The 444,943-nt window shown below is 42.4% G+C and overlaps 26 protein-coding genes and 2 long non-coding RNA genes across 61 annotated transcripts in view; 10 read left to right on the top strand and 18 right to left on the bottom strand.

Moving 5' to 3' along the window:
- Positions 1-2,421: 2,421 nt before the first annotated feature.
- Positions 2,422-64,089, bottom strand: LOC110987251 (poly [ADP-ribose] polymerase tankyrase-like). 2 transcript variants are annotated; one of them, XM_022249827.2, is made up of 49 exons: positions 63,785-64,089; positions 55,930-55,995; positions 55,116-55,302; positions 53,482-53,748; positions 52,733-53,038; positions 51,688-51,955; positions 50,998-51,279; positions 50,145-50,229; positions 49,106-49,213; positions 48,192-48,311; positions 47,399-47,479; positions 46,227-46,390; positions 45,821-45,930; positions 45,301-45,386; positions 44,636-44,792; positions 43,885-44,093; positions 43,345-43,566; positions 42,508-42,549; positions 41,082-41,207; positions 40,292-40,447; positions 39,370-39,522; positions 38,719-38,757; positions 38,070-38,145; positions 37,077-37,318; positions 36,435-36,514; positions 33,358-33,467; positions 32,671-32,902; positions 31,326-31,485; positions 30,493-30,569; positions 29,446-29,701; positions 28,665-28,823; positions 27,970-28,087; positions 27,322-27,439; positions 26,706-26,970; positions 24,530-24,656; positions 22,695-22,871; positions 21,638-21,912; positions 20,570-20,760; positions 19,592-19,697; positions 18,789-18,958; positions 18,324-18,474; positions 17,291-17,415; positions 16,246-16,333; positions 15,104-15,281; positions 14,251-14,358; positions 12,783-12,979; positions 12,298-12,390; positions 10,392-10,518; positions 2,422-9,047 (listed from the first exon to the last, which is right to left on the bottom strand). In XM_022249827.2, the coding sequence occupies exons 1-49, from the start codon at positions 63,875-63,877 to the stop codon at positions 8,737-8,739; spliced, it is 7,644 nt and encodes a 2,547-aa protein (XP_022105519.2). In that variant the 5' UTR covers positions 63,878-64,089; the 3' UTR covers positions 2,422-8,736. The 2 variants fall into 2 exon arrangements, with proteins under 2 accessions (XP_022105519.2, XP_086997257.1); XM_087141131.1 differs by lacking the exon at positions 63,785-64,089 and adding an exon at positions 58,267-58,323.
- LOC110982360 (HHIP-like protein 2) lies at positions 46,940-351,718 on the top strand. 6 transcript variants are annotated; one of them, XM_087141186.1, is made up of 14 exons: positions 326,640-327,937; positions 329,447-329,775; positions 330,641-330,770; positions 332,573-332,715; positions 333,882-333,963; positions 334,245-334,312; positions 338,164-340,359; positions 343,343-343,467; positions 343,783-344,005; positions 344,298-344,388; positions 344,996-345,036; positions 347,740-347,945; positions 349,141-349,206; positions 350,647-351,718. In XM_087141186.1, the coding sequence occupies exons 1-14, from the start codon at positions 326,820-326,822 to the stop codon at positions 350,683-350,685; spliced, it is 4,857 nt and encodes a 1,618-aa protein (XP_086997312.1). In that variant the 5' UTR covers positions 326,640-326,819; the 3' UTR covers positions 350,686-351,718. The 6 variants fall into 6 exon arrangements, with proteins under 6 accessions (XP_086997414.1, XP_086997312.1, XP_086997494.1 ...); XM_087141368.1 differs by lacking the exon at positions 338,164-340,359 and having other exon boundaries at positions 326,649-327,937; XM_087141288.1 differs by lacking the exons at positions 326,640-327,937; positions 329,447-329,775; positions 330,641-330,770 and adding an exon at positions 46,940-47,003.
- On the bottom strand, positions 65,009-72,297 carry LOC110988124 (uncharacterized). Its single transcript, XM_087146119.1, has 3 exons — positions 72,155-72,297; positions 68,733-68,973; positions 65,009-67,675 (listed from the first exon to the last, which is right to left on the bottom strand). Exons 2-3 carry the CDS (start codon positions 68,933-68,935, stop codon positions 66,994-66,996), a joined length of 885 nt encoding a protein of 294 aa, XP_087002245.1. The 5' UTR covers positions 68,936-68,973; positions 72,155-72,297; the 3' UTR covers positions 65,009-66,993.
- On the bottom strand, positions 73,441-76,413 carry LOC147800723 (uncharacterized). Its single transcript, XM_087146868.1, has 2 exons — positions 76,137-76,413; positions 73,441-75,945 (listed from the first exon to the last, which is right to left on the bottom strand). Exons 1-2 carry the CDS (start codon positions 76,313-76,315, stop codon positions 75,255-75,257), a joined length of 870 nt encoding a protein of 289 aa, XP_087002994.1. The 5' UTR covers positions 76,316-76,413; the 3' UTR covers positions 73,441-75,254.
- Positions 90,632-93,758, bottom strand: LOC110981784 (uncharacterized). Its single transcript, XM_022239677.2, has 2 exons — positions 93,424-93,758; positions 90,632-91,742 (listed from the first exon to the last, which is right to left on the bottom strand). Exons 1-2 carry the CDS (start codon positions 93,600-93,602, stop codon positions 91,052-91,054), a joined length of 870 nt encoding a protein of 289 aa, XP_022095369.1. The 5' UTR covers positions 93,603-93,758; the 3' UTR covers positions 90,632-91,051.
- On the top strand, positions 96,296-102,620 carry LOC110982659 (uncharacterized). The gene is made up of 3 exons (XM_022241248.2): positions 96,296-96,523; positions 98,607-98,945; positions 101,365-102,620. Exons 2-3 carry the CDS (start codon positions 98,734-98,736, stop codon positions 102,053-102,055), a joined length of 903 nt encoding a protein of 300 aa, XP_022096940.2. The 5' UTR covers positions 96,296-96,523; positions 98,607-98,733; the 3' UTR covers positions 102,056-102,620.
- On the bottom strand, positions 108,920-116,045 carry LOC110981746 (uncharacterized). Of its 4 annotated transcripts, none has more exons than XM_022239587.2 (4): positions 115,794-116,044; positions 112,257-112,408; positions 111,133-111,330; positions 108,920-110,375 (listed from the first exon to the last, which is right to left on the bottom strand). In XM_022239587.2, the coding sequence occupies exons 3-4, from the start codon at positions 111,318-111,320 to the stop codon at positions 109,676-109,678; spliced, it is 888 nt and encodes a 295-aa protein (XP_022095279.2). In that variant the 5' UTR covers positions 111,321-111,330; positions 112,257-112,408; positions 115,794-116,044; the 3' UTR covers positions 108,920-109,675. The 4 variants fall into 4 exon arrangements, with proteins under 4 accessions (XP_022095279.2, XP_022095291.2, XP_022095301.2 ...); XM_022239599.2 differs by having other exon boundaries at positions 115,809-116,044; XM_022239609.2 differs by lacking the exon at positions 112,257-112,408 and having other exon boundaries at positions 115,809-116,045.
- LOC110981758 (uncharacterized) lies at positions 121,989-136,178 on the bottom strand. 5 transcript variants are annotated; one of them, XM_087142869.1, is made up of 4 exons: positions 132,383-132,703; positions 128,058-128,106; positions 124,534-124,747; positions 121,989-124,232 (listed from the first exon to the last, which is right to left on the bottom strand). In XM_087142869.1, exons 3-4 carry the CDS (start codon positions 124,719-124,721, stop codon positions 123,530-123,532), a joined length of 891 nt encoding a protein of 296 aa, XP_086998995.1. In that variant the 5' UTR covers positions 124,722-124,747; positions 128,058-128,106; positions 132,383-132,703; the 3' UTR covers positions 121,989-123,529. The 5 variants fall into 5 exon arrangements, with proteins under 5 accessions (XP_086998995.1, XP_022095332.2, XP_022095347.2 ...); XM_022239640.2 differs by lacking the exon at positions 132,383-132,703 and adding an exon at positions 131,343-132,327; XM_022239655.2 differs by lacking the exons at positions 128,058-128,106; positions 132,383-132,703 and adding an exon at positions 136,042-136,178.
- trmt61b (tRNA methyltransferase 61B) lies at positions 139,253-147,780 on the top strand. Of its 3 annotated transcripts, XM_087141841.1 has the most exons (9): positions 139,253-139,486; positions 141,070-141,857; positions 142,902-143,091; positions 143,449-143,551; positions 144,309-144,452; positions 144,621-144,775; positions 145,194-145,365; positions 145,878-146,046; positions 146,591-147,780. In XM_087141841.1, exons 2-8 carry the CDS (start codon positions 141,079-141,081, stop codon positions 146,027-146,029), a joined length of 1,695 nt encoding a protein of 564 aa, XP_086997967.1. In that variant the 5' UTR covers positions 139,253-139,486; positions 141,070-141,078; the 3' UTR covers positions 146,030-146,046; positions 146,591-147,780. The 3 variants fall into 3 exon arrangements, with proteins under 3 accessions (XP_086997967.1, XP_022095761.2, XP_086997974.1); XM_022240069.2 differs by having other exon boundaries at positions 139,254-139,486; positions 145,878-147,780; XM_087141848.1 differs by lacking the exon at positions 139,253-139,486 and having other exon boundaries at positions 141,800-141,913; positions 145,878-147,780.
- On the bottom strand, positions 147,120-160,402 carry LOC110981991 (4-aminobutyrate aminotransferase, mitochondrial-like). 4 transcript variants are annotated; one of them, XM_022240110.2, is made up of 16 exons: positions 160,030-160,402; positions 158,568-158,711; positions 157,518-157,618; positions 157,109-157,141; positions 156,355-156,472; positions 155,654-155,703; positions 154,853-154,933; positions 154,175-154,267; positions 153,268-153,327; positions 152,547-152,610; positions 151,294-151,442; positions 150,615-150,752; positions 149,943-150,110; positions 148,890-149,036; positions 148,245-148,356; positions 147,120-148,099 (listed from the first exon to the last, which is right to left on the bottom strand). In XM_022240110.2, exons 2-16 carry the CDS (start codon positions 158,668-158,670, stop codon positions 147,981-147,983), a joined length of 1,536 nt encoding a protein of 511 aa, XP_022095802.2. In that variant the 5' UTR covers positions 158,671-158,711; positions 160,030-160,402; the 3' UTR covers positions 147,120-147,980. The 4 variants fall into 4 exon arrangements, with proteins under 4 accessions (XP_022095802.2, XP_022095786.2, XP_022095810.2 ...); XM_022240094.2 differs by having other exon boundaries at positions 160,011-160,401; XM_022240118.2 differs by lacking the exon at positions 160,030-160,402 and adding an exon at positions 159,800-159,987.
- spdya (speedy/RINGO cell cycle regulator family member A) lies at positions 163,290-169,017 on the bottom strand. 3 transcript variants are annotated; one of them, XM_022238178.2, is made up of 7 exons: positions 168,864-169,017; positions 167,451-167,813; positions 166,710-166,768; positions 166,335-166,420; positions 165,846-166,017; positions 164,624-164,942; positions 163,290-164,124 (listed from the first exon to the last, which is right to left on the bottom strand). In XM_022238178.2, exons 1-7 carry the CDS (start codon positions 168,937-168,939, stop codon positions 164,054-164,056), a joined length of 1,146 nt encoding a protein of 381 aa, XP_022093870.2. In that variant the 5' UTR covers positions 168,940-169,017; the 3' UTR covers positions 163,290-164,053. The 3 variants fall into 3 exon arrangements, with proteins under 3 accessions (XP_022093870.2, XP_022093879.2, XP_022093888.2); XM_022238187.2 differs by having other exon boundaries at positions 168,672-168,960; XM_022238196.2 differs by having other exon boundaries at positions 168,699-168,960.
- syvn1 (synoviolin 1) lies at positions 170,993-185,791 on the top strand. Its single transcript, XM_022241261.2, has 14 exons — positions 170,993-171,208; positions 171,819-171,911; positions 172,887-173,039; positions 173,408-173,456; positions 174,018-174,121; positions 174,833-174,959; positions 176,303-176,402; positions 177,016-177,081; positions 177,739-177,983; positions 178,620-178,847; positions 179,515-179,631; positions 180,617-180,800; positions 181,154-181,344; positions 181,750-185,791. Exons 1-14 carry the CDS (start codon positions 171,080-171,082, stop codon positions 181,902-181,904), a joined length of 1,941 nt encoding a protein of 646 aa, XP_022096953.2. The 5' UTR covers positions 170,993-171,079; the 3' UTR covers positions 181,905-185,791.
- LOC110982454 (poly [ADP-ribose] polymerase tankyrase-like) lies at positions 186,079-243,501 on the bottom strand. Of its 6 annotated transcripts, none has more exons than XM_087135707.1 (47): positions 243,285-243,501; positions 242,048-242,129; positions 241,052-241,243; positions 240,242-240,686; positions 238,801-239,082; positions 238,562-238,646; positions 237,240-237,347; positions 235,861-235,980; positions 235,313-235,396; positions 234,665-234,828; positions 232,924-233,036; positions 232,091-232,176; positions 231,343-231,499; positions 228,969-229,177; positions 227,426-227,647; positions 226,341-226,382; positions 225,945-226,070; positions 224,774-224,935; positions 222,598-222,735; positions 221,518-221,562; positions 219,892-219,961; positions 218,875-219,029; positions 217,098-217,177; positions 216,318-216,430; positions 215,891-216,122; positions 214,964-215,123; positions 214,488-214,564; positions 212,547-212,805; positions 211,623-211,781; positions 209,669-209,786; positions 209,365-209,482; positions 208,531-208,789; positions 207,138-207,264; positions 205,779-205,997; positions 202,969-203,273; positions 202,099-202,295; positions 201,042-201,147; positions 199,860-200,029; positions 198,881-199,031; positions 197,771-197,895; positions 197,279-197,357; positions 196,908-197,085; positions 192,457-192,564; positions 191,596-191,795; positions 190,763-190,855; positions 190,222-190,348; positions 186,079-188,458 (listed from the first exon to the last, which is right to left on the bottom strand). In XM_087135707.1, exons 1-47 carry the CDS (start codon positions 243,327-243,329, stop codon positions 188,259-188,261), a joined length of 7,092 nt encoding a protein of 2,363 aa, XP_086991833.1. In that variant the 5' UTR covers positions 243,330-243,501; the 3' UTR covers positions 186,079-188,258. The 6 variants fall into 6 exon arrangements, with proteins under 6 accessions (XP_086991833.1, XP_086991835.1, XP_086991837.1 ...); XM_087135709.1 differs by lacking the exon at positions 243,285-243,501 and adding an exon at positions 242,813-243,120; XM_087135711.1 differs by lacking the exon at positions 237,240-237,347.
- Positions 243,754-259,433, top strand: LOC110981016 (cornifelin homolog B-like). 2 transcript variants are annotated; one of them, XM_022238156.2, is made up of 6 exons: positions 243,754-243,931; positions 245,624-246,240; positions 248,703-248,785; positions 255,687-255,741; positions 256,137-256,276; positions 257,203-259,433. In XM_022238156.2, the coding sequence occupies exons 2-6, from the start codon at positions 245,934-245,936 to the stop codon at positions 257,305-257,307; spliced, it is 690 nt and encodes a 229-aa protein (XP_022093848.2). In that variant the 5' UTR covers positions 243,754-243,931; positions 245,624-245,933; the 3' UTR covers positions 257,308-259,433. The 2 variants fall into 2 exon arrangements, with proteins under 2 accessions (XP_022093848.2, XP_022093858.1); XM_022238166.2 differs by lacking the exons at positions 243,754-243,931; positions 245,624-246,240 and adding an exon at positions 247,226-247,932.
- ubac2 (UBA domain containing 2) lies at positions 259,699-273,647 on the bottom strand. Of its 3 annotated transcripts, none has more exons than XR_015426405.1 (10): positions 273,470-273,647; positions 272,069-272,196; positions 271,531-271,650; positions 270,859-270,968; positions 270,195-270,315; positions 268,295-268,618; positions 267,158-267,236; positions 264,534-264,622; positions 263,617-264,073; positions 259,699-263,514 (listed from the first exon to the last, which is right to left on the bottom strand). XR_015426405.1 is itself a non-coding variant. In XM_022240950.2 (9 exons), exons 1-9 carry the CDS (start codon positions 273,498-273,500, stop codon positions 263,963-263,965), a joined length of 1,113 nt encoding a protein of 370 aa, XP_022096642.2. In that variant the 5' UTR covers positions 273,501-273,647; the 3' UTR covers positions 259,699-263,962. The 3 variants fall into 3 exon arrangements, 1 of the variants encoding a protein (XP_022096642.2); XR_015426404.1 differs by having other exon boundaries at positions 263,910-264,073; XM_022240950.2 differs by having other exon boundaries at positions 259,699-264,073.
- Positions 275,063-287,200, bottom strand: LOC110981962 (synaptojanin-2-binding protein-like). Its single transcript, XM_022240032.2, has 4 exons — positions 286,987-287,200; positions 282,995-283,131; positions 278,990-279,103; positions 275,063-278,261 (listed from the first exon to the last, which is right to left on the bottom strand). The coding sequence occupies exons 1-4, from the start codon at positions 287,039-287,041 to the stop codon at positions 278,124-278,126; spliced, it is 444 nt and encodes a 147-aa protein (XP_022095724.1). The 5' UTR covers positions 287,042-287,200; the 3' UTR covers positions 275,063-278,123.
- LOC110981414 (palmitoyltransferase ZDHHC22-like) lies at positions 289,717-295,298 on the top strand. Its single transcript, XM_022238978.2, has 2 exons — positions 289,717-289,821; positions 291,755-295,298. Exon 2 carries the CDS (start codon positions 291,766-291,768, stop codon positions 292,654-292,656), a length of 891 nt encoding a protein of 296 aa, XP_022094670.1. The 5' UTR covers positions 289,717-289,821; positions 291,755-291,765; the 3' UTR covers positions 292,657-295,298.
- LOC110981427 (palmitoyltransferase ZDHHC22-like) lies at positions 295,444-299,409 on the top strand. Its single transcript, XM_022239000.2, has one exon. The coding sequence runs from the start codon at positions 296,474-296,476 to the stop codon at positions 297,338-297,340; it is 867 nt and encodes a 288-aa protein (XP_022094692.2). The 5' UTR covers positions 295,444-296,473; the 3' UTR covers positions 297,341-299,409.
- LOC110981406 (uncharacterized) lies at positions 298,663-312,526 on the bottom strand. Of its 3 annotated transcripts, XM_087139503.1 has the most exons (10): positions 312,367-312,526; positions 310,444-310,578; positions 309,220-309,269; positions 308,235-308,322; positions 307,007-307,195; positions 304,632-304,798; positions 304,038-304,136; positions 303,143-303,250; positions 301,931-302,024; positions 298,663-300,739 (listed from the first exon to the last, which is right to left on the bottom strand). In XM_087139503.1, the coding sequence occupies exons 2-10, from the start codon at positions 310,567-310,569 to the stop codon at positions 300,710-300,712; spliced, it is 951 nt and encodes a 316-aa protein (XP_086995629.1). In that variant the 5' UTR covers positions 310,570-310,578; positions 312,367-312,526; the 3' UTR covers positions 298,663-300,709. The 3 variants fall into 3 exon arrangements, with proteins under 3 accessions (XP_086995629.1, XP_086995634.1, XP_086995632.1); XM_087139508.1 differs by lacking the exon at positions 307,007-307,195; XM_087139506.1 differs by lacking the exons at positions 310,444-310,578; positions 312,367-312,526 and adding an exon at positions 309,421-309,632.
- Positions 317,230-319,850, bottom strand: LOC147800722 (uncharacterized). Its single transcript, XR_015427785.1, has 3 exons — positions 319,669-319,850; positions 318,437-318,720; positions 317,230-317,390 (listed from the first exon to the last, which is right to left on the bottom strand). It is a non-coding gene; the product is annotated as an uncharacterized LOC147800722 (long non-coding RNA).
- Positions 351,719-352,052: 334 nt separating the features above from the next.
- On the bottom strand, positions 352,053-354,934 carry LOC110982056 (snaclec coagulation factor IX/factor X-binding protein subunit B-like). The gene has a single exon (XM_087141459.1). It carries the CDS (start codon positions 354,390-354,392, stop codon positions 353,874-353,876), a length of 519 nt encoding a protein of 172 aa, XP_086997585.1. The 5' UTR covers positions 354,393-354,934; the 3' UTR covers positions 352,053-353,873.
- A 3,680-nt stretch (positions 354,935-358,614) lies between these two features.
- Positions 358,615-371,577, top strand: LOC110982172 (sphingosine-1-phosphate phosphatase 2-like). Its single transcript, XM_022240423.2, has 3 exons — positions 358,615-359,465; positions 362,699-362,788; positions 368,000-371,577. The coding sequence occupies exons 1-3, from the start codon at positions 358,782-358,784 to the stop codon at positions 368,546-368,548; spliced, it is 1,323 nt and encodes a 440-aa protein (XP_022096115.2). The 5' UTR covers positions 358,615-358,781; the 3' UTR covers positions 368,549-371,577.
- Positions 371,578-375,247: 3,670 nt separating this feature from the next.
- Positions 375,248-383,252, top strand: LOC110982288 (sphingosine-1-phosphate phosphatase 2-like). The gene is made up of 3 exons (XM_022240606.2): positions 375,248-375,968; positions 377,261-377,350; positions 378,922-383,252. The coding sequence occupies exons 1-3, from the start codon at positions 375,252-375,254 to the stop codon at positions 379,459-379,461; spliced, it is 1,347 nt and encodes a 448-aa protein (XP_022096298.2). The 5' UTR covers positions 375,248-375,251; the 3' UTR covers positions 379,462-383,252.
- Positions 383,253-387,898: 4,646 nt separating this feature from the next.
- On the bottom strand, positions 387,899-393,929 carry LOC110981790 (glycine N-methyltransferase-like). Its single transcript, XM_022239692.2, has 6 exons — positions 393,772-393,929; positions 391,854-392,095; positions 391,556-391,683; positions 390,159-390,412; positions 389,714-389,859; positions 387,899-389,085 (listed from the first exon to the last, which is right to left on the bottom strand). The coding sequence occupies exons 2-6, from the start codon at positions 392,057-392,059 to the stop codon at positions 388,920-388,922; spliced, it is 900 nt and encodes a 299-aa protein (XP_022095384.1). The 5' UTR covers positions 392,060-392,095; positions 393,772-393,929; the 3' UTR covers positions 387,899-388,919.
- Positions 393,930-397,920: 3,991 nt separating this feature from the next.
- mrpl49 (mitochondrial ribosomal protein L49) lies at positions 397,921-405,299 on the bottom strand. Of its 2 annotated transcripts, none has more exons than XM_022239215.2 (4): positions 405,190-405,299; positions 401,787-402,036; positions 400,041-400,168; positions 397,921-399,017 (listed from the first exon to the last, which is right to left on the bottom strand). In XM_022239215.2, exons 1-4 carry the CDS (start codon positions 405,265-405,267, stop codon positions 398,871-398,873), a joined length of 603 nt encoding a protein of 200 aa, XP_022094907.2. In that variant the 5' UTR covers positions 405,268-405,299; the 3' UTR covers positions 397,921-398,870. The 2 variants fall into 2 exon arrangements, with proteins under 2 accessions (XP_022094907.2, XP_086991052.1); XM_087134926.1 differs by having other exon boundaries at positions 401,787-402,031; positions 405,191-405,290.
- Positions 405,300-405,340: 41 nt separating this feature from the next.
- LOC110981542 (uncharacterized) lies at positions 405,341-418,826 on the top strand. Of its 3 annotated transcripts, XM_087134921.1 has the most exons (8): positions 408,026-408,048; positions 409,059-409,320; positions 409,815-409,915; positions 410,648-410,885; positions 411,533-411,697; positions 412,536-412,695; positions 413,148-413,314; positions 417,455-418,826. In XM_087134921.1, the coding sequence occupies exons 2-8, from the start codon at positions 409,176-409,178 to the stop codon at positions 417,604-417,606; spliced, it is 1,128 nt and encodes a 375-aa protein (XP_086991047.1). In that variant the 5' UTR covers positions 408,026-408,048; positions 409,059-409,175; the 3' UTR covers positions 417,607-418,826. The 3 variants fall into 3 exon arrangements, with proteins under 3 accessions (XP_086991034.1, XP_086991038.1, XP_086991047.1); XM_087134908.1 differs by lacking the exons at positions 408,026-408,048; positions 417,455-418,826 and adding an exon at positions 405,341-405,445 and having other exon boundaries at positions 413,148-413,716; XM_087134912.1 differs by lacking the exons at positions 408,026-408,048; positions 417,455-418,826 and adding an exon at positions 405,523-405,662 and having other exon boundaries at positions 413,148-413,716.
- On the bottom strand, positions 415,727-416,263 carry LOC147800721 (uncharacterized). Its single transcript, XR_015424863.1, has 3 exons — positions 416,156-416,263; positions 415,930-416,098; positions 415,727-415,859 (listed from the first exon to the last, which is right to left on the bottom strand). It is a non-coding gene; the product is annotated as an uncharacterized LOC147800721 (long non-coding RNA).
- Positions 418,767-444,943, bottom strand: part of lrpprc (leucine rich pentatricopeptide repeat containing) — a 34,551-nt gene continuing 8,374 nt past the window's right edge. The window contains exons 9-37 of the mRNA XM_087134898.1: positions 444,574-444,613; positions 444,134-444,294; positions 442,834-442,951; positions 442,071-442,108; positions 441,530-441,599; positions 441,001-441,122; positions 440,295-440,385; positions 439,831-439,897; positions 439,035-439,123; positions 438,795-438,901; positions 438,442-438,594; positions 437,438-437,545; positions 436,547-436,686; positions 435,497-435,582; positions 434,254-434,458; positions 433,355-433,479; positions 431,307-431,413; positions 430,577-430,736; positions 429,857-430,014; positions 429,489-429,566; positions 428,044-428,180; positions 427,502-427,587; positions 426,242-426,434; positions 425,147-425,274; positions 424,201-424,313; positions 422,638-422,715; positions 421,816-421,906; positions 420,942-421,084; positions 418,767-420,560 (exon numbers count right to left, since the gene is read on the bottom strand). Coding sequence (XP_086991024.1) covers positions 420,441-420,560; positions 420,942-421,084; positions 421,816-421,906; positions 422,638-422,715; positions 424,201-424,313; positions 425,147-425,274; positions 426,242-426,434; positions 427,502-427,587; positions 428,044-428,180; positions 429,489-429,566; positions 429,857-430,014; positions 430,577-430,736; positions 431,307-431,413; positions 433,355-433,479; positions 434,254-434,458; positions 435,497-435,582; positions 436,547-436,686; positions 437,438-437,545; positions 438,442-438,594; positions 438,795-438,901; positions 439,035-439,123; positions 439,831-439,897; positions 440,295-440,385; positions 441,001-441,122; positions 441,530-441,599; positions 442,071-442,108; positions 442,834-442,951; positions 444,134-444,294; positions 444,574-444,613 — 3,312 coding nt within the window. The 3' untranslated portion in view covers positions 418,767-420,440. The remainder of the gene's footprint in view (positions 420,561-420,941; positions 421,085-421,815; positions 421,907-422,637; positions 422,716-424,200; positions 424,314-425,146; positions 425,275-426,241; positions 426,435-427,501; positions 427,588-428,043; positions 428,181-429,488; positions 429,567-429,856; positions 430,015-430,576; positions 430,737-431,306; positions 431,414-433,354; positions 433,480-434,253; positions 434,459-435,496; positions 435,583-436,546; positions 436,687-437,437; positions 437,546-438,441; positions 438,595-438,794; positions 438,902-439,034; positions 439,124-439,830; positions 439,898-440,294; positions 440,386-441,000; positions 441,123-441,529; positions 441,600-442,070; positions 442,109-442,833; positions 442,952-444,133; positions 444,295-444,573; positions 444,614-444,943) is intronic.

The following is a 444,943-nucleotide window of genomic DNA, read 5'->3' as shown; positions in this document are numbered from 1 at the left end:
GTGGCTACCGGCAACAATCTTTACTTTGCCTTCCACAATTTGTGGGTATTAAAGTAAATTTTAAATGACAAGTTTTGCCCTTACATCATCGACCCAATAACTTCTAATTCGGGCTTTCGACTAAGTCTTACACTACACGCGGAAGCCGAAAGTCCTTGTCTTAATTTGTCCTAAGTGGGCAGAGGACTGAGAGACAACCTTTCATCGGGTTGTAAACACCTTGACAACAGTTGAGGTGGTCCTCTATTCTTACATTCGATTGGCACGTTTTTAGGCTAGGAAACAAGCCTGCCAATTACTGTAATTACATTCTATTTTCCTGTTTGTGGAATGAAACGTAACATTATAGCGTAATTCGACGACCAGTGCTCCTGGACAGGTGAAAAGCGCGCGTTACATACCTCTTCGACCAATAGGGTGTCGTGATTCGCCACATGTACGCACGAGTCTGCTTTATTCGTTGGCCCTGTTGCTCTGCGGTGACATCCACCCGTGCCCTGGCCTCGTCAAGAGATCATCCAAACATCCATGTACTGTTTGTGAAAACGGTGGGAATAGCAAAGCCATTGACTGCGACTGGTGTAATCAATGGACTCATTTTGATTGTGCAGGCTTCTCAGTGGAGAATTGTAATGATTTTCAACAAACGTTTTCGTTTCGTTTTCCCTCCGTGCTCACTTGCACCTCTACCACAAGTGAGCATCAACAGACAGTCTGATGATGGTGACGATGGAGTTTTCGCTTCAACCACTGGTGTTGGTGTGGGTGGTGATGCAGCGGATCCTGTCACAACTACAACTAATGGGAAAGTAAACGGTCTAAATTTCCTTTACCTGAATGTGCGTAGTATCAAAGCAGCAAGAAAGAAGAGAAACAACAAACTTCGGGACTATGAAGCAATTTTATCCAACAACAGTCACGACTGTGTTTGCGTAACCGAAACATGGTTAAAAAACTCCATTGGAGATGCTGAATTCGCAGTTCCTGGCTACATTCAATATCGCAAGGACAGAAGCAACGGTAGTAAGTCTAGAGGTGGGGGTCTACTTTGTGCAGTTAAAGATTCTATTCTTTCCTTGCGCCGTGCTGACTTGGAACCAGATGATGAGATTTTGATAACAGAATTGAGGTCCAACAAGAACCACAAGATGGCGGCACTTTTGTGTTACAGAGCACCTGATGGAAACATTAGAATTTTTATTGATAGTATAAGATCTTATATAAACAAAAGCCAAATTTTCAGCACAAAGAAAATTTGAACATAATAACTGAATGTTTTGCTCGGAAATGGTGGGTGCTGTCATGTTACGGCTAGACACGTGTATACTATAAACCACTCTCAGTTTGCCTACGACTTGTACGTTCGGCCACACTTCGCAGAAATATCACCTCTTGGCTAGTTTTCGAATTTACCTCAAATTCGTTCGAAATGGACATTTGTCCCATTAAGTTTAAACAGGGTTGTAGTTTCATTTTAATAGTAAGCCCTGCGAGTGCTATTTATCCGCTGTTTGGATGGCTAGGTGGAATTTTTCACACTTTGTGAAGTATTTTTTTTTACTTTTGTACTGACGTCCAACTACAGTTTTGGCAGCCACTTCTAGGAAAAACACGACCACGACAGCGCATACACACACATTGCATTGAAGCCGTATCCGAGTAATACTGTACTTGGCTGCGGCTTGTAATTACACTTGAGTCTTGAGGATGCCACCACTTCCAATATTATTACATGTACAGAGTCGAGTCGAATTTCCGGCCGAGGCCCAACGGTCTACCGTAAAAGCAGCATTGAAATTTTTTTCGAGGTCTTGAGATCGAGATCTATCTCGAAAAAAAAAATCCGAAAAATCCGCAAATCTTGAAAAATTTCAACAATTAAACGAAAATATGAATTTCATGTAGAATAACTTCTGTCCAATACGTATGCGGTGACTTTTTTTTTTTAATTTCTTAAGCTTAAATATGACTGGATGCCATACTTTAGTCACACTCCCTGTGTAAGCAAAGGCTTGGCACTTGCCAGTCAGTGCAAATCATGCTAAATTTTGTTACACTTTTCCACCAGCGAACAGATTTTTTGTTTAAGTTTAATTTAAAAAAATATATATATAAACAAACAAACCTGCATAACAATAAATGAACAATGACGTTTAGAGACGATTGTCAGTAGGTGGAATGCACGTATTCGAAAAAAAAACAATTACAAAGGGTTGTGTAATGATTTACACAGGCTTAAAAAATCTTCAAAAAAAATCGCACGGTGATCTCGAAAAAACCGAGTGGTCACACTGAACATATAAAGTCAATCTCATAGCGCCAACCTAAAGTCGTAATCGTACGTACAAGTGAAGAGCAAGCGCAGTAAGAAATACTATAATTCTCGAGAAACCATATGGCCCCAAAAGAAATTGGTAAATATTCGGTTATTTCTCGTGGATTTCTTTATTTCAATCAACGTTACGCCCCAAAATAGGGGGAAAATACAGCCCAAAGCACTGTAGGTACTTTACAGACACGTGTCCAATTCCGACGTGCTACGGTTGCATGATCAAACCAAGAACGGATACACCAAACCATACAGGAAAGGAGTACAAAATTGGGCATTTAATTAAACAAGTGAACGGCAGTTCACGGTCTGTGTACCGTGATGTATCACTGAGTCGATTCCTAAACAGCAATACAGACTAAACTCAGTTAGGCCTACCTGTGACAAAAATCAGAGATGAAAATGAAATTCTAAGCTTGCCATTAACAGCACAGTCTGAGTACGAAACAAAATTTATTTAAACCGCATCAAATTGAGCCTAACATAAATTAATATTTACATTTTAAAGTTGACCATATAATCCCAAATTTCAATGTAAACTGGGCAGCAACATAACATTGAGATGTACAGAATGCTCGAAGTTACACCAAGTTTCTGATGAGATCTTCCTTCGTAGCTCAAAAACCAAATGAACGCTGGCGGCAATCTTGCCATTAATCTAGACTTACTACTGCTGAAGCTGCATAATGCTAGAACTAAATGTAACTGACTAGAAATCAACGAGACACAAGATTTCAAAAGATTGCATGACCCAAACACAGGCTTTACGTACACACGCTAAAACTCTGATGCCAAAATATGCTAAAATGACGACATCACCGATCGACAACTGAGAACGATCGTAGGTATCCTTGATTGAGCATGGCTGTCGCTGGCTCCCGCAGCTCAATTTCGTATGACCTAACGCTACCCCTCAAAAGTTCGAACAGTGGGGCCCGTCGCACGCCCATACCGTTCACGATAAAAATGGGGGCTTCGAATAACAAAGAAAGCCAAATAATCAATCGACAGATGGAACGACCTCTCGACTTTAAAAGCAAAGAAAATACTAAACAGTACAGACAAAGCAATGAAATCCAAGCAACCCATTATTTCATACAAATTTTAGACACACTACTAACATTTCCTTTAAAAAAGAGGCCGTGCAAACGCTAAAACAAACATACAAACAAACAAACTGACTTGTTTCCGATTATCTGACCCAACCTAAAAAAAAAAATAAAATCACGCAGAACCTGTAGCTTTCTACAAAAAAAAAAAATTCACAAAAACTTCTGAGATGCAACCCCCGAGTAAGCTCGGGGGTTGCATTTGTGTACACCGTCCAGCGTTTTCATTTTTTTAAGATCGTAGACTCAGATAAAGTGGTTTGCTGTCAAGTTTATGTCCCTACATTCCCATAACCATTTGCGTTCTATATCCTGACACTATGTGACTACTTAAAGCGCTACAAGTTCAATCAACAGTATCGTGCAGTCTAAACCCTTACCACATTAATCGATCACCTTCCCGACCTAATCATGATTTTGTAGTTTTAGTCTGGCCGAACTCCAATTGTTGAGTTGTTTTAAGAATACATCGGCTCAAAGCAGACAAGATGTACCGCCCACGGCATCCATATAAAGTCAAGTCAGACAAACCCTGGGGACACGCCAATTCCTACTCCGTAAAGCCCACAGCGTCCACCCAACTCGTCCATCAGCATGCCGTGGTAAAATGAGTTACTGCAAAGTCCATTAAAACACAAAACCATTCAGAAAACATAGGAGGTATAGGTGGTCACATCAACAGACAAAGATAAAAACTACTGTCATTTGTTATGGCACTTGGAGTAAAAGCATCTTACAATGACATGACCCAATTAATTAACTACAAATTAAGAATGTGAAATATTTCGTTAAATCTCAACACATTCAATCACAAAAACTGAATTTATATTCCTATATCAAACTACCAAGAAAATGCTGTAAACACATTCAGAAGTGAATTTTCCCATAGTCCCCAAATAAAAACTTTACGTAGCAATGCAAAATTAACATTTTGCTGCATTTCCACTCGGGTCAGATGTGGTCTGACTTTGCATACCCCATACCAGTCATTTCAGGCAAAGATTTGGGTCAAAACCAAGAGTTGTTCTTCCAAGAATACGTCTGAAATTTCCCAAACCTTTCTCGGTATTGCTAACATTTTCCCAAATACACGTACCCTCTTTTCCTAGAATGACCCCAAGGCCTCATTGTTGGTTAGAAAATCAAGGGCTGACAAATAAGTTTAAACCACTGCCCCCGAAAACAACTGTTCAGAACATCACCTACAAATATACAGCAGACAAATACAAAATTGAAGCCAATCCCCAGACGGCAATTTTCCTGTTTCAAACAAAAATGCTAACCGTGTAATGAAGCATAAACACTCTCAAATACACGTCAGGTATTTCCCCAATAATCAGACATTTTGCAGTTTAGCACACTGCTTCTACAATTTCCACTTTCCTAGATGATTAATATAAGTGACTGTGAGTGATTACTAACACATGATAGCTAATTCATTATTACATTAAGACTGGAAACACGCTATCAAAAATACTTCTGATTGCTTCAATCAAATCATTCTGTTTCCCACAAGAAGATATTAAAATATAATTACCCTCGCATCTTTACGTTTCATCAATTCTGTTCACGGGAGATAACAGACCTTGCTATAATGTGTATACGTGTACTACATTAGTTCGGACAAAGAGACAGACAGATGTTGAAAGCATACAAAATATTTCACTCATAGGGGGATAGTACAAAAGGTCTACTCACGTCTATCCCTGTAGAACAAATTTCTCACCGAAAAAAACGGCTACTATGAACAACTTCGATAGTGACACTAAACAAATTCAGACTAGATAGAAATACTCCCACGCTCTTTGACAACTATTAATTTGAGACTGTGTGTGCAAGCGGGCGATTAACCAGCGGTTGAAATTATATCAAAGAAATGGGAAACCGGTTGCACAAACTTTGAGTCTCAGACACACCGGCTCAAGAATTGTCCACTGCAAGAGACACAAGTGAAGCGTAACATAAGGTAGAAATGAAGTGAATAATGATTAGTGTCGTTGGTACATCTACAGTCTAAAACATTTTCCAGCACAGATTTTATTTACATAAATTATGTAGTTGGAAACTCATCTTAAAAGAAGATAAACGAATGTATGCATGTGGAGGTACGCAGAACACTGTGGGGGGGGGGGGGTTGGCACTCCCGTTTCAAGCTTAGGACTACTCTGTACATGTGAACTACACTGTATTTGGCGTCCTTCATTTTACCACGGGGTGGCCACACAGTAATGCTAATAGGATCTTGTTTACTTTCGGAGACTAAAGTCGTATCGGCCAAAACAAGTCCCATGACAGGCATTTTGTGTGATCACTGGAGCTTAAGCCCTAAACCCTAACCCCCCCCCCCGCCAAGAGCTGGCTTCCTTCACCTATGACGTGTGCTCGTGTACGAGGTATTTTGCTCGAACATAAAAATCTCCCTGCACGCACTTCTTCCTTTTGAAACATGCTAATGTAAAATGTTGGTAATGAGTGACTCCGGTTGATTTTTCTGGGTAACCACAAATACACGTATAATTACAAAAGAGACATCTGGTACTGTACAGAGGAAAATTAGCACAAAATTAATGCACATCGAGCTTTTGAACTGAAAGAAAAACTACAAAACAACTGTTTTTAAAATCGTACTAAATGATACTACAAATGTGCGAGCATTATTTTTTAAACATTCAATTTAAAAAATTTGAATGTTGATACAATCGCAGAAACCCACCTTCAACTAATGGTACACCAATGAATCAACCCACACAAATATACAGGATTATGTAAAAACCTATTAAATGTTAAAATGGTATGTACATTTTGAGTTCGTCGGCCATTTTTTCTACACTCGTCCCAAACACACAGATCCAATCTGGATTGCTGGACAGTCAACTACATGGCAAGATTTAGTTTTGGAGTTAAAAATGACAAGAGTTGAATAAAAAAGAAACTGTTAAGCTCCGATAAATTTTGCAAATACTACTCTTCAGGCAAAAAGCTCAACCTTTCAACCACGCCGAGTGCCATCTTACTTTCAAACATGGGCCGTTCTCCAATACTCAACTTCCGCTCCATCTCAGGCTACAACTTTTTTTCACTAGCTGACTTTGAAGCTGTAAAGCACAGTAATCAGTCTAATAGTGCCACAGAACATCAAATAAGATGCAAGAAGGCCAAAAATTACAGTGATCTTATGTAATTTAAACACTTCAGGCCCACAACCGGGGAGTGGTTTTCGGAACGAAGCCCGAGACAGAGACGAAGTTGAGTACTGGAAAATGGCCATGGCAATGGCCAAGCTGTTAAAAACCTTTGTTTTTGTGTACACAGACACACATTGACCAAGTATACCTTCTCCAACGATGCGATTCAGAACTATTTGTGAGTGAAGCCATCTGCGTGACAGTTACTGGCAGAACACCATCCTCGGTGAAGTCTAGTTTCCCTATCAACGTAAAGAGATGCAGACAGACATGGAACAGTCTGCGATGGTACACAGTCATATGGAAATGTTTTATCGCGACCGATGCAACACAGACACAGAGATTCCGCAGGGTTGCATCACCTTCAACTTTGCTGACGGCCTGCTTGGAGTTATCAAAGCAGGCCTATACAAACACAGACGCTGGCATGACAAACCTCCGACAACAGTCTTCCTGGCGTATCGAGTATTAACTAAGAAATGAAACCCCCAATGTCAACAAAATAGCCGACCAGAAATGAAAAACATCAAAGTACCACTTTAGTTTCGTGAAATGGTATAACCCTAACAACATTTTTCAGATGAAAATGTTTGGAACTTTGAATACCATTTTGTACTGATTTTCTGTCATATGTCACACACAGTCTCTTCCACTACGTTCTGCGTCTTGACTTCATGTAAGCTGCCAGTGATCCTTAAGACTACACAGAAACTAGGCTTGATAGGAAATCTAGTCTGCCTGATGCTTAAGGGTGCTTCGGAGGTGATGGCAGATCATCCAAAGCACTCCTGACAGTGTGTGGGTGGGATGGTGGTTGCCTGCACTGCGCTTCAATGTGTTGCTTATATTACCAAACAGCAGCTTTCTACATTGGGCAAATCAAGGGGAGATATCGCAGACAAATCCCGGCACACGACAGCTTTACTCCGCGGAAGGCCTCCAGCGAGTGTCTGAGGCACTCCGCTTGCTGATGTTTGCCAAGGGCCAGTTGGTTTGTCCCACCGGGGCAGCAAAGTGGTGCGGCCATCACAGGGGTCACCTTCCTGGCGTACAGCAGCAATGAGCTTGGATTTGCTCCCAGTTATCAGCTCTACAAGGCAGAATGCAACCAACAGACCAACGTCCGTAGAAAATCAGACGCTGGGGAAAAGACAGGTCCCTTCCCCTGCCGATGTAGATACATCAGCCCCTGGCTGCTTTAAATACAAGAAAAACCTACGCTTTCACTAAAATAGTTTGCTGAAAAAAAAAAAGAAATGCTTGAACATGCTACCAATTTATTCACTTTGACTGGGGAAGGTTTTTAGCTGACAAGTACACGATGCCATTAATTGCATGTTCCCACTGACCTTATCGGAGGGCGCTACTAGGCTGGAGTAAAATCTTGTTAACTCCAAACTTACCCCCTTCAAACAGTGCCCTCCTATAGTGTCCGCCATGCTTTAAAAAGGCTAACGCCACAACCTCCGGTCCACACTGCATTGTTTCTTCAATATGAACACCTGTGTCAGTCAGTGGAATCTAGTTGATTTGATGCCAACAATAATATGTGGGCACAGACCAACCGACAGACCACTATTAGGGAGTGCTTTGGAAGTTGGAATGCTACAATAATATGTCCCAATGAGAACACCTGCTGTCTGTTTTTGCAACAATGCATGTTCCCAAATGGGAACATGTTTCCAATTGGGAATAAAGGTCTGTAAGTGTGTACACTTCTACTCTTCAAGAGCACGTTGTAATGGGGCATAGTATTCCCTATTTAAAGGAGTGTTTCCTTGGAAACAGGAACCTTCCATCTTTGGAGACGTTCCCTGAGGAATCGCATTCATGCGTATGTTGCATGCATTCTGATTTTCAATGACAGCGCCCTCACGCAATGACACCATGTATTGGTTGAAGGCACTCTGAATGTACACGGACAACCTGACCTTGCCTGTCTAATAACTGGTGATGTGGTGGAGGCTTTTATGTTCAAAATAGTAAAAAAAAAACAAGGCCACGCAAGCCATTAGTCGAAAAAGATTTTTGTCGACAGGCTCCTCGAGTGAGAAAATAACGGCCGTGGGGAGGTGCATTGTGGGACAATCTGCTTGGATCGCAGTTGCTCTGCTTATTCATCCCCATCATCGTCATCGTCATCATATTCGTCATTGTCACTGCCATCGTAACTGCCACCATCATCATCGTCTGGCATGTCCGTGTCCCCAGTCTCGGCTCCTTGCCCCTCTTTGAACTCCTGCATCGAGTAGTCGTCCAGGTCCTCTGTTGCCGCCTTCTGCTCTTGCTTGCGGTCTCCTCTGCACTGGACCAGATAGCGCAGGGCCAACTGCTCGGTCTTGAACACCACGTACTCGTTGTAATCAAAGTAGGTGTAGGGGGACCAGGTGTTGTACACAAACCTGCCAAATGGCATCATGGCCCCTAATGGACAAGTACACAAGGCAGATTAAGTTGGGATGGTCATTTCCAAGACCACTTGGACGGGGAGCTAAATGCTTACCCACTGATTGCATGTTCCCCTGTGGCCGGTACACAAAATATATCCTGGGTACCTGGCCAATTGACCAGTGGATGACAAACAGTCTCCGGTCTCACCCAGCTGTAATTGCCCGAGGAGATAGTTAAGGTTGGCCAATTCCGATAGAAGCCATATTGTGTATCTAAACATCAAGCTGGGTTGAACACATTTTGTTCTGTTATCGGAACTCAAACAACATAAAGTTATGATTGACTCAGATCAGATAAACCAGAGCCCTGCACAGAGCGAGAGGGTTGTGACATACATGTAAATGTCCCCACTGTTAAAACAAACTGGCAGGTACAATGTATTTGTACCAGAGCACACCGACAGTTGGCATTCAACTGCACGCTCGACTCTACATGTAACAAACAGCCATTTTGTTTTTAAAATATGAAGCTAGCGCTACTCTCTCAATGTAAAGGCTCTGAGATAAATCCAGGTGGATGGGAGGAGGGCAGGGGGCAAGGGGAGGGGGTCACAGTGAAGGTAGAATGCCAGAAACAGCCACACGTGTATTGGCCATCTTTTCAGATGAATGATGCTTCTTAAAATCAAAGCATGATTGTCGCATTTCTGCTGATTATGCTGCTTACAAGAAATGTTGGGACTGGAGTGCAATTTTGTGATTGGGATCAGAAACATGTTTCTGCTTTGGTCATTGGTTGGGGCATTTTTCATGACTTTGGTTATGCCCGTGCGATATCACAGTCCCAACTAAGAATCAAAGATCGGAGTTTGTTCAGCAAGAGTTCCAAATGGCCGAAGATAAGCAGACGTATTTTGGTGTCATCTTCAGAGTATGTGAATTACGTTTCCCTCAATTTACTTCAATACATGCAGTGATTGAAAATGGGTAATTTCCTCTTGGATGCGGAAAGGGACAGCAGGAGTTGTAGTAAGCTTGCAAAAAAACAACCAAATATGATGTTTATCAGCAATGTCATCTGCTGGCTTGTACGTGGTCTCTCGTGGATGACACAATCATTTCTGGTTCTGTATCCTGGCAGGCCATCTTAAACAAGTTCAGACTAATTGCTTGTGACTTAATCAACAAGCAACTGTAAAAGACATCACGAGACACACCCCTGATATTACAAAATAATTAAACTTCACCCAATGTGAGTTCTCCAACTGGCAAACTGCCAGAACATTTTTGAATGACTGTCCTTAGAAGAGACCATGGACTCGATGGCAATCCTGTGCAACTCGGAAGTTGCACCGGCAGTCTTTGGTCTGACTCTCACCTGAAGGCATGAGAAGGTCTCTGTTGGTCTTGTACTTGTGGTAGCCCCGTCCCATGCAACTATCAAAGCCCTGCTTAACTAACTTCTCTGGCTCCTCCGGGTTGGTGGCCATCTTGCCAAGGGCAACCTTGTTGAATCAAGGAGAAATTGAAAACAAAAAAGAAAAAAAAAACGGCAGTCATCCTTAGTGAGACATGCTGCCAAGATGGGGTACCGGGACAGCGTGGTTTGACACAGACGAGACAGCTAGCTCATTATGTATTCATTCAAACAGGCTTGAGATTGGGAAGCAACATCTTGGTTAGGCTCAGGTTCCTGACCAGTGACCAGGGGGACCAGTAGGTTTTATTAACAACTGGCCACGTGTCACAACCCTTGGGTGAGTCACTTACGCTTCAACGGCTCACAGTGGTGGTTGCGGGGATAGGAGTGTGAGCGGATGGGTGGGGGGAGGTAGGGGAAGGGTTTGGTGGGAGTGTGAGCGGATGGGTAGGGGGAGGTAGGGGAAGGGTTTGGTGGGAGTGTGAGCGGATGGGTAGGGGGAGGTAGGGGAAGGGTTTGGTGGGAGTGTGAGCGGATGGGTGGGGGGAGGTAGGGGAAGGGTTTGGTGGGAGTGTGAGCGGATGGGTAGGGGGAGGTAGGGGAAGGGTTTGGTGGGAGTGTGAGCGGATGGGTAGGGGGAGGTAGGGGAAGGGTTTGGTGGGAGTGTGAGCGGATGGGTGGGGGGAGGTAGGGGAAGGGTTTGGTGGGAGTGTGAGCGGATGGGTGGGGGGAGGTAGGGGAAGGGTTTGGTGGGAGTGTGAGCGGATGGGTAGGGGGAGGTAGGGGAAGGGTTTGGTGGGAGTGTGAGCGGATGGGTGGGGGGAGGTAGGGGAAGGGTTTGGTAGGAGTGTGAGCGGATGGGTAGGGGGAGGTAGGGGAAGGGTTTGGTGGGAGTGTGAGCGGATGGGTGGGGGAGGTAGGGGAAGGGTTTGGTGGGAGTGTGAGCGGATGGGTGGGGGGAGGTAGGGGAAGGGTTTGGTGGGAGTGTGAGCGGATGGGTGGGGGGAGGTAGGGGAAGGGTTTGGTTGGAGTGTGAGCGGATGGGTGGGGGGAGGTAGGGGAAGGGTTTGGTGGGAGTGTGAGCGGATGGGTAGGGGGAGGTAGGGGAAGGGTTTGGTGGGAGTGTGAGCGGATGGGTGGGGGGAGGTAGGGGAAGGGTTTGGTGGGAGTGTGAGCGGATGGGTGGGGGGAGGTAGGGGAAGGGTTTGGTGGGAGTGTGAGCGGATGGGTGGGGGGAGGTAGGGGAAGGGTTTGGTGGGAGTGTGAGCGGATGGGTAGGGGGAGGTAGGGGAAGGGTTTGGTGGGAGTGTGAGCGGATGGGTGGGGGGAGGTAGGGGAAGGGTTTGGTGGGAGTGTGAGCGGATGGGTGGGCGGAGGTAGGGGAAGGGTTTGGTAGGAGTGTGAGCGGATGGGTAGGGGGAGGTAGGGGAAGGGTTTGGTGGGAGTGTGAGCGGATGGGTAGGGGGAGGTAGGGGAAGGGTTTGGTGGGAGTGTGAGCGGATGGGTAGGGGGAGGTAGGGGAAGGGTTTGGTGGGAGTGTGAGCGGATGGGTAGGGGGAGGTAGGGGAAGGGTTTGGTGGGAGTGTGAGTGGATGGGTGGGGGGAGGTAGGGGAAGGGTTTGGTGGGAGTGTGAGCGGATGGGTGGGGGGAGGTAGGGGAAGGGTTTGGTGGGAGTGTGAGCGGATGGGTGGGGGGAGGTAGGGGAAGGGTTTGGTGGGAGTGTGAGCGGATGGGTGGGGGGAGGTAGGGGAAGGGTTTGGTGGGAGTGTGAGCGGATGGGTGGGCGGAGGTAGGGAAAGGGTTTGGTGGGACCAAATCTCCCGTGATGGAAGAGCTAGCATCTTCTCTAAAGCTCAAACTCACCTCACATAAGAACAAGAACTTCGTATCCGACTTCTCAAAATACTCCTCGCAGTACAGGAGGCTCTTGGCAAAAGCGTCGGATGAGTAGATGCCCTGCAGCAGGGAAACATACATCTCATCAGTTTTCAACATCATTACAATTTCTGCGCTTAACTTCCGTCTTCTACGGATGCCATGCCGGAGGACGTGTGGACATGCAATGATATTCTGTTGTACAGCACACGGAAGACTTGTGAACAAGCCAAGGAGGTTTTTGTATCCATTACTGGTTGATGCATACTCTCATCAAGTCCAACTTAGTGGCGGACTCAGGCTTTGGTATCTCGTCATTACAAAACCTCAGAATTTTGGGCCGAGAATAATTCAGCACCTGGAACAAGTCCGCCTTGAAATAAAACGGGGCGTCAACTGGCGTAAGACTTTCCAGTTTGAAATGGAATAGCCTTTTCGTCTTTGGCCCGAGTAACTCTCTGGGTTAGACCTACCCTGCCGTACGTGCTGCCGCGGAAATTTGCCTCCGGTGGGCTAATGAGCAGACCCTTCTTCAGGATGCTGATCACGTTGGAGCGGGTGCTGCCGTGCCACAGCATCTTGCGATTGCCCACGCCGCAGGTGTTGAGCCGCTCATCTTCCCCCTCTCGGGCCAGACGGAAGATGGCCTCCACATTCGCCGCAGAGTTACCTGGTGGCCGGGTGTCAGATAAAACTTGTCAAGTCTGTGGAGATTTTCAGACTAATTGCGAGGGTCTAGAAATAGAGAATTTAAGAATCTTCTGCAGTGTCTCAGACTAAATGCAGGAAATGGACCCGTTTACCATTCTAGATAGTCTGTGATGTCATTCCTACCACGACTGAGACGTGCTGTCTTAGTGCAATAAATCGGAAACAATCTGTTTCAAAACGTAGTGATTTATCTCACTGTTATATGCTGTGTGTGTTAACAGTCTCATAGGAAACCATTGTGGAAGACTTTTTTTTACAGCTAGGACTTCTGCTAACGCTCACCTGTATAAATTGACCGCAACATAACATGACAATTAAATTCACAGTAAGATAAAGTATTTATCAAGTCCACCCATACACCGACGTTGGTGTTACAGATTCCTTAGCACTGTCATTCCAGCTCATTCGGACCGTAGCACTTCCTGAAGACCATCTATTTTAAGCTGCCTGGGGATTTTATTGTTCCCTACGGCCATCTGGGAAACAACTGGTTGATTCAAGCAGTTTGTGAAACCGGCAGAGCCCTTGAACAGGCTCTAAGCCCGGCCAGTTTACAATCCACCCTGTGGCACTACCACAAAGCATCATGAATGAGCCGAGTTTGCAATTTTTGGGGGGGATAATTTGCTATGGCCTGATGTCACAGCACTGCTCACTTGTGCAGTGGACAACCAACTTAGCAAACCTTAGCAGAAAATTCTGCTGTTATGGTCGGCATGTTTCACAGATAAGCGGGGGGGAATTTGGGTTGCACGTAGGCGTATATCCGGTAACTAAGGCTTCTGCTCACTCACTTGGCACAGAATTTGCTTCAATTATGAGAAGAGAATATTTGTCTTAAGAGCAGAATTCTATAGCAATAAAAGCCATGATACTGGGCCTTCGTTTCCCACTAGCCACAAGATATTGCCAACTGATGTGTCACCAGTGCAGTCATTACATTAAGGGCCAGAAAACTGACCGAATGCCGTCTTCGTCCACAGTGTCCAAGGCTGAAGACAGGCCCCATTCGTTTTACACAGATCCAAATCACAATCAGTGTTCCGAGACTGGTTCTCTGACACCAGAACCCGCCTAATGGATAATGTGAACCACCTTTGGGATCAACGATCGCGATCCGGGTCAGTGTGAAACAAACCGGCCGATGTTGTGCTTTCGGTACTGAGGGCTTCTGATGATCCCGACGCTCAGAGACAGGGAAGCCAAAGTTTCGTGACCAGTCCCACTTACTCGTGTTGTGGATGTACTGGAGAATAAGCTGGGTTTCAAGATCGTCTTCCTTCATGAGACGAAACTGGCAGCCAAGAGACTGGTAGATGTAGTCCAGGGGGTTGATTTCTACTCCAAAAAGAATCAAGAAACAGAAATTTATTACAGGAACCCTGCTGATCACGGTGATGTAACTTGTAAATGAACAAAGGTTGAAATGTTACCAAAGGATTAACTTTTTGAACCTTTAACCTCTTAACACCGGGACTCTTTTGACCGTGACTGCTGGGTGGTGGTATGCCCAGTATGCAAAGCTCTGTCCAGGAGCCGGCCTACATTGAAACCGCAGGTGCATGATGAATAGAATGTATGTATGGTATGCACTAATCCTCACACAGATCCGTGGCTGTCGCCATCTACCGGCGTTACAGGGTTACAACAAAAATCCATCTTTTGGGGGGGAAAAAGTCATCTTTCTTGAGCCTTTAGCCTGTCCTTGAACAGTCAACATGGATGGCTACAGTCTGTGCACCAACGTTAGCACACGTACTTGGGTCATAGTTGTAAAAGGGACACGGATAATGCATAATAAATTCGTGAGAAAAAAATGTGAGAGCATGCAAAACTCCCCACATCTCGCTTGAAATGTTTCCCAACATGAGAAATCTTCCCACAAAATGGAGTTTGAGCCTAGGCACAACCAGGGCAAATCTATGTATTTTCCTGTAAAATGTCATTTCCAACAATATCATGTTTAAATTGCTTCCTCTGTAGTTGAGGCGTCCTGTGATGAATGGGTTCACTTACAGATTGGGCAGGATTTTTCTTTTATTTTCAGACTGTTCCATGAGACTGTTTGTACACTCAAACTGACCTTTGGCCCTATACTGTGCCCCCAGCAGGATCATGTTGGTGGTGGACAGATCCAGGAGAATGTCCAGACGTTTCATGTGAGTGTTCAGCTCATGTAGGTACGTCAGGGGAGAGATCTTGTCGTAGGCAAAGTCCTGACTGGGGATCAGCTCAAAAAAGCTGTTGCTCAAGTCGGCAGCCTAGATTCAGTGAGAGGATCAGACAGAAGAGTACAACGGCCATTCTTGACAACTGATCAAGGCATATTTGAACTCTTGGAGTTAAAAAAAGTCGTGTCTAACCAGTTTGCGCGGGAGGGTTTAAACACGATAGTAGCAGTCCACATTCAAGATGGCCGGCGAGTTAAACTACCACACATGCCCTGAGTCATGACCAGCGGATGTATATACTCACTGCTCCCCTAACCCCCCACATTTGGCTTGCACACACACAATAACTGAGAAGTCCTAGGAGGTAGACCGTCGGTTGATCTTGAATTCGGCCTCTACCCACAGCCTGCTGTGTCAGCAAATACTGCTCTACAGCAGCACCCTGGAATGTTGTAAAGGTCGGGCTAGGAACGCTTGTCCAGATGTGGTTCAAATATGTCTAACGAGTCAGTCATTGTTGCATTTAGCCGTGTATTTCTTTTATATAAATCATTTTTTATATACATTTATTTCAATGCTGCCATAGGTCATCAAGATTGATACATCATAACATAATCACATTGACATTACATGTATATAGCGATATTAACATCTACTATAAAATTGAACATTAAAGTAATGGCAACATCTAGGCCCATGGTGAGGCAACAGCTTTTGTTCCCTAGTATCAAAATTTACATCTGGCTTTCGAAAGTTTCAAAATAACACTGTCCACGACTGGTTGAACACTATTCAGAATCTGCTTCCGTCCTGAAAGATCACTACAGATGAAGAGTGGGACCCAAACCTTGAAGAACTTATCACAGCCCCAGGGATCTGCACGCAGTAGCCAAGCAGAAAATGAAGGGAAAGTCTCCAAGAATGTCCAGGGGCAAAACATCTCAGGGATGGCATCCAAGGAATAATTTCCCGATCCGTTTTAAAGTCCTCCAGGATTACTTACGGCCCTGATAAGCTTGTTACTGGTTCAAAAATGCCTGGAAAAAAGAATTACCTTTTCCATGGCAGCCTGGTACTTCTCCATGTCACCGGTTGGTGGAGCTCGATAGCCTCCACACTGTTCATATTCCTCTAACAAATCACTGTAAATGGGGGAAAATAAATTCAGATCGTTTGGGATTGGACCAAACGCTGTTCCAGACCACAACATCAGCATGCCTGAAAACTCATTCGCGCGTTGCCATAGACTTAAGCCTACTGCCTGGACTGTGCTTGTGTTGCCTTCCCAGCATGCACGCATGTCCACAGACAGAGGACTTTTACACACACAGAATTCCGGTCCCAAACCCAATCCAGTCTATGAGCTTGACTTCCCCTGACGCGTAGTGCGGTGTACGTATCACATGCACACTTACAAAAGCACTCCTGAGCATCGTTACGTAGGCCTTTACATGACATGCTACACACAGTGGAATGCTTATCCATGTTCAACATTAATCCTCGGTAGTCATTGTTCTGAATATTATTTTTTTCACTGCCTTGAGTTAGGCTGCACGTATTACGCATATACACGAACAAATAAATAACGGCCAGAATCTAGATTACAACACCTCATGAATATTCGTCAGCAAATTGTAGCGTGTCATTGGCTGATTTTTCTGGGAAGTAGCACCGAGTATTGCCGAGTGTATAGCTCACTGCCGTGTGGTAGTTTTTTTCTGGTAGCACTAAAACTTCCCTCTGGCACCTGCCTCATAGGCATGTAATCTGTGACATGTAATCCTAACGGAACCAGTCTGCTATAGTCCTTGCCAGATAGGCAGGACTCTGCAGCTCAGGAACATATTGTATGTTGACCTTGAATTTGTTATGTTATGAATGATTTTATGAGTGAAACAAATACAGCATGGCAGGTCCTCCCTGCACTTCGCATCTGGAGGTAGTTAAACTGACTTCCACCTCAGGACCAGTAATTCCCACCGCTTCCTCTCAAGCCATGCAGCATTTTCCAAAGGAACATACAAGCAGCCACAAGCAGACGCAGGGTGGGATGATGGGCATTAAAACATGCCCTGGGCTGAGTGGGGGGGGACACTTACTTGATTTCATTTAAGATATCTTTTGCTTTGAGAAGGGTATCCCTGGAGATGAAGTTACCAAGGGAGATCAGATCTGTGTCCACTCCGGACTCGGACAAGGCTTTGGTTAACAACTCAGGCTTGACCTGTCATCAAAGACAAGATTATCACCCACATGAAAACAGATTGCAGGAATACTTATGACAGAAGGCTGTTTATTGACCAACCAAGTGCACGAGGTATGACTGGACATCATCTGGCTACAGCAATAAGACCTTGCCCCAAATTACCAATCACACAGGGTTCTAGAACATTGTATCCTCAGCAGGCCTGTGAGTAAGCAAAGCCGAGATCACATATATTGATTGTACTCACTGCACTTTATGGCTCTCTTGCAAGCAGAGGCACTGGCCAAACAAAGTACTGCTCTTTCTCTTAAGCCCACGGTGACAACACGTATCATGTTCTACCTTAGGTCTGTCAGTGTGGATTGGAAATGTTACTTTTAACACTTAGTACCCTTTGATAAGGTTCAACAAGTTTGGGACAGAATGCAGCCTACGAACAAAAAGTACATTATTTTTGTTTATTCAGCCAAACAGAACGTGTAACTCTCTAACCTCAGTCCAAGAAGAAAAACTCTTAAAAAAAAGAAACCTAGTGTGGAGGGCTATTAAACATTGTGACATCTTGCCTTGTTCCATGAAGTGCTACCCAAATCAAATAATTCTATGCCCCCAAAATTTGGCAAAAGTAAATACTGCACTACCACAACTCACTTTACCTTTTACTTCTCACACTCTTTGTCAATAAGCAAGTTTGGAATTTTGAAAAAGTTGGAAAATCGCGTTGTAGGTCAATTCAGGAGTATCAAACCACACATATGTGCATGGTCAGCTATATCAGAGCGGCCGATATACAGCAATCAACATGCACTGAACATGTTCGAACTGGTGTTACGTTCTCAGATGTCTTTGCCTCTTTGAAATACCAAAATAGCTCATTCTGATCAGAAACACTTTCTGCAGGGGTTATCTTCCCCGGAGTTCTTTACCAGTTCTTTGATGGCTGCCTGCACTGCTGATGGCAGCTTGGAAGGCACCGAGGACTCAAGGTTGAACGTGAACGCCTTGATGGCCTTCCTCCGTTTGGCTCTCCAGTGGTCTTCTCTCACCAGTTGGTATTTCTTGGGCTCCTTGTGGAAACTGGTCATAGACACAGGGAGTAATGTTCAAGTTAAGATCATTAAAAGACAACTCCCAGACCAGACACAAGACCAGTCACAAGACTAGTCATAAGGCCAGTCACAAGACCAGACACAAGATCAGACAAAAGACACGCTACAAGACCAGACACAAGACCAAACACTAGGCCCATCACAAAATTATTCTCAAGACCAAACACAAGACCAGTCACTAGACTGGTCCAGAAGAAATGCTAAAAGGTAAGAAACAAAATAATTTTCAGAGGAAACTTCAGGTACATCCATGAAGCCGAACACTTCCACGTAACATCTTACTCTTTGACGCTGGACCAGTCATTGCCAGTCTTGGCCTTGAAGATCTTCTGGAATTCCTTGATCACCTCCTCCTTGGAGTTGAAAGGGGTCTTCTGGAATTGTCCCTCGTCGCCGATGCGACCCCATCGTGTGAACAGCAGCATCATATCCTTGCCCGTCTGGTGAATGATCTGGGGGGGGGGTGACGGGATGGGGAAGAGAGCGTGACGCATTCTCAATTCTCAAAATCACAACGGATGAAACAAAATGGACACACTTGGTACTACTTCTTCGTAACGGTTTCAGTAAAATCCACAGCCGTGGGCGTCACCAGGATTTGGGCCAGGGAGCAGGGGAGGGGTGCTAAGCACTCCTCAGCAGCAAAGTGAAAAACCTTTAATGGTAGAAAGGGGCCTATTACGATTTCTTCCATGCAAATAGGCTACTTTGTACCCCTTGTCTCCTCCTCATTGGCGTCCTTCACTTTTACTTTTCTTTTTCCCCTTTTTATTTCTCCTTTTGTTCCCCCCCGGGGATGGGCAAGCGCTTCCCCCTCCCAGTGATGCCCATGCCCACCACTCATGACAGGAATCACCCCCCCCCGGAGTGGTAACCTAAATATTTCAGCAACTCAGATGCCCGGTGTTTCAGTTTAAGACAAATGTGGGCATCTATGCTAGAAAAGAAAACGTGACAGGTGCAACAACCGTTAACTCCATTAACTTCAGTTGCCAAAGGGAAAAACCAAACATTCTGCTAACACTTGTGTTTGGCAATTTTACGGCAGAGAGGCCAGTCAAGTAAAACAGTCTGGTAAACGTTACCTGCATCACGTAGAAGTTGTTCATGCCATAAACACCGTACTTGACATCCACTTTAGTCAGTGTCACGCTGTACGGAATGTCCTGGTTTTCATCAGTTAGAACAACCCTGTGTCACAGGAAACCAATAAGATACATGCAGTGCCAACTAACTTAATGAGACAAGATGGCTCTCTACTGAATGGAATCTCAGGCATGTACCAAAACTTACTAAGTAGCCACCAACCTTCATTCTTGATTTCCCTAGGGTTTCTTCAAGGATTTCATTGGAGTATTTGATAAGGGCATGTTAAAGGGAAATCTTTCCTCTGCTCTGCTTACAGTGACTTTACTGCCTGAGCTCTAACACAACAATTAACAGCACAGCGTTGGCTTTTGTAGGTTTTAGGAAGCTTTCAGATGACAAAAGTTAAAGCAAGAGGCAAATGACATTTATTTTACATGCAAGCTATTTAAAACTCTTTCAACACTTTGTGCTTGTAGACATGTAATTGTGGAACATTTTCCTGTGACGGTTCCGTAGATAGTTGCAAACTTTCAAATGATTTCTATTTGCCCTTTGGATTTGAGGGTTTACTATGGCTTTGTCGGCATAGAGAGAATCTGACTAGTCCGTGGGGGCTGACTGTGCATGGTTCCCTGACCAAAGCTTCTTTTTCGCAGCAAACACTACTTTGCGGCATTGCCTCAGAGTGTATAGCAATACAGGCAAAAACATACGAAAACTCGAGTAGAAATGTCCTCTGGGGTTAACTGTTTTGTGGTGTACCATTTACTTTACAGAAAAGTGGTCACGTCATTTCGTAATTTCAAACTTTCTGATTTTTCACTTAAAATAATACTTGATGGTTCCAGGTTGTTGTGAAATGATATCCTTCGCAAGTGGTTGAATAACAAAGCAATTCAAATCTTTAGAGCTTCACTTTGTCGGATGCAACAAAAGTAAAGAAAAATTCTGATCAGCTGAGAAATCCAACCTACCCTCCTTCTGTCATGCCTGACGCCTCGTCGACCGGCGTCGGGACCTTCTCCTCCGTTTCTTCAGCTGTGTCTGTTTCCCACTCGGCCTCCAGCTGCTTCAGCATGGCCTGGGCATCAGCTTTGAAGTTGGGCTTGGGTGACGGGAAGGTGATGCCGTCCGTCCAGGAACGCTGCACGGGCTTGGGCTTGACCTGGGAGGGACAGAAGGATCTTTGTTTGGGCACAGGTTGAAAAAAAGGATTCCAGCAGCAAATTTGTGGTGCATTTGCACGTACTGGACTCAACAAAAGATTTTACCATACAGAATGCATATATCTAATAAGCCTTTTGCGAGTTAAATTTGAAAAAAATCTGATACACTGTGTTCTCTGATTGCACATCAACATAAAATGTTGTATTCCCCAGACTATACACATTGTTGCTATACCTCGTGATTCGGGGCAAGCTTTCGCACAGTGACCACCTTCTCTGGAATAGACAGGTTCCTTTGTATCCTTCTTATCCATTGGATACTGTGTGGTGGTGCAAGGCGTCTTTTATGAAACTAAGCAAAACCTTGCCATGAATCACAAGGTATAGCAACAGTGTCTTTAGTACAGAGAATTCAGTGTACCACATTCTTTTCAAATTTAAGTTGCAAAAGGCTTACTGTGCACGTCCATTACAAAAACAACTCTCCTTGGAATTGCCTCCTTGACCGATTTCAAGGTGCATCTCCAAAAATCGATAGACTGGTGTCCATCAGTTTTGGCACCCCTGGTCAGTTGATTTGTAGTTACCAATTGGGGGTAGATTTTGGGACCAACCATAAGGTGCTTACATATCAAACACTGAGTCGTTTGACCCCCCCACCACTTGTAACCTTATGCAGCAATTCTGACCTGCCCCCTCCTCTAACATACACTTACAATTCAATGCAAGATGCCAATCTCCCCATCCTTTATGGACGGCCCCCCTTTGAAATTTTGGGTGATCTTGATCAGGAGAATAGGGGAATTTTTTGGGGTGGGGATGTGGGCATGGGGGGGCTAACATCTTCCGCTGGCGGTGAAGGCGGGGTATACTTACCCATTTGGCTTCTTCCACTCCCTGTAATCGCTGCAAGACATCAGCCACCCTTCCTGACCGCGTCTCCAGGGCGTAGTCCAGGGGCGTCTTGCCCTGCTTGTCCTGGCCCGTGGTCCGGGCGCCCTGCTGGGCCAGGAGCTCCAGCAGCTTGACGTTCTCCCAGGTGCCGTAGGTGCAGGCCTTCGCCACGTAGTGGACGGCAGTGCGGCCCAACAGGTCTGCTGCATTCACGTCCAGGTCACTGGTCTTGACGAATTTCGGCTTGGCCTCCTGGGCTGAACGGCAAGCAGCACAGTGAAAAGTTTATGGAAGCAGCATGCTATCATTGCAAATGAACACCACCCAAACACTCTGAACCCCGAAGACGACGTGTCCCATATTTACCTTTTGAAATTTTATTATAGTCTTACTAGTGTCTCAGTAAAAGCCGAAATAAAAACAGATCAAAATATCTCAAACCCTTTTTCATTTATAAGGTGATAAAGTTAAAGCAATAATCTACCTTTACAAAAGATTCTCATATTCCATTTAACCTTTACTGAACGTGGAACCCATCGACTACGGGGAGGTAAATCTTTGCAATGTTTTACAATCGCGTTTTCACGTAAGTAAGCACAGGGAGTGAAAACAAATGTGCATGAACAGGGAGACATTCAATAGATGGACTTTTCCACCCAAGCACTAAACAAAGCTTTTCTTCATAACTGCCCTGCCTTGTAGTTGAGTCCATCATGCGTCCAATCACACGTCCACAACAAATTTTCCAGTCTCAAGCCAGGTCACAAGGCCACTCAAAAGATTCTCGCGTTTCTTCGTCTTTGTTCCCCTTGCTACCTACGAGTGGTCTTGTGACAGAACTTGTGAATGGATCCATGCCCAGACTTGGGCGTAGACTCTGCTACAAAACTGCCAACAAAAATGCTTCACAAGTTGACAGCAACTCAGGATTACGTCCACCAGCCTCTGGGGGGTTAACAGCAGATACTTAAGAGCTACGGCTATGTCTAATGTCAGTGCATCTCCGCACATTTCTAATGGCACAAGGACCTAGACCTACCTCTCGACAACGAATTCGGCTTCTTGACTTTCCCCGGGAAAAGACTGACTTTGACTTCCTCAGGGTCTTCGTCTTCATCTTCGGGATTTTCTTCATCTTCCTCGTCCTCATCTTGGACAGGATCATAATCTTCGGTCTCGATGCCTCCTGTCTCTTCTTTCTGGGTGAGACTCGACTCTGTGAGGAGATATGGCAGAACAAGGCAAGGCTGAAACCATTCCTCAGGATCTGATTGCACTGATGAGCGATGACAGAAAGTGATGACGGAATATCATACACCTCACAGTATTTCACATTTTTAAGCTCAGGATGAAAAACCGCTTGGGGAGCGTGATGATATAACCACTATGGCCAGGCCATGGAAAGATATAGGCCTCTGAGGTTTCTGTAACCCATAAATTGTAACACAGGGCTAAATCCTAAGCTCCTCCCATGTTCTAAATCCTAAGCTCCTCCAATGTTCTAAATCCTAAGCTCCTCCCATGTTCTAAATCCTAAGCTCCTCCCATGTTCTAAATCCTAAGCTCCTCCCATGTTCTAAATCCTAAGCTCCTCCCATGTTCTAAATCCTAAGCTCCTCCCATGTTCTAAATCCTAAGCTCCTCCCATGTTCTAAATCCTCAGCTCCTCCCATGTTCTAAATCCTCAGCTCCTCCCATGTTCTGGCCCGAGCATGACTGAGATTTTTCCCTGGTAAGCTCCCCAAGCGAGGGCATTCCGGCCACAACAAAAGATGATCAAACTGCTTGCTGGCTGTCTTGACACTGCCGGTGGATGAAGGACAAGATTCCTCCTACTTGGCAACTGTTAACCACTGCCCCACAGGAATTGAGGGCAAGACTAGGAAGCACTCTACCATCTAGTCAGTTGATTATGTCATGTGTAATGAAAGCACTCATTGGCCAGCATGGCCTTCTCAGTCCAACGCCTACATGTACCTCCCTTGTTGACTCTCAGAATAAAACAGTCCTATATGAAACCACTGCGTGCAATTTTTTAACTCTGGAGAATAGTCTTTACGACTCGCTGTGTAAATGGGTCCTTACCAACGATCAATTCAATATGTATTTCAGGTTCTACGATTAAATACAACCCTCTGTTGCAGATGTTAGAGCTAGCATGTATGCTGGTTGTGAAGTTTCTGCCTGATACTCCACGGGCACTAGAAAAGGTTGTAATACACGTCATTAGTGCCAATGTGCTGTGTACAAATTGACACGGCCAGCAATTGGGACAGCCACGCTATTTGGGAAAAGTCCTGAATTCAGGCAATACCACCAAAAACAAAAAAAACCAAAAAACTCAAAAAACACGGTACAAACTAAGCTGGCATTTTGGTTTGTTGGGTTTGATCTTTGGAGAAGTGGAGTATCTTTCCTTTCCAAACCAAGACGCTCAGTTTAATGGACCAGAGTGCACTCCTTCAGTAAGTGTGCGCGCAAAGCAACACTCGGCTGAGAAACAGTCAGAGACCATACTCATGGCATTTTGGCTGATGGCTTGTTTATGCCTGAGTATAGTCTGGTCTCCAGACCAGACTATAAAATGGGAGGAATTCCTCCCGTTTTCATAATCAGTCAAAATTCTCTGAACCTATTTTGCTGATTTTCTAATTTTCCAGTAGTTAATATCAATATTCATGAAAAATTTGACCCGAAGACACAGCTCTTCTTTGTAGATTGCAAACCACACGATTCAATTTGAAATTTCTGATTGAAAGTGGATGCGTGCATCATACTCTATTTTTGCATAGTCACCTGCCCTCAATGAAATGGCAGGGCACCAGCCTATGCCCAGGAATGATTTTTCTATGCTTAGCTGCTCGGCTAAATTACTTTTCTGCTCCCAGATGTTGGTGGCCCACGCTGAGAGAGTTTCCGGCCCCTTGGGTTTGGCTCTCTTGCTTGCTTCATCGGGGTCAAAGTCATGGTCCAGAAGGAGCTTCACCAAATCTATTTCATTCTGAAACAGCGAGAAGAGTAAAGACAACATTGCTTTTACAAACCGATAAACTAAAAATTTATGACCTCAAAGGGTAAGTTCTGAGGGCTGTGAAGCAGAAAATTATGCTCAGCAAATTCCCCTGCTAGGCAAGCATCAGTGGAGCATCTGTCCTGAGAATCACAGACTGCCTGAGCCTTCAGCTGTTAACCCACTGTTGCTTCACAAGCATATGGGCAGCATAGTCGGTTTCAGATTTTACTTGAAGATGAACAGTTGCCCCATTACTTTTGAAACGGGTTGTACTTTCTAGTATTGAGTGAAAATGTTTCATGTTTTGATGGCTGTTTGAGATTTCTCAAGTGGATTCTGTCACTTCTTGTACTGATGGCTGGCCATAGTTATATCTGCCATTTGCAGACAAACATGCAGCTGTCACATGGAAAAAGACAGACCCTATTGCTGGGATACGACAGTCACGGCAGCCTTGCAGACAAATTTAACCACTTGTTGCCGGGGAGCCCGGTTTCGGACACATAATCTTCTGGGGTCTTCGAAATAGGACAAAGAAAACTGGGCTCTGTAACAAAAGCCCCTACTCGTAGCAAAAGACCAGGCTGCTGAGAATTACCAAACATTTTTTCACTCTCAATAATGGAGATAATCCAGCCTTGTTTTGAAACAGTATACCACCGCTTTTGGCATTCAGCGCGAGGGGATTACTACGGGGACAAAAGCACTCCACCACTGCAGCGATGAGCCACACAGTACCGCTGCACGCTAATCTGGCCCCTATAGAGCCGGAGAGTAAAAGGTCACGCAGGGAGCTTCCGGAACCCTCGCGCGGTCCTCCTATGGGAATTTTACATTGAGCCGTCCCATCACGTTCGATAATTTTTGGACGAATAATTCCTAACTGAAACCAGGCCATGCAACACTCATGTTGGAATTTTACCTTTGTCTTCCTCAAGCAATATTTAGGAAAATTACATCGAGATAAGTAAAACACAAATTTTCTAAATGACCTTTCACTTCCGGCGATATCGTACCTACCGGTAGGTCTCCATGTTCATACACGTTTGTTTTCGCTGCTCGTGCTTACGTGAAAACGAGATTGTACAATGTTGCAAAGATTTACCTCCTTGCAGTCAATAGGTTCCAGATTCCGTTTAGTTGACATCACACACTTGGTGTCAGCAAAGGTTAGATAAAAGATTAGAATCTTTTGTAATTGAAGTAGAATATTGCTTTAAGTTTACTACTTATTATAAGACTGTGTGAAATATTTTGTTCTTTTTTTTCTGTTTTTACCGACGGACAACCATAAAATTTCAAACTGTGAATATTCATCTGTATATGAGACTGTCGCATTGCACTGTTCTGCATGTATTTTAAATTTTCGGAAGTGACAGGTCAATTTTTGGCAGGATATTTCTCTTTTAGGTCAGGTGATTTTTCAGTTTCTATAAATCGATATACTAGCAAATATTTCCAAAGCCCCTTTTCCGGGTTGCATTTTTTAAGAAGTAACTGAACGAAAAAATATTACAAATTCTAAAATCTTTGCATGTTATTCTTCCTATCCAAGGGTCCCGGAAGCACGCCATCAGGGGTCAACTATCATGCTCTACTGAAAAGATGTCAGTCGCGCACTGTGGCAGGTTCGGGGACAAAAGAAAATTACGTAACATCGCACAATCTGGGCTCTTTTTACAAGGCTCCAGGCCTGACTGAAATACTCCGGTGTCAATAGATATTTTCATTCAGATTAGAGTAGCCACCAGACAATCCTTCGTATGGATGTAAGCGTCTTGTAAATGAAGATATGAATTTTTAATTAAGGAATTTTGAAAACTGAAAAAAATGAAAAATATCCCGACCCAGCAGAATCAACATTTATAAATGCCCCCGGTGCGAAGTGGTTAATGGATCTCTCAAAACTTACAGTACCTCTTAACAGCGACAAGGACAGAGCACTGGCTATCCTGGCAATAATGACACGGAGCGAAGTAATAAAAAAAACACAGGTTAAGGTTTGGTGATAATACGAGGTGGACCAGCCCTGCTTACCAGTTTGACAGCATGCATGAGCGGCGTCAGGCGGTTCTCGTCGGCATAGTTGCAGCTGGCTCCGTTCTTCAGCAAGAACTTGCAAGCCTCAAAGTTGTCCACATGCATGTGAATGAGAAGCGGGCTACGGGGTACCGACCGGTCCGAGTGGCCATGGTACCAGGCCTCAAGACTCTCGGCCGGCTTCTTATGCTTCAGCCAGCCTGACTCCACGTTGGGCAGCGCAGCGCAGAAGTTGAGGCTGGCTCCTGATTTGGTGAAAAGTCTGGAAAAAAACATCGTATTCAAGAAAGAAAAAACATGATTTAGTTAAACACAGAAACTAACCGCCACCATTTTTGTCTGATGTTGGGGTTGGGAACAGTGAAAAGCAATCATCAGTCATTCTTTCCTTGCCTTTGGAAATTGAAGTATCCAGAAATAAACCAAACGTTTGTGCAGATTTACAATTATCATTGTTGGTGTACTTTATCTGCCATTTTGTCACCCCCAGGGTAACTTGTACAATGGACAAAAATACATTAAAAATACCAAGAATCACTCATGAGTTATTCATTATCCTTAGGTCAGATGGCGAGTTTAAGTGAACAAACATTCTGTGCCAAACCAGACGAACCTGATAACTTCCTTGGTGGACGCATCAAAATTCAGATTCCAGAAGACGGCTGCTAGAGGAGTGCGCCCTCTATGGTCGGAACAGGTGAGGCAATTCTTGAACCCGTTGGGGTCTTTCTCTGAACACAAACAAGAAAACACTTCTTTTGAATACAAAGCAAAACATAACACAGATTTCCCTTCAACACCTGCATATCAAACTAGTCACTATTTACTCACTGGAATCTACTCAAATCTATCACCTCATTGGATCCTTTTCAGATTTCTTTTGTGAAGGAAATGCAAAAACTGCAAAGCACTATGGGTGGCTTCCTGCTAAGACCCATTGTGGAACTAATGACCCTCAGGGCATGTGGCAAAAACAATCCACCCTGAGTTAAGCTTAAGGAAATGGGATCACCGGTGTCCAGGGGTACCAGTGAATCACTCGGATGCTAACTGTTCCACGAATTGTTCACCGAAGCATCAAATGCTGTGAAGATGGCACTTCAGTGACAAATGCACCAGCCCAACTATCTGTATTCACGCACGGATGGATACCAGGGAAGAACCAACCGTGAAAGAGGGGAACGCTCAGCTTTAAGAGTTCATTTCAAACGGCAAGGCCAAAGATTACAAGGATAAATGAAACTATGTATGGAGCGTGTACCAGCAAAGAGCTTGCAGAGAGCAGCATTCTGGTTGGCGGCCACATAGTGGAGTGGGGTGCAGCCCTTGTCGTCCCTGGCAAACAGCTTCCCTCCTCGGTTAAACAGAGAAGTGGCAATCTGGTGGAAAACACGAGGTATCAGTGCTGAATTGTTATGAAACTGCTACATGGTTGCAAACCTCATAAAAGCAAAAGAAAAACGGATGACTCTTAAAGGATGGATGGTAACAAAGCACAAACAGTATTTTTGGAAAGTTCACTTCCTGAAACTTCACGGCACGTTGACAAGGTATTCAAAGATATACACAAGTTCAGCTGGGATCACCACAATAAACCACCTGGTCAGATCAGGCAGGGCACAGGTGGTGTACAATGTATGCATGCATACAGCATATGCCCTCACAGGTGTGCCTCGCATGAGCACGCTTCCCTCTCCGAAGCCTATTAAGATAGTGTCATCTCGCAACAATTCCACTGTCAGACATCTTCAATGGTACAGAGCTGAGGTGTGGACACCAAAAATACCTCAGGATGAAGCCCAAGACAGGTTATATTTTTGTTCATTAGATTCAAATTACAGCAAATAAACACCTAAAGAGGAATAAAAAAGCAACTCATTCTAAAAATCACAAAATGTCAAATAGGAACTTAGAATATAAAGAGGTGAACACATGAAAGGGCCATGGGCCGTGTACCTGTTCATAGAGGTTTGCCCAATTAGGCGACACGGCATGCATTGACAGCAGGTGGAGTAAGCTACGGGCCCTACGATTGGTCTGTTGGAGTTTCTGAGCGTCTCGCTGCTTACGGACCATCGTGCTGGCTAGCTGGAATTTCTGCGCCTCCAGGATAGCCTGCCGTAAGAAAATTGTGAGCACGAAAATGTTTGAAGCTTATATTGTTTTTACTTCAGACCAGACCCATCTGATTTCAACTTATCGTGTAAATTCCACAGTTTTAGAAATTTCCGAGGAAAACAGGATGAAAACACTGATCGGGCATATGAAATCATTTAGAAGTCCTACTGACTCGTCACAAATTGATAAAATGTAAATTGAAGTAAGATTTGAAGCTCTGCAAGCTAGATGGAAAGTCTGCAGTTACATCATGAGAGAACATCACTTATGAGTGAGGACTTAATAGTTCTGTGAAACGTCTGTGGGCTAATGTTTCAGTCAATGCAAATTGGTCATTTTCAGCAGTGCGGCCAGTTCCGGGGGGCCACTGCCCCTTCCCTCCACGAAAAAGGGGAAGAGTGAGAGAAAGAGAGGGAGAAAAAGGATTTCCAGTAATTTTACCTTCCTTTCATCGAGAAACTTCTAAAAAAGCTCCAAATTTTGACTTACTAAAATTGAACAGAAGAAACCGACCCCCTAAAAAAATTAATTTCTGCCCTCCCCCCCCAAAAAGTTTGAATACTAGATCTGCTGTAAATTAGCAGAGGTGCTTTCTCTCGGCGAGCCTCGGCAAACACACCTGGATGACGTTGATGTAGGACAGGCCAAACTTCTGGAGTCGGTCCATCATGAGGTAGACCACCCCTTGCCAGCCCTCGCTCACCACCGCCTGGAAGAAGGAGGCCTTGACGGGGGCCAGCGGGGGCTTGACCAGGGGCTTCCACTGCCAGGTGTAGGGCTGGGGCTCCCCGCTCTTCTTCTCCTCCAGCTCCTTGGGCACGTAGGTGACCATGGTGTTGGTGTTGGCCCCCTTCTGGATCAGCATGATGGCCACGCTGAGGAAGCGAGCAAATTTTAATGAGTCTGTCGGTCAAGCATGACTGATGGACCCAGAGGGCCCATTGCCGCAGTAAGAAATGGAGGAGTTCCACATGATCCAGTAATCAAACGGTTGTTTTCAATGGGGCCGTATATGAGATTGGACACAGTGCATGTTTAGGGCAATGAAACATCGTGATTAGAAACCTGAGCAATTTTCTCCAGATACTGTTCACAGAGGACGTTCTGATCAGAGGGCTTGCTAGGCATGACATCACAGATGGACGGGCACGGTTGATGCTGCACTTCCTTGTCACGTCATCAATTCTTTGGTGAGTACTTTTGCTATGGTGGATATTCATTGACAGACGCGCCTATGTGTCGTGTGCTAATGTAAAACATTGCACTTTATACCATTTTCCATCACCGCATGAGGTCGTCACTCGTCTTAAAAAGTTATTTTTTTGGGGGGGGGTTTGAGGTGGCATCTTCCATCTGAACTTTCAGTCAGCCTGTTGCATTCTCTGATGTTTAATGCAATCAACAATGCACATTTGCAAGATCACTTCATATATTTTTCTTGCTGCCATTTTTGCAATTTTGCAAGATATGCCAAATAACATATACCATTTAAATGAAAAAAAAAAGCCCCCCCCCAAAAGGGGAATCTGCCAAATAGGTGTGTTTTGAGGACTCGCTTCAATGGCTTGAAGGTAGGCTTGGAGCACTCCAAAGTAATGTAATATCAAGAATAAAGGAACTTCTAATCAGAGACCATTTCCGAAGTTGGTTTGGAGGCTGAACTCACCTGTCATTGCCGCCTAGGGCAGCCATAGCCAGAGGCGTGTTGCCGTTGTTGTCTTTGACGTTGAAGTCCTTGATTCTCTGTACCAAACAGCACAAAGGGAGGATTTCACTTTGTTTCGCTGCTCCAATTTATTTCATAAAGGGTCACAGATGAAATGCTGTTTGAAATCGGAGGCCATCCTTGTACTTGCGCTCAGATATACCAGCGGAGACCAACACTCCTCATCCTTACTACACACTAGAGGACACGTGGGAAGTAAGGGCATGGTGGGGGGGGGCCTAGCGATGTAATACTACCCAGCAGACTGGACCTACAATTGGCTCGTACCTGGATGGTATCAGTTGGTGGGTTTTGAGTCTCACTCGTTGCTGAAGGAGCTGGGAGAGGGGGGAATCGTCCCACATTTTCTACATCTTACCAATGCATTTCTTATCTTGCCAAGCCTCAAGGAACTTTTCAACCGATGTCTTTAAGTCATACAAACACTAATGTTATGAAACTTAAGCATTAAGTTCGACAGAATGCCTTTTAGAAACAAAGGGACCAATAACCTTTCCTACTGGAAAAATGTGACAAAATGTCTAGGCTGAAAAGCATAAGAAAGTTTACTAAACATGCTAGAAATGACAAAAACGACACTTGTGAATTTTCATTCATAAAAATCCTCCAAAACAGCACTGAGTGCAAGATGCCTGTTAAATCATATCATGAACTCATGGGCAAAACTTCAACAGTGACCCTGATCAAAAACAGTAAAACATATTAAAGTATTCAATCGTGGAGACTGTCCTCGACACGAGAGGGATATTTCAGGGGATGCAATCTTGAAATACCTCAGCGATGTTCATGGCCGAGATGGTGGCCCCCCTGTAGGCGGCCCAGTGCAGGGGAGTCTGCCCAAACTTGTCCTGGGTGTCCACCTGCTGTCCCTTCATGGCTTCCAGGAGCACCATCACAATCTCGATGGGGTCTGTCTGAGTACTATCCCTGTGCCTACACCAGCACGAATCAAAACAACATAGTTTATACAAGGTCAAAGAATACACATTTAAAGAATCAAAAGAAAGGTTGGTTGAATTTTCTTTTAATACCTTAACCTAACAATGCGCATAGAGACTGTTCCTTGTCTTGTGTCAAACTTTGATTCAGGTTCCAAATTTTCTGCTGAAGTTTTGGCTCTGCATTTAAACGGACAATTTTAGCTAAAAGTGTTGGGGTTTTCAAGATGTATTTTTTTTTTGCGTTGGGAGATGTTAATTTTATATAACAGGTCTTGCCCTTACCCAACGTATATTAACAAGCACTGTATGCTCAGTGCTTGTCCGAGAGCTTGCGAAAAAAACCTCACAAGCTTACTCGGGTGGGACTCGAACCCACGACCTCCTGCTTACTAGTGCAGATGTCTTAACCACTCGACCACCGAGCTTGCTGGGGTCGGCTGGCCGGTCCGAGTCAAATGAAGCAGCGGGTACCGCGAACTATTTTCAAGATGTATTTTTTTTTTCGGTGGTCGAGTGGTTAAGACATCTGCACTAGTAAGCAGGAGGTCGTGGGTTCGAGTCCCACCCGAGTAAGCTTGTGAGGTTTTTTTTTCGCAAGCTCTCGGACAAGCACTGAGCATACAGTGCTTGTTAATATACGTTGGGTAAGGGCAAGACCTGTTATATAAAATTAACATCTCCCAACGCAAAAAAATACATCTTGAAAATAGTTCGCGGTACCCGCTGCTTCATTTGACTCGGACCGGCCAGCCGACCCCAGCAAGCTCGGTGGTCGAGTGGTTAAGACATCTGCACTAGTAAGCAGGAGGTCATGGGTTCGAGTCCCACCCGAGTAAGCTTGTGAGGTTTTTTTCGCAAGCTCTCGGACAAGCACTGAGCATACAGTGCTTGTTAATATACGTTGGGTAAGGGCAAGACCTGTTATATAAAAAGTGTTGGGGTTGGTTCAAAATTTGGAGTGAAATATGGCTTCCAAATTTAGGTGAGAAATTTGAATTCTTTGAATTCTGAATTCTGGGAAAATGTTTGGCTATCTATGCCATACTTTCAACTAGAATTGAAATTTCAAATGTTAATACGCTGCTGTGAAAGTACTGGTAAAAAAAAACCTGCTGAAGTTAGGACAGAGACAAGTACCAACACTCCTTAGGATATTGATCCATGTGATTGATCTTACTTTTTCATTTTAACGAATGCATAGTGGAGAGGCAGTCTTCCGCGAATGTCCTTGACAAAGACGTTGGCTTTCTTCTCGATCAGGAACTCAGTCACATCAGTGGTGGTATCGGCGCTGCCCGTGTCTGCGTTGACTGAGTAGTGGAGGGGTGTGCGGTGCTTGGCGTCAGGGGTGTTGACACTGGCCCCCGCCAGGAGGAGGACGCTGGCAGTATGCATGGCCTTGTTGGAATCTGCCCCGACAAAATGAATCCAGTTGGCTTTCATTTATGAGTGACACTATTGTGACCACTGCCAAAGTGACCAATATTGAAAAGACCAAAGTGGCTGCAGATAGCCGGCATCTTCAACCTGGATTTAATTTCACACTGCTGCTCAAAACTGAGATTTGCTATGTGCGGAATGCAAACTTGCTTAATAACAAAACTGGTTTACTGACTAAATGCATGCAATGCAATCTATGTCACTTGTGAGTGATTCCCAGCTGACTTTTGCAGAACCCGTAATTAAAACTTGGCGAGCAAACTTGCTTAATAACATTTCTCTGCCTTGTGGTGGCTCAAAGAAATCAGACCTTGGGTGTATGTGCATGTTTTTTCAACAAAGTAGAAAAGATTAAAGTCTTTTAAGTTTGACTACGCAGTGTAGGACTGGAACTTTCAATATTAAAAGTAACGTATATTTGTACCATCTCCTGCCATAGTAATGTAGTGCAGAGCTGTCATCATTTTGCTGTCTTTGGCCGAGACGTCTGCTCCCTTGGCCACCAAGATGGGAATAATGTCATGCAAGCGGGCCCTGTGAAGCAAAAAACAACAATACAAATATTGTAACCTACTCTGCCCTCATGAGGAATATCGGGCTACATTGTAAATTAAAAATGGTGTTATCTGGACCACTTAAGGAGCTCGGAGCAGTAACAAGAGAGGGCATGTTTTTACATGGAAATAACAGTCCCTTGGAGGCATGCACGTTTATATGTGCTCGGTGCAGGGTGTGCTGAGTGCGCATAACAGATTTATGTAGAAACGTATGGTCTTCGAGTGTGCACCAGGCTTGTGCAAGAACCCAGTTGGAAAACTTCCCACTAATAATAATAAGGCGGCATTGCAAAATTGACAAACCGTTCCGCACCGCAGACATCCCGCGGGATCACGGAGAGCACGCTAGTGCCCGCCAAACAAAAGACCCCATGACAACCGGGCACGCCCGTGGACCGACGCAATGTGCAAGGCTTATGTAAATTACCAGTCTCATGAATATGCCCGATATTCCGTGGATTCCCGGCTCGGGAAAAAAATCACTACCAGGCCACTTTTGGCCTGCAATTGACCATGAAAGGAATGGTTTTAGTTAGTACCAAAGATAGATATTATAGCAGTAATATATTTCTCATTGCTGCGAGGAAACAAAATTCATTGATCCTTGATCGTCACCAAAGTCACATGTTTGTACGAGCTAGCAAAATTTCTTGTACACGCTGCCACTAGACTGCCTTAGATAAGTCGTCCGGAAACAGTCAGCGAGCATATCCCACCAACAACGAGACCACCGGTTTTCCTGAACAGCAGGCACGATGCGGTCGCAGAATGCAATCCCTGTTTTGTCAAGTTTGTTTTACAATTGTTACTGACGTTTCAAAATATGATTTATTGTGTCAACATGGGGATTAGTACGTTTATGGTTCAAGTTTTCGTTCGGATTCAAACACGCTCGTAGTTTCATCACACATTACACAGCCATTAAGTTGGGATTTTCCCGTGAGCATGCAATCTCTGCTTTTTCAGATAGTCTGTTCCCTGTCCCAAAAACTGCACTGACTTACATATAAGACCCCAAGGAACATGGTAACCATGCTTGCAAGTATGTTTGACCACATTGACACACCAGCCAGCTTGGAGACTTTTTCGGCGGATTAATATTATGTGAGAAGATTATATTCAGATACATGTACTTAATTTTAGATTTGATTGATTGGGCTCTGGACGGTGTAGACTTGTCTTCTGTTTGTCTCTTCTCCACTCACGCCAACGATGTACAGACATGCAGTACGTTAGGCCAACGTAAAAGAACTTTGACAGATTGGTAGCATGATTGTACTGGCCTACGTTTTTCCCTATGACAATCAGGCTTATTTGCCTGATCAGTACGCCATTGTCCACAAGAAAAAAACGCTTTATGTTTGGCTTCTGTCGCTTTATTTGTTTTAATAGCTTTGTGCGTTGTGGCAGTCATCGCCCTCGTGGGCCATGCCGAAAACTGAAAACTACCTGTAAATATGTCATAAATGCCAAGATTCCATTTAATATACTATTGCAGGTTTTGAGGAGAGCCCCATGAGATTTCCTTTTCAGTAGGATGAGGGTAAAGATACTAACATTGGGTTACACCATTGTTTAATGTTATAGATTACCGTAAATCCATAACCTTCTACACTTATTCAGCATTAAACCATAATTTTCAAAGAAAGTGTTTGGATATGATTCAAGTATGGACATTACACACCAGTAGTTCGTAACAATTATGATCAGCAAATCATGCAGTCATGACGCAACTCCTTTTTACAAAATCCTCTTTAGAACTTGGGAATTCCAACATGGGAAGGAGATTGTGGGGTAAGTGTTCAGAATTCATCATCGATATCTCATTAAGTCATACTGTCATTCAGACAACATCATTTGAAGTTGACAGGAAATTTTATGATTTAAAATAAAACAGACACAATGATTCTGCCTCTCAACAAAGAAGAGGTGGAAATTTACCAGTGCTTCATGTGCCAAGGTTTGGTTCGGTTCGGTGTCAGACATGTACACCCAGGTACGCACACACATATGCATGTACATGCACATGGCCAAAGGGCCGATTTTCCGTCAGCATTTGTTTTTTAACGGATTCCGACATTTTGTTATTTGAGATTTTGGAACAACTACTCAGAATCTTGAAAATTCTGTCACAATGTAAACATACACCAACTTAACCAAACGAAAGACAAGTTTATTGGCCACCTCGCTCATCAAGTCGGGTTGTGCGCTTAAGTGCTGGTCTGCCTGGCGAAATCAGCTTTTCTCCTTGGTTGCCTTAAGATCGAGCACAAGTCCGACTACAATCAACATGCAACTAATCAAACATTGTCTTATACGGCTATTTATGACATCATTGGCCTAATATGGAACGTCAAGGCGCAGCGTTTGGAGATTGACATATATGATGTTGCAGAAATGCCGTATGTTACATTTTTTCTGTTGTTAGTGAATTCTAACCACGTGCGTTTTACAACCATTGTGTGATGCAGGGCCATCGTATGTCTGAACACGCACGTGTGCCAAGGTTTGTGGTGTCAAACTTGTATCTATTTTTCATGGTGTGTTGGCTTTTAATCAAGTTTAGTTTGGTTTGAAATTGCTGTGTTCAATGATTTTTGGTTCGGCTCGATGGTTTGTCTGCAGCATGAAATTTCCTGAAGAGCACAACAAGACTGCATAACCAAGCCCCTTTAAAATCAGTTTTCGGGTTCCATTTTGCCTTTTACACAGTGGTTAATAGCAGATTTGGGTCATTGCCAAGGAAAAACTTGTGGAAACTTCATGCCGTCGTGTGTCTGTGAGGATGTCAGTCTCAGTTCCAGGCGTCAGTGATTATTTCTGTAGCGCACCCTTCCACGGTTTTGGACTAGCTAAACAGCACACAAGAGGGCCCATTCTGCATGACCTGCCATCTAGCACTAAGGTCTCGGGGAAAGACTAAACGATGATCGAGGAAACTTACCTAGCGGCAAGTATGAGGGGTGTTGCCTTATCTCCACGCTGATCTGCTGTGAACAGGTTCACGTTGGCTCCAGCTTCAATCTGTGAACGTGGAGAAACAGACTTGGCTCAAAATGCGCAGTTTCAGTCACCATGGAGGGCGTCACAAGAAATTTTTTCCAGGGAGGGAGTGGAAACGTACTCTTTAGCAGTAAACGGACAAATCATTAAATGTGGAAGGAAGGTAATACTAAAGTATTTTCAAGCAAAATTTTCATTCTCATCCCTTTTTCCTTTTTGTTTCTGTTTCTTCTTCTTTTCATGTTTACCCTTTTTTATTTAGCAATTTTTTTCCCAGAGGAGCACGTTCCCACTTGCTCCCCATGACACGCCCGTGAGCACCGGGTGGCTTTAGAGTCCAGGACAAACCATGAGAGTCTTTCTGTGTGACAAGAAAGCACCTGGGTTTGGGATTACTAAAATGGGGCCACAATGTCTGTTCGTACCTGCAGCCATACATCTTAGTATGGAGCATGTGCAAGATGTTGAACGGTAGGTAAAGGATGCTTTCTGGATGAGTGCTTGCTTGTTAACATTGTGAAATGCTCTCAATCTGGCTGGTTCTCGGCAGGCAAGGAGTGCCTTACACTGAGTTTTTACCTACCAGCAGCTTGGAGCTGTCTTGCCTCTTGTGGAGTATGGCCCGCTGCAGGGGTGTGAAACCGCCTTTGTCCAGTAGGTCCAGCTGAGGTTTGGCCTTCAGGAGGATGGTCAGGCCTGGCACGTTGTTGGCAACGGACAACAGGTGAAGTGAACTGGCGCCCTCTGCAGTAGTGGTGGGGACGGAGTGTGGTTTGGCCCACTTCTTCTTGGCAACGGAAAACTGGTGAAGTGAACTGGTGCCCTCTGTAGTGGTGGGGGGAGGCCACAAGCCCCAAAATGAAATGTACTGGTTAGGAGGCAGAGTTGCTATCATGTCGCAAAAACTAACAAAAAATGAATCGAAAGTCATGCGGTCTTAAGTCAAGCCCTGAGCTTTTTCATTAGCTGCGAACAGTTGTTTGTGTTACTTCCTTACAAACACGAGGATTTCCTGTATTCAGTGAATATTTCAACACAGATTTTGTAAACACTACCAGGAGATGTTTATAACTGTCTCCACTCGAGTGAATCCCAGTGAGTTCGTACACAGGCACAGAATTGCCCCTCAAGCAGCCCTGAGCCATGGTTGGGTGTTGCAATAAATATCTTTCCGCAACGCTGTCTCGGAGTTTCAAAAAAGCCACAGAGAAAATGTCTCAAATGACCAGCAAGGGTTACCATATGGAAAGTGGGATATTTATTAAAGATTGTGGGTGTGGTATTTTGTCATTTTAAAGTCGGCGGTTTGGCCAAAAATAATACCATACCTGGGACACTTCCTTGTGAAATAATACCTTTGGCTCATGGTTAAAATCCACCTACACACAGGTGCCACTTGGTTGCCAATAATCCATGTAACGTTAACAACTTTACTTAACGCTTCAGTAGTAACTTGACTTGTGATCGATTTGTAACTGACTAGATAATGACTCGGCACAGATATCTTGCAAAGATCTTGCAAAGGCCCAGTTCCTAGACGATCTATCAGGTCCGACTAGCTGCAAAAGGATCTTACCATACTGCCTGCTGCCAGACTTGTCCTTACTGTCCACAACAGCGTTGACGTCGGACTTGGCAACCTCAATAAGAGCCTTAAATTATAGGCAAAATGCACAACAAAAGATTGTAAAAAAACAGTCAGAGAATTCAAACGGTTCAAATGAACCACATCTCTACGGTAATCAACAAAAGACGGAATAAAACCCTGAATTTTGAGAGTCAAGGGAACATAAACAATGTGTCTTAAACTAGGTATTGCACTTTTAAGGTATATGTGCGCTCAAAACTATTTACATTTCTCCACCATGTAAAAAACTCTTACATCGTGAAGGATCTCACCATCAATAATTAAGATATTTCATTTCATAAAACCCTTACAGAATTGAAACCACACATGTACCTGAACTTGTGTCCACATAATTAAATGGTAATTTCCATCTTTGCTTTTAAATGAACCAAGTCAAGACTTTCAACATCAAAGAGTAAGTATTGTGTGTGGGTTTAAATAACTTTTGTCACTGCGTCTCATCTAGTGCTCAAATGATACAAGTACCAATGTCAGTTTGGAACCATGAATTCATTCAAAATAATACACACATCTATTTTTGTTAAAGTAAAAAACTCAAAGATATTCGGTGATATTTGTTTTGGAAGCATTTTCTTACTTTCATCATGCTGAACACATTCTGGAAGTTCTTTCTACCCTGCAATGCACAAGGGACAATGAAAGAAACACATGGAAAAAAGAAATCAATTATTGGATGACTCTCAACTTTTCAACTCTGGCAGATTATTCAAAGCGGTCCCCACTGACAACCTCAAGACTTGAACACCTGTTATGATTTTTCTGTGTCAGCAACACAGTGAGCCTGTTTATCCATCCTGCTGGTGCAATATTCACAGTGGCGGGTGACAGATTATATTTAAATAAACACTTGAATAAATCCCTGGCATCTGATTGGTGGACAGCCAATGATGAGTTTTTATTATTATCATGCGCTTCATTGCTGATCATCTGGAGCCCTCACAATGAAGACCATTTAATGTTGGTGTTGCAGTTCAGCCCCAAGGTAACACCTTACTCTATGGACTAAAATGGCTATTTCACAAAAAAACACATTCCCAAAATTTGCTTTCCACAGGACAATCAACGGACCACAAGGAAAAAAAAGGCACAGTATTGCATGCAGGCTTCACCAATGATAGGCAAGTACAGATTTGGATCAGCCTTTTTTGATACCTTTTGAAAGAGCCTGCATAATCCATCAACCTAGCAAATCTGTTCATAAAACAGGCCAACGCGAAAAATCCCCTACTTTTGAATTGGCGATGATGCATCTGAGAAGGGGTGTACGACCCTCCTTGTCCACCATTTTGGCTGCCTCCTGCAAGGTTGTCACCTTCTTCTTACTGGCTTCCCCGGCCGAGTCATCGTCCACATCCATTGCTTCTTCAGACTGCTCTTTAAACTGTCAAGACGTGAATGGAAAAAAAAAAAAAAAAATTGACGGTAACCCCCTGGCACAAAATGAGTCCTTGTGTCACCATTCAGATGGGTACAGCTTTGCTCCCTTGATCCCAGCTCTGACTGAGAAGCTACCTCATGCAGAGTCTCCTCTCCGTGAAAATGCCGACGGGAAAAAGGTGAGCATGTCATCTAAGGTGTCAAAATATCACAAGGAATGTCTCTTGAGGTCAAAGTGACCTGATACAGAACTTCTTAAGAAAATGAACTAAGATGTAAGCAGTAAAATGAATATTCAATCAATTTTTTGACTTATCTGTATTATAGGTCCCATCAACCCAATAAATGAAAATACAAAATTTAACAAACTATGGGGCACGCAAGTTACAAAATTTCAAGAAAGTTGTAGGACTACTGTTTTGTCAACCTCGGTATAAACAGTTAGCAGGGCCCAAGAAAAGCCTCACTTTAGCCGAAATAGCTTCTGCAAGCTTCCACACATCAGTCTTAGAAATTTATAAAAGCCAAAACACTCCAGACCTTTTTCCAAATCTGGGTTTTGTTTCCAACTCGACTTCCCCTCGAGCACGACAATTAGTTTTGAAACATGGGATATTTCTGTTGCAGAAAAACAGGTCTCCCTCTGAGCTTCATACTCTCACCACTGGGACTTAGTGCATTAGGAAAAAATGGAAATCTGAAGCCAAAGCCAAAATCATGCCATGATTTGGCAAAATCTCTGAATGGTATTAAAGCAGTTGAGTTGAGATTACAGTTTTGGCAATGGTCGGCAGCAGAACTCCCAGGTCATTGTGGGTGCAATGCTCTGCCATTATGTGCAGGGCGTTGTCTCCGTCCTGGCCCACATCCAGGGACAAACTGCAGCCCTTGTCCAAGAACAACTGTACCAGTTCCATACAGAAATTGGTCTGCCAAAACAAAATAAACGCAAAACTAATCACAAATGAACGACTGTTAACCTTTCCTTTATCATCCAGTGCAATAAACAACACAGACGATAAATGACAACAAACTGAAATAATCATAAAATTTGATTACTGTGCATATACAAGCTGACGTCACTTTGTAAGTAAAACTTGAGCGTCCATGCTACGTACATACCAACTTTCACCACACATCGACACTGATTTGACAATTGGACAGGTGATATTCTGGTGAGATCCACTCACAAATTAAGGTAGTATGCTTAGGGAACGTTTCGTAATTACAGAAGGCGGCATTTACTGCGGTACTGCTGTATTTTTGCGGTACCAGCATTAAGCCCTTTCGGGTAACTAGTGCGGTGCCGCTAAAAAAAACAGCGGTACCGCAGTAAATACTGCCTTCAACAATTATGAAACGCTCCCTTATCTTTTCACACTGACAAAACGTTGCCTCAAATGGCACTCTATAATTCTCTGTGCAATAAAACGGAGAATGTGAAACAAAGCTGTAAAAACAGGTGGCCTGTATTTATCTCGTGTTACATCAAACAATGCAGGATGCAGCAGGGGCAGCTACACGTGACACAGAGTTGCCCTGCAGACCTGTGCAAGGCCTCACCTGCTGTAGAGCCAGGTTGATAGGGGTCTTGCCGGCCTTGTCCTTGACTGTGGCATCGCAGCCTTTCTCCATGAGAACCCTGGCCACGTCCAGAATGGCGTTCTTCTGGGCTTCCTTCTCAGCGGCCTGCAAGGAATCAAATGACCAACACCAGGCGTTTGGGTGACTGCCTTCTTAGATCTCTAGAGAGTGCCCATTCAGAAGCATCTGCGAACTCCTCGGAGATCGTGAGGACACGTTTAATGCACGGAGAGTCAGTGAGAATGTGGCCTGAACAATGTTGGAATGCAGTGAAATAAAGGCCGACGGATGACCCCTGTTGGCACACTTCCGGAACATGTGGCAAAAAAGAACTTCAACTAGCAATCATTATACACAGATGAAAATTGATGAATTTATTCTGTGGCAGTCATTCAGTTAAAAGTTGGAAAGGAAGCAACTTAATTGAAGAAAAATAAAATAAAATTCCGACATGAGTGTCTCTTTAAATGGGCAAGTTTCAGTAAAAATAAAAATTATTCTGATGAAAATTACAGAACAAGCCAAACAACCAAATGTAACAACCAACAGGCAAAGGTTCTGGATGCTTATCATATGACCTTTTACTTTCAGGCTATCCCACAAAGTGAAAAAACTATTCCTTGTGTCTATTTATCCTCCCTCAAAACACTAAGGAAAAAAGGGAGAGTTGAATTGTTTTAATTTCAGAATACTTCGCTGACAAGACAGCAACGGGAAATACTTGGCACCAACTAAATATACTTCTAACATCTCTAAAAAAAAATAATAAAGGCATGGTCAGGAAGATCTAACCACTGTCTATGGCTATGCCAAAGTTACATGATAACACACTTATTACGTTGTTACCAGAAAATTTAGCAACTAGTTATGCTGACAAAAAAAAGGAGAAAGTTGGTCGGCTAGTGCCCATCAGCGTATCAAGTAGCCACCTATCAACCTGTTCAGAGAAAAGGCAACAACAACTTTATTGGGCCGTTTTGCTCATTCACAACCCCCGTTGTTTACGCAAATCTTTAACCCCTTCACAGCGGGATTCTTTTGACCGCGACTGCTGGGCTGTGGTATGCCCCGAATGGAGGGCTTTGTCCATCAGCAGGCCCCATTGAACCAGCAGCTGCATGGTGAATAGACTGTATGTGTGGTATGCACTAATCCTCACACAACGGTGCTGTAGTAGCAGTCATCCGTATCGAAGGGATTAACACTGGTGAATAAATCTTTGTGTTTCCTGTCAAAACGATGGGGATAATTGAAATATGGGCTCGGACTGCATCACGGGGTATGGATTTCAACCTTTTTTTGTTTAGGAATGCATTGGCAGCGTTTGACTTTGATGGGTAAAGGGACGGGCAGATAATGCAATCCAAGATGAAACCCTGACACCAATTTTCTTCTCCTGACTTACATTCCCTTGATCAGGCATCCCTCCGGCGGCCAAGTAGTGAAGCTGTAGTAGGAAAGAAGGAAAAAACCCTTCATCTAATCACTCTTAAAAATGTAACAATTTAAAATGACATCACCTACTCTGTGCCTAATGATGTCTTTTTTTTCATTAACAATGGGCTAAAGTGAACAACATGCCTTTCTAAATTCATATAATGCACTATAGTAGAAAATATACATGGGTTGATCAATGGTTCACAGCAGCTTAGAACAGAGTGCGGGCTAGAGTAAAGGAATTACGTATGTAAGATAAGATACGTATGCACTCTGGTCTTAACCCTAACCATGCTGAACCCAACAAGGTTATGCAGGATTTCAATGGTGCCTAGGGTTAAAGGACTGTACCCCATTGTCAAGAATGTCTCCGACTGAACTTTCTACTAAGCTGTTCTAAACGTAATGCACTGTTGATGAAGGTTAGTGGAAAGTGTTCTGGAAACAGAACAGTGGGAAGGCGTGTCTTAGAGGTGACAATTATGCAAAATTTGTTAATCACCATGTTGTGAACGTAGGATAAGACAAATAATACCGTTGCTGTGTTTAATAAATAGAAAGCCAAAGTATGTATTAGATCTTGTCTTGTTTCTGTTGTTCACATCCATTCAAAAAACACAACATTTGCTGACACATTTTCCTGGCTAACTGCCGATTGTGACTAAAAGCTTTCTATTTCCAATGTCCAGTTTTTGACAAACAGGTGCAACGCTTTAATCACGAATTTCTTTTCTGTTGTCAGTCAACCAAGATTTTTTGTCTAGGAGATTGCTATTGCATGAAACTGCATTTCAAACGGACTCACGGCATTTCTGTTGTCAATGTCCACCAGCGACAGGTTGGCTTTCTTGTCAATCAGGTATTTCATCTGCTCCACCATGTACTTGGTCATGGGGCTGGCGGCGGTCAGCATGACCAAGGTGGCCCCACTGTCATTGCGGAAGTCAAGACTGACGCCTGGCTGCTCCAGGAGGAGGTCGGCACAGCCTGTGTGGCCTTTCATCAGGGCCACGCCCAGCGGCGGGGTCTGAGGGGAACGATGAAGTCATCTCAGAAAGGATAGACACTTGACTTTTATGGAATGTTTGTGTAGGAATGATGTTAACGTCTTATTTGTCTTACTGAATTCCATACTGCCCGTAAGTTGCTGATGAAAAACCAGTTGAAAATTTGACCATCATTTTAGTGAGGGTTATATTTGAAATTAAAAGCTGCATGTAATATTTGTTGAGGAAAAAAGTAATCAAAAGCTGAAGCAAGTTCTCTTATCAAACCGAACTAAAAACTAGCGACCAAAATTTGCTCCGGGCATCAAACTTCAGATCGCATCACGACCCCAACTAACCTTCCAGTCGTTGAGGGTGTTTGGATCCCCACCGGCTTGGAGCAGTAGTTTGAGGCAGTGCCACCAGCCATAAGCAGACGCATAGTGGACTGGAGTGTTTCCTGAGGAGTCCTTGGCGTTAGGATTAGCTCCTTTCCTCAGGAGTAGAGTAGCCACTGGGTAGTGACCGTTCATGCAGGCCAGCATCAGAGAGGTGCGCTTGATCTTGTCTAGAAGGAAAATTCAAATTGTCCCCAAATTAATACATGATGTATATCACTTTTCCTTTGGAAACCTTGAAAATGGAAGGATTTTTGGTATTTTATTCCCAACAGGTGACAGTTAGTTCGTATTATAATTATTATATTCATGTTTAAATGCTTGCTGTTTTAAAATAGTACACCGAAGAAATGAAATACAACGTACATGAATGGAAATGTCACTGCCAACAGTATACTGTTTACGACTTGCGGGAATAACTCTAACCCGATTTAGTTTTCTATGTGCTGTCTGACTAAATGTCACAAAATCAAACACAGTTGAAATGAGACTTCATGAAACTACATCAACTAATGGCTTCTGAACTGTTGAATTTCACTGCAAATGGCAAGGTAAAGGGTTGAGATGGTTTGCAGGAAAAGTTTCCTTCCAGTAAACTTGAGATTTGAAATTTTGAGCTTGGGCATTTTGGAATGCAGACCCTCACTGATTTGGATGTACTTTTCCTTGCATGGGTCAGTCTCAGTACAAAGAGGGTGCAACCTTCCTTTACCTTTTTTAGCGATGATCGCTTTGGCTTCAATCAATGTCTTGACCACCTGGAAGTGGCCGCACTGGGCAGCCAGCATGAGTGGGGTCAGCTTGTTGGTGGACGCCGATGTCATGGCCTCAGTGTCTGCTCCGTGCTTGATTAGGCTCTTGACACAATCCTACAACGAGGTCAAAACGTCAATACTCCTGACTCTCCAGGCATGCTTGCTCAAAAACCTTGTTCTGTTGCATCTTTTTAGAATTGCTTCAATGTTCGAGTTTTGAGAGGCAGCTGGGGCGGGGCACTTGAACAGCAACAATATTCACCTTTGAATATGACTGGATCAAAGGGGGCTTACTGAATCAAGTGTCCCTCAAAAGGGCAATAAGATCACAGCAACACTCCACAGAATGTTGTTGGCTGTAGTACAAGCTTTGAGCTTATCAAGAGTGGTCGCAAATTTCCGAGCAATGGAGGCTCCTTTAGCGGCAAGTGTACTTCGCTGGTTCCCAAACGACTGTGAAATGCGCTTGTAAGGGCTGCATCGCAACATCGCTAACTTCATGTTCCTCCACAAGTTTATGATTTTAGGGGTTTTTTACCCAGGACAGACTTGATCCTAATTTTTTTCAATAACCAGTGTGCTGTTTGCTTCCCAAACATTTTAGAAGGACAGCTGTACGTACCACGTGTCCAGCTTTGCTGGCATAATGGATGGCGTACTCTGCCGTGGCTGACTTCCTCTTAACACCACAAAGTTCGTCAGTCTTTCCTGCAAAAGAATCAGATATTTCATAGTATCTCAGAAGTCAGAGCGCCAAACAATATACCAACAAGAACAATGCTTGTTACAACTCAGAAGACACTCTGTTCCTACTGAAAACAATGCTTGTCTGAGCTGGGAACAATCGTCGAGAAATGCACACCAACTTAAAGTGTCTGCAACCTGAAAGGAATGCACTTGATCAGGGTCACTTCTACAATGTCACCACATTTTTGTTTTAAGTCATACTTTTGAGTTTTATGCTTCAATATTCACAGATCTTGTATGCCATCTTATCTGCGATGATACATCATCTGAAACGCCATCAGAGAGCTGACTGCAGTAACAAATGAAGGATTTCATAAATTCATTTTTGAGTAGGTGCGCCACCTGTGCTTAAAGTTCTCCAGAGAAGGACTTGTTTCCATTCCTCAGGCACTCACCGGACTCAATCTTCTTGACCAGCACTTCGATGTTTTGCTGTCGTCCATACAGAGATGCCACCATGAGTGGGGTCATGGCCTTATTGTCCGTCTCGTCAGGGTTCATTCCCCTACAACACAAAACCACACAGCACAGATCAGCAAACGCTGAGAGGACTTTGCTCTCTACAAATTCCCAAAAGCGGTGACGTTGAGGGCTCCTGAAAAGTGCAGGGGCATCATAAAATGCCTCGATGTGAAGGAACTAGGATGTGAAGAAAACCTTGTCAGAAGGATGGAGGATTCCTTATAAATGCTTCTGGGGGAAAAAGGGGCCGAATTGGGCGACCTGTTTGCCGCAGGAGATTCGCGCCTGTGTCACCGAAGTAGAAAGCAGTCTGAAGAGTGCACCTTTGAATTCTCTCACCTGCTGAGGAGAAGTTCGAGGGGCCCGCTTCCCTCACAGGCAGCCGCATAGTGGATGGGCTTACGGCCTCTGCTGTCGGCGATGGCGTACTCCGGGCAGAGAGAGAGCAGCTTGGCCAAGATCTTGGGGTTGGGATTGATGGCCGCGCAGTGTATCGGCGTGACCTGAGCACAGTTGAAGAAGTTCATTTGTGATGTGAAGCATTTGTTTCATCACAGAGACAGATTTTAAAATCAAGCATCTCCTAAATATACCTTGACAAGGAGCCTTTTGAAAAAAACAAAAAGTGTAACATCAGTGTAGACACAAGGGAATGGGCTGGCTACACCTATGACCATTGAACAGAGAGACATTTAAGGCGTCAAAGACGTAGCAAGAGCTACATTCGACTGAATAGGAATTGGACCCCGTTGAGGTTAAACTTCCAAGAGTCAATGAAGACACTAGAATAGGGAAGCGACTTAATACTAGCCCGTGAAACCTGGTGCGCTACTTTTTTTCAGTAGCTGGGGTGACAAATGATTCATGAAGAGGGGACAATGCAATACACCATTTAAGACATTTCAAAAACGCAAACCATTACGTCGCTTCGATAGCTTAGTTGGTAGTGATTTGAACTACAGATCTATAGACCCTGGTTCGAATCCGACCCATTTATGCTATTCATTTTCCAATTTTATCATTGTGTTTCCTTTCCTTTTTCAATTGATGCAGAAACAGAGTCCAAGCATGAACCCTCTAAGAGTCTTGAGAAAAATAGCAGACCAGGTTTCACGGGTTAATATCTAGTCATTTCCCTAGAATAGCCCATTCACGAAGGTTTCTTAACATTCTGGACACAATGTTTTGTGCTTTTATCAACTGTTTTAACAATTCCAATTTTGGAATTCTGATCTAATTTCAAAGACCTGATTTTGCAGTTTGGACCCATTTCCTAGCTTCGGTCAACAACTGAAATTTGCTCTCCAATTCTCCAACACGTTGCCTTCTGTCACTTTGTACCCTTCTTGGCTACGCTACTGGGAAGGGGTGATGGGAAGGGGTGATGGGAAGGGGTGATGGGAAGGGGTGATGGGAAGGGGTCATGGAAGAGTTCAGGAATAGAAAGTATTGCACACCCAAAACAACCACAAAATGTATTCTCCTTTGTATATGCTAACTACTGTAATTACTCTGTCATTGTCGTATGGCTTCTTCTTGACCGACACTCGTTTGAAAGGCGACAAGTCTTCTGGTTTATCCACGAGAAGCACCTGTTGGAGGAAGAGTAACCAATCAATCCCAAGTCAACTAGCGCATCGAGCAGCAGTCGAATATCACAGGAAATCAGACATTAATCTCAACCCTTTCCTGGTCTTTGGCTCACATCTGTTGCTCAATCAGGAGCCTTAAATAAGCGCTTTCTGTGGAAGGAATTATTTTGGCCCCAAATTCTGTTTGAAACGTTTGCTGAAGCAACCAACTTTTGGCATATAGCTAAATGTCACAAATGCTGACCCAAGAAAGTCATTTCAAAAATATTTACACCTACCCTCAACCTCATATTTTTCAATACTCCGAGGTGTACCCATTGAATAATAATTTGCTACCACAACAGCCTCAACACATGGTCGAACTCGGCGGACTTCTCAGAACTTGTGCGTGCACAAAAATAAAGGTTCAGAGGCCTTTTGGGGTCAAGGTTATTTGCCATTACTTGACGAGGAAGAGGTATAAAGGGAATCCCCATCAAAAATCTAGCTTGGAGGAGAGTTCACGGAGGCAGTAAAATGAACATTTTCTCTGAGTTTTCAACAGGGAAAGAAAGATTTGTGAACATAACATATACATATGTGCGAGTGTGTGTGGTGTTTTCAGGTTGAGATCAGCCTTCGTACTTTGCCTATTTTCTTTTGACCCAAAGTACCAGACCAGAAATAAAAGTTCTCGCATCACGGTGCAAATGCGGGAACTCAGGGCACTGACCTCCTCGTGGAGTTTATTGAAGTTGAGCCCACCGGACTGGTTGAACTTCTTGACCAGGCTGCCGGCTAACTTCCGGTGGCCTGCGTTGATTGCTTTGACGATGTGCATTTGTATGTGTTGCTAGGGGGTTTCGAATAACAAAAGGGCACAAAAGTATCAACAAAGACATGAATCCAGAATGTTCTAGACATTTAACTGGGATAAAGTAATACTTTTCAGTTTGAGTTGGGGAAAGAATATATCAGTTTTCTCTCTCTTTAGTTTCCAAAGGTCAGACTCAAGACTGTTCTCAAGACTATTTCTCAAACACACATGGATGGTCACGGAGGGTAACAAGATGACGAACATCGATTGGATTAGTTTCATTACTAAGCTAGAAATGGATTCATATAGTATTGAGAGAATGTACAACGAAACAGGTGGTAAGTTGAGGTTTACCTTGAGGCTTTAGGAGATTTACGAGGGTTTGGTGGAGTGCCTCTGCCCCGGGGCAAAACCTAGTTACCCCTTTTTTTTAGTTTACTTTTGCATTATTTTCTAACTCTCCTCTTGAAAGGAAATCCATTGCAAGCACGTACCGTTTTCCAGGTCAAGCCTTGACAAATGTTCAGAGTGGAAGTTTATGCACATTTTGCCATCCAACCTACTTTAAAAAAATGTGGCGTACATGCCTTGTAAAATGCCAAACATTTGCAGCCCTCCCCTTGAAAAAAAGCAGGGCTTAATTCTTTATGTTCTGATATAAAATGTGAAAAGGACAATTTTGGGCTTACTTAATTTCCTTTCTGAAGCATGTAAGAAACTCCAAATTAAACGGCTCCTTCAGAAGGCCATAAACGCCTACATAAAGAAATCACCCAATGTTTGGCCCCCGCTGGATTCCCCTAGATACCCAAGTCTCAATCAATACTAACCGTTGCTGATGAGTCAGCGACCATGATCATATTGATGGTTTTTTCCGAGATGCCAGATGACAGAGCTTCTTGCAAGTACTCCCTGTTATGTACATTCATGTCTAAATCCTACACCAACAAGAACAAAAATAACACCATTCATTTCTTGAAGGTGTGCACTGCAACATGCAGTGAAAGAATTCAGGGTACTGCATGTTGCTTGCTGAGTAACACAGTGACAAAGTCATTCCTTGTGAGGGAGCCAAATTAGGAATATGTATTAATGACATCATGCTTCATGGTGCATGTAATCAAGGGTTGAGGTCAGAGGTTGAGGTCTGTTTTACAACCAAGCTCTGGGCATTTTTGCTAAATACTCTTCCCAATCCCTTCAAAATCTTTCATATCATTCTGCGGGAGAGTAACAGCACAATCTTTGCACCTCGTCTTTCATCGAGTGCCAAAGCTCCACGGAAAGTAACAGTGCCAACACTTTTCTTCTCCAATCCTGCAAAATACCCTTAAAACCTCCATGAGGATGTTGAAGGACCGAGGAGGATTAGTGCTAACAAAACACAATTCATAACTGGCTGAAGAGCTTTGTTTCAAAGAGTAGAGTTCTGCAACGAGACACCATATTGACGGACAACTGCTATTCAACAATACTCACTGACTTCTTTACTGTTTTCATTCAACATCACCTCTTACGTCAGAGCTGACAATGAGGCAAGTCATGCAAAGATTGCATGACATCAAGTATTCTATAACTAGATTGAAGTAGGTAATTATGATGTTCAATTTTCATGATGACATTATTTTTCAGGTACTTCAAAATGATCCAAAGTAAACAATCGTGTTTGAAGAAAGCTTTGGAAGTACAGGCAATGAAAGGTGTGGAATTCGCATTGCTCAAATGTGTCTTTGTAGAGTGGTTGTTATTTGCCAGATGATTAACATTCAGCATGGTACTGGAACAGTAGGTCACCGATGAGCACGAAAGTTAAATACGCAGTAACACTGGAGTCATGTCACGCCTATCAACCGGCTGAGTGAGGCTTACCTTGGTGAATGCGTTGTTGCCTTCTCGGCTCCCTCGGGCAATGTTGATTTCCCTCACAGCATGCCCAAGACTCTTGAAGTTATACCTGGGGAAACACACAGACAGTCACGTAAAGTAATGACATTGAGTGATCTGGCCATCGACGGGTGGATTTTTACGATTGATGGAACTACTGATTTTGGACAAACTGCAATGAAGTATTGAGCTGAAACATTCCAAAAGTCCTTCTACCCCAATCCTGCTCAAAGTCACATCCCCCAACAAGTTTATGCATCTGTGAGACCTTGTTTAATGAGTAGGTAGTCAACCACAGCATCCTAAACTGCCAAAGCTGAGATCATGGGAGCCGATCTCATTCAAAGTCAAGTTGAATTGGGTCCTTGGATTGGCAGCTAGCCAACCTGTTGGACTGTAATACACTGAGCAAGGGTTTGAATTCAACAACTGTAGTGTTTCATTGCAACGAGCTAGGCTAGATGCCAAATGCTGCCACGGACAGTATACATGTTTAAAGACTTATTTGGCAAGCACGCTCACGGGCAGGTGGTATGCAGGTGTTCAATGCCTCTTTAACAAATAGGGCCTTGCGGCTTGGTGTTGAACGCTTGCGTGAGTATGGTGTAACTACGGTAACTGGCATCCCATCAAATTGGTCTGTATCTTAAAAATTTTAACACTTCTCTCGAGGACAACAGAGCTTTTCCTCCAGGCTTATATATGACAGCTTCAAACTATAAACATGCAGCACCAGATTTTTTTTCTTATTAAATTTTCACTCCCTTTGCGGCGCCACAAACATTTAAATGTTGAAATGGAAATGCAACGGGTATATTTGTCCCTGCAGGGCACCAACCTGCCGGCCACTTCATGCTGCATGATGACCTCGGGCAGCTTGGCCCTCTGCTGGGTGCTGTTGATCTCAGGGATCAGCAGCTTCAGGGCAGCCTGGTTGTCCATCCTGGCAGCGTAGTCCAGCGCCGTCAGCTGGATGCTGGCGCTCCGCGGCCCCAAGACGGAAGGCACATCCTTGTCCTCGATCAGCTTCTTGAGGAGGCTCATGTCATTGGTCAGCACGGCCCGGATGCTGCGCTTGCACTGGACAAACTTGGACACCTCAGGGATCTCGTTCTCATTTCTGAGGGATGGTGTGCACAAGCATGGGGAAAAAAGAACAACGATCAAATCACCGAGTGCCATCAATCCAGAAAGCTACTTAACGCAGAAAATACTAGCTGAGCAAAATGTGTTACTGACCATGCCACTGAACACACAATGCGATTAACATAACCTGAACACAGCAATGCTGTGCAAACATGACCCAAAACCCAAACCGACCAGACCTGAAACTAATTTGGGGAGTTTTCACCATTTAAGTTGAGCCGGGCAGGTTTCGATTTATATTTGCCATTCTCATTGCAGTGTGGAGTTTCCACCAAAGGACTTTCGCTGATTTGTCGAAGCACACTAAGAACAGATCCCTCGGTTCCGGATCTGCCCTTGAGGCATGCCATGTCTTGTACCTGCAGGGAGTGGATTGACTCACTTGACTTCAAACATAGGGTCCTTAGGCACCACCTCGATGTCATTGTTGGGTGTGAGCTGGTCGTTGGGATGAAGCTTCTCCTTTGGCTTCTTCTCCTTCTTGGCTTTCTCCTCCTTGGCTTTCTTCATCTTCTTGGCCTTGTCCTTGGCCTTGGCCTTGGCTGCAGCCTTCTTGTCCTTGCTGGCGGGCTTCTTGCGTCCTAGCTTGGCAGGTTTGGCGGCAGCTTTGCCTTTGGTGCTCTTTGCCTTGGCAGTGATTTTCTTGGCCACTGAAAGGGAGCGACATGAAAATTCAACCACAAAAACTGACTTGACCATCTCCACACAAGAATCAAAATGCCTTGACCCCTGCCCTGAACTACCCTGAATGTCTGGCCGGACTTTAGCAGGAGGGAGGCACAAAGGGCCCAGGTACTGTTACTTTTCAAGGGAGACTCACTGGCCCATGATCATTTCACTACCAAGAATGTACCTACAGTCTCCAGCACCGCAGAAAATTTTTTTTTGAGGAATCAGGCAGGTTCCATGCAAGAATGCCATTGGAGCAGGGCTCTGTAAGCACTACCTACAGATTTACCCATTGGCATCTTGGGTCCCATGGCATGGCCAACAAAACAAGTCATATTGTTGCCACATGGCCTTTGACGTTGCCCCCTCCATTTCTGACAAGCATAGCCAGAATTGGCCAGGCAAAAAATAATTGGGCCTGCCAGGCAGGCAGTAAATAACAACACCATTGGTAGATGGACTGTATGGACAAAAAAATGGGTTGTAATCATGACAAGGGAGGCGCCACTACCTCAAGTAAGAAACATTATGTTGGCAACTTTCAAAATATGTTAGCTACTTGAAAGAAAAAAAAGCATTTCATGGCATTTCTGAACAGTAACTGGCACAGTGCTCGGATGGGGCAGGTCTTCATGACTTCACAGTGATGACGTATCTGAATGTCCAAAGAGCTTGGGAAAGCAGAAATGGGACTTCAAATCAGACTGAAAGAAGATGCTTAGCAACATCACCTCTGACCAATCACACTTCCAACTGACCTTTCTTCGTTGCTGTTTTGGTCGTGATGGTGGCCTTGGGCCTGCCTCGTCCCTTCTGCTTGCTGGGTGGACTGGGGCTGTCCGCTTTGCTCTGCACCTTCTTCGGCTTTGGTTTGGGCTTCTTGGGGGCTCGCTTCTTGGCTTTGGGGTTGGTCTTGGTCCGGGTCGAGGTGGATGGCTTGTCTGCATCCTCATTGTCATCGTCATCGTCATCGTCATCATCCTCGTCCTCATCTTCCTCTTCTTCATCTCCTTTGTCCTCATCTTGATCTGTCTTCACTTCCTTCATTTCACGGAATCTAGGACCTGTGAAAGAAAACGACAATAAGGGGAAAGTATCCTAACAGAACCATGAAGACATAATTGGCATAATGTGCTGAAAAGAACAGCATCATGAAATCAGTTCATCAAAATGTCTCTGGCAAAGTAGGGGCAGATGGAAAATGCAAATGTTAAAAGTGGCATACATATACATGTTTCTTTTGCAATGCTTCAAGAATGTCAAAACAAACCGAGTTTAATGAAAATTTAATGAAGTACAAGCAAAGTCTACTAATAAGCAAATGAACACCTTCCAAATCACTCCCTTCCAAGATCACGCTGAAGAACGATTGCATCCTCCAATGTACTCCTGTAAGCTTGAGGGTTTGGGCATATTCAGCCCCAAAAAGCAGGACCAAATTCAAATTCAACCAAAAGAGAATGTTTAAGACGTGTGCAATCCCCTTGATCTTGGTGAAACCACTCACCTACGTCGTTATCCAGCATTCCGTTCTCTTTCTTGATGGCTAACCCAAGGATCTGCTCCACGCGGTTAATCTCATTGCGTGGCAGTGTCAGCAGCCCGCCGGCCTGCCTGTTCATGACTACGTCGGTCAAGACGCTGTCGATGTCGATGGTGTCGCGATATGACATCTCGTAGGTACCCGGCATCGTGCGCAGCTCCAGCCAGAGGATCTTGAACATCTTGGTGGTGTGGTAGACGTTCTGGGCAGTCTTGCAGATGAAATATTTCCCTGGAAAGACATGCAAAAACAGACATAGTTTTTTTGTTTGACTTTTGCTTTGAGTGCCATCAACTTGTCGTCTGTGAGGGAAACTGCCTCTTGATGATAAGGCACATGTGAAACGTTAAATCTTGTATTTTTGCTGTGATGTTTACACATCTTCAGTCAGAAAACTTTTGTAACCTTTGAACATAAAAAACCCAAATAAACAAACTTATCCTGCATTCAACCCTACCAGTACCCTGAAAATAAAACAGGGCCACTAAACGTCTATTTTCAAATATCAATTTTAGTTTTTGACAGGCCAACTTCGTTTTCATTTATAGAATTAAGCTGTGGTAATGCCACGCATCGATTCAAAGACAAACATCACAATCGTTATTTCTGTTACGTTCCAAGTGAAGTGGGCAGTCCGTGTTGCACATTTTGTTCTGATAAAAAAAACAAACCTTGGGGCTATTTGATCAACCATACTGACGTTCAGATTGGTAAATGGGATCATATTATTTAGTTCCTCTACAGACTTTTATCAAGGTACTCCTCTTAACCCTAACAGTCCCAAATCCTCCAATTTCAATATACTTTTACATACCCCCCAGGGGGTTAGGCTTAATGTAAGAAAACCCAAAATTCACGTAGCTGTGATTTGTGCTGCAGTCGAGTCCTTTCCCTGAGTCCAACAAGTAAGCCAAAATATGGGGCTTTTGAGAGGAATCAAGCTCAGATAATTACACAGTAGGTAATGACGCTTATGAGATTGAATCTGGGTGTTTCTACAGAAAGATATGTTGTGTATATATTTCAAAAGGACTTAGACTTTGCAAATATCTGAATATTTCTTTTATGTTTCATGCTATCTGTGCGCCCTCAACACTTACATTCCTTCTTTAAGGCATTTCAGCCACCGCTGCCTTGGTACTTTGGTTTGATTCTAACAATGTAATAATAGAATGCAGTTTACTCGGGGTCTTGGAAAGAAAGCTCAAGTACAACACTGGCTATAATGGTTACCATGGTCAAAACACCAAAATGCAACAAAGTAGAAGCGAGCTACACTGAGCAGTGCAAATGGCAAGTACCAATCTTGGGACCAGTCGGTTACACGGGTTGCCTTGTCATTTGTGTGAGCAAGTTCTGTATTCCACAGCACGTGATCAAAATGATGCAAGTATGAGGTCATGCCGTCCGCCTTATTGGCACGGCCCTACATGTATGCCGACTTGGGTTTGTGCTTTGCTCCCGAATGGCACTGTTCTTTTGGAATACTGAACCCGCCAACTGATTACCCAAATCCAAAAGTATACAACACTTTGACCAATGTTGTACTCTGTTGCATTTTACACAGGCTGTCGTCAAGACTGCCGACAGGTGCTCACCATTGTCTGTCCTCACGGCCAAGTACGTGTTCTTGTTGAAGAACACCTCCTTGTCTGAGGTGGGCGTCCTTGTGGACTGCTTGCTGATGGCATCTACCACATCCGACTGGTAGTACTCAGCCGGCATACGCTTGCGCTTGATCTGTGGACTGCGAGGGCTCGGGGCGCTTGCCGCTCGCCTCTTACCCTGCAATGAAACATCGGAGGAATGGAATGGGTTAGTTCTCACTGGAATGCTGGAAGAATTTGCATTGTACAGAGCACAGGCTGCAGGAAGCATCGGTAGGCGTGCGATGGGACAACAAAGGAAATCTTGACAAGCACAGACTTTGTAAAGTGTTTTCCACTTCTAATGACACACGTGATAAATCAACACAAGAAAATCAGCTGAACTTTGCAGTCTCACGACTGAGTTAGATATCTCTTCATTCTGGGCCAGGCTCATTTACAATTTGAACGGCGTTCCGATCACAGAGTGAAATATTCATATACTCTGACAATACTCTGCAAAGGAGTTTGATTTCCACGACATTCGGGCATCTTACTTCATTTACTACTGCTTAACCCTCCTCTTGTCTGAACCGTCACAGACGGGTCAAAAATTTAATCCTCTTTCTCTTCTACAGTGCACACCGATAGACACATCATGTCACTCTACTGAGGAGACAGCTTTGTGCACAACATGTGGCTTCATTCTAAAATGAAATAGGATGGCGCGTTTTGGCAGCCGCAGTGATCTAACGTTTACTAAGCTGCAGTCAAATGTACCCACAAAAGTACAGGAAGCGAAAAAAAACCTGAACTGTGAACCCACCTTTGATGTTGATGGCCCATTGGCCAAGTCCGTACCCTCATCAGCCATTCTTGCCCTCCTGGGTGGCTGCATAAGATTTAAAAGAAAAAAAAGACATTAAAGAAATTGTGGGCCACTTTTACGTTACCAACCATAATCCAGTGAGCATTGGTTTTACCATAGTTTTCCACTTGGGCAAATACATAATGGTAACAAAGTCCCGTTGGACAGGCAAAGCAGATAATATTTGTGCTTCTCCCCTTCCAGCGACACTTTTGGTCATTACGTAAAACTTCACAAGCAGGGCAAGCAGAAAGCTTTCAGGAAGAACGCTGAATATGGCTGGAAGGGCTAAAAAACTTCTGCTCCCCATTCTGTGACAAACCTCGTTTCATGGTATGACCCTAAAATTTTAATTGGCAATGTTGAAGAAAAAAATAGAAAACTGTAAGAAATATTTGTCTCTCTTGCCTTTCAACAATTTTTTTAGGTCAAACACATTTGTATTTATTTGTATGCCTACTTACATTAGCCATTTTTCAAAGTAACTTCCGTTCTTTTCACAACTTCCCTGTTTATAGTTTCACGTTGAAGAAAAGGGGTGTGTAATGATGCTCAGTGAAGCAATGCTATGCTGGTTCCTGCCACGCCACACACTACAATTGCCAAACATGACATGAGGCGAATGTGGCAACGAGTCTCTGTATCCTAGCCAAATAGCATTAACACACTACACAAATGCTACACTGCAGTTGGAGGTCGAGAAACAATGACGGAGAAAACAATTTCTGCAAGTTAGTTCACAGAACTTGATCTGTCTATGTATATATCTTCTATGTTTATGAATTTCTCTAAAGGTTGTACCGTTCATACTTAAAACAAACGTGTCTCTTCAAAACTTCCTGCTGCAACATAATAATGTTCATCACCTGCCCCTTTTTACAATCCAAGGGTTACCGTAAGCACGGTAGAAAGAACATTCTTATTGATAATCACACAAAAGTTCTTAACTCATAAATGATGTAATGTCTTGTGATGATGCATCATTTGTTAATCAGGTGAGGATCTGTTCAGCATTCAGTCAACTGTAGAATACTGGCCATACATGCGTATATATCTCTTCAGGCTAGAATCCAAACATTTTCCTAAGTATTGAGGTATTGCCATGAATAATACAATTTTAGTTACTTCACAGTCAATCGTGGTTCTATCTCCTCCCTTGTTTTCCCTTTACATGTATTTACACACTTGTTTATCTCATGTCGTTTATCTCATGTGTTAATGCATAATTTGTTAATTTTAAACTGGGAAGTATCATCTATTTGTTATAGTCAGTTACTGTTTTGTTACTTGTATGTCCTTTGTCTTAGATACTGGGTGTCCTTTTTAATGATTAATTATTGCCTTTTTTAAAAATAATTATTGTTGTTGTTAACAATTCTTAAATGTCAGGGTCTTTTTTACCCATGTACGTACATACAATGTATTTGCATTTACACATGTAAGCCTATATATTTATATATATATTTTTAAATATTTTTTTTTCTCATAACTGGATCTGGGGAGACAGGTCTTTTGACTCCAGTGATTTTATTACTTTTATCTTTCCTATGCCCATCCCTTTGTGATGTGCACTGTTGGCATGAATGAAATAATAATAATTGTAGGAAAGAAAAGATGTTCTCATTCGTGCATTTGGAAGACTTATTTCATTTGGAGACTAGACAGAAAGGTGAAACAATCCATTCTACTTGTCACCTCAGGCTCACAAAAGCATTCCAGAACAGTACCACAAACCAGTCATTTATGCCTATGAGGCTACGTATGGTGAGTTACATAATATCATAACAAACAATACTGGAGCCTAACAATAACAATTTAACATGACTAACGTTACTGCCTTGGGGTAGGTATTTTAGGGGATTTTCCAGACTTTAGAGGCGAACACAAACACCGAGGTTGTGTCAGGCGACAAACCAAGCCAGACTACACGCTTAGGCTTTACATGATAAATTTGTGCATCGATGATTTTGGGAAAACGGGTGAAATACGATTCTATCTCGATCTCTCAGGCCTTGTAAACCTCTGGTGTTTTTGCGTGAAGACCGCAGGTGTCGGAAATAGACGGCGAATACACGACCGAATTTTTAATCACGGCCTACAAAACATGCACTACGTCTATCTACGACTAAGTACGAACGTTGTGAGTAGATCGAACCATTTTGCATTTGCTGCACGTCATTCAATTGTATTTTTCAACACAATCTTTGGATTTTCTGCTGCCTCATAAAAATGCCTCATCCAAATCTAGGCCTATTTGGAAAATAATTTGATCGTGTGTAAATAATAATGACCTACCTCTACTCGTGCAGCACAAGCATCCACATTGAGCAAATTCGGATACGTTTGAATGATACACAATTTACTATTGAAGCATTAAACTTTCAATTAGACGCTGGGAGGGGCGTAAAAATGATGTGTGTGGCATTTCTGTAAAGGCGTTTATTTGCCAATATTTATTTCAAAACAATGTTAAGAATTCGATATTCTTTGTTCTCATTATTTCGTATAGTTCAAACATTCAGTTTGTTTACACTTTGTCAGCCAAATCAAAGCATAGATTGATTAAAGTATTAATACCCGTATGTAAATGGATTGGCCCTTTGTATTACCATTAAAATTATATGCTTGTCATTCTGTGCTGGATGGGGGATTTTTTTGGGGGGGGTGGAGGTTAGTTTCTTTACAGTGAGGAGTATTCTACGAGTTCATAAATAGGCAACAAAAATAAGTTTTACCAAACATACCCCAAGGAGTTTTGCAATCTTGACATCTATTTACACAGAGCAAATAAAATTTACTCATAAGATCAAAATCAATCAAGCAATATTGGCTTCGGTTAGACATTTCTTAAGGTGGACGTAACAAACAAACAAAAATAAGTAACAGAGAAAGAAAAGAACATTGACATCAATATTTAGGTCTGCGATAACAACATGAACATTGTGTTTGCTTAGAACATAAATTTCAATAAATAGAAATAACAACCAGAATGCATCTATGAAGTCTATTGTAAGTGTCATTGTTTTCTTTCTTTACAAAATACAGTCATATGGAACTGACGAAAAAATTGATATTTACATATTTCCGCATGACCACTAAACTTTTGGCACGTCCGTTTTGCGATTAGGCGTGGGCCGTGAAATTTTAAATGCTTCAAGCGTCACCCATCGTGTCCGTCTATGAAAACCGATCCGAAGAATACCTTGACCCCGATTCCAGGTCAGTCTGCCGACGCGACGCGCGACGCTCGTTTGTGCACTAAATTATGCTGATCCACCCTCTCGGCATGTCTCCCGCGGCCGTATGTTTTGTTCCCCTATTGTACATGTACATGTACATGTATGTCATGCATAACATGTACATTTTTTATGTGTGTGTATCATATATCATGTCTTTTTACGTGTCTGCACAAGTGCACACATATGGAACGGTACACCCATGCAGTCCCTGTGTGGATTGATTAAAATTTTCCTGCTGTTGATCGAATGATGGGGATAAAAGGACAACCTTGGTGATGATGATAAATTTTTTAAAACGATATTACTAATATAGTGGTCAGAAGGGCACTGACATGACGCGTCCAAAATTTAAACAGGCGGTTTAACGTTCTGATGCTGTGGGGGAATTTAGCGACTCGGTAAAGCGACTAACTTGAACTGGAAGCGCATGAAACAGCGGGTCCAGGACCCAAGTTTTGGGGGAGCGAAACTTTGTGGGGTTTGGGGCCGGGGAGAAGGGCATAAAGGCAGGTAAGTTTTCGTGTAATGTCATGTAATATCCTGTCTGAGGGGTGAGGCTACATATGTCAGGCCTTATGATACCGAAGAAATGTAAACGAAACACACCCCTATTCGCCTTTCTTTCATTAGTTTAAAAAATAACAAGCGTCTTTTTATGGATGGGGGGATACTCCGGTTCCCCCCCCCCGATCCATCCTGAAGCATATGAGACTTATTGAGGAAAGCTATCTACTAAATCTCCCCCATGACACTGAATTTCGAAGGATTGGTGCATTTCACCAATGCTATTAGAAATTTCTTGGTATTGTGTCAATGTATCATATTAAATCAAACCAAAAATGTATGCTTAAATAATGTTATTTTTTTCCCATTTTTCCCATTTCTCCCTTTTATAATCCGGTCCGCAAGTGTGACGTCACTTCAGTTTAAACCACGCCAACTACACTTACTCTGCATGCACCTAGAGTTACTGATCGCCGTTTTAATTAATACATGGAACTGGAAGTTAACGCGTATCTTTAGTGATCGTCCAATGGGAGCCTGCAAATCGTTTTGCGTTCGTGTGTATGACAAAGTCAAGAACCGGATAGGCTACTAGTTCAGTTTACGACGTGTAACATGAATGTGTGGTTAGCTCCTCAAATCGATACTAACTGAAATGGCTGAAAGTTGGATTGAAAGTCATCTTAATGATAACACTGAAATCTTATCGTGTAATCCGTCCATTTTCACTGAAACGAAAACCAGATTTTCTGCTGAAAGTACTAGTGAGTTGTCTTTTTATTACTTTTGTCTCTTAACTGATTTCACGAGGGTGATAATAAGCACTGCTATTTCTGCTTGCACAAAAACTGAGGGGGGTCCCAAAACTGGGGGATATTATCCCCTGTCCCCACCCAGGGATTTACGCCCATGGCTGAATGTATTAATAATAATCAGAACCGTTCGGCAACTTGAATGTATGCAGTTACCACTCGGGTATCAGCATCATGCCAACGGCTGGGATATTCGGTAGAGGTGTTCTGCACTACACAAATCTGAAACTTTGGAAATGAAGCTCTCTTGTAACATTGAGCGGCCAAGTGTGGTGCCACGCAGCGACTACTTACCCTGGGGTTTGGTGAAGCGGGTTTAGCTGTCATAGGGAGGGAAAACAACCATTTTTAATGATCAACCTTTTACTGGTCTTCCTTCTTATGTTCCCACTTTGGGCACCATGCAGAGGAATCATGGTGCCGCCAGTGTAACCAAAAAGTAACAATGAAACGGCAATCCGCAAGGTAATTTACATTTTTGCAGTAGTTCTATATGTGATAGTGTGATGTGAGAGCTGAAGAAGTGAACACCTTCGTCGATCGGATTTTTCTCACAGACAATTTGACCTACAGAACTTGCCCCATTTTGTTTGCGTTTTATTCGTTTATTTTTTTTTACGGAGGAGACTGCCTAGAGTCTAATCGGTGATTTGACACAGTGAGCAGGGACTATTCGTGGAGTGATCAGTTTTGTGTTAACCTCTGAAATTTTTACATAGTCATTGGAAGGAAACTGAACTATGACAGATACCCTAAAATGTTCAATGGCGCAGCCGGGGGTGTGGTGGTTGGGGGCAGTGGTGAATAGGCCTTATGCATGTCGACAACTGGACAATGCCAGGTGACAAATCCTCAAGATGAACACAGCCGTAAATTTTGAAAAGTAGGGGGCGAGGTGGTACTGCAGTGTGTCTATCATATAAAGAGTTTAAAGATGAAAAAAAGCAGCAACTGTAAAACTGTGTGTCCTGTTTGCCGGCTTCTCATTTCATTGATATTTAAATTGGCCAATGACCTAGGCTACGTACTTTCTGTTACGCACCAGATTGCCAAATCCCAACTTCCTCAAAAGTGCGAAGGGGTATGGTGTCATACCCTTCCCTCGATTCGTGCCAATGGTTGAGGGGTGCTTCCGGCCTCGGGGGAAAGAGAAACAATTTCCAAATGAAGAAAAACGGAAAGAAAGAAAGAAGGGAAAGAACATCGCTAGCCTCCACAGACCATTAATTTCTCGTCACACTGTCGAGAGCTGACCCACTTTGGGAGTACCCAACGGGAAAGGGGATGGGGAGTTGAACTTGTCCCCAGGGGCATGTTACCTTTTGAAAGCGCTAACACTTGATATTGGTGCCAGTACCTTCCTTTGGGGATGAAAAAAAGGATTAGAAACCCTCATTCCCGAAGAAATAAAACAGTCGTTTTAGAAAAATAAATCCCCACACGCGATATCAGTACAAAATTCGATACTGCTCTTCCCTTCAGCAGCCCCCTCCTAGCGAGGCTTATATATTCCGACTTTTTGGAATAAAAAATAGAGTGAAGTAAAATCTACCGCTGGTGTCAATGTGAAATTTCAGGTTGCAACTGCAACTCCTTGCAGGTATAGAGCCCGAAAGTAAAAGGTCACGCAGCGAGCTTCCGGAACCCTTGCCAAGCGGAGTCCGCCTGTGGGGATTTTACATTGGGCCGCCCTATCACGCTCGATAATTTTTGGAAGAATAATTCCTCACTGAAACCACCCCATGAAACACTCATGTTGGAATTTTACCTTTGTCTTCCTCAAGTAATGTTTAGGAAAATCACATGGAGATGGGTAAGAAACGAATTCTATTTACGACCTTTCACGTCCGGCGATATCGTAGGCATACCTAGGCCTCCTTGTTCATGCATTGTTCTTCTTGTTCATTGTTTCCACTGCCCGTACTAACGGGAAAACGAGACTGTAAACGTTACCAAAGATTTACCCACCTGTAGTCGGTGGGTTCCAGATTTCGTTGAGTTGGCATTACGCAGTTGTTGTCAGCAAAGGTTAGATAAAATATTTGAATCTTTGTAAAAGTAGAATATTGCTTTAAATTTATGACCTTATCAATTATAATTTTAACTGTGTGAAACATTTTGATCTGTTTTTCTTTCGGCTTTTACCGACAGACCGTAAATGTTCATCTGCGTACGAAACTGCCTCATTGCACTGTTCTTAAGCTTCGTGTATTTTAAATTTTCGGAAGTGATGGGTCAATTTGTGGCAGGATATTTCTCTTTTAGGTCAGGTGATTTTTCAGTTTCTATAAATTGATATACTAGCAAATATTTTCCAAAGCCCCTTTTCCCAGTTGGATTTTTAAAGAAATAACTGAACGGAAAAATATGATTCTAAAATCTTTGCACTTTTTTCTATCCAAGGGTTCCGGAAGCGCGATATCAGGGGTCAACTTTCAGGCTCTATACTGTACGTACAACAGGAGCGCATGCGTATTACAAACCGAAGCACGCGCACAGCATGTGTGCCAAATTAATTATGCATCTTAAGGGGTGGGGTTTAAGCCGCCTGTTACATGTATATGCTGCTTAGGTCTAACCGGACCAAGTCTATTTAAATAATCGATTCACAAGCAAGAGGGTTAAGACAATATGCCTTTGCTAGTGCAACTTCGTATGAAAATTCCCAATGCAGTGCAGGTAAGTGACACAATACACACTGCTAATGGGACAGTCATGGTACATTGGAACTGTGAAGATGCACGCGACGTGCGTCACTGCAAAAATAAGCAGACGTCGCGCGCTGGGCCAGTGAGTCTGTGACAAGTACAAGCATGTCGTAGGGACATGCATCAAGTCGGGTGCGATAGAAGCACAATGAATAGCCAAGCAATGGATGTCTGCATCGTGGCTCTTGAGAAATAAATATGTCATGAGAATTGTGAGGGAAACCATGATTTCCTGCCATGTTTTTCTTTCCAACAGTCACATTCACAAGACCTAACGTTAAACAACCTAAAATAAATTTAACATAATGTGTTAATAGGGCACTTGGAACGTTACACTAACGGTGCACAAAAAGAACAGATTGCATGGACATCCATTAAGGCGAAATAGTTGGCCAACGATGTTTGGAAAAAACATGAAATTGCATTGCTGAATTTTGAGAGGCTTAAAAGATTAATACAAATGAAGGGCAAGGCAAGATTCGACCACGTTCGAGGTTGGAAATAGTCCACCCATGTACATGTACATTAAATAATGAATACGCCCACTTACCTGTGAACGAGGTGGCGAAGCAGAATCATGTTTGCCGCACGAGCCAGCAGTCGAACCAGCAGACTGAGTGGACGATCGCAGACGGCCGGACATAGCTGGTGGAAGCACCAAGTGTTGACCGACACCTGACTGATAACCTCACTAAAATGTAGGATTGCCGAAATAACGTTTTGGGTGCTGGGAAAAGGCTATCTTTGGTCGGCACAAAATGATGAAAACATAATCCACGTACCAACATGTACGTACATGTACAGCGCTAGCGGAAGAGATTGATTGCATTGCATGCACCGACGCGCTGCGCGCTGTAAATATGTAGGCGGCGGCAACATAACACATAAACCTGCACACGCTACGTCATCGTGACCTTCAGTCGAGAGCACATGATCAAGTGCACTCTGTAATCGCTGGGCTGAAAAGCGTTTCTGTTGTGGACGGATATATTCCCCCCCCCCCTTTTTACATCAAATCACAATTGTAGTGGGCATAGGTAGTGCCAAGTAGCTTTAAAACTTAAAAGACTTGCTTCAGAAATTGAAAAATTAAAGAAATATTGCACTTAGCCCTTTTGCCTCCAAATATGCCGTAAATTCAACTTAGAAACATGTTCTGTGCGACCTTATTAAAATGTAAGACTGTCCGACGTTACCGGTACTTATTTTATTCTGACTGAAAAAAAAATAGCATTTTGAAACATTCGCATTTTTTTCTGACAAAAATGTAATTTTAGTTGGACACTACTCATGGGGGAAGGGGGTTGAAACCAAAGTCCAATTGTCAATATCTTTGTTCGGGGGCGCTAGCCACCAACACAGGGCTGGATTGCTCAGTTGGTAGAGCATCGGTACTGTATTCTGGAGGCCGTAGGTTCAAAACCGCTCCAGCCAATTTTTTGTTCATCTTTATAATCATTTATAAGCACCTCGTCAGTTTCCCTAATTTGTTTTACAAAGGATAACAGGCAATGTTGAATGGCGCCCTCAGTCATCCTTGAAACCAATTCCTCAAAAACGGGAACAGAGGATTCTCCTTTTTTGAATATCATTTAATGACAATAAACAGCCAGGATCATTTTAGTTTTGGTTAATTTTTGGCCACTTCAGATTTGTTCAGAGTTATTGTGTGATTAATTTGAAGGTCTTTCTGGGCATTGATTGTTGGCGATCCACTCTTTCTGGGCAATCGAATGTTGGCGATCCACACAAGACAAAGAGACTTACACAATGATAAAATTGACCTCAGCAGCAAAGATGGGCGATTTTATTAAAGCATTCTTGTGGAGGCCCTTTTCCTTCAAACTAAAGTTCAGTTTAAAATTCACTTTTATGTAATTTGACCACAGGTTTACGGTCTACAATTGAAAAAACACTGCAAAATATAAGTGCTGAACTATGGCTTCATTCAAAGCTCTTGGGATGACAAATTGAAAATGCAAAGAACCAAATATTTGTTGTTTGGACCTTTTTCACGCCAGGATAATATATACGATATCGAAACTGACTTTACGAGTATTTTTCTTCCTTTTCGAAATTCTATTGTATGATAAAACCAACTCATGAGCAAAATATGGATTCGTTACTAGGCTTCTGACGAAAAAGTTGCATTTGTGGATGAAACTTGTGGCTGTTATTTCAAAAGGGGGGACGGCCACACTCGTTCACCGTAATTCAAGTGTGTCTAAGAACTACTAACTTGTAGACGTGTCCAACTACTTGCACTACCATAATAACACGCACAGTGAAAGCTGTTATTGACTTTGCTGGTTGCATTTTTTTCTTATCAGGGGCATGCAGATTTGTCAGGAAATGCAAATGTAAAAAGCCAAACGTCCACACCATCATGCAGAAGAATTCCCGACTCAGAATAACTAATGGATCGTGTGAGGTGGGCGCGGGCAACAGGGGATACCCCACCCCAAAGAGGCATTTCTTTTTCGTTTGAAATATGAAGTATAGACTGGTTATTATATCATCTTCACCCCAAAGGTATGTAAAAGCCCTCACATTGAACCCTATACCCACCACAAAGGCCTTACAACGTTAATGAAGAACTCGCCAAGTTGTTTGGTGCCCTTAAAACAAAATTTGCCTCCCCGGAAAAATGTGGTTCTTGAAACGCCCTCGCAGATAACAAGACGGCTCTTTGACATGCATATTCCGCAAAAAATGCAAACTGCAAGCAGAAAACCACACAAAATAAAATTTCGAGCAGTATTTTCGAGCTTTCTGAGCCTCTTCGGACGTTGCCTTTGTTGGTCTATTGCATGCAGCGAGGGAGCCGACAATTGTGACAAGTTTCACGGTAAATACAAAAAGAGCCATGAGAGATTTGGTTCGCGAAAGCGAACATCAGATCAGTTTTTGACATCAGATCAAAATATCCGCGCTGCAAATTGAAAAATAAAACCCTGCAGTTATTTCACCTCAAACGTGCAAACCTTTTCGTAATACCAAATTCGCTTGGCGTTAGTCATTGCCCGTAAGCCAGTCTCATCGCAAAGAAGAGCATAAAAAGCATGGAAGTGCACTAAAACCTACAGCAACTGCGAAACAGAATGCAGACATTGATCATTAGTAAACTTCTTCATCATTTTGGAACCTCTCGTCCCTAAGTGAACTATCTCTCCCCAGACATGCCACAGTTGGGGAAGAAGGAAGAATCCGCCCACTTAAGGTTTCCACTGTGCTACGCCTGATCTATTTGGAACTTGGTTTGCATTTTATGAGTGCATCCGGAAAGTTTTAGCATAATCCAACGATCGAGGGGTTTTGTGGTTACGGTCGTTTTTATAGTTCACGCCCGCACTCGCATGTTGGCCGGCAAGCGTAGAGCACGTGTCAACCAGGATAGTTCGTGAGAAAAAAAAAAACCACACTCGGCACTGAGAGGATATTGGAGAAAATGTGGAGCACGCTGATTCGGCCCGGAGCATGGAGGAACAAATTAAGCGATTTCTTTGCCTCGTCTACTTCTAAGGAATATCAGAGTCTCCTATTTTTTAGCTCATCTTTGATCAAAATAATTCAGCAACACCGACTGGCAATCAATGTGAAAGTGTTTATGCTATTATATAATGTGAAGTATTCTAGTAGATACATAATAGTCCTGCGAAAAATTAATAAAAAGAAGATCACACCTTACATGCCGTCAGTGTGCAGGTGATATTCGAAATTTTTGAATGAAGTTTGAATTTTGCCGTCCTCAATAACGGTCTAAATAACTGTCTTCAAGAGCATAGAAATTCCAATCAGTAAGAGGGCGGCAAAGTCGACCTGCAACAGACTAGATCCGCCAGTGGCAATAATACGCACAGGACCACCGCTCCCGTCCCAGATTTTCATGGGCAGTGCGTACACCGTGGCGCCCTTGGTCGGCAGCTGATCCAAGTTGGCCACGTTCTCTAAGCCGAAGATGTTCTTCGTGAGTAGAACCTGGTGAGCTTCGAAGGCCAAGCTCTGTCCGAAATCTAGGGATGCTGTGTCGATACCCACGCCAGTGACTTTGGTGTTCTCCACCAGCCAAGTCGCAGCCTCCACGGAGATGCCCGGAAAATGTAGCAGAGACTTACCGTCTGCGTCTATGTAATCATCGGTGCCGGCGTAGCCGAAATACTGCAGCCGATCCGACCAATAGTCTCCGAAGCCGGTATAGACAAAGAGCAGAGCACCGGCGGGGATTGGTCCGTTGGCAGACACCCACTCGGTCAGATCGGCCTGTGTCAGCCGGTAGTCAACATCTGCTTTCGCTTTGCTAGACACGTCTACTCGAACAGCGGGACCAATGAGGTTCTCGACGGGGATTTCGTCGGTGCGCCATTTACCCTTAGCCGTGTGAGCCGGGGCATCCAGATGTGTGCCAAAATGCTCTGCAGTGCTGATTTTGTTCATTTCTAACCTGTTGATTATTTTACAAAACTGAAACATAACGATTGGGTTTTTGTCTTGATAGGACAAGACACACAGGAGGTGGGGCTCTCTTGGCCAAATATTGTCCAAATAACAGAATATTTTGAACGCTCGTTCTTATAGAATCAACATGCATACACACAGTAACGAATGTACATGTACTGATGAAACTCAAGAGCTTCAAATTAACTAACCTTCATAAACATCTCAGACAGTTTCCCTATTCAACAACGTGCAACATGAGCTAAAGTTTAAGACTGGCTCACGGGAATAGACGCTGATAATGCCCTCTTCTGCGGCTCAGGCAGTAGTCTTGGTTTCAAGACATTAGTGCTTGATAGCGGACACCGTGCATAGTGCGCCCCCAACGACTCATAATTAGACTGTGCGCCAGCTCGCACTGTTAATGAGAGTAAGTAAAAACTAGTTGTCCGAGGGCGCTCTTCAACAGAAATAAAACAACTATCAATCATTTTTTGGGCCAAGACTACTCAGGCATTGGTCGCATCCATTCTCCTGAACCGCTCTTAAAACACATTTTTTCAGGCTAACTCAATCTTTGAAATGGGCCACATTTCAAAAAATCACCGTGATTTATTCGTCACCGACACCACGTTGACACCCAGTACAGTGCAGCACAGGTTTTCACGATCTTAATTTCACCACTAAAAACGACTTTTTATTGAATTTTTATGCAATGCTACAAATCTACGGATGGATTAAATTCATGTCAAAGTTTTCGGAGCATTTTTGTCAGCGTTGCATTATTTATACGAGAGTGGGTAAAATCAGTCTGTTTCGCATCAGCGTCCAATGTGCGTGCGCACCACCTGATGTCAGTTCGTGAAACCGAAATTGTTGATAACGTGGTTTTCTCGAACTGATACCCACTTGCAGGTGAGTGTCAGTTTGTGGTGTCTGTGACGTATTAACACGAATCGATATTAATTAACCGCATCAGTCGGACGGTTCAACGTGGAAGCCTACTATGAAGTTTATCGATAAAACATACGCAGCAGGTGTTAACGATGTACAAGTTATCTTACCAGGGCATCGAGGGCGTCGGACCTCGCGAAAGAATCGTCTGCTCGAAGGGTGGAGCCCCTGGCCAGCGAAGGGTGGTTTCGTTGTCATAGACATACGTCATGTCTAGAAGCTCGCCTGGCTTAAGTGCCCCGACAAGGGCAGCTGAGAGCACCAGCCCCAGTAGGGTCAGATAGGTAATGTGCACAGGGAGACGAGCAGCCATATTGTTTGATCCCTGGTTCTGTACACGAGTGAGTTAATCTGTTTACAAATTTTGGGGGAAAATCAAAAGTCAAATTTGTATGAAGCAATCGTTTTATATCGGGGGAAACATTGAAGTGGAGTGGAACAGACCACAAGCAGTACTGATTTCGGATTTTCTTCGTACAAGTTTAGGAACCCCTTTTCCTGAGTCTTTTTCTCTTCCTCTTTCTAATGTTGAATTATTTACCACGAAGTATATGTCCCCTCAGGGCCACTGTACTCAATTCGGCTGCTGGTAGACACATTCCTTTCCCTTTTATTTCGCTTTGTTTTTAATGCATTTCCAATCAGTGAAAGGTTACTTTCGTCGTGCTGTGCTACCCCTATGGAAAATGAGAGTGAATAGTACAGACAATATATCTTTACTGAATATCAACCTTGATTTATCAATGTAATCTCAAGCTCGTCAGTCTCGTAAGATGTTATCCCGTTAAAGTCTCGTCAATTTATCACCTCACCGCACTATTGCCATGAAAAAAAAAACAGTGTTGAGACTCGTTAGAACGCACAGTCAAGCGATCAATTTATTCGGAACAGTTCGGGGATAATTAGATGTAAATAAACTGAGGAACTTTAAAAAAAAACAACGAATATCAGGTTTTGAGTGCTCAAACTAATGCTAACGTAACGTGCTCCTTAAAAAAACTGTGTCTCGCTGCGAGTGATTTGTGAACACTGGTGTAAGTTTATTGTCGTGGAAGCCAAAGGCCATGAATGTGACGGTGTAGGTCTAGATGATTAAACTCGGGTCACCCCAAGGATAACGCTCTATAAGCTCAGGCCCATGTTTCTTCTTTTCTTTTCTCCTTCTAAAACTCTGCAGTTGCCTGTTCGCCTCCAGATTTCAATTTCAAAGATTTGGTGCCCCAAAGACGAGACCGTCAGTCTCAGTGCAAATCCATTTTTGGCCACAATACCAGCGAACGGTCTAGCGTACGGGGCCACAGTTTTGGGAATTTGTGTTTTATCAGTGCATAGGCCTAACTTGTTTAAAAAATGACTCGGCCTGTTTAGCCCAAAATGAAGCCCAATGAGACGCAGCCGAGGTTTGGGAATTGGGCTTGGTAACCTTCCTTCAGCGATGGATTAGATTACATCTTCGAACGGTTGATGTTCGACAAAGTCGTAGCACTGATTTCTATGGTCTGTTTATAGCGGATTTCTATGGTGTTCTGTGGCGGACAACCTTGCGCCGCGTCGTGCCATCGTATCGTGCCGTCATGACGTCGCGTCGTGCCATCGTATTGTGCCGTCATGACGTCGCGTCGTGCCATCGCCCCTTGGCGTTGTGCCGTCGCATTATGCTCTCGCCGTCGCCTTATTACTGGTGGAAATAGGGGCGCCCATGGAGACGGAGTTAAGTTCAATACCTATAGATACCATTTTTCATGATCAAATTTTGTAGGCCCTAAGGGTGCATTTCACTAAATGGTTGGATTTCTGCGCGCGAGCTCATTACTTTGTAATCCCATGGGGCTTTTACATTAAGACATGCCATAATCAGGAGGAATCATATAAATATTTCTATAAATCCTGAATTTGTGGCTGATAGTTTCCAGTTCGGGATATTTCTTTTACAAAAAGCCCCAAATTGTGGGCCTGTTTTGAATAGAGGCGGGCGGCTACATTCAGAGCTGAGCACATAGTTTTACTACTATTTTGGGGGGTATTTTCGGGGAAAGGCGAACAAAAAGTTTCACGTAGCTAACCCCCATAAAAATGAAATGAAAAGTGATCTTCTGGCCATAATTTTGAATTTCCAGTAAAAAAAACGGAGGCCAACGTCTTTCCGAGAGTCAACAGACGGCGGTCATTCGGTCTGCTTTTGCACTGTTTTCTATGGGCGCGTATTTGGTGTAGTGCAACCCTATGCATGCACATTATTTTTCCAGGACTTGTGACATATATACTCTCTCTGTTGGCCTTAGTAATCACCAGCCATTTTTAGAGATAGTAAGGCACGACCGCACAATAGGACGAACGACGACATGACACGACAGCACCACAAGACGGTGCAACAACACGATGCGACGGCATCAGGACGCGACAGCTCGACGTGAGGACATGACGGCCTAACCCACACTGTATAGGGCCTAAAATGAAAGGCGACGCGACGGCACGACGCAACGCTACGACGGTAAGACAGGACGGTACGACGCGACGATACGACGCGACAGCAAGACAGCAGGAAACGACGCAACGACGCGACGGCACGACGCGACAGGGCTGTCATAGTGTCGCGTCGTGGCGAAGGGAAGACGCATCGCAAGTTTGGCGGCTATAGAACACCATAGATTTCGGTCCCATACGCAGGGCTAATGTAACGGTTATGAATGTGGTCGGGTTGAAAAGGCCAAAACGGATCCGAAACCGATCCGGCTGGGCTCCCCGAATCAGACCAGAGTCGGCAAACATACTAAGGTAAAACCGATCCGATAAAGAGTACCGAAGTGAACTCGTCTCGTGTACAATTTGGCTCAGACAAATAGTCCCATAGTATTCGACTTTCTTAGCCTAAACATGTTCCCGTTTAGGTGCATTTTTTGGAGGGGGGATCATTGCAGCAACTCAAAATTTTTGAGATATATCTCTTTTACAGTCCCTGTTGGAGATTACAAATTAATCATGCATCTCACACACAGTGACTCTACAGTAATAATGCAGCATGTGAATGTCCGAACTATTTCATAATTTGTTTGGTTCATTTAGGTTAATTTCTGGTTTTGACAAGGATAAATTAACCCAACCGACCCGACCCGAAAATCACAAACACAGAACCGAAACGACCTGACCCAACTCAGATGGTGGAAACACCTATCCCTGTCCCACCTGATCCAACCCAAAGTCGGTTTCACAAAAATAGGCCAGATCGTACGGTGATTTGAGAGGTCCAGTGTTTCATGATAAAGCTGTATTCGCTGCTTTTAGCAGTGTAATCTAAACAAATTCAAATTAAATTGCTTCTTTTCTATAAACTGAATTATGATCATCAGACAAAATGACCAACGAGAAGATGAAATCTTTTTTTCTTGGAAAAAATAGTTCAGTTTTGTGTGTGGTCAATATCTAAAACCAGTTTTGGATAGCTAAGCAGAGTTCAGAATTTAGTACTCTTTTTAAGCAGGGAGATATCCATTAATGAATTATTTAGCAGAACACATTATGTGATAGCGCTTACCAGCTGTCTGGTGCTGTACCGCTAAAGAAATCTAGACGTGTGCCTGATACGTAGCAAAGATACGATGTGACTGACAGTGGTGTTACATTTTCCCTTTATGTCCTGTATCGACTTGTTTTTGTTGTCGACCCCGTTTGACAGATGGAAGGCGGAATGCCCTTTGTACCATTCATTCTCATCGCACAATAGTTGCTCACAATTGATTTCTGATGACTTCAGAATTTCGAAATGGATACCAGCCGGGGATGGCATTGAATCGCTCTATCGACCCTGAGGTCGTAGGCCGTCTTAAACTGGACTGAACCGCCCAGAACTAGCTTTAGGATTTACCTTTGGAGCTGAAGTTTCGTATTTTAGAATTGATGACTCACATAATTTATGCTGATCTAAAAAATGACAGGATTCAGTAACATTCATTGGGTTATCAGACCAATCATTACAAAACAAGGTGAACAAAGGGTTGTAACTTGTTAATTTTTCCGAACGACCATCAGCAAATCAACTGCCTTTAGCTGTATTTATTTGTGGGAGAAAGGAAAAAAGAAGGACGGACTCCAATCTAAAATTCGTTCAGCCCAGATTAAATAACACAAACTTCGTGCAGTACTTCAAACAGTTTTTAATTCAGTCTCAAAAGTACTGAGATAAATTTGTGCTGGAATTTGGGGAGATAGGGGACAGGAGATGTGGGGGGAAGACTTGCCCGATCTTGAAAAGCAGGATGGAGGATGACACCATATGACTCTATGTAGAAGTCGATGTTCATGATATTGATGTACATTTGCCATATGTATTACATAAATGCAGAATCGTACATCAGAATGGCTTTTGAAAAATTATTTCCCCTTTTTTGTGTGATAGTGAATGCACTTTAGCCGTTTGGAAGTCCAAAAAGTCTTTAGATATCCACTTTAATTTTTGCTCATCACAAAATAATGTGTGTGTTTTTTTGGGGGGGAGGGGCCTGTGATGCAATATTCCACCCCCCTCCCCCCAAAACGTGTGGGGGCATATACTCCTATACCCCCAGGATTTATGTCCATGTTTAGATACTGTCGAAAAATTCGAGGGATTGGAAATATAAAAAAACGGCATGCCAAATAATATGCACGCACACAGCGTAGGGCAAATCTGGCATCAAAGTGCTCGACTCATGATCAAGCTACACTTGCTTTAAAATGGGAAAAGGCACTTAACTTTACAGACGATGTTTGCAGTAATAAGTACTTCTATGAAGGCACTTCAAATCTCAGAACACAATATAACGGAAAATCGGAATTAAGGAGTTTTAGTAGAAAGAAATTTGATTTATTTTAATAAACAACACCAACAGAGCACTAACGCGCATCAAACTAAATGAACCATATAGAAGGAAAAAATTTTTATACTTTTTAAATTATGTAGGCTAAATCATGTAAGTTGGCCATTGTGAAAGGGAAGGTACCTCCGTGGGTGGAATCTACGAGAGTTTGAATGATTTTGAGTGGCGACCTCCGATCTCCGACACTTGGGAATGGCTGGATGACACGTGGACAAACAGACGGGAACAGGCTAGCGAACCAGTCGACAAGGTGCGGCCAAAGGGAGTGGCGCTGGTGGAGTCGGCGCTATATGTAGCTCCTTTGGAGTCCCAGCAGACAGCGAGTCAACGACGCTTAAAACCAGGCATAGCAAGACAGCACCAGGTACAGCATGGCTCAGCTAGAACGGGACGAGACACCCAGTCAGCAGGCACTCATGAAGCCTGACAGTCGGAAGGCTCAGTACCGCCAGTGATCAGTGTGCCTTGTCCACGCCCCAGGAGTCTAAAGGTCAGAACCCGATGAAGGATGAAATTTCCCTACTTTTATCTCACAGAAAATTCCAATGACCATTCCACTGGTCGAGAATGCGACAACAGCTAGAAACAACTGTTTTCTCCAGGAATGCACACTTTGTCAGTCGATAAGGGTATGCCGGTATCAATTCCGATAATTTTATTCTCTCGGAGGAACTGACCACTCAAGGTTGGTCTAATTTCAGACTAAGCTCTACTGTCGACGTTTAATTTTGAACAAATAGTTGCCCTGCCCCGACAAAACTCCACTAACTCATACCCCGAGAACCTATTCTTAGTCCAATGATGGTGTGGTCTTTTGACAGTTTATGGTATTTAAGTTAAAGGTTAAATACATTAACAATATGGCTCTCTTGCATTAAATCTGAAAGATTTGTCAGTGAACGTCTTATTCCATTAATGACCCCTTTTTCAAGCCACGCCTCTAATATAGTTCGGTCTTTGAGAAGTCAATAACGTAACTGCATATTATTTTGCGTTATAGCGTTGGTGTTTCGAGACCGTATCATAGTGTTATAAACATTCTACTGTCATTGTTAATTTCAAAATTCGTTTCTGTGTGAAATTCACGCACGCGTTCAGTGTGTCGACTGAACAAATGTCAATATATAATACATGTATGTTTATGCCTATGTATGAAATGTATGAAAGTCAAGTGCATGCATGAGAGAAAAACATAAAACTGACGCATTAGAGGTTAATATCATTTTTAACAAACTAACTACAGAAGAACAATGTTTGTCCTCATTAAACATCAAAAGGCGTTAATATTCCAAACTTGAAACGCTCAACAGTCCATTCCTCGAAGCCAGTGTTCCACAAACTAATAACAAAAACTTAAGACGAAATTTCCAGTCTTTGCATAAAAAAAGAGTGCACCAGGCGCATATGACCAACGGGTTTTTCAATCAAAAACAAGTTGTTTATGATTTACAGTATCAACTAATGCTCACATTTTAACAGAGCTGTCGTGATGAGTGTACTGGGTAAGGCATGACCACTCAGTGGTAAGTTACATATTACATCGTGTGTAACTGCGAATGAGTCAGTAAAACTCAAGAATATGATTTTGAAATGTGCAAGGGTGTTTTTCGATTTCCAAGCTTTATCGACAATTTCATAATTGCCATTGTTTGAAATACATTTCCAGGATAAGGCGTGAGTAATGACTTCGATTAAAGGATCATTGGCTGAATAAATCTTATAACACTATCACAAAACTGTAATCGAAGGCAGAAGTTAAAGAAATCAGTGAGTAGTTATTTACACAAGAAGATTAATAGTAAGCAGAGAGACACAGGTGACAAATGCAGTGGAGAGCGTCGCTGCCCCAGAGGTACTATCCTCGTTCAACATGGCCACGATACGTGCTGGTGCACCACTCCCATCTACAATTTTCATCGGGAGTACGAACACCTTAGCTCCCGTGTCTGGAAGTTGATCCAAGTTAGCCACGTTCTCGATGCCGTAGATGTTGGCTTCCATTAAGATGCGATGGGTAGGGAAACTGACGTTTAGCCCACGGTCGATATTTGCTGAATCAATTCCCAGACCCACAATCTTCCGATTAGCTACCAACCATTCGGCGGCTTCGGGTCCAACACCTGGACAATGGACCAGTGACATGCCTTGGTCGTCCAGATGGGTGTCGTTGCGCTTCGTACCCAAGTAGGCCAGCCGATCAGGGTAGAAAGCTCCCCAACCGGTGTAGACGAAGAGAAGAGAGCCGTCCGGAATCTTGCCGTGGATGACTTCCCAGTCTTGTAGATCCTTAACCGTCATTCCATAATCTCTGTCAGCTTTCGCTTTTTCGGAGATGTCGACTCGGACGGCCGAGCATATCAACCGACTGAGTGGTATGTCGTCGATCCGCATCTTGCCTTGACCAAAGTGAGACGGGGCGTCGACGTGGGTGCCGATGTGTTCTGGTAAACACATCGAGTTATACTCCAACCTAAGACATTGCAAAAGAACAAGATGAAACCATTTCAAGGGTGTGAATTTGCAAAATGTAAAACACCTTCAAATTGGCGACAATCCACTCATAGCCGCCTCTTCCAGTCTCAGACAAAACTACACATATATACGAGTTCCCCCATCCACTCTCTGTCTCACAACATTCTCATTAGCACTGTAAACCCTCACCACGGTAAACCCAAGGCAGGCCCGCGCTCTTCAATGGTTAGCTGGAAGAATCCAGCCCCAGGATAGGCGAGAGAGTTTTCATCGTAGCCGTAGGACATGTCAAGGTACTCTCCCCGCTCTAGAGCAACAACGAAATCCAGCACAGACAACAGGACGAGGCCGATGAATCGAACAGCCATTTTTGATAGGTTTCCTGGTTTTCATTAGCTGAAGGGAGGGAGGGTTGAAGCAGCCTACAGTGTGATAACGACTTTCTCAAAGGTTAACCAATGACTTGAAACGACGCGTGGGGCTGAATCCCCGACATGTTAAAGGAAGCACCAACAGGCATGGAATTCGAAAATTTAAATAAACTGTGGGATTTTATTCAAAACGCATTAATTTGGCCTAACGAAAATGTTAATAAGTAATGATTTGTAAACGGGTGGCCTTTAATAAAACGTGAGCATTTTATTTTCTGTTTTTGTGATATGTTTTGGACGGCCCACAGCATACTCAAATACAAAATGAAAAGAGAATAGGCCAATCGTAAGTATGTTGCGAATGAATGGCCTTATCAAAGGAACTACATTGACGTCTGATATCGAACTTAATTTCCTGAAGCCATATCTCTGTGTTGACTTCGCCTGGCATGAAAGTAGCTTGCATTCACATAACTCAGTACGCAGACTTTCAATACACAAATTTGTGTCCAAAAATTGAGAAACTAAATTGAACAACACTGTAAAAACCAACGCCCATTATAAACGTGCCCTTGCGTTGATTGTAAGCACGTAACCGTTTAAAATGAAACACCTTTTAGGAAATAAACGTGTTTTGGTGTTACCACCTGATAAATGTGTTTTTGTGTCTTGTTATTAACTTCCATGTGTCATTGTGTCTAAACTTACTCACATATCACCGCGTATCTGCTTAAAAAAGAAACACCACAAATTGTTTAGCGTTGGATTATTAACACCATTACATGTTCATGAAGTGGAAGGCGTGTAAAACATTAATTTAACACTTGTTTTCCCAGTGAAGGCTTCATAGACACCCCATGTCGTCTCTATTATATGGCGTTCCAAGGATCAGACGTTTTTGTCGTCCAATGTGTTGATATTACTGACTGGAGGGCCCTTGAATTTACTGTTGTTTGTGCCTTGTGGCTGACCTCGTGGTAAACCCAGCTTGGGTGAACGTTTCTCAGGGTCGCCTCATTCAACTTAATATACGATTTGATGTTTATTTTAAGATTTGACATGTATTTCTTCTCTATTAAAGCGGAACCCTTCAATGGTGCCCCAAAACGTGGCCAATTTTTGTCGTTCCATAAAGGGGGGACGGAAAGGAAAGAAAACTGTATAGAGGCGCCCTCTATAAACACCATGAAGCAAAGGGCGACAGCACACGACGCGTCGCGTCTTGCGTCGTGTCGCGCGTTGCGTCGTGCGTCAGGAGCCGTAATCCGGTTAGTAAGTGTGACGTCACCTCAGTTTAAACCACGCCCACTGCACATGCACTGCACAGAGAGTTACATGTACTGATCGTTGTTTACTGGAACCACGGAACCGGAAGTTAACGTGCAACTTCAGTGATTGTCCAATGAAAGCCTGCAAATCGTGGCGCGTCCGCCTTTGTGACGAAGTCACTTACGGACTAGATACGCGACGCATGATACGACGCAACACACGACGATGAGACACGACGGGTGATGGAATGAGCGACGCTTAGGCAGAAAAAATGCATTAAGGAAATAGGACGTAATACAGCACGACACGACGGCAAGATGCGACGCACAACGTTGCGTCGCCTTCGAAGTGGCTGGAGAGAGGCAGAAATGTGTGTCGTATAGTAGAAGATTATGGTGTACTATTTACGACAAACATTTCTCTCTCTCTTTAGCCTCCCTCCAGGCGACGCGACCAGACGACGCGACGGCACGACGGCTCCCTTGCGTCGTGCCGTCAGGTCGTTGCGTCGCCTTCTTGCCATTACTTTTGTACACACACGACGCGCGTCGTGTCGTGCTGTAGCCCGTCGCGTCGTACTGCCTTAGGTCCTTTCCATGTTGCATTTTTTGCCGCCTAAACGTCGCCCCTTCCGTCGCCCGTCGCGTCGAGCTGTCGTGCGTCGCATCGTGCATCGTGTCGTGTATTGCGTCGCCTGAAGCACGACACGACGCACGACACGACGCACGACACGACGCACGACGCGGCGCCTCGTGTGCTGTCGAGCTTTGCTTCATGGAGTTTATAGGCGCCGTTACTGTTTTCTTTCATTTCCTTCCCCCGACCCTTGCTTGCACAGTACATGCCATAGGTACCAGGCCATGATTCTGTTGTTCTTTTTCGTGGATTCTTTCTAACTTTGTGTTTTCATTAAGAGTGATTTGTTGAAGAAAACTCTTTTCCTTTTTCTTTTTTAAATCAAATGTAATCAGAAAGAGTTTCGCGACTAATCGGCATTGTCTCCAGGAAATATATAACATTAACGTCAGCCACCACAATGTTTTAGCTTTTCCTAATCTAATTGTGATTTTTCTAATAAATATTGTAAATCCAAATGTAACATGCGGATCTGATGAGAAATTAAGCGCGAGGCCAAAAAGAGGGGAAGAAAAGACACCGTCACAACGGTAGCAGGATCTACAGTGTTTTATTAAGAAACACGCCGGCGGACTAATATCATTGAAAGTGTGGTGCTGATGAAGTTAACGAGGCAGACTAAATTGGAGGAAGACTGAAGACTGAATATTCTGAGGGTAATAATATAGTGCAGGCTGGATGGTAATTACCTAAACCCGTGGTCAAACTTGCGGTCGTACAATTGTAGACAAGTTGTCTGGAGGAGTAAGAGAACTACTTGGAAACTGCTGGCACGGATCACAGAGAAATATTTATAAGGTTACAAATTTACCACAAATGGGAACTTCATCAACGGTCTTAAAAAGAAATTGGACAGACATTCGAACAAGGATCTGCCGGGTAAAAAAGTGACGAATTCTTGGCTCACCCTTATTATGTGAGAGCACCTACATACCCAGATTTTCTTTTTGCTCGTTTTCATTTTTTTGTTTGGATAAAATATGACACAACTAATTCAATTTGATGAACGGATGAAAAAGCCCCACCCCCCCTATATATCCTATTTATTCGGATTTTCTTGTGCACTTTTATCATTTCTTTCAATAAAATATGACTGAAATTAATCCCAATTAATGAATCGATGAGATGAAAACAATGAAAAATCAACACCAAAGAGCGAATAGCTTGTACTTTGCAAGAAAGGTGAAAGAAAACAGAAAAGGCGCCCTCTATAAACACCATGAAGTAAAGGGCAACAGCACACGACGCGTCGCGTCGTGCGTCGTGTCGTGCGTCGCGTCGTGCTCAGGCGACGCGATGCACGACACAATGCACGACGCAACGCACGACAGCACAACGCAACGGGAGACGGAAGGGGCGACGTTTAGGCGGCAAAAATGCAACATGGAAAATACCTACAGTAGCACAACGCGACGGACGACGGCACGACGCGACGCGTCATGTGTGTACAAACGTAATGGCAAGAAGGCGACGGTGCAACCCGACGGCACGACGCAAGGGGGCCTTCGTGCCGTCGCGTCGTCTGGTCGCGTCGCCTGGAGGGAGGCTAAAGAGAGAGAGAAATGTTTGTCGTAAATAGTACACCATAGGGGCGACGTTTAGGCAGAAAAAATGCAACAAGGAAAGGACCTAAGACAGCACGACGCGACGGGCGACGGCACGACGAGTCGTGTGTGTACAAAAGTAATGGCAAGAAGGGAGCGTCGTGCTGTCGCGTCGTGTAGTTGCGTCGCCTTAAGGGAGGCTAGCGAGAGAGAAATGTGTGTCGTAAATAGTACACCATACCAAGTTGTATAGTAGTTGATGTGGTTTATTCAGCTGGCTCGAGGTGCGGCTTTCTGCCTGATTGTCAGATCTCATATGGATTTTGTACATTTACTGGACATTCCATTTTTCATCCATCATACAATTTTCCTTGCCTTATTAGGTATTGGCTACTAGTCCTTTGAATATTAATACAGCGTGAATGAATGTGTTTGGGGGCCACTCAAAATTTTCATTGTTTTTTAATTTCAAGAAAATTTGGAAAAAAAGTCGAAATTTAAAAGCATTGAAAATTTTGAGTGGCCCCTTGGTTCATTTGGATTTGAAGGTAGGGCTAGTCAAATTAATGAATACCGACTTTTCCTTATCCTTTTCTTTATCAGACCGGTGGACTGCCTCAATGGCCCTTCTGGTCCAGCCCTGCTTTCCATTCCTTAAATGAGTCTCATTACTTGGAAAGCGGTTCTACTCTTGAAGGTCCGATTAATCCGTGCAACTTAAGTAGCAATACAACATGTGCTATTGTAACATGGTGATATGTACCCTCCCCTCGAAGCTTAAGTCTCCCGACTTAAAAATGAACAGTAAGAAAATAGGGAATATAATAATAGTACATTAACAAAAAGTCGAGGAATAACTTCATGAAACCACAGAGATACATGAGAATGAGTGTACGGGTACTACAATCATGTCCATGGCCAGCATATGGTACGAAGCAAAGAAGGTAACAAACTGACAAATACCTTAAGAAAAATGAGCAAATAGCGATTAAAGATTAGAAGGTACATTACATAACTACGGTGAAAGTTCATATTACGTCATCGACAAGCTACGAAGTGTGCAGGCCCGAATACAATTATGTTCATCTTCTGCGATTATATGCCTTAGACCGCTTGGTTTTTCGTATGTGGAACTCTCGGATCAATTCATCAGGAATATTTTCTTCGGGTTCCCGAGTTGTTTTGTTGAACCCTTTCCACTTCACTTGATAATGACGCTTTGCCATCGATAATGCAGATCGTCGGAGACTATGAACGATAAACCAATCACTACGACCTTGGTCATTAGCGTCAGGTGGTTTATTGCCAGAGGGTTGTGTGGGACTGCCCAAGACAACAGGTGGGAGTTGTGGCAAGTGTGCGTTGTCAGACAGAGTGGGTTTAGAATTAGGTGGGTCCTGAGCAGGTCACTTACAATGTCATTGCCCTCAAATTGGTCAGCACCGAGCTCAGTGTGGCTGTCTAAACTATCAGGAATGTGAACCGGTCTGTCCTGAGGATCATTGCTTCAGCCGATTCGCGTGGACTGGGGATAAACATAAGCTTGTTATCACTACACATGCGAAGTTTGTAGATGAAGTTGTCACGAGCCTCGCAGATAAAAGGCCCTAGCCATGGCAAATTTTGGGTGGCCAACTTGACGTTTTGAACAGTACAACAATACTTTTTGTCCTTCTTGATAAGCTGGGGTTTTAGATTTCTTGTCAAACCGGGCTTTGTATTTTGCTTGTGACGTTTTCGTGTTTTCTGCTGCAATTTTGCGCGCGGTGTCAAGGTTTGGCATGATACGCTCAAGTGTACGATTTGACTGGGCACCTGCTTGCACTCGGGGTAGCAACGCGGTATCAATCGGCAGATGATATTCACGACCAAATAGAATCGTGAACGGGCTAAGTTGCGCGGATTCAGTGGCTGGTGTGCTTCGATACGCGAACATGACACTGGCAAGTAACTCCACCCAGTTTGGTCTGGCTTGCAATAAGCGCGAAGGGACTGCCACTGAAACTGTTCATGCGCTCACAAGTTGCATTTGTTTGTGGGTGGTAGCTGCTGGTCTGAACTTTGGTGATCTGAAAGATGCTGCACAACTGCTCGATAAGTTTAGACATGAACTGCGTTCCTCTGTCAGAGAGGAGGGAGGAAGGAGCACCGTATTGGCATATTATTTCATCATAGAGTATTTTGGATACTTTCTCGGCATCCTACGTCTTGGGGGGAAGCTTCACACCATTTTGAGAACGAGTCGACAATCAAATGAATGTACTCGTCCCCATCAGGAGATGGCTTCAAAGGGCCAAGTATGTCAATACGTAACCTGGAGAATACCTCCCCTACAGGCAGTGGTCGGAGGGGCGCGCGCTGAGCATGATGGTTAACCTTTATGCGTTGACAGGTTGTACATGACTTAAAATAGGCTTCAATCTAAGAAAACATTTGGGGCCAAAAATATTTCTGGCTAATACTGTTGAATGTGCGATCAATTCCCTGGTGTCCTCCCAGGACTAAGTCGTAATATGCAAGGAGTACGTCATGGTGTAAGCACTGAGAAATGACTGTTTGATTTGTCTGTCAACTCGGTGGCCTTTAATTGCCTCTTGGATAATAATAATGAAACAACATACCGTCCTGTACGACATAATCCTGAACTTCAGCGACTATTCGTCAAGCAACATGAGCATCGGGCGGCAAACTACCATCCTCTAAATACTCAATGTAGTGACGTAGGGAAATATCACGTCGCTGGCGAGCTTTGATATCTATGGATGGGTCCATCAAACTGTCTGGGTTATCGATAGAACATACGGTTTCCTTCTCTGACATAGCGTACGTCATGTTGTTTTCTCCTTCCGTGATTGACTGAGCGTGTGAATCTGATGCACAGTGTCTACCAGGAGTGAATCTGTATTAGGGGATTGAACTTGAGAGGCGCTGATGGAATATTGTCGACGGGAAAGGGCATCAGCATTACCATGGGATGTGCCAGACTTCTAGACAATTTCAAAATCATACCCCTGCAGCAAGATAGACCAGCGGCCTAATCGACCCACTGCATTGTGTATAGATCTGAGCCACTGTAGAGAAACGTGATCAGTATGGACACGGAAACGTCTGTTAGCTGGGTACACCTTATAAAACTGAATGCCTTCGACAACGGCTAGCCGGCCCCTTCTTTTTCAGTTATCGACCTATTTTGTTCAGCTTTTGTGAGTGTGCTCTCCCACCGTACTGAATCACAACCTCCTTACCGTTGTAGCCGTTTTGAGAGAGGATGTAGCCGATTGCAAAGCCACTAGCATCAGTAGCGAGAATGAACTCACGATCAAAATTGGGATAGCCGAGAACTGGTGGGGAGATAAGTGCTTGTTTCAGCTGGTGAAAAGCACGATTACAATCTGCCGTCAATACAAATGATACGTCTTTCTGTAGGAGTCTGTTAAAGGGGCTGCTATGTTGGTATAACCTTTCACAAACCAACCATAGTAATTACAGAGTCCTAGAAATATACAAACTTCTGATGGGTCTTTAGGGATAGGGAAAGTAGTAACCGCTGATGTTTTGGCGGGATCAGTCTTAATCCCCTGCTTGGATATGATGTGCTCCAGATAGGTCACCTATTTGGCAGCAAAGTGGCACTTTTGTGGTTTCAATTTCAAGTTTGCACAAGGGAGCCGGTCAAAGACTGCCTGCAAGTGTTTCAGATGTGTGTCAAAATCAGGTGAGAAAATGATAATGTCAACCGCATACACGAGCGCAAATTTCCAAGTTAGCCCACGCAACACTTGGGTCATAACCATTTGGAAGGAAACTGGTTCATTCGTGAGACCAAATGGAACTTTCTTGACCTGATAATTGCCACTATGGGATGTGTAAGCCGTTTTCGCGCGGCTATCTTTATCCAGAGGTATTTGCCAAAATCCTGACGCAAGATCGACTACAGTGAATATCGTAGCATGGGATTCACCTATGGTGTCATATACATCATCAGGTCGTGGTAGAGGGAAAGACATGGGTTTTGTGACTCGATTGAGGCGACGGTAATCGATAGCAAAGCGGAATTCGCCATTCTTCTTTTTCACAAGAACAACCGGGCTAGCCCAGGGTGAGGTTGATGGTTCAATTATGTCAGCGTTGAGCATTTCTTGGATTTGCATGTCAATTTCTGCCTTATGAACGAGGAAGTGCGATAGAAACGTTGGTGGATTGGTTTTGCGTCGCCCGTGTCTATTCTGTGGTGATGAATGGTTAGTGGTACCCAAATCAGTTGCATCTTTCGCGGAAACCTCCTTATTCTGAGCCAAAAATGAGATAAGTTGTTGCTAAGTTTGATCTGTTGTTAAATCAGAATCTTCCATAGTGATAGCAAGTTCCTCTACAATGTCAGGGTGCTCAACAGTTTCGGTTACGGTTACAGTGTTTTTGTGTGTCAAATCTGTTCGTTTAGTCTTAACCGTAGTGGTATCTTTTCCGTCGGCCTCAGAACTGTCAATGTACATATCATCAGAGAAAAGCACCTGTCAGAGGGATTCATGAGCTGATGTACAGATTTACCATGAACAGAACACACTTAGCGCCTACTAACTGTTCGTCGTCATACAAGGTTGGAACAGGTTCAATAATGCCCTACTGAGCCTTAATATTACTACACTGAGCAGGAAGTACAGTCTGTGTTCTGGGTGGCAATGATACATTACACTCTGCCCTGACAGTTACCTTCTTTGTCTCTTCACCTACTAATGGAATACAAGGAGAACCGGGGAATACTACATTTTAGAGGGTTTTCCGAAGACGAAAGTGAAATAAAGTGGAAGGATCTACGACGGCCATTTTAGATTTGATTCAATGCGCCCTCACCTACAAAAATATTTATAGAAAAATCATACAATTTTAGATGGCACGTACATGTGCTCGCCGTCAGATTATGCTGTATGGTGAACTTGGTGCGCCTGTACACTGGTTTCACGCGATTTCATTGGTTTTTTGGCCATGATTTCAGCACTCTCCGAATCGCGCTCAAAATAAGGGCTTCCACAGGTACGGAAAGGTCTACGGAGTCGTCCATAAAGTACTTACGTAGGTGCGTTGGTGCCGTTGCGTACACCATAACTAACAGGGGGCGGGGAGTTCAAGTCTATGCGTACCGCACGCAAACCGAAAATTTGCCTTCAAAGAATCCTCATCATCTCAACACACTTCCTCATACAAATAAGTACCAGAATCAGCTTTTGTGGGTCGAGTTTTGTGGGTCGAGAGTATCCAACCCACCAATATCCTCCAGTGCCAACGCCCATTATTAGTAAACCGCAGCATGACTCATAACACAAAGACCGGCAGCGTCTTCGGGAAACGAACAGGTGCCCTCTACGCGCATGAGAGAAAAAAGGCACAGGACTATTTTTGTTTTTATTAAAAATCTTTTTCAAAGCTGCCAAAAAGTATTTCCCAGTGTCGTTAATAAAGAAATACCAAGTTAAAAAGCTGCTATTACTTTGGTCATTAATTTCAGAATTTGGAAGCCACGTGCGAAAAACAGTACTACAGTAGATGTACAATGTACCGTGACATTTAATGCTGCTAAATCAAGGTACCCCGAGAAGTCACTCTGTGGAATGCGTATGCGTATCGGGGGTGGGGGTCTGAAAAGTCGGCAATTAGTGTGTACGTCTACACAAAGCCTCTGTTAGCGTAAAACCGTGTATTTGGTAGCGTCATGAAATTGGGTCCTGTAGTTTCATGCTCTGCTTGGACTTTGCAGATAGCCTCAGCAGCAGGCGCGGTTATAGAGCCATTTGGGGGCGGGGGTGGGAATGACAACGAATCAATCAGCTGATATAAGAGCTCTCTGCAAAGACGGTGTAACGCCATCATAAGACAACTGGTATCGTAGATGAGTAAGTATTGGCTTTACTGATAACATGTTTTAAGGGCTTCATTAATTGGCAGCGCATGCAACGTTTTTGGCGTAAACATTAGGTTGAGGATAAACGACGAAAAAGTGGAGATTCTTTCATCCAAATGGGAAAGGACTCGTCATCGTTGAAGTTATTAAAAATGTTTACTAACAGAGGAAGAGCTAAAAATTGAAGCTTAACTGGAGGTGAATTGGCTAAATGTGAATTTCAAAGAGAAAAACTCAAAGACAGAAGTTTTACGTTATACTGAATAAATAAATATCAGTAAAAATGACGAGAAAAGTTGAAATAAACAAATGAAACGGAAGGAGTATGGAAAATAATGAGCTAAACAGATTAAAACATGAGTGCAATGACAGGAGTGTCTCATTTTCAATGAAAATGTGTACATGTATAAATATCAACAGAAAATATTAGCGCGGCAAATCGAAAAAGGCAGAGAACATCAACAAGAAGAACGTCTAAAATGGTGTTCCTTGCTGTTAAGAGCGTTTCTCTTCGTGTTTAGCGTAGTAGTTCAACGTCACAATGGCTTTTTCTGTGTCTATAGCAAGTCAATTTTGATCTGTGAATTTTTTAAAATATCGATACTTTTTTAAATAGGGTGACGTCACAACAGTGGTTTAATGCAACGTATCAAATTATGACTAAAAGACTGTAAATATAGAGGTTACAGACGTGACACGTAATTAAAAACGTAATATCAATAGATACGAGGCTTGAATATGGAACAAATGATATGTTGCTGAAAATTGACGCTGTAACCCCCCTCCCCCCCGCTAGTTCATGTATTCGTCCGCACGGTGAGCTTTATAAGATCCAGAGAGTTTCCCAGCAAATGAATACTGTAACGCAATAGCAATTTGCTGAGTGGTAGCTGGGTGCTACCGTAGTTAAGCAGGGGACAGGTACCCATACGTCAGCCAGGGCTGACATGCCGCGCTGGACGTTTGCGCCATGCTGGTGGCCAGCGCTTTATGGGTGCACTGAACTAATTCAAGCTCCATTGAAAATAGTGTAAAATCAACCAAGTTTGGAGCCCCATGGCAGGCAACTGAAGTCCCTGAGGCCTCTCAAACAAAAATCAATGTGTTGTTTGGTCCTTCAAATTTCATTTGATTTTCAATTTTTAGTAGGTTAACCAATGAATTTTTTAATTATCCGCCCAAAACAAACTCACCCCCAAAAAAGTGAATGTTGCCAAGCCCTCCCAGCGGCCATTTTTCAAATGACATCCCTCACCTTCTTGGGGCTCTTCTGACTAATTTTCAATCCCATTTGTGTCTGCTTTGCCCCCAGATGGGTGCCCCTGAATCTACAGAGATGATCCTGGGCCATACTGACACAATTCCACCATTTCTTGGCCCAAACAGACCCCTCTTTTTGAAACAATCTCTGGGGGTACTTTTTCTGCGCCTCGGCCTGACGGAGAATTTTCCTTGAATTGGGACACTGCACCCCTAGCGCCAACACACAGGGCGCCCTCATCTGATCACTGTTCCGAATCCAGTCTCAACGTATGATGTAATAGGGTGCAGTGTACTTATTCAAGTGTCAATTTTTGCCTAAGCTCATTAGCCAAAAAAAGTGTTGCCGCAGTTTCTTTTGAAAAAGGATTTTGTTAAGCCCTAAAATGGGGGGGGGGTGTTCCATTAGAGGGCAGAGTTGAAAGTGCAGTTGAAATTATGGTCATAAGTGCGTATTACAGTATAAGTAGAGGGATGCCATTTGAAAAATGGTGGCATGCAAGTATAGTAGGGGTGAATGTTCAAGTGTGCGAATAACCAGAAATCAAATTGGCTAACGCACCGCACAGAAACGGAAAGATTAAGAAGAAGACAATATAACTGTTTTAAGTTGAAAAACACCAGTAATGTTGGCTTGCATGTTGCTGAGCCCTGCATTTGGTTGAATCATGGTTGAATGTACACTTTCAGAGGTGCTTGAATTAGTGCAGTGCAAAACCCATCAGAGCAGAAAGTCTCGGCATTCTAGGCTCACAGTCACTAGGCATGGCATGCAAGGCATTTCGCCTGTTTGAATATGTAAATCAACCTTGCCGGTACAAAAGGGCATACTTGAAATCGGAGCGGAAAGGAGGTTTTAGAGTTTTTAAGGTATATAGGGTTATACCATGCGTGGACGAAGGACACAGAAGGAGCTTGAATTGCCCAGGCTACCACATCTGGCCAATTACTGCTTTCTGGCATGCCCGGTATGTTCATAGCCAGAGCGCAGCGAATGCTTGCTACGCATCACCTGTTGAACAACCATAAGCACTCTTTGTACCCCATGTCATCGCCGCAATTTTTCGCTGGTAATCTGCACTTTAAAACGTTGTGTAGTGCAGTATAGGAAGTTGAATATTCATACATCGTTGGTGCTTGGTATGATCTGACAACAACATCAAATTTAATGCTTGATCAGTTGCTTGTATTAGGCTGTGTACCGCAAGTGTTTATGTGCTGTTATTGCCCTTATCAAACGCTTTCTTCTCGACTTATTTGGGGAATAAATAGCCAAGATGTTTATAGGATCTTGTGCTTTATTTGAATTACTGAATTTATACAAAAAGGTATTTTATGAGATTTCATGATCACTCCTTGTGATGAAACAGCGCATTTTGTTTTTCGTGAACTTAACTGTCCTGTGGTGGTTAACATGTTGTTAGCCAGTCTTACCCAAGTCGTAGAAAGACTGTTTTGAAAACTGATGTTTTGGAGTGACAAAATGAGATTACAAACATTGCATGGATAATGGAAAAGTGCATCAAAATCTCTTAAAATAATTTATTCACGACGGCAAAAGTAAATCTAACATTTTCTTTTTATTTCCCGGTCACTGCGACAAGTTGCAGTTAATTGCAAAGAGAATTCCACAAATATTGCTGGGATATTACTGGCCCCACTTGTCCGGCTAAGCTGCAGGTAGTAATCAGGCATTTTGGAATGTTCACTATTGTTCGTCTGATCGGGCGGTGATGATCACCCGAGCATTTTGATGTGCCAGAGTTGTAACTCCTTCTGTGTCCTTCCTCCATGGTTATACCAGACTCTAAACACGACAGCACTCAGGCACGTATTGTTTTTGTACAAATACTACTATGGTCCAAAGCTGGGGTTGGGGTAGTGATCATGCGTGTGCACAGTGAAAGAAAGACTTGGTGACGGTCAGTTGACTGCTATTTAAGTGGTTTCATCATGAATACAGGTCAAGGCTGGGCTTATAGAATTTACGACCAATTGCTCGAATCTCGGAATTGGATTTATGATGGCTACTCTGAACTTATGAACTTGTGACCTGCCTACTGCTCACGTGGGCAGTAAAGTTAAAGGTCATTACAATGATACTTACCTTCGGCCAATGGGTTCTATTCTGGATGTAGTTAAGCTGGCCTACTAACCGCAGTTCTTGTCACCGTGACGGGTATGTTCCTGCACATGTACATCTGTTGCCCGTTTCAGTTTTAGTTTTTCACTTGAAGATAACCACAAGATAACTTTATGCATTTTCACTTGCGTGTGAGATCAGAGTATACCGACTTTCACAAGTTCTCGTATATTTTACATTTTCAGAAATGCCGTGCGAGGTCAAGTGTTTAACGATACTTCTCTTTCAGGTGAAGCAGTATCTTCTAACCAAATTGAACGTATAGCCTATTTTTGCGAATTTGAATTACAGCAAAAAAAAATTAATACTCAATCCAAAGATTCACAGTAAAAGACGTATTTTTGGCGAGTAAGAATGCACAGTTGTTACAGTTGGCAACGAATACGTCAAACTGAAATCCCAATCACTTTTCAAAACCACTTAAATAAAACGTTATGCACACTAATTTATTTGAAGAATGCCAAACGAAGCTGTATGCTTGTTATTTCGAAAATAAAACCAGGTAAAAGTCGCGTTCAAAATCTACGCCAAATTGAATTTTTATTTCACAAATTAAATGGCGCATTTTCCATAATTGGCCGAGAAAAACCTATAGTTTATGGAAATGAACTTAAACCAAATGAGCTTTAAAACTTTTCATGTTGAAGGTAGAAAGGAAAGTTAGTTATACAAGATTGGGGGTAGCACCATGCAAGGATAACTCTTTTATGAGTATGTGTGGTTCTGAAAACGAGGGGGAAGTGCTTCCCCTCCCCCCGGGCTGAAGCCTAATAAGAATCAATTTCTTGGATATTAAGCGAGAGGGTCAAGTTCGTCACAGCAGCATGCGTGACTTGTCCAGAAGCGCTACCCTGAACCACCACCACCACAACAGTGCGCATGGACATCAGGACGACTCCAGGGAGTCGACGAGCCATTTGAATATACATGCAAAATCACAGCCCATCCAAGAAAAGCATAGGACTTGAGACTTTCAAGACAGGGAGTGAGAAGTTTTTGGCCACCGGGGCGCAAGTGAGGTTAACTAACAGCTGGAGATAATTTGTCACAAGCATCTCCGCCAGCTACGGGGCAGTGGCGCAGCTAGGATTTTACTGGGGAGGAGATACTAATGGGCACCAGCATCTTCTAGGATAGGGCACCAGCTTTCAGTGGAGTGGTTTTGTGGGAAAGTTTTTTTTAGCCTTGTTAAAGATTCATTCATCGTTTTTTTAGTGGCGGGGGGGGGATACACGGGGGCACTGGTAATTTGGAAACCGTGGCATATTGGTATTATTTTCCAGTCGATATTGTTCTGCCTGGTTTTGGAATGCTGGGTTGTAAGAATACTACTACTAATTATCATTATTATTAATACAAAAATCGATAGGAATATTATACTGCTAGGATAGTGTACATATAAGTTCGAACTAAAACACTCTACATGTATTCTGCACTCTCATCAATTCCATTTTCCTTTCCTCTGCTCATGTTGCTTATATTTTTATTTATATCCTGTTAATACTTCTTAATCATTGTACAGAGCCGTTATATTAACTTAAGGAACATTTCGTTTTATTTTGTCAGTTTTCATCGAAAGGGGCAAAGTCATATCTGTAATACATTTGATTTGGTCATATTAAAGCACACAATTGTTCTTGCTATAGTTCATCTTTTTTATGTAAATTAAAACACAAATCGATACTAAATAATAGAAAAAGCAAATAAAATAATTCATCTACACAAATGCAAACGTGTTTAAATTTCATATTTTGCAATTAGTACACATGGCAACGCCCTATACAGACATCTGGATTATAATATTCGCCTTTTATAATAAAGATTATACGATGGCACGAAAATTAATGACTACAATGGACTTAAAATTCCTGATACTCTTCCATTATCGTTAAGAAACATGAAATAGAAACATCATTCACTAAAGTAAATAAGTAAATCAACCCCACAAGTATTTTCGGATATTTCAGATATTCAACAAACATTATTTACTGAAAAACAAAACCGGCAAGAAATACTCCGTAAATAGTAAATGTAGTAAAAGGCATCACCACACTTGAGGTATTTCCCTCATCCAACATCGCCATGATGCGTATTGGCGCCCCACTCCCGTCTATAATTTTCATAGGGAGAGCATAAACCTTGGCTCCCGTATTTGGGAGTTGATCCAGGTTAGCCACGTTCTCCAGAACGTAGATGTTAGCGCCCAATAAAATCTGATGGCTGGTGACGAGAGCGTTCTGTCCGTAGTCGATGTTTGCTGCGTCGATGCCAATACCCGACAGTTTACGATTTGCTACCAACCACGTGGCAGCTTCCGGCGCCACGCCGGGAGAATAGACGAGTGACCTTCCTTGTTCATCGAGGAAGGTGTCGTTGCGCGTCGTGCCCAAGTAGGCCAGCCGATCCGGGTAGAAAACTCCCCAACCGGTATAGACAAGGAGAAGACAGCCGTCTGGAATCCTGCCGTGGACGTCCTCCCAGTCCTGTAGATCCTTGACCGTCATGGAATAATTTCGGTCCATTTTCGCTTTTTCGGAGATGTCGACTCGGATGGCCGGACGCACCAACTGGTCAAGTGGTATGTCATCAACGCGCATCTTGCCTTGTGCAAAGTGAGCCGGAGCATCGATATGGGTGCCGATGTGTTCTGGTGTACAAATTACGTTATCCTCCAACCTGGAGCAAGAAGTTGCAAAAACGAACGCATTACAGAATGTTACTCTCCCCATCGATCTTTACACAACATCATGGTTCAATCCTTATAGTTATCAGGCAATAGATGAGAACACCCCTTCTTTCCCGACTAAGGCTATCCCGTCAAGAAGCATACAGAAAAGCAAACCAATTCAGACTTACGCTTTGATGAAAATCTAAAACAGTTTTTTGTATAATGAAAAAATAAGGCCTAACTAATAATAATAAAAATAATATCAAAGCATTTAAACAAATAAATAAAGCCGATTCCTGAAGCGGCTTAATCAAACTCCAAATTTATTCATTTTTTAATTTGATATTATCAAGTTATAGATCCCAACAGAAAAAAACCCACCATTGTTAGCAATACTGAAGGTAAAAATTGAATCTAATAGGGATTATATTCACGCTACTTTTAACTGACAGGGGCTCAACCAGGGTCTTGTTCACCTGTTGCCCAATAGAATATTATAGTGGTACCGTTTAAATTGACACAAAAGAATAAGCTACGAAAATAAAGTCCATCCCGAAATATTTCCCCCATTATTCGCTGCCTTTAACCACCCATTTTCAACCTCCTGATTGGTTTTTATTTGTATCCTATTTGACTCTGGTTTTTATTTCAAACCCTCTAACCCTCCACCACTCTGCTCCTAAGTATATGCTACTGTTCACTGAACTAGCACTGTAGACATTCCGTGTCACATCACTGTTTACACACCGTCACATTTTTTCTAGGTTGAAGGCCTTATTACTAAAGTATGTTGTTAAAACCCCACACGTAAGCTATATGGAATCATCACTGAGGTTCGGTGGCCTGTTCTTGATACAGGCTTCTTGTTCTCACGCTCGAGCGGTGGGAACACGACTCAAGAACGCTGTTTTCGGAACAGGATCACACACAACCTCCTCGTCAGGGTTTTACAGGAACACATGGAAAAACTCGTGAGATTTTGATTTTTGAACAGCTGCAAACATGGCAAAAAGCAGAGTGATGGCTTTCAAAGCCAGAGACAATAAGAAATTTTACAAGAGTAACATCATTTTCCATAACACAGAAATGAATGTTCCTGTTTAAACAGAAAGAATTCAACCCAGTTATCCAAACATTAACTCTCAAATAACGTACAGTACACGGACGCGCCATGTTGCATATGTTGCTTGTCACTACCAGCGATAACCGGTTGTACGTTGTACATCAACGTTCATGGCGTTCGACCACCAAACCGAGCTGTTCGTGAACATGAGACTAGAGAGCAAGCCGCCCGAACTCAGCTCAATAGTTTGAGCCGAATTTCTCAAGCGTTCGCAAGTAAGTTTGTTGCAGTAGATTAGACAATCATGCTATCTGTAGTTTTCGGATCTCCGATCAGTTTCTGGTCTATAAAATTCATATGCTGTTTTTGTATATACATAGTCATTTACTGTAAATGTACACACCATGTTTCATCAACTGTTTTACAACCTGCAACTTGCAAGGTAGCATTCCTAAACTTGCTGGTTGAATTCAGCACTAGCACAGAGTGTGGACTTGCACTTCCATTTTCTCAGAAGAAAATAAAATGATCCAAGTTAAACCTACACCAGCTGGGATACTGATTTTTAACCTAGGTCTATGTATGCAATCAGCTTGATCGAGAAACTTCGTACACATCAATCTTACCACGGAAAAGTGCCTTCCGGCCCCCGTGATCGAATAGTTAGTTGGAAGAACCCGTTCCCAGGATAAGCCAGAGAGTTGCCGTCATAGCCGTATGTCATGTCAAGAAGTTCGCCCTTCCTTAAGGCGAGAGTCAAAGTAAACATGGACGACAGAACAAGTTCAACGAATCGACGAGCCATTTCTAAGGTTTTGACACATCAATTTCAGTCACGCAGCAAGTTTAGCCCAACTGTACCGCCCGTGAATCTGTGCCCTCCGTAATTGTATCAAGCACGACAGTCCGTAGCCCAACCACTCTCATTTCGGTCACATGATACCATTCACAGTCCCTGGAAAGTGTATTGCAAAATTTGGAGACATGCAATCACACGTATGAAGGCCAACCACCGTAGTCTTGGCCCAAGACGGCAGAACTCGATTGAGCATAATATATGCCGTGCGCGCCGATTTCTATTGTGCCCTCTCGTGACTTCATTTCATCAATCGCCGGCTCGTTCTTCCGTCTTGGGACTCTCCTACGGGTAAAGTCCACTAATTCAAGACCCGTTGAAAACAGTGTAAAATTAGCGCTTTTCAGAGCCCAATAGCATGCACGCCAACATCCCTGAGATTTCTGAAACACAAATGAAATTCTTGTCTGGTCCCTTATCTTTCAATTTCTTTTCGATTTTTTGTGGGTTAACCAATTACATTTTTAATTATTCCCACAAAACAAAATCACCCCTCAAAAAGTGATTTTTCCAAAGTCTGATTGCAGCCATTTTTCAAGTGGCAACCCTCAACTTTCTCGGGCACTTAGGACCATTTTTCAACCGTAGTTTTTAGCCCTTCTGCTCTCATATGAAAGCTCAAAGACCCAGGGAGTTGATCCCGGCAACAATTTACACAATTTCATCATTTTGGGGGCAAAACAATCTCCTTTTTCAAAAGATACTGTGGGGGCACTTTTAATGCTAATGAGCGGGCCAGAAATTCTCATTTGAATTAGTGGTCTACACCCCTACAACCGAGGCGTGGCCTTTGTATGCAAAATAGTACTTTAATATGAATATTCACAATTGACCCTAAGATGCCAAATAGGATACAAAATAGACCGTGAGAGCATTGGAGAGGGTTCACAGAGAAATGACTTTGTTTTCTTGTAATATTTAAGTCAGGGTACACCCTTTCTAAAAATATGCTGCTCAAGATATTTCATATTCTGAGAAAAGTGTACCACAAAATTTGGGAATTTTGCCTGTTTAAAACTTCGTTACTGTTTGAAATCGATAAATGAAGAAGAATTATTCGTCAAAACGAATAGATTTAAGCACCGCGCTGGCGCGTCGTCTTGGCATAACCACGGCTGCACTGTACATGCTGCAACGCGTGTCATGTGGTCGCGAGTTTTCTCGAGAAAAGTCGAGAGCGCCTGCAGGGGTAATAACAATCCGTAACACGCAAGGTCCCACATGTGTTTACACTGGGGCCGCTCGCGGTTGCACATCCCTGGGTAAGTGATCCGTGCTCCAACTCAGTCAACAAGAGGTGCAACACACGTCAAGACGGATGATAGTCATTTGCAATTAAAGACATGTGCATAAAGGATTCACTCGATAACAAACTATCCATGAACTTGTAATTAAATTCAAATTTGGGTTATTTAGGGGCAAAATAATTAAATTCCCCAATTTTTCCTCTCATGATAGAGTAACTAAGACGCGAGTGACTGCAGCCTTCCCAGCATAAACCAGGAAAAGTATTCCAGTGTTATTTCGTATGATTTTTGTTCTTAATTAGGGGCTGTGATGAGATTTGCAAGAGCCTATAAACTGTCGACAGAAACCGAAATAGGATAATCAAAAGATACGTGGATACATCTCAATTCTAATACATGTATATTAATCATAATTGTACTTTTTAAAGATTAAGTTTCCCCTTGCTACGAAAATTTGGAGAAAAAATCCCAAACGAACCTATACAAAATATGCTAGATCAAATAGATATGAAAGATGATGGCTAGATGTAATCATGCAACGGTTTCATACGCACACCAAAACCAAGAATATTTTAGATGACCTGTTTTAGGTGACCATAAGTATAGGCTTGACTCAAGTCAGGATCTTCCGTAACGTCTGCGTTTATGCTTTGGATATGGAGGCCGCACGTTGTTTCTTGCTTCGCGTCCTCTTGTGTCCACTAATTACTGTGAGCTCAGAAATCCTGACTTGATAAATCTGCCAGCCGTTTGTACACAGCGAATCAGCTTATTTACCAAAACGGGTAGCAGCCAATCAAATGCTGTACTTGTTTTTACATCGTTCATACCTCTATTATAATGAACGAGTCTACAAGTCTGACCACATGTACTAAATTTGATTGGTGGAAATTCCACGTCTGACAACTTTGGTGGAAAATCCGTATACATTATGCAAGACCATGTCGTTCATACGTGTTATTATGAATAACTACATATTACCGACGGGGGGTCTGATTTGGCCTATCCGTCTAGGCGGACTTACAGACATGGTGACACACGTACAATTTCCCAACGCTGACGCCGGATATCGCGATATTGATATTGATCGCGATAGATATTGCCTGTTATTGTATGCAAAGCCCATATTCTAGCTCAAATAAATTCAGTGAAGACCACTATCATTTTGCCTACATTAATGTGGTGTTTGCTAATTGTTAAGTGCTGTAGTCACATGACAGCGCTATTCATGTTGTCCATGAATCGCTCGGTACGTTGCCGTGTAGTAATCTTGGTGTTTTGGAAATGTTGTGCGGGCACGAGAGATAGTGCCACGTTTAATAATGCATTCATTTATAAAATGTTAATGTCTAGGTTATGTGAGTTATAGATAAATGCAAATGGGTAGGTATTTAATAGTCCAGATCGATCAATAGAGGGATTAAGTTGCAATCAGTTAAGCTCCGGTGCCCATGAATATACGTGTAAATTGGTCGTTCGCGCCACAACCCGGGATCTTTTCCAAAGCTTCTAGACAACTTTGTAGTCGTCAGGTTCAGGGCCTGGAATGGTCCTGTGGATTTGCTGAATTGTACCAGCAGGGTTGGGGGCCCTGGGCTAGAGGCAGATTGGCTACATCGACTGGTGAGTTACATGTATATAGCGAGTTATATAATAGCTAATATAAGGTCATAAAAGTGGCTGTATGTAGCAGGGTGCAAGTTGAATGTCAAATTTGCAATGTGGTGTGCACGTACACTACGTGTACCTCCACCTTTGTTATTGTACATGTACATGTATAATATATTATGCATGACCTAGAAAAATCCGCAGCATGTACATGTACATGTTACATCGTAAGTTATGTAGGGATCTGGGAATTCCCCATTTAATTTAGCGAATTGTGTGACCTTTGAACCTTGTACACGTCTTCAAGGCGTGATTGGCCCACGTGGGTGCACAGAATATACAGTACAAGTATTTTCTGTAAGTCTGGCCTGTCGGCCGGAAGTGGCCTGCAATGTGATACTTTTTGGCGGCACTGAAGTTGGGCGAGTTTCCAAGTTTTTTTTTGGGAAAAGCGGGGGTGCTGTGTGAGACGACCGGGTGGATGGACGTTGTGATGGCTCGGCCGGGAATCACATAGATTAGCACCGGTTTAATTGTCCAAGCAGTTGTGATTATAAAAGAAATCCAGTCCGCTTGAACACCCAAGTCTTTCAGTGTCTGCTGAACTTTCTTTTTGCCTGCCTGGCCTCCAATTCCCCCTTCAGTGGCGGACGGACCGCCGCCCCCGAGCGATCGGCCAGGGGGCCGGACCGCTACAGTTACATGTAGCATCATGGAAATTGGTATTTGATTTGATTTGATTTGATTTGATTTATGGAACCAAAGATTCATGTTTGTTTAAATTAATAATTTTGTACTGGCAGGTCTTTTCATGAGCAAAGTGGAGATCTTCAATAAACCAAAATTTGAGAATGACACAGGAACCCCAAAATTTGGCCTCACCGCCTCACTTTCTCTCGTCACCGGGAATTACACATCATTAATATGGGCCATAGCTTGCAGAAAAATTGCCCCCTTTTTGGGGGGAGGGGGTTAACTTAAACTCTTTTAAAATGTACATCTTAATCAATATTTCATCTATTTTAAAAATGAGTGTATTTTCATTTACTACTCAATACTCAATAAGATATAGTATGTTGTAGGCTATGTGGAAAAATGTTTCATGAAATTATTATTATTTTTTGGTACGGACGGCTACCCATAGTTCTGGCAGCCACTTGTAGGAAACAGGAAAAGAGCAGCCCTATTATGCAATCAAAGCTATTACTAACTGTTCGACCAAAGTCTCCGACCATTATTCTTATGGTCGGCTTGCACGCTGGAATGAGATTGCCGATGCTAGCTAAAGATATTGATCATTTCATACACGCTCTTTTCAATGGCCAGTAATAATGATACTGGGTTGCAGAGCGTCACGACTGGTGCGCCACACAACAAATTGCTGGTAATTTGGGAGAACTGTTGTCAAAATGTCATTGTTGAAGTCACCTGCCACAATTGATAAGGTTCCTGGATCCTGTCGTACTTTAAATAAAAACAGAAAGACCATGGAAAGCAGTATCTATGTCTACCTGCGGCCGCAGGTGAAGGTACACACAAGTGTAGCATAAATGACGAGAAGTCCATTGATAAATTAAAGGTTTGGCACTTGATAGTCAAATGTACAAAACAAGAAGTAACATCCCTTGAAACAATCCTTGCATCTGTACATATATATATATAGGCTTATAATAGCATGAACTGTTTCATAAATGGCACAATTTTTATCCGCATGATAACTTTCCATTGATTTGTTGCCAAGTCCCCGGCGATGGGGGCATATTCCAAAGCCTTTTTTTTTGGGGGGGGGGTTATTGAATCATCCCCACGTTTTCGTGGTATGAAAAAATTCAAGCAGATTGTGAGGAATTTTTGGGCCTCTCTAACGACCAAATGTATTGAAAACGCCGAAAAAAACGATTAATTAAAAAGCCATAACTATGCCGTTCTGATGGAAGATTCCGCAGGAAGGTAACAGATATTACAGATGTATATCTCAATCACTAGCATCACCCCCTATACAGGTTCATATTGTGCCATTCTTCCTTCTCCCCTGCTTTTTAAATTTCCATGGCCATGCTTGCAAGTCACTGCCCCACCTTTCCTCATCCCATTCCAGAGCACAAGTTAACGTCACTGCCCAGGTCACTGAGGTTTCATAACAAAACGCTGGCAAGGTCACTGAAGTCGTTGTAGACCCTACCGTAGATCTTGACGATAAGGAGCAAGGGATTCAAGGGAAGGAGATGCGTCTGTGTTTACCGTGCAAAATGGCCGGTCGATTCCCCAGGCTTGTCCTCTGCACCACGCTCTATTTGCTGACCAATGCACTGGCCCTGGAGAAGGGAGAAATTCTGGACATGTCATATGGCTTTGACGATGACTCTCTGGCGTTCCCTGGGCTGGGGTTCTTCGAGTTCACTATTCAGGCACGAGGGCCTACCGGACCATTGCCTTGGTAAGATCATAGCTGTGTGGTAAGATTGTACATGCCGTACTGCGGCATTACTGGCCCAAGCCCAGCCTTTTCCATCCTTTCTCCAGGGTCTCACGTGGTTTTCGGCAACCCAGGATTCCCGGGTTCGGCATCCAGTATCCCATACAGTTAGTCTAAACAATTTATATAAGGTGACCACAGAATGGCCATTTCACACCTATAAGCAAGGTCACCGTGACCACACCCCGCAGCAGAGCCAAACTTTATTCCTTTCATGTTGTGGGATGTAAAACAGTTTCAGGTACGAAAGGCCCTGTGATCATGCATGGAGATAAGCTCCATGCTGTGAGCTAGTGATTTTAATCTTTTTCACAACTAGCACCTACAGAGGATATCGGTTGATGTTAATTTCTTTGGCTTGTGTTATGAATATACAATTCACACATCTGTGTTGGGGCAAAATCCATAACTAAATTTACAACTCCCTGTCGAAAGATGAAATTACATGTGAGGGTATTACCCATTGCTGCATCTTATTACTCGAAACGGCCAGCAATGAAGCCCTATAAGTGCCACTTTGACTGTATAAAATGTGATAAATTTATATATTTCGCTAGGTGGTGCATGTGCAAGCTTTTCAGTATGAAAATTTGACTGAAATTTGTATATGTTCATTGTAAAAGTGTTGTAATATAAACTGCTGGAAGGTACCTTGCATCCAAAACAGGATAGGAAAATAGTAATCAGGAAAAATCATTCATAAAACTCGCAGCAGCGGTGTCCTCAAGCAGCGGTCATCAGTACACTTTATAGAATGACTAGTATCACTTTGCTGGACAAATGGCGAAATGTTTCTTGTAATAAGCGAAATAGTTGACCGTCACTTGGTCGCAGGTTTAATCTCATCCTAGCCCATTCGGTTGCTGTAGAGCCGCTGAAACCATCAGGCCGGATCCAGACCCAATGACGGGGGAGGAGACAAGTAAGCAGTGTCCCTGGTGCACTTTTGCATTAACTGATCGCACTAGTTAAGCAGATGCTCAGAAAAAACTTCCTCAATAAAATTGCTCCGTCCATACATACTAACCTTCAGTACTGAAACTAAATATCTTCACTTTGATAAACGCAAAAACAAAAACGCCTCATCAGTTGGGGCGGCATTTCCCCCGTCCCCCCCCCCATCCGCCCTTTTGGGAGACTATACGTGTATCCCTGTCATGCCGTCAAGGTCAGTAGAGCCGTGTTCGTCTGTAAATGCTGAAGACTACCAGGGAAACGGTGGAGTACCCAGGGTTTTGTTTACCCGTTGGAAAAAGCTTTTGTCCGCTTGATGTTTGAGTTATTGAAGACTTTTTGGGGGAAGATAGTAGTCATCAGGAGAACATTTTTCTGGCAAATTGTTCAAGGCTTTTATCATCTATTTTCACCAGCGTCTCAGTTCCGCATTTACGATCCATTTGGGCCCTATAAGTGTCCCAATTTTGCCCTTCAATTTTCTACCCCGTTCCATTATCCATCATCTACACTCTGTCCTCTAAGCAAGGCTGCAGGAGGCAAGATACAGAGAAATGGGACGAATATCCTAATGAGGGAGTCCCACAGACAGACCAAGCCCACAAAACAGGTCATTTTCTTAACACGAGAGGACTAGTTTGGGAGATACCCTCTTTGAATGCATGGGCTCTGTCTTTGTAAAACTTAATATATCACCATTGGATGGAAACCCTTTGACACAAACCCCCTTGGATCCGCCTCTGGGTTGGTATGAGTCAGTCTGTCAGTCTTCCGCAGCATTGATACATTTCATAGAGGGTTATTTTAAGTGTATACCGTAAGATGAGACGCTTCAAGAAAATCGCCATTGACTAGAGTTACAACCGTACGCGCCAAGGACACACACCTTAGAAAGTTACTGGAACCATAGAGGAAGGACACACACACACATATCAGTTGGTGGCCATTATGGTGTGTTCCATAAACCGAGGTTACTTTGGCATCCTGGGATAACTTTGGCTCAAGCCACACCCCTTGGTTGTAATTTAAAAGATTCTCTAAAACATTTCTATGACATTACCATAACGTAAACCTAGAAGCTTGGAATAAAGAATTTTTCGTGTGTACAACTGTGTTACAATCCTTTTTATTTGTTTTTTAAATTCCAGCAACCTGTCAAAGTTGCCCCGAACAACAGAGTAACGTTGGCAGCACTTAACTAAGCTCTAACTCACAATTAAAAGGAGTGGAGGGGTGTTTGCTGTTACTAGATTGAACTTAAGGCTTCCTGTGACATAAGATCGGTCAACAAAGAAAAATATTTTTGTTTTTGGAAAACACAAACGATGAGCATTGTTATCAGTGTAAGTTTACCTCGCTAAATAACAGAGCTTAAAAATCAATACCCTTATAGTCGCCATTCTTTTGCACCCATACATTCCGATAGGTTGGAAATGAACTCGTACGGAACACCAGAACACATAGGCACACATCTCGATGCCCCGGCACACGGCTCCCAAGGTAAGATGCGGGTCGACGATATACCGCTCAGTCGATTGACAGGCCCAGCCATCCGAGTTGACATCTCCGAGAAGGTGAAGCAGGACAGAGATTATGGAATGACCGTCAAGGATCTGCAAGACTGGGAAGTCGTCCACGGCAGGATTCCGGACGGTTCTCTGCTCTTCGTCTACACTGGTTGGGGAGCCTTCTACCCAGATCGGCTGGCCTATTTTGGCACGATGCGCAACGACACCTATCTGGACGACCAAGGCAGGTCTATTCTCCATTCTCCGGGCGTGGCGCCAGAAGCAGCCACGTGGCTGGTAGCCAATCGCAAAATATCGGGTCTCGGGCTTGATGCGCCCTCTCTCGACAGGGGACCGAGCAGCGATTTCATGACCCACCAGATTTTGTTTGGTGCAAACAAATTCGGCATTGAGAACGTGGCGAACCTAGACAAGCTTCCCAACACTGGGGCCAAGGTGTATGCGTTTCCTATGAAAATTATAGATGGAAGTGGAGCACCAGTACGTATTGCCGCCATGTTGGATGAGGCAGATATCTCTAGGGCAGTCACCTTTCCCCCTGCAATTACTACATGTTTTATTTGCTTGGCTTCAGCATTAGTTTACTAAAATGATAACAACCTGTTTAATACAGGCGATTCACAAAAGTGCGCCTCCAAAAGTTTCCAACGCGTTGGCCAATCACAATGCGCGAACTCTGTCGACCCAATGTGCGTTTTAAAAGGGTTGACAGATTTTTGGTGTCGTGATTAGCCAATGCGTTGCAGAAGTGCACAATCGCGAATCGCTCGTATTGGGTGTTTTTTCCTATTTCGAGTAATTTGCTTAGTGATAGGGGCCTAATTAAATACCAGTTGTATTGATAATACTCAAGGTAGTTTGTGTTGAAATATTTCATTTATTCTGTTATCAGTTTGACAGAACTACATTTATTTCAATCTCTCCTACTTTATTTGTGAACTTTTTATTTGAAACCTTTGTTTCTGGTGTTACTTTCTGACAAATAGAAGTGAATGTTAATAATGTAGATGTGTATCATCTATTTATCAGTATTAACAACTGCAATATCGGTATTGTTTGTGTAGCAGCAGCGCTTGCGCGCCCCCCTGGAGTGGAACCCAAGTATCCACGAGGTGGAGAATAAACTCCCGGTAAGGGATGGATTGGACACAAATCTGCTGTGATGAGTGAATTTATTGTTGTCCCACAGATTCGTCAAGAGAAAACTCTACAAATTAATGTAACAGATAAACCTTTATTAATTATATAATCTTAAATAAATTGCATTTTAGGTGGTAGCAAATACCAGAATTCCTTCCAGAATTCTGTAGTTTTCGAGAAAACCGAAATTTTGTTCTTTTTTCAAAACGGTCAGCCGAACATCGTTTAAGAGCTCGTTTCACTTCGCATATCAAATTCGTTAACAGGCGCTAATTTTCTTGTGTGTAACGTTTGCAGATGTAGTGGGAGTCTCCATTAATGACCGGTTAAACCCCAAAACAGCTAAAAATTATACCAACAGAAATTCACCCAAAGCATTGTGAACTGAAATTTAAGAGGCTGAGTGTTAGGTGTACAGTGGAAATAAAGTTAAATTTATTTAAGGGAAAGGATTTTCTTAGCGCGAAAACTTAGCGAATTTAAAATCATCCATAGAGCATAATGGTATGGTCCAAATATGAGTAGCTGTTTCCGAGCTACCTAGCGATAGGATTTTCGTCAACAAAATTTACGCTTTCCTTACGTTAAACCTCCCGTGTTTCAAGACAACACTCTTTGCTTATAACTATTAGTCAACTAAGAACGGAGTTTTTAGACTTTCAGCGACGCGACGTGAAAGTGTGGCCACTAGCACGATTGCGCGCGCACTTGCATGATCATATACTCCTCAAAGTGTCACAGACACCAATCGACTGCATTATTGGATGATGTTTTTTCAGGAATCTGCAATGCTACATTGCCGAGACGGCGCATTATTCCAAGGTAAATTCACTGATTACTCCTGGCCTTTGAAAACTGCTTTTGTTGAGGGAAAGAGAACCTGTCGTGCCTGTTCCCCACCCTGACCCTGCGGGTGTTGTTTGCTTACTACAAACGTCCTGTAATTCATAGATTTTACGCAAGATAAATTACAAATGATCGTTGAAAATTTCTCGATTTTTCGCAAAGCAGTGGACTTCAACATGAAACAAGTTAGTAGAATGAAGCTGTGGTGAACCTTAAATACCATACTTGTCCAATCTTGTGAAATTACGACAAAAAACTAATGGTGTATCCTACCTTTATGCTTCATTCAAAATGGCTTGAAAAGTAGTTTCTACAAACAACGTTGAAAATGTATGTTTCTTCGCCCGAATTAAGGAATTCATTCACTCAGCAGAAAAATACTTAGGGTGTCTCTTTGAAAGTATCATTTTGCTTCGCAGAAAATCTGTGAACCAGACGAAATCAATGTCTTGTCCTCCAAATCGCTTGCATAAGTACATGTATGACACACGCAGTTATATGTTGTGTTTCGCATGCTATAAGGAATTCGATCTGGACCTGTGTGAAATCTTTATGGAAGACGCCCTGCCTTAGATACACCGTTGGATGCATCTGTCGCATTTGCTGTTGTATAACATCACGCCAGCATAGACAACGCAGGGATACAGGACAGACGACAACTTTGATGAGTGGAAGACCTGCCAAGCAAGACGATGATGCGAACAAAAGCAACTTACCAAGAATTGTGTGAAAATATTACACACAATCACAATGCTACCTCCCCATTGTGATTGCTGTTTGATTCAAAGTCATATCTTTTAACTTGAAAAGAGTGGTTTGATTTAATCATTCAGTTTCGTCAGTGATATAAATCTGTATACATAGCGTTGCCCCTTAATCGGATTAGCAAGAGAAGGTCAAATAACAGTGAGTTATGTATTTTATTATACCTGATTTCGTAATTAATTTAATATGCACAGTCCTGATATTTAACTGAACATGGGCCCAAGTCCGTCAATGAGTGAAGGCCACTTAAATTCATGCCCCCAGTCCCAAATACCCTTTAATGGCATTTAAATTGATTTGAGGGTGTCTCTGGCTGTCTGCCAATGCCTACCAATAACGAAACGCGAGAAAAAAGGTCAGAATAAGGTCACAGTACCTTTTATCCAGTAAAGGGGGGAAGCACCAAGTCAACAAAAATGTAATACCTCCCCCCAATATGAAACAACCCAGACAGCTGTCTAGACAGCCCAGAGACACATCAGAGAGACCGACAATTGATATGATATATGACAAGCTCTGGCTGGCCAAGGCAGCCTTTGTGTAAATAATCCCATAAGCGCCACGGGGCAGAGAGCTTTTTACGTATTCCTATGGGACTGAGCAAGAGGCTGGCTCTGGTGAAACTGATACCAGCCAAGGGGAAGTCCCTACCTCCAAGGCGACTAAACTACATTTGAAGCAAGATATGGGACGGAGAGAGCCCCCCCCCCGCCTTTGTGTTGGTCATTGTTTGATCGGAATATCAGGAATTCTTTACAGACTTCTAGGGGGGATGTGTTAGGTAACAATAGTCTAGAGTGTGAATAGGTCTTGGACAGGTAAGGGGGGTACCCCTCCGTCCCATATCTTGCCTGGTATACTAAACTGGGTTATTCAGCATCGGGAGAGATAGGATTAGATATAAGGTGTTCGCATTTGGTCGTAAAAAAATTTAATTAAGGAATTTCAAAAGGGCCGTCAGTAGCTGACGGAGGGCGCTATGTGCAAGGTTTTAAACCGCTAATTTCTTAAACTGCTAATTCAAACCATCTGGACGAAATTGAATGATTAAATCCATGAAATGAATGACAAAAAACGAATTTGCTTTTCCAATTCAACACCATTTCAGGAGTAAGACGAAAATGACGATAAATAGGACTTTTTGGAAGACTACAGTGTAATCAGTACTGGTCGTACATTCATGAAGTTATTATTTGGACAGTTCTGAAACAGAATTCTAGGCAGTGGCAACAAGAAAAAGAGGAGACGGTTGAAAACTTCGAGAGGGCATGGATATATATCAAAAGGTACACAAAAGGTGGCACTTATGACTATTTGCCTTATATGAAAAAAAATTATAAACCAAAACTGTTCTTTCAACAGTTCATGGATAGAAAATGAAATGTAATGTTAATCGTGCCTGAGTAACTCACACATTATGATTATATGAAAATTTCGTTGGAGAGGACAATTAAGTTGTGTAAAGTGTGAAGTAATTAAAAATATCTTTCCAAGGTAACTTGAACTTAATACTATAAACTTTAAGTTGATGTTAAACAACAATTTTTGACAATTAGATTGGAAGTAGTGTTTTTCTTTTATCATTATGGTATTATTGCGTGAACTCATACTCAATATTATATCATCATATATCAAGATTATAAAGTAATGTTTGTGTTTGTTTGTATGAAGCTCGAAATATATAAGCCTTCATTAGAGAAAATTTGATGAAATGAATTCGTGAGAAGACACCTTTTTTGGCAGTTGTTTTCTTTGCATAACTGCATGGAGTATGTAGGCCACCTAAGCCATACATTAACAACGAATCAGGGCCATAAACTTTCACTAAATTTAGTGACTTTTTAGATGAACATAAACGCTGATTCTGCAAAGTTACAAGGAAAATTCATGCACCAGCGGTTGTCATGGAAACCCTCGCCTGTCTTCACAACACACTCCAAATCTACGGTAGCCTACCACTGACAATCAGCCCACGTTATACGCCCATTAGAATAGATAATAACCCCCTCCTAGCTTTACGACTACTAAATGATCAACCGCGACCCAATCTTCCTGATAAGCCCGTCAAGACCACCAGTACCATCGCCAGAACTCGAGATGGTATGTTTGTAACTCGTAAGCTAACGGAAGATGTTCCCGAACGGAGAAATTCGCATCACCAGAACTCTAGATGGTTTGTAACTCGTAAGCTAACGGAAGATGTTCCCGAACGGAGAAATTCGCAGGTCGGTGTATGTGGACACACAGTGTTCCTCGACGAGATTGGGGGTTTGACAGAAATGGCACATTCAGGCGGGAGTGAAGTGCACACAGGGCCCACATAAATGATAGGACAGATTTGGAGACGAAGCCGCCTTAGTCCAAGCTGGTGTAAACCTGCATGCAAGTATATATGGAGATCTGTCATTGGTGAGGTGACACCTGCAAAGTGCACAGCTTGGTACAACCATGCTCGGACGTATCTTCCTCGATGCCTTGCCGGACAGATCATTGATGGATGAGGAGAGAGAACTTGAAGAAATGCGGGAAGGCCCAAAGGAACCCCCAAAAGTCCCATAATCCCTCTGAATGAACCCCGACGTTACAATTCTCTAACATCCTCACAAAATATCTTCATTTTGATCAGGTTTTCCTTTGTAACATATCATTTGTGTACACTGTCATAAAGACCTTGATTTATGTACAGTTTGATAACAAACAAATTAGTATCCTTCGTTCATTACGTCTCGGTTCAAGAAATACACAGTAAGACTGTATCTTTTTAATTTCTACCTTGAACGGAGACAGTGTTTGCCAGTGGGCCAAGCTACATCGAACGCAGCTAGGCCTATTGCAAGGGTGCGATACTGCATGTACTGTGCGCAATCATGCAATGTACATGTACACCGTATATGAAGGCGTTCTGCCAATGACGTCATCAAATCAGCCTGGGAGCGCGAATGGCCAAAAGATTATTTTTTTTGTGGGCGGGGAAACCCAGGATCTTTTTTAATATTCATTTTGGGGTCACAATTAATGGGGTAAACATTGAATTTATGATGTTTTTGAAATACTTCATGTAAACTAAATGTTTTCAATTTCTCATTTTCAAGATGTATTTTTTGCGTTGGGGAGATGTTAATTATATATATAACGGTTTTTTTGCCCTTACCCAACGTATATTAATAAGCACTGTATGCTCAGTGCTTGTCCGAGAGCTTGCGAAAAAAACCTCACAAGCTTACCCACCCACCCGGGTAAGCTTGTGAGTTTTTTTCGCAAGCTCTCGGACAAGCACTGAGTATACAGTGCTTATTAATATACGTTGGGTAAGGGCAAAAAACCGTTATATATATAATTTTCAATTTCTGTTAACCTTTAATTTTCCTTTTAGGTGTCGAAACATATGAAAGAAGACGCGGACGTTGGCAGGTACTCTTACTTCCAACAGCAAGCCCTAAGTGGAACATATATGAGCCTCATTTGCTTCGTTAGGATAGATTTTATTTTCCCACCCAGATTAAACAGTACTTCTCAAGTACGTATCATCAAATCGTTTTTCCCTTAGAGTGTCATTCCCTGTATCTTTTTAGTGCCATCGACAATGGGGCTTATATTCACGATCTAGGTGACCAGCGGGTTGAGTTGCAGTGTGTAATGAGTACTAGAGGGGCTGAGACCGCTAGGTTGGCGCCGGTGGTCAACGTACGTTCGGCCCAGTAGCATGTAGGTGAAGGGAAAGCTGAAACGAGTCATTTTCCGTTGGGGCGAAGAATAGGTGTAGTAAGCCACACACTGAATGAAGTGGTTCGTTCTTCGTAGGAGCAAGCTAGTAAACCACACAATGTAGTTAAGAGTGATTCATTCCTCGTTGGAGCGAGGAACAGAACTCCACGTGTAGAAGGCTTAAAAGCTTCACATGTTGGGTAAGCCAAGTGTGGGGGAGCGAGCCGAAGGTTGGGGCGGCGTCGGCGTTTACTGCTTATGGACTATGTCGGGTAAATAGGGGCCGACTTAGCTTTCTTCTGGCTGCGTCTCATATGGTTGTCTAGAGAACCCATAGCTGTTGTAAACCACACATGCATTCAAATGAATTCCACTGCAGTTGTGAATTGATATCGTATCAGCATTGCAGTCAGTCATACGGCAACGCTGATAACCGTATAGCAACAATGTCAGCCATACCGCGGGGTACTCAACCTTGCACGAGAAGGGTCAGCCATAAAGCAGGTTCACTAAAAACAAAAGTTATACCCAAAACATTCCACATTTATTGCACTTTCATTTCCTTGAACAGTTCATAAAATCAGAATTACACTGAGTCCCGACAATCAGGTGTCCGGCCGTGTTATTTTGCGACGTATTCAGCAGCTTTATGCAATTAATTCCATCGGCGGTATATTTCCATCCAAACGAGCTTTCATCCTCAGCCTTGAGACTGGTTTGTTGGTCTCTGGAAAGAGGAAGAAATTAGGCTCAGGAGGAACGAGGAAACCATTACGTTCGGGAGATTTCGCCACACTATGTACAGTTACTATTTCAACTGGCTTGTTGATCAGTAACATTTGATAACATCAAACTACTATATGTGGCCCACTTGATTAATGGTGAGGGAAATTTTCCACTTTCTTATTTTATTTTTAAGTGTCCACAAAATTTATATGGTCATGCTACTCAAAAAACAGAGACAACGATATTTATGAAAGACCAATAGTCTGTGCATGACTTACCAATCGAATATAAAACTTTATTACATTAACCCTAACACTCCTCAATCCTTCACCTGTTGGAGGACTGCGGACTGTTAGGGTTAATCTCTTTTTTTGCAATCATTGAATAACATACATAAATGTTCAACTTTAGCTGCTACAGCATCAGAATATGACCACTCGATTCTTCTACTACCAACGAGTTATGGTGGCGATTATGAAGCGATTGACGTGCAATGGCTAAGAGCGGTTGAAGAAAAATGGTGAACTTGAATAGCGCGTACAGTGGGAGAAAACATGGTCCTGGCGAAGGGACAGTGCATAGGGAATAAGTACCTGCCAGCCTTTAAAACAAAAACCAATGAGTTAAAACCGGCTGGGCTTCTTAAGCTGATAATGACCTCAGCCGAAATTTGTTGGGTTATATATGGAGAGCCAAAACCGAGCATTAATCGAAAATGAAGTCTGGTCATTTTATTGTGGAAACTTGACATTAACATGCGTTGATCTGGAAAGCACATCGTCTGTTTTGAAACAAGGAACTGTCCGAGAACAGCTTATACCTGCTCTATCGTCACCACCCTTTTTGCCCTAACAAAAGGAGTCAGTAAGAAGAAGTTAATGGTCTTGTGGGAAGCTTCCGTCTTAGTTTCTAGAAATTCTCCTCTGCTAACAAAACTCTAGCATAATCATAAACAGATCACCCAAATTACCTTTATATCTTCACAAAATATCTAATTTCAATTCACAATCTTGGAATTCCCCTTTCTTACAACCAAGCAGAACATGAAGCAAACACAAGCACTATATGCAACGCCCCATTTGCAACAGAAACAGTGGATGCAGCAGAGGTACCCTCTTCATCCAACATGGCGATGATGCGAACGGGTGCTCCGCTCCCTTCTTCAATTTTCATTGGGAGGGCGTACACCTTGGCTCCCGTGTTTGGAAGTTGATCTAGGTTAGCTACGTTCTCCATGCCGTAGATGTTTGCCCCAAATAAAATCTGGTGGCTCGTGAAAACAAGGCTCTGACCATAATCGATGGATGGCGTGTCGATCCCAAGACCTGATATCTTCCGATTTGCTACCAACCACGTAGCTGCCTCTGACGCGACGCCTGGAAAATGAAGTAGTGATTCCCCTTGGTTATTTAGGTAAGTATCATTGCGCGGTGACCCAAAGTAGGCAAGCCGGTCTGGATAGAAAGCTCCCCAACCGGTGTAGACGAAGAGCAGAGAGCCGTCTGGAATCCTGCCGTGGACACCTTCCCAGTCCTGTAGATCCTGAGCCGACACCTCGTAGTCCGCGTTTGCGTTGGCTTTATCAGATATGTCCACCCGAACGGCTGGACCCTTAAGCTTGCTGAGAGGTATTTCATCCACTCGCAGCTGTCCCTCAGACAGGTGAGCAGGGGCGTCAAGGTGAGTCCCGCCATGTTCCGGGCCTGCATATGTGTTGGCCTCGAACCTTTACAGGTACAAAAGAAGGTATTCCATCATTAGTTCTGTGATAAAGAAAAGGGCTGAATGTCTAAGTTTGACAAAATTTGTAGAATGCTGAGCTATGCTTTCTTGAGTAACCAGGCCTATCACACCGCTTTTGTTTTCTTCCAAAAAGCGTGTTTCAACTCAGACTCTGACACGCCTGGGGGCGAGGGTCCATGCCCCTCCAGAAAGAGCTTTATGTAAGATAATAACACGTGATGTTCTTTTTTTCTTACCCCCAAAGCGTGCAAACGTTTATAAATCTACCCTCACCCTTCAGAAATGGACGGTCCAAAAGTTTTACCTTCCCCAAAAAGTTTGGCCTCAAAATTTGGTTCTGAATCCTCCATTGCTCTCTTAAATTGGCATTTAACAGAAGCACTGTGGTGCTCTGCATTGGTTCAGTCGTTCATCAACTGCTCGGAATCTTTTTCAGAAGCAAATGATTATCACACTTTTTCTTTTGTCAGGATAGAAAGCCAAGTCCTTAGTTTAAAAATTGAGGAGAAAAAGCTTAAATTCCTGATATGCCACACTGAACTGCAATTCGTAATAATAATGCTGTTAAAAAGCGTCCATGAGCAAGGTTTGATATTCCAACACCGCATGTGCAAAATGATCACGTCCAAGGTCATTTGGGGACAGGAATGCACCTGTACGAAGTCATATGCAAACTCCCGCGCGCCCTTTGGTCTCGTTTGACCCTGCCTTTTAAAAATAATAAACTGGCTTATTCTTACCATGGTATATCACCAGATGGTCCCCGAGACAGAATGTCCATTTCAAAACTTCCAAGACCGGGCCAGTACAGAGTAGATTCGCTGAATGCATAGGACATGTCCAGAATCTCACCCTTGTCCAAAGCTGACGCCAAGACGGTCACATACAGGATGGCGACCAAAACTGTAACGTCTGATCCCCAAGGCATCTCCGTAGTTCTGAATTAATCAACAGAGAGGCAATAACGTGCATGTATCCCACGAAATGTCAATTACCAAACCTGCTGCAACTACTTGCTGGCTACAGCAATCTACAATACGAATCGAAAACGTTTGAGGGCCTGAAGTTGCACTACCAGCAGAATCGTTCACAAAGGAAAACAAACAAACAAAAACAAACAACAAATCAAAAATATATCACATGAGTTAGCAACTGACAATGCGAAATCGGCTAAAACAAAGAACTGCAGGCCAGCATGAAGAAATATTCTACTGATACCACGACTATAATTTTATTGAATGACACATCACTCGACTATGACTATACTGACTATTACAAATACAGTCTGACCGATAATGTTTCTCAGTACTGCCACGGGAGTCAAAACAGCGCAATTGAACCCCCGTCTCCCTACAACTTATTTTCATATCAATATCATATTATTATGCTTATGCATATTCGTGTGACCTTTTGCTATTTTTGTAGTAACTGCATTATTATTTACTAGCTTTACAGGTATTTGAGACATTTAAAGATAATTAGACAGTCCTGTTTTTGAGGTTTTACAGATCGTGTACACTAAGGAAACGTTACCTTGGTGTAAAATCCTTCGTAGGAAAATGGTCTTAAATACAACTTGGTAACCCTTTTAAAATAAATTCACCCTGGCCGTAACTCCAACAGTTAATGAGATACCATAGTGTGTCCTAATTTGCGACCACTACCATGCAGGTCACGTGGCCTATATGAATATTCGGCGGCCTATAAAAGGTTTGATAGTGTAAGAAAAATAAACACTGTAAAGGCGCGCCATGAAGACAAAGACCGACATTATCCACACACAAGAAAAGTTTCGGTGTTCGAATTGGCAATGTCGGAAAAAAGCTTAAAAACTAGCCATGCCTTGTGGCTTACTTCAGCTTACCATCAAAACGCAACGCAAGGCCCCAGCGCCTTCAAGCACCACTGAAGTGGTGTACCTAGGGTAGAGTAACACTCGTGCCTGAAGGGCCAATTTATGGAACACTGGTGGAACACTGCTCAAAAAGTGACCTCCGTTAATGAATTTTTTATTTCCTGAAAAATGAATCACACTTGATACGCCAATGATTAACCACAAAATATAAAGAGCAAGTTCCTCCAAAGGGAAAATTACTGAACTGGTCAACGCAAATTACATGTCTCACACTAAAAGAATGTATTTTAGAGTGGACACGTCATTCGAAAGCGATTTAAACCAGGGCGTTCCAAATAATTGAGTGGTATGCATTTAAATCAGCAATTAGGCACAATTCGAAATAACTGGTGGCTCATTTAAATTTTAGGACACAGGCATTAGCCATCATTGTATCTCCACACCCAGAGGTAAAGTGAATATTATATTTGAAACTCGCTGAAAAGTCACAACACTAGGGAAGGTAAACGCTAATTTATCTCACAATTTCCGAAAGCACATCATACGCCTGCGAAACAAATTCCTGACAAAATAATACATACTTACCTTCATGAATAAATTCACATTTGTAATAAATGCACCTTAGTCTTTTATGCCGGGTTTTGAAAAGATTCAAGAGAAATTGGCAACAACAGGAATCCTAATTGTCTGATACTCTATTTGTGGATATTTTAGTAAAAACGATGTCGAGAAACTACACAATACAATACGGGAATACAATCCACTGCCAGGAAACCTTTATATCATTAATCACCCAAACTAGCAGACACAAGCCTCGGGAAGGCATTCTCAGGTCCTACGCTAACACTGCTCGAATCACAAGCGCCTTGAGAAGAAATCTAAACATCAACTTGAGGTGTAAACTTCTTCCTAACATAAACAGTGAAAGGTACCTTTGAACAACCCACGTTTCAGGCATTCGTATTAAACAGAGTGTACCGTGTCCGTTTAGAGTACGGAAGAGTGACGTCAAATTCAAGCAGGAGGTGTATGCAAACAATGGAGAACGCGCCCGCCGGTGTTGATTCATGCCCTGGAACTTGCACCCATGTCTTTTGAGCACATTGGGGGCGAACCAAGCGTGTACCATGCGCGTGCGTACTCCGTTTGTACGGCATGTACTGCTTCAACGTGCATGACGTCACATTTTGGTACCCCATAGCATCCAGATAACGTGAAATTTTCACCGTTACTGTAGTTAATAGGGTCTGATCTTTTTACGTCACAGCTGTGTTTTAATAGAGACTGCTAAAACTATGTGCGACTGCCTCAAAAAGTCACTTGACTCCAAGTGGAGTTTCGGTCAACTTTTAACAAATGCACAGGACTTCTCTGCATCTGTGCCCCGTGATTATTATTCAAACGCCTGTCTTAGGTTTCACAAACTTATGTGAAGAACAACTGTACACTAGTACTGTCAAAGGGGCCAGGCTACTGGCTAATGACGACTCCGTCATTTAGACAACTTCACAAGTTGGACGTAGGCCTCAAATGATAGGTGGTAAAAAATAAACACTAGGCCTATAAGTCCCAGACGTTAGGTAACACTCTGAAAATTAATAAAAGTATATGAAAAAACACAAATCACATCATAACCCGGGGAAGAGCATGAGAAAAAGATGGCCTAAACCTAGGTAAGTGGAACATGGTGCGTGGAACATTTGGGTGTGAGTTTGTTTCTGCATGCAATTGGGGACCCTGAACAATAGAGGACAATAAGGTCCCCGATTGACAGAGAGTCCCCGATTGACAACTGTGTACAAAACATATGGGTGGTCTTCTAAAAAAGTTAAAGTACGAACAATAGAGGAACAATAGGGGGTCCCCAGTTGCAGGCAAATACACACTTGTGTGTGTGAACGCCTTCAATCGTGGACTCCCCATTGTTCCTCTTTTGTTCATACTTGAACTTTTTCGGAAGACCTCCCCCCATATGTTTTGTACGTTTTCCAACCGTAGACTCTTCGGCAACTGTGGACCCTATTGTCCGCTATTGTTATAGGTCCACGACTGACGGCGCTTACACACTCACTTGTGTGGGTGTGTTTACACTATAACATTAAGTACACTTAAGTTTAACTGACAATCTCATGAACTTTTCCAGATTTTCATCGTTTCTTTGTAGGGTCAAAATAAAACTAAATTCGCCATAAAGGGCTATCTTAAGGTCTATTAATCACAGGAATGATCTGGGAACCACATTATAATCAAACTCTGGAAATACAACTTGGCTTACTGATAAAGCTTTTAGTGGTGAAATTTACAAATCAGACACTGCTGACTGCATGGCTAAGAAAACATAATCACAATGAATCCTTGTTCCCAATGTGTATTAAAAGGCACAGCTATCCAAATGCCCTGGGGAAGAGCAAATGCTAATTACATGTAGGTCGAACTTCCTAAATATGATGTAATGGTTTGCAGACATGTAATGCAAAATGAAACTATTAAAGTGTACCTGAAAAGAGATTATACAGTAAATTACAAATATTGTGGGATTAGAGAATTTTTTCAAAAGAAACCACAATGTAATTTTGACTTAAATTTAAACAGAGATTTTGCTGCACAACTGCTACAGCAACACTGTGGCTAGACGTCAGTACAAAAGTAAATGAATAATTCAAAAAGTGTTAAAATCCTGCGCAGGTACAAAACACTAGATACACGTATTATTAATGAATACTAAATGGAAAAACAACTCGCTTTCAAATTAATGGAAAGAATGTACATGTTAAACGAATTTAAGGTAAAATTGAAAACCAACCAAAGGGCGGCTTTCTGCAAACTCTTGCTATCCATACAAACTGTAGGCAAAATGAGAGGGGTTTGTAAAGTTTTTTTCGCTCTTATGCTAGTTTTATTCCACAGGGGAGCTATGTATTTTTATTATTTTTTTTAATCGGTTGAGTCCATGGAACTTTCATGGATCATTTATCTCTATACTTGGTCAAGGACAGATAAACCTCTCCGGGTTCATTAATTAAAATGCGGAAATACAATGGAGCACCGTGAAAGGTCATGGCTCCGTCAACCCCTTGAAATCATGAAATGTATAAAGCGGGTGGGGTGCCAAATGATTGAATACTGAGCGCGTAACTATGGCTTTTTAAATTGTTTTCCCATTATGTGTGATATATCGAACGCATGTTAGTAAATGAAAGTCTCTTTACAATCCGCTTTAATTTTTTACTCACCACAAACGGCGGAAAGATGATTCAATAGCCCATCCACCCCACCCAAAGGTGAGTTGATATACCCCCATTCCCCTGGGATTTACACCCATGCCCTTGGCCCTCCCCCTCCCCCCCGGTTGGGTTCGCATGTTAGCTCTTGATACTAGCAAACTGACCAATGTCGTCACTGAACACACCTGAGTTGTGCTATTCGAAGACCTAGTGCAGAATTACCATGCCGAAGCAATTCTAGTTATGTTGAAAATACAGGGCTTACGGTGCACACTACCAGATGGGTAATAACTTATACCTGCCAAAGAGAGTCATACGTTACCTGTGTCTCACGTACCCTGTGTCTCTGTCCACCTAAAAACCTATGTAAGTTACAAATTCTCTACGTTGCACAGTCTAACGATGTCGGTGGTCATGTGAATTACACAGCGGTCCAGCTGCAGTCTACATAAGCAAGAACCAAGGTCATACTGCAGTTCAATAGGGCGTCGAGTTTAGGCACACAATAGACAAGGTGAATTGAGGTACATCCACTCTTCAAGTTTTTGTGTTGTCACGGCGTCACTGACTAGTGCGGTTTGCTTCATGGTTCGCTGAACCATATGGATGAACTAACTACAAGGACGTTCACAGCTAGTTGTTTTCACACCTGCACGTGCAGTATGGTAAAATGGCAAACGACCTGGCTTAGTTTACGTCGGTTAATTGGGGTGTGGCCTTCATGATATTTTCCCCTGCCCGGTTCAAGAGCAAGGATACTTCTTGCATGTGTTGCAATTGGCTAAGATTGATGTCCACATATACACTAAAGTTGTTATCACCCAAATATGGCATTTTTCGCAACATAGGTTGGACCTGTCCCTAATGTGGGCCTCGAGCAGGACAAAGAGAGGACGCTATTTTCTTAGCAACGGAGGCTCCTTTGGTCGGAACTGAACTTCGTGGGATTACAAACGACTGGGAAATGCGCGCGAAACGGTCGCATTGCTAACAACAAAATGAAACCTGTCGACCAACTCGGCTCTTTTCAGTCGATGAGGTGGCGCTTCTGCTTGAGGAGGATGCATTTGTGTCTGTGTGTGTTTTTTTTGGGGGGGGGGATTTTGTTTTTTAAAATCTCTCTCCCGGTTTTTGTTTCTGTTTCTTTAACACAAAAGGATGGTAGACAGAGGCAAGTGTTCTCTTACTAGAACGGAAAATCCCCTTGGATTTTGGGAATTGCATTAGGCCTATAGAAAACAACTCATCTCTGTTTTACCTACATTTGCAGAGTAGCACAGTTAGATAGCAGTTTGGGAGGGAAGGGACAGGTAGGGTAACACAGGTCTAAACTGAGTCCATTCAAATATGAAAAAGGTTGCTTAGACGTACCCGGGAGCTGCCTATCTAGTTGTGAGTACGGTTGCTTTTCGGGCATTACAGGCTGCTGATCGGCCAACCTGTTGGAGGGCTTTACTGCTCGTAAGAGACCCTCAGTTTGAAACACATACTTCATGGGGGGTCCGGACAACTCGACCGTTTGCCAACTCGACTTCGGACAACTCGACCATTGAGACAACTCGACCGTCCGTGCGTAAAAGGGAGAGACAAATCGAAATTTTGGCCAGAATTCTGATTTGCACTTTGACATTTTGGAACGATAGCAGGGAAAAAAGCCGAATTGTCTATGGCGATATATGCCACTCACTGCGAGTGATCCCAATCCTTTTTTCACACTCAACAGTCATATAAGCTCTTGCATCTAATGTCTGTTTAATCAAAATGACTTTCAAGGTTGCCTTTTATTAAAACTGGCCGAAAACTGAACGCGTATTGTTAAATAGTTTTGGATCACGCATTAAGTGCATGCACGCAATATACTTATCGAGCTCATCTCGCTATGCGGACGTTGCAGAAATGTACGTGACGTAATGGGTTCTTCACCTGCGCGGTGCAAGGTAGTATCGTTGATGGCTCACGCTGTGCAGCTCAAAAAGTTGAGTCGAAATTTACACAAGATCCAATTTTTTTAAAAATTCATTGGAATTCTTATTTATGAGCCAAATTTTCTAAACTGAGGAATTTTTCATTAGAATATATATATAAGCTTTTTACAATGGTTCTGGCTGAAAATAGATTTGCCTCTCACGTGGTTACTTTCCGAAAACCGATCCAGAACGAGAAAAAGCGTGCCCACTTTCGTCGATTCCGTACGTTCGAATTAAAAATTTAAAATTTGAAACTGATTTGGTGGTAACCGTGGTATCGTTATCACACAAGGTGGACGGTGACCACATTTCACTGGAATTCGACGATGTATGTAGAGCTGCAATCTGATTGAATAATTTGGCTATCTTGAACTGGGAAAACGACTGTATAATGTGACGAGATCTCACTGGTCGAGTTGTCTCACCGTCAGAGTCGAGTTGTCCTAACGGATGACTTGGCAAACGGTCGAGTTGTCCGAAGTCGAGTTCGCAAACGGTCGAGTTGTCCGACATCCCTTCACAGCATGGTAGCATCCAAGGTGTTAACGTGATGCGTGTCTCCTGGGCTTCCGATATCGATCCTCAATATTGGTAGTTTAGCGGACTAGCCCCACGTCAGTTGGACGGCGGGAGGAAGGTGGAACGTTCCCCTGATTAAAACTGAAGAGTACTTGGGATACGAGTATACAAGAACGGATACAGGTCTAAAGCAAATGATGTCTACATTATCCTCAACCACAATTTATTCACAAATATGATATATACCAGGATGGCAGGGTGATATCAATAGGTCAAAGAGGAGAGGGAACCAAGGCTGCTGCGGTCAAAAGAGGGCGAAGAGACAATTCTGGATAATTCCGTCCCTCTTGAGCTGCCTGTTGTACAGGGGTACGGGTGTGAATGGCCACTTGAAATAAAGCTGGAAACAGCTTGAAAAAGCTGTAATGTAAAAAGTTCCCATATTTATGTACAGACCAAGTGTTCAAAAGAGAGAAAATTCGGGGTCAACATCTACACACACAAAACAACTGAAATCAGCTATAAAAAAACACTGATATTACGCACAACTGTAAAACATGTTAAGTAATCATTCAATGAGACAATGGAATACAGGACCAGGGACAAACATACCAATAAAATTCCAAGTGTTCTTAAACTTTTGCAAATGACTGTAGTTGTAAACGATTAAATTAAAATGTAGGCCCCTATACAGTTTTAAAGTTTATGCCAGGTTTGTATCAAAGACTGAAATCATTATCTGTTTACACATTGTGTCTTCTTCCTGTCATTTTGTGAGTATGTTTTGACAGTAACAACTATCAGAAGAATCTTTATTTGAAAACAAACTGTCATTTTCAGTTTATGAATCCACTCAGTTACTGATGAACCTTGAAAATAAACAAACTCGAATGCATACAATAAGTAGAAACAGAAGTACAGCTGCAGCAATTCCTGTCCTACGTCCCTAAATGATTCATTCTTCAAGGATAGCCTAGAAGAAAAAAACATAGACAAGTAAGCTAGACAATGACTCGGCATGTTATATAAAAAGTTCTTCCATGTATAAAATGGCTAGATTCACGGATATATCATGGATGAAGTGTGTGCAGTTGGAGAAAAGACTGCATCATCCTAGCTCACAGTTGGTCGCGTACAAAGTATTTTCTAAGAACATTTGACGTACTTTTTCAGTTCTAGATTCCTGTCATTTCAATATTCCATCAACAATGACTTTCATAGAGATCATAACTGATACAAAAATAATTACAACCAAGCCGTACGCAAAGGAAATAAATTCTGTTTCCAGACAGGCAGTGACCGTGGTAGCATCGTATAGCACACGGCCGTCCGTGTCGGAGAAACAGACTTAATTGTCATACTTAAGTGTCTTAGGTAACTGATTAATTTTTGAATATTTATGGATGAATACCTGTCCACGAACGTAAGTTTTTCTGCTGTCAGGTACCTCAGACGATTTCCGTTTGCAACCGGATAATTAACTGTAAAATCTTTCCCACCATTGCATTGATCACATGAATGAACACTTACGTCTCCAGAAATATTGATTCAGGCAATGCTCTCCAGGCCAATTGGTGGTATGTTGCCTGAAGTGTCTTCCCAGTGTCTTCCCAGCCCTCAAGTGTAAGTAGGTGAAGCAGCTTGAAGTTTTCTCTAAACCTAAGTATGCAAAGTCTAGCTTGCCGTCTGCTCTCTTTCTCTTCATTTGCATTGAGCAAATACCGGAAACCCTTACTAAACGGCGTAGAAAAGTTCTCTAAGGACTTTCTTTCGTTGTTGACGTTGGAATTTCTGCCGTTGTCAAGATCTCCTTCAGTGTATTTACAGGTAAACCTCGGATGTGACTCCACACTTCATCGTCGCTTATTTCAGTAGAGATTCATGGTTTTAAAATTTAAAAGAGACCGATTTTCATGGTGTTACATTTTCATTTCAAACCAGGCACGCCTGCAACTTTACGTATGACAAACAGCAATCAGCGGGTTTTGTTGACCACAATTTTACCCACTGTCCTTTGCGTCCGCACGCGGAGTATAAAAAAACAATTATCTGCGATAAGGTCCATAGGGTTGCACTACACCTAAATACGCTCCCATAGAAAACAGTGCAAAATCAAACTGAAATAGCGCCGCCTGTTGATTCTCGGGAAGAGGTTGGCCTCCATTTTTCCTCTGTAAATTCAAGATTACAGCTAGAAGATCACTTTTCGTTAAAATTTTCTGGGGTTAGCCACAAATTTTTTTTCGCTTTTCCCAGAAGGTTCCCCCTAAAAAAGTAGTAACCAAAAATAGTATAGAGCGGCGCGCAGCGCTATACTATCTTTGGGTGCGTTCGATTAGCTTCCCGGAACGCACCAGTGTTACACTCAAGAGAAGCCTCAAAATGAGGCTAATCGAACGCTGCAGTGTGTTTTCCAAGGCATTCTGGGAAAAAGGTCAAGTCCCCGCCACGTTCCATCATGTACGTCCGTGCTCGAACAGGCCATCCGTGACGTCATTACACTCGGGCAGCCTCCAGAGACCCGCTCGCCAGCTGGGGTAGTGGTGGCTGACACCGGGGCAGGCACGAAGATCACGTGGTGGCTAAACGAACGCTCTCGTGTAAGTTTGACTTACACGTGTAAGGTAATCGAACGCACCCATAGGTAGTAACACTATGGGCTCAGTTCTGCATGTAGCCGCTCGCCTCTATCCAAAATAGGCCCGCCAGTTCTGGGCTTTTTGTGAAAGAAATACCCCGAACTGGAAACTATCAATCCCAAATTCGATTTTATGGAAATACTTCTATGTTCCCTCCTGATTATGGCATGTCTTATTGTAAAAGCCTTTGGGATCATAATACAAATGAGCTCGCGCGCAGAAATACAACCATTTGGTGCAATGCACCCATAGGCGAGCGTTTATAATGGAGATCAATGGCGCGTTTGACGCGGAGCACAATGCGTACGTGTAACGAATTTATTCCCATTGATCTCCATTATATAAGGTGCGTTCGATTAGCTTACACTTAAAAGTCAAACTTACACGAGAGCGTTCGTTTAGCCATCACGCGATGTTCGTGCCTGCCCTGGTGTCAGCCACCACTACCCCAGCTGGCGAGCGGGTCTCTGGAGGCTGCCCGAGTGTAATGACGTCACGGATGGCCTGTTCGAGCATGGACGTACACGATGGAACGAGGCGGGGACTTGATCTTTTTCCCAGAATGCCTTGGAAAACATACTGCAGCGTTCGATAAGCCTCATTTTGAGGCTTCCCTTGAGTGTAACACTGGTGTGTTAGGGAAGCTAATCGAACGCACCCATAGACTGGATAGGACATTGCGTCCAAAATGCGTCCCGCGTATGCGTATTTTCAGGAGGGTAAATAACGAGCGTTACAAATTTCATTGCGTGTACTTTCAAATGGAGTTTTACAAAACCCGTTTGAGGTTTTTGTGCTTCAATCGTCAGATTTCGAAGAAAAACTGAATTAGGCACTTAGAATGGATAAATTTGGAACGAATAAAGGTAGAGGTGTACGCAGCAGTGAATTACCGGAGATCAATGTCAAGTTTGGAAGAAGGAACAGAAGGAAATGTGAGTCGCACTTTTTTTAGTTTCAGAAAGTTTCTCAAGTTGTACTTTATAATGCTTAACTTTAAGTTAAGCCTATGTAGGCCTAGTAAGAAATTTATGACAGTCTATCTAGCCTCCCAGGCTTTGCATATGAAACTTCATTATCTCGAAGCTGGGACCGTGTAAAATGTTACTTATTGGCAAAAGTGATTTCAAAAACTTAATGACTAATTTGTCGTTTATTTTCACCAGATTTCACCGGAAAAATCTCCAAGACAGCCATGATTTGTGTTTGTCGGATCCAAAGATGCACTGAACCTAAATCGTGTGACAGGCGACGTGATATAACAAATTCCTCTTCGGGGTAGAGATGAAACCAAAGTGACAAGCAGATGTGCTGACGTTTCTGTTGAATGAAGTTACAAACAAGGGAATTCAAAGTCAACGCAATGAAAGAAACTTTGTCTACATAACAACATTATTCGTTCTCAGTTAAAACTGACTTTTTATGCCGGAAAGTAGTTGTTAAATGTAAATTTTTAAGTCACGTTGTGAACTAAACCTTTTCAGCTGATTAATAAGTGTCTTTTTTAAAACGGCAGGAAGTTAGTTTGGTCGCGCATTTTAAGCTGCGCTCACTTTGTGCTCACAGAAAAGATTCTCACACTTCCGTATTACTCCATGTATGAATGAATTTTATTTAGTACAATTTTTCCTGAGAGTGTGTAAAATTAAAATAATTTTATTGATGATTTTTTTCAATGTTGGCTCGTCGAAACCAGACGGAAAAACCCATGAACAGTTTCGACATCATATTTACTGACAAAACTTATTGCATGTCCTGATGGAATTCTCACAGTTTTACACACTGAACAAATAACGATTGAACCGACCCAAAGTGAAAAATTGCTAAAGCAAGACCGCAGACAATAGGTGTAACAAAAACAATTAAAAACAAACACACACAAAACAGGTTAACATTATCGCTTTCGAAAGGGTTAGTTAATAAGAAAATTGTCAGTTATTTCCGGAAATGATATTCTTGCATTTCATGTTTATTTTGGCTTGTTTTCGGGAGGGAGGCCGAGGGCTTAGCCGCCATCCCATGAGAAAAAGGTTATGTTGACCATAAAGGCACAGGATACAGCAACACATTACCCTCCTCCGCACAAACAATGCGCGATAATGGAGATCAATGTTTATTTTATTGCATGGTCTTTGCGTACATGCCGCATTTTGTATATACAAGAGTCTGAACGAAAACATTGAACTTGGGTAAAACGTGGAGTAAATTGGAGTAAATAATAATTTTAGGAAGGCATCGAATGATGGAATGATGATTTCAAACACTGATTAGCCTAGTTAATTGACTGTGCCTCTCTTTCGTCTCTATTATATCAGGCTGTTGGATCTTAAAATATGTCCCATTTTCGGACCTAATTGTGTCCCCGTCCTGAGTAGAACTGTCGGTTTCATTAAATTACTTGCAACATAATGGGCTAAAGGTATAACTTTCAAGTTCTCGGTACTCAGCGTGCTGCGCATCGAAAAAACAGTTGGTATGAGAATTGCGCTGAATCAAGAGAGGCTGCATTTTTTCAGCAATGGCGGCTCAGTTTGGTCGGAATCGAACTTCGCTGCACGAACGACTTTGAAATGCACGCGTTACGGTCGCATCGCCACCAACAAAATGAACACTTTCGACCAAAATGGTTCTTTTCAAACGACGATTGGGTGCTTCAACTCGAGGCGGGTACTTACAGGAAGTTTTATCAGGAGGAAACATCATAAGTCACAATACTTTAATTGTTATGCTGTTTGAACATGCCGACCTTAGAAGAATTCCGACCTGACGGAGCAGACAAATGCCGATTAAAGCGCGCAGGCACCAAACGACGCTCACTCTACCCACCAGAAATACAAAAGTACCCATGTTCTTCAAAACCTTTATGTTAGAAATAGAAAAGTAGAAATACTACGAAAGACATTCTGTGTTAGTTCCTAAACATTACCCTCACTCTATTTCTTACAAAGCAGCAAGCACAGCAAAATCAGGCCGTGTAAATACACGGCATCAGATGGAGGCGTAGTGGTTGCGGCAGAGGTACCCTCTTCATCCAACATGGCGATGATGCGTACCGGCGCTCCGCTTCCTTCTTCAATTTTCATAGGAAGTGCGTACACCTTCGCTCCCGTGTTTGGAAGCTGATCGAGGTTAGCCACGTTCTCGATGCCGTAGATGTTTGCGCCAAATAAAATCTGGTGCGTCATAAAACTAGTGCTTTGTCCGTGATCGATGGATGGCGTGTCGATCCCAAGACCTGATATGGTTCGATTTGCGACCAACCACGTAGCTGCCTCCGGCCCCACGCCTGGGAAGTGGAGCAATGATTGCCCTTGATCATCCAGGAAAGTATCGTTGCGCGGTGACCCAAAGTAGGCCAGCCGATCTGGGTAGAAGGCTCCCCAACCGGTGTAGACGAAGAGCAGAGAGCCGTCCGGAATCCTGCCGTGGACGGCTTCCCAGTCCTGCAGATCCTTAACCGACATCGCGTAGTCTTCGTTCTCTTTGGCTTTAACAGTAATGTCCACTCGAACGGCCTGACCGCTAAACTTGGTAACTGGTATTTCATCCACACGCAGCTTGCCTTCAGAGAAGTGGGAGGGAGCGTCAACGTGAGTTCCGCCGTGTTCTGGACCACTGAATGCATTACCCTCGTACCTTGAATGTAAAATATTCCGTCTTCTGGGTAAATCGGTGTAAAGATTTGGGACACACGGACTTTCATAACAACGAGGCGTTACATTTCAGTTTGTTTCAGAATATAAGTACATTGCACATTATTCATACGAGTATCTCATGCAAAGAGTAACCAGGCTGTTGAGACCTTTGACTTTACACACCGCTGAATAAGCTGCTTAAATTCCAACAAAAGCCACTTAAACGCTAACCTGGAATATCGTGTAATTCTTAGTGTTCTTTACTTCAATGCCAGCAAAATTGGAAGATTAATTATTCTTACCAGGGCAGAACACCAGAAGGGCCCCGTGCCTGAATATCCAATTCAAACATTCCATTGCCAGGCCAGTACAAGGTTGATTCACCAAATGGGTAGGTCATGTCCAGAACTTGACCTTTTTCCAAAGCTGACGTCCAGACGGCCATATGCAGGAAGGCGACAAACACTGGAATTTCCGATATATGAGCCATATCGGTCGTTCAAAGGCAAGGACTTGCTGTATTCAAGCAAAGAGAAATACCATAAATCGACCTTCAGTATCATATGATATTGATTTGATGTGATATTGCTGATGTGGCCTGCTTGAATACACTAAAGCCTGGTTTTCCACATGGTCGGTTGTAACGCAGATAGAACGCAAGATATGAAGACGCAGCCACGGACGGAAGAAACAGTGCATGGTGCCATTCTACCCCAAAATTGAAACAAAATGGCGTCAGAAACTCCGTGATTTTTGGTGGAATATACTTTTTTAGATTGACCTTATCGCTTCATGATACCACACTTGTACTCCAGTTTCACGCATTTCACTGACGATAAGCGATTTAGTTGAACAGTGGAGTGTAACATTTAAACATTAAGGAGAAAATGCGCAAAATTCGTGGAACTAGGCGAGAGGGTCATCGTTCAATTGCACGCCGGTCACGCCAGCATGCGTGTTTGTATGGGAACACCACAGCAACTCAACGCAATCTGCAAAATTGAACCTGGCTCAACTTTGTCGATCGTTTGAGTTTGTCTGCGTTGTCGGCGACACTTCTGTTTGGCATGTTTCCATTTGTCCGCGTTGCAGTTTGCGTCCTGATTGCGTTGCTCGCTGCGTTTCTTACGTCAATATGGAAACCAGGCTTAAGACATCTAGTCAAGCATAAACCTTGCAGTTTGCGGTTAATCTATAAAACAATCAACGAGACAAAGCACGCTTCAAGAAAATCACAATATGTAAGTGGCCTCGGACTAATTAAAGACGGAAAATAAAGAATGTTCACACTTGGTAAATGCACACGAAATACTATGCCTCAATAAAGTAAATAAAATGAAATGTGTCAGAGTAAAACTGACCACCACGTGAATCAAAAACAAACCAATATCGCTGGCCTACATACAATTTGGACTCGGACTCAACTGAAAGGTCCAGACTCGAACTCTTTTTTTTTTCGTTTTCCAAACGACTCCAGGACTCAGCCCAATAAACGCACGAGTCTTCCTGAAATTGACCGATTTATAAACCGCATGGCAATGGCATAACTATGGAGGGCCACATGGGCATGTTCCCCCCCCCCCGGCTGATGCCCGTGCCCCCAGTTACGATCCTCCCCCAATTTGAAATTTGAACAATCCCCGTTGAAGTACAGCTGCAGTTTGTTATCCTGCGCTGTCCTCTTGAGAAAATGTGTGCACCCCTGGGTGCCCTGGTTACAGCACTGCCCTCACGGTCTCTTTTCAGTGTAGCTAATACACGGAAAACTTCCACTCGTTTATCATTTTGCAACAGACGGGTAATCATTTACTGCAACAAAATATTAAACCTATGTCTGATTCTAATTTATGATGATTAAACAAAATCTGACTCCAAACTTTTCTTACGGTATGTATGCTCTATTTCGAATAGACATTACTCAGATTTTTGGACTCCGATTCGAACTGTAGCAGGGCTCGATCGGACTCGAAAGTAGTGGACTCAACTACAGCACTGTGCAAATTAATTTATATGCAACCCACACTCACAAAACAGACAGTTCCTCAAAACGTTCTTTCGTCTGATTTAAACAGTTCTAATTCACACCATTTTCTGAACTACAAACTCAGTTCTACTAAATTTTATTAACCTTCAGTAACTGTATGAACACAAGAATCAACAACAATAATAAAGCTGAATAGGATGAACAAATGACTATGATAACCGCCCGATTTGTAATAATACTTGTACAGGTACATCGACTGGAATCCTAGATTCTTGTTTTTGTCCTAGCTTGTTATGAGTTCCAACACAAGGAGCAGCCAGTTCAAATACGGTGTACTATTTAAGACACGCATTTCTGTCTCTCTCTGGCTCTTCTGAGGCTACGCAACTACACGGCTTCCTTGTGTTGTACAGTGTCAGAATGTACTCGTTCTTCATCTAATTGAATTCGAATTACATTTATCAATCATACTGCTTTATGTGTAATCCAAACTGTAGAGTAAAAATACCCTATACCATACAAAAAATACCCAACTATGTACATAATTATGCAGATCCCTATGAACAGGGCGTGAGCTATTAATATCCTCGAGTTGGCAATTTTCGCGCACCTAAGACTATCCACCAAGTCCACTCACTTGAAAGGAATAAAAGGAAGTTTTTGGCAACGTTGCAGTCACAAGCACACTATAGGTCCTCTGAGACAGCAGAGTCAGTACCATCATTAATGTGCTGGCCTTGGAAGTTGATGTTACCTGCTTCTGCTTCATTTCTCAGGTTTTCATCATTGTTTCATTATCCTAAAGTGTTGCACAAATCTGTACAGTTCATTTGATGCACCTGCGTAGGAGCAAGGAGCACCGAAACTGTTTACAAGAGCAGCTGATCAATTTTAAGCACTGCATTCGCGGAAGGTTTCCTTATTTGCCATTGTATGGTTACCTCTACATCAAACCCTAACTCAGCTGCAAATGGGGCATTTATCTTTTGCTGTAGCATCCATCTAAAAATTAATGATTGACAACCATTTCTTGCAAGATGGAGCTCAGCAGGCATCATCGTTGGGGTAAAATTGTTCCTCACAATACTTCCTCCCAGTGGTATACATGTGATACCTGCACTTGTTCTTGTTTACTTCTTGACTCCAAAGAGCTGCTAGTTTGTATTTTAGGGATGAACGTAGCTCAAGTCGTAATGAGTTTGAATGCATCCCTTTTCCCTTTTCGAATAACTTGCGCTGGTTGTATCACAGTCAGTGATAGAGTGAAGCCCAACAAGAGCCTGGCAAACATCCTCAGTGGCCCAAAGCATTTGCCGTACTTGTGAAATCGATGGTCGATTCCTTGGCACCGGTTTCTTTTAAGTATAACGTAATAATGATGTGAAAGGACACACAGCTCTTTACTGGAACTACCTTAACCAGTGTGGTGGGCAGCAAGCAGCTGTGAATCATATTAGACTATGGTTTCATTCTCCACAGTGACGTGATGTACGCAAAACATAAATGGTATCTGAGTCAGGCAATATTGTAAAAGGGAATGTCACAAGCGAATGGGACGTACCTGTATATCACATGTAAAGACAAATAAGGCTAAGTAAAATTGCTCGCATTTGAACAATCCCAATATTTACAAATGAATTTAGAACTGTAAAAGACTGCAACATGAAGGCAACACTGTCTTTAGAATCACCTGTGTGGAAAAGCAATGTTGACCCTTGTAGGAATACAATGATAGCTACGCCATTGTCTGGACTGCAATTGTAATAGAGCAGTATATCCGTCATCATATGGGAACTTGGCATGCAAAAGCAAATGTGTTTCTACTTCTTCGTGGTCACATACCTGCGGCTGAGGCTGCAACATCTCACCATGGGCTAAGTAGACTTAGTGCCTAAATTACACAGTAAAAAAATCAAGTAATTATGAGAGAATAAAGGCTTGAGTGCATATAGGTAATGACCAGAAAAACTAAATTATACAAAAAATAAACAAAGTGTGTGATGTTCAATCTTGCAAGAATCTCGGTTTTCCCAGCGGGACTCTATCCTTTCTGTCTCCAGTTTCTCCCATTCTGTACAGCATTCTTTTCAAGTTGAACAGGTGTTAAGAATTTGACCTTCCTTGCTGCCAGCGAAATGCAAGCAACAAATCTTCCCCAACAGCTTAACTCATTGCACGAGTGTCACGATATATGCAATACAATGACGTGTACGCGTACTACATGCACGTGCGCGGCGTGAGCAGCCGTCGCCATGTGTTTGCTTTATTTTTTCTGCTCTGTTATTGGCTAAATTTCATCCTCCGATGGCAGACCTAACTAGTTTAAAACCTGTCTTTTTCTTCATTTTGTATATTATTGCATCAGTGCTGGGGTGTAAAAGGTGTGCCAAAGCTACTGGCAGAATATTGTTTGATATTTTGCACAATTTTTTACTTAAGCACTCGACAATGTTTTTGTAAAAGTCATAATTTGGAGGCGCATAGCGCAGTCTATTGTTGGCGGGGTCACATGTAGTCTAGACATTTACTTCATTTGCCAACGGAGTAAACAGAACAGTACAGTCCTCTATTATGCAAGTACAGGGTACATGTGCATGTACAGTACAAGCATTAATTGAGTGCGGTACAAAGTACACGTATTCACAGAGTGCCCTTGACACATACCACATTCACTGCAGACATTGTGAGCGGAGACGACTAGCCTACAGTTTGAATTAGAATGTCACAACCAACTGTGCTCTTGAACATTTTTACTTACACATACATGTACTGACATACTGTGACCAAACTGTGCACACTGCATGGTGTAATGTTTCCACAAACTGGAACTTTTTTTCACATTGCCAAAGAAGTGATGATGTCAAGTCATTCTAAACAAAGTAACCATACTTTTTATTAGTGATCCTTTTGTCATGAGTCAACCATCTAGACCATGTATGAAGAATCATGATCATGTATGGAGGAAACAACTGAGAAGACACGGTGCGTTTGCAAGGAATTGGTGGCCGTGATGAATTACTGTTGATGAGGTCAATAATTTAAGTCTTTCGCCGACTAATGATTTTTTTTACTTGCTTTTACAGAAAAATAAAAAATCAGTCAACTTGTTCGGGTCTGTACATGTCTTAACTACATACTAGTATGGACATAACGGGATAATACGGTACCTCGTATGATATTTAGCTGTGCTGTAGGCCTGTGAGTAGGACCTCACTACAACGCTAAGTCTTACGTGTACATAAACCTAGACAATATTTTGTTAACATGGCGGTTAACATCTTTTGATGTTCATGTAAAATGTTGAATTTATCGTGATTCTAGCAGTCTATATTTTATTGTTGTTTGATAGATTCGGTTCAAGGGTGGTTTCGAGGAAGAATTTTAGGACAGTCTGACCGTCATGGCAGTGGCACTGTGAAGTGGAGCTCCGTTTCTAGTTCTACAGGGAATTGTCAAGGTTTGGGACACATTTAAATATGAGCAACATTTTGCACTTTGAATTAACATGATTAACTTTCAATTGAATAAAGTTAACTTCAAAAATGAAACCTGAATCCTGAAAGCAGTTCAGCCTGCTGAAGAAATCTCAGTAACTTCGATCGCGCCATCAAAATGTGCCTGAAGTTGGTTTAAATGATAGAACTATGCTTCCAGTACTTTTTTATGAGGGCGATGACAAACGCAGCATTTCACCGACTCCTCAATTTCATCTTCGCTGACATCTTCGTTGTCACTCACTGCCTTTCTTGACGATCGGGCAGCATGCAGTGGAATGTCTGCATTCCACTTGTTCTGGACTGGGAAGAATTTAATTGGGCAGGAGTGGACTGCTTCTGACTTGTCTCTGCCTTCTCGGATTCTACTGTTTTACGTGTCGTCTTCTTTTTTTGGGGTAGATACTGAATGCTTATATTCTCTTATCTTTTCTTTGATTGTGTCTTCTGTTATGACTTTCCCTGACACAACGTAGCTCATACATTTTTTTTTACACAGCTTTCTTCCTTTGTCCCAGTCTCTCTTCTCTCGATTTCCCGATTCCCGATTCTCCCTCTCACACGATCCCTAAGTGTTGCTTCGGGAATTCCAAATTTTCGAGCTGTTCTTTGGATGAATTTTTGCTCACTGAGAACTTCCCAATATGCTTTGATCATCGCAGTGGGAGAGTAGCACCTCTACACCTCAGCCCTTGGTTGTAGAAGACCGGTGCACATGTTCTGCCGATTAAAACATGATTTACACTCGTGTCAGCAAACCAAAGGGTCCCCGTGTCTTTTCTTTGTTATTCTTGTTTGTACGAATAATTTTACGTTTTGTAAAATTACATGAAAAAATATTAGTTTTTACATTGAAACAAAACTTAAACATCTACAAAAATATTTTACATCTGCTTCTAAAAGCAAACTACAGCAAGATAAACACGGCAATGCGTTAATGGCCTTTTTTTATCCCGCGAACTACTGACCATAGTGTAATGTAGGCCTAGGGCCTTTGGGTTACAGCTTGCTATAAAATACCTGTACTTGGACCACATGTAAAATTTGAACAGATTGCGCTAACGTGGCAACTGAATTGGCCAGAAATTTTAGAAATATATTAGGATAATTTTGTAAATATTCCCCCGAAATATTAAGAATACTATACATATCATTTTTTTTGTTATTTCTCTTATGTGTAAATAATGATAAAGTGCAAGGCCCCTTCTGATGCTCTGTATTTTTCCCGCCCTCTGTTGCTGAGAAAAAAAAATCACCTCAAAGTGACCGTCTGCAGACGATGTACATTCGTGAAGTTCGAATTCATTGGTAAGTTTTGCTATTGTCTGGGTCATTGAAATCACTGAGTAATTGTATTTTGCTGAGATTTGAAAAAAATACTCGTGTATTCATAAGCTAATTTAAATGCTCACCGGAAATGCCTTGATTTTCTACATCTTTACCGCCAACGAAGGGCAAGTGACATTCGAATCTTCGAACGTTCAAATTACGTCAGTACGCATTGTGAACAAGAAAATACGCGACGAGGAAGGTAGCAGTGCTAATATTAACATGCGCGAATTTTGACATTTAATCAAACAATAAAATCCACCAAAGTAATCTGCTTTATACCCCTGATATATGTAAGGCTTACCTGGGAGCAAACAGTGTCCAAAAATTGCTGAAACAATTGTTTTGTCCTGCGAAGAATTTAGATTGCTTCAAAAACTCTACACAGTCTTGAGAACATGACTGCCTTCATGATTTTCATGAGCACACTTATGACTGCAACAGTGTCAACACATGAGGGCGCTATTCATTTTGCTGAGCTAGGGCTACATAAGAGAGATCGTAAGTAGATCACAGAGATCATAAGTAGATCTATGATCTCTATGGGCTACGTAAATATTGAACAGACAAATTGAGCAATTGCAGTTTTGTTGAAATTTGCCTTAAGTTTCAAACATAGTGAAAAGTAATAGCAAACACAACCCTAGTAACACTCCCCACGCAAAAAACATTCTTAAAAATCGAGGCCCTCATAACTGACAACCAGAACTAGCAGCCATTTAATATGCGGTGGCTCGTCGACGGGGGGTACGCGCGCGTTACATGCCTCTTCGACCAATAGTGTGTCGTGATTTGCCAGATGCACACGTGTGTCAAGCCGAGGAATGTCATTGCGGTGCAACTGCAGTTATGGCGTCAAGTTGGATCAGTCGATATCGAGAATATCAACTGCCTTTATAGATGGCCTTTTACTAACTAACCGGACTTTCCCCCGTAGTTGGGCAAACATAAATGCTCATTATTTGGATTTGTTAATCATTTGTAACCATTTGCTGGTGTTTCAAAATTTCTGAAGGAGACCGAGTGACGAGCTGTGGTAACATGGGTACCTACAGAGGGAAAGGTTGATATTTTAAACGTTCATAAGTATTTATAGGTTTAAATCTGATTCAGTCATGTCTACATTGTATATCTCTTTCCAAGCTGGTAATAATAATACTGTAGCTCACACTCTCACAACCGCCAGACATACGCTCGGGATTAGGCCCTACCGGCGAGCGGTTATCGGGAAGACCCGGGACACAACTCCTTTTGGGAGAAATATACCCCCAGGCACCGCAGCAGGGCAGATAACACTCACACCAACACTCACTCTCTAGGCTTAATTACTGTTGTAATTCCTACCGGTTTATTCTCTTCTCGGCCTTTACAGGTGACTCTTAGGGAGGCGTCAACTTATAAGAAATCAGATAAATGTGCCCCCGGCTACTGGCCTTTATTCTAAAGCTCCTGGCTAGATGGCTGACTCCCGCCGAGACCACTCTCTCCGATAATGAACAAGCCCGCTTGCTAGGCTTCCGTAGCTGCCGCCCAAACCCTGGAATCAGCGCCGAAGGTTGCACTCAGCCGCGCAGCTGCACGTATACCGATCCGTAACTACGCGTGTTTCGCTCTATCTTGTTACTGCGAAGTGGGGGGAAGAGCAAGAGGGCGAACGTGCGCTGCGACGAAGCTTTTATACTGCCGCGGCTGCGCGCAAAGACCCATGCGGTGTGGAACCACCAAGCCGAGTACCAGTGCCAGACTGGTACGCAGTCTCATCCAATGTTTCGTTACAATACTTAAAACACCTCACATTATTGTCAAGCCATCTCAATGCTCCTTACAGTTAGGTAAATTACAATAAAGGAAAAATGATTACAGTAAATTATAATTTTAAAACTCGAGTGATTGAAATTACAAATAAATACATAGAAGTTAAATCAAGAATTAAGTAAACACTAGACAAAATACGTTGAAATAATTCAGTTTTCAATGAAGATATGAAAGGTTCAGAAAGGCATAGTTTGCATGGCTTTCAAGCCGGGCTCAGACGACTCGACTGTTGATACAACTCGACTGTATTTGCCTCAAATCAACAGACAACTCAACCTTTGGGACAAGTCATTGATGTACAGAAATCGATTGGTAATGAGTGCACGTGCGCTTCTAAGTCATTCACCCTCACCTGTTCTGCCAATTGACTTGAATAAAGTACTCTGTACTGCTTTGGATAAAATAGCGAGACCACGCGCTGTTGGTAATGGAATTCCATATCTGCCGTCGCCCGTCACCTTTTGCTTTTTGTTGTGTCCCAATTCTACCATTTACCAGTTCCAAACATGCCATTTTCCGTCGCCCGTCGTCCGTCGTGCATCGCCCATCTAATGGGTTGCATAGGACCTGCAAAAGCTGGGGTTTAACAAATGACAGTGTGATGATTCCATTCACTTCTAAGGATCTTTTTCCAATAAGGCAAGTACAAATCCCACCCGCAATATTAGTCCCATAATTAATGCCAATAATGCTAGACTACACCTGCCCCTTGACAAGAAAATGTCGCCTTTCTGAGAATTCAACCATTGTGTTTTTTAGGGGAAAACATTTTCTGCAAAAATGTTCAGGCCAACTTATCCACAGTCTAATTCTAATTTGCATACTGTAAAAATGTGCCAACTTGTTTTCATCAAATCCTAGAAACAAATCTGCCAACCGATACAGATGTTCCATTTTGTTCCCTCAATTTCACCTCGAAATACAGAAATACTAGACAGTGCTGAGGATAACAACTGTTTATTAAATGTATTGTTAGGGGGCAATTACCACTTGGTTTAAGTTTCAGAAAATGTGACGTGTTGGTTTTTGTGGGTGTGTATACCATGGTGGATAGACCAATTAGAACAGGTTGTCCAGCACATCAGCATTATTTATGGGTCTAACTAGTAACGTTACTGTTTAAAAGACTTCTGTGGGCCTACCTGCAAACCAAGTCATGTCTAATTTGGAGTATTCAGGTATACCCGCCCTCGAAATAATGTTGAATCAGTTCGTCTCTTATGAAAACTACTAAGGAATCAAACATTGTAACTAAGTTAACGAGAAAAACAATCTACCCTAACAAAAGTCTATTTTGTTAATCTATTTATGTAACAAAAAAATGGTATTGCTTTAAATACACGTCACTTAACCGATATCAGGATATTATTTCTTCTTTCAAGTAGAGTTCGGCGCAACTGCAAAAACGAATACATCTTCTAGTTCTATTGCTAATAAGAGAGTCAGCATGGTGGATCGACGGCGAATAAGGACATGTACATGCGAAACGATCAAGGGTGAAAGTTGAAAATACCACTGCGCAATCGTGACAAAAAAACCACGGACGACGGGCGACGCACGGCGGGCGACGCACGACGGACGACGGCAGATATGGAATTCTATGGTTGGTTGCTTGCCTCGCGCCCTCTTGTGTCCACTTATTACTGAGTTCAGTTCTCTACTTGACGAATCTGCCAACCGTTTGTACACACTGAATGGGCTCACCTGCCAAAAGTGGTTGCAGCCAATCACATTGTTGGACTTGTTTCATTGTAATGAACGAGTCTACTAGTCTGACTACTTTGATCTGTGGAAATTCCGTATACATTATGCAAGTTCATGTCGATCATTGTGCAAGTATGAATCACTACATATCACCGACGGGGGGTCTGATTGGCTTCTCCATCAAGTTGGACTTACTGACACACGTTGTACAAAAATGGATATCAAATAAGGCGCCTTATAAGGGTTATGCGAGCTGCTGGGCTGAGCGCGATGACCGTGTCGTGTGTACCAGCTGAAGGGATGGTTGACTAGGGAAGAGCAACGTAAGTCCGACTTGATTCAAGTCTACCGTCTCCCACACCAGCGCAGCGTCTGTGTATCGCGGAGGGTGCGCCGCGCCAGAATGCATATAGTTTGGGCGGCCGACGCGCCACCCACCAGTGCAGTCCGTACGAATTATGTGTCACTGGGCCCCTGTGCATGTTATGTCCACACTCAAATCTGTCCAAAATGTGGTGTTCCGTATGTGCCATCGCAGTCGCATTTTGTTATTGTTTTTTTCTTCCCCGCGTCTTGCCCCGATTTATTTGTCAAGAAAGAAAAATTGGCCTGTACCTGTTAGATGAAAAAGTGATAATATGGAGTTTCCTTGAGAAGTGTGCTCAAATACCGTCAATTTGCCACGGCGAATCCAAAATGCGACAGCGATGGCACATGTGGAACGCCATACCAGACATTGATCTGCAATTCGTGTTAATTGCCACGCACTCCGTTATGTTTACGCCTTGCACGTTAATTAAGCACGTCGTCCTTTTCTTAACGGACGACTTGCTGAACGGTCGACTTGCCCCACCTGTGGATTTGTCTCAACGGTCGAGTTGGTAAACGGTTGAGTTGTCCGCCATCCCGATCAAAATCTTCATTTAAATGTCCGATTTATCATGAAGCCCAAAATGTAAACTACCAACGTCTCGGACATTATCAACTAGGGACAACGATAATTTACCTGATCTTGGTAGACTTTCCCATTAATTTATGGTTTCTACATATCCTTATCTTCAGATGTGGACAATAAAGAGTTACTCATTGTTGGCTGAATATGACCCAATACCTGGTAAGAGATATTTAGCCCAAATTTGTCGCCAACTTTTTGAGTGAAGGTGTGAGACCGTGCGGACCATGTATGATAAAGAAAGAGCAAAATACCTGATGGTAAATATTCCAAAGTCCAGAGCCACACAAATACATATTTAATTAAGAGCCGTACAGCGCAATGACACGCAAAAACTCTCAGAACGTGAATAAGTCAGGATCACGATGGTTGCCTCGTCGCTAGCTTCAGATACTGGGGGCTACAGTAACAGCTACGAGACATATCACAGGAACAAAACAAGACCCAAATAATCTTGATGCCTATGGTTTCGCCGACGAGCAGGGATGAAAACTTAGTTTTGGTGGGACTATTCAATGCACACAGTACTCACCTTATGAATGATGTCCAAACTGGAAAGGTAGATTTCACTGCACAGTGTGCTGGCGTTTGTTTACTTGATATGATTCAACTGCACTCTAGTACAGTGATGTATTCGGCCAGTGGTTGCTATTTGCATACAAAATAAAACGGTGCTGTCCTTTTGGCTATTCTTTGGGGCAACCCTGACCTGCACTGTGACTTGTAAGACGGCGGGGACTCGGACAATGGACTAGAAATACGCTACCTGACATATCCAGTTCGGTCAGCGGGGGGGGGGGGGATTTGCATACGAAACAATGATAGATTCTTTTGGCTTACACGGGGCAACCCTGACCGATCGCGAGCCGTTTGTAAACGCGGTTTCTCCACAAACGCTCTTTCACCGCGTTTGCTCCACCTGCGGTTCATCAAAGCAAGCCGTAATTCCAATGATGAAGGTGCTTCGCACCGAAAGCTTGGGACGTTTCATTTGTTGCTTCTATTTTTCCCGATTCTTCAATGCCGTACAGTGTTACGTAGCACATCAATCTGTTTGACACAGTGGCTTATCCAGCTTTTGCAAGAAAAATAAAAATAACAAAATCCGCCAGGGGACAAGTTGCCCCCTCCCCCGTCTTCTCCCGCTGGACACACCACTGGTTTGACATAATATCCATCATGCATCCAGAAACTCTGTCGTGGGACAATGTTGCATTGTGGGAATTGCTTTATGCTAATTTCTCATTAATATAAAACCGGCAGAATTCCTCGGGAATCATTACCCGTTACCAGTCCCTACATTCAGAGAACGTCTGTAAGATGTCTGGAGATATAGGGACGGGACTACAGTCCTAGCCAAAATTGTTGGGACACTTGCAATAGCTGTACGCTCCCCAAGTCCCCCACTCCCCCTGTAAATGAGGTCAATATGTCAAGTCGGCGCGCAGACCGCGCACCGACACCAACATTGACAGGGGGCCTTTGGGTAGCGGGGGCCAAAGAGATTTGTCCAGGATAATCATATCATATCCCATAATCTGATTATGGGGTGCATAATTCAAACGTACCCAGGCTGGACAGGTTCTTTTTCGAGCAAATGACACAAGAGTACACAAGGGTGTCAAATTCTACGCTTAGGGTGTAAACAAACCAGACAAAACCTTCATGTGTTGGAAATTATTTAACGGAGAGTATATGCATATATAATTTGAAGTATTAACTCTAAGTTTATTTTATATTTTCAACGATTCTTAATATGTAAAGTTAAGGCCTAGAAGATATCCCAAACGGGAGCATAAATTACCGATAAGATATCGATAGTAATTATGTACTCACATTGATTTCATAAATAATCAATGGTTGCTTAAAGTAATGATTAACCAGTTGCTCCCTCTGTTACTTTACAGAAGTCTCCGTAAAGATCACATAGATATAAGCGGAAACAACAGAGAAAACAAGATGGAGGTTGGAGCAAAAATAGAATTTCAGTGCTCCCTATGTCAAAAGAAGTTTAAACATCTAAGAGGCCTGCTACGCCACAAGAAGAGTCATGGATCGGCAGTGTACTTGCAATGCCAGCACTGCGACTACCGAAACCGACGATGGAATAATCTAAGACGCCACTACAAGGCAAATGACATAAACCACCTGTCCAACATAGACGGCATCCAGAATGAGCAGCAGCGTCAGGAGGCCTACCGACCGGAGATAGAAGCACGAAGGCTGGTGGTAGAGAAAACGGCAAGTCCCCCACAACAGCCCGAAAAAGGATAGCCCCGCTCCCGAGAAGAGAATCCAGATACCCTGGGAGAAGTTTTCACAGAAGACGAGACCCCTGTTCCCGTTGAGGGCATCACCAGAGAAGAAAGATACCCTGAGCATCACGGGCAGCATCCCTCCGGAGGAGGACAGGAGCAAGGACCAGCAGGAGCCTGCAAGGGCAGCTACATTTTCTCCACCTAGACGTGAAACCAGCAAGAGGAACCCCACGACGAAGTCTCGGGCAAGGTTCGAGCTGAAAAGACCAAGAGCGCCAAAGGTGGCAACCATCACGGAGGAAGTACCAACCACGATGTACGTGGATGGCATTGAGATACATCGCGAGACACGGCAACGGACCTACCTACAAGACATCCTGGTGGACTGTACTCTTGCACTGCACAATTGAACAATTCGACAATGCGACAGCACGACGGGACGATGCGACGGCACGACGCGACAAAGCGCCGCCGACGGCTGAAATGTGGGAGTTCCAGGCCATTGGAGCACACAGGAACCACCCAGTGTTCCAACTGCAACAAGAACGCTTCGACTTCCTTGGGGAGGAGGGAGTGTGTGGGGCAGTCTTACCGACGTCACATGCGTTTATCCCACTGCCTTGCTCTTCCTTGGCGACAGCTTCTTGGGCCGTCGACTCACCCACTTGACCTTGAGTCCATGGACCAAACCACCAAAGATATTTTTCGTTCGGTTTTACGAGCGTATTCTTATTGGACTAGCATGCACTTGGATCGATACGAACATCGATCGATCGATAAAAAAAACTTAAATCAAACTTTTGAAAATGACGGGATTCACCTTCTTCCTTGATAATTATACCGAAAATCAGTAAATTGATTTCGGTCAGCCGGTGTGCAGTGATGCTCACGGAGACGCCACCTGCTTCGCTTGTTCATGGGGTGAGGGCGGATCCAGGGCCTCAATTAACGAGCGATATCCCCACCACCACCTCCAGCCTCACTCCCCACCACCACCAAAAGGGGGCCAATTTCATTTCATTTCTCTTCAAAGCATGTACAAAATCCATCATACATTCTCCCAGAAAAGCCATTAAAGGTTACTTGGAACACTTTCCAAACTTCTGGATCCGGACAATTTATCCCCCCACGAAAAATTGCCCCTGGATCCGGCCCTCACGAAGTCAGTTATAATGCACGGAGAGTTTTCCAATCCAAGGCTTTACCACCGTCACAGGTTTCGCCTGCTTTTCAACCTCTGACTTTGACGTTGTCAGCTCGAAACGTTAGACAGTGCAATCGTAACATGCAACTGTGTGCCCGAAAGAGTAAAATAATGAAGTGTTTCTATTTAATATGAACAATATGGAAATACATTCGGGGATCGATTTTAGACACGAAGCTTAAGAAGGACATGAAGCCGCCTTTCTCAGAAAACCGCCAACGTTACATAAAACTCTTAACATCCCGAAAAAGACGACTTGTTTCAAAATCATCTCGTGAGGGCGCTGTAAAAGGTTGCAGCAGCACATGGGAGCGCGAGTGCGGAGGGTACATGTACAAAATAATGAACTGGCATGACTGGAGGACTGAGGAAAAACGAAGTATAAACGCACTACTCGAGGGAGCAAGTTTTTACTCATTGGAGATGTTTGAAAGCTTGGGTTTAGGCAAGCATTTGCATCGTACCATCACCATTCTGAGGTGTCATAAGTACAGGAGTTACTCCAGCTTAGCATTGTGAGTATGGTCAGCCGGGGCCAATTTCATAGAGAGCTGCTTAGCAGAAAATTTGCTGTTAACTTAAGTGTTTAATAGTGTTAAGTGTAAGAAACCTTGCTTGAGCTTAATAAAATAAGGTTAGGGCTGCCGAAGTGTGACGTCACTGTGAACCAGAAAGTGCAGTGCAAACGAATGGAGTATGTGCGCCTGTTGGTTCACGCGCTGGTTCACGCGCTCATGCCTTACCAATTGTGCGCGTGATGTATTCACTTTGGTACTCTATACTGTGTGTGATATATGTTGATTTTGACCGATGTTTAGCAGTTGTGTTGTTAGCATGGCAATCGGGCCATCAAGCTTTGACATTGAACATGGCAGCCATCAGCCAACATTGTACATATGGGGAAGTCCAGAAAAAGGCCTAAATTACTCCGTAGTTTGGAAGTTAAACATGCTAAATTAGACCTACTATACCTAACCGGCCTAGTCGGCACAAGTGGAGAGATTACAGAATATCCCTACTACTACTGTAGTCTGTACCTTAAATGTCAACATTTTGGCCATTTTCTTGGCTGCTTGCATCATTGTGTGAGGGCCAGTTTGATCCGTGCAGATCCAGACTGCAATCAGTGATCTGTCAAGTGGTGTAGCCACGAGGGGCTAGGGGGCACGTGCCTCCACAATTTCCCTGTGCCTCCCCAGGTGCCCCCCCCTCCTTCCCAAAAATAACAGATGGATATTGAACAAGGCTAACAAGAACTTGCCCCAAAAGACCACACCTTTGAAAGCTGTGCACCCCATAACATGCTGGTGCCCCTTATGTGCCCCCCCCCAGTAAAATCTTAGCTAGGCCACTAGATCCGTTGTTGGGTCACTGACACAAAAACCTGCATAATTGTGATGTAATCTTTGGCTCTGGAGAATTTTTTAAGTCAAAGATTTCAATTTGCACTAGATCCGCATTCCATCTCATGATTACAAATTCACAGAGACATGTAAGCTTGCAACCAGATGAAGATGGTATTAAAAAGGGACCTTAAAGTCGAAATACTCCCTTTGCATGTTCACTCGCTGTGAGGGTTCCAACAGCTTAAAGTATATGTGGACTAGTTCATGGTCAAATTTCCTCTGCCTCAATCTTTGCTTCAGATTTTAGCAAATCATACAATGTTGCTTTCCTAAACACTTGGTATATGACGTGGACCTTCTTCTCAAGGAGGCCATTTTTGATCTCATTAATTGAATCTGTTTTATGAATTATTAAAGGGTTGAATGGGATGGTATTAGACTATGTAGAATGTGTGTGAGTTCAAAACCTCTGTTTCAAATGTTTTCCAAATCTTTCGCAAAACACTATGAAACTATTCCTCAATTTCATTTATTCTTTCATTGATGCTTTCAAGCTCAAAACCTCACTTTTAGTTTTGACGTGGCCAACTTATGAATAAGGACCATTAACAATGAACTGTGTTTTCAAGCAGTTTGCAAACCGCTTGGACTGTGCTCAGATTGGCTTAAGCACAAGGACCGCCTTGAGATTTGGTTCTGGCAGTCGTCCATGGAAGTCGAAGAAGAACTTATTCCCATTTTTTTCTTCACAGATCGTTTTCATGATGGACCGACCTTTTCTGCTGCAACCTTCACTCCTCGTTGGAATCATGCAAGCAGTCGCAGGTGCCAGCCCTCACAGAAACTGTCAGAAGGTCAGCCAGAGGTTATACCGACAATGTCTTTTCCTCTCCAGGCCTGTGACAAGACTGGAGCCACGTAAAGTCAAGATGCCTTCGAGAACCCGGCTTTTAAGAGGGGATATTTCAATGCTACCTCAAATAAGACAGGATTTCAAGAGAGTAGATTTGCGGGCTATTCTTAGTTATCGGTGTTTTGTTAGCAACTCCTATCAGCAATATTCTTTGAGGAGAATTCTATCTACAGGTAGGTGGCCTTGGTATTTTCAAAGTAGAAACTTCATGGAGACCTGCAATAATGGACATGAGAGTGCTGATGAGAAAACAAGGACAGTGGAAGGGCTAAGTTACTTAGAAGCGAGGAGGCAGGGGCTTCTTCCAAGGAGGCAGAGCCTTTCACCCACTGAGAGGCTGGACCAAATGCTGGGTTCCAGCCCTGGCCACGAAGGATCAAGTAGTGGCCAGGATCGGAATGAAGACACTGTTGAATCTGAATCAGGGTCTAGCGCTCCCAAGGACGAAGATGGAGTTACCAGACCTGAATTAAACAGGGCTGCATCGGATTACCACTTGAGAGGCCTGGACGAAGGCAGAGTGGATCTGAGCAAGCCTTTCAAATTAGGAAGTGATCCTCCAATGGTAGACGGGGAGATGGTGCTTGCTGTCAAGGAGAACTTCAAGCGGCATGAGTATCTCTACAGGTTTGCATTTTCAGATGACAAGTTGCAGGAAGTTTGCTGGAATGCCAGTTGGATTGGTACATGTACATGTAAAAATACAAGCCCTATTGTTTTACAAATATTCAAAGGATACATAGTGAGTGTTTCAGAAATTCACTTCTTGTGAATATTTATTGGCTTTTTGCAATTTTGCAAAAAAGAATGTACAAAAGAATGCGAAAAATGCCCTCTGTTCTGTTGGCAAACAGACAGATGACCTCTCGTTATTTATACTTTTCTTCAATGTAGAAAACTGTTTGAAAACCTTTTTGGAATGTTTAAAAAAATACACTAAAAATTGTCCAGACAAGTGAGGGCACTTGATGTAAATTATGGACAATGCTATTGAGTTTCTGTTAATCTTAAACTTGCTGTTTGAAAACATCTCTGATAAAGGTTTCTGGCTGTCATATTACCATGTACTTAATTACGCAACAAAAAATTGCCAAAGAAAATGGAACTTCAAAACAGCGTAACAGAAAAAATTCTAGCAGGTTTTTTTGCACAAACAGTGCAACATTGAGATTGAGTTTCTGGAATGATGTCACAGCTTTGCTCTTGAATAGTCAGATAATTTTCATTGGCATTAAAACCTAAAAACTCAAAACTGTAGATTTAAATAGCATTACAAAACTTGAAAATGGAACTGCAAAGGTGCAGTTTTATGGATTGTAGTAAAATAAGTGTATTGCATGGTCCCTTCAGTTTTAATGACAGATTTTGAAGATCTCAGCCTTGCAAAAACGTTTCAGGCTCGGTCAAGAGACTTTAAGCTCAGAATTTTGGTCTTGGTTCTCTCAGCCTTAGTCGTGTTCCCAGTCTCCCTGAAAAAGGTCAATCTTGACTATGCTGACACTTATGGGCATGTTTGAGCGACGACCATCTGTTGACTTTCTATCCTCCAGCGGTGGATTCTCCCTGGTAACCTGTGCACAGAATACATCCTGGATACCAGGCAAAATCTACCGGTGGTGAACAACCTGCCATCGCTCAAATATGCCCTATGCTTTCCCAAATCATGACCAGAATGTTCAAACTGAGTGCTGGTACGGACTTCTGCTCCAAATTTGGCACCATCTCGCATGCTGATATAGTGGGCCATCCAGCAGGGAAGACCTTCACAACAGACTTGGGCATAGACGTCTTGATCCGCAGACCGTCCCTGGAGGAGTTTGTACTGTACATGAAGCGCACACCAGTCATATCCTATCCAAAGGTCAGTGTATACCTTAAATGGAAACTAACTGCCTGCTAAACTCATCATTGTCTTAGATGTGAATTGAAAATCTGAAGTACATGTAACCTGGACAAAAGACCTGTGATATGCTGCTCCTATTTCCAGTGTTGGGTACCTACCAATATCTTAAAGTAAGAGTGTAGAAAATTCCCACAGTATGAAGAACTGATTACTGCATCAGTCGTCTCCAAATTACAATATAGTTCTACCTCCACATTGAAATGACATATTTGGCAAAGTCCTGCATACATGTAGGAGTATCGTACCAGTAAGCTGTAAGTCTGCTGATCTGTGAAGGAACATGAGGTTTTGTTATTGCTGTGATATGACCGACAGGATTGCTGTACCATGCTGATGATGATCGATGCCAGCCCGGGGGATGTCATTCTTGAGGCAGGCACTGGCTCCGGCGCAATGACACTCTTTCTGTCCAGAGCAGGTGTGTACAACTAGCCCACTAGCACCATACATGTATCTTATGTTTATGGACTCTGTTTGGCACCGTTAGTTTAATGGAAAGTTGGAAGCACAGCACTTTTCACATTCTGGTCTAATTGGTTGCAACCAAAGGCATTACGGTAATATGACCTAACTTAAATCGGGAGATACCGTAATCACTGATGTGCAGAATGAATGAAATGCCAAGTGTCCGGTTAATCCTGTCCCCACAGCTCATTGTGAGAATGGGGATCCAAGAGTTGGTACCAGTACAGAACTGAATCTCTGATATTCAGGATTATTCATCAGAGTGCCGCTTTTTCATGTATGTGTACATGTATGTTACATTTTTTCACTGGTAAATCCGGAAAAAAATCAGCAGTATTGAGAGTAAATAAATAAGCAGGGAAATTTTCTTGGGGGGGGTGTACAGAAACCAGTGGATTAATGCAGTGATTGCTTAAGTTTATGTGGCACATGGAGGAACTTTTCATATCGTTCCAAACTTGTAGTAGTTTCGTATTGAAAAACCTATATGTCCATGTACACAAATTAACACTACATAACCGAGAGCATTGACAGATTATAAACTATTGTTGTACATGTAACATCCTGATATGAACCCTCTGTCATATAGGCTTTGTACGTTCATGTTGGTTGACTGACTGGTAACCATGACAGAGGTTAGGCTGGTGCCCAAAAGCTGGTAATGCCATATCTTTGGCCTCATGCAGTGTTACTTTGTCCATTTTTCGCAGTTGGCCCAGAAGGATGTGTTCACACCTTTGATGCTAGGCCTGAGCACGTGAAGAGAGCCATCAAGAATGTGAAAAAGTGGGTGTCATCCTGGAACATCAGCCATCCCCACCAACCCTGGCCGGAAAACATTTGCTTTCATTCAGGTGTGTGATAAAAAAAATACTCTCTTGAAGATAATTTGCTCTGCAAGCAGTGTGTCAGATGCTTGGCTTGCTAGGTGGTGTTTGTCCATGGCCTTTCAGGATGTCATCAAGGTATTAGTTCTTTTGTTTTTTCATGTTTCTGCCTTGTGTTATTTGTGACTTTTTAAGGCAAATTACAGAGCTGTGACAAAGATTTCGACCCGGCATTGTTGGTGGATGGAGCAGTCATTGACATGGAAAGACCATGTGATGCCTTGCCTACGTTGGCCGCCCGACTCAAATCAGGAAAGACTGCTGCTCTGTATATCGCTAATATAACACAGGTTTGTCAATTTGTCTTTGATTTGCAGGAGAGATGAGAATGACGCGTTCCTTTTTACAGTGTCTGTTTTCTAATTTCTGAACTATAGCAGAGTCAAACCCTAACTCTCCAGATGCTTCAAAATCTTCTCTCACTTTACACTTTCAATGAGATTATGTCAACTTTTTTGTTGTTATTGACGTGGTGTTTGAAATGTCCAAATCGGAAAACCAGAACGCTCCCCAGTTTCCCCTCCTTGACCCTCAGCTGCCTGGCATTTATGCTTGGGATCCTCAAAGCCTTTGAGCTTGGTATTTCTGTCCTTGCCCTTGCAAAATCCTGCCAAACCTCTGAGTGTATTTGAAGGATCTGTTAAAATGAGAGTTGGGAGCATTGTTGCTCGGACTGAGCGACGTGTATGTGCGTTGTGATTTTGACAGATAGTTCAGGTGGCCGAATACCTGCGCGTCCACGGCCTACCACTTACCATTGAGAAGACACTGGAGGTCACCCACAAGGTGTGGCTCGTGCACCAGGCCAAACGCCACAGTGGTGTCTCCCTAGGGGAACCAGCCCTCAGCATGGGCTCGGACAGTGAGTCAGAAGAGCAAGGTGAGATGCTAAGCCATGTCCAAAATGGGCATCTTTACCTGCGGCTGTGGCTGTTCACCATAGTGCCTCAGGGGCAAGGACTGAATTCATAGCCATGTAACACCCGAGTCGGACACGGCTTTACTTTCCAAACTAAGTGTATCGGGTGGCTGTCATTAGTAGTACTGCTATCTGACTTCTTAATGAAAGACAATGGACATTTTTACCTGCATAAATTGCATGCACAGATGTGGTATGCCTTTGTGTGGGCTCATTAATGATTCAACTAAATCATCCATTCATCGTGGGCTTACCCTCACAACTCGAAGAAGCAGTTTTGCAAAGTTGCATGAAGACCAACTTTACATCCATGCTCGCGCCCCCTTGGAACCGTGTTTTGATACAATTATTTAGTATTGTCAGGGACTGTGCAGCAACAAAGGAGACCATCGCAGCTGTATGGAGATCAAGCTTAAAATGTTACAAGTTCTTGCCATGCCACTCAGAAGCTGTCTGAAACGTTTCATTCTCAGTTGCCGAGAACTCAGAGGACGTCTCCAATTCCTACATACAAGACCACTCACTGAAGTACTTAGCGAGACCGCACAATGTACAGGCTGCACACTCAGCCTTCCTCGTCAAAATCCGGAAGATTGACAGTGCGTCATCGGCCTACAAGATCTGAAGTACGGATTCGGCAAGGTAAACTTTCCAGTATGCAGAAAGGCTCGAGCGGCGACCAGGATTAATGCAATACCGTAACAGCACCAAGATCATAGGCGGAATGTGCAGGCATTACGTATTCCCTTTTGACTAATAGGGCGTTCCAAGTTGCCAAAGTATGCACGCGTTCAAATTTGAGAGCACGTATATGAGTGCGGTGCGACCACAGTTGTGGCATCACCCAGGGTTAGCCTGGATTTCCTTACTGGCACCGTTTGGCTTGAAGTCGGTTGAAGGACATTAATGTTTTGCCAACCCATTAACCATGCCCATAGACATGCTTGTGACAGCAGTAACCAGGTAATAAGCAGTTGTGTTATCTGACAGGAACAAAGCAGGCAACATTGTTGACGAACATCAAAATCGCTTACTGTTCCTGTCTCTCGTCGTAGTTATAGTAGCAACGATCCATTTTGAATTGCTGCTTTCAAAAACAAATTAGGGATACATGTACATGTACATCATTCACTTACCTTGGAGGTGACACCAAAATTATGTGCGCCTTTCCGTCATTTTGATCTAGCATTGAAACTTCAAGTCCTCATTTGGGTGGAATGACGACGTCAAAAGGGCCTCACCAAAGTCACAAAAATGCCCAACCAACTTTCAAAGCGGAAACACGCTCCTTGCCATGGTCGCTAAAACACGCCCCTGCATCATTCCGCCATTTTCGCAAGGAATCAATGCACCCTCACCAGTGAAGGGCTATGTCCAAATCATGGCTTGGGCTACGGCTTGATATCGCACATGACTCTATTGGTCGTGGCTGCAGCCACTGTCAGACTCGTCTGTAATTTCAAGACCGCTATGTCATCCATGTATGGTCAAGGCAAGCTGTTCCCCCGTTCGGTCATTTTACGAGATGGAAAGGAGGAGTCTTGGAACTAGGCAAGGAGAGGTTGGAGCTGCTGACTTTCCCAAATCGTGTAAGAGTGTAAATACAGTTGTGAGTCACTGCATGCCATGGGACTATACATGTACAAATTGCAGGGCTCTGTTTTTTCCCCCGACCCTGAAAGGGTATTTTATTGCATGCACAGAGAGAATTGTGAGCTCCAATAAGATTATTTCCTCAATTTTATGCTACAGTACAGAAAATTACTGTAAAATATGATCCACACTCTCAACATATCTTAAACAAGAACCAATCTGATAAAATGACTACAAACTGCACAGCAAATGCTATCGAGTTTTGTGTTAACAATTCTGAGAACATTAATTGCAAAATAAGTACCTTGTATACACAATTGGAATGAAATTAATTACATAGTAGTTGTTAGATTTGGGATCGTGGTTCATTTTTGAAGAGTTGTCACAATGCAGTGTTTGAGAAGTCCAAGATTAATGGGGTTTAGGGTTTTGGCAACACAATCAGCGACGGGTAGGTTGTCTTGGCAGCTGCATGGAAGACAACACGTATATGTTACTTGTTTCTGAGTGTTGCCTCGCGTGAGGGTTTGTTAGTAAGGGCAAAATAATAAATGCTTCATCATGAGGACAGTTGTTACTTGGGGAAATTGAAAGTGCTACAATTTGGCAACACCGCTCTTTCCCTATTCCAGCACGTCAAGGCACTTTTGCCCCATCTTTGAATCAATAATACTGTTGATATTGTTGTATAATCTGTAATGCATGCATGCACACTAATTGCACAAGTGCATAGTGATCATTGTTTGTTCGTAATTAAAGACTCTATGGTACAAAAACTTCTCACCCTTCATGTTTGAATGCCTATATTTATATTTATTTAGAATTTAACCTGCAAGCTGAATTTAATTCTGCAAGCCATACACGATTCGAGTTCAGTTATACATGTGACTTCGAAATAGTACAACAAATCTTGCTGTCACGGGGGCAAGGAGAGCACTCTTGAGTTTACATGCTTTTCTGGTGTTGCTATGGTTATTCAGTCTTCAGAGTGCCTCCAGGGTAGCTTCAAGATTCTCAAGCAAAATGGCAACATGCTTGGGCTGGAATATCAGTGCGGGACGGAATCGAAGTGATCGAGCCCCACTGTTACCGATCTGAACACCTAATACACGACAAATGGCAAAAAAAACCAGAAATGGAAGCACAGTAAGATATCAACTCAGTTTTAAGAAGCTTTACTAATTGAAATCATAAAGTTCCTTTTATAAGGGAAAAAAAAGGATTTTGTGCATGACTGTTACTGGTACCTCCGTTTCTCATTGCTGCCACGATCTTCAGAGTTGTATCGGTGTCTGTGCAGTCGACAGCACAGAATGTCCCCACGCCCCTGGCCCTAGACAGAATGTGTGGATATCTGGCCTGGTGGCATTAGACCAAAGACAAAAGGAGTGCAAAATATCACTGGCTGGAATGTGAGCTCAAACTTGGATCTTGCATGTTGGTGTATAAAAGTGTGTTAGTCCTAATCCCAACAGAGAGCCGTGGTTGACAGCAGAATTTCTCTGTATTCAGTTGTCTCAGCTGCAATTTTGTTCTGGGCATTAATGAATGTTATTGTGTACCATTAGTGTGCATATTTTTACTTGGCTCACTGCCAAGTAGGTGAAACTGCACATGCTGCTAACTGCAAGCAATAAATTTATTAATAGCAGAAAATATTAAACGGTAACAGTTGGAGTACATTGTGGCTCAGCAAAGAATTGCTTACTTCCAACAGAGAAGAATCTGGAATTTTTTGTGCTTGGTGATTACCGGTAGTTGGCGAAGCCAGGAAATTTGATCCTGGTTCATGCCCTGCACTATCATAACAGAATTTGCACAAGCCGCAACTGAAGGTCTCTCAACAGCCTAAACTGATAGATTTAAGTGAATCAGAAGATGAGAGTTCATACTTGCAGTTCCTCCAAGCCTCGCAGTAAATATTGTCCAGACATCTTCACAACATCCTGCAAGTTATCCTTCCTTATTTGGTTGATGACGGCCTCCAACAAAAGTACCTTGGGAGGGTCACCCATCCATGTGTTGAAGACACGATTGGCCTGCAGTGCAGTTCAATACAGAAATGTTGGGTGTATGGCAATACTTGCAGCTTTCAGCTTTCATCTTTCGGATGTCATTATTGTAGTAGAGACAAACACTAGATTTATGTCAGTTTTCACTTTGCAGAGAATCTCCAGGGCAACTGATCCAACTTTTACATTGTACTGGTTGGCATCGTGGGCGTAAATCCAGGGGGAGAGGGGGTACATTAGCCCCCCCCCCCTACTTTTTGAGGTGGGGAATGGGCTATCAAATCACCTGCCCCCACTTTTTTGTGGTGAGCAAACTCAAGAGACAAAAACAAATTTCTTGGACTTACCAACAACTAAAGTATATGACATAAGACACTGAAGTATATGTGATGTATATTACATTGTACATCTGTATCATGAACATCGCCCCTTATGGTATCACATGGTGTTGCCCCAAGCCCCCCCCTTAAAAAATAGAAAGTTTTTATTTTAACTTGAAAGACCCCCAAGAGAATTTCAGACATGCAGTAAGAGCAGGTCTTTAGTGTGTTTTGTCAATGTGAAGAAACTATCTGCATCAGCTGAAGGTTACATGCAAAAGAGTAATTCAGGCTAGCTACATTCTTTTGCAAAGCGAAATACATATACAGGTACTCGGTAGTTTTGCCTAGTAGGTCCATATAATTGACAGATGATCCCTGTACATTCTAAACCCGTTAGGATCCCAATTCAAAGTATGAGGTGTTAAACCTCATGTAAAGTAGCAGTGGTCCAAAATAAATTCTGCAAAGCCGCCTCCCTGTCAAATGATCTAATTAGGTTAAAGTTTAATCAAATTGTAGTTCTTTTCTAGGAGGGAAGAGCACAAACGTAAGTTTGAGGAGAGAGGTAAGCTTTGAGATGTGGATGAAGAGGCTCATATACACATCTTACCCCAACAGGCCTGAACTCTTCCTTGAAGTAATAGCCCGCTGTCAGCATCTTCTTGCTGAAGCAGACAAAGTCAGGTGGCTCTGGAAGGTTCCATGCCTCGTGGGCCCAGAAGGTTCCTGTTGCGAGGCATCCTGTCTGGACCTCATCAAGGATGAAAGATGCTCCAATCTAAGTTTCAAAAAAGTCACATCTGACTGATTGACAGTGAGAAGATTCATAGAGGGCCACAAGTTCATGACTATTTCTCAAGTGATTGTTTTGTTTTCAGTGACAGTTTTGATCAACTGAATGGCCAGATTTTTTAATCAATAATTTTCATATAAGGCACAATCAATAATAAAAGCAGCCTGTCTTGAGACCCTCAAGGGGAAATATCATTTGGCTAAAACAAACCATCTTCACAAGTTATCTACCTCATAAGGACATAGGCAGTGTCTTGTGGACATTTTGCAATGTCAGTTCTCGTGCTTTCACAGATCACAGGTGACAACCTCATTAGCATAGCTAATTTACTATCATTCTGAAAGAAAACAATTCTACATGTTGCATATCCTTACTGGAAACAAGCATTCCTGTATGTTATTACTGCAGGACAGCATGTGCAATCATCACCTATTTTTCAGTTAAGACAATTTGCATGCATGTCACTGAATTAAGCCATCACTTCCCCACCTCCTTGGAAATACTTTGCAGCTGCTTGAAGAAATAGGGCGTGGCATGGTTGTCGCCTCCCTCTGCTTGTATGGCTTCCACGATGATGCTCACTACCGGCTCTCCTTTCTTTTTCTGCCTCTCAATCTGGGAGTACACCTGCGAAGCAGGAAGTGATCCAAAAGTAATCACATGGGAACAGTCAGAGTATTAGGCTCCAAATTTAGGGGGGCTCGGAAAAAAGTGAAGTGGTTATACTGAAGACCATGTTTTCTGTTAAAAGTAGCTTTTATAGGGTGGGTTCTTGAAGAATACGATGTTTATGTGAATTTTTGAAAAAAGGAGAACTTGTGGAAATCAGGCAGTTGGGAAAATGTTTTGAAATTTCAGACAAACCCGGAAAACTTGGTGTAGTTCAAATAAATCTTTTGTAATTTTTTTTTAAAAGTCTGACCATTTTAGGGGGAAATGGATATTTGGCATAGTTAAAGGGCTACCCTGAATTTACTCCTGTATATCAAGTTGCAAATTCAGTGTCATACTTTTCCGCAGTTTTGTGAGCAGCGGCCACATATTTATAAAACTGAAATTGACTTAAAGTGTTTCACATTTTGTGTATTTCATGTGACATTATACTGGCTTAACTTTAAGAGTGTACCCCATGTCCGACAATTGCCGGTTTCATTTTACGTTCTCTCACCTCGGCTAGACACCTGTCCTCCTCGGCCCGGTTCTCCTGTTCAAACTGGTCCAGTGGGTACTGCAGTCGGGGAAATGGGGCAATGGGCCAATCCAAGGTGGGAATGTCAATCCTGTGGGCGATCTTGGAGTGTGACAGGGAGAGGCAGGCTGTTGGGGGAGGCATTTGGAAAGTTCTTGAAGTCAGTCAACTTGAGTCTGGAACATTTTTGGATGGTTTTGTCTTTTCGTGCAAAACACACTAGTGCCAAATACCCTATGTAAATGTTTTTCATTTGCAAAATGAAAAAGTAAGCATAACTAGTAGGGGTATTTGCGGGGCCCTGAGCAGAACCAAGAGAGGGCGCAGTTTTCTTAACCATTTAATGAAAGTGCTCTTTGGTGAAAAGTTCTCTATTGCTGCTTCACGATTATGAAATGCAAGGGTTGCGGTCACATCGCTATCAACAAAATGAACACTTCCCACCAACATGGCACTTTTCAACTGAAGAGGGGGTGCTTCAGCTCAAGGTAGATTAAAGGCATAATATTGCCCTATAATTATGCAGCCAGTTCATGCTGCCAGTTCTTTACATTAGGGTCTGATCAGGTACGTAGTAATTTCTCATTCTTTTTTTATGTCCAAACATTAATTTCCCATATTGCAAGATCATTTGATAAATTGTAAAGGTTGATTAAGGAAAAATTGACAAAATACAAGAATAATAAAGACTAAAATGATAAAAGGGGGCAAATATGGGAGGAAAATCTCAACCTTCATTTGTCAGCATCATTAGATATTTGTTTTCCATTTCAAATTTTGCTTTCTACATTGTGTAGTGCAATTAAGTGTTCAAACCAAGGGCTGCATGTACCCCGGAAAGTGATTTTTTTCATTGTAAATTACATTGAGAAACCAGAAAACAATTCTTGGATTTTTTAAAATCATCACAATACCAAATCCCCTAAGAAAAATCACACTTGAAGGATTCCATCCATTTCGTTCTGGACTTTTTACTGGGTCAGAACTATTGTACACAAGAATGGGGTTTACCCATAATATTGCGAAGTTCAAAGGCTTGTATCAAATAACCACTTGTAGGAATCTTATTTTTCAGACAGAATACTGGGCTGCGATCGATTTAAAGTGTAAAATCCCATGTCAGCAATTCGAATAATCATTGGCAAACTTTCCTCATATCTCACTGGTTCCCCAATTGGAGAGTGTATATTTTAGCCAAATGTATGGAAACCACTTCATGTTTTCTTACTCACCTACTGTTCTTCCATGGAAAGACCCATCAAAAGACAGCACACTGTATTTAGGATTTCCTGGTTGCTGTAAGTCATATAAACAGTACGCTTAAAGATTGGAACTTTTGAGGTAAGGAAATCTGTTCACATACAATAAATTCCCTGTATAAAAATGACCATTGAGTATAAAGAAAATGTACACAGGTAGTCAGACCATGATGCAAAGAAAACTTTACCCTACCCAGAAACTCTTACAGATGAATTAACATTTTTATACAAATTACACTTTACACTCTGACCTCTTTACATTTAACTTATTGTGGACAGATGGGGTATGCGTCCATCGGAAAGCTTCAAGTTGAGAAATCATAGTGTATAAGACAGCTAGCTCTGTCATTTTTAATTCTGTTTTCTTCTCAAATGACAAGCACCAGCTTTCCTATTCAAGATAACAAAAACCTCCAGCTTTATGGTGGTACATGTAGTTAGTTTTTAAAGCTGAATGTTTGAAAAACATAATTAGAACACAAGTCCGGTGGTCTTGTCATTGGGGTCTAACAAGACCAGTGTATTGCACGAGGATGAGCCAAGCTGTTTTCAGAAAACAAATCTATAAATATTGAACACAAGATAAATGCGGTATTGGTGACAATGCTATTATATGCCTCAGTTAAGGTACCATGTTCTAGACTGGTATACTCCTTCATGTGATTTCATTCACCCTACCTGCGTTTGAACTAACCTTGTTCAAGAGACATGTCTCGAGGTCCTCTTGTGTTGGGGGCCCACCTCTCTCCTTTGCCTAAAAAATCAACACAGATCCAGTTCCACAAAGATTTTGTACAGGCCAGTGGTATTTCAAACATCAAACATGTACGCGAAGGACATTCAACTGTATTCAGTAGTTACTTTTTTTGATTCCTAATTATCTGTGTAGGTCAGAAAAACTGTCTGGAGGGCCTGAAAGTCAAATGAACAAGGGTTCATTTTGTAAGAGTGTGTCAAAGAGCCAGACTACCTTTTATTATCTGCCACACATTGCTGAGTTGTTAGTGAAAACAATTGTGAAACGTCTGTTCAATACAAACACTACAAAGTTCAAAGTTGCAGTGAGTGGTCTTCGATAACCTGTAACAGTGCACCATGCAGTATTTTTTTATTCTTTCAAATTGTGAACCTATCCTCTGAATGTTATTCAGATGGAGCTTGACTGGGGTCGTGACACTGCTGTTCTTGAGCAGGGGACTTTGCAGCAGTCGCTGCTTGTTAACCAGAGGAGCGTTTCATATACAAACTGGAATACGTAGAACAGGGGTACGGCCTTGCATGTTCGGTTAAACATCCCAGTATTTTAATTCTGATTAGTCTAATTCGCTGTCTGATGTTGACAGGGTGTGTATGCACCTGAACAAGCTTATTCAAAGGTTTCAATGCAAACGACAGCAAATGAAGAGTTTTGTAGTCAGGTTTGAGAATCACTCAAGTAGGCCTACTACATACAAAAACGCTACAAACATAAAATACATGTCATCAAGATGTCAATCGGTTACAGATTTCTTTTTACTATATTGGAATACTCCATGGGCACTGTAATTGTGTATCATTGAAAGATTTAGTAGTGGATGAAAGTCTGCCGGCGATATACTAACCCTGTACCACATGTAGGTCTGTTTGAGGGCATGTTCCACAGAGCAGGCGCCACACATCATAGTTTGCACATTCTTCAAGCCTCTTGGCGCAACCTGTTCAGAATTCGTTGCGAGGGGAAACAGAGATCGTGACTAATAAGAAGACTGTCCTTAGATGTCGATTAAAATCCAGGTCAGACTGCTCGGTGTCAAATAAAAAATTTAATTTGATTAAAGATGCAGCTGCAACTTGATAATGGAATTTAAAGGTACGGCATTGTGAGTGGCTGGATAACTCTATATGAACAGAGCACTGAACACTATTTTATGGGACGGGCAGTTACCTCTTCAATTTTCTTCACTGATTTGTCATATTAGTTGAGTTCTCCTAAGATGATGTATAGTTGGCCCAGCAACAACCTTACACATTTTGAAGCACAGTGCCAGAAAGTTGTTAACGTGTACACCATAGGAAAATCTCAGTCTAGGGCATTGTTCGGGAAAGTAACTTCAATTCAATAATGCTTTGTAAGGATGAAAGCTGAAATCGCGAGACCGCAGTCTCTTGCTACATACATTTTCTTTTACGGACTGATGAGTGCTGTACAAAATTGTAAAACTTGTATATCCGACGGGTCAGTTTTTTTCTTTACTCCCACTTCGCTATAGGCTTTGGGAATGCAGCACTGATATACTTACTGAAACAAGCGCGTTTGTGAGTTGAGCTGGATATTCCTTTGACGGCTTGAACCCTAATGCAGGCCGATTGGCGAAAACGCTCTGGAGAAAAATGGAATGGTTAGGCCTACATTACTGAATGATTAAAAACGGGAAAGAGCACAAAATGCAAACCTGGCATCGGTAAAAGTAGGGCCGTTTACGACTGACGTGGGCCGCGTCCGGAGTTACCTAATGGCTCGCCGAGATGCAACTGCTTTATGCCAGCTGCCCACGTGTCAAATTGAATTGGGGAAAACAGACTCGATATACCGTCGTGGAGACAGACAGAATGCGTCTTTTCTGACAATGTAGTTCCGCGACCTTAATGGGTTTGTTGGCCCTGAACTTAAGAGTAGGCACTACAAAAGAAAGGGCCGCTATTCTTTATCATTTATCTTCTGTTCCAGTTGAAGGTTTTTTTTTTATATAAAGGCTAAAACAAGTTTGATTAATGCCAATTGGCATTATGTACGTGATAAACGTATAGATACCGTGCATAGAACTGGCAATTGCAGGATCAATCTCGGAGGATGGAGCGGCTCCCACAATTGTCAATTACAAAAATAATGCGACAGTGTTAATTTGGTATTGGAAAGTGCGGCCCTTAATGCATGCCTCAATTTTCAATTAGCTGAAATTATACACGTGGTCCGTATAATTTTGATTTTGGTTATGACCTAAGTCATGCCGACCTTGGAAAGATCATCATCGTTTGCATTAACGGACAAATGCCGACCGCCAAATCATACCTCGGCTACCTTGTATCAGATATGAACTCACCAGGTTAGCTGGGTTTTTGACTACATCTAGCACAGCAGGATGGTTGTAACCTGTATATTCATATCAAACAGTGAAACAAAATGAAAACTCACGATCAATCCTTTAAAGACGTTCTGTGTAACATTTTCATGATAATCTCCAGCTAAGAGTTTGGTCGGTTCGAGTTCAGGAGGAGTAGAGAGTAATTTTCCTCGTAGCATTGATTAAAAGACACCGTGCCTATGCCTCCTTTTCGTGGCTTGTACTTGAGCTGAAGACATTAGCATGTATTTCCTTTGAACGTTCTCCTTGCCATCGGGAAGCATCACGTTTAAGGACGCAGCCTGCGCATTGAACCCACAAAATACAAGTTTCAGACTCGTGCAAAAAAACATAAATGGATCGGTGTAACCGTCGTAGGCAAGTTTGTGTGCTCCGTGTGATCCAATAGTTTCGCTTTGAGTGAAGGGGAATGTATTTGCGTTGAAAGCAGTTTCGATCATGCTTGATCGACGGTTTTGATCACTCCATGGGTGACAGAAGTTCATCATTAAGTTTTCCATAGGTTAAGTCTTCTAATCTTTTACAAGGGATAGAAATAAATCTCAGGTCTGAAAACCTATTGCAAACCACTCGTCACTACCGAAATTTCTCGTAAACGATCTTGTCTTTGAACCCGAGTTGATGCTATAGCTGAAATGTGTCTTAACGATTAGAGTTACCGATTGGTATGGAGGAGATGTGCATGAATGCATCCAAGAGGCGATTACCGTCCGCGTCGACGATGTAGTTACCCAGGCTCTGCTCAAAGTCCACGAAATACTGGACAGTTTCCACGTTCTGAGATAAATGGTCGAGAAGTCATGGTGGGTACAGGCTAATTCAATGCGTAAAAGTTTCTTGTTGATACGGAAGCGTTAGAGAGAAGTTGCTTATTGATTTCTGTGTTTTCATCGCCGTATCTAACTTTGGGAGTGAAAATATTGATGTTTATTGCCATTTTCATCTATATTTGGGTTATTCGCAAAACAACAACGCATTCCAAAACTAACAAATCCAGTAATGACGATCAAGTAATCGCGTCGTATTTCAACGGTGAGCAGCATTTCTATTATATAATTTTGATTCTTTACTCGTTCCGAACAGACTATCATGCTTTAAAGCTTTATATAAGATTCGCACATTCCCCACAAACTCTTATACTTTCCATTATTGCATACAAGTCATGCCGTAATTCATGCGATCATTACTCGTCGGAATTTGTTGGGAGTACAGTTACTGAAAGCTGGAAAGGTCTGTGTTTTATACAAGCACGGTATGAAGTGCAGGAAAAGTTTTTGCATGTAATGCCCAGTATAATAGGTTACGTAGGATAGCGGACATGACTTATGAAGCCTGTTGAAGGATCTTCGACACCTTGCCGGGGTCAGAGGGCGTTTTAATGGCTTAATAACCGAGTTTTAATTGATCACTCACCTTTGTGACATCATCAAGCGACTTTAGCAACTCCTACAAAAGCAATGAGATTAATAAGTTAGATTGTGTAAGGAGTTTGTAGCTCTTCGAAGGTATTTTCCGGAAAAAGATACCGACGGACGGAAAAAGTAGAACAGAACATAAAAATGCAAATCGGTTTACAGTACAAATGATCCTCGCTTCGAAGTACAAAAGGTCACTGTTGAATTAATTATCGTTCTCTTTTTTGTCTAAACCGATAGTGTTTAATAAATGAGTCCATATAGGAGCGAGATCAGTGCCAAACCGCGCTAAACCCAGCTGAAATGCCCCGTACATTATTGCTGAGTTTCACTGCCCTCTTTCATTGGGATCAAATCATGGAGCCGGTCAACATTTGCCGCATAGAGCCTTCTGAAATCATGCTTACTCGAGACTTTGGTCCTGGTACTGCGGTTGTCATCAATGGTCCGTCGTATTCTACGATGTGAGGGAGGATATTCTCCATGGCTCTGGGTTCCTTCGACTTATCTGAAGAAAAACAAATGACGACCCAATAACGAAATTAAATAGACTGTAAAAGAATTGAGTGCAGTGATTGTTTTCCTATACTTTTTTCAGTCGGAAAAATTCATATTGATTTTCGTCAAACCCGTTCGAACATCACCAAATGCAAGGACTAATCCCTTCATATAAAACTACATTTCCCTGGGTCACTAACCCGGCAGCGGTGTGTCCAGCGCAATTTCAAAAGTGAATTCGGCTTCGGGCTCATTCACCATGATGTTTGGAAAGTTAAAAAAAATATCAAAAGCTTTACTTACTGTATCGACATCGTTGCTTTTATTTTGTTGTTTTTCTGAGGGTTTCGGTGCGAATATTTGATAAATAAGTATTACTTTCCTACTCACCTATGAAGTATATATTTGTAAAAATAAAAGTAAAAAAATAAATGTCGCTTTTAAATAAATTATAAATAATTTGACGGAATGTCATGTAACAAAATGCACATATAAATGAGTATTTTTTGGTGTATTTATGTTTCCGTTTAATTTTTATTTGCATATGATTTTTGCTTATTTTATAGTGCATTTTATGCGAATAAACAATCGGAACTGAAAACAAAGCATCAAAGTGTAAATGGTCCAGATCTATAAACATAGCCTACTTATAAATACTCACAAATAAAGCCAGGCATGTGCACTCCCAGATCACTGCATTGCACTGAATAAATTAATTTCAGGAATTTTTATGAAATGGGGGAAACAGTGCATTGCTGTAAATTTCTCGATATAAGGAGTGTGGGGTGTACCAACTGAAGAGAACGAACACCCCAAAAAACTATCGCCAAGTCAAAGGTTCGGCAAAGGTTTTTTTCTTAATTCAAAAGTTACACAACCTTGTTCTCAAAGTAGACCTCGGAATAATAGCGACGATAACTAACAAACATAGAATACGTTTTTGCCTTTGGCCCACATACCTGCAGTAAATGACAGACAACGGGTTGTACTCTCAGGGTTAAAGGGTAATTCGCGCACCCTTCGCAAAATACCAGCAGACAAGGAATAAAGATATCTCGCCATCTCGATGGATCACGGAACAGGGCAACTTCATGTGGCGTCAACTGTAAAACATGAAAAAGGAAACTCAGTTTGCTTTGCTCGCTATACGAACTAAAAACGAGATCTCTGTAAACACATCAACACATTTTCTTAGCTACGAAACTGACTTAAGTTGTAGCATCAAAATCAGACAGACTTGTTTGTTGAAAGATGTACAAATACGTATTTTCTGTTTTAATCTTTTCTTATGAAACTCACAAACTTTGAGTATAGGCCTAATCGCTGTATTGCGCGTATTAAACTCAAGGCATGTTTACGAAACACTCTACTAAATGTACTCACTGAAAAGCACTTGACAGCACTCGTAACGATGGAAGCCAGCCACGACCCCGCATGCGGGAGAAATGCCGACATACCTCTCCCCGTACGCATAGCAAAAATGCGTCGTGGTTCTATCCCCTATACGCGCCCGTGCTTTCCATATTTCTGACTTTTCAGATTACCTTCACTGTGATGTCATGATCCGGAGGGCGCTTCATGTATTAACCATAGGAAAGCACGTTATAATGTTGTAGTAATTTATTCTTTAATTTAATAATCACATTTTCGTTCTGTCGTTACGCAGGCACTGGCTTGGACCCCGCACACATGGCGTAGTGTCAGCCAACCCCCTTCGTGGGGGGCATCATTTTTTATGGACAGCGCCGCCCAGGCTCAGAGCCTATACACACTGACAATTTCAAGTTTGATCATTCGCTTCTGTTCTGTCTACATGTACTTACAGGGTTTGTGCACACGGGGTAAAAGTGGCATCCGTATAATTATGGAATTCGTTCTGGTCTCAAAATACCTTCATAATTCGCTACTATTTTGACTTTTTAGGACTTTCAATTGCTTTAGATGGCCAACAGGCAATTGCGTGGAATATTTGGTGGCGTCGTAAAATTCTTTACTGAAATTTGAACAATGACTGTTCTTCGCTGCAGTGGCTCAAGGGTACAGGTGTAAAGCTGTGGGGGGTACTTCAAACGTTATCATCAGGGGGCACCATATACTGTACCCCTAGTGTCACAGTTTCAACAGAATCGAGCTCAGTCCCATGTGTCTACTAATATACAAATTTTGAACGGGGAGACGAGGGGGTACCAACCTCCATGGTGCGCTAGACTCGACTGTCAAGATCCCGAAGTGGTTACCATCATCATGCACCAACACTTCTGGTACATTTTTTATGCACGCGTGGTTGCACACGCAAACATAACGGGACAACAGATCGTTCCCACCTCTAAGGTATAACATTGTATGTCAAACCACAGGGTAAGATAACGTTTACTATACGCCCAGCCCCTAGGCCTACTGACCTTTCAGACTGATGCTTACAGTCACACCTTCAAGCTTAGCCAACTGTCAAACCTGACTTGCACTGGAAATTCGCGGAATTAGGTGTAGACCTACGCATGTACTTGTTTGCAGAACACTATATACACAGTGTGCATCTTGTTTGCTGCTTTCCACTGGACTCGGCAATCGATACCCTGAGGATGTCCTTACGGTCGTGCGAAGATTAAAATTCCCATTAACAGAACCTTCAGAGCTAGCTGTCTCTGTGCTCCTTCTATCATGTACCCTGTACGCCTGGATTAGTGGTGACCTGTGACCGATTGACCATTGGACCATAATGTGGTTGCCATTTCACTGCGTGTCATGTCACAAACCGAGATAGGGCTATTTTAATTGCTCCATTATCTACCTCCATGATCTAGTCTAGGTGGAACGAGATCAAAACGCGGACCCGCTTTTGTTCACAAGTTTGGCCTATAGCATGGGCGTCAATCGGGACAAGTCCGCCCCCCCCTCCTTATGGGTGCACCCTCGTATTTAGGCCAGAAATATGTCCGCCGAGCTCATTAATTAAAGTTCTACACTCAAAATATTCTATATTAGTGGGTCCTGAGAGCCATGGAACTGACGAATTGAAGAAATATGAGACTGGACCTCTGGGCCGGACTCAGGGCTTCCAATTCCGAGCAATTTGGTTGCAATCGGGTTTAAAAGTGGCACTAATTGACCATAATAACACCATAGGTTTTTCAAAATGGCTACTTTTCTGGACAGGGACATTTTCTGCATTTTAGGGGTGGTCTGCTTCTGGTGAAAATTTCTCAAAAATTCATTAGCCAACCCCCCGAAAATTGAAAGGAAAATGAAAGAAGACATGTGGAACATCATTTTTCTGTGCAGACTGAACACCTGTGAGAGTAGTGTTTTTAAAATATTTGTGAAGTATGGGGAATTATCACTGCTGTCTACGGGAATTTATTTTTAGTGGTGCACCCTTATATCGCTTGTCGCCCTAACTGGGTGCTGGGCAAGGCTGTCTTGCACAGATTTTAGGGAAGGAAATACGTCTCGCGGGGTCACAGCTAACGACGCGTAGAGCATTGTGGGTAAATTTCTGCAAGGCGCGCGAGCTCGCTCTATATACAAGCGGCAGTTATCAATTCGATTTTTTTTCTTTGTCTTCCTCATTGCCGAAAACCTTCTCACTACACTTTATCCGCTCATCAAAAAGTGACCAAGACAACCAGCGATTTGAACATTTCACCCAAAGACACGTGATCAATGATACTGTTGTTCACAATGTAGCCAAACACCACCTTCGCTCCCAAGCGCCCTGGCGCTGGGCGACGCGACGTACAAGTTGACACGGCGAAATACAGCTCTTCTGGGGCATTAGCGCAGCGCTGAGGGAAGTCCGATACCGTGCACGATGTGGGGCCGATGGGTACCCCCCCATGTCCAATCCTATCCCTCCCTAGAAGTCAGTAAAGAATTCCTGAGATTCCGATCAAACAATGGCCAATACAAAGGCGGGGTTATCTCCGCCCCATGACTTGCATCATAGGGGAAGTCTTGGTTAATAAAGGAATTAGACGCATCATAGATCCCAGATGAAATGAACACAATACTAACAATCAATCTCTTGATGCATGTCTTCCCAGCATGCTTAACCTCGGCTTTAATTTGCGTTGGGCCTCGGAGCAGGCCACATCTCTCCCACTGTAGTTTGACAAAAGAGAAAATAGCTTTGGGTGAGAACGCCAGCTCTAAATACTTTCGTTTTTCGATGTGACCTCACTGAAAAAAAGTCCCAGATCTCCACCTCGTGCTGTAGGATTTTTAGAGGAGGGGTTCGTATTTATTCCGTGTATAATAGGGAAGTCATAACCCGGGTCACAACAAAAATTGCTTCACGCGTAAACTACTGGATTGGCCATTTGTGGTCGGGGTTATCTCGTGGCTTTTTATTTTGAGGCCATCACAGGTTACTGTTAATTGTTAAGCCATGGAATGTTAGGATTTGTTTAAATCACTTCTTAAGTTCCGTATCTACTTGTTCTGAGAGTAATTACTTTGAAGTCAGCAGGCAGCCATTGTGGGTAGCCATGCTACAGCGAAATCGAATCACTGTGCCAACGCACATATCTTTCACCTCAATTACGTGTTAGTTTCAGTGGCGTATCCCTGGGGACTTTTTAATGCGATACATTTAAGTACTGCATTCTTCAAGTTAAAAATATCTAAACTTACGTAACAGGAATTGCCCACTGACTTCTAGTGCACAAAATTGCGGGCGTTTCGCTGTGCCTAAAACATGGTGTTCTAAGTGGAGGTTATAGACTCCATCAGCGCCAACCATGAGCGTAAAACGTGAGGGCTGGGAGTAAACATATCTCCCCCTCCTACGCTGGGGGGGGGGGAGGGACGGGCTATTGAATCCCCCACTTTTTCGTGGTGAGAAAGAATTGCCGGAGATTTTGAAGCTAAATTTTTGGACTTCCCAACAACCAGAATTTATGATCACTCAGAGAGGAGAATAAAAAACTTGCTCTGATGTAAAATTCTGCATGAGTGTAACACATTACAGAAGTTCCCGGAAGAAGGTCGTAAGCGCTTACGATCTGTTGCCGGGAAGCATAATCGCTGCAAAAAAAGTTTCCCCAGGCAAAAGGAAATGCGAATGCAACTGTTTTATTTTAATGAAATATGAACATTTCTTTGCAAATAGTTCCAAAAACATTTCCCAAGTCGTCTGATAAGTTGTTCAAAGGTTGCCTTTGGCACAGCCTGTGTTGATTTTGTAGTAAATTTTACCCGTTTTTACTAAATAGAGTGTGCTTCTTGCGCCCTTTTACCGGGAACATTTTTCGTACTGTGATCATGCTTCCGGGCAAAAGGGCGAAAGTGCGCTGACGACCTTTTCCCGGGCACACGGCTAATGTACATGTACATCTGTAATATGAACATCGTCCCCATATAGTCTCGTATGGTGTCACCAACCCCTGTCCCTGTTTTTCAAATTTCCATGGCCAGCCAAGTCAACCCCACCCCCCATTTGCGGCACAAATTTGCACCACTGGTGTCAACTTTACTCAACATAAAAAGGCAAGAAAAATGTAATGCACTTTACAGTCAGTAAATGATCCTGGTCAGACTGGTTAAACTCTTTGATTCATGTGAACTACGTGTCAAACCATTTTTGGCACAATATCGAAAATGTCATATTTAGAGATAATTTAGTATAAAAGGAGCACTTGTATACATAATATCTTGCGCCTAGAGATGACATATCAAACAAATTTCTTTCGTTACTTTAGGATTTTATTGCTGGTCTGAATTTCAAAACCCCTTAAAAGAATTAACAATAGACCTTTTAATTCACATTACACAATGACTTCTCTGAAGATGTTATTCAGTAAAAACATGTTTTTGGCTCTCATGACAATCAGAAAAAAAAATCGATTTTTCTCCTGAAATTAAAAGTTGAAACGATTATAACTTAAAAAACCAGAATCAAACGCACCTAATTTCAAAACCAATATTAACAGAATATAAATATTGTACAAAAATTTTAAATATCAACCTTTTTCTTCAAAACGACAATGCAAATTGAAATCCAAGGACAGAGCAACAATAAGTTATCTTCAACTGTAATGCATCTTAGCATTTTAAATATTAGACTTTAAATAGAATTAATAAATACGAATGTACATAGCTGAATACAGTTAACCTTGAAGTAAATAGTAAATATACATTTTGTATTTGAAGAGTTACTACTTCAGTTTTGGGCTTTCGTTTTATTGTAAAACTGGAAATTCATTTTTTCTAACTTGTGTACTTGACTATGTTGCCGGAAATAATTTGTACTATAAATAAAGTTTTCAATACAATTTGGAAAGTTACCTTTCCGGAGCATTTTTAAAACAAGATGCCCTGTCAATTGAAAAAGGAAACTTTTCTCTTTCTCTCAAGACTGGTTAACTCCAGAAACTGCCAAAACGTGCGAAAGCAATCTACATTACTGCATAATCATGTTGTGGTGAAGCTTTGTTTTGGATCCACTTTACTCGTGGCAGCTTGCCCAAAAGTAGGAATCCGCTTCATTGGGCTCGGTCTGAAGAGTACTCTTTAATCCTAGAAAAAGGGCAAAATTCCATGGAAAAGGTAAATCAGTCGATCTGAGTGACATTGCATTAAGTAAATAGTAAAACCACTTTGAAACATTTTCCAAAGACTTTTTAAACGAATAATGACAAATGGACACCATGAGTTGTCAAGTGTTGAGAACTCTAGCTCTTGGATTTGAAGATTTTATGAAAATAAAGCAATGTATAATATTTAAATTCAATGACATGAAAATTATTATTCCAACACTCTATATGAAAATTCATGTTACCTTGAATAGTCATCAGAAATTATTGCACATTTATGTTAGTATTTTGTTAATGAATAAAATGCACTGGAAAATGGATGCCAGAAGGCTACACGTGCATAGTACCTTGTATTTGTATATGCATAAGAAGCTTTTGTTTTTGTCAATTTTCTGGTGAATTCATGGGTAATTATTTGTTTGATTAAAGGTGCAGTTTAAAAGAAAAAATAATGTCGAATGTGGTGAGCAGCTGAAACCTACCGTGCATGTCAAACATGCTGGGTGAGTAGGGTTTGGGTGGGGTTTCCTCCCCCAGGCTATCAGTGGAGGTGTCAGTGCAAGACGCCAGGTACAGGTGGCAGCTTGGGCTGGTGGTGAACTGTGAGCCAGGGGAACAGTAGGCGAAGCTGCCGCTCTCGGCACACAGCTCACAGTGGACGGGGGACATCCCAGGTCCACGGGGGTAGTTCTCATTGCTGTCATCGCTACCGAGGTAGTTCTCATAATGCCTGATGGCACCGGAATGGTGGAGTTGACGCTCCCTCATCCAGATGGAGTGCTCTGGGGATATGGCCATCAGCTGAAAATTACAGATCACAACAGTTTACTCAAACACAAACTTTGACTTCAATTCCAAATTTTCTCAACTCGAATGTTTGTTCTTTATGCACATCCAGAGTAGTTCAAGTTAAGCAAATGCAAACATTTAAATACAGTTTTTAGGCTCACCTTGATTTCATAATAATCGTCATCAGTTCTTGTAAAGCATGTAATATAATTACCGCTAATGGGTATTAGGGAGACATTCCCATAGGAGCGTGCACAAAATTTTTTCAACTTTACTGTCCCATAATACAATATTCCCTAATCTGATCTGAACGAAACTTTGTATGTTTTCATTTTAGACCCTAATCTATCATCTCTCAAAATATGGACATTAAAATTCGGCCTCCTTGTGGTAGTTTGAAAATAGGGAGACACTGAAATGTCTCCCTAAAAGCCAATGCCTCCCTAATGCTGAAAAATTTACCACAAAATGTCTCCCAAATGACCTATTTGTAAATATTACAGAATATCTCGCTTACTATTATGTGCTTATTATCATTATCCCTGCACACTGAGATCACATCATCTGAACATTCCCTCTCAGCTCCCTGGGGAGTATACTAGACTGATGCTTCCATTTCGGAACAAACAAACGAGCTAAACATAACTGTGTCTGCCCTCACAGGTACCCATTTGGTGGAGAGCGAACAACTAATTTCCAAAAACTGAGCTTGTTTTCTCAAATTCCATGGGCATTTCGAACAAACCTGGGGAAAGACTCCCTGAACTGTGATAGTATTTTATTTCATTAGAATTACATGACTTTCACAATGCACATTCTCCACTGCTGTGATCACCAGCATAGGTCAGTTTTATTTTGCCGATGATTAATTCATTTTGCCTTGGGAATATACAAAAGTTCAATGGATGTACAGACCTCTTCACAGCATTTGCGGCTCACTGCTGCTCTGTACTCGATGGTCTTTAACAGTTTGTCTCGCTTCCTCAGGAAGCTTGGGTACTTGTCTCTCCAGGTCAGGCCTAGCGCCCAGGGGAAGATTTCATATTTGCATTCCTCTTCATCCTCTTCCATGTCATTTGCAAGATACCTTCAAACAATGAAAGATAGTTGATGTTATACACGAAGAAAATGATCAAAACTCTGTCTTCACGGAATACTGTCCATCTCGGAGTGATTTTGGACAGAGGAATATTATTTACAATCCTGCATATTTGATAGTTCACCAAAAATCACCATACCTTTATGAAATACCTTATTCTAAAAATGTAAACGTACAGTGGAAATACATGCACTCTGGTGACAATTAACTGTATTTTATTAAACATCTTCCTAATTGAGGACTTGTTCAGAAACTTGTCGCGTGAGTGAGTTTAAAAACCACTTAATTTTTATTATAAAACTTACAGAGCAACAAAGAAGTTCATTCTTGTGTACTGGTTGGTTGTATAGTTGGCTCTCTTGAAGTATGCAAAGACCATTGCAATGAGATACTGGCAACAAGAATTCACAAGAGCTCTTGATTAAAATGAGGAGTGCATGGAATGGTGTGAATTGAGAACCATTAGGATTTTTCACTCTTGAGGGAAAGCTCTGTCCATACTGACTGATAGTAACACTCATTCCAATTCATATCTACAAACTCAAATGAAATCATTCTGGAAAAACAATAGAACTTTTGAAATACACAGTAGCATGTATGACTTTGAAACTGAATTAATTAATTTAAATGTAAAACACTGATGGTGCTAAGAAATGTAAAACATTTTCCAAAGGTATTACCTTGTCAGCTACTTTAGCACAGCTGTCCATCCACAAGAAATCTCGAATCAGACTGTCATCTGTAAATATAAAAATACTCCATAAAATAGCAAGGGTTCTATTCTGAATTATTTTAACTTTATGTTTTGCGTTGTTGGCAATTTATCTTGGCAGAACATAAGCACAGTTTAAATAAAAGGTAAAGATATATTGTAACATCCTTTAAATGTTTTCAATAGAAACAAAAAACTACAATAAAACATTGTGAGATCCCAAAAGATGAAGAAAATCACAGTTCTTGCTAACAGTCCTTTATAATTTTCTCATACAAAAACTGCAGAAAATGCAATAAAATCCTCTTAAAGATTCTCTGTAAAACATGGCAGGAAAACTGTCCCTTTAGTGTTCCTGTAGGGTGTATATTTGAAAATCTATAATTATTTTGGAATAACTCCTAGAATTATTTTTTTTACTGCAGATAACAAGCCTATATGGCCAAAATATTTCTTTGTGTGTAAGTTTTGTTTCTGTTGTGTTGGTTTTTTTTGGGGGGGTGGGGTGAATGACACAAGACCAATTTACTAGTATTCTCCATTATTCCGTTGAATAACAGTTTTTCCAAATTCAAAACCATCAGCTCGAATGTCAGTATACAAAACTGTATCCAGAACCAATTTGTGTTGGTGTGGCAGCTATCTGCCCCGACCAGAGTTTTTTATCAATCAGTGATGTTGTGACATTAATGTTGAGTTGATCCCTTACCAAAGATTTTAAAAAATGCTGCCATTTCCTTGCTTGTCACTGTCATGGGTGCATTCTTGACCCGCTTTGGTGGGCTGCACAATGATGCTGTGACATTAGTGATGTCCCGACAGGGTCCCCTGGGTGCAGCTGTCTCAGCTCCTATCCTACGCTTGATGGGTTGGACAACAGTCACACCTGGCACATTCTTCATGACGTCCACTCTCATGCCTTCACCTCGGACTTGAAGCTTGTCAGTCAGAACCGGGGTAGCAACACTACTGCACTGAAAACAGCTCAAGATGACAGATGGAAATTCAAAGTCTTTTTGCAGGGAGCCCTTGCCCATAGCCTTGCTGAAAAATTTCACATCTCGTCCAAGACCTTTAATAAAAAGAAATGTCCATTTGCCTGTGAATGCATTCTGTACATATGGATAATAAGTTAAACCTATTTTGCCAAACTCGTAAATGGCAATTAATATGCAGATCTGGTAGATTTAGTGCATCATTTTTAAAGATTTTTTTACATTGTAAAAAAAGTTCAGTACTGGGACCTACACGCACTGCTGGTCCAGTGCAAGTGTCAGAAGAAGGCCCACCAGCTGTAATTCATTGATGGGCATGCATAGGCCAATGCAGTGCTTGTGGTGAGCTCCTTGCCTTGGGCCCATGAGAAGCCTCTGGAGTGTGAGTGTAGTGCAATCTATGCAGGCCTCTAGGTTAGGGCTTTGAGTAACTTAAGCCTAGGCCTAACACTAGACTGTAGGCCTAGGATATAGGCCCTATAGACACTTTTAAAAGTAGGCTTGTAGTAGCCTAACTGAACTCTGAAGTTTAAGTTGATAGGGCCCAGAAGAAGGCCCTAAATAAATGCATGAGCCAAAACATGTTCACTTCAACCAAGGCTAAGGCCGCCCTAAGCACGCAATGTGACAGACCTAACATAGAAAGGTCCTAGGCTAGGATCCTACCTCTTATCAGCTTCTAAGCTTAGACTGCCCTAACCTGCTAACCAGGTCCAGGTACGTGATAAACGTTAGGCTAGTCACAAAATGAATCCCATACTACTAGTAATAGTATTACCAGCATGGAAGCCTAGGATTAGTAGGCCTAGGCCTAATTTCAAATAATAAATTGAGAATGGGAAACCTTAGGCCTACTATCTGCAGTTCTATTGATTAATAACCAGGGGTTTCTACAACTACAAGAACTTCTAATCGCTAACTGCGGTCACACTCACACAGGCTTAGCCTTAGCTAGGCCTAACCTTGAGTCAGACATCCAATCTAGGCCTAGTCCAAGTTCAGGACTCCACCGTACGGATTAGCTGGAAACCTTCCTTCGACAATAATGTCTTCCCGCTGACACAGGTAAACAATAATGGTAGGCTACTTGGTAGGACTGTTTCTGGAAGCTAGGCTCCTTCACTCACTTGAACATTTAGGCCTAGGCCTACGACTGTGCGTGACTGCTGCACTGGGGTCTATGTCATGTAGGCTATATGTCATGTATGCTTATATCACGTATTTATGCGACGGCGAATATTTTCAACTCAACTTTTGAACTTTCGCGCGTTCTAAACTTCAAATCGTCTGCTGGATAGCTGGTGCGCGCCCGCAGCGCATTTGGATTCAGAAAGGTGCGAGGAGAACCCGTGAAATGGCAAACTTTAGAGGGCGCACTTAATCCCGAACATTGGACCATCTCCATTCAATGATTGGAAGAGGGTGAGCCAGGCACTCCGTGCATGACGTCACTACGCAAAACGTCACTGCATGAAAACCCATTTACTTAACACAGATATGGTGGACCGACCACACTGTAATTAAACATGGAGGAAGGAACAACACGCTCACGACTAGGTCACGCGTGCACGATGAGTTACAATTGGGTATTCGTACATGGGCAGTTAAGTTGAACGGAGTCACACGCGTAGTGACGTCATGCACGGAGTGCCTGGCTTTTAGCCTCACCCTGATTGGAACCATAATGAAGCCGTTCTCAGATACTCGGCTAAACTTCAACCGTCCAAGTTTACACTGAAAAAAATTCACGAAAAGAGTGGGTTTCCCTTTGGAAAGTTCTAGAAATTCAATCATTTATAATGAGGTTTTGCTTTTTATGGAAAAAATCTGGCTCACGGCGAAAAGTGACAGTATATACCCCCGATGACGCTGTTATAGTCGCAGTTAGTCTTTGTGTTAGTACGACACATTTTCGATTTTTGGGCAAAATATAGCAAATCACCGTCCGAGAACTAGTAAGACTGGTTAAAAAATGTAGAAAATTGTCTTACATTATGTTAAATTAAAAAGTGCACTACGCCGCCGGTATCATTAGGTTCCGTATAGCCGGTGGCGTCCGAAAATGTGTCAAGCATGAGCAAAAATCCCGGGGGTATTAACCCCCCCCCCCACTTTTTGAGGTGGGAGTGGATGGGCTATTGAATCATCCCACCACAATTTTTGTGATGAGCAAAATGATTAAGCGGATTGTAAAGAATTTATTTGATTTTCCAACAACTCCAATGCTTACAATATCACTAAAAAGGAAGGCAAATTTAAAAAAATCATAAATATGCCATCTCCTGCATTCATTTGGCATTGCCCCTACATAAAGTGTATGATATGGTGTCAACCTCCCACCCCCCACCTTTTCGAATTTCCATGGCCGGGCAACACCCCCCCCCCCCCTGCCCAATTTCCAACATTTTCGCTGGTGGCCTCTGCGCCAAGCACTCGGCCTAGCAAACCTATGTCCCTCGCGAAGTTTTCCATAGTATTTGATGCGATTGAAGCTTATTCAAGATAGATGTTTAATAATCTATTAACGTTTTTGCTATATATAACCAACTTTGCATAATTGATTGAAAAATTGAACATCAGATCTTTTCAATTCCCCTAGAGGGTTTAATTTAAATTTCAAATATTTTTTTTCTGTACGGGTATAACGTTGAGAAAATGTAAGTTGTTTCTCTGTGTGTATAATACAATAAAAAAAATTGAAAATAAATGATTAAATGTAAATTTTACAGAACATCAAAATTACAAGAATCCAAAACGGAAAAGCTAAAAGACAAGACGGAGTCATGGGTGGTCTCCGCCTCTCTTCGTTCAAATCTTCCATCTGGTTCAAATTTCTAGTTTAGTTTTCCGCTAGATTTCCAGAGCAGATTTTCTTAATAGTCGCACTGAATGGCCGTGATGTTTGAGTTCATTTCCTTAAGTTGGATGAAATAAATCTTTCAGGAAGTTTAATTTTTGATATTCTGATGGGGCGAACCCCGATACATTTTATAGGGGCATACCAAAGTAATACTTATACTTAAATTTTTGTACAGTAATTCATGACATATCGCTTGTGCAAGTTGTTGACAAATGAGGATGAGCCACGTGAACTACGCTTAATAGCATGCACAACATCTCTACTGCTAAAATATTTAGCGCCCTCTATTTAGTTTGATGATGTGTTATTCCAGGCTGGTAATCGGTAGCCTTCCCGTATGCATGGAAAAGAACACGTTTTCTAGCTTGACGGGCACGCATGAGGGCCAGTTGTGTGAAAGGTCGTTGGGCAGGGTCACAATCACAGTTTAATTTTGTTCTGAATTCTGGGCTAGTAGGAGTCTCGGGGAATTCTGTGTCTAAAATGAGAGGTTTTTTACTCACAGTGGCCAGTTTTGGCCTTACAGCGTCTGTAGTTGGTCATGCATTCTTTCAGAAGAAGCAATTTTACCCATCAGTCGTGTATCTGACGAAATCAAACCCGAGTATGGCGGTAAGTAAACCTGTGTGATAAACGTAGGCCTTACCTAGGTACTGATACTGTATAGTGCAGTGCTTGAGCGTTTAACGGAAGTAGGCCTAGGTTAGGGCTCCTAATAGCCCCACAAGTGTGGCACGGATCACTCCCGATTTATCCTTAGCCATACATCCGTCTACGCAATTTCGTGTCGGCGTATGGTACATTCCGGCGCACCCACTTATCATCGTGGGCGCAATTTCTTTTGCACACGAACATGATTCTTGACCTTTCCGCTTTCTAAAAACCTTTTATTGAATGATTTCACTCACGTTATTCAGGTATTTTCCAGTCTTTTTGCCTTTATCTATTCAACCTAACGGGCTCGCTTTCTCAGTCGTCATCTTTAAAAAGGTCGTTGAGCATTACGTCATTTGACCCCTCATCGTCTCGATGGCTGTTTCATGTCAAGACATATGTAATACACAGACTGAGCGATAAGATACCACATGTACCAATGGGCTCTTCCAAAACTTTGGCAGCAGTTTAGTTATCTTGACAAATCAAAATCTTGATGATCAAAATGACGGTCAAATACTCAAATGAATTATTCGAATTGACTCGGCCCTATTTCCTTATTTTGCAGGTGATCTACATGCAAGCCTTTGTGTTAGTAGTCCTGATGGGGAAGCTGTTTAAGAAGGTGTTCTTTGGCCAGCTCAGAGCAGCAGAAATGGAGGTGAGTAAAAGGGGGAGAACCTGACATTGTAACCGGCTGATTCACTGTGAAATTTGTCTAAAGGGCCTTCTTTCACATGATTTGTATCACATTAGTTCTCACTTTCATGTGCTGAGCTCATGTAACCCATCATTCCAACAGTAGGCTGAAGGAGGCACCGGTAACTGTGACGCTTGACAATTCCTCTCTCCCTTTTTTTCACGTTTCAAAGTAAACCAAATTGTAAACTCTGTCTGCTGTAAGCTTTGGTACTTACAGGCAGGGACAGTTGTGGAACTTCCATGAACACTGGAAGTTCCTCTACTTGGGGTAATATGAAGTTACCTACCTCAGCCTGGTTTGGGCATAGTGGGTCACATATTTTAGCTTAATATTTTGATCTATAGTTGACAGATTGGACAAACAGCTTTCATGAAGGATCCCGATTGTGGTGAGCATCAAATTAAAAAGAAAATCAGCAAATCCCTGAAAGTTGCAGGAGTATGCAGGAATTTGTTTCATATGTTCTTATGTTTAATAATAGCTACATACGTACATGTAATTTGTTGTGTTTGGGATTCCTACTCGACAAACTGCGTAATCCTTTTGAAATCTTCCACATAAAAAAACTTTTAAAAAAATAAAAGTACTTATGTCACTAACATAATGTTAATTTAGTTAATACATTGTAAAGATACGTGTAATGTTAAATTTGTAAATGGCTGAGGGGTGTGGTAAAAATAAAGAATGATTGACAAAAACCAATATTTGTAAAGATGCACAGATAAGTTGGGACCTGTAACTCTTTGGTAGAAAACACTTGTTTGAGTCGTATACAGTACATGTGCTTATAGCGTTATTGTTCATCTGAAATCATTCCACCAATCCTTAGAGAATTTACCATTTGTAACTTAGCCTGTAGCCACTCAAATTTTGGTGACCATTTGTTGAGAACCTCTTGCAATGCCAACGTGTGACCATTTGCTGTCCCCTCAGCATCTGATAGAGCGCTCCTGGTATGCAGTGACAGAGACCTGTTTGGCATTCACCGTCTTTAGGGACGACTTCAGCCCCAAGTTTGTCGCCATGTTCACCTTCCTGCTCTTCCTGAAGTGCTTCCATTGGTTGGCTGAGGACAGGGTGGACTATGTAAGTGCTACCTGCCCGTTTGGCGCCAAGGTTTGAATTGGGTTATGCCCAGATGGGAACAAAAGGGGCGGAGACTTAGAGGATTTACTCTTATGGAAAAATAAAAGTCTATCATCTCTTGTTGAACTGACGGTTGAACTTGTACATCCCATTGCTACGCGTATACACAAATGCTTTTTGTTGGACCCAGGAAATTGACGTACAACGTGTTTCTCAGCAGTGGCTTGAGAGAGGTTTTCAGGACATATCCTGCTTCAACTGCCTTGGCAGTTTTGGTAACAATAATCCAAACCAGGTACTGTGAAAGACTGTGTTATTTCTGGAGCATTGTTGCCTAAAAGTTGTTTAAATTCCATGTTTTCGTGCAGATGGAAAGAAGTCCTGTCATCTCGTGGTTATTTCATATTCGGGTTTTAGGTGAGTGGAAGGAGATGATTACATTGAAAACTTTACTCTTGTGCCACTTAAAGAATAATTTTAATTTTCGGGTTAAAATACACATGTACCAGTGTGACCAAACCTGTCTTTTTTTTTTAGGTCTGCAAATGTATTCACTTAAATGACTTAATTCATAGAGTCAGCATGATCTTTCTGCTTCACTTTTATTAACCCTAACCTTCCCCAACCAAACAGTAGTAAAGTGTTTAATTCTGTGGGGATAGGTCTGGTAGGCCCAAAACAGCTGGCTTTTGCATTGGGTTTGGCATACCTCAGAAAAACTGAGTCCAACAGCCTCTGTGCACAAAGTCCCATATGGGTGTTTAACTTTGTGTGAATGGGGAAGGTTAGGGCCAGCAACCCTTGGGTGGGGTTAGGGTTAAGAAAAGTCCAGTACTTTTTGTAGTTATTGCTTTAATCACTTTGTGAATTGGATGCAAAGAACGCAGTGGTACGTGAATTACAATTATTAAGCTTCAGCTGGGCTTTTTAAGTTCATGAGCAGCTAAACACATTTACCCCGTTTGTCCTTTTGAACAGGTCTCCTAGCTGTGTTGGGAACACTGGACATGATGTTTATGAATTATGCCTACTACAGTACGCTTACCAAGGGGGCATCGGTGCAATTAGTGTTTGGATTTGAGGTGAGAGATGCTTTGTGTACCATCATGGTTTTAGTACTTTAGATTTAGCCCATTAGCCCAGATGGAAGTCCTAGTCCTGGATATACCCAGTTCTGAAGCTGTAGTACCTGTAGCATGGTTTTTTCAGTGAGCTTTGCTTCTGAAGGAAATTCAAAACCTTACCGACAATTTTTGGTTTATCGATACCTGTACCCCTGTGCTCTCAATGATGCATCCCCAACTGCAAAGGTACTTTGTGTTTGTGCACATTCAGTCAAAAATTGAAAAAAAAAGCTGGTGAATTTTCATTCAAAAATCATCAAGGGTGGAAAGTCTTCTGATGGAAATACGTAAATACTTGGAATCGTTGTCGTCACTTCAGCCGTTTGTCTGTAAGGAGTTGCCTTCAAGCTGGAGTGCCACTTGGCAAATCTGTCTTCACTTACACGTGAACCAAGTATTGAAAAAAGGTCAAATCCGTGTTCATTGCAATACATTTCAGCGGGTAAGCTTCATGTGTTTACTAAATTTTTTCTGTTCTCATGAGATCAAAATGTTGAAAAGAGCCACAAAAGTGGTCCTCTTGTGGATACCATTGATTCACTATCATAGGTTCTTGAACTTGATGATTACAAAATTTGGTTGAATCAGTTTTTAGTGTGTTCACACTTTACTTGTCAGCATCCTGTTTTACAGTTTACCCTTGATTTTTTTCCCCTGTGTTGATTTCAGTATGCCATTCTGTTTACCATCATCATCAACATTAGCTTCAAGTACGTCCTGCACACCATCGATCTCCAGAGCGAGAATCCATGGGAGAGCAAAGCTGTCTACATGCTGTACACAGACCTCATCATGAGTAAGTGAAATGATTGGTTAGAGATGGTCAGAGCATGACCATGCCAACCTGCTGTAAAACATGAAAAGCGTGTTTTGTCACAGGCATGGATAATGTGACATGTGTGCCGTAGGGTGAAAAATCTGTTGGTGCACACTGCAGCTTTCATTGTTGGCTTTGGATCATCAGTTAATACCCTATGCTCATGCACCTACCAGGTTGAAGAAAATAGACTTTGGCTCTAGAGACAAGAAAACGTAAAGCAGAGAGGCTCACATTTTGAAGAACACTTGTGCATTTACATGTATAATGCAATTTGCAAGGTACGTTATAATTTATGCGCAAGGATTTTTATTGCACTCGCCTCAGTAATGGAGCATATACACTGCTATGAGTCCATATTGTAACAGCCTTCATTAAAACCCCTGTACCCTCGGTTTTGGTCAATGATGGTCGGTCCCTGCAGTTGAAGGCCACAGCACCGGACAACGGCTAGACATCCAGTGTTTTAACAGTAGTGGCGAGCCAGTCAGTTTAGGACTATTATTTGGGGGATAAGTGGACCTGGGATTCCATGGATTACCTGTGGATTTTGTGGATTGCAAGCACCTGGAGATTTTGTGGATTATATGTACCTGTGGACTTTGTGGATGTACCTGTGGACTTTGTGGATGTGCCTGTGGACTTTATGGATGTACCTGTGGACTTTGTGGATGTACCTGTGGACTTTGTGGATGTACCTGTGGACTTTGTGGATGTACCTGTGGACTTTATGGATGTACCTGTGGACTTTATGGATGTACCTGTGGATTGGACGGACAGACTGGACAATAAGAAAATGCACACAGTGAAACTGTTTAGACTTACGTTCTGTCCCCACTTCCGTCTTTTTAGGATCACTTCTGGAAGTGAAGTTTTAATCTCCATGCACTGCCTTTTATAGGCCACAACAGTCCCTGTTAGGCCTTCACATTTTTGCCCAAACTACATTAAATGCGTCAGCCAATCAGAATGCAGACTTTCCCATTAGGTAATTTAGACACACCCACTTGCTGTATAAACCAATTGAATCTCACTGATGAAGAACCGAAGCAAGTACTCATACATTTCATAATACAATATAAAACGTATAGTTGGTGATTCATCTCAATACCATTTTCATTGTTGGCCAGAAGCATAATCACTGTACAAGAGGACATGGAGTGTGATTCTGAGAGTTATTCTGGGGCAGATCAAAGGATCTGCAGGGCAGCAACACAGAAAAACATTTCAGTTCATAACCCTACCCATGTTATGTGACCTAGCCCTCTATTGCCAATCTGCTTTATGTCATGTACATGAACCCGTTTGTGTTATCCCTGCAGGTTTTGTGAAGGTGATGCTGTACACCGTTTTCCTTGCCATCATGATCAAAGTCCACACATTCCCACTCTTTGCTATACGACCGATGTACTTGGCTATGAGGTAATACTGCCAAACATGTATTGGGACTTACTCTTATCAACCCTAACTGCCGATGCCCTTTTGGATAGGATACATCCTCAATCCTTCAAAATCCTCTAGCATTTCCTCTCATTACATTGAGGCAGCGTGAATGGCATCCTGGAGCAGTATGCAGAATTTCACATATAATGTGGGCATGAATTTATGCATGGCTGAACGTAACACAAGGTCGAACCCACATCCTTGAGACTATGCAACTTTCGCAATCAGCAAGGCAGTTCTGCCCTGCAGCCTCAATCCTTCAAAACCTCCAGAGGATTTCAGAGGATTGAGAAATCTGTTTACTAGGTCAAAATTCTGAAGTTTAATGTTATTGTAAGCTTGCATGGGAGAGCAATACGGTTTTAGGGACATTCAAATCCAAGTGTTACGTTTACCTTTGCACATATTGGGTTCTGCTATTCGTTTCCAAAAGCGAACCAGAGTTTTGCTTCTCCACAAGTTGGCATTCGTTCTACAGGTGTTTATCATAGGATTTGAATTGGGCACTGCTGCGTTGATCTTGGTTTCCACTGAAGCAGTTCTTTTTCGGCCTGATGCTTACGTAAATATTCTGATAATGCTTCCTCAACAGATCCTTCAAAAAAGCAGTGAACGATGTCATCATGTCAAGGAGAGCCATCAGAAATATGAACACGCTGTGAGTAAATGTTCATTCACCCAAACCTCTTTATCATTAGTGCAAGAACCTTGGACGACTCTGCCGCATCAATTGTTATGTAGTAATCAGATGGCAGGTTTGCAAAAGTAGTGGTGCATGCCTTGTTGGCTTTTCATTCCAAATATTGCGCAGCCTCAACCCAGTATTGGTCAGCTTCTAGAATCAGGAACTTTGTAGGAGTGATTTAGTATGGTAGCCCGATAGCAAGAAGAAACAATAATTACTTTTCAGCATGGAGACATGAATTAAGATTTAAAATTGAAAATTCTGTTTCCACCTACCATGTAGGGTACGTGTGGCCTGGTTGTTAGGATTTGGACCTCCGGATTATACACGTAGCGTCGCAGGTTCAAATCTAGTAGCCGGTCCCATGTTGTGACCTTGGGCAAGTGACTTTACTCAGGTTTGCCTCTCTCTTCCCAGGGGTAGAAATATTTTTGAGGACAGAGGTGGTTATTTGGTTTGATTAGCCATTTGCGCCTGAAATGGCTGCATTAAGCAGTACAGATGGTCTTTATGAATGTCTACAGGCCCGATGAGCAGGGTTAATAATGACGTAGAGCCTAGAGCACCAGTAATGGTGTTTATGTGTGCTTTGTAAATATCCTTTATCACCAAATTTTGTGTTTTTGACAGTTATCCAGACGCCACAGCCGAGGACTTGGCCTCCGCCGACAATGTCTGCATCATCTGCCGGGAGGAGATGGTGACTGGCTGCAAGAAGCTACCCTGCGGCCACATCTTCCACACGGCCTGCCTGCGCTCTTGGTTCCAGCGCCAGCAGACCTGCCCAACCTGCCGTATGGACGTGCTACGAGCACCGGCGGCTACGGTCCGGGTCCAGGTCAATCAGCAACAACCACAGCAGCAGCAACCACAGAGTGAGTCTTGTCGCCTGTTGGTTACTTGGTGCACGGGATAACAATTTAAAGGTGCCCATCCTGAATCAAATTCAGTTATTGCACACTCATGGATTGAGAGGTTTTTATAGTGCAGAAATGTTCTTCCTTTTAGCCAAGTAAAAAGAGTTTTTATCCATGATCAGATGATAGAGCATTGTTCTTCGTGACAACTAAATGTGGCTAAATATCATTATTTTCATTGCCACAAAACTCTTGGCAGTCTCCTGACAACGGATAGAGCATACTTGTCTGAAACGTTGAGTACCCTGTAATTCTTTCTGAACCAGACGTACTCAAAGAGATATTCTTGCATGGTGCTACTGCAAACTTCTTTACCTTAAACTCCTCTTAAAATGTCTACAGCGATCACCTACCCTCAATTTCAGCTGGTAAATTCTGTCCAAAACACAGCCAAAAATTTGGCTCAGATGTAATTCAGTTGCAGTAGACATAAATCGCCCATTTTGGCGAGAATGTAGCCGAAATGAGAATAGAATTTGAGTGAAAACATATGTATAATGACGAAATTGCAATAGAATGATTGTATAGAAGGCTTATCGGAAAATTATGTACCGTATTGTTCAAGTGTGGAGTACTCGCAAATTTCTGTTCCAGTGCCCGGTATGATGCCTCCATTTCCTGGCTATCCTTTCTGGATGCCCCAGTTCCACCCGGGGGCCCAACTGCCCAACCAACAGCTACAACAGCAGCAGCAGCAAGCGGCAGGTGCTCCTGCAGCCAGCCAGCAACCAGCCCAGGCCCAGGGAGGCACTGTGCCTGCCACACCACCCGCTGCAAGCCAACAAACTGGGGATTCCAGCACCTCAACAACCCAACCAGCTGGTAAAAAAATATGTCTCATATCACCACGATGTACATTCGTCGGACACAGGGGTGCGCTTCAAAACCAATTCTGCTCTAAATTTGCATGTAGCTAACAATGCAAGTTCACAAATGCGTTAAAAAACTTCCAAATTTTGTCCAACACCATCCAGTATATCCTTTTGGGCAGATTTGTTATAATCAGAAAGAATGTCAGATTCCTTGTAAATTGTTGCTTTTTTAGCCCTGAAATCATCATCATACTGCAGTTTTAACCTGAAGTGGAATTTTGGCAGTTGAGGTTGGTCAAGTTTATCAACTGCAATGTGGACTTGAGGGAATAGACAATGTTAGGCCCCCTCCCTGCTTTTGAAGGATGTTTCATGTTTTCACCCAAATTGAAGTGTTCTTGCACTGCGTTCCAGTGACAGAGTGTCTCAGCTGCCGAGGGCCTTGTTGTCTTGTCACAGTTTCACAACTCCGCTGGACTCTGACAGAGAGAGAAAGAGAGCCATGTCCAGTTATAAAGAATACACCCGCTGGGTTGTTTCTTTTCACCGATTCGTTTCACTTGCCTTGTCTCAACCCACTGTGGGAATGCAGTTGAAAATGAAAGTACAAATTCAAAATAAAATGCATCCATGCCCAGTTTTTCTCACGAGGTTTTTCTTTATTGTTGCGTTCCCAGCTGGCTCAACCGACGGAGCTGCTGCCGGTGCAACAAGTAGCTCGGACCCCTCTTCATCGGTACCCCCTTTTCCGTTCATGATGCCTCCACCTCCGTTCTTCATGATGCCTCCCTTTGGTAAGCTGTATTTCCCTCATTTTTTTTATTCATTTTTTTCCGCGTTTTATTTCGAGTAAGGAAAAATCGAAGGAGATGGTCCAGCCACAAATACCTACTAATGTATCTTTATTCCACGCATTCTCTGACCTTGGAGGCATCAAACAAAAAGGACTCCTCCAACCCCTCTGCATTTTTTTTTTAAATTATTGATTTAAATGATTGATTTCTTGAAATCCAGCATTATGCACTTAAGGAAAGGCCTCCATTCTTTGTAATGAGACGTAACCAGCCATATGTGAGTTAAATTTGAATAAAATCTGTAGCACTGAGTTATCTGACTGCACATAAACATTACGATTTGAATTCCTCAGACTAAAGACGCTGTTGCTATACGTTGTGATTCGGGGCAAGCTTTCGCATAGCGACCACCACATCTGGAATGGACTGGTTCCTTTGTGCCCTTGTTATCCATTAAGAACACTGTATTGTTACAAGGCGTCTCTTATGTAACTAAGCAAAAGCTTGCCCCAAATCACGAGGTATAGCAACAGTGGTTTTAGTAAGGAGAATTCAAATTGTTATATTCACGTGAATTTAAAGAACTCAGTGTACCAGGTTCAAAGTTGCCTGGGTCAAAGGTAATCAGCAAAAGGCTTATTGGGATGTATATTGAACAATCCCTTGTGAAGCAATTGTGTTTGGTTTGCCCAGCTCGGAATCCATCATGGCACTGCAAAGCCAAGTGCCTGGATGGAATATTGGTGTAATAAGGGTTGATGCTCTTGTCAGTGAAAGGTCACCTAGAAGACTGCATAGCGCATAAACTGTTGCTGACGCAGAGCTCGTCTGTTGCTAGCCCCTGGTATAAAAGCTCCACACTATCTACAGTTTCTTCTCCAAGTCAGGTGGCCGTGTACTTTACCTTGGGGAGGAGAGATTGATTCCACAAATTCCAGGCCTTCCGATTGAGGTTTGTCCATTTTCATGTGTTGCTTCCTCACAGCCACCCCACCCCCTATGCCGCCGCCAGACTTTGCCGGTCTGACTGAGGAGGAGCTGCGTGCCATGGAGGGCACAGAGCGCCAGCACCTAGAGGCAAGGATTGAGTGCCTACGTGGCATCCACACATTGCTGGATGCTGCCATGGTGCAGATACAGCAGTACATGAGTGTCGTTGGTGAGCTGGGGTGAGTAATGCTTTGCGGAGCTATTTTGGGTTCCAGTTGAGTTTTTACATGTACTCCAGTTTTCACAAGGATTTACCAGCTCTCACAAGTTTTCACACAATCTCATAAGTATTTATGAGTACTCATAAGTCTGCACAAGGACTCAGAAGTATTTACAAGTACTCAGAAGTATTCATAAGTTCTCGGAAGTCTGCACAAGTACTCAGAAGTCTGCACCAGTACTCAGAAGTCTTCACAAGTACTCAGAAGTGTATCATTAATAATGCTACTCATCATTGAGTTTTTGATGGACCTGCAAAGAGTTGCTCAGAGGTACGTTTGATTTGATTGTATGATTGTTTTGTCCTCGCCAGCATACCACCACCCCCACCATCGACCAGTCTCTATGGCTACACATCTCCCGCAACTAGCACAACTCCCATGACATCTGCCGCCTCTGCACCAGACAGCACAACGACCACAGATAGTGCTGATTCAGGGGCCACCCCCAAGGTCTCTGCTGGCACAGTGCCAACATTGAAGAAAGACAAGGATTCCTCAGCAGGTAAATAAAATGAGACGAGTGGTTTTAGATTCTTTTTTTGCACTGTGGGGTTAACCCCCCAAAAAACAACATAAAATTCCATTCAGTATTTTTGACTGGTTACAGGCATGCAACTTTTCCCCAAATCAGCTGATTTTGTCGTATTTCACTTCCGACGCGTGCCATTGAAAAGCACTGTACAAAGTCATGTGAAGATTAGAATTTCCACATTTTTTGTCAAAGTCAAAGTTGCAGTGAGAGAACTTCGAGGTGGTCTTGTGTCCTTGGACCAAAGTTGTATTTGCTACTTGTGCAGTGACAGGTGTATATAAGTCACCGTACTGCATAATCCTATTGTCTGTACCAAAAAGGTGAATGTCTATCTAGCTTTCAACAGTCATAAGCGATGAAACCTTTTCCTTGCAGACCTGACAAGTCTGGATGGAGCCAGCGGTTTCACCCCACCCACTGAAGGGGAACTCATTCCCGAGTACGAAGAAGGGAGTTCTGAAGAATTGGACCACGGTGAGATACGACGACGCAGATTACAACGTCTCCAGAGCAGAGGCTCGGACAATTAGTAATGATGGCAGAGTTCAAAAAAAAAACCTGGAAGAAGGTGATCGCTTCACAGTCGTCTCACAGGCTGCAAAGCAGTCTTAAAGTCCACAGTTGAGGGCGCTGTACAAACCTAACAGCAAACACCGTGAAGGTGATATTTCACTGGTGAACTGGACAATGAAGTGCCGACACTGAAAGACAACCAGGCGCACTTCCACTGCAGTGACCTTTCTTCCACTGCAGTGACCTTTCTTCCACTGCAGTGACCTTTCTTCCACTGCAGTGACCTTTCTTCCACTGCAGTGACCTTTCTTCCACTGCAGTGACCTTTCGCGGGGATACTTACAAAATTTGCCTCATGTAATATCACTTGAAAAATATTTGTGCATGCAAAGCCCACGTTCATAGTTTTAAGTTTAGCACTTGATTTTATTAGAGATTCATGATTTGAGATTCTTTTCATTTGTCTCACATATCTGTTTAACCACTTCCTGCCGGGGATTCTGGATCCGGACAGGTATGCTTTATATGCGTGGCCGGGGTCTCTGAACTCGGACAAAGGGAACAGGGCCTTGTAACAAAAGACCGTACTCGGAACAAAAGACCAGGCTGCTGGACATGACCGACAGTTTTTCACGCTCAAAAGTGGAGATAATCCAGCCTTGTTTTGAAACAGTATACACTGTACCACAGTTTGGGGCATTTAGAGCAAGCGCATTACCACCGGGAACAAAAGTGCTCCATCACCGCAGCGATGAGCCACAGAGCACTGCTGCACGCTAATCTGGCCCCTATTGAAAAGAGGTCAGCAGTGCACTGAGCGAGGTTCGTGAACAAAAGAAAGTTATAAAGGCTGCAGGCCTGGCTGAAATACTCGGATGTCAATAGATTTGTCTGTCAGGCTAGAGTGGACACAAGGCAGTCCCTCACGTGTGTGTAAGTGTCCAGTAAATGAAGATAGGAATTTTTTAAGAATTTTGAAAACAGAAAAAAAATGATAATTATCCCGGACCAGCATCATCAACATTGATAACTGCCCCCGGCAGCAAGTGGTTAACATTGTCAAGTAATAACTGCTTAGGTTTAGAAAGTGAAGGCAGTCAAGCCCATTTTCATGTTGTGTATTTCACTGAATCCTTCAACCTCAGTATTTAATATTGCAAGCAGTTCACAAAAGGTTTCAGCTTTCTTTACTGTGAAGTGCAAGTGACTCTCTCTATGAAATTTGCACACTTGCACCGAAATTTATGTGCAGACATTGCTTTGTTCTTGTGTACTAAAACACTTGGATGTAAAAATGCTCCCAAAGTCACCTTCCCAAGCTGAAAGTGCAACCGAATATCCATAATATACAATACCTCAAATTTGCAACAAATAATTACTTAAAAATGCCTCTCTTTAAAGTAATTTCCAAATATCTATTCCACGAAATCCTGATGGAGACCGTTTCATCTCAAGAATCTCCTTGTGTAGACCCTTTCAATGTATTCTCCTGGGTCTTCACTGATGGCAAGCTGAGAGAGAAACTAAACCTTGTTTTGATCACATACGGCTAGGACTTTACGCATAATATTTCATGAACCGTGGGATCAGCTTCTGTGTTGAACCACTTTCTTTAAAAGTACGAACATTTTAAAGCAATTGCAAGTATAGTCCTCAAAGCTGGACTTTCTCAAATGCTGACCCTTGGTGGTCATTTATTCAAGATTCGTGAGACATTTCTTATTGCATTGTCACTTTCCGAAACTCAAGAGTGATATCCACTCCGAGCGGAACAAGAGAGGGCGTTTTTTTGGTACTCGCTGCATAAGCGCACCTCAAGTATGAGCATTTGATATGGAGCACACGTAACTAATTAATCCGGCATGTATGGTCTTTGCGTACACGCAGAACGCGTGCAAGGACCCGCTTGTAACCATGTCTTTGTTTTTTGCCGATTGGGGGTGCACTTCAGCTCGGAGCGGATTTGCTACAACGCTCAACCTGGTCCAAGACTGCCCCAGGGCTTCATAGTTCATACACACCCAATCCCATAAACTAGCCTTTGTGTGTATATGTACACAAACTCAATGAGAATCACTCAAGTATAGGGACGAGTATAGACATCACCCGAGACCACATACAGAATTTGCCAGGATGTGTTGAAATGTCCTCACAGGGAAGCCCTGTGTGTTCACACGTCATAAAGGGTGGCAGTGTACACACTGTTGAAGTACCTACATGCCGACATTGCAGAAGAGATTGAATATTTCTAGCCCAGATTTTAGTCCAATCCTGTCTCCACTCCCAGTTTTGCCCACCATCTTAGAGAGTTATTCAAATGGTGATGGACCTGTTCAAGTTGACAACAGCAGGTTCTTTTTTTGTCAAATTCTGAAGCTTTTGCAGTTTGTAACGGGCAAAAAAATGAGTTTACTGTCGTAGCTTTTTGTCAGTGCTTGTTTGCAGCGTTTTGGGTCTGTATACATCACAGTTCTCAAGGAGATGTCAATCCTCTTAGGAGAACATGCTCACAGTGCCTTATCCCAGTAAAGATATTTTTAATAGTATGTGCACAAATTACACCAATTGGCATCGTGGAAGCCCGTGTCTTCTATTTGAACTCCATTTGGCTGGTGAAACGAAAAAAAAACCAGCTTGTCATGGGTACGCTTCTAGGATTGCCCTTTGCTCTACAGAGGAACAAGGTGGGATATTAGTCGGCATAACTTTATTATAGAGTTCCTGTGGTCATGGAAAATCCTGAAAAAAAAAATCGTGGGAAAAGTCATGGAAAATTAGGAACAGTGAGTGTCCTGGAACCCTGTTGTGAGATTTAAAAAAAACGGAAAGGTTATGATTGATGGGTTGCTTTTGATTTGAGACTGAATGACAGATTTATAGTCTTTGTCCTTGTCAGTCTGTTGTCGTGGTTACAACAGTCTTCCAGGTCATCATACCAAACCTGTTTTTTTCTGCAAAATTGCATTCGATTCCATGGAAATTGTCATTTTTAGTCCTGGGCCGTTTTTCGATACTCGACTTCGGCTCCGTTTTAGGCTTCAACTGTTTTTTTTTACTAACTGACTTTGTCGACTTTTGTAAGCACAGTAAGTTTGATAGTGCCCCAAAACATCAAGTAAGATGCACGAGAGCTAAATATTACAGTACTTCAATTTTAATTAAACGCTTTAGGCCCACAGTCGGAAAGAAGGTAGTTTCACAATAGTGCGCCTCCAAGAGTTTGCAACGCGTTGGCCAATCACAGTGTGCTAAATCTGTCGACCAAATGCGTGTTTGGAAACGGTCATCAAATTTTGCGAGTTGTGATTGGCCAACGCGTTGCAAACATTTGGAGGCGCACTAATGTGAATCGCCCGCATTGGTTTCGTATACGAAGCCCGAGACAGAGATGAAGTTGAGTATTGGAAAACGGCCCTGAAAAGTCTTGGAAGTCACAGAATTTCAGACTTCTGTCTGTGGGAACCTCCTGAGGATTGTGGGACACTAGGTGCAGAGTATTATTGGGAATACATAGGAGTACCTAGCTATCCACTCCATCCAGGAACAGAGATAGCAACAGTGTCCGTTTGGAGGGAAATCACCGTATGAGCGCACTTCTTGTTTCATATGATATTTATTGTTTAGTCTCTTTCCAGGTGATGCAGATCAGTGGTTCAGGAATCTGGATCAGTAACTTAAATCATGGGTGCAGACCATTCTAACCATGTGAATTTTATTGTTGGGAAGGGTCGTTCCTGAAAGTCTTGATAAGTTTCCTCCACTCAAGTCATGACACTTAGTGGGATGTTTGAATTAACTCTATGTATATATAAGGAATATAATAATATATGACTATGTACCATAACATTGATGAATCTGTTCCATAGAAGAATCCCAAATAAAAAAATTCAGCCCTCCAATTCAATGGAATTGACTACTTGTCATGCTTGTTACTGTCTCTGGTGCTGTGTTTAAAAACAGATCACGCAATATACAGTCGTTGGCCTTGTAAAGCGGTTCGGCCCAGTTTCACAAACGGTACATGCAAGAGAATCATCTGCTTACTGCCACCTGTGCACAAGCCAGAAATGTCTACTTCAGCAGATGATGCTGCACAGCATGTGTGACACTAATATTGTACAGAGGCCTGATGGAAGTGCTTGATAAAACTGGATTAAGTTATTTCATTTATGAGAAACAGTGCAAAGCAACTTGAAAAGGACTTTTTTTAATTACAGTACTCTTTGATGAATGCAATGAATTTGGAAAAGAAAACGCAAATTAAAATGAAGCATGAACTCGGCATGCAAGTTTCCACTAGACTGGTTCCCATCCCGTACGTAGTCTCTGTACGTAGTCTCCAGACATCTTACAGATGTCCTCCGATAATAGGGACCGGAACCAGTCTAAGTTTCCACTTCATAATAACCGTATCTTCTTTTGCTGAAATCCGAAGTCAGTGTACTGACACGTGATATACAAACAGTACCACTTGTTCTGTAAAAATTTGATCAAATTAGTCCGATTTCAGAGTGATATCCATGAATTACGAGAAAAAGATTTTAGCAATGATTAGTAACATCACATTGCAATAAAAGAGAAAGGCAATATCTTAAGGCAGAGGAAATTGCGTGAACAAGTCACCTAACTACATAAGCTGAGGCACTACATTAAGTTTCCTAGGCACTGTTACCAGACCAACAATGCTTTGTCCAACTTTCTAAGAATAACTCAAACAATTGCATGCACTAACATGGCTTTCAGTTGGAAGGTGGAATTTCATTTCCAGCTACACTTCAATTCTTCGTGACTTAAACAAAAATTAAAACATTAATATTCAAACTGTCACTAGATACTACACAATCACCTGTCTCTAAAAGTATTCAATTACAAAGTATTTCCATTTAAAAGTTGATGCTCTCCAATTTCAGTACAAAATCGAGGCGTGTAAAAGTTTTTTAAACAAATTAATTTGCTCTTACTTCTCCCTCTCTGAGGCAAGTTATTCTTGTTATAAATCCACACTCTAAAATTTGTTAATTTCTTCACTAAAAATAGAAATATATTCTATATATATATATTAATGACATATTAATTCCTATTCTGTAAATTATTTCAGTTGTTAATCTCTTTCAGATTTCAAATTTCCAAAAATAAAGACCTTTGTATTCCCATCAAAAAGAGATCCACCAAAAAGAGCTTTAGTTGAAAGTCTTTTCCTCAGGTAATTCTGCAAATTGTCATTGAAAGAAATGCAGTTGACTCTACCCAGCACTCCTATAAATTGCAAAGTATTCTATCGCATCCAAGTCACCGGTGAAAATTATGTCTTGTACACACAGCTCTAGGATACCGAGAAGAAAAGTCAATGTCAAAACATGGTAGACACCCCTTCAATAATCCCAAAGGGGAAGTTAAGTGCTTAGGTCATGGTTCAGTGACACCAACATTATTATGATTCGACCCAAGTGGAAACTCATCTCTGGTTAAAGTGTAGCTGCAGTGAATTTTTCTGAGACAATTTTACTGCAACTTTGTACTTCTTTCTCAATGTACATGTATAAAAACTCTTTTACATTCGTATTTTGTTAAATGTTTTGAAAAAGTGCACTTTTTACAATTATCCAAGCTTTCTTGGACAACTGAGGGCACTGTTGCTATTAAGTCATCTGGGGAAGACATAATTCAGTGAATACGTATTAGCAGAAAAAACAAAAAAGCAATAAAATATCTTTATAATAATAGAACAAAAGTTGAGCATGAGGTTAACTGAAATATAAAGGTGAGTTTTGAACGTTTTTATTAAAACAAAGTAGGGCACCCCATGGCCGTGTTTGTTTCACATGGATCAGGATCACGATCAGTGATCTGTCATTGGTTTAGAGACACCAAATGGATGGCCTAATGGATGGTGCAAACCAGCGTTAGGATCACTGATCGAGATCCGTGTGAAACAAACAGGCCTCCAGTGAACACCTGCACAAGGTGAGATACCAGACATAAGAGTCCGGTTTTATTGCACCTGACAAAATGCATTTATGATAGCAAATCTTCGAGTTGGTATGTTGGTCTGGGTTATTTCTAGAATCTCTTTTGGGGTATTGCCAATGCTAGGAGTTCCATTTCTAAAAGGTAAAAGCCAATAAAAGTTTTCATCAAAAGTTCAATTCATATACTTCTCCCTTGACTTTTCTTCATCAAATATTTCTCCATTGTGTGCCCGATGAACCAATCATTCCACTGCCTAACTTTAAGACAAATCTCATCAGCATAGTTTTCATGCTGGATGGTAAAAAACAGCAGTGCTCTATCTAGCACTACCTGGAATGTCAAAATGAAACAAGCATAGTGGAATCCCTGGAACATATTCGCAGTATGCACCCGCTGGAAGGTTAGTAGTCATCGCAGTCTTCCATTTCGTCATCATCCTCACTGTCATCATCAACATCATCGTCGCTGTTTGCTTCCTGACGACACTGCACAAGGTAACATAGGCGCGCCTGGCTTTCCTTGTACACCACGTACTCAGTGTAGTCTCTGTACCTACGGTAATCACTCGCATCTTCCAACCTGGCCAGGGGAATGGTGGCACCTAATGGGGGAGAAACAGCCGGGCATGAACCACTATGAGCAAGTTCGATCATGGACCACTAGTTCACTAATGGTTGGTTCATGACGTACCAAGCGCATGTGCAGTGAAGTCGAAGTGTGAATGACCTATGCCAACCGTTGTCAGGTCATTAGGCCGAAGGGGAGAAAAGGTGGCCGCAAGAAGGGCAAAATAGCAATGACAAAAGTGAAAATGGTTGATTACTAGTGACAGACTGTTTCCGGTATTTTTCTTATAACTGGTCCTCTCTGCACTGTGCTATTACCAACAGTTTATGGCAACCAACGACGGGACCAACCTGGGTAAGCTGGTCGTGAATACTTGACTAGTCTAGTCCAACCATCATTGATTAACGCGAGTTCGAGAGAGATAGTCAAACTGAGGGTCCTTGACTGAACTTGCCTACTAGTGTATAACGTCTACTGTCAGGAAAGGGTTGGGCTGACAACCGACTAACCCCACACCCAAATGGGTGACTACAGAATCAACTATTTGGAAGGGGGCAGCATTGCTTTTGGGGGTGACAAAAATTGGAAACATTTTATTTGAAAAATGTAACTTTTTCTAGATATTCCAGCGGGGGGGTTAAGGCTAAATTTCGGAAATGTTCACATACTTTTGACAATGAGTGAAGTGAAATGGTAATATCACTATTTTCTACATCGTTTTCCAAAGTTGCTTCTTTGAGGGGGAGCATGGCCCCGATTGGATCTGCCAATACATGCCCATGTGACATAATGAACTATAAATTTATACCATGGATGCCGAAATAATAAAAAATGCCCACTCTGCGGTATACGCAAGCACCAGGGTGCACACACAGTGCACTGGCCACCGAGTGAAATTTTTGGTCATCAACAAAGCACCCTCTTTAGTTCACGCAGTGGGCTTATAAGAGCAGGGAGGGTTTTTGAAAGAGGGTTTGACTTTGCATTCTACCTGTGCAATTTCTGGTGTGCGGGCAAAGAACTCACAGGTCCATCAATAACCTTTTCTCACCCTACCCTGCTGATGCTCAGGGGGGTCTTTTTGACAGTTGGGAATTGTCCAAAGTTCCCCTTTACCAACTGACTTTTTTACTGCCTCCATATCTGCATGAGTTTTATCCTAAAAGGGGGTAGGGCAGAATCCCCCCCCCATCCATTCCCTCAAAAAACTGTTGCAACATATTCTTATATGGCCGCAACTTCAGGACTTTCCCACTCACGTCCCATGGTCATTTTTTCATGCCAATGTTATAAAAATTGGAAATTCATTTTCAGGAAATGTCAATTTCTCCGAGACAGGTAGGCCAAAAGCTGAACTTTTTCTGTTGACTGTGCTGAATGCAGAGGCTAACGAGCGCGAAAGCACGGACTACAGATGACCATAACAGCAAAACCCGTCATCAGATTGAATTAGAACTTTATAAATGTACTGTAATAATACACCCAATTAAAAAATCATGATCACGTGACAACTGCAAAGGGCCAAAATCCTCTGGCCGAGAATGTCAATAACGCTGATGAGTTTCTGTAAATCCTTCCTAGACATTGAAAAATAAAACCTGGCAAGATTTGATCCCCCCCCCACTGTGGGCAGAAACAGAGGATCGGTAAAACAGAAAAGCAGGAAAGAGGAAACGTGGACTTAGATTATTCACTTTCATCCCACTACACCTTTCGCCATACAGCAGATGCAACATGACTGGAGCAGGGACACTGTCGAGGCACCCCGAGAGGGACGACGAGATCATTAGAGTCTACCTGAGGTCAAGAAGAGATCCCTTGAGGGCAGTAGGATCTTGTTTCCAGATTTGGCTTGCAGACTGTCATAGCCATCCTTCACAACCAGATCGCTGTCATAATCCACAGCCACTTTCCCCAGGGCAATCTGGCAGATCCAAATGATGAGACTGATGTTAAAATAAAATCATGTCCACTACAGAACATATTCAAGACTCAAACTTTAATACTCGGGGGCTGCTATCTGATGAAGTCATTTCCTACCTCAGTGCACGCTAAACCATGTATCTGTGTACAATACACTATAACTGGGCAAAATGGTTTGGTATAATTGGGAGCTTTGCACTTCTGTTCATTTGCCAATGTAAAATAGTCTGGTGACTGCTTGGCAACGATAGATTGCTAGAATATCTAGTTACCCACATAAAAAATCAAAGTATTTGGCCCCCCCAAATCAAGTTTGCCCCCTCCCCCGCCAAGAAATTTGATTCTGAATCCGCCCTTGACTAAGCGGTCCTCCAACCACTTTAGACGCAACTCATGACGCAAAATATAAATTTACCTCACACAAGAACACAAAGTTGGAGTTCCCTCTGCCGAAGGAGTCCACGCTATAAGAGACGCTCTTGGCAAAGGCGTCAGATGTGTAGAGTCCCTGTAAGTAGTTTGGATCAGCAATGGTCAGCGTCTGGGTGAAACCAGCTACAAACCCATTCAGTTAATAATAGACTGGTATTGGTACTTATGAGGAAAACTTTGCCACAACATTTATATTTCATCAGAAATACCCCCCCCCCGGATCACTGGGGGAAGGTTTGGCCCTCTTGATTGCTTGCACCCTAACCCCCCCCCCATTTCTAATCACCCTTGTCCATCTGTGCCCCCTGACTAGTGGGGTGCATTCTTGAGAAGTGCAAGAAACCTTTACCCTAGCTAAAGTAAGTACGGGCACTGTATCGACTTTAAACTCAAAGATAAAAAAAAAGCATGTGAGAAAACTTATTTCCAATTTTTTCATTCTGTCTTGCCCAAAACAATTGGCAATATTTGCAAATAAACGAAAGATCTCTTTCAGCATTCCGTGGTTTATATTTCAAGTTTCCCTTCTAGAAGCTTTTTTCTCTTTTCTATGGAGTTCCTGAACAATGGTTAAAGTTGGTTACGGGAACTCGGTCCTTTAATTTGGAAGCAGTTTCAGGCATCGGCAAGAGGGTTCAAATGAACGTCCACTCGTCCAGACAACTACCACCCGAGTCTGATGAGGGAATGAGCTGGCCTCTCTTTAGGGTGCCGACAATGCCGAGCACTTATGTTATGTCTCAACAACCCCACCCCTCACGACCCTCAGCCCCCCCTCATAAACCTCCCAACACACCCTGCCCATCTTCCACTCACCCTCCCATATCGGTATCCAGTGACGGCTGCCTCCGGTGGGGTGATGAGCAAGCCTCTCTTCAGGATGCTGATGACGTTGGAACACTTGCTGCCATGCCACAGTAGCCGATGGTTACCCAGCTCAGTGGACCTCAGTTTCTCATCCTTTCCCTCTCTGGCTAGACGAAAGATGGCCTGCACACTGTACTTGCCATTATCGGCTGGAGGAAGAAAAACCAGAAACAAAGACCAAATCATACCACTGTTAAATCTAGTGTGTAAATCTAGTGTACAGGCCTCTGCCACTCAGGAATTGCAGATGGACGGATATGATCTAATGGCAGACTTGACAAAATCTCTGAAAGCTTGTAATGGAAAGGGCACTCTTTCAAATTGCTAAAACTACTGTTCAAATACTGACAAATTTTGTACTTTCTCTGTAGAAAAATGTACGATGCTTAACCACAATTTTAACGTGTATACATCACAGGTCTGTGCACATTCAACTGAAAACTCGTCCAACTGATTATGCTCAATTAGTTTGTAGACCTTAACTGGTCTGTGTACTCCTTGTGAAAATTTGCATTTTCTCATCAGTGATGCTTAGCATAAAAGACATAAATGTGCAAAGCAGCTCTCAATCTACGGAGGTAACTGCTGCAATATATTGGAATTAAGTGAGGCTTAAGAATTTTCCCAGAGTAACTTTAATCTCCCAATTCAACACCTATTTCTATTAGTTTCAAGAGCAGCTTGCTGATGAGCTCAGAGGCATATATCAAGTTTTACGGGGCATGATGATTAAACGTTTAACTTCCAAAACAGTGCCATTATTGGTTTTTTTATTGGCATCCAATGACAGCGTTCATCAACTTTACTCACTGGTGTTGTCAATGTACTGCAGTATGAGCTGGGCTTCCTCTTCGTCTTCATTCATGATCTCAATCTGGCAGCCAAGGCAACTGTAGATGTAATCCAAGGGGTTGATTTCTACAAGGTTGAAAACGGTGAAGCAAGGCATCATGGTCAAACTCCACTGCACAATTTATTAAACGGCAGGAATGAAGTTGTTGAAAAGAGCTGTGAAAATCTCAGGAGTCTTTTTGCCTTAAAATGTCTTAATTTATTGGTGTACTTGTAATTTGTGACAGAGTTTTTAAGTCCAAGCTGAAGTGGATTGTTTGATTTTGAAATTTTTTTACATGTGCGCCAAATCAATTTTATGCCCTTGAAAATTCTAGGCTAATTGAAATGAAGTCTCTGGTCCTAATCTGTTCCTTTGAAATGAAACTGAAGAATCCACTCAGAGATTTGCGATCCCATTTGTGAGAAGTTGTTGATGGGTCATTCTATAAATTTGAGGTCCAATGTGACTTTTTTGTCCCTGTTACACCTGACCTGTGTAATTTGACAAAGGATCACTGAGGCTGACTTCAAATGATTTTTATTCGTTTGGCAGATAGTTTGCGATACTTAATCACTCTCGGAAATTAAAGATTGTGTTCCAAACTTACCAAATCGTATCTGTAAAAGGGAAAGGAAAATTTGGACTCCAAATTTACGGAATGACCCTGATGTTAATTTGTTTTCTTAAGACCACATGCTGTTTTGTTGTCAGCTGCCACAGAAGCATGAGATGAAATCCTCCCCTACAGGAATGTGGGTGAGGTCTGCTATTGAATACCTATCCCAAACAGTCGCTAAATATGCAAATTCCTTTGCATTTGACTCCATTTGCTAAACTTCTGATCAACCGTAGTGTGCCCTGTAGTCCCATGATGCATAGCGGAATGGCTGCCAGATTCGTCCTTCTTTTCCGGTATTAAAATCGTCCGAGCCAAAAGTGGGGAAGGATGGGAGGGAGCCGACTAATTGGGGTAGGTATTCAATAGCAGACCTCACCCAAATTCCTGTGGGGGGGGGAGTCTTCTGCTTTCAACCTACCCCAAACAGTCGTTAAATATGCAGAGTAGCACCGAGCCCTTGGAGGGGTGTGTGGCAAGGACGCACTACATAATGAGAGTGCCAGAAGAGTATGAAATTGTCAAAACTTTATTGCAGACTCACAAAATAATGGAGTTGTTATGTCGTTCCAGTGGTGGGCCGCTTTGATGAGGAACGCTTCGGTATCGATATGGCCAATGTTAGGACAGCTCTGCCATGTGCAGAGTCCTTTTGTAGAACATCGGTGAGGTAGCATGTGGTGAAAGTAGATGGGGTCTTCCAGCATGCTGCCTTGCATATTTCCTCCATCGGTACGCCCCTGAAGTAGGCCCATGATGTGGAAACTGCTCGGATATCATGAGCTCTGATGAGGCGTCGTGTTTCACTGTCCACAGAGTTCGGCCAATCTGAGTTGGCAAACTTGAAACTGCCCATCTGGCTATAGTGTCTCTGGTCGCAGCTCGGTGAGGTTTTATCGTGGTGATGAAAAGCTGCCAAGTTGTACCTCTGAGTTTTCTGGTTTTGGCTAAGTACCATTTAAGAGTCAGCACTGGGCACCATGGTTTGTCGTTGGGAGTCCCAGTGTGTTTGGTAATGTCTGGTACAAAAATGTCAGCAGGATGGAAGGAAACTGACTGGTACTTGGTGAGAAACCCAAGCATTGGGATGAGACGAACACCATGGGATTCTCATCGAATGTGGCCATCTGTAATGGACAATGCTTTCAGTTCACTGCCACGCCGTAAGGTAGTAACTGCCAGCAGGAATGCCCGTTTCACTGATAGGTTGATCAACGATGCGTCACTGAGAGGCTCAAAAGGAGGACCAGCAAGTAGCTGGAGAACAGCTGACAAGTCCCATGAAGGAATTGGGGGACGCTCAAGAAACATCCCCCGGAGTAGATGTTTAAGAGCAGTAATGTTGGACACGGTCGAACAATCTGGGAAGCCATCGTGTATAGCCGCAATGGCCGACCTAGTAGTTATGGATAGTTGGAACCTGTAGATCTGATTTGAACATGTGCATGAAGAAGTCAACTATAGTAGTCACAGAAACTTCAGTTGGAGCAAGACTTCGCTCTGAACACCACAAAGTACAATGTCATAATCTGGAGTCATAGATACTGCGTGTAGACTGGCGTCGACTTTTCGAGGTCATTTCAGCAGCTTCATCAGAAAGTCCTGCTGATCTGAAGGACTGTTTGACAATAGCCAACAGGTCAGGTGTAGTGACGTCGGATGCGGGTGAAGCACGCCTGACCTCGGTTAATGTAGCAGATCTGGCCTGTCGGGAAGGATCACCGGTACCCGGGTGAGAAGTCTGGTCAGACGCCGGAAACACGGTTGGCGTGGCCAGATGTATGACACCACTGAGGAGTTGTCCGAGCGGATGAGGACTTGTTTGCCTATGATGTTTGGGCAGAAAGCCTTCAGTGCATTGAATACTGCCTGAAGTTCCAGTATATTGATGTGACTCCCTTGGAGCTGGAGGTTCAATGTTGCCGATGCTTGAAGCAGCAGTAGGGAGGCTCCCTAGCCTAGATGAGAAGCGTCCAATGTTATAGTTATTTCTGGGATCTTGGGGGAGGGGACTCCGAGAGAGAGGTGTTCCTTCACTAACCACCACTGAAGATGAGGGTGGATGAAATCTGATATGGGGACCTGGAGATTGATTGAGTCCCATTTAGGCCTGTAGAGTGCTAGGAGATGAAGTTGTAGTGGGCGCATGTAGAGCTTGCAGAGGGGAATGAGATCCACCATGCTGGCCATCAAGCCAAGGAGACGGAGCCAGGCGCACGCCGAAGCAGACTGCTGAGTAGAAAATACTTTCATGCAGTCGGGAAGATTGTCGGCGAGATTATGCCTCGTTGAAGGTCGATGGATGCCCCTAGATATGTTGTGTATTATGTTGGGGAGAGATTTGACGTCCCATGGCTGATGATGAAGCCCAGGCTATTTGTGACGTCGCAAGTGAGGTGGGTAGAAACCTCTGCTTCGTTGAACATCTGCCGACGATCAGCCAGTCGTCCAGGTATTGGAACAGCATGATGCCCCACTTTCGAAGGTGAGTGGCGACAATCTTTGCAACCCTTGAGAACACTCTCGGTGAAGTGGAGAGGCCAAGGGGAGGGCCGTGAATTCGAAGAGGTTCCCGTGGTATAGGAAGCGTAGGTATTCGTGGGTGAATCGGAATGTGGAGGTAGTTATCTTTCAAGTCTATGGAAGAGGCACAGCATGGGATCTGTAGAGATTGGGTGACCGTCCGAAGGGTCTCCATGCGGAATTTCTTCGAGCGGATAAAGTGGTTTAGAAGTTTGAGGTTGATAATAGGTCGCCAGCTGTTGAGTTCCTTCTTTGGAGTGAGGAAGAACATTGAAATGAAGCCCTTGTTCCCTTGAGATTTTGGAGCCAGGCGGAAAGCACCCATTCGGAATGCTTAGGAACCAAGTCGCAGAAGTGCTATGCCCAGACCCAGCAAGCAGGGGAAATTTCAACCCCGAGTGCAGCGCCACTCTGCGTTATCGTTGACTGAGATGCTTCGGTGTTACGTTGGGGAACTGAGCATTCAGATATCGCAAGCACTCTAGCTCAGGCCCTTGAAGCGTGGCGTGGGCTATCCCTGAACTGAACCAAAGATGGTATTGCCAGCAGGGATTAGCTGCGGGATCACAAGTTTAGCAAGATGCCACTCGATCCTCCACAGACCGACTCCTGTCGTTCTATAGGGGAATGTGAGGTCGCAGAATTTGAACTCTTGCACTCCCTCGTGAACCCTAACAAACCCAGGGTCGCCCTGTTGACCCTATAAATATACCTAGGAAAGAGGGGGACCGCGGTATTGGATCGCTCGCACCGCCTCACAGAACCCCCAACAATCCCAGGGTCGCCCCGTTGACCCTATGTATCGCTTGGTAGTAACAGTGTAGAGTCAACAATCTATGAAATGCACAAACATGAGAAGAGAAAATATACCACCAAAACAAGAAAATAAACGCATTAACTCAGAAATATAGAATGTACATTTATTATAACACATTACGGTTTGATCAGAATATCAAAAAGGTGTGGAGCGAAACAGAGACTCGATAAACTTGAAGATGTCAAAAAGACATGTCCATGTAGAATCACGCTAAGGAAAAGAAGGACGAACATGACAGCCATTCCGCTATGCATCATGGGACTAGAGGGCACACTACGGTTGATCAGAAGTTTTAGCAAATTAAATCAGATGCAATTTGCATATTTAGCGACTGTTTGGGGTAGGTTGAAAGCAGAAGACAAGCAGTTTTGAACCAGTGACAGCATTGTTCACGTCTTTGTGTGGACTTCTGGATACTTCAACCACAGTACGATCAAAATATGGCCTGGAACATTTTGCAACAATCTGACCTTTGACCCTGTACTGGGCGCCTAGCAGGATAAGGTTTGTGGTGGCCAGGTCCAGTAATATCTCCAGCTTCTTTGCATTTTCATCCAGAGTGCTCAAATCAGTCAGTGGGGGGATTTTGTCGTAGGTGAAGTTGACGCACGGAATCAGCTGATAGTACTCGCTGCTTAAATCGCATACCTGGGGGGTATCGACATAAAAAGCTTCTGATGTAGGTTTTCCTTAACGAGGAGTTAGCTGTACAAAAACATCACACTCTCAAGATTCAGTATTCCTAGCATTCTGCTGGTATTTTCAAAGCAGACCAATATATATAATTTGCCTCTGTCAAAAGTCACGATGTCAGTCTAAAATAAAACCTTGACTATCTTACCCTTTCCATGTCGGCCTGGTACTTCTTCATGTCTCGGTCAGAAGCCTTCTTATCCTGCTCCGCTTCCTCTAAAATCTCCCTGACAACAAAGTGCATACAGGTAAAATGTATCTGAGCTTCATCAAAAGCACTGCCAGCAGAAAACATCATCACTCTTTTTTTTTTCACATCTGCTCTTTTTTGCTACACCAAAATTTCTGCTAAGCAACCTTCTCTGATATTAAGAGACTGTTTGGAAAGGGATCCTCTGAAACATATCTGGAAATTGTTGGAATCAATGTGATCAGAGCACATGGGTAAAATTCAACCAGACAAGGCATGTCTTGTATCACAGGTTTAACTCAGTAAGATATGAGCACAGCTTGTCTGAATGTGGCATCTAATTCCACCAAGGCCAGCCACACAAAAAAAACACAACAGAAACTGTTGACACTCTAGGTCAGTTGATAAGGTACTACTTGGTTTCCTGTTAAAGCTGACTGTCAGTCTCACCTTATCTTGACCAAGACCTCCTTAGCTTTTAGTAGAGATTCCCTGGGGAGGTGGTTGCCCATGTTCATAATGGACGTGTCAATGCCAGAGTCCGACAAGGCCCTTGCAAGTATCTCTGGTTTGATCTGATAAAAACAAACATCACTTGTGCATTAACGGTAGAGCGGATCATTTGTTTATTAAATTTTTTTTTTTACATGCGAAGCAATAAATGTGCAGAACTCTTAAGATAAATGCATTTTGTTACACAAAAGGTAATGGCTGCTTGGTTCAAAAAGCTACCTCTTTGTTCATGCAAAAGGCCTACAATTTGACACAAAAGCAACACATCGGCTACACCATATTAACCACTTCGTGCCGGGGCATTTTTCAATGTTGATGATGCTGGGCAGGCATGATATCATTTTTTCCGTTTTCAAAATCCTTCAAAAATTCATCATTCCATTTAACGGTCGTTTATAGCCGCACCAAGTAATCTTCAGGCACTACTCTAAGTTGACAGGTGACCTTCATTGACACCCGAGTATTTCAGCCAGGCCTGCAGCCTTGTAAACAGAGCCCAGGTTGTGCGATGTTATACAACTGTCTTTTGTTCACGAACCTGGCTCAGTGCACTGCTGACCTCTTTTCAATAGGGGCCAGATTAGCATGCAGCGGTGCTGTGTGGCTCATTGCTGCGGTGGTGGAGCGCTTTTGTCCCCGGTGGTAACCCGCTTGCTCTCAATGCCCCAAACCCTGGTATACGGTTTCAAAATAACGCTGGATTATCACCACTTTTGAGAGTGAAAAATGCCGGTCATGCCCAGCAGCCTGGTCTTTTGTTCGGAGTACGGTCTTTTGTTACAGGGCCCTCTTTCCTTTGTCCGAGTTCGGAGACCCCGGCCACGCATATAAACCATACGGTTTACATATGGAAGTGGTTAAAAAACCTCTTGCAACATTAGGTAAATGCTGTTAATGAGGTTTTCAAAGTGTGACGCTGTGGCAGACAAACAAACAAACAGCATGGTACACACAGCTAGGATTACAAAGCCTGGATAATCTCTTCCACTGGAAAAAGAGGCAATGGATTTTTATTGGGGGGGGGGAAGTGATGGGAAAATTACCGACCAGCTCCTGGATGGCCTTCTGCAGCTCCTTGGGAAGCTTGGACGGGACCTTGGACTCTAAGTTGAACTTGAATTCCTTCAGGGCTTCCTTGCGTTGGGCCCTCCAAGGGTCATCCGGCACCAGGTGGTACTTCTTGGCAACCTTCTGAAAGCTGGACCATCAAACAAAATGAGATGATTGGCACAGTGCCAAGTCACTCGGTGCATCCTGTAACCCCAAATGGGACCTTCCTCAATCCTCCTAGATATCCTGGTATTAGTGACTGGGCTCTATGTTCCTCAATCCTGCAAACTTCTCCTGGCTCCCAAACTGTCCTTATAGGGTCTATGTATTCCTTTGTTTAATTAACTACTAACTTGGAAAACGCACCGTTAATATGGGCACTTCACAATAGTGCGCCTCATCTGTCGAACCAATGTGTGTTTGAAATCTTCGATTAACCTTATTTCTTTATTCTGATATCTTCAGAGGTATATAGGAGTTACTTTTATTTTTATGCAAATGCAAAATTCGATGTCCATGAGCAAAATTGATGTCACGTCAGGGAAAAAACTTTAATTTTAAAACTTTAATTGATTTGTGCAGAAGAAACTGCTGGAATTTCTGATAGTTTTCTGTTCCAAGTTTCCTTTTCTTGGTGATTTATTGGTGTTTGAGTTCATGACAATAATATGAGCAACCCCTTCTCAGAAATGTCTTCAATTAACACATTTCGGGCTCACAAACTCAACAGAAAAACCCCTACACAAGGCAGTGTCTTTCCTGATCAACGTCAAAGCAACAGCCCCCTCTGTTGTCTGGAAAAGCATGGACAATTTAAAACGTTTAAAAAGAGAAAGTCTCTTTAAAAACTTCATCAGCTGGACCAACAGGATCTGACAGACTACGGGGTTGACGAACACAAATCATCAAAACATCAAGAAAGTCCCCTCATCAGGCAAAATTTCCTGCATGAGCCAGTAAGCTGGGGCCCACTCACTTCTTAACGTCGGCCCAGTGGTTGGCAGTCTTGGCACGGAAGATCTTCTGGAACTCCTTGACAGCTTCCTGTCTGCTGCTGAATGGGGTACGTTGGTACTGCCCCTCCTCACCGATGCGACCCCATCGTGTGAACAGCAGGATCATATCCTTGCCAGTCTGGTGAATGATCTGGAGAAAAAAACCCCCAAGATACCATCATTTTCTAAGCAGCACTATCAATCTAATCTCTGTGAACACAATACTATGTTTAGTTACATAACTGTTGCAACAAAACTGTTCCACAGGAGATGTATCAGTAATCAACTACAACAGAACCCCAAATGTGGAGCATTTCATCTTTTACCAAACCTTCCTTCTGTGTCGCCAAACTTTTGGGGTCTATAACTTAGCCTGTTTGACAACTGTTCACAGTCTGCATCATTTAGGATAAATCACCACTCAGGAATACAACACAGTAAAAAAAGAAATCTGTGCCACATCAGGGAACATGTAATACTGAGCAGGACCTGTCATTCTCTTGTGCCACAACATGAAGCAAAAAAACAATGCACGGCCAACAAAACTTAAAGAAACTGTGCAGCACAAATAGCCTCCAAACACAAAGTATTTCGCCATACATAACTTCACCTAAGTGAGCAGAAATCGACTCTCGGCTGTCGGACCACATGCAGGCAGTTTAATTTTTGTCTGACGCTGTGGCTTTTGAATTTTTGTTTGAGCGTCAACTCATGGTGCCTTGAGAGTTGAGATCACAGCTACGCCCTGCTTGTAAGAAATTGCTGAGTATATTTGACATTGTCACAACTCAGGTGCAGCTCGTTCCTGGAGAGTCAGTCTCTGACTGTTCTGTGTTGTCACAAGCTCAACTGGGGCTTTTTAGGCCTCACCAAAACCACTGCAGCAGAGCCCTCAGAGTAAAGTGTTCACAGCTTTTTACCGAGGCGTTTTCCCTTTCTTTACATGCTCTCACTCTTCCATTAAAAGGTCAAGGTCAATTCCGGGTGATTATCTTCGGCCTGATGAAGGTGATCAACTCTTTCCTGGGGTGTGTTACCGACATATTAGATTGAAAAATTCCAACTCAAGTGTATCCAAAGAGATTGTAAATTTAAAAAAAAAAATTTGTTTCTAAGGATGGAGTTACACTGCTACTCAAAGATGTATGTTCTGGCTTGCACACCTGCATTTTGTAGAAGTTGTTCATCCCGTAGGTCCCGTGTCTGACATCTACTCGTGTCAAGGTGGCATTGAAGGGCATTCCTAGTTCTTCATCCATAAGGACCACCCTGGTGAGTGACAATTGAAGAGAATGATCAAAGTTGCAGTTTGCTTTCACATGGAGTATGGACTGCTTTTACCTTTGGACCACCACGTGCTCCATGCTATGCTTTCATTCTCTACATGAAAATATTACAAGATTCAGGATAGTCGCGTTCAAAATTGTTGTTTGACTCTAACAACTCACCTTACCATCGTTAAATATTTTTTTTAAATTAAGTTTTCTTTTTCCCTGGAAGACTTTCAAATCAGTATTCCATGGAAGAAAAGGCCAACCCTTGTCTAAGCTTGTTCCTTGCTGTATCAACAATGTTGACGACAATGTAGCCATCATCCAGTCAAGTAAAATATGACGTCTTTGTGTCTATTAGACACACCCCTTCTAGTTTTAGATCCAGTACATGTAGGTCCATGAAATTTTAACAGTCAGCGTAAGCACAGTTGTAGTCGAGACCACTTAAGACCTTCACAAGACCACACAAGACTAGCACAAGACCAACACAAGGCCTCCAGTCTGAAGTCAAGCCACAAGCTATTCAAATGAACAGCAACAAAAGCATTCCTTTGTCATTGTTCACACTGTTGCTTGTGACAGGTCTTGTGTCTCGTCTTGTGTCTGGTCTTGTGTCTGGTCTTGTGATGGTCTCGACTACAACACTGAGCGTAAGCACAGTTGTGTACAAGTGGTGATTAACATGAAAAAAAATCATAATAACCTGAGAAAAACTGTTTGATACATGTAGGCAAATTTGAAAGAGAAGTCCAGTATTTGTAAATATTAAGGACAGTATACGAAAATAAAAAAATGTGTCCATAAAGTTTCTGCCAATTTCAGAGAATTTTTACAAAAAAAGAGGAATTTCTCCTGTCTTGGTGGCTACATTGGCTATTAAATGGACCAAAAGATCTTTCAAAATAGTCGGGTATGTTTAGGTCTGTGAAAATATAGGATGGCTCACCCTCCTTCCTTGAATTTGGACAAGGGATCAACCTTGGCCCCACTCTCTGCCTCCAGCTTCCTCCCCTTGGTCTTTTTAGCAGTGACTGCTGTCTCCAGCTGCTTGATCATGGCCCGAGCATCAGCTTTGAAGTTGGGCTTGGGCTTTCTGAAGTGGTTGCTGTCCATCCACGAGGCAGGCTCGGGCTTGGGCAGCTTCTGCAAGTTACCATGGAGATTGCTCATGAGGTGTCAAGATTAATGAATACAATGATTACAATTCATCCGCCCAAATTACTGCAATGTTACCAAGACTTCATCAGGTTTCCTTGGCAATTTTTGTTTCTGTTTTGCGTAAAGGCCACCATACAAATGTGGGTAATCTCAGGGAATTCTGCTGTGCCCATGTATTAGTTTTCCACCTCAGCAAAGACTTGAGGGGATAAAACCACAACCTTTATATGGGAAATGTAAATGGTAATGTTTTATCTCTTTACAACAGCAAAGAGGTGCACATACGATATGCCAGGTCAGCTGTATAAGGGCTCTTGTCCTTGCATCTAACTTTCACCTGAATGTGCACAAGCCTAGAATCTCTGTGCATAGTGCATCTGAGTACCAGCAAAACATAAAGATAGCACTCACTGGTCTTCATCAACTGTAATGCTCTGCATTTCCAATGCCAAAGCTGCACTTTGCCCCAATTGATGATATTAAAGTTATGACAATGTGAAAAATATTAAAACAGCATGGCTCTGAAGAAACTCCAATGTCAAAATGTACATGGTACTGTTGATTACTGCTCTGCTCGAGAAATTTCTAATTCACACCTCACCAGAGGCCTTTCAAATAAGGAACAGAGCAGATGTGGGCTAGGACTAGGAGAGCTCACCCATTTGGCATCTTTGACCTTCATGAGTCGTTGCAGTGTTGCGGCCATTTTGATTGAGCGGACCTCCATGGCATAATCCAACGGTGTTTTTCCCCGCTTGTCCCGCACTGTGACCTTGGCGCCCAGTCGGAACAGTAAGTCCAGCATGACTGTGTTCTCATGTGTGCCGTAGGAGCGTGTCTTGACCAAGTGGTGGACGGCTGTGCGGCCGGCCAGGTCGGCTGCATTCAGGTCAACTTTGGAGGTTTCCAAAAACCTCTTGACGGCATTCTGTCTCTTTTCTTCCTCCAACCGCTCTTTCTTTTCTGTGGGAGGGAGACAGGAACACAGTGACAGAACTGGATAATTAATGACGATCCCTTCAATTCTAAACAGCCTGAACGCACAAAAAATGTATCAGGAAAAATTTCTGGGAAATAGCTGGCAGTAGGTCAAACCTATGACTCCCTAGATTTTTCCACAGATTTCAATGTTTACACTTCACATATCCATATCCTGTACTAAGAATATCTCTGGGTATATCGGTGAGCTTAAAAGCATCTAAAGAAATTATTTGTGGAGTTTCTGTAGTGCACTTTCACATGTGTTGGCCCATGCACTGTTACACGGCAAAAGTTCACATTTTCGTCCAACCGTACTTGGAAAAGTTGGCATTTTTCGAGACTGGCATATTCCTTTTCCATATTAAACACTGGAGTCAAAGTCAAAGTGACTGCAACACATAAATGAAAAAAGAGTGAATGTACAGCAAGACAACAGTTTTTCCCAAAGTACTCCCTATGCTTGCCTCTTGGCAGGGGCATCACCAAGATTGGTTTCAGGGGGCGAGGGTGTTAGGGGGGGCAGGGCACTAATCAGCAGCCACCTGACCAACCATTTATGGTGGAAGGGGGTCAATTTTACACTTTTCATAAATTTTTTTCCCGGGGGTCGAGCATCCCCCATTATGCCCATGCCTCCTTTTACCCAGGGGGTTAAGCATCCCAATTATGCCCATGCCTCCTTTTTCCCAGGGGGTCAAGCATCCCCCATTATGCCCATGCCTCCTTTTTCCCAGGGGGTAAAGCATCCCCCATTATGCCCATGCCTCCTTTTACCCAGGGGGTTAAGCATCCCAATTATGCCCATGCCTCCTTTTTCCCAGGGGGTTAAGCATCCCCCATTATGCCCATGCCTCCTTTTTCCCAGGGGGTTAAGCATCCCCCATTATGCCCATGCCTCCTTTTACCCAGGGGGTTAAGCATCCCAATTATGCCCATGCCTCCTTTTTCCCAGGGGGTCAAGCATCCCCCATTATGCCCATGCCTCCTTTTACCCAGGGGGTTAAGCATCCCAATTATGCCCATGCCTCCTTTTTCCCAGGGGGTTAAGCATCCCCCATTATGCCCATGCCTCCTTTTTCCCAGGGGGTCAAGCATCCCCCATTATGCCCATGCCTCCTTTTTCCCAGGGGGTTAAGCATCCCAATTATGCCCATGCCTCCTTTTTCCCAGGGGGTTAAGCATCCCAATTATGCCCATGCCTCCTTTTACCCAGGGGGTTGAACATCCCCCATTATGCCCATGCCTCCTTTTTCCCAGGGGGTTAAGCATCCCCCATTATGCCCATGCCTCCTTTTTCCCAGGGGGTCAAGCATCCCCCATTATGCCCATGCCTCCTTTTACCCAGGGGGTTGAGCATCCCCCATTATGCCCATGCCTCCTTTTACCCAGGGGGTTAAGCATCCCAATTATGCCCATGCCTCCTTTTTCCCAGGGGGTTGAGCATCCCAATTATGCCCATGCCTCCTTTTACCCAGGGGGTTAAGCATCCCAATTATGCCCATGCCTCCTTTTACCCAGGGGGTTGAGCATCCCCCATTATGCCCATGCCTCCTTTTACCCAGGGGGTTAAGCATCCCCCATTATGCCCATGCCTCCTTTTACCCAGGGGGTTAAGCATCCCCCATTATGCCCATGCCTCCTTTTACCCAGGGGGTTGAGCATCCCCCATTATGCCCATGCCTCCTTTTACCCAGGGGGTTAAGCATCCCCCATTATGCCCATGCCTCCTTTTACCCAGGGGGTTAAGCATCCCAATTATGCCCATGCCTCCTTTTACCCAGGGGGTCAAGCATCCCCCATTATGCCCATGCCTCCTTTTTCCCAGGGGGTCAAGCATCCCCCATTATGCCCATGCCTCCTTTTTCCCAGGGGGTTAAGCATCCCAATTATGCCCATGCCTCCTTTTACCCAGGGGGTTAAGCATCCCAATTATGCCCATGCCTCCTTTTACCCAGGGGGTTAAGCATCCCCCATTATGCCCATGCCTCCTTTTTCCCAGGGGGTTAAGCATCCCCCATTATGCCCATGCCTCCTTTTTCCCAGGGGGTCAAGCATCCCCCATTATGCCCATGCCTCCTTTTTCCCAGGGGGTTAAGCATCCCCCATTATGCCCATGCCTCCTTTTACCCAGGGGGTTGAGCATCCCCCATTATGCCCATGCCTCCTTTTTCCCAGGGGGTTAAGCATCCCCCATTATGCCCATGCCTCCTTTTTCCCAGGGGGTCAAGCATCCCCCATAAGACCCATGCTTCTTTTTCCGGGGGGGGGGGGTTAAGCATCCCCCATTACGCCCATGCCTCCCTTTACCCAGGGGGTTAAGCATCCCCCATTACGCCCATGCCTCCTTTTTCCCACGGGGTTAAGCATCCCCCATTACGCCCATGCCTCCTTTTTCCCAGGGGGTTAGGCATCCCCCATTACACCCATGCCTCTTAGTGGAGCTCTGTGTAGTGTAATCCTCTGCCTCCTTGTCTGGCTTGCACCCACCTTTATTTCTGGCTTCCTCTCGGGCTTCTCGCTGGAGTCTCGCCTTCTCGGCCTCCTCATCTGTTAAGTCGTCTGGCTCATCCTCGTTCTCCTCCCCATTCTCGTCCTCTTCCAGAGCTTTTAAGACTTCATAGTCGCTCACCTCACTGATGTAATCGCACCTGTCTGTACGCTCTGAGGTGTCTCCTTTGATGTAGCCGTCACTGTCTGTGACCGATTCTGTTCAAGCAACAAGAGTTGAAGGCACTCATGTAATCCAACCTAACCTGTACCAGAGACCTCCATCACAAAACATGAACCAGAAAGTGATGGTCTAGTGTGTCCAGTCTAAGGATCTTGTGCTGGACCAAGAGAGGGCGCTATTTTCTTGGCAACCAAGGCTCCTTTGGTTAAAACTGAACTTCGCTGGTTCAGGAATGACTTGGAAATGCACACATTATGGCCGCATCGCTACCAAAAAAAATGAATACTCCCGACCAACATGACTTTTTTCAACCGATGAGGGGGTGCTTCTGCTCGAGGTGGATACACGCCTGGACTTAAAAACACAATGCTACATTTATTGTTTTCCTTGAATTTTCAATAAAAAAGTTAAATGTTTCTCCGAGGTACAATAATTATGCAAATCAAATACCCCTTTTACCATAGGGTCAACTGTTTGAGCTCTTTGCTGGGGCCTTCCATTCCTTGACCTTCCTGTATGTGTCATCTGCTTAACCAATCCTTTGAAATATCTCTTCTAATACATGTATGTCTACATAATAAAGCAACACCACATGCTTTAAACTCCGGGCTGGATTGCATCTAGCCATTTGAAAAATCCTTGTAGGAGGAACAGATATATGTAAGAGCACCAGGAGCCAATTCTATGGTTCTCCTTTCTGACCGGCCCTTATTTTTGGCTCCAACAAAGGAAAAAGCAACCCTGTCTAGAATTTCCTGCCAAGAAAAAATGAAAACTAAATGATAACCTTAAGATGACAAGAAAGCAATTTTTTAATTATAAGTAGCAAACATCACATGACGTACTTTCAGCCAATCAAGATACAGAATCTGTGGGTGAGGTGTTATAACACTAATTACAGACGGCCTGATGTGGAAAGAAACGCCAATGCCCTTCTCTATTCATGATAAATCCCCCAACGTATGGATAACAGCGGGCTCCATTATGTGTCCCACCTATATAAATTGTTGGTTGCATCACAAATTGACATATCATGGATAGTTGCCACAACAGGGACTGATGCACTGTGTGGGCAAAGTTTCTGGACTTTGCATCACTCCATGGCATATAAAAATGTTTGCACGCGTCATTTCGTGGTGCAACCAATAAAATGACAGGATCCTGCACGTGCTCACTTCTCTGTTCCCATAGATTGACAGCCCAGGTGGAGAGAGATTTTTTCTGGATCCGCCTAGCTGACCAGTCCACAAAGGCTTTTTCAAAGTCGTTGTTCAGGAGAAGTTGCAAGAGATCCAGCTCATTCTGTGCAACAAGACAAAATGAAAGCAACATGCGAATACTTCATGTTGTTTGTTTCTTAAACCAAACTGTACAATCAAATTTAAATTCAGTGTTAATATGCATGCATTCAAGACCTCTGCACTCAAACGGGGCTACAAAATAATATTTTTCTGGTTCAGAATAGATGCATGGCTGTTTCATTCCAACTGACTTCAGCCAGACTGATGTCAAACAAACTTTTGTAACGAGCTCTTTCTATGGACGGGGACCTGCCTGCTCAAAGAATGATAAATCCCAACAGCCCATGGTTACGACTGTGCCGAATATATGAATATTTGATTAATTATTGAATATTTGAATATTATTTTCTGAATTTGAATATTGAAATACAAAATTCATGAAAAGGAAGGGACAATTTTTGTGGGGGTTTTAAATGAGAAAAACTGGACTATGGAGTCTTGTTTCAAGCAGGTTCAAATGAAAAGTGACAGAAATCTTACTGACTCAAAAAGTAAATGATTCATTAAAAAATTTAAAAGGAATAGATATTTTCAACAGGGCAAAAAGTATTGTTCGTCTCTTAAATCTTGCTAAATTGTGGCTGGAGATACTCGTAGACGTGAGAAACTATTACAGTGATTATAATGTACAACTGTGTGCATTACTGAAACTGATTTTCTATATATGGTTTGTTCATCAAAAATCTGTCAGTCAGTAAGACCAAATATTTGGATATTCAATCAAATTGAAGGTGGAATATTCGAATAGTGACTTATTCAAATGAACTCAGCCCTACCCATAATGCAGGATAACGTAAACAAGCAATACTATTACTACACTACTATACTATTCCATTTTTGAGACACCTCCTCCAGACAAAATATTGGCAATACTATGATAATGCGCTGTCCCATTTCCTGAAAACAAGTGAAAAAAGTACACTATATGTCATTTTCAGTCAAATTATGGCAACAATAGTCAGTGAACAAGGACCCTGTTATCAGAGAACAGGAAAAAGGATTGGCTGACCACGTGGTTCCCCGTCTCCATGATCATTACAAGAATGACACAGGGACTGGGAAACAGTCTACCTGCCCCTTCAGGTATATACATGTATACCTCTAACAAACCAAGAACAGCGTGGGCCAACCAGCAAAGTTCACGTTGGCTGTGACGGGGTTGGCCTAAGGAGAACATGAAAGTGTGCACTCTGTCAAAAATTTCTTTCCTTTTCTTTAAACAAAATTCTACAGCTAAAGATAAATGACGTCAAAATCATACATTTACCTGCCTGACAATATGCATGAGTGGCGTCAGGCCGTCCTCGTCGGCGTAGTTGCAGCTGGCCCCGTTCTGCAGCAGGAACTGGCAGCCGTGGAAGTCGTTGGTGTGAATGTAGAGAATGAGCGGGGTGCGGGATGCCGACTTGGCCGGGGAGCCGTGGTACCAGGCGTCCAGGGTGTCGGCTCGCTGCTGGGGGACGCGCGCCTGGACGTCCGGCAGGGGGGCTTGGAGGTCCAGTGAGGCGTTGAATTTGGTGAAGAGTCTGGATTGGTGAGAGATGAAGAGAAGGCTTCCGTGGAAGGGGAGTCGAGGCGGGGGAGTTCAGATAGCTATAAGTCTCAAAAGTTTAGTGGTCTTCCTTTAACATTATTGCAAGGCACCAGGCAACAATGATCAGCTAAAGCTGATGTTGGATGGGTAAGCACTTTCATGAAGTTCGCAGTCACTGTATGGTATTTTTTAATGCATGCATAACAAATGCAATGCTAATGTACACTACTCCCTCTTGTTTGATACATTCTCTACACAATGGGTCAGGCTACTGTTTCTTTCAGTGTGCTGACATCTTCATGGAAAACTGTTGGCCTCTGAAGGTCAGCAAGTTGAAATAGGAAAGGCCAGGTTAAATGGTGGGTGCATAAAGTGCATGCATGCTGTATGTGCAGTGATTGGCAAGCACCTTAAATACAGGCCGGGTGCATGCAATGACCGTTTGTTTACCAATGGTCAATTTTCCCTGGTAACCTGTGCCCAAAATGTACTCTCGGCACTTAGCAAAATCGAATACTGGTTGATAAATGATCATTGTTTGAACATGGCCCTAATCATTTGCCTTACCGTATGACTGCCATGGTGGACAGGTCAAAGCCAATGTTCCAGAAGACTGCTGCCATCGGAGTGCGCCCTCTACCATCCTTGCAATTCAGAGACTTCTTGAAATTAGCCTCGTCCTTCTCTGTGGAAACCATTTTTTTTTTCTTCAGAAAATCACCTTCATGCTGTAGTCAATTTTCATGACCCCTCACCAGAAATGTTTGTGATGTCAAGGCGATGATCAAGTAATGCAATCCTCTTGTCACTTCTAACACAGCACTGACAATGATGGAAAATCCTCCCCCCTGACCTCAGTCAGGTGACTTACCAGCCAAGAGCTTGCAGAGAGCCGCATTCTGGTTGGCGGCCGCATAGTGGAGGGGGGTGCAGCCCCTGTCATCCCTGGCAAAAAGCTTCACGCCTCTTTCTAGCAAGGGGATGGCAATCTGAAGGTAAGATTAATTGTGCCGGGAATGTTTAAAATACTCCAAAGAGTTACCATCACAAAAATTGCTAAGTTTTGTGTGTGTGCGTGATGCCACAAAACAGCTAAAAGTTGACTCATATGTGCCGTCAAGTGATGTCCCACAGCATTTTCAAGCTCTGAAAGTGACGAGCGTTCTGAAATGTGACTGGGGGAAGGTTGCCCATCCTTCTGGGATGGGGATGGATGGTTTTTTTCTACACATCCTCAAACACATTCAGCACAGTCAGGAAATAGGCGAAATGCTTGTGAAAGCCAATATATTGTACATTGATCATTAACCCTCCTCTGCAGACACATTTTTGAACCACTTGTCCTATCAGTCAAAACCAGTCAAATTTCCCATATGTGTCTGTGTACTGGGGGAAATTAAGTGGAAGGATTTTTTGACTGATTGTGACGTTTACAACAAAAGGAGGGTTAATGTGAATTTATATAAGCCTCCTTTACGTTAACAGCAAAACAGTAAAGGTTACCAAATACAACAAAACAAATCATTCTTTTCATAATTATGAAACATCCAAAGAAGAGTGAGAAATGAAGATGAAAATGTATGAATTAAAGTACACGTTGATAAACCTCAGTTTATTTTGTAGCGGAGAGTGTACGAACTTTCTTAAGTTTGTGTGGACATGTCCTGTGAAATACACAGGCTGGGCGGAGCATAGCCCTCAGTGTATGTAGTAAGCTCCTTGGTTTGCGCGTGATCTATGCAATGTGCGAGCACATAAGCGGGCGGAGCTTGCTCTGGGTTCTTGCTAGTTGCAGCAAAGCTGTAAAGACGTGAGTTCTTAGTGCTCTCGCTGTGGCGTGTGTTGCTACAGGGCAATGTGATGCTGCTATATGCGAGGCGCGCCCCGACTGTCTCCATGTGGCGGGTACGGTACACAGGTTGTACGGTCTAGCCGTTCACTTGCGAGTACATTGTAGTAAATTTGGGCTGGGCCCACGGTGGCGTGGCGCTTGGTGCATGTGGGCCGTATCACTACAGTGACACTGGGATATTCAATGCAATGTTGTTTAAGCAGTGCCATATTGAGTTGTGCAGTACGACTTGGGTCCAGCGTTGGCTATTGGTCTCATGTTGGGCAACACTGGACGTGCATTGGCGATAGCATTCATGTGATGCAGTAGTAGTTTGCACACTGTATATAGGAGTTGCGAGAGGCGACATCAGTCAGTACGTTGCTGACTGGCGTGACCCAGTGCGATATTAGTTGTGTGTTGGTCTCTCTTCAAGACCATGCAAAGCAACAGAGGTTGTAATAAAGCTTACCCAATAAAATTTATCATTTAATCAATTAATTATTCGTTGAATGTCTGAATAAATCACATTGTTATTGAGGTTACCAGCAATCTAAATTGTCAGGTGTCCTTGTTGTTGTGTATTGTCTAATTGGCAGAGAGCATCACATTCATCAGAATCGGCGGTACATTTCCACCAAACGGATCTGCTCCCTTAGCCTTTCGGTTGCTCTGAGTGATCTCTGGACCAAGGAGGAACCCGAGTTTAGGCTAGAGTCGTGACCCCAACCGGTTTCAGACTCGACTCTTGAAGTGAGGTTAGGTCCAGGGAAACACCACGCCATAATGTTATTACAGTTGCCTGCGCCAAAAATGAGCGTAGCACAAATTTTACACCTTCTACTGAAAATATCCAAATGAAATTTTACAAAACTGACCAGGTATCAAAAACTGATTTTCACGATTGGAGGGCCTTAATAAAAAGCACCACGGCTTTTCTCGAATTCCATTCTGCAGTTCCCAGCAGCATCAATCAGACCAGTGCATAACATACCTGCTCATAGAGATCAAGCGAATCACTGGAGTCGGCATGTATGGAGAGTAGATGCAGGAAGTTACTGCCCCTGCTATTGGTGGCCTGGGCCTTCTTATCATCAGGCTGCTTCAGGAGCATGGTGCTGGCAAGCTGGAGTTTCTGAGACTCAAAAATGGCCTGGTTAAGGTAACCAAAACAAAAGTTGCAATCCCCAAATCAATTGGGAACATTCTACCTGTTTCTTTTTCCCTTTTCGTTTGGCTTTGCATTGGGGTGTATCGGAAACCCAGATTCATGTACCACGAATGTCACCAGGAGTTCTTTCATGTTAGGGGTAAGATTTTTAGGGGTGGAGAAAGGGACCAACACTCACCAGCAACAAAATGATACACCATTTACAGTGGACGGGGTCACTGTCAAGGTTTTTTAAGCAAACTTGTGATTTTTATCTCATTTCCTCCCTCTGTTCATTTTTGGCACTCTTTTTCTTTGCGTTCATTTCCTTTCTTTTTTTCCACTTTTTTCCTAGGGGGTCAACCTGCCTGGTTACTCCCTCCTCCCATGCAACACCAATGTCAAGTACCTGACGACAGACATCAGTCACTGGTTCCAAATTATTGGACAACTTACAATATATGTTGCAACTTTCAGACAATGCAAAAGAACGTTTTTAAAGGAAGCTGTGCTTGACTGTTTAAATTAAAGTTAGGCTGCATCAATGTACATTGTAGAATGCAGCCTGATTTCATTCGGACATCTAGGGGTTGTTGATGTGTTTTGGGTAAGGCATAATTGGCAAGTTAAATGAGATATTTTTTCAATTTCTTCGGTTCCTTTATTTACTTGGAAATACCTTTCTTTTGTTTCATCAGAGAACCTGTTTCCTACACTACCTACAATTGCAACACTACCGACTTTACACAGCAAGCTGCTGACACCAACCTGCATGACACAGATGTAAGAGAGCCGGAATTTCTCTAGCCGTGCCATGACCAGGAAGATGACGTTCTGCCAGCCCTCCGCCACCACGGCCTGGACAAATGGGGCCTTAATGGGAACAGGCCGGGGCTTGACCAGGGGCTTCCATACCCACAGCTTCCTGCTCTCCCTCTGACTCTTGGCCGGGTCTTCCAGCGACGGCGGGACAAAGGTGACAGTGAGGTTGATGTTTGCTCCGGCCTCAATCAGAATGATAGCCACACTGGGATGGAAAGACCACAAATGGACTGAAAAATTTGTTTGAAGATTTGCAAGGCGAAGTTAATTAAAACAACAGGAGGAAGTTTGAAGTAGCAACCTGTGACACTTCTCCTTTGTAACTTTCTGAGTAGGGTTCTTTACAGAACCTCACAACCTCACTGAAGAGAACTGCTGCTTGGTGCTGCTGTAAACATACTGCTGTTGAAAAGTTGTGTTGGAATAAACCCGGGGAAAAAATGAAAATTGAGTCTTTTTATTTGGGCTGCTGAATCTTGGTCTTTGAAGCAAGCAAGACTTCATGTATGAGGAAAACCTAACTGTCAAACATTCTCAGCTTTGAATTCTGTGCATCACATATACTCAGGGGGTTAAATAAACCTTCTTTTGGCAATATGATGTAGAAAACGTTATTTGAATTCTTTGGCAACTATAACGTGTGCGGCTGACAAGCCTAAAAACTACTTTCAAATCAATTTTTGCAAAAAAATTGTCAGGATGAGGCTGAAGGGGTTTGCAGAAAAGTGGCAGACAATGAGGCAAAAGTGCCATCAACAGGAAAAGAAATAACAAAAACATCAACATATCACAATCCAACAATGCAAAAGACAAGGACCATTTTGGACCATCCCAAAATAAACGGGGAAAGTGATTTAAAACTTCAAATGGTGTCGGTAGGCTTGGTGAAAAACACAAGGATAATTGTTTCTTACAGGGGCCGATGATCAAAGATGTCACAGTACCATGTGACCACACAGTTTCCCCAAGACTGGCGCCCACTGCAGTAGACAAGTGTTAGATATGCAACCTGGCCCAATTTTATGACATAACTATAGAAATCTTCATGCACGGGTAAGTGTTAACACATCCAACCTGTGAAACACATGAAGTGCTTACATTACTGCATTATTTTCTGATACAGTAGGCATAGCTTTCATGCTAACTGTCAAGTAACAGTGTGTAAATTGGGCCTCGCACATCGCACATTGTAACTATAGGCTTATATTCACTTAAATAACTGATTTCTATCAACTTGCATGATGGTCACCATCTGTGCCACGTACCATTGTCATTTGTGACCTGTTGTGACAAAATGGGAGAAATGTCGCACTCTGCTCCTTCTTATTTCGAGGGTTCAACATCATATTGAAGTGGCGGTAAATTTTCGGGTTTTTAATATTTAGAAAGAGCAACCTGTTTCTCATGTAATTCCAAACATAGTGCAGGATCATATGGTTAACCCTAACAGTCCCAAATCCTCCAATTTCAGTACGATTTTACATACACCCTAGGATGTTAGGGTTAAAAATGTTTTCCCAGCAATTTTGATGATAGCATTATTCGTGCCTGGTCAGAAATGTTGGAACAATGTCGGAAACACCGACGAAAAGTTGCCAGAATAATGCCACATTGTCACCTTATACTTCTGCCCTAAGTGTTCCATGTACATGACATTGGAAAGCTCTCTTTCTGCTGAATTCAAAGATACCAAGATCTCAAGTTTTGAAAATTCTGACTTTCAGCTCATTTTGTAGTGACAGTCATATTTTTCTCATACCTCTTGCAACTCATCAAAACTCTGTAGGCTCATCAACAGCCTAAATAGTCCGGCAGTCTTTGCCAATGACAATGGTGGACATACGTTGGGTCATGTAGGTGAATGTGAGTGCCCTGTTCATCACTTACCTGTGATTGCCTCCCAGTACAGCCATAGCTAGGGGCGTGTTACTGTGATTGTCTTTAATGTCCAACTTCTTGCTTTTCTGAAGAAGAAAAAGGGCAAAGCCAGTCAACAGTTTCTTTTGGTCCAGAATAAACCTTTGCCTGCCACCAGAACAACTTTACATCTGTACAAGTTTCTTCGCAAAGGGACAAAGTAGTTTTATTGAAACATCTGCCCCCCCCAGAAATGTGCTTTGCCGTCAAATTTGCATTGATCTGGCTTGGCAGAAAATTTGGCCAACTAGGTGATAGATTTTAAGCTGTGATAGTCTTGGAATGAAAGAATACCCTCGGATGTCCTCTCCCAAAGTGGACAGTTGCATATTCACAATCCTCAATTTAACGAGAAGGACCAAGGCCTCATCCGACAGAGGTCAACTTTTCACCAGTCGAAGCACCCAGGAACCCAGACAAACATTTAACTGGCAAGGGTAACTCACTTCCACAAGGTGTTTGGCTGAGATGGTGGCCCCCCTGTAGGCTGCCCAGTGCAGGGGAGTCTGCCCAAACTTGTCCTGGGTGTCCACCTGCTGTCCCTTCATGGCACCCAGGAGCACCGTCACAATCTCGATAGGGTCTGTCTGAGTCTTGTCTCGGTGCCTGTGACCATTTAAGAGATGATAGTGACAACAGAACGCATGATTCCAAGTGGAGTTCTTTACCCTTACACTCCCCAGAGTGTGTGCAATATTATGATAAAATTGGAGGATTCCGGACTTCCACTGTTTTAACAGCGCACATGCTCAAATCGACAAAGTTGGGAAAAAGGTCAGGGAAATGCTAATTACTGTGTTCATTTGAATCAATCATATAACAAAAAAGACACAATGTTACGATATCTAAGGATGGATTTGTGTTGGGGAGATGTCAATGTAATTGTGGATTTTTTTTGCCCTTTTTTTGATACTAGTAAGACCTAAATGTTAGGGTGGAAATGCAGAGTCAAAGCAATTTTCTGTGTATAAAAGCTGGTTCCGGTAGATAATTAAATGTGATAAAGTGCATTAACTCTATAGCACTTTATACAAAGTGTAAGTAGTGACTCAGCACACTCCTCAGACAGGCCCCAAAGCCAGCGTGTGCATTATCACACCTTGCACAAGTTAAGACAAAGGAGCTCGCCTTGCCTCACACCTTTGCATGACTGTCACATCAAGCCAATAACTTTAATATCAAACAAAAACCACAAGCATGACAACAGAACTGTTTTCCACGCAACCCTCAAGTTGGCGATTTGCTTCCGCCTTCTTGCAAGCAACAGAAAGCCCCTTGAGAAACAAAGCCACACATCTGCATGCTGTAAGTCAGTTTTTCTCAGAAGTAGGAAATCTAAGCTGCACTAATTAGGAACACATAAGCATACTCACTTTTTCATCTTCACAAACGCATAGTGCAGGGGCAATCTGCCTCTGACGTCCCGGACAAACATGTTGGCGCGATATTTGATGAGCAGCTCGGCGATACTGGGGGAGCCGTCAAAACTTCCCGTGTCCAGGTTGACGGCATAGTGAAGTGGGGTCCTGCCTTTGCCATCAAGGGCATTGGGGTCGGCCCCGATCTCCAGGAGGACTTTGGCATTGGCTAAGATCTCAGTCACACCTGAAATGTGAAACAGCATAGCCAAAGGAATGCAAAATTCAAACAAAGGGGTACGCAACTCAACACCCAGTTAGACCTCACAAGACCTGTGTGAGCATCCATTGTCCTCTAGGCTGCCCAGGAACATTACCCTTCTAGATCATAACACGACTATGCGTAACGTGTTTCTAACAAGATCAGCACACCTGTACTCACTTGTGCCTTCATTCATCACATAGTGAAGGGCCGTCTTCTCAGTCCGGACATCAACAGCGTTTATATTGGCACCGCTGGCAACCAAGATGGGCAGCATATCGTGCATCTTATGTCTATCAAAATGTTTCAAAAAGAATCACTTAGCACTATTCTACCCGGCTTTATGGCTTGATAGAAAGAACAGTTGACCAATGTTGTAATCATGTGAGACTGACTTTTGCTTGAAAACGCAAAAAGCTCTATTCAAAGAAACTGAAGGCCAATATGGCATAAGGTTGCTATGAACAGAGATCTTTAACCCTAAGAGAGCCAGGGGGACAGAAATCCCTGTGGCATATCCTCCGACATGGTCACTACGCATTCCTTCTTCTGCGTCAAGCCTCAGGGAATTTTTCCACTGAGGTACTGCAATCATTTTGACACCAATTTTAGGGAAATCCCACATACCATTCTCAAGAAAAACTCTTCCGAGACAGTCCAGCGAAAATGTGAACTTTTCCAAGTGGCACGCTCAATGCAACGGGCAGACACGCACGAGGTGGCAAACTAAGATTACTGCAACAACAAAACTATGTTGAATTGAACCGAAACTTCACAGATGTGCTTTCAAAGAGTGTCTTTACAATTACATGCAATGTTTCACAGAGATTGGGCATTGGACGGATGGGTTTTTTCGGTGGGTGGGGGAATCCCCCCGCCCCCTTTCCCAGGCCGTGAGATAAGATTCATCTGAAAAACAACAGCAAGACTGTAAAGTGCTGAATATAATCAGAACCGGACCTGGCAGCCAGCAGAAGGGGGGTGTTCTTCTCTCCGTCGGCGTCTCTTGTGCACTGATTGACATCAGCTCCGGCCTTGATCTGGGTGAGCACATGGAAAAGGGCAAGCACCATAAATACGGTGAGGGTAGAGTTCGTGAATAGTGCCCTCAGAGATGAAACCGGCCAAGGGCCCCAAAAATGGGAAATTTCGCCAAACTGATATTGATGTTGGATATGCGTGCCTAACGACAGTTGGTTAATGTAATTACCTTCAACTGGGTTTCCTCTGAGAACAATGTAATGAGCAAACTAAATTAAACAATCCTTTCATGATAAGGTATGAGAAGGGAAAATCAGGACTGACTTCGGTATTTATGAGAATTGATTTGTTCTTTCAAATTGTTTAATCACAGTGAAATTGTCATTGTTGAATTCTTAAGACACTTATGTTAAGTAATATGAAGTTTTGTGGGAAAAATTAAAAAATTGGATTTATCATAGGGAAGATTCAAACAGCTGGAATTTCAATAAACATGCAGAAAAGCTTCATCTGTGTGCTTCACTGGCTCAAAGAAGGAACCTCTGAGGGCACTAGGCCATCTCCCCAGAGTCAATGAATGAGGACACTTGTATGCAAAGTTGCATTAAAAGCCATTACAAGACAATTCACATGCCAATCAAGAATAAAAATTACAAGTAGATCGCAAACGGTCTAGTATCAGCCCCACTTTGAAGCATGGTACCCCATGTGGTGGGAATCGGGATCATCTGGGCATATGGTGTGCACTCAGAGATTAAACATTCCAACAAATGTTGGTGGTACGTGCTCAGCATGGTTCATGCACCAAACATGCAAAAACTATTGATCACACGTGACAAGTTCTCATCAAAGGACCCTCAGTGATATGTAAAGACATGCCAACTCTTATTCCCTCACTGAGCAGATGCGGTCAGGACATAAGTGATTCTGATGAACATTGGCACAGGCCCACGTCGTCATATTTCATCCCCTATCACTTATGATCGAGCCGTGATTGAAGGCGCTACAAATACGCTTCTTTCACAGACACTTCACAAAGAACGCAGCGTGGCCACACATGCTAAATATATTCACAATAAAATGAAGCCTACTCCAGAGAGTGAACCATCATCAAGATTTCAGAGAAGTGATAAAGCATACGACAGAGCATGGTGTACAGTATTACGCTAAATGTACTCTCCTGAGTTAAATAAACTAGACCACAAGTAGAGACTATAATTACAAAAAAAAACAGGAGAGAGAACTATTTCCCCCCAACGAGCAAGACATAAACATTATCTTACCACAGTAATATGATAGTCAACGTGTTATAAGTACATCACAAATCATCTGATTTCAAGTTAGCTGTAACTATAGACCTGTGATATGACTCTTTGCCGACTTGGACTTTTGACATATAATAGGCTCGATTACAATTATGTTTAACACTGCAAATGATATTTGAAATGCTCAATAGATACTTTGAGGCTTTGACTTATTCCCCCAAATGAAATGACGTTGAGTCTCAAGCTATCAAGTCACTGTGAGTCTCAGGCCCGATAAGGCTGTGGATTATTCCTGAAATGAGCTTCATATTACCCTTGACCTGTCAAACCTCTTTGGGTCTTAATCATGGACGCGAGGGAATGACTAACTTCCAAAATGAGTTTTTTAGAGTTGCCCTTTTTGGGTCTAGGACCTGTCGCAATGGCTATCTTCCAAAAGTGAATTTGGGAAGGTTGGCATGTTAAAAGCAAGGGCATTCTGCACACTTTACCAGTAGTTCTGTGTTCTCCCTTTGGCCCCTCTTGATTGCCAGATGCAACGGAGTGAAGCCGTCCTTGTTGAACAGTTCCAGCTGGGGCTTCCACTTCAAGAGTAATGTCAGGAGAGGCGTGGAGCTGCAAACCAGATGAAGTGTACTGCACAGCCCTGAAAAGCCACATAACAGAGGTTGTCTTTAATAAAGTGCTTTTTACAACTACGCTCCAAGTGTAACCCTTGCCACAGATGATAATTCAAACAACGACGAAATTCGCATTACCATATCTCGTATATATATTCATAATTGAGAGTACAACTCTCGCTGGTTCATTTATCACCAAATGCCTGTCACTGTTTCTACGGTTTACCAAAACACAAGGAAACTGGCACAACTCAAATACGCTAGAGTACTCAACTGCTGACTGGCATGGGTTAATGTTCCTGTATGGTACGCATGTGTAAGCATTGCCCAAGCCATGGGTGGAAATCCGGGCGGAGGCCACGTCCCCTCCATGTTTGAAGCAAAACAACATACTAAAGGAATTAATGGATGGAGGATTTTCCCTTTTCAGTTTTTATAAATGGAATAAGATAATAAACACGGCGTGCACAAACAGAGTGTGAATTGATGCCCCCCCCCCCACGATCGAAGAGAGATTTCCGCCCATGGCCCTAGCTATCCAACATGCACTCTACGCGTGACAAGAGGGTGTCACATATATGGTTTAGCTACTTAGTGAAATTTTAAGGCATTATGTCCGAGGTATGGTAAAACCCTTGGGAACTGGTTTGTCAACTTCAAATGCCTCAGGGAGCTAAAATCAACTATTTACCCTTAAACTGTGTTAAATAACCAGCGCCCGGTCCCACTTACACTTCTAAGACTCTGCTAAGAACCACAGCAGTGTGACTGCATTTTTCTAACAGTGGCAAGTGCAACAAGGTGACTACAGTTTACAATGTTTAGATGATGGTGTTACAATTTACAAAAAGGTTTTCAAAAATGAAATAAGTCTCAACAAACACTGACTGTGAGTTTCGTCATCATCCCCGTCCGCCACGACAGCACTGATGTCGGACTTGGCAAATTCAACAAGAGCCTAAATAATGTAACAAAGTACAGATTATCAGACTCCTGCCATCTGTTGGTCTTGATAAGTTTGCAAAGTAAAGCCTTTGTGTGGGGTTGAAGTGCATAAAAAGATTCTTGGAAGGTTGAGAAGGGTTAAAGAACCGGGGAGACTGTACAGTGTAACTCAAGGACAACGGTACAATGAGTTACAGCATGATAAAGAGTGATCAGTACTGAAGTCAAGGCCTCTTAAGACCAGCACAAAATCCCACGAGACCAATACAAGGTCTCCATGCCAGTCTGAATCAAAGAAATAAATTATAATAAATTATAACAAATTATAAATAAATAAATAAATTATTCAAATGAGCATCAAGAGCATTCCTTTTGTCATTAATCACCCTGTTATCAATATTTGTGACTGGTCTTCTTGTGTCAGGTCTGGAGATGGCCACAACTATTTGGTGCAACAATGAAACTTGTTTTGACGTTGAGGCTGGGTGAGGTCTGTTTGTTTGCTTGCTTTCCTTGGGGAGAGTGAATTTTAAAGACCAACTCCAATGGTTTTAAAAGTTTTGAAAATAATCTATTATTGTGTTTAGTGTGTAATAAATCATATATTCATAACCAAATCATGTCTGTATTGCATCTGTATTTTTTTGTAATTTTGCCGAAACTTTTGAAAGGTGACTTTGAGTTTCATGAAAAATTTCTACAATCGGACTGCAGGCTGCGCTGTTGAGAAATGAAATTTGTATGATGTAATACCAAAGAAAACATTGAAACTGGTATCCATGTACATGTACATGTCATTACATGTGCGTGCATCGTGTACCAGGGATAGCTCTGTGTGCCGGGTCTAATGTGCTGCATTATCTATTTTCCATCAAGCGTTTGTGCTCTTTCTTCATGATTTACAATAATGCTGAAGTAGTGCATCATTGGTGGATGTACTAGAAATTCTGCAAACGAATTGGGATCAAAATTCTTAGAATTTCTGAAGAATGAGAGCATTCTTCAAGTTCGTGCTGTCGTCCGCAGCTATGCATGCTATGGATGCAGCACACGCACTGTGGTATTTCCTCTCCAACGGTAATACATCACTGAAATCAATATTCATTAGATGCTAATGAGTCGTGACGGAACGTCCATTTTTACAATACACTCATTGGACTGGAATTGCAGGAAAAATGGGTACAAAACTGTTTTATTAACACCAAAACGTGTCATGCAAGGGAGATATTGATATGTGCCACTTTTATTAGACTTGACTCTTCCAAATAGGAGTCAAATGAGAAAAATTAGCATCGTTGGAGTTGGTCTTTAAGTTTAGTGTCTGTGTTTATTGGTGCAAAATCAAAATGAAATAAACATCATCACACAAATCTATAATTTTAATCACTGGATGCCAGATGGCATTTGGGCTTGTCTAACTGAACTGCTCTGCAACCACTTTGGGTCCGTTCACCTACATCATCAGGAATCACCCACAGCTTTAATATACATGTACCAACAGTTTCATCAAGCTTGACCAAATTTGGGGCCAAATCTAAGCCCCAAGACCCTGAACTAAGATGTTCTTACCTCCATCATACTCAGCACATTTGCTATTTGCTCGTCATCCATGCTCTACAAATAAATAATTTTAAAAAGCACATCATAATGGCATTCAACAGTACACTAATAATGAAAAACACACTTGCAGAAACCTGTCATTAAATCCGTAATCATAAGACAGCCTGACAGCAAGCAATTCTTCAACTTATATTCAGGCCACTGAGCAGATGTTCCCCGCAGGCATAAAAAAGCTAACGAGATATCTCCCCTCTTGTTCTCATTCTGTCCACGTTTCCAAGGCCATGTAGAATCCAATGGATTCACTTCTACGATATACATTTGAGAGCTTGCTGTCTTTTCCTGCTAGCACAGCAGATGTCTCAAGATAGAAGTAAGCTGAATCTCAACACTACTTCTTGACAATATCTATCCTTCTGGCTGAACTCAAAAGTGAGTAAAACAATTGTGGTAATCCCATCCAACCCTGGACATTTGTGTGAGGAATGTGAGTGAGTTCAAATGTGCTATTGTAAACACAAAGCTGGATGAGTCCCATATCTACGCTGTGAATGAGGAGGAACTTATGTGTTAAGGAAGCTTGGAACAGGTGTCCACAAAATGCACAGTTTGCTATTGGACTCAGACTTGAGTCTGGTTCATAGGGTTCTCTCTGGTTTAACAGAGGTCATTTATTGCCGTACCTCATCAAACTTAATCCTTTCAACTAGAATTGAAATCAACCCTGGGCGAAACAATGACTGGCGTTCAACCCGGCGTTCAACCCGGCACACTTGTTTCGTGCGAACCGAGCTTGAAATGAACATGAAAATTTTTCAACCTGGGTTGAAAAATCTTAACCCTGGTCCGGAGGTTGAGTTCAGTGTGGGCTGCAGTCAATCTCGGTGTTGATGGAGGGTTAGCATGGGGTCAAAATTTGCAAGTGTGAAAAATTGCCAGTTTTCAACCCCAAGGTTTGTCTACTGTCAACAGGTCATAAAAGACACACTGGGGCAAATTCAAATTGTCAACAGTTGCCCACTTGGCTGTCCATGTCTGTGTCAGATCTGACAAACAGCAGTCCGAACTGGTGAGTTGACTCTGACTTACAGGGTAGCTGTTGGCCGCACACCTCAGCAAGGGTGTGTACCCCTCGTCGTCTATCTTCTGAGCTGCCTCCTCTAAGGTCACATGCTCCAAAGCATGAGATGCAAGCCCTGTCTTCATGTGAGATTTCTCCTGCTTTATCTGTGCGGGGGAAAAAACGTGTTACGTCCCTTCTCAGCTATTTCTGCAACCAATGTCTAGGAGGCCAAAAACTACTGATGAATTACAAAGAAAAGTTTCCAGGCAAGATTTCTTACAAAACTGGTAACCTTGGTGTGACTACATATCATGCTCAGAGCTTTATTAACAATATGCAGCAATGAGCAATGTCTGAGCTTGCAAAGAGTAGAAATTCAAGTCCAGAAAAGCTGATGTCTTTTCTGTCTTCACAAAATATCTTTCAATAGCTTTTTCCCACATTAAAGTGCTTGTTTATGTATGTTTTTGTACTTGCAATTCTTGGAAAGATACTTCTGTTATTTTCACGAGTTCTCATTCACATTTCGCTGTCGCAGTAATGAAAACACGTGCCCACAGCTCAATGCATTAAACAAAGCTGCTCTGGTTCCCGCCGCACCCATGCAAAGAAATATAACAACCAGAACCAGTCTATACATGTACTGTGCATTCCAGTTGATTACTCTAAATCGGCCATATAAGCACGAAACCCTAAAGCCACAGTTCAAAATATCTATGTTGCCAGAGGTTTTCTGTAAGTTCCTTCACAGAACTTGGTCTCTTATCTATGTGTGCATTTTCTGTGTTCATGAGTTTAATTTGAGTTTGTTTTGCTCGTACTCGAAGCGAGCATCTTTCAACAAATTTCCTGCCGCGGCACAACGTTTTTCACCAACTGATCTGGATGCCTCACACACGGTTACCACACGATACACGGACATTGTTGGCTAGTTTGCTGTCGTTACTGCCTGAGTAACACGGTGTGAATTGCCCATTATTCTTGTGAATTGTCGCCTTTAGAAATTTTTACATAGCTTAAGACAGGTGTTTACCACTTTTTTGAGATAATTTTGGAAGCTGTCGTCCCCGTTCATGCCATTCAATCAGGAAAAAAAAATTGACCAAAAACAAAAAATTTCCAACCTACCGACCCTATTTTTAAGAGGCATGTAATTGGAAGCACAACTATTTTGGGGGGCCTAATAACATGCATGCAGTAGGCCTAAATTAAATAAACATAATAATTGTGGATTCAGAGAAGTCTTGGGGTAAGTGTTGATCTAATTAGGGCAAGCAAATTTATGATATGGCCTGCGCAATCGGACAAGCTAAAAAAAAAAATCGTCACGGCCTGAGGACAGGCATTTTTTGCTTCTACAGAAGTAAGAGTAATTTTACAAATCACAATTCTTTAACACTGGTGAATAAATCTTTATAACTCTACTAACAGTACTTGGCATAATAAAAATATGGCCTCAGATAGCAACAGAGGATAACAGTTTCCAAAGGTTTGCCGTGGGCGTGGACAGGCAATTTTTAACACTGCATACGAAAGGACAAACAGATATGTTCTTCCTGGATGACACCCTGAACCTCGTGGTACAATGTCCAATCCAAAGATGTGACACTCATGCAGAACCATCGTAGAAACATGCTCGTCTTGGCATCAATCACAGTAGGTTTCACAGTTGCTGGGATGCTATAGAGTACCGAAAAGAATACGTCGCACCCACAATTAGTGTGTAAAAGGCATCAGCGCAAGAACCAGCACGTGAACCAACACGCGCGTACTCCATTTGTTTGCACTGCACTTTAGGGTTCACAGTGACGTCACACTTCGGTACTCTGTATGGTTGCATTTAGCCACTTCTTTCTGACCCTTAACTCTTAAATACGTGCAGCACCACTATTCCCATTTTGCCATGGTTACAATGACTGCATTGGATACCACTTCAAACTTTCCTTTTCCAAGTGAACCTTGCACTTGGATTTTTGGTAGAACAAAGTGAAAAAAAATAGCAAACTTGAATGACTGCACCCATAAAAATCCAAGATTTTGGAACAATCATTCATTCAGTGGTGCATTCAGCATAAATATGTCCACCGAGGGCATCTGAAATCCTGAAATTTAGAAAGATCCCGAGAACTCTCACCCCTGGGCTGCCCGAACAATTGCTGTCCTCCGTCAATACGCAGTATTTCACTGTCATTCAACACTTACATTCCTAGCGATGATGGGTAACAGCACACCCATGTTCATGTTCCTACAGTTCCTGGCCATGGTGTGCAGAGCATTTCCCCCATCGTCCTCTCTCTCCTTCAGGGACAGGCTGGACCCTTCGTCCAGCAGCAGTTTGACCAGTTCCATGGAACCGCTCCCAGCCTAAAAAGAAGTGTGAAGCCAAACACAATTAACATCTTAACCTGAAAAGAGCTAGAAAGGTAGAGGTGAATCCACTCTCTCTGTACATTCTCTGTGCTACCACCGCAGTGCGATTTTTTTCTTATCATGCTGAGCCTCGGAAGTTTGTTGATTGCGAATTGTTTTGAAACTGTTTTTATGAAAACCGGGCCCACTGTTTGTGCATACTATTTATGACCATAGAAACAAAACCCTATGTCCTTTGTTAATGTCCTATGAATGTTAACTTCACAGTTTTTAATGGATATCTTTGCATGCCTGCCAAGCTTCAAAAAGATTGCGATGAATGAAAAGAGAGCTTGTGAAAACATTGGCCCAGTGAGTGAGATATTGCCTTGATTGTCAACACTGGCAAACATGCACTTATAACTGTTTACACTAGATTATCCATTAGAGAGCCCAGGTGATCGTGTTTTCTTAGATACACTGTCCTTGTGACTTAATAATTTTCTTCAATGTCTGAAACGAATTTGATGGGCTCTTGGAGTTATTATGAAAAGTCCACTTTTTTAAGCATTTAAATTGTCCATGCTTTTCTGGACAACAGAGGGCTCCTGTTGCTGTGATGTCAATCAGGAAAACCCTGCTCAAAATTAGCATGTTTTTCTGTTCAAATTGCGAGCCCAAAGTTTACTAACTGAAGGCCTTTCTAAGAAAGGTCAACATTGCTTGTTGGCTTATTGCCATGTACTTAAAAATCAACGAATCATCAAAAAAGGCAACTTTAGAGCAGCAAAGTACACAAATCAAAAATTCCTTGCATTTTTGGTGAACAAATTAATGCAGCATTGAAGTGTTCTCCCTGGAATAACATCACAGTTTTGCTCATGCATATCGAAATCTGAATTAGCATGAAAACTAAAAAGCTGTAAAAACAGCCACAAAAACTGAAGCACAATGGTGCATTTTCAAGGTTTGTAGTAAAACAGATGCATCTCAAAGACCCTTCAAGTACCGGAAAGACATGTACCTCTTGCAGGGCAATGTTGATGGGAGTGTTTCCATCTTTGTCTCTGGCCGAGGCATTGCATCCTTTCTGGATCAGTAACTTGGCCATATCCAGTTTGGCAGTCTCCACAGCATTTTTGATCTTATCCTGCAAAATCAACCCACAAATTACATGGAATTGTTCGGAAATGCTGTGTAAGACAATATGCCTTATGACGGCTGTCCAACTCAAAACTGCAGGGGTCTATGTAACATGGAAAAATTGAAAGAAACTTTTTTTTTCAGAAACAAATAACATTTGCAGGTATCGTGATTTTCCCAAAGTATTTTTAAATAACGATGGCCAACTCAGATTGTCAGTTATGTGTAGTTAAGGTTTCTACATTTGGTAAGTCAAAAAGTATCCCAATGAACTTACATTGTAACTGCTGGGTAAACCGCTTGTTGCCAAGTAGTGAAGCTACACAGGGTCAAAGAGGATTGAAGAAGCTATTATGTTGTGGTAAACCAAAATAATCTTCGGTATAGATTGCGACAGATTCCTAGTGAGACGGTCATACATTTGAAGCAAGCAAATTGTCATCTTGGAGATTAGTGATTTGCAAGGAGATACCCCTGCTGGTAATCATGTTCAGCACAGACTTTAAACTAGAACTCAAACTTGGCGTAATGCAGTGTTTACCATGATGCATTGCGGGTGAAAGGTAAGGACGATAGTATGCATGCTACTGCTAGAACATCAAGCGCATGGAAAGTTGTCAAAAATATCCCGAGTTTGAAAAGGCCTTTACTTTCCCAAATGGTTTGTATGAGCTGCAGTGTGCCATTGTGTGTGTCAAGCATACGACGAACCCCAGAGCTGCATTTTTTTCAAGCTTCCACGAGAATGCAAGTTTGCTCTGTCTAAAGTTGCACAAAGGCTTGCATGACTGATGATCAGGCCCGCCATCTTTGATTTCTATCCCCCCTTTTCACCCACAATGCACTGCAGTAAAAATTACGTTACATCATTATGTTTTAGACCTATTCCATGTGAGGAAGAGAATGTGATTAGAGGTCTTTCTGGAACCCAATTACTGAAGCACCCCTCTAGCCACATTCTTGCCTGCAAAAAAATCTCCCTACGTGGAATTTGGTGCATTTAACAAGGTGGATGCTGTATAAAAAAAATGAATTTCATTGAAAAGTTGGTCACGTTTTACACGATCCATTACAAATTAGGGAGTGTCTCAAGAGTTAGAACACTACAGGTCCAACGAGAACGTTGCCCTATAAATGGTAATTGGGAATGCCTGCAGTTACCACTGGGAACAAGGCCTGTTCCTGAATGGGAAGAGTGGTCAATGCTCTTGCATGCTTTACTTCGGAACATGGCAAAATTCCCAGAGGAAACTAGTAGTGTTCCATAAGGAGTGTACTGGGGGAAGAGTACACAAAACAACTTTCGGTAAGTTCCCTTGGGAATGAGGCTGTATGAATGGGCACTGATTAATGGGCGCATACCGCGTTCCGGCCGTGAATGTCCACCAGGGTCAGGTCGGCCTTCTTCCCCATCAGGTAGTGCATCTGGCCAACCATGTCGCTGGTCATGGGGCTGGCTGCGGTCAGTGACAGCATGGTGGCGCCGCTGTTGTCTCGGAAGTTGACATCCACAGCCGACTGGCCCAGCAGCAGGTCCGAACAGCCGATGTGGCCCTTCATGAAGGCCACGCCCAGGGGTGGAGTCTGTGATGACAAGTCATTGGTCATTGTTTTTGAAACTAACGTGGCCCTGCCAGTGATGTGTACATACATACAGCATGGACTATCAAGCCACAGGTAGGCAAGAGATACAGCACTTGTTTTTCAACAGGCCTTTCATATAAATGAAAATAATGTATTGTTGCAGAGGGCCAAAGCAAGCTTTCATAATAACCACTTCCTGCCGGGGATTCCGGTACGGGACACGCATACTTTATATGCGTGGCCGGGGTCTCCGAACTCAGACAAAGGGAACTGGACCTTGTAAGAAAAGACCGTACTCGGAACAAAAGACCAGGCTGCTGGGAATTACCGACATTTTTTTACTCTCAATAGTGGAGATAACCCAGCCTTGTTTTGAAACAGTATACCACGGTTTGGGGCATACTGCAGCGATGAGCCACACAGTACCGCTGCACACTAATCTGGCCCCTATTGAAAAGAGGTCAGCAGTGCACTGAGCAAGGTTCGTGAACAAAAGAAAGTTATGTAACACCGCATAATCTGGGCTCTTTTAACAAGGCGGCGGGCCTGGCTGAAATACTCCAGCATCAATAAATGTTGTCTGTCAGATTTAGAGTAGAAACTAGACAGTCCTTTGTGTGGGTGTGAGTGTCCAGTAAATGAAGATATGAATTTTGAAAACCAATTTTGAAAACAAAAAAAAAGGAAATTATCCCGCCCCAGCATCATTAACATTGAAGAAGTGGTTAATAATCGTGATTGCTTTATAGAAAAATGCATGCAATAGAAATATGCAATAGGTCCCTATACAAAGCTTTCTAAGCTACCGGTACAAGTTGAGTTGTTTTTAAGTTGCTTCAGAGCCCAAAGTTTCCACGCTGCCAGGCAAGTCACTTACGAGTCGTATTTCTTTCAATATATAATCTTTTTCAATTAAACATACCGATCACTGCATCCTTTTTTAAAAAACTCAAAGTAAGAAGGCTGCCCCCGTTTGATTCGACGTGGGTTCAGAGGTTAAAGGTCTGTACAGTGCAAACTTTTACAACACTTGAAAATGCAACATTCTGTGTTAATTAACCTTAATTCAATTTTCATTCAATGTTAAGAGGTATTTTGGAACCAATTTTCACACCCCATTTTGAACAGACACTGAACAGACTTTTCCCTGAATGATTACACCAACAGTACCCTCAGCTGCCCCAAAAGGGACGGACAATTTTAAAGGCTTAAAAAGTGCTCTTTTCAACATGAGGTGTCAAATATTTCAGATTCAAGAGGAGTTGCATAAGAAGACTTTCTGAGTCAATTTCATTGCAAGGACCCACTGCAGCTGTCGTACCTTCCAATCATTGGGGACGTTTGGGTCAGCACCCGCCTTCAATAGTAGGTTGAGGCAGTGCCACCAGCCATAAGCAGCAGCGTAGTGCGTGGCAGTGTTGCCTGAGGAATCCTGGGAATTGGGGTCGGCTCCTCTCCTCAGAAGGAGGGCCGTAATTGGGTAGTTGCCATTCATGCAGGCCAGCATCAGGGCAGTCCGGTTGAATTTGTCTGAACGTCAAAAAAAAAAATTGCCAATGATGATACTGTATATATGCAACAGCTGGGGGATAACTACATGTATTGTCAAGAAAAGCTAGAGTGGACCATTTATAGCTACATGTACATTTAACCTCGGATAAGTCAGATCCAATGGGACAGACCGATTTGATTTGATTTAGGCAAAAACCTGACTAATACTGATGCACACGAAGATGACAACATGCATTTTACTCAGTCATTCACTGCCAGCCATATAATGGCCACAGCCCACAAGGCATGAAATAAAGTAATAATGCATTGTTTCCGACATCAAACATGATTTATTTCCACACTACACATGCATGTACTCTACAACAGAAAATCAAAGCACGTTTCACCAATTGTGCCACACGAATTAGTACCGTACCTTGAGCAGAGCAGTCATAACGTACAAATACTTCGTGAGCCGTGCTTAGCCAAGCCACCTTATCCAATCAAAAATGCAGTCTTTGATCATGTGGGCACACAGACTGTGATTTCGCTGGCTGGAAATCAAGTTCGTTAATTCAGTACGGTAAAAGGAGTGGAGCAAGAGATGGAGCTCAGGGAAAGGTTAACGGCTGCTACTAAAAAGTTCAATGTGTACACGTGTGGTCCACATGACGTGTCGTGACATGTATTGCTGCTGTGAAAACCCAGCGGAGCCGGTGCCAAAATGATTGATTTGGACTGGAAAATACTGAAAATTCCAAAGATTCCCCGGTTTACTGCAATGAACAAATGTAAAAAATATTTCAAAGAGGTCAATTTGACTTAAAAGAGGTAAAAATTACAGTATTTTAACAAACATTCCAGGTTGATTTGTTCAAGAAAACTGAATATCCAACTTTCATGATGTGACTTAGACCAGGAATTTAATACGAACAACATAAACAATCAAATGTTCTAAGCAACTTTATCTGAGTAAGTGAAAATCCAACAATAAATAAATCTGACTTATCCGAGGTTTACTGTAAATCACACGATTATATTATCATTAGATTAAATTAAGCAATGACCCTAAACTCCCTGTGAAGTTATCACTTCGGCAGGCTTTTATTTTGAAGAAAATTACAAAAAATGGTCATTTCCAAAGATGAGTAAAGAGCAACCTTTTTGGAACTTTTCTTGAATGCTGCTGCATGCTTTCTAACCAGTAACTGGGCGAATCTGTAATGGGCATTTTATGACCACTGCTCAATAATATCACAATAGAATCACAATTACGATGTGGGGAAGCGGCTGAATGCAAATCAGGTCCGAATGCTGATTAAGGAGTTGTTTTGTGACATTATCATGTCTAGCTTTATTTAAAAAGAGTCCTAGTGCTGTGCAATGCAACAGGTAATTTTTGCTGGAGTTGGTTTATATATGAGCAGAACTCAAAATGACTTCTGTTTGTTCAAGTTGGATATTGCTAGAAGCAGAATCAGAAATTCAGACACTCTTCGCATCGCATTCAAAAAAAATTCTTTGATATGGAATCAGTAGGGGACAAAGCCATTAACGAACACCACCGTGACCACAGGGTCCACTCAAAATGCTCTTCACACTGGTCAATTGGTATGGTGATTTCAGTCACTTCTCGGCTCAGGCCCGTTAAAACATGCGGCTGCCAGGGCCTGCCTAAAAATGTTCATGCAAGAATGAGAATTTTGGGCCAAAACCCTTTATGCAGAAAATGAAGTTGAAAATAAATAACACCCAAATTCATACAATTTCTTTTGATGTATGGTCGTTTCCTTCAGTATCTCACCTTTTGGGTAGGTCTTAATGGAAACCAAATCGCTTTAAAAATCAAACACGAAATGCATACGGTTACCTTCATTCCCACTGCTAATAAAAATCTACACCCAATGGTGACGAACTTTCGTATTAAAAAAAAGAGGGCAATTTCACTGAATCACAAATCAAGTCTGAACTGATGAAAACTGCGAGTGTAAAATACCAAACGGCTTGAAAAGCGAGCTGTGGCCATGCAGCTAGACTTGGTTGTGCTCATCTAGCATGCAGATGCCACGGGTTTGCACAAAACTCAGTACAAGCAAGTATCACACCCACAACGAAAAAAGTTCCGTCACAGAATCATGAATGTGTGTTTTACAAGGCAGGTTCAAAGATTTGCCTAGCCCACAGGACGTTCATTCAGACCATACCTTTCTGCTGGATGACCGCTCCCATGTCTAGCAGGGCTTCCACCAGCTCAAAGTGACCGTATTTCGTAGCTATCATGAGAGGGGTGATCTTGTTGTGGTAAGACCCCATCTTGGACTCGATGTCAGCTCCATGGTTGACTAGACTACGGATGCAATCCTGCAATTTTACAAAGGAGGGGAGCACAAACATTTATCAATAAGGTCCAAACTATTGATCTCTTTTGTCACTTCCAAATATCCTGCCCCAATGACTACTAATCCGTTATTAATCAAAGAACAAGTCATGCACTGGCTACGACTAGTCCCAGAAACCAAGACTTGTGACAGCCAAGAACTAGTCGTTCACCAAGTGAACAGTATATGACACCTTCTTGGCTACTTTTTGGTTAAATGTGTATACGAGTGAATCAATGTTTGAACACTGTTCCATACACTAGAGCTCATGAAGTCTATCTGTGCTAAGAAGAAGTACCCCCTCAATGGCAAAGATTTCGCTGGTGGGGACTGACTCAAGGGTTCTTGGTATACATGCAAAACTTAGAAACATTTCAAAGGAAAAAGCCACATCATGGGGCAAGATCATGTGACAAATGAAAGGCTAAATGGAGATGATCTGCGACCGCTGGTGCTTCAGCAATTGTCTGGTATTTGAACAAAATGCGCCCTGGCTGGGCCATGTGGTCCACGTGACCCATTTCATTTAAAGAAATGAAACCGCATTAGCAAGTAATGGCAAAAAAGCACTTACGACGTTCCCCCCTTCAGCTGCAAAATGAATAGCCAGATTTCCCCCTGCTGTCTTCCGTCGTACCCCAGTCTGCTCATTTGGCTCACCTACCAAAAAAAAAAAAAAAAAGGAAAAGTAAATCTCTGCCCTTTAGCTTCAGGACTCGGATCAAAGAAGACAGCCTTCAGAGGTTAAGAATCAGACATAAAAAAAGGGCTGGACATCGTCCGCTTTTGACTACCATTTACCAATTACCAATCTGTCAATTGCAAGGCGCTGTCCAACTTTGTTCTGACAAACGGGGTAAGTGTGGTTGGAAAATGTCAGACACTGGATCAAAATCTTAATCTCTGCCATTACTTGGATCGATTTTGGCTGATGGCTACTTCCAAAAATCCCCTTCTACTGTGGTCCTCAGTACACCAAAATATGGTCAGGAAAAGAATCGCCCAAGGGAATGTGGAAACTTTTATCAAAACCCAGTTCAGACTACGAAAACAAAAGTTGACTGCAGTTCAGGGGTGAGATTGACCAACGATAAAAATTGCTGAAAACAGCCAAAAAAAAGGCATAAAGTAACTGAACTGTGAAAATCTCCTATACTTTTGAACACAGCCAGTGAGAAAAAAAGCTGAAATCCAAAACAAAAAAAGCTGAAATCAGCTAAAAAAAAGCTGAGAAATCTCACCCCTGGCAGTTGGTTCTTCGAATCAAGCACAAATTGTCTTGCTCTGAGATCACAGACAAAGACCAATTATATCTCTGGAAGTAATATTTATTTTTTCCTCCTCTTTCCCTCCACAATTAAATGCCTATCCAATGGAATGGCTATACACTGGCTAAATGACACTCACTGTCAGCTTCAATCTTCTTGAGTAGGACCTCAACGTTCTGTGCTCGTCCACGTTTTGAGGCAATCATTAGTGGGGTGACGCCTCCCTTGTGCTTCTCTTCCGGATTCACACCTCTACGGTCAAGATGATTTTTCGATAAGCTTGTATTTTTTTTCTGAAAAATTATCAAGCACTGGTGTGGTAGAAGCAATATTTCAGAGGTGAGCTGTAATTTCTACTGTAAACTACTTTAGCAAACCTAAGACAGAAGTTGGTGGAACCAATAGGGCTAACCGTCATCAGTGCCTGTTTGTTTAGTTCCCAGACTACTGACTTGGAAGGTCCACAGGTAGCAAACAACCTGGTCATTTTAACACTTCCTGGACAGGTTACAGAATACTGTGCATGGAGGAAATTTGATGAAGGACCACTACTTTAAGTCAGTGGTTAATTCTCAGTGTACCTTGTGCCTGTGCACTAGTACAGTACACTGTAAACATTTCTAGTTTATAAACTGCAGACAATCATAATCATGGTAACTCAAATTCCTTAATCCCTGACTTACATATTAACAGTCATGTAGTTGAGTTCATCACAAATCCCTACAAGTCCCTGTACCATCCAGGCCCGTTGCCTGACCAGAGACTGGGGCAGTTCATCAAACCAAAAGTGGAACTTTTGGCACTGTGAACACATATTGTTATACAAAGGCCTATCACAATGTGCTTTGTAAAACAACGCTGGAAAGTTGCATGTCTGTCGCTAACCAAAGGTTGCATGTAAGACTTGTACACTTGTATTCAATATTGAATAAACTTAAGAAAAATACATTGATTTCAAACCCTTTGAAACACCTGAAATGTGGATATTGGCCGGAACTTCCTGACGGGACATATGACTGGGGACTGACTCATTTATGCGCAGAATCGTGGTCACCTTGAGCTTGAGAATCAACGTATAAGCCGTGGCTTGTATGCCGAATATTACGGTATATTTAAAATATTCAGTACAAAAAAAAAAAGACCACCAACAAGGGGAACTCAGAAGCGAGGTGGGGGTTTGTTCGAATCCCTTGAACCCCCCAGCCCACGGGCCTGCATCACAAGTCCATCATAAGTCATTCAGTCTTAAGCCAATTCCCAAGCAATTCAAATGAGCTGTGACAAAGGCATTCTTTTGTCAGTGATCACCCTGTGACTTGAGGACTGGCCTTGTGAAGGGACTTATGACTGGACTTGTGATGGACTCGAATAAAACACTGCATATTTATGCAAATGAGTATGATGCATCCAAGAACTAACAATGTCACAGTTTCTCAAGTACTGTTGCAATGCATTTCTTTTGTGTGTGCTGAGCCTCCTGGAGTTTTCCCGGTGATATCTAAGTTTTGACACCAAATTTATGAAAATTAGATATATACGTACAATTCCTGTGAGACACCCATGTTTGTCACCTACCAGCCGAAAATGTTAACTTTCCCATCAACGTCCTCAATGCATGTTGACCAACATGCCCGAGACATGTGTATCAACCACGAATGTCAACTAAATCCTACTGAACTGAAGTCAAGTTTTGCAGGTGCATTTGTAATGAACACATACTTTGATACTGACACTTTGGAGGCAAGATGGTCCCAAAAAACCCAGCTCTGTTTGGGTTTATGGTAACTGCCAAGCTTGCTCATGGTTCAAGTACAGCAGAGCACAAAACTGAAATAGAACACTGAAGTGAAACAGCATCATGGAAAATGTCAATTTCTCACCGTTTCAGAAGGAACTCAAGTGGACCGCTCCCTTCACATGCAGCGGCATAGTGGATTGGTCTCAGACCGTAATCATCCTCGATGGCATACTCCGGCAAAATGGACATCAGCTTCTCCAGAATCTTGGGATTGGGGTTTATAGCAGCAAAGTGGACCGGGGTGATCTAACGACAGGAGAAAAATTGAATCCCCTTGATTGGATTGATTTATTCGGTATTTCAATCACAATTAATACCAGGTTTTATAGGCAGGAGGAAGCCGGAGTACCTGGAGAAAACCTGCGAGAGGGAGTATGGGCTGGAAACCAAATGCACTAATAAAGCCTGGGCCAAGCCGGGACTCAAACCCGGGCCTCATTGGTGCAAAGTAAGGAAAGAACCGCTACGCTAACCCGCTTCCCCAAATTAGACACAGGTCCATCAGAGGCATGCCAGTTAGAGTAAGGGTGTCCGCGACAATCGAACATGCATGACATAGGTTCTTCTCAACAGCACATTTACAGTGTTCGCCACACGCCCAAATCCCAGCGGAGGTCTCCTTAGCTCATCGCAAAAAAACACACTGTCCCTGTAACACAACACTCTCTGATGAGAACGTACACATTTGCCAATTGTCATTCTCAATTCGATGCCTAAGAGAAAGACTAACCTTATCCACTTCGTAGTATGCCTTTTTCTTGACCGAGATTGTCAAGCAAGGAGACAGGTCCTCCGGCCGCTCTGCTAGTAGGACCTAGTGAGAAGAGATTTTGAAACGCCTTCCTCATATGTTACAACCCTTTATCTTGCTAAAAGAAGTACACCCCAAGTCTGGGGAGAATTTACGACAGTCAACTTTATCCACGCAGACACTATGTGTCAGATGGATAACGTTTCATGCTTCATGAACTGCATTAACTTCTCCTGAACACATTCAGGAGACTACTTTCTTCAACATTATGGTTGCCAACACTGCATATATATCTTCCTACTGTTCATCAACAGTTCTCAATTCCGTTGTGTACACTGTACGCTACTGCGCATAGGCATTCGGTCCTCAAGGTCAAAGGGCAAATTTCAATTTCAGGTGAAACAAACAGCTTCTGATCTACAATTATAAATAACAACATTTTTCACGGCTTTTAATGAATTAAAAAAGAACCAGCACAAATATTAAAGCGTATTTGAGCAAACTGAATGGCTTGATTCTAAACTCACCTCCTGGTGGACTTTATTGAACCCAAGGCGACTAAGCTTCCTAGCCTTATCAACAAGGTAGCCAGCCAGCTTGTAATGACCTTCTCGGGCTATCTTGTGGATGCTCCTGAACAGCAGCTCCTATCAAGTAAAATCAATTTCATATCTGGTTAATGGGGCGTATTCGAAACCCCATTCTTGTGGGACTAATGAATAGTGTTCTTGGGTCGTTGATTAAGAACACCGAAGTGCAAAAGGAATGTAGTTGCACGGAAGGTCAAGATAGCAGTCGCTATTTTGACACCAAATGAAAAGATGGCATGACATTTACTATCTCACATTAAATAAAAACCCCAAATATTCATATTAAATGGTCAGGGTAAATTCTCTCCCATCGCCAGGAGTATTTTCCCTGGGTTTATTTTCTGTGAGTGTTTTCTATTGATGTAACAGAACCAACATTAAGTTACGGTATGTGCCTGTATCCGCCATCTTTGTTCTTGATGTTCTCCATCCACTCCTCAGAGAGTGAGGAGTGTGAATCTTGTTCGCGGACAATGTTCGCGTGTTGATTCTTCCCGTTCGAAACCCCGTTCTCTTGTTCGACTAACACGAGAACGGGGTTTCAAATATGCCCTCGGTCTGTCCGGGTCAGAGCTGTTTATAGGGAGAAATGTGGCATCAGTGTCTCAATAGTTGGAACCAAAATGGTGGATTATGCATCGGTGCACATGGACAATTAGCACACAATAGCTGCATACAGTACAGTGCACATAATGAAAAGCCATGTAGGCTCTAAAGTCTGAAGTTGGCACCGGTCCTGGTGAATGGTGGCTGGCTTTTGGCTGAAATATCTTGGAAAACATCTCAAACATTTTAATGTTTATACAGATGCACAGGCAGAAAACTGAAGACAATTTATGAATAATTTGTGGTCCATGGTTGGGTGTCGGCATCTCTTTACACTGAGTCATGATAGCCTAATTTCATCGGCAGTTTTTTGTTCTGCCAAATATTTTGATGTTTGGAATGATAAATCTTTTGGACACGCACAATGCATCATAGGACTGGGAGACAAAACTAGAATTGCCTTTTATGTGTAATCCTATGAAAGAAATGTACCAGCAAAACATTACATGATAACAATACGTGTATATTAATAATAATAAAATCAAGCCAAATTTATCTTCACACGGTGACACAATGAAGATTTGGAATGAAGTTTTTCCATAGATCGAATTTTAAAAATTTACCGGAAAAGTGAAAGGAAATTTGGGGGATATGTTTAACAAACACCAGTTAAGTTTATTAATTCTTTAACCATTATGTGCTCATTTTGACTGAGCCAAATTTTGTTGGAGAGTGTAAGAAAAGTTCTCAGAAAGAATAGAATTTAATACCTCTGCGCTGGGATCTGTAGCAAGGATCAGATCGATGGTGCTGAGTGATACACCACATTCAATCACTTCATCTATGTACTGGTGCCTGGGGTTTGCATTCTGGGTATCCTTTAGTAATGAGAAATCATTCAGGGAAATCAAACAAAGAAATCTATATGACAGCAGTGAGCATGGCAGTTCTGAACACTTTACATGTAGATCACCGCTACAGGATTAGTTAAGCATGAATAAAGAACAAAAAAGGAAAATATGAAGCAATTAATTAAAGTAATTTTTTCTGGACAGTTTTTATGAGGCGGAACTGATTTTGTGGATGCAGCCATTAATGAGTGGTCATGTAATCAAAATCTTGATGGTGACGTCACAGGTGCTCATGGGCCAGCGCAAAGACTTGGTACCAGCAAGTGCGAAATCAGGCCCACAAGCGTGGGGAGGGGAATCCTCAGCATCGTTCCAGAACACACTCGGCACCACATCGAGCTTCATTCTTAGCCTTTTCGCTAGCTCCATTTCCTATTGCTGGATATTCCTGTAATCATCACAAGTGAAGTGTTCAATGCACACCCTTGCTTGATAGTCTCTTCCCGAAAGACAGCAGCACTTTACCAACCACTGCCAAAATAAATGCAGTTTTTCTAGCAATGTATGCCAATGTGCATGCTGGGGATTTTGTCCGACACCAAACAGTACTTTGCTATACAATATGGCATTGCAGACGAGAAGGCAAAAAATGGTCTGTAGAAATCATGGATGATTGTCACAAAATCTGTCAGCTGAGTGTAATGCAAGTGCCCCCTTAGAGCACTTGTGACGTCACCATCAAGATTCTGATCACATGACCACAAAATCAATTCCGCCTTATAAAACTGTCTAGAAAAAAGTATTGTGATTCATATTTTCCTTTTTTGCTTTTTATTTATGCTTAACTAATCCTGTAGTGACCTTCAAGTACATTTGCCAGTAAAGACAGTCTTCCTTTAAGGTTGCCAAGGACGAGTCTGGACATCAACTTGAGTTTGGTTGGGTCAGGATAAGCTGTGCCAAGTTAGATTTGGTTGCCTGCGATGAATTGGGATTGGGTCAAATCAGCTTGAGCTGGGTTGTGATGGCAAGTTGGCTGGGGCTGAACCAGGGTGGGCCAAGTTGGAGGGGAGTTCGGCTGGGGCATTGAGCGGGGTTGGGCTGGCTTGGTGTTGGCTGAGGGTGCATGTGGTTGGTGGAAGTGGGTAATTGGGATAAGTTGGCTTGTATTGGGTAAGGTTGTGATGAACTAAATTTGTACGGATAGTGTTTGTAATGGGTTTGTTGAAGACTGTACTTACTTTTGTGAAGGCATTATTTCCTTCCTTGTTTCCTCGACCAAGGAAAATGTTTCTTGATTGGTGACCAGAACTTGAGAAAGCCACCCTACGAAGGTGAGAAACAGTCAATGGTATTATGTTGGAAACAGAAAAGAAACTACCAAAAGACAACCTTAAGTTTTGCAGATATGGAGGAGTCTAGTTGACTTGTTCTGGATGAAGTGTTGGACAATTCACATTGTAGATAAACTGTCCCTTACCTGCCAGAGCTCTGGTATTTCATGACAACCTCTGGCAGACTGGCCCGCTCTCTTCCACTGTCGATCTCTGTGAGCAGCAGCTTAAGGGCAGCATGGTTCTCAGTCCTCACTGCGTAATCAAGAGCCGTCTTTGGAATGTCTACACCCCGTTTGTGGAAGACAGAGGGCAGGTCCCTGTCCTCGATCAGCTTCTTGAGGAGGTTCATGTCATTGGTCAGCACGGCCCGGATGCTGCGCTTGCACTGGACAAACTTGGACACCTCAGGGATCTCGTTCTCATTTCTTAGCATTAAAAGGATTACAAAAGAATACATTTGTGCAAAAATGGATTTTCTCCATCAAGCAAGTGTGAGTGACAGAAACAAAGTTGTCATAAACTTTAAATTCTTTTCAAATCTCATACTTTCTGCACTGATTGCTCATGAATGTAACTACTAGCCGAAGTACCACAGTTAAGAGGTTGGGCTACATAAAAAGAACACAGTGGAAAGGCAGATTCCTGACAAGTTAAAAAGGAGATTAAAACCCTCCTACCATAGAGCTACAAATGGGTTTGTAGCTCTATGCTCCTACTAACCCTCCTGAAGTCACTCTTTGGGTCATTTGGTGAACACCTCAAAGAAGCACAGCTGTGTCATGTTGTGCACTGCACCAACTGTCCCTCACAGGAATATCAGATTGCACTTTTGTGCTGCCCAACAACTGTGCTTCACTGTTTCATGTGCATAATTGTGCAGTAAACCAAATGCAGTGAAGAGGACTGCACAAAAGACCCTGGGTCATTTTGTGCTGGCAACCTTCCGTGTACACACTGAACCTGTGCATGTTTGAGTTCCATATAGAAAATACATGCTCACCAGTGACTGTGGGCATTTGTGCACATTTGTGCTGTAAAACCAAAGGAGGGATCCCACACAGGAAGTGGCATTTGTGCTTCACTCTTGATTGAAATATTCAACAGAATGCAACAATCTGTGAAAGTATCAATTTTAATAATATCAAAGCATTTATCAGGTGCATAGTATCTCACAGTATCTGTCATTCAAAGCTGCCAATATATTATCATTTTCACTGCAAATTGGGCTCACAACATCTGAACATTTCTGAGACCATACAGCTGAGTATACAGCTAAAGGTAATAACCATATCTATCCTCAGACTCACAGGTACCCATTTACTCTTGGGTGGAGAGGCACGTAGGGGTATAGTGACAAAACTAAGATCATAACATGCTGACACCAGCTGGTTTCGAACCCCCAACCCTACCATCAGAAGTTACAAACACTAAGCACTAGGCCAAATGCCGCCTCCCCCATTTAAAGGAATGCCAAAAGCACAGACACGGCTGAAATACCACATAGTATCTTTAAGAAATACTCTTTGAATTTTTATTGCTGAGGGCTGAGTCTAGCAGAAAGTCCATTCCATGGGTTGCACTTACTTGACCTCAAACATGGGGTCCTTTGGCACCACCTTGATGTTAGGGTTTGGGGTTAGCTGGTCATTTGGCACAACCTTGACCCGTGCTCGCCTCTCATTCAGCTCATCCTTCTTCGTCTTCCGTTTCTGGACTTCTTCTGTTTTCTTGTCCTCACGTTTCTTTTTGGTCGTTATTTTGTCCTCACTTTTCTTTTTGCTTTTTGTCTTTGTTCTGTCCTCACTTTTCTTTTGGCTTTTTTTCTTACTTTTCTTTTCTTTCTTCTCTTTTTTCTTCTTCACTTCTTTACTTTTCTTATGGCTTGTCCCTTCCTTTTTCTTTACCACGTCTTTCTTTGATTTCCTTGCCTCCTTGTTCCCTTCCTTAAGAGCGCTTGTTCTAGCTGCTAGTGGTTTGGCCTTGGAAGCTGCAATATTACTCTTTGCCTTGGCAGGCAGTTTCTTCGCATCTACGGCGAAATAACACAAAAAATTTGAACCGCTGTTTGTGTCGGCGTTAAGTGCTGCATAAGAATGTTGTATTTGGCACTAATGAATGAAACCGATGATTACAAACATTTGTACACTCGTAAAGATTAGAAACTGACAGAGTATGCGCAAACAGAATTGCTGTGTTGTCTTCAATGAGTAGACATCAACGGCTTGAAATTAGTGAGCGATGCTTTATAAAAATATTTGGGCAAAGCCGTACAGTGTCATTTTTCCAATTTATATGTAACTTCTAGAGGCCGTCGGTGGATTTGGTATTGATCTGGGGCAACTGGGGTGAACAAACTTTCAGACCATGGGGCACCAGGAATGGTCTTGGACCAACCTTCCTTGGCTGTCTCCACGGGTTTGATGCTCTCCCTGACTGCGGCCACCAGCTTGCGATGCTGCTCTGCCTTGCCGGCAACCTTGGGACGATGGCCCACTCCAGCCGCCAGTGCTAATTTCTGTCTGGTTGCAATTCTCTCAGACACCCTCTTTGGTTTCAGCGTGGACGCAGACTGAACTGCGTCACTGGCTGCAAGGGTAACATCATCAGAATGCAACCATGTACTGGTAAAGCGCTAAGATAGGTCAGTACTGTTGATAAGTTTAGGTAAATAAACTTACAGAATTGAGACATGGTACATACAGATGGTTAATCTGTGTACTGGATGCTCAATTGCAGATGTATTTATGATATCTGTGCATATTAGCTGATTAATGATGCTTGAGTCCTAGTTTTTGACAGTTACGCAGACATGCATTTTGGGCCTTCAGTTAGAGCAAGTTTAATGGCGTAAAGAAAAATATGGGAGGCACAGATCCATGCCTGGCTCCGTTTGCATGTTGGACCATGCAGTCTGGCTGGACATTCAGTTGAGCTGATGTTGGTCCATACAGTATTTGTACATAAGTACTGATATTTGTCATCCAAAACTAAAGAAAAGCACATTAACAAGGCCTAAAACCCTCTTGATTACACCTTCATGGAGGCTACCTATCAGCTGATCTAGTCACCTGATGGCAAAGTATGGTCAGCTGACACCTATGAATGATCAACAACCTTGAGCAGATTTCTGCACAAAATGATGCCACAGTTTATAAAAGTCAGCTCGTAGTGGCTAGCACAAGGGATCACATAAATTGTGTGCGCACACGTCACATGCTGTTTTGCAGCTGCGGGATCCAGTGAACAACGAAGGACACTCAGACTAGGGAACGGCCTTGAGATGGTTCAAATGAATTTGTAAGGTTTACACTGATCACTAAGACCGTTAAAACTTGGGGACTTGGTTGCCTTACACCTTGGAAATTCACACAAAAAACGGCATCTTGTTACCATATTTGGGCTGGGAGGCTAAATCCCCACATCTGCGCTTCTGTGCACGATCAGTGCTGTTTGCCCTAGCTCGCTTCATGCCCTGGAATTTTAATGAAAGAGGAAAGTTATTTAAACCTTTCATGACAAATGGTTTTAGGGACACCAGTGTTGAACCATACATGTTGATATTGTGGGGGACAAAATGTTGTAGTTTTTGTCTCTAAATTTGTTGTCAACTTTCCTAACAATAATGGCCTGGGCACAATTGATAGCCGGCCAGGGTAGTGTGTGTTTAATGATTAAGACATTATAGCCCTCAGTCCTAGGTGCTGCTGAAACTATGTAGCTTGGGATTGGTCTAGTTCCAAGACCAGAAAATACCGGCTATTTTGACTAATGTCTGGTACATGTAGCTGCCATGATCATTAGAACAATTCCTCCCGTTTCTTGGGCAAACATTCTTTGGACCCATTTTGTTGACAAATACTGTCATCAATACGTGCCTAAACTGGGCATCTGTAAATTGCTTGATATTGCATATTTCCCCACAAGGTTTATTCACCTTATAAGTTATATCCTCATTAAAATGGTGAAATTCTTAAGCAATTTGCCCATCCAGACTACAGAAAATCAGTACTCCAAGTAGCGCTAGCTGGCATGCACTCTCAATAATTACTGTCACTGTGTGATCACCTGATCAATCACAACTGACGCCTCCTATGTTTTCCTTTTCCTAAAAAGGGCAAGAGTACTGGTTATGGCCTGTGTATGGGGAGAACTCACCTACATGGCACAGATGCAACAAATCTTTCCCTGAGGTGACCAACATGTACTAGGCCATCTACTACTAGTACTAGTAGGCTAGCCATTTAAAAGCACAAAATGTCCTAAAAGTCAAATTTAGCAGTAAAACTGTTGAAGTATTCACTTCAGAAAACACTTAGAATTCAAACCAGTCTCGTAGGGTGTATGCACAGGGTAAAATGTGATGTCCATGTACGTGTATGGGGATCTTTCTTCCACGTTCCCAACAAGAAGCGATGCATGGAGGTAGAAATGCCAAATAGCTAACATGGCTAGGCAGCACCCGAGGGATAAGTTGGATGGAGTCTAGCCCCACTAGTGTGGCACGGACTCTCACTCCCGAGGATGGATCGGGAGTGAGAGTCCGTGCCACACTAGTACAGTGGGGCTAGATGGAGTCAAACGTTAAAGCAGTCACAGCTAAAATGGTGCGTGGGGGCAGCTCACGTACCTTTGCCGTTGTCGGTAATTTTAACAACCAAGCAAGCTGGCGCATGAAGAACAATCACGTTCACAGTGGCCACTTGTACATGATGTACCGCACATGTACATGCCTTCGGCTATTAATTAAAGATGCACGTAACAACCTGCTTTCAGTTGCGCACGGAGCTCCGTAAGTGAGCATCAGTTGTGCGTACGTACATGTACATGTGCACGTACATGTACATGCACACCCAGTTATAATTATGTGGACGCTTTTGCACACGTACATGTACACCCCGCGAAGCGTAACTATTAAAGCCCACTCACGCGGCACGCATAATGGCCCTCGAGCCTCGAGGAAAGACTAACACGGCTAACGTGCAATATTTTGTGAGAGAAATGGGTTTGCGGGTACGTCACCATGGAATCAATCTCATGGGGCGCACACCCCCATGAAAAATCGTCGCCCCCCACGTGCATTTCGGAAACGAAAACATGCATACCCTGATGTAATCGCGATCATTATGTACATGTATGTCCAACATTAATTTAAGCGTGAAGCCCCCCGCTCGCCCCCCGTGCTAGGAATCCTGGCTACGCCGCTGACTGCAATATCACTCGAGTGGGATCCATGCTGATATGAGCCAGGGGGAGGGGTCCGCGACGTATTTTGAAGTAAGTTTCGACTTCTCATTTAGACCCCTATATTAAGGGTTTTGGGTGCTTAACTGGTTCGTGTTCCAGCACGTTCTGAGTGAAACTGATTTACCTACGCATGTCGCATGGACCCTGCAGTGTCAGAAATGTTTGGTTGGTACATCCTGTATAGGTCTACATTTTGCCAGTAGTGGATTTTTCTGTAATATGTCCTAAGAGTTGGGGACAGTAATGCATGCCACTGTCAAAGTACTGTTTTCTCTCATACCATCTGGAGCTATTTTCCCTCGTTGAACTGCAGTCACCTGAAAGCACGCATGGCCTACTCAAGATGTGGTGACCAACTTGAAGAGGAGACACTGCTAATATCTTTGCCGCTTTGGGGAACTTCTTGAGGTTCCCTTTCCACATCCCCTACCGTCAGCTAGTTTTGACCCCAGACAATATTTCATTTCCTTTCCTCACTGCGGCGTGTAGAAAAACACGAAATTTATCCTCACAACTGATCGAGAAAGCCAATAATGAAGATAACATATATAAAGACAACCTCCATTAGTTGGAACCCCCTTCAAAAACTATGTTCTGGATCAGCCCTTAATTGTGCAGGTTAATGTCAGTGCTAAAGAATTCAGCTGGTGTCGTACAGTGCTTGTACTAACCGTCGTAGACGCCAAAATTAATCAAATTTATCGTGTAGGCCTATTTTCCCCTTGCCCGCTGCGCACAGTGGTGTATCCAGTTCTCAGATGGGGGGGGTATTCTTTTTTACTGAAAACGAATATTCAGACGATGCGTAGTGCCTATAATCGATTGCTCTACTAAATTTTGGCAGTTGCAACATAACCTCAATTTCATTTTTCATTTTCTCGCCACAGCCTTTGTAAGTAATCTTATAAGTGCTCCAGCCAGACTTACCCATGTGCCATTTTCTTATTTAAAAGAAGGTCCGCGTATGAGGTATTTTTGAAACAAGTCACCAGGAACACACATTGTCCGTTTCTATTTTTCTTTTATTCTCCGGGGGTTCTGCGCTATATCACTGTTACACGCCCGTTTTTTATCAAACCAATATACAGTGCAAATATTTTGGAAGCTATTTTGGTGAATTAGATTTTTGGAGGTAATAATTCTGTATGCATTTCGTCCAGTCCAAGACCCGTTCAGACCAAAATCTACAAATTGAGCCAAATCTACAAATCTAATCTAATCCTTTTGAAAACTAGGGTCACGTGGCTAGAATTTACGCTGACCCCAAGCTTCTCTAAACAATCAATCAGGATTAGACTCAGGGACTGAAACATAATTTCCAGTGCCGATAAAGGCCAAAAAAGTCTGAGGATCATAATCACCGATGCGGGTCTGAAGGTCTCATAAAAGAGAATGGTTTCGTCATACCCACATAGTTGCTGATGGACTATATGTTCAGCTCAAGATCTCTAGCCATTCTATACGTAATCAGCTACATTCCGGGAAATGGTTACATGTAGCCTTCTTCATGTTGACGAAGTTGGACAGAACTTGAGCAATGTAGACCCAAATTAGGTTTTCTGCCTAAGATGTACCATGCATTAAAGACAGTCAACACGGCTCTTAAATTGAGATATATTAGGACCCCCCATTAGTCATCACTGTTAAAATCAAGCTGCTGTTAAAAATACACCGATGCCCAAGCTTCCTTTTCTCATTTTAATATTCGTCTGTTAATGGTAGAATGTCCAATGTGATAAGGCAACGAGCGCTGCGCAGTGCCGACCGACAACGACGGATTTCCGGAAAGGATTAAACTCTGGAACGTTCCAACAGAAGCGTTGGCAACACGTGACTAGAGACCGGGAGGGGTACCGGAAAGCCGACAATTAAAATGGCCGACTAATCTTCTTGCAAAGTTCAGAGGTGGGTTTTACTGACTGAGGGAGCATGTTTATTTGAAGGGACGTAGCGAGGCCCTGGTGACCGCAAAGTTGACGTCAGGATTCGTGTCTGCCTTGGTTTGTTTGGTTCTCTTGGAGAGGTGACAATAATGGTTGGACCTTGGCGGAGTGTCCCAGACTTGCTGTATGAGACTTACCCCACGAGGGACCTGCGGCGGGAATTCCCCTCTGATCCCGGGTTCTCCACCGCGCGCTGCGAGAGTAACACTCTCCCGTCGGCTCCTTACCGGTCAAGGGGAAGTTCTGCTCCACAGACGAGACGCGAGGAAGCCCAGTCATCTTACCCAGCATCCAATGTCGTCTGCCTGAAGTCGAGCTCGGGGAACACGACAACCTTCACGGTGGCCAGCGCTAGTGTGACTCGGCTGCCGAACGGGGACGACAAAATGTGCATAGGTAGGAAAATAATTATATTAAAGGTACGAGTAATGCGTGACCAAAAGTAGAAGCTATTACTACGGGGCCATCCTGTTCGCACGCAAGGGGTGCGTACGCGCAAAATTTCTCCTTGACCAACAGTCAATTGCCGAAGTGCGCGCGCTCAGGTCGAGACAGCTGCCAGAGAGTAAATGGCCCCTCCGTCGGAATGGAGTCTCATCGGATTTGTCTATTGGCAAGAGGAGTTTAACATACCCTCAAACACTCCCTGCTTCAAAATGCAATTAGCATTTTCGCCCTTAACGATTTAACGAATCTCAAATTTCCGTGTGCTTTGTTGAAGACAGATTTTCAAAGGTCATGTCCTTCAAAATTAGTCTTATAAAAGTGTTATAAGTGTCATAAAAGTGTTATAAGTGTTATAAAAGTCTTATAAGTGCACGTCCACAAGTATCCTGCCGTAGTCCTCAGGGCGTCACGTCATCATGATTCTTGTTGATCTTGCACAGAAGTATTCTCAAAACCATATCTCAGCTCCCTGTAGAGCTAAGTGCAGCATTTCAGACTTTATCATCTGGCTGATCAACCTAAAAAAAGATAACCCTCTCTGCCCTCCAGAAGTAAGCTGACGGATAAGGTGACTTGCCCTGGCAAAAAGTCACTGCTGGATTCGAATCCTTGGCCCGATGATTGGAAGTTACAAACCCATAGCTTAGGCGCAAGGCCACAGCCAATTAGTTTTCAAACTTCTTAGGATGTGAGCATTGTTTAGAAAGAAAGGCAATCAAGCTCCGGTCGATTAGGTTAGCCTTAATTTTACTACTAACAAATCCAGTCACAAAAAAGCTGGGCCGCGTGCACGGAGTACTGAATAAGTACCGTAAAAGACGAAACGATTTTCTGCCATGTTTAATAGCTTGTTACTAGATGAATCGATTGTGGTTGGCTCGTAATAGACTTGAATTGAAGTTGAATAGAGAGGGGACGAGAGAGATAATCACTGACAGTTTTTTTCTGAAACTGCCATGATCTTATACCACCTCCATGGTACATGTACTACTCACATGTCTGGAATATGGAACAAGTATGGACTGTCTAAGAATAGATGGGCCATTACTTCGCGAATAATAGGCGTACAGAAATAGGAAAGACGTACTTGAAGTGTCTGGAAAATTGCCAGTGGAATTTCAACCTGCAAATTGTTGGCCAAGTTGTGTGCTTCCACTAGCATAATGAACCAACCGGCGTTCGTTGAATCGATGCCTGATCTGTCTTCATGCTAATCGTTCCGGCGGCTTTGAACGACTTATGGACGGTTAATTTAAGGGCTGGGGGGCACTGATGATGTGTTATCTAGGAGTGCCCGGCTTGTTCGTGGAGTTGAAGACCTGCGGATCTTTCAGAAGATCCTGCTTCTTGCAGACGATGTGCGACCACCTGGCCCTTTCCATCTCATAGCCGCATTCCTGCACCCCCGATCCGATGAATCATTTCTAACGTCTTAGTCACGACCATGTCAGTTTCCCGTTGGCCGAGACTTATGGCAATGACTACGTTGACTTCCTTGATTCTCTGTTGCGAAAAAAAAGTCGGAAAGGTCAACGATTTAACTTTTTTCCAAAGTTTGGGGCCACCGGCCATTACGGGGGTACACGATGACCGCCATGATGGCGCTGGGGAGGGTCAGGACATTTCGAATCAACCATCCCGGTAAGAAACTCGCCACATTTGATGTGAAATATTGTCGTACTTGTCAAAGTTCCTTGTTCTCGTTTGATAATTTCAATCCTACTCTTGTGGTGGTTTTCCCCGAATGTGTACTCACACATTATGGAAGCTGGAAAACACAAGTACATATGTATCAGGAGTAGTTACGTGCGTATATGGATGCAACACAATTCCTCTTGGTCCGTTTCCTACGAAAAACACCACCCCGTACACCTGAAAATCGGAAAACGTTAATTAGTGCTACCCCCCCTTTTTTACAGTTTAGTCGACGTGTGCGGCATTTGCTACGCTGAATGAAGTGTCTTAATGAACTGACGTTCTACTTTGTCGTTATCCTAGGGAATTGGTTGCTTCTCAAACTGAGGAGTAACTCTGGGGCACCTGGGTATAGCGCACATGCTTTTTGGGGGAAGGTGGCACCGAAAAGTGATTACATAGGTTTTGTACAATTTAAAATTTCAAAGGGGGGGGGGCAACGGCCTTCACTCTTTTCAATGTTTTGGGGTACGTGTCGGTAGGGTGCATATCTTAGGTCAAATGTGGTAAAACATAGCGCCTATGAGTCGCGGTTATCTAACAAACAACCAGAGCTGTGACCATGAATTTGCCTGACAAAGTATGTCTTCTTTGCTCATCCCTTACCACTACAACTTCAAAAAGTACCGATCTGTATGTACGAGGAAGCAAAGCTCGATCTATAAGGATGTGACATGTTCCCCTGAATTAAAGAAATGCCCTTTTTTCATTGCCAGCGTGTCAACAGTACCATCTCAGGAGACTAGAACCGATTACACGACAACCGCAGCCAAAGATGTCGAGACCCCAGTATATCAAGGTGAGCAGATACGATATATCATGAATTTTACCACATCTTAGAACTTTTAGAAGTGTTTGTGGGGACAGGGGCAATGACAACAGTGGTAGTAGTAATGATTGGGATTTATTTGGTTTCCTTGAAATTAAGCCGCTGTGTTCCATTCATTTTTGTGCTACATTTGTGTGATGTCACCCCGGGTAGAAGGCTCAACATTACAGCCCTTTCAGTATCAAAATCCAGGATTTTGGATAATTTTGCGGCCCTAAATTTTCTTTACTTCGAATTTGTGAATCTCCGAATTGAATTGGTGTTTTTGAGTTCATAACAGAAGGCCAGTAAACAAAGTTTTCTCAAAAATACATTTATAAAACAAACTTTGAATAGCTGTAGGCCTATATAATTCTTGGATGACACACCAACAAAGCCCCCACTTGTCAGGAAAGTATGAATATTTTCTAACTTTTTAAAAGCGCAGCATATCTACAATACATAATTATTTTGAATGGCGCCCCCATCTGTTGCCATCTTTATTTTTCTAGCGTCATTACATTGAGCTTAGTTGTGACATTTGAAATAAACTCCAACAGAGTTGAGTACATGAAAACGTGTGCAGTAAAATTCGCCCGAGTTGAAATCTTATTATTCTTTTGCGAATTCACAGCACAAATAGTTTATTTTCTCCTACCAAATTGGCGTTTGTGTTCACTTTGGCGACCAGTGTGAATCCGTCGAGTTAACACGACTAATTTCATATCCATGTTGTGGAAACTTTGCACAAGTCGTCTGATATTTTTCCTAAATAAGTCCATCCAACCACAATATTTAGAAAAGTACCGATGTTTGATTATCATTATTGTTATTATGAGGAATAATGCGAGGGTATAACATTCGAGCTCGAACTATACTTCAATCGATACTCAGTTGCACACGTACAATAATAGTTAAACTCGAACGTCCGCTGTTGACCAATTTGTAAAATCTCATTGTCACTCACATTTTACTTTTGGCTGCAACCCTCGCGGCCTAGATGATCAATGACCTCACGAATAATTGTCTTCCAAGAGTCTTTCTCTCTGTACTGATAAATAAAATCGGCTATTGATAACTGGTAGTGCGGCCATGCCCCAGGGCCTGGTTCCAAACTGGTAGATCAGAAATGAGACTCGAAGCCATCCATCGTTTGAACGATGTTCGACGCTCCAACTTGCTTGAGCTGCGATATGGGTGCCTTAATTGTTGGAACTAAACTGGTGGATTATGCGTCAATCCACAGGGACGATCGGCACATAATGGCTGCATGCTGTTCTGCGAACAGTCATGATTTTAGTTCTGTAGTCTGAAGTTGGTGCTATTCTGGCTAGCGAAGTTGGTAGGAGACGCTATCTCTGCGCAAGCCGGGTACGGTCATGAAAATTCCAACAGATGGAAATCAAGTTATATGGAAAAAGAAGTCCATGTATAAAATTATGGGCGCATGTAGGGCACAGGCGGGCGAAAGTCGGTATACATTTGAGAGAAAACAAGAAGTGTGAAATTGTTGTGTACATGTACGTTTGCAGTGGACAAATCAGGACCTCACGCGGCCAGCATGACGTGAAAATCAGCTGAACCCGTTCGTATCGTCCGTAATTTGCAGATCAGCTAATCCAGTTCGTTCATGATTTGCAAATCAGCTGAACCAGTTAGTCTGGGTTCAGCAGTATTGATTATTTTGATTTGTTAAAAGCTGAGAAAGCCAATCGTTCTTGTTACAAGAACCAACATATGTTAATTTGAAAGTTACATGATACAAATTTCAAAGCAAAATTCATAGGCACAAATGGAAACTTCAACAATAAAACTTGTTCGTAGAAGTATAGCATATTGTTCACGTTTGCCAGTAACGAGTTATACAGAAATCATCCATCTTCTACATTATCCCTAAAATACATTTTTTCAAGTAATGCCTTGAGTGTAAACAAAAAATCGAATGTAAGCACCGCCCCTTATTTTGGCCAGCCAACAAGCGGCCAACTTATCGCCCTTAATGCACGAGCAGAAAAAGATTCATTGAGATGAACTTTTGGTCGCATCCGCACAGTTCCAACCCAACAGTATAAAAGAGGGTCTGTTGTGGAGGCTCTAAGTTCATTCCACCAAGGGAAACACTAGTTTTACACTAGATGTTGGAACTACTGGTACTAAATACATGTAAAAAGGGAAATGCAGGGAGCTACTCATGTGTAAGAATACCCTTCTTATATTCTATGGTTCTCATATCTTTTTTCAATTGAGGGAGGGGTCGGTTGGTGGGGGAAAAAATATAATTCCTAGAAAAAAATCCATGCTGCTGCCAGATGACTGAATAAACCAGGCAAAGCGCACTGCCTGCACTTGTCACTTGTTTTTGTATTGAATACAATGAGTGTCCTTGTTTCTAGCTGACTACAAAGAAATATTTTTATTGGTATATGACACAATACCTTGTCGAAGTCAGAGTCAAGACAGCATGCACTGCGGCACTGATGTTTCCAAACACTCGTGGACGTTACACAAAAGAATTAATGACCGTCCACGATCCCGATACGTCCAGGATTGCCAAACGTGTACAAAACGTATTAGAGGCCTTCCAAAAAAGTTAAAGTATGAACAAAAGAGGACAATAGGAACGTCCACGATTGCCCCAAAAACACGTTTACATGTACATGTTCATGTGTCCCGTATATATACCGTACTACATGTAAAAGTGGGGATACATGTATATAAAGCGTGAATTTGTACACTCGCTTTCAATATTATAATGACAGATAGACTTCAGTTTCAGTAATAAACTTCATGTTAAATTACTGCACTTTTGTGTTCGTCTTTCGTTCCGGTTTCCCGAGTCACTGAATTCTTACGCTCGCACGGCCGTAAGATTACCGTATGCCGGTTAAACGGATTCGGTGCTGAGTTAAGTCGATAGGCAAAGGCGACCGGTCGGGAAGAGAAAAAAAATCTAACGGAAAACCATCAGCAAATCTCACATTATCACACCTTTCTGCACCACAGCCTGCTTTTGAAAACTTCAGGAAATCTTCGAATTCTTTTTTTCGAGCCTTTAAAAATCGCATCAAAACGTAAACAAAGTACCGCTTACGAAAAGAGCTTTTCACAAAAATCACCAGTTTTGACCACTTCGGTACTTCTCAATTTTATGTTCACAAAATAGGAAAGGCCTTATCTTACTTTGAAAATATTTTTCGGCAGGTATTTTAATTCCAAAAAGAGACAATAAGACATAAATTTCATGAAATGAAGCAGCTGCTTGCCTGACACGAATTCTCATGACCCTCGTTACGTATGCAAATAACCTTGAAAATGGGACATGCGCAGTTAATAATTGCGTTGATGTTTGGGCAAAATCATATCGCATCATTATCATAATTATGTACATTTTCAGCGCTGTTTTTTCAGAGATCATCACAACCTACTTTTTTGGGGGGAGGGGTTGTACAGACAAGGTCCTCTCACCAGGTTCGGTAGGGGAAAAAGGATTTTTCTTTCCGAGGTCAGGGTCGGGAGCCAAAAATAGGGTCAGTGGGAAATGACAACCGAAGAATTTAAAAGGATTCCGTAAAAACCAAAAACTAACACTAAATGGGCTCTGTCACTTTTCTAAATACATGTAGTAAACCTGAAATTGATCAAAAGGACTACAGCAATTCTCTTTCAAACCCAAATTTTGACTTATAAAGGACAAATTTAAAAAAAAAATTGCAAAAGACAAGAGAAGCAATCACAGTGTAATGGTTAATTTTCAAGCATTTGGTAATTTCAAGCTAAAGAGAAACCTTACTTTCCTGCGTTCAGTGCACCGCAGTATGTAATCGTCCTTCCCTATGGTTCTCACATTGCTTGGTTTATCAAAATGGCGTGGCCGAGGGGCAACTCCCGCGAGAACTCTTATCCAGTTCTTGCTCCCCTCCCCCCGAAAATTCGGACTCTTTGGGGGTGGGAGCTCTCGCCATGCTATATGTAGTGTGTTTACTTAATCATGAATCAAATTGGAACGCACCCCATAGGACCCCCCCCTTCTGAGAAGAACCTGGCCACTGGTTTCGGTATCGCTCACAGTTAGTTGAGAAACTGTTGCTGTCTTCCCCTTGCTTGAAATGACTCCCTTGCTCTCCGATACTGGCCGATAAAACAGAAGCATCGTCCACGCACGGGCAGTATGGAGGCCATTCCGACAGTTTTCGGCCCTGAAGCAGCAACGCAGAGCTTTCCGAAAGATGTACTCATGCCTCACAGCAGGGTCGTCGCTCCTCTCAGCCAGATGTAGGTATATCTCCGCCAGCATCTCAGGGTGATTCGTGCTTTGTCACGATATAATCCAAGTCCTCTTTGGCTTGAAAAAGATACATACGTAAGATACATCAGATACCTTAGATCACCATCACTTTTGTGGCGTTCAATGCAGATTGTGGCTCTGATTGAATAAGCGTGCAAGTTAATTTTGGTGCTATCTAGATTTAAGGAGTCTTTCAATAAACTGAGAGCAATTTCAATATCACCAGCTCCGTTACGGAAAATAGCCAAACGACTGAGAATATGCGGGGAATCTCGTGACATTTTCAGCGCCTAGCGCACACACTCTTCAGGGTTGTCGATGAATTCAAGCCAGTTTTTCCGGGATGTTTCCATTCCATTTTGCTACCCAGTGAAGGATGACTCCAATGCGCATCCAGGCTGAGCTTGATGTCCGAACTGGATGAACTCAACGCTATCTCCCCAAAGCTTTGGGCAGCCTTTTCTAAAGCTTTGTGGGCTTCGTCGTGGGTCTCTGTTTGTTTTTTCATGGTTTTTCTGCAGCCTCTCATAGTGGGCTCTGTAACACAATCATAGGCCTATGTCTTACTGATCAATGACGCATGCGCGTCACTTTAGTGTTGTGCTGGAGCATCGTGCTCCTACTACTATACTGGCCCTCCTTCCTCCATGGTCCGACGAGGTACTTCCAGTCGTACTTTTCGTCTTGATTCACGAGGTTTTCGGCCAGATCATTCCCTGGTTGCCGGTTCGAGCGCTGTGCCAAATCTCTCACACGGTGTATCACAGTTTTCGAGTTCATTCAGGAGGAAGTAAGCTTGTTTGGCATACGCCCTGGCCACTGGTTTGTGTGGATAAATCAGGATGAAAATCAGACATGCGTGTTGTAGTTTCTCCCCCCCAGACTTGACAAAATTTCGGTTGGCGAGCGCGTTCGTGTTTTCTGGATCTTCGCCCGCGGAAAGGATGAGATTGACCGTCGCGCCTACCCAGGGAGGTTGTGAATTACGTGGCGTTCCGGTTTGGTTTTTTTCTCCTCCAGGAAGGCCAAGAGACGATCATGTTTAAAGTTGGCGGTGACTTTATCAAGTGGGTGTGTGTTGCAAAGCAAAGATAGGTTGAAATGTCCGACGGGCCTGTGAAACTTTCGCGACAATGCCCTGAGAAAGGAACGTAAAAAATACAAGAGCCGTTTCGACCGGTGCCAGAAACAGCTAAGCCAATATGAATAATTTTTTAAAATTGAAATTAAAATGATAACACTAGCTAACAAGGAAAGTAACAAATACCAAATAGAACTCGAATAAAATTACGATTGATTTCAAAACATCACAAAGACATCCAAGTAAAACAGTCTGGTAAACCCTCCCAAAAAATCCAAAGAAATAAAACAAACGACCAAAACAAGCAACACTCTCATTTCCAAAGTTGCGGGGACCACACGTTTTATGCACACCATGAACAGTATTAAGATCAATGAAACATTTCTGTGACAAGCCGATGTGCTTACATCTCTGTCATTTTCTTGAAATTGCCAGATCTACCATGCCTGCTGTTACTAACAAGGGTGCCACATGTTTGCCAACTGGCTTACAAAACGATGCATCACGTAAAATACTGAACGAACAAAGGCGGAAAATTACACAAACTTGCAGTCGCCAAGCAACCTGACGATATTTGTCATTCGGGTTGGGGTTTCCCAAAGTCCAATTTCATCATATTTTGCATTTATCAGTATTATTTCAATTTTCATGTTGTAAATATTTCACGTATATGTATGCACCCAGGGGCCTAGACGCAGGAGGCCTGGGGGCACGTGCCCCCCCCCCCCGCCATTCCCGGTGCTCCCCTTCCACTAAAAAAATGAACGGATATTAAACAAGGCTAACAAAAACTTACTCCCCCCAAAAAACACACCACTGTAACTTTGTAAGCTGGTGCCCCCTTGTGTCCCCCTAAAATCCCAGTGCACCACTGTATGCACCCAAGGTCCCACTGATATGCAAGGTTCAACAGATAAAGTCTTAAACCATTTCCGGTTAACGTCAAGGAGTCAATTTCGAAATACCTACAAACAGGGGCAGACAGAAAAAGTGACGAGCCCAAGCACACTAACTAGCAACTGAAGTTCCGTAAGGGAGGGGTTGAACATGACACTGTGCAATGTCAGTTTCTTTTCTGAAAAAAAAAAAGTGTTGGTTCTGGCAGTGACAGAACCGCCTGCAAATGCTGTATCCGGTCTTCTCTCCCACTCGTCCATTCATACATGTACCAAAGGCGTCAGTAAACCTATTTTCAAGGGCGGATCTAGAAACCAATTTAATGTGGGGCTGGTCTGGGGAGGGCCAAATAATTACATTCAAAATCTTTACAGTAATGTTTAATGACCTTTCTGAGGGGTGATGAGGCGACATTGGGGGCTATTTAAACGCTTTTGGAAGGACGGGAAATGAAGACCTCAAAAACGCCTTTCTCTCATTTGTTCAGGCCTACAAAGTTTTTTACGTGACTCCATTGGGGGGGGGGGTGTTGGGTGGGAAGGCCCCCGTTGGTCCACCTGGATCCGCCCTTGCCTATCTCTCAAAATGAAATACTTCACCGGTTTTCGATTTTTTTTATTATTATGCAGGTGGCGTCTGATTGGTCAACTGATCTATTTGGGTGTATGGAGGATGAACACACGTGTAAGCCAGATGATGTCTAATTATGAGTACATTCACGTGTACCTTTACCAAGCAATGCGTCCATTGCACAATAGGTTGCCAGTCTTTTTCACTTTCGACGGCATATAAACTGTACTTCCTCATCCATGTTCTGTTCTATTTTACCAGTGTCGAAATGATTTACAAATTTGATGTTACCACGTACATGTGGTTAGTAGTTGATACTCAGATGATGTGTAGTCCGTAGAGTACCTGAGAACAAGTGCAAATGTCCCGATCCCACTTCACACTTTCTTCCTGGCTCCCCAGTCATCCAGATGTAGCTCTGTGGTTAGACAAAACCCAACTCGCCAACTTAAATCTTCCTTTAATATCTACGCATCGTGACTTACCATTCCTGTTCTGTTGTTTGCCAGGTTTGCTGGGTGCTGTGTGCAGCCCGTGCTTAGCCTGTTCGCTGGCTCGACAACTGGGGGAATCCTGTTTTGTCGTGACCTGCGTTCCAGGGGGAATCTTCGCACTGAGAACCAAGCTCCGGATGCAACAAAACATCGAGGTCAGAAACCTGGTAGCAGCAGAGCCTGTTGTATACTCTGTGCAGGAACTCTTAAAAGGGATCTTGCAATATCTTTTTCATACAACCCTTGAAAGTGCTAATGAGATTTCCATATGCATGAGCAAAACTGCTTGTCATCCCAAGGAAGAACACCTCTATGTTACATTAATTTGTGCAAAACGACAAGTGGATTTTCTCCCCTTTTGTCAAATTAAATTTCATTTTCTTTTGTGACAGATAGAGGTAAGCGCATGGCAATATTAATGAGCAGCATACCCTTTCTGTGACGTATTTTTATGGGAAACTTCCAGGTTTAGAATTTGAATAGAAAAACCCACAAACTATATCACAGAAACAGTACCATCTGATGACAAATGAACAAATTTAATATTTGAGCCCACTTTTCAAACCTAATAATCACCAAAGGATGTCAAGCAGGTTTGCTTTAATCAAAAAAAGTATAGGGCCTACAGTTGCACAAGATGTCTGGCAAAAGGAAAACCGAAATCACTGCCTGGTCCCTTTCATCAGAATTTGGCTGAATAAAAGAATTATTTGCAGGGGTTTGTCATCCCTGGGACACAGTCCATGCTCTGTATACTGTCCTAGCCCCTGTTGAAGTCTGAAAATCAGTGGCTCATCCAGGAAAGGGGTGGGGGCAAGTTACCCCCCCCCCCGAGACAAGTTGCCGATTTTGATTTTTTATTTAATAAATTGTAAGCGCCATCATTTTAGAAATGGTACAGATTGGGGGATTGAGGATTCTTTTATGGGTGAAAAAAAAAACAGGACAGTCATTGTTGGGGGAAAAAAAAGCATTTTGCCCCCCCAAGATGTGAATACTGCACTAAAAAACAGTAACTGCACATTTTCCCTCATTCCTTTTTCCAAATGACAGAATATTACATCTTCTCTGTACATTACAGGGATCCATCTGCAACGACTGCTTAACAGTGTGTTGCTGTTGTCCGCTTGCCCTATGCCAAATGGCCAGAGAACTGGACAATGCAGAAATTGGACGCTTAGGCTGAGGCAGACATCAGCGTGGTCATCTTCAGCATTGAGGGAGTGATGCGGTGCTCATGTAAAAAAAAATGTTGTGTAGAGAAATATATTTGATACGACTTTTCCCACTAATTCCAAGGTGATGTCAAGCATCTCTTTCCTATAACAGTGGCTATTATCATAATACAAGGTGCCTACCGTTTGTATAAGTGGCTAAAGTTTTCAAAAATTCAATACGCATATGCCTCACTTGTGTTAAATGAGGAGATATGTTTTCAACTTATGCATAGTTTAGTAGTGTTTTTAGTCATTCAAGTTTTCAAATTTTGTTTTTCTTTTCTACCGATGTGCAGCCATAGTTTGTCAATTACTGACTGGTGGGGAGAAGTGACCACTGTGGTGTCGTATCAGAAAGCTAGGTTCTACACATGGCCAAAAAGCAATGCAGAAAAAAGTTTTACTACACCAAAGGATTTAAAATCTTGTTTCAATCTCAACCCAGATAATAAGAGCACTGTTAATACAGCATGATATTCTGCCCATATCAGAGGTGGCAGCAAGTCATTTTTTGCAAGTCAAGTCACAAGTCATTAGGTCCAGTCACAAGTCATTAGGTCCAGCCACAAGTCAAGTCACAAGTCATTTGGTCACAGGACAAGTCAAGTCAAGTTCGTCTAAACACAAGTCAAGTCCAAGTCTCTTTGTCCAAATACAAGTCAAGCTGCACATTATTTTGTCCAGCTGAAATAAGCAAAAAGAACCAGGCGTCAACGTACGAAGTTACGAGTTATAGAAATACATGGGGCCCATCAAGTAGCGTCTGACTCGGGTCGGTAACAAGTCGTTTTTGCAAGTCCAAGTCAAGTTACAAGTCATTTTCTGCACGTCCAAGTCAAGTCACAAGTCAAAGCTGGTATTCGCAAGTCAAGTCACAAAAATAGTGACTCAAGTCCGACTCGAGTCCAAGTCACATGACTCGAGTCAGCAACTCCGGCCCATAATAAGGAAATTTTTATATCCCAAGTCTTAATATTTTATTTTCTATTACTGCTAACGCAAGGTCACTGTTATTACAAGACGATTTGTTAAGTCCCTACCACCTTAAAGGTATTCCACTGTATGCCAAAGAGGAAGGTCTCAGACTCAGTCATCAGTGGACTAAATGTATGTACTGATGGAAACAGGATGGCCACGTGTGCCCTAGTCCTGTATTGACCCCAATTTTTTTATTTCCTTCTTGCTTCTACAAATGAAACCCAAAATATAACATTAGTGCATTGGCACCACAAACGCCAGTTCATTTACCTTAAATATCTAGTGTGGACATTCCTTTCTTTTCTTACAGTTAAGAAAACTCAGCGAAAAACTCATTTTCTTGAACTGGGAACACGATTTCCAGCTATTTTTTGGTACAAGGTTTCCTTGACTATTCCTCTTCCTTTTACGACAGATGACCCCAACCCCAAAATGCCTCTAAACTTCTTTTTCAGAGAAGGGGAAACGTCCTGTGGACATGTGTAAGTCCACAGAACATCTTCCTTTCCAGTATCGTGTGGCCATCTTTTGTTCACAAGTCCACACTAGGTATGTGAGGTTAGCGCTGAACTTCAGGTAGGCATGCATTATTGACATGTTTCAACACTGTGCACGCACGCAGCGCCAAACTCGATCACCGACCATTAATAGTCAACCACTTGTCGATTTTGCCTGGAACCAAGGATATCTTTTGTGCCTTGGTTACCGCGAAAAATGGACCACTGGTCGCTGATCACATCTGACCTAGAGCGGAAGAGGTATTCAATGCATGTATACCTCTAGCACATAAGCGTGGTGCCACCGTTTATGGCTTCTAACTGTGGTCAACAGAGATGACTGTATACCCTTGGGTTAGAATTGGAAGGAAGTGAGTATTTGGGGGTAATTAAAATTCTCAAGTCTTCGCATTGCTGAATTCACAAAGAGGTTCTGCATGCGTTCACTGATTCAAGTACACATTCTGCCAAACCTCACTTTTTTTATAAAATGAGAATCTTTGTTTGCAATCTTAAAAATCTTGTGAGCCATATCACATACGACAAGTATGTTCACTTTTCCTGACATAATGTACATCTGTACATAAATGTAAGTGAATACATGTATAATTGTCTGGTAATATTTCTGTAAATATTTGTATATTTTTGAGATAGATCCTTAATGTAACTAGCATACATGTACATTCCAGCCAGGAAAATATTGTAATGCACTTCTTGGTAGGTAGCATAGTCTTAGGGTGTAGGCATTATTGTGCAGACTGCTGTCAGCGTTGGATCGAAAACTGTCTAGAGTAGAAAAATGCGGGGGGTCAGAAAGTGTGACGTTGCATAGCACTGAAAGACCACTTTATAAGAATGATCATAAATATATTCTATGCAAAGCCATGTTGTGAAAGGGAAGGACATAGCAGTCGATGCACTGCTCACTTTAATTTTTGTTTTTGATATGGTATTCTTTTTTTACAAGACATTTCTACATCACGCACTCTGCTGAAACTCTTTCCTTTGACGTCAAAGTATTTAAACACATGTACTTACATGTACATTATTTATACACTGGGGGTTTCAATACTTTGTAATATCCTCATCGAGAGAAAATATCACCTCAATGGATGTTTTCAGTTAAAGTTTACAAATCCATGATCGCTGGATAAGAAAGACTGCAAATTATATTGTTTCAAAATTGATAATTAAATCACTAAAAATACACCTTTAATAAAGAAAGTATTTCTATTTACACAACAAACATCCTTACAAGTCCTCTGCCCTTACATTACGATATTTACAAACAACATATTTTAGGAGTCCCACTTTCATGAGCTACAGTTGACTCTGTTAATTTTTACTGTACAAATTATGCAGCGGTTGAGCAAGAAATGCATTTCCGAACACTATCGTTCGATGGGAACTTTTTCTGTTTTGTGGTCATGAAGAAATTCATTTGCTCTTTACATTTGCACTAAACTATGCACCTGAAAACCTACTTGTGGACTGCTTGCCCCTAGACTAGACAAGGCGTGTAAACTACGGTGCACTTTGTCCTGGAGTACTGCATTTTAAGAAAGTTCAAGTTGAGCAAAATGAGAAGGGGGAGCTGATAAAGGGGAAGAGTAGATTTTGACAGTCATAAAAAACGATCCGAACATCACGACATGATGCAATCAGGAAACTCCAAGTAATGGTGGAAGTACAAGTACATGTATTATGCCACTTTTACAAAATGACTTGACCCCCCAAGCCTACTGTAAACATGTATAATGGTGCATGACGATCAAAGTCGGCCTGCTATGTCAGCCACAAGGCAGAGGAACTGGTCAAATGTGACTTCTCTCATCACTACAAGGTATCTTTAGTCTATTGTCGGCCTAGATATCATTCTCACATTCTGGGCCCAACTGCATGGCTGTGCTTACAGTAAGCGAAATATCTCTGCCATCATAGCAGAGAATTCTGTGTTGATGGTGAGCTTACATGCATTTCGCATGCTAGCAAAGAAAATATGATTTAGGCACTTGGGAAAACCCCCAAGGGTTCTGCACTGACTAAGCGTAGAATATTTCTGCAAGTGCTGTAAGCATAGAATGTTGATCGTCAGTACGGAATTCTGTGGCTAGCAAAAGCATGATACTAGGCTCTGCCAATTGGAGATAAACTCCACCCCAACATATTCTCAGCTGCAAACAGTGTATATTTTGTACAAGGGTACTCGAGGGTACAGAGGTTGAAGGAGGAAACCACAGAAGACGCATTTATCAAAAATATTTGACCTTGCATGTGCAGGGTCAACTTCGGACATCAAATTCCAATATTATATATATGTTACCTTACTATGTAAATATACATAATAATGTAAATCATATGTAACAAATATAGTCAATAAAATACAGCCCTTTCTGGACAACAAAATCACTCTTTGTTGAATGTTTCACCTTCATACACCTATACAAATAAACGCGATAATTGGTTTACGCGATAAACACTTTAAGACAAACTAAACTTTATGTACATGAACGTGATATTTGTATGCAAACGATACATATATTCATCCTAAACCAGTTAAAAGTCTCAGTTGCACTTGAAATTGGTTTGTAATACACATCATACATGGTTGGTTTGTAATACACATCATACATGGTTGCTTCCTGGCCAGAAACTATACTTTCAGCAGCATATATGCAATACGCAGCATACTAAATGTATGTATGCCTGTCCATAAACTTAACCTGACATTCAGGGCTGTAGCTCCTTGAATATGACAAGGCAGTTAAACATCACACCAATAACCCACTTGTTAAAGGTAAAATGGGTCACTTGGGAGACATTCCCATAAGAACGTGCACAAACTTTACTGTCCCATAATTAAATATTCCCTAATCTGTTGAAACTTTGCATGTTTTCAATTTAGACCCTAATCTATCAGCTCTCAAAATCTGAACAGTAAAGTTCGGCCTCCTTCTGGTAGCTGGGGCATTGGGAGACACTGAAATGTCTCCCTAATGACCGATGTCTCCCCAAGGTCGAAAAAATTTACCACAAAATGTCTCCCTAATGACCCATTTGTAAGAATACATGTACATACAAATTTAGTGACCAAGTTAAAGGATTGTCCAAGAAAACTGAGAAGTTGAAGCATGTTGACTACTTCCTGCTGGGTGGAAATTGCATACATGGGACGGGTTTCCGGGTGATTTTCATGATTTTCCATTTTCAAAGTTCTTTAAAAATACATAACTTCATTTACTAGACGCTTACACCCACACAAATGACTTTCTGGGCCCATATTCATAAAACCCTGCTAAGCCTAGTTGGCAACTAAGTGTTATTAATAAAATTAATTGACTGCTAAGTTGTCTGCTAACTTTAGAGGTGGTCTTGGGTACCTCTAAGTCTCTGGTTGACAACGAAACCTTTCATTTTTATGTTTAGCTCTGCCAAGCATCGGCTTTCTTCCGGTTGGTGTTTGCATTATTTATGCTTACTGTCGTTGACATCTTCGTATTCATCATACTTTTCAGCTCTGAATAAATTCTCTTCCTGAGAATAATTAGATTTTTCTTTTCTTTCTGTTGCCTGCTCATGTATCCTCCATTTTGAGCATGTGTGTTTACGATGTGGAGAACACAGAACAGTTTGTACGCTGCATTATGTCGACACACACAGCAGTTGGTACATGCACAACTCTACTGTCTAGCCACATAAACATACCAATCCTATTGAAAGTGAAACTGACCCATATTGTAATTTGCGGTTTGGGACAGTGCCAACCGCTAAGTTGACAACTAACTAAATCCTAGTTGACAACTACCTGGAATGTCCTTAGCAGGGTTTTATGAATATGAAAATGATAGGAAACTATGGAGCAGGTATTTTGCAGCTTACTAAAGCCTAGCTGGCTGCTAGTTTAGCAGGCTTTTATGAATATGGGCCCGGTGGCTACTCTAATCCGACAGGCAACCTCCATTGAAGCCAGGCCTGCCGCCCGGTAAAGGGAGTTTACATTGTGCGGTGTGGCGTAATTTCATTTGTTCCCAAAATTGGCCAAGTGTGTTGCTGAATGGCAGTGGTGTCTTTTCAAATGCGGCCAGATTAGCGTGCAGCGGTACTGTATTGCTCATCGCTAGAGTGCTGAAGCACTTTTGTCCCCGCTGATAATCCGTGGGTGCTAAATGCCGCAAACGGATTACCTCCACTAATGCTAGCACTCTGTGCTGAAAAATGTTAGCAATTCCCAGCAGCTCGGTCTATTGTTCCAAGTACGGTCTTTTGTTACAAGGCCAAGCTCCTTTGTTCAATTTTGGGCACCCCGGCACCGAGTCGGCTGATCCCCATTACCAGTCTGCAAGATGGGTCAATTCTGCATTAATTCTCCAACTACTGACCCCTTTTTTGAAACAATCTTTCAACACCATGAATTAAGAAGGAAAGGCGGTTGGCTGATAGTGGCGTTTTGACAATCCATGCAGTAAGATTGACCAATTGCACAAAAATCGTACGATCAAGCACATCGACCAAACAAACCCAACATTAACACCATGCAAAAACAAAAAACCACTACAAGCCTCTTCTGCTCTTTGCTCACAGGTAGTCATGGGTGCTATCTTATGCATAAGGATGAATAACCCTAACCATGCTGAACCCAAGGTTATGCCGGATTTCAATGGTCCCGAAGGGGTTAGGGTTAAGGTGCATCAACAACGTCACCTACATGGGAAAAAAAAGAATGGTATCTATGATGTTCATATCTAATTTCATTTGTCACTTTTCCTCATACTCGATTTACCTGAACCTGGAGCATCCCCTTACCAGCAAAGAAGGGATGGGTTGGTTTGGTGCCCAGCGCTCATGAAGACAGCGTACATGCCAGGAGAAATGGGTCAGCGCATCCCGCCCCAAGCTGGCATGAAACTGGGCATGCCTAACTTGACTTCCCGACAAAGGACTATCATTGCCATGTAACAACATACCATTTCTTGTTCCTGCACAGAGCAAATATTGCGATTTTACTGTCTGGTCTCCTTGCACTTGCACAAATGGTAAAATGCAATGAATTCCATCTAAATATGTATTTTCTTTTTAAAAGCCAAAGAGGGGACTACCTCATCCCCAGTCCCGTAACGTGAAAACCTGCACAGAAGGGAATATCTGGCAGTCAGCCATCTTGGAGAAGCAAGTTTGTTGCCATGGAAACATTGTTGTGTGTAGCCAGGAGGGCTTGGACCACAGCCCTTCGGTTGAAACCCATGTCTGTGAGTTGCTGCACCTGCAGGCGAATACAACCGAATACAATTTCGAACGTAATACCTTGCCTGTTCTCCATGGCGCATGTGTAATGAGATACAGAAAGAAGCATCAGAAGATAGCTAGCCTATGCTGACAAAACTCTCAACTAATCAAAATTGCCACCACAAATGACATCTACTTGGACTCACATATCTACAAAGGACACTTAAAAAAAAGAAGAGACTTTCACGGGATAGGACTGACACCCATACCAAAACAGCTTTAAAGACTTAATTTCAAACTAAGCCAGCCTCCAAGGCCTCGTAGACTTTCAAGTGGAGTACATCTATTTGAAAGCCTAACCGCCGAGTACCAGCACCTGAAGTTGTGCATGTGAAGACAGCTCCGTCTTATGCAAGTGAAGAGCATATTCACTCAAACATTCTTTTCCCATTTCAAAACCACAAAATGAGTTGAACTTAGTTGAACTGGTGGCTCACCTGTTCTTCTGGTACTGAGCTCGTGTCTCGACTCGTTTGTGTCTGGCTTGAGTGCGGGGCACTGCCTGGCTCTGTGTCAGGTGTATCGCCTGTCAGCAAAAACCAATCCAACATGAGAATCTTTATTTAATTAACAATTGAGCACTATGACCCCCAAGATTGCTCAACCAAGCAAGACTCTGAGTCATTAGACAAGTGGTCAAGGAAGGTCTAAAAGGTTCACTCAAATATTTGAACAAGCTCCAAGAGTACACACACTGAGGGCTTTGGCAACTAGAAATTACCACCAACTTCCAGTACCTCGGGGACCTAAAATTGACAATCCAATCAAAACAAGACAGGTGTTTGACAAACACATATGCCCCGCCAAGACTGCATGAAATCCCCTAAACATGCCATTGTTCATTTGAGTTTTTGACCTTGAAACTTAATATTTTGCATCCAAATTCAATAGGTATCTTACGCCCACTGATTACTACCCACATACCAAATTTGAAGTCCACAAGACGTCATTCCCAAGTTATTGTGCTGACAAGATTTCTATTGTTTTAGCCAATTGGACCTTGAACCTTAACCACTTCATGCCGGGGCATTTTTCAATGTTGATTATGCTTGGCCAGCATGACTATCATTTTTTCCGTTTTCAAAATTCTTCAAAAATTCATTATTTCATTTAACGGTCGTTTATAGCCGCACGAAGTAATCTTTAGGCACTACTCTAACTTGATAGGTGACCTCCATTGACGCCCGAGTATTTCAGCCAGGCCTGCAGCCTTGTAAAAAGAGCCCAGATTGTGCGGTGTTATGTAACTTTCTTTTGTTCACGAACCTGGCTCAGTGCACGGCTGACCTCTTTTCAATAGGGGCCAGATTAGCGAGCAGCGGTGCTGTGTGGCTCATCGCTGCGGTGGTGAAGCACTTTTGTATACCAGGCAAGATATGGGACGGAGGGGTACCCCCCTTACCTGTCCAATCCCTATACACACTCTTAGAGTATTGTTACCTAACACATCCCCCCTGGAAGTCTGTAAAGAATTCCTGAGATTCCGATCAAACAATGACCAACACAAAGGCGGGGGGGGTTGGTTCTCTCTGTCCCATATCTTGCTTTAAATGCGCTTTTGTCCCTGGTAGTAATCCGCTCGCTCTCAATCCCCCAAACCCTGGTATACGGTTTCAAAACAAGGCTGGATTATCACCACTTTTGAGAGTGAAAAATGTCGATAATGCCCAGCAGCCTGGTCTTTTGTTCGGAGTACGGTCTTTTGTTACAGGGCCCGGTTTCCTTTGTCCGAGTTCAGAGACCCCGGCCACGCATATAAGCCATACGTCTCCGATTCCGGAGACCCCCGAAGGAAGTGGTTAATATTTTGCATCCAAAGTCAATAGGCTTCATAGGCCCACTGATTTCAACCTACTGTACATACCAATTCATGGACACACACACCCACACTTACCTTACATACCTAGTGTGGACATTCCTTTCTGTTTGTGCAGTTAAGAAAACTCAGTGAAAATACTCGTTTCTCTTGAACTGGGAGCACAATTTCCAGCTGTTTTTTTGTACAAGATTTCCTTGACTATTCCTTTTCCTTTAACGACGGATGACCCCTACCCCCAAAATGCCTCAGAGAAGGGGAAACGTCCTGTGGACGTGTGTAAGTCCACAGAACATCTTCCTTTCCTGCATCGTGTGGACATCTTTTGTTCACAAGTCCACACGAGGTATGTCCATGTAAGGTTAGCCCACACACATACACATGTACATCCACCGAAGGACAAGGCGGAAAGAGTATGCCCCTTCGACTTCGTCAGGGCGGGGCATAATAAAATATCTAATCATTTGCTTTACCATACTGCAGACATATTTGTCCTTACAGTGTCAGGCATCATTTCAAACACTCATCATCTTGTATGTGCACCATTTCAACAGGCCAACAGTTACACAGTCACTGTGGCTTCATACAGAACAAACAAAATGAAATCCTTTGGGGAAACAGTTAACTACACTGGCGTATTCGACTTGTATAGAGATCCTCGCATGTGTACCTCGTAAACTGCAAACATTGTAAACTGCAAAAATGGTACGTGAAGGTAAATGAACCAGTGGGATTTCAGCTCACCATCATGTATGAGGTTTGGTAACAAAAAGATTTTCACGGGAGATTGATTCATTTACTAAAAAAGATTCAACGGCTGACGAGGCTTCTGGAGGCCACATCTTGGGGTGCTTTTATTCATATTTTGACAGCTGGAAAAATAAGATTGCAACTCTTCTTGAAGATACACTGTACTGTGTGAATGTTTCTTAAATGTCATTCACAACACATTTTTTTTCTGACAGTCTCATAGTGGCTTATAATTTCAGAAAAATAAAGCCTTAATTGTACAGTGCCTCAAACACAAGTTGTCTTTGATTTTGAAATGAATTATAAAGTAAAACATATCTTATTTGATGACATTATAAACACTTTATTAGGACTTGTTGCCTAAATACACTTGATGGTAAAATAAGGCATAATTACAAATGCCACACAAACATTGCCTGTTCCAATTAACTGCATCCCTGTGGCATGCTTGCGAGTCTACATATTACTGTGTTACACTGCATAAAATCACGCTACCTGAATTACTGTTGCGGCTGTGACGTTGCCTAAATACTGACGCTAAGTTGCCCGCAGTCCTCCCAGCAAAAGGTGCACTCTGTTGAATAAGCAAGGAACAGCACAGTCAATAAGCCTTTTATGAGTTAAATTTGAATAAAATCTGATGCACTGACTTATCTGAATGCACATAAACATAACAATTTGAATTCTCCAGACTAAGGACACTGTTGCAACAGTGACCACCATTTCTAGAATGGACTGGTTCCCTTGTGCCCTTCTTATCTGTTGAAAACACTCTAAGAGGGCAAGGCATCTCGTCTGTAACTAAGCAAAAGCTTGCCCCGAATCATGAGGTATAACAACAGCGTCTTTAGTACGGAGAATTTAACTTTGTTATGTTCACGTGAATTTAAATAACTCAGTGTGCCAGATTTTTTTCAAATTTAACTTGCAAATGGCTTATTCTACATGTCTGTGACATGTGGCCTAGTGGTTAAAGTTTGTAACTCCGAATCATGGGTCAGGGGTTTGAATCCAGTGATGGGGTATCCTTGTGTCCCTGGGCCAGTTACTTGACCCATCCAGCATTAATCTTTGGGCCTGAGGATTTGTTTATCTTGATGACACCCTCGTGCACAAATCGTCTCAATTTGGGCTCAAATCCGGAACGTTTCCACTGTGCTCAAACAACAAAAATCGGAGAAAGATTCTGGATGATAGAATGAAACCCAAGACAGGGGGGACTGTGAGATAAATGGAAAATGGTCCAAGTAAACTTGCATTGGGCTTTATCTGAGGAAACTCACAGGAAGTACAAGACTATGTCAGTGAAGGAAAAACCCCACCCCCCCAAAAAAAAGGAAAACACCACAAAATGAGTCAGAAAAGTACAAAAACACTTTTGAGTTACAGGCCTTCAAAAGAATCCTTTACAATAGAAATCAATCGGAACCAAAAACATTTTTCACCCACACAATATTCATTTTTATCATGGTACTTAACAGAATGATACAACCAAGCACAGGGCTTGTTCTTTGTAATGTAATTTGAAACAAAACAACTGCATAAATGGCCGGGCCATTTTTTTGGACTGGTCACTTTCGACGTCACTCTGAGCATTTGGTCAAACTGTATAAGAAATGTAAACCAACTCACAATAGTTGGTCTGGTGGAAGGGGTGACTCCCCTTACCAGCGCCTGCTGCTGTCTGAACTGCCGCGCCTGCGCCAGAAGCATCCGCTGCTCCATCAGCTCCATCCGCTGCTGCCGCTGGATCTCCAAGGTGGCCCCCATCGGTACGGGGCCCTCCCGGGGGGGAGGCGACCTCAGGAGGGGGCCCAGTAGCGCAGCCGAGAGGCGGGTCAGGGGCGTGGGGATGCGCAGCCAGGACCGCAGGTGGAGGAAGTTGAGGCGGTACAGCAGGCTTGAGAGGAGGCCGCATCCTACGGCGATGCTGGACTGTGTTGACTGAGATAATAACTGGAGATGCAGGAATGAAAGTACACTAAAATGGTCAGTGTAAAGACACGTTTTCATGAAGAACCAGGACGTAGTATTTTGATCAAATTGAAAAATGAATTAACTCTAGCTGAGCTGTCTTACAGGGGTGCATCCTTTTGAGGCTGGGAGACATTCACAGGTTAAAAGCTAACTTAACAAAATCCAAAACCACTCTTGAAATTTTCTCCAATATCGTCGTTGTGAAGTCTTTTCCTGTACAGAGTGTGCAGGAGTCTTCTTTTTTTAATAATGTCCTGTGGTCATTGTAAAACCAATTTTGTGAACATTAGAAAAAGGTCAGCCCAAAAGTTACCTTTTCCCCGTTAATGTAGTTCAAATCACAGATCAAAAACTTCAACTAATCATAACAAATTCCTATATCTTACTGCATTGACACTTCCTAGATACATGTACGCGTATACTGATGATGAGTGTCTTTACATGCATATAAAAAATGCATAAAAACAATTAGGTGTGGGACAGCTAAATTCTCAAGGATGGGGGGGGGACAACCCCTATCTCAGCTGTGAGAGGGCCCCAAAAAAACCCTGCCTCTTTTAGGGTTTAAAGACATATGGAGGTAAAAAGCTGACTGACTGACTGAATGAAACGAAACGAAATGAAACAGAGAAGTATAAAAGCTAAGGACCAGAGACCATGGTAGTCGAATTGTCATGTCTCGCCAAGGTTGGCAAGTGACTCACAGAACACAGACCTCCACACACCAGTCAGTTTTGGCACTTCTTTCAATCCCCGAACAAAATTACCTCCAAGTAAATGCACACTGTTTGTAAATGTGGGCTTCTGGAGGCAGAAAAAGGGTACACTAATGAAAGGTAACGCTTTTGGTAAGATTTTAGTACCATAACCCACCACGAAAGGTCAGAAGCAGAAAAATCTGAGAAAACTACACGTATCGCCCACTGATGCGTATCATAGATTTATATTAATGCATGGCATAACTTACTTTCAAGACTTACTTCACAAGGTTCCACATGAACATGTATGGAAATCCATGTAAGCTAGAACAGCGAGAGCTGGTCATCCTCTAACTACGGTAGATTATACTGCTGCATATGCTCACATGATAGAGCCGATTTCAACTTGCGTGTAACTTTACACCAAAGATCGTATAGCGTCGAAGGCGCAAGATGGATAACTCTGCCCAAAAGATGTAATGACCACGGGCACCATTTGAGCAAGCGATACGCCTGCGCAGTTTACGGTAATGCTTGAGCGCGGGCTCACCAGGTGCACGCGCCTACCGCGGCGCCTGCGCCAGTGCATTAATGTGCATTGCGCAGGTGTATCGCTTGCTCAAATGGTGCCCATGCGGTTACAACATTTTACTTGTATTCACGGTGAAGTTCGCCATCTTGCGCCGCTTCGCAGCGCTATACCATCTATGCTTTACACTGTCGTTACCGTCTGCATCGGTTTGTTGCAAGGACAGTGAGTTGGTCAGATGTATTTTACCCATAAATTTCTATTCTTGTCCATTTGTGGTGAAGGGTATGATAGTACAGTCTTTCCAGGGATAAGGCATGCAACTCACTTGTAACCCTAAGATGTATACCAACCACTTCCCGTTCAGGATGTGCCCTAAAACATTCGGCGCTGAAATGTACGGCACATCCAAGAAGAACGGCACAAAAAAGGATGCTACGACTCCAGTCCTGAAAAAAGGTAGGGGAAAAAAGTCCCTTGAGCATAGTCTCCAGAGGCTTTCACTAAGCTTTACAATCCTTATGCTCTTACATTCATGACAATTAATAATTAATCTCTAATTTTTCATTTCAATAAATCGATCTGGAATATCAGAATGGCTTTGCACGATGCTCCAAAGACATTCTTACCACCTGGTATCACTCCACGCCGCACTTGTCCTGGGCATGGTACTATTCTTTTTGTCTGAAAATACCAACTTTGAAAATGACAAAATACCACAACCACAGTCTTTACACATTTGGACCTTAAAAATGCTGACCCTTGGTAGTCATTTCTTCAAGACTTTCAGACATTTTTCACCACCTCGTTGCTTCTTCAAACCTCCAAGACCATGTCAGGGATCAATATTGCGAGGAGACATCACGGGGAATCACATACAGAATTTGCCACAATTTGTTTAAACATCCTGTCAATTGCGACACAGTAAATCTCTGTGTATTCACACATTATCCGGCATGAAGTGGTTAAGAATAGAACATAGGACAACTCACGGTCCCGGGCTCCAGTGTAATGGGATGTTACCCTGTTGGAAACTCTGAAAGACAAATAGTGCGGCCAGTTCTAAAAATGTGGTCATCACTCCGTTGGCAAACAGGTAGGACTACAAAGGGGAAAGGAAAAAAAAGCACAAGGGTTCAAATTACATTCCCCTCCAGACACCACGGCACATCAAATAAAATAAAATAGTTTGAAGTCAATTTCATTGATATTCTGATGTCAAATTAAAGAGGTCACAGGTCAGGTGTAACAGGGAACTAACAGGTCACATTTTTGGATCCCAAATTTATAGAATTACCCTGATGGCAAATAGCGAAGGATTATGACTACATGAATACCCGATGTACATATTTCAGAATGCAAAACAATTTAACCAAATGAAATCATGTTGGACAAGACAGATACATATATAGAGTATTTTAAAGGCTTATCAATTTTGTGTACATTTTTTTAAATACTATGAAACATTTCTTTAATTTGTCTCAAATCTAAAGATCCACTTTCCCGTGTTCAGGGAAGCAGTTAGTACAGTGACCACTTCAATGGTTACTAGGTTTTGCATCTTAAAACTCAAATCCACGCGTCTTTCTCATCCCGTCACTAAATGATCTCTACATTGCTTATGCTGTTGTGCATCTAGTGTCTAATGAAAAGAAAGCACTCACTGCAAATTTGGTGGAACCGTATCGTTTTTCAAACAAACGGAAATTGTACATAAGCACCAGTCCCAGCAATAAATTCCTTGGATCTAGAAATGCCAGCTTGCTTGTTAATAATCGCCACATCTGGAAAATAAAAAGCAACGTTATCATCACCAATCGGGTTTCAATGAGAAAACTACTGCAGGAAACATTTACATGTATGTCGAAAGATTGATCAAGATGGCATCTTGATTATAAAAGAAAAAATAGGCCTATGGTGTAGTAGCTCTACAAGATAATCTCATAAACACTCAAGCACTATGTAATGGCTATTCGTTTGCACATTCAGAATGGTTTCCAACGGCAGAGCAATCCTGGCAAATATACTTGAATACTTTTGAATTGGTGAGCCCCAATTAATGCAGCCAGCCACAAGGTTGACACAGTTGCTGCAAACAGCAACTCGAAAACTTCAAGTAATACGACAATGACACAAATATGCATGGAACAGGGCAATGTTTGCCAGAAATCACCTTTCAATAAATTTCTCTTTCACTCTCACCTCCAAGTTTTCTGTGAGTGATTCTGTTGTGTACGCAAAGAACTGCTGGTAACGTGGGCCCATAACAATTAAGCTGGTCGACAGAAAAGCAACACTGGTCAACAGACCCTTGGTGACGGGATTCTTATCTATTTGAATGAAAACATATCGTGAAAATCAAATTTGGGGGTTAATAAAAACTCCCTCAGAATTTGCAGATTACCATATATATAACAACACCTTGTATTATAAGGAAAGAAAATATTAACAATGAAGAAGCAGCATTGGGACTAAAAACATTCCTTGTTAGAAGTAGAATGCTGTTATAACGGTTCTCTCATTAACGAGGATTGATTGTTTTATTGCATTGTGGTTTACAAATCATTTTAGAAACTTAACTTAGCCTACGGTCAAGTCAAACATGTCAGAAATTTGACCTGACGCTGATAGTGAGCTACAGTAACGTGGAAATCCAACTCTATCGTGTCTATGGCTCATGGTACTCTCCCCATGCCACAAGCCCCAGAGTCATGCCCCATTATGCACTGATGCCTGAAACATCAACCTGACCAAATGTCCCAAAATCTTGGACCCTAGCAGTGCTTTCACATCACGTTTTTCTTTTTTTTTTTTTTTTTTACATTTTAAGTTGAATTAAAAAAGCAAAAGGTGCTGTCAGGTCTAGTCTACTCTTTTTTCAAGTCAGATGCATTCTTCGTGTAGTTGGCCTATGCATGTTTTGTTAAGTGAAAAGCAGTAAAATTCTGAAAAGTTTGATGGCGGCAAACAATGTCCACACATACAGGTAACCATTCCCCTATTATCATTATTTGCATCATGGTTGAGCTAATGTGCACATGCTCAACATGACGAAAAGTCTGGTCACATGAGGTCAGTACATCAATGTATGTCTGCTAGATCACCAAAGTGTCTCCCAAGCCTTCCACAGTCATTGTGGCAGAAGTTTGCAATTGAGTTTGTTCCTTGAGCTCATAAAAAATACCACTTATCCTGTTAAGCCTACTGTGTTACCAGCAGTGACTGGTCATTGAAATGGAAGCGAATTGGGCCAATCACAGTAGGACCATGGAGGAATAAAACAGCCAGGACTTGCATGACTAGGGTAGGAGAAAGGAGAAAGTGGCGGCCATGAATCCCATGTATTGCAACATACCTACATCAGAAAGCAAAACACGCCCAGAAAAGTTCAACTTTGGAGGGAAATTACCAACTCTTTTACTTAAAAACAGAAATTTTCAGACCACTCTCAAAGGGTTTGTGCAAAGTTCGTCATGGAATATTGAAGTGCGTAGACAGGCAGTAGGCCGGCTGGTTGGCATAGGTCTGTGTGGAACTCTTGCTTAGACACATGCTAGATGAGGTTCACTGAGTAAATGTTATTCAGGAAGTGAAAATACTTACAGAATCCTAGGTAATTAGACTGCGACAACATCTTGAAACCTGTCAATGTAAAAGGAGTTGATTATTGCTGGTTAAGTCGAGTGAAAGCCGTAAAAATTTACGCATTCACGAAATGCTTCCTCCTCCGATCGTGTCATATACATAACATCCATACACAGGAAGGGGCACATAAAGTCTACTGTCCATCTCAGCGAATCGCAGCAGGGGCATTATGGGTAATACTTCCTGTACATCCATGTGATTTGTTTCGTTTCTTTAAACGTTTGGCGCATGCATGACGGTACTATCAATACTATCTGGATCTGGATAGTTTAAAGAGCACCTCTAACTTAAGTAAAACATGTTTTCTCTGACTTTATCCTTTCAAATAAATAATTAATAAATCTTTTCATGAACGGAAAAAAGCCCTGTTTAGCTTGTTATAGTTGAGCTCTGAAAAACAAATGACACTGCATTCAATTTGGATGCTTCCATATTTATTTTAACAGATAAAATCAGATTGAGAAAACATATATTTTCCTTAGAGGTGATCTTTATTTGATTGAACAGCTCCAACAGGAACATCACTCAATTTAGGTCACTCAAAGAGACATCTAATCAAACAGCTTTTCTATCTGTCTTCTAAATGTAGATGAAGTTTGATCTGAATGTGATGTTATGGCAGCTGATTCCAGTCCCTGGTTGTTGTGGGGAAGAATGACTGCTGAAATCATTTCGTTCTCAGTTGTTGAAGGAACTGTTACTAATCTGAATCTGGACATGTATAATAGACATGCTGGACCAGGCCGCAGTTGAAGTTTCTATCGTCGATTCTCTGTTGCTTTGAATCTGGCCAGGGGTGGATCCAGGGGTTGAGGTGCACCCCTCCCTTTTTATCGGGAGGGAGAAGAAAATGAAGGGGCCCCTTCCTTGAAAACGAGGCCCCAGCTTCCAAGATCAGATCAGCCTTTCAATGTCACATCAGCGGCATAAGTATAAGGGGAATGGGGGCACAATCAACTCGGAGGTCTGTGCCACCCTCCCCCCCCCAAGAATTTAGAGAAGGAATAAAGATCCGTCATACGGTCAGCCTACAAACAGACAAAAAGTTGTAACTGACCGAGCCTACTGATCATGACGGCCCCCTGCGGACAGTATGGACCCATACTGTGTCACATTTGGTGTCGGTCCCAGGGAACTGAGAAATAAATTTGAACCCTCCGCCCTGGATTGGGAAGGGGTACCCCTAGGATTATCTGTGATTAAAAGGGGTTGAGCTGTAATTTGAAAGGGTTTCTAAACCTATACAGTCGTGAATTTTAATGTACATATATGTATCCCAGAATAGTTACAAAGGGGGTTAATGATTGGGTTGTGCTCCTTTAGGGAATTTATCATCTTGAAAATGATCAATATGCAGCACAAACAGTACCTACTTTCCAAACCATCCGGTGCCCCTTCCCCAATTTAGTTTTAACTATGTTCTTTTTCTGTCTGCAATTGCAGGTCATTTTCCTAACCCTGGGTTGTATTTTCCAGATCTCTAACTTACCTCCACAAACACCCAACCACAGTCTGAGCCAAACAAATAAAAAGAAAAGCTTGACCACAAAATCAAATAGCACGTAAGTCCAATACACCCTTTTTTTATTCTCCATCACACATTATGGGGTTCTGGCAAGGATTTGAAAACTGGAGGAATTTTACAGAGCAAGCTATGCATTTTGCAAGACCAAGCATTAATTTCAATTTAATTTATAACGACAGCAAAAGATTGTCTTCGCACTGTTTCCAAACTGGCAACTGCCTACATGAGACATACACATGCAGCTGTGGTTAAAAGTCTGTGTAAACTTGGACGGTAAGGTTTTTAATACTTTTTAAGGACCTATCTAATCCTGACAACTGTTCTTGTACAGCCGATCAATCAGAATATTTGCTGTATTTCCTTTCTCCATTATCAGGTTCATGTAAATAAAGTGAAGGTGCTGGCCGATCTGCGACAAAAAAAAGAAATGGTTTGCCAAGATATTGCACAGGCTTAAAAACTGTAATTAGAAACTTTTAGTCCAAGTGAACGTAAACTTTCAACCACTACTGTAATTGACCTATCTCCATATGCGAATGAGCCACACCCCTAAGGGAACCCTACGGAATTTCGCACAGTATGTTAACCCTAACAGTCCTCAATCCCTCACCTGTTGGAGGATTGAGGACTGTTAGGGTTAAGTAGCGTTTGTCTCTGATCTTACACATCCCACATCTGCTTTCTATATCATGCAATTGGACAACAGTTCACAAGTTGCACTGATGAGATTCTACCTTGACGGATCAATTACATGTATGATGAAAAATGTGCACACAGTAGCATACACAAATGGATTATGGATAAAAAATCTTCTCTTTTTTTCGACTATGAGGAGTCCTCAAGGAAGGCCAAAGTTATAAATGAATGCATCAAAACCAAACCGAGAATACATTCTAGCTGTACATCCCACTTCATACAAACCACTCCCAGACTTCAAAACAATCATTTTTAAAGGAAAAAAAATCTCTGGATTATCTAAGACACAACATACATGTACATGTAAACAGAGTTTAAACTGTCTATCAGCAAGCGTCGGGAAAATAAAAAGTCACTTCTGGGATTCAAACCCACCGTCTGACGATCTGATAACCGCAAGCGTAACCACTCGGCCAAGATACCCACCAGTTGTTTTGCCGAAATGAGAAAAATGATGCAGGTATCGGTGGTTGGTGTTCGAAATTTAAATTTTCTCCAACTTTACACTCTCATACATACCTCAGTGCTCTTTCACTCTAAATCATCAGATCTAAAATTTCAATCTCTGCACTGAAGTCTAGATAAACTAGAACAACACTTTCATTATAACAGTCCAATCAAAACATAGAAAAAAGTGTTAAACGACTTTTAAAGTCACCTGTCTCTGAGAATTCTGCAAAAAGTATAACAAAAGAAGACCTTCCGCTGGCAAAGAAGAGACGCCACAAAATGCTGCAGAAAACTAAAACAGGGAAAATCTAATGGCATCCTAATTTTGGTTTTGCAAAGTAAATATCTGATATATGATGAATAACAGTCGAGCATGAAGCCTTTCTTTTCCATGTTACATAATACACTTGAATATCGTAACATCCAAGTTACACTGCTTTACCCTTAGTTGTTCAACCAGTAAAGCATGCAGTCATGACATCGAATAAAACTGAAAATGGAGGTAGGTGGGGGGGTGTGGCCATACAACCCTACAAAACAGGGCAAAACTTTAACATCGTAGCAGGGTGAGCAATACAATGGTTACTAGAAACCAAGCAACCAATAACGCACAGTGTAGCATTTTAGTTAGTGATTTACTCTGCTTCAAGATCTTGTTTGCACATCTCCTTTTGTAATCCTACTGGTTATCTTATTTTTCTTATCAGATTCATGCATGTACATGTAGGTATGGGCCAGTACGATTTAACATATGAAACTAAACATGTCATCCACCAGACACAGTAGAGGATGGCGCATTGTTGATCACCGGTATGTTTTCAGTTTTTGAGAACAGATCGGTGATTTGGAAAAAGAGTTGACATTAGAAATGGACGTATTCACATGTAGTTCTGGGGTCCCTGCAATGTCAATGATATGTTTATTTCTATTCATGCATTCAAACGTATACATGTACTGTTTGGTGAAACTCAAAATTACTAATTAATACAATGTATAACAATAATCAGTGATACACAGAAGGACCACTGTCTGTGACTGCATAGTTGCCAGGTCCCTTATTTCGCCGCTTACTGTGATATAATGGTAGGTGGCAAAATTAGGGACCTAGCGACTATGCAGTCACAGACCTTAGCCTTCCATAGTAAGAGAACCCACCCAGAACTGCTGTGAACTCACGTTTGCACATCAGTCAACCACAGCTGTTAATTTAGACTGTTCCAACGTGGCATTATATCATGAATGACTTTCACTACATGTCCTTGTACATGACACTGTGGGGAAGTAGTGCTGAAGAAATGCCAGGTGCACCAACTGACAAACATTGGTGACAGTACCAAGCAACACACGACGCTATCAGAACGCAGCGAAGACGTTAGGGGTAGAACACCGCAATGACTACACCCTACGTGGTTTTTTTTTAATCTTATGAGGAATTTTCATCCAATTTCTGTGCACATCACTAGCCGAGCCTACATTCATTCAAACTTCAACTTGAACATGAAAACAAAATAATTTACACATTATAATTTTATAATTCTGGAATCCATCGCAAACTCGCCGTCGGTTTACCGTCAAAATTTGAACACCTTAGAGTAGGAATACACACTGAGAAAAAAATAAAAAAAGCAAAAGTAAATTTTGCTTCGTTTCTTTCATCCCCAAGTCAGTTTCAGTCAAAGCGCTGGGCAACATGTTATGCATTACAAGCTCTTGACCCAGACATTCATCCTTTTGGCCTGTAATTACAAATATTTACATGTACATTACATTCTAATTCAAAGCCTTTTTGATTACCTGACAATTTGAACCTGTAGTTTCCAAATATTCAAATCCACCTAAAACAAATGAAGTCTGATCAGACGGTGTATGTGAGTTGGAAATGTGCATCTGTAAAACAGGGAAAGCATTGCCTACATTTTTTCCCCCCATTCTAGTTTTTCCTCAGTGTTTGCGGTACTTGATGACGAAATATATTGCCCCTATTGCAGCCAGTCCAGCGCCGACTACAGCCACCCACTTCCAGGATGTGCCCTCCGGGACGAGGGGTTTCTTCGCTGCTTCAGATATGGCGTACTTTTCCTGTCAGAGGAAGAAGGACGGACACACACACATAAGCTGGGGGATCAGAGCGAGGGTCTTCAGCAATGATGCTAAATATTTGACAACTTTCAGAGTACGGGAGAGTTATGATTTAGAGGAGAGAGGGAGTAGGGTTCTAGGGGTTCAAGGGACTGGGGTGATTTCTCCAACCTAGCAACTCAGCTTTGGCTTAAGCCTGAGGCTTCCGATGGGTGATTTTGGGCCCCTGATTGGCTTGCAGCAATCACAACCAAATTACTTAATCTGGGCAGCTATTAATTTGAATCTGGTTTAAACGTTTAATCCTAAAAGAACCGGGGGAAAAATGTTGCAGTGCTTGTTTTTTACCTGAGCCGAACCCCGTATGTAACTCTTTGCAGTCATTTTGGCACCAATTTCGTGAAAATTAAACATACATGCAGTACCCATTTGCCCAAGACAGGTTAGCCAAAAATGTGTGCTTTTCCACTGCCATGCTCAATGCAAACGGGCTGGCGCCTGTGCCAGAGAAACTGCAAGATACCTTACCACTGGCCTTGAATTTCAAATGACCATCAAAACAAAATCAAACCAAATTGAAATGGTCTCTTCACGAAAAGTTAGCGCACAAAATACACTGAAACTTGAAATGCACCACACAAATTTGGGTTCAGTTCTCCATGTTCAGATCCTCTGTCCTCTTAACTTCCGTTACCTGCCGGTGCAACACATCACTAAAATCCACTCACCCTCAGTATATCTTCAGCGCCATGCTGCACAACCAGCACGACTTTCTCGCCAGAGTTCACAAACTCATTGACTGCATCCTGGTGGGGCACATTCCGCACATCCTTGTCATTTATCTACAGGAAGGAGTGCGGGGGAGGAAGAGAGATGACAGTTTACCATGGCATTCAAGACTGAGCTCTTAGTGGAGGTCACGCTCGGGAAAAGGTCAATTTGCAAATTACCGCTGTGCTGATCAGGGTGCAGGAGTTGTGCTCAAGTTGCCCAGGCCACTAACATGTACGTAAATATGTAAATTATAAACTAGGCTGATGGAAAAGTCGTAGGACTTGCAGGAATTCCTCAGAATTGCAGGTTTTGCTACCCGGTACATGAAAATACCACTCAGCAACAGGAAACCAACTTGAAAGTCTATACACGTACAAGTACATACTCCACATGTAGTCAGTGCTGGGGAGGAGAATTTTAATCAAATTTTCCCCCTTTTCAAAGGTACCAGTACCTGTAAATGTACAATGTGTGCATCAACATGCATGTGACCCACTCTGTGAAAGTGAGTCACAAGTTATCAGAGCCATGCATGTGACCCACTTTGTGAAAGTGAGTCACAAGTTATTAGAGCCACTTTTGACTTTTACTTTGTACATGCATTAGATTGAGGAATATGAACTCTTTGTTTAGATGCGTCACTCACAATTGAGTGTGATGAAAATGGACGTTGTGTAGTTTTAAAATGTTCAGGATTCCTGTCGCTTAAACACTGCGCAAGATTCTTTCAAAGGCTTTTAACTCAAAGTAGCTCTGGCGACATGTGACTCATTCTTGCAGAGTGGCTCACATATACATGTAAAGCAAAGCCCCACTAGCCCTTCATAGAAATATAAAAGAAAAGAGAAAATGCCAAATTTTCACTGCTCATCTGACTGTTTTCAAAATCAAAAGGTTTGCCACCGTAAAACTTGAGTCTCTTACGTCAGAAGGACACTGTCTACATGATCACAAAGAGGAACAAAAGAAGTTGACCTGTACCTTCCCCTGAGCCAACTTAAAATAACTCCTCAGATTCTGAAGTCTGACTCATGATTCATGATCACTGGGGCACCCAGCAATGCCTGCTGGATGTCCATCGGATATCTAAATCTGGCTACCTTCCCCCATGGAATAGTTGCCTTCAGTTAGTTGCCACGGCATGCATCACTTGCTACTAGAGTATTAACGTCAATTCAGTAGCAATGAGCTAATGGTCAGAACAGGTAAATCACAATACTGACCATATACATGTAAGTCATGTAAGTGGGGTTAAAGCTACCGTACTCGAAAGGTTACAATGTACTTGAAAACGGGTCCTTATTGTTCCATTAATATTTCCTGTTACGTGTATCTTGAACCTTCAACTACCTGTCATGACCTACATTTACACAATATTCTAAACAGGGTTAAACAAAGAAAAGGCGTACCGGTACAGATGTACATTGTATTTCAGCGATTACAAATTATGCAGACACATAATTAACGATATACAACCATGTACATGTATGTACGTATCATTCACGGCTAAAGGAAAAAACTCATATTCAAATTTCGGGTGTGCCTAAAAATAAAGCTGGGACCATAAGTGAAAGTTAGAATGTCTAATCTATTCACATAATAGAAGGCCAAACAACCTACAAAATGGTGTTATAAACAAGTCTCATACATGTAACTGGTTTGCACCTTGATTTCCAGTCTAATACCTTTTTGAAAGAGGTTCCAATTTCTACGCAAAGCCATTTGTGGACTGCGGTGGTTTAAAAACAGGTGTACACAAAATGAATGCTACAATACCAGTTTGACGGAAATCTCCTTTGGAAATCCTTTTGCATAAAGGATTTTTGTTGACAAAAATTCACATGCAAAACAAGCCAAATTTCAGGGTGCAAGAGCCTGTTTTTCCCTTCCTCCTAACATACTGCAGGGTACTCTCAGTTCGAAACTTTTAGGTCTGAATAGTTTGAAACTTCATGGCAAGAAGAAACCTTGGCAGGTATATGTACATACATGTACATGTGCACACAGTCAAACAGTGAAACACATCTGCATGTAATTGAAAAAGGAAACAGGTGGTTAAAGCCTTCAAACACTACATGTGGGTCATCTATAGGACGTGTGATCTAAGGACAGTAGCAAAAGTTGTACATGAGTTACGATGCACAGGAGCAATGATGCACATGAGCATTCTTGATTGGGGCTTTTATGCATCGGAGTGACGTACACAGTACACATGATACTTTAATGTGTTGTAACCCACACTTAAGTATGCGCACTTCATGCATACATGTACTCAGTGTAGTCCAAAAATTTGTATTACGGTAGCTAGAACTAAATCCACGATCCTCTGCACTACACGTACATGTAGTAAGCAGAAGGTTGAGGACCCGAATCCTAATGGAGTGGCCCTACTTATTTTTTTCTGACAAACATTTGGAGAGCACCGATCTGACAGTGCTCAATGAATTCAGACCAGGAAGGAAAAAGCCAGAATTACAGTGCATGTACATGTACATACATGTACACGTTACTGCGCCAACAACACATTACATGTACATGTAAGTGCAGAAGGATTCTTAAGAGTTTGGTTAACACTGCATAATAAAAGGAATTCTGTAGCTATGGTAACAGAACTGTTGACTGGTTGTAGTCTAATCCATTACACTAATCTGCTGCGTTGGAAACAGGCACCAGACCAGTCTGTAATGAATGGTTCTTGGAGTTTATTTCTCTTTTTAAAAACCCTACAGGGTATGAAATACCAAGAATGGGAAAGCAAAAACATCTGTGGAAATTAAACATGGGATCTGATTGAAAAGGTAAAGAAATTAAAGAAGGGGAAAAGTTTTGATGAAATGGTCAACATAAGGTTCAAACTCAAGTCCACATGCTTGTTGGGTAGCCTTTGATCAAGGCGCCCACAGCGAAATGAATAGTCAAGACCACACAACGAACTGCATGCAAGCCCGAAATTAACCATGCATGTGCATGCAGTAGCCGAGCTGTGTGTGTCATGGACTATCTGTGCACGCCGCCGCAAGTGCATTTGGAGCTTTATTTCCAGAGGTTTATCTGAATTATGCAATATGCTAATGTTATGAATTGTTCACATTTCTCTGAACCAATCGTGTTTTGGGGGCTAAGTAGTCTGAGTGTGTCTAGGCTACTTACGTTCATGAAGTCGCTGCACAACGGTGCGGCCTGGTATTATTGAAACTTTTGCCATGTCCAGTTAGAAGATTGACAAATACATGTGTACGTCTTGACCCTCCAGAACAGCCTTCACGGCCAACATTTTCTAAGGTTTCAATTTGTTGATCGGAATCCCAAACTTCAGTGCTGCATATTTGAGGCAATTCTAAAAGAGATTGTTGTCTAGAGCTTACACCACTGCTGGAAAGGATGCCACGTTGAATGCGCGTGGCCATTGTAATGATGAATAATTTATTACATGCACGACAGAGGCGATCGTTTTGATTGGAGGAGACTTATCCATACGCACATATCGTATCTGTTACCGAAACGGTAGCAAATGTAAAGAAAAACATAAGCTATGTGGGGCAGAACTGCAAAGGCGTGTGGGGCGTGCGTGCGGTTCGTTGTGTAGTCTTTCTTCGTGCGTTGGTTTGGTGCTCAAACTAGTCTCCTCCAGCTCCTCCCTCTTGAGCAACTATTCATTTTGCCGCGGGCACCTTGATCACAGGCTAGCTTGTTGCGATGAGTGTGCATCTACAAGCCAACTGCATCACCTTGATGGCTCAAGGGAATCCAACTCCTTTAAACTACTGGCAACACTTCTTGTATGCCGGAAATACAATGCCGGATCTGCAGACTTTGGAAGTCGAGTTACAGCTCACCTGATTTTAGCCACTTCATGTACCGGGACATAAAGAGAATATTACATGCAAGCTAGATTTCGGGGAACAAGGCTCGCTACAGCACAGAAAGAACCCTGACTGCAGACTTCCTCTGGCGCCTACCTCCAATATCTTGTCCCCCTTCTGTAGCCGCCCATCCTTTGCCGCCGCTCCATCATCTCGGATCTTGGTCACAAAGATGCCTGGGTCACGTGGCACATGTGGCTGGTCCCTCCCACCTTTTATATTGAAACCTAGTCCTGGACACGGGTAAAAAATATTTCGGTATTGGTTTAACTATACTTTCTCACATTGGAACCTTTCTCCCCCAAGTGTGAAGCAAACCTGGAATATACTTGTTCATTTTGGGACACTTCCTTTGGGAAGCACATTAGCATGTAGATGCCATGTACATGTATGTTCCCAAGGGAAACAAGAGAGTGTATTCAAATACATGCAATGGGGTTTTCCAAATTTCAACTTCCTCTTCATCATGCACTTTATATTTCAGCTTCAGGAATTCCCCAGGTCAAGAGTGCGTGCAATCCTGTGACTCAATCCAGGCCAGTAAGCAAACTTCTCTCACAAGTACATGTACACGTAATTCCAATGAGTATTTTTCCCTCTCACAATATGAATAGAAACCCCCCAAATGAACATTGTCCTCTGGTAATGACATCACGGTAACAGCGCCCTCATTTGTCAGGGGAACCACAAAAATTTCTAAGGGCGTCACTGACTTCTAAAAAGTGGTAGGGGAGAGGGGCCATACATGTAATGCATGTACCTCGGTCAAAACTTTATGCAAGAGCAAAGTGAGAAGCCCTACACATTAATTAAGGGCCCCAGCAAATTTGGGGATTCTACATGTATTTGTGCAAACATGTACATGTATAAACATAAAATAGATGCTCAACTGTGGAACTTTCTGACCACTTTAACCAATTTGTTTTGAGGAAATGCTTTTGCAAGATTTATCTACCGGTGCATGTATGTACATACGGGTAGAAGTGCGACAAAAGTAGCTGGGGGCTGGACAAAGATACAGTGGGATGACATCCCACATGCCCATCCCCCGCTGATTGATGTCCATGGAAAACGTTTAGTATTTAAAAAAGTGAAGTTTGCAGTGACATATGAAACGCAGTTTTCTTCCATGTACACTGTACATGTACATTAATTGAGGAGAAGTACATGTAAGACATTGCAAGAAGCATGGTTTCAGGTACAAATTTGCATGATCGTGATCACAGACCCTTTAAAAAATTCGAGTTGACACTGAACCCAATCAAGCCAAAATTGCACATGAGGCAATAATTTGGAAAAGGACCAATTTCTCCCCCGAGGAGGGAAGTAACCATTTCACTAAGGCTGCTCAAAGTAGGAAAAGCCTTTGTTTCCAATACGAACAGGGAGTACTGGAAGTTACTCCAAAATCTCAGAATTCTGATGTTACCTCTTGGGATTTAACTGATGATAGAGAATCCTTTTCAGACTCTCTGGCATACTCGTTTCAAGGGGCTGGTACTGAGAACAACATAAAGTGCGCATACATGTAAGTTGAACGCTATGAAACCTAAAATTAAATACACGTACATTAAAAAATTTAACAAAAAAATTTAATTAATAATTTTAAAAAAGGCTGCTTTAAAAACCCATAGCAAAAACCCATAAAAAGTCATATATGCCTCAAAGTCACACAGAGCACTAGTAACTTGAAGTTCTGCAAGTACTCAGAACTAAGTAGGACTATGCACTGATGCTCAGAACCACGCCTATCAAGAACAGTACAAGTGTGCTCAGAGCTGGTAAAAAGTGTCTCAAAGTCTCCCATTGTGATAGTGGATTCGGAAAGACTTCCATACACGGACAACACTAATCTGCCCTTAAAATGGTACAACAGCCATCAGAAAGTGATAACGTCCCAAAAAGTGAAATTTAGAGCGGAAAATTCCAAATCATTTACTTAGAAAAGACTGAGGTTTTTTCTGAATCTCACATAGCCTACTAGTACTAGGTTTGTGCACGGGGGCATGACATGCCGTCCGTACCTAGGCCTATAGGGATGTTGGACAACTCGACCGTTTGCCAAGTCGGCTTCAGACAACTCGACCGATTGCCAAGTCGGCTTCAGACAACTCGACCGTTTGCCAAGTCGGCTTCAGACAACTCGACCGATTGCCAACTCGGCTTCAGACAACTCGACCGTTTGCCAAGTCGGCTTCAGACAACTCGACCGTTTGCCAACTCGGCTTCAGACAACTCTACCGTTTGCCAACTCGGCTTCAGACAACTCGACCGTTTGCCAAGTCGGCTTCAGACAACTCGACCGTTTGCCAAGTCGGCTTCAGACAACTCGACCGTTTGCCAACTCGGCTTCAGACAACTCGACCGTTTGCCAAGTCGGCTTCAGACAACTCGACCGTTTGCCAACTCGGCTTCAGACAACTCTACCGTTTGCCAACTCGGCTTCAGACAACTCGACCAGTGAGATCTCTACACATAATATAGTCGTTTTCCCAGTTCCAGATCACGAAAATTATTCAGTCAGATCGCAGCTGCCGAAAATCCTGAAATTCAGTGAAATGTGGTCACCATCCATCTTGTGTGTTAGAGATACATGTACTACCAAATTAATTTCAAATTTTAAACTTCCAATTTGGACGTACAGGATCAATGAAAGTGGCGACACTTGTCCTCGTTCTGGATCAGTTTCAGAAAGTAACCACACGAGTGGCAAATCCATTTTCAGCCAGAACCATTGTAAAAAGTTTACTTTCTAATGAAAAAAAATCATAAGAATTCCACTGAATTAAAAAAAAGTGAATCTTGCGTAAATTTCGACTTACAGCGTGAGCAATCAATGATACTACCTTGTACTGCAGTGGACGAACCCATTATGTTATGTACATTTCTGCAATGTCCGTATAGTAAGAGGAGTTTGAAACGACTGTGCGCATGCACTTAGTGCGTAATCCAAAATTAACTTTTCGGCCAGTTTTAATGAAACGCAACTTTGAAAGTCATTATAATTACACAGACAATGGATGCAAAAGTTTACGTGAAGGTTTGTATGAAAGAAGTATTTGGGATCACTCGAAGTGAGTGACATATCGCCCAGTAACTATTCGTCAATTTTTTTTCCGCTACCTTGTTTTTTGACAAACCCTTCACAAATGTCAAAGTGCAAATCAGAAATTGGCCAAAATTTCTTTTCTAGAAATTTTCAGAGAACAAGTTTTGTTCAACGAGAAGCTTACATTTCACCTTTTGACAAGAACCTGTCTAGAATGTAGAACTAAAAGACAACACAAAGGAGGTAGGTTTTTATTTCAAACGATCCAGAGCTAGGTACATGTATACGTGGCTGGGTCAGCGCGGGTGCAAGATCGATTGAATGAGCAAAGATTGACTTACTACGGCAACCATTTTTATAATACTTCAGAAATTAGGCTTGTCTATCTACTACGTGAAATTCCATCCCATTATTATTGGCTTAGTATTTCACACAGTGGCCTAAGCAGCAAACTGGGCTGAGCGGAGAGTGTCCCAACAGATGGCTTGTCTCAACGGACAACTTGTCTCAATGAACGACCTGTCTCTCCCTTTTACGCACAGACGGTTGAGTTGCCTCAACAGTCGAGTTGTCTCAAAGGTCGAGTTGTCCGAAGTCGAGTCAGCAAATGGTCAAGTTGTCCGGATCCTGCCTATAGTATATGGAACTCTTCCCATTCCCCATGTATTCTTCCAATTCCACTTCTTCCATGCGTCTTTCCCTCAGACTGCACAACATTACATGTACATGTAAGTTACTGTACATCACAATTCACATAGCCTGCAGAAAAATCATTCTCTTATTAATACGAGAAATGTACCCATGGCATTGTGGGGAACCTCGATCTGCCTTTTTAGGGGTAGGGAAATTCCGTCCAGTTATCCCAACGAACATGCACACTGTACGACCCCAATGTCCACGCATGTATGTTAGCCAGCTACAGTACATGTAGGTCCCTACTAGTAATACTTTTTCATGACCTCGAAGTTCACGCTTAAAGCCGGGGTTTTCCAAATCTAAAATGAACATGACTAGCATTAGTCAAGGAACGAAGACAAACCTGTTGTCCCTCTTTCAAGCTCGATCCTATCTTCTGGCACATCAGCTAGGTCCATTGTATCTCAAAGAATGCGTCGATGACGATACTTTCTAAAATATCGTGTTGATGTAGGACGCAAATTGAGTGTTTTGGGGAGCAATTCCTCACACACTGGCAGGCCTGGGAGAGCTTCCAGACATGTTCAGGCAAGGTCGGCAAAAGGCAACAAAAGGGCGCCCTCTCTGTCGGAACGCCGCGCCGGCGCGCACGACCGGTGCTGGCCGGCCCTGAATAAAAATAATGTGGCAGCTCAGTTGCGCTGAAACTTGTGCCGTTGATAAAAAAAAATGAACTGCTACCCTGGGTTCCGATCGAACTTCGTCCGAAGTGCATTGAAAGCTTGATGTGTGGTACGTGTTGGCAAGCTTACAACAAACGTTCAGTGAAAAATGGATTGTGCTCAGTGCTCACCCGCGGCCCGCAGATTCGTATACAATGATAATGGACATGAGTAGAAATATGTACATGATTATGTCGGGCCTTGCATTGCATGTGGATTAATTTTTGGCCGTAATTTGTTTTCAATTAAGCAATTAACCAAAATTGCGTCCACAAGTGAAGTCGGGGCCTCTACGCAGGTAAAACCCCAAAAGAGTCGGGGCGGAATACATCCCTATACATTTTCTCCAAATTCAACTTCAATATTTGATTTCGTTGGTTGTTATAGGCCTACAGAGCCTTGAAGAGCTCGGGGTGTTATACGGCGATTTTGACATTTGTCAGTCAGTAGAATACATTTTCTTTTCAACTAAATGAGGACAGCTCAGCCGCCCTCCCCTAAATTCCTGCTGGGGTTGTGATTACTTGGTATCGAAAAAAAGACTACTTTTCGCAAATTTGGGTACCAGCTAGTGTAGCAGGACCAAACTATCTTTGTTGAATGCCGGCCGGCGAAGCATTCCATTGGGTTCTAAGAATTCAGAGGGAGCAAAGCTAACTTTCCCTTGCAGAGGTTTATCAGCCATCAGAAAGTGATAATAAATCCTAAAAGGTCAAATCTGGCCGGCCGAGAAAATATTGGCGCATTTACTCAATTTAAACAAGATAACATTTTTCAGTCCAGTCTCACAGAGTATCAAGTGGTGTCCAGAAATCTACTCTTTCCGAGTTTCTTTACAATTTATACTCAGATCCACCTCCGATTTATCTTCTAAATTGTTAAATGTAAGACACATGAAACCATGAATACGTAGATTAGATCGGGCCCCGGAGGTGGGTCTGGTCAATGGGGACCGTGACCCGCGCAAAAGGCGTTTAGCGCTAAGATCATAAAGCCCCATAGTAGCTTTACTGGTCCCATAAAAGGTTACATAAAGAAAAAAATTCCGAAATCTTTGGTTCCCCCAAAACTGGCGCATCAAAACTTGTTTTTGGGTCCGAACTTCGGTCCATCACTTTTATTTGGGAAAGAAATCTAATAATTACAGAGCTCACAAGGTAACTCGAAAACTACGGAGCTCTGGAAGTGCCGTCTAACTTGTTGAGATCCTAAAATGTTTTTCTCGGGATGACGACATAATAAAGGCAAGATGTTTACATCCTGAGATAATTTATCACGGGATGACAATATCATAAAAGTTGGATGATGCCATCCTCTGATAACTTATCATAGGATGATGACATCCTAAAAGTTGGATGACGACATCCTCAGATAATGACGATAATTATTGTCTCAGGATGTTGTCATCCAGAGCCATCCACCATGTGTGACGTCAACTTCAATACTTGTAAGAGGCGGTGAGACATCATGACGTTTTATCAGTCTAATTAATATCATGTATGGCAACAGGAGGACAGTGCATTGAAAAACACGCACATCTTAGACCACCTGTTTTCAAGGTGGTTTGTACGTCATGGCACCCATTGACAAATAATGTCATCATACGATTTTTACGATGTCGTTATCTCATGATAAAGTTACTCAGGATGTGGTCATCGGACTTTTAGGATGTCTTCATCGAATGATAAGTTATCTCGGGGTGTTGTCATTTCCATTCCAGGATGTTTTCATCCCACGATAAAACATCTCATGATGTCGCCATATTGCCCGTACATGTAATATGTCGTCATCCTGAGATAAAATATGCAGGATCTAAAGTAGGACGGGACTTCCAGAGCTCCGTAGTAGCCAAAGAGTACAGTCCACTAATTCAAGCCCCCATTGAAAACCGTAAAATCAGCACTGTTCAGGGCCCAATAACATGCAGGCCATCGCCAACATCCCTGAGATTTCTGATACACAAATGAAATTCTTGTCTGGTCACTTATCTTTCAATTTCTTTTCAATTTTTTGTGGGTTAACCAATTACATTTTTAATTATTTCCACAAAATCACCCCCAAAAAGTGATTTTTTTTCCGAAGTTTGATTGCAGCCATTTTTCAAGTGGCAACCCTAACTTTCTGGGCCACTTAGGACCATTTTCAACCGTAGTTTTAAGCCATTCTGCTCTCATATGAAAGCTCAAAGACCCAGGGAGTTGATCCTGGCAAGGATTTACACAATCTCACCATTTTGGGGGCCAAACAATCTCCTTTTTCAAAAGATGCTGCGGGGGCACTTTTAATGCTAATGACTGGCCAGAAACTCTCACTTGAATTAGTGGTCTGCACCCCAAAGAGAAAGGGCTTGGGGTCGGCTGGAGTCGAGTATGAGAACCATAATGTACTCTTTTCGGCCGGCTGGGGGCGCCATTTGTCGAAGCATTAACGGAGCATGAAGTATTACTGGCTGGATCGATTGTTGTGAGATTTTCTGACGACCTGTCGAAAATTATATTCAAGCAAAATTACCTGATGTAAGTATGATCATGAACCTTGTTGGTAGTTGATTGGTCATGGTGGGGATTGTATATTTGGGGACCCCGTTCCTATAATGGGAGACCTAGCCTAAGCAGGGCCTATACAAATCGCCTTAACATAAAGCGATTTAGGCCTAGTCCCACTTTTACTCGGACCGTGGAGGTGCTAGGTAGACGTACAACTTTCGTTTGGATTCACCGTGGTATAGATAGATGACGATGTTACCATACAAATTCGAGTCCACCATGTGTCATGTGTTAAAACACTCATAGTATTATTGATAGTTTCCTGGTTCCCCTCATAATTTCCCTTAAAACTCAAAACCCTGCCCTCTTCACATCATTAACCCTACACTTCATGCACTTGCATGTTTTTAGCATTACATGTACATAAATGTATTGATCACTATTTATGTCATACCATGGAGGTAGAATCACACCTCCATGGTCATACATGTATTGGGCCATGTGACATACAGTAATGCTCAATTGTGTTTTGAGGGAAATTATCAGGGGAAACTGTGAGACATGACATGACACATGGTGGAGTCAAATTTTCATGGGTGATTTATCAGTAAGAAAGTCACATTTCTCACAATTTACAATTTGATTTAGGGACCTGACCAGTTTTACAAGGGTTAAATGACAAAAAAGTAGGGTTTCCCCAAATATACCATCCCCGTCATGGTGATGTTTTGATGGGGTTAGGCCTAAGCTAGGCCTGCAGCTTGTTTTGAAACATGATAAATGGTAAACTTCTAGCACACATTTTTTTTTCAGTCCAAAAGTTTCAGACTTAAGAAATCTTTCATTGATTCTGAGGAGTCATTCTGGGGATGATGACAGCTCACAGTACTTACCAGAAAATATGATGTTATGAAGGACTGATGATGCATCCTAGCCAAAAGGTGCCCTGAAAACTGGAAGTTTTGTCATCTGTCGCGCTCAGTACAGCAGTAGTCCAAGTAACTTGGACTCTACGAATCGCTAGTTTAACATTTGGACATGGTGGGGCAACTATCAACTATCACCCAACCACATAAACCATGTCCAAATGTTTAAAAAGGCAATTCGTAGATCGCTCGGCCATGTCCAAATGTTAACAAAGGCGACTCATAGAGTCCGAGTTACTCGGACTACCATGCTGTTATGTCCGTGGGAGCACGTGGACAATGAACCTCACAGTTCTGGGGGTAGCTAAGAGGGTGTGTTGGGATGAGCAATTAGCTTTCTTTTACCCTATCCTTGGAGTTACATGTACATTTATGTGGTAAGTCACCAGGTCAGAAGTGGAGCAACGAACCTCACTCATAGACGTAGGACTAACAAAGTAGTTTTATATGTACCTGGTTGGCCCTAGGCCATAATTTTGAATTACATGATTGTCACATTAAATGTGGATTTTGTAGATGAATTTCTGTAAGACCCATTTGCTAATTACTTTGAAATCATTCTAGTGTACTAGTATAGGGTCATTCTATAAATTTGGGGTCCAATATTTTCCTGTCCCTGTTACGTCCGGCCAGCGATTTTTTAATGTTAAGAACCTATTCTTTAATTTCAAAGACTGAATGAGTTCTGCAAATTACCTGCCAAACAAATGAAAATAGTTTGAAATCAATATCAGTGATACATCCCTTGTCAAACATGTCAGATGGTATTCATGTCAGACAGTCAGAGGTAACAGTGACAGAAAAATATCAGACCCCAAATATATAGAATGACCCAGAAATCCCAAACCACTCTTATCATAACACAGCATTTTTAATTATCTTCAAAGTTAACCTTGAGTATTGAATCCTCCAACCCCTTAGAATTCAGGACTGTTAAGGCAAAGTTGTTGGAAATTTCTAACTTCCCGCAACAAATTTCCAACCAAATGGGATAATGAAATTGTAATGATTGTGGCACTTGAATATTCCTTTCTTAGAATCTTGCAAGATGGATGTTGGAGAGAAAGCTAAACAGATTATGTCGTATTTCACTGAGCCAAATATGATGAAACTGCTTCGCTTTGCTAACATCGCCGGCGTGGTGTATTTCTGGGTTGTCTCCTGTACTGCCCTGTACGTTAACCTGTTCTGCGTCCTCCCTGTCCTGCTGGCGGACGATGACTTTTGGCTGAGGTTTCACTGGTGGCTCTTCAGCCTGGCTGCATTCAACATGTACCTCAACTACTTCATCTGTCTAAGGAAGAACTCGGTCTACACGGCTGCAGGAACTAGGACGGGTGAGGGAGACGAGCTCACTGCCAAGGGGTGGGACCACTGCGTTCCATGCCAGCAGTACATCCCACCTAGAGCCCACCACTGCCCCATCTGCAAGCGTTGCATCCTCAAGCGGGACCGGCATTGCTACTTCCTGGGCGTCTGCGTGGGCCACTTCAACCAGAGGTACTTCCTGGTCTTCCTGCTGTACGCCACTATCGCGGCCCTACACGCCGCCCTCTCTTTCCTTGCGTACCTGAACACCAACCTGGCCCCGTTCCTCTCGGCCGGAGCCTACAACTACCTGTACCCGATTGGCACTGCAATGTGGATCTTGGGCTACATACCCACGTATCTATACGGAACCCTCACCTTAGCCTACATTTGCCTCATGTTAGGGATTGGCTGCTGTGGGCTGTTCTACTTCCATTTCCGGCGAGCGCTCAGTGGCCAGACCTCCCACGAGTACGCCAACCGAATCACCACCTACAATCGCGGATCACAGAGGAACTTGGAAGAGGTTTTCGGCAGGTACTGGTGGCTGGCTTTCGTGCTGCCGATTCCGCTGAAGCAAACAAGTGACGGCATTGTATGGAACAAGCCGAAGGAAATAAAGGGAATTTAAGCATCCCCCCTTCCCCTTGCAAGGGATGTGACGTTGACTCAGCTCAAGCATTCAAATGACACACAGTCTCTACATCTGTTGACAGGCTGTCCGAAAAGTTTGAACAGAATCCAACTTTACAGTGTTTGATGTCAATGCCATTTGGCCCTTCAGTTTGACCTTGCTTAGACACTGTGTCCGTCATGCCAAATTATTTCATTACAGAACACCAGAAGCATGACATGATCCCGTTTCATGCTAGATGTAGTTTAATCTGTACATTTTTCAATAGTACTAGAAAACAAGGAAATGTTTTTGTTGTTATCCATCATTACAATCTACATATGTATACACTTTGTTGTGCTTGCTTTCAACACACCTCTAGCTAAGAATTTACCGGTAGCTTACAGCAACTCTCATGCGCATCTGAAGTGTTGGCTGGTCATGATTTCAGTGATATGTAAAGTTTGGGTTACTAAATTATACAATGATTCCCATCCTCAACCCTAACCCCCTAGGCACTTTTTGCTAGGGACCCTCCTCAATCCTCCAAAATCCTCCAATTTAGGGGTTGAAAAAAATGGATTCTCCGTCATTTCTCCGAAATTTCCTGGAAATGTTTACTTGGAGGTATGCCTACAGCCTCAATCCTTCAAAACCCTCTGGCAATTTCAGTCATTACCGGTATGTTGAGGCAGTGCGAATGGAATTCTTGAACAGTGTGGTTGATTCAAGGAAACATCGGGCCGAATTTAAGCAAAAACCAACGCAGGTGTTGCCCACGACCTTCACACATGGCCTCCTTCGCAGTAAGCCATGCTCTTTTGTCATTCATCCCAAATCCTCCAAAACCACCTGAAGGATTTTGGAGGACTGAGGAGGGTTAGGGTTAACCTCCATGAAAAAAACATATTTTACATGATACAATACAGTACATGTCATGGTACATGTAGTTGTATGTAACGATTTCACTACAGTGTTTACAGAGAGGGACTTTGATGTTCCTGGCCATGCTAATATTTCCCTCCATGGAAATGGGTGCGATTCTTTCTATGCAGAGTCAGAAACACCATTTGACTCCAGTCTTTCGGGGGCTGTCCATTTGTGGTCATTTTCACAAGCATAGAAAATGTGTTTTCCTTGCTGTGAACGGTGATGATATACACTTTTGGGAGGGGTCAGGGAAAAAGGCCATCTTTTTGTACGGTCGTGAAAGGGATGAAAAAAACAGGGACAACCACTTAGCGCACACCAATTCATCTTGTCTTTCTGTGATAGTGTTGAGATTTGGTACAGTGGAGGAAAGGACGTAGCCTGTAGCACAGGACGAGGCTTACATGTACGAGACTGTGAAAAATAGGTGTTGAATCTGTGTCAAGTATCACTCTATGCATACTGATGACATTTTCGTAGGGCATAACTCAGTTAAGGGAAGGTTTTACTGACTGGTACAAACCACATTTGGGAGGGAAATACAAAAACTGAAGACACGACGAGGCATGGGCAAGCATAAACTAAAAATTAAATATTTACATTTGTCAGACAGTGCTACGTGAAATACAGTACGGTCATTTAATAACGCCTCCTAACATGCCTAGACTGCACGGTGAACAAAAAAATGATTTATAAGGTCAAAGTTCAAACTTTATACGGCCCTTGATTGGCTTTTTTATTGTAAGAGTGAACAAAGTCTTTTGAATTGGACTTTAGAATTTTGACCATTTATGTCCGTAGCATTCTGTAATCTGTACTTCATTACTTAGTGAATCAAAAATCCTTTAATTAATGCAGTGAATACATGTACTTGGAGCAGTACTCATTTTTATAAAAGCAGCAGGGGTGAGACTGGGGGAAAGGAAAATATCCACACAATGATGCACGGATGTTTTGAGAGCCCCTACAGCAGCACAAAAAGATTTGTGTGTGTTCTATGTCGACATTTTCACATGTACATGAATGTAAAACCATTTTTACGGTAAATTCGGCATTATCCAGACTTTAAAAGGTTTTGGGAAAATTCCTGATAAATCTCGCCCCCGAAGCAGAAACAAGCTGGTATAGAATGCGCTCTTTGGTGTGCAATTTACATGTACATGTGCAAGACATTTTCAATGCAAACCACACATTGCTGTTTAAAGTTTTCCTTAGGTACATGTACCATTTCACAGAGCTACATGTAATATGCAGAAAATTCCAATCAGTAAATCCTGATTGTTAAACAGGTGCATAACCAGAAGAGGTCAGGTTACAAGCATGGACATGGACGTAATTTACATGTTCGAAAAAGAAGCTTTATGGATTTCAATATGGGAAAAATAATAAAAAATTGTAATTTAGACTTCAAGAAAGTAAACTCTGATTATTACAATTATACAAAAACAAGTTCCGAAACAAGTAAAAGATTATGTCCTAGATATCATCCACCGCCAAGATAAACAGTTTTGAAATTAATTTTTTTTCAGATGTCAACATAATTTCATATTTGTTTGTTTTTTGCTTGTTGAACTTGAACGTTTTTTAACCTTGTGATAAACTTTTGTACTCATATCATTTTGTACTTACAGCAGAATTCATGGCCTATGGTCTGAAAATTATAGTCCAAAGTAGCAGCCATTTACATGTAACTCATGATTTTGTTGTGCAATTAAATGGAATACAATGTAGATGAGGCTGGATGTACATGTCGTTGATACTGGTTAAGCCTGCTTAGATGTGTGTACATAATTTTAGGGACTGTGCATCTCTCTGTTTTAAAATTAAGTGTTCAGTCATCTTTATTAGTGTTACTTTTCTGAAGCACACCTGTCAGTCTCGGCTGAAAGCGACCGATCAGCTGATTGAAATTGTAAAACTAAACTTGAAATTGGACACTGCAAGTACTCGGCAAGAATAATTGACTGTGATTTTATGTAAAAAGATGAAGTTCCTTATCTCCAGATCTCTCTCTGTTGCTGTGAAAAAAACAGCTGTTGGGTCCAAATATCATAAATTTACAGGAACACATTTTTCAAAAGGGAAACCTTTCCAAGGACACCTTTCCAAAAGGAACAAATTTTTCTCTTTCGCAGCAGTAAATGTAACTATTTTCCTAAACTCAGAGAAAATGAGTTTTTGTGCTGGGTTTTCTTCAGTTCACTCTTTTCAGTGACACATACATTTAGAATGGTGTAGAGAACCAAAACAGTACACACTGTAATTCCAAACGATGTGTACACTGGAAAATGTCCTTCCCATCCATGTGAGAAAGACCAAATACACACACAAATGAGACAAGACAAATAGACATACATGTACATGTAGATTTTAAATGACACACAGTACTATTAACACACATGTAAGTCACCCCTCCCTTATCTTGTGCACATTAATAAATTTATGGATTTGACCTTGTGACCTGTTGCCATGGATACATGTAAAGTAAACACCACCGCGAATCCCTTTTCCACGTATTCTATTGATGTTTAAATCCATGTGAATGCATTGTTTGGTTTAGTGCAATAAAATGCTGCATTTTTTCCCCTAACAACAGTGCACGTCCATGTACAGTGTCAGACTATAAGAGGTGTCATGTGGTTAGGTGGGGCTGTTCCTCAGTTGCACTTTCAATTGTCTGGTTGTGTTGTGGTGGACTGGCAGTGCAATTGTCCGCCTGTGTATTCATTCAGTCGGGTGTTACATAGGAATCAATTCGACTCTTTCTATAGCTATTCACAGGTGTATTGAGGTTTGCAAGGGCTGGTGGTAGTACTACATCCTATGAGGGCTGATATGGCATGTATTAATGGAATGCATATGTGCAACATAGGGGATATAAGTAAAGGACTGGCTTAGGGAGAAAATGGGCAGTGCGGATGGACTGAAACAAACCGACAACTGGATTTCAAGGAGTCTTGGCACGCCAGTTACAACCGCTTTGAATGTAATTGGTGTCAGCTATTACATGACTGTCACCACGCTGGGTGCCATCTTGGAGTGGTTTGTCATATTGCCGGAGCTGTCCCGTGCTCTGGGAGTCTCCGCTGTCAGCCTTCAACTGCTACTCCTGTATCTTTTCGTCAATGCCATGGGGAACTATTTGCTGGCCTCATCCTGTGACGTCCGCTTGAAGAAGCGCCGTCGCATATCTGCCCGAAGTGCCAACCGCTATCCTATGATTCCCTTCCGCGCCCATTACTGCAAGGTGTGCGACCAGTGCGTCCTGAAGCGGGACCACCACTGCTTCGTCCTGGGAAAGTGCGTCGGATACCACAACCAGAAGTACTTTATCTACTGCTCGCTGCATACGGCCCTGGTCTCGGTGTACGCCCTGCTGACCACGGCCATGTACATGCACGTGTCGTTCCGGACCAAGTTTTGGGGGGCGTTCACTTTCTTCACGCTGCTGCCGTCGTCCATCGAGCGGTGGCTGCTGGGTTTGGCGGGATTGCACGAGCTACTGCTGGTCCTGTTCCTGTACATCTGCCTGACGGGAGCGCTGGCAGGGCTGGGTTTCTTCGTCTGGCACATGTTCCTTGTGGTGATGGGACTGACCACCCATGAGGCCATCAATGGGGAGAGGGGAACAGATACCTCTATCTGGGAGAATGTCACGGACACGCTAGGAAAGTACTGGCTCTTGGGAGTGTTATTTCCCGTGCCTCTGCCCCAATATGGCTCTGGAATGTATGAGGGCATAACGAAGCTACCAATAAACCATCAAGATTGATGTACAGGCAATCCTTACTTTTAGGACACCCCTACAGTTTTGTTTCACGTTTAAAACTTGTAACAAATATTGTGAGTCCAAATGACCTTTGTGGCCTCAGGAAGTCACCCCTTTCTTACGAGGACAAGACTGAGTCATTGTGGGGAGAACATTTGCTAAACAATGTGACATTTCTACATGTACCAATTTTGGCGGTGAAAGACATTTATATGACACGTGCAAATTAGAGGGGTCCTCAAATTAAGGATTGCAGAAGTTCTGTATGCCTGAAGGCCGACATATGTTTTTTATTCACAGTGCAATTCCCCCATCTAGAATGGCATTCGGACCAAGTTGAAAGAAATACATGTATTAAACAGCAAAAATAAGAGATTTGTGCATCAAGTTGAAAGAATTAAGAGCAAAAACAAGAGATTTGTGCATCAAGGGACGTGAAAAACATGCTGAAAAATACACATTTACTTCAGTCAGACTAGCTGCAAGCACTGGCTTTAATCAACTCATAATGTAACCAGGATAAAAGCATCTTTCCATATGCGTGTCAACACCTGTGCCAAGCAGCACGTATCCGTCAGAATCGTTCAAGGAGCGACTGGTTATGTCAACGGAGTCGATTTGTGTGTCCATGAAAGTGAAGCACATGAATTATCATGTACGCAACGCACCATAAAGATGTACATATTATATGGAAAGGCACCCGAAGAGTCATGACCAGTGAGATCTCATTTTGAGAGGTCTGTGCATGCAAAGTTCCTTCTTAAAATGTACTTGTACGAGTAGTTCAGCTTCAATCTAATTCTGTAGGAGCGACAGACAATACATGCACCGTCGTTTCACTGTCATTGAAGGGCGCATACGAGTCAGCAGAGGTGTGCATTGCATTGTGGGTGGAGGGTTGACATCATGCAACTCTTGGTACATTCATTACTTGTGGTTCTCTGTCCACCCTTTCAAAATCAAATCTTGCATCCCCTCAATTCCCATCACGCCATGGGATGCTGCAATGACACAAATTCTTCTGTTTGTCACCTCCCATTGATCTTAGTTTCTGCATCGTCAAGCCACATCGAAGCACTGTAGCGGATGGAATGATGCATCACTATGTACATGTATCGATGCTGAACCCTCAGTTGTAACTAGACCTTTTTGTGTTCACGTATGAACATAGGATGTGATATGTACTGTGAATCAGTGCTATTCATTGGACCCATTATGTCTGACTTTCAAGTTTACAATAATTTTAATAGACAGGTGAAAAATTAAAGTGATAAATTTGATTCAAACAGGAGGAAGAGTAGAAAGAAAACGTTTTTCCAAGAATATTTTGTAAGGTTCCAATTTCATTTCAATGTCGTTTAATTTTGTACTCATAATACTGAAGTGTGCATCTGTTAAAACCTAAACAAAATTTATTGTAGTATTTATTTTGCTGTCATAATAATGATCGAGAAAATATGTACATTGTTCTAGAAATGTTACATATACAATGTAAAAAGAGACGTAATTTAGAAGTACAAGTAGGCCTGACATTTTTTGTCTAAAATACCAGAAAATGTTTATGCACAATGTACAGTACAGTCACGGTGCCAATTGTCATCTAAAATGAGGAAAACCAAGCCTAAAATCAGGCCTCGCCCGAAGGGCTTACACATAGATCCCGGAATATACACTGCAGATGGTCAGTGAAGAATTTAACACAAAAGTACCGGTAGTTATTTTTTAACATGTGCTAATGAGACGATCCTTTTTCATAGAATTCTCATCTCGTTGACAGTACAGTGCTCAAATTGTGAAGGTGAAAGTGACACCAAGCTGAGGTAATGTACCACACTGGCGTCACAATATTTACAGCTGCTCTTGGTTTAAGTCAAACAGTGGACGGATTTTTGAAGTTAGCATACTTATACAGGCACGAGCACTTGCCAGCATAGTGGTTATTCATGTACATTAGTACTAAACTGTTACTACGATGGCTTTATCCTCCCATATGGGAAGTGTTGATGTATCAAGATACCATTAAAAAATAGGATGTCCTACGTAGTTTGGAACATCCAAACTGAAACAACAAATACTTGACTTGTTGAATGACTAAGCGACATGTATAACTTGTTTTCTATACACTGAGTAATGATGTTACAGTACGGTACAGTACCCAAAACTGGAGAGAAATTTCATTAACAACCTGCCATTTTAATCTATTGATCAATTCTATGGTCTGGCACATTTAGGGCTGTGCACTAGAACCGAGTTCCTGACCAATGATGCCAAGAACCAGTTCTTTTCATGGGTACATGTATATCATGGGTATCTCTGGGTACCATAGAGTGCCTGGTTCCTGAACTTCCTGTACTACCCATAAATACACACCAATAGACAGGTGCCTCGCAAGGGAGTAAGTACAGGTACACAATACACATACAAGATACTGGGATTCATTCATGTACAAAGGTACCGGTAGAGGCTTCTTACAACTTTCCATTGATGTGGTCAACAAGACCAAATGATAACAGTTGATTTGGGAGTCAGGTTGGCGTAACTGTATTTTCTTTGCCTTCCGCCTCCACAACCAGAGCTTCGAGTCCCGTTTAGGTCAGTGTGTGGACTAGTTTTCTGTCCTTACCTGGTTCAGTGGGGCTTCCCCATAAAAACCGTTTGTGGGGTTTTCCTCCCTCCATTAAAACCCGAACATTCCTTCATTGTCGTCTTTATATTCATACATAATCATCTTTTCACTGGCGCAAGTTTGATGAATGGCAGGAGGGAATTTTACCTCCCTCTTAAAACCAAGCTGTCATATTCCGATCTCTTTGTAACTCGGCATGCATGTAAAGACACCCATTATCAGGACAAATTTGAAGTTTCAGTTTAATCTGACTGAAGAATTTGATGTTTATTGGATCAAGGGCATCGGACATCACGCATTGAGCACATCAATGGAAAAAGAATGGTATGCAATTTGGGCGGACTTGTCTCAGACACTGCATTACATGAGAATGGCATGTCCCAAATCTCACACAGTTGGTGTCAGAACAACTCCTTTGGATTCAGCATGTGATATCTGCAGGGCAGGAACTTTGCGGGGGGGGGGGGGGGGGCTTTGACGGCAATGGCCCTGATTCCCCTGGTCTTTGCTGTACTGCACATTGAAATGTTCCCTCGGACAAGTTTACTTTCCAATATAAGTACCCTTTGCAAAGGAGAAATTGCCTTGCCCCTTCAGGAACCAAGTTCCTGCCTTGTACATGTATTTGAGAGAATGTTGAGGGGCTGGGGGAAGATCCGCTCGGCTCTTCTAGGATCAAGCTCAACAAGTACCATTAAGAGTGCATATACCTGTAGCAGCCAGCCTTGGGCATTCACCGCTAGCATTCACAGCTTGTCAAGAAGTTCTTTAACAACCTGATAAAAACAGAAAGGTAGAAAGTGCAGTATAACATTACAGATTGTGTGTCTCACTGTAGAAGTTCAGGTTGGGGTGAGTTTGCCGTCCACTCCGAGTGGCAACAGGAGCGGGTGTGGTTTTACACAGCAGTGAAGGTCCTTTGGTGGGAGCTCACTATGCACATGTGCAAGATGTGCATTGGGCGTTGGGCACACACTAAGTACACGTGACCAGCTTCTGTTTAGATGTATCATTATCGTGCATGTGTAGGGCACATGCATGAGCCTAGTTGAAAAATTTCCAACAAGCCTGTCTCTTCCTTGCCAGTGAGGGTGTGCTTCAACTCTGGTGGACACAATGCTCAAACTCATTCGCTTACTAAACTTTGGGTGTATACACATATATTGTATATTGTACCAAGTAAATTACTTATTTCCTTTGGCGTTTCTCATGATTCAGTAAAATTTTAAATGACTAAATTTTAAATGTTTGAATGATTCAAAAATGCTGTGCTTGTAAGGTACATGTACATGTACGTTGGTGAGTGAAGCGAGGTGAGCGACAAACCTTCGCTATTGAACAGTCGGCGAGTAATGCGAACAAAGACACAACAAAAGAGGAAGTCTTGCCCCCCATCTTCAACGATCCCAATTCTTAAAAGTCCCCTGGAAAGTTTGGAGGATCTGGTACGATGGAAAAGGTAGAGCTAGCTCACTGCATGACACTGCACTCAGAAAGTGGTCAGACAGTGGTCATGTCAGAATACATGCACATACAAAGAATGCCGCATTGGTTTCCGGCAGAATGGAAAATTTGTTCAGAGGAAAAGAAAGTTCCCAGGTAAGATCACAGAGGGAGCTTGGAATAAAAAAAGAGTCATCTTCTTGAGAACAGCATTTACAACTGCTGCATGTATTTTGGCAGTGGGCGTCAGGTGGGGGTGCTTTCCCTCAACAGGAAAACTTTTAAAAAGGGAAAGACAGAAAAATGACAGAGAAATAAAAAGGGAAGTTAAGGAAATCAAATCACCTAAAAACACCTCAGAACTAATCCCCTTCCACCACACTCTGCACCCCCCCTCTCAAACAAGTCCTGACCCCTCCTGAAACAAATTCAGTCCATGTCTATTATCTTTACTGATATGGCACTGTATTTTTACAGGTAAAACCTTTTGACCTCTAATAATCAACGATACGGATGACTTGTACCTTAGCTTTTTTGCCGACACTCCCTTTCCTCTGTGCTAACGCATTCACAGCATCTGACATGGAAATCAGGCCACTGTAGATTCCAGAGACACTCCTGCAAAATGGAATGAATGGTCTCCAAACTTTTCATCTTTAAAGTTTTCAAACAAATTATGGAGAGAGTTCACACGTACACGTGCAGGCCTCAACAAGCCAGTTCAGTATTTCAAAGGTGATTTTTTAAACAGAGCACCCGATGTCACGGTCACGCCAGATCAAACATGTTCAGTGCATGAGTCTGCATGCAGCTCTCCTGACAGAACATTTCCCACATGTGCAGGTACATGTGCAAATGTTCTCAAATGACCTCAACGCACTTCAGTTTGAACATGTGCTGTCTGCATACCGAACTTGCTTATTCTGCCTCCCAATTTACATGTAGATACTTGAGTTCAGTTATGCTCATTTGGGAATTTCACGGGTTTTTACATGCCAAGAATTTTTGTTTTGGAAAAGCAAGTTTTGGAAAAAAACACTCAAACATACACGTGATACTAATAAAGTATCAAATTATTTATAACGCGCACGGCATCTCACAGTATCTGCAATTCAAAGGCGCCAAACTTAAGTGTCAGTCTCATTTCAAAAACGTTTTAATAATACTAATAGGTATTTATAAAGCACACACATCCATCACGATTGATGCTCAAGGCTGTGCATCATTATTCGCTCTTTGCATGCTGCCGCCATAGGCATGCAGAGCCTGGAACTGGCAGCTTGTACTATCGCGTCAGAATCACTTTGTCCAATTGCACAGTATAAGAAGTAATGGAGCACAAGCAAAATGACATGCAACATACACGGGAATCACTGATCTGGCTATATCTATTGTTTCAAGCTGCCAGATCAAGGCTCTGCATGCCTATGGCGGCAGCGCGCAAAGAGCGAATTATACATGTACATGTTGACCGGGCCTATACACATTTCTAGCCCCCTAGGGAGTACACAGATTCCTGCTGCCATTTCCTTAGGTACAGGTTCATTCACTAATGGCTAATCAATTAACAACCATCTCTGTCCTCACAGGTATTATTTATACCCTGCTTGGAGACCAATGCAGGTAAAGTAACTTGCCCGAAGTCACAACCTCTATTAAACCAGCTGTAGGATTTGAACCCTTGACCCTACAATTCGTTACACCTCCTTAAGGGCTGAAAGTGGAATTTCACTTACTGGCTTTGAAGGAGGTTTGCTGCATTCTGTGGACACTTCTGCTCTTCTAACTCTTTAGACCAGTGTCGGATGAGCGTCCGTATCAGATCTAGACATACCTTTATATAGCTGCATTGTAATCACAAAATGTACGAGTGTGACTGGAAAGATTGAAGTTGCACAAAACAACACCTGCCTCTACTATCATCAAAAATCCAAACTCTTAAGTCACGTAAATTGCTGAAGCATGTGCAATATAATAATTCACTCACAACTCTCATGAATTCAGGGATAATTATGTTCCGTATGCCTGGAGTAATTAAAAATGTACAATATCTCTGTCTTTGAAAGATGCTCCAGGTTTATGCGCATTCAAATAAAAATCAGTAATGACCACTCTGGGCGATAATGTGTACGTGAGCCCCAGCACTGCATCCAGTAGGTGTCCACTGACTCCCTAAAGTGGGTCTCTTAGAACAATTTGCACTGCCCTCAGTTTTCAGGTTGATATGGACAGTTGGGAAAAAAATTAGCAGCACTCAACAGGCTCAGCTACGAGTAATCTTATATTGTAAAGTCTCATCAGTACACCAATCAAGATCAAGACTGCAGTGGACCAATCTAGAGCCGAGCTTGATCAGCGACTGTCAACTACTAGTCAATGTTGCCTGGTACCCAAGAGGATGCTTTGTGCACTGATTACCAGGGAGACTTGACCAGTTGTCGATTAAAGGTCGCTATATTGCATGCGTTATCTATGTCTGTCATACTGCACACACATGGATGTCAGACTTCCTTGGCAGGCAAGTGGGACATAAATCACTGTTGTGACTGGTCACATGAGGGGTGGACTTCATGGATCAATCAAGGAGACCACATTTTAGCATCCAGTCAATGTTTGGGTCATGGTACTCACTCTGCAAATTTGCTGCCAAGCAGCCTGTGAAGGGTGGGGAGAAATTCCAGCCAGGCGCCCATTGATATCTGCTTAACCTGAGGTGTTTGACGTACTAAACTGAAATGAAAGACATACCGTGTTCAAGAAATTAGTTCACTGATCTGTGAGTAAAAGGGTCAGGTCAAAGGGCATCTGATATCATGATATCACACATTGTTCCTGAGATCGCCTATTATTGTAGGCAAGTTTTTGGTTAGCCACGTGAACATCACACAGGGTAAATTAAGACAGTGAAACTAGTTCTAGTGTAAACTTGTGAATCCTTTGACAAAATGGCCTAAAGGTCACCACCTGTGCAAGTGCTGTTATTCTTTTGCATGTACATGTTCATTCGTCATTATCATGTTGCTCCAGTATAAGACGTGGGCTTTGCCTTTTTCTCATATTTTTCGTCCTGCAGCATACCTTTGATGGCTTGCTTCAATTATGCTTTTACAAACATTTCATATCGCCTATTAAAATGTGTGACAATGAGAGTCGGTTCACTTATATGCAAGGCCTGAGACACAACTTGAATTCCCCCTAAAACGGCAGCGCTGTGATAGACAATACCTCAGTGTCAAAACTGGCAGTACGTCCACGGTAACCGAATCGTCAGCTGTACGGTTGAGGTAGGAGACGAGGGCACCAGGATTCTTCCTCCAGAAAGTCAGGGCGGCATTGAGGTGGATCTGACGATTGGATATGATGGACACAAAAGTGCTGTGGCCAGCTAGAAGCTGTCATTACAAAACAAGCAAAATGAATAAAATTTAAAAAACAAAACAACCAAAAACAGTGATTTGCTTAGACTTTGGAAAAAAGATTGCAAGTGAATAAAATCAAATGTAAGCCTCCCTCTGCCAGTGTTGTAGTCAAGCCCATCGCAAGTCCATCTGAAGTCACAGGTCATCCAATCGTAAGCCAAGTCACAAGCTATTAAAATGAACTGTGAAGGAAGCATTCCTCTGTCATTGTTCTCCCTGTTACATTTGCATATGACTGATCTCGTGAAAGAACTTGTCATGGACTGCATCACTCACTGCCTAATTCCACTCTACAGAAACTGAAACGTAGTGTTTAACTTCCCACTTTTGTGTGGTATGCACACATCACTTTGCGATATGGAAAGAGATTCACATGGCTCAACCACAAACGTCTTTCCCCTACAAATACAATCAAAGAAATGCAAATCCTAATTTTTGAATTGTGGGCACCGTTGTGACGTGACTCACTGTTTGCCATTTCTGGTTCTTAACCACTTCGGGCCCGGGCATTTTTCAACGTTGAGGATGCTGGGCCGGCATGACTATCATTTTTTCCGTTTTCAAAATCCTTCAACAATTCATCATTCCATTTAACAGTCGTTTATAGCCGCACGGAGTAATCTTCAGGCACTACTCTAAGTTGACAGGTGACCTTCATTGACGCCCGAATATTTCAGCCAGGCCTGCAGCCTTGTAAACAGAGCCCAGATTGTGCGGTGTTATACAACTGTCTTTTGTTCACGAACCTGGCTCAGTGCACTGCTGACCTCTTTTCAATAGGGGCCAGATTAGCATGCAGCGGTGCTGTGTGGCTCATCCCTGCGGTGGTGGAGAGCTTTTGTCCCCGGTGGTAATCTGCTTGCTCTAAATACCCCAAACCCTGGTATACGGTTTAAAAATAACGCTGGATTATCACCACTTTTGAGAGTGAAAAAATGCCGGTCATGCCCAGCAGCCTGGTCTTTTGTTCGGAGTACGGTCTTTTGTTACAGGGCCCTGTTTCCTTTGTCCGAGTTCGGAGACCCCGGCCACACATATAAACCATACGGCTCCGATTTCGGAGTCCCCGGCTGGTAGTGGTTAAAAGATGGGCTTCGGTACAGGTTTGGTGTTTTGAGGTAGCTTATTAAGCTGAATGTACAGACATTGCAAATGCTTTCTGCTTGTAAAAACCTGAGAACATGTACTCTGTGCTTTGAATTACCCAGCAAATTCTGTGCATCAAACTGTTTCATTAAAAAAGTATTGATTCACTACGATGGCATAATTGGGGAGGGGTTGTGGCAGCACATGTGTACATACATGTACATATACATTGCGTGGCCATGCATGTTTAGGCCTATGTCTGAGGACAAGAAATCCCCAGAGTCAAAAGGAGGGGGATTCACCCAGGGGAAGTCAGTGCCCCCTCATTTGAAATGTGGAAAGGTACTCGACCCATATACATGTACAACCCACAGTTCATTAGCTTTCAGTACCCCTTAAAAATTGCACCCTCTGGGTGCACTCTCACAAATTTCACCCTAACTGCACCACTGATTCAACAAAGGTAGCTAAGACCAACAGCCAAGCACAGAACTCAGGGGAAAAGCAAATTAGGAAAAAACTTCAGCAGGAAGGGAAACATTCTTAGTACAGTTTATCAACAGTCATTTGTACAGACCGGACTTGAGTAATTTCTACCAGAATACAGGCACTTCACAATTGTGTGCCTCCAAGAGTTGGCAATGCGTTGGCCAATCACATTGCAAGAAATCTGTCGACCCTTTCCAAATGTGCATTGGGTCGACAGATTTCACGTATTGTGATTGGCCAACACGCCGCAAACTCTTGGAGGCACACTATTGTGAAATGCCCATATTAGGGGCCATTACTGTGATGATTGGCTTCATGCATTTGGTCAGGTGTCGTACACGTGTCACATGATTCTTCAACCAATACGGTGTTGTAACTTACTGAGATACATGTACATGCGCCTCACGGACACGCCTGAGTGTCACAGTGCAACTACAGTAACAACCTCTCCTCGCATAACTCTGCCAATGTCTAACTGCGTTACTGATCACCGTCCTACTCTTCTGGTGCAACTCTTTTCATGCCAGCGAGGGTGGTTCGTTTCTCAAGGTTCAGCCCTGGATGCACTGGACAACAAACTGCTCATTTCACTTTGTGACCACTGACCTCGGTGGGCGGGGGCGCAGGTGCGCACGCCTCCCCTCTGCCTCCTTGCTGCGGGGGCAGATTCTCTTTGTTGGCCCTCTCTCTCATCTTAATCAAGTCTTCCCTGCTAGGATGGCAGCCCCCTGCAGGTTGGGCTGCCTTCTTGGTAGGAGAGGGCACTTTCTGGCCTTTTGCAACATGTCCGGAAGGCTGAAATGAAATTTAAAAAGCAATGACGACATCTGCTTCTGACTTGGGAAAACAACAGGCAGTAATACAGGAACGCATCTTTGTACTTTGACACATTCGCATTAAACATGTCTTACTTAAGGACTGAACAGGATGGAAATGATTCAGTCAGGCACTGGGTTAAGTTCAGTTATCATTCTCGAAATCATCGTTTTAAAAGAAAAACCACCTGTGAGCAAACTCGGACCTTGACCAGTGAGCACAAGAAATATGCAAAACAAATTCCTCCCAAAATAACCCCATTACTTTGAGACTAAAATTCTACAACGCACCTGTTCTACAACTGTTAAAGGCACAGAGGACTTCCGGAGCATTTCATCTGTCAACAGTTAAGCTGTGAACTAACTTCACTTTAATCTTTTGCACTTAAGAGAACAGAAGGTGAGTGGTACTTCATTGGCATGTTTCTAACTTTGATATCATTTCTTAGCAAAAGATTATTTACATTTACTTCAGCACTTTCTGTACACGTGTACAGGTCATGTAGTGTGATATGCAGAGTGACATCTACATATATACTAATTGCCACACTGGGTTTTGTACACAAATACAACTAGTCTGCAGAAGGTTGAGCAGTGGTAGAGCCTTCAAACGATCAGGGCTACAGCAGGACATCGTGGCAAATATCACTCCACGACACGAAACGTGGAGTTTCAAAAAAGCGATAGTGTTGCATATATCTTGAACAAATGACCACATAGATTTTAAAGCATTTGTAAGGTCAAACTGTTTTAAAAGGACTGTGGTTGTGCTATCTTGTCATGTTACTAAGTCGGTTAATTTTGGTTGAAAATTCCACTGCAACCTGAAAATGTACAATGCGGACTAATACCGTCAGCAAGTACCGTAGTTAAGAAAATGGCCCCTCACCTGCCCATCAGCATGACAGGGGATGAAATGTTAGAAATGAGGTACACGTACGCCGTACAACTTGTTTCAATCAACAGATTTTAATTAATCAAGCTGCATGCGAGAAGAGAAAGATGGATGACAAACACACCTTGACTTGCTTGTTTGACATCACCAGAGGTTGTCGGTAGGCCTTCTTGACCGGAACTTTGAAGGATGGCTGCTTGTGGTTCTGCTGCCTTCACAAAAATGAATAAGAACACGTGTACAAATATTTGCTCAGGACTCAGGTACAACCTCCAACACTTAAAGTTACTGAGGATGGAGTGAAGTGTCCAACCACAACATGGGGAGAAACGCGAGTCAAGACTTTCGCTTTTGTATTCACTCAAACATTTTGATGAAGACAACTGCTTTGCGTTGAGGTCAACTTTAAAAAGGGCGTTGTACATTTAGCACAAACAAAGCATTTTGTAATTGTGCTTTACAATTTGAATGATGCCTTGGCATATTTAACTCTGCAAAATTATTACCAAGGATTTCCACTGCACAGAACCCCTTGTCCGGCAAATTCATCTTTTGGCGAGAGAAGCATGTCAAAGTTTCAGGGATATTGCTGCCCAAATGAGCAAAAAACATCAGCAAACAAATTCATAATTCAAGCAGAAAGTCATGTGTTTACTTGTTACGGCTAGTTAACCCCTTGACGATGGGAATTTCTTTCCAAAAGCCGACTCCAAGAATTCCAGCCTTGCTTGGCCACGAAGGCCACCTGCCAAACCGCAAATTCTCGATTTTGGGCCCTGCGTGCTCTGCACGCTTTGAATTACACGGTGAAAAGGCAGATTGTTTGGTGGCATGCGGCTCTACTCATGCTTCCACATTCCCGTTGCCTCTTTTCAAAGTGGGGACTACTGTGAAGCTGGTGATTATGATGCAAATTCGGTCTTTTCATTTCTGAGCTACACACAAAGGCCAATCACCATATATAGAAGCCAGGGTCTGCCTTCTTTCACCATGTTCGCTCAAGCGCGGGCCAAGAATAATAGCTGAAAAGCGGGCTGAGGATCTCAATTTTTATGGCGGCTCTAGCCAGGTCCCGGCATGAAGGGGTTAAGGAGAACTGTGGTACTCACTTTCTGAGAACTGCGAGGTTCTGCTCATAAGGTGACGGTGCTGTTGGTTTCTGCATGTAACAATAAGAAACTTGGTTAAATATGTCCATCGGGAATATGACAATATGCAACTACATGTAAAAGAACACGAAACATGTTTTTACCATTCACAATTACACATAGAATGCCTAACAGTCCCAAAGGCTGCCAATGATACTGTACCCTTGAAAAAGGATTCCGCATGGCTAAAATAAAATCTGAAAGAGAACTTTACAGCGAATGAGCTGAGGGAGATACAGGTACAAAGTCCAACAACAGTCCTACAAGTACAGTGTACATGTACAGGTGCATATTTCTCTTCATGCATAATTTGTTGTCAGGGCAGAGCAAGGATAAACATGTACATGTGCATGCATGTCATAAATGTACACGTACATGATGTAGAGATCATAACCAAATAGAACAGTGTCCTATAGATCTATATCATGATGCTGCTATGTTTGTCCTGTTCCCTGCACACCAATTGGCAACAGTAATACAACTTCACATACTGAAAAAAGGGAACAGACTGTTTTTCCTTCCAGCCTCACTTTGGTTACGTTGCTTTGAACGGTTGCCTCACGATAGAGGTCAACAGTGTAGCGCAGTGATCAATGGAACCTCTCACCGAGTGAACGTACATGCACATGTACATGCACCTGTGTGTGTGGATTCAGGGTTTAACTATGATATCTTGGCAGATGCAGAAAACTAAGTGCATGAGGGATTGTGCGCCAATCCATTGTTGGAAGAAGTTCCATACCGGCCACGGACATCACTGATTTTCCCATGCACTTGTCTATCAGCCATCAACTAGTAAAAACACCTCCTAAAAAGTCAAATTTAGCAGGGAAAATATTGAAGCATGCACTTGGAAAACAGAAATACGCAGACCGTTCTCCTTTGGTTTGTGGACAGGGTATCAAGTGATATCTGTGTATGGAACCCTTTCCTGATCGTGGGCGTTTCTTCCACACCCTTTCCCCCACCCCATCGAGCAGTCCCACATGAGACGTGGAGATTGCCACCTTCAAAGTGACAAAATCCCCCATCCCCAGAAATGTTCATGTGCAAACACTGACATACAATGTGTCTGATAAGATGAGACCTTGGGAGCACATGTACCTGGGGAAGGGTGGGGAAATGGAGCTGACACGATTGTTAGGTACCTGAGAGAAAAGATAACGCTTAACGTAATATACAGACCTTGTTGCTGGCCTGCTTTTGTAAGTCGCTCTTGCTGACCCACACATACTTGTTCTTGTTCCAATCCCATCGGATGAACCCACCGCCAGCATTCATCACAGCTTGGTATGCTCTAGCATCACCCATCTTGGAAAGCTAAAAAACAACAAAACAAGTCATCACTACAAAGGTTAAACTGGGGTAAAATGCCCACTTGACTTTGAAAACTTTCAACATACATCAGGCCCATTCAATGGAATATGCACATGAAACTTACAATACTTGATACATCTTGCAAATGGCAGATGTGTGGATCGTCTTGCGATGAGAGGCAAGATGGTAAAAATTTTGGCAAAAAAAGTTGGTTACGCGGACCATAAACCATAGGGCATGTGATATTTCACAAAGGCCTAGCTCTATTCACTGGAGCCTTACTACCTGACTACAGTACTCCTTTTTTTCGAATTTTGTACTGGATCAGTAGAGCTACTTGTAAGGCCATGGATTGGATTGGATTGGATTGGGTTGGATTGGGTTGGATTGGATTGGGTTGGATTGGGTTGGATTGGTTTGGATTGAGTTGGATTGGATTGGGTTGGGTTGGGTTGGATTGGGTTGGATTGGGTTGGATTGAGTTGGATTGGATTGGGTTGGGTTGGATTGGATTGATTCGGTATTAGGTAATACTTGGGATAGCCCATGAAAGTTTTGCAACTTATTTCCAATGGGGTCCCTTCTGAGTTAGGAAGAAGGTCCAATTTTAGAGGCAGAAGGAAACCGGAGTACCCAGAGAAAACCTGCGAGAGCGAGTATGGACTGGAACCATATGCACTTAATAAAGCCTGGGCTAAGCTGGGACTTGAACCCGGGCCTCATTGGTACAAAGCAAGGAAAGAACCGTTACGCTAACCCCTGCCATGAGAATAGAAGTTGTAGATTTGCTTCCACCGCCCGTATGTCCCAATGCCACCACCCCCAAAATCATTATTTACAAAAATTTCACTATTTGTAATGAAGAGACCAAAAAGACCAGATGCCTTCATGAGCTATGGCCGACCCATGTGCATTTGATCGGCTTGCATGTTTATAATGTACATTTTACTGCAGGACTTGATGATGATGATGTGATGATCTGTGAACTGATCACAAGCCTACATGATGTACATGTACGGTGCCTCATCCCTCAGCATGACTTTTGGTTTTGCTTGTACATGTTTTTGAAAAGTGTGTTATGTCTGTAGGCCTACGCCTACTTGGAGGTTGAAATAAAATAATGAATGATGGAAAATAAAAAACTGCCTCATGTGTTTTTGAATTGTTAGGACGCAAATTATCAACAATTTCTATTCTCATGCATGCCATGGCCTAAGCCACGTAATCATCTGGACATGGTTGGATTGCCCGACTATGTCCAAATATTAAAAAGATGATTTGCAAAGCCAAAGGGGAAGTATTCCATGAAGTAGCTACATCTACTTGTGGGGTCCAGTGGGAGTGGAGCGGATGTCGGACCCCACAGTTTTGGGGGTATACACTGTACTATCATCATGGATGCCACTTGACCAGTTGACACGCTAGGACCTATGCACAAACTGGTCAGTGAGACTGGTCTGAAAAATTGTAACATGTCTAAGACGACTGTTTTCTAAGTAAACAACGTGCTATTTTCCCTCCTAGTAACTTTTCTGGATGTACATGTAGCCTATTTAAGGAAGTAAACAGTGACTGGGGCAACTCTTACGTGGGAGCGGGGCGGACCACCATTGTACTAGTGGGGCTAACCACTGCCCGCAGCCTACATCATGTATGATGTAGGTACAGCCTTTTTTAGGGCCTCATTCATACGTAATTCACTGAAACAGTCAATCTGTCCTTGCTTGGCATGCTCTATCAATCAGACCATTTTTTTTTATTATTCCATGATCAGAAAACACAAAGACTTACGATTCCTGTAAATGTTGACGTCTTTTGAGTGTCACTTCCTCAGCAGGAGATCGATCAACTTGTTGTGCTAACGGTAACGGGCTTTAATTTTGTAACCTTTGACCGAAGTGGTAACTTTTTCAAAACAACTCGCAATCGGCCCATTGACCAATCAGACGCGAACATCGAACACTAACTGAAGAGCGCCACCGCTGGAAGAGTAGTAACCGTGCGCGGGGGTCGTACGTATCCTCTCTAAGTACATAACCCGGATGCTGTTGTCAATATGAGTGTAAACGTTTCTGCACAAATAGAAGTTGAAAGTGTGAACTACTCCGAGTCGGTAAAGGCGATTGTTACCTGGTATATTTGTGTATACATGTTGATTTGTTCACTTTTCCCCCGGTCAATCTCAGCACAACTCCGCTCTTTTTCGTCAACAAGCATTCACAGGGAGGGGGTGCCTTTCCCTTTTCTGGCATTTGAATTCGTTTGCTTGCACACTTTTGTAGCTTTCCTGATCAAGGTTTCTTTTCCATCATTCCACTTCGTCTATGGGCATTCGAAACTACATGCTGCTTTTTTCAAATAAGTGCAGTCAAATTAAACTTATCGACGCGTATGGGATCTTACCTGCACGTGATTCTTTTTCGTTTATGGGCGCTGTCACAAGTCAATGATATTTTACGCCAAGTGTTTAATTAATTTGAAGACACAAACTGTATGTTGCCAAGTTGGCCAAATTTCCTTATATGCCCTTTTATGCAAAGTAAGGTGGGGTCCTGTATTGTTCACACCTGCATGGGTACACACCAGGCATGGGGACCCGAATAGTGTTTTATAGTGCCTGCTCACAGAGGCGTTGTCCAGCAGTGATAGCCTTAAATACTGGGGTGTGGTTCTCAGTGTGTGTCACACACTGACAGGCCTGTGGTGCGATAGCACAAGTTTGAGCGATAGCTCTCAAGCCAGAATTGTATTAAGCTTTTTAACCTTGTTAATGTGGATTGAAAATCCAGTGTTGGCGGTAGCCATAAGTTGGGAGAGCGATTAGCTGCCCCAAATTTTCAGGAGAAAAGTTTAAAGAGGAAGGGTAGGCTGTGACAATTTGCAGTGTGCTGTAAGACCTCAGGAGCCAGTATATACTGTGAGTGTTCTTTTTAATTATTTTCTAATATGTAGCCATTATGTTTTGTCGAGTATATGTAAGTGCTATTACTTTATATACCTGTGACAATGGGGAGTTCAAAAGCCAATTTTAGTGACCGATGGTCAACTCAAACGGTGCACAAATGTTTGCCGTAAGATGTACATGTGTATTAGCAAACATGGATATGATTATTCAATATTTCAGGGCTCCTTATTACGGAGTCGGAGCTCCCGTAAGTGGACCTCATTGAGTACCGAGACACGATCAAGCCAGGTCCTGCATTGGCTGGATAGGAACAGCAAGTCTGCCGCAGGGGGGCGGCTACCTACCTGCCTGTTGGTCTGCTAAGTCCAGCCCCGACTCGCCTGCATCCTCCTCGCTTAGGATCGGCTGAGAGTCATGTAACAGCGGCGCATCGGACAAGTGACCAACTCTCCCTTTGAACTGTCCGAATTTGGGCTAGTGGTAACTATTAACCAGCCCACCAGCCTTCTAGTTTCTATGAAACCCATTTTGTTTTTAAACTGTTGATCTTCTGCATTTTGCTACCCCTTCAGTCAATTGTTTTTGTGGTTTGTATATTTATAAATAAATTAGTTTTCATTGAATTTTGAAGTTAAATTATCTGCTTGAGTGTACTGCATAATTTACCGTGCACACATTGTGTGTCAGAGGGTAGGGGGACCCGGGGTTGTGACAGGCGCCTTGAGCAAAGGCTAGCCCAGGCCCGGCCTGTACCTGCCCGTGACCCATGAACGACCTTGTGAAGGCTGTCGGGCCTGTTAAAAGCTTTGTGGTTTTCCAGAAGGCACGTGCCTGGGTAATTCTACCCCGGTACCGCGGTAGATAGCAAAGCCAAAGGCTATTTCATGTGTCTTGTTACCTTCGGAGCAGTTACTGCAAGCAAACATAGAACTGTTTAAGGTCAAAGCCCACTACCTTTTCCTGTTTTCTTTTCGGATTTAATGGTTTCAGGGTGTAGAGGACATCCATGTAGGAACTTAAAACCATTTAGAAAAAATCTATGTTCGAAAATTAATAATAACGGGATTATAAGACCGGCGTCCACACAGTCCCCGTATAAATAGTTAATGGGGAAAAAACGCAGGGAAAGCATGAAAAGAATAAAAGTTTACAGGCCTTTCTCGGCGTTATTGCCCTGGAAAGCGTTAATAAGCTTTTCCCTTTCTACGTTACTCATTTTCCGGCCGCCACAATATTTCGTACAAAGTTGCGTTAAGAAAAAGCTGTTTCAAGATCCGCCGTAAAAACGTTTTTCTTGGAAAATCAGATTTTATTTATGATCCACAAAGCACCTGTCACGTAATATAGAAGAAATTGAATTCCCACAAGTGAGACGAGATTGCGTATGACTAAAATGGAATAGCCGACCTGATTAACCTCTTTCAAAGGAAAGACCGTTGGCCCCGCTGGAGGTGTGAACAATTCTAATAATTGCTGATTCTAATGTGCATTCCACGTTTTTACTTTAACCATCAAACACACCCTCTGCACTCAGTGCAGAAGTCCCCAATGGATCGAAAGCGAGGAGACTGTGTGCATCGTTGTTAGCCGCTTTTCGTCACATCGATGAAAGCGTCGGCCTGGACCATCAAATTCACAGTGTAGACGGTAACACCGCAAGCCAACAAAATGCCCTTTCGTATGGAAGAAACAACAAAATTCAGAACGAAAACAGATGTCGATGAGCTTCGGAGAACTTTTAGTATGGTCAGTGACTGTATAGTTTTTATCTGAGCGCAGTGATAGACTTATTCGTATCAATTGAGCGGATTACTGATCCATGGCGCAAAAATAAGTTCTTTAAAAGGTGGACGCTTGTCTTGTTTGTAATAAATGTTCTTGGCTTCAGGCGAGTCAAATGTTCACAACGGAGAGGGGTGACGGAAGTGTAGCGGAATCCTTCTGAGGGCTTGGCATTCGACCCCCCCCCTGCCCCGCCTGCTCTGAGACCAGAAAGGGGAAATATAAAAAAAAAAGGGAAAAGAATCAAGGTGTACCAACTGAAATGCTTGTGTCGCTCGGGCAAGATTGCATAATTATCTTTCTCCACCAAGGTGGGAAACTAAGAAGTTAAACAAAGAAGTTAATTGAGGCACGTGTTAGAATGTAACATCCACGCGCGTTTTATATTGACCAAAATGAAGTATTCAACAGATCAAGTACTATTTTGCAGTGGAATTTGAGCAAAGACAATTGACTGTAGTCCTAGTACCATCACTTAAATATTCCCATGTTAAAACTCAAGGTTAGTCGATTGTTTTAGATTTATTATGTAAACAATCCAAGAGTTTTCACTGTATGTAATGTTCAGTAGATCGTTTTCATGTAAAGGTTATCCTGAATTAAGAATAACTTTTTATTTTGGTAACCTAAGAGTAGAAATAACAGATAAACAGTCGCAACAAATTCACACCAATTTACGTTTAGAATATTTTGAAATTTGTGACAAGATATATCTACTATATATGTCTTAGGTCACAGTTAACAAAACCTTAAAATGAGGATTGGAACTAAATATAATCTGGTTCTACCTCATAATAGATATTACTTTGAATATGATAGATTCAGGGAACAAGGTTGAAAATGGCTTCCCGTGAATCAGGTCTATAAAGTGGAGTTATACCGTCGCTTTAAATTACATGCACTGACAGATGAATGACACCCGAAGAAGAGAACTAGTTAAAGTTTATACTGAGTAGAATGAACGAATTTTTGGCAGTGTAGGAAATTAAGTTGTTCAGTGTCTGTCCTAATTTTGTTGTAACGTCCACCCAGTTTTAATGTCCGCCGTTACAGAAACATATGCATTTAAAAAGAGTTCAAACTGAACGAATAAAGAAAAAATAGAAGGAAAAAATGTTCCCAATCGTGTTGAATCATATACCAAAGATCTGACAGGAATGTCAAAGGTGTGCATTTGGCCTTCCATGATCCTAGCTGAATCTTCTCTACGCGGAGCGATTCGTTGAGTTTTACAGAGCCATCATACACACACGCTCTTGGAAGTCGACTTTAACAGGATTACAGTTATAGTTTCTCTCATGTCGTCGAAACCTGTTTACATCAAACGTATGTTTCCTCGATTCAGACCCTTAACGTCACTAACATCGGATCATTTCCGGTCAAACCAATTATTGGACACTAAATTGTCTCAGCATATTATGTTGGTTTGTCCAGTATGTCACTTGAGTTTATATCTTCGATTAGAGTGACACTATTAGGAAAATCTGACCATTGACTTGCAAGCGAATCCAATCGAATGGGTGCATTGATTGTCGTTCCACAGGGCATTGCCAAATAATTGGGCGCAGTTTTCTGTACCCCCCATATTGTTTGGTTCACCCGACCTCCAATTGGCATATTCTCCTGGCTGGCTTCCGTCGACCCAGTAGAAGGACCCCGTGGCATTACGGCGATATCCGAACCAGATCTTATGGAGTCGACCGTAGGTCGCTACGACTAAGTCGACAATGAAATCGTGCTCCTCTTGGCTTTTGATCGAGGCCAGATGAGACGGTCTGCCTTGGACGAAGAATCCCTGGCAATGGGCCTCGGCTTCGTCAAACGTCTTGGGCTCGGTCCCGACGAGATAGCAGTGGTTCCCGTGATGCAACCAATGTGAGAGGCACGGTTGGCACGCTGGTACGACCCAAGGTCGCAGGAGCACAATTGTTGCCAACATACAAAACACGGAGATTTTCGTTCCTTCTTCCATGCTCGGCCAAAGCTTTCCGTCACAGCTGCATCCGCTGACAGTTGACTTGACGGTTGACTTGATCGTCCTACTGCGCCGACTGAACAGAAACCTCTGCTGCACGGTTGGGTCTTTTCGTGTTACATGTATACCGTTGTGGCGTCATCTAGAGTAAAGCTAGAGCCAAAAATAATTATCACAATTGTAACAATAAATCGATATGTGCTCAGTCTCCCTGATATAATGAACAATGTAATTAAATAAAACCGGCAATTTATAAAAGGGTCTGCCTATAGTATTACCCCAATTGAATTGTATGGGCGCACGAACCTCGTAGAGTGAATTCCATATTAGAAACGCGGACTCGAGGCATTCAAGCTGCCCGCACAATCGATTTTGGTTTCAATTTTAAATTAATTTTTTTTTCAATTTTTAATATTTGCCGGGCTTTTACCTTTTATGACTCCCACTTTTTTGTATACTTAATTTCTCACAGAAATAAAAGAGGGCTGGTTGTGAGCGTGTCTGGAATGCCTTAATGAACATTTAGGAAAAGAGGGAAGTAGGCCATGCCTCTCCCAAACAAGTAAGCAATTTGCGAAGCATAATGAGAGGAAAGCACATTTGTGTGACATTCTTCATTTCCTTTTCCATCCGATCCTGTAAACAAACCCGAAAGTTAGTCCTCCCCTCAGAAAAGCCATAACGCTGCACGAGAATTATCATTTTCCCCCCAACAAGATAATGCATGTCCCTCCTCCCAGAATTGCTTCTTTTTTTAATTAAAGAGTATAACAAGTTTAGTGACAGCTCAAGCTTTATACTCCCCGGGCAGCTGACAGGATTTTTAGGAATGTTAGTGGCCCGGTGAACACGGGTAATAGATAATAAGCGCATTGCATCCCCCTTAATTTGGCGCTATTAAATACAGTCATCACCACCATCGTCATAATCAGACTAAGATCGTTTCCACGCCTATGAAAGCGTTCACACATATAAGCCACTTTATTTTTGAGACAAAATAGTCTAAAATTTAACACACACAAAACAGGTACTTCAACGTGAAGAAGGCCATGATTTATGGCCCAGACGCGGTCCAAGGGTGCCACACCCTCTATGACATCAGAAAACAATTTTAAAAATGAAACAAATATAGCAAAATAATAATAAAAGACATCCTACTACATAAATAAAGATGCATCAGTAACAATATAATATATTACCTATAATATTGTGTCCGTCTGTCCACAACAATCGGATAAAGAGCATTAAAGGCCGCCCGGAGACTAAATTCCTGGATCCGCCCCCGGGGCCACGTGCACATGTTCTCGTCATAGTTAACGAGAGCCAACTTCAACAAAACGCCACCGTTACCATCACAACTACCTTGCCTTCACTGCACAGACTAGATGGGAAGTCATATCTTACTCTTTTTTTTAATAACTTGGCTTCTTCAAATCTGAACGGACGGCCAAGATGTCCGATACATTGGTAGGCTGTACTAAACCTGAGAGAGGACACAACAAAAAGGAAAATTACGAAACTTTTCGTACCAGTCAGCTGTGTAGTGATATACTTTGAACTTCAAACTTTAGAGTGAAGAGATCATGCTTCGTTCACACACAAATAAATTCTGAAGCTTAGAATGTAATTGAGGTATCGATACCACATTAACCGTCATAGTCCACGACAATGGTTGTGTACCCCATTGTCGAGGACTACAACGGGTTGATGTGGTATCGATACCACAGTTACATGCTAGGCTTCATAATTTATAATATGATATTATGGCACTGATTAGTAATCCGCGTGATGTGCTGTGCAGTTTGTTATCGTTTAGAGCAATACGTCGAACGGTTCATGATGCTAAGGAAGGCGTCAAAATTGTAATTCGGGAGCCACGATAGCTGTGAAGCGCCATGGGTATGCATTACACCTCAGTAGCTTTAAATTGTCCACACAATTTATTAAGTTGTTAGTGTTTTCGTGAAGCCAAAGCAACTGTGCCTGTTGATTTGGTGAGAAATTTGTCTCAAAATTGCATTTTTTTGAGAAAAAACCTTTAAAACAAAAAAAATTGGAAGTGTTCGGTATTGCATCGCTTGGCGTGAATATTTGTGTTGGATGACTAAACAGGCACAATGATTCAGACAACAAAGGGGGATTTGACACTCGACAAAATAAACACATTTATATGAAATACTATTTGAATGTCAGCAATGTAAAAAAAAAGTGATGTTACACTACATTAGGCATACAAGCGTATTAATGTATTCTTTGCAACATCCACTCCACCAGAGCCCTGCATACAGGCATGCCTGCATGTCAGCTTTTCATGAAGACTTACAGGACACAGTTTGATATTACAATAATCTTTTGTATCAGTAAACAAGTGGCGTGGCCTCTTTCCAATGACAATGATGCATACGTCACCGAACAGGTATACAAATCATACCTCGTTCTTAGAGCAGTGAGAACTGAGACTGGTCCTCGTTTTTGCTTTTCATATTCCTTAGGGCAAGCTTCCCTTTCGGCTGCTGCCTGCAATCAAAGGCAAGTTCTCTGACAGAAATCCAAGGCTCAGGCAAAATGTTACTACAGTGCCACTGAATGTTGAATAGCCTGCAGTGCACTCAGTTAAGAAGGTATAGTCACTCGTGTCAAGGTGATGTTATATTATCAGATCTGCACTTTGATTCATTGCGCTCTGCAGTGGAACTATTGTCCTTGGAGTAAAGGGCTCAGGGAATTTAATTTTGAAATTCAGTTTCAGCAGATACTCCCTTTGTATTTCATTTAACTCGATGTCATTCTTGTTCTATTTTGTGGGCATTTTGGTTTTCATTTTTTATGCTAGTAAGAGCTTGCAAGTATACGAACAAAAGTTCGATGTTATCTTAGGCAGAAAACTACATGAAAAGGCTGCACTAAAAATTGTCAGAAAAATGGTAATTTTGTTGTCATTTAGTGATGTGCTGTTCCTTCAAAGCAGTCCAGTGAGAAAAGTTCTCTCACAAATATTTCAGTGAGCATACTTTTCGTTCACAATTTGAACAGTGTCTTTCCTATAATGTCACACTAACAACAGCGCCACACTTAACGAGTATGGAACATTGCAACATTTTAAAAACGTGCACGTCTCATTGAGAATAACCAAAATGAGATACTGAAATACTTTTCTTGCACAGCGAAGTACTAAGACGAATACTACAGTATTCAAACGGAAAAACAGCTGGATTTCAGACACCAAAGAAATTAGCAAACACCTAATTCTTGAAATACTGTTATTATAGTTATTAAAGTTTGTCCAAAAAAAGTTGTCCTAAGGTGAATTTCTGAACAACTTCAAATGAATGGCGCTTCTGATTGACCACAGAGCTAGGAACCTAGTTCTGTCGACTGATTGACTAACCGACCGACCGACTAACCGACCAACCAATCGACCGACAGATTTTGGAAACAAAATGGCTGTTCACTTTGTTGTTAAACATAATCCTATTGTTTTATTCCAATTGTTTGCGTGTGATACACCTGCAGGTCTGTTTCCCAACAATGGTGACTCTTAAATCGCAACTCTTTCTAAACACGGCTCTGCGTTGTTCTTAACCACACCAACCAAACTTAGGCTTTTAGCGGCTTGAGAATGTTCCTTCCTTACTTGTTATTAGTCTTTAAAAAAAGAATTGTAAACACAACAAAGCGGATTCGAACCTTAGAAGGAGAACTTCAAGTCAGGACTTCTCCCGACCAACCCACTCATCTCCTGCCAAGCACCCTTATACCTTATTTACGTAATCACTCTTTACAATTAAGTCTTGGACAAAATAAATAGTGCACAGCACAGAGGGCGCCCTCTTCTGAAGATGCTGGATCTCGTTTGGGAAAACAAATACGTCCCTGGACAGCGGGCGGACTGATTACTGTTTGATATCGATACATGATGATTTGTTCCCCAAAAGACGGGTTTGAGCACGTCTCCACATGGGGGCCTGTCTGGATCGTGATCAGTGAGCCCAGGGCTGTTTCGCACTATCATTAGTCGGGTTCTGGTGCCAGTGAACCAACGACAGATCACGGATAATGATTCGGATCCGTTGACTGGAGTTCGCTCTAGCCCAGGCGATGGGCTTGTTTTATTTGTCAGAGCTGTCGTGACTCGAGTATAATTGACCCCACTTGAGTCCGACTCGAGTCTCATTTTAGGCGACTCGACTCAAGTCACTGCGAGCAAATGACTCGATTCCACTAAAAGTTAATAATTACTCAAATCTCAACACAAGTTTAGAATGTTCGTGTCATGTGTTATCATAAAAAGTAAAATGGAGTTTGACCACATCTTAAGATAAGAAACAATTTAAACATTAAAAAAATACAGTGGGTGAATACCTGTGTCACATTCACTAAGAAGAATGAGCTGCAAAATGCGGTGAAATTGTCTCTCGAGCAGAAACTTCACAACCCACGTCGACTTGTGTTGCTCTGTAGAATGGCCCTTGCGATAAAAGATTGTAATAGATAGAGCAGATTGTGTATAATGAAGAGAAAAATTCAGAGCACAAGAGCAGTAAATAAAGTCAAAATCTGATTCACTTCAAACAGATTCCCTCTTTAGATATTTGTCTATTTTTCGACAGTCATATTTTGCAAAAGAAAAAAGGGAGAATTTCACGTGTTAATAACTACTTTCCAAAAGCAAATGTATGAAAATATTTTATAAATTAAAACAAAAATATGATGCAAGTAACAAATGAAAAATAAATGTGAGAAAGTGCATAGTACATTTCAATGCAAGGTAGCCCCCCCCCATGTGAATTTAGCACATGTATGCAATGTTGGGGCAAGAGAAAAGGAATGCAAGTCGTTAAAAAGACACGCGAGAATTTAATACTGAGAAAGAAGGGATGCAAGTCGTTGGAGAGGATGCAAGAATTGAGCACGCAGTTTATGCAAGGTGGGCACCCCCTCAAAAAAGGATGCAAGTCGTCAAAAGGGGATGAGAGATTGCGTAGCCTTTTGCATGCATGAGCAAGTGGGTCCATGTAAAGGGATACGTATGCGAGTTGTAAAAGAGAGAAATGACATGTACATATCTAATAGATAGTAAAGTTAAACTTATGAATTAATCTGGAGTGGAATAGTCGAGTTCTATTAAAGCTGATTACACTTGAGGACTTTGTGTCAAATATGGATTATACATGCATTGATTTCATCACTATAAGTTTTAAAAGACTCACATGTGGTGCTATTTACCGTTTTCCGTTTTGAAATTAAACGTACAAACGCAAAATGACTGAAACATTTGATTTTTTTTGGGGGGGTGGATGTGCGACGAAATGAAAGAACAGTATACATACACAATTACTTGGCCCCATGGGAGACCAGCAGATTCCACTGTATGGGTCACTCCAGAAATCCTACCGATACCAATCGTTCAGATTATGTACGCTAAAAAAATATACTTACCAATGTCCTTCGTAACTGTAAGCAAGATTACTTTAGTAAGCAGTTTGAGAAAACAACAACCGTTTTAGATGCTTCATCTAAAACAGTAGGTATTTTCCTGGATCTTTCGAAGGCCTCTGATACAGTTGATCATGAAATTCTTCTACATGAAAACTAGAATAGTATGGAATGAGGGGGACTGCTTTGGATTGGTTTCGGAGCTACCTATCTGATGGACAACAATTTGTGGCTATCAACGGTACCGAATCTACATGATGTAAAATGTCTTGTGGTGTTCCACAGGGCTCCATCTTGGGCCCTTTCTTATTTTCTATTTAAATCAATGACTTTGATAAATCTTCAGATGTGTTCTTCTTTAATTTTTTTGCTGATGAGAGTAATCTCTTTTCTAGTCATAATGATATGTGAAAACACTTTTCGATAGTTAAATGTGAGATGCAAAAAGTATCTAGCTGGATTAGAGCAACTAAGTTATCGCTTAACGTTAAGAAGACGAGCTACATGCTATTTAGCAGAAAGCAACATCAGGTACCCGATGAAATCTTTATTGACAATACCGGTATTACAAACACTGACTCAACTAAATTCTTAGGACTATACATGACCGCTTAAGCTGGAATAAACAGATCAGTTATATCTCCAAAATTATATCCAGAAATATAGGCATTATCTCAAAATTGAAAGCAATTTTCACCAAAAAATTTAATAACTTTGTATAATTCTCTTGTTTACCGTACATTTCATAAGGCATTCTTGCTTGGGTAACAGTAGTATTAGTTATCTTAATCGAATCCTTAAATTACAGAAAAAAGCCATGCAGATTCTTTACAATGTTAATTTTCAGCAACACACTGATCCTCTCTTCTACAATTGTTGCACATAAGATATTTGTTCTCTACAGCTAGGGCCTAAATCTATTTGTTCATTATTTATAAAAAATTGAAGAAACCAATAATCACTTTACAAGGCAAAACTATGAATTTCATCGATCATTTGCACGAACCACAATATATGGAGCAAATTTGAAACATGAGGGGCCTAAGCTTTGGAGTTCAGTGGACATTTCCTCGAAAAAATTCTGCCGGTCTTTCTGGCTTCAAGCGTAAATACAAAAATAAATTACTGAATAATTATCTCGTAAATAACTGTTTTTTTCTTTCAACGGGGTTACATTTCAATATCAACGATTTAACAAGTGTATGCATAGCACTTCCTACTAACTTTTCGTTACATGGTTAATTGTTTTTTGTAACTGTGACACATTTCATACATGTATAAATATAAAAGGGGGCCTCTACTCGACAAGCTATGCTTTTTAGAGGTCTCCATCCACTAAAGCACTGTATTGTCAATATGAAATGTTTCATATGGAAAATAAAGTGAAAGTGAAGAAGTAAGTAAGTGAAATAAAAAGTATTTGTCTTGAACAGAAGCACGCAATTAGATGATTTTGGTCAGAAGTGTTCAGTTTTGCTAGTAGCTACACGACCATAACGAACGCATTTCATCGTCAATTGTGAACAAGCAAAGCGTGGTTCCTACTAAGACCCCGTTGCTAGAAAAAATGTGCCGTCTCTTCGTCGTTTAGGTTCATCGAGCTTCCTGCTCATCGAGCTTCCTGCCTGTTTCAGAGACAAACATGAGGTGATCAGCTGACATTAGTTCGATGACGTCACGGGGTTTTGATGCAGGAACCTCGTTTGGGGGCTTAAATAATATCTGTTATGTGAACCGAATTTGACATGTGTTGTTCTTCACACTTTTTGACCTGTTGAGAATACACCTTCAATGTACATGAACACTTCAACACAACGTGTACCAATAAGTAAACATTGGTCTGTCAAAAGCGACATAGGATCACATCAACATAATTATTATAATTATTTATATGTCTATAGCACACCCCTACCTATGAGCGTACGCACCTGCTTCAAATATAGACATACACAGCGATATGATGTCATAACGAAAATAATCAATATTAAAAAGTAATAACAAATTGACTGATGACGCCACTTCAGTTTTTGCATTCTCCAGATTTCTAGTTCCTACCCAGTGAATTTATTGATGATCAAAATGTTGTCTAATATGCGAAATCAGAAGATGACATTGGGCCTGGCTTGCCCGCTTTTTGCATTTGAACAAGATGGCGGAGTCAGTTCATTCATCAACCCAACCTCTACTCATGCCTACACGGGCAGGTCAGGTTTTGTAATCAAGCACTGACAATAAAAGAGACTGGTTCAAAGCTGTTACACTTCATGTTCATGGGTAAACAGCATTAGCCCCGGTACCATAGGCAATGAGTTGTGCTGTTTGTGTAGGTATACAGGTATTTTATTTTTTTGTTAAGCTGAATGACATTCTAGTACAACATAATGAGGGAGTTAGGCTATTTGTGTGAATGTGTGTGTGTTCGATTTAACTTCTGCAAAAGATGGACGCCATTTTTTGCAGCGCGGTTTGACAGGGACGAATTCATTATGAGGATTTGTTAAATCATGATTAAACGATTGTATTGTCAAATATTTTAATGTTTATCATTGGAAAAAAATCTAGTTGCCGTCGTTTATGCGGCACAGTTTAACCTCTTCAGTGTGCCAAACGAAGAAATTTATTTTAGTCGAAACGGATCATCTCCAAATTTTCTCATTATTATAACTTGTGCCTTGATGACCTGTACCTTTGAAACTGAAGAACATAATTTATTCTTGTGGGTTGTGCAAGAGGTATTATGGTCAGCATTTGTAAACGTATAGCCACAAATTGTCCGCTATTAAAAATATGAACTTTCCCTCAGATGGAACTTTTTTCACAAGATCTCGTCAACATTCCTTAATGTTTTTTGTTTGGCATACATGTACCACTCCTGGGATTTTTTCAGTATAATTTGATAAAGAGCAGCCAAATGCTTCCGTTTTTGGTTGTTTCTGGATTGTGCATCCTTCCAATGGATACACTGGGTCTGTCGATATTTGTCGGTGTAGAAAGAAAAGACTGAATTTGGGCAAGAACTTTTAACCCGCGGGTAAATTTCTTGTCTTTATTTGAAAGTGCGACTGCGTGAAAGATGATTCAATTGTTTTGGGGGGCCCACAATTGTGGAATTTTTTTCATGTGAACTTTCATGATCTTTTATTTGGTTGAAACGACATTTTGGTGTTTTATTACACACTGGCCGAGTTCGGGCGGTTTGTTCTCGTATGTTCACGAACAGCTTGATTTGTCGTTCTTGGGTCGGCCGCTCGAACGCCGGGAACGTACGATTGGTCATCGCTGGTAGCTAGTGACAAGCAACATGGCGGCGTCCATATCGTAGTAAACTGTTCGAGAGTTAATGCTTGGACAACTGGGCTGAATTCTTTTCTATTCAAACAGGAACATTCGCTTCTGTCTTGTGAAAAATAATTAATGTTAATTTTGCAAAACTTCCTATTGTCTCTGACCTTGTAAACCATCTCTCCATTTTTCGCAGCTGTTCAAAAATCAAAATCTCACGAGTTTTTCCGTGTGTTCCTGTAAAACCCTGACGAGGAGGTGGTGTGTGATCCTGTTCCGCGAACAGTGTTCTTGAGTCGTGTTCCCGCCGTTCGAGCGCGAGAACAAGAAACCCGTGTCAAGAATACGGCGCACGAACTCGACCACTGTCTGAAGGATCGGAAAGAAAACTGACCCCCACAAACTGCGTTATTGTTCACTTTTTGGCTTTGTATACGGAGCTACTGTCATGGATCAGTGGCTACGCATAATAGACCACACTCATTTCGCCCACACAACTTGCATGGCGGCTCAAGTTCGCAAAAAATCACCTTTTGGTTGGTTTTCGATTTTACTTCAAATTCGTTTAAAGTAGACATTTATCTCATTAATTTTAAGTAGGGTTGCATTTTTATTTAGTAGTTAATAGTACGTGTATCACTATCCGGCGTTCTAATGGCTGCGTGGGATTTTCAACACTTTGTGAATTATTCTTTTAATTTTGTACTGCCGGCTTGCCATACTTTAAGCATGTACTGCCGGCTAGCCTTAGTTTACGCAGCCATGCACTTCTGAGAAAATACAACTTTAAACGGTTTTGTTTAGAACGTCAATGCGTCACCACATTCGCCTATACTTGCATGTTCAGGGGTAGACAGTCGCATCATGGAGGGACAGTTAAAGTGGAAGGTTGTTGTGGATTGGAATAACATTTTTCGTGTCCTTAGGCCATATATATGCCTGGGCATAATTGTCCTGGGTTTCATGTCAGCAATTCCGGCGTCAAAGGCGCACCCACAGTGCCTCGACTTTTCCGCACCATTTACCCACGACCAAGGGAGTGAGCCAGAGTTCTGCACTCTCTACATTGAATTCGGATGCTGCACACGTGCGAGGGATCAGGAAATTAAACAGAACTTCCAAAGAATCGTCTCGGAATATAACAGCATTCACGGGAGCTTGTCGAGCAATTGCAGTGATTTTCTTAACGAAATCCTTTGTCAGGAGTGTTCACCGTACGCAGCTCATATTTATGATGGTGAGAGCTCACGGGGTAATGCCAGACAATTGCCCGGTCTTTGCAGCGGTTACTGTACCGAGTTTCACCGATCATGCAGCCAACTTGTCCCCTTCATCACCGAGGAGGAGCCGCTGCGACGGGCCGCCACAAGTTCGTCCGCTGAATTTTGTGAAATGATGGCCATACTGGATGTTGATTACTGTTTCCCCGATGTTTTGGTCAGCGATGACCTCAACCGGTGGGCAGAAGAAGCCAGATCAGGTACTGGTCGAAGCAATTGTCTGTGTCTGGAGGAATTTGCCAGCGGCCTGAGGAAACCTGTCTTCGCCGTCCACGCCAACGACAACACTCACCGATTTTTCATCGGAGAGCAGCGAGGGATCATCCACGTGTTTTTGACGAACGGTACCAAACTTGAGACCGCATTCTTGGATTTGCAGGATTCAGTTCACGTGACGGCAAATCTTGGAGAACGAGGTTTACTCGGTGCAGCATTTCACCCAAACTTCACAGACAATTCCAAATTATATATTTGCTACACACTGGGCCCAGGCGTCAAGAGTATCCGAATAAGCGAATTCACGGTTATGACCGATGACATGAATAGAGTTGATACCTCAATGGAAAAGGTTTTGCTTGAGTTTGGCCAGCCATATTCAAACCACAACGGAGGTCAGTTACTATTTGGAATAGACGGCTACTTGTATGCAAGTTTTGGGGATGGAGGATCAGGAGGCGATCCACTGAATGCCGGACTCAATCGGTAAGGCTCAAATAAGGTTCAAGTTTCTAACTTTCGAAAATTACCGTTTGTCGAGTAAACGCATCAGTAGGCCTAATTGAGCAGACATGCATTTCTTTTGGAGTTTCGAATATCTTTGTGTAATAAGTCAAACAGGGAAAAGCATGGTTCACGAATTTGAACATGTCTATCTTGAATACTAATCTGAAATACTACGTAATACCACTTGACGACGTGATGACGTCGCTGCAGATGACAAAGGTGACAACTGCAAATCCAAGTTGATGTGATGTTTTAAGGCAAGTTGCGGTTGAAGTTGACCCGTTTCCTGACCCTAATGAACACCAGAATCGAATAACAAAACACTCGATGACGTCATTATCATACTCTTATTTTATTTAGATACATCATCTCGACCTTGAGCTGTATTTTTCCACCATTTCATTACAGTCAGAGCTTACATTGTTTTGTTTAATTCGCGCACCATTTAAACGAAATTATATAAGCTCTTAATATTTCTATTCTAAAAAAATATGGTAACCAACAAAAGGATACATTTAATACAATTTCCGTAGTTATTCGTTGGGGTTTTTCTTCATAAAGTGCTTGCCGATATTGAAAAGGGAAAAAATTGCAATGAAGAGTATAATATAGGACTAGGCCTTATACCACTTTCAACCACAGACCATTCATCCGGCGTGCTCTAACACAAATAGGTTACGGGCCATAACGTTGTATAAAACGCGATTTTCATGATTTACTGATTAATGATTCTAATATGGAAACTCACGCGAATTTCGACTACCTGTGTTTATTGCTGTGTTGCTGTTTTACCTTTGGTTTTTGTTGTAATTTTACATGATTGGCTGGTTACGGTGTGTGAGATTTACTGCAACTTACAGTCCACTGACTTCTTTCATGCTTGGTTGAGTCAACTGGTTTGTGAAAAACGGAGAAAAACAGCGAGGCAGTTTCAACGATCATCTTTCAGTTGTAATTCATTTTGCGAAAAATTTAATAATTGCATGGCGTTCGCGGTAAGTGAATAACCCCCGCGAGGTCAGGGTGGAGAACAAGCATGGCAGGTTCTCTTTCCCTTAAAAAAGAGCAGTTTTAAATGGCCTCCTCGACAATGTAGCTTTGTGGATTCATGAAAAAAAAACGTCCTGGAATGAAGTATGCAGTCGACTCTTGGCAGTGACACTGAAACAACGAGAATATGCAAGTGCTCGATATGCGCAATGGTGCTTAGGCCTATTCCTAACGGTGGTCGGCCGACCAGCGTGAAAAAGGAGAAAAAATTGCCGTTTTATTTAAAACTACAGCATTCTGAGTGGAACTGTTTCACACACTTGCTGACGCTGTTATACGCATTCTTTCAAGAAAGATATTCCAGGATTATACGGTAGTACGATTTAGGGGATTTTACCAACAGTGTAACCTACTTATTGTCTAATCATTAGCGGGCCCCGAGGGCCCTGTATATGGTTCGTTTATCTCCTCTCCTCTCTCCCTTAATTAAACACAAAGGAACACTCTTCTTGGTAAGATTATCCGAATTGACGTGGACAACCCAAGCGGTGACCGAAATTATGGCATTCCACCGGACAACCCGTTTGTAGGGGTGGCCGACACCCGCCCAGAGATATACGCTTACGGAGTGCGTAACAGTTGGAGAGGTTCGATAGACCACGGCGATCGAGTGACCGGAAAGGGCAAGGGACGGATCTTCTTCGGGGACGTCGGTCAGAATCAATATGAGGAGGTCAACATCATCGTGAAAGGGGGTAACTACGGCTGGCGGGCCAAAGAGGGCTACGCCTGTTTTAAACAAGAACAGTGTAACGAACAGTGGCTAGGTAGGTCATGTCAAAAATTATCATACTTCTAAGTTCTAGATTTGTCTACCAAACGTGGCAATGTTTTTTCCTCACTCGACAGAGTTTGATCCTTCTCCTGCCTATGTGCCCAAGGCATCCCTTGGTAATCATTCATTCCCTGTTGCTTGCTATCTCATGGACAAATCCGAGGAGATGCCATCCCTGTCATAGACATATAAGAAATTCCTGCTTGGTCATCCCATGAGCGGAGAGGAATGTAGCGGGCGCGTATCGCCTCCGTACGAATAGCATGGCCCCGCAGTAATGGCTTCTAATTCTTTTCGCCGGATTCGTCTATACCAGAGCTGCATGTGGTCTATCCCAGCCCTGTGACATGTGGTTGACTTGACTACTGCAAATTCTTGTCTTCGTTGTTTTTCCTGAGTATCAGAGTACGGCCGATTCACAATAGTGCACTACCAAGAGTTTGCAACGAGTTGGCCAATCACTATGCGCAAAATCTGTCGACCCAACGCGCGTTTGGAAAAGGGTTGACAGTTTTCGTGTGTTGTGATTGGCCAGCGCATTGCAAACTCTTGGAGGCGCACTATTGTGAATCGCCCGTATTGAAGTTTAGTTGATCCAATCAACCTGAAGAGAAGACCCAATATTTACCTGGGGTTAAGGAAAAATTAATATTTTCAAGTGCGCCGTGCTGGGGAACTCTTGGTTCGAATTCTCACAAAACTTCTTAACATGACCTCTTGAATCTAAGTTGGACGATATTTTAAGGCACGTTGGTTTTCTTTACGTAGTTTCAGTCACAAGCATTGCAAATATACAACAGAAAATTGTTTGGAGCACATTACAGAAATGTCCTGGTGATCGGATATTCTTCCCACAGCTAACGAAGTCCAACCTGTCCATGTCTATTCGCACTCGGAGGGCAAATGCGTTATTGGAGGTTACGTGTACCGAGGTTGCCAATCGCCCAATCTTTACGGAAAATTCATCTTCGGTGATTACTACAACGGGTGAGACAATACGTGCGATTCACGATAGTGCGCCTCCAAGACTTTGCAACGCGTTGGCCAATCACAACGCGCAAAATCTGTCGACCCGTTCCAAACGCGCACTGGGTCGACATATTTCACCCATTGTGATTGGCCAACGCGTTGCAAACTCTTGTAGGAGCACTACTGCGAAACTCCCGTGACAATAAAAGTCTCTGAACATGGGGCATGGGCAGAAATCTCGGGGATTGGGGTAAATATCCCCTCCCCCTATTTTTGAGGTGGGGTGTTGGGCTATTGAGTTATCCTTCCCCCCCCCCCACACACACACACTTTTTGTGGTGAGCAAAAAATCAAAGCGGATTTGGAAGAATTTTTCAGATGTCCAATAGCTAAAATGCATTCAATATAACTTTAAAAAAAGGGAATTTAAAGCACCTTTCACCTTTTAAATATTATAAATGTACATCAATATCATGAACAGCGACCTATACATGGAGTCATATGGTGTACTCCCCCCCCCCCGCTTTTCAAATTTTCATGGCCGGGCAAGTCATCTATCCCGCCTTTTCCCATCCCCACTCTACCCCCAGATTCCGGAACAATTTACTCCAACAACCAAAATGTATTCAGTTGCACTCAAAAAAGAACAATTTTTTAAAGCCACAAACACGCTGTTTAAATGGACCTAGGGTTTTACAAGTGTGTATATATTATCCAGCTGTACATCCGTAGCGTTGGCCAATCACAACGCGCAAAATCTGTCGACCCGTTCCAAACGCGCACTGGGTCGACATATTTCACCCATTGTGATTGGCCAACGCGTTGCAAACTCTTGTAGGAGCACTACTGCGAAACTCCCGTGACAATAAAAGTCTCTGAACATGGGGCATGGGCAGAAATCTCGGGGATTGGGGTAAATATCCCCTCCCCCTATTTTTGAGGTGGGGTGTTGGGCTATTGAGTTATCCTTCCCCCCCCCCACACACACACACTTTTTGTGGTGAGCAAAAAATCAAAGCGGATTTGGAAGAATTTTTCAGACGTCCAATAGCTAAAATGCATTCAATATAACTTTAAAAAAAGGGAATTTAAAGCACCTTTCACCTTTTAAATATTATAAATGTACATCAATATCATGAACAGCGACCTATACATGGAGTCATATGGTGTACTCCCCCCCCCCCTTTTCAAATTTTCATGGCCGGGCAAGTCATCTATCCCGCCTTTTCCCATCCCCACTCTACCCCCAGATTCCGGAACAATTTACTCCAACAACCAAAATGTATTCAGTTGCACTCAAAAAAGAACAATTTTTTAAAGCCACAAACACGCTGTTTAAATGGACCTAGGGTTTTACAAGTGTGTATATATTATCCAGCTGTACATCCGTAGCGTTAACACCCGTCCACTAATTCTCAAATTTGCATGGCCGGGCAAGACATCTCCTCCCGGTCCCCGCTTTTCTCTAACCCTCCATGCAGTTCCGGTAAAAAAGAATTACGTCAGTGCTATGAAGTAATACTTCTATTTGATGTCATCAGTCGTTTCAACGAGATCATTTCTGAGGATGTCGAGAAAGGGAACGGTACGCTGTAATTCGTGAGAGTGTGACAACCAAATCAAAGCAATGAAAATCCGCCACGATTGATACAGTATAATTTCCATATTTTCACTGCACTTTATCGTGAACACCTTGATGTTTGGCTCTGCATTCCAATGTTGTGGATTACAACTTGCAAAGCTGTAGATGCAACGGGGTAAGGCCTGTAGCATCATGTAGATTCTTTCAGATAAAGTGGAATCGTTGAATCCATTTGTAGCCGTCTCTTCCTTCTCATCGAAAACACTACCACTAGCACCTGGGAAAGGCAAGACATTTGCATGGGAGACTCCTCTGTTTGCCTGGGAAATCTGGTAAATTCCTACCCAAGGTACATCTTGTCGTTTGCAGAGGACGAGAGAGGTATGTACATTTACATGAGCGTGTGCCCTGCATAGAACTGAATCAAATTTTACTGAAAGGTTTCGGTAGGTCAAATAAGCCTTTTGTTAGTTAAATTTGAATAGAATCTGATACGCGTAGTTCTTTAATTAAACTCACATGAACATAAAAATTTGAATTCTCCATACCAAAGATTCTGTTGCTATACCTCGTGATTCTGTATCAGGCACGAAATGGGACAGAGGGGTACCCCCCCCAACATGTCCAATCCCTATACACATTCCAGACTATTGTTACTTAACACATCCCCCCCCCAAGATGTCTGAAAGGAATTCCCCAGATTCCTGCGAGACAATGACCAACACAAAGCAGGGGGTTCTCTCCGTCTCACACCTTGCTGCATATGATTCTGTACCAGGCCCGAAATGGGACGGGGGTACCCCCCCAAGTCCAATCCCTATACACTCTCCAGCCTATTGTTACTTAACCCACACTCCCCCCGCATGTCTGGAAACGAATTCCTGAGATATCAGCATAACCGTGACCAGCACAAAGGCGGGGTTTCTCTCTGTCCCCTAGTTTGCTTCATTATGTGTGATTCTGGCATGCTTTTGCTCGTTTTAAACGCATTGCACCAATACACTGTTTTTCAATGGTAATAAGGGCACAAAGGAACCAGTCCATCCCAGAGATGGCTATGCAAAAATTTGCCCCAAATCACGAGGTATTTAAGAGAACAATGTATTTAGTCTGGGGAATTCAAGTTGTTATGTTTATATGCAATCAGATAAATCAGTGTACTAGATTTTAATCAAATTTAACTCTCAAAAGGCTTATTGTTTGTCCAAAATGGGAATTTTAGTCTCTGCCCATGCATGACTTTTTCAAGTCTGTTTTTCCACATCGAACAGCCCCAAAGTGCAGTGTAGATATACAGGAGCCTTGCTCGATTTAATGTCTATCAACCGTCCACCCACCTCCTACCTATTTGATGAATGTCTTTGGAAAAGATGAAAACACATGCGATACAGGGCTAAACTGGGTGTGACTTAATTCAGAGATGTGTGTGTCGTAGAATAATTTCTCAAGAATCTACCACTCTATAACCTGTTTTGCCTCGGATATGCTATTTTGCAAAGGAAAGAACTGTGGGTTCCCCTCTGGTTAACATTTCATTTTTTCGGCAGGTGAGGTTTACCTGCTGTCAACGATCGACTCGGGGGTGTTTACCGACGGGGGTAAAATCCTTAAAATAGTGGATCCCGGAAGGTATTAAAGCATCATCACTCTGCTTTGCTTAATCCATTAAATTAGAGTTTCAGAGATACAGCTGGGTGCATTTGCTCTGAGATGATTTCCTGAAAACAGACAATTTGTCCAATTCTTTCCCTGTTTCCATTTTCTTTTCTTTTAATTTTACTTTCTCTGAATATACCTTCCCTTGCAGTTTCGGAGCTATAGCTGTCCGTGCAGAAATATGCTCTCATAATGAAACTACACGATACCAAATAATTATTGTAGTTGATTAAACAATCACCATTTTCTCTTAGGAGAGGCAATCCATCTGAATGTAACCGAGAGACTTCCAATCCTGTGGACTTTTTAACGACCGCAGCAGGTAAATAATCCCGCTATTGATGTGGAGAGAGAGGGGGAGGTGGAAGGCTGCTCGGTTGAATACAATTTCACTCAGTACTGTAACAAATTATGCACAAGTTTTGTTTCATTTTTGATTTGAAATTCTTTTTAACGGAGGGATATATTGATTATGCTGCTCTTTGGGAAGAGTTCCAGATACGGACGCCAGTAGTTCTTCCGTACAGTGACCTAAAAGCCATCAGAAAGCAAAACATGTGCAGAAAAGTTCAATTTAGGAGGGAAAAAACCAAGTTGTTTACCGAGAGAACACTTGGAATTTTTCAGACTAGTCTCATGCTGGTTTGTGCACAGGGTGTCAAGTGGCGTCAGTATATGGAACTCGTTTAGTTTCCTGCTCTTCTACAGAAAACCTTACTGGTTGGTGCACTTATTGAAATCGATCTCTGCATCTCTGTATGTTCATTTAATGTTTTTCTATTCAGCATCTGCTTTCACCTCAGCCCATCATTGCCATGTACAGGTAAAATTTACCATAGACCTGGAGGAGAAAAAACAATGGACTGCCAACTCCAGCGGGCGCACGTCGATCTCGCGTCAACCGGAAGTGCCGACAGGCACCGACAACTTTCGTTTTGCTGTCGTCCGTTTTTTTTTAAAGTGTGCTGCGTGCACAAGGTGTTGATCTTTCCTCCTCAAAATGACATAAATTTCCAGGTAATAATTGTGCAGTTGTTGGAAGCAGTGCCTAAAGACACAAATAGGGGTTGAGTTTCTATGGTATACCGAAGAGGCCATCCAGCCCCCAAAAAGCGAAAAGAGGAGGCGGAACAGAACGCGAACGACATGCATGGAGGCAAAACAATACATGTAGGCCTAGTTAGGAATTGTCAAGATCTGAAGATAGCGTTGATTATAATAGGTGAGGTCATAAAATTGAGAAGTACATTACGGTTTCAAGACCAAAGTGTTATTTCTTCTTCAGCCTAGTTGAAACATCGTCAGCTTATCATGTAAAAGTCATTTTAGTGGCAAGTAGTTTAGTGATAATATAAACATAGGCCTAATTAATAAAAACTACAAAAAAATTAACAAATTAATAAGAAAAAATGACCTGGTTTGCTTCTGGTCTGGTGCAGTATTCTTTTTCACTTCACAGTAATTCTCCTTATATTTCATTTTGTGGAATGTGCGGGTGCCACCGTAGCCTACCCGCTGAATTTCTGCCCACATTATTAGTTAATCATCCAGGTCCTGGTAAGTGCATTGAGATGGTTGTTTGAGTTGGTCGTTGACTTAAGTTTTCCTGTGTTAAATATTTGAAATTTGATTTCTTTAATTGCAATTTTTAACAATTTTCCTTTTTTTCCGTGTTCTCATTTTCAAGCATTTTCTTGTGTCTGGCTCCATGTATGGATGTTTAATCCACATTGCACTGCAATGAATGCTTTTCTGTTGATGTTCACATGTATTAAAACCCCTCATGTTAACCCCGCTGTAAACGTTTGTTGAGTAGTAACCAGAATTTTATGCATGCTGTAACTATTCAAAAGCAATAAAGTCAGATTTTAACTCTTGTTCAAAACTAATTCTTGGCCCGATGCCATATGTTAGGTTCATATCATTATTTTTATTCATTTTTTGAGGGTATTTATAGAACCATTTTTGCAAAGTTTAATATTTTTCTGTAAATTATGAATAAAGTGTTACTATGTTAATTAACATCTTTGGAATTACCTTAATTATGTACGTTCCATCACACTTATTGGAGTATGGCCTTTTGGTGACCCTTGGATTGTAACAGTTCAGAATGTTGCCACACCTTCAAAACTGGCATTTGAAATGAAAAAACAAAGTGGAATACGTTCTAGTATGTGAAAAAAGAAAGTTGGGTTTGAACCCCATTCAAGCGAGCTTTTAAGTTTTATTCACTCATACTTTGTTAAATCTCACTCCTTTAGGTTGTGCAAGCATCACCTGCACCATCCCCTAAATCGGTAGCTCACATGGACTTGAACGATGTGAGAAGGGAAGCCATAATGTTGAGGACACAATAGCTACTGACAGCAGACTGCAAGGAGTGCACTGATTGATCTTTCGGCAACTTGCAACACCCATAAGGAGCATAAACCTTTAACAGGCCACATGCTTCAACCACAATGCACTCATGCAGACTGGCAGGTGCACTTAACACAATCATATGAAATCTAACTTTGGAGGATTCCATAAATAGTGGGGAGAACTACATGTATATGGTAGCTTCAAATAGCTCCAGTTTTGTTTACAAATACTGAATTTTAAATTTTTTGTTGACAAATGTATATGGGAGGTATTTCTTAGTGCTATTGTTGCATAAAAATCCCTGGTCGCAAATATACAGGATTAGAAAAAAAATTCACTTATAACATGGACACTTTATCCCTGTCTCAGTTTCATGGAATGACACTTGTAACACTGTTAAACACTGAGTTAGTGGCACCTCAGATGAATTGTATAATTACAGCGATGTGAAGTATTTTTGAGCTTATTCACAAGTCAATTCAATTTTTCGTATTTATTGCAATTCCCGGTACAAAAATGATTTGAATTGACCAGCCCAGAAGTGTGCCTCGCTTGCTTCTTCAGTGTCTGACTTTACACGATCCCTACTGGGCTATTGCGGTATAGTTTGGGTGGGGTTCATGTGGCAACAGCAAAAATTAAATTTTAAAGTAAGCAGGATGTTGTGTGCTTGATCCCAGCCGAGCAAACTGTGGAGTTTTTTCTCAGGGAAGCACTGTCTAGTGTTGATAAAGTTATGTTGCATGAAAGAAATGACAAGCTTACTTCATATTGCAATTTCCTCATTCATTACATCTTACCTCCTTGAAAATTGAAATATTGATTTTAAAGATTGAAGATTTTAGGTGGCGTTCTTTAATTACTGATATTGATGCCAGAATCCAAAAGTCAAGTATTATGATGACTATTGCACATTACACATTTCAAATGAGTCACATAATTTTTTACATGAATACCTGCAGAATTCTACAGAACTCTGCTCTATTCCACATCTTGTCACTTTTTCCCCCCAAACAATTCCGACTGCTTATAAAGATCATATTACATACAGTTTGTGAAGTATGACAGTTCATGTACGAAGTCATTGGGGAAATTATGCTATGGGCCTTCATGTTTCCCACACATTTTTTCTAATGTAACACGATGCCCCTTTAAAATGTAAGTTTAAATCTTGTAGAAAAACACAAATTTGCAAATGGGCCTAGCATTGAAAATATTGTTAGAAGACTTGAATCTGAACGGGGGAACATGTACTATTTTTCCCCTTGAAAAATTCGAAAACCCCACCAGATGAGTATAACTCTGAAAATTGCTTTACAAGTCAGAAAAAAATGTTTTGCTGGGCTAACCCAACCAGACCTGGCTGTCGTGAGAGCTAACAGCAGTACTCGATCATCTTTGTCGATTGTCATGATTGGTGCATCAGAAAAGAATACAGCTTTCCTTGTCTAAAAGGCTCAATAATTCTCACGTCAGTATACTCATAATTATCACAATGTCATAACATAAGTGTATGTTGTCTATCTCGTCTATTTTGCGATTTTTTTCCACGAAAAAGGCAAAATTACCAGTGCAGCACCGGTTGCTTCGTTCATCGCACGTGAATAACGCTTCAAAGGTCAACCAGAAGTTCCCTGTACCGGCAACTCCAGAGCTTCCGGCTGACGGAACAGTTTACACGCAATGCGCCGTGCGCCCCCTGGAGTTGGCAGTCCGCTGTTTTTTCTCCTCCAGGTCTATATGGTATAACGCACATTTAAAGTCGCATAACAGATATAATTTTGTTTAAATTTGCTTGTGTCATTTTCCCAGAAACAACAACGGCAGGTGGCTACCTGTACACTGTGGAATCAAATAATGCATCGTCAGCTACTAATGGGTTATTCACCACAGAACTGGAACCAACTGATCCTGCATTGACAACTGGTCGACCATCCACCACACAGCTGCTTACAACCGATGCATCACAGATCACGACCGTTCCATGGGACGCATCATTAACAACTGATCGATCGTCCATCACTACCGATCATACATTACTGACTAGTCGACCCTCCACCACCGCACTGCCTGCAACTAATGCATCATTAACGACGGGTCGATCCTCCACCACAAATCCGCCCACAACTGAGCCTGCGTTACAGACTGGTCTATCATCCATCACAGAAATAACCATGACTAAGGCATCATTAACGACTGGTCGATCATCGACCACAGAGCTGCAAACAAGTAATTCTACATTACCGACTGGTCTATCATCCACCACAGAAATAACCACGACTGATGCATCATTATCGGCTGGTGGATCATCGACCACAAAGCTGCAAACAAGTGATTCTACATTACAGACTGGTCTATCATCCATCACAGAAATAACCATGACTAAGGCATCATTAACGACTGGTCGATCATCGACCACAGAGCTGCAAACAAGTAATTCTACATTACCGACTGATCTATCATCCACCACAGAAATAACCACGACTGATGCATCATTATCGGCTGGTGGATCATCGACCACAAAGCTGCAAACAAGTGATTCTACATTACCGACTGGTCTATCATCCACCACAGAAATAACCACGACTGATGCATCATTAGCGGCTGGTGGATCATCGACCACAAAGCTGCAAACAAGTGATTCTACATTACCGACTGGTCTATCATCCACCACAGAAATAACCACGACTGATGCATCATTATCGGCTGGTGGATCATCGACCACAAAGCTGCAAACAAGTGATTCTACATTACCGACTGGTATATCATCCACCACAGAAATAACCACGACTCGTGCATCATTAACGACTGGTGGATCATCGACCACAAAGCTGCAAACAAGTGATTCTACGTTACCGACTGGTCTATCATCCACCACAGAAATAACCGCGACTAATGCATCATTAACGGCTGGTGGATCATCGACTACAAAGCTGCAAACAAGTGATTCTACATTACCGACTGGTCTATCATCCACCACAGAAATAACCACGACTCATGCATCATTAACGGCTGGTGGATCATCGACCACAAAGCTGCAAACAAGTGATTCTATATTACCGACTGGTCTATCATCCACCACAGAAATAACCACGACTGATGCATCATTAGCGGCTGGTGGATCATCGACTACAAAGCTGCAAACAAGTGATTCTACATTACCGACTGGTCTATCATCCACCACAGAAATAACTGCGACTGATGCATCATTAACGGCTGGTGGATCATCGACTACAAAGCTGCAAACAAGTGATTCTACATTACCGACTGGTCTATCATCCACCACAGAAATAACCACGACTGATGCATCATTAGCGGCTGGTGGATCACCGACTACAAAGCTGCAAACAAGTGATTCTACATTACCGACTGGTCTATCATCCACCACAGAAATAACTGCGACTGATACATCATTAACAGCTGGTGGATCATCGACCACAAAGCTGCAAACAACTGATTCTGCATTACCGACTGGTCTATCATCCACCACAGAAATAACCACGACTGATGCATCATTAACGGCTGGTGGACCGTCGACCACAAAGCTGCAAACAACTGATTCTGCATTACCGACTGGTCTATCATCCACCACAGAAATAACCGCGACTGATGCATCATTAACGGCTGGTGGATCGTCGACCACAAAGCTGCTAACAACTGATTCTGCGTTAGTGACTGCTCGATCATCCGTCACGGAACTTCCTACAACTGACTTTGCATTAACAACAGGTCGACCAGCTACATCCCGGCTGTCTACAACTGATGCATCATCATCAACTGACCGATCATTCAACACAAAACTTTCAACAACTGACAGTGCATCAGCAACTAGTCGACCATCTACCAAGACACTGCCTACCACTGATATACCATTTATAACGACAGGTCGACCATCCATCAAACAACAGCCAACTGATTCCGCAATGACGACTGATCGATCGTCTGCCGAAACACCATCAATTTACCAACCAACTGTTGCCGACTCGGCGACAGAAATTTTGCCGAAAAGTAAAGCATACCATTCTTTGAAAATTAAACTCTCAGAGCAGAAAGTACAGTGTATATCGAAATCTATTGCGGTACTTGAAGTGTCATGACATTAACCTGGTATATAAAGGCTCTTGAATGTAAATAATAAGAACCATACTGGGCACTTGGCGACATGAGTCGACCGGAGTACTATAACGCTTCCGAATTCCCAACGCGTGGGCCGGCTTGAGCTCCCCGACAAAAACAGTCATGTTCATGCATCCTCTGAGATTGCAGATGGGATATCCATGCACGACGCTAGGATTTTTTTCTGGGGGCAACAAAGCACTCATCAACAGCAAACTAGCAAGCCATTCACGATTGATAGGGTCATTTGGAGATCGGAGTATATTTGGCTTTTTCGCAATTTTGCGAAAAAGCCTTTCCGATCCTCAGGATTTTTTTGGGGGGGGGTCTTCTTTTGGGCCAAAAGCCCGTAGACTTTGCACACGTTTTTTCTGTGCAGCACGTTTGCCATTAATATTTGTCGCACAGCATTCTTAGCTGGCATAGGCATAATCATTATTGCATAGATGTATGCTGAAGAGTGACGTCATGATGACGTCATCGTCTGATTTTTTTTATTGAATTTCGAGTATTAGTTTTCCCCATAGGTTTTGTACACGTTTTTCAACAGCCAGAATGGCGTAGATTTTGACCGCTTGAGAAAATGAAACTTGGTACAAGCAACGACCATCAGCAAAGATGAATGTAGAAACATGACATCACTTTGGCATCACAATTAGATTTTTTAATTCAATTTCGAAGAAATCAACCGTAACAAATATAAGCGTGAATTGTCCACGAGATGACAGCTAAAACATTGGAGTCCGCTGCATTAAGTGCATAACTGGTGTACTTCTCCACACACATGAAGCGCCGTCCGACGACAAAAACCTCACGTGATGACAATGCCATCAGCAGACAAGTCATGTGACATTCAAGATCTATCATTTAAAGCCCTATATCTCCAAAGGTACATGTCCCAGTGGGTTGAAACTTAGCAGATGTCTGGAAGGAGGTGTGTGATAGAGGAAAATTGACCTCATGGAATGATGACTTTATCGATTGATAAGTCGCGTGACATTGAAGATCCATCATTTAAAGCCCTATATCTCCAAAAGTATATGTCCCAGTGGGTTGAAACTTAGCAGATATCTGGAAGGGGATGTGTGATAGACAAAAATTGACCTCATTGGATGATGACGTGGTTAGTTGACAAGTCACGTGACATTAAAGGTGCACCCTTTCAAGCCCTGTATCCCCTAGAATAAAGGTCACAGCGGGTTGAAAGTTGGGAATGTATGATAGACGTCCTGAAACGATTGACGTCCTGAAATGATGACGTCATCAGTTGAAACGTCATGTGATATTAAAGATGCATCATTTAAAGCTTTCTTTCTCTGGAAGTGCATGTGCAAGCGGGTTGAAACTTTGGAGATATTTCGAAGGGAGTGTGTGATTGGCGAAAATTGACCTCATGGGATAATGACGTCATCAATTGATAAGTCACGTGACATGAAAGGTGCATCCTTTAAAGCCCTACATCTTTGAAGTGTCCCAGCGGGATGGAACTTTGCAGATATGCAATCATGACGATGACATATTCATTGAAAAGCGAAAAAGCCCTATGTTCTGTTGCAAACATACATAGAAGCTCTCGTTCTATTTATCATCGATACCCCCAAATAGCCTAACGACCGCAAAAAGCGAAAGCCAAGTACGAATTTTAAAGATTTCCTGGCAACATTATGAGAGATGTATTGTGAGAAATCAAAGTGAAACGTGTTTGTTGAAGGATAATGCATTCTTCGCTACCCAGATCTTATGCATCCTCTTGAAAAATTTGGTAATAGGCCGTCTTCACAGAGAAGCTATTATCGATGGTATTCCTGGAATGTTCTTATTTAATGAAATATAATGAGGGTTGGCGTCAGACTATTTGGGGTTTAATGCCTTCCTTTCGTTTTCATTTTTTTTCAAGTGTGGCTTAAAACATTTAATCTAATTAATCACAAACTAAAATTCTTCATCAGTATAAATGACCTGAACTTGTAATGAAGTTTTATTTCAGCGCTTTCATCCGTGTTTCCGGGTGCAAAAATTACACCCTACTTTCAATTCAATATGGCCGACTTGTGAATACAGCCCATCGATCTGGAAGTAATTTTCTTGCGTTTTTTGTTTATTTTTGGCTTGTTTTCGGGAGGGAGGCCGAGGGCTTAGCCAACATCCCATGAGAAAAAGGTTATGTTGGCCAGAAAGGCACAGGATACAGCATCACATTACCCTCCTGAAGCGCCGCCATTGTTCGGCCGCGTATTTTGTGCACAAACAATGCGCGATGTCCTATCCAGTCTATTTAATGGAGATCAATGATCAGCCACTGTCAGCATAATATAGATCAGTGGATACAGCCCATTCTAGTCAACCTCGTTCCCATAGGAACGATCTGGTCGAGCCATCCTACCATGCTTTGCGCGCACGCAGCCTGTTGAATCGAGGTTGCATTTTAGTGCACGTTCAATTTACTTCATCCCTAAAAGAGCTGGGGGAGCCCCTCAACATTTTTTTCCTATATCGCTGCAGTGCCTTTTTTAAGTTGAGCCTTAATTAAGAGTTTTAGAGTAACTGTTTGCGGTCATTTTGACACTTTTTTGCAAAAATCGGAGCCGGGTCAGCCATAAATGTATACTTTTCCACTACGGTGCTCAATGCACCCGTACTGGTACACATATAGCAATGAACTTCAAATGACACCAAACCATAATTTATGTCTGATTGAGTTCAAACTTCACATTTGTAATTATAAAGAGTGTATGTTTATGCATGCCAAGTTTAAAAGAAAATCAGGCGAGTTAACTTGGGGGAGGGGGCGTAATCTGCTCCCTCCCTGGCTGTAAGATGAGTCAAAATAACCCGGCTCTTTGAGGGTTAAAGGTGATACCCTTTCTTCTTCCAGCATTTGATATAATCCTTCGACTCAGAATCCTGGCGTTAAATGGAACAACAGCTAGATATACCGATATTCTGGCCGACAGCACCTCCCAGGCATTCCGTGAAATATCATCAAAAGTGACTGTGGCGGTAGGTTCACCCGTTAAAGTGTATTTAGTTACAAATAGGGAGAAACATATTCTGCATCATACAATTTTTTTGAGAGGCAATGGTCATTTTGGAGGGAGCAGGTGCTTGACAATATACTGTTTTGCCTTTCTGCAGATGTTTGAGACTAAATTATTGGACGTTTCACTTACTTTCGGGAGAGCATGAAATGAAACTGTGCGAAAATATGGTTTGCGTCCGAACCAAGTAAGGGGGTATTGCAGCGGTCGATACCTCTGGGTCCGCCAGTTGGTAAAGAAATCACTTCTATCGTTTTATATGTGTCATTTCTCGAAGGTGATTGAAGTCCTCCGAAGCTCACCGACCACGGCTTTCGTTGTGGATTTCGTTGTTTCTTCCATACGCAACGGGAGTTTGTTGGTTAGCGGTGCTGCCATCTACCCAGTGAATTCGATGGTCGAGCCTGAGGCTTTGGTCGACGTGCTGAACAGCGCTGGAGAGGCTGAAAGGAATGCACATAGTTTGCTCACTATTGACCCTTCAGCAACGTATGCAACAGGTGCGTTCGATATATATGTGATGTAAAAATGTGATGCTAATGAATCAATATGATATCAGCAATATCAGTTCCAATTAACAAATCCGGCAACCAAAATTCTCTTTCTTCATTTCAAGTTCAGTCTAATTTGATTCATTGGACATTCATTCACATTGCTTGTACTGCGTCCCACACCGAAAACTACCATAATGGGATGACTGTACAGAGAAATAGATCCGAATATTACCTTCATCGAACGTTATTGAGTGTTTGTGTGATGATCACCAGCGCCTTTCTGTATGTTTTTGTACAGTGGCAAATGAAGGCTGTCCACCAGACTTCTGCAAAAACGGCGGCAACTGTACGCAACTCAGAGGCCTTCAGGATCCCGTGTACTCTTGCGAGTATGTTCGGTGAAGGGTCCAAATTACATAGGCATGGGTGGGGGGGGGGCAACGGAAGCCACTCCCCCCCCGAAAGGAGTCAACAATATTTTAAGAAAATACTGAAAGAAAAGTGCATTTGTTGGTTTATTTCCTATCCCTTTCTTCGAAAATGCGTGTGAAAAGACCCATACCCTTCAGAAAGGCCGTAAAAAGGTTTCATGAAAAATAGATTTCCATATTTTTGGGCTCCTCCAAAAACCCATTCGTTTGCCTGTTTAAAATTGGGTTCTGGGGATCCGCCCTTGTAGATAAAGTACACAAATTCGCAAAATAACAATAGCTCAAAACTTGGTTTCCATACAGCTCTAATTAATGAGCGTTACTGGTAGGTGTTTACCTTGCTATTTATCCAACTGAGTAGATACTAAAAACCTTGATCGGTTGTCAGCATATTTTAACCTGCGTTTTTCTTTTCGTTTTTTCTGATAACAGAGCACAAATAAGTAACAGAGATACTTCAAACGCTAATAATGAATGTCGTGTAATTGTATTATGCCTGCAGCTATCAATGTCCTAAGTCAATAGGTTGAAACAATCTCATTCGACACTTTTCGTTATGTTACAGGTGCGTTGGCGGTTACTCCGGAAGTTCGTGCGACATATTGGGTTTGTGTCATCGTTTGTATGAAATTTTTCATAGAATACATTTTTGGTAGATTAGAAAACGAAACCCCTTAATCCTACAATCTGCATGTCTGCCAAGCTTTTCAACAGTTTCAGTTAAACTGCCTTTTCATTAATCAAGTTCAAATGAATTAACTGCTTTCATTGCGCTTGCCATGGCCCGTGTACATCATGTACAAAGTAGTGTAATGTTCTCATATGCCTGTCTTATGGAATTCCATATCTGCCGTCGCCCGTCGTCAGTCGTGCGTCGCCCGTCGTCCGTCGCATTTTGCTTTTTGTTGTGTCCCAATTCTGCCATTTACCAGTTCCAAACATGCCATTTTCCGTCGTCCGTCGTGCGTCACCCGTCGCCCGTCGTGCGTCGCCCGTCGTGCGTCGTCCGTCGCCCGTCGTTGGTCGCCCGTCGTGCGTCGCCCATCAAATGGGTTGCATAGGACATGCAAAAGCCGTTGTTTAACAAATGACAATGTGATGATTCCATTCACTTCTAAAGATCTTTTCCAAATAAGGCAAGTACAAATCCCACCTGCAAAGCATATACTAGTCACATAATTAATTCCAATAAATCTGTGGGATATCGTGTTCTATTGTTCTAAATCAACAAAATAGACTTTTGTTACGGTAGATTGTTTTTCTCGATAACTTAGTTACTCTAGACGTAACTTTACTCGTTAACAGCCAGACTTTAGGTCTATATCCTATGTGATATTTCTGTCTGTCCCTGCACAATATCCCACAGAACGGAATGTAAATAATAGATTATTTACAATGTTTGATTCCCAATAGTTTTCATAAGAGACGAACTGATTCAACATTATTTTGAGGGCAGGTATACCTATGATGAAATCTGCTGTATACTCCAAATTAGACATGACTTTATTTGCAGGTTGGCTCACAGAAGTCTTTTAAACAGTACCTTACTTGTTAGCCCCATAAATAATGCTGATGTGCTGGACAACCTGTTCTCATTGGTCTATCCACCATGGCATACAAGCCACAAAAACCAACACGTCATATTTTCTGAAACTTAAACCAAGTGGTAATTGCCCCTTAACAATACATTTAATAAACAGTTTGTTATCCACAGCACGTCTAGTATTTCTGGATTTCAAGGTGAAATTGAGAGGACAAGATATATCTGTATCGGTTGGCAGATTTCTTCCTGGAATTTGATGAAAACAAGTCGGCACATTTTTACAGTATGCAAATTAGAATAACACTGTGGATAAGTTGGCTGGAACATTTTTGCTGAAAATGTTTTTCCCAAAAAAACACTTGGTTGAATTCTCAGAGAGGCGATATTTTCTTGTCAAGGGGCAGGGGTAGTCTAGCATTATTGGAATTAATTATGTGACTAGTATATGCTTTGCAGGTGGGATTTGTACTTGCCTTATTTGGAAAAGATCTTTAGAAGTGAATGGAATCATCACATTGTCATTTGTTAAACAACGGCTTTTGCATGTCCTATGCAACCCATTTGACGGACGACGCACGACGGGCGACGCACAACGGGCGACGCACGACGGGCGACGCACGACGGGCGACGGACGATGGGTGACGCACGACGGAAGACGGGCGACGGAAGACGGGCGACGCACGACGGGCGACGGACGACGGGCGACGGACGACGGGCGATGGGCGACGCACGACGGGCGACGGACGACGCACGACGCACGACGGACGACGCACGACGGACGACGCACGACGGACGACGCACGACGGACGACGCACGACGGGCAACGCACGACGGCAGATATGGAATTCCATACTGTCTCTGTATCCAGCCCGGCCATGCAGACTTTCCTAAATTCTTTACTGGCTTTGTTACCCGACCGACCCCGACCTGAACTCAACTTCGGGTCAGCTCGGTTTTTCCACCATTTCAGCTGGGAGAGGTCGGTTTCGATTTGCGTTTGCGATTATCAGGTCAGGTCGAATCAGTGAAGCCATCGTGGTAAAAAGAGTGAGAAATACCGGGCAAAAAGAATTTGGGACATTCACACGGTGCATTATTACTGAAGAGTTGCTATGCCAGGTATGTCCAGGATGCGGGAATCCCCCCCCATTACATTTTTCTGCACAGTCACACAGAGATTATCGCTAAAGTTTTGAGTTCTCGGAAAGATTGATTTCCAAAAGAACGCGTGCGTAACGCCAATGATTATGTTCAGGCACAGAAAGCGGCAAATACGGGCGATTCACAATAGTGCGCCTCCAAGAGTTTGCAACGCGTTGGCCAATCACGATACGCGAAATCTGTAGACCCAATGCGCGTTTGGAAAGGGTCGACAAATTTCGTGCATTGTGATTGGCCAACGCGTTGCAAACTCTTGGAGACGGGCTATCGTAAATAGACCGTATATTGTGGGACGATTTGTCCCAGCTAGACGACTTGTTTGAGTTTTTTCGGGGTGGTTTGGTAATGCGTCGTTTCGGGTCGTTTTATCTAAGTTGATGTCGGTTCGGGTCTGATTTATGAAGATATGATCGGTTTCCAGTCAGATTTGGTTTATATCCACTGTGTTTCGGATCGGTTTTGGCCCGTTCGACCGGACCCAATTCACAGTAACCCGAACATCTCTTGGGCTTAATCACAAAAAAGAAGGTAAGGTTGAAATCAGGTCGAACCGCCGTTTCCTTGCAGCCTCGTACCTGTAGTTTCGTTTGCTCTCACATCCACAGATGTAAGAAGGAATGACGGCATTGTTGTCCCCATATTGGCTGCTTTTGGGGGATTTATTGTCATCACGACCATGGTGCTGATATTGACATGGGCACGAATTTCAGGAAAACGTCGAAGGCCACAAACATATGCGTCCAAAATGTTTCGGAATAGAGCTGTCGGTTTGGAGTGCGTGGAAACATCTGCAACACGGCCTCCAACAGAGGTAAGCAGCTAAAAACACAAGCACTGCGGGGAGATGTTGCCTTCTTGCCCATTGAAGAATTGGTTCAATGGGTACACCAGACTTTTTCTTCTCGTTTCTCCGGAAATTCTCCTCTTGTTTGGTGTGGAATCTATAAGACTGTTTCGGGGGATATGCCATGAGATCCAAAGACGTAGGCCCACATACCGTGACAAACGAACGCAATGCCCCATTCAGCAATCACCAATTAAAAATAAATTACAGTACAAATGAACTCGAAGAGGCCTATTAAACCTACTGGCAAATATAGATATTATTCAACACAGTCGATCCTGTGTAAAACTCATCAAAATTTCTTCCCTTGATAATCACACAAATAATGCACATGAGATATCTTTCCAAATAGCCGCGCGTTTTATAGCCCAAAAGGGCGCAACCTAGACCCTTTCATTGAAATACCATCGGTACATTGCATGCGGCGTACATTTGACAAAACTATCAAAAACGTTTACGAAGAACCATGAATGTTGAAGTTCGGACTGCGGTTAATTTGTCACTTAACCATTTGTCACATAATAAGCTCTGGATACGGGTCAGATCTTTGAAAGATTCTCATGTGCGCGAGAAACCGGCAATTTTTTTAAAGTTTGCTTTGTCATCTTTGTTGTTTTGTCAACCACTTCAAAAATTATAGGTCTATATTGAATTGAACAGCCCGCCCCCCAAAAGGGTGTTATTCTTCTTTTTTCTGAATAACAATACACGAAATCGTTTGGGGATTTTTGGTCTCAAAGTTTCAACAGTCATAGCCAGTGCACATTTATTGTTAACTCATAGAATTCGGATACAAAAATTAATGAATAACAAATCAAACGTACGTATAATATCTGCTTTGATTGGGGTTTTAGGGCACCCCTGCCGCTATTGTATCCCGAATACCTGTGGGCTCAATTGGCTGTAAAGTTGGGGTCAACGACACCAAGGCTCTGTGGGGTGCCTGCGAGTATTTCCACCCGTTCAGTCTTTATGATTAATCATGGGCTAAGCCTAGATGTTAAATAAAAGGAAGTGATCCTTTTCAAATTATGAACAATTTGTGTAATGAAGCATTCCCAGTAATTAAGCTTTACACTATTATACTGTGTCGTGAATAGATTACATTTCATACAATTAGTTTCTCCCCTTTCCTTCTCTGGTCCTTTGCTCTTTCTTTTAGTACGGGGGTTATGGCAGTGCGCTCAGAAACTTCTACTTACCTTACGTTGTTCAGGAGGCATCTGTGGTGAGTATTGTAGTTTGAATGTCCTTATGATAATAGTATACATAGATGGACTGGCAATGAAGTCTGCATGTGCTCGTGTATGCGCCCTGGGGACTCTGAACGATTTGAAGATGGTCCTATTTCCCGAGGCTGAAGGCCGCAATTACGTTTTGTTTGTTATGATTTCTCCAAAGTAAAGAAAAATTGGACTGTAAAGGCACTTCCACAGTGGGAGTGAGAATGGTATCAGAGAAGTTGAAAAATTGCAATTGCAAACAGAAACCCTTGGTCAACCTTGGTTATTGGTCGTACTGTCTATATCGTCAAGTCTAACGAATTGCAACGCACGGCTTACCGCAAGCGGTGTCAAGCTCAGTAATGCGCGCAGCCAACACGTTGAACATGGCGCCGTATGTGAATGTACACTGAACTTGGGACGACAGTAGGCCTACGCCAGGCTTTTGCAGTGGTCACTTTTTCTCTGTCTGCAAATGAATCCAGTGACGTTTCACTTCCATTCTATGGAGGAAGGCATTAGATTTGAATGGAATTAGTGTCACGGAACAGTTGTTCTTATAGGGTAGCTGCAATCAGTTTTTACCACAAACCTTCACATTGCAATTTTGTGTCTTAGGCCTAATTAAATAAATTAAATATAGGTGCAGAAAAATTGTGTCTACGAAAAATTCATTGAAGCTACACTTTAGGGGGGTGTGCTTGGAGAATGGACTATCAATATCCGAGCCGCAGGTGAGGGTATGTTCAGCGTCCATTCTCCTGAGCCGATCTTTTTTGAGGGGGTGAGAAGCACATTTTATTCCTATTCATAAACTTGTGTGTCCAAAAGTCAAACAAGTTCAACAATTATATATTTAAAATGATTTTGAGCACTTTAACTTTATTTTATTGAAGTACCCCTCTTGCCATTGTATGGTACGTTCCCGGCGTGCCTGCGGGTGACACGCTCTGCGCGAGGTGCCGCAGAACACGCGTCACGATGAGCCAATGGCGAGGGACATCTTAATCAGCCGCCATTATCCAGTGCAGGTCTTCAAAATTTAGGACCAGCCAAGCACATACTTATTTCCATTTTTATATACCTTATGAGTCGGAAAGTCAAAACAAGTTTAAAACTATAAATTTTCAAACGTTGTGTTCAACAGTTTTACTTCCATAGCCAGGTTAATGTGGTATGTACCTGCTCGAGTCGGTACTCGATCAATCATTTAAGACCGGCCACGTGACGGACTCTGGACCAATAGGAATGGCTTAACTGTCGTAGATATTTTGGGCCAATGCAAATGACCATGTAGATTTACCATTGTCACAGGATTCGTCGGCAAGGTGTCCTTGTAAAATAGTCTTTCCCGCTCAGCGACTAACAAGTGAATATGGGAGATGGCGTCCCACTGCCGCACGTTGATTCTTGTGCTCTGTCTCCGCCCTTTCTCTCTGATACAGGAGAACTCATTCACCTGGGACGATTCCTTCTTCTACTAGCATACTTCCTAAATAATTCATCTGTTTGTGGAATGAACAAGATCGCTCCGGAGCACCGTACATTTTGTTCGTGGTATCTACATCATTAATGTTTTTGATTTACCCCGTCAGCAACAAGAACTCCGAAGATTTTCTCCTCATTAAGGGAAAGGTTCTATATCTATCTCCTCTGTAGCATTTTTGAATATTTCAATCCCTATTTAATTCAATGTAGATTTATTGACTTATGCACGTAGTACGTGAAAGCCGTTTCAATTTTTTTCCCAGGCCAACGATTTTACTGTTTCCGCAACATTGCTGCACTTAAGCATGTTGTCATCTAATTTATCAAATGTAAAATGATACATTATGTAATGTTGCTCAAGTTAATGGCCATGTACTCGGTACTTAAGTAATGTGAATCACGTTTGCTTATTGTAAAGAATGACAGCATTGAAATAAATCGTTCGTTCGTTCATTCATTCATTCAAAAAGCACCAAGTTGCACTTAGGCCTAACCTTGTCCTTAACATGATTACAGAAATATAATTTACATAAACATGAGGATATAGATACGAAAGAATACAGACTGCTCTCATATTTGTGTTGGCGGCCAAATGTTGCGGAAATATCATTCTTGGCTGGTGTCAGATTTTAAATCAGAATGTACCGTACATTTGTCCATAACTTTCAAAGAGGGTCATATTTCCATTTGGTATTGAGAAGTTCAATTATTAATTTAGCGTTTTGATAAGGGTGTGAGATTTTTAACACTTAGTGAGTTATTTTTTTGCTTTTAAACTGACGGCAAGCCATGGTTTTACCAGCCGCTGCATGGTAGACCCAAATTCGACAGGATTTTAAATTAAAGTAGGAACGAAGGATGAAGGAAATGAAACCTGCATTATCTATGATTAAATTAACGGCAAAATTCATCATTTTACAAGTAGTTAAAATATTTCTCAATTTGAATTCCATTCACACTGAGATAATTTTTGGATAACGTAAGAAGAAAAGGGTGAAGAAAATTAAACATTTATTATTAATGATTGAATCAACGAGAGAACGCATTATTTGTACATGTACTTAAAATATTGCTCAAAATGATTACCATTCAAATTGGATTTTTTTTTAAAACGTGAGGAAAAAGAATCATGCGTTGTTTATGCATGCATTTAAAATATAGGCTACGTTAATTTAAATGGAATGTAATAAACTAAGCACACAGTCGCGTTCTTTGTTCATCAAAGAATTTCGCATAGCTATAGATTTTGGAATGAGTGCGCATTTGCTGTAAAGGAACCAAATTAGGATGTCTTTTTGACATTCACAGTGCGTCATCAGATTGAATGACAAATAAGCAATGCGTTTTTGCACACAGTGCCGAGGAAGCGTACTTACAAAACATTAATCAGTTTCTATTTTCCCTCCTATTAATTCTTTCATACTCGAAATTAAACCATCTTTTTCATGCTGTGGTTCATCGAAGATTAGGAACAAAGTTATTCGCAAAATAGAATTGCAAAGCTTACCAGAACGAGAAAAACCTGCACGGTCCCTTCCACAACATTAATTATGATCGTAAATACCTGGCCATCCCGCATTTTACAGCCTGTTTTGACTGATGCCTTTTTGAAAACACATTAAAGGGACGATTTTTTCGTCTCATAAGCTTTAGGAAAATTGTCTTCAATTATTTCTTTCCCATTATGCATGTATCTGAAATGTATTAGTTTTAGGTTTACGGTTCACTTTCTCCAAATGCTTGGCCTTAACCCAATCCATGACGCAGTGAGGCGAACTTTTATTCATTTTATTTGGCGCTAAAGACACCTTAAGGCTCCGTATGATGTGTAATAAGGTTTTGGTGGTAATAGTTTACACTGGTGTATTGTTTAATTTGAATCCTGTAGCCCAATGGTTTTGAGTGTTGACCTGGAGATGGTTCGTATCCAGGCTATGAAGTAGTCAACCTATAGTTGTGGCGCGCCATGCACTTCGTTAGAGATTCCGCTGAGCCGGGCTACCGTGCGTAAGCCGGGTTATGCCAAAGGATAGGGTGAAATTTTTTTTCTGACGGCCGCCCTATATTATCTTGCATCCGACAAAGACTACGGAATTTCAGCTCCGCGTCCGAGGATGATGGCAGAACTTCCGAGTTCTAAAGTTGAGGCATTTCTATGATGTGTTACTGCTTAATAAATAACGGCTGCCAAATCATTGTGCGTCGGCCGCCAGATAGTAAATTGACAGGCGCCAGAAAATCAAGCTAAAATAAAACAAAAATCCGACACTATATAGCACACAATTTGTATCCTATCCCTTGGCACGATCCAGCTTGTATACCCACGAGGCAAAAGTTAAGTTTGTATAAATCGAGCATATACCGAAAATCTATAAGGAGAGAGATCGTAGAAACACAAAATTATTTCTTCTCGCCAGGGAGAGAATATTTGAAACGAAAAACTTGGACAGATGCCTATATTATTACCTTTAAATAACTTTAAGTCATTCCTTTCAAAAGCTACGTTTACATTGAAAATGATTGCTCTTTTACTCAAATAGCGAGAGAAGATCGTCATTCCATGTACTTCAAATACACCATTGAGCACTTCTGTTTACACAATTAGGTAAATTAAAACTGAAGATTACATATCTGCTGTGAAGTTTTGCTCGCCATCACGTTTGACGATACATTGTCTTGGATTCAAGCAAGTTGCTCCTCGTAACTGAAGTATCTTCCGTCAAAGATTAAATCCTCGAGGTTCCTAGAACAGTGGCATAATGTTGCTGGGTACCGTAAATGGAAGCACAAAGCTTCATAATGTATACTGGGTCGACGCCATAATAAAAGGTCATTGTGCAGAACAGTGCATGCTAAACTGCGAATAGAGTGTAAATCCAAAAAATTCGTGTGGAGACAGTGAGTTGCAGGGGTGATTGTTGAAGATCTGTTTCCAATTATAACCACGTTAATTTCAAGAACAGTTTACGAGAAGCTGCGGAGCATGATCATTCTGTGTAGTTCAAGAAATTTACAAAAAAAGATTCTTGGGATATGAAGCCGTACCCCATCATCGAAACACTCAACGTTCAGATTTTGCGCTTACGTTCTCTTGCCATTTCCTGGAATCTGGTCTTGTCAGTTACATACGCAAATGAGGAATAATCAGGAACCTTGACGTCCGGTAAGGTCACTCTACTTGAGCTTACTTCTGACCATCACAGTTGGTTTGAGACATTCGGTCCGGCATCTTACATACAAAGACACAACTCTGGCTGCATATGGAGTCGTTCCACTTGCCGGTATCATACAAAATGACGCACTTCTCGTTAGTATCATTAGGCTCACCGCGCTCCCAGTTGGTGTAGTCACCCAGCCGACACCCGTCGACCCAAGCGAAGGCTCTCGGGGTGTTATCGACGCGACGGTAGCCAAACCAGATAAACTGGCCCTGATCAACGGTGGCGGCGATCAAGTCGGAGACGAAGTCTTGTTCCTCCTGGCTTCTGATCGAGGCCAGATGAGACGGTCTACCATGGACGGTCAGTCCCTGGCAATGGGCCTCGGCTTCGTCGAACGTCTTGGGCTCGGACCAGACGAGATAGCAGTGGCTTCTGAAATTCACCCAAGGTGGGCGACAGGGTGTGCATGCCATCACCGCAAATACCTGTGACCCAAGCGCTGCCACCAATACACAGGCAGCAATCATTTTCAAGCTACCCATGATCGTGAAGAGCTGCGGTAAATTTGAAACAGTACGCACTTCGGTAGAAGTATTACGGTGGCTACCAGTGCACCCTCAACATCAAGTGACGTCACTTCATTGAGTGTATGGCTGAATTATTAACGACCGCCCTCTAAACTGAGCCGAAGCATATTTCCGGTAGACAACCAAGCGCAAAAACATGCATGGCTGATAACTCCTATTAACTTATTCAAATGATCAGAACAAAGAGCTATATGATCGAAGTATATGGTGGCTACCAGAGCACCCTAAACATCAAGTGACGCCACTTCACTGATTGCAGGAATGAATTATTGACGACCAAATGAGTCGAAGCGTATTTCCCATAGACAACCAAGCGCAAAAACATGCATGTTTGATAAAAGGCTTAACCAAGAACAGAATAATATTGAAAGATTTAAAGTTACACTTAATGGACGTAACGGTCAGAAATTATTCATCCTCAAGGGTGTGCATACGTGCCTGCAAGTTGGGTGGGGCGGAGTGACAGTGGCGTATGCACGGAGGGCATGTTGCCACTCATGGGGTTATTCTATTACTAGAGGGACTGAAAGTTCCAACATTTTAAAAATGTCTTCTTTTTTGGGGGGGTGGGCGTGTGTTGAGGAACCTTTCATTAAAATAACTGGACAGCCGTTGTGGGGACAAAATAAAAAAAATAATTTTTCTCCCCTAGACCCAAAACCTAGATTGCACTGCTAAAGGGCGAGGAGATGACAGAAATCTGACATCGTCAGGCTGCCCAAAAAATGGGGGGGGGGAACACCACACTTTAGGGCGCGCTGTTCACGATAAAGAAGTAGATATTACACGGTTATAGACCAGTACATGTACATAGACTGCCAGGAATGTTGTCTCACGGAATATTTAGATTGAGTTTTTTCGTGCGCAGTTAAAGTTTTGACTGACCGGCTATTCAATACTTCCTATTCTCGTGGTTGAGCTTGATTGCCTTGTGACGGACAGTGGTGATAGATATCCCCAAGTACTTCAAAAAAGGGGACAAATGTCTTTGGTGTTGAATACACAAATCAAATTAAAGCTCATTTCGTAATCTGTTAATTTTTTTCCAATTTCTATTGGTTTAACCGATTACCCCTAAAATCAGTCAAAACGTCTGCACTCCATTCAACATACATGTATATGTAGTTTGAATGGCCCCTTTTTGTTGATTTTTTTCAGAAATACAAGCCGGGAGACCTGCTGATAGCTTCTACCCATCTTCTTTTTCTGAACTATCCAATCCACATTACTCCAATAGCTGAGACTTTGACAAAGCACAAACCATAAATTGGTCGGTTAAAGCAATTCTGGAGCCTATTCACTGTCCCGCAATTGTAATTTTATTTTATTTATTTCATTTTTCTAGTTGCCCTGCCATTTGGATTTCGCTTCGATTGCTGGTTTGTCACTTTTCGGCTGCTGTTTTAAACTGAAAATGAAACAGAATCCATAAATAATGTTTCCCTGGTATCGAATTGTAATAACGCGGAATGGTCTCTAAAGGCCCATCCTCGGCCATATTGTGTGTACACTGCATATCCCATCCAACTCGGTTTACGGCGATTATTATCCTAACTTTTGTTGGATGAAAAAAAGCAATTGTCGCGAGTCACATGTTTTTTTTGCAGGAAATACAAGGGTGTGTGTGCCACTAAATAACATTAATTTTATTTGACCCCCCCCAAAAAAAAGAAAAGAAAAAGAAAAAGAATACTCAGGACTTATTTAGTTAAGCCACATGACACAACCCACGTTTGCCATACGAACATTAATAACACTCCGGTGCAGTTCCCGGAGCTCATTAAGCCAATGTACGTATATAGGTACATGATCTTCAGCATAAGCAAGGACTTACGAAAACTTTAACTGCTAATCTTCTTACTGCTTTAGTTTGTATCATCACACGAAAGGCTGGATATATGCCCTCAATAGTGGTACACAATCATCTTTTGTTGGGTGTGTTTCTCAACATAATGTGCAGTCTTTTCTAGGTGTGGTACGTTGCGTCACCTTCATATTCATAGTAACACTAACAGTTTTAACAGGATATCAGACTTATTTGGAAACTTTACTCATTAATATGCGGCGTGTAAAAAAATAGGCCGTAACCCAGTCCACGTTGATGCACCATGGTAACTTCTGTTCTGTGGAAAATATTTTCTGTGAACATTTATCATTTAAACATCTGCAAGAAGATATACAGTGCAGCACCTTAAAGCAGTGGTCTGTCTATCCACCCAGAAAATTGCGGTACTCCCCGGCCCCCGGCGTACATCTATTATAGCCTGTCTACAGCCTTGGCCAGTTATTAGATCCATGATGTTCGTTCCGATTTAGCGGCTGAACGGTAGGCTAGTAAACGGGAAGTCAGATTTCCATATTCGTACACCTTAAGAGGTGCAGCGTTTTTCGTTGGGAACCCGACTGCGTCACGGGTATCACAACCAGTGGAAGGGAATTACAATTTATGATAACAATGGCATTGCTGAATATGAATAATTCAAACTTGTGCGCTGCACTCGAACTGGGGTAACGATTGTGAGTTGAATAAGTGGTGATTCAAGTAATATTTTTGCGAGCACTTCAAGTTGACGTATGAGACCTAACTGTTCGCATCTACCCCGGGCCCTCCCCGACATTTATCTTTTTCCTAGCTCCGTCTGGACATCGTCGGAGTTCCGTCAGCGTCGACTGAGGCATAGCCCCAATAAGGGAATCAGTCAATGACTCGGAAGTTTCGGGACATTATCACAAAGGGGAGACAAGAATTGATAACTTCGCTTTATCCTTCGACATTAGCTAATTTCCATCAGGATTTGAAATACAAAAGCAAAGTCAAGCACGGTCGCCCAAGCGGTAGCAATCAAGTCTCTTAATTTCAAGCCACTTACTTGATCTGAAGAATTTCAAGTTTGAGTTCCATATTATCTTCAATAGAGCAGTTCTGTGCATTCTGAGTACCTCATTTCTTCCATGGTGACATGTACTGTACATTACCAGCCTTTTACGTGGTCACCAGAAGAAAACCATTTCCTCAAGCACAGATAACTTGCTGAAACCGTCCAAGTCAGCTGAGGTCAGGTTCGACATTACCCGTACCCAGCAGTCTAAGGTCATACAGTTACATGAACTTCTGTACATGTAGATTATGGTAAGGACATGCATAACCTTGGTTCCAAGACGTTGCTATTTGTCCGCGGTCCACTAATGCGCCGCAGCCGCAGAGATATGTGGCCAACTGTTCGTGTGAAGTTGGCCTAAGGACGTGCACAATGAAATCTGGACTCGCAACGCCCTTAATCACCTTATAGAGATCATTGAATCCACTCGCAGCCATTTTACCGAGCCGAATACAAAGCTTTCCTGGCAATGCCCACCTTTGTTCTTCCGACGTCTTAGAAGGGAGCATAGACCGGGAGGAGAAAAAACAGGTCTATGAAGAGAGCCAACCCACGCCTTTGTATTCGGCTCGGTAAAATGGCCGCTGGTTGGCTTCTTCTTCATTACAAAGAAGGTGTTGCAAGTCTAGGTTTTTTTATATACATGAACATGTGGATTGGCCGCGCGTGATACGCCCCCTTACGCGGCGTGTTCTACGTTCGCGAACATGAAAATGGCAACGGCTTGGAATAAAGACTAGTGGTATCCATGACCAGCGCATTTCTCTGCAAGGGTGCACTGAACTATTTGAAGCCCCATTGAAGACAATGTAAAATCGACCACGTTTTCAGGCCCGGTGGGGGCAACCGAAGTCCCTCAGGCCTCTCAAAAAAAAAAGTGTTCTGGGGTCATTCAGCTCTCAATTGATTTTCAATTTTTAGTAGGTTAACCAATGAAATTTTTAATTATCTACCCAAATAAACTCACCTCCCAAAAAGTGAACGTTCCCAAGTCTGTCCGTGGCCATTTTTCAAATAACATCCCTCCACTTTTTCAGGCTCTTAGGACAATTTTTCAGTCGCATTTTTCTATGCTTAGCCCTTAGATGGGAGCCCTTGAATCCAGGGAGTTCATTCTGGGCCATGTTTTCACAAACCCACAAATTCTTGGGCCACAAAATTTCCTCTTTTTAAAATAAACTGTAGGGGTTCTTTTTGAGCGCCCCGTCCTGCCGAAAATTTTCCTTGAATTGGGCAGTCACGGTGCACCCTGTAAGTGGTGTCGGTATAAATTATTATAAGTACCTTCCTCCGGTTGTGATATTGCGCTACTATTTTGACCGTCGACCTCGAACGGGCCTTCATTGTCAGATTTTACTGGCTGCTCAATGATTAATCCATGCATGCATGAGTTTAATGATCCTCTTGCGGCCGGTTTGCGAAATCTCCGGATGGGCATGGTGGATGAGCGCTTCGGATCAAGCGAATGAAATCAAAGACCCTCCCCAAAATGAAAGCAATTCCGGAAGCCTCCTTGCCACTTTACAACGAGCAGTACGTGGCCCAATTGCAGCGATTTTTCGGTCTCGAACTGGCCTCGAAAACTGCTGACAATGGGTCTCTACCTACTGAGAACCGCGAGGAACGGGACTCGTCTGCAGCAGCGGCCATTGCTGATGATTTGACCTCAAACTCCAACCAAGCCTGTCGTGTCCACGACAAAGACCGAGAAACTACCTACTTCTCGCTGAAGCAGCGCAAAGCGCCCGAAGTCGAGAAATGCGATGGAGAGCGGGATCGAGAAGAAGGACCCACCGATGGGGTCGGGCCAGATCCTCCCGACCGGTACAGGGTGCACAGCAGGTTCTGGTATGCGATTTTCTCCTTCGGTGCCCTGCTCGGTGATGATACATTCTACTACTTCATATTCTGTTTCAGCGTCGCCAACCTCTCGTGGTGGGTGACCCGACGCCTTCTCATGGTGTGGGGCTTTTGTATGTTTATTGGCCAGGCGTGCAAGGAAATCTTGCGCTGGCCTCGTCCAAGGGAGCCACCGGTTGTTCAGTTGGAGAGCCGATACAACAAGGAGTATGGGATGCCATCCACCCATGCAGTTGTTGGTACCCTCATGCCATTCACACTGCTCATTAGCACATGGAATCACTATGAGGTGAGCTTACATGTACATTATCTCCGTCCTGGGTCATTGTATTTTTTAGTTGATCGGTCATGTCACCTTGCCTTAACTGAAGTTTTGGTGATCGTTTACATGTAGGCCTATTTTATTAAATACATAGGAAAGAGTTTCAACTTCCATATACGGACATCTCGTGACGCCCTAGTGCACAGTTTGAGCCTAGTTTGAAATTGTCAAAATCGAATAATTCACTATTCGAATATTCGACCTTCAGTTCGGTCGAATATCCAAATATTCGGTCTTACCGACCAGCAGATTGTTGAGGAACAAATCATATACAAAATCAGTTGCAATAACGGACACAATGTACATAATAATCACTATAATACATTAACCCTAACCCTCCTCAATCCTTCACCTGTTGAGGACTGAGGAGTGTTAGGGTTAATAGCTTTTCATGTCTACGAGTATCACCAGCCACGATTTAGCAGGATTTCAGAGATGAACAATAATTCTTTTCCTGTTGAAAATGTATAATCTTTTAAATTTTTTGTGATCACGATGGGAAAATAAGTGATGTTCATTTGGAACACTTAAGTACAATGGTATTCCTAATCTTTAACACCCAGTTTCTGTAATCAGCGGTAATTAATGAAGAAACAAAGTCTACTTTTATGAAACAACTCAGCTAGAGAAGTTTGCAGTGATGTCCTGTTGGGTTCTTTCATATCAGAAAGAATTAAAAGAGGACCAGTTTTTTTATTTTGAGGGAAATTATGGGGTAAAACTGCAGTGTACATGACGCAACGGAGAGGTGTGACCAAAAGTGAATTATGTAGTCTGGTTCCTTGACTTGGAGGAAATTTTTTTTAGGCATCTCGAATCTTAGTAGGAAATGACTAGATACTAACCCGTGAAACCTGGTCTGCTATTTTTCTCAAGACTCTTGGAGGGTTCATGCTTGGACTCTGTTTCTGCATCAATTGAAAAAGGAAATCCCAAACACAATGATAAAATTGGAAAATGAATAGCATAAATGGGTCGGATTCGAACCAGGGTCTATAGATCTGTAGTTCAAATCACTACCAACTAAGCTATCGAAGCGACGTAATGGATTCATGTTTTTGAAATGCCTTAAATGGTGTATTGCATTGTCCCCTCTTCATGAATCATTTGTCACCCCAGCTACTGAAAAAAAGTAGCGCACCAGGTTTCACGGGCTAGTATTAAGTCGCTTCCATCTTAGTATAGGCCTATATTTACCGTGGCCATGCCGGATAACCAGACGTGAAACAAAATGGCATGGCTTGACTACATGTAACTGGTTGTTGTTCGCCAAAAGCGGGTAAGAAAATTGTAGGGTTGTTTATTTAAATAAATTAGAGCCGTCAAGTTCAAAATGTCAGTCAGTTGGTAAAAGTGGACTTTGTTTCCTTATTATAGGAATAGGGTGCTAAAGGTGCAGAAGAATACCATATATACATGTTTACATCAGGAGCCTACGTGTTCAACTGCCAGCAGTCGATTTCACGGAACTTTACGCAATGGTGCACTGTCATTTATGCCACATTTTATCACATATGTTGTGCAACAAATTAAAGCGATTTCACAAAACTCAGGCACTGATAAGTCCACGACTTACACAACAAATTATGGCATAACTTACGCAGTCATTTTAGGTGGCATACATTGCGCCAAACAAAGTGAAAATGAATGATTTGACTTGCTCATCATGTTTCGTTCAGCCTCTTCATTGTTAAACTTAATGTTTGTACAAGAAATGTAGCCTTCAACTTTGTTTTACAGGGTAATGAAAAACTTGTTTGGCTGTGAGAGAACTGCGAGATTTTCTCTCCGGTCCTGACAAAGAAAAGACAAAAGCTTTTTCAAAAAGGCGTGTGGTGGTAATTCAACAGCTGTTTGATGACTGTTGTGACATTGGAAAGTACATGCTACAGCCGTTGAAAAGCTGTCATCGTCCTCATCCAAGAAGTTTAATATTATTCAAACGTAGCGCAGCTAAGCAACTTTCTGTGAAAGTATATTGCTCAGGTACAATTTGTGGTGCAAGGCTTGCGCATTGTCTAAAGTTACACCACGTTTCGTGAAATCAACTGCTGAATTTTTAATTTTTAGTTGCTATTATTCCGAAACATGACTTCCAAGTTCTATAGGTATGGCATTGTTCAACAAGCATTGCCAATCCGTATGAGGCAGCGTTTTAGCTAGCGAGCCGTGCAGCCGTGTTTTGCACGGCCAGTTTTGTGAAATCACGGCCCATTTTTTCAAGCACGGCCGGGCGGTGCGAATCAAGCCATGCACTACTGAATTTGACGCTTGATTAATGTAGATCCCGAAAAATGTGAAAATAAGATCTGAGCTAAAATTCAGTCTTTTCCCCATGCTTTTTTCCATCAACCATTCCAAAATAGAAAATACGCTGACACAGTTAAGTATAACGACACTACAGTTCAGATGTTCTAACATATCAACGCCGACAGGCAGGTTCCCTTACTTTTAAATAATGAACTACAGCACCGTGTCTATCAACTTGTAACAAAATGAACACAGGGAGCCATACTTGTTCACCAGCAATTGATCATACATGTTATCAATCTTGTTCCCATGGCGATCGTTAGAGCCCACTCTTGCACGAGGTAGTCCATGGGGACGAGGTTGACATATAATCATTTCGGGGCTTGCGCTCCTTGCTCATCATATCCTCCAGAATGACACAAAAAATGACAGACTTCTTCTCAAAAGCAAGGGTTGACCTACACGTAATATTTGCTATTGTCAGTAATCAGTATAAAGCTTGTTTAGGTTCTTCTACCTTAACGATGGAAAAAAATTGTCAATCTCTTCCGATGCCACGTTCAGACTCTTGCGCAAGCGAGTGCGAGCACGTGGCCTGCCTGTGGTGGATGTGGATACGTGTACAGTGTGCATGTACATCTAGTACTATTTGAAAATAAAGTTTCAGGTCCATTTGTTGCAGACTGGTCTGGTTTGTGTTTCCAACGCCCCAGATTGGGTGCAAACAAGTAGATAGCAACCAGTCTAAAGTGCCATAACTACGTGTATAGCATCTGTTTTTGGTTAAGAATTTCACATCTCTTTGCAAAGTGAATCTTTCTCTATTTCGTCTTCCTTATTTTAATCTTCTTAAATAAGAGAACTTGTATTTGTCCACAAAACGTACTATACCATGGTTTAGTTTACGGATGATGATTTTTTGGGGGGTTTGTTTCTTGTTTTGCTTGCAGTATCCCCACCTGCTCGGGTTTGTTCTAGCTTGCAACTGGACACTTTTGGTGTGTTGCAGTAGGCTGTACCGAGGAATGCACTTCATTCTGGTAAGTAACAGTGCGTGAGTTCCTCCTGACTTCTATTTCAACATGATTTTGAAAGAGTTTACATTGTACATGTGCATACTGGCCACCCATGTGGTTTTGAAGCCAGGCGACAGCTCTGGTCTTGTCTGGAATATTGTATTTTCATTGGCCCAGAGCAATCTCATGACATACTATTGTTATACCATGGTCATTGATAGTGAATTTTTATTGGTTGCGAACTGATCACGGGATATGTCACAAGCGTGCATGTATCATTCACGCATCACGTGCACTGGCGATGTTGCCGGGCCACAAAAAATGATGGATCACGGTGATCTTTCCCAGAGTTGATGCGTCGCGTCTACTGCATTGTAATTGTGTAACCTTGGGTACGAGGGTGGATATAGCAGCAGTAGTCTTACTTCACTCGTGGAACACGAGTATGCTCTGATCACTGCTTCTGCTGCAATTGTCATTGCTGTTAATATAAAATGCTCCCGTCATTGCATCTTCTCATCTGCTCTTCAATCTTGTCCGTACTTTTCAATGGATTATATATAACAGGTTTTGCCCTTACCCAACGTATATCAATAAGCACTGTATGCTCAGTGCTTGTCCGAGAGCTTGCGAAAAAACCTCACAAGCTTACTCGGGTGGGACTCGAACCCACGACCTCCTGCCTACTAGTGCAGACGTCTTAACCACTCGACCACCGAGCTTGCCGGGGTCGGCTGGCCGGTCCGAGTCAAATGAAGCAGCGGGTACCGCGAACTATTTTCAAGATGTATTTTTGCGTTGGGGAGATGTTAATTATATATAACAGGTTTTGCCCTTACCCAACGTATATTAATAAGCACTGTATGCTCAGTGCTTGTCCGAGAGCTTGCGAAAAAACCTCACAAGCTTACTCGGGTGGGACTCGAACCCACGACCTCCTGCCTACTAGTGCAGATGTCTTAACCACTCGACCACCGAGCTTGCCGGGGTCGGCTGGCCGGTCCGAGTCAAATGAAGCAGCGGGTACCGCGAACTATTTTTCAAGATGTATTTTTTTTTCAATGGATCTTGGTGAAAATAATATGTCTTGAAATTCAACCATTAGACAAACCCCCAATTCCTTTATGGGTCACAGGCTTCTCTGTTAAACAAGTTTTTTATAAATCTTAGATTTCTCCTCCCCCCAAAAAAAATCTGTCAACAAAGGACATCACAATCAATAATTTTCCTTCAATTTATATCCAATTTACTGTTCAAATATTTCAATTTGTCAAAGTCTTTTAATTTATCTTGCAATAGAATATGCACGTAATACAGATACAAGAGCATTCCAGTGAAATCTATGACCATGGTATAACAAACAATTGTTGCCTGCAGTGACGGCATCCATGGTGTTTTGTACACCCTCAGGGGCAAGTGGCACCCCCGGCTTTGCCTCGAGTGCCATTTGCTCCCTCTGGTGTACAAAACACCATGGACCCCTACACCATGGCACATCACATTGTGATATCACTGGTTCCCACCTGACAGTCTGAACCATTATGCAGGGACCCTTAACCAGACTTTTCATTGGTACCTCTCCTACTTTCACAATACAGTGATAGTAAGCTCTGATAGCAGCAGTAAATTGGCATTACGATATGATCAGCTGATAAAGCACTTAAAAGTTTTGTTGATGGTTGAGTTCCTCACCGTAATGTCTGATGAGCTTGAAAACTCATGCAGATGTACCTCCAAAATACTTTTTAACATACAAGTATATGGCTTTCCAGCAAGACATATATGCAACCATATGCAACACAAGGAGTTAGAACAAAGTCCCTACCGATCGTAACCCGATTAACTGCCCCATTTGGCTCCATAGACAAAGCTTGGTTACCGGCCCTAGTGTTGAAGACCCTAGACTTTCTTTGTACGCAATGATCGCCACCACCGGGTAACTGGTAACCCACAGACTCCCCGTGTTTCGCTGCGGCATACTGGAGTATGGAAATGATGCACAAAGAAGATGCGTAGTTCTCTTCTGTAGTCCTCAGGAGTCAGCGAGGGATCCCTGCAGATGCGCTGGAAAATTATGAATCATGGGTGGTTATTTGGCAAAAAGTGGGACTTTTTAAAGTCAGTTATGACATTTTGCGGTTCTGGCTGTAGGAAAGAAATACCCAAAATATGAACTGCAATATCTATATCACAAGTCGCAATTCTAGTGGTTCCTATGGTTAAATGAAGGTGGAAACATGCCGCAGGGATGCATTTGACAACATGGTGAGGTTTGACGCTGAGACAGTTGCGGACAGTGACAAATCTTCTCATGTTTTTGTGTGTTTTTTTTAATTTTCCTCTGGACCAGCTACATTCTTTCACTTTTCCTGAGCGTGTTTTTGGAGAATTTGTATTAGGTAGTAATTCTGTTTATTGTTAAGAGAGACGTTTTGGGGATGTAAAAACGTAACCAGGCTTTCATTGCCATTGGAATATCACAACACTCACTAAAATTATCAAAATTTAGGTCTCCGATGACGGTGGCTTCCATCTCAAAGCGGCCATGTTGGACATGCGGAAGTGTTATGGACTCGCATGCCTGGTACCCACAATCCTTTGCAAATGCAACTCTGAGCATTCCTTATAGCCCGCAAGTGGCACAGAATTTGTGTTGTCCTTGCAGCACGTGCAGTGCTGGCGGTGGCCATCATTGACCCTTTTGATCTCCGTACGTGCTGACTCCTTGTGTGTAATAGCTACATGCTCTGATACAGTGATGTAATTAATTTGCGTGTCGCACAACGGTCCTTACAGCAATAGACTGATAATATCATACTCATTTCGATTAAATAAGTTGGAGGAGAATATTACAAATAATTCAAGACAGAAGTACAATAAAGCACTTATTGACTGCTGCGACGTGCAACATGATGTTTTACCACCTGAGTGACGTTGCCTCAGGTACCGCACTATGGGTGCCAAAAGATGATAAAGACCAACTCCAGTGATTTTCAAAGGTTTGAAAATAAATTATTGGTGTATTATGTGTGTAATAAATCATACATTCATTTCTAAATCATGTCTGTATTGCATCTGTATTTTTAAGAGAAAAAAAAACTTTTATGATGTAATACTGGAAAAAAACACTGAAACTCGTGTCGGTATCCGTGGCACAACTGGTTCCGCTACAAACATACCTGTACATGAACATGGGGCTACACGTACGTGTACCGGGGATCGATCCGTGTGCCAGGTCTACTGTGCCACATTGCCTATTTTCTGTCAAGCGTTTGTGCTTCTTTCTTCATGATTTACAATAATGCAGAAATCGTGTGTCATTGGTGGATGTACGAGAAATTCTGCAAAAGAACTGGGATTGAAATTCTTTGAGTTTCCGAAGAATGAGAGCATTCGTCAAGTTTGTGCTATCGTTCGTGGCTACGCGTGCTATGGATGCATATAGCGCACGCACTGTGGTATTTCCTCTCCATGGTAACACATTACAGAAATCAATATTCATTAAATCCTAATGAGTCGTGACAGCACGTCCAGTTTTACAATACCAGACTGGACTTGCAGGAAAAATGGGTACAAAGACTGTTTTATTAATACAAAACGTGTATTGCATGGGAAATATTGATGCATGTTCGTGCCACTTTTATTAGATGTGGCTCTTCTGAAATGGATTCAATATGAGAAAAGTTAACGTATTTGGAGTTGGTCTTTAAAACATCATGTCCCACTTTGTAGCAGTTAGTGCATGTAATTGCTAAGCATAGGATGTGATCCTTGAGACATGACCCTTCTATGCAGTGCATTTGTTCTACAACTCTTGAAATGCATCATTACGTTTCAATTAACCTTGTGTTTAAATGTTATATTGGTTTTGCCACTTTACATGTACAAGGCATTTCGGTGCCTTCAGGGGCATTATGAAAAAAATGCTAATTTATGCATATTCATGAGCAAAACTGTGATGTCATTTCTTGGTGAAAACCCTTTCTTAGAAATGTTTTCTTTAAGCAAATGTTGGCTCCACGAATTCGCTCCACAAACAGAATAACCTATATTGAACATTGACAAGAATATAATATAAAATCAGTGCTCTGGAATATGTGATTATTGAGCTTTTGGTAACTGAGTACCTTCTTCAAGGCAAGCAGATTCACCGAATCTGCTTGCCCTGAAGAAGGTACTCAGTTTCGGAAAGCTCGGCAACCACATATTCCAGAGCACTGATTTTACATTTTATTCTCATAGATATTCTGATCACGGTGCTATGCAGCCCTTCCATATTTCTCTAACCTGTATTGAACAGTGTCTTCCCTGTATGACATCATCGTGCCCTGAGTTATCTGAAAAAGCATGGACAATTTCAAATGTTTCAAACAGTGCACTTTTTAGTATCCTTAACCCAAACTCCAAGCATGTGGTACAATTGTCAAACCTTGAAGAAGAGTGTAAGGTTACACAAAGAAATGTGTCAGAGAAAAATCCATCACCTACACCCTTTAAATTGAAAAAGACTACCTGTTGATTGAAATTTGGACCTTTTTATCAGTGGTGCATTTGAGTTACCTCAAACCTGGGTCAAGATTCATTGATTGCCCCTGATATTAATAGATGATAGTCATACTTCTGTACAGTTTGTTCAAGTCACAATACTGCTTGTGACGCACATAACTCACTTGACATACAATACATGTACGACTTGATTAGATAAATCATGCTGTTCAGCTTTAAAAAACAAAATGGCTGTAGATGTGGGTGTGTTATTTTCTTCACTCAAATTTATTTTATTTTATTTCAGTACTGATTTTGGTGCCTGTGTTGTCCCCAAACACTTTTAAAAGTCAAATTTCGAGCATATCTAACATAGACGAGCAGTATCGCTTGGTTTTCTGCCCAGCCGCGGATCTGGAGAAAGTTCTCAAGTAACATACTGGTGCTGGTACTAGTGTCCTTGGGAGCAAGGCACAGAGAGTGTGTATAAAAACAAAGCACTATGCAAACAACATCCACAAAGTGAAAATGAACGAAGAATTGAGAGGTACACGAGATACACGAATGGGGCTTGGCTTTTTTTAATCCATTTTGTCACGAGGCCAAGCGTTTGGCTGTTATAAGGAAGGGTTGTGCTTTAACAAATTTGAGGGTGCACACTAGAGTTATAAGACAATTGATCAGTAGATTACTGTAAAGCAACTGCTGTGCTTAATGTGGGCATTTCTTCTTTGTTTTTCACCGTGATAGGATTTGATAGCGGGGGTGACACTGACAGCCCTTCTGATGGCCCTCATCTGGCCCTGGTTGGACTCCCTGGACCACTTCCTTCTGACCCACCCTTATGCCCCGGTCATCATCGTGGTGGTCACCATCCTCCTCATCGTCTTCTACCCGGCCCTGGATGGGGTGGGGGCCTCCCGCAATGACACCGTCTCCATCTTGGCCACCATGGGTGGGGGCCTGTGTGCTTTTTGGTGCAACCACCGCTCCGGCCTGGTGCCCGACGCCCATGCCCCCCTGGGCGGCACCATCGACTGGCCCGACCTGCCCACTGCCGGCATCATGCTGGTCCGCTATGCCATCTACACGGTCATAGCCAGCATCATATTCTTTGGACTCAAATTTCTCATCAAGAGGATGATGCAGGTGTTCTTTGGCATCCAGGTCAACAGAGAAACAAAAAGGTGGCTGAGAGTCCAGCTCTCCTACGGTTATGTCCCGCACGGATTCACAATGCTTGTTATGTACTCGATGGGGCCACGTCTCTGTACATGGCTTGGCCTCGATTTAAATTGACGTGGCACTGAGAAGCAGTGGAGTTGGGTGAAAGTAGCTTAAGTGGTACAGATTTCAGAGGTTGTGGGTGGATGGATGGGTGGAGAATTGTTTTGAAAGGTGTGTCTGGGCATTTGTTTTGGCAGTTGTGCAAACAGTAATTGCTGAGGGATGTTCCCACACTAATTTAATACATGTACCTTGCATATTGATGAACCATGTGCTCGTAAAATAATTTCTGATCGAGAGCAAATATGTACTGGGTTAAACTTTAGACTATAATATTTCCATCAAACTCCATCCTTCTTCCTAACTCATACATACATGCATCTGCTTAGTACGTTCTGCCTTGTAGCAAAGCTGTACTTGCACATTGTGCTGGTACTTGCTATATGCCGAATTACTATACATGCACTTCATACATATTCATGACGGATCGCTAAACTCTCATTGGTGCATTCACGGTGCATTCATTAGCAAACACTGTTTTTGCTGTTGGCCAGGCGCACACGCGATCGTTCAGGCAAGGAGTAAATTCGCACGTGTTTGTAATTGTTGCCCGGCTTACCCGGACAACAGTTGCAAAGGCATGCACGGTAGCAAAGAAAAATCCTGGAACAGTTACCTGGCTGTACTGTGCACTCGTGGTGGCGCCAGCCTGGCAACGGTGTGCATGCATTCTTGTGTGTAGAATCAATGTAAAATCGTAAAAGATGAAGTGTTTGTATTTCCATTTTTAGAAACAAAAATAAACGCTCACGGAAACAAATTGATAATGTTATTATTTTCAGAGGTTATTAAATAAAATATGTATAGGGTATAGTAAAACAAATATAACATTGTTTATTTCACCTCGGGAAGTAGTTCGTCAACCCCCAATACCTCAGAGAACTAACATTGACCATCCAACCTCAAACCATGTTATATTTGTATACTAAAGGCTGAACAAAATGTGTTTTCTTGTCTTAATTGGGGCATTCTACATTTGCATATGAGGTAGGTTTTTGTTCACCAGTGTTAAAATGCTCCCAAAGAAGAGGTCAGGGCAGTGATCGCTGAAGTTAGTAGGTGTTGGTGTCACTGTGTGCGCCAAAATTTGGTGCTCCGTTTGCATGGTAGCAGTGATATTTTTAGGGCCCATCTGTAGAGGGACAGATGATGGTGAACATTTTCTTCTTGGGGGTGGGAAACTGGTTTCTTGGCACTGGTGAGGGGGCACCTTTGGAATGTAGATGTAACCTGCCTTATGTAGGACTTTAAAGCAAATGGCCTGCATACTGTGCGGTGATGCAAGTTAATAGGAGCCCTCGTAATGAAAGATTGCATTTTGTCATGCAGTAACTTACTTTAGACCAAGTAAATTTGTTATTCAGGATTTTGATAATTTGAGCTAGTAATTGTAGCCGAGCACAACTCTTTAAAAAAGAACTCCGTTCAGTGGCACCAGCCTAGGGCTTTTAGTCTCTTTCATTACAGTGAAAGAAATGCAAGGCATTGTTGGTAGCACATGATGTCCAGGTGCTGTTGCAATTTTAAAAAAACAGCTCAAGGCCGATCTTGCTCTAAGTGGTATTACAACAAGTCAGCAAAACAGGTTTGCCACCAGCTTCTGCCAAGCCACTGCGATCCACGCACAAGTCAACCTGAAGTGCTAAACCCGAATCATAGGTTGAGACTGGATAGGGCTTTGCGTTAATGTTGGTCGAATGAATAAAAAAAAACACCACATGCGCAGAATGATGACAATTCCAGATGGTGTGTCTGCACAGTATTCACTTTTCCAGTATGCATACGGTGTATCAAGTTTAGTAAAGTATACAACCCTGTTATAAATATATTGTAACAGTGACATGGTCGTCTGCGATCCACTTTGTGATAGTGCAAATTGTAACTGTCTCGTTATTATATATATATATTGTAGTGTGTATAAAAGTACAGAACATATTCCTGGCAGCAAATGTTTAGGATGTTTGACGGACCTTGTCGAGTATTTTCATGGATTCATTGCCTTTGAGATGAGCTGAAAATAATGCACCTGTTCTCACGGTTGTGTAGAGATGGACTTATAATAATGCAACTCAAGTTACAAGCATACACTCTTTGAAGTCGAGCTTGGTTCGCACTTTGTCACATTCCAAGCACTATAACCGTTTGATGCCACTGTGGACGATGAGAAAGCTGCTTACTCGGCGTACTTTGCAGGCGAATGTTTGGCCTTGACTTGATGCAGGTCAATTCCCCATGTACCAGTACCTTTTTATGCAGCTGTTACAAAATGCTTTGTGACCATGTGGCCTTCCCTGGTCTTTATTTTGTAGAGAAAAGAAATCTACTTTATAATATTGTGTGATGTAAGGCTAATCATGGTAAAGAATCACTCTTTCCACTTCAGCGATTTTGTCGTAGTTTTTCATGCATAACCTAATTAACATAGAGTTAATATTTTTTTGCATCTCACCGTTTTATTGATTTGTGGAGAGTCTACGCATAGGTTAGTTGCAGTCGTGAATTGTTAAATTAGCTGGATCTTCAAGTGCCTTTTTATAAAGGCCTGTATTCCGGCACTGCAGAGGTGGGGAAATACATGATTTTCAGTAAAACATTTTTTTGTAATTAACAGCAGTATTGTAGCTACAGAAAAGCTGAGAAATAAGGTTTGTATTTGATAAGTAGTACGCTAAAAGTAAATGGGTTGGATACTTTAATTGTATTTGGTGGAGGATGCGACTACAGATACATGTATATGATCAAACTTATTCCGTATGAATTCTAATCGATAGTATGTCTACCTGAAAATGAAGTCATCAAAAATTTAAATATGAAAGTAGTTTTTTTATTATGGTATTTGAAGTAGCTCTAACAGGCCTCTTCGTGATACTCGAATTGTTCATTGATCTGAAATCAGTTTTAGAAAGACTGACCTAGAATTCGTTTACTTTATGGAAGATGCTATGTGTTTTGTTGATTAACAAACATTAACAACTCGAACTTCCACGGTTTACAGTGTATGACATAAATTAACATGAATAAATCGTTCGATAATGGAATAACGCTTTTTTGCTTGTGGAAGTTTGTGGCACGTGAGACTGACAACCTACGGCAAATGCGCGCTGTGAGAATGATATTAAGTGTATGCGACATGGGTACCAGGTGTTGCTAAAATTAGAGGCGATTCGACACCTAATGGTAAATAGGTCTGGACCCATTAGCTGGTTCCCAGCGGTATAAAAAAAATAGGATGACAGGTAGCTGTGGACAAAAATAGAGTATGACGTATCCTTGGATTCCCCACACATTCCCGTGCAGTACACCCACGCCCATTGTCTGCGAATATTTTCCCCACTACTGGAAAATGAACAAGGATTTGTTTGGAAAATTCTTCCCACTTTTGTTACTTGAGCGTGGCGGCTACTGGACCTGGAGAGCGTTCGAAGTGTTGGTCGGAATCTTTGGGTCTTGGAACCAGGTGACACGCAAAGTTTTTTCGATCGGATTAAATTTGAAGGAAAGGAAACGGCCAAGTAGACTTTGCAAATTTCGGATTGGAAAGATGTACAATGCCTTCAAAATCTACGTTTGAGCCTTGAACAGCGCAAAGCATTCCAAGTCTTCCACTCTGAAGTAAGTTTCATAGTTCAAGGAATATTTTTAATGTTGTCGAAATTACTAACGAAATGAAAAAATAGACGGAATTTTAGGAAATCGCTCAAATCCATACAAAAATTCTAAATACATTATCAAAATATGCGCACGTGCACAATATTCTCACCCAAATAGCCAATTCTAAACATTTTCAAAGATTTGTTATAATAAAGTGAAATAGACCAATCCAATAAGCCCCCCCCCCGCATACGTGATCTACGAGTAATAAGTCTACCGGAGATTGACAAAGAAAAAGACGAATTTCGTTAACGACCTTTCACTTCTGGCAATATTTTTCCTTTTTTGTTACGTGAAAACGAGATCATACAAAGCTGCAAAAATTTACCTACCTTGAGTCGAAGGGTTCCAATCGAGTTGACCTAAAGCAATTCTTGTCAGCAAGATTAAACTTTAGAATTTGATGTAAACGCTGATTATTCATTTAAGTTTATTTCCTTATAAATTGAAAATTCTTACAATATTTTGATCTGTTTTACTTTACCATTTACCAAAAGACAAGCATAAATGTAATTTAGTAATTTCTCATCTGCGTACGGGAACACCGAATAGCACTGGTCTTCATGTGTTCTAGATTTTCAGAAGTGAGAGGTCAGTTTTTGGCAGAATACTTCTGTTTCTGGTCAGGTAATTTTCCAGTTTCTGTAAATTGATATGCTTGCAAATAGTTTGTAAAGGCCTTTTACCAAGGTGATTTTTAAGACGTCAACAAAAGAAAAAAAATCGAAATTCTAAAATTATTGTTCCGACGTTTTCTTTTCTATCCTAAGGTTCCGGAAGCGCTCCAACCGGAGGTAAACTTTCAAGCTCTGTCCAGTATCTTGCAGCTTTGAAACGACTTGAAACAAGACGAGCAGCAAAAAGTGTATAGCGCATGCGCACAGATTGTCTGTTACGCGCAAATTGCTTGATTTTCTTCAAAACACACGGACACTTTGAGCCTTGTACTGGCCTTTCAGTGTTTATCCTCTAAGAAAGGAAAGTAGTACATACATTTAGGCCTAAGACTATTGGCGGTTTGAAAAATACATGAAGAAATCAGGGTGGAGGTTAAAGGGAATTTGGTTTTCGGGGTGGGGGTTAAAGGGAATTTGGTTTTCCGAGGATAGGGAAATTTTCATCTTGATTGTGGAGGCACTGAGAGTAAACTTTAAAGTTTCTTGCCCTTTGTGATGTGGGTAATTATACTGAACGTTTTCAAGAGTGTGTGAATAGCGATAACGTTCTGATAATACGTACATTGATCATCAAGTTTCCATCAGACCGTACAAAACTCGAAACTCTGTTCTCTTGTGACTCGCAAACAGTGCACTTGGATTGTCGATATCGATTGTGCAATGTAGCGAGACGAAAATTCAACTGCAGAGCAGTCGCCCTATAAACGCTTCATAAATGAAAATTGGGGCCTTGCGATAGTACTTTACGTCCACAAACAGCTGGGCCATTCTGTATATTCAGGGTCCCATTTGTCACATTTTTCTGTCCATGTAGCACTTTAAGAATTTAACAATGGATTATCATTGAAGTTGACTTCAAACTATTCTTTTTGTAAAGCAGTTCCTTCTCATTACTTAACTATTTCCACCCATGTATGTGCCTAAGTCGGACATCCTTGTCCTTGACGTTCACCACTCTTCCCAAGAAGTTCAGGGTACAGTGCTGATTATACTAACAATATGAAATGTACTCGCGATCATAATCACCTCATCTGATTTTGCAAAAACTTTCCAGATGAAGCGCTGATGTCTGAGATTCAGTGCGGCACGGCTGAGTTATAAAGTTGCCCACGACGCGGCAAAGAGGTTCCTGTAACGGCAGACGCACTCCCACTCGAAAAAAAAAATCGTGCCTTGTTCGAATTCCCTAGTCACGCACCCTTTTAACTCAAAATTTACAGAAAGAATCAATAAAAGTCAGCTAGGCCTCTTGTTGACAATAATTTTGATGCTGTATGCACGGCAAAACTATGGCTTACAACTGCTGAGCACGGCGCAACACCTGACAGTGCTCTCAGTAGAAAAATAGACCCCGCTCTCAATGTAGCTTTTCAAACTGCAAAGAATTTTGAAGAGGTAGAACATCTGCGTCTCCTTGAACCCGAGTATTTTGTTATTATCTGACGAGAGTCGATCCGGGCGCCGGAAATATTCTCGGGTAAATTTATCGGTTTCTTGGAAAGCGCCACCACTCGGCGACGTTAGTCGTCCCTCAACCCCCCCCCGGGTGTGGCGTGTCGTTTTAATGCCGGTCACATCACGGCGGATTAGATGCCCTGTCAGTAAGCCAATTTATTGTGTGCAAAAAGCCTAGTGCTTTTGTCTGATTTGTAATTTTTTTTCTCCCTGCACATTATCCTAGGTTCATCATGTAGACGAGTTTGGTGTTTTTTCCGTTGACTTGCCTAATTAAATTTTACCACCCTTGCGCGACGCCCTGTAAGATCATGATAAATTATTATACAGCTTTTCATGGATTCACGGATTTCAAAATATTGCTGTACCAAAAAGAGAAACATCGTACCATATTGACCTCGTGTCAGCGCCGAGGCTGGGTTGCAGTGATGCTCATATATCATCCCAAGAGGGAATTTTCAGAGGGCGATTGCTATCATTTCAGTTCTTCAAGTTCAACCAACCTATCCCCAACACATTTGCGACCATGTAGTCAAACCCTGGAGCTATTGATTATGTGTTTAATTAGTACTAATAGCCCCATGGTCTGCGGTTAAGAAAGTCACGTTTTTCAAAACGAAACACCCCCCCCCCGCCTCTGGTTCCGCGTTTTTCATATTTATATCCAGCGTCCAGGTTTTGCGGATAACGTCTCCCATCGCAGCGGGCCATTCTATATCCCGATTCCTTTGTCATTATCCAAAATTCTCTTCATTTCCGAAAGCCTTTCCCGCCACATGTGTGACCTAATTCCTGCAAGCCGTGACACAAAACCATCTAAAACAAACAATAGGTAAAGGTAAACGAACTTTATCCCCATATCATTTCAAACGGCATCTGCATAATGGGCGGGGCTATAGACCATAACACAACGCGTGTACGTGTATGGAGCTATGTACGCGCACGGCCGGCCGGTCCGCCCCATGAACAACCTGCTGTTAGCAACACGTACGTATACAACACACCGCCAAGTAGAGGAGAAACCGCCAAAGAGAGCAAACATGAAAATGACATGGCCGAAAATCTTTGGTTCTTCATCGGAGAGTAACTCGTTGCCACTTTACGATGCGTGCACGGTCGCAAGATTGCAGCGATTCTTTGGATTATATCCTGCACCATCGCCGGTTGTCTCGAAGAACGGCCGCAGTTCGCTGACCAACGGAACAAGCAACGGCCCCAGCGAGTCGGCGAGTCAGGATGAGCCCGCGGAGAACGGGACCGTGGGGCCGGCGGGGTCCGAGCACGGCAGCTCGTTGAAGAACGGGTCCCGGGTTAAACCCAAGTACTATGTTGCCCATAATAAGTGGTGGTTTTATCTGTTCTCCATGGGTGCCACGCTCGGAGATGACGTGTTTTACTTCATGATCTTCCCCATGGCGGCTGCTAACCTGTCCTGGTGGGCCACCCGCCGTATGGTCATCATTTGGGGGATCTGCATGTACATCGGGCAGGCCAGCAAAGAATTGCTGAAATGGCCGCGGCCGAGCGAGCCGCCAGTCGTGCGTTTGGAGAGGCGGTACTTCATGGAATACGGCATGCCGTCTACACACGCCATGGTCGGTACCTTGATGCCCTTCACATATTTGGCAGCTACTTGGAATCATTATGAGGTGAGATGATAAGAGTCGAAACAGGTTCTTCTTTAATTCATTGGGCTAGTGATCGTGGTTATGAAATGCAGTGGTTTCTAAATCTGGTTGCCGAATTACGCTTTTGACAATTAGTTATGGAAAGCAGAGTGCAAACTTCACCTGCAAATGTGTTCAAATGTACTGAGCATCTAAAAACTAATTGAATGGATATATTGATAGTATAGTGTAATTCGACAACCCGAATTGGAAGCCATTGTTCTGGTGGCCCAACACTGTCTAGTCTCACGGACAGGTGGACTGAGTATTTAATATATTCTTCTTCAACCAATAGGGTGTCATGATTTGCCAAATGTACGGAAATGTCAAGCTGAGGAATGTGAGTGCGGTGCCACCGTTGGTATGGCATCTAATCATGCTATATTATAGTGGAGCCTGTTTTCATTTCCAATAAAATCTCCTTTCCATCTCCTGTAAAATCTTACCATAAAGCCCTCCAGAAATTTCCAACCCTACATGTATTTTGTATGTATGTGTGTAAACGGGGGTTTCTACTCGACAAGCTGTGCTTCCTAGAGGCCTCCATCCACTATAGAACTGTATTATTAATATGAAATGTTTCACATGGAAAATAAAGTGAAAGTGAGGTGAAGTGAAGTGAAGGTCTGTATCCGGATAATTCCCGATAAAATGTTCATGTACCTGCAACACTCTCAGTGCTGTAATGATAACTCTTTGTAATCAGCTGGGGCCAATTTTATAGAGCTGCTTAAGCATGAAATTTGCTTAAGCGCGAAGAAAAAAACCTTACTAGATAAATCAGGTAACCAGCCAAAACTCCATGTTATGTATATTGTTTTGGGATTGTATTTAGCTGTTTTTTTGGTTAGCATGACTATCAGATAGAGTTTAAGCTGGTAATCTTTGTTTATTAACCCTAACCCTCCTCAATCCTTCACCTGTTGGAGGACTGAGGAGGGTTAGGGTTAAGCAAATTTTTTTCCCGCTTAAGCAAATTTTGTGCTTAAGCAGCTCTATGAAATTGGCCGAGAACCTAACTAAACATTATGTTTATTCAAAGGATATAATATTAATGTAGTGTTTGTAGTTTTACTCTTTCATGTTTTAGTTAGAGTTCCAAGTGCAGACATCATTTATTTTCCTTTGCAGGGGTTTATAGTCCCTCAGTAAGTAATTGTTCAGACTAGGCTCACAAGGTTTGTGCACAGGGTGTCAAGTGATGGCCGTATACTGAACTCTTTCCCCAATTTCTATCCACTCTTTCTGACTTTTCCTTATGTTTTAAATCGTAGTACTCTCATACCCTTGGTGCATTGTTGGCCTGCAGTTGGACTCTCCTTGTTTGCTTCAGTCGACTGTACAAGGGAATGCACTTTGTCCTGGTGAGTTTATTAACTTGTGAAAAGAAAAATTTAAGAAGACTTTGTAGTTTGACCAGGATATGCCTCCGCTGGCAAGGGTGTCCTCACTGAGTGAAATACAGAATTCCTTCCCATTTGGTACGAATGTTGCTAAAACCTTTAGTACATGGCAGTTTTACACTCAACTACTTTCTTCTGAGTACCGAGTACTGTTGAGTACTTAGATTGGCTAGTACAATTCAAGTTTGAGTACTTTTCCAACCGAATACAGGTACAAAAGTAACAGTACATGTACATGTACTTCCAAACACAAGTCTGAGTACTTGTACTTACTGGTCCAATTACTGTAAGTTGTGTACGTATTTTACGTGTCAGGTTCAATCCCATTGCAAGGGGGGTTACAGTGAGTTCCTTTTGTTTCAGAGTCAAAGTCATGCTTAAGTTCGGAGCGGAGACCTACATGTATACATGTACATTAATGTTTAACGTTGTGCTTCTTAGTGCCTCTTACAGCAACTCAACTACCCTTGAATAAGCTGTTCAATACAACCTGAGACTAGGGCTGAGTCAATTCGAATAATTCACTATTCGAATATTTGACCTTCAGTTTGATTGAATACTCGAACATTCGGTCGTACCGACCGGCAGATTGTTGATGAACAAACCATATACAAAACCAGTTACAAGAACGCACACAATTGTACATTATGATCAATATAATAGCTTCTCACATCTAAGAGATGTTTTGGCTTGTACCAACAGGTAAGATATGTAATGGTATGGATTTGCCAGATTTTCTCTTGTTTTGAAGGGCTGGCATACATTTTTAACAATATTTTTGAAAAGAAATGGCCACAGTAACCAAGGCATGCAAACTAAGTTGTCTTGTTCAGATAACAGGGATCTCACAAATGTAATTAGGATTCAGGCTTGAATGGAGTCTCATCTGTGCCTGGCTCATAAAGGCATTTACTGTAGAGCCGGTACATGATGTAAATTTATGCCCTCTTCTCAAGAGGAAGATAAAATATGTGGACCTGGTTGAAACTGAAACTCAGCGTAGTCTGAACTTTGGATTCAGCGAATCAGAGATACAGATAATGTGAATCGGACTACATTTGGTTTGGCCTGTGTATTTGTATTTCTGTCTGCAGTGCTACTGTTGTTGGCATCTCCAGTTAGTTGCTGCTTTAAATACAAACTGCCTAATGTCACCAACATTTTTAAATGCAGGAGTGTTGAAGGATGCCTTTGAATGCATGTTGATCTTGATTCAAGTTGAAATGTACATGTGATGGGCGATGCGTACATTTTGTTTTTATATATTTTGAAAATGTAGAATGGGGCAGAGTTTGACCTTTACTCCAAGTTTCTGGATTCTGAAATCCCATTGTTAATCCTAATTCCTTGAAGTTGTAACTTAATTTTTGGTTACATTTTAGTTTCCTGTTCTTTATTCACATCTGCTGTGTGCTCTGGTCAAGACGTTTTACATCTTGAAAGCAAATTTCCTCTGGTTTGAGATGCTGCAAACTATAAAGATGTGGTGGTCTGATACAAGTTTTGTTTCTTTTTTGTTTGACTTGTCACAGGACCTAGTGGTGGGTGTTACCTTGACTGCTATCCTCATGCTGTTCATCTGGCCCTGGTTGGATGTTATCGACCACTTTATACTGACCCATCCCCAGGCCCCGCTGGTCATCATCTCCAGTGCGGTCTTCCTCTGCATCTGCTACCCTAGCCAAAACGGGGTGGCGGCCACGCGGGCCGACACCATCACCATCCTGGGCTCGGTCTCCGGCATCCTGTGCGGCTTCTGGTTCCTCCACCGGTCGGGGATGGTCCCCGACGTGGCCGAGCCGCTGGGCGGGGCCATCGCCTGGCCCGGCTGGGGTGCGGCCGGCATCATGCTCCTGAAGTACGCCTTCAGTCAGGTGTTGGCCGTCGTGGTGTACCTGTTCACACGGGCTGTCCTCCTGCAGGCCATCGCCGTCATATTCAACACCGAAATCAACGAGAACACCAAGAAGCTGTTGTTTGTGGAGCTGCCGTATCGTTACATCACGTTCTTGGTCCTACTGTTCAATTTGTATGTCGTTTCCCCACTGGTGTTTGCCAAGCTAGGTGTTTAGTACATTTCCACTGATTCCTGTTTTTGCCAATGATTCTGGAAATTACGAAGTAAACTATCGGGCTTATTAATTTTGTCATGCAAATACTGATCAATGGAGCCGACCAAATTGATGAATTCTCAGGTTTACCGAACAAAAAGCCTGCAGGTTCACGCCGTTTTTGTTCTGTAACACAACTTGGGTGCAACACAAACAACGCGAACACCACCCAATTTGCTCTATGGGTGAACAGATACATTCAAGTGAAAATAAACGGACTGTGAGTTTATGACATGTGGGACCACAACTTTTTGTCGTCTTTGGGAGAGCCTTTAATGCCGTCCTTATCACTCAGGGGCTCTGAGGGCCATCAATTCAAAGGCAGTCAGTCAGTATAGGGTTTGTGTGGCTTCTTCATTCGTGACGCAGCTGTGAACATTGTGCCATACTTGGAGAGAAACTGAATTGATTGTGGCATTTGGAAAGAGTGACCTTTTGACATTATGCTTTGAAATGTCTCCACCAATTAAAATTGTCTTTTTTCCTCTATAAGCCTTTCCGTTACTCCTTGAATCTTTTGGAGTAATTGAATACAGATTTTATTTACAGTATGATATAAAGAGAAACAATATTTTGAATGCCAATGCAAGATTAATATTTTATATGCTCATATTTACACATTTACATGTAATCGTCTGTGTGGACACAGCATTTTAAACCATCGAGAAAGAAGTCCGGTGCCTTGAATACAGTATGCCTTGCCTTCCGTACACATACACATTAGCATTTCTTTGTATAATGAAAGTACTTTCCGATACAGAAATCACTTTTCCAGTTAGTGATTTGGCCCCTGCCAATTAAAACCGGGGCTCTGTTTTGGCTCACTCTGTGTGTATATATGTAGTTACCAATTAGGACCGGCAACACCCTTTGAACGTGTAATTTGGGAAGGTAGGTGTTATGGTCTCGTTGCACGAAGTGTGAATGTACATGTATATTTTTTGTCCAGCTTATTGGAGGCCTGCTTTACACAAGGAAATAAAAAGAACCTCGATTATGCTACATTCTGAATGCATATGTACACGTAGGGCTGGTGGATTTACAGAATTCTCTTCTAACAATAGTAATTACTTAGGTTGTGTTGTTATTTTCAGGTAATACCTTGCTGGAAATTGGAATTCATTCCAGTAGTACTTACGCAGCTAGTCTTTAACTTTTGCATTTAATTTCAAGGGGATCTGTTCATGCATTTCAACGCGTAGTTGAAAGACTAAATCGTTTTAGTCAAATGATACTTCTCGGCATTCATGTTCAGTAGATTCCCTGCAAATGTGTTAATTACATGTACACGTATGTATTGAGTGTATCCTCCGGTATGAGCACAGGTTGTCTAGCTAAGAACTTTCCCTAGGTAATGTTTATAGTTACTTGATATAGTTACTGATAGTTATTGTCGACCAGAAACTGCTTTCTTTCAATTGTGTATGGTTTTGTAGTGTATTTCTTTCTGGCCAATCGATTACCCTTTATGAAACGAACTTGGCCAGTCCATTGTTCTCGGTAAAGGGGAATAACGCCTTCACCGGTCGTGGTTTCGAAGTATTCGGTTTACCGAACTAATGGAAAGGGAACTTGTCAAGTCCAGCATGATATGTCCCTCTGCTCACGTACGCTGTTCATTGTCTAACGACGTGGGTTAGAGTTTAATCATAAAAGCATACTACGCATTCCGGTTTCTATAACTTAATGGCACTTATGAAAACTGGTTACATCCAGTTGGTCAGCATTTCAGGGGGAGGGTCGGTTATGGAGTTGGAAGAATGCGTTTTCGCAGTACAGGCATAAACCACACGTTGGATCTGTTGACGTTTTGTATGATTCAGTAACGCTATTTTGATTTTGCCGAGAATTAAGGGCATAAAACAAAAACTTGTAGATCTGCATTCATCTACTGTTTTTATAACATTTGCACTGAAGTTTATTGGGTGCTTGCCGTTGGCCATTTTTTTTGTATTAACCGAGATGATAAAAATGAGTGAAAACATCACCCGCAGTGTAATTACAGCCACCTAGAGGAAACGCTTTTTGCACGCTGAAAGTATTTCTTTCCCTCCAGCCACATTTAAAAGCAGCTGCAGTCCTGAACACAGTCCTCAATATGGCGGGCTTAGAGGAATAGTGCCGGATATATAGAGGGTTTGCATGGCTGCCATCTTGCAGGCCAGTGCTCTTCCCCACAGAGTGTGCACAAAGGACGAGTATGCACAAATCGATCAATTCTGTTCTGAGTATTTCGGTCGGAAAACTGCTTCAGAAAACGGATGGCGAGAGCTTTCACTTGTACGTGCAGATATTGTGCTCCGTGGTTTGAAATTCCGAGTAAGAGGAAGTCGTGTCATGGAATCCTTTGGTAGCGAATTCACATTGAATTGAAATTCACGTTGAAACTGGCATTGCTTGTTTCTCTGTGTGGTCACAATCTTTGAACCAGCGAACCGATCCAAGTTGGGATTCTTAATTAGGAACAGTTAATCGTGGCTTGTTACTGAGGAAATTAATTGCAGGCGTGTTTGAGCTTTTATCGCTGCACCGACGTAATTCTTAACATGTTGCCTGTCGTGAGTTAGTCTCTCCGGCATGCTACTTACATGAGTACCAGACCACTGCCAGGGATAATGACTCGGTTACTGTATATACATAGATAAGGTTATGCCATTTGGTTTGGGCCATCATTCAACAAAATGTGTTCACTCTGCATTTTGCCTTATGGCCGGTTCAAACTTAATGCGATGATGCGAAAGCGAAGCGAATTTGACGTCTTTTACAACTTTTTACGAATTCTCAACGCAAATATTTGATCCGACGTCACAAGTTCGCGTTTCGCTTTTCGCGCGAAATGTGAACCAGCCTGTATCTCGCTTCTCAGTACAAAGATAGACTCAGTTGCGTGTCATCCCTCAGGATTGGTGTGATACATGTACAAGTTGTAGGTGTTTGTCTTCAGTACCGAAACCACCTTGAAATTGGTGCATTGTATAGAAACAATGATGGCATATTTATAAAATGTTTGTACATACATTTTGTTGTAGAATTGGCTACCTACACTCCGTTCAGCAATTTGATTATGTTTGCCAATAATAATTGTGCCGTCAATTCCACGGATGTAATAGTTTTTAAAAAGAGGAAATCTGTTTTATTTTTTCAGTGCGGCACGATTTAATTTTGCGCGAGGCTTCCGTACAGGCAAGACGTGGCTTGTAGCTAAGCTGGTTTTGCTTATGACCCAATATTCCATCGACAGAATGCAACGAATTGAAGATTATGTGTAGCCTGCACTGACCTTTTGTATGGTGCACTTTGTACGATGTACATGTACTGTGCACATGTGCATGTACACTTGTACATGTACATGTTATAATTATGTACAAGCACTGTACGTGTATTCAGTGACACTCACACGATTAATGACGTTCTGTGGACGTTGCAGTTGAATATTGGCGAAGTACATGTACAATCCAGATGATGTATACGTGTGCGTATCCGTGTCATTGTGCATTTTTCTGTATGAAAAGTTTCTCTGCCATCTTGTGATTCACGTTTTTTTTTGTGTAACACATGGACGATGACACCAATTATGAGTGCCCGTGATTTATACATGTATATATTTGAAATGACATATTTGAATCTACTTCTTCAAAAAGGTTTGTGATATTGAAACGGCCTGCTTTGTGTTAGTTAAACCTTCATTTTTTTTCTCGAGAACTCGAGTGCTGAATATATGTCAGTAAAGGACGGTTTCGAGAAACCAGAAATATGGAGTTCCAGTTGTTTTCTTTTGTGTGATTCAGTTTATTTTTAAAAAATCCCCCTCCATTGTCTTTGTGAACGACTGCGCTGTACGCGTGACAAGTATTTTGCCTGCTGTCAAGTGCCATTAATTAAACATGAATGTTCTTTGTTCCCAGCCTCCAGTGGGAACGGGAACGCACATCCCACGGCAGCACTTTAGATTGTCATATCTGCGCCAAATGGACCATTTGTGAAAAGGGGAAATTTCAACCCGTCACTGACCCCGTTTTAGCTGTCTCTGCTTTTACTTGAGTGTTATACGTTCAAATTATGATTTTTCGTATCTAGATTCGGGGTAAAGTAGAGGCCCCTATGCATTTTTATTCTCCAAAGTCAGTTTTTCATCCACAGTAGGAATTTTATAGGGTATGATTTTCGGTTTTGTTCGCGTGTTGTCAGTTTTCCATATCAAATTTTTGTTATGAAAAAGAAATACATTAATTAGACACATTTGCTTGATACTACTCAGAATAACCCTTAGCTTCGGAGACAGCCTTCTCCCCAACCTTAACCCTGGCGAACATACACACCGCTTTCATAATAGCCAACTATTTGTGATGTCGCTGTCGTTTGCAGAAATATCACTCGTGGTTGATGTGTTTTGTGCCTCAAGATTTACACTTGTCTCCTCTGGAAAAGGCCGTATGTTTGTTAGTATTTCAGCATACATGTAAATTATTGGTGTTTTGATAGCTGGCATGATTATTTTTAATAATATGTTAATGATTTTGCTTTTGTATGGACAGCTGGCCATAGTTTGTCGACCTCTGTGATGTTGAGACAGGGATCCATTAGGCTAAGTGTGTCTTTTTCCGTACCATTCAGCACTGAACTGGTTGCCCACTTGTGTCTATCAGAAAGGTTTATTTGGAAAGTGTTATCACGCTGACCCCGTTGCCTCAGCAACCCTCCTCTTAGTCTATAATATCAAGTGCCAGTGGCGTAGCTAGGATTTTACTAGTGGGGGGGGGGCCACAAAGGGGCACCAGTGTCTTATGGGGGCACCAGCTTTCGGTACGGTGGTGTGTTTTTGGGGGGCAAGTTTTTGTTAGCCTTGTCCAATATCCATTCATCTGTTTCTCAGTGGGGGGGGGCACCTGGAGGCACCGGGAATTAGTGGGGGGGGCACGTTCCCCCAGCCCCCTCATGTTTACGCCATTGTTAACTGCTAATTAATGTAGGACCTTGCCTTCACATATTAATTCGGTGATCTCAATGAAGAAAGTAGTGTAACATCGATGCTGTATTTTATTTTCATAGAAAGGTTCAATGCCCCGGCGTTCTATGTATTGATATTATTGAAGTAGGCAGTTTTTTGGCAACGCTTCTGCGTCAGTACCAACTCCGAGTCAGCATAGACATAATGTGCTTGCCAATACATGTTGCAAAATATGACTAACCCCGTCAGCTTTTCTATCTGGTGGTTGGACGGGCACTTCATTTTCAACAAATGTTATGCTTTCTGTTTTCAATCATATTACAACATGTAGTAAACTTGTGCATAATGCGTGTTACTTTTTTAGTCCAGTGAAAATAAGACTGGTGACTTGCTTGTAAATTGTACAGTTACGATACTGTTCTCTTCGGTACATCTCATTTTATTTGATGTACAATTAGAAGTAATACAGTCATCAAAATGATCTGACGTAAGTCTTCAAATAACCTGTGCGGTTACCTTTGACTCGAAGGTATGACTCGACTCGATCTAAGCATGATCTATAGCGACTAGGAAGATTTTTTTACTCCAAAAGTTTGGAATTTGCTTTATTTGGTTTCGTATTCTGACATCATGCATTATTTTGGTCAATCTAAGGTAGAAAGTACCGATTGCGCCCGCTAAGTCACGTGACCTATTATAGTGAGTGTACATCAACAGACATGGCCTCTTCCGATAGCAAAGTGTGTTTTAAGGCAGTGTTGTTGACCAAAAATAAAGCTGATTTTCAGTAAAGTGCTCAGCACATCAGTAGGCCGAGTGCTGAACCAACTCTTGCATTTCTTTGTGGGTGAATGACAGTAGTTACGACAGCTTTACCATGGGTGGAAGCCACGTTCGACGTTTGATACACATAGGTACTTTACACATAGGACTTTGCGGGCGCAATCGGTCTGTTCATTTCCTTCCTCAAGCTAGTATGTTTTGTCGGGCAACTGCAGTCTAGATTTGGCCAGGTTAGCAAACGCAAAGGTTTCCAGTCAAGAGAGGCCGAAGTAGTCTGAGAATCACATGTAGAACATGACACTAAACATTACAATCCAAATACCGCGACCGGTACATGGCCCAGATGGTTGTGCATAGTGTATACGGGCAAACCGTTTGTCATTGGCAAACATGTTTTGGCCCTTTTCAATGTTCATTGACGCTTCTTTATTTTGTTCACGAAGATCAATTTTGTGCTAGGGCATGCACGATGAAAGATGAAAGTGAATCTCTGTTGATTGGCATTTTTCTCACCATTCCAGTAAAAGGGCAAGCATGCACATGTCATCTCTTCAGAACGATAGCCCACTAGCGTCAAACAGTAAGGCATTTTTCCTCAAGTTTCCCGAGATATGTATTTTCAATTGGTTATTATATCTCATAAAAGGAACTTCAAAAATAATTGTGAAAGGAACTCTAAATAATAGGCCTGTATCCAGTTAAAACTTTTAAAACAATAGAACAACGTTGCAGAAACTAGATCTCGTGTTAAAAACGAACTTATTTGAAAAAATATCTACTTCACAGGTTGAAAATGTATATACTTCATGGCACTATAGTGTAATTTGACAGTTCAGCCTCAACGGTGTGGAGTTGCGCCCCAACCTCTCTCCGCCGAGGTTTACGGTCACTTCACTCCATATCGCCCCGCCGCCACTTCGCCCCATCCCCACTTTGCTGCACCGACACTTCCCCTATTTCCCCTTCGCCCGCTTGCCTGATTGTTTTGTAAACATGTATGGCAAATGTGAAAGTACGAAAAAATGTGAAAGATGCATTTATTCCTCATAATTATGGCCGTTTGACATTATTGTGGCTGCTTCGTAAGTAGGCCTAATCTCAGGCCGTGCCAATTAGTTCCGCGTTGATGATGGATCCATGGTGACTGGCTCGGCGGATCCTCATCCTGCATAGATGGGACATTAAAGTCAGCATCCTCTGGATTGATTATCCACTGCCTGTTGCTTGGACTTGGTCTGCTGGTGGAGTTGAGTCAGAGGCAAACTCTTCCTGTGAAGACTGTGAGAATTTTGACGAAGTAAACAAGTAACTCCTTCGACGGTACTCGTAAATAATTCTCCTTGTTGTAGAATAAAGAATGGAACGGGTCATTACTTTTAGGTTTCTTGAAATACCTCTTCAGAATACCTCTCCTTGAAGGACAAAACAGAATTGGTCTTTTTAAAGACAAAAACAAAAATGCACGTGTCTCCTTTTACTTCTTTGGCAATTATTTGCATCCTAACACTTAACAGCTCATTCGCAGGTTGAACCAAAGAGAAATAAGACAGAGGCATTGAACACAAAACATAAATGAACCATTTTCTTAACTGTCTTGAATAGAAACATTCCTTTTATCATGACACCATCACTTTGTGTGTAGCTGTCTCAAATTGAATTCCACTGAAATCACGGCAGGATTTTTTTCTTGTGATTGTGTGTACGGTCACCATTCAATTCTATGAAGTTCTGTTTCAAATGAAAAGATATAATGAAGGCATAAATAAAAGCAGGATCGTCGTTTTAACGAGAATTTTTTTCAAAATTTGTTTGTGTTCCCCTGTGGATTAATTCGCATGTTTGTACTGTTTTTCTCTCCTGGAAAACCCTCCATGATGGAAATACAAATTAGGAAGCAAAATGCTTCAAATATATAAAAGGCATATCGTTTAGAAATTTAAAGTTCACTGCATGCAAGTCATCCATTGGTCGTGTTTGAAGTTCCCTGGTGTACCCGTATAATTAACCTTGGACTTTCTTTAATTTTCCTTAAATCATGCTCTTATAAGGCTTGCTTGGTTTTCTGGGTGTATTCAGCATGGTCATATTCCCTGTCTTCTTAACAGTTTAGAATGTCTGGAGGAGGTCATGCGATATTTTTGCCAGTTGAGCCTCCTAAAAATCGCCATCCGAGGGCGCTCTCCGGACTTACAGCCATAAATGCTTTGCCTTCTCCGCAGTCATAAGTTTGGGTACACTATGAATTGACGTCAGGTTGTGACTTGGAACTAAACTGTAATTATGCACTTGGCATCTTGGCTAAATAGGAAAAGACTGGTATAAAAGGCAATGTTGAATTCTTTCCGTCTTACACACTTTAAAAAAGAAAACAGCCTGGATTTGTTTTTTAAATAATTCCCGTTTAATTCCAGCAAAATACCTGTTAAGTGGACCCGGATTCAACGCATGAAAATGGTTTCCCGTTTGAAATGTGGAACACCTATTTCCGATTACCAGAAATATCACGCCATGCATTCATTTTACTTGTCATCGGTGATTAAAATTCTGTGAGGGGAAAACCTTTCTGTTCCAGTTCCTGTTGTGTGAATAATAATAGGGAAGGTAAAGACAAGGTTTGTAAGAGATCGAAAAAACACAACGTGTGCTGCAGCACAAAACTGTCGGGAGTTTTTGATATTTTTATCTCAACCTTTATTCACACTTGTTAGCAGAGAGCATATAAAATTGAATTCACATGAGCTTGCACGACAACAATGCGCATTATTTTCAAATTATAGACTGCCATCCATTTAAGCACACCACAAACATAGCAATAAATATACATATTCAGTTAAACTACTGAATAACCATTTCTGTCAAGATAAGAGTTTCCTCTAATAGTTTATTTCTGAATAATTTCTCTATGTACACTTTATACCTGATTCCTATGAATAAAATTTACAAATATTTACAAAATTGCCGACATTAAAATTGCAAATAGGCCTATGTAAAAGTAAACACGTTCATGTTTTGCAAAAAGAAGACACACTGGCGAAGAGTAAAAGATGCCTTTTTTCAGTTGTGACATCAAACTCCATGCATAAGCAAATTCTCTCTGCACATGGGTTCAGACCCTCCTCGTTCCGTGAGAATGTCATATAACGAGTCGACTCGTACACGTTTCCCTCCAAGGCAGTGCTCGCACACATGCAATCTGAACGCCCTTTTTATTATGCCTTTCTGATCGTCTGCTCTTTGTGCATGTCTGAGTTCTGCGAATAACTGATGGAAAATATACTGAGAAAGTCCTAAAAGTTTTCTGACCGTTTTTTTAATTTTAATTTTTTTTAAACAGGCAAAAACTTTAAACTTATCATTTGTTTTGAAAAACGAACTTAAAAATCATCCATATTCCTCTTTAACTTCCTGGTCAGTACTGGTTGTCGTACTTAAAGAACCTCGTTATTCTAGAAACTTGGATGTCAGTGATGAAAAGACGTCACATTGTAAGAGGCATATGCAAGACAAGCTGTATGCATTCCCACGATAACTTTTACCTTCGCTTTCAATACGCTGCCTATTGTATCGTTATTTTGGACACCTTCCATACACGTTTCCCCAAATGTGGTGACCTTGATTAGGCCTACAGACTCCCAAGTGCAGCTTCTGGGAATTACCACTGTACAGGAGTTCGGACACGTTGTGGGAATTAACTGAGGGGTTTTTCGATGACATGGATATAGTAAGATGGGTTTTCGCCCTCGACGAATGGCTTGAAGTCCCCGTAAACAGAGTGCTTGCTGTTCTCGCCAAAGGCCTCCTTGAGAAGTTCAGTGAATGCATTCAGGCGGTGAGGATAGTAAGAAAGACGGAACCTGTGCACAGAAAAAAACATGATCTTGCTAATTACAACTTGTGGCATTTAGCATCAGGCTTCTTTGACGTCGATAGTATAGTAATGAGCCAGCTATTGCATTCATTTGGTGAAAATATTTTTTTGATAAACAGTGACTTCACGCCTTTCTCCATTACTGGGGTAGGTACTGAGTGGCTTTCAATTTGAACACTGATCTCTTTCCCGAAATCGTCCACCTACAGGCGTGGTTCTGGAGTTCTTCGGTGGGGGAGGCAAGACCCTTTGCAGGTGACGTCTCTACTTTTATTTCATTTTTTCATGTTTGTATTTTTTGTGAAGGGAGCTAGACAAAACTTTGAGGGGGACGGAGGGAAGCCCCTATAGGCTCCCCATAAAACTGCGCCTGACCTCCAGATATCCCACTAATTTAAAAGCTCTTGTGCACCTTGAAGACCCATGCGTCATCAAGTTATGACAAGAACAGACCGATAAAATTATGTACCCTTGGAAAAAGCAGAAGCTGACAATAATGCAAGCCACATCGAAATGGGTCACATCAATCATGTGAGTCTAGGTTGCACATTTAGAATCTGTAGCAAAAGCATTCCATGGACCCACACAATAATTAACACGACCTGATAACGTACTTGTAAACCTCATTTTTAACTCCTTGCTTCTCGTTGTTCTCTTCGTCATGTTGGTTGTCAATGGAGATGAAGTAGTCTAACGTCACCATGGAGGGCCGACCGTTGACATACAGCACCGATGTTTGGATGTCGTTAATGCAGCTACCCTGTCAAATCAACGGTATGTCAGAACTGTTTGTCTTCGTGTGTGAAGCTTATGTAAAATTAAAATTGTTAATACAACACTGTAAAGTTAATGTCTTTATTCATTCCTTGCAGCCACAACTGTTGGATGGATGACGTGTGGATTTTCGACGGTGAAGCAACATGGGACACACAATGGCCATTGCAGCCAGTCTGTTGGACATCCTTGCGCGCGCAGGTTCACACCAGTACCAGCTTCAACAGCGCAGAGTTAAAACCTGAAAGGCAGCGATTGCGTGAAGGAACGTCGCTGTAGACTTACCACGTAATAAATGTTCTTTATCGGTGCCCGGCCGGTGTCTATGATGGTGTCGTAGTTGCGATGGTCGATGATGAGAACTCCGCCAGGTTTCAGCAAGGTGGCAAAGTTCTTGAGAGCCATACGGTGGTTCTCCTGGGTCCCCTCGAAGTCCGGGAGGTGAGCGAAGGAATTGCCGATGCAGATGATGGCGTCGAAGCCTTCTCCCTCCTGAGGGAGGTCCTCTGGGAGAGTTAACCAGTTTGCAACTTCAATTTCTGTGGAGAAAAAAAGGAAACAAGAAAAACTCAGGGTTTTAATGTCAAACGAGTACCGGGTAGTTGAATATAAATGCCCAATGGCGTTTTTCCAACGAAACACCATTTGTCTCATCAGTTTTCTCGGGGCCTACTCCTTCACCCACTCAGCACGGTGATGCTCACCAGTGACAAATGTTCAGGGAAAATCTTTGTAGGGACCACATCTAGAAAACCCGGGGTATTAAGACATCATTCTTAGTTCCTAGAATAAAAACTGGGCCGTGTCGGATGGGCCCGCTATAACCCTTTCGATCTCAGGCAACAATCTGCCAACTTATTGTTTTCTCACAGTTCTACGGTAACTTTTCTAAAGGTGCAAAGCTTTTCATGAGTCACCAACCATAACTGTTTTTTTTTCTCAGCTGGTCCTACATTTATCATGACCCCTCTGAAGCCCCCACACATGAAAAGAGCATGGATTACCATCTTGAAGCATTCAATGATCACCAAGTTGTGATACTGATGATTCAATGATTCAACACATTATAATACTTTCAAGATCAACGAACGAGTCACTCGGGGTCCTTCATACCATGAGCAAAGATCCCACTACTCCCTTCTGCATAAAACAGGCGTGGCGTGTCGGGGGGGGGGTTAGAGGCCTCCCCCACTCCCCCCCCAAAGAAAAGGGAAAAAGAAAAACGTTTTCTGTCCAGAATTTTCTGTAATTAAAGCAAATTTCCCTACTCCCTTTCTGAGGTGTAGTATCATTTTGGCACACTGTCTAATACAATATACCGAGAATATATAAAAGAATACCATCACAAATAAATCTAAATATCTTTCAAAATTCCTTTGAAATTACTTGCATATTATTGTCTCCCTCGGCCCCTCAAAACAGCCTTTTTGGAACCATGACTTTTCCTGACAATTTCATTGACTGACATGAATTTCAAAGTACAGCAAAATAGCATGCAGGAAAGTAAGAAAAACAAGCTAGACTGCTCATCTATTTATTTGGGTCTTCGCAGCTCACTCCAGAAAGTCACGGGTTATTTTACGCAGCATACCAAGCCTCGCAACGCAACTGCAGCATGGGAGGATGAACCAACTTCTACGGGGATAACTAGCGCAGACGGTACGCTCTACGTTCCTAATTACCCCAATGGTCAAAGCACTCTTCCTTGCGGCGGGCCCATCTCTCCCTGAAAGCGTGCAGGACCATCTTATCGGAGGCGTCACAACTCATGACACGAAACCCTTCCTCCAGGAGCATCACAGAGTCGATGCTGAATCAAAAATAACCAGAGTGGGCATTAATTTTGAAAAAAAAAAAAAAAACTGTGTCCATGCTGCACTTTGCTTGTGCACGGCGAGTCCACCACCGGACGCGGAGTGATACGCCAAGAGCGCATCTCTCATGCGCAAACTTCCACGACCTATATGGAGAAAAGCTTACCCTGTCCCGCAGGCGGCGTCCAGGATGTAGTGACAATTTTGGGATTTCAACAGGTCTACCAGAAAGTGCCTGTAGTTCTCCGTCCTGTCTGTCCTGCTACCGATGTAATATTCCCAGACTTTGGCTGCCTTGCCGTCGGCATACTGGTCGGGTATGCCCTGGGCGGCCACGCCGAGCGACCGGGTTCGGTACACGCTGTCGACCATGTTGATGTGAACACGTTTCTTTGCAAAAGTATCCGCCTGTGGAGATGAATCAGAAAATGACAGACTCGTGAAAAGAATTACAATGTATGTTTGAGAGAGAATTAGGGCCCTACTGGCCTAATAGGTCTTTTGCAGATGTTAATGTTCGCTGGAGGCCGATTATGCTTTGGGAATGTGTCACACTTTTCCTTTAAAAAAGTTTTTATCTAAAAAATAAATGAATAAAAATCATAAAACCTCTAGAGGGATTATTTTAGCATCAAAATTGAGTCTGCGAGTCATCATATTCGCCGAGTGGTCTCCGTTGTAACACTTTTTTGTGGGCGGTCTCTCCAATGTTTGCACCACAGCATAAACGATTTTCCTTCCCATGAGGACTGACAGAAAAATGTATCTTTTATGGTCATTTCTAACTCTGGTTTTTAACTATGTGGACATTCAGCACCTTAGATTGCTTATAGGCCATTTATGCACGCTTTTTGCACAACTGTCCTTCAGAATTGAAGTATACTCAATTTTATGAATGAATAAATTTATTTCGTACTTGTTGTAAATGCATTTACCCCGTTTCTTTTTTATCATTATTAAAGGAAAATTCATGTAAGTGGCGCATGGGTTAATGATCAAGTATATGCTGACATGCGCCAGTTTGGGTTCGGAAGGGAAATAGGAATTTATATGAAAATTGTCCCTTTATTATTTTTGAAGGAGGGGGAGTCCGTAAAGTTGTCTACAATTTCTAGCTAGTTTAAATAAAGCATTATTGGGCGATTGTAGGCCTGTACTTCGCTGTGGCCATCGGCGGCATTGCGCGCTCCAAGAACATCCTTGAAGCTTTATAAGTCACATTTAGTGCCGCAATCGAGGCTTTCCAAACATTTGAAAAACGTATTTTGTAGGTGACTGTATTTTTTAAGGATTAAAAAGGACACCCTGTAAACACGCTGCGCAAACATCGCGTGTACGCTTTCAGCTGAAATTTACCGAGGCTAACCGTTTTAACCACGCCGTGCAGAAATGGGAGGAATTTTATGGGCAGATCTAGGCACACAATTAAGTCTGAGAACAAACACCGAAGCATTAATGACTGGTCCGAACCTGTTGTCTGGCTAATGCTATTTGCTCAGCCCTTTGGGCTTCAGTAAGAATAAGCACTGAATAAATGTTATGTTAGCATGTGAGAATCCAGTCCCAAAATCCACTTTTGCAATGCGTTCGGTAGCCTACGCGTTTGCATAACTGAAAGAGTAAGCGAGGATATTTAGGCTGCGGATGCTATTTATGAGAGCCAAGTTCTTAATGTTCAGTGAAGTTATAATAAAAGCTGGCGCAATTTGGTCGATTGAGTTCGAGGTCTTCTGAACCCCGGTGAATTTTGGATTCTTGCCTGATGATGAAATTTTTGGAAAGGTTTCAGACACTTTGTACCATTTTATTTCATTTCGCACAATCTTCCATGGTAACTTTAATTTCTTTATATTTCGAAAACAAAAAGTATCTGCCGTTTAAACTTCACCAGATTTAAACTTCGTTACGATCCATAACGTCTTGTGCTCGCCACATAAAATAAGCAAAATAAGAAATTGGAAGTTTAAAAAAAAAGCATCAAAAACAGAAAGCCTGTCTACTCATTTTGATTTTAAGACTAAAACCTATTGCTGGTTTGTATGATAATTAAGCTACAAAAAATAGTGATAAACTGTCAACTTTACCACAAAGTGCAGAAGTTACCAGAAGACCTGCCCTGCGCACGACGTGGAACTGTATGCCGGCGTGAATTGACGATGTCTGCGTTTATAAACCTCGGACAGCGCAACAAATGCTAAGTGTTTACATTAACCTGGTGCCCAATACTTGGCGGCTTTACTTCATCAGAACCACTGCGTGGGTATTTGGACACTACCCTGATTTACACTGATAACCTTACATGATCATTGCAGTAAATAATGCTAGGCGGCCGTTCTCCCGTACGCTGAGTGGATGGATGGAGGGTTTAGAAATATCCGGATTCATCCAGTTTTATCTGGAATCTAGAAGCTTGCATTTCATCCGTCCGTGCTCGCCTCTTGGGACAACAAGTCAACATAACAATAGGATGTTATCTAAACACTCTTGTCCAAAGCCTGTGTGGCAAAACAAAATGAAGGTGCATTTTAAAATCGACTTCAATAAATATTAATTATAGGTTGTATACAAATATGTATGCTGGGTCACGGCCAATCACAAGCCCGAATGCGTATAAAATTGTTGATGTCCCACAAAGTTGGAAACCAAAAGTGACCACAAACAAAACGCTGTGTTTCCTGCTTGTGTGCTGCTTTCAACTTTTCACACACTTGTCTCTCAGATTATCTAGATCTGCTAAAATCACGTCAGACGCCCTCTTAGCTTCTACTGTTCAGAAAAATAGATATCACTAAAAAAATCTTATTCTTTTCGCCAGGAAGCGTAACCATGGATTTCATTTCCCAGAGGTGTGGACTTTCGTCACATTAACCTGAACTTTTCACGATCACATTTCAAGCTTTTACCAGCATTACGACTTTGTTTTCAAAATCACCATCCAGTGGTTATCTCCTATTCTACATCTTTGTTACGCTCTTTGGATTAGAATAGTTTCTTGTTGTCGTGGCCGGGGGTGTAAATGAATTAATGACATTTTCGTAAAGAGTTTTATTTATTTATTTATTTATTTTATTGCAAAAGGCCTTGCAATGTTGAAAAAAATCAAACTCTCTACAAAACTTTTTAACCGTGTATCTCATTCCACTCGAACAGTGGCGTATCCAGTGGGATGGGTGGCAGGTGGGTGCTAAGTTCCTTCAGGGAGATAGGTTGCCTTTTTCTATACATATTGCAAAGTTCCGGCATTGTACAAATAGTACTACCACCCGTCGTTTTTCTTTTTGCGGATTTTTGAGGTTTTTTTAAACTCCAGTCGGCAACTAGAGCATCAGTTGGCAAATGAATCCAAAATTGGTACATAAACGAAATAAGTTGGCCGTCTCGGCACTTCTCCTGAAGCATGAAATGTAGCGTACTACGGATTTCCACTTTGTGAGTTTTACAAAGCACGATATTGGCGAACAAGTTACAAGTCAGCGAATGACTGTGGCACACCCGCAACATGCCTTCGCTACGCCCCTGGCCAAAGTGCCTGCTATGTGAGAGAAACGTTGGCTTTGAATGCATCGAAAATTACTGATTAACTGTATGTAAACCTATATGTAAAACTTCCTTTTCACGGAATGCTTTGTGCGGTGTTGTAGAGAGCAGCTTGGCAGGAATAGATTTAAGGTGACTATTTCTAACGGGGGGTGGCGTGCTTCCCGTCATTTTGTCGGCATAGTGGTTATAATTATACGGAAATCTCCGCATTGAACAATACCCCCGCCCCGGTGTCTGATGGTATCGATTGCCCCCTCCCAGAACCTTCGGCGGTCGGTAACTTTCTATAACATTTTTTCTGTTTTTTTTTCACCGGAATGGATCAGTGGTAATTTTGATAAAAATCCCTGTTACTGTTGGCGTAGGACCCACAATGTCGGCTTCAAAAATTCGTCTCTGCCCCAATCCATTTCAACATACAGCAAAGGAACAGACATCTTCACACCAAATGGCAGCTGCAATAGGCCAACGCAACCCTGTACAGGTCCCGGACCATGGACCCTCTTACAGTTTCTGTAAACTGATCAACCCTTGGAACGTAAACTCGCTGTTGAGCGCCGGAGCTCACCGGTCCGAAGCGGTTGTTCGACGCTGGTTTTTCTCCGACTTGTTTTGGGACACCGCCAGCGTTCCTGACACTGCTTCTATCGGTGGAAAAATACTCTGCCAAGTGGGACTTCAAACCGCTGAAAGCTTGCGGACCAAAAGACTCATAAACTGCATCTCGACATTCCGGGCAGTAAAATCTCGTCTGTACTTTGCGTTTTACGTGAAAATGCTTGAGATTTGGAAGTATAAAGCCAAACGTGCAATGCTCACGGTTGAACCCTCCAAAATAACACCAGTTAAACCGCTTTGGGACATCGGAATATTAAGAAAATTGCCGATTATTCTCTTTAAGAATGTACATTTACTGTACATGTCCTAAGACTGGCATAACAAAGTTTACTTGATAGACAAAGAAGAATCATGTGAAACTGACTAATCACGGCGTCAAGCAGACAATTCCACAGGTTGATGTTCTCTCACAATATTTCGAAGTATTTGCGAAGTTACAGATTTTCATTAGAACACTTTTCTCAATGCACATATATTTATAATGTGTCTCATTAGTGAAACGGTTTTGTTTTCTTGTACAGTGGACAATAGTGGAGGGCAGAACGCGGTTTTATGTCGGAGAAACGACGGAAAAGTGGAGACTCTTCGAAGGGGCGGGAACAGAACATCAATTCGTGCGCCAACCAACTCTTGACTCGCACGTTGCCCAACTCGTGCGCCGCAAACGTGACCGGCTGTCGTTTTTAAGTCGTTGGTTGATCATTAACTCGGTTATCGTTAAAATAGGGGCAGACCTCCAGTCCACGCAATCTTGATATGCCTCCAGACATATCAAACGTGAAATCCGTCACTGTGGAGGTGGGGAGTTTGAAACCTTTCTCGCAAGAGTGCCTATGAAAGAACAGGACTATTTTAGGGGTAGGCCCTTGAGACATTATGCCACTCTCGGCAAGAGAAGCATAGCAAAGGGAGGATTGGTGAGAGTTAAATATTGACAGTTTCTGGACGTGGGTGGAAGATTTGCAAGGTTTTCTTTCATTATGACAGTTGTGATAGAAACTGAATATTTAATATAAACAAATAATGGGGTTGAGTGAATAAAAGTTCAAAGAATATTCTTTCGAAAGGAGTTAGGGGTTTGTTTTCTGTATTTCTTGCTTGGTTGCGAATAGAATTCGTTGTGATGTGTCATTCAGTGGTCCAACGACGCAATAGATATAGATCCAATCCTTCTCACCATCTAAGATAGGATGACTTATTTTATTTTTCTTAGTTTAGTTTACTTTAGTTTATTATATGAGGTTAGTGGGAGGGCAAACGACTTGAAAACCGTGGTTTTTTTTTACCAAATTGCCATATGCATTAACAGCTGCACTTTTCAAAAATGGCGTCATGTAAATTAGCAGCACGTCATGAATTAAAAAACGTAAATACAAGACAGAGCCACTTATTTCACTACGGTGGCTTGTCATAGATAACTTCAAGTTTAATCGACAAAATCATCCATACACGCAATGGCACACATCACTTTCTCTCGGACTGGGTAGGCTGGAAGAGAAAGCGAACATACCATAGAGGGCATGGACAACACGAAACACATCCACGCACGTCGTACTAATGGTACCGTTTTGGCGTACGAGTTGGTTGGCCAACGAGTTTATCGGTGTACAAAAGTTGGTCGGCGTATGAGTTGGCGCTTGCGAGTTGGCACGCGTACGAGTTGACCAGCATTCGAAGGAGCGAGGATGCTATGAAGCGAAGAATCGTGGAGCCGCTTTCCTGAACTAGATATCCTTGTGAGCCTTTCCCCAACCTCAAAATCAACCGTCTTTAATGATATGAATAGGTACCGGGCTAAAATGTGTTTCACTGGTTTACACATAAATATTTATGAAAAATATTACTTTGAAAACAATACAGCTTTTCCCACATTCGAAATCTGATTAGTGGAAAAATCAGACCAATTCCAACACTCTCCACTACCTTCCTGACTAGGGTGGAAAGCACTAACAGGTTAGACCCTCCCTTGAAAAAACTTGGATCTGTCCAAGGGGTCATTTTTTACATCAGAGATTATGACAAGAACCAAAAACAAACAACAGTGGACAAAGATGACAATATGCATGACAAAAGAACCTCTTTTCATTGTATTATTTTGTCTGCACGTACAGCTTCGTCCATGAAAACATGTATTTCATTAAAATCACTATCAATCAGAAAAAGAATCTCTCATCCATCTCAACTTACAGTGGAATCGGCTGGTAAAATTCTGTCGAATTGTTTACTGAAATTGGTGAATATAAAACAACCCATGACACATAGGGTGCAACACAGGAGTGGGAATAACTCTCCATTTCCAGCAGTGAAAAAAAACAAACAATCATACACACTCCAAAAATATTCCAAGAACCTTATCCATTGGAAGTTATTAACAGAAAGTTCTGCTGATCTGGGAAAATTTTTGAGGGAATAACCTTTAAGGGACATTTTTAATAGTAAAAGAATTTATGGGTCGGGTCCTAATGCTTTTGGACAATTCAAAAAATGCTTTTTGTCTTAAAAACAGATGGAAGTCATTTCAAAGGGAACATTCCGCAAAATGGTTTGGCTGATTACTTGGTTATGAAATGAGAAGACAATGCTTTATTTGAAGTTGGATCATCCAAAGGGTTCTCCTGGACTGCCAAAGACAGTTAAAAAAAGGGAACTTGAAAAGGAAAAGCTGAGTTTGAGGACAACTGCTTCTATATTCTCTTAACATTCATTCCTGGCCTGCAAATTTTCAGATTCTGAGGCCGTCGTTTCCCTTTGTAGCAGTCTCTACCAAATATTACTTCCCCCTTTCCTTCAATATTTCATCCTCCTCTGCTTCGACCACTTTTTGCACAGACCACAGAAATACAGGGGCGTACAGTTAAATACAGTTCTGAAATCAGTTCTCAGGCAGTGCCTTGCAGTCTGGGTACAAGACCAACATGGCCGCAAGGAGCAGAGTGATGATAAGCCAAGCATTTGTCACATCAGGGCACGGCAACCGGTGCGACTTTGCTTGGTCTTTGGCCAGCTTCCCCAAAGCGTGCCTCTCTCAGAATCCCTTCTCCAGCAGCCACTTCTTCACCTCGTCCTTGAACATGCCCTTGAAGTGTACCCTCCCGCCCACCTCGTGGACCCTCATGGGGAGGGAGTAGCCGGCTAATTCTTCCAGATAGACCTTTAGCTCCTCTGCCAGAGCCTGCCAAGCAAAAGAAGCAAACATCATGCCAAGCGAACGGCAACTGGCTGATCCTGTGCACACTTGAGAAACTCAGCTGTAACTGACCTATCTGTATCAGTCCACAATTCAGAAGTAAACCTGAATCCTATATGTGCAATTAAACACAATTGCCTGACTCTTCGACTCCAGCTAAAAGCCTGATATTATCTTCAGTGCATCTCTTCAACAGTTTATCTTTCCTATTTGTATCCTAAGGTGGAAAGCTTGCGGTAGCACCACGCAAGGCTACGATCTCTTTTGTGAGTCTGTTGGTTCTGAAAAGAACCTTGAGTCAGAACCATACAGACTCACAAAAGAGATTGTATCCTTGCATGGTGCTACCGCAAGCTTTCCACCTTAGTTGTCTGTCACCATGAGTAGCTTGAAATCCCATCTGCATTTGTATCCTGAGAACATTGCTAGATACTGAGGTAGAAAAATGGTAAAGTGACCACAAAGCTTTATATGAATAGTTTCCTGCATGACATGCATAATGGCTTCTTCCAGATTGTTGTTTGGTACCAGTCTTGCGCATGCCACATTCTCATATCACAAAAAACTTTATTATGACAACTGTTATGGACTTTTAGCTGCACAAAATGCTTTCTAAATCCATCCTAATCGAACACTTGGCAGGAGTCGTAAAGGAAACTTTACAGACTGTTTGCAGAGAATTTGATGGCACTGGCAATCCTCAAGACTCCCGAATTCCAAAATTTAGTAAGACTGGGGACTGGGTTCACACTGGTATCGGAAAAACTGTGCTATGATGATGTAATACATTTTGGATGACAAATTTAAATTAACCGTGCTGCAAATGTAACTATTGTAAAACTGTCAACTGCACAAAGGTGCCACATTCCATGATAAACACTGCACAAATCCTGAAGTCTTGAAATCAAAAGAATTCTAGAGTGTATTTCTAAGGACGCAGTAACTGTAATGAATAGCAAACAGCTCTACAAGACAAACAGTATGATGAATGTCTAACAGCAGGCCTACCCAAACGTCGCCCTCTATATTCTTGACGATGGTCAGCTGTTGGCTGTCGCCAAACTTCAGTTTCAAGTAGACTGGTACGCTGTGATATCGTGTCCTTCGTACAGAGTATGGGGTGCCTGGATCAGTTCCTGAGCAGGTTCAAATGAAGAAAGTCACGCCAGAATCATTACCTCAGACCAAACCTTTCTCTACCTGTACTTTTAATAATCCATACCTATGTTTCAGGTGTCTATTAAAACAAAACACATACACACACATGCCACCAACTTCACTTAGTTAAAAATGCTTAATTATTGGAGTCAGGGCCCTGACTGTTGTGGAAGTTTGGGGTAGCACCATGCAAGGATATCTCTTTAAGGAGTATGTGTGGTTCTGACCACGGACAGAGCATACTGACCGAAACCGGGGACATCCTAGTATGGTGCTACCGCGAACCTCTATAACTAACTTGCTACCTTCACCATGAAGAACTTCAAAGCTCATCTGTTCCACCATCTAATACATCTTAAAATTTTCCAATCCCACTTCACTAAAGATTGAATTTAGGGAGGATTTGTTAAAGATTATTTCTAACCTCCCCATTTATTTGTGGTGCAAGTTATGAATGTCTCATCGCCTCAAAAATCATCCAACTGAACCAATCACAAAAGTAGAAACCAAAGTGAAATGTTTGTTAACAAATGTAAGAAAAAAAGAAAAGAATTGGAAGGAAATATACACAGAATCACTGGTTTCATTACTAGGAATTACTCAGCTGTCTTTAAAGACAAACTCCAACTGTTTTAAATATTTTGAAAATAAACTCTTATTGCGTTTAGTGTTTAATAAATCATATATTCATTACCAAATCCTGTTTGTATTGCGTCAGTATTTTTTTGTAATTTTGCCGAAACTTTTGAACGTTGTCTTTGAGTTTTATGAAAAATGTCCACAATCTGACTAATGGTGGCGCTGTTGAGAAACGAAATTTGTGTGATGTAATACTGGAGAAACCACTGAAACTGGTATCCGTGGCACGACTGGTTGCACCACGAACGTACATGTAAATGAGAATGGAGGTATGTGTGTGTGCACCACATGTCAGGGATCAATCTGTGTGCAGGTTCTACTGTGCCGCAAAATCTCTTTTCGGTCGAGAGTTTGTGCTCCTTTCTTCATGATTTACATGATTTATTGTGCGTCTCGGTGGACGTACTAGAAATTCTGTGAAAGAACCGGGATTGAAATTCTTCAAGTTTGTGCTGTCGTCCGCAGTTATGCATGCTATGGATGCATATAGCGCACGCACTGTGGTATTTCCTCTCCAACGGTAATACATCACAGAAATCAATATTCATTAGATGCTCATGAGTCACGATGACATGTCCATTTTTACAACTGCAGACTGGACTCCCAGGAAAAACAGGTACAAAACCGGTGTTTTATTATTAAACATAAAAACGTGTGTTGCAAGGGAGATATTGATATGTTTTATTAGACTTGATTCTTCCAAAAAGGATTTAATATGAGAAAAATCAACATCGTTGGAGTTGGTCTCTTAGTTTACTTGTAACACCTTGACATATGCTTTTAGAATACAATATTGTTCACAAATAATTGAATTTTTCCCTTGTTTATTTCACTGACCTTCATCTAGACTATTTTGATTATTAGATGATTTTGAAATAAAATATTCAAAATATTTGATAATCGATTGAACATCCAGACATTCAAATAATTGGCACAGCACACCAAGTCATTCATCACCTTTGGGTGGTGACCATCCAGAGGGAGTGGGGTAGGTCTCGTGGACTGGGGGCGCTGGAGGCTCCAATGGCGGAATCAATCTCTCTACATACTTGAAGTCTTCCTTGGACTCAATGAACCCTGTCCTTGGACTATCCTCGTCCACCGCTTCCTTTCTGTGGTAGAAATTTGGAGGGAATGTGTTCTGTCTCGCACAGGTTGTAGAGAAGCCTGTCCTTCTTGCTAGCGATTGCAGACTTGTCCTTACATTCTGCAAGTTGTGAGTGGAAATGGTGAACATTTTATTCATGAGGATACATGACGTTGCAGGTGCTTCAGGAAGCACAGTTTCTCGTCATTGCAGAGAAAAGGCAAATTTTGTCAAGTTCTCCGACCACCTACTTGCACAAGGGGCTGTTATTGGCAATCGTTATGGAAAGAGTTCCATATGCGGACGCCACGTAACTTCCCGCGCATAGACTCTTTGAGACTAGCCTGAAAAAGTGTTTTCTAAGTAAACGACTCCGTATTTTCCCTCCGAAATTGAACTTTTCTGGATATGTTTTTGCTTCCTGACAGCTAATGGGTCACTTTAGGGTATAATTACTGGCGTCTGTATATGGAACTCTTTCCATCATTACTTTCAGGACCCATTCTCATATAATGCTGGCTAGGTATCACTTCACATGGTTTCAATGGCCGAAACTGGTAAGGCTATGATCACGATGGATGCCGGACAACTCAACCATTTGCTAACTGGACTTAGGCCAACTCGACCGTTGACAACTCGACCGGTGGAACAACTCGACTGTTTGCTGAGACATTCCTTAAGACAACTCAACTTCGACCGTGTGAGATGTCAAACATGTGACCCGCTCTGCAAAAAAGGGTGATAAGTGGCACAATTCCAAAATATGTTATGGCCTGTTCTATTTGGAGAGGGCAAAATGTCTTCACAATTGTGATTTTGTGTTTTTTCCTCTATTAGCTTCTATAACATTTATATTTTCAGAATTTGTGACTACAAACATGGATACTGATGAATAAAGATGAAAAATTGATCATTCAGTAGGAAATCCTACATCGCATTGTGTTTCCAAGTGCTGAACTTTCTGAATCCGAAAATGTGGACATACAAATGTCTAAATATCTCCAGAACGCAGTGCACTACAGGGGTCATTCATGTATCAAATTGTAGCTTTTGATGTACTCAATTCAGCCATAATGAAAACTGGTAACCTGAATCTGGCCACTTATTACCCATTTTTCTAGAGCCGGTCACATATGTGGCCAGGTCAGCGCGGGTGGAAGTATTTTAACAATAGAGCTTTTTCAAAATATAGACAGCTCTATGATTTAAACCACTCTATGTGTTTAGCACTGTGTGCATCACGTGATGTTGGAACTCTACTCTGACATAGCGCTGGGTGGCATAGTTTTTACAGGGAGAGATGGTGCAAAGGCGCGGCATCCTCCCCTCTCTGGCAATGCCCAGCCCAACATCTGCCCAATTCTGGATGCCAGTTTGGTTTTCATCTTGGACTGTCGACATGAAAATGCCAAGTATGAAGTATGAAGCCAGCACTAAACATTTTGAATTTGACGTATTTCACACATCTCAACAGATGACTTGGCTGAGCGGACAACTTGGCTCAACCGACGATTTGTCTCAATGGGCGACTTGTCTCAACGGTCAACTTGTCTCTCCTTGAGACTACATGTGCACGATTTCCAGTGGAGGTCTGTTGCACCCCTGGAACACAGGGGCTGTGACTGGTACCCAGCTTTAACCTGCCTGCTGATATCAAAACTGCAGCTCCCTTTTTTGCTTCAGACTGACCAGTAACCTCACTATTGGTTTATACCCCTAAACTGTCCATATTTTGTTAGGCTTTACATTTGGGTTTGCAAAACAACCTGCTATTTTATAATAACCTTGGTCAGCATAGCTGGCTTCTTAAGTACCGGTATGCAGGGTGCTTGTATTGGGAATAACAGTCATCAACCATTTCTTTGAAGCATTTAATTAATTCTAGATTTTTACTGATTAAAGATTTAAAAATTCACCATATTATAGAGATCTGATATTTATTAAAATGAAACAGTAATTTATCTTGATAAATGAGGAATAACAAAAGAGGATTACATTGCGGGCATGATGATTGTGATGAACAGGGACAGCGATGCTATAAATCAGGAATTAAAAACCACATTGCACATGCTTTATGTGCACGTATGCAGCTCGGAATCTGGTAAGCTGAATAGTTGCGTGCGCACACTGTACGAACCGCAATGGAGAACGGCTGAAAACAGTCCACAATAATGGCAAGAGTTAACGCTACTTCCTAGATTATTTTCTGGGTTGTTTTTGTCTTTTGTGGTGATGTGTCAAATTTCTTAACCCACCAGCTTTGGAGATAGGCCTAAGGATGCTTAGGCAATGATAGGAGTTACAGATGTGACCCTTTATATCCTGCACTCCCTCCTTAAGAAAGTATGGTCAAGGAATCCACCTGGGCTATCCGGACTCCATCATCTGATCATGATCATGATCATCATCTAGCCCAGGTTGGACGTTGTCTTCATTTAACTACGACTGACGTCCAGAGTATAAATGTCCTCCTACAATTCGAAATTTTTTTTCAACAGTTTTTCTCACATTTTTACCTGGCGAAGACAGCTCAAATTTCGTTCACAAGTGCCTTGTATCCCGAATTCCATAAATGCTGTGTTGAAATTACTAAATATGCCCATGGATGTCCAACGTACTTTGCAGAAAATTCTGTTGATCATCTAGCCCCACTAGTGTGGCACGGACTCTCACTCCCAATCCATCCTTAGCCACACATCCGTATGCGCAATTTTGTGTCTTCCATGTCAAGTTTTGGAAAAGCCCATTGTTACATGTAGTATCTTATCGCCAAGTCCGTTTATTACATATGTCTTGACATGGAAGAGCCGTCGAGATAATAAGAGGTCAAGTGACATATTGTTCAACGATCTTATTTTAAAGATGGTGACTGAGAGAGCGAGCCCGTTAGATTGAATAGATAAAGGCAAAAAGACTGGAAAATACTTGAATAACGTGAGTGAAATCATTCAATAAATGGTTTTTAGAAAACGGAAAGGTCAAGGATCATGTTCGTGTGCAAAAGAAATTGCGCCCACGATGATAAGTGGGTGCGCCGAAAATGTTCAGTACGCCGACACGAAATTGCACATACGGATGTGTGGCTAAGGATGGATCGGGAGTGAGAGTCCGTGCCACACTAGTAGTGGGGCTATACCGGCTATTGATCATCATGTTGTTAGGCCAAATTTTTCATTGTTAAACACAATTAGGAGAGGAAAAACATTTAGAATTCAGACAGGTAATTATCACACTCTTTAAGACTCTTTTTATCAAAAGCAAAAGTATACTTACTTGCGTGACTGTTTGGCAATGAACCGGATTTTTGATCAATGAAAATAAGAAAACGCTTGTCCTCTTGGGGAGCGCCATTTTTAAAATTTTCCGAACTTTACCGTTTGGTGGCGCTTTTCAGTACTCTGCATGCTTTCAACGTTTGCGCTCACGCGTAGGTAGGTTACAGGTGCCATGCCGGCGCGCGGCCGGCGATGAACTGTCATTCAAAGCGAGACCAGCTGTAGGCGAAGTCGGAAGTAAAAAAAATATTCAGGTGAGTAAATGAGGTTCAATATTCACCCACACATCTGAATAAATTGAGAAAGCATAAAAAAATTAAAGCCAGTCCTCACTTTTGGGACTCGTTCACATTTTGAAAGCTTCTTACAAGTTGTGTGCGGGCCTACCTTTGGAAGTTTGAGAGTAGATAGCTTGTGCTGGGAGCGGGGCGGACGTTACGGTCAGATCCCACATTTCCAGCATGTCCACGGGTAAGTGCTTGGTGCAGGCAGAAGGGCCTACGGCTGCGCCCTGGATATTGGGGGTTAAGTCTAGTGAAACGACTCTTTGGCATTTATGTTCGTTAATTTCCAAAAAAGCCCACTCAATAAACTATTAAACTACTTGTACTTAAATTGACTGGAAATTTTCTTTTAATTAAGGCATTGTTCGAGTGGGCCTACTTAAAACTTTAATAAAAGATCAGTGTGTATATTGAAATGTTTTTCCCACTGCAATTGGAATTTAGATTCAGCAATGAAGTAAAACTTTGTGACAATATGGGAGGGCCTCCTATGGAAGCTTAAATGGCCATCGATGTTACCGTGCTTCTGAGTTAATTTATCATTGAAACAGAAAAACATATACTGGATAAATCTGTTTTTAAAAATGAATTATCCCCAAAACATGTATTCAGTGATAACACTTTGTGGAAACAGTGATGTCAATGATAATTTCTGAAATGTAAACTTGAAAGATAATGTATCTTGAAAACATGGAATTCAACGATGTATTTCGGAAATAGGGAAATCAATGACGATATCTCTGAAACTCGGAATTCAAAGATAAGCATCTCCGAAACTCGGATTTCAGTGATAATGTTTTTCCCAAACTTGGAATGCAATGATAAACATTCGGAAGGTGCACTGATATACTGTATGGCGCATAGCCTTTCAGCACGCTTCAGACCCTAGGGTGGATTTGGGGGGGGAGCAACGGGTGTCATGCGTGTGAGTAGCCCCTGAGCAGCTGCTTTACATTTTGACTGGTGCGATCAGTCAATGCAAAAGTGCACCGGGGATGCTGCTAACTGGTTTTGCCCCTTCCCCATCAACTATTTGGGTATGGAAACAGTCTTGTGCAGACCGACTGCTATCCATCTTGTTTCCATTTCAATTGAAACCATTTGCATTACATGTTCAAGGATAACTACCTGCGTCTCCATTAGAAATAATTCATGTGTGAGTGTCCTCTTTTGTTTTTCTTTCAGTTTTTTGTGGGTCGACGATGAATTTTTGAGAACTTCCAGCCCAAAGCTGACCACCCGTAAAAAAATTTTACTGCCTGGAAAAGTAGCCCTTTTGAAAAATGCATCCCTGTGCAAAATGTCTTAATAATACCACTTTCGCACCTGCTTGCATCCAAATTGCTGAGAATTGGAAGCCCTCAGTTCGGGCCAGAGGTTCAGTGCCGTATTTCTTCAATTCCCCAGTTCCATGTCTCGCTGCATATCCCAACACTATTAAGTGAACTCTGCTCATAAGCAGTTGGACTCCATTTATTTGTGGTAGGCCTGTGACTAACCCCACATAAGGCCCCCCCAAAAAAAGATTCTGGCTTCTGGTCACGGGCTGGGTCCAAAAATGGTGCGGTGACGCAAGTTTTTTCCTCTTTTTTTTCCTTAGAAGAGATGTACATGCACATATACTTCAGAGCGCAAGGCCTTGTTACTACAAGAAGTGTGAATTAACAACTTGGAATTAATAAACAGACCATAAAATATGACGAGAGGCAATGGTTTCAGTCATCTCACTCGAACAAGAGGCTTCAATTCTTGGCAAGATTGAGCTTGTTAAAATACAGTAGCACAACCATGGAGAATCATATGTGAAAAATAAATGTTCAGCTCTAGTTCCCGGTTTTTAAATGAAATTCTCATGGCTTGACATTCTTTGCACATTGTTTTCTGCTCTAGCTGAGAGGAAACAAGTTGCACATCAAATAGCCTATGAACAAAATAAATCCAAACACTTCAGTTCCAGAGTCGAAATGAAAATAAACTTCTCATGAGGTACATGATGTACTGTGCACATTGTTTTCTGTTTTAGCATATTAGAAACAAGTTGCATATAAAATCTTGGGGAAAAAATTCAGCTCAGAAAATAAAATCTCATCTCACTCTAATCTATGTGTACCTTTGTTCTTGGGAAGTGACGATGCATGAGTTGTTACATGTACGGTTGTCATAACGCGATGTCCATCGCCACTGCATGCTCTGCATGTGTATTTACCTCCCCTCACGGTTTGGTTGCTTAAAAGTGTTTTCAATTTGTATACGTAAGCAGGACATAAGACCATTTCGTTTGTCTGGTTCACAGATGATGGCCTGGGTCCGAATCAATTGGCTATGGCCGGAATATCATCAAGTATTTGGCAGCGTCCACAGCCAGTTCCCATAGAATCATGCATGATATCCAGCCGCAGCCAACTGATTCAGACACAGCCTTCGTGTAAAGATATATGAATGACGTCATCTGTTAAGAGTGCCCGACTGAAATGCATGGAGGCCTAGGGGGACTCCTTCACCGTACATATTACCCAACCCCACCTATTAAAAACATGTTAAAATTACGCGGTAGCAGAATTCCTGCCGATCAAGTAAGCTTGGCGGCTTTTGGAAATCGTTTTATGCAAATTAAATAAATTCTTTATTTTGCCAACGCGCAGGTCTACGGCGACGCACGGTGACCAGAAACCGGAGACTTTTTTGGCCTAAAACAGTCAATTTACTAGCGCAATACTCATCCTAAGAGATGCTGACAGACTTTGGTGTCAGAGTTTGGCTGGTTGGGGATCGCAAATGTCTCAATTAGGAGTACCCCTTATGAAGCTTGTTGATGTTTTTGACACTCAAAAATTGTGACAGTCTGAAATTGGGATTTTGCAAACATTTATTTTGAGACCTGGGCCCAACTTTACACTCCCACTGGTACCAATATTACACTTAACTGAAAAATTTTGCTTTAAAATTCCATGGGCTGAGCAAATCAGTGAACCCTGAGAACCAGTTACTAACAGTGTGCGCAACATGTTGGTTTGGTTGGTAACCACTCATCGTCGAGCCAGAAGCGTTTACTGCCCTGTGCAGAGCAGCTCTTGGAAACTTTCATGGATGACTTTTGGACCCTGGTGCATGTGAGTCACTCTGTGCTGTGCACCACTAAGCATACATACAATTTACTCGTACTAATCACATACCTGTATAATCAACATATCACCATAACCAAGGGTCATTAATATGCAGGCCGGGGCCTATTCCAACCTTTGTCTAGTGAGCATGTGACAGTCAGTCACAGATAACACCTGAACTAGAAGGGGCGTTTCATGACCTTTGATATTATAGATATGATCTTTTTCGTATACTCTCTACTGCTGTGAAAGTTCAAACCAGGGAGGATTGGGGTGTGTTTTATGGGGATCGTCAGATGCCACTGACAAAGGCCAACTGTGAATATCATTGTTACCATTGCATTGTCTTTTCTCCTGAAGGAAGGTTTGTATGGGAATACTTTGGATGACGAGGAGAAATTAGGGTTTGCTCTGAAGCTTTGCAAACTCTATGTCCTCATTGTGGAGCTAAACAAGATTTGCTTTTTTCCTGATTGTAGAAATGGACTTCAGAGAGTCTTCATAAAGCTAGGGAGGTGTCATCCTTCGTTTCACTCAGTCCAAACACTTCAACTTTGTTGTTTCATCGTGACTGCTTGTTTTACATTGTTGCCGTCATGCGAGAGAAGAAGCTGTTCACGCCAGGCCCCCTGGGAGTCAGTTTGAGCACCAAGCAAGCCATGCTGGTGGACCTGGGCTCCCGGGATTTGGAGTTCATGGAGGTGGTAAAGTCCATCCGGTCGCGACTGGTTGAGTTAGCCGGTAAGAACTTACCCTCACGAAAAAGAAAAAACAAATGGCAAAGCGTATATCTAGGATATCAGCCATGTTAAGTTTCAAAGTGCCTTCCTTGATGCAAATGCGTACTATCACATTGTATTCTTCATTACTGTATTGGGGAGGCGGGGCTGATAGGGCCATTGCCCCAAAAGGGGTAGTCTTTTTGTTTTTGAAACATAACGATGGACAGTTTTTTTGGACTTTTCGTTTCCTTTCCCCTAAAGCATGTAAAAAGCCCTCACATTCAGCCTAACCCCTGAGAAAGGCTATGAAAGTCACATTAACAAATCCCTCCTTTAAGGGGCCTCCTCGAAAAAATGTGGCCCCAGAAAATAATTAATCACTCTATGGTTACCTATTTACTTGTATTTTTTTCACTAGAAAAATCAAGTCCTTGTAGCGAGTCGATAACAACACATATACAAGATGTGGAAGATGGGCGTTTGCCGTCAATTAGCGATTTGTTTCCTCGGCAGGTGTCTCTTCTGATGACTACACCTGTGTTCCCGTACAAGGTAGCGGCACATTTGCCATAGAGGCAGTTCTGTCTTCTACAATCCCAAGAATGAATGCAAAGGTTGGTTTGTCCAGTGAAAGTGACCTCCTATCATCTCTTCATTTTGCTTCAGCATTTATTTTACCATCTCATTGTCTGATTCTTCCCTTTTGTACAGTCCTCTAGCTGGAAGTTTTGACCGAAGAAGTCAGTTTTTACTCTGTAAGAAGCGTTCACCTGCCCCGCTTCAAAGACTTTCACAGATTGGGAGATCGGCGTCGGAAGGGCACTTCTGTATAAAAGATATCACAACAGTACTTACTCAGGAATTTGCATCTCACTACAATATCTTGTCTCTCTTTTGTTGAAAAAATGTACTCATTGATGTTTGAAGGAGAATTGAAATGAAGAATATTTGTATTCAAAATTTGATTGAGATCAGCCGTATACACAACCAGCGTCATCCACTGGGCTATTCCTTTGTCCCATGACAAGGGACTGTTGTAATGGATGAGGCTGGTGGTTCAGAGATGTCAAATTTTTTTTGGAATTCCAGGAGCACACCAGTGTTAGGACCAACAGAACTTCATTGCAATTTTTATACAAAATCAGAGTAGCACCTTTCATAAAAATGATACGGGACTGTGTAGTGTTTATTGTACTACAATGGCAACATCTTTAAAAAGAGCTACAGGTTAGCAAAGATCAGCTCAAGATTGTAAGTAAGGTACAATTGAGTTTGCATGCTCTGAACCAATCGGTTTATGGCCTTTGGTTCTTTTCCCACTGCGTTGCCTGTGTCCACAACTCCAGGTCCTTCTGCTGGAGAATGGTGCCTACGGTCGACGCATGGGCCAGATCCTCAAGGTGCTGGGCGTGGACTACAAGATCTTGACCTTCCTGGAGAGCGAGAAGGTAGACGGTCATTCCGTGGAAGAGGTCTTGCGAGGGCAGCCCTGGACCAATGTGGCCGTGGTACACTGCGAGACCAGCTCGGGGGTCATCAACCCCATCGGAGAGATCGGACAACTGGTGAAGGAATACGCGCCAGGTATGTCGTGGTACACACCACAGGTGGGTTGGGGGGTAGGGTCTCATCCATGACATGGGATAAAGGCTAAGCCAATGCTTGGATTCCTCTTGCTCCCCCATTATAAGAGAACCAATCATTTGGATGGTTGTCGATGAAAATTACCACGTGCGCACGAACAAGTGACAGTGCACAGGATGTTCTGGTCACAATAAATGTTGTTGCTAGGTATCAAAGTACCAAGCATACAGCCGTGCCAACATTCAACCTTTCATAGCTTTAACCCTGCTGGGTGTGTTGTCCAGGAACCTTGACGGATGCATCAGTTTGCATCATTTATAAATGTCACTTGCCTGCGAAGCACACTAAGATCCAACAGGCCGGCTATCCCAAGGTAAAACGGCCTCCAAAAGTGTTGTTGCCAGCAACCATGGGACCCAAAAGTGGCGTTGTTCAACGGGATTAGCTTGCTTCCATTGCTTCAACATGGAAAGGTTGGTTGCACCTCTTTGGCACCTCTTGCACTTCGCTGCACCTTTCCCTTTCCCCCCGTCCCTGTCTGGTGTAATAAAATTTGTATCCAGTTGATGGTCTAATGAAGAAGCTCCCGTGATATAGAACTAGATGTGATGAACCGTGTAGTTTTCTTGTTTCTTTTTTTGTTGCAGATGCCAGCTACTTCGTTGATGCCATGAGCAGCTTCGGCGCAGAGGACATCAACATCAAAGCCAGCAATATTGACTTCCTGGTCAGCTCGGCCAACAAGTGCCTGGAGGGCGTGCCGGGGTTCTCCTACGCCATCTGCAAAAAGGACAAGCTGGTCAAGTGCAAAGGTACAGAGGCGCGACGGTGGCATGCCCACGCTGTGTGGGTTGTCGTCAGACTTGATGAAATCACAGACCTCGGACAGACCACTGAGTGTCTGTGAGGGATGATGCAGAGGCGTGAATAATCTTGCTTATCATTGGGGAAGGGGTGTCACCCTCTTTCACAAATCATGTGCGGCATGTGGCAATATGGGCTTACCTCACAAAAGACAGGAGGGAAGGCTGAGGATGACCTTAGCAGGCTTTATCAGGTATATGCGCAAATTCCTGAAGCAAAAGTGAGAGCAAAACTTACAGGGATTATAGAAGATGAAAAGTAGGATGGTTAGTGGCTGAAAGCGTGTACACAGAATAGATTCAGCACAGTTTAGCCTTCAGTAAAGGTACATTATTTTTAGGGGTGACCTAAAAGAAGTATAAACTTTTCACTGTATAGTTCCTCTTTTTTCAGTAGACGACTGGTGGAAACTCCAGTTAAATGCAGACACCTGTTTTAAGTGGACAAAGGGATATGAGGAGAGATAGACTTCGCTGCAAGGCATCTTTGCTTCCAAAAATTGCATTAGCTTTCTGTTCCACATAGTGGGTATTTTCCAGCTGGCCAAAGGTTGTGCAAAATGCAGTTTCAAAATCCCACATGCAAAGGCAAGTTAATGAGGCTCTGATTATTTTCATAGCCTTTTTCGTTTTTTTACCATGCCTGTCATTTCAGGGTGGAAGAAGAAGTCCCTGCCTTTTTTTTATTAGTGGGAGGAGGCGGGTTGGTGCAGTCGCTTCTAAAGTTTTGAACCTTGGAAAGTGTTTGTGGTACCCCTTGACATTCAGTCTTCCTGGTCATATTCAGGCTGGTCGAGGAGTCTCTCTCTGGACTTGGTGAGTCAGTGGGAGACACTGGAGCAAACCGGTCAGTTCCGGTTCACTCCGCCCACCCACGCCATGCTAGCCTTCAAACAGGCACTGACCGAGTTGGAAGAGGAGGGCGGTGTGGCTCAACGAAGAACAAGGTCAGGGACCGGACGTTTACAAGGCCACACATGATACATGAGCCCAAACCCCAAACTCAATCTCAGCTTCAACTTCAAATTCAGCTGGCAAGAAAATTGTCAAGATGCAAGAGAGCCTTGTGAAGTTAGGACAACTGGCATGCTATTTCTGCAGACAACAGAATTTGCATAACCCCAGAAATCATTTTCTGATAAAATGCTGACAGGCTCTTGTACAGGTAGCTTCAGATTGCAAGGATGATGTTTCCTATAACCGTTGTTAAAGCCTTCTCACCATCCTTACACTTTCTGAAATTACCAAGATTTCGTACCTGATATAAGATGTAGTGCAAAATCAAGTCGTGTAAGGTTTGGTTTATTGGGCACATGAATATGTAAGACCTCAAGTATTTAGACACAGGTGGACAAATTAACTTGATATTTATAAATGGACCTGATGTTGTTGTTTCCAGATACAAGGAGAACAGTCGCATCATCTGTGAAGGAATGAAGGCTCTTGGCTTCAAAACACTGTTGGATGACACCCATGAAGGCTTCATCATAACATCATTCCACTACCCGCAACATCCAAATTTCAACTTCAAAGATTTCTACACACGACTGCAAGAGAAGGTAAGTGGTAGTCCTTATAACTGGTTTCTACCCTGGCCCCAATAGAAAAAGCAATTGTGAGGCGACTGCCTTTGCTCAAATTAACAGGCAAAACTCATCCTTCATCCTTGATCAGTGTTCATTATAAAATGTAATTGTTAAAAAGCGCCCTCGATAGTGCACGCCCATGGTCCATCGTGGTTTTCTGTACTCTAAAGCTGGTTGCCCCAGCACTCAATCAAGCAGTGATTAGCCGTTTTACTTCGACCAGCTCTCTTTGAGATTCTTCTTATCGTACAGTAAAACCTTGATAACTCGAAGTTCAAGGGAATGAATAAAAAATTTTGAGTTATCTGGTCTTCGAGTTAAGAAAGTCTCACAGCCATGGAGCCAATACGCCTGTACTTCACAGTAGCATCATTTTGGTGGCTATTTTGTGCTTTTTATTCTTTTGCTCATAAATAACCGTTTTGCTAAGATTTTTCATTAATATATCTAGAAGTTTGTTTCTACCAATAAATATACAATTCATCACATTTTAAATGTGTACCTTCGTGTGGAAAATCTTTGGTCTTTTCGCCGATCATGTTTAAACAGGATGTGTGCTGCATGCAGTATTTGAGTCTGCTTTCAAATGGGTTTTTCTTATGACATCACTTTCTGAGGTCCCGTGACCATTGTAATAGGCAGTGATTGGTCCATCCGCGCAAGGGTCTTGGTGGCAATCAGGCTAGCTGTTGCAGTTACAGTGTGGCATGGTTTACGAAGTGAGCCATGCAGCATGCCTGCCATGCAAGTGGATCGAGAGTGAAAAGATAATGTGCGCTTGGCAGCGATGACTCAGACCGTGGTTTCGTGATCTTATGTTTGTACTTTTTGAGACAATTTGGTATCCCTTTTTTTGACCAGTGTCACAAAAACTTGACCTAAGTGGGATTTTGGCCCTTGGTAATTCGACTTACGGAAGTATTTGTGTACACAAATGCCTATTCTTTTGGCGGTATCAAAGCATCACTTCAAGCAAGTGGACTTTCAACTTAGCCGCGTTTGACTTATTGAGGTTTTACTGTACCGATATTTTGAATCCCAGTCAATTTGATCTTGAAAGTCAAACCTGTAGTCATGACCATGTTCACTAAAGCATGTTAAAGCTCAGACATTCAGCATTGTAGAAGACCACGGTCCGTCGGTTAAAGGGGTGTGATTTAAAATCTGGTTGGAATCATATGTTACTTGTAGGTGTGCTCTTGGGCAAGACGTTTTACTTCAAATACCTATCTCCAGCATGGAGTACAATATGGATACGTGAGGGCGTGAAGAACAAAAGGCACAGATCTCAAACTGCTGTCTAAAACTGATTTAGTATCCCTATGAATAAGCACACTGATTGTGAATAGTTTTGAGGAGTTCATCTGCAACGCTACACAACTCTCATGTAGTTATGAATAAACGTCTGCGATACCGGTTGTTACGGCCTGCCTGCATTTCATAGTTACCATGAATGAAATGTGTCCTCTTACAAGGAGACATTTCTGTTTTCAGTGGGTTCTGCATTCTTGTGTGTAGGAGACCTGACTCAGTTTAGTTACCTTTCCAGGGATATAATTCAAATCTTACTTGGAGCGAATTGGCATATCAATTACCAGGAAGCCCTTTTCAACAGTTTGGCCTCATTGGTTTTACCCGCTCTTAAGAGCATTTAAACCCGTTGTGCACTGTCATGCAGAGGAGATATGCACACCCCATTGAGTCATCCCTAACAGCAGATAATTCCAATTTCTCTTTAAACAAACTAATACACTCATTATCATAATGGCCTGTTCACCAATTTTATGATGAACTCATAAAAGCATGAATCTGTGGGGAATAGATTTTCTGGCTTTTTCCTGTCCAAGTTCTACTTCTGTTTCATGTTCATCTCACTTTTGTCCCTGAAACACTCCTGCAGCAGGGGTTTTAGGAGCAGTTTGCAATGAGATGCCATCTTGAATCTGCAAGCATGATGACCTAGTGAGTGGCAGACACAGGGAACTCAAGGCTGTGTTCTTGGACCCCGCGGAGTTTCCAATTTCCACAGGCAGTCAAATCCAAGCCGTGCTGGACTTCTTTTCAGTCACAAGATAGAGATGGGTACATCAGACCAGCTTTTCATAGCTGACAGGATAACGAGGTTCTTAACTTTTAATGGATTGCATCAAGGAGACATAAATTAATATTTGGGTGCGCCCTTCACTGACGTAATTAGTAAGCCCAAGCTGAGAGCTTGTGAGAATACAACTTCATTAAGGCTAGCTTGGATGAAATTTGAAAAAGTGGGGTTTGAATCCTGTATGAGCAATTATGAGTCATTTCACAAGCCAACCAACGGTGCAGAGTATTAACCAGAGTTGTAATCGAGTTAGTTACTAGTCACCACAAGTCGGCCACATGTCATTCTGTCCCCACTCAACTGGCTGGCCATTGAAATCAGCTGTGACAAAAATCATTCCTTTGTCATTGTTCATTTCCCTTTAGGTCTGACCTGGCTTGTGAACCAACTTGTGACTTGACTTGTGGGCAGACTTCTGACCGACCTTTGACTTGACTTTTTGGCAGACTTCCAGTTGACCTTTGATTTGACGTGTGGGCAGACTTCAGACTGACATTTGACTTGATGTGTGGGCAAATTTCTGACTGACACTTGACTTGTTGACAGACTTCTGACCGACATTTGACTTGATTTGTGGGCAGACTGCTGACCGACATTTGACTTGACTTGTGGGCAGACTTCTGACCACATTTGACTTGACTTGTGGGCAGACATCCAACCAACCTTTGACTTGACTTGTGGGCAGGCTTGACTTGAATTGTGAGCAGACTTCCAACCGACCTTTGACTTGACTTGTGGGCAGACTTGTGACTGACGTTTGACTGACTCTGGTATAAATATCTTGATCTGTAGTACTTCAGAACCCTTCAGTATTTGCCACGTTGCTCCAGTATGGACTGCACTGCAGTTCTTGGACACTTCAAAACTTTCTCATTGAGATAACCTGAAAGAACTTATTGGTTTTTCCATTATACATAAATCATGAGTTAACTGGACAAAATGTTCAGCTTTGTCAGTGATTGGCTAGACCAAATATTACAACTTTTTTTACCATTATTAAATTTCAGTTTTGGACACCACCTGGAGTGTAACCTTAAAGATGCATGTGCTCCATCGTCAGAAGTCATGTAGACTGCTTTCATTCAATCTCTCCACAGATTTTCTCTTTTTTTCCTCCCTGTTTCAATTGCTTCTAGATCCTTTGCCGTCTATCAAGAGTGTGCCAAAATCTGACGTTACGTGCGTGTCTTTTGTAAAAAAAAAAAAAAAGGTTTTTGCAAATGGGATGCGAGGTTGTTGCCCAAAACATTAAAACAAGCTTGAACCTGCTGTGGTCTCAAAGGGTCCATGCAATGAATGTTTCTTCGACACACTTTCTGCACAACCGATGTACACCTCTTCAATGCGTGAAAAATCTATATGACACCCCTTTTGCGTGTGTCGAAAAGTACACTTTTTCAAACATTTAAAATTGTCCATGCTTTTCGAGACAATGGAGGGCACTGTTGCTCTGATGTCATTTGTGGTTGCTGTAAAGCTTATCTTTAACTTACCAAGGTGTATGCAAGAAATGCACAGCTTTGTTCATGCAAGTAAAGAAATACTTGGTTAGGTGCGAGAGAACTTCTAAAATTTGATACCTGATTGTAATGAGATGAAAACATTTTCAAACTGGCAAAAACTTCTTGATGAAGTTTTTATCATGGTGAAGAACCTGCCGACGTCAGAGTTGTGTTAGTCCTAGTCCGCCATGTCTGAAATATTCAAACAGTTGCACAGCCACGGAACGTTCATGAGCCATGAGAACAAAGCACAGCTCCAATTCAGATTACTTTCATGAAGCACTCACACGGCGCATGGCCATGCCATGTGCTCCATGCATGTCTTTGCAATTACCAAGCGTCCTGTTTGTAAGACCCTTCAGAAATCCTCAAACTCACTGCTACATCACCCTCAATCGACACATCATTCAGAGTCATTCTTACTCCCATCCTGCGGCATCAGTAGTCCAGGTACCTTTCGTCTATGACCAGTATCTGATTTCAGCGACTCCTGTTCTCTCCTCGACGATTCACACAGATCAGGTGATCTACCCGGGCAAAGTGACCAAGACAGACTGCTTCCGTATCGGCAACATCGGGCACGTCTTTCCTCGGGACATGCGCCACCTCTTGCGGTGCGTGCAGGAAGTCTGCAAGGACATGGGCATCCCATTACCCCTCAAGGAATAGTGATTGCCGCCCACTCCCCATGGATGACGGGAGGCAGGCACAGAGCTGTTAATAGAGAGCTACGACACAAATGTCACCTTTTTTGGAAACAAACTGAAAAATGTATGCACCAGTGCACATTGTGCTCATAAAGAACAGCCATTTTGTTTCCAAAATCTGAGGCTGACACTGCTCTCTCTCTACACATCCCTGGGCAGGCGCAGAGCTGTTTATAGAGAGAGTTGCCAAGAGAGTGTTTCAATTGTTGGAACCAAAATGGTGGATTATGCATCAGTGCAAATGGACAGAGAGCACACAAATGCCGCATGTTATACTGCAACGTAATGAGCAGCCATTTTGGCTCTTAAATTCAAAGTTGGCACTACTCTCTCCCTACACAGCTCTGGGCGGGCAAGGAGCTGTGTTGGCTCCCCAACATTTGATTTTGAATCCATCCTTGTATAGGCGACACTGTTGAACACAATTTTCCCTGACTGTGAAAGCTTAATCCCGTTCAGTGTTCAGGTTAACAACTTCCTTGAGTGTACAAATCCGAGTAGAAGTGGAAGGGATTTTTCTTTTATCGTTAGGAATTTTCATGCTTTTAATCATTGATAGTTTTGACAATACTTATCTGTACTCCCAAAAACTAAGAGTTGCTTTTTAAACCCTTTTAAAGTTGGGAAAAGTCTTTCCTGACCTGATCTGTATGAATTGATGTTAAATTTATGGAGTACAAATGAGAATGCCCGTATATTTTAAGAGCAGTTTAAAAATCAGAAATGGAATGAAATTTTATTTTAAATGAGATACTTGCTAAAATACCGACGCTGCATGCGTAAAGGTGATCTTTATATACATTAAAACTTCTTGCCTAAAGCTGTGTCACCCTTTTGAACTGTGAATGGGTGTTTGACAAAAATATTAGTTGAGGTTGAAAAAATGTTTGCAGTGGACGTGGATGCACCTAGAATATCAGAAAACCTCACTTAATGGTACCAACTACGTGGTATGTGTGCAGAATTTGCCCAGTCTAATATATAAATGGTAGTTTACATTGAACGCTCAAATTTTCATGACGTCACAAAAGATGTTCCTTTGCTGCATCCAAATGTAAGGCCATGGGGGATTTAAAGGGAAGATATCAACTTCAGACAAAAAAGGACAGTGAATGCAATAAATGGAAATTTGATTAATTTTAATATTGAAGTTCTCACTTAATAAAAGCAAATTGCCACCAATATATTTCGTCGTACACTTGAAGATTTTGACTTTCTCCCAACAACATTAAATACTACCTTCTGAAATGGAAGAGAACAGTTTCCACTGCTCAACACACTGCCTGCTTGTTCTGAAATATTTAAATTAAAGTAAAAAAAATTGAGAATAAATTCAGTAACCAGAAGTACTGAATTGCCCCTATTTTAAACCAACAAGCACGTCCAACATTTGGTGTAGCTCTAACTTGTTTCAAGAGATGATTGAACGAGTTAAATGATACAGATTCTGTTTATGACTTGCCTCTGCGGCCAAAATTCCAAATAATGTGTGCTTAACTGCACGACACGGCGGCCATAATTCTGGCCTTCCAACCACACCAAAAGGGCACATGCATTTAATCTGTCCTCTGTGTGTGTCCTAAGAGGGCAAAGGTCAAGGTCACTATTGTTAAAACCAGTAGCAATGGTTTTCCTAACAGAAATGATTTTTGTGATCACAAATTAAAGCCATGCGATGAGGCATTGCCTACGGGGGGCGGAATGTGTATTAACACCTTCCTGATTTCGATTGTCTTCAGTATCTGGTCTTCCTACAAGAAAAGAAAAGATGGACCCTCAGTACTAAAAAACGCATTGTACAAAACTAAAATGTGATCATTTGTAACTTCTTCAAATCGTACATAATTTACTGATGTAGTATTTAGTGAAATAAAACAATGAATCCATTGGCTTTCCATGTCAGCATACAGACCAACAGAACTAGGCTGGAATATACACTCTGACAAAGCTTAACAGCATGCCCAGAATTTCCTCAATTTCACAATAACCCAGCTTACCAAGTGTTTGCATTCTACGACCACCAGGAGATGATACTAGAGTTTCTGTGGTGCTTGTGTACAGTTAAAAACATTTGGGGAATGAGCCTTCGGAGCCCAACTTGAACGAGTCGTGCAACCAATTTGATCCATGAAGAAAGTCATAACCGGGTCTTGGGTAAAGTTTACCAAACTCATCGAACTCGGGGTTCGTGGTCTGGCTTGGGTTGACCCAAAGACTCACTGTAATGTACATGTACAGTGTGCTAACATGAAACTTATATAAGTTGAAATGAACCACACAGCACTTCACAAAATTGACCCAAAACTTTTTTTCCTCCGAGGCCATGTTCCGATACTCAACTTTGGCTCCGTCTTGGGCTTCAAATGTTTCTTTACTAGCTGACTTTGAAGCTGTAAGCGCAGTAATCAGTCTAATAGTACCACAGAACATCAAATAAGATGCAAAAAAGCCAAAAATGACAGTAATCCAATGTAATTTCAACGCTTCAGGCCCACAATCTGGGATTGGTTTTGGGAAGCCTGAGACGGAGACAAAGTTGAGTATTGGAAAATGGCCTAATTGCAAGAAGGACAATTCATTTTCCCCCAATATCATTAGCATTCTGTTATTGCAGCAGTTAGTGGACTGTATGGTATTTCACATAATACACATCAAAATCTAGCTTGAAAATGACCAGCAGCTGACTGGAGACACTTCAGCACCATGCTGTACATGGACTTCCCAAACATGACCGCAGCGAACATTTCATCCAATATTGATTTGAACTGAGAAATTCTGGAGGTCTGGGTGCCAGTCCTAGTCGGTGCTGTTGTGGGCTTGCCTGCCGTCCTCCTCGTCTGGGGTCAGCTCCTCTATCTCGGTGAGGTTGTCTTTGTGTTCCAGCCTAGACAGGTCCCTGTAATGGCTGATGGAATTCTGGGTAGGGAAACAGAAATACTCTGTAGCAAGAGGTCAAAGTTCACAGGCCAACAGATCATGAAAGTTTCAGGGTTTAATAGTTGTTAAAATCAAACTGGATTTGATGTTCAAATTGGTTGAATCGGAATCACAAAGCAAGAAAGTTTCATTCCACAGTCACGAACAAGGTGAAAGTTCTTTGAACTCTGTTAAAGCACCTTTCAAAGGGATTTTAAATCCAGAGAATCTCTGTTTTTAAAGTGGCCTTCAAGCAGGCTCCAAATGGCTCACAAATTCTAGGGGGAAAAGCTCATGTACTCTTGCAAAACCTTGGGAAATCATAACAAATCTAAGGTGTCAGTTCTCAAGGAGAAAAAAAAACGAATTGACAAAACTCACTGGGGGTTCTTCAAAGGGTACGGGTTGGTTGTTGCGTTGGAGAAGCATGGCAAGTCTCTTCAGATTAAAATCGGTTATGGGTAAATTTTCTGCGATCATTTTCTCACGGAGTTTTGACGCAGCTTCCCACTCATTGGCCTGGTCTGTTAAAAAAGAAATAAATGCATATTCCTTCGTGATGAGTCCAGCAAGTGTAAGGACTAGCCGTTAAAACCCTAACCCTCCTCAGTCCTCCAACAGGTGAAGGATTGAGGAGGGTTAGGTTAAGCTTCTATGATCAGTGTACACCGGTAATTCTAACACTACAGAAATTAAATGTGGACTCTTTCCCCTTTTTATCGGATGCCACTTCCTTATGAAGACTGGAGCTGGGAAGGAATTAATCACTCGTTTTCCAAGGTTTTGGACTTACTTTATGGACAACAGTTCTCATTGGCTTACTACAAGTGTCATTATTTGTAATTTTTGGAAAAATGCAGAAAACTAAGTTCTCTAATTCTTTGATTCACTGGTACTGTGGCATTTGTTTGAATATTCCCGGCATGGCTTCTCCTGCCTCATAAAAATAATTTTAAAAAACCTTAACAACAATCCAAAAGTGGTCAGGGCTTATCAAGTCAATCTTATCCTGTGTTCTCTCAAAACTCAAATAAAAAAATTGAGTTTTCTCACAAAATGTTTGCTGATTCAGTTACCGATAGCTCCCCTCCGCATAACTGAATAAAGAAAACGTTTTTCCAACCTCACTGCAAACCTGTCGTCAAGGACAATGTCTAGTTAAAAATATGTCTGTCTCTCTTATGTTGCCCCCCAAATTACACAGAAAGACTGTCTACTCCATTACCGAAGGCAATGGATGCAAAATCAATCTTACCGTATGCCTTGAAGAGGTAGAAGTAGATTGTCGATTTGTCAAGGTAATCTTTGCCCTCTGTCATCTCTAAGACATTGTTGATTTTAGTGATCTGGAATCGAATTGGCCGCAGAAATGAAAACAAAAATTATAAAAATGGGATTTTCTCTGTATAATTATGGTTCATATCCTTGGATCAAGAAGTTACATCCACAAAGTCAACATCTCTCTATGTTGATAACATTGTTAACTTATTGTTATAATATTAAAGCTGTCTTATACAAGAAATCTTTGGTTGAAACTTGAAAAACAAAGAACACATTAAAATGGAAAATAAGGCTAACCCAAGTCAAACAACGGCACTTTGAATTGTGAATGCCAACCTTCAAGTGTGCTTAACAGGCTTCTGTCATATCTTGCAACTGTCATTTTGGCAAAACATGGCAAAAGCACTATTTTCAGAATCTTCTGACGGCAGAATCACGGCTTGTTTTAAGTTGAGTAAGGCTTAAAGTTCTCTTCTGACTTCTGAGGTTTGATGTCAAACTGTAAGGAAAACTCCCTCTGTGGCAGTATGCGCTGCAGACCACCAAATGCTCTAACAGCATTCGGCCACACTCTGGCCAAAGATCCAGTGAGGAAATTACAGGTAGAAATTACAATGTACAGCGCCTGGGAGCAGCTTAATGGATCAGGCACTTTATAAATGGCAATTATTATTACTTATTATTATTATTTACGAGGTTTGGGCTCCAACTCCAGCACAGTGCCAAGTACTGTGGCAAAATGTACAATTTGGAGTCTTTTCATTTTTCTAATGGCTAGTTTTACGGTTCAACTCACCATGTCTGAATCCCGTCCAAACATGGAGATGATGTAACCAATCAACCCTGAAGATTTCTCTCTGATTACTGGGTATTTCTGTCCATAAACATCAACATGAGGGAAAGCGAGAAACATAATAAAAAGGAGATACAATCTTGAAGACTACGAAATTGCTAAACTCAATTCCCTTAAAATGGCCTCTTGAAATGATGTAACCATTCTCAAAGATGTACTGCCTGGAGAATAGATGAATCTTCACACTGCTGACTATTGAAATCCAGGCATCAGGCGACATTTGTAATATCGGTAGTTACATTCATGCCCGATTTTAGCAGGAGATAGAGAAGTTCTCCATTAGCTGGTTCCCAAAGATACTCAGCGGGTTTTTTTCTCCACATGAAATTTGATAATCTTTCGATAAATATGTAAGTGGTCACATGCAGACAAGGTGGCAATCATTTGAATCAAGTCTGTGATAATTTTGTGACAATGAGAATCACGGGTAATCTCTTCTACTTGGTCTGGGGCTAGCTACCCTACGTCAACCTTACATTTTTCAGTACTGAATGCCTTGCCCTTCAGAGGGCTTCCACATAACTCCTTGGCAGAATGCAAACCCTGGACCCTTGACTTGGCAGTGTCTTTAACTTGATAATTGCACACTACCTTTGAGGTAACAGTAGTATCATTAATGATTTCTTAAAATCTCTCAATCATGAACCTTATTAACCACTTCGTGCCGGGGCAATTTTCAACATTGAGGATGCTGGGCTGGCATGACTATCATTTTTTCCGTTTTCAAAATCCTTCAACAATTCATCATTCCATTTAACAGTCGTTTACAGCCGCACGGAGTAATCTTTAGGCACTGCTCTAAGTTGACAGGTGACCTTCATTGATGCCCGAATATTTCAGCCAGGCCTGCAGCCTTGTAAACAGAGCCCAGATTGTGCGGTGTTATACAACTGTCTTTTGTTCACGAACCTGGCTCAGTGCACTGCTGACCTCTTTTCAATAGGGGCCAGATTAGCATGCAGCGGTGCTGTGTGGCTCATCGCTGCGGTGGTGGAGAGCTTTTGTCCCCGGTGGTAATCCGCTTGCTCTAAAGACCCCAAACCCTGGTATACGGTTTCAAAATAACGCTGGATTATCACCACTTTTGAGAGTGAAAAATGCCGGTAATGCCCAGCAGCCTGGTCTTTTGTTCGGAGTACGGTCTTTTGTTACAGGGCCCTGTTTCCTTTGTCCGAGTTCGGAGACGCTGGCCACACATATAAACCATACGGCTCCGATTTCGGAGTCCCCGGCTGGTAGTGGTTAAGGAAATCTGTTGAAAAGGTTTCCATTCTTGACAAGCTCTGCTTCTTATGGGATCCCTCCACATATATTTGCTTCTGCTATACACTGTATATCCCATATGTTGTTGTATGTGGAAATTAAGTGAAATTGATTGATTGTTCAGGTTTGGTGTAAATTTTGGTGTAAATTTGGCATGCCTCAACAGAGCAATCTGAGTTTTACTGTGCTAAAATAAGTTGGTCAATATTTCTAGACTCAAATCCCAGTTTCACCGTCACCCACCTCGGCCATTGCTCTGGCTTGTTCTACCTGGTTGCAGTCCAGATGTGCAAAGATTAACTGCCACACTGCACCATCCATGTCTCTAGCATTCAGTCTATCCACCATCTCTAACACTACCAGATAAAACAAAATGAATTCTTCAACATGGCATCATTTGCCTACAATCTCAGGTTACATTTCCTGACAACCCAATTCTGCCACTGCAGCCCAGTCACCTCATCACTTAGTACAAATGTTGAGTCAAACAAATCTGCAAGTGTTCGCTGCCGAAACCTGCGACCAAAAGCTTGAAGCAGTTTAGTGTGGGCTTGGGTCTATGCAGACAGCTGCAACAACTTCCTGACAACCCACGCCTTCACTGTTTCAATGATTCTGCTATTCAGCATGTACCAAGTCTGTCAAAAATATCAAGGAGAACTAGGCTTTCTCAAGGAAACTGAGAAATTTATTCAAATGGACATGCAACACAAATGGCTATGTGGTCTGCCGCATTGCACACTCACAAAGCAGAAATCTTTGCAAAAGGTTTCCAGTTGTAGCTTAAACATGAGCCAAACTACTACAAGAAATTCGACACAACTATCACAGCAACTCTCTCTCCAGTGGTTATGGCCCTGTGGTCTCCAGCCAATGAATACAGTCAACTCTGGATGCGGCCAGCACTGTCAAAACAAAATAGTGTTACAAGGGGCAAGCCCCTGAATATTCTTGAATTCTTGACTTCTCAAGTCCTTTTAAAAACAAGATTCTGGTGTAAACAACCAAGGTCATTTACCTGGTCGCACCAACCTAGTTATATAAGAGTTGACTGCATTAAAATTATCCAGTTTGATGTTCTGCTGAGAAAGAACCACTGCATAAACTCGGTGGTTGCTGCTCCTTAGAGAGAGAGAAAGACATTTTTCTTCCAATTTACAAAACGGAAACAGAGTCTTTTCCTCCTCACCTTCTGTCATGTCAGCTTCCTTCAGGATGAGCTTGGCTAAAAACGACCTGAGACCAATCCGTCGCATCTGGGCCGAGTCCTTCTCCAGTTCCTGCTCGATGAAGCTGACCGCTCCCGAAACGTCTCCCCTGCAAAACAAAGGGCCAACGTTTCAGTTCAGTGGTACACCTGTTCGCACCGTTTCTCCTTCTGAGAATGAAAAGAAATCGTTTGTGCAACTGAGAAAAGCCTGAGACGTATCTGAGCCCGCAAGTGGGTTCTGTGAGGGTATGAGAAAGGGACCAATCAAAAGACATCTAATTATCACCACTTCTCCCGTGCCATGTCAACATTATCATGCCAATCCAGCAGTGGGTGCTGGCTCTGCGCTTTTTCACCCTTTTTTTGCCATTTATCAAAGCTCTGAAGGCTACCCAACTACTGTACATGGGTTACCCTGGGATACTCAAACTGCCCTGCAAGTTTAGTACTTAATGTCCTGATGTAATAACTGCATTACAAGAATACTGCGACACAGGATCATGATACAAAAGCCTGTATCCCAGCACTTGGCACCGAGTAAACTTGGGCAAAAACCTACTAAAGTATTAAGGTCTACAAAACCTTATCTTCTAATACGGCCGTTTCACATTAGTGCGCCACCAAGAGTTTGCAACGTGTTGGCCAATCACAATGCGCAAAATTTGTTATGTTGGGATTTTAATGTAAAATTCTTGATTAAGAATCAATTATTTTTAGTAGTTTTATTATATGTTCCCACACAAAAATGAGAACAAATAAGCCACAAAAAAATTTACAGCAATGTACACATCGGGGATAAAATGAAGCTGACGTACAGCACTCAGGACAACTTTATGGATGAAGAAAATAAATGCATGCTTGTCAAAACAGCTGCTGTGCCTGTAAGAAACTGACATTCTCCTGATGCACTGTGGCATGCAAATTGCATTAGAATCTTTACACTGCGATGCAGATTCCTTTCTGGGAAAGTGGCATTGAAATACCGACCAATTATAACAATAATAATGAATATTTATAAGGAAAAAGGTTTACAGTGTACTAAATATTCATGAGCTATGACACTCTTTAGCCCACCTTTGGATGTAGGCCCCGAGTATGCATTTTGCCATGGGGAAGTTCTCTCCTGTCTTCTCCTCGTACTTGGCCTTCATCTCCTTCAGCTTGTCCAGGTCTCCCTTCTCTTCGTAGTACGACGCCAAGAGTCGCATTCCCGACCGCAGAGGAGCTATGCCATCTTGTATCTGCTCGTCGTAAACTTGGTGGGCGGCTTCAAAGTTCAGGATGACAGGGGAGAAAAAGGGGAATTGCGGAATAAAAAGTGAACTTTTCTGACAGCGACGGTTTCCAAATGTCAGGAATAGCATTGGATTTCGGGGCAGTTCTCCATATAATGTGAGACGTGCAATAAGCATCTTGCTAAGTACAAAGAGGAGCCTATGGGCCCATGCCCAACACTGGTCCATTCAAGGGCAGGTCCAATTTGGAGGAGCCAATATGGGCCCATGCCCAACACTGGTCCATTCAAGGGCAGGTCCAATTTGGAGGAGCCAATATGGGCCCATGCCCAACACTGGTCCATTCAAGGGCAGGTCCAATTTGGAGGAGCCAATATGGGCCCATGCCCAACACTGGTCCATTCAAGGGCAGGTCCAATTTGGAGGAGCCAATATGGGCCCATGCCCAACACTGGTCCATTCAAGGGCAGGTCCAATTTGGAGGAGCCTCTATGGGCCCATGCCCAACACTGGTCCATTCAAGGGCAGGTCCAATTTGGAGGAGCCAATATGGGCCCATGCCCAACACTGGTCCATTCAAGGGCAGGTCCAATTTGGAGGAGCCAATATGGGCCCATGCCCAACACTGGTCCATTCAAGGGCAGGTCCAATTTGGAGGAGCCAATATGGGCCCATGCCCAACACTGGTCCATTCAAGGGCAGGTCCAATTTGGAGGAGCCAATATGGGCCCATGCCCAACACTGGTCCATTCAAAGGCAGGTCCAATTTGGAGGAGCCTCTATGGGCCCATGCCCAACACTGGTCCATTCAAAGGCGGCTGCAATTTAAGAAAAACGGTTCTGAAATTGTACAAATAAATTTCAAAGGCAGAAGCAAGTCCTTAAAAATACTTCCCTCCAAACGTGTCTATACAAGCTACCATGTAGAAAAACTCAAGCTATGATATGCCTTTCAAAAGATCTTGCTCAAATTTTCGACAGGATGACTGAAAACCCAAGTTATTCAAATAACTTGGTGTATTACTACTTGATGTGTGTGGGTATTGTATACCATCAACACTCCATCAGTTGGTATAAAACAGTCTTGCGTCCAACCAACCTTCTTCGTCTCCAACCTGTAGATACTCCACTATCATCTTGTTCCTGAGATTCTTGCTGAGTGAAAAATCTTCGAAATCTTTGCACCTGAAACAAAACCGTCGACAACACACGGGACATGTTCATCTGCACTGATGATGCAACCCCAGGGAGCGTCAACCCAAAGCCCTTAATAGTCCCCGCAGATGCTGAATTTAATCTTTGAACCTATAAAACAGCTAGGCCGTGATCCAAACCTCAAGTTTAAAGAACAGCTTCAGCATTTCTTTATCAGTGGAGTCCATTCAATGCGGGTCCTTGAAATGGCACATTTTTACCAAAGACTTTAGATAGCACTACCTTTGACAATAATTTCAAAATTGCTTTCATATCAAAAGATGACCAGGTCTTCACTGAAAAAGTGATTTATTCCACTATACGAGATAGAACAAGAAGCGATTTCCACTCAGAGGAAAACCTAAAAATTAAAACAGAAAAGTCCTTGACTCTGGAGAACCCCTGCAAGTTCTTATTTTACTGTCTCCATGGCCTCACAGTACTCACATGTCCTTGACTTTGGAGAACCCCTCCAAGTTCTTTTGTTTCAGGTTCTCCCACATTAAGACATCGTAAGCCGGCATCTTGAGTTCCGTCCCCTTGCTCCGAGCCTCCTCAAGTAACCTCGTGGCTCCTTCAAGGTTCTGAAAGAAGGAAAAAACACCTCACTGCGACCCAAGCAGCCTTTGAAAGTTCAGACAGAACTTGAATATTCGCTTTTGATACAAAATCGGGGGTAAAATTTGATGCATGGGGCTTTATAACAGTGCTTGACATCTTGACCGCCAACTATGAGTATACTCGTAGTCACAGATGTACCGGATTCTGCCACTGTGAACATACTCAGAGGAATTGAAAGGCTGTTGTAATGTAAATTGAATACGCTGGCATCACCAAAGAATACAACACATACGCTGCTGGTAGTGTGGAGGACATATATTTGTAAAATACCCTTGTTCAAAAAGACAAGTGAAACGTACCTATTAACCACTTCATGCCGGGGCATTTTTCAATGTTGTTGATGCTGGGCCGGCATGACTTTCATTCATCATTTCATTTAACGGTCGTTTATAGCCGCACCAAGTAATCTTTAGGCACTACTCTAAGTTGACAGGTGACCTTTATTGACAACCAAGTTTTTCAGCCAGGCCAGCAGCCTTGTAAACAGAGCCCAGATTTTGCGGTGTTATAACTTTCTTTTGTTCACGAACCTGGCACAGTGCACTGCTGACCTCTTTTTAATAGGGGCCAGATTAGCATGCAGCCGCGCTGTGTGGCTCATCGCTGTGGTGGTGGAACGCTTTTGTCCCCAGTGGTAATTCGCTCACTCTAAATGCCCCAAACCGTGGTATACTGTTTCAAAACAAGGCTGAGAGTAAAAAAAAGTCGGTAATGCCCAGCAGCTCAGTCTTTCGTGCCGAGCACGGTCTTTTGTTACAAGGCCCAGCTCTTTTGTCCCGGTTTCGGACTCCCCCGGCTTCGTGTATAAAGCCTATGTGCTCGAAAACGGGTCGCCCGGCAGCAAGAAGTTAAACACTATGCTGGCATTACTATCAGCGGATTCATTCCTTGCAGCAGGAGAGAAGTTTCCACGGTTACCAAGAAATATGGGCCTGGCAACTTGCAGCATGGACATGGCTGCAACCCTTCAGTCTGCTGATTGACAAGAATTGGCTCAGAGTGGATACGCCCTGAACTTCATACATGCCACTGAGATGCCACATCTCAGATATGGCACTTAATTTTAGCATTTCTGGTAATGAATCCACGTGGCTTCCTGAAAAGCACTCCACTGCCATCAACCTTCAAAACTGAAGATTAATTGATAAAGACCTCAAGAATAAGGTTTCCTGAAAAACTGATTCTGTCATTTTTGAGTCAAATGTATTTCGTATTATGCAAAGATTTCATCTTTTTTTCCCCTATTGTACTACATGTGGTGATCTACTCACCCCAGATTTGGCTATGGCGATAATTCTATTCTGGAGATTCGACACAGGATCCTCATCAACTGAACTGCTTTCAGGCAACTGGAAGGCACATATATGAACAGTATGACATTGCTAACATCAACGAAGTCACATAAGGGCTGCCCAACGTGGCAGATAGCAATTTTCCTCTAGATTTCTCTCAAATGGCATTTGCTGATGAGATTGAAACTCTCATGCAATCAAATACTAAATAAGACATTTTAGAGCTTTCTGTGCAAATCACAGGCAACTTTCTAGCATCTTTAAATTCAGTCCAAAATTCTATAAGATGGCATCTAAGAATTGAGTAGGCTATTTCAGAACCCAAACCCCAGTTTTTCAATGCCTACCTCATCTAACGTGATCTGTGGCACTTCAAAGGGAACAGGCTGTTTGTAGGATCGCAGGACGTTGGCCAAATATCGCAGTGTCCGGTCCTTTGGTACCACTCCCTCGTCTTGCATGGTGGTCCACACTTGAAGACATTTGTCAGGGTCTTTCTGCCGCGCTGAGATGACGGAAGAGAAAGTCAAGTAAAAAAAAGCCAAAATCATAGACAAAAAAACGCAATTGCCACATCATGAAAAAGAGACTCAAAATCTGCACTGGCTTGGAACGACCTCTCCAAACGAAGTTCCTCTCTTGATACTGAGAGTACCGCTCTTCTCATAACAGAAGTCTACACTTTTTGGAAGGAGACTTGGGCATTTCCAAAAAAGCAAGGTCATTCAAGAACAAACACTTGTCCTGATACTAGTTTGACTATGTTAAATGTCAATGAGTCAGCTTAGGACTGCCCTGATGGAGCCAACCTAGTGTGCACTGGTGTTCTGGAATGGCCTCCAGCATTTGAACAAATGATTTAAAACATCAAAGTGGCTCATTCTACAAAAACAACAACACTGCTGTAACTTCCCAGACAGCTTCTGAAAATTCATCATTTGAGGCAAGTATTTCAACATCGAACAAGGTAATAAATGAAATGACTATCAAGTTTTAAGACGAACAAAACTTGGAAAAAAAAAAGAAGAAAATGCATAGAAGACAGGAAAGCAATTTCAGCTGCGTACTGTAGAGCTGCAGTAACTGAAAGTGGATGTTATCGCGATCACATCCGTACAAATCCCTGGTCATGGCAACCAGGTTCTCCAAGGCTTCGGTCTGGTTCTTGCTGATGCACTGCTCAGCGTACCACTGCAGCCGCCGATCTCTGGCCACCATGCCGGGGGTCTGGGGGGGGGAGAGACAAGGAGAAGGTCAATATTTGAAGTTTTATTCAGGCTTTTTCCCCAGGTAACGGTTCTTTCTATTTGGCCAGGAATGAGTCATGCACCCATCGTACAATAGAATTCTAAAGATGCATGATCCCCCGAACTACAGAACCAAGTATCTATTTTCTCAAAGCTTAACAAAATTACAAGTAATGCAGTTTTTACCACATGACCCCTTGCTAACTGCTGATCCTATGCCAATGCACAAAGATACTGTCAACTGTAAACCAACTATGAAAAGTGGTCAGTTGAGTGAAACTGAAGCAAGATTTGGAAGCAAATATGAAGCGTTTTTGGAAAATATTTGTTACCAACAGAATGCTGTACATTTCATTCCCAAAAGGGGTCGTGCTGTAATCAGTAGAACTTTAGGGGTTGACAAAGGAAAACACCGGGTGAGGAACCAGCCTATTAAAGTGGCGCTCCATAATACTAAAAGCCAAATAATGTCAATAAAATCAGAAAAAATGAAATGGCCAAAACCAATATTGGACTTTTATTAGAGTCATGTTCCAGATCTTTCCATTACCTCAAAGATCTTCTTTGCTTCTTTGAACTTTCCCGTGGACAGGAACGCAAAGATGAGGTCGTACAGCATGTTGATGTCACCGTGGTGATGGCTGGTGAAATCCATGGCTGAAACGGAATGAGGAGACTTACTTTAGGGGGCAACAGAAACACTTGAAAGCGAAACTATGGCACTACGAGACCTTTCTCTTGCTGCCAGCAATGCCCACCATTCTGTTATGGAAGGCCAAAACGTGCACAAAAATTCAACCTACATCGGCAACCGCTTTGCTTCAATTTGTACATTTGCTTCATTTGTGCGAAAGACGGACATATCTACATTTTTAGCAGTAGTACATTTTGATTTATTTTGAAAGGCCACATAATGGCTGAGTTCGGGCGGCTTGTTCTCGTATGTTCATGAACCGCTTGATTTGCTGTTCGTGGGTCGGCCGCTCGAACGCTGGGAACAAACAACCGGTTATCGCTGGTAGTTAGTGACAAGCAACATGCAACATGGCGGCGTCCATGTAGGCTAAGTTATTCGAGAGTTAATGTTTGGATGGGCTGAATTCTTTTTTATATAAACAGGAACATTCATTTTTGTGTTACGGAAAATAATTAATGTTAATTTTGCAAAACTTCCCATTGTCTATGGCTTTGGAAGCCATCTCTCTACTTTTTGCAGCTGTTCAAAAATCAAAATCTCATGAGTTTTTCCCTGTGTTCCTGTAAAACCGAGGAGGTGGTGTGTGATCCTGTTCCGAGAACAGTGTTCTTGAGTCGTGTTCCCACCGTTCGAGCGCGAGAACAAGAAACCCGTGTCAAGAACAGGCCGCCCGAACTCGACCGAAATGTTCCACTCTCTGCAAGTTAGGGAGCGTCTCAAAATTTGGAACGGTTGGAACGTTCCCATTGGAACGCTGTGTTTTCATTCCGGAATGGTCGGCCGTTCCGTTGGGAACACGACTTTCCACACAGAATGCTGTGTTCCCTTGTGAGAACGGTCCAACGGGAACACGAGTTCCAATCGGAACGTCTCCATTTGGGTAGCTTCATATTGCCCAAGTACAAATCTTTGCTTAGCCAATGTCCAAAAGCGGAGCTTGCCATCACAAACGAGCAGAGTAAACTACTTTGCTTTTATGATAGGCCTAATTTTGAATAAAGATTGGAAGTAAACTGAAGATGGAAATGTGATGTGGTAAAAATTGGAAATGCAATGATGGAAATTTTGGTTTTAACTGCAATACAAAAGTGAAAATCACTACATGCAGAGTACATGTCTATGTCGGCGTGTGTATCACTGGGTTATAGGCTGCAATACCAACGTCAAGCTTAATTGCCTTAGTCATGTCGTCCAACCTTTTCCATGATATTTGAAGACCTCATCCGCACCCCTTCAATTATAGGTTAGGTTTTTAAATTGTTTCTGATATGATGGAATACTTATGCGTGGAAACATTGCGATGATGAATCCCTCTATCACGCAAACGCGACAACGAATAAAACACTCGCAAGTACAGACGTTAACATGAACACAAGAAAATTAACGGTGTCCTGATATACTCTAAAGTCATTGCATGGTAAGCTATGCCGTGGTGAATATGGAAAAGAAAAACAGGAGAAATGTTAATCTTCATGAGGAGGAAATCACAAAATGCTACGCTCCAGCTGCCGTGCTTCAGACACAGGGTCAAGGAAATGAATGCCAAAAATCTTTCTTCTTGATTGCGAATGTAACTGCAGGACCATTCCACTGGGAATGCGCATTCCCAATGGAACACTGCCTGGAAGGTTCTGATGGAACGCCAGCGTTCCAGTGGGAATGGTCAAACGGAACGGGAACGTGCCTAATTTTTTAGATGCTCCCTTGTTCTTCTCATTTGTAGTGATAGCCATTCGTAATTTTACTAACTACTTCTACGCAAAAATTATTACTGTGAAAGCAAGAGAAAAGACCACATACCTAGGCACAGGTAAAAGATGAAAATAAATGAAATATAATATGGCAGTGAAGTCTTGTATTTTCATGGGTTAGGGGGGCATGCGAATATCCTAAACTCTTACCTTTCTGAAGTTGTTCCGTGTCGCCATCCTCCACCAACTTGACCAAGATTTCGTGGAAGTGTGGCATCAGCCCGTATTTTGTCTGGCAATCCTGGATGCACTGCAGAGCTCCTGCTATGTCTTTCCTTTACGGGACAGGAGAAGGCAAACGGCAAACAGAATCATTTTCATTTCACGTCTCAGCACAGCAACGCTTTTGGAACTCAACTTCAGATCTCACACTCGTGGTGTTACCATAAACATTCTGCCCAAGGCAAATCTCTCGTTCATTACTGAAGCAGATATCAGTATAAATGTGCATTAAATCTGGACATAAAAGCTGTGACAACTTTTGTATGCTATGCATGCGCTAAATAATAAAATTAAACAAGCAGGGTACCACCCAAACTGAACAGAGTAATGGGCCGTGTCTGAAATGCGCATCTAGTCTGACGGCCAGTGCTGTATTCAAGACCTTTCAGACCATCACAAGACCCAACGAGACAATCACGAGACAAACAAGATTCTCTGGCCTGGATTCAAGGAACAGGCTGTGAAAATGAACTGTGACAAAATCATTCCTTTGTCAATCTTCACTTTGTTTCTTACGACTGGTTTTGTACATGGTTTCATGTCTGATCTTGAGTCTGGTCTTGTGATGGTCTCGACTACAACACTGGCTAACTTACGACTAACTCCGTCATAAGCACGTGCCTGTGTGTTTGCAAAGGGCAGAGAGCTAGACTTAGAAACAAGGCTCAAACCTTGACACATCGGGAAGAGGGAGCCTCAGCTGACGAAAAGAACAGCTTAACCAGAAACACGTTCCAGGCAATAAGATTCCCCGTTTACTGTGTAGATGCAGCTTGGGGGTTAGAGTTAAAGTGCCGTCCTGTAAACCCAGCAAACTGTGGACTAACCTGACAATGTGGGCCATGACGACGGGTCCCAGGATGTTACTGTTGACCCGGATGAGACCCAGGGAGACCAGCTTGTCGAAGATCTGCTGCGTCTGTCCAGTCAGGCCCTCCTGGGCCAGCTCGTTCAGCAGGTGGAACAACTGCTTTTCCTGCCGGTCCGTTCCAATATCCCGTTTTTTCATCTCTTCAACAAGGGCCAGAGCATCTAGTGTGGATTGCAACAACTGGTCTTAAAGCTGTCTGCGCATGGTTAAGTCTCAAAGGGCTTCTTTTTAGTTGGTCTATAAGTTGAACCATTGCAGAGAAGTGGTCTTTAAGTGTTAAACGGGTCTTAAAACGATCAGCCTGCTTGAAGTTGGCTCAATATTGTCTATGTCTAAAATTCTTTGGCATGTACATGTTTCAGAATTTGTTGCTGAAATATGGTAAATAATTTAGTGCAACAGATATTGGCCAATCAGTGAATCATTAACATAAAGACCTGATTATTGCAATTGGTTCAATTTGCTGTCTTATCCAAGATCGGCTACGATATAGAGTCCTCCATAATCTGACAGCTTAAGCCAGCCATTTGAACCCAGTTATTGCCCGCCGAGTCCGTCACACTACTCAGATGAAATGTGGCCGAGGCATTCCTGTTTGCCATGATCACCTCCTGTAACTTACGATCAATTCATAACAGACTTCACCACAGCTTTGCCTGTCATTCAGATAAACACACTGACAAATCTTATTTTAAGATTGGCAGGGTTCTGAGAACAATCTACACTCCATAGCATTTCACAGGCTCTTCTCAGAGAGGTTCATCATTTCTGTAATGTTCCAGTAAACCCTCCATCTGGGTCATTCTATAAATTTGGGATCCACTGTGTCACATTTTTTGCTGTCCCTGTTACACCTGACCTGTGTAATTTGATATGGGATATATCACTGAACTTGACTTTTGTTTTTGTTTGGCAGGGAATGTGCACTATTCTAATCACTCTTGGAAATTAAAGAATGCATTCTCAACTTATAAAATCACACGCCAGATGTAACAAGGACAAGACCCCGAATTTAACGAATGACCCACTTGCTACTTTTCCCACTGTGCAAACCATCAAACCCTGTCTCTTAAACCTCTTTCCAAAAACCACTTGTTCAATTTGGTTCATTCTAAGTTTCTGTCCACGTCTCTTGAACAGTGCTCACAAAACGAAGTCACGAATGGCCATTTGACTCAAAAAAGAAAATGCCAAGCTACCTTCCATTTTATTGCTCTTGGCTAGATGACAGATGAGTGGTCTGTACTTGGACATATCCAGCCTGAAGAGCGGGTCAGCTTGCTCTCTGCAAAGAATCCATATACATGTATTTCTTATTCTTACATAATCTCCTCATTCCCAAAAAAGGCTACTTTGTAATCAAAACCTCCAAATTTGGGAGGTTTTGGGGGAAGAGCTGGGGTTAAAGGCCTGTACCTGTTCTGTGTGAGACAAGGAGATGGCATATTTTTACACAGCTATGCCTGTCCTTTGGTGGGAAATCGCCAGGAACGTGCGGGGCCACACTGAGTATTTGGTGCATGTACAGTCTGGCATGCATACCAGACACCTAACTGAAGATTGGCAATATTCTCTGCCAATGATGGGGTAATACAGGTCGGTGCGCATTACACTCAGTGAAACTCAGACAGCTTGTACCTCGTTTGGTTTGGTTAGGTCAGAAATTCCCTCTGTTTGATGTGGGGAAGAAGAGAAGCGAAATTAACTATAAACCGACCCCTGCTAGTTACTATGGGTTTACATCAACAACAACAAAATTCAAACATCACTGGGTAAGTCTATGCGAATAATTCAATACACAAATTTCAACCTTCAATTCATTCGAATATCTAAATATTCGGTCGTACCGACCGGCAGATTGTTGACAAACAAACCATAGACAAACACAGTTGCAGTAGCACACACAATTGTACATGTACATTACAATCGCTATAACAGCTTCTCATGTCTAGGAGCACCGGTATCTAGAGCCATGAGTTAGCAGAAAGTTTCTGTTCTTTTTACATTTTTTAATGAATAATTTACTTTTTGAATTGCTGTAAGATTTCTGTCGCTTTTCATTTGAATCTGCTTGAAACAAGCCTCCAAAGTGCAACTTTTCTCACTTAAAACAAAAGAAAATTCTCCCTTCCTTTTCATGAATTTTGCATTCGAATATTCAAATTCAGAAAACGATATTCGAATATTTGATAATTGATTGAATATTCGGATACTTGGCACAACCCTAAGCATCACCCAATTTGACTCACAATTCCTTTTTGAATTGAAAAGCTTCGTCGTAACGTTGGTGATTGGAGCAGACGCTCATCAAGGAAGCATAGATTGCTCCCGTCAACTCGTAGCCCCTGGCTTTGAACTCTTCAATCAACTCAACGGATCGCTGGTAATTCTGTGATGCCAAGAATAATCACAGAGAGAAATAAATGAAGGGGAGGGGTTAAAGTTCAGAGACAAAAGATGAAGTTTTTCTAAGACTCCTGATAGCACATGGTCAAATTTACTATACTTCAAAGGCCAAGGCTTTCTTTCCCTTGGCATGGTGAAACAATTTGGCCTAGTCTTCACACATACTTATTAGAAGACTGTTTTCAAGAAAAGATTCAATTTTCAAAGCCAGGAATAAATCTCTTGTTGTCCAACTGTGCCCTTGTTCTCAGTGAACCAGTTCGACATTCCACCAGCGCATGCCCAAAATGGAGCGCACAAGTTCTGCCTTACGAGCGCGACCAAATGCAGACTCACACGTGCACACTCTGTTCTCATCTTTTCAAAATACTGAAATGGCACACTGGAATGTAATGCATGTACGCCTACAGCAGGGAACCAGTCGTGTTTTGCTACACCCCCCCAGCAGAGGGCATCGTCTTGCCTATTACTCCTGCAATATAAGAATCTCCCATAGACAAAGCACAAGACTTTACGGTCGAGGATAAAAGACTCACCACCGAGGACAGGGAAACATCCTTTTGCTTGTAAACAAGTAAAACATGCACCCATATACACATTTTTCATCATTATGAGGACCTGGTGGGATAATTCCAAGCTCATATGGTCCAAACATTCTGAATGAAAAAAAAAAAATCATCCAGAAACATGGCATCAGTGAACTACTGAAATCGCCACCAATACTTGCATCTTACGTTATTCGCGGTGTGGTATAAGATGAGGCGTCTCAAGATCCCTCGGCAGTTGGCGCCTTTCTCCTTCAGCTCCGTCAGGTGTGCCTCCAGCTGGTCCACGGAGATGTCCTGAAGGCAGAGGAGAGTTAGAAGGAGAGCAGATGATGTCAAGAAGGAAAAATTTGACAGAGTGGAGGATGAAATGGTCAACTCCTCGGGCACTGGGAGTCCAGTTGGTGCAGTGGTGTATTCCTTGTCTTCCATCTCTGTGATCTGGGTTCAAATCTCACGCAGGCCCAAGTCTTGATGGGCTTGTTTACGGTCCCTAGCCGATTCTACAGGTTTTCTTCCAAACTTCTAAAGTTATACTGGGAATTCTCCATTGCCTTTTCTTCAGGGTTCTACGCTACAGAGCCATAAATAGGTGCACTTTCCAGGATTTTGTAATACAAAAGTCACAAAGTGTTGTTAACTGCTATTGCTGCAATTAATAGCTATGCTTTGCCATGTTGAAGTACTTGAACTCGTATCTCGTTTGTCCATACTGGTGCTCATATCCATACTCATGGAAAGGTACTCATATTTGTACTCACAATAAAAACTCACACTCACAATCACAGCAAAGGGATTGAACTCGCTACTCTTGTCCATACTGGTGCTCATATCCATACTCATGGAAAGGTACTCATAATTGTACTCACAATAAAAACTCATACTCACAATCACAGCAAAGTGCTTGTACTCATGGAAAACTACTCAATGACAACCATGATGCTTTGTACATGTAAAAGTGCTTGTTTCATTGATAATCCCCAATACGAGAAATTTGGGTATCATGAGCTTCTGGTGAGGAAATTTTCTTCCCAAAATTCACACTGGGATAAAGAGCCCAGCTGATGGAGTGCCAAAATGGTGTTCTGAAGGTTGTGAGTTTTAATTGTACTTCGGTTAACTTCTCCATAAGATCTCCCAAACACCCAACCAAAACTTGAACTGATTTCTGTGGTGAGTTCAGTCGAGCTCACACTGTTGGCCAGGAGGTCGATGTTGCCCATGGGGTTGGCGTTGACCTCTGCAGGGTCAAGCAATCGGTAGGCATTGGGCTTGACCATCGTCAGCTTGATCTCGTCCAGGACATTGCGGATACCTCGGAAACGCTGCATGGCTATGTGGATCCCCTAAAATGGACACAAGGTTAACAAACAAAGATCTGCTGATGACCTTAACAATTCTGTGTAGTCTTGGCAGTTTGGGCTGATATGAATCCATAGAAACGGTTCAAGTGAGAATTTGAATAACAATACTTATGCAATACTTATTGCTTGAGGACAACAGTGTTGGGATCTTTGCGTGTGTACAGCTAGCCACACAAACTCACCTGGTCGGCAAGCTTGTCGAAGAGTAGCTGCAGGTGAGGTTTGAGGCTGACAGCCTTGCTGTCAGGGATGGCTCTCACCATGTCGTACAAGACTCCGCCAATGTAGTCTACAAAAAAACCAGGGTCAAAAAGGGGCTCTCAAAATGTTATATCAAGCGTCGCGGAAGACGACATAACTTAGACTCCCAATCTTTTGCATTTGACAATTTGAAACAATGACCACCGAGGACAAAGCATCACCTTGTTTGTTGACCTCCAAGTTCTGGTCTTCCTTGAACTGCGTCCACATATTGGTCAGCAGGGTCACGAGTGGCTCCACCTGAGGGAATCTGTGACAGAAGAAACAACAAACACGGTGAGACTTGAGAAGAACCACTCGGAAAATCCTGGAGGGTTGAAAGTGTTGGCAACATACTATCACATCTTTCACAAACTTATTATTACACAATTATTGGCAGCGACCTAACCTCAAGAAGACTGAGAGCAGACTGAATGCTTTGCAAGACTTTGTTGGACTCTGTAAAGGTCACTCTACGATGGGTGACCTTTGTGATGATCTGCAGGTCCTTAATTCAACAAATTGAGACTGGAAAATGACTCGAAATCAGAGTTGAAATTGAGAAAGTCACAAGTCACAACTAAAGTCAATCACTTAGACCTAAGTCAACTCATCAAAGGTAACCAAAGCATTCCCCTGTTGTTGTTCATCTGTTTTAATAGTGTTGAGCAATTTTGAACAGGCTTGTAACTGACAAGACTCTTGCACTGCTTGAAAGCAATGTCAGGTTGAACAGAGAAACTGATTACAGAGGGATTGGAACTTGCAACAGGGTTTACGGTACAAAACCAAACTGGGCTTGTCTACAATCTGACGGCAGGAGAGAATCTAAAGGCACTTTTTGAAGATGGTGACATTTTGGTGACATTTCACTTGAAAGTATTAAAAGACTATGAACGCTGGACATGGGAAAGGACTCCAAACAGAGTGATATGGATGGCCAGGCTCAGATTGAGTTGGATGGGAAAGCGACGTTACCTGTGAAAGGAGTTTATGAGAGCAGTCCTGAAGAGTGATACCTCCACCAAGTCGGGATAGCTGTCCACTGGTTAAAAGATTTTAAAACGCCAATTAAACAATAGCTGAAATTGACAAAAGCCTTTCCAGGCAAGGTTTCCAGGCATTATATAAATTTTCTTTCACCGATGTGACCAGTTATAAGCCTAACCACTTAAGAAGCTTATGCCATCTCACCTGCTAGAAAAATGGATTACCTCTAAGTTTCCAAATCAGTAACTTTACTACATTCTGAATTGTTTTCAATCCCTCAATGTCTACGCACAGCACCCTCAGTATTTGAGCATTTACTATCCAATTTTAAGGCCAAAGTTTCACTTCAGATTTTTGACAGACACTGGTCTCTCCATTTGACAATCTCTAGAGGCATACATATTCACACCACACTACAGCTTCCTAATTTCTGATGAAGATAATCTACTCACAGAACTGAACTACGATGTCTAGTCTGTTTTTGGAGACTTCATGCCTGCACAGAGCAGCAATAACTTGCTTGTCCACTGACATGCCAAGATCCTTCAGAGGGTAATCAAAAGCAAATGCACACATGTACAATTACATTACATCTAATATTTGCTGGCTACCAGCGCTGGAGTGGAGACCTCTGTAGATCACCACAAGACCCACACAAGAAAGCTAGTCTGAATTCAAGTCAAATGAACTGCAACAGAAGTATTCCTTTGTCTTGATCACCCTGTTACATGTGACTGGCCTTGTGTCTGGTCTTGCAAACAGTCGTGAGATGGTCTCAACGGGCTGTGCCGAATATTCAAATATCCAAATACTCGATCAAGTATCGCATATTCGAAATTTATTTCTTAATGTCAATATTCGAAGGCAAAATTCATTAACAGGAAGAGAATTTTCCTTTGTTTTTAATGAGAAAAATTGCACTATAGAGGCTTGTTTCCAGCAGATTTAAAAGATTCAAAAAGCAAATTATTTGTAAAAAAATGTAACAAATATTGGAAAATTGTGAAAAACTCTAAACAATTGTTGACAACTTGCACAAACCACAAGAAAAGTGAGACATTATTTAATTCAGCAGCAGGAATGGCCTTTCCACAACATTCCCCCCTCCCCTGGGGGGCAGAAAAGAGAATAACAGCCCTTGTAAACACTCGCACCTACCTTGAGTCTGGCTAACACCACCTCAGCCTTGTCACCAACGGCAGGAATCAGGTACTTAGAGTAGGTCTCCATATTCAACTGTACACCCATGTCGGCCATGGCTTTTGCAAGTTGCAGCACACCTGGTAACAAACAATCGTCAGTTTCATTTCTGATGTGGTGTTCACTGGTTCCCATCACAAACTCCGACAAGCGAAGGAGATTTTAGCCGAGCTAGCGAGTGATGCTTGGCTATGCGTAGGTTGAAACTAACTGTTAAACATCACGAGTGTTTCAATGGTAGGCAGGACTCATACTGAGAGGTTGACAGGGACACTCAAATCGCTCTACCAGTACAAGCTCAGAGGTACATGTAGTTGTGAGTCTTCAAGTGATAAAAACTGAGTAACTGAGCCCAAGAAATAAATGTACTGGAACAGATATATTTTGTGATTCACAGTCAATTGAAGATGGAGACTGGGACTCCTGAGAAGGAATTCAAATGAACTACATAATTGCTGATGTAGTCTGAAATAAGCAATGGCCCCACCTTCACTGTTCCCCCGGTTCGCCTCCGTTGTCATCATAGGCCAGAAGTAGTGAGGTCGCACAGGTATGTCCTGCCCAATCAAGAGGCAAAACAGATGAGGGTTTAGGGTTTCGCATGTGTACCAAGAGGTCAAGAGCAAGCCATACATCTCGCAATACCTCAAAGTCTTCAGTCGTTATCATTTTCATGGAGCTACCAGTAATACTAAGGCAGCTGCCCAGTTGCACAAGACTTTTAGATATGAGACAACACAATCAATAGGGATTCCCTCGTTAGATTAAACAAGGAACCAGGATTATCAGAAATCAAAACAAAGAACATAAAGACTACAGGCCTAATTGTCTATGTCTGTTCACGTTATAAGTTGGATGCTGTAATAACAGTGCTGTTGTCACCCAGGATTTACTGATAAACAAAAACTATACCGACAGTGTTAAAGATGATGAATTGACAAAAGAAGCCCTTTTTTGGGCTACTTCCTTTGATGTGGCCCATGTGGATGTTTTAAAGCAAATAGAAGGATTTTATGCTGACTACATACCAGTTCAATCATTCGCTTTGTTATTCCAAGGATGTACTCTACAAAAGACAATCACAGAGAAAATTAAGTGTGGACTCTGATTGGCCCAAAACTCAAATTTCCATTAATTTCCAGTAACTTTCTGAAAATAACGAAGTACTCACCAGTGCCCCCCATTTTTTTGCAGGAATTTAATGATGCCCAATAAAGGAGACAAGTGGCTCAGTGGTCAGGATTTGTAACGTCTGATCAGAGGGTTGGGTTCGAATCCTAGAAGGTGGTTACATGTTATGACCTTAGGTAAGTCACTCCAACCCTACGTGCCTTTCTCTACCCGGGAGTAAATGGGTGAAAGGTACCCACGTGTAAGGGTAGATGTGGTCGTTGCGTTTTTGCAGAGAAATGACAGCATCAGGCTAGTATACTCTCCAGGGAACTGAGATGGCTAAAGAATGTTTAGATGTTGTGAGCCCAATGTGCAGCGAAAATGATAATATATCGGCACCTTTGAACGACAGCTACTGTGAGATACTGTGCATGTTATAAATACTTCCATAGCTACGGCTAGGTCTATTGTCTACGCGTTTCCGCACATTTTCAATGGAGCAAAGAATTAGACGTAGCCCTAGACAACAGATTCGGATGCAGCCTAAGTTTTGCTTGGTGAGAAAATGTGTAAGGCAGAATCTTCTGCTTTGAAGGAGCGTTGTGAACAAGGCACGTATTTAGTATGTCGGCATTCAACCACCTATGTCCAAGACTGTGAGGCAGTTCTGGGGCTCACCGTGAGTGACAACGCTTCCCTGGTTCCTGAGAGCAACGTGCAATGCTACGATGTACGGTGTGGCATGTAGACCTTCGCTTATCATGGTGTCTAGATAATGGAACAGCGTCTCGTGGGGCTGCAAGACCAAAGAAAGGATTGGGTTTTTCAAAAGGAAAGCCAGGTTTCGGCAAGCACGGCAACGGGTGTGGTTTCTCTGTTGCTCACAGACCAGGTCTTTTGCGATTGAGGCAAATGCGGATTTGATGTCAGGCTTCTGCTGTCAAGATGATGTCAAGATACTGATGCTGCAGTGGGAACATGTTAACTCTTGCAAATCGAAATACGCAAATTAAAAAAATGAACACAATCACTGTCAAAAGATGTTGCACATGACAAATATATGTCTTTCAATCAAGAATTGTTCGAATTAGGACAAAAATGACATGTACAGCATCCTGACAAGAAGACAGGTTTGTTATCCAGATACCGGCGTCCCATTTTAATTCACGGCTTGAGTCCCTTCGTTTTAAACAAGTACATGTATGCATGTGTTCATTTTCACATCCCACAAAAAAATAGCACAATCAACGCTCGCCAGAGTCGGAGTAACAGCAAGTAACTTGAGCTTTGTAGCTTGAATCATGCCTCAGTGAAAGAACTCAATCGCAACACTTCTTTAAGGTGCCACCTGCAATGAACGCCCTAAAAGCAAAGACACTGATCTAATGGGTTGCCATGACAACACAGCAAGCACGGTTGGTCAAACAGGGGAACGGCCATTTCTGGAGTTTGGGTCCAACTCCCACTTTTGTCAAAATTTTGCATTATATCTGTACAGGAGAGGAGGACTTAACACTCAAAACTCATTGGAGAGAGTGGTTACGACATCAGCACTTTTGAGTATTGTATGCCTTATAAACGCTCTGATTATTATTACTACGTTAACCACTTGGGAACAGTGTTATTTTGGCCGGGAATTTCAATTTTTAAAAAAGGCGTGACAGTGGCCAACGTTTGATGTACAGCCACACACCACAAGCACTGACTTGTCAGAGTCATTTCAAGACTATTTGTATGAAATGTTTTACTGTAAACTCCATAAATGTGAACACTGTATGGCATGCTAACGTAACAATATACGCTACTGAGTCAACCCCCCCCCCAAGACAAGTTGGGTTGTGTATGGTGGTTAAACCCATCAGCCGTGTCCACACCGATGGAAAGATGGTTTATACAACCCTCGGTGGCAAAGTGGCTTAAAGGAATCTCTTGACCGAACACACAAATCTCACACTCTCCGCGACACTTCAATCCTCACCGTTCCGAGTTGCACCAGGGTGTCGATGAAGAAGCTGCCTTGACTGGGAGGCTCGGTGCTGGGAATGGTCGCTACTTGGCGGAGACTGAATAGCTTGAGGACGGAGAAGGCTGCTTCTATCTGCCCTTGGGTGATGAGACTGAGTGATAGGTTGATGGTATCTGAGGAGGTGAATGGACAGGAACGTCAGAATAAAGGTACACAGCTTCAGAAAGGTCTGGTCAACAATCTACAAAAATTCTAATGGATATGAAAGAAAGTTACATTTTGGAGCGAACCTCAATGACAAGGCTACCCAGAGTTCAATTTTTCTGAATGGAACTTCAGTGGGTAGATTTCATGCCAGCTGAACGTGGCTTTTGGGGAAAGTTAAGGGGAATCCTTCAACAAAAGATCAGTTAGTAGATCGTTGGAATAGGCATGGATTGCAATTTACTCACCTGGAATAAATCCAACACCAAGTCGTATTCTTTCCAAAATCTGGCAGGAAACAAACAAAGTTATGAAAATCATTTCCACCGAGTGGTTCTATTCTGGAAAAAAGGGAACTTGTACACAGAGCAAAAAATAATCACTGAGACACAAGAGACCCATCTTCAAAATTACAATCTTTGGTTTTTCAAAAAGTAGTAATTTTTGAGTTTTAAGAATATTTCTGTTCGACTAACACCCTGCAGGTTTCTTTTAAACATATCCAACTTATTACGACAAACTCCACCTCCGGAAATGAATAAAACACATGCCAAATCCTACCAAATTTTACAAAGTCTACTAAAGTGATTATCGCTGGGTTCGGCTGGCATCTCGCAC

Source organism: Acanthaster planci, linkage group LG01 (assembly GCF_054643075.1).
Source record: "Acanthaster planci isolate LZ-2023a linkage group LG01, COTS_SCS, whole genome shotgun sequence".
NCBI lineage: Eukaryota > Metazoa > Echinodermata > Asteroidea > Valvatida > Acanthasteridae > Acanthaster > Acanthaster planci.
This window is presented reverse-complemented; position numbering and strand designations above follow the sequence as displayed.

Coding starts and splice junctions, on each gene's coding strand:
- LOC110982360 (XM_087141186.1), top strand. CDS start 326,820: ATGGAGGGACAGTTAAAGTGGAAGGTTGTTGTGGATTGGAATAACATT. Junction 330,771..332,572: donor TTCGGTGATTACTACAACGG/GTGAGACAATAC, acceptor ATCCATTTGTAG/CCGTCTCTTCCTTCTCATCG. Junction 344,006..344,297: donor TTCAGCAACGTATGCAACAG/GTGCGTTCGATA, acceptor GTTTTTGTACAG/TGGCAAATGAAGGCTGTCCA.
- LOC110987251 (XM_022249827.2), bottom strand. CDS start 63,877: ATGTCCGGCCGTCTGCGATCGTCCACTCAGTCTGCTGGTTCGACTGCT. Junction 55,303..55,929: donor ATGGGCCATCAACATCAAAG/GTGGGTTCACAG, acceptor GTTTCATTGCAG/GGTAAGAGGCGAGCGGCAAG. Junction 43,567..43,884: donor ACACCCTCAACGACTGGAAG/GTTAGTTGGGGT, acceptor CGTTCCCCTCAG/ACCCCGCCGCTGGGCGTGGC.
- LOC110981414 (XM_022238978.2), top strand. CDS start 291,766: ATGGATGTTGGAGAGAAAGCTAAACAGATTATGTCGTATTTCACTGAG.
- spdya (XM_022238178.2), bottom strand. CDS start 168,939: ATGACATATAGCCTACATGACATAGACCCCAGTGCAGCAGTCACGCAC. Junction 166,769..167,450: donor AGCATTTTTTAAAATCTTTG/GTAAGGGATCAA, acceptor TTATATTTACAG/ATGACAGTCTGATTCGAGAT. Junction 166,018..166,334: donor ATGAACTTCTTTGTTGCTCT/GTAAGTTTTATA, acceptor CATTGTTTGAAG/GTATCTTGCAAATGACATGG.
- LOC110982659 (XM_022241248.2), top strand. CDS start 98,734: ATGCGTCTGTGTTTACCGTGCAAAATGGCCGGTCGATTCCCCAGGCTT. Junction 98,946..101,364: donor CCTACCGGACCATTGCCTTG/GTAAGATCATAG, acceptor ACATTCCGATAG/GTTGGAAATGAACTCGTACG.
- LOC110981991 (XM_022240110.2), bottom strand. CDS start 158,670: ATGGCGAGATATCTTTATTCCTTGTCTGCTGGTATTTTGCGAAGGGTG. Junction 157,619..158,567: donor TTGTCTGTCATTTACTGCAG/GTATGTGGGCCA, acceptor GTTTTTCTTCAG/ATAAGTCGAAGGAACCCAGA. Junction 152,611..153,267: donor AGACATGTCTCTTGAACAAG/GTTAGTTCAAAC, acceptor TATGACTTACAG/CAACCAGGAAATCCTAAATA.
- LOC110982288 (XM_022240606.2), top strand. CDS start 375,252: ATGTACGCGCACGGCCGGCCGGTCCGCCCCATGAACAACCTGCTGTTA. Junction 375,969..377,260: donor CTACTTGGAATCATTATGAG/GTGAGATGATAA, acceptor TTTAAATCGTAG/TACTCTCATACCCTTGGTGC. Junction 377,351..378,921: donor AGGGAATGCACTTTGTCCTG/GTGAGTTTATTA, acceptor GACTTGTCACAG/GACCTAGTGGTGGGTGTTAC.
- LOC147800723 (XM_087146868.1), bottom strand. CDS start 76,315: ATGGCTGTTCGATTCATCGGCCTCGTCCTGTTGTCTGTGCTGGATTTC. Junction 75,946..76,136: donor CCTGCCTTGGGTTTACCGTG/GTGAGGGTTTAC, acceptor GCAATGTCTTAG/GTTGGAGTATAACTCGATGT.
- LOC110982454 (XM_087135707.1), bottom strand. CDS start 243,329: ATGCGCCAGCTTGCTTGGTTGTTAAAATTACCGACAACGGCAAAG. Junction 234,829..235,312: donor CATACTACGAAGTGGATAAG/GTTAGTCTTTCT, acceptor TCCTGTCGTTAG/ATCACCCCGGTCCACTTTGC. Junction 207,265..208,530: donor TCATGCATATTGTCAGGCAG/GTAAATGTATGA, acceptor CTTGTTGCACAG/AATGAGCTGGATCTCTTGCA.
- LOC110981758 (XM_022239655.2), bottom strand. CDS start 124,721: ATGGCTCATATATCGGAAATTCCAGTGTTTGTCGCCTTCCTGCATATG. Junction 124,233..124,533: donor CCTTCTGGTGTTCTGCCCTG/GTAAGAATAATT, acceptor TTTACATTCAAG/GTACGAGGGTAATGCATTCA.
- LOC110982056 (XM_087141459.1), bottom strand. CDS start 354,392: ATGGGTAGCTTGAAAATGATTGCTGCCTGTGTATTGGTGGCAGCGCTT.
- syvn1 (XM_022241261.2), top strand. CDS start 171,080: ATGAGAGGTTTTTTACTCACAGTGGCCAGTTTTGGCCTTACAGCGTCT. Junction 178,848..179,514: donor CTCAACAACCCAACCAGCTG/GTAAAAAAATAT, acceptor TTGCGTTCCCAG/CTGGCTCAACCGACGGAGCT. Junction 180,801..181,153: donor AGTGTCGTTGGTGAGCTGGG/GTGAGTAATGCT, acceptor TGTCCTCGCCAG/CATACCACCACCCCCACCAT.
- LOC110981427 (XM_022239000.2), top strand. CDS start 296,474: ATGGGCAGTGCGGATGGACTGAAACAAACCGACAACTGGATTTCAAGG.
- LOC110981790 (XM_022239692.2), bottom strand. CDS start 392,059: ATGGTCGACAGCGTGTACCGAACCCGGTCGCTCGGCGTGGCCGCCCAG. Junction 390,413..391,555: donor AGAGTGCTTTGACCATTGGG/GTAATTAGGAAC, acceptor TTTTCTCCACAG/AAATTGAAGTTGCAAACTGG. Junction 389,086..389,713: donor GTTAAAAATGAGGTTTACAA/GTACGTTATCAG, acceptor TTCTGTGCACAG/GTTCCGTCTTTCTTACTATC.
- LOC110988124 (XM_087146119.1), bottom strand. CDS start 68,935: ATGGCTGCTCGTCTCCCTGTGCACATTACCTATCTGACCCTACTGGGG. Junction 67,676..68,732: donor CCGACGCCCTCGATGCCCTG/GTAAGATAACTT, acceptor AATAATCAACAG/GTTAGAAATGAACAAAATCA.
- LOC110981406 (XM_087139503.1), bottom strand. CDS start 310,569: ATGGGTGATGCTAGAGCATACCAAGCTGTGATGAATGCTGGCGGTGGG. Junction 304,799..307,006: donor CTGCGCCCCCGCCCACCGAG/GTCAGTGGTCAC, acceptor TTGTAATGACAG/CTTCTAGCTGGCCACAGCAC. Junction 300,740..301,930: donor GTGTCGGCAAAAAAGCTAAG/GTACAAGTCATC, acceptor TGTTTTTATCAG/GTTGTTAAAGAACTTCTTGA.
- LOC110982172 (XM_022240423.2), top strand. CDS start 358,782: ATGAAATCAAAGACCCTCCCCAAAATGAAAGCAATTCCGGAAGCCTCC. Junction 359,466..362,698: donor GCACATGGAATCACTATGAG/GTGAGCTTACAT, acceptor TTTTGCTTGCAG/TATCCCCACCTGCTCGGGTT. Junction 362,789..367,999: donor GAGGAATGCACTTCATTCTG/GTAAGTAACAGT, acceptor TCACCGTGATAG/GATTTGATAGCGGGGGTGAC.
- LOC110981542 (XM_087134921.1), top strand. CDS start 409,176: ATGCGAGAGAAGAAGCTGTTCACGCCAGGCCCCCTGGGAGTCAGTTTG. Junction 409,916..410,647: donor TCCCAAGAATGAATGCAAAG/GTTGGTTTGTCC, acceptor CCACAACTCCAG/GTCCTTCTGCTGGAGAATGG. Junction 411,698..412,535: donor CAAGCTGGTCAAGTGCAAAG/GTACAGAGGCGC, acceptor GGTCATATTCAG/GCTGGTCGAGGAGTCTCTCT.
- trmt61b (XM_087141841.1), top strand. CDS start 141,079: ATGATGGACCGACCTTTTCTGCTGCAACCTTCACTCCTCGTTGGAATC. Junction 144,453..144,620: donor AAACATTTGCTTTCATTCAG/GTGTGTGATAAA, acceptor TGACTTTTTAAG/GCAAATTACAGAGCTGTGAC. Junction 144,776..145,193: donor ATATCGCTAATATAACACAG/GTTTGTCAATTT, acceptor TGATTTTGACAG/ATAGTTCAGGTGGCCGAATA.
- LOC110981746 (XM_022239609.2), bottom strand. CDS start 111,320: ATGCCTTGGGGATCAGACGTTACAGTTTTGGTCGCCATCCTGTATGTG. Junction 110,376..111,132: donor CCATCTGGTGATATACCATG/GTAAGAATAAGC, acceptor GTACCTGTAAAG/GTTCGAGGCCAACACATATG.
- mrpl49 (XM_022239215.2), bottom strand. CDS start 405,267: ATGGCGCTCCCCAAGAGGACAAGCGTTTTCTTATTTTCATTGATCAAA. Junction 402,037..405,189: donor ATTGCCAAACAGTCACGCAA/GTAAGTATACTT, acceptor CACAACTTGCAG/AATGTAAGGACAAGTCTGCA. Junction 400,169..401,786: donor TGGATGGTCACCACCCAAAG/GTGATGAATGAC, acceptor GAACCTGCTCAG/GAACTGATCCAGGCACCCCA.
- LOC110981962 (XM_022240032.2), bottom strand. CDS start 287,041: ATGGACCTAGCTGATGTGCCAGAAGATAGGATCGAGCTTGAAAGAGGG. Junction 279,104..282,994: donor AGGGGGACAAGATATTGGAG/GTAGGCGCCAGA, acceptor TCCTTCCTGTAG/ATAAATGACAAGGATGTGCG. Junction 278,262..278,989: donor GCGCTGAAGATATACTGAGG/GTGAGTGGATTT, acceptor TTCCTCTGACAG/GAAAAGTACGCCATATCTGA.
- ubac2 (XM_022240950.2), bottom strand. CDS start 273,500: ATGTTGTCGCAGTCTAATTACCTAGGATTCT. Junction 272,197..273,469: donor GTCTAATTACCTAGGATTCT/GTAAGTATTTTC, acceptor TCATTCAAATAG/ATAAGAATCCCGTCACCAAG. Junction 270,969..271,530: donor ACGGTTCCACCAAATTTGCA/GTGAGTGCTTTC, acceptor TCCCCTTTGTAG/TCCTACCTGTTTGCCAACGG.
- LOC110981784 (XM_022239677.2), bottom strand. CDS start 93,602: ATGGCTCGTCGATTCGTTGAACTTGTTCTGTCGTCCATGTTTACTTTG. Junction 91,743..93,423: donor CCGGAAGGCACTTTTCCGTG/GTAAGATTGATG, acceptor TTCTTGCTCCAG/GTTGGAGGATAACGTAATTT.
- LOC110981016 (XM_022238156.2), top strand. CDS start 245,934: ATGGTTGGACCTTGGCGGAGTGTCCCAGACTTGCTGTATGAGACTTAC. Junction 246,241..248,702: donor GGACGACAAAATGTGCATAG/GTAGGAAAATAA, acceptor TTTCATTGCCAG/CGTGTCAACAGTACCATCTC. Junction 248,786..255,686: donor CGAGACCCCAGTATATCAAG/GTGAGCAGATAC, acceptor ATTATTATGCAG/GTGGCGTCTGATTGGTCAAC.